Source organism: Canis aureus, chromosome 4, assembly GCF_053574225.1.
Source record: "Canis aureus isolate CA01 chromosome 4, VMU_Caureus_v.1.0, whole genome shotgun sequence".
NCBI lineage: Eukaryota > Metazoa > Chordata > Mammalia > Carnivora > Canidae > Canis > Canis aureus.
Window position 1 is genome coordinate 15,141,025 of NC_135614.1, and position 487,587 is coordinate 15,628,611.

The 487,587-nt window shown below is 36.5% G+C and overlaps 2 protein-coding genes, 8 long non-coding RNA genes and 1 pseudogene across 21 annotated transcripts; 4 read left to right on the top strand and 7 right to left on the bottom strand.

Moving 5' to 3' along the window:
• Positions 1–15,143: 15,143 nt before the first annotated feature.
• LOC144311804 (uncharacterized) lies at positions 15,144–33,793 on the bottom strand. The gene is made up of 3 exons (XR_013377317.1): positions 33,649–33,793; positions 23,183–23,244; positions 15,144–16,072 (listed from the first exon to the last, which is right to left on the bottom strand). It is a non-coding gene; the product is annotated as an uncharacterized LOC144311804 (long non-coding RNA).
• Positions 33,794–38,181: 4,388 nt separating this feature from the next.
• On the bottom strand, positions 38,182–47,672 carry LOC144311805 (uncharacterized). The gene is made up of 3 exons (XR_013377318.1): positions 47,504–47,672; positions 45,463–45,551; positions 38,182–38,389 (listed from the first exon to the last, which is right to left on the bottom strand). It is a non-coding gene; the product is annotated as an uncharacterized LOC144311805 (long non-coding RNA).
• Positions 47,673–82,726: 35,054 nt separating this feature from the next.
• TMEM26 (transmembrane protein 26) lies at positions 82,727–130,673 on the bottom strand. The gene is made up of 6 exons (XM_077894644.1): positions 130,435–130,673; positions 114,052–114,130; positions 107,554–107,667; positions 105,654–105,874; positions 89,828–89,904; positions 82,727–86,851 (listed from the first exon to the last, which is right to left on the bottom strand). Exons 1-6 carry the CDS (start codon positions 130,623–130,625, stop codon positions 86,427–86,429), a joined length of 1,107 nt encoding a protein of 368 aa, XP_077750770.1. The 5' UTR covers positions 130,626–130,673; the 3' UTR covers positions 82,727–86,426.
• A 13,028-nt stretch (positions 130,674–143,701) lies between these two features.
• Positions 143,702–178,905, bottom strand: LOC144312225 (uncharacterized). Of its 4 annotated transcripts, none has more exons than XR_013377692.1 (5): positions 178,634–178,905; positions 157,612–157,722; positions 152,427–152,566; positions 147,278–147,606; positions 143,702–143,894 (listed from the first exon to the last, which is right to left on the bottom strand). It is a non-coding gene; the product is annotated as an uncharacterized LOC144312225 (long non-coding RNA). The 4 variants fall into 4 exon arrangements; XR_013377691.1 differs by lacking the exon at positions 152,427–152,566 and adding an exon at positions 144,846–144,946 and having other exon boundaries at positions 178,634–178,900; XR_013377690.1 differs by lacking the exon at positions 152,427–152,566 and having other exon boundaries at positions 178,634–178,870.
• On the top strand, positions 159,245–273,055 carry LOC144312228 (uncharacterized). Its single transcript, XR_013377698.1, has 4 exons — positions 159,245–159,659; positions 246,728–246,787; positions 269,448–269,488; positions 270,773–273,055. It is a non-coding gene; the product is annotated as an uncharacterized LOC144312228 (long non-coding RNA).
• LOC144312227 (uncharacterized) lies at positions 206,515–364,997 on the bottom strand. The gene is made up of 3 exons (XR_013377697.1): positions 364,908–364,997; positions 322,854–322,956; positions 206,515–206,813 (listed from the first exon to the last, which is right to left on the bottom strand). It is a non-coding gene; the product is annotated as an uncharacterized LOC144312227 (long non-coding RNA).
• CABCOCO1 (ciliary associated calcium binding coiled-coil 1) lies at positions 309,695–427,032 on the top strand. 3 transcript variants are annotated; one of them, XM_077894645.1, is made up of 8 exons: positions 309,695–309,839; positions 321,531–321,634; positions 325,486–325,655; positions 340,936–341,080; positions 345,862–345,934; positions 419,230–419,352; positions 419,776–419,916; positions 425,280–427,032. In XM_077894645.1, the coding sequence occupies exons 2-8, from the start codon at positions 321,603–321,605 to the stop codon at positions 425,352–425,354; spliced, it is 759 nt and encodes a 252-aa protein (XP_077750771.1). In that variant the 5' UTR covers positions 309,695–309,839; positions 321,531–321,602; the 3' UTR covers positions 425,355–427,032. The 3 variants fall into 3 exon arrangements, with proteins under 3 accessions (XP_077750771.1, XP_077750772.1, XP_077750773.1); XM_077894646.1 differs by lacking the exons at positions 309,695–309,839; positions 321,531–321,634 and adding exons at positions 326,214–326,367; positions 338,404–338,520 and having other exon boundaries at positions 325,517–325,655; XM_077894647.1 differs by lacking the exons at positions 309,695–309,839; positions 321,531–321,634; positions 325,486–325,655 and adding exons at positions 326,324–326,474; positions 338,404–338,520.
• Positions 330,185–333,766, top strand: LOC144311983 (polyubiquitin-like; annotated as a pseudogene).
• Positions 401,771–442,737, bottom strand: LOC144312226 (uncharacterized). 2 transcript variants are annotated; one of them, XR_013377695.1, is made up of 6 exons: positions 442,203–442,737; positions 438,313–438,721; positions 412,056–412,128; positions 410,333–410,431; positions 405,408–405,494; positions 401,771–403,450 (listed from the first exon to the last, which is right to left on the bottom strand). It is a non-coding gene; the product is annotated as an uncharacterized LOC144312226 (long non-coding RNA). The 2 variants fall into 2 exon arrangements; XR_013377696.1 differs by lacking the exon at positions 410,333–410,431.
• A 16,551-nt stretch (positions 442,738–459,288) lies between these two features.
• Positions 459,289–475,465, bottom strand: LOC144312229 (uncharacterized). Of its 6 annotated transcripts, XR_013377701.1 has the most exons (6): positions 474,789–475,301; positions 473,262–473,371; positions 471,065–472,452; positions 470,715–470,899; positions 468,726–468,750; positions 459,289–462,011 (listed from the first exon to the last, which is right to left on the bottom strand). It is a non-coding gene; the product is annotated as an uncharacterized LOC144312229 (long non-coding RNA). The 6 variants fall into 6 exon arrangements; XR_013377705.1 differs by lacking the exon at positions 468,726–468,750 and having other exon boundaries at positions 472,333–472,452; positions 474,789–475,465; XR_013377700.1 differs by lacking the exon at positions 468,726–468,750 and having other exon boundaries at positions 474,789–475,298.
• Positions 475,085–485,578, top strand: LOC144312230 (uncharacterized). The gene is made up of 3 exons (XR_013377706.1): positions 475,085–475,896; positions 481,442–481,556; positions 483,291–485,578. It is a non-coding gene; the product is annotated as an uncharacterized LOC144312230 (long non-coding RNA).
• The last annotated feature ends 2,009 nt before the right edge of the window (positions 485,579–487,587 follow it).

The following is a 487,587-nucleotide window of genomic DNA, read 5'->3' on the forward strand; positions in this document are numbered from 1 at the left end:
TAGGCCTGGAAAGATGAGTAGCAGAAAGGAAGATTCTGGAATACAACTGAATGACACGAATAAGAGTACAGAAATCTAAAAAAATATGGTGTGTTCAGGTAACAGTGAAGTAGCTAGCCAGGCTACGGAGTGGAGGGAAATGAGGTCTGACAATGAGAGTAGGGTGTGAAAGTATTGATCTGAGAGTCAATTTGGATTATGATCCAAGTGACATGATGATGAACTGCTTAAGAGCAGATATTGTACCTTTTATGGCATCCTTTCCAGCAGAATACCTTAAATACAGCAGGCTCAAATAGACAGATGTTTATACATAGAATTCCATTGAATGGAGTGAGCCATGACTTTATAGGTCTCAGCATAAACTCATTGATTGATGTAAGCAGCCTGTCAGTTACTATAGACAAGACGCCAAGGGGATGGGCTACAGAATGGGTATATTTCTATGGAATTGAGGAAGGAAAGGAAAGATTAGAAATGTGGGATGTTTGGGGACAGAAGTTACCAAACATAACAGTTTTGTAGTGAAGATGAAGGATAGAGAAGGTAGAGGAGAGGCTTGTGTAGGAAAACAAGAAGAGCGTAAGGGTGTTGGGCTTCCTGGGCAACAAGAAGAGAAGAAAAAAGGATTATCTAAGAACAATAAAAAGTCCTCATTTGAGTAGAAATGGAATCCTATTTTAAAGAAGGTTTAGGGTTTTAGAATTAGCATTGACATTAGTGCTTGTCCTTAAGATCAGCGCTACTCACAGAATGGTTCCTGAGCCAGTGCAAATCAATGAATTTTTTGTTTCTGGTCAGCAACAAGATAAGTATTGAAATTGAGAATGAGCCAGATGGCATGGCTGGACATCCAAGCAAGTGGTTATTTTCTAGTAATTAATTTTTATTGTATTTTACAAAAGTATTAGTTTAAAAAGTGTTGGGAAAAAATAGTGCTTCACCACAGATGGTTTGAGAAGCACAATCGAGATTATTCTTGAAAATGCTCCGAGGAATATGTCTTCTCTCACAGCCAGTTTTTCGTTCTGCATTAAAACAAGTGGCTGTTTGTTGGAGAGCCAGATGGCTTGCATTTATAGGCCATCTTATTAGAAAATTATGCATCTAATCCCTAGAAGCTAAACCTAGCACAGGGAGATGCTCACACTTGGAGAAGCACAAAAGAACTGGGAGGGACTGAGTCCCTTTTACTGGAAGTTTATTCCAATTAAGTAGAATAACAGGAGGAATGACTGGCCCTGTTCAGATTATTTTCTGTAATTCTTTTATTCCAGCTCTCTCATTTCCCCTTTGTCCCTCCTTTACTGGCCACACATGTGTCATATTTTAAAAGCATACAATGTGACTCTGTCATATAGGTGACCACTCTGTACATAGATATAATTGTATTCTCCTCTAATATTTTATTATCTGACATGTTGCCTCCAACTGAGAAGTGAGGTATGAACTGTATTATCATCCCATTTTACAGATAAAGAAACTGAGGGTGTGAAGAGGATTTGTGACCAACCCTATTTTCATGACTAGAATTCAATTTTCTGATTACCTGCCAAGTGGTCTTGACTTCCAGCCACAATAGGAGGCAGCTGGGCAGAGTCAGAGAGCTCCCATGTGTTTAGAAAAATTGAAATGGAAGACCATATGCAAAGGGCCAGCATGGACTCTGGTAGAATGTAAGTGCTCAATAAGTGTTAGGTTTTTTTTTTTTCCTTAAAAATATTATTAAAATGAAGAAGGTAGCATGGAATGAAGGAAAGAGGTTGTGCCTTTATAGCCCATGCTCTTTATGATGATGAATTTCTGGGTTGGCTTTGTACAAATCAGTTAGGTCAACCTTTTCCCAAAGTGTTTTCCAACCCATGTTAATTAGGTCCCAATCTCTGCCACTGACTGTTTGACCTCCTTCAACTGTTTAAACTCTCTGAGCCCCTAGAGTTTTTTCATCTAATAAAAAGTGTTGGTACGATTTACCTTGCAGTAACACTGTGAGTTTTAATGATAATATGCCTAGCATATAATGAGCACTTGATAATTGGTGCTATTATGTCTACACAATTTTTCATTGACTTAATCCAGCATAAAATAGTCAAAACCACCAATAGATATTGAGCACCACCTTGACAGCCTTGTGTGGAATAGACCTGCTATCAACTATCTATTCTTTAATTCAAAAGTCAGGCAATTAACTTTAAGTGCCAACAATATGTAGTTATGTGTACAAATAAAAAATGCCTATATGTATTCACTTAAAAAAATGTTATACTTCCCAAATTTCTCTTGTATGGCACAATATTCGAGGCCTGCAGGGATGATTTATTATAGTCTGGCAGCACCAGTTCTTCGAAACTGAATACGCTGGAGGAAGATTAAGAGGGAAGATGGAACCATTTGACAGTATAATTACACACACAACTTTTAATGTTATTGTGTATGTATCAAAGATATTGTATCAGAATTTAAAGAGATAAATATTTTAAATTTAGAAAATGAGAACACTTTCTGTTGGTAGAAAAGAAAAAAAAGGAATTTAATAATATGCCATTCAAACTTGCTTTAAATAATTATGTTATTTCAGATCTACAAGATAAACAGTCCACACCACAGAACAGGGCATGGGCTATAATTTAATAAACACATGTCCCACAAGAGTGATGAAGAATATGGCCAAAGGCTGAAATTGGATGCATACATGATCTGGGGGTGTAACTTCATTTGTAAAATGAATCACAGTCTAAACTTGGACTCGGTTGACTTATTGAAATCATACTTTTGCACGAAATGTTGTTTTTCCTATAGGGGCACTTTTCCCAGCTTATTTTTAGTTATGAGTTCTTTTGAACAAAGCACTCCAGTGTTCACTAGGGGCCAGCTAAGGACACTTTTTAGGACCTTTCTCTCCATATTTGACTCTCTTTCGCCCACCTCCAAAGCCTCTTTAACCTTCCTCCCCCACTTTCAATCCTTTCTAATTACTGCAGAAAACAAACATGGGGTTTTTTGAAATTTATGTTTATGAATTCTATAGTCACTCTTCTACCCCAAGCAAGAGGCAGGGTAGTGTGTCAGAAAATTATAGGAGCAAGCAAAAAGGAGAATAGAGTTCTAAGTTTGACACTGCCATTAATGATCTGAGAAACTTGGGCAAGTCACTTTACTAGACTTGGCCTCAGTTTTTTTCTTTTTTTCTTTTCTTTTCTTTTTTTTCTTTCTTTCTTTGTGTGTGTGTGTGTGTTTTAAAATTCATACAGAGTAGAATGAACCAGAGAATCTTAAACTAAGGAATTCAACTATGACATCCCATGATGTAAGTTTTCTGCCTTCACTCAGTCCATGAGAGCCATAGAGCTAGTTCATTCTCTATCCCTACTATTTATCAACCATATGCTCAAATTCGTTAGTCTTTTGCAACATGAGTTTCCTTTTTTTTTTTTGAGTTTCCATATTTACAGTGGGCAAAATAATAATATTTTTCTGAGTGGAGTTCCTGTAATGATTAGATGAAATTATCTAGGGCCAGCTTAGCACGATGGATGTCACAAAGTAGATATTCAATAAATGTCATCTATTATTTGGCTTTCGAGAGACACAGTTTTGATTCATTTTGATGATAAGACAATAGATGTTGGGAGTTATTCAGAAGACATTGTTTCTAGCAATCTTATTTCTCATGTCAGCTTTCCTGTTTGGGTCCACCCCGCCTTTTTCTATTCAAGGGAAGTCAGGAAGAGAACAGTCTATCCTATCACAGTCTATCCCATCATATAATAGTGGCACTCCCAATTCCTGGGGACACACTTCATGCTGAGAACCATTTAGCTTCCTTTCTTTTTATATTGTCTTTTTCAATCATAAATTCAAGTAATAAGTGTTTTGAGACATCATCTTGGATTAAATTCTGGAGTCAAATTAAAATAAAGTGCTGGGTATTCCTAGCACATAATGATTTCAAGTAGAGGCTCTGGGTTTGATTCTTGTCTCTGCTGACACTTACAGTCACTTCAACTTTCTCTTCCCTATTCCCTATATCTGTTGAATGCAAATAGGAGCACATTTCTCATAGGATTGATGGGAAAAATAAATGAGCTACTACTTAGGACAATGCTAGAACCTATTAAGCACTATTTATTTTGTAGTTATTATTTCTAATTATTGGATTTCCTAGAGAGAGAGAAGGTATGAAAGAATGAGCTCTAAATGTATGAACCGTTTTTTCAAGATTATACAACTGGTAGACCAGAGTGCAAAGGCTGAGATTAAAGAAGAATGGTTTAGATATATTGGGCATGAAAAGGACATAGCACAGTTCTACATAAAATGGAAGTGAAGAAGCATTGATCAAATGAAGAACTTTTTATTGTTTCCCAAAGTGCCTACTACACAGTACTCATGCTTGTAAATTATCTCATCTAGTCCTTAGAGATGCCCTTCCTGAAGTATCACCAGCCCCATTTTACTGAGGAGCAAATTGAGGTCCAGAGAGGTTAATGGTTAGCCCAAATTCACACAGTAAGTGGTAGAGCTTGGAATTGAATGTGTATTTGACTGACTTCAGAATCTGTTTTATTTCTAAAATAAAATGTCACATTGCAGTTGGGATGGAGTTGGCGGGCAGGGAGAAATCTGAGAAGTAGGGAAAGTATGTCTGAGAAATTTATTTACTTATGTATGAGTTGGATCAAAAGTTTACCTACATCATTTTACACTCTGAGGTAGTTTTCTTTTAGAGCCTTAGATGTTCTGATATCAACTCTCAAGATACTTCACCATGAAGGAAATTCTTAAAAGAATGTTGGAATCTGGATAGTATCTTTTCCTTGATTTAAAGACTCTCTTTTCCAGGTGGAGAGAGGTGAAAGAACATTGGCTGCTAGGAGCTGACCGGTCTTATATAATTTTTTTAGGTTATAGCTATTCTTAGGTGAATATTAATTCAAGACCTAACAAAATTTTGCAAGGTGGTATGCCAAAATTACTCATAGATGTTCTAGAAATAGTTAAAGAGCTCCAAATTAGTCATTTTTCTCCAAAGTACTGTCTTATTTATCTTCTTTTTAAAGCTGAAAATTTAACAAACCCAACTATTGTTGAAATGAAGAGATTTTCTTTCTTGCTGGAGTGATTATTCTTGAAAGAAAATGAGTCTTTTAAGAGTGAGACTATAAAAATGGTGAAGGAAGGAAAAAAATCATCAGAAAAACTTATTGAAAAACCCTAAAAAGATCAGAGAGTCACTTTCTGGTCTGGCTACAGCAATGTTTTTATTATGAATTTGACATCTGACCTTACTGTCCTCCTTAACCAAAGATGTTCAACTTTTTATTGTATTAATTTCAAATTTATATGTGCATAAAGAAGTAACCTACTTTCTCAGGAACATGTTCCATTATATATTATAAATAACACACTGAATCCGTTATTTTCAAGCATATTTTTGTACCCTCACTTCAGTTCATTTTGAGTATCAAACCAAAAGATGATCCCTTGGAACAACACAGAACTTTTTATTTTTCTTTTAATAAAACCACTCTTCTTTTTTATCACACTTTCATTAAACATTTTATGAATGTACTAAAAAATATTGAAGCCAGCATTAAAATGCTCTACTCTCACAGCAGAATTATGTGCCTTTCGTTCTCACTGTGCGAGTCATGGAACATTCCAGTCAGGCTGTGACATGTGGCCTCTGTGGGCCCCTGAAAATCGAAATGTGGACTCCAATGAGAAAAATACCAAACAAGAATATGAAAATAAAATAAAAAATGATTGAAGTATTATAATGGTTTTTTCTGTAAAATCATCTTTAAACTTAAACTTTACTCATTTGTTTAATTCATCCAACTAATATTTATCAAGGGCTTGCCACATACCAGACACTGTTATAGACATGATAGAACAGTGAGCAAATAAGTTACAAATCCCTGCCTATAAAGCTTACATTGTAGAAGGATAAGTAAGTAAAATGCATAATTTATAGGGATGATTGATATAGAGTGTATGCAGAGAAAGGGATCAGAGAGTGCACCTCCTGTATAAGGATTACAAGAAATAGTGACAGTGGGTACCATTATCCACTCATCCCAGGTAGAAATCCTTCAGCAGTTGACTATTTAATGCAGTACTTGCAGCAAGTATTTTAGAGATTCTATTAACTGATTAAGATAATTTCCTTCTCTTCCCAGATTGTCATAAATGAATATTGATCTGTATATCAGTCACTCTGCATTTTTTGAGCTAATCATGTGATTTTTCTCTCTTATTCTCTGAATGTAGTAAATTATATTGATTAAGTGGTCCATGTTGAACCAACCTTATACTCATAGACTTAGTTTTGATTTAGTGGCTAATAATTTTAGGACACATCTAAATTCTTGAGGGAAAGTGATTTTCTTTTCTTGTCATGCCCTTGTCAGGTTTTGTGTCAAAGTTATGACAGCCTCATAAAAGGAATTTCTAAGTTTACATTTTCTTTCTTTCTTTCTTTCTTTCTTTCTTTCTTTCTTTCTTTCTTTCTTTCTTCTTTCTTTTTCTTTCTTTTTTTTTTTGGAAGGGTTTGTGTAAGATTTGTGTTGTTTCTGCTGTAAATGATTGGAAAAATTCAACAGGGAAACCTGAGTGCAGTGTTCGCTTGCAAGTTTTCTAATTACAGAACAAAATTCTTTGACAGATATAAGACTATTCAGATTTCTTATTTCTTCTAGGTCATATTTGGCAATTTGTGTTTTTCAAGAAATGTGCACATTTTATCTAAATTTTCAAATTCATTGGAATAATGTTGTTTATAGTATCTTCTTAACTTTTTAAGGCGTGTAGGATTTGAAGGTAAAAGCCCTCTGTTGTTTCTGTACTGGTAATTTGTGACTTCTCTCTACTATGGATACGCAGTTTATTTATGGAATAATTCTATAAATTTACTTTTATCTTTTTACATTACATTTTACATTTGTTCTCTCTTGTGTTCCCTGTATTATTTCTTTTTAAAAACTTATTTGGCTTTAGTTTGTTCTTCTTTTTGTCAGTTCTGAGGTGAATAATTACAGATCTGACTTTCAGCCTCTTTTCTTTCTTAATATTTGTTCTTAAGACTATCGTTTTTCCTCTAAGCAGCCATAGCTGCATCACCCAAGTTTTGACATACCATAATTTCGTACCATTTTGTTCAAAATAGTTTTTATTTCATTATCATTTATTGTTTGATCTGTGTGTTTTTGCAAGTGTATTGGTTATTTACCATATTTGTGGATTTTTCTATTGTCTTTTGGATATTAATTTTAGCTTTATTTCACTGTAGTTGGGAAATGTATTCTGTGTGACATCAATATTTTGAAATTTGTTAAGATTTGCTTTATGGCCCACTGTGCTGTTAATTTTGGTAAATGTTACATGTTATTTTGAAAAAATGTAGTCTTTGAATACAGAGTTCTAGAGAGGTCAAGATTTTAATCATGTGGTTTGTATCTATTACATTAGTGTTTTTTTATTTAGTCTACTTATTATATTAGTTACAATTGTGTTAAAACTTTCACCTATAATTGTTGACTTTTCCTCTCACTGTATTTCTGTCAACTTTTTCTCTGTGTATTTTGGGAATATTTTATTAGGTGCATATACTTTATTTTTATTCAATTTCCTATTAATAGACTATTTTATAATTATGAAACAAATCTCTCTTTTATCTCTAGCAATACTTTCATCCTATTTTCCAGTAGTGACATAACTATACCAACTTTGTTTTGATTCATTTTGCATTGTGTATTTTCCTCATTATTTTATTTTCCTTGTATTTATTTCCTTTTATTTAAAGTACATCCTTTTAAGCAGTCTGTGGTTTTTATTTTTAAATACTATTTGGTGATTAAAAAATTACAGTGTTCAATATACTTACATTTTGTGCTATTATTATGTTTTGATTTAAATCTGTTCTCTAATTTGTCATCTATTTGTCCCTCTCTTTTCTTTCCTATCTTGGCTTTTTTTTTTTTTTTTAAGTAGCAGTATTGTTTTATTATAACTTTTTAATTATTCTTTCAGTGTCTACCCTACATCACTGCAAATATCTTTGATATTTCAATTTCAATTTAAATTATTTATGTTTTTAAAGATTTTATTTATTTACTCATGAGAGACACACAGAAAGAGGCAGAGACATAGGCAGAGGGAGAAGCAGGCTCCTTGTGGGGAGCCCAATATGGAATTCAATCCCAGGACCCTGGGATTATGACCTGAACTAAAGGCAGATGCTCAACCACTGAGCCACCCAGGTGTCCCAAATTTCAATTTAAATTATTTCTATCACTTAAATGACTGAAGTCATTTAAGAATTTTAGAACACTTTAATATCTTTTTTCTTTTTTTGTGCTTTTGTTATGCATTTTAAACCTACATATGCATGTGTATATTAGCTCCACAAGACATTATCAGTATAATGGTAGTAATCATCTAGATTTTCCCGGTATGTTTATCTTTTCCCTCGTTCTTCCTTTCTTCCAGCATTTCAGTGTGTCCAACAGGAATCATCTCACCTTGGATTAAAGAAGGGCTTTCCAGTATTTCCTTCAGTGTGGGTGATGAAATCTCTATGTTGGTCTGAGAGCATTTTATTTTTAAACAGAAATCCTTCCTGTTTGAAGGATTAACCATCAGACAAACAAAGTTAGCATTTTTCCATTTTTTTCCTTTTTCCCTTGCAATTTGAAAATATCATTCCATTATCTTCTGGCTTCATATGTTTCTATTGAGAAGTTAGCTGCTATCTTTCACTTTTCCCTTTTTTTCTTGGAAAGCACCAGAAGTACCTCAGTGTGGTCATTTCTTTATCGATTGTATTTGTGGCACTTCCTCAACCTCAGACTTGGTGTATTTTCATCCGTTTGGAAGGTTCTTAGTCCTTATCTCTTTGAGTATTACTTTTCCTCTATTCTTTCTTCTTCTGGGATCCCAATTATATGTGTACTATACTTTTTACCGTGTCCTATATATCTACTACACTTTTAAAAATTTGGTTTTTAACTATTTCTCTCCTGTGATTCAGCTTGAATATCTTCTTCTGACATAGATTTTAGTTTAGTAATTTTTTCTTTAGTTTTATCAAATCTGCTCTTAAAGCTGTCTATTAGGATGTAATTTCAATTAATTTTTTCAATTCTGTAGTTCCCATCTGATTCCTTTTTATAGTTTTAATTTCTCTTCTGAAATCTTTTCTTGCCTTTTATTTTTTGAATTCTGTTCATCACATTTATTTTATTTTATTTATTTTTTTGTATTTTTTTATTGGAGTTCGATTTGCCAACATATAGTATAACACCCAGTGCTCATCTGTCAAGTGCCCCCCTCAGTGACCGTCACCCAGTCACCCCATGCCTCCGCCCACCTCCCCTTCCACTACCCCTTGTTCATTTCCCAGAGTTAGGAATCTCTCATGTTTTGTCACCCTCTGATATTTCCCACTCATTTTCTCTCCTTTCCCCTTTATTCCCTTTCACTATTTTTTATATTCCCCAAATGAATGAGACCATATAATGTTTGTCCTTCTCCGACTGGCTTACTTCACTCAGCATAATACCCTCCAGGTCCATCCACGTTGAAGCAAATGGTGGGTATTTGCCGTTTCTAATGGCTGAGGAATATTCCATTGTATACATAAACCACATCTTCTTTATCCATTTCATCTGTCTATGGACACCGAGGCGCCTTCCACAGTTTGGCTATTGTGGACATTGCTGCTATAAACATTGGGGTGCACGTGTCTCGGCTTTTCACTGCATCTGTACCTTTGGGGTAAATCCCAGCAGTGCAATTTCTGGGTCATAGGGCAGATCTATTTTTAACTCTTTGAGAAACCTCCACACAGTTTTCCAGAGTGGCTGTACCAGTTCACATCCCCACCAACAATAATCACATATATTTTAATATCTAAATCTAATGTCTGGATCTTGGATAGATCTGTTTCTATTTTCTGCCTTTTATCTTGGATTTGAGGCACTTACACTTGTCTCTTGGATACTGGCTAATTTTTTTACTGAATCCTGGACACAGTGTATGAAAATTTATAAAGTGTTATTTCCTCTAAAAAGGACATACTTTTTCTACTGGAAGGTAGTTAATGTTGGGCAGATTGCCTTAATTAAATCTTGGATTGAGTCAATTGGAGGTGGGCTTTATTCTATGGGAATAGAATACCTGTTATGGTAAATTTCTAAAGTGTAGTCATTTAGGGTCCCAGCTGAAAGAGTAAGTTATTTGCTAAGGCCTCTTCTTGATAGATTCTGAATTCCAATTTCTTATTCCAAGTCCCATTAAGACTTCCAGAAGTTTTGTACAGCATCTTGAAAACTGACAAATGCTGCATGGGCAAAGGGCATGAATTTTATCTAGGAGCTCGACTTTACTCTGGGATCTTGTCTCTGGACGTCTTTGCTAATTTGGAAGGTTTTCTGATACCTTAAAACAAATGGTTTGAGATATTTTCTGCATTTTATAATTGTCCTTAGCAGGAGGGTTGGCCTGCAATAAGCTTACCTACTATTACTGATAGAAAACTCCTACCATAGCATTTTGTCACTGATATGCCAATAATATTTTCTATTTCCTTCTCTGTTTTATTCCTTTGAATTTGTCTTCCTTATTTCAAATGTATTTTATTGAGATTCTGTTTAGGGAGTTTTTATTCCTTTAGTCTTACTCTTCTAGTGAATTAATTTGCACAAATAAGTCTCAAATCTATTTCTATAAGGCATGCTTTTTGTTTGATCACTCTACATGTTTATCTACTTTTCTCTCGAAAACAGTTTATTAAGAGTAGGGACATTAGAGTCATAAGCTGGAGTCAAATCTTGATTTCATAAATTACTAGCTGTGTCTCTTTGGTCAAGCTATTCAGTCTAGTTAAATCTCAGATTCTCCATAAAAATATGGAACTGATATGAGTATGAGTATTGTGAGGATTAAATAAGGCCATATAAATATAAATGCTTGATGTGTATAAAAAATGCCTGGCATAAGCATGACATAATGTAAGCTTTTAAAAATGTTAGCTATTATTATTCTAAAAGCCCACTGAAAGGACATACAGAGGTAGGTATTAGGAATTCAAAAATACAGTATTTATCTTTAGTATAATACCTCCCATTCTTACTAGAGATATTTCCATTAACATGTCTCAATAATTCTTAAGCTAAATATGTCAAAACTAAAATCTGTGCTTTCTTGACACAGAATCAATCATTCCCGATATTACCAGTGACACCTCTATGTATTCAGCTCTCTGAAATACCAAACAGAATAATTTTACACTTCCCTCAACCCTCTGTTGTGTCTATCACCTTCTCTAGCCAATTATTTTTCTCTAATGTTTCTGCTTCTTCCTTTTCTTTCTTCCTCTTACACTTTTGTTCTACAACTGGGCCTCTCTCATTCAGTGCATAGGTAATATATCTTAGCTATTCTTTTTTTTAAGATTTTATTTATTTATTTGAGGAAAAGACAGAGTATGAGCATGAGCATGAGCAGGGGTGAGGAAACAGAGGGAGAGGGAGAAGCAGACTCTCTGTTGAGCCCAGGATCCAGAGATCATGACATGAGCCAAAGGCAGACACTTAACTGACTGAGCCACCCTTCGATAGAAGGAAGTATTTGATCTCAGGGCCAGGGAAAGAAATATACCAGATGGATCTGGAATAGCATGTCATGCCAGAAAGCAACGAAATGTTTAAATAAAATGAACTTTGTCAAAAGAATACAGGATCCAACCTAGGGAGCCCCAGTGTCAAAGGAGAAATAATTCAAGCCACAAAATTAATAACGATAATATTGGATTTAACCCATGGAATAAATCAATATCCATAATCCATGCTTATTTACATAAATAAATAAGTAAAGAAGAGACATGTCTTCCTCACAATAGTATTTCAATCAACAAATGTAGAAGAAAAGACAGAGATTGAGTATCATCATTGAGTAAACACTACACCAGTAAAGTCAGACAAGATTCACCAATGGATACTAATATTAAAGGGCAATTATTTGAGGAAAAATAAGATTTGCATAATCTCAAGGAATCTCCCCACCCTCACTCCCCAAATACCTATCAACTACAATGGAAAAGGTAGTAATATTACAATGGGCAAAACTACCATACAGTAGTAATAAGACACATTGATATTGTGAACCCCAAGATATGATACACTGAAGACAGAAACATCGTTGTTGTGATATTCTAGCCAAAAATGTATAATCCCATTCCAGTTACGGGAAAATCCTAAACAAATGCACATGGGGAGACAGCCTACAGAATAACAGATTTCAAAAGTGTCAAAACCATGAAAGACCAAGAAAGACTGGAAAGTCTTGTGATGTACCAGAGGAGCCTAAGGAGGAAAGGCAGCTCAGTGCAATATGGGATCCTGGATAAGGTCCTGGAGCACAAAAAGAACACTAAAGGGGAAGTAAGAATTTTAAGTAAGATCTAAAGTCTTGTTAGTAACACTATGCCAGTGTTAATTTCTTGTTCTTGAACATTGCCATGTAAAATGTTAACAACCGGGGAAGGGAAGTTGAAGCATATAAGAAAACTCTTCTGACTGTTTTTGCAACTTGTTTGTAAGTTTAAAATTAGTTCAAAGGTTAAGAAAAAAGACTGATCTACCTCCAGTCTTCCACATGATGTCTCACCTGCACTACCTGTGCTCTGTTCTCTAGGAATGTGCTCATCTCCCTTTGTCCATCTCTCCAGAGCCAACATCCACCTTCATGCAGTTTGTTTAAACACAGTCTACATCCACCACATGCAGTTTGGTTAGCACATCAGCTTTGCTGTCAGACCCACTGGGCTTAAATCCTGACCCAGCCCCGTGTTAGCTGGATGACGTTTGGTGTATTCTCTTGGCTTTCTAGTCATTGATGTCCTCATCTTTAGTTTTTAAATGGGAATAAAACTAATACTTTGTCCAAAAGGGGTTGTAAAGATCAAATGAGATAGTGTTTAGTCAGTGTGAAGGCACAGAGGCTTGCACACAGTAGTATTCAACAGAAGTTATGGCTTTTAGGGCACACATGATTTCCTTAAAGCTGGTCTCTGACTAATCTGTAAATCCTCTTCTATTCTGTGTTCTCTAAAGATACACTAGTTTAATTCATACCATTTAAATTTGTATTTGATATTTAATAAGCTGCTCTTAAGTTTAGACAATTTTCTCAATTAAATTATAAAATCATTTAATGCAGTCTTCTACTTCTTTTATCGTGCCCCAACTGCCTCATTCAGTATTCTGCACACAGCACAAGATGAATGTTCACTGGCTGATGATTATAAGTTGGCAACACTGTATTCTTTCAGCCTCCTAATGAACTGAAGCTTTCATACACTGGTAATATTTAATAAACTGAAAATACCACAACTTTGCAAGTTGGCAAAAATATTCAAATATTGCACTAATTTCTACATTCTGAATTGAATTTTCCGTGGTGCTACAGTCACACTATGGGGAAATGTCTAAGAAGTAATTAAAGGGGCGCTTGGGTGGCTCAGTTGATGAAGCGTTCAATCTTGATTTTGGCTCATGGTCTCAGGGGCATGGGATCAAGCTCTGTATTGGGCTCCCCATTTGGTGGGAAGTCTGCTTGAGGTTCTCTCTCTCCCTCTCCCCTTGCCCCACACAGATCTCTATCAAATAGATAAATAAAAATTTTATTAAAAGAACTATGCAAAACATTATAAGAATCTGTCACATCACAGTCTGGAATGCTGGTGATAGAAAAGTTTTCCACCAGAATTCATTGTGACATCTTCAGTCTTAGCAACTTCAATTCTACTCTGTTCACTTATGAGTGAATAGTCATAACAAACAAACAAGAATGCATATTTTTTATAAGGTACTGATGAAAAAACCTCTATTCCATGAAAGGTGTCAATTTCATTCTTTGGTTTGTGAGAGGAAGGTCTTGTAGCTTGAGATGAAAGCTGTGTGCTTGAATTTAATAGTGATTGCTCTTAGAACTCTATGGAATTCAGAAAATGGCTCAGCTGGCTGAGATCCAGAGTGCTTAGGCAACCGGGTGGGGTTTTGTTTTGGGCTGCATGGATTTCCATCTTCATTCCATGACTGACTAGCTAGCTTTTTAAAACCTTAGGTGTGGGATCCCTGGGTGGCGCAGTGGTTTGGCGTCTGCCTTTGGCCCAGGGCGTGATCCTGGAGACCCGGGATCGAATCCCATGTCGGGCTCCCGGTGCATGGAGCCTGCTTCTCCCCCTGCCTGTGTCTCTGACTCTCTCTCTCTCTCTGTGACTATCATGAATAAATAAAATCTTAAAAAAAAATAAATAAATAAAATAAAACCTTAGGTGTGTGTGGTCTTTTTTTTTTTTTTAATCTCTGCCTCAGCTTCCTTATCTCGAAAATGAAAATAATAGTAACTACTTCATCAGGTCATTGTGAATGTTAAATACTGTATACAAAATATCATGTGGTTCATAATTCCACAAATGTGAGGTTGTCCTAATGTGGATAGGTTCCCTCTGTCTCCTCCAGGCCCTAGAATCTCAGGGGTTGAGAGGAATCTTGCAGATTTTAAAAATTGGCCTGGTTATTTTCATAGAAAAAGAAACTGAAGCACAGCTTAAGTAGCACTTTCTTAAAGTAGCAAAGCTATTGTTGGTTGGAAATGGCTGGCTCAGGAGATGATACATGAAATCTTTATAAAAATGCGTTCATTGGAGTTAACAGTCAAGTATCAGTCCTTACTAAAGAGAATCCCCCACCCCCAAAAGCAGGCCTTAATAAAATGCACTCAACCCTTATTCCTTCCCCTTTGATTGGTTTTGTGACTATGTCTGAATGGTAAAGTGTTTAAAGAAAAGCACTGGGTACTCATTGAATTATTACTGATTAATATACATTTCAGGCTAAGCTGATTGTAAAATGTGGAAATAATTCAAATGCCCATTGGCAGAATGGATAAATAAAGTGTGGTATATTTATGCAATGGAATACAATGTTGGTGTCCAAAAAATTGAGGTATAGCTACATTCAACCAAATGGATTGATTTTAGCAATGATTTTAGATAAAAACCATAAGTCTCAGGATATTACATATAGCACTTTTATAGTTAAAAATGACTAAAATGAGAATATAATTTTTTAGGCATGATGATATAAATGGAAAGCAAGCTTATGATGGACACATAAGCTAGGAAATGGTTATTTTCAGGGAGGAACAGAGAAAGGATGAGGTAATACCAATGAAGTACATGCAAGTAATTGCCAATGTTCTAGTTTCCATGAGGGGGAAGGGTTTTTTTGTAGTTTAATATATTACTTAAACAAAGAAAAGAAAGTCTTCTGCAAATCAACGGTAAGAGTATGCCATGAACGAAAATATTTTAAGCACAATAGTGTGTATCTAAATATGTGTACATATTTGTATGTGTGTGTATATAATATAGACATACAATGTATATATAATGTGTTTATATATATATACACATATATAGAGTGGGAAATGCCTACATATGCTTTGTGTCTCCTCGCATTGGGAAGTTAAGATGAATGTATCACATGTTGCATTGTCCTCATAAGACTCTTACAAACTTCCTTATTCACAGCAGACAATACCCAATAAAAACAGCTATCCTTAAGGCAAGTTTTTCTTCTATTTCTGGCAAAGAAGGACGTGGAGTGAATGAGATCCATTCATGCACACGATGCCTCCTGTTGTCATCCAGGGATTCAGCAGAAATTTAGATTCTTTGCTCCTTGGCTATATATTGAAACTATAAAATTATCCTACAGGTTGTCAAACAGCATGACTTCCCTGGAGGAAGCTAATACACTCATATTGCCCATCCCCCCCATTTTATAGATGAGCACGCTGAGGTAGAGTCTGCTTGAGCTCATAAACTCCTTTGTAAATACTTAAGATGAGAGAATCAGGGAGGTTCAGCAGATCTTAGAGCAACTATTTCTGCTTTCCAATTTCTAAGTGCTTCTTCATTTCTTCCTCTTAGTTACGTCTTCTCTCTTTGTGTCCAAAATGGTAGATAACTGGGTAGGACATGGCTTGAGTTGGTGAAGAATGTCTAGAAAGAAAAGAGGGAAAGTATGATGGAAACAATGACAACACCAACAACAACCAGCACATCTTGATTGCTTACCGTGTGGCCAGACACAGTCTTGCTCTGTACGTTTCGCATGTATTATATCATTTTTAATTCTCAGGACAAGGATTAAAGAGTTAATACAAGTAATTTCCTCAAAGGAATGGAAATCTCATCCTGTTTCCTTCTTTGTTCACCATACTGTACACATGACAAGTGGCATAGTTCAGTGTCCATGAAGAAGCTATCTAACATGTGGGGGTGAAAAAAATTCCTGGGATGTCACAACAGCAAAAGATGTTGGCTACAAGATAGTTGTGTTGATTTAATTTCTAGGTGTGAATGTTTACCTGGTCTGGTTTTTGGCAGGCCTCTGAGGCCGTCATGTACTCATTCGTGTTCTGCTCTGCTTCTCCCTCCTCCAAAATGACAGAGAATTTGTCAAACATCATCTCTCCAATCCATCTGCCCCAGCACAAGCAGGTTTGAAGGATTATGATTCTCCTTGTGATGCAGCACATCCAAAGCTCCATTACTGGTGCCAGGGACTCGAATATTAGGAATGAATAGAGGGGGCCTTTATGGAACTTAATTGGTAGTGCTTTCTAAAGCATATTATTTTCAATAACAAATGACCATATATATGCTGCATGTATATAACTAGGCTATCACAAGTGGAGTTTGTTAGAGAGCTTACGTCATTATTGTAACTTCATTTCACATGACATAGTGTGTTGGAATCTTTATTCCTTTTGTGCTGCCAACCCTTGCCCAGAAGCATACCAAAGGACATATGAGAGGAAACCTAGAGGACTGAGGGCCTTTGCCTGACCCTGCAGAGTATGCAGGGACACAGGGACAGTGACACGAGATGTGAAAGAAGGTCTGAGGTCCCCAGAGCAAGTCGCACGACAGCATCCTATGCCCGATCCCCATTCCCACTGTACGCTTTTACAAATAAAATGCAAGCAGATTAAAATGCATGCAAGGCATGAAAAGATCAAAAGGTCAAAAAACAGAGGGCACGTAAGTAGGGATGAGGCTGCTGTTTTTGCTGGGAGGTGGTTAAATGAGTCCCACCGACCAGCTATGTGACTGACTTTGGGCAAGTTAACTTCTACTTCCTCAGGAGGGACGATGCTGCACCTACTTCATAGGATTATTTTAAGGATTACAAGACATTTTGCGTGTAAATTACTTAGCAGAGTATATGGTATATATCATACAGTCAATAATTATTTGACATAGCTATTACTATAAAAGAGAAGAATGACACATTCCTCATAAGACTTTTGTGAGGTATAAATGAGAATGTGTATTATGGACCTGGCATAATGCCCAGCATATTGTAAGGCCTAAGGATAGTTAGCTTTTCTTCCTTAGTGCTTGTTATTAAAATAATATGGGGATCCTTGAGGAATGGGGCCTGAGGCTCTGATTTACCATTTTTAGGGCTTTATTATTTGTAAAGCCATCTATGATTTACAGACTGTTTTCCGACCTTTAACTCACTGGGCTTTCACAAGAAGCTTGTTGCTTCCTCTTCTGAAAACAGGCTCATCATTCCCCAGTTTTGCATAAGAGGAAATTATAGCTCACATAGTTTAAGTGACATGTTCAAGATATACAGTAGGAGAGAAAGGATCCGAACTCAGGTATGTAGGATCCCTAAGCTAGCATTCTTTCCATATTAGCCCTCTAAAGATCATAGCTCATATTGAACTAACTAGATTGAATTACAAATTTCTGCCTAGCCATTACCTTAAATAATTCATTCAAGCTGTCTTCATGGTTGTATTGATGCAATGGGGTCCATTAGCTGGATCCCTCAGAGCAGTGCCAGAGCTGAAAAGCCACTAGGAACCAAAAAGCTAGGAAAGTGAATGGCATGTAAAGATTTCTTTTTTGGGGGGGTGGGGGGGGGAGGAAGATTGCAGTTTGTTTAAAGCAAAAGAACTTTCTGGAGATGCAGCAGCAGCAAATCTATCAGCTCCTTGCAGTGTCATCAATCACAGAAGCACAGGGAAAAAAGCAAGCTGGACCCAGTACCCATCCTTGTAAATTATTTTTCAGGAAATCCTGCAGGCTTGGTTTTTTACCAGGAAACAATTACAGTTTAATATAGAGGACCACAGAATTCACATGGAACCGATTTCTATTTCTTTTTGTTCTGCTTACACAAAGGAAATGCAATTTTTCAAAAACAGCAGAGAAATACACAAGTGCTGGACTAATATAGTGGCGCCTGTCGCTTACAACTGAGGGATTGTGTCATTTCTCATTGCCAGTCCTGACAGCGCCTCAAATAAAGAGGTGTCTTAGCAAATTATGTTCTTGATATCACTTACTGAAATGCAATGGCTCCATTTTAAATAATAAATTGACAATGCAAAGACCTGAAGCTAGATATGAAGAAAGTTTACCATAGCTTAACTGATGGCTCATTATATTGCTCCAGCCATTATCTTAATCTCATATTATTCTCATGTGTCTGTAAATGTGCAAAATTAAAAAGCCAGAGGTAATTTTGTGTTTTATCTGACTCCAGAAGAAGAGATTGTTAAATTATCATTGCTTTGATATTAAATAGCTTGAACCTGTACAATGACCTTTGAATATGCAAATGGAGTAGCTTTTTGCAAAAAAAATGTAGTTTGCTAATTATTAAAATGATAAATGAGAAAAAAATGGAAGAAAACTGGAATTTACTTTGAAGCAAACCTCATTGAAGGTTTATGTGATAAGGATAAAGAAAATGTTTTATATTTATGTGCAGGTTCAGAAGAATGATTGTCTAGAGCTGTTCAAATCTGTGACTTTGCAGCTGTAATCAAAACCAGCAGGAGAGTTTCTGACTTATATCCCTGGCAGAGAACTCGTGGAATACATAATACATACCCAGAAGAGTTAAGGGAATTTCAATAGTTTCTTAGGTAACAATTTTCATTCTCTGCTCTTAAGATGTTTGAAAAATGAAAGGCTATAACCCCAAATCAAACAATAATTAAACACCCGACTCTGTTTTTAAATTAGCTTTTTAACACCAACGTGCTCATGAATCTAATGCTCTCAGAAATGAGAGATGAACACGACTTCTAAGAATGATGACGTCAGTGGGCACATTTTCCCCAACAATCAGCCATTTTAACCTTTAGCTGTGACATCTCTGGTATATAATTGTCAGGATTAACCCCAGCAGAGTGAGTATCCCAAATACGTTGGGCTTGGACAAGCACCCATGGGGACTTGGATGCAGCATCTCATTTGTTTACACTCTTGGGGGATTTGGCTTAGGTCTCCAGGCTAACCATGATTCTGCGGTGGCATAATGGTGGAGTCCATCTCCTTTGCAGACTGACAGTTACGTGCACATAATTCTCCAGAAGGAAGCTCTCTATAGAAGTTCATAGCGGATGGAGAAGGAGGCACGTCTTCTGACTTCCCGTCCCTGATCACCTGGATTTGATGATTGATGCTGAATGAACTCCACTGCTTTAGCTTCAGTGGATCACAATGATAGGAAATGTGGGCTCCAGAGCCACTTAGTAGTCAGGTGCTCTTGAATAAGTTACTTCTCTGTGCCTCAGGTTTCTCATGTTATAAAGTTTTCCTGCTACTACCATCCCAAAATATTGTGTAGCAAGAACTCAAGTTAGCTGTTAAACTTCTGTAGTAGAATCATCTGGATTCTTAGATCCATCTCAGGAAAATGGAGGTGAATCCACACTATCTCAAGAGAAACAATGATATGTGCTGCGGAAATGCTAATGTTTGTTCAATGCTAATAAATTCCAGACATTCTGCAAAGTGTTTAAATATCTCACAGTAATGCCAGGTGTTATATTGTTTTTAATCCCATTTTACAGATAAAGAGAATTGGTCAGTGAACCCATCTGTCTGTTACCCAATCTTATGCTTCTTAATTTACTCTGCTAGAGTGCCCTCTCTGGGAGGTGAGGAATGGGAGTTCCAATGACTTGGGACCTAAACCTACTTATGCCATTAATTAGCTCTGTAGTTTTGTGACTTGGGATAAATTATTTCATTTTTTTTCGAACTTCCTCTCTTGATAGAACTGCCTGATATCTATGGCTTTTTTTTTCAGTTCTGACTATCTATGATTCTAGGAGAGAATATATTTGGGAGGGGGGTAAGGGGAGAGCAAGAAGGAGAAGAGAAAAGAGAGACAGGAAGAGATGAGAGACTTTGGTGTATAACTATAATTGAACACAATGACATCTTTGTAGCTTATAATGAAGTCAAAAGACTTTCAGATATGTCACTACATTCATTTTTGTACAATATGTCTATATATCATCACTGCCATTTGATAAATGAGGAAATTGCAATATAGAAAGTTTGTGACTTGCCAAGGTCACATAGCTAAGTCACAGAATCTAGCAATTTTACTGCCAATATGAAACAGCATTCTCTGGATTAGGCTGAAAAGTCAATATATAAAACACTTCTGAAAACTTCTATTGCTTAATAATGCAAATAGTGATGTACTTCATGTTACACAGTCAAAGAGCTATTTGAAAGATACAAATCAAATGTCTTTAAATCAAATCCTACTTGTCACTGACAACTCTTTAATTTTAGTTTGATCTTCAAAGGGTGTATCTCCTTTAGATTTTTCTCCTGTTTTATTTCTATACTTTGTCTCCAACCTTCATCCAGTTATTCAAAGCACAATGGAAGTTCATATTTAAATGGACCCTGTGGTGAATCTACTAAAAATTCTATGACTATATATTCAAAATGAAATTCATTCATTCTGCTATAGCTCTATATGTCAAATTTTCTATATTTATCAGTGGGGAACAATGGTCTTCTCCTTGTCAAGGTTGTAAAATTTTAATGAGATATCTCATGACAATACTTGGACTAGAGAAAGTAGATAGGAATCATCATCTCATTTGTAAATATGAATTTTTGCTAATTAAAGTTTCTAAAGGAAGACAATTCTGTAAACTCATGAATATTCTTTGAATATCATACAGACTGGATTTTGAAAACTGGATTTGAAGATTCCAGAGTTTTTGACAGCAAATAAATTCCACCCTATAGGAAACTGTAGAGCTATCCTTTAAAAAAGAATGGTACAATCAAATCTGTTAGCAGTAATCCAATAATAAAGACTCTGGTTTTTTTGTTTTTATCAGAAGCCTGGCTCTATTAATATTCATGCATCTTCATGTGAGTCTATATATGTAAGGCTTCTCTTTAAAAAAAAATCTCAATTGTAAAATAGAATCAGAGAACTCGTCCCTTTCTTCTTTCTTTCTCACTTTTAATTTTCCTATTACAGGGGAATTATCCTTTGAGGAGTTTCATGGTGGCAGACAGATTTGTTTCTCAAATGGAGCATTGGTTTTTGCAGTTGTGCTGCAGGGCTGGAGGAGATCAGAATGCCCATTTGCTTCACAGATTCCTGTAAAATTCAACTACTCCCAGTCATGCATCTCTCTGATTACTGCTTAGCTATATACATTTTGACAAAGAGAAAAACAGTCCAATTGTTAATACCAAAAAGCATTAAGAGTTTTGTTTTGACTACAACATGTGGATATATTTACCAAGACTGAACTCCTTTACATATTTTATGCTCAGATTATAATTTTGCTTGCTAAGTCATTAAGCATCTTTAGAGGAGAGTATTCTTATTAACAAGAAAAATTCCTATATAAAGAGAAGAATATATATAGGTACATATTTACTATAAATGAATATATATATTCCTAGATGCATATATATGTATATATATATATTTCCTAAACACATGCGTGTACATGCTTATGTATCATGGGCATCTACAATGTTTAGTGAAAGATTTTTCTCCAAAATGACTCTGTTAAAACAATCACTTCTCACAAATCTCAGACAGCCACGGTGTGCTGGGTTTCTAACCTCCAGAGAGTACAGCATTGTGGTTTACTCATGATAACCAGAGATGGTGGAAAAGTTAACTACTTGGCAGTGGATCGCATTTCTGTAATAATCCGATACACATTGTACATTGATTCATTTCAGATTTGGCACAAAATAGAGCAGCAAATATAGACGTTTCTTTAGTCTTCTGACACCAGATTTGACCATGAACTTCACTTGAATGTTTTTTTTTCCTTTCTTGCAGCTAATTTCAGTGGAGAGTCAGGAGCCCATTTGCAAAATTTTCAACCTCAAAATATACAGTTTTGGAGTTTTTTGGCGTTTAAGTTCATTTGCCTTTGGCAGAAAAAAAAAACCTTGTTTTCAAAAAGAAACAAGTCATATGAAAACTTTATTAAAAAAGGCTCAAGCAGCTGTTTAAAGGGCTATTTTGATGATGTCAGTGCAAGTGAATAAAAAACACATGGATTTAAATTCCCTTAAATTATACAAGCCTTTAAAAATTAAAGGAACTGTGTTGGGCAAATGTGTTTTAGGTTTATTAACTTAGGAATCATTCTTCCATGGTTTCTAAACAGCCTTGTATGGGGGGAACCCTACAATTATTAAACCTAAAGACAAGTGAGAACATGGAACACCATTCAGTAAGAACCAAAGGCTTGTGCTTGTGAACCCAAATGGGAGTGGGTCCCTAACAGCCGGTGAGAAATCACCATCTCCCTCCCCACCCAAATAATACAGCAGTGACAGAGGGAGAACATGCGGTACAATTTCAATTTGCAAAAAACAGTTCCCTGTGATGTTTTATTTCTGCTTAAATGTTTAATTTCCTATTGTGTAGACAGAGCCCTGGCAATTGAAGAACTGTTGGATTGATACCAATTGTTGAAAGAGATCCGCCAACCTAAAGATTTCTTCACGTCTTCTGAAAATCATGGGCTCATTCTTCTAAAACTGAAGGCTTTTTCAGCTTCCATAATTGGGCAGGAAGGCAGACAATAAACAAATTTACTTTTCAATTCTTAAGGCAACATGACACCTCTTTGCAGAAGAAGATGTGGCAAAGTTTTGACAAATGAATACACTTGAATGAATGAATGAATACTATAGCCTCTATAGTAGAGGCATTTGGAAAGCACAAATATGCCCCTAGTCATTTCTTGTTCTTAATTTGGTGAAAAAAAGAGTTTATGTCTTCACCTGCTAGTTCCTTGGTCTTCTCCAAGCCAATTCCATCATGACATTGTGGTCTGATCTGAAGACTTCGAGATGAAATAAAAGAAATAATCAAATCACAGTTGTTTCAGTGACATCTTGACACACTTTTTGGGCAACTATAAAGCACTAGATTCTGTCTCCTTTGTCTTGGGAGATAGAGTGGTCCAATCATTTGGGCACAATGGCAAGACCAACTCAGAGTCTCTATATAAGGCCAGATGTTTACAAGTCTGATGGTATGAAATACAGCTATTATTATTGGTGATATTCCTAAATACTATGTCTCAAGCTCACGTATAAGTACTTAGCATAGTGGTATATAGTAAATGCTTAAGAAATAATATTATTTGCAAATTTTTCATTTATAATTTGCAAATCTTCTATGTGATAAGTATTTGTATTGCCATGTTGCAGATGAGAAACATAAGGTTCAGAGAGGAAATGTGACTTGCTTGAGACCACATAAACTCTTAGAATGTGACACAGCAAGAATTAAAGTCATGTCTAATTCCAAAGTCCATGCTCTTCCCATTAAAACTGCCAATCAGAATGACTAAAATTAAAAAGATGGACAGGAGTGCTTGGGTGGCTCAGTCGGTTAAGCATCTTACTCTTAATGTTGGCTCAGGTCATGATATCAGGATTGAGAGACAGCCTCAAGTCAAGCTCTGTGCTGGGCAGGGATTTCTGTATTAGATTCTCTCTCTCCTTCTCCCCTGCCCCCTACTCTTTCCTTCTCTAAATAAATAAAGTAAAATAGAAATAAAAAAATAAAATAAATATGGACAAAGTGAGAACTGGGCTTTGCACACCTTGCTGGTGGGAATGTACAAGCACTTTGGAGAATTGTTCAGATTTCATTTAAACCTGGATGTCCTTTTGTCTTATGTTCTCCCAATTCTACTCCTAGATATAACAGCAGAAATGTGTACACAGATTTACCAAATGACATGTGCAAAGATGTTCATAGTAGCATTATTTAGAATTGCCACAAACTGGAAACAACCAAAATGTCCAATAATAGTAGAATGGATATAAAAATTGTTATATATTCATCCATTGAAGTACTACATAACTATGAGTATGAACAAACAACTATAATCAACCACAAAGATTAATCTCATAAACAAAGAGTAGAATGTTAGAATCCAAATTTAAAGAAATACATTCTACAGGAGTCCATTTATGTAAAATTCAAAAATAAAAAATAGTCATCTGTCCTATCAGACAGAGGGAAAATGATTACCCCTGGGGAACAGATAATGATTGGAATAAATTGTGCTTCTAGTATAAAGAAATGTTTTGTTTCTTGATACGAGTGTTAATTATATGGGTGCAATCACTTTGTAAAATTTATTGAGCTGTGTTTATGATTTCTGCAGTTTACTATATAAAGTTTACTTATAAAACTTACTTTTCAGTGCAAAGTTTACTGTCACAAATTTAAGGCATGATGTCCTCAGGAAAAGGAAAGTGAAACCAGACTACCATTGAAAAGAGACATCCTGTCACCGGTGCTAGGGCCCTGCTGATCTCTCTGCAACCAGTTCCAAGCTATGAAAACATGAACTCTTCAAATGAGCTTAGGCTTGGGATAACTCCTGGGCAGAGATATCTTAGACAACTGTTGTGTCACCCCGACAAGAGTGAGAAGAGCACAGTCTTCCTACAACAATGTGTATCACCCATAGAAGAATACAACTCCAGTTGTCCACATGTGAAAATATTTTCCAAATACTGAGCCCATAAAAATTCTGGTCTGTCCACTAAGTTTATATCCATTCAGTAGACATGGATGAGCATTCTAAAACATGCCTAACCACCCAGCCAGTTTTGATGGTCAAAGAAACATGTGCATCTGGTCATGACAATTTGAGTTGAGTGTTTACTTTCAAACCTCTCCAATTACCAAGGCCAATAAGAACTTTTCCAGCGAGAAGAGGCAGCCTTCAGTGCATTTTGTTTCTAGACGTTGTCTGATTTCTTTGCAGCAGTACTGAGCATGTGGCCATAGCCTAATTTGCATGGTTTATGCGCAAACCCAAGTTTAATTTGGAATCACAAGACCCCAGGGTCCCTGATGCTGAATAACCTGGGACTTCCATCTGTAGCACAGCATATGTTAGTCTGATGTAGTAAAACTGGGCAAGAAATACAAATCTAATTATAAATGTATGATCAGAGTGTTAGGTAAATTATACTTTCTGCAAGTAAGTTATTACCTAAGAACACAGTGGACTTTGGCATGTTTGGCCATCTTACCATACTGCCCTCTGCCTGTAAGTACCTGCAGTGGGGTATTGCCAACTGAAGGTTAATTTAATGAATTTTGGAGCCCTTGACAAGTATGTTGCTGCATCTGCAAAGAATATTTTATCTAGAGATGCCTGGGTGGCTCAGTAGGCTAAAAGTCCAACTCTTGATTTTGGCTCAGGTCATGACATCAGGATTATGAGTTTGAGCCCTGCATTAGGCCATGTGCTAGACATAGAGCCTACTTAAGATTCTCTCTCTCCCTCTCCCTCTGCTTCCTTCCCCTCCCATAAAAATATTTATTTTACCTAAATCCTATGAAACATATAGAGACAGATGAACGAAGGCAAGGTTTAAACACATTTAATATTCAATATATCTTATGATTATGAAGTGCCCTAGGACAGGATTTTTCAAACTGTAGGTTATAAATCATAAGTAGGTTATAAAATCAATTTAGGAGGTCATGACTAGCACTTTCAAAAACTAAAACAGAGGAGATTAGAAAATTTTAGAGTGAACTTTACATGATGATCGTCAGTGTTGTTTACAACAACATTTTCATTTGTTTGTTTAATTTTGTGCATGTATTTTTTACTGGATGGCACTTTTTAAAAGTTTGAAAAAACTGCTCAAGGGTGCATCATAAACAGATATAATATTATAATGACTATAACCATATTATTGCAGTCATTTTACAGATACTTTATTTAGTAAAACCAACTCTACTCCTAGCAAGTGCTAGGTACTGAAACCAAAGCAGTGTATGCCTTCATGTAACTTGCATTTAGAAAGGAGATGAATCACACAATTAATTAATAATGACATTATAATGGTCACAGTGACACTAGGAAACAAATTCATGGGTGACAAGACTGAATACCGGAAAGATCTGACAGAGATTTGGGGTACTATTGGGAAAGCCTTCCGGAAAGAAGTGATCTTTGAGCTCAGATCTAGAAGATGAGTCAGAATGAAGTAAGCTCAGTATCCAAAACTTTAAATATTTTAACATAACCTTTGATTTTCCCAAATTCTTCAATGGTATCTTAAGGTATTTCATGCTTCACTTGGACTCCAGAAGAGCCCCTCTTGACTCTGAGAGCATTCTATGCTATTGATATGTTCTCAAAACTTCCTTTTCGTGATCCTTAATTCTACATTCAAACTAATTCCTGCTTTGCACTGTTCATTGGCAGACTTCAGTCTACAAAGTCATCAGTGGCACTTTTCAGTGAGTATCTGGAAGGGATAGTGATGCAAAGGAAAGCTTCTGAGTCATTGGATGTCTGTTGACCAGCTCTGCTCCTCTCTTGCTGCCTCTCTGAGAGTCTTTCCTCTTTTCATGGAAGAGAGGGACCATGTAATATCTGCTTTGCCTCACAGGAAGCTATCCTGCACCCATCCACATGATCTTTTTTTCCAGCGTGGGTAATTGAATGAGAAAATCCCATGTAACAGATTTCTTCTTGGGGTGAACACTGCATTTGTCTGGAGAAATACTTTGAAGCCACAGCTTGGGTTGGTGTTGGATAGATGGCAAGATGTCAATCTGGCACAAACCACAAAAATATCTTCTGAAGAAGGTGAGATCTTATTAGAGAGCTAAGTTTTCTTCCTGAGGAAAATTCATATGGAATCACGATGGTAAGGACTGAGTCAGAACTGAAGTATTCTGCATAATAGAGAGTTGACATTCCCTGGGAGAGATTCAGGAAGCTGTGTGCTGCATAGAAGAAAGATAAGAGAGGAAAACTCTTGGGTCTTCTCAGCTTTTGGTGGGTTTCCTTCGCTTCTGAGCTCAGCTTTATATTTGAAGAGATGTTTGTGTCTGATCCATTATTTACAAGTGTTGGAATAGGTTTTTTTTTTTTTTTCATGATATCTACTTTGTCATAATGCCAGCAACAGAAGTCCTTGGTATATTTAAATTGTGAACAATAGCCACTCACTATACTGTATATCCAGATTATAGTTAGCAAAGATATATTCTCCTTCCATCATCATCCTTTACAACAGAGAAAAGGCTGTAATTTCTAGGATAAGTTGTAAATCTCAGCAGCACAAGTAATACTGTTTCTTTTCTAGAATATAGGTAAAATATTTTATTAAGTGAACTAGAAAATATCACACGATGAACTAGATTAGTTCTCCAAAGCAGTGATCTCCACATTTTGACCAGAGATTACAAAAAGACACTAAACTTCAGTCCTGTTGTTCTCTACTCTTCACCAGAGGAAGTAGAAAACTAAAATGAAGACAATTCTTCTAAAAAAATAAGCTTCCTATTTTGCTTCCTCTCACTTATCTTGGGGACAATCAAAATTGTCAAGAAACTTTCATTCTCTAAGTTTTCAACAAATTTAAGGCAGAAAGAACTCTGGAGAAAGTTTAAAAAGGGATTTTAAAGTTGTTTACTATGGGAAATGTAACACCTCTATTCCACTACCCTTCCACCCACTTTAATGAAGGCTACATTGTTCACTGATACTTCTGCATGAGTGAATTCCTTGTGAGAAACTGAAAAAGATGTTGAATTTTGTGTCTCAGTGAGTACAAGGTGAAAATAGAGACATAGAAGTCAGAAGGAGAAAGAAAAGCTCTTTTGTTTATCACCAAAGCAAGAGAATGTGTATTTTCTCTTGTAGCAACCTTAAGGTTTAATCTGGCTTTTTGTTATACTACAAGAAATAGTGATATAAATAGTACAAGTTAACTAGTGCCTGTAAGAGGGTCAGCAGACTTTTTTTGTTAGGGGCCAAACAGTAAAATATTTTAGGCTTTGGGAGTCAGACAGTTCATGTTGAAACTACCCAACTGTCATTGTAGCATAAAAACAATTTAGACAATGTGAAAATGTGGCTTGTTCTAATAAAGTTTTATTTACAAAGACAGAGTGTGCACCCGGTTTGGATTGTAGGCTGTTGGTTTGCCAATCCCTAATCTCTATAAAAAGGCAAAACCTTAAGAGAGAAAGTATGAAATCTATTAATGCACACATCAGTCTTACGCTTTCCCAGTAACTTGTTTTGCAAATTAATTAATGTAATTTTCCAGTGGTTTGTAAATACTTTAGGAGCAATATATATTTTCTTTAATTGCTTCAACAAATATGAACTTCAGAGCGATTTTCAAAACCATTGTGCTTTTTTTTTCCTGACAGTTGTGCTGATGTTACTGTTCTTAAAATAATCAATGTTTTTCCCCAGAAGAAAAACCATACATCTGATTGCCATGTGTTATTAAAAAGGAAATCAAATACCCTATAACTAGAAACTAACACTCTGAAACAAATATAATCAGAGCACTGCTCATGATTTAGAAGAATAAGGTGGCATTCAGTAAACTTTATCCCAGAGAATCCAAAAATATGTCAAAGACTGTATGTTCATATAATATTTAAAAATTCATACTTGTTTTCCAGTTAGCATAGTCCTCAGTTTATAGCTCCAAAGTACAATTTTTAAAAGCCAATTTCACAGACTCATGGAGCTGTAGGGGGCCTTGGAGATCACTGGTCAACTCAGCAACCAGTGCTTCCATTGAACATCCCACCATGCCCACACCTGCTTGTACACTTTCACTAATGGAGTCTTTGCCCCTGAGTAGCACATTTTCTTTTCTGGCTGGCTTGTCATCATTCAAGATGTTATTGCTACATTTAGGCAACATTTGCCTTACTATAGATTTTTTTTTTCCTGCTTACTGATTCAATGGTCCTTTTGACTCTAATCACTTTCCCCCAGGAATAATCCTTTATATATTTGAGGATAGCTACCTGTCTCTCATGATTATTTATTTCCCAAGGCCATATGCCACCAATTTTTTCCAAACTCCCCTGTAGCATAGTCAAGGAGTCTCAAACATAGATGTCAACAGGGGTGGGAGATCGAATAAACAAGTTGAGAGAGCATATTGGATGGGACTGAGGTGAACCAGAGAGGGAAAATTCAAGGGAAGAGGAAAATGCAACGTAGCATCCACCAGTTGTTGTGTGACAGTCTGGGCCAGGGTTATTGGGAGATTTTAAAAGAACCCAAGGATCAAGATTTCTACTTGAAATCTCCCATTTTTTAAATGTTGGCAAATAATTTTTCTAAAAATGTTTAAACATTCCGTAAGCCAAATAAAACACATCTGTGGGCCAGATTTGTGAAACGCTAGTTTAAAACCTTAAGATTAGAGTCATTTTACCATCCTGGTTGCCACATTTCGTACACATTTTTATTTAGTCAGTTGTAATTTGACGAACCTTAACCATTGAAAAAAGGGAGAGAATTCTTAATTGAAAGGTAAACAGAGAAACAGTAACTTCAACACAGATGAGCATCAGGGATCAACTTTACTTCGTAATCAAAATTTAGGTCTTATGTGACATAAGGTTAAGTTTTAACTTTTTAACCATTGTGAACTCTAAAAGTAGAGACATGTGTTAACAGTTGATGTGATAGGTCGACAAGAAAACATATTGCTCTTGTCTAGAAGAAGTCTCCTAAAAATGGGAATAAAACTCTAAAGGAATATAATATAAAACCATTACCAGACCATATGTTTGTGATATAAAATGAGGCATTTTCTTGCCAGGATATCACATAACCATGGCACACTGCCATCAGCCTCTTTCTCCCCACCATGAAAGAGAGAGAGAGAGAAAGAGATTCTACAGACATTCTTGGGATAAATTGGGCTATAGTTTTATTATAAGTATTTAATTTATAAAATATACTCCTGGAGTTCAGTGCCACTAACCAAAGTAAATAATTATATCATTGGGCTGAGAGGATATTGTTTTGTCATTGATAAGTCTGCCCTTTCCATGACATCTTGGGTTGCTGGTTTTAAAAAGACTTATCTGGAATACATTTTTGTTCCTGTGCTTTTTGCCCTCTGTTGTATGTTCTGATTTTCAAGCCAGTTTGCCCTTTCCCCCTTATTTCCTCAAGAATCTGTTAGGAACTTAATTGAAAGGACGGAATGAACACTAAGCTCCAGCTGGACAGCCCCTGGTGTTAAGGTCAATCTACCATCACCTTATCTAATTGCTGACCTCTTCCTCATGGAAAGGGTGGTCTTGGATGATTCTGCAAGTCAGTCACTGCCATAAAAGTTTCTTTGTCCAAAGCTGGCAGCTCAGGGAAAGGGAGAAAAGGCAGAACAGCTTTGTGGAATATTGTATATGCCGTGAATCCATTAATTTTAAAATTGCCTCTCTTTCACAGTTCAGACAAGCATCTTGCAAAAAAAAAAAAAATTGGCAATAGAGCCCTGGATACTTTAGGACATATTATTAAGTTAAAAATTTAGACATTTCTTCTAGATGCATATTAAAAAGATAGTTCAAATAAAATACTGAAGTTAGATTGTAGAGGCAAACTGATTTAAGAACCTAGAGTATTTTGTTATTTCTGGAGCTAGTCTTTGTGATTATTAGGGAAAAAAAGGCAATTGAAAACTTTCCCATCAACTAATAGAGATTAAGAGATTAGACCTTCATAGACCTAAATTATTTACTTCTCTAGCCAGACAGTAATTAAAGCAATACCATATACAGTTACAATGTACAGTTAACCTATTTGTTGAAAGCTAGAATTAATAACACTGAATCTAATGCTTAAAAGGAAATTTATGTTAACACTCCTGAAGTACTTTAAATTGATCAAGAAAAATAAATAACATCTAGACAACTTAAAAAGCCAGACAATTGTCTTTATTTTCACTTTACTACTACAATAAACCTAGCTACCCCACAGAGCTCACCTTTTCTAACGATATTTCTCTGATGCTCATTATGGGATAGAGTCCTTGAACATTTAGATTTTGCTTTCCAATCTATGTATTTAAATTGATCAACTATGTAATATAATAAGCTATTTCCTACAAACTAAAGAAATTGTATTAAATTGCATTTATATAACTGCTGTCTCCCTGAATGCCACCTTCCAATTTCATTAATCTCAGTCTCTGAAAATCCCTCTCTTGCTGCTTATGAAACAGTTACTATCCTGAATGAAAGTGTTTTGAAAATCTTGTAAAGTATAGGCCATTTTAACGTACAGTTTACGTGTATTAGTAGAAACTTTCTCACATGCTTCCCTGAATTTTGGATGCATATTATTCTAAAGTGCCTGAGATGACATTTGCTGTTTCAGGTGCTATTGCCAAGACACGACTTGTAAACACTAGCAGAATTTCTGATCCAAATGACAATGTCATTGAGAAAGACTTCCAAGTTGATGTCTCTACAGTTTTATAGATTAAAAAATCACATATTTATACACATATGATACATACATATATAGCTACATATAATATGCAGTTAATTAAAAATATTTGCTCTGAAAGGACCTTATTAGGAGAATGCAAAGACAAGATGCACACTGGGAAAAAAAATATTTGTAAATCACATGTCTGGTAAAGGACCCATGTTTAGAAAATGTAAGGAACTCTCAAACACAACAATAAAAACAAAATAACTCAAACAGTACAATTAGAAAATGGGCAAAAGATATGAAAAGGCATTTTACCAAACAAGATATACAGATGGCATAGCAACTAAGTACATTAAAAGATGTTTAGCATCACTAGCTATTAGGGAAATGCAAATGGATCTATAGTGGATATCCTTGTATACTTTATTATAATAGCTTAAAATAAACAATTATGAGAATACCAAATGCTGATGAAGAGGCTGAAAAATTGGATTTCTTATACATTGTTGTTGGGAATGTAAGATCGTATAATACTCTGGGGGAATACTTGGACATTTTCTTGAGAAAACTAAATACATGCTTATCACACAAGCCACCCATTGCTCTTATGGGCATTTATGTCAGAGAAATGAAAACTTAGGTCTACACTTTATTTGTAACCACTCAAAACAGGAAACAAAATGTCCTTCAATAGGTGGATGATTAAGCAAATTGTGGCATACCCACAATATGAAATACTACTTGGTAGCAAGAAGGAATGGATTATTGATACTTACAAGAACTGGGATGGATCTCAGGGCACTTTGACTCATGAAAAAAGCCAGTCCCAAAATGTCTATACCATATGATTCTGTTTATACAACACTTTCAAAATGATAAAATTACAGAGATCGATAGCAGATTAGTGGCTGTTAGGGGCTAGGGATGATGGGTAGATCATCATCTAGCGGTATGAAGGTGCGGTAGATTTTCTTATCCCTTGTAAAGGGATAGCAAGAGGGAACTTTTTGGGGTGATTGGAATAGCTCTTGATGGTTACAATGATTACGTGAATGTACAGTTGTGATAAGATGATATAGAATTTATACACATTTGTATCAGTGTCAACACCTGGTTTTGATATTGTCTGTACTATAGTTATGCAAAACATACCTATTTGAGGAGATTGGGTGAAGCATGCCTGAGATCTTTCAGTATTTTTGCAACTTCTTTTAAATCTATAGTTATTTTGATAAAAAAGTTATTTTTGAAGGTCCCAAATGTTATATAGAATCCATAGGCTATGTATTAATTTTTTTTACAATCTTATTTATTTTTTTCATGAGAGACACAGAGATAGAGAGAGGCAGAGACACAGGCAGAGGGAGAAGCAGCCTCCCTGTGAGAGCCTGATGCGGGACTCCACCCCAGGACCCTAGGATCATGACCTGAGCCGAAGGCAGACACTCAACCAACTGAGCCACCCAGGCGCCGTGTATTAATTCTTAACAAGACGAAAAACATGTTTTTAAAGAGTTTACTCCCTGAAATGCATGTTAAGAGTCTGGGTTTTGGCATCAAATAGGTTTCAATTTTACTCAGACTTTTCGTTTACTAGCCATAGGTCATAGAAAATTACTTATTGTCTCAAATTCTCAATTTCCTTTCCTGTTAAAATATAATATAATCACGGGAATAATAATGATACGTACCTTATAGCATTTTTGCAAAGATTAGAATGAGATAATATATGTGTTGTTCTTAGCACAGTGTCTGACATCTAAATATACCCCAATAAATGAGAGTTGAAATTATTTTCTTTCTTTCAGACCTTCATAGAGCTCTGCACTAATTCTTTATTTTACTGCTGTATTTAAATTGATATATATTTATGACTTGACTCTGCAGCTCTATGGGAAACTTCATGAGCTCGAAGGATTGAGTTATACTTTAGATGCCATTACCACCTAGTAAATTACTGTGTAAAGTTAAGCTATTAATACATACTGATCAAATGCGTAATCTGCATTGTACAATCCAGTGGGCACTTTCCAGTATTTTCTGAAGTAACTTCTCAGCAGCATTTGACATAGTTGACCACTTTTCCATTTTAGACCCTGCCATGAACTGAACTGTGTTCCCCATCCCAAATTCCTATGTTGAAGCTTTAACTCCAATGTGCTGCGCGGGTGGTATTTGGAAATGAGGCCTTTGTGAGGTAATTAGCTTTGGATGGGGTCATGAGGTTGGGCCCCCATGATGTGCTTAGTACCTTTATAAGAAGAGATACAAGAGAGGTCTCACTTCATCTCTCTGCATCATGGGAGGATACCGAGTGGAGGCAGCCATCTCAGTATGAGAAACTGACCATGCTGGCACCTTGATCTTGGACTTCCCAGTCTCTAGAACTGTGAAACTGTTCTATTCCTTTGGTTACGCCACATAGTCCATGGTTTTTGTAAGGGCAGCCAAGTAGACTAATACAAATCCTTTTTGTCCTTTCTTATGACACTGTTTTATTTTGGTTTCTCTTTTATCTCACTGACTAATTCTACTCAGTCTCCTTTGTTTCTCCACCAGCCTTTAAGTATTAGAACTCCTCTGTGCTCTCTCCTAAGATTTTTTTTCTTTTAACTCTGTACTTCTTAAAAGATCTGATCAGTTGCCAAAGTTCCAGTTATTACCTCTATGCTAGTAATGTCTGCATTCATATTTCTAGTTCACAGTTTGCTTCTGAGCTCCAGACTCATATGTATAAATTTCCACTGGGATGTCTTACAGTCATCAATATGTCTAAAACTGAACTCTTCTGACAGGAAACAGAAGTTTTAATAAAGGATCTATTTGAAAAATTGTGGACAGTATTTAGAAAAAGTAACAAAGGTTGATACATTACTGTAGTTCTAGTAACAGCAGGAAGCTATTAGAACCCCCAGATCCATAGAACAAGGGAAGAAAGTGGTTATAAGAACTCAGAAGGGGGAGAGAGAGAGAGAGAGAGAGAGAGAGAGAGAGAGAGAGAGATGGAGGGAGAGAGATCACAGAAAAACTACACAGAAAGGGGTGTCTCAGGGCAGTGGGGCAAAGCCAACCCAAGAAAATCCTGCAGAAAGAGACTCAGTGGGATATTCAATCCTTGCTCTCTTTTCACCCTTTGATCTCTTTCCTTGGCCCTATTCACTGAAGCCATTTGGAAGGAGAAGGCAAAGACACCTATTGATGTAGGACATGGAGATCACTTCCTGGGGCAGAAAACAGATTGGCAAAAGGAGGAGATTAAATCTAGAAGAGTAACAGGATGCTGCAAGGTAGAGAAAATGTGAAGTACAGGGCAGCTCCATCATCCACAAAGATTCTAAAGCCAAAATCCTGAGTCTTTCTTGTTGCCTCTTTCTTTCTACTCCTTCATCCACAACAAGTACAAATACAACTCAAATATCTTACAGATTTGACAGTCTCTCCATCCCTACTCCACCACTTCACATAGATGAGGTCTCTCCTAGGCTACTGGGATAGCCTACGCTGTCTTTCTATGTTCTATTCTCCACAGGCAGTCGATGTGGTTGTCGTAGACAGAATAGTGACCCCTGAAAAGTCCATATTCTAATCCCTGGAAGTAGGACTATATTAATTTACACAGGTATGGGACTTTGCAGATATAATTAAATTAAGGGCTTTGAGATGGGAGGTATTATCTGGGTGGACTCAATCTAATCACAAGTCCTGAGAACAAGGTAATCTTTCCTGGCTGTAGTCAAAGAGAAATGTAGCTATGGAAGAAAGGTCAGAGACATGTAACATGACCAGGTTTAAAGATGGGGGAAAGGGGTCATTAGCCAAGGAATGCAGGTGGCCTCTGAAGTTCTAAAGGCAAGGAAACAGATTCCTCACTAGAATCTTCAGAAAGGAACTTGGCACTGCTGTGACCTTGACTTTAGCTCACTGTGAACCATGTCAGACATCTAACCCACAGAGCTGTAAGAAAATAAATTTGTCCTGTTTTGAGCCACTATTTGTGGTAATCTGTTAAGTAGCAATAGCAATAGCAATTAATAGAATGGTCTTACAAAATCTCAAGTTTTATCTCATTGCTCGACTGCTTTAAAAACCTCTAATACTTACCATTCCACCAACAGAGTCTAAAATCCTGCACCTGAGTTCCAGAGTCTGGGATGATTTGCCTGTTCCCCCTCTTTAATCTTGTTGCAGTTGCTCTCCTCCTCAGTCAACATATCCTAGTTATGTCAGGATGTTCTTGTACCAGGTGCCACACTTCCTTATGCAATAGGTTCTTATACTCACATCTCCTTTTGGCTAGAACAGTCTACCCAACCCCAATACTCTTTCAATGGGTATATTAGGGTTTTATTGCTGTGTAACAAATTACCACAAAGTTAGCATAAAATAACAGGCATTTATTATCTCGTAATTCCAATGGGTCAAGACTAGCCAGGCATGGTGCAATTGGATCCTCTCCTTAGAGTCTTACCAGACTGTAATTAAGGCCAGATGAGCTGCATTGTCACTTGCAGAATAGGAAAGAATCTCACAGAGGCACAGTTCAGTTTCTGACAGAACCTGTTCCTTGCTGATTTCAGCTTCTAGTGGGTGTCAGCACTCTGACTTGTGCCACGATGCTCCAGTCTCTGCCTCCATGGTCACAAGTTGTCTCTCCCTCTTTTCTGTGTCTTCTCCTCTTCTCTTCTGTATCTGCCTCAAGTCTCCTTCTGCCTTTTTCTTATATGGACATTTATTATTGGATTTAGTGTTCACCTGATAATCCATAATGAGCTTCTTATCTCAAGATTCCTATGGAAAGATCCTTTTTCTAAGTGAGTCATCATTCATGGGTTCTGGGGATTAGCAGGACATATCTTTTGGGACCCACCATTCAGCCTTCTACAGGTCAACTGCTTGAATGCCTTTATCCCTGTGGGTCCTCCCATTTCATGCTCAGCAGCATCTTGCACGTTAGCATTAGCACAGTTCTGATTACCTGCTCAAGGTCTATTGTTGGTCTGCTAGAGCACACGTCCCCACAGGTAGGAAACCTGTCTGTCTCACTCACAGCTATGTTTCCCAGCACCCAACATGGATTAAGCACATGAAAAGCAGTTTGTTTTTTCCAAACCTACTGGATCATTGCTTTCTCTCCCACTTTGCTGGGTAGAAATAGCCTAAGTCATTGGTAATAAAGTTCTTCCCACTAATTGTGAATTTGTCATCTTTCAAGCTGTCTCATTAAAAAAATGCATTCATATTCTGAATTTAAATGAAGATATTTATCTTCTAGTTCATTGCTTTATTGTAGGAACCTCGGACCAATCTCATTGTGTAAGAGAAAGTTTGACATATAGATGGTGCACTCAACTTCTTTACTATATAGTCCATGGCATGTAAAAGTGGCACAAGACACCATATCTACTTTAACAGCTCAGTTCCGTTAGGCTGGTAAGATTCCTTTTTACAGGAAGAATATTTAATCCTTTCAAGTCTGAACTCTGGCTTCCTACACGCTGTGCCTTATACACAGCAGAATGCAGAAGTGGTACTCAGCGAATAACAAATAACAGCTACAATGATGATTGTAATGCATACCGTAATATTGTTACTAGAAATATAATTATGTGAACAGACAATTTACAGAAGAGAAGGGACCTCAGAGCCCTTGTGTTGTCAATCTGGCCTCTCTCTTAATCAGGGATAATAATAATAAAAATATCCCCCCCCCATCTGCAGTCAGCTTGTCAACATAGCAATATTTATAGAATGCTGTATATAACAATGGCATCTCCATGCAGATGGATTAAGATCGAGGAGCAGCTGCAGATGGCTGTTCATTAACTGAAAGAAGAAAATGAATCTGAACAAAGGCACTTATGGAACCCCTAATTTATTAGTGCTGTAATAGGGAAGAGGAGCTCTCTGGAATGGTAACTGAGTAAGACTGGTTACAAAGATAATTGTGAAAACAAGACACAGATTCAGTACAACATACAGGGACATTTTATTGCCTGTAAGTTCTGTAGAATTACAAGGTCAACAGATATCAGACTCAACATCTAATCCTTCATATTTATTAATTACATTCAACAAAGCACTTGCCATCAATCTAGGGACTTAAGCTCGATTAATATTCTGTCACAAAAACCTGCTCAATTTGTCCAGAGTCTAAGATTTCTTTTACTTCTCTGGTGTATTTAATACAGCATATGTGTGCATACACACACACACACACACACACACACACTATGAACACACATACACTTTCCCCAAAACAATCTGACTGTGGTCCTCAGAGTGACTTCCAAACATTCCAACATTAAACTAGGTAAGATATGTTAAATGTCCAACAAAATGTCAGACACGAAGAAGGCACTCCCCAGATTTTTTTTTTTTTACCTTTGATGTCACAGCTGCTACATAACCAAGCAAATTGTTGTCTGCATGACATCTCTGGTTTGTACTTCTCCAGAGGAGTCCATGAGTATCTAAGAATTTCACATTAACTAGGATTCATGTCAATGATTTTTTTTCTTTTTTCTTTTATTTTATTTACTTATTCATTAGAGAGAGAGACAGAGAGAGAAACACAGGCAGAGGGACACACAGGCTTCATGCAGGGAGCCCCATGTGGGACTCAATCCAGGGACTCCAGGACCATGCCCTGAGCTGAAAGCAGATGCTTAACCACTGAGCCACCCAGACGTCACTTTGTCAATGATTTTCAAAGTGGAAGATGTTCTAACTAAATGAAACAAAACAAAACAAAAATATTCATTAATAGATGAATAGACAAATACATTATGCTGTTTCCATACAATGAAATAAAAAGAACAGACTACCGGTATAAGGAACAGACTACTGATATAACATGCAGCACCAAAGAATCTTAAAATCATGCCAAGTGAAGGAAGACAGACAAAAGAGTACATACTATGATTCCACAAATAAAATTGTAGAAAGGAAAGTTTAATGTATTGTAAAAACAGAGTGAAAAAAAGAACCGTAGTTGTCCAAGGCCAGAGGTGGGGAACTTCTCTGGGAAGAGGGTGATTATGGTGGTGACTCTCTGTCAAAACCCATTGAACTGTTCATTTAAAATGAGTTTAATTACTGCATGTAAATTATAACTTAATAAGTTCATTTTAAAAAGTTCTTTGGAGGGGGTAATCCAAGATGGCTATAGGAAGATCCTGAGCTCACTTCCTCCTACAGACATACTGAATCTATAGCTACAGATAAGACAATTCTCTCTGAAAACTAGCTAAACAGCTCATCTTCAACAAAGGGTAAATAGACCACATTAATATGGGTAGGAGAGGAAGAGATAAGATCTTGCCCAAAACCCCACCCCTAGTGCAGTAACCCACAATTGAAAGGAATCTCAAAAATCTGGAGCTTCTTCCTGAGAAGTGAGGGTTTCATGCTTTATAGCAAGCACCGCAGTCCTTGGGACCTGTACCAGAGAGTCAAGCCCCCAAACATCTGGCTTTGAAAAATAGTGGAGCTTATGTCTAGGAGACCTAAAGGGCTGTAGGGAATTGAGATGCCATTCTTAAAAGGCTTACACGCAGACTCTTTGGGGCCCAACACAAGAGCAGCATTTTGGAAAGTGCCTAGACTATTTGTGAAGGAGATCTGATTACTAATTTTAAAGAGTCTGCCTGAGGGGAAAGGGTCTGCTGGGACTCTCTCTCAGAGGGAGGCACTGATGTGCATCATTTTTGTACTGTCTCCACCTAGCTAGCATAGGCAGGCATACACACTCTCCAGCTGCCCTGCCAAGGCCAGCAGGCATACCTTGCCCTTGTGTTCTCAGCTGCCTCACTAAAGCAAATGAGCATACACAATTTCCATACTCTGATTACTTCGCTAAGGCTGGTGGGCACACACAGACCACACAGGGGGCTCCCCTTGAGCACTTGGCTCTGGTGGCCATGAGGACTCAGATTCCTGAGTCTCACAGGACTGTAATGATCAGAACAACAGTTATTGGCATGCTAACTCCCCCAGGGCACTGTACAGACAGGAGAAGGCAACATTTTTTCAGTCTTTCTGTGAAATGGGCCTATTTATTTGTCCTAGAGTTTCAGCCTGAGGGACAGACTTCAGGTTTGCCACTCATCTGAGACTATGGTAGTGCTTTCAGGGGACATAAGCCAGGAGACAACATCCAACATCTGACTGAGATCTCTCCTTTGGAACACTGTCAAGTCTTGGCACACCCTCAACAACTGGAACCTATCAAGAATAAATCAGGCTGTTCAAATGATCATAAAGGTTCAAGAAAACCAAGATCCAGGGCAGGGTTGAGTGATAGGGGGGTTTAGGGACACACAAAATGGGTGAAACTTCCAATTACAAAATAAATAAGCCCTGGGGATGTAATAATACAGCTCATTAACTATAGGCAGTGATATTGTGGTGCATAATTGAAAGCTGTCAAAAGAGTAAATCCTAAAATTCTCATCACAAGAAAAACAATTGTAATTTTGTATGGTGATGAATGGTAACTAGACTTATTATAGTGATAATTTTGTAGTATATAAAATATTGAAGCATTATGTTGTACACCTGGAACTAATACAATGTTATGTGTCAATTATACCTCAATAAATAAATAAATAAGTACTCCTTTGCTCAAATATGTTTGAGAAATAATTCACCCTATCTTCTCCTCTCAGAAATTCATAATTAATCAATTAAAGACTCTTAATCCACGAGAGGCAATTGAATCATTAGAAGCTCAGAGAAGAAATCCTATCGTGTAGAACACTGATTAATTAACTGTTGATTTCCACATTCCCTGAAACTACATTACTTCCAATCCCTCTCATCTTAAAAATCAAATCCTATTAACATCCTTGGATTATCAGTTTAGTAGTTGTATGATCATGGGTGAGTCACTTAAATTCTTTTTACTATAATTTCCTCACCTGAAAAGTAGGACATTAGTCCCTATCTTATAGGCGTAGTGAGGCAGAAATGAGCTAATGTTTGTAATATACTTAAGAACAGTGCCTGGGACAGTGTGTTAGTTACTCTTGGAACTCATTTTGGAAAATGGAAAGCCTTCTTTCAATCATCTACCTAACCAGAAAAAGTCAGGATGAATATTATTGTCTTTATATCCCTGAAAAAGAGAGTGAGCGAAATTTCTTAATGAAGAAGCTGCTCAAATGATTTGTATGTAAAGCAATGCACAATGATGCTCTAGAAAGGGAATTAAACTTAAATTGATGCCCAGCTCTGAGGTTTACTGACACTGCAACTTGGGAAGTCATATGATGTCTCTAGACCTTATCTTCCCTTCATCTAAATAGAAAGTGGTTGATGGAGGCAGAAAGCAGAGTCATGATCACCAGGGGTTGGCAGAAGAGAGAGTAGAACTGTTCAATGGGTACAGGGTCTGTTTTAGGGCAAGTGATGAAGGTGATCAGGATAAGATAGTGATATTGGTTGTACAAGAATGTGAATGTACTAAAAGCTACTGAATTCTGCACTTTAAAATAAAGTAGTAATTTTATTTTTTAAATTGAGCTTTTTATCTCAATAAAAATATATGGTTGTTGTATTAGATTATATTCAAGATCCCTCACAGTTTGTTCATTCCTTCATTTATTCAATAAATTTCTATTAAGCCTCCTCTATATAAAAGGCAATGTGTTCTATTCTGAGGACACAGTAATGAACAAAAAGGCATGGTCCTTAACCTCATGAAAATTATATCTTTATTATTTGATATTATAGACAGAAAGAATAAAGGAATAGGACTCCCATTTTACTCAGTGCCAAGCTGTAGCCACTGTGAGCTTGTCTGTGCATATCTCATTTAGTCTTTATAAGATTCACATAAAGTAGATGTTATCATGCATGTTGTGCAAGTAAATTAAGCCTTAAGGAAGTTAAGTAAACCTTACTAAGATTATAGATTTTATAAGTAGTATAGCAAGGAGTTGAAATACATAACCGTAAATTCATATAATACGACATTTGTTTTCATAATATAATTTTATAAAGCTAACATTATTTATATAAAAGGGAAAGTACATGTGACATTAAGATGTACAGTGTTTCCTGTGAAGTTTGGCCTCACTGTGACAAATGCCAGCAAATAGAGTTAATAAGGTGAAGAAAACTAATTAGAAGCCAAAGAGCCAGTGATGCCTAGAGAAATATCCTTTGGGATATTTACATATTCAAGATAATTGTTCTTATTAAAACCATTGTTTAGGATGGGATTTGTTGTTGTTGTTTTCATCTAGGGGAGGATAATTGTTATAAAATTTCTTGTGCTACTCCTAAAAGTCTCTATTGGTATAAAATCTCATGTTCATCATAATTTTTAACAATATACTGGGCACATTGTAAGAAAAAAAAATGACCCTAACAAGGCATGTTCCTGTAATCATTTATAGTTTGCATGTACACAATAACTAACTACTGAAATGCAACTGGCAAGAAAATTGAAGGCAGACTGGATAGTAAAAGATACCGAAGAAAGACAAACACAGATCATTTACTTTGGTTAGTAATTCATGCTACATTTAAGTAGTATTATCAACTGGGGTGTGGGGTAGGTTGAAATATTTTCTTTAATTAGCATCTCAATTGATAGAAAAGTTGGATTAACCCTTCACAATACAATCATTTGTTTAGTAGCTGGAAAGGAAATTTTAGAGGCAGAGCACCCATATTCTATTTTTCCACTTCTTATTTTTTTCTTGTCTTTTATTTTGAATTGTTTGGCTTCGGTTGCCATTACAATGTAAAAGAATAGCAGCAATAGAAAGCACTTTGTTTCTGATTTTAAAGAAGTACTAATGTTTTAGATCTGTATGAGATGTTTCTTGAGGTTTATTGAGAGAAACCCAAGTTTTCTAAGAAATTTTCCTGAATGAGTGTTAACTTTTATCTCATACCCTTTTCTGCATCTATTGATAGGAACACACTGAGCTTTCTCTCTTACTGTTAAAAATTTTATAATATATTAATATACTTTTGGAGATCAAACCATCCTCACAGTCCTGGTGTAATGCTGGCCCTCACTTAACCTCCACAGTCTCACTTCTGGCCAGTTAGCCTGATGATCACAATCTATTTGAACTTTCTTCCATTCTTTTAATAAATTTACTTTCACACTTCTGCATTGTTCTTCTCCTGGCACGATCTTCTGGGCTTCACTCTCTCCCAATATGCCAACTTGGTTAAATCATTGTCTACTACTGTTAGCTTAAACAACACTTGTTTGGAGAAAGTCAGAAATGCTCTCCAACTCTTGATCATAGAGCTACTTGTCTTTTGATAGCACTTACATTAAGTTGTAATTATCTGTTTAATATTCTGTCTTCCTAAATATATGGGACACTGCATGGGAGAAGATACTAGGCATGTTTTAGTAAAACCTCTATAACTCACAGAAGACTGGAACAGCATGAGAAATTATAAATCCTGAAAAAAAGAGTGGTGGTTGGGGAGAATGAGAGAATATACTCAATTTAAATTTATGCGGTGACTTGAAACATGAAAAAGCTGTTTTTCCTTTAATTAGCCTCACAATTTTCTGATTTCATTCAAAACATGCTGCATATATAGCAAAGCATGAAAAGAAATTAAATTTTTGAGGCTATGGACCACCATGAAGAAGCAAGATTGACGGAGAATGGAGAAAAGGCAGTTCTGTGTAAAATATATGTATTTTAATGTCATCTCATGTAAAGAATTGCAAAATATTGATTCATGTTTAGGATTTGAAAACTATCATTTCGTAATATAACCCTAGCAGCTGTGATGTACAAACACTTCAGCTTGGATATTCAGATGTTGAAATGCCAGTGGCTCTGTGATTGTCACAGAAGGTTCTAAGCAACAATAGGACAAGGGAACAGTGTGATAGAAGAGAAAGGAACAGAATAATTAGTTCTAGGACAACCTTGTGAGAATAAAAGTCAAGAGTGTTAAAGGTAAGCAAAAGATCAATTGGAGATGAGCTTGATTCTTGCCCTTCTCTAGATTAATTGAATTCTATTTCAGTGCTGATATCTTGTTCTCATTTAGATTTCCTTTTCCTTCTCATTCCATTCTCACTGCTCACCTCTTGGTTTATACTCTCATCAGTTTATTCCTGTATCCTTGCCATCAATCTCTTCCTATTACCACCTTTCTAGGAAAACCCCTATATCCCTTTTATTCCCCACTTCATCCAGATACATCCATTTGTCTTGCCTGTAATGCTAGCAGGCTTAGGGTCTGTCCATGATATAGCAGGAAGCATATCAAATGTTCTGTATTGAACTATCACATTGCTTCAATTTCAGACTTCTTTCTTGCCAAGAAGGGGTCAGAGTGAGAGATACCATTCTGTAGTCCAGTCTTCTCTCTGATCACATCGAGGTCACCTCGATGGGTTTCTAAGTGCCAGGCTAATCTCCCTAGCTTTTCTAGTCCAACTCTGTTCCTTCCACTCTTGCCATCTACCTTGCTACCAATATCCTGGCCAGATGCCGAATTTTCCTCCTATTCATCACCTTGAATACAGAATTTAAATGCTCCCAGTCTTTTCATTCATCCCAGACATTGTCTTGACCTCATTGCTTTCATAAACACCTTAGTTTCTTTCAGCAATCAGGAAGGTCACAGGTAGATAAATAAACAAAAGTCAAAAGGGGAGACAGAATTGAGACAGATTCTGTTTCTGTTGCATTCATGCTGAATCTGTTGCATTCATACTGTTAACCTACTTGTTGCTGACTCTTACTCTCCTAACTGATTCTGCTTTGGACTTTGACCCACATTTGACCTCCCACCATATTGTTTTTTTCTCTAACTACTCCCCGTGGTCTGCAGCATCCATACCCACTTGCTATCAAAAAAGACCTGCTTTTATAACTATCTCCTTCCAACATAAGAATCCACAAAATTCATTGCTTACCACAATGGCTCTCAAATTATGCTTCTCTCTCACTAGTGCTGATGTTCTACTACAAACTACAAAGAATAGGAGTATTTCTCTTTGCACCAAAAAATTAAATGAATGAATTGAATTTTCTCATTTTAATCTCTTCTTCTAGTCATAGTACATAGCAAAAATCTAAACACTCAATAAGCCAGCGAATAAATATTCATTGATTTGACTTTACCAATGTTTGTGGTTAGGGATTTATATGAAATTAAAAGCAGATTCCCAAAGACTAAAGAGTTTTTGGAATTTTTATGGTTGCAATATGGTCTCTTGATAATTTGGGAATATGATGAAATTATAACATAACATGTCAAACAGGTATCTACTATCTATATCTATATCTCTACTACATATCTACTATACCATATATATTATGTATGATTAATATAAGTATATATGTACTATGGTCATATACATATATAAAAGATACATAAATATGTCCACACACATGCACACACTCACACACATGCACATACTCATATACACATGCACATGTACACACACATGCAGAGTGTTGCTAATGGTGTGACTCCTGCTAGTGAACATTTGTTAACTCCAATATGTTTTCCTTTATAAATGAAAGCAATATTCTCTATGTCTCCCTAACCCTTTTCCCTTTACCTCATTTTGTTTTTTCATTTTTGAAATATAAAGGATGTATGTTTTTGATTAAAATAAAAATTCTCTTTCTGTTAATAATCAGAATTAATTTCAGACAAAGCTAAGACTAGAGTTCCTTTGGAAATATTCCGAGGAGACCCCATGAGTGTCTGGTAACACTTAAACCTTCACTAAGTATCCTATTATATATTTATCATATAACATATCTGTTTATATCAAGCTTTACAATAACTCACTCTCATGCATTAGGCAGACATATGGATTGTTTAATGACATTGGCATGTCTTCTGTCTCCAGATCAGTTTCCTGCCATGGCATCCACACACTATAAAGAAATTATAGATGCATTTTTTTGAGCAAGGAATGAATTTTGGAATGACAGCCTGGCTCTGCTCCATGATGTTAAAAAAAAAAAAAAAAGAAGAATGATAAAGCTTTTTCAAAAACTGTGGTTAAAAAATAATTCTAAAATACTGATTTACAAAGATCCCTGAACTTGCTTTAGTTACTGGAAATTTAGTAGCACTGGTAACTTATTCTGGTAATCTAGATGACACTCACTATTCTATTTACTGCTTTTCCAAACCAGTAATCTGGGGAGACATTTATAATAACTATTTTCCTTAATCCCCTGCTGAACTGATAAAGGTGATTTTCTGAAATTTCTGTAGGAATAAAGCATTCCAAGTAATCACTGATGGACAGACTACAGATATCTAAAAATAGAAGGACTTTGGTTCCTACTTTCACAAAAAGAATCTGATGTCAGCAGTGTCAGGAAATGCAACCTAACCAGAGTGAAAACACCCCATGGGGTTATATAACTCACTGGAGTCATTTTCAGGTTCTGCATGTAAATTGTATAAAACTCCCAACAATATAATCCTCAGGATATGAGAATGATTGGCAGGCTGCAAAGCTTTTTCTTTAGACTCAAACAGTTCTTTGATACAAACAATATTTTTCATTTCAAAGGTAATTGTTGGTAGCCAATAGGCACTGATAGTCCCATGTGGGTAGCACAATAAGTACATTGCCTTTCAAAAAACAGGATTGCTTTTCATGTGATAGAGACCATTTGTGCAATTGAAAACCCATTCAGAAAGCACACTGATAGACAGACCCTTTAAAATTCCAAGATGTAAATGTATTGAAGTGCACTATCAGACAGGCTCTCACACAAAAGCTCCTTGGAAAATAATTTAATATATATATTCAACCATCATTGTATTTACTTTTTTGGCAATAATTCCTTTCCCCTTATTTTCCACTACACTTAGCAGAAAACCTCAGCTGCATCTCGGCTGAAACAAAGACAAGCCACAGTTCCAAATTTCAGTTTTTATCATTGTCTCAATTACTGTTTCCCACTGTCCCATTTTTGTTTCTTACCAGAAATTTGTAAAATCTACAGGACTCAGAGATGATAAGTGATTTCATAGCCCGTCTCTGGCTAAAAATGTCCAAGAAAGTAGATTTTTCAAGTTAATCTTGTAAATTGTCTCATTTTATCTCCTAGGGTGAGTTTATCTTACACCAAATAGCAAATGGTGTTTATCTTTTCATTTTATTTGTACTAATATTTTTCAGTCAGAGAGCAGATCAGTGAGGGATATTCAGGCTGTTCAATATTTGTGCTTATTGACGGAGTTGGAGCAAACATGTTGTAAGAGCATGTAACTAAGTGAACTATTCAACGTAAAGCAAAAAACAAAGGATTCTGCATTACTATTCATCAAGAGATTAACCATAATCCTATTAAGAAGACAAAGTACAGTTCTAAAAGATTTCCACATTCAAAATTCTGAGTGATCAGCTGAGCTGAAAGAAAATCGATTCTTACATCACATCAAGAACAATCTTTTATGAATCTCTACATAACTATTGATAGCCTTGCAATTAAAATAATAAAAGTACAGTGACAATCTTGAGCCATTATTTAATCAATTCCTATAAAATGAAAAATGAAAAGCATATTTAGCTGGGTCTTGGTACCTGGGAAGAATTAGGTCACAATATAAAATTGCTATGGGAATCAAGAGACACAGTTCATCTTTTCTCTGAATTGAGTCACTGTGTAACCTTCAACCAGTTGCTTAATCCTTCTGTTTCATTTTTACCTTGTGTGAAAGTGAGAGTTCATTTAAACCACAAAATCAACAGAGATGCCAGAAGGACTGAAGACATCATTTTCCTAAAAGTACCTATAACCATTGCAAAACAGATCCATGCACTAAAATTAAAAACCTATATTTCGAAATTAATGCTTTTACTTACTTATGTGCTAGGAAGGCTGCATATTCTCTACTATAAATGTAGATATTTCAAATTATATTTTTTAAATGAATGTCTTTAGGCTTTTTTCAGTTTTCCCAGTATGGCTTGTAGCTAATCTAGGGTCTCCTGGGCTTTATCTGCTGTACCAAAGTCATCATCATCAAATAGTTAAGATTCTTTGGCAAAGCTCTAGAACACTTGTTAATGACAGCTCTGTAATAATGCCTTATATATGCATACCGCTTGGCACTTTACAGTCTAATTTACATAATGCTTTCTTGGTTAGTAAACAATTCTGTTTTAAGGATGAGTGATGGTACACTTGCTATGACTTCAGTCTTTTTGAGGTAAGGAGTTGGTGGCTTGTCTTCCAGAGATGGAATATTTCTGAGATTTTGCCACTTAAGCCAAACAATGTGATTCACCAGCATAATCTTCATCATTGGATATAATAACACATATTTAGCTATAGTGCGGAGTGAACACCAGTGCCCACAGGTCAAGATATCTAAAAATGAACAAGTGACAATGGTGTTGTTGAGACAACAGAGAGGCTAAAGTCTCTTTCAAGTTGAAGATTCAGTTCTAATTGTTGCCATATGTCAACTCAATCTCTGTAAAATTTTAAAGAAAAACAAAATCTGTACACATATAAATAAAATATCTCAATTCTTAAAAAATAGAATCAAACTTTTGAGAACTCTGAGAAACACTTCTGTGCTATGACATAAATGTGCCATTGGAAGTCTCACATTATCAAAAACTTCCTTATAAAAACAGTTGTTTCAACAGGAAAGTGGAGATTAAATGTATAAAGAGTTCCAGACTATGTATAATACATCTTTATCCTGTAGGAATTTCACAGCAGTGATGCTTTTAAGCATTATATATGTGTAGAGCTATAATACCTAAACATCACGGAATGTTGACTTCATACACACTTTTGCTCAAGACCAGAATCTTCTATCACCACAAACACTGCCACTGATACAGCACTTCTTACATTTCTGACACTATCCTCATCACTGTTAAGATAAACATCATGAAGTCACTCAACAAAGGGATGGGTTATGAACACATCTGCATTGGTTACTTCTGATTTCCATCTTATTAAAACCTAAAATATACATACTATACTGTGCACCAAAGAAGTGGTCTTTTAGTGTTTATCTCAGTCTGAGATACCTATTCCTGTTGATGGCAGGAAAAAAAAATACTTCTAAGTTTGCCAGTTACAGTATCTCAAGCCCTTCTAGTTTAAAATAATTTCTTTCAGTTTTTGAATAGTCTCATTTCAGAAATGATTACGACAACTCAAAATTCAATTCCAATCTAATCTGTTTCTTTTCTCTCAGTCCCCAAGGCAGTTTCTGGTTTCAAGGGTTACTTTTCTATCCTGACAGTCAAGTAGTTAGGGTCTAGCGTGCTCATACTCTTTTCTGGATCTCCATCAACCACTCGTGGGTATTTATCTCTGGTGCCCAATAATGAAGAGCTCACTTGCTAAAATTCATAGTCTGTTCCTTTGGTATGAATGAAGAGTATTGAGTGTTCCATGGCTACATTAACCATCACTCCCTGTTGGCAAGGCCTACTTCTACCTCTATTACTGCTACTACTACTACTATTACTACTACTACTACTACTACACTACTACTACCTTGTAGTAAAATGCATATATCATAAAATTTACCATTTTAAGGGAAGTGTACAATCAAGTGGCATTAAGTACATTTATAACATTATGCAGCCATCTTCACTCTCTAGTTTTGGAAGTTTTTTGTCACCCCAAATGGAACCCATGTACTCAGTAACTATTCCTTCTCCCTCACAGCCTCTTATAACCACCACTGTATTTTCTGTCTCTATGAATGGAAAATAGACAGAATTTGTATATTCTGGATATTTCAGATAATAGAATCATAGAAGAAGTGATCTTTGGTGTTTGGCTTATTTCAGTTAGCATGTTTTCAAAATTTATCTTTATAGTTGCAGGTACTAGTACTTTATTCTTTTTTTATGGTTGAATAGTATTCCACATTAGGGTTATATCACTTTTGTTCATCCAAAAAGTGATACTCGCTTTTGAAACTTGCTTTATTATTTTTGGTCTATTCACGAGAATGGAGTTGCTAGGTCATGTGACAATTCTATTTACTGTCTCTCACTCTTGCTGGCCTATAGGTCCTCTAATTCTCAGACATGTCTTCACCCCAGTTTCCACTCAAGGGACACTTTGCCTCTTATTACAGAAGCTCCTGGCAGGCCTGTAACCTTGTAACTCAGCCTTCTGGATGGGGAAAAGCACTCCGATTTCTGAATTTCTCATGTGCCACATGTGCATAAATGAAACCAGAAGGACACTCTGAGTCTCATTCCTCGCATCCTTCCTCCTATGCCATTTTGCCATTCCTGAACCTTGTCGGAGGTGCTGGAAAAGTGAAACATCTACTTGAAAGTTCTTCCATCATCTCTGTGAGAATTTCAACAGTTTTTTTTTTTTTTTTTTTTTTTTTTTTTGGTCTTCTTACTCTCCTCCATTAGCCATACACACACACACACACACACACACACACACACACTTAACCTGTCTGGGTGTTTCTACTCTTCTTGCTTGGTAGGTTGCTTCAGTTCTGAAGAGGACAAGACATTCCCCTCTGACTTGTTATCCTTTCTTTTCCATTTCTTTCTCTCCTCTTATAACTTGAAGCACTTCTGCTTCTTGACGGGCGGGGACTTTCAAGGTGTCACATCTTATTCTTTCTTGGAGCCATAATGGCATAAGAGCTGCAGGGCAATATCATTAGGGGGGACATGAAAACATATCAGTTTAATATTCTTAATATTAAATTATCCTCTTCCTGTCTAAAGCAGCCTATGTAATGCAAATCAGGTTCCTTAATTTAGTGTGTGTGTGTTTTTTTTTTAAAGATTTTATTTATTTTGTTCATGGGAGACACACAGAGAGAGAGGCAGAGACACAGGCAGAGGGAGAAGCAGGCTCCATGCAGGGAGCCCGACATGGGACTCCATCCCGGGACTCCAGGATCACACCCTGGGCCAAAGGCAGGCACTAAACCTCTGAGCCATCCAGGGATCCCTATTGGTTTTTTTATATTCACTTTTTTTGTACTATAAGAAAAATTGTATGCATATTTAGACATTTCTGGAAAGTAAAGATCTTTGGGAAAATTTTTACTGGGTCCACATGCCCCATACTCATATTCTCTAGGTTATTTATTCTTCCCATGGCTTCATTCTTGATGATTCCTTTGGTGTGTTCTCAGGAACTTTTACTACCATCCATTTGACTCAATTGAAGACTCAGTCCCCAAAGCTATGCTTGAGCTCTGGTCTTATCCAAGGTTTGCAGGCACAAGCTTGTCCTGCAGTAACTCTCTAACTTGGCCCAGATCCCAAAACCCATGTGTTACTTTGTTTGGAAGGTAGATAAAATGCCACAATTTTTTTTTAAGTATTGCATCAAGGGAGGAGGGAGCTTCAAGAGGAAGAAACTATTAGCAACATCAAAAGTTGAAGAGAGTTCAGATAAAATGAGGAAATAAATGTGTCTTGGTGACCTCAATGAGAAAAATCTCATTAGAGCAACAGGTAAATAGCTGACACTTCCAAAATATTTCTTTACCCTTCACTTTTTTGTAGCATTCATTCCAGATGTAATTAATTTTGTAAAGAATGGTTTGGTGTCAGTTTTCCTGCAAGATGATAAGCTCTATGAGTACAAAGACTCACTGAACTTAATTCCTGGCACAGAAAAAATGCTGAATGCATATCTGTAGAATGAAACCAAATTAAGGACAAATTTAAAGGCACATAAGTTTTTAGGTATTGAGGGTACCAGTGGAAATTCCAGGAGGTATGAGTTCTAGTTCCAGCCCCATCATTAGCAAGCATATCATTGAATTTCTGATTTTCAGTTCTCTTTTCTAATAAGGGGATTATTATTATTTTTTTAGTAAGGGGATTAGATTTGCTGAGGATCTTTCCAGGATTGTTTCTTTTTACTAAATTCAGTTTATTTTTCATTTAGAGATGAAAAGTTTTAACTTTGTCTTCTTTATAGCTACACTTTGCATTCACAGCTCCAGGTGATTTATTGCCTGAAATTTAGCTTGATAGAGTGAAGATATTGAGTAGCTATCATATTTGCTTTAACTTTTTATTATATGGTTTTAAGGATTCTAACTTGTTTCATTTTGCTCTCAATTTTAGGTCCCCTCCAGCCTTATTTATTTCTTTTTCCAGTTTCTTCTCACTTCTCCCCCCCCCCCCCCCCCCCCCCCCCCCCCCCCGCCCCCTTCATGGTAAGAAAGAAAACAAAAAGGGACGAAGAGGAGGCCAAATGCTTTGGTCAGCAGTGTGATTGTTTCATGATGATCTTTTCCCAATAGGAAGATTTCCTTTAAGAATCACACTGTTTTTTTAAATTTTCAAAACAAGTTCATATTTATACCTTAACAACTGATATGCATTAAATGGCTCTTTGTTGAAACTCTTGTTTGGATTTACGTGTGTGTGTGTGTGTGTGTGTGTATCTGGGTTTATGCCACAGCTTCCATAAAGGGTGAGCTTGTTTTTCTCGCTTTGACCCTTAAAATAACATAAAGATAAAACACAGCGGGCAGCCTTGGTGGTGCAGCGGTTTAGCGCTGCCTGCAACCCACTGCGTGATCCTGGAGACCGGGATCGAGTCCCACGTCGGGCTCACTGCGTAGAGCCTGCTTCTCCCTCTGCCTGTGTCTCTGCCTCTCTCTCTCGCTCTGTATCTCTCATGAGTAAATAAAATAAAAGGTCTTTTTTAAAAAAAGATAAAAAACAGCAATAACATTTTAAAAAAACAGGATTATGCTTCAGATATACAATATCATTTCAGAGATAAATGTTTTACAATAGTTAAGGATGGAGACTGATTTTATTGATGGTACCAGAGCATTGTGTACTGTCATCCCATAGTTTCTTAGCTTGTAAAGGAATGTAATATCCAATAGGAACCAAATTCAAGAAGCTTAAGAGCAGGGTAAGTTTAATATGCAGTCCAGCTTTCTAGTCTCCAATATAGGACATAGATGAAATCAGGCTCTGAGAGGACTCAAATGGAAGATTCTAGTTCCTATTAGAAAATTAGGCAATTAGGGAAAAAAAAGTCCTTTTAAGGAAAAAAGAAACCTTGAGCTGCTGTTAAATTAATTATGTGAATTGAATCAAAAAACTTTGAGTTAAAATTATTTTTACTGCTTCAGTCTTCTTTCCTTGGATTGAAGTATTAAAAGGTCGTACATGGGAGATCTGGAGTAGGAGATAGGGAGGGGTTTGCAAGAGAAAACATGGTCACTTTTTCCTTGTAGTCTCATAACTCTTAATTCTTTTAAGTTTGCCTGCAGGGGAGAATTATTTTGCATTGTAAAAATACCCTAAGTTCTTGCCAATAAAAAGCCCCTATATTTTATAGTCTATTGAATCAAGACTGATATATGGTAAGTAATTTACAGAGAGACGCATTGAGGCCAATCCCCAAAAGGCAAGCTATCATTTCATGCAAAAGTGACTCAAGAGTAAAATGAACTCTCAGAAATGTTATCCTTTTCCTGGTCAACTCCTGTCATCCTATAGCTGGGACCTAAAGTGGATGGGCTCAGAGGTGGGAGGTGACTATTAGAGCTGTGTTTCTGAGTATAGGGAATTACTTTTCTTATAAATAGCAAGAGGACATTCCAACATTTAAGCTTTTTCTTTGGGATTTTTGTCTGCATTAAAGAATTGAAGCTACAACTTGTATTGAAATAAAACTGCTACCAGAGGGAATTCTTCCCCCCCTCAGACTTTTATTCATGAAGTATTAAGAATTCCTCTATGTTTCTAAAATAGAGTGATGGATGCATTTTGGCAAAGTGAAAATTGAATGTAAAATGTTATGATGAATTATAAATACAGATATATTTCATTCTCTCATCTCAATACTTTGCATTAAATATGAGTGTTGTATTTCTTTCAAGTGACTGAGTTAATTTTATCTGAGAAAATAATAAAATGATCATTCACTTCAGAAAGGTCTTTTGGAAAAGTTTACACTCATTTCCTTTCTGTTTTTACATATATATATATAACCCACTCTTGAAGAGCCAAGTAAATGCTTTACACATCTCGTGAACTCCATCAAGTGGAAAAGAACTTAAAGCAAATATTGACATAGAGTAGTGACTTACCATATTACCTGGTGAGGAGAAATTTAAATTAGCTTCTTGAAGGATGGATCAACAAACCCCCTTGGTAAGTGAAGTCTGCATTGATCTTTGAGAAAGCTTGAACTCTAGAGTAGACCTTGGAAATTTTAATGAGACTGAAATGGAAAACGAGGTGAGAAGCAGTTTACAAATCATCCATGGTTATGTGAAAGGTGTGTGTGTGTGTGTGTGTGTGTGCACAGATGAAAGGAATATAGGGGGAACTGCAAAAATCAGAATGTCTATCACTTATACTTACTTTCAATAGATCCATGTAATAAAATAAAATAATAATGAAATAAAACAATCAATAAAATAAAAGATAACACAGAGGAAACAAAACTGCAAACATGACATCATATAAGACATTCAAAAGAGTCAGAAAATTTATTTTGCCTTCTGTATCTACTATATGTAAATGTGTACATTTTCTCCATGGAGAAGAGTTTGAGGATCCTATAAAGAGCTCATGAAGGTGCCTATTCTATTAAAAGTCACCAAAATTTCACACTTCCCTTCAGAGAACAGAATAGCTCATTGCCTTTTACTCTTCAACCTGTTCTGTCACTCTATGACATGTAGTGGACAACATCTTGAGATGCTCCAATTTTAGTCTTTGAGAGCAATATGGAGATTATGATGGCATGGTCCTGGAATTGTCTCTTGCATTGGTGAACATACTATTTAGGACAAGCTCAATGGTTGGTTTTTGTTTGTAAGGGAAAGATTTTAAATCTATAGAAATGTATACAGAGTAATGGTACTATAACAAACACCTACGTAACAAACCCTCAGTTTAACTATAACTTAATATTTTTACTATGCTTGCATTATATTCTTTTAAAATAAATAAGGCATAGAGTTGAATTCTCCCCTGCCCCCATCAGCCCCTCCCAAATCCATTCCATTCTTTCTCAGAAGTAACCACTATTAGGATTTTGATGTTTGTTATTCCCATACATTAAACAAATTTAATTGTTAGTTGAATTTTAAATACATTGTATAGAAGTGTATAAATGTCAAATGTACAACTCAATTTTTACAAAGTGAGGAGGCTCATGTGAACACTACTCAGCTTAGAATGTAGACATTAGCTCCCAAGTTGCCCATCCCCACTCAAATTTGCACCTCCTAACAACGACTATCCCTTACTCTTCTCCTCAAAAACTAACCATTATTCTGTCTTGTACCATCATAGATCAGTTCTGACTGGTTTTGAACTTGATATATTATCAAACTGTATGACACTTTGTGTTTGGTTTCCTTTGCTCAAAATGATGTTGTGATGTTCATCTTGTTGCATGTGGCTTTAATTGATCATTTTTGTAGCTTCAAAATTTTTGTATCAATATACTATATCAGTATATCAATATACTAGAATTGATTCAATCACTCCATTGCTGATTCCATTTGCATTGTGCCTAGTCTCCAAATATTAAAACTGCTGCAGGCACTCTTCTCCATAAAATTCTGTTTGATATATATATGGAAATTAATAGATAATTAATAGATAATGTCAGTTTCCCAACTAATTCTAATAATCACACTCCTAGCAGCAGTGTACAAAAGTTGCCATTGTTCTGCATCCTTGTCAGTACTTAGCATTATCAGTCTTTTCATTTAGCCATTTTGATGAAGATAAATTGTTGTGATTTTATTTGTATTTCCCTGATGATTAATGAGGTTCCATACTTTCTTTATATATTCATTGGCCCATTCAGATGATTGTCTATTCAAGTGTCTTGTCTGATATTTGATTAGGTTGTCTGCTTTTTCTCTTATTGATTCATAAAAATTCTTTATTATGTACATGAACTCTGGTAGATTGCTTATGTTAGAAATATATTCCCTAACTTGCCTTTTCACTCAGATAATTTTCTATTTGACAATAAAAGTTTTTAATTTTAATGTGTACAATCTATATTCTCCTTTATGGGTATGGCTTCTTCACATTCTTTAAGAAATATTTTCCCTCCCCAAAGTCTTGAAGATATTCTCTCATGTTTTTTCTAGAATCTTTATTGCTGTTCCTTTTACCTAGAGATCTTCAAACTACTTAGAACTGATTTTTGTGTATAATTGTGGTAAGGATATAATTACATTTCCCCCCATATGGTTATCTAATACACTCAGTAACACTTATCAAAAAGATCATAATTTACCCAGTACTCATTAGTGTGTTTATCATAATCATAGATGAGATTTGCTTTCTTTATTCTGAACCATTTGCCCATCTTTGTCTTCATACTACATTGTTTAATTAGCTATGGTAGCCTTATATCTTGCAATCTTGTAGCCTTGGTACCTAATAGAGTAATTTCCTCGCCTTTTTCCTCCTTGGACAAGATGATAGAGTAATTTCCTCGCCTTTTTTCTCCTTGGACAAGATAAAAAGATAAAAAGTCAGATGGGCCTGACTTTTTATGAGTGTTTTGGTTATTTTTGGTACTTGAATTTCTGTGTACATTTTAGACTATCCCTATCAATTTACACACACACACACACACACACACACACACACCTGCTAGAATTTCATTTGGAACAAGTTGATATGTGGAGGATTATATAAATTTGTATGACATTGGATATTTTAATTCATGATTCTGATATACTTCTCTTTAATATTTCTAAATTTTCTGTGCACAGATATTTTACATATTTCATTAAGTTAGTACAGATAACTTCCATTTGCTCCTCACCCAGATTTACAAATTGGTAGTACTTTTCAGACACACGCACACAGACATATGTATTTATGTGTAGTCTATTTGTCATCTGTCTAATCTCCTTCCCAGTGCATTACATTCGAAGGCACATGTTTAAGATTTTCCTATTTTCGTGATGTTTACCTGAATCACTTGATTAAGGTGGTGTCCCCAATTTGTTCCAGTTCATAACTAACATTTATTTCTCTTTACCATTGATTTCCACTTTCAGTTATGTAAACTAAAGAGAGAGACTTTGAAATTAAGTAAATTTCCTGTCCTCTTTAAGCATTCATCCAGTGCTCATTCATGATTCTTACGTAAATTAATGATAATCATTATACTATAAAAAGGAGCTTTCAATCCTCCTTTATGTAGTTGTTTACCTAGGTTCAGCATGGACACATGGATTATTATTTTATTCAGTGGTAATTACTGCCATTATTCATTTTGAGGCTAAATCTGCCCCTAGTATGGCCAGCCTCATCGAGTTGGCTGTGTATCATTTTGACTTGTCCTTTTCATTTTTGGAACACTTCTTTATTTTTTGACATAACAAGATGTTCCAGGCTCATCTTTTATTTTTACTGCAATGACTTTGGAGTTAGCCAAATTTATAAGGAGATCTGCTTTCTTTTAATTTGCTAAATTCATTTTTTAAAAATTCTGTCATTTATTATAGATTCCTTTAGATTTTAATACACATAATTATGAAATCTGCAAATCACAGTGGTTTATATATATACAACCTTTATCATTTTTTCCCCTTACAACATTGGGTAGGGCTTCCCAATGTTAAATAAAAAAGTGATATTAGGCATCCTTGTCTCCTGTCTGGTTTCAGAGAAAAAGCTTTCAACATACCACTTTTAAGGATGATGTTTGTACTATATTTTTTTGTAGATACCCTTTTAAGATTAATTCCTTTCTTTTCCTAATTGCAAAGTTTTACTATTAGTTTCCTATTGCTGCTGTAAACAAAATGCCTCAGAATTAGTAGCTTAATACAGTACAGATTGATTTCTTGAAGATCTGGAGATTAGAAGCCCCAAATGGGTCAGCAAAGCTGCAATCTTTTTCAAGGCTTTACGGGAGATTATGTTTCCCTGTCTCTTCTGGTTTCCATAGGTTTTCTTCATTTCTTGGTTCATGTCCTTCATCATTCCAAACTCTGTTTTTTATTGTAAATATCTCCTTCTTTGACACTAATTTCTTGTCTCCTTCTTATAAAGACTCTTGTGATTACATTGGCCCATTCAGAATAATCTAGGATAATATGCACATATCAGGATCCTTCGATTAATCAAAGTCTCTTTTACCATGTAAGGTACCGTATTCATAGGTTCTTGGGATTGAGGCATATACATCTCTGGGGGGAATTTTTCAGCTTACCACCGATAATAAATATTATCAAATAAATTTTCTGCATTAAGATGATCATATGTTCTCCGCTACACTGTATTTATGGTGACTTCAACTCCAATGTTCTCATGTTAAACAACCTTGGATTCCTGGAATAAGCCAGCTTCTTTGCGATGTACTACTTTATGTGTTGCTAGATTTCATTTGCAATTATCTTATGTCAAATTGGCCTGTATTTTTTCTCTTTTGACATCTTTGTTGTTTTTGTTGTTGTTGTTGTTGTTTTTAGATTTTTAAATTTATTTGGGGGGGGTGGAGAGTGTGGGGAGGGACAGAACGAGAGGGGAGGGGTAGAAGCAGACTCCCTGCTGAGTGCAGTCTGATGCTAGGCCCAATCTCATGACCCTGAGATCATGACCTGAGTTGAAATTAAGAGTCAGACACTTAACCAACTGAGCCAGCCAGGCACCCCAGTTGTTGTTGTTGTTTTAATTGCTGAGGTTTTGGGCTCAAATAAAGAGTTTAAAAGCGCTTTTTTTTTTTTTTTTAGTTTCATTGACATTTCTGCTTTTAGCATTATTATTTCCTTTCTTATGCTTTGTATGAATTTAATTTACTTTTTCCAACATCCTGAAGTGGGCATTTAGCTCACTGATATCCAGCTTTCCTTCTTTTTTGATATACACGTTTAATGCTAAAAATGTCCTCTGACATGACTTTAGTTGCAGCAAACAAGTTTTGATATGTAGTCTTTTTATTGTCATTAATTCAAAATACAGTAATACATTCTACTTTTCCTTTTGATTTTTTCTTTGACCCACAAATTCTCACCTGCCTCTTCTAAAATACATATATACATACATATAGTTTTTCTTTATGAGTGTATTTATCCAAATTGCCAGTTTGTCATTATTGAAAGTGGCATTTTCTATGACTTTCTTTGACTATTTGTACATATGTACAGCTCCATAAACAATGTATGCTATTTTTCTGTTTGTGTCAAATTTATATTTGCATATATAAATTCATATTTATAATGATGTCATATAAACATTAACAAAAAGAAAATTGGCAGGGCATTATTAATATCTGATAGAACGTAAGGCAAGAAGAACTGAATGGGGCAGAAAACAATAAAAGAAGAATTCACAAAAAATACATAAGAATCATGAGTGTATATGCAATTAAAAATGAGTATTACCTGTATAAAGCAAAAACTGACAGAATTTAAAGTTGAATTTCACAACTTAACAATTGTATGGTATATTTTAACTCAAGTCTATAAGAAACTCCATACACCAAGTAGCCAAAACCAAAGTAGTAAGGATATAGACATTTTTTAAAAAAGATGTATTTATTTTAGAGAGAGAATGAGAGGGAGGGACAGAGGGAGAAGGAATAAGAAAAATCTCAAGCAGACTCTGCTGAGCAGGAAGCCTGTCTCAGGGCTTGATCTCTGAGATGTTGGCCTGAGACAAAATCAAAAGTTGAACCCCTAACTGACTGAGCCACCCAGCTAGATATTTTGAATTAAATACTTACAAAGTGGATGGTGAGGAAAGGAGAAAAGGAGGGAGGGAGAGAGGGAGAGAAAGAGAGACAAAGACAGAGCCTTACATCAAAGATATAGAAAAAGATACCTCATTTCAAGCACACAAGAAACATTTATTAAAATTGAGCTCATACATTCTACACTCATATTTTCTTATTTATTTTTTATTTTTATTTTTTTTACATTCTACACTCTTAGATTAATAATAATAATAATAAATTAATGATTAAAATTATAAAAGCTAAAAATTCATGAGGACACTTCTAAATTTCTAATAGAAATTTAAAATATTTAGAGTTGAAAAGTGTATTAAGTAATAAAAATTTATATTATCTAAGATAGTAATTAGAATAAACTTACAGTCTTAAATGCCTTTGTTAAAACCAACAACCAACAACAACAAAAAACAAGAATATTTGAGTGTCACTTTCAACTCATGAAGCTAGGAAAGTCCTAAAGAACAGACTTTTAATTAGGGAGAAGAAAATTTCACAAATAAGATAAAAAAAAAATTAATGTAAATTAGTCAAAGAAACATAAGAGAAGATTAACAAAACTAAATATAGTTCTTTAATGAGCTAACAAAATAGTCACACTTCCAACAAGAGTAATCAAGGAAAATTTTTAAAAATTAAAAATTATGAAGTAAAGGGACAGAACCACAGAAATTATGTCAATATTTAAAACCATAATAGTATAACAAAAACATTTTGAAAACTTTGATTAAATATATTTCTAGAAAAATGTTATATAATCTTTTTAAAAAACATAAAAGTGCAATAAACCAGTAGCCTTTAAATAAATTTAACTTATAATCAAAATTATTGTCTTCATGACTATTGTCCTTTCTTCCAACAAAACACAAAAAAAAACTTCTAGAAAACTGACTATTCCCAAGGTGAACTTTTCTAACCTTTAAAAAACTAACAAATACAAAATATTTGGCAAAATAGAAAAGGAGGGAAAATCAGTCACCAACTCATTTTATAAGACAAGTAATAATCTTGAAATCAAAACCAGACAAGGACAGAAAAAGAAAGTAAAGTTAGGAATAAAGATGTAAAGTTCCTAAATAAAATACTAGAAAAATTAAATGATTTAATATATATGTCACAGTCAATAGCTATCCAATAAATCAAGAACAGTTCAACTTTAAAATAATTCCATAGAAAAATGGGGAAATAATATGAACAGGCAATGCACTAAGAGACAACTTATAAACACAGTATCTATACTTATAAACACAGTATAGATATTAAACCTCACAATACCAAAACAAAAATGAAGAATATTTTTATATGCATACAGCTGGTAAAATTTAAGAAGTCCGATTATATTAATATTGGCAGAGGCAGAAAGAACCTTGAAAAGTTTAGAATTTCCATCTTGAGTGGGAGTGTAAATTGCTACAACTACAAACACTTTGTTTAGCAATTGGGTTATATCCAATACATTGAAGAACCATACAGCTAGTGATGCCACAATTCTTCCTTTAGACATATTATCTAGAAAAAGGCTTTGCAAAAATACACAAAAGGGCAGATGGAACATAAAAAGTGTACCATTGTTTCAAAGAGGAATAAAATTGGAAATAATCTAAAATGCTTTCAAAAAGAGAATAGGTAAATTGTTAGTTATTGCAGTTATTATTAATATCAGACAATAGTCTACAAGTAGTAAGCATAGAAGTTTAAATGAATGAGCCAGAACTATATATGTCAAAACATAAGGCCATGTGAAAAAAATTAGAATGACATATTATATATGTATATGATTTATAATTTATGAGATAACTATCTTCTATTAAAAATATTTTTATTTTATTTATTTATTCATGAGAGAGAGATAGAGGGACAGACACAGGCAGAGGGAGAAGCAGGCTTCTCACATGGAGCCTGATGTGGGACTTGATCTCGGGACTCCGGGATCATGCCCTGAGCCAAAGGCAGACACTCAACTGCTGAGCCACCCAGGCATCACAGATAACTATCTTTTTAATCTTAATTTCTCAAGGTAGTTTTTGTCTTAGATGGACTTTGTTTTCTAAACTTAATTTAGTAAATCACAGTCTTTTAGTAATTATTGGCTTGTTAAATGCTAAATCTATGACATTTACTGTATTTATTGTTCTACTTAGTCTTATTACTATCATTTTATTGTTTTCTGTGTAAATCCTTTTCTTTTGTTCCTTTTTTCCTGTTTTCTTTTGAATTAACAAAAAATTTAATAGTCTTTTATTTTCCTGTACAGTCATAGAAACTTTAGTTGTTGTTGTTTTTTTAAAGATTTTATTTATTTATCATGAGAGACAGAGAGAGAGAGGCAGAGACATAGGCAGAGGGAGAAGCAGGCTCCCTGTGGGGAGCCTGATGCGGGACTCTATCCCAGTACCTCGGGATTACACCCTGAGCCAAAGGTAGACGCTCAATCACTAAGCCACCCAGGTGTCCCAGTCTTAGAAACTTTAATTGCATTATTATTTTACTAGATGTTATGGAATTTTTAAAAACTCATAAAACTTTTTTTAAAGTCATATAATGACTTTTATTTTCTAACATACACTACAACTATGTGACATTTCTTCCTTTCTCTCATGTGTAACACAGAAACTATCATACTACAACTATTCATTAATTATTTTACTTCTCATTATTTTCAGTAGAGTTATATTTTACATTTCCAAAAACATATAAAGCTGTCAGTAGTTTTTGCAGTCGATAAATAACTAAATTTAGTGACATTTTATTAATTTCTGGGTTTGCATCTCTGCTTGATGACAGTCTTTATTTTTTTTTAAGCAGAGTATCTGTAGTACTAACAGTCTTCATGTTTATATGCTTGAAAATGCTTTCATTTTCTTTAACTCTTATAGTTTTACTGGGTATAAAATTCTAGATCACAGTTATTGTCCTCAGTACCTTAAATATATAATTCTACCGTCTTCTGAGGTTTCTTGCTGCTAAAGAGAAATCTGACTACTTAAGTGCCACTTTCTGCAGATAATGTTTTGCCTCCAGGTTTTAGGATTATTATTTAGGATTAGGATTCTTGCATATCTCCGTTCTAGCTTTATGTTTATCTTGCACACTTCTCATAACTCAGTAGTTTGCTAGAAACATGTTTTTTCTTTCTTACCTTTTGGAAAATTCAGTTATATTGGTTCACATATTGTTTTTCCCTACTCCTTCTATTCTTGTATTCTGGAGCCTCTCAAATCAGCCATGCATATCTCTTACCTGCTTTTCCTTATTCTTTAGAACTTTGGTTTGCAAATTGAACATAAATAAATAAATAAATAAATAAATAAATAAATAAATAAATAGAAGTTTGGTTTGCCCTTTGTGATATATTTTTGGTGAATTCTCAGTATTACTCTCAAATTCATTAATTCTCTCTTTTTCTACAGTGTGCTTCTTCTTTAGAATTGTTTCATCCCATGAGTATTGTTTTACTCTTTAATTTTAATGGTTATAGTTTTCATTTCCAGTCTGTGGTTTAGTCTGTTTCATCTTCCCTGGGGCTTATATCATTTATGTATGTTTATGTTTTATAGATTCTTGCTCTTGGTAGATAGGAATTATTCTTTCATTTGAGTGTGTTGTCTTCCCTCATATGCTATAGTTCCAGGTATAAGTCAGCATTAGTTGCCTATCCCCAATACCTGGATTTATTTTTTGATTAGCAGGATCCCTCCACCCTGGTCCCTGTTTCCAGGTAATGATTCTCATTCTGGTACTAATATCTAGAACTCAAATTTTAACTTTCTGTCAGTAAGTGCTACATATAACCTGAATCTGGACTCATGGATTCTGTTTTGCTTACTAGTTTGCTTCTCTATTCCTTTTCTCATCTCTATGAGGATTTATCTCAGCAGGTCTCATTATCACATTTGTAATGCCTACTATTATACTTTGCCTCTTATTACTATGATTTTGGAATTCTTCACATGGCAAAAATGTAAGCTTTGCTCCACCTTGCTTGTGTTTGGAAATTTGTTACTCGGCCAACAATTATAAATATGCATCTATTCCAAATCTGGTAGAAAGTATGTTGTGCCTTCAGAAAAAATGGTGGAAAATATCTACCATTGAGTAAGTTGAGTAAGTTACTCAAGAATTCTTGGTAACAATGAGATCAAACTGATTCAAAATATTTTTGAGGTGGTTACCAAGAGTTCTTGGTAACAATGAGATGATTTAGAATGGAAATAAGGAAACCTTATTGCCACTTACTGTTCTGCAAGTGGAGTAAGCCAGTCTTAGAATGATATCCATGATCCTCAAGCTCTGTCAAATGGAATTTGTTGTAGATATATAAAATGAATAAATTTTGAACACTGTGAACTTCAAAATTCTGATTTAATATCTCTTATTTCTAAAATTGTGGAATTCCATGGAACAGCAATATATTTCATAAAAATAAAACAAACCTTCCTTGATCAGATAAGATTGATTATTCTGGTCAAATAAGGAGAAGCAGGGTTTTTTACTGCTAGAATTCTCAGAACTTTATTTTTAATCTTTTTAATATTTTATTTAAATTCAATTTGTGAACATATACCAGGACCTTTAATGTAATGGTTAGGTTCTTCTTGAGTGCCATCCATGCACCCTTTCAAATGTTGACCTTGAAATGTAAAGTCAACATGCAACATGCAAGGGTTAATCCAGGAGCCTTCCCTCCTTTGGTTTTCAAGGAATACTTTTTTGAGAATCAATGTTCTATGGGACAAATGTTTAAAATCAGTGTTTGAATTTTTGTTTCTAAGTTATAATGTGCTTTTTAGAAGAGGACTTATAAACTACAACTGACCATCATCTTAATTTTGATGGAACTTAACTGGGTCAAGGCATGAACTCAGAACAACAACAATAATGAAAAATCTGCCCAAGACTTCAGCCTATTATTTAACCTCATTAGCAACCTACTCTAACCACTTACAGAATTAAAGGTAAAAGGAAACTTGAATGGGACCTACCACATATTCAGGGTCAGGATTCTTAGGCTTGGAAACAGAAAAATCAGCCAGCTAAGGAGAACAGCTTCATGGGGCGATGCTAATGGGCCCTGAAGTGCTAGCTCCTGTTTTTATGGATGGCTACTTTAACCAGTTAATTAGGTTCGATGAAGCCAGGAACTTTCTTTCTTAAAAGGGAACAGATGTCATTTGCCTATTTTTATCCAACATGATGATAAGTAACCTGGACTACAAAGAGTTTTCAAAATAGCACTAGTCAGCAATCTCTGTAATTACAGGATTTGGGAAATGATTTTTTAAATGGAAATGTCCCAGATCAAAAATCTATGTATTAGTGGGTTTATATTTAGTCACAGAATCAGACACATCATACAGAGCACTAATGAGGTATAGTTGATATATTTGCATATATATCTATCCTTATAAACTGATAAGTTTAGTTTGTTGTATTACTTAAATTAATATTTTTATGTCATTTGCATCTTTCTTAAAAGCTTTTGTCTGGCTGATCTCCTCAGTTCTATAATGTACTTTCCTGAAGTTTAAAATCATTTCTGAGAAACCCACTGTTTATTATGAAAGGAGCTCTAAGAACAAAGAGATGTTGCAACACAAGCTGAGATTTGAGTTCTTAATTCCTCCTTTAGAGATACTTCCTCTCTGGCAATTCCTCAGACATAAGAGAAAAAAAAAAAAAAGGCAAGGTCATAATACTGGAATTTTGCAACTGTTACAAGAGACCCTAGAGGTCATTGACTTAATATTTATGCTTTCTGATTGTAATCTCTAATAATTATTTCAAAGATGCATATAGCATGTAATATTATTTCTCGTGACTTTAAATACAACAAGGAATATCCTAATTAATGAATTTTTGTAATATTTATTTTCTTAGATTTTGCATCATCTTTCTCCAGGCATCAGGAAAACATAAAAGAAGAAGCCTCTATAGTTGTATAGTCATTTATCTAGTTTTTAGTTGTTTGACATGCTCTTCCCACCCCCATCTTCCAAGAAAAGAGGAATTTGAGTTGGCTTAGGGAAAAATGGCTCCCTATCAAGAGAAGAATTAAGTACTAATTTAAGCCCCCAATGACTGGGCTCTAGCCTATCCCTCCAACTGCAACTCTCATGGTCTGCTGTCTCAAAATTTATATTCTAACACTTAATCTTATGGAATGGGCTCATTGCTATTTCTTATTGCTCCGTCTAATAGGAATGATCTTCCTTCCTTCCCATTACCTTCTTTTCTGTTAGCCTGGTGAACTCCCATTTGTCCTCTAAGACTCCCTAAACAAGACTTCACAACACTCTTGGATTGATAAGTGTCTTTTTCTGGGCTTTCATAATATCTCATGCAAAGATTCACCTTTGCAGTTTCTGTGATGTATTATGTGTAGATGGTTCTCCTCCATGCTTGAAGAGAATGACTGCATGTCATTTTTTGTCTTACCAGTGTGTAGCACAGTTGATGTCCAATTAGTGTTTACTAGCTCCAGAGTACCATGTGTGACAGTTATACATTAAAATATTTTGGAGTTGGGTAGGTAAATCCCACTAAAATAAGGATTAAAAAACAAACCTGCTTTATGCAATGAAGAAGGTTTGAAGGATTGAAGATAGGAGTTTCTGAGACTCTGGTGTGAGATAATTGCTCTCTTGCATCAATGAAGTATTGAAATGTTCCATATAAATGAATTTATCATATATGATACAGTGGATAAGTTACATGCTAAGCAGGATTAGTTAATTGGCTCTATTTTTGTGTTCTTTACACCAAACTGCATTGCTTTTATAGTTCTCAGCTGTATTTCACATCTCAAATATACATTCTTTTTGCTTACATATATTTTCAGGGTATGTCCTGCTACACAATTTCTCTGGCTTACAGATTGTTTTAGAAAGCGGATGTGCTATAAGGATAAATTAAATTCTGAATATGGTTGTGGAAAAGGACCAACAATAGATTTAGCAAATTTACCATTTGCTCTGAGTTGACCTTAGGAATATGCCAGATTTCAGACTCTCTACTGTAAGCCCCTTCACGGCAGGGACTGGGCTTTATTAGTCTTAGCCCTGCTAAGCTGTTCTCAGCATAAATGTTCAATGACTGATATGCTCATCCAACAATTCATGCATCAAAGAATAATTTGTTAATTATTATTAAAATGATCTCTATATTTATTTTCTGACTCAGAAGTTCCAAGTGTTTCCAATAAACATGTTTATAGATATAAAATGTTTTGCTGCTGATAGTATTTTGTCCAAAGATAAAAGATATGTTGACCCAAATTAATTACAAAAAAAAACAAGGAAGTCAATTGGGGCTTTAAAAAAATTCCCTCACTTCCTTTCCAAACGTGTTAATCTTGAAGTACCGTGCCATCTCTAATTGTAATTCTTAGTCCATTAACTGAAAATATCAATCTTTTTAGTAGCCCCTAGTGGGCCTCCTGAGGTGAAATGGGGCTGGGGGATGGGGAAGATAGGAATATAAACCAGATCTCCAATCTGGAAGTCTGTCTAAACTCTCATATCCAAGTCCTTCTTACTTCATTTTTTTTTAACTTGGATATCTAATTGTTGTTTAAGTTTTACCATATCCAAAATGAAACTCTCCTTTTTCCCCATCTCAATAGCTTTTGATCCTGTAACTTTCCTTCAGCTCATCAGTGACAGCTCCATTGGTCTATTTGGACAAAATCTTTACTTTTTCTTTACCCTCATCTTCCCTCAAACCCATTTCTAAACCGTCAGCAAGCCTTGCAGCTTCTGCCTTCAAATCAATGAAAATCTGGTGCTTCCTTATTCCTCTATAGTCACTGTTCTTATCCAAGCCACCCAAATCATTCCCCTGGACCACTGCAGTGGTTCCAGGGAAGTTTCCTTGCTTTACCTTTCCCTAAACTATCTGTTCTTAGTGCAGCATCCCAAGAATCCTTTCAAAATGGAAGTCAAATCATGTCAAGTCTCTCCTCAAAGCCTCTAATAGCTTTCCACCTCACCCAGAATAAAGTTGGAAGTCTTTACCATAGTGTAGCAGCCATTCTTGGATCCTATCTTCCACCGTGTACTCTGGCCTTCTTTCTGTTCCTCACGTACAATACATCCACACTTCCTCTGGACTTTTGCATTTATTTCCCTCTTCTGGAATGCTGTTCTCCAGATGGCTCCCTATCTCACTCCCTAATTTGTTTCATGTTTCAGATGCTATTGCATTATTGAGGCTTTCTCTAACCAATCTACCTAAAATAACCCTTTACTTCCATCATTCCCTGCCATCTTTACACTGTATTTTTAAACATTTCATTTTATTACCTGTCATACAATATATTTACTTGTTTTTTAAATTTTCACCTTATATTTCCCTCCTCCAGAATATAAATTCCATTTGATAATGCTTTATTTTATTTTATTTATTTTATTTTATTATTTTCCTTCAGTGCTCTATCCTTATGTCTAGGGTAGAGTCAGGCACATAGTGCATGTCCAGTAAACATTTATTGGCCAAATGAATGAGCTTGTAAATGACTAACAACAAAGAATATTGTCATGAACTCACTTTCCCCTTTCACAAACCCATGACGATGGTGGGTCATGAATTTTTCATTTTGTGATAGTAAAAGAAAAAACAAGACTTCAAAAGTGTCTTAGGACTCTTGTAGTCACAGGAACAAAGACCACAAAATCTAGAAAAACAACAGAAAGAACTCCAGCACTAACACATAGTATGTCTCATAGAACTGGAGTATAGGTGTGTGGCTAAATCTCAGGTAGGATCGAAATGGAGGCTGTGTGATAGGAATGCTGCCAAGATGACTTTCCCTCCTTCTCTAGGTTAGGTTAAGAAGAATTGAGATTCAGTCTTCATTTTCTTATTTGCGCTTCTCTTCCTTTCTACCGCATTATTTTCTTCCTGCAGATTAGCTTTTCTTGTTTTGTTCACATGGCAGAAAGAAGCTTTTCACAGTTTACCTTTTATCAACTTTGCTGGGGGAGAGAATCTGATGGATAAGTTCCAATTAATTATGGTAAGGAGTATGTAGATAAGACAGGCATGGCTTCTCAGAGAAGTGGGAATCATTTTGAACTGATCAGATGCCCTTAAAACTATCTACTAATGGGCAGCCCGGGTAGTTCAGTGATTTACCGCCAACTTTGGCTCAGGGCATGATCCTGGAGTCGCGGGATCGAGTCCCACGTTGGGCTGCCTTCATGGAGCCTGCTTCTCCCTCTGCCTGTGTCTCTGCCTCTCTCTCTCTCTCTCTCTGTCTCTCTCTCTGTCTCTCATAAATAAATAAAATCTTAAAAAAAACCTATCTACTAAAAAGTAGGAAAGGCATTTTCCCAAAGTAAGACATCTAAGGAGGTGCAGAGGCTAGGCTTGACTGGGGTCTTCTGTTCCCTATCTTGGGCATCTCGAATTTTCTTACACATCTGCTTTAGTCAATTATCCATGAAACTGCTACATTCTGTTGATGACTATAAGCAAGAATAGTTACGTTAAAAAAAAAAAGGATAAAATTAAAAGGGCTTAGGGGAAGAAAAATTCAGCATGTAAAGAGGGGGACTTTGATGTACTGAGAAGCCAACCCCAACCACCATGCTGATGGAAAGATGACTGCAGCAGCCAGGCAGTCTGCTCAGGCTGCTTACTCATATCCATGGTTCTGGAGAGTTTAGGGTTAGAGAAGTATGTAGTTCCAGAGATTGTGCCCAGTGGAGCATCAAGGGCATTGATCTAGCATAATTCCACCACTGGTGAGCATAGGCCTACTCTGTAAAATATTTATTTTGTCAAATTTATTTCAACTTCATCCCTTTCCTTTTTTTTTTTTTTTGTTTTTTTGTTTTTGTTTTTTTTTTTTTTTTTTTTTTTTTTATTGGTGTTCAATTTACTAACATACAGAATAACCCCCAGTGCCCGTCACCCATTCACTCCCACCCCCCGCCCTCCTCCCCTTCTGCCACCCCTAGTTCGTTTCCCAGAGTTAGCAGTCTTTACGTTCTGTCTCCCTTTCTGATATTTCCCACACATTTCTTCTCCCTTCCCTTTCCAAAAATGGAATGGAGGTAGCTCAGTGCTGCTATTGGTTTATAAAAAATGTAATTTACTTTACTTTCTGCCCACAGTTAATTTAGCCCCATTGTGTCCTTGCCCCAAGTTCATGGAAATGTGACTTCACTAGGGAAGAATCCATGTAAAGATTGTACATTATACTTTAATGTCGGAAAGGTGGATGAGTTGACATCATATAATGGAGAGTGTATCACCTTTTTACTAAGAGATGTAATAGCAGAAACAGTCTTGACTGTGGAACTGCCTAATAACTGCTATGCTCATTTTTTATTGATGATGGATAAAAATTCTCATAATACTGAAGCACAGTAACTTGCTGGAATATAGCTTCAGGCTGCCCCTGGGGCAGACTTTATTTATGCATTCCTGCTTTCACTATTTGTAATGAAAATAATAATATTAATATTACTAATAACAAATATTAGTAATTTCCGAATTACAACAGGAACTAGAAGTTTCAGCTATTTTCCTGTTGACCTACCCTGCTGAATCTTCTTTTAAAGGTGTAATGCAAGAAAAACCATTATAACTCTCACCATTGTTCTGGTTGTTAATAGACCTTTGCTGGCAATTTGAAACAGAAAGTGAAATCTGCCCACTGCGGGTTTTGCTGGTTTTGCAACTATTATTGTAGGCTTTTTAAAAGTTATTAATTTATAAAGTGCCCTGAGCCTTACAGCATATAAGCAACTGAGCAGCCTTGGAAAATAAAGTTACATAAATCGCTATTAAGTTAGTAGCATAAACCATAGTGACCCTAAGATGGCTCAATATAGTAGTTTTGGGAGAATAGGCATCAGGAATTTTCAAAACTTAAAAAAGAAAGTACATTTAAAAATAAGTGTATTTGTCTAAATATTTATAATGAGGTGTCAAATGGAAATTAATGAAGATTCCAAAGAATCTGGAAAAAATACAGTAAGTCAGGATTGTGTATAAAATTCTTGGATATTTTGATACTTTGATGATTCTTGATTTCTTCATGAGAGAATCAAATTATAGTCAGCATAAAAAGGACAACGAATAACTGACAACATACTTTCCTGAACTAGCCTTATCCAGACAGGAAACTCATCCCTGAATTTATTGTTTGAATGCTGTTGAGGATGCTATTAAAAACACTATGGACCATGTAACTTTGTCAGGCAAAGATGGGAGAAATTCCTGTCTGATCTTAGCACCAAGAACAGTACACTTCCTCTGAGTAATGGGTTTGTTTTTTTCTCTAATGGACTGTCAGAATTATGTAACTACCCAGTTTTTCTTTGAGAAAGAGCTGATTTCTGCTGTGTAGTGTTCTCATGGTAATGTGTAGGTCCTTCTAGGATGTGTTTTGTTATAATTTCTGAATCCACCTTAAATTCCCATAAGGTTTTATTATATATTCTATAACTATAATATGCCATATTATAGTTAGTTAGCTTTATATATCTGTTAGATGCCTTATTTAAATCCTTACTGGAAAAAGGGGAGAGGGGTAGAGAGGAAAAAGAAAGAGGAAGAAAACTGAACCGTTGAAACTTATATTTATGTCTAAATATAATCTTCTACTGACAAATTACAAAGTCTTATTTTCCTGTATTTGCAAAAGAGGTAACTAAATTCCTCTTAAGGAATCTATATCCTTAATGCTATGCTGCTTTGACAGCAAATAGCTTTAATTTTTATCATGTTCGTGGATGTAACCATATTAATCCATACTGAATATCACCTCAGAGTTTAATAATATGAGATCTTTGTTAGCTTTCTTAATCTCTGTTTCAATTTATTCATCTATAACATGGTGGTAATCGCATGTATCTAGAACAAACCATAACCTTCTTGCACCTCAGTTTTCTCATCTATCATACCTATATCACAAGTAGGTTGTGAAGATTACACAAGCAGGCATATCTAACATATTTAGAAAAATTCTCCGCATGGTATAAATGTAATTATATTATTATTCCTTGTTATTTATTTTACAAAGGTTTTATAAATATCCAACATTAATTTTCCCAACTTATGGGCTGAAAATATAGGTTTACTGAAACCAGTACTATAGTAGTCTTCTTTATTGGGCTGAAAATGGCCATTAAAAAAATTGTGTGGTCTGCCATTGCCTCCATGGGATTCTTTGTTCACAAATACCACACAAATTAGCTGCTGTGAAGCAGTAGTTCTCAACCAGTAGTTCTGAACCAAGGGTGATTTTGTAGACCCCTCACCCCCAGGGACATTGGTAATGTCTAGAATCATTTTTGATTGTTGCAATTGGGGTGGAGTGTGCTAATTGCATCTAGTGAGTTGAGGCCAGAGAGGCTACTAAACATTGAACAATGCACAGGATAAGCCCTGCAACAAAGAGTGGTCTAGCTTCGAATGTCAATAGTGCTCTGGTTGAAAACTCCTGGTGTAGAGTTTCATGACCAAAAGTAATGTTACAGAAGGAATTCTCATAGAGCTGGTTGGTGGAAATCAAAATCTTTTTTTACTCACTTGATGCTATTTTTTAAATATTTTTAAATTTTAATTTCCCCTTTTGTCAGAAGCTTAATAAATATGGTAAAGACTCATCATTCAGTCTCTTTTTCTTCCATCCCCAAGTTGTTTCCATTTCATGCATTGCATCCATGCCTCAGATCTGAATATAACCTCTTTTACCAAGAAAACAATGATTTTTCCAGAAATCTCCTTTCTAAATTTCTGCATAAAGCTTCATAACCAAAATTAAGTCACATTCTTCCCTACTTATCCCTCCCCTCCTTAGCTGCACCAGAGACTGGTATGTGTGTGTGTGTGTGTGTGTGTGTGTGTGTGTGTGTGTATAGACCTTCCTGACCCACTGCTTCCTGGAAAGGACTAGGATTCTGATAGAATGGTAAAAAGCAATGTGACAATGATTAGGTGGACAATTAGAATTATTTCCTTCAAATATATAATGTTTAAAAATAAGTAGTAAAGATATAAAAACATGGACTGGGCAGGTATATCCCAAATTTATGAAAGTGTGTTCCTCTAGAGAGAGAGAAAGAATTGAGTAGGAGTACAAAAAAGGTTCTTACTTAATCGTCACTTTACTTATGTATTTAACATGAAAAAATCTAAAGCAAATATGGCAAAATATTAAAATTATTTTTATCTGTGTGTTAGATCCATGCATCTTATCCTCAATCGTTTTATGCATTTTTCTAAACTAAGGAAAAATCTTAAAACTTTTGTTAATCTTCAACATACGGAGGCTAGTGGTCAGTATGCCTTCAGAAAAGAAAGTCATGAAAGTATCTGCCCAAATAATGAGACAGGACAGGAGACTTCTGAGATGAAATTTCCAGGGAACTACATTCCCACTGGCCACTAAGCTGGACAAGTTTTAGAAGCTCCAATTCCCAAACCCCTATTGTATACAGCGTCTCCCAGGTGCATACTCTGAAACAATTAAACCAGGATTCAAGCAGAACCATGGGGAAAGAATTTTAAGTATTCATGATTCATCTTGTTCTCACTGAAAGTCAGCATAAAAGCTTGCACGTACAATGTTTCCAAATAGCTGGCTGTCCTAACATTTTCTTTCATAAGAGATAGGTCACGCAGGATACTCATACAAGAGGTGCTTTTATGAAGGTACTTTATCCACCCCACCACCACAAAAAAAAGTATAATGAATTATTTTCTAAAGCTGATGATTTCCGAGCATTCATTTTCATGAAAGTCAAAGTCACCCCCCACTCAGTAATGAATTCCTTTTGGATGCAATTCAGACTTTCCAAGGTTATCAATTCAGGTTTCACATAAAAAAAAAAAAAATCCTGCCAGTCTGACAAGAGATGTCCATGAGAAGTCGAGGGACAAAAAGTTAAGGGAGCAAAAACAGGATGAGATGACTGGGCATTTAATGAATACCTGAAGAACTTACTTCCATGTCAAAGGAAAGAAGCTAGTCTAGAATGGGTTTTAATTTATGTAAATGAAGAAGTCATAGAAAGAAGAGAAAGGAAGATGTACTGTTTCAGTTCCACTCTTACCTGCTGCTGAGTCCTGTCCTCATGACCTAAAGTGTGCTTATGAAAGAGAAAAACCTAGAAGGGAAAAGGAAGGATAGAAGGGGAGCGAGAAGTCTGTCAGGGAAAAACAAAGGGTCTTCTGTAAAAGAACCCCACATCTTCCCTGTCACTGTGTCTTTCTCTTATTATCTTAATTGTTTTTAGAAAACATAGAAAAAGGAAAACTGAGTTTTTTTTTCCCAGCTCCATTAAATATAGGAAAGGAGACAATCAAATGAAAACACTCTGACATAATTAATCCCAGTACCACAGAAAACAACAGCAACAGTTGTCTTTGAACAAATATGCACAATACCAATCTCTCTTTGGGAAGAAGTCACGTTACTTGAATACCCCTGTGGAAGGAAGCTGCTGGGAGCAAACAAGTTTAGGGACCAAAGAAATAGAGTAGCAATTTAATCCCATTCTGATTATGCTGACAGAAGCTGTCATCTAATGGATGTGGCTTTGGACCCATTGCCAGCGACATCAGGACAATTTGACTGGTCAAAGCTAAGTTTGGAGAATTGCAAACCAATGGGAAAAGCAAATTCATTTAGATTTTTAAAGTTGTTTTATGGGAAGTGCTGCTCACTGTTGGAATAGAATCATTTCACAAAGAATTCTGGCCTGGGAATCAGAACCTTTGGACCTGAGCCCCTGTGCAGACCCCAAATCCTGATCTTTGCAAGTATTCTGGCCACTGGGAGTGCTCATTTCTTCATTTCTTTAAGACAAAAAAAATTTGTTTCTAGAGCACCTGTGAATATTAAAACAGCTGATGTGAAATCATTGTGTAAACTCGAAAATGTTGGGCAGGTGAGATTATTGTAGGGTATTATAGATATTAAGTGTTATTTGAAAAGTAAGCATATTTAATTTTTTGTTTTGTTGTATATTTGTGTTTGTATTTTGCTTTTTTTGTACCAGTCATTTTGGTCTCAAATTTCCCATTCACTAGAGTGTATCTAGGATGGATGACCCTGTTCTTCTTCCCTCTGTTATTCACTTTCAAAGAAGTAAGGAGATCAAACATGGCTTCAAGCTCAGACACCCCAAAGGTATATGACTCAAAGTACAAATATAGAGCAGAATCTATCTTGAGTAAAACCCTGTGTGGACAACAGCTGCAAGGAAGTCAACAGTATGACACTAAGTGAGGCACTTGAAGTTAAAATATAGAAATTATAATAGTTGATGTTTGCTTTGGCATCTCCAAGAAGTTGGAGAAATGAGGTTTGTATTCTTTGGAAGATTCTGATTGAAAACAGGATTTTTATTAAGTTTTAGAAAAGCCATAAGGCAAGGATGAATTCTCTGATAGCCGTACAAATATTTCCTGAACATTATCCCTTTCGAGGGATTGGAGCTTTGATGAATGTGGCTGTCACCCCCAGAGATGACATGTACCATATAATAAATGGATCAGCGCGAGTGTTTAGTCTTCTATGGAAGAACACAGAATACAAAGATTCAAGGGTAAGCTTATTTTGCTTGGTGCTGATTTTACATCTGTGCAGGTAGGTGTGCAATTTTAAAACACAAATTGCCAGGATGCTATAGATCACTAGCACTCAGGCCGTGAAGACGCACATATGTGCGGCAGAACCAGAGATGTCTGTGAGTTCAGCCAGGTCTGACTCAACAGTCTCGAAAGTAGAAGCAACAGCAGATCTAGAAATACCAGCCATTGCCCACTCATGGCTGCTGACTCTCAAGCCAAAATAAACTGGGCTGACTGAACGTTTTGTCACATCTGATTCAGCAGCATGTGGCTTCATGGGCTGCTTCCCCCAAAGAGAGAAGTGGTGGACATCTGCTCTTAAACATGACTGACATGTTCTCCTAGCTAGCATTTTCTCGAAGGCTTTCATGCCATATACTGCTTCAGTAAAACTTTAGACTTTTTGCAAAGTGTTTGCAAAGAGTTAAGGAGACATTATGATCTTCAAGTATAAAGCAAGCATATCTTCCTTTTAAAACTTTTGCTGTAATTGAGATGGGTAGGATATGATGGCCCCGAGGGTTCTTCCTTTCAGGCCAGTGCAAGTGTAAAAATAAATATCACTGCTCTCTTATATGTAACAAATGAGCATCTTCTACCTTGGACGTCTGCTAGGAATATGCTTTAGACTGTCCCTAAGGTCCACATGGTGGTGCTTTTAATACTCCTATGGTGCTTTCACATGAATGGTGTCCCACCACTTTGAGCCTAGAAATATGGCTGAGTTCAGACAGAAGCCTCTGCAGAATAGCTACATCCTTTGAAAAAAAAAAAAAAAAGGCAGCAGATTGTAGCCCAAATCATTATATGACCAAGATGAGCTCTTGCAATGTATGTGGGATCCCACGGTGGCCATCCTACAGTGATCAAGAGCCATCAACCTACAAAACATGTTTTCAAAAAACAAACAACGTTCATTCCTTTTAAATCGGTTCTCTCAGATCTCCTTTCTTTTTTGCATCCCCTCTCCTATTTCAAAGTACATGTTGGGAGCAAGGCCCGGGACTTCAGGTTCTACAGAAAACCCATAGAGAACCAAAAGGAACCCTTCACAGGCATAAAGATAGGTGGGAGGGAATGAAGTTTATGGAGGTTATAGTGGCATTTTGGGGGAAATATTATGGATATAAATTTCCTCAAAAGCAAGGGGAATGTCTTATTCATGTGTGTATCTCTCACATAGCTAGCAATGGCTTGTGTATAGTAGGTATTAAAAGATATTTGTTGATGCCATTGATCATTCACAGAGCAAAAAATTGCTCCACATGTACCATGAGAGTCTCCATGGGGCGTAAAAAGATGAATAAAATAAGGTCCCAATTCCAGAGTTTACCACAGGGGCACCATTTGGTCCAGGCTTCCAATTCACAAAAGGCCTAAAACATAGACATTTTTCATTTTTGCACGTGAGATTGCATTCGCCTTCATAGAGGTGAGACTGGCGAGACGTAGGGCTGAGGTTGTTCCTCATACAAAGTTAAATAAAGTGATGATTTTTGCAACTCTTTCAATAGTTTTCACCTTTAAAGATTTAATTAGTCTATTACTTATTAATGTAAGCATATTTATCTAGATATTGTTTATCTATCATTTTTTATCTGAAATAAAAGACTCACAAAAATGGCTTCTAAATTATTAATAATGGATATTGTAGTTAAGGGGCTGGGGCTCCTTGTGATTTTTATCCTCTTCCTTTTTGTTTTCTGAATGTTTGACATCATTATATGGAACACATATGACATATAATCAGAGAAAAGTAATAAAATTATATTCATTATGCAAAAAAAGAAAAGAGGATTCAGCAAATGTGTGAATGAGGAAAGTCAATCAAAGATGAAAACTTAGTTTTAGCCAAAATGGCTGGCTGGTAGGATCATGGTTCTATTAACAGAAATAGAAGGTTCAAGAAAAGGCACTGATTTAGAAGAGAGATTGTTTAGAATCCAATTGTGGACATGTTAATATGGAAGTGCCAGAAGAGCTTCTACATGGAAATGTGCAAGAGAAGTTTGGGGGAAAACTGGCAATATAGACTTAAGGGATCATTGATGGGAGTGAACTTGCAAAGGGGAAGATGAGCCCAGGTGGACAAGCTAGAACTTACACATTTAGAGAATGCAAGAGTCCATGGGCCCATAGATGGAGAAGGAACCAACAATGAGGGAATTTGAGAATTGGAGATGAAGGTCTCATATCACCATAGGAGTGGAGGAAGCCAGAAAGATGAGGTATTCCACAGCACTAAAGGCAGAGTGTCAGGAGGAAGATGGCTGGGAAAGTCTATGGTGTTTGGTAATTAGGCTTTTCTTTCTTTCTTTCTTTCTTTCTTTCTTTCTTTCTTTCTTTCTTTCTTTCTTTCTTTTTCTTTCTTTCTTTCTTTCTTCTTTCTTTCTTTCTTTTCTTTCTTTCTTTCTTTCTTTCTTTCTTTCTTTCTTCTTTCTTTCTTGCTTTTCTTTCTTTCTTTCTTTCTTTCTTTCTTTCTTTCTTTCTTTCTTTCTTCTTCTTCTTTTTCTTTTTCTTTCTTTCAGATTTTATTCATTTGTTTGAGAGAGAGAGCAAGCACTAGTGCGGGTGGGGGTGTATGGCAGAGGGAGAGAAAGTCTCCAAGTTGAGCAGGGAGACTGATGTGAGGCTCAATCTCAGGATGCTAAGATCATGATCTGAGCCAAAGGCAGACACTTGACCTACTGAGCCACCCAGGCACCCCAGTAATAAGGTTTTTTTTCTGCATTCACACAGAGAAGTAGGTAAGCATTATGTTTGCAAAGAATAGTTCACTTTAGGAAAAGCTCAAGAAATGATAATCAATGAACAAAGTCAGATATATATATATATATATATATATATATATATATAGTATAATTTTAGTTTTTTAAAAAAAATTAAAGGTACAAATAAGGACAGAAAAATAAAGTACTCAACAGTAGCTTCCGATCAGCTACTGTTGCTAGCTACTGGGGACACAGAGGTGAACAAGACAGACACATTTGACTTTTATATTCTCATTATAGGTAGGATAGACATTAAATAAACTTATAAAGTAAAAATAATTTCACCTAGTGAAAAATGGTAGGAAAAAAATAAAGATCAATGTGATGGAGATTATTGAGGAAGGCTAAAAGTGATGGGCTCTCTGAGGACCTTGCATTTAAGCTGGAATCCAAATTAAAAATAAATAAATAAATAAATAAATAAATAAATAAATAAATAAATAAAAGCCAGTGTGAGGGTTCCTGGAAGCGCCAGCAAGAACAAAGTCCTCAAGACAAAAAATAAAAAAAAATAAAAATAATAATAAATAAATAAATTGGTGTTTACTGGGAACAGAAAAAAAATCAGTATGTCTGGAGCGGTGTGGTTGTATGATAGAGTATAAGACATGTCCTATGCCCTCAAACAGCTCACAGGCATGGGAGACACAGACACATAAACAAATCATTACATATATTATGATAAACACTGGGACAGAGACAGGTACAAAGGGCTATGAATACACAGTAAGGGAGAAGAGTCACTCAGTTCTGGAAGCTGAGAAGACATGAGAAGAAGAGAGGAAAATTTCTGAAAAATCACTGACATGCTGCTTCTCCTGTGGTCTCTAGTCTGGGACCATGATAAGTGATGAATCTCCCAGCTCTACATAGAAACAATATATGTCTTTGAAGGAAACCCTAGAGATCAGAGACTGGACACTGGAACGTTCTCTACTTTCAGATGATAACTGTGCTCACTTTCCTAGAGTTCCTATAGGGTACAAAACAATTTTGGCCCATGGGAACATTCTTCTTTCCCTTAGCCATCAAATCTGAATAGCAAAATGAGCCACCTGAGACAGGTTAGGGGTGAGTAGACAAAGAGTGAGTAATAGAGTGGTAGCAATGAAAGGCATTGCTGAAAAAAGAAAGGGCAAAATATGCAAACTTTACATTGCTATGTAAAGGACAATGGCAAGTATACCATATCATAGAGGAGCATGAGAACTATGTTACAGTGGAAGGTGTGTGTGTGTGTGTGTGTGTGTGTGTGTGTGGACCCGCATGCATTGTGTTGGGAAACAAAGTTGAAAGGTCAAGTTAGGACCAGCTTGTGAAAGGTCTTCAATGATTTTCCTGGGACTTCATGCTTGATCCTATTGGCCATGAAGCATCATCATGTTGAATACAAGAGATGCAAGATCCATTGTGTATTTTAGAGCAGCTCTGAATGCAGGTTGGAATATTTATGGGGGATTAACCAGGAGGTTGGAGGGTCAGTTGGGAAATGACAACAGTCACTGATGCAAGAAATGGTGGGGCACTAATGAGGACAGCAGCAGTTGAAAAAGAGAGGCAGGTTAAAGATTTAAAGAAATTATGGACAGCATAACCGAAAGAATGTGGGGATTACTTGGGTAGGAAGGATAAGAAGAGCAAAGGGTCAAGGATATCTCCAGGTTTAGCAAGGATGCCTGAGTGTTCGGCTATGCTGCTAGCCACTGTATGGAACACAGAGAGGGGAGGCTATTGGGAAGAGGGTGTGGTTGGATACGTATTCTGTATTGACTGAGTTTGAGATGCCTGCAGAGCAGTTGGAGGAGGTGAAAATCCAGGCATGGAGTTCAGGAAAGAGGGCGAAGTTAGATACCAAAAAACCCCACAAGGTAAAGAAGTTGAAACCAGGAAAGCTGATGAAATAATTATAGCGTTTGATCCAGCCATTAGCTGTCACTCAGATCATATGGGAAACTTTGAATAATAGGGAAAAATATCTTTTGCCAGAAGATGGAAACAATCCCCAAGATCCCAGAACCACAACCATCTGAATTCTTCGGCTATGTACTTGGCAGGCGCTGAACAACAGCATCCACAGAGAAAACATATTTCATCTTGTAGATTCGAGTTTCCTTGCCCAAAATTCTTAGTTTGGATACAAAGACTATATGATATCTGACATATGGTTGGTTTAGGAATTTTTGTTTTTTTTTTCAAAAATGTGATCAGATTTACATATGATCCATTTGATCACTTACACAATCAATTGTAAGTTTAGTAAATATTTGACAAAAATCTAGAAGGCTTATATACACAAGTTAAATGGACTACGAATGTGGACTTGGAAACAGATGCACAGATTCTTTCTGAGTTTTCTTTCAGGGCTCCTTCAGTTCTCTATCTCTCTTGGGAAAATCAGTTTTTGACTCTGTAATTCAATGTGAAATTCCTCTGTGGTTTGTTTTGGTGCCTTCATAAATGTAAGGGGGTATGAAAATGTCAGACTAGCCATTGCAAAGTAGTCTCCGTGGTACTTATCAAGACCCAGTGAATCGTTTTGGTCAGTTTGATTTTTCTGTGGTCTTATAGATCTATTCATTATTTAATTTCCCAACGTTTGACACTTCATAAGGCAAGCAGAATTTGACATGGTTTAAACATTTGATTCATCTAAAGTGTCTAAAGACTGTTCTTAGTTATAATGACAAAGTCTATATTTTCTCGACTGAAAATGATTGATGTGCTTTTGCTTTATTTGCAAAATGATATCAGAGTGTCTATACATGGCAGAAAGCTCTGTAAGTTGATAAGGTTTCTTTTTATTAATAATTATTTTCAAAATCATTAAAGTAATGAATACTTAAGACTTTCAAACTATCAAAAATATAAAAGCTAAAAAAAACAGAAAAGGTGGGAACATCTATAATTATCAGAAACTTGGGGATCATTTTGTAGGTTTACCAGCACTTGTAAGGGTATGGATACCATTTATTAAAAAAGTGACAAACTAACCTCATGGTTTGCTCCCTTAGTTTTACCTAACAAAATATTGAAGTGATGTTCCTTATCAGAACTTATGCATCTACTTTATCCCCTGAAAGAGTCATGAAGTATTATGTAGTATGGTTATTTCATAATCTAATAATGATCCTATGGATGGAGAGTATGGTGTTTCTATAGAAAATATTGCTTTGAATGGTCGCATACACACATTTTTGTGCACATTATCTGTGGGATACTTCCTTGAAAGTTGAGTTGCTGGGTCAGATGACAAATGTATTTTTAATACTGACTGATACTGCCAAATCATCTTCCAAAAGAGTTAGACCAATTTAAATCCTCACTAGCAATGAGTAAGAATTCCTGCTTCCCTTGAGCCCCTCTAATGCAGCATCCTAAAACATTTTTGAATCTTTGCCAACCTGATAATTGAAAAATGGTATCTTGTGGTTTTGTCTGCATTTGAAAAATGGTATGTCATTGTGGTTTGATTTGCATTTCCTTGACTATTCCTTTTGCATTGAATCATATATCTTTTGCTTATTTTTCCAAAGGATTTTTTTTCTTATTTGTAAGAACTATTTATTCATTAAGAAAACTAATGTTTTCTTACTTTTGTCGCAGAGTATTTACCCAGTTCATCGTTCAATTTTTGAATCCACTTATGGTATTTTTATAATGCTAAAAATATTTAATTTTACAAGTTGAAATTTATTAATTGCCTATGGTGTCTAGTTTAGTACCTTGCTTTGAAAACATCATCATTGGAATTATTTTTTTTTAACTTTTGATATTTAATTCTTTGATCCATCTTGAAATGTTTTGGACATAAGGATTGAGGTAGGTATTCAATTTGATATTTTAAAAACCTTAAACCACTTATAATACTTATCACCTCCCACTCATGACTTATTGTATATCAAAATCTTCAGTACTTCACTCTATTTTTTTACCTTATTCTGTTCCATTTTTCTGACAGAATTGAATTCTCTTGGTTGTTGTAGCTCTGTGATTTATTTAAATATAACTGAATGTCTTTCTAATTTTTTTGTTAGTTTTAATATTTGGCAGGTATTCTTTCATGCTTATTTTGTCATAAAATCTTTAGAATTAACATGGGCAGTCATTAAAAATTAAAATCTTATTGCTGTCATTGTGTTAAATTTATAAGATAAATTTAGGAGAAATTAATACTTTTTAAAATACCAAGGCATCTAACCACTTCCCAATAGAAATATAACCTTCAGTTTGTCAAATTATTCACTGATGGTCCTCAAAAATCATTTTGAAGTTTTCTTTACATGGATCTTGTACATTTACTAAGTTTATTCCTGTGTATTTTATGGTTCTAGTTAATGTCACAATGGAAATCTCTCCTTTTAATACATATCTTATGTAATGTTTATCAATAGAAAGCATTGATTTTGGCATTGTTTTAGATTATCATTTTTAATAATAATATGCTTTTCTTGGATGTTCAAGACTCAATCTTCTATAATTAAATGATAAATTTGACTCTTCTAACTTCTATACCTCTCATTTCTCTTGTATAACTGCACTGACACATTTCCCCAGAAAAGAGAATCATAGTGATGTATCTCTGACACCTTCAGCCGTTCAGAAACTTTAAAACTTTACATAGGAAAATCTGTACATCTCTTCTCTCAGAGCTTCCAGGTTTCATGTCTTGCTTTGGAAGGTCTTTCCCATTCCCCAAATGCTAAAGACATATCCTGTATTTTCTTCTAATATTTTATAGTTTTCACTTTTATATTTAGTTCTTTTAATCCATCTGGAATTTATTTCTATATATTGCATGAGATAAAAATCTAACTTTATTTTTTCCAGATGGTTCACAAAATTCCCCAACATCATTTATAAAATTGGTCAGTCTTTCCTCACTAGTTTGAAATGCCACTTTAGTCACATTCTAAATAGATCTGTTTTTTTTAAATCAAAGCCTAAAAACAAAATGAAACAAATGACAGTAGAGAACAAAGACATGCAGACAAAAAACAGACATCAAGATAACGTTGTACACAAACTCTTTAATGTATATAATAAAATACAAAGGCCATTCATATCAAATAGTATAAATATAATTAATTCAGAAAAAAATTCTTACAAAATATTCTAGAAAGAATGACTTGGAGGATGGACACACATAAAATATAAGGCTGCAGCAGTTGATTATTCGAGCATTATTTAAAGTTCCTCTCATCATATGGAATGTTATTTAAGCTCATGCCATAAATGTCCTCCAGCTGCCTTGCCTTACCCCCAAATCAGATATTTGAGAGAGTGGATCAAAATGGTCACTAAGTAAAAAGAAATTAGTAAAAAACAAAATGAAAACAAAAAACATAATAGTCTCTTCCTATAATTCAAGATTTTTTAAAAAATGTACATCTTTAAGGCTCTGTAACATGTTTTAGCATTTCACTTGCCCAGTGCCAAAGTAGAGCAAAAGTGGATGGATGGATGGATGGATGGATGGATGGATGGATGGATAGACACTGGGCCTTCTGCAATTCCGTCTTTTAACAGGAGAATGCATTAAGAATCATTGAAATTCAGTGTCAAAGGGAATAGAAGTAGGTGTTAGACTCTGAAACTTGGGAGGAAACCTAAACCATGTGCCCCTACAATGCATGCCTTTCCAGGGCTTTAGAAGCTTTCTATTAAATCACGGAATCACAATTAATATTTCAATTGTGAATTCCAATGCTTCTTGGCTGTGTCTTTCTGATCTTATAAGACCCGAAGTGCTGCCACATGTTAATGGAAGCACTGCAAGTCCAACTGGTAACTTTGTGTAAGAGTCTTCATTTTGGAAGATTACATACAATGTTAGTGGCCCATACACATTTTTATTTTCTTATGTTATCAGTTCAGTCTTAAATAAAAGTTCACAGAATAATAAAAGATAAGGAGAGTTTATGTATCTTGCAACGTGAAGTCATGTCCTTTGGGACTCCTCTAGTAAGGGTAAAAAGAAAACCCAAGCGGTTGTTGTATGTTTCCATGCAGCATCATTAAAACGTGTACACTGTGTTTCCTCACCAGTAGAAGGATATATTTTTAGGAAGGACATTTGATGGAACTTTCATCAAGCAGTTAGGTAACAACTACCAACAATAACAACAGCACTGCCAACGAGCCACTGTCACTCGTGGCTGGGGATTGGCATGTTGTGTGTCTGTAAGGGATGGTAGGGAGGTATGTCTGGCAGCACATGGTACAGATGATCTGAACAGTTATCTGATCACACATACCACAGAAGCAAGTCCCAGGATGTCAGTATGTGCCTGTAACTTCTGCTCTCGCCACTTCATAGAAAATGCTGGGCTTTTTTCAAACACTACAATGCTTAGCAGTCTATAATAAAAACAGACAATTAACTGAGTACAAATTTAACACTTCTCATCATCAGGGGTCCAAGGAATATAACTTGGATTTAGGTTTTGTTTTTAAATAAGCTAAATGACTATAGATTTTTTTGTGTGTGTGTGCTATAAAAATAGTTTGAGAGAGTAGAGATACCGGCAGTAAGTTAATAAATGCTGCCCTGTGCAGATTTTCCTGGAAAACGTTGTAGTGTGTGTGTCTATTTCTGCCACTATTCATTGGCTGAGATGGTCCCCCGTGCTCTTTGCCTTTCCGGCATGCTAAATAAAGCCAGACTCTGGACTTCCCATTTCCCAGGCCTTTGGAGGAGTGCTAATTACAAAATACTTTACTTAAACACTAGGAACTCATTCACGAAGCCAAGCCAAGTCTCAGATTTGAAAGCATTTAAAAATATCCTTGCAACAGCCGTACTACTTTATAGTTTATCTATTTATAGATGCTCAGTGTTTGTTTTGCTGGAAGAAAAAAATTAAAACATGAAAAGTATGCCATGAGCAAATCTGCAATAATAAGCAGCACATACATGTTGTGGAGGAAAACATTCAACATAAAATAGTCAACAGAAAAACAGATTCTGCTGAGGCGTTTTTATAAATAGTAGCACTTATTATTTTGCTTCCAATTGCTAAGCATCTTAAATAACATGCCCTTAAAAGTTGTCAAGTTCTTTACTTTATATAAATATAATTTCCTGATCTTAGCGTTCGTAAAATTATTATGAAAATTATAAATGTATTCCACTTGTCTCATGTGCAATTTTACAATCATCATATGGTTAAAATTAGAAACACGAGGAAGAAAAGGAAGAAATAGAAACATGCCATCAGGCACTGAAAAAGCCATGGAGTGGAAAAAATTAATTTCTCTGTATGAAAATAGAATTTGCCTAAAAAACTTTTTATCAGATAGTTTGAACAGATATCATGTCACACAGATTTATAGATAAAATTGTCCGGATTGCATGTCGAAGGGTCACGCTCAATTCCAGGTCATCCTCAGTCTTAATCTTTCATGTCCCTTTGGATCCGTCAGCATAAGAACAAGCTGGAATTAGGCTTTGAATCCTAAAAGAACAGTTCTGGAACTGCTTGCCTCAAATGCAATCACTACTATAGAGTCAGGGAGATTTTCACATTGTACCTTTAAAAGCAAAAATCATTTTAAAATGGTCCGAATGACCTCCATCTGGAAAGTACAGAGGTGTGGAAGGGGAAAGTCTGGCTATTTCCACGCCGGGGAAGTGAAGTCAGTGCAGGGAAGGAAAGCCAACGGCCTGCTCTCCACCCCACCGTGGTGGACTCTGTGCCCTGTCACCGCTCAAGGGCTGTCGGGCAGATGCCAGCCTCCGACCCTGACACCTTCCTGGACACGGAAGGCCAGGCCGGCTCGGGTAGTGGCAGTTCAGAGGAGTCCCACCAAGTGGGGGCGGACTCCAGAAACTACGGCAACCCCGAAAGGGCCCGAAACACCTTTACCTCCTGCTTCAGGGCATCGAGTCACACCCTCCGACTTGGCGACACAGAAGATGGTAGAGTTAAGAGAAATACTGCCGAACGCCGCAAATCGCGTTTCAGAGTGGAAATTGTGACTTTGCTAGCATTACCAGGATTTCCTGCCTCACAACCGAAATGGCTTGCTGTGAAGTTTGCAGCGCCGGAGCCAAGAGCAATAACATTTCTTAGGAGCATATGCGCCAGGACAGACGACCGCATCAGCCCAGGAAAATGACTTTCCCGGGAAGGCCTGTGCGGCCACGTGGAGGCCTCGCAGTGCTATGGACGCCGGGCAGAGATTTTCACTGCTTCCAGCTCACAGCGAGGTAATTTTAAAAGCGCTTTTCCCTTCATTTGTTCTGCATTCACTGAATGTACATTTTTTGATGTCAGGGACATTGCAGAAAAGATCAGATGAGATAGTCTGACAATGGAGCCAAGGTTCAAAGCTTCTCTATTTTCAGGTAACAGCCGTGACAGTTTGTCTGCACTAAATCTTTTGAGGGCATGTCACTGTGACCCTGTCCATAGCTTTTCAAACGGTTCAAGACAAACAAATCACTTAGTCGTTGAACAACTGTAACATCTGATACTATCGCACAGGAGTTGTGGCGATGGCCACTAATCAAAGTTTTTTCCATTCAGTTGAAGGAAGAAAATTCCTCAGCTTTGGTTTAAGATCACTTTTTATGCTGTGTTCTTTTGAAAACTATGATATGCTAGAGTTAAAAAAAAAAAAAAAAAAAAGGAGGGGGGAGAGGAGGTTCTGTCTGTAGGAAGCAAAGAGTCGAATGTTCTAGCTCCCTGCTGCTGTCAGTGAGGAGCTACGGCGTGAGGGGAGAGTCCTCGCGGGTGACGGGCAAGGCCTGCAAAGGGACATCCGTGCTCCCCTTAGAGTCACTCTCCGTGTCTGCAGGTGAGAGCCCACTCACGACCGGTTGACACGGGCAGTGGTGCTTTGCCTTCAGGCTTCCCGGCGGGCTCCGCAAGGCAGCCCGGACATCCATCCCCAGCACCACCAGTCGGTAGAGCTGTAACACCACCACCAGGAAATTCTTCGCCGCAAAGAACACCAGCATCTGGTTTATCACTCTGAAGTAGGTCATCAACACGAGACGCACGACAAGGAAAGGGCCGTCTTGTATGAAGATGCTGATTCCAATGTTCCACAGGTCGGCACTGTATTGGCAAAAGAAGAGGCTGAGGAACCCCTTCATTGCCACGGACAAGGGGCAGACGACATGCTGCACTGAGAACACAGACAGACCAGTTAGCGAACCTCTGAGATGTGAAAGACAGAATGAAAAGGGGAAAGGTCATCAACAGTGGGTGCTGTGGTACTGCTTAACCACGGGGGGGGATTCTATAATTTAATTCGGGGGGGCAGGAGACAGGTGAAACCACCCTTCACATTTAACACCACCCTTAGCCACCCCTTAACCACTTCACATCCTTGGCCATTGTATATTTAAAATCAAGATTCTGTTATAAGTTCAGTAAAAGACACCAAAAAAAAAAAAAAAAAAAAACCAGCCCTGGGGTTTCCTTCCATGTCACAAATTTTAAGTCACCTTCTAGTCCCCACCCTGGGGAAAGCATGATCAACTCAGCTAGGGAGAATAAAGAAACAGAGAAACCACTGTGTCTGTCCTTGGGGTCTGCGGGGTACAGAGACAGCACAGCACTCAAGGCCTTGACTCAGGTAGCCTGGCTGCCTCATTTTTTCTAGCAAGATGCTAGCAAGTTATTTCACCTCCTTGGGCCCCAGTGTTTTTCTTTGAGAGCTGAGGTAACAGTGATGTCTGTGAGGAGAGGGGCCCCTATTCACTGTATCTTTTTGTTTCCATTAGAGTCATAAACCCTGGCTCCTCTCTGATTTCTCACTTCTCTCTTTCCCTTGGGATACTGAATGACTTATGTGACTGCTGAGTTTGGGAGATGGAACAGTATAAATATATGGCCCAGATCCTTCTGTATCCTCCCTTTGGGACCTACCTGTTTCCTGGTTGACTCACTCAGCCATACGTGCGAATTATGTTGTGGAAATTCAAGTGTTTACAATTCAAATTCAAACTTAATTCACGTTAAATATTTTTCTAATGGTAGGGGGACAAAAGCCCAAATAACTGCCATTGTTACTTTATTTTGTCTAACGCCTTATGGTTTTATTTCACAGTTTATAAGAAACACTGGATATAATTACCGATTTTCCAGTTGAACAAAAGGAGGCCCAATCAACAAACTTTTTGTTTTAATTTCTAAAGTGCTAATTTAATTCAAGGTCAAGGGCATAAAATAATCTTTTATAATAATGAAGCCTTCCATTTGGAATTTTCAAACAAAGGATGCCTTCGTCTACTGGAGCCTGCAAATATTATGAAGCTGCTTTGATATGGGCGAACATAATGTACTGTTTGTTGGAAAATACAATAGCGATTTAGTCAGAAGTAACATTTGGTCTTTGTTTTTCAAACAGCTGCATAACATTATCACCCCTGAAAGTTTACAAAATTTCTTTCCCAAATAAAAATTTTCTTAGCAAGGCTATAAACCACAAGATATGGGAGGGTGAAGATCAGCAGAGTGAATGACAAGAGTAAAACCAACATACGATCAATAGTGGCTTCTCTTTCTCTCTCTCTCTCTTTAAGATTTATTTATTTATATGAGAAAGAGAGGTCAGCGGGTAGAGGAGGGAGTTGGTGAGAAATCTCAAGCATACTCCTTGCTAAACACAGAGCCCGACATGGGGCTCGATCCCACAACGCTAAGATCATGATTTGATCCGAAACCAAGAGTCAGCAACTTAACCAACTGAGCCACCCAGGCACCTCAGTAGTGGCCTCTCCTAAGAAGTTAGGGTCAGGAAATAGTTCCAAGGGGACCGCCTGAGAGTGTTCTTCAATATCTAAAGTGATGGTAACCAATATTCTGTTAGGAGACACTACCTGATCAATCGGTATAGATCGAGCACATTACGACAAGATCTGTATGTGTGTGTTATTGGCATACATTTGTTTGTAATTATTAACTAGTAATTAGATTTGGGGTATTTCTAAAAAGCCACAGCTACTCTTTCCATCTATTCTGGTGACAGTTTTGTTTCAGAAAGTATCTGCTAAATTCTAAAATTGCCTCTGAAAGCTCTGGACCTATTAAAGCAAACCAAAAAAAAAAAAAAAAAGATGCAGAAAAGATTAAATATCCCTATTATAGATTAATTCTAATTCTGATGCCATCGGGTGGGGTGCCATAGAAAGAAGTCAGGTGTAAGGAATATGTAATTATTAGATCCTAGAATTTCTTCAGAGTAAAATGGAATCCTGGAGAATTCTCAAATAAGAATTCTAGGGATCTTTCCTAGAAGTTCAAGGATGACTCCAGATCCATGCTGTCCAATTTAACCTTCTGTTAGGTAAAAACATTCTGCCTAATGCACTGCCTCTTACAGCAGCCATTTGTGGCAGTTAAACACTTGAATTGTGGTTAGTGTGACTGAGGAACTGAAGTTTTCATTTTCTTTAATTTTAATTAATTTAAATTTAAATAGCCACATGTGACTAGTGATTTCTGTATTGGACAGTGCAGCTCTAGATCATCACTAGTATGATATGCTTGGACAACAGTTTCTTCTTACAAAGTCTTCAGAGTTTATGTATTTATTAAAATAAGATCAATGGAATTGGAAGGGCCACTACCTTGAGGAAAATTGTAATTTTCCATGTGGCTTCAAAACTGTTCTTATTCCCTGAGATGTTCTAATACACAGATCTGACAAAAGACTGAAAATGAGCCCTGAAAATATCAGGAGGTCACATTTGTATCCCAGCACTGTGCTAATTTTGCACACTCTATCTCATTTGGTCATCACAAGAACTTAACTCTAGTCACTATGATAATTAGTTCCATTTCATTGGTGAAAAATTGAGGCACAAAGGTCTTAACTAGTTTGCAGGAGATTTTACAACTCATACATGATTTGAAGTGAATGTAAAGCTGTGCTCCAGTACATTCAACTATCTCAGACTCACCATGTCCCAGAATGAATCCACTAGTGGCTTTCCTAAGTTTCAGTCGACTTTTCTTCTAAACTGAACTGGAACTAACATTGAAATATCAAAATGATAAAAATGATAATCCTCTCAAATGCTTCCTTAGCTTGATTATACTTTATAATCAAGAGTTATAATTTTCTGTTTTTTTGAACAAACATCAAGACATTTACCTGCTAGGTCAAGTGGAAATTGCAGCATGCTCCAGGTCCATATAACAAGTATGGCATAGACAAGGGCAGGACTATTCCTAGAATGCAGATAGAATTTTAAATTAGTAATAAAAATATAATTTTTAAAGAAATATTTTCTCTTTTTTCTCATATTTGAGTACACCATAATAAATCTCTTAAGATTATATACGTTGGTGATAGAAGAAACCCATGAAAAAATCCATTCATGATTATAATGGAATAATAAAGAAGTAAAAAAATAAAAATCCAAGACTTAAAATCCAACTTCCACATGTGCCAACATCTGTAAATTATGGCAAAGCCTCTTTATCCCATTTTGTTGTCTTTAGTTTTACAAAATCATGGAAACATTATTGGAGATAAATGCTAGGAAAAATTCAGAGGGTTGATTTCAAGAATTTTCAAGGAGAAAAAGTGAAAACTTTTTTTCTAAGATCAGGAAACCCTAACTTAAAAACTATGTCACAAAAGGACTAGATGATGCTCAACAATGAAAAGTTTAGCATGTAAAAGAAAATTATCTTCAGTTGGGAAAAAGAGTGGGGAGCTAAATCCAACAATCAAAAATTTACACCACTTACTAGGATATAAGTCAAGAAATATAACAGCTTCATTCACTATTGTATCCCCAGTGCCTAGAACAAATAATAGACACTCAACAAATATTTGTGGAAGGAATTACTGGATGTATGAAAGAAGGGCCTGTACTTGGCAAATATACGAATATGCAAATGTCATCTACCTAGGAGAATGGTCTTGAAGACTGAAGTCAGATAAAATAGATGTTATAAAAATTGAAAGGGTATTAAAGAAATATCATAGTTAATATTTTAAAGCAAAAACACAAAGGAAGGGGATCCCTGGGTGGCGCAGCTGTTTAGCGCCTGCCTTTGGCCGAGGGCGCGATCCTGGAGACCCAGGATGGAATCCCACGTCGGGCTCCTGGTGCATGGAGCCTGCTTCTCCCTCTGCCTGTGTCTCTGCCTCTCTCTCTCTCTCTCTCTCTCTGTGTGTGACTATCATAAATAAATAAAAAATAAATAAATAAAAACACAAAGGAAGTTATCAATTTGAGATTAATGGCATAATAGCAGATTTTACTGGCAACTTCTCCATCAAGAGGGATTTTCAGATTGAAGTGGGATAGAAAGGAATCAGGGAAGAGTAGTTGAAACCAAAATAAATGAGATGGTTTTAAGAGATATCTTTAAATGCTTCACGTATGAGGCCCTGAAAAATTATATCTCAAAAACTATGAGGGAAATTGTAAGCAATGTTTCTAAGCCATCATTATCTTGGTAGTTAATGGTAGAGACAAGTGTAGTGACAAAAAATGTCTTAATTTTCAAAATGAAGCAGAATTGTAACTTAAAGTACAAAAGGCACATTTACTATTCATCCCTAGTTAAGTTATATAAGTGATTATTTAGAATATTTCTGATAGCTCTTGTAGAAGACAATAATTACTAGGAATTAGCACAGTTTACTTGGAACAATTACACTCAGCATACTGAGATTTTCTTCTCTCTCTCTCTTCAATAGAGTTAGGACTATCAAGCAAGTAATGATATATAAATTAATATTAGATATTTGGGTTTAAATAAGGCTTGTGAAAAATCCTCCCACAGTGTTCTTATTAGCAAGATTAAGAAATGTTCTGGGTGTAAGCACAGTTAGGTGGATTCCTAACTGTGTAAATGACTCCCCAAAGGGAGCTCTCTAAGGGTTGCTGCAGGTTCTGCCTTTGATTCTATTCTACTTCACATTTCACCAATGACTTGGTTGCCAAATTGTTGGAAGCCTTCTCATATGTACAGATGGCATGGAGGTTGGATGGGAAACCATTACCCCAGAAGACATAATCAAGATCCCAAAAGATCTTGACAAGATGTAACCAGATGGCCTACAATAGAAGAGAAGAGGTAGCATTTCACAGAAGCTGCCATAAAAAAGGCTCAGGGATTTTCCTTTATCACTATCTAATCAGTATGACATGGATTTATGACTTTCCAAAATCAAAGGCTATCATAGGTCACTTCATAAGAAGTATAAAGTCTAGAATTTAAAGTGGAATATCTAGGGAATGCATTCTATTACTTTTCCAACTTTGCAATGTCAATGTCTATATATAATAGATCATCAATGAGTGCCTGAATTTGTAAATAATTTTACCTACAGTTTCTGAGCTCATACTCTTTCAGGAAGTTTTCTAAGGGTTAACTATGATCGCAATCCTCATACCAATTTTACAAAATAGCTACACTTATCCCTATTTGACCAGTGAAGAAACTGAAGCAGAGTTGTAGAACTCTCATCCGAAGTAATGTGGTTATAAATGTTGGAAGCAGAAGTCAAAACTAGATAGCTTGTTTCAGCATTCAATCTTTTAACCACTGTACTATACTATTTCCATAAAGGAAATGGAAAGTTTTAGCCCTGCTGTATTTAACAATGTTCAGAATATATCTGACATATTATGTATTGTGCTTCATGTTAAAGGAGGAAAATTTATAAAGGTTTTGGTCCAAAGAGAGGCCAGGATGGTGAGAGATCTCAGAGCCATGGTAAATGTGGGATAGCTCAAGAAACTAAGAGAAGAGTCCCTAAAAACTTTTTTCCACATATTTAAAAGACCATCACGTGGAAAAGGCATTAAACTTATTTCTTGTGACTTCAGAGGGCCAATTCAGATTCAAAGGATTTTAGTGGTGCCTATAAGAATGCATATTTTATCACAATAGAGAAAAGTACTCTCTAATAATATCAACTCGAAAATGGAATAAGTTGCCCCAGGGTTAGTATAGTCTCTATTAGTGAAAATTTTCAAAGAAAGTCTGGACAAAAACTTGTTGAGAAAATTCTGGAGAGGATTTTACAACAGATGTAAAATAGATTATTCAATAGATGGCTACTTCTGAAGTTTCTTCTAATCCCAAACTTCAATATTTCAACCAAAAACTCATGCGCAATTTGTCTGCCAGGCTGCAGAAAGCATGAGGTCTGGTGTTAGGTTGCTGGAGTTCAAATAGCAGCTCCAACATTCACTAGAGAGACAGGATTTGGGCCTCCAATCCCAGATTGATATTTACTGACTACATGAACATGAACAAGTAATTTCACATCTATATGCTTTAGTTTACCTATCTTCAATATGAGGATACCAATAATAATAGTTACTGGGTTTTATATGATAATTGTATTAGTATATTGTAAAAATAAGTTAAACATATAAAGCTCTTAGAACAGCACTTGAAACAGACTAATTATGCAAGTTAGGCATTATTTTTTTATTACCATGTAACCTTGAGATTTTCCCAACTTCTCTTGCCTGCCACAGTTCAGCTTATAAAATGGTGATAATGATAGTCTACCTCATTATATATTGTAAAAATAACAATTTATTACAACTAAAACACTCAGAACAGTACTTGAAGCACAGCAAGAGATAAATAAACATTATCTAGTAGTAGTAGCAAGCTGCAGCAGCACCAGGAATGATAGCAGTAGTATTTTTATTATGTGCACATATTTCTTAAACTCTGTGTTTTAATTCTATAATTATACAAAATAAGGATAAATAATAAACCCTAGTGCTAAGAAAGCCAAATTTTAACATTACAATAATGAACATCTATTTTCTGCATATGCAAATATTTGAGCACAAACAAAATATAGGAAAATGTGAGTATTGAGAAATATATTAGTAAATTTATCAAAAAAAAACTGGAATAAATGGCCAGAAAGTTTTTGAAGCAAACAAATTTGTACTCAGTCAGATAGTAAAAGTTATTCAGGAAGTATAAAAAGAAAGCAAATAAATCATTGAGCTTAAAGGGCAATCACTCAAAATGTGAAGGAATTCTGGAGTGAAATTTATCCAACATTATCTCCATTGTGTAACTTTCTCCCCTAATTCTCTCACTACATTTTCTCATGTGTAGTGTCTTCATAAATGTCAACTGGGAAGCATATAAGCAGACAATGAATTCTATTCATAAAGAGACAAAAGATCTTGACAAATATAATTATACAGGTGAGTATCACTTCTCTACTTGGAAAATTAGGAGAATAAAAGACTGTAATTTGGTGTAACAGTGTACCAAATTTATTGGGTGAAAGGTAAAAATAAAGTCATAGCTAATTCGCTTAACTATTTCTTTTTGGACATGTAAATGTTCCTGTAGATAAGAGATAATCAGTGGATAGAATTCACCTACCTTTTATTTTATTTTATTTTTTTAAAGATTTATTTTTTTTTTTTTTAAAGATTTATTTATTTATTTTAGAGAGAGAGTGTGAGAGTGCGGGAGGGGGGAGAAGGAGAGGAAGAAAGAAACTCAAGCAGACTCCATGCTGACTGTAGCACCCTAATGTGGGGCTCAATCTCACAACCCCGAGATCATGACCTGAGCCCAAACCACAAGTTGGAAGCATAACTGATTGCACCACTCAGACTCCCCTAATTCACCTACTTTTTAGAAAAGCATTCAACGAACCTCTTCAGAGAAGGAAAAAAAATTAAAGAAGAGAAAAAGAAAATGAGAAAATTAAATATTAATGAAATATTAACCTAGCCTAGAAGAAAAGCAATAAAAGCTAAATGAAAAGAAAACACAGTATAAACATAGGAAAATTCCTTTGGTGGTCAAATACAATGAAATAATAGTAATGTTATGAGAACATAGTAATGTTATGAGAACAGATTTTTTTCTCTTTAATAAATGATCTGTGCTCCAAAAAAAAAAAAACAAAAAACCTGCATATTAAAAATTATCTCTAAATGTGTAAATAGCCAGTTAACTCTACTGGCAACAATACTGAAATTCAGAATTATTAAAAATGTTGCAGGATGGCTATAGTAGAATGAAAACATACATACTTGACAAATTGTCAAAAATAACCACTTCATATCTCTGAAAATCAACCAAAGGCAAATAACAAATTGAGTAACATTTATTTATGAGAAACTGGTAGAACTTCAGTTAAGAAGAGTAGGAGTTTGAGACATTCTTGTCCATGGAATATTTTCACACCCCTCCAGCTTGAATATGTCAAAGAAAAATTCATCAGACAGAGTTAAATAGGCAAGGAATACTTTATTCAAGACTATTGCAAAAGAAAAGAAATGCTGAGTTCACCCCTACTGAAGCAAAAGGCAAGAGAGTTTTTAAGCAATGGAGCAAGTTATTTCAAAAGTTCGAGAGGACATTAGAGGAAAGATTGGTCAACACAATTAGACCATTTGCTATATTTAAAAAAAAATGATTAGACCATTTGTGTTTGCTAATGACACTGATGTGAGTTAGGCTTCTAACATCTCAAAGAGATGGAGAGATGGTGCTATCTTTCTTGATGATCGCATTTCAAAGGGAGGATTCTTACATCCATTAGAAAGATTCCTGAGTAGTAAAACAAGAAAGCTGGGAGAAGACTTAATCTCAAAGGGGGAGAGAAACAATTTGTAGTTGCAAGTTTTCTAAAGTAAATGCCATAAGGAAAGAGAGGTGAAAGGCCTATACTCAGCAATAGACCTCTTAATGTTTAGTTAAACTGAAGGGAATGTTAAGGCTGTCTTGGCCAGCCAGAGTAGAAGTTTTACCAGGATTGGTTTGACAGTGAAAACCAGAGGCCCCTCATGGCCACAGTGTGCTGACTTGACTTAGAGTGGATTGTAAAATCTTATGTGTAGATGTATGGTCAGTAAGAGTAATCAACTTGGTTGGAAATGAATGGGAGAGCTCAAGCCTTGTTACCCTGAGGTCACAATCCCAGTTGTGGTGAATGGTAGACTAACTTGAATTTTAATGGAGAGATTTAGAAAATAAGAGAGACTTAGAAGGGCTGGATAAGTCACCATGTATGCCAGACATGTGCCAGGAAGAGCCAAGAAAACCAGAAAACCCAGGGGAAATTAGAACCTGAGTATATATGAAAACTTTATGAATTTAATGTGCTATCCAACCCACACACAGATCCATTGACAGAGGATGAAGATCATAAGGGCTCCAAGTGTTTGATCACAAATCCTATCCAAATCATTGGCTAATCACAAGCTATGTAGTTATAGGTATAATCCTAATAGGTCATGCTAAAGACTAACCAACAGGGATGCCTGGTTGGCTCAGTGGTTGAGTGCCTGCCTTGGTCCAGGATGTGATCCTGGAATCCTGGGATTGAGTCCCACATCCAGCTCCCTGCATGGAGCCTACTTCTCCCTCTGCCTGTGTCTCTTCCTTTCTCTCTGTGTCTCTCATGAATAAATAAATAAAATCTTAAAAAAAAAAAAGACTAACAAAAAGATTTTTTTTCAAAAAAGCAGAGGGGCACCTGAGTAGCCCTGTCAGTTAAATGTCTGCCTTCAGCTCAGGTCATGATCCCGAGGCTCTGGAATTGAGCCCTGCATCAGGCTCCCTGCTTGGCAGGAAGTCTGCTTCTCTCTCTCCCTCTTCCTGCCATTCTCCCTGCTTGTGCTCTTTCTCTTTCTCTCTGTCAAATAAAACAAAAATAAAATGTTAAAACACACACACACACAGCAGAAACATCAGTGGCTACAACCTAAGGGAAAGAGATTCTTTAGATTAAGTTCAAGCAATTTATTGAGATAACAAAAACACCACCACCAAGAAGCCTAAAGTACAGGGGAAGCTTAAAATATAATCTAAAATGTCTGGTTTCTACCAAAAATATGAAATATGCAAAAAACTGTAATGACTGATATATACTCAGGGAAAAAAAATCAATAGAAACTGACTATAATGGGGTCCAGATGCTGGACTTAGCAGACAAAGACATCAAAGCAGCTATAAAATATATATTCAAAGAATAAAATAAAACTATGTTCCATAAATTAGAAAAATATCATGACAATGATGACAATTATTAACAAATAGATAATCTAAATAAAAAATATATAAGCTGTAAAATAATAAAATAGAAATTTGATAGTTGAAAATATGGGATACAAAATGAAAAATTCAGTAGGTATACACTACAATTTGAGTCTACATATAGCCGTGCGGTGGCAGAAGAAAGAATCAGTGATGTGGAAAATAAATCAATGAAAGTTATCCCATTTGATTAAAAGAAACATATGGGAGAAAAAAACAGTCTCAGAAACCTATGGAACACACGTAAGCATACTTATTCGTAATAGGAGTCTCAGAAGGAGGAATAGAATGGACCAGAAAATATGTTTGACTAAATAATGGCTGAAAATTCCTAACTTTGAGGAAAAACATAATTTACAGATCCAAGTTCAGTAAAGTTGTAGTAAGGTTAGACAAAAAGAACTACACCTACACACATCACAGTCAAATGACTCAATGTCAAAGAGAAAGAGAAAATCTTGAAAAGAGCAACAACTCAGCTTATATTGGGTAACAACAAAAAATGGTAACATCTTAACAGAAATAATGAAGGCCAGAAGACAGTGGAATGATATATGTAAAATGCTGATGTAAAAATTGACAACCATGAATTCTCTATCCAACAGAACTTTTTTTGAAACATGACGGCAAAATAAATACTTTTCTAGACAAATACTAGGAGAATTCGCTGGTAGCAGATTTGCCTTAGAAGAAATAAGAGAAATCTCTCAGGCTGAAAAGAAATGATATCAGACAGTAACTCAAATTCACAAGAAGGAATAAAGAGGCTCTTCCAATTGTGGGCAAATATAAGAGAACACATAAATATGCAGCCATATTTTTTCTCTTAATTTCTTTAAAACTTAAAGGCTAGGAAACAATAATTATAAAACTGTATTGTTTAGTTATAACATATAAAGATGTAATATAATGACAATGGCAAAAAAGAGGGGGAAGAAATGGAGCTATCAACTTAGAATAGCATACGTAGATTTAGAATACTTATTGTAATCCCTATAGTAACCATCAATAAAATAATACAAAAATCAATTAAAATTATTTATTAAAAATATTTTTATTTTTTTATTTTTTTAAAGATTTTATTTATTCATGAGAGAGACAGAGAGACAGAGACACAGGCAGAGGGAGAAGCAGGCTCCATGCAGGGAGCCTGACGTGGGACTCCAATCTGGGACTCCAGGATCACACCCTGGGCCAAAGGTAGGCACTAAACCACTGAGCCACCCAGGGATCCCCTAAAAATATTTTTAAAGCAGTAAATGAGGAATAAAAAAGACTAAGGCTTAGAAAAACACAAATAGCAAAATGGCAGATAAAAAGAAATTCAACCCAATCAATTATTACATTGTATATGAATGGAATAAATATACTGTAATAGGTTGAGTGATGTCTGCTTAGACTTCAGAATATAATCTTATTTGGAAATAGCCTTTGCAGATATAAATAAATTAATATGAGGTCATATTAGATTAATTTGAGTCCTAATCCAAAGACTGGTGTCCCTGTAAGAAGTGGAAAATGTGGAAACCCTAACAGAAACACTGGGGAGAATGCCATGTGAAGACAGAGGCATGGATTGGAGTGATGTGCTTATAAGCCAAGGCACACTAAAAATTGCCAGCAACCACCAGAGTCCAGGAAAGAGGCACCAAACAGTTTCTTCTTCAGAACCTCCAGTAGAAACCAACCCTGCTGACACTGATTTGGACTTTCAACCTTGAGGACTGTGAGAAAATAAACTTCTGTTGTTTTAAGACTTTCAGTTTGTGGTATTTCATTATGGCAGCCCCAGGAAACTAATATATGCTCCAATTAAAAGACAAAGTTTGACTAGGGAAAAAGATGCAAATCCAACTATATGTAGTCTATGAGGACACAGTTTATATGCAAAAATACAAAGAGTTTGAAAGTACAAGGGTGGAAAAAATATCCCATGCCAAGAATATTATAAGAGAGGAGTACCTAAGTTCATAAGAAACAAAATAGACTTTCAGACAAGACGTATTACTAGAGAAAAAGAATGACATTTCATGATGAAAAATAGTTATTACATCAGGAAGATGTTTAAAAAGATGAATGTATACACATCTAAAAACAAAGCCTCAAAATACTTGAAGCAAAAACTGACAGTATTGAAAAAGGAAATAGACAATTCAACAATTAGAGTTGGAGATTTCAATGCCCAACTCTCAATAATTGGTAGAACAACTAGACAAAAAATCAGTAAGAACACAGAAGAATTAAATAACCTAATAACCAACATGACACAGTGGACATTTACAGAATGCTCAACCAAACAACAGATAAATACACATTCTTTTCAAGCATATATAGCACATTCTCCAAGGTAGGCCATATGCTAGGCAATAAGATAAGTCTCAATATATTTAAAAGGATTAAAATAATTTAAAGACTGCAACAGTATTAAAATAGAAAACAACAGAAAGAAATATGAGCAATCTCCATATGGAAATTAAATAGGTTACTTCTTTTTTTTTAATTTTTTTTATTTATTTATGATAGTCACAGAGAGAGAGAGAGAGAGAGAGAGAGAGGCAGAGACATAGGCAGAGGGAGAAGCAGGCTCCATGCACCGGGAGCCCGACGTGGGATTCCATCCTGGGTCTCCAGGATCGCGCCCTGGGCCAAAGGCAGGCGCCAAACCGCTGCGCCACCCAGGGATCCCTAAATAGGTTACTTCTAAATAATCCATAGGCGAAAGGATAAATCACAAGAGATACTGGAAAATATTCTGAACTTTATTAAACAAAAAAATAACAAAGTAAAGCATATGGGACACAGATAAATCAATGATTAGAGGGAAATCTATAGCTTTAATGGCATGTCAAAAAGCAGAAAGATCTCAAATCAATAATCTAAGCTTTCATCTTGAGAAAGTAGGAAAAAAAAGAGCAAATTAAATCTGAAGCAAGCAGAAGGGAGGAAAAATTAGACATCAGAGCACAAATCAATGAAACGGAGAACAGAATAACAATGGGAAAAAATCAATGAAGCCAAGTCAGTTATTTTAGAAGATCACAATATTGATAAATCTAAACAAAACAAAATAAAGAAGACACAAATGACAAACTCCGAATATAAAAGGGGGGATAATAAGTGACCCTGTAGAAACTGACACAAGTTTAAAGGAATAATATAAAAACTAATATTAAAAACTTTATATAAAAACTAGATAATTTATTTGAAATGGAAAAATTCCTAGAAATAAAAAAAGAAAAATGTGATCAAAGCTAATTCAGAAGAAATAGAATAACTGAATAGTCTTATAAAGAAATACTTATGTTGAATTAGTAATAAAATATCTTTCCAAAAGAAAAGCCTGGGCCCAGATGGCTTGATAGGTAAATTCTATAAAACATTGAAAGAAAAAATAATACCACACCTTTACAAAGTCTTTTGGAAAATAAAGAAAGAAGGGATGCTTCCTGAGGTATTCACTGAATCCAGCATTATCCTAATATTAAAGCCAGAAAAAGAGATCATTAGAAAATATTACTATAAATTAATATGCTCATGAGTGTAGATGTAAAAATTAACAACAAAATGTTAGCAAACCCATATCAGTAATGCATTGAAACCATTATACGCTATAATCAAATAAGATTTATCCCAGGAATTCAAGGTTGGTTTAGCATCTGAAAACTAGTTAATGTAATATACCATATTCATAGAATGAAAGACAACCACCACATAATAATCTTGATAAAAATAGAAAAACATTGAACAAAATTCAATGACGAAAGAAAAGAAAGAAAGAAAGAAAGAAAGAAAGAAAGAAAGAAGAAAGAAAGAAAAGAAAAGAAAGAAAAGAAAAGAAAAGAAAGAAAAGAAAAGAAAAGAAAAGGAAAGAAAAGAAAGAAAAAAGAAAAGAAAGAAAAGCAAGGAAGGAAGGAAGGAAGGAAGAAGAAGAAGAAGAAGAAGAAGAAGAAGAAGAAGAAGAAGAAGAAGAAGAAAAGAAGAAGAAGAAGAAGAAGAAAGAAGAAAAAAGAAAGAAAGAAAGAAAGAAAGAAAGAAAGAAAGAAAGAAAGAAAGAAAGTCAATAACCTAGAAATAAGAATTTCCTCCAACTGATCAAGGGCATCTACAAAGTATATCTGCAAAACCTATACATAACACCATCCTTAATAGTGAAAGGCAGAATGCTACCCTTTGAGATCTAAATGCCCACTCTTATACTTCTATTTACATTGTACTAGAAATCCTAACCAGTCTAATAAGGTAAGAAAAAGAAATTAAAGTCATACAGATTAAAAAGAATGAAAACTATCTTACTTACAAATGGCATTATCCTATAAGTAGAAAATCCTAAGGAATCTAGAAAACTAATAAACTTGCATGATTGCTGGATATAAGATCATCATACAAAAATCAATTGTATTTCTATGTAGTAGTAATAAAAAACATAAAATGATATTAAGAAAATAATTCTATCAAATAGAATCAAATACTTAAAAATAAGGTTAGGAAAAGCAGCACAAGACCCATATATTGAAAATTACAAAACATTGCTGAGAGAAATTAAAGAATATCTGAATAAATGATGAGATAATTCATCTTCACACATTAAAAGATTTAAAATTAAGATGTCATTTCTTCACAAGTTGATGCTTAGATTTAATACAATCCTTATCAAGATTCCAGCAGGATTATTTTGTAGAATTTGACAAGCTGATCATAAAACTTAAATGGAAATATAGAGGACCTAGAATAGCCAAAAAATTTTTTTAAAGAACAATATTAGAAGGCTTATAATAATATAGTTTCAGACTTACCATTAAATTCCCGTAATCACAATAGTCTGGTACTGGCATAAGGATAGATATATATAGCAATGGAATACAATAGAAAGTCTATAAAGACCCTTACATATGTGGTCAACAAAGATATCAAGGCAATTTAATAGGGAAAGGATAGTCTTTTCAACAAATTACAGAGACCATTGGTCTTAGTTAGAACAAAAACTGTTCTGAGACAATGCCAAAAACAAAACAAAATAAAACAAAACACAAATTTAGATCCTTATATCACACTACACAAGAGTCAAGTCAGAATATTATAAAGGGAAATATTTCTAATTTTGTTGAGGAAAATATTTCTTAGATATGACACCCAAAATATACTACTTAAAAAAAAACTAATACATGGAACTTTATCAATTTTTTTAAAAAAAATATTCTTTTTTTAAAACATACAGAGAGGAAAACCATAAGATGCTCTTAACTATAGGAAAAAAACTGAAGTTGTGGAGGGTGAGGTGGATGGGAAGATGAGGTAATTGAGTGATAGGCATTAAGAAGGGCACTTGATGTAGTGAGCACTGGGTGTTGTATGCAACTGATGAATCACTAAATTCTACCTCTGAAACTAATAATGCAGTAAAGGTGAATTAAACTGAATTTAAATAAAAAATTTAAAAAATAGTCTTTAAATGAAGAGCAAGTTGTATAGTGGGGAAAATACATTTACATTTATGTATCTAATGAAGGACTTGTATTTAGAATATAAAGAACTCTTATAATTCAACACCAAAAATTCAATCCAACCAAAAAAAAAATGGACACAATTTGAATAGACTTCACTGAAGGAACACAAAGGATTAGCTAATTAGCACATGGAAAGATGCTCATCTAGTCATTAGGGAAACAGAAATTAAAACTACGATACGATACCCCAAAAACCCAACAGAATGGTCAAGTTCAAAGTACTCGAAAGAAATGGTGAGGATGTGAAGAAATGAAATGTAGAAAGGTACAGCCACTTTAAAAAACAGTTTGGCAGTTTCTTAAAAAGTTAAATATGTACTTAACATAAACCCGGTCATTCTACTCCTAGGTATAGACCCAAGAGAAATGGAAACAGACCTGTTCAAAGGATTATAGTGCATGTTTATAACATCATTCTTAATAACAAGAAGAAATACACATGTATATCAACTACTGAATGAAAAAATAAAATGTGGTATATGCATGGAAAACTATTCAGCAATTAAAAGGGACCTAACCATCAATACATACAGCAGCGTGAATGAACCCTAGAAACATGCTAAATGAAAAGCGAAATGCTACATATTTCATGATACCATTGACATGAAATTTCTGGAAAAGGAGACTGTACAGAAAGAAAGCATATCCGGGGTTGCTTAGGGTTTGTCATGGGAGAGTGAGAATTGACTCCAAACAGCCACAAGGAATCTAGATTCTCATGATGGCTGCACATACAGTTACTAAATGTCATTGAACCGTAGAATTAGAATAGTGAATTCTAGGGTGTGTAAAGTCAAGCTCTTAAGAAAAATTTGCATTATCTCACAAGTCCATGTAAATTAGTCACAACCACAAGAATGAGCAAAATGAACCTAAAGTGGGCATATGGAAAGAAATTGATTTAAGTTTAAAAAAAATAGATTTGCAGTATTTAGCCAGGATGCAGGAAAGAGAGGTAGACGTCATTGCAGCGTACACATTATTGAAGGTTTTCTCCTAAATCTGTCGGGCCAAAATACGGAATAAAATAAAATAGAAAATAAAATATTGTAAAAATAGGTAACGCTAAATGGGTTATAATGAAGTAGCCTCCTTTGCTATCACAACTGAACATCTTTTATGAGTACATTACATTTATTTTTCATGACTGTCTTTTTTGAGTCCAAAGGGGAAAGCTTTGCCACAGTGGGAGGGTTTAAATCTCTCCTTTGAGGAGACAGACATTTGCAGTGTCAATTCTTGCAGTATAGATGAGACCAGTGACAAAATCAAAAGTGAAGGTGGGTTTTAAGGAGAAAAAAATTCTAGGTTCTTTCTGGGCCTTGACTTTGGAAACTGAGTAGTGATAGAGACATGCAGGAGTGTAGACTAAACACTGATACAATGCAGTTATATTAAAAATAAAATGACCAGTCTGAGACCATGAAGCCTGAAAAATAAATGTTAAAATGATAAGAAATAGTGAAGGGGACCATAAAGGAAAGGAGTGGGGAAAAATTAGAGAGGAAGACAAACCACAAGAGACTGGTGTGGGGATGGGGTAACTGGGTGAGGGGGCACTAAGGAGGGTACATGATGTGATGAGCTTTGGGTGTAATACTATATGTTGGCAAATTGAATTTAAATAAAAATTTTAAAAAGGAAAATAAATAAACAAGCAAATGATAACCATAGTATATTTTATTTGATTCCTTCAAAGGACATAATACAAGTATAAAATGAGAAACAGAAAGATTTTTGAAACATTCAATTAATTTGTAGGTGGCAGAAGAAATTGCTGAATTGAAATCACCTGGGTTAGGAGAATATGATGTGTCCAGATTTTCTCTCACCACTTACCATTTGCTCCCCAATCTCCACCTAACTCACTGCCTGGTACATACTAGATAATCAATCTACAGTTGCTGAATGAATGAATACCTCATGATTTTCAATTTTTTTCTGGGACATTAAAATTTTAATGCCTAACTTATTGAACATTTAACATCTATTGGCAAACACTGATCTATAAAATGAGCTTGGTGTCATTTGTGGATGGACCTAATATAGAGACCATTAAGATAGCTGGGTTTGGCATTTCTCACATTTTTATTAGCAGCCCCATGAAACATATCCCTCCTGAATACTCTATTTCCTACCCTAATTCCCCCCATCTCCCTAGATATTTAGCATCTATGTGTTTATTTCTATAGGTATAGCTAGTCATATTTATATTTTTATGTCCCTGTCGTTGTGCCCGTTGTGCCTATAGTTTATTGTTTTTATGTGCTTGATCATGATTTCTTCATGTTTTTCTTGTATTAAAAGAAAGTATTTGAAAATTTGTTATATAATGTACAGCACTGACCAAATATAAGGTATTAAAGTTACAAATTTAATACCAATATTTTGGACAATGGATCAACTTAAATGGATTCTTTTTAAAATTCTGTCTACTTAATAAAGTATAAGAAAAATTAGTATAAATGAAACAGGAAATGATGATGTAAGGTTAACCTCTGGTTATAGATATTCTTTGTGCTATAATTGGAATATTACGTTTACTCAGTAAGTTAGTGTATTTTGCTCAGCTTTATGTTTCGTTATTTGAGAAACACAGCATAAAGTAAACTGTAGCATTAAAAGCTAGCTTCATTGCAATTTATTTTTATAGCATAGTGCAAAACAACCCAAGCTGAAAGTACATTCAGGCACTGAGACTTAAATCCCTAAAGGTAAGAAAGTGGTTCCATAAACAGATGTGATCATGGATTCTGAGTTTATTTGCTTGTGGCAAAAATAAAAGTACCAACTCAATAAGTTTTAATTTATAGGCATCTACACCAGAAGGCCTTTAGGCACTTTGAACAAAACTGACTAAAAATAAAATTTAGTAAAATAAACCTAATCTGCTCCATTCTCCATTCACACCAGGGAATATAAATTTCCAAATGGGTAGAAGAGAGATTTCTCTATGTCTTTTCTAGGTGCTTTCCTGGAATTGTAGCTATGCCGTGTGCTAGAAGAAAATTTTATGATTGGCTACTTGAGAATATGAAAGAGGAGCTATGGATGATCATTCCACCTCCTGAAGGTTTTCTTATAACCATGGCCTCACCTAACTTGGGGCCATGCAGAAGTGTAGAGCTTTTCTGTCCTCACCCAAAGGAAATACTATTTGCCCTTTTCTCTAGCATGAAGTTCAGATGAAAATGATAGATAGATGATAGATGATATATTAGATAGATAGATAGATAGATAGATAGATAGATAGATAGATAGATATTAGGATAGTAACTAATATGTCTCTGAACATTAGGAAACTATGCTTCTATTTTTGGAAGTATAATAGACTGAAAATCCTTATTTGTGCAGAATATAAATAATAGAACAAATAGACAAGTGTGGGAACCCTGATCTTGCAGGCCTGCTTACCTCACACTTTGTTCTTCCAGGGTCTCACTTGTGAATTCCAATATATCAGCAGCTGTCCCCACAAACATAAGGAGAAGTTGAGAGAGTTGGTCTCGAGTGATCCCGCCTCCAATGGGTAGAAGCCATCTTCCAATTATAAGCATTAACAAGAACGTCTGATGGAGTCCCAAAGTCCAAACCTTCTCACATACTGTAGATAAGTTACTTACAAACACTTTGGCCTATGTAACAGAAAGATCATACAGAGATAAGGATTGTGAGCTACCACCGTGGAGAGATATGCCTTCTTTACCATAGATTTCAATCAAGACTTAACTTTTATGGAAGGTCATTTTCAGAAAATGATTTTTCACTCACTACAGAAAATAAAACTCCTTTCAACTGAACATTGGGGGGAAAAGGCTAACATGGTCCTTAAAATGGGGCAGCCTTATAACAAGAAGTAATTTAAACCTCATGCTTGATAGTAGGATTGTAGCATTTGATATTTATATAGCCAATTTGATGATGTGTTAAAGATCATTTCTCATTTTACTCTTATCTGTAACAAAGTATTACATACAGCAAAACTTTTTAAATACCATATTAAAATCACAAAAAAATCCCTGTATTTTTCTTTCAGGGATTTCAAGTCTGAATTTATTAATCTGAGAGTATTTTAACATGGTACAAATCTCTTGTTTTTTATTGCTTTGAAATACTACTACATCAAATGAGAAAATGTATAATAATGCTTATTCATTACCTAAATGCAAAGAAAGAGAATAACTATAGTTCTTATTTTTATTCTGAATATTTAACATACTATTGAAAAATCCATTAACTAGCAACCAAATTTTATTCTGCCCTTAATCTCGGACTCTTAGAAAAATTTATATCCCTTTTCTTATTCTGAAAGATATCTCTTGCTCATGTAACTTCTAAATAAGCTTTGAGATATATTATTTGCCCTTAGAGGCTATAGTCTTTTAAAGACTACAGGAGTGTAGGTCTCTCATGGCTTGGACAGTTGATTCCAACTGATTTATACAAATAACTATATTTGTGCAAAACCTATTTACCCCTCTTGATTACTTACTGATGTCAGGTGTGAAGGTAGAGGGAGGATAAAAGGCAAGGCAGGATGTTAACCTGATTGAAGCCATGCATGAAGATCAATGATCTTTCATTTACACAGTTTCATATTTCTTCTATGAGACTTCACATACATCCTACTTAATTCTTACAGGAAGCATACTAGCAGGGTAAGTATTAATATTTTCAATTGCCAGATGAAAAACTGAGATACAGAGAGATTAACTGATTTGTTCAAAGTGATATCAGTCAGCTGTGATTGGAGATTGAATTAGAATCCCAGGCTAATTCAATTAAACCTCTTAGATTCAATGATCTGTCTTATTGTTGAAAATGTAGCTCATTGTAGGGGCCTGGGCCTTGAGTATCTCCCATATACCATTTTATAATAGGCCATGGTTAGTTTGACAAATATCAGGCATGTGAAGAACAAAGAAGTGATTCTATTTGGCTGGAAATTTTTCCTATTGTATTAATATAAACACCTAAAAATATATAGGCCAGATCCCAATCTTTTAAGTATATCATTCCTCCACAAATCATATGTATCTCTTTTTGTGCATATATTATCTGACCTAAGTGTTAAAGGCTACTTAATGCTGCAAGTTAAATATATCTATTTATATATAAGATGTATATGACTATTATGCATGGTAAATGTGTTTAATAAATAAAAATACAATTATTTTGCTAATTCCTGAGCCAAACAAATAATTGGCAAATGTCCTTACGAAAGAATGAGCTGAACATTGTAGAGTATGTTATCCTCACCAAATGAAAAGGTGAGTTGCTAGATCCTTTAAAATACGGCAGAAAAAGCTCTCACCGTCTTAATGAGATCCTCTGTTCCCTCGGCTTGTTCACCTGATATCAGAGTTTGATTGACGTTTTCTTTGCTGCTGGTATTTTGTGACATTCCTTCAGAGTGGCTACTGCAATACTAAGAATTTTGTAAAAAGGCAATATGTTAAAAAAAGGCACAATATTTATAATTTAAAATGGCTTCAATTATTTAAGAGACTATGAGTAGGTATGTGGAGTTTACACAGTATGCACAAATATTTCCAAAATTCAGATTGTGTTTTAATAGAAACCACTTTTCAATTAATATGAGAAGAAAGTCAACTATACATGTTTTATTTTCCCACAAATCTGTGAGGATGTAGTTCATTGTGCAGAGCTGTAGAATTTTAAAGTTTTTATTTTAATTCCAGTTAGTACACATACAGTGCTATATTAGCTTTGAGTGTACCATATAGTGATTCAATAAGTCTATACATCACCTAGTCGAGTCACTCCTTAATCCTCATCACTGATTTCACCCATTCCCCTCACCCACCACCACTCTGGTGACCATCAGTTGTTCTCTATAAATAAGACACTTGTTTCTTGGTTTCTCTCTTTTTTCCCTTTGATCATTTGTTTTCTTTCTTAAATTCCACATATAAATGAAATCATATAGTATTTGTCTTTCTCTGAATGACTTATTTCATTTAGCATTATACTCTCTAGCTCCATCCATGTCCTTGAAAATAGCAAGACTTCATTCTTTTTTATGGCTGAATAATATTCCACTGTATACATATATACCACATCTTCTTTATCTATGTATTTGTCAATGGACACTTGGGCTGGGTTGCTGTCATATCTTGGCTATTGCATATAATGCTGCAATAAACACAGGGGTGCATGTATTCCTTTAAATTAGTGTTGTTTTTTCTTTTATTCCTTGAGTAGATACCCAGAAGTGCAGTTGCAGAATCATAAGGTAGTTCTATTTTTAACGTTTTGAAGAACCTCCATACTATTCTTTACACTGGCTGCATCAGTTTGCATTCCCATCAATAGTACACAGGGGTTCCTTTTTCTCCACATCCTCACCAACACTTGTTTCTTGTGTTGTTGACTTTAGCCATTCTGACAGGTGTGAGGTGATCTCTCTCTCTCTCTCTCTCTTTTTTTTTTTAGGTGATATCTCATTGTAGTTTTGATTTGTATTTCCCTGATACTAAGTGATGATGAACATCTTTTCATGGGTCTGTTGGCCATCTGGATGTCCTCTTTAAAGAAATGTCTTTTCATGTCTTCTACCCATTTTTTTTCACATTCACATAACTTTTATTGTGGTACATCATTATAATTGTTCTATTTTATTATTAGTTATTGTTGATCTTTTTCTGTACCTAATTTATAAATTAAACTTTATTATAATATATATGTATAGGAAAAACAGTATATGTTGAGTTTGGTGCCACCTACATTTTTAGGCATCCACAGGGGAATATTAGAACTTATCCCTCATGGAGAAGAAGGGACTACTGTATTCATTTAGCTGAGAATTGAGAAATATGGGTGTGTCATTCACTTTCTTTATGCTATCCAATGCATTATTTATTTACTTACTTACTTATGAGAGCGGGGCTTGATCTTAAGACCATGAGATCATGACCTGAGTCAAAATCAAGAGCAGTCACTTAACCAACTGAGCCACTCAGGTGCCCCTATCCAATGCATTTTAAAGAAGTTACCTAAATGTGCAATCATTAAATTCCTCTTACCCTTCAAAGTTAGTACTTAATGACAGCATCTGGACTACACTCTGAGGCTTTGCCTCCAATGATTAAACAAAGACTGTAAGGAATAAGACATTCAGGTCTGTTGCTAAAATACATATCATTTAGGAATCCTTAAAATGTTAATGAAATTTTCCTGTCATTTTTCTGCCTGTTTTTTAATTGAATTGTTTTTGGGGGTATTGAGTTTTATAAGTTCTTTATATATTTTGGATACTAACACTTTATTGGATATGTCATCTACAAATATCTTCTGATCCAGATTGCCCTTTATTTTGTTGTTTCCTTTACTGTGCAGAATTTTTTATTTTAGTGTAGTCCCAATAGTTTAGTTTTTTTCCCCGATAGTTTATTTTTGTTTTTGTTTTTCCTGCCTCAGGAGAAATATCTAGAAAAAATTTGCAATAGCTGACGTTAAAGAAGTTAGTACCTGTGTTCTCTTCTGGATTTTTATGGTTTAAAGTCTCTTATTTAGGTCTTTCATCCATTTTGAATTTTTTTGGTGTGTATGATGTAAGAAAGTAGTCCAGTTTCCTTCTTATGCATGTTGCTGTCCAGTTTTTCCAACACCATTTGTTGAAAAGACTATGTTTGTTTCCCATTGGATATTCCTTCCTGCTTTGTTGAAGATTTAATTGATGATATAATTATGGGTTTATTTCTGGGTTTTCTATTCTGTTCTATTGATCTATGTATCCAGTTTTGATTACTACAGCTCTGTAACATAATATGAAGTCTGGAATTGTAATGTTTCCAGCTTTGCTTTTCTTTCTCAAGATTGCTTAGGCTATTCAGAGTCTTTGTTTCCATACAAACTTTAGCATTGTTTGTTCTAGTTCTATGAAAAATGCTGTTGGTATTTGAGAGCTATACAATTCATGGAGTGATAGTTGGGGTTCCTTTCTTGAACCCTGAAACAGTTGTGGAACAAATCAACAGTCAATGATAGCATTAAAGCATGTATGATCCTGGTCAAAACATTCATTCTAAGAATTTATTTCTTGTCCAGAAGGCTCTTTACCCAAAATACCATTTGTTTAGTAGGTAATGCAATTAACTTCAATCTTGCCTGTTAAGAACTGAAACAACCCCCCAAATTAACATGTTTCTCTATCAAAATATACATTTTAGTGTCAGTTTGGAGGTTAACTTAGTTTTATGGAAACTTTGACAAAGACCTAAACTAAATGTTTTTCCTTTCTTGTTCCTTTGTTTTGCATGTAAATTTCTACAAATGAACCATGCATGTTTTTTATCCAGATTTTTATCCATGATTTCTACAAATGAACTGTGTATGATTTTTAACTGCCTGGGAACCTGAGGTAAAGAAAAAGTATATAAGAGAGAAAAAGAGTGGCACTTGAAAATGTAAGTGTGGCTAATGATAATTTCATAAACTGTTTCCAAAAAGTTAAAGATTTTTTTAAACATCTGCAGGCCTACATATTTTTGAAACATACACATGCATATACATACACCACTATCATCACCACCACTACCACCACCACATATCCAGGTCACATATTTGGATGTAGAGAGAAACTATTTTTTTTAATATTAACATTGTAAGAAGTATATTTTTCTTGATTATTCTGGATACTGCATCAATCATTCTATAAGCTACTTGGAAAAGTAAAAAGAAATTTCGTCAAGATTTTTTTTTTATTTTTTCTACTCCCCATCAAAACAACTAGTGTTATGGGTGAAATGACAAGAATAATTAGGAAAAATGGCCATGTGCCATATCTCTAAGGCAAAAATCCAGCTGTTAGCACACTTTTTTTTCTGTACAGCAAAGGCTCAGAGAAAAGATAATGAAGATAAAAAAATCAAATCTTTGAACCAAGCAACGAATCCTCATTGCAGAGTAGCTTTGTGAGAATCATATGGGCAATAAGAAACAATTCTGACCATTTTATTCATAGGCATGAAAGCAGACTATATATTAAAATTGGTGACTTTGATATGGTTCTTTTACATCCTTAGCACCAAAAATCCATAGTCATCTTATTTAAAAAAAAGTCAGCTGCTCTGCAGTGGCAAATAGCTTTGTAGTCATACTATGGTATTACAACCTGAGTCCCATACCATTCTTGTAATTCTACTTGTTACAAATTGACGAGAATTTCCTATAAGTGGCAGCTGCATTAGAACTGCAGAGAACTGGTTTGATTCTTACAGCCTAACCTGACTTGTATTGTTCTTATGGTAATATTATTTCCACTTAGCATTGTACAGAGGAGTTCATGTAGATGATCTGGGTACCAACAAGCCACTTTTTCATGGGCTGTGTCTTAAAAATTCCTATTAGCTTCAAAAATCTTCCTTTGGGCCAGACCAGACTGTAATACCATCAAGACCAGAAAGTTTTCATTGTTTTAATTGTGCCACTTCATAAATAGATAAAGAGTTATGGTCATAACTATTGTCATAACCATCTTGTTTCCAGTCATGTAGCCCTAGCCCGATGCAGAAATGAAGTTAAAGAACTGATTACCTAGGAGGAATGTCTTCGTGAAACAAGTCAGGATGTTTTCCTAATGGCAAGACATAGGTTAGAACATTTAGGATGTACAATAAATGGAAAATGTGAAAGGAAATTAAATTACTCTCCTGTCATGAAAAAAAATCAGGTGATTTTGATGGGAACCCCTCTAAAACATAGAACACATAACTTAGAAAGGCAGTGTGGTTTAAAGAGCAGGGGTTAAGCCCTAGGTGCTAAGCCCCAGAACTGTTATGGATTAGCTGTGTGGCCTTGAGAAAATTACTTAACCTTTCTGAGTCTCGGGGTCCTTTTCTATAAAATAGAAATACATAAACCATGCCCAACTTATGAAGTTGCTGAGTTCGTAAAAGAGGAAATGTATTTGAAAGTACTTTGAAAGAAAGGACTGCATAAAGAAAAATAGTTATTGCCACAACCAAAAATGTTTAAGTGAATGGACTAAGAGAATTGCTGTACCTCCCTTTACTCTGCTGTTTCTCATTTCTTTAAATGCAATTTCAATATTGTTTGTCTCTCTTTCTCTTACTTTTTTCTACTTCCATCGCTGCCCACTCTGCCCAATTCAATCTTTGGGCATTCATTTTAATTCTTAGTGTCAAAATGAGTCAAATCCATTACTACTTAAGGTCCAATTTCTTTTGTAGTATGAAAATTAGAGAAATACCGCCTGGGGCTCAAAAATCTTTTTTTATTAAAAAGAGAGCTTTTGGTTGCATGCTATTTGTTGTAATGGGATTTGACCTGTATATCAATTAACTGTGCAACGCATTTATATTATAAAAGCATTTGGGGAAATGAATTGTTATTGTGGATGATAGTCATGTTATAGAATTGGATGTGAAGGAAAGAAATGATTCAAATCACCAGAGCTTATTTCCATACCCCTGAAAGTAGTAAGTAGTAAGGAAATTGAAACAGTCTCCTAACTCCTTATGGTACGGTTTTTAAAAACCATGATAACTTGAACCAGCCAATCTAGTGTTACAAAAATATTTTGCTACAGTCATAGAGATAGCCTGTGACTTTAATATTTTTTAAATAGGGGATTTAAGGCAAATAAATGTTTTCTTCATGCCTATTTTACTGGTATATGCTTGTGGAATTCTTCAAAAATAGTCCACAGAGCTAAATTCCCCTGTGTGCGCCTAAAATTTGGAGCAAGCATTGTCCAGATAAGGCTTGAATATCTGAAACATACATCAGAGTCTTAACTTTACTATAAAATGACCAACTGTAGCAAAGAAATCCATAAGGGCAAATTCTTATCTCGACTAAAGCACTGTATCAGTGAAAAGTACTAAAATAATATTATATCATAACTACAGTTTATCTGTAACATAGTCCCATAACCTGAGCCCAGAAGATGCGAAGTCCAGGCTGGAATCTGCTGGAGTCTGCCCTCCACAGTGTTGTACAGGAGCACTAAAAGCAATGGATTGTGAATCCAGTCTACAACCTGCCACCTAGGGTTGTCCAGGTAAGAAGCAACTCACTTAAAAAAAAAAAAAAAAAAAAAAGTAGATCTCTCTCTCTTTATAGGTTAGGGACTCTTATTAGAAGCCACTGTTTATTTTTTTAGTCAACTTGGTCCTAATACATACATCCCACCTTTCCCAATGGTGGGTCTCATACTCCTCTCCCTTATCCTTCACATCTGGCTCCGAGTAGAATTCTTATTTCACTAAAACAGCTTAGGGAACCCTCAAAAAGGAATCTTATGTAATCTGGAAGCCCTGTATTTTTAAGATAGACTATTTCAAATAGCCCCTCCAGGTTTGATTGCAATTACATAGCAGTCTAGATGATGGGGTTTCTTTTTGTTTTTTGCTACTTTTAAAAATGTCATTTTATAGGATACTACATTATCGATCCCTTCCCATTCTTAATACAATATAGAAACTCACTGAATCTGCAAAGTTTTAAACCAAATTTTTACACACACACATACACACACAAACACACACACACCGGGTAATTTCTATTAGGGGTGGGGTGCTTACGAACAAGATCTCTAACATAAATCATTGATTAATTATGTAATCCTAACTCTTAAACAGATGTAACATTTTTATGGGTTTTGATAGATCGTGAATTCACTTTCTTTTGCTAATGGCCTCTTACTTATTCAATTCTTGATAACTCCAATTCCTTTGAGAAATGCATTTCTGAAATAAATTGGATTATAGTATGAAAGGAGTTTCCTGATAAATCTTCCAGTTTCCTACTTTCCAAAGGGACATACCTGAGTCTCATGATGCATTTCAAGAAGCCATAATGATGGAACGATGCTAACCAGATATAAAAATATGGCTGGTGAAAACCTGTAAAAGAGAGGGAAAAAGTTCAGGTTTTTTTTTTTTTTAAGATTTTATTTATGTATTCATTAGAGACACAGAGAGAGGCAGAGACACAGGCAGAGGGAGAAGCAGGATCCATGCAGGGAGCCTGACGTGGGACTTGATCCCAGGACTCCAGGATCACGCCCTGAGCCAAAGGCAGATGCTCAACCGCTGAGCCACGCAGGCGTCCCAAAAGTTCAGTTTTTACAAAAACTTCTTTTTCTAAAGAAATAAAAACAAATGCATGTACCCTGATCACATTGAGTCAAACCTTTTTATCTCAAGTGATTATTTCAATGGGGAAGAAAGCATTATGTGATTTCTGCCATATGGATTATAGAGAAACAAAGTAACTGCAAAAGGCACTAGCAGCTGTCATTCTCACTGAATTTCTAATCCAATTAATAGAAGTTAATTTTAATATGATTTAATGGGATACTGCCAACTAGTTTCAGGCACAATACTGGATATTTTGTATTTAATATGTTTTACAACAAGCAAATACAGCAAGAGTAAATCTTGGGTTTCTCAACACTGCAATTTCAGGAAGATTGGCTACATTTTAAAATATTAACCTAGAATTCTGAAAGCTCAAATAGTAACATCCTGCTAGAACACAAAAATCAGATGATAATGAATAGGAATGAGCAAAATCAACTTGACTTTGTGTATATCTACTAAACCTAGTAAAAATAAAATCACACACAACAACAGATAAAGTGCTTGGTATTTTTTTTTTTAAAGGCTATCTATCTTCATTATTTCCTGGCTCAAAAGCAGAGGGCAGTCCAAAGAGTGGGCTTTTCATATTCAGAATCAAATATCAGTTTTTCCAGTGACTCGTCTGCTTCCTAGTCCACAAAGTGGGGACAGTCACTGTATTAGTCAGCTCGGACTGCCATGCCAATGATCAAGACTGAGTAGCTTGAACAAAAGAAATTTATTTTCTCACAGTTCTGGAGGTTTTAAGTCTAAGATCAAGGTTCCACTACCATTCAGATTTGATGGGATCTCTCTTACTGGTTTATATACAGCCAACCTTCTTGTGTGTCCTCACATGGCCTTTCCTCAGGGCATGCACATCAGATTCAGATCCCACCCTATGACCTCCTTTACCCTTAATAACTTCCTAAAAGCTCTGTCTCAAAATAGAGTCACACTGGTGGTTAGGGTTTCAACATACACATTTCTGGGAAACACGATTCAGTCCATAGTGGTCACATTTATCTCATAGGGATTTTTATTATACTTTCTATAAAGCAGTGTCTGGCAGACATGAGTATTCCATAATAGATAACTACTATTAGTAATTTTATAGGACATTATGCTATGAAAATATGTCCTTAGAAGTTTGAAATAAAAAAAAAGTTTGAAATAAGATAAAAATGATATATTTCCCAAATTTATTTCTTCAAATTATGCTTTATTTTAGATTGAACTATTGCTTTATAGGGGCATTGCGAAGAAAAAAATTGTAAGTTAATATAATTTTATTAAAATACTTTTAGTATTGGGACACCTGGGTGGCTCAAGCAGTTGAACGTCTGCCTTTGGCTCAGGTCATGATCCTGGAGTTCCAGGATTGAGCCCCACATCGGGCTCCTGCATAGAGCCTGCTCCTCTCTGCCTATGTCTCTACCTCTCTCTGTGTGTCTCACATGAATAAATAAATCAAATCATAAATAAATAAATAAATAAATAAATAAATAAATAAATAAATAAATAATAAATTACTTTCAGTATAGCATGTGATGTTTTAAAATGACCTGAAAAATAGAAATGTTAATTGCTCAACAAATAGAATTATTTGAGATGAAATGGTATTAAAACCCTGTTATTATAATGCAGGGGAAAAAAGTGAGCAAAGTTCAATGAAGGAGAACATCTAGAATGGACTTTTCAAGGCTGTAAACCCTTTCACTAATATTGCCTTTCAGCTTCTGGGGAGAAGAAGGAAGAAAGAACAAAAGAAAGAGAAGTCTTTTTTAAAAAAAAAATCAATATTTAATATAGACACTCCTCCACCTTTGATTTCCTGCAAAGAACCAATTTTGAAACAAAAGGTTATGGGTCATGATATTATTGAAATCTGGCTTAGAAGATGGCTGAGCGACAGAGAGATAGTGAAAGCCCCCATGTTGAACATGCTCTTACAAAGAAAAGGGAAAATTAATTCTTTGACCTTACATATCAAGGGAAACACCAGGAGAGAGTATTTCCTTTGTGAGATTGAGAAAGGAAATGAATTCCAGTTGCAAGGACATTGGGAATACGTAAATGTTTGTTCCACTATGTCCAATCTTGTCTAGACTGCAATTTTGTTGACTCTTGGAATTCATTTTGGGATTGACTCCCCTAAAAATACGATTACAATAATACCTAGGGAAGCCACGGACTGAACATATAATAACTCTTGAAAGAGGTTAAACATGAAGCAAACAACCCTTAACATCTTCTATGCATAAGACTTATTTCTATAATTGGAAAAATATTATCCGATCTCAAGGCTTTTCCTTTAATTAAGAATCTGGTTATGTCAAAACAAAACCAAAAACAACACACTTCAAGATCCGAGATTCTCTCTGTTGCCTGCTACAGAAAATCTAAATTCGGTAATCTGACAAAGACTCCATATTCTAGTCTTTCCGCTTCCCGTTTCTCTTCCTGTGGCACGTCCTCAAAACAAACAAAATGTTTTCTATAAAGTTCCCCTCACTTCAATCTGTCTCCATAGACTTTTCTGACATAAGCGAGGAGGGGGTAGAAAGAAGCAATCATACTGAGAGCCTAGGAATTTATCATATTCAACTCAGTCTGTAGACTTTTTCCCCAAATGTCCTGCACCCTGAATCTTACACCCGAGAGGATTTTCTGGAATTTCAGGAGGCTTCCAGGGAGAGTTACTGTGCAATGGATAGCACCCCAAAGTGATCAACAGCAAATCAGCATCAGGAGTTTCCTCCTCTCCTTCCTCTCTAACTTCCCTGTAGCAAGCTGTGGTCGTTGTACAGCAGAAGTTAAAACAACAAACCTTATGGAGAAAATAGATGTCTCTCTTATCTAGGGAAGTATTAAAACATACCTAAATATATTTTATTTTGGATATGAGGAATACATTTCAGCCATATATAGCATATGTTTTGTTTGACTGTGTGTCCCTGTTAAGAACAAAGCGCTCCATGCTCTGTCAGCTTGATTAATCTGAGAAGAGAGGTTCTGAAATGACTTTAGAGCAAATGTCCCTCCAAATTATGACTGCTTGCTTTGGAATGCTCTCCTTTTACCTCTCTACCCATCAACATCTTACCTGTATTTCAGAGGCATAGCAGGAATTAATCTTAGCTTATATTTCTCTTGTGACCCAATACGTCCTCCAGTATTTCATGGTTATGAGCATGTAAGCCTTAGCTTTCTTAATATGGGCTCCCTGAAGGCAGATGCTGTCTTAAATGTATTTATATCCTTTCCCTCTTTCTTCTCACTTATCTTCTTCTTCTCAGTGATATCAGGTGTCTTACTATGTCTTTACTAAATTGTTATTAAGAAAATGCTTGAGTGCCTGAATTTGTGAATAAAGGGAGGACTAAGAAAGTGGAGAGAATGGAAGGTACTGGCATCTACAAGGACCATTTTTATTCCCATTTCAGGAGATCCAGGAGCAAGTATGCTCCTGGACTTGTGGCCCATGAGGAATTACTACACTGCAGTAGAAATTTCCAAACTTAGAAGACCCAAATTTGAATCTTTTCTCTTCCAAGGTGGTGGAAATTTGCTACCTTCCCTGTGACCCAATGTCTTCATCTATAAGATGAAATTAAAGTATCCACATCATAGGATGGTTGTGAGGATGAGAGGAGACAGTGTGTGTCACAGGCCTGATTGTATATAGCTCAACGCATGTACGCTGCTGCCTTACCCTGCAAGTAAACTTACAGCTGTGTATTCAGTAGCCACACTTACAGAGGATCCAGAGAATACCAGGTTAGAAGGCTAACAATCAATCCTATTTTTAAACTGTAATTCCCCAAGCTAAACCTATTTAGGACCTATTGATTGTAACTAACAATCAATCCTATTTTTAAACTGTAATTCCCCAAGCTAAACCTATTTAGGACATCTTGAATCTAAGGAAATTGTTTGCACTGCTGAGGACATCATTATCCCTAACTCCACAACTGATGTTAAGTCAATTCCTGTCATACTGTCGTATAATCGCCCATGATGACCTATAAAATGTGGCATGGTCAGGGCCCTGCCTACCTCTTGGGCTTTGTTGTTTGTTATTCTTCTCACTGTGCTCCTATAACATTGTTTTCCATCCAGTTCTGGAGAAAACCTATATGCCTCCCTAACTCAGGACTTCACACCTATATATCTCTCCCTCAAAATATCTCTCTAACCCCACTTTTCACCTGCTTATCTCCTTCTCATAGTTCACATAAGATATATGAGACTCCATGGGAGAACTTTCCTTGTTCTCTGGTCTAAATAGATCTTATTATGCTTGTCCTTTAGCACTCTTCATTTTTATCCTATAGATCTTCAAAATTTATAATTTATGTGTCTCCCAGCAACTGTAAGTAGTATAAGCACAAAAATTGTGTGTTCATCATTATACCCTCAGCTCCACCCACAGTACCTGGCACAAGGTGGGTTCCCCACAAATATTTATTGATTTCATAAGGCCCTGATTGATTTAAAGTTTCTATTTTCTTGACACTCTATTGCTGGTTTGACTAGAAACCTCTTCTTGTAATATCACCATAATTCTGACTCTTATCAGAAGCTTTACTGAAGGAAACTAATTATGCTGTTCTTATATGAATTTAATATTATTTTGCTACTATGAAAGATTTAATATTTCAAGGTGACATTCTAGCCATTACTCATTAGTTTGAAAATCTGCCATATTTTTGATCATGCACTGTCAGTGCAATTCATTTTTGGAACCAAGGAGAATCTGAAGTCTAAAAATTAAAGAGTAGGCCTTATCCCACCTTTTTCTGTGTAATTAATCAAATTGCATGCCTTTTCTTAGGAGTTACCAAATAGTTTTACTCTAGTCTTTATGTCTTAATGGCATCAGAAGTAAGTCAATGCCAAATACTAATATAATAGAAGGTTCTAGCCATCCCAGAAATAACCCAAATCAGGTTCCTGGATACTTGTTTTAAAAATAAGATATACTATTTCCTAGTAAGCTAACAAAAACTGATAAACTTATGATAAATTCATAAGGCATGCCCAAGTGGGAAGTTTTAATAAAATGTGTAAAACCCTGTTACTAATCAGCTATTTGCCCCTAGAGACTCAGATGTACTATGATACCAATTACCACTATTCTATCAGATAACCGAAGGTGCCCAAAATTACTACTTGAATTTTTTTTCAATTCGAAACCTTCCTAAAGATATTCTTTCTCTCCACAGAAGTTTGTTATTTTTGGTTGTTCTTTTTTTTTTTTTTTTTTTTTTTTGCTTTTTAACCCCTTATCCAACCCACTAGTTCTCTCTAACGTACATGGCAGGGACACCATCTTAAAGGATTTATTTTTCTATTTGTTTACGTACTCATTTGTTTACTAATTAAATATGCTAATAGGTCCTATTATATGCTAGACACTGTTCTGGGCTCTTAAGGAGCTATTCTCATTTTTTCAGTTTTTTTCATCCAAAAATAAAATATTATTTATCATACCAAGTTGTCATTTCAATAAATTACAATGTTTTTCACAAAATGATTATGTCATGACATTTAGCAGTTTAGTTCCACAAAGGATCTTATTTACTTGGGCTCACCATTACTCTAGAGTTAGAATGCCATTTTATTTTTTCTAAAAATGACACCTATCATTTTTTTATTGAGAAAGTAAGGTTCAAAAAAAAAAAGAGAAAGTAAGCTTCATTCCTTTTAGAAACATCTTACAGTATAAATAAGCAAATAGAAAAATTAATCATAATATGACCCACTACCCTGTTTGGCTTTTCTTTCTGCAGTAAGGATTCTAGTCTTCTAATCATATGCATAGATCTTAAAATAGATAATATTTCAGTGAATCAAAACTAATGTTCCAAGATTACTCTGGTGTGGATCATGATTTTATTTGCACTTCATTCCTCAGTATTTCTTACGAGAGAAAGGGAGATTGGAGTTGTAAGGACACTAGACCCAAGTTTCACAGTCTCACGTTAAACTGCCTTGAGGGTCCTCAATAAAATTTCCAGAGCACTTTATAATAATAAGCCTATTTTCATGGAAATCAAGAAACTAGGTCAAGATACCCTTTCATGAGCCCCCAAATGGTGTCTAACAGTTTAAGGATTGTCTGTCCTCCTTTCACATGGACTGCTTTCTCTAAGTGGGCCTTAACATCTACAATTTCCATCTGGGCTGCCCAGCCAGGGCTTTGTGTCTATCCACAGTGACAGGAGTGGCCAGTATGACAGCCTCCAAAATGCTTTTGCAGAACACAGAACCCCTGGATGCCTGAGTAAACTGTGAATCCAACCCCAGATACCAGCCATTTGTCTTCTTAACCAGTACACCCTCCCAGGCACCTCCTTCCCAGAGCCTTTGCCTGTGCCTGCCCATCAGAGAGGGGAGGAGGCCACAACTGCTGGACATAAGCTTATGAGAACTCTCTCTGAAAGGAAAATTGCATAAGGGGTGGGCATGTTTTAATAGGTCCCCAAATCAGATGATTGACTTGTCTATGATCTAATGGGAGAGCAGAAGAAGAACACAAGACACTGGGAGGAAATTCAAATGGACTGGGAATGCCCAGTCTTTATACTTCAAAAGCCCTTAACAAATGCCCACAGTTAGGTTTGCCAAGCAAATACTTCTGAAGATGAATAGTAGAGCTCTTCATTGTACTTTTCATTGTTTATCATTGCCAATTATTTTTCTAACAAAGTCATATTCCCAAATTATGATGGAAACTGGCAGCAACATTAGTACCAGATATTTCACTGAACTTAGAATTTTCCAAAAGAATATCTAAAGCAAGAACAAGCTCTATTAAATTTGGAGTTGCTCACATTCAAAACTCAACAGTATGCTTCAATATGACTAAACAAGTTATAGGAACAAAATATGCAACAATTTTAGGATCTATGTACTGTTTTTCTCATAAAATTTCTGAGGCAAAGAAAATCATGACATTTTCTTAAATGAATTATTTCTAACTAAAACCCTGAGTGTTGTCTTCATCCTATTACCACAACCTGAAAAACCCTTCTCTCTTCTCTCCACTCTTGTAAAACCCCCAGCTACTACAAGGGCCAGTATGTAAATCACTTACCTGAGACATTTTCCTTGTCTAACGAGCCTACCATAATGATTGTATCTTTATTCTGCAGACATTCTGCAGTCTTGGACTTAATTTGTGGAAAATTTTTTGGTTCTCAGGGTGTTGTTTTTTCCTGTCTCATATAACTGCACGTATTTTATATTCCTTCAAGAACATCGTTATAGCACTTAGTACAATAAATGATTGTTTAATGATTAAGTGAACTTAAGTGCTAATGACTACAGGAATTTTAATGGTCTCTGAGAGGATAAAATGCATGATGGATGTTATTTATGTAATGCTGTACCTCATTTCATTCTATAAAAGACAGTGGTATTTATTTCTGTTCTGTGGAAGAGATAGTTTCTTCCCTTTAGGACCAAAAATAAAGGCACTTGAGAATTTTCCCCCTCTTCTGTTTTGTTTTACATCCTGTTTTGGCTTTACAAGCATGTCTGCTTGTGCAAGAGTATCTCTGAGCCATGTCCACGTGTAGTCTGGACTCTTCTACATTCTGTTCTAAGCAAAATCATTCCAGTGTTCATTTTCAGGTCACCCCAATTTTGAAAATGACAAAAAACTATGACCCTTTCCCCACTATAGGGAATCCGTGATCCAAGAAGTCTATGTAGTTGTAATTTGCACAGACAAAACCCAGCCTCATTATTGAATGCAGAGCACAAGAAATCAGCTGACAGAGTTCAGTGTTGGGACAGGGACAGCCTCTGAGATTTTGCTTCCTCCTGTGCAGGTAGAAGCAAGAATAGTACCTTCAGGGCTCTAGTGAGGAGTAATAAGATAATGCGGGCAATGTACATTCCTGGCTCAATAAATGTGAGTGCTCACCGGATGCTAGGAATTGTTTATGTGATTTAGTATAACTAGTTGCAACCTTAAGCAAGTGATAGGGCCTTGCTGGGCAACAGTGTCTTCATCATAAAATGGTGATAAAGAGGAAAACTACCTCATAGGGTCATCGTGAGGATTGCTGAGGTAATGGATATAAAGCAGGCTTGGAGCTTTGTCAGTACTCAGTAATTGATAACTGTTTCCACATCCATTGTCACGATCACCATCACCTTCATCATCATGCTCATCACTACTATTAACAGATTGTCAGAAAATGGCACAGCCAATGTATAAAGAGGCTATTTGAGGTTGGTTAAAACAGGTGTGTGAGACAGGAGGCTCAAACGGGGAAATAAGACAGCAAAGGAGGGACGCTTGGGTGACTCAGTGGTTGAGTGTCTGCCTTTGGCTCAGGGCCTGATCCTGAAGTCCTGGGATCGAGTCCACATCAGGCATCCTGTTTTCTCCCTCTGCCTATCTCTCCTTTCTCTTTCTCTTTCTCTTTCTCTTTCTCTTTCTCTTTCTCTCTCTGTCTCTCTCTCTCTCTCTCTCTCTCTCCCCATAACTAAATAAAATTTTAAAAAAAGAAAGCAAAGGAATACTGAAGGACCCAATCAGGGCTGGCAGCAGCACTAATGGTAGAGAAGATTTTTCCCCCTAAGGAATACTAATTTTTACTCTAATAAGCATACAACATTAAGTCAGTCGCACACCTGCTGTCTCTTAGAGATCCGTCAGACAAACTGATGATAAAATATAACACCCCTCCCCTAAATAACTACCATAGGTTCATATTCTGATAAAAGACACCAAATCAGTCCCCATCCTGGCATTTTATATTAATAATCTGTATGTCCTCAATATTACTTCGGTGTGACTTTCGAAGAAATTTCAACTTTGATATCTGCATATAAAAACCCTTATTTTATTTAAAAACAAAACAGTGGTTTTCTTTAACAAAATAATTTATATACCCTAGATCTAACTCTCCTGATACCAGGACTTCAGAAGAATTTCTGGAGTAATGAGGAACATGCACATGGGGAGAACAAATCTTGATGGAAAAGTGAATTTTCCATTGTTGGAAAAGAAGTTAAACTATTCAGATTTGTCCTGGTGCTGTATGCAAATAATGGCACTGCATGAGAAGGAGAAATGCATGAAATTTAGAAGTAAGGATATATTTACACTGGCTCATGGGAGCTGCCCACACCAATTTTGCACTTTGTTTTCCTCCCTGTGAAGTACAAGAAGTTACAAAATATTAGAACCTTAAATTTTTAGTTCTAAGTGTCTTGATTGAATATACTCATGGAAACAGCATGGACATCACTTAATGGTTCAGTTTCCTGGGGGTCTCATTCTAAATGCAGACATAATTATTGCTTTGATCCCAAGTCCACTGTGAAATAAAAGAAGAAAGTACAACTATTTCCTGGAGTGATGCATAGTAATAATCCAAGTCAAGGTAAGACTCTTCTTCCTAAACCATGACTCAGATCCCTAAAAACCAAGTCATTTACTGGTAACATTCAATGTGTACTTCCAAAAAAGATGCAAACTTAAGTCATCCTCGTGCATTGAGCTCAAGGCTCAGGCTATAAAACACATAGACACAAACAACATGTGAAGACAATGAATATAATACAACTCTTGGATACATACTACAGACATGGCTGATAAATCTGATGCATGGTGGAAAGTGTTACTAGAATAACTTAAAAGCTAAACAGAGATTTCAGGAAATTTGGACAGCAAGTGTGAACAGTGAGAGAAATAGTCTATCTGCCGGGAGAATTTCCATTGCCCGAGTTGGCCATATGGAAATCACAAGGTCTCCTTCTAAATCCCTCCATCTCATCCTCTCTAATATCCAAAAAGATCAGCAAAGGAAGAGTGCTTTTATTTCCCAACTTTCTCACTGGCATTTTTGTAAACAATTTTGATGAAGGAAGACACATGTTATCAAACACTACAGAATGACATCAGACAAAGGAATTCTCCTATACTACCCAAGACTTGTTCAGGGTCAGTCAGTTATACAGTTTCTGGGAAGTCTAGGTTTCTACTTCTGCTGTTGAACTTTCTAAATATAATTGAGCATTTAAAACAGATTTCAGGGACCCCCTGGATGGCTCAGCGGTTGAGCGTCTGCCTTTGGCCCAGGGCGTGATGCTGGAGACCTGGGATCGAGTCCCACATCAGGCTCCCTATGTGGGGCCTGCTTCTCCCTCTGCCTGTGTCTCTGACTCTCTCTCTCTCTGTCTCTGTGTCTCTCATGAATAAATAAATAAATCTTAAAAAACATTTTAAACAGATTTCATTGAAGTTTTTATTTGTTTGTGTGTTTGTTTTTTACAAAATTGGTTTGAATTTAAAATCAGTTTAGGATAGAATCTCTTCTGATTCCTAATTTGTCTTTCCTGTTTTTAGTTGGGAGCCATCCAGACATTGTCTAACACATGGGGTTTCAAATGAGATATGGTAACAATATAAAACGTAGAAGGCAGTTTTCACTTGGAGGCAAAGGACATGGGAGAGACAAAGAAGAATAGAAAAGAAAGCCAGTTTTATCTGTCTTCTGGGGGTTATGTCAGAAATGTCCCAGGACACACTTGACTCCTCCCTCTCTTTTTTTCATTGCCCTGGCTCTTGCCATACTGGCTCCTTCTCCGCTCTAAAAAACAGACTCAGTTCAGATGTCCCCTCCCCAACAAGGCCTCTCTGACCACCCAGTAGAATCTTCCCCTTGTTCCTTCATCCCTTTGTAACTTCTACCACTTAGGCATCCAGAGTTCAGATCAGTCATTTGTCACTTAATAGTCCACTTGTTTCTTACTTACTTCTTTTTTTTTAATTTTTTTTTAATTATTTATGATAGTCACACACACAGAGAGAGAGAGAGAGGCAGAGACACAGGCAGAGGGAGAAGCAGGCTCCATGCACCGGGAGCCCGACGTGGGATTCGATTCCGGGTCTCCAGGATCGCACCCTGGGCCATAAGGCAGGCGCCAAACCGCTGCGCCACCCAGGGATCCCCTCTTACTTACTTCTTTATTTTCTGAGTCCCTGACTAAAATGTGAGTTCCTTCAGGGCAGGATATTACCTGTTTTATTCACCTCCACATTCTTGACCTTCAAACAGTGTCTAACACATATTAGCTGTTCCACATATTTTTGTTGAATGAAGACTGATAAGACTGTGTGCTTCCTCCAGAGAAGTTTTCCTACACCCACCTCGCTCAGGACAAGCCTTTGCACTCCTGGCTCTTACCCATTTTTCCTGCTCCAGCTCAAATGCCATGATGTCCCTTCCTCCTTCCCATCCTACCCCCCCACACTTCCTCACATACTTTCTCCTCTAAACTGCCGGACTCCTTCAATTACCAGCTGAGTGATCCTAAATAAAATGATTTCATGGCTCTGTGTCTCAGTTTCCTCATCTAAAATTGAGGGGGAAACAGAGAAACAAAATCATTGCAGCTACTGTCAAGATCACATGGAATAATCTGTGTAAGACATCTGAGAGAGCCTGGACATCAACAAATGCTGAATAGTCACAATTATTCTTATTCCCATACATTTAACACTTAATCAAAATACTACCCTTTATTTAAAAATTTCAAATATGTTTTCTGTTTTTTCTGCCTGTTCATGTAGTATCTAGCCTAGTACCACATGTACTTATTGGGCAATTTAACAAATCGACATTTGATTAAACGCAATAAAGGAAAAAGGAATGAGGTATACTGAGGAAAGACAGGCAAGTAGGTGAGGAATTTTATTAACTCGATTATATTACTTTATATTCTTAAAATTCAGATGAAGAAGGCTCGGTGTTTAAAATTCTGTACTTTTGCCAATAAATTCAACTTAGATTTCTATTTATTTTCAGATACCGCCTGCTTTCAAGGGAACAGGCTTCAAACATGTCACAATTTTGGTTATTTGTCTAACCGCCAAGGAATATTTTATCAGTATTAGCAAATAGGCAACAGAAACATTATTTTGTGTTTGACTTTACCTAAATGATAATTCAGAAAATAAAATCAAGAAAGAATAAAGCAAGTGATGCTAATCTCCATCTCATAGGAAAGTAAGTGATCATGCACATGAAATTAATAAACACCAGGTGAAGAGGAACAAATTGTACCATCACACATTTACTAGGCTTAACAAGGGATGTGTTGTTGGCTTACCCTCTCTATCCTATAGGATTCCAACAAATTAAACTTCTCCAACTGCAAGTTATTAGTGTTGAGGTAATGTTGCTGTCCCTGGACAGCTGAGCTCAGCTGCACTAGTTCCATGTTTCCTTTCCAAAGGATAGCTTTCAAAGAAACATTTTTTTGACAAGTGTAATATGTTTGCTATGTTTCAGGAAATTTTGTTCACATTTTCCTCTATAGCTCAATGTATCATTTCATGATTTCTGTAGGTTTGATTTATGTGGGGCTAGGTGCAAATGTTAGTAAAACTAACAATGTCCAAAGTAGACCAGCGTAGTCTAAAGGAGGTTCATGGATCTGATGTTCCAGAGAAGAAATTCTCACCTCCTGTGTGTACAAAGCTTGATCTACCATTCAAGCATTATTTGATTGGTTGATTGGTTTTAAGTATGGGAAGGTTTCACCTTCTTCTTCTTCTTAACTTGTAAATGGATAATGTATTCAATTGATACAAAAGATAATTCTTTGACAAGTCCTTTAGAAATTAACCTATAATATGCATAACTCTGCAACTTTTTTTTCCTCCTGACAACATATCACGGGCATCTCTCTAGTCAATAGCTGAACTCTAGCTCGTTATTTTTAATATCAACAAAATATATACAGTATGTGTATATTTTATAATTTTTCAACCAGTCTGTTGATGGATAATCAGGTTGTTTTTAGGTTTATTTTTTACTTATAAGATGGAAATTAATATTCTTGTGCATATGTCTTTACATATGACCACTTTGGTTTCTATAGGGTAGATTCCAAAATGTAAGATCAATGGATCAAAAGGTATATAATATATAGTTCTGCATATAGATCTATATATTGACATTTTCCTATAGAGAGTTCTAGATACTGTCATAAGATTTACTTAGCTTTTTTTTAAATTTCATCAGTCATGATATCCTGATGGAAACTATCTTTTTAACACTCAAGAATAACAAAAAATCATGCCTTGCCTTACTCAGAAAACACTAACCCAGAAATGAAATATGTTCCAAATCAAATCCTTTTTAATTGTTACCACGGGAATAATTTTCTATATATATTTTTTCAGCATCCCATCTTATGATTTTTTTCCCTCAAACTTATGACAGAATAGTGTGTGAACTTTGTTCACCACAAAAGTAACCACATTTGCAGGCTTAGTGGAACAAAGCATTTAGTAACATCAGTAGAACAAAGCATTATTAATCACATTTCTATTTAGATCATTTACAAAGACTCATTTGTTCCTGAAAATTTATAAGCCCCAAATCTATTATTTTCTTTTTAAAAAAGATTATTTATTCATGAGAGAGACAGAGAAAGAGACAGAGACATAGAGAGAGAAGCAGGCTCCCTGCGGGGAACCTCGTGAGGGACTTGATCCCAGGATCCTAGGATCATGACCTGAGCCTAAGGTAGATAGATGCTCAACCACTGAGCCACCCAGCCCAGGTGTCCCTCAAATCTACTATTTACTTTGCTTATTTTCAAATATTAGTCTAGATATTGAGCTGGCACAATTTTCTCAATAAATGCTATATTGTACAGTACATAACATGGCCTGTTCTGAAGTAAAGGTGAGAATTTTTTTCGACTTTTCGATTGTGAGCCAGTGGTTTATTGGCCAGTCCCTCAAGTAAAGTTGTTGGACTTGTACAGAAAATGTGTCGAGTTGACACATCATATTTTTTAATAAGAAGAAAAAGAAAAATCCTAGGATCTAAGAAAAAAATTTCTTTCTTATTCATCAACTATCAAATGTATTATTTCATTTAATTTATAGCAACCTATAAGTATTTACAGATGAAGAAACCACAGTCAGGGAGGCTAAGTAACTTGTTCAATGCCTCAGGATAAATAAAGAGGAAGACCCAGATCATTCCATTTTCCTTCTAATGTTGAGACCACACTCTACACATGAATATGTCCCCAGGTCCCTATTTAACTTGACATATCGATCACTCATTTTTGCCCCAATCTTTTTTCCTTTCTTAGTTGTAGGTTACCTACCAGTCAGAATCAGCTGCCAACGATGGTATAGACATGAAGGTAAAGTTCCAACTGGCTACAGCATTTCTACAAAACTAGACAGGAATTTTGACTAAACATGAGCTCAGGCCTCTGGTCTACTCTTGGAGCATGAGGGAGGATATTTCACCGCCCATTGAGTTGGTTCTCCTTCCTAGGTTGACAGTTGTCCCAGAAGCTATGATGGTCAGTGACAGGATCACCTTCCACACAACACTTTTCAGCCTCAGACCTCATGGTTGTATTACTGAAGATATTTTCTACCTTAGCATCTTAAAGATACTCAGTAAAAACTAAATAAATCTCATCTGACCTGCTGGGTGAACAGTTTTCTCCCCTTATGTTTCTTTAACCCTGAGGCTTACTGGGGAAGCTAATGCCATTTTTTTTTCTTTGAGGTTTTTTTTTTTTTTAATATTTTATTTATTCATGAGAGACAGAGAGAGAAAGGCAGAGACACAGGCAGAGGGAGAAACAGGCTCCTCACAGGGAGCCTGATGCGGGACTGGATCCCAGGGCCCCAAGCTCACTCCCTGAGCTGAAGGCAGAACCGTTCAACCGCAGAGCCACCCAGGAGTCCCTCTTCAAGGTTTTTAAAAGGCATATTGGAAAGTACCTCAAATCTCTCCTGCTTAAAGAGCTGACCACAGGGTGGAGGAGGGGCTGTAACATTCCCCTCCTTATTGTATCACATGAGGATTCTACATGAATCATTTTTTTTTCACTTATAATTAAAAGAATTTTTTCAATAGTGGAAAATGTAAGCAAGATTTATATCATTTTAAGAGACACAGTAACACATTCTCACCCTTAGACTCTCACAAAATACATAGCCTTTTGAAGTTTAATATATGAAACAGTAGAGAAGGGTCTTCCTCCCTTATGAAGACCAACTATAATGCCATTGTGTATGTAATTCTTGATTTGACTAATAATAGTTTCTTCTAGTATTAGGTATTTTTAAAAGTATTGACATATATACAAATATTGCTTTACTTTTTTTTAATCAATGTATAGTATACCTTTTACTGCATTTTTGTGTGACCATAGTTTTTAAAAATTAATATAAGAAGAGGCCTAACTTGGAGAAGTCCGGGATGAAAATCTACCAGGAGTGGAGGGATGGAGATGGAAACTCTTTGTAAATGGCAAAAGAATCTTTTTCTCAACTTTTCTATTTCCACTCAAGTCTTGGGGAGGAGATAACACATCACACAGAGCAGGTTGAGGTTAGCTCTGAAGCCCTCTGTGCCGGTCCTCCACCAGCGAGGCAACCCTTCTTTGACCAGGTGAACTCACCATTAACCAAGCTCCGAAGGAACCAACCTGGGGCACCTGAAGCGGGTGCCGGGTCAGGGCGCCAGGCTGCAGGGAGCAAAGCGCTACAGAAGTGCTTCCAGGGGCTTCTCACCCTGGGAGACTGTTCTATACACACCAGCTCTTACAAAAGTCTCTTGTGCCCAGCGAAACGCATCCCTACACCTGCCTGCACAGAATGCCGAGTGCACACCCACACACCCCAAGTTCAGGCGGCGGGCGCGCGGACACCCCACTGACCCCCCACCGCCCCCCACCCCCCACCCCGTGCCCGGAGCACCTTCTGCAGGACAGGCAAGCAAGCGCTTCCCTTCCTTTTTCACATCTTCCAAGTTGCCAAACCTGGGACTGGGTGACACCGGGCGGCGACTGAGCCTTCTCCGTGTTGCCCTGGGACCCCGAGGTCCCCCGGGCGGGTCCCAGAGATGCGCAGGCACCTCGCGCTCCTCGGAAGCTCCGGGCAGGGACAAAGAGGGTCCGAAGCGGAGGGAGGAATCGGCGGCTGCGGGGAGCTGGGCTCTCGGGTCGCTGGCAGGGCGGCCGGAGCAGTGCCCAGGGCTCCGCGCGCCCTCCCTTTCCCGGGGTGCGCTCACCATTTGTAGCCTCTGCCGCGCTTGAACTTGAGGGTGAGCCCGGCCTCCAGAAGGAGCAAGAGGTTGAGCAGCGCGAGCAGCCAGTACCGCGGGTCCTTCTTCACCTCGGTCACTCGCCAGACCCCGACCAGCGAGTGCAGCACGAACAGCAGCCGGGTGGCCAGGGCGTTGAGCAGGACCAGTCTGTCCATGCCGGCCCGCGCTCTGCGCCCCGCGCTCTGCGCCCCGAGCCCTGCCTGCCCCCCGCGCCCTGCCTGCCCCCCCGCGCCCGGCCCCCCCGCGCCCTGCCTGCCCCCCCGCGCTCTGCGCCCCGAGCCCTGCCCCCCGCGCCCTGCCCCCCGCGCCCTGCGCCCCGCGCTCTGCCCCCCGCGCTCTGCGCCCCGCGGGTCCGCTGGGGAGCCCCGGAGCCCGCCCGTGGGCGGAAACGTGACAGCTCGAGCCCCGCTGCCGCCGAGCCTCCGCAGCCCCCCGCGCCGGGGGAGCCGCAGACAGCACTCGCCCCTCCCCCGAACTTCCTGACAACTCTCCTAGAGGGGAGTCTCCGAACCCAGCCCGCGTAGACTGCGGCGCTTTCCGGGGCGGCTGGGGCTGCTCGGCTGGGCTCCGGGGCCCGCCCCCCCCCCCCCCCCCCAGCGCTGCCCACCCCGCGCTCAATCCCGGGAGCCGGGCTCCATCCCCGCCCCCCACCCCATCCCACCCCCGCAGCGGTGTCCCCGAAACTCCTGGACTCCGAGGGATGGGGCGGCCTGGAGGGCGCGGTGCTACGGGACCCAAGGGGGCGGGACCCCCCCTGGCTTTCCCACCGAGGGCCTTTAATCCCCTCACACTTCTTACGAGGACAAACTGTCATAGTGACTCCAAGCTGGAGGAGCGCCGGGGAATCCGCTGTCCAAGCAGTTTTAGAAACGCTGTTCCGGGGCAGTTAGAAGAATCCAGCCCTCGGGGACCCAGAGGAATCAGGCCGGGGGTGGGGCTTCGGGTGCAGAGCGTCCCCGCACTGCGGGGCCAGCGGGCAGCTCGGGTCGCGCCCGCCACTGATTCCTTCTGCAAGGCCGGGAGGCGGATGGGGAAACTGAGGGAGGACGGAGAAGATAAAGCCAGAGGTGGGACTTGAGGGGAGCAATTGGTGCAGATGTGAACCGCGTATTTCAGGCCAGTGACCAATGAATTAAACTCTGGCCTTCCTAGCATCCGAGGAAAAGAGGAAACTAAGTTGGGGTTTCCCAAAACACCTTCATGATTTTCCTTTCCTTGTTTGGTTTCCTCCTGCCCAGACCACTATTTATTTGACATTTTTTCTTTAAACGAACTCAATTCTTTACTGAAATAATTTTTAAATGAAGCTTTACATCGCTTCTACATGGAAAACCAGGATAGTAGGCCGGAGATGGAAGGTAATTACAAAAACAAATAAAATATAATGAAACTAAGTTATTGAAATCTCACTAGATATTAATTATTGCCTTCTAAGGCTCTGTACCTCCACCACCATCCCTTTCTGGGAGAGTTAAAGACATACCAGCCATATTACTACCAAGCAGGAATGTTCTCTTGACCACATTAGTAAAACTGAGGAAAACACAAAAGGAATATATTGGTTAGGTGTATTCAACTTACGATCATCTCATACCTTTCTTAAAAGTAGGTTGAAAACTTTGAATTATATGATTAATGTGCTCATTAGGTGAAAAAAAAATCCAATTGTTTAGAAGCTCAGTTATTTCTGATACTGTCATTAGGGCAATTTTTTTTTTCCCCCTGTGGGTGTGCATTCTTCTACACCTTACAGGAAACCCAGCAGTGATTTCCTAGGACTGCTTATTATAGTGCTTTTCATTGTGACCTCACACTATTCAGTGACATGCAAGAGCACAGTGTACCAGGGCAGTGGGAGGCAGGGTGGTATGGACATTGGAGCCCTAGAGCCAGGCCAACTGACCTCCTTGGAGTCCTGGCTCAGCCACTTTAGCATTGCTATAAACTTTGTACCTCTGTTTCCTCATCTGTATATGGGATGCTAAGCCTGTTAATTCATAGAGTCATTGTGAAGTTCAAATGAGTTAATCCACATAAAGTACCTGGAAGGTATTAAGTACTTGGTAAACACTGGCGATGACTGCCCGGACCAAGAAAGTTAGTTCTGGGGAGCCAGTCTTCGATGATCCAAGACAAGTAATACTAGGAGTGGAGAAGACAAATGTGACACTCCTAAGGCCTGTCAAACCCTCTGGCTGAACACCACGGGAACAGATTGTTGCTGAACAAGTTGGGTTTACTAGTCTGTTAGGCAGAGAGCACACTCCATTGAGAACTGTGGGCAGTTCAGGAAGAAGGCATTAGAAGGATTAGAAACCGCTCACTAGAAAGGATGTGGCCTTGTGTTAGCTAATTACAGAGGGCTCAGAAGGTGGGGCTTTACTCTAATTGGATGCGCTCAGGAACTGGGTTTAATTCTATGATGGGTTGTCTTAATAAAGTCCTTATTTAGATAGGGAACTGTTAGGGCAGTTAGGACAATGTTCACATCTTTTTCCGGGTTCAGACATAATTACAGATCCTATCTATCTTTTTCTTGATCCATCAGATTCACAGAATGGCTTTGCTTGATGTTTATGTTCTGTGAAATCTTGGTGTTCTACAGGAAGATGACAAAACCTGCTGCTGGGTAGACCAGTTGCCTGCCGTCAGGGCTTGCTTTCCTTTTTCTTAGGCCTCCAAGGAGGGGCTTGAGGAGAAGGGTTTGACAAGAAAGGAAGGAGGTCAGTCTAACAGCTTCCAAATGTCTTTATTGTTCCCTGTTTTGAAGGCTTAGGTTCAGTATAGGTTCTATTATTTCCAGGTTTGAAAAACAAAATAAATAGTAATAAATAAAGAACTATTTAAAATTTCTTTAAATAGAACTTAAAGGTTGTTTTTTAAAATTTTTTCTCCTAAGCTCATTTTAGAAGACTGGAGGTTGGGGTATCTGGGTGGTTCAGTTGGTTTGAGCCTCCGGCTCTTAGTTTCGGCTAATGTCAGAATCTCAGGGTCATGGGATGCCTGGGTGGCTCAGCGGTTGAGTGTCTGCCTTTGGCTCTCAGGGCATGATCCTGGGGTCCAGGATCAAGTCCCATATCGGGCTCCTTGCAGGGAGCCTGCTTCTCCCTTTGCCTGTGTCTCTGTCTCTGTCTCTCTCTGTATCTTTCATGAATAAATTAAAAAAAAAAAAAAAAGAAGAATCTCAGGGTCAAGATCTCAGATTCAGCCCTGCCTCAGCCTCTGTACTTAGCGCTGAGTGTGCTTGTGATCCTCTCTCTCCCTCTGTCCCTCACTCCCTCTCACATACTCTCTCTCTCTAAAACAAACAAATAAATCTTTTTTTTTTAAAAAAAAAAAAAGAGGATTGGAGGTTTCGAGAACTATCTTAAGACCTTCGATCCAATAGAGCAGCAATCTTTTAAAAAGAAAAAAAAAGCAATTAAAAAAATGCTATTCTTATTGAAAAAGCAATTTTAGTCTCTCATGCACCCAGTTCTTGTATAGGGTGGGGTTGCACAAAGTGGAGTTCACCCTATTGTCTTAGGGGACAGTAGTCACCAGCCCTCTCTTCCCTTCTGAATTCAAAGTAAAACAGTTGTCAATCTTTTCTTTCAATTAGAATGATTTTGGTTGCATGAATGAGTCTGTCTCAAACTAACTCAAGTAAAAGGAGTAATTATTGGAAGAATACATAATGGTCTTACAAGGAGATGGGACCCCTTGGAAATCAAGCACAGGAAGTACAGTAGAGCCTTGGGCAACTGGAATTGTAGCACAGCTGTGTCCTTGGATGGCTCTGGGATCTTCCGGTTGCAGTTTGTAGACCTTTTCACAGCAGCTCTCTAACACTGTCTACTTTCAGGCACATCTCTCCACATTCTGAGTTCAAATTCCCCAGAAAAGGAATTCACTGAACTTTTTCAACTCTAGGTATCAGGTCACACCATGAACCAGACAGTAGGCTATTGAATGACTATAATCCAGTCATTGGCTGTCCCCAAGCAAAGTCCAATGTTGATGCTGCTTTCATCATCCTTCAACATGACATTCTAGGTAGGGCAGTTTGGGCAGGGGAGGAAGGGTCACAGCAGACACACTGAGGGATGCATCTAGGACCATTCAGCCCTTGGCTGATACGTACACATGCCTACAGTGCTAGAGATGTCCCTGTGTGATACTACTTAAACATTGTACATGCAATCATGGACTCATCTATGACCTCCCAACAGCAATGCAATCCAAAATCACATCTATATCCCGAGGTCCCCAGAGCTGCAGTGAGTCTCAAAAGCCACAGCTTCTAAGTAATTTTCACTCCTTCTTTGGCTCCATTTTGATCCTATTCAGATATCATTCTTTTAATTAATTAATTAATTTACTTACTTACTTACTTACTTGAGAGAGAGAGTACAAGTAGAGGAAGGTCAGAGGGAGAGGGAGAAAATCTCAAGTAGACTCCCTGATGAGTGCAGAGCCTGGTGTAGGGCTTTATGTCACGACCCAGAGATCATGATCTGAGCCAAAACCAAGAATCAGAAGCTCAACTGACTGAGCCACCTGGGTGCTCCCAGAAATCATTCTTATACACACACATGCACACACACACACACACACACATTAATTTGCCAACTTAACAAAATTGTTGACTTCTCAATGTGAAAATTGGAGAGTCCAATACTCCCACAGTATTTTTTTCTTTCTTACTCTACCTCTACTACCCAAATTTCGTGAATGATGATATTGTCTAGAACAACAACACTCTCTCTACGTATAATTAAGTATACTGTGTTGATCCTAAAAATTGAAAATCATCAAAAAATATTTAAAACATGTAATTATTATTCACTGTATTTTTCATATGCAATGTATTCTTCCCCTGAACTTTGAAGACTTCCACTATCTTCTGGAATCCAATATTACTGATAGGAAGTCTCATGTAGATCTCATTGTCTTCTCTTTGTAGGTAAGTATTTTTTTACTCCCTGGAATTTTTAGAATTTTTTCAGACTTTGGAGTAGATATTAGACTTTTCCCATATACACTACCCCACACAGTAGTTTTTTATAGGGAAATCAAATCTTTTGTTTATTTGATAATTCCTTCTCTATTATTTCTGTTTTCTCCTTCTGGAATGCCTTATATTTCCCATGGTTGTCTTTTTGCTCAGTGTTCTAGTAGTGTTTCCTAACCTTATCTTCTTGATGTCTAACTTAATCTTCAGATGATTTGATTTTATTGTTCAACTCTATCAATGATTCTTTAGGCCAAATTATTTTGTAATAAGTCTTTCTTATTGATTAATTAATCAATATACCATTTTTTTTCCACAGCAGCTTGTTCTTGTTTGATGGAAGCAATAGCTTTTAAAATTCCTTTAAAAATATTACTTATAAATTTTATTTTTTTCTTTAGTGAATTGTATCTGCTTTCACTTTATTGATTGCTCCATTTATTCTATTCCTTTTTTCACTTTCAGAGTTTTATAATCTGCTGATCCTCAAATAATGGAATGATCCTTTGTTGTCCATTTGTATTTGTAAATAATGAACTAGGCTGGCCAGGAAGACGTATCTGGTATAGGTGTTCTGAGTTGCTGTCTACAGACTGGGAGAGTTGGCTATGGTCATAAGGGCTAGGGCAGGATACTCTTGCAGGTCAGCCTCCCTGTGGCATTCAATGAGGGGAAGCAGGTTGTGGTGTCAGGGTAAGAAAGGTTCCTCTGAGAGCTGGTGCTTGGTATACTTCATTCCACCCTTGGTAGAGCCTCCTTGATTTATCTTCTCTACTTCTCTCTCTTCTATCTCTCTTCTTCTACTTCTCTAGCCCCGGCCCTGGCTGCTGGGCATATCCATATCCTCCCCTCAAGAATGCTCTGATTTTCTTTATACATTTATTAAGAGTCTCACCCCACTCCCATCTTTCTCTAAAGAACAGCTCTCAGATTTAGCTTGAAACTATTGATGACTCTGAGTAAGTAAGCAGAGAAGATCTTCAACCATTTCTCCTGTCCTGAGTATAGCTATTGCACAAGTCCCTTGAACGCAACTTCTCTTCGCTCTTCTCTTCTGCAGTCAGCTGTATGACTGCAGCTTCTTGGGGGCTTTTGCAGAGGAACCATGCTCACCACTGCTAGCTTAGGCTGTTTTCTTCTGCTCTGGTTTCGACATTGACCCCAGTCCTGTCTGCCCAATGCTATCTTCCTGGAAGTCCTCAACATTACTGGTCCACCCCTTCACACTTTCTAGTACTGTTTTTATTGCATACTCTTTGGTTTTAAAAATTATTTCTATCATCTTAAAGGTGAAGTCTTAGTTTCTAGGCCAAAATTTGAATCAGAAAACACAGATTTCTTTGTTGTGAAACATGTTGATTAAGTAGAAATAGCAATTGCAACTATTGCACATATGTATGATAGTGGAGGAAAGCAGAGCTTTATTACGTTAACAATAACAGTAATGATTACTCTTCTTTAAAAAAAAAAAAAAGTAAGTAAATTTTGGTGGAATGATCAATTTTCACACACTTCCAAAGCTAGCAAGGAAAAGAAATGGGTGTGAGTGAAGGACCTGGAGGGAGGTTGCATTCTTCAAATTGCCTTGGGCAATTTGGGCCCTGGCTTCCCCCTAAAATGATACAACTGCAGACCACAAATTCCTTAATCTCCTTGGGCATTGATTTTTCATCTATAAAGTAAGAATGATAGTATCTTTGTCTATCTTAAGGGTTAAAATGGTTGATACTTCAAAGCACTTATAAAAAGTGCCTGAAATATAGCAGGCACTCAGTAAATATTTATTGAATAAATAAATGAAGATATGAGTGAAGGTTGAATAAACAACATCCTAAAACAGAAATGTGTTACTCCCCAGCTGGTACCATAGTTGAGTCTTCTTCTAAGGCCAGCTGCTTGTAAATGATAGGGGAAATAATAAAGCCAGTAAATGTCATCGGTCTGAGCTCAAGGCCTCATTCCTGAAGGAGATCCTGAAGAGATCATAGATAAGTAGAGACACTGCATCTTCGGTGATAATGATAAACAAGTCTTAAAACCTGATGGTTTTACCACCCTGAATAGTGTGAGATTCATCTTCCGGGAGAGCTGAGTAGTTAGGATTTTGACTCTGGAGTCATACAGCTTGGGTTTAAATCACAGCTCCTGTTATGGACTGAATTATGTTCCCCCAAATCCACAGTTTAAATCTTAACTTCTAGTGCCTCAGAATGTAACCAGATTTCAAGATGAGGTGATTAAATAAAAATGCAGCCATTAGGCTGGGTGCTAAACCAGTCTGACTAGTATCTTTCTAAAAAGAAGAAATTTGGGCACTCAGAGAGACACCAGGGATGCGCCAAGCAGAGAAGAAAGACCATATGAAAGCACAGCAAAAATGATGGCCATCTGCAAGCCAATGAGGGAGGCTTCGGAAGAAACCAAACCTGCCAACACCTTGATCTTGGACTTTCTGTGATTCGGGCTGTGAGAAAGTAAATGTCTATCTTTCAGCCATCTGTGCTGTTTTGTTACAGTAGCCCGAGCAAACTAAATGCTTCAAACATATGATCTCTATAAATGTGGGTAGATTTCTCTCTCTCTCTCCAGCTAACTGGAGCCCCAGTTAACTCATGGGCAGAATGAGGATATTAGCAGGACTTTAATCCATAAATTTTGAGGATGAAATGAGATTGACATTTAGCACAGAGCCTGCCTCACAGTAAGAACTAAATATGTTAGCTATTATTATTACTACTGCTATAATTATAAAAAGTGATAATTGTTGTTGTTATTAGCGATTTCAGAGAGTCCAGTTATCAGACGACCTTCTTATGCAGTTGAAAAGTGAGAGACATTGTTACACACCCAAAATGTTGCATCTTTTTTGTAATTACAAGCCTATTTTACAGATGAGGAAACAGCCTTCTTTTGAATGATTGGGGTTTGGTAAGAAGACCTGAATATTTGACACAATAAAATATGACTATAAAACACAAAATAATCAGGTTGGAAAAGAAAGTTTATCCAAAATACAAATTTAAATCATGATGCTTCGTTCATGTAGTTCATGTATTTGACTGGTTAAATGGACATTTTGATGCATTTTGAATTTGTTCAAATAAGCCTAGGGTGACAGCTATAGTTTGAAGATACTATGTATCATTTAATCATGAAAATTCTTTTAAGTTTTTTTTTAATTGATGTATAGTTGACATACAATATTATATTAGTTTTAGGTGTGCAACATAGTGATTCAACAATTATATACATTATTTGGTCCTTACCATGATTAGTGTAGTTACCATCTGTCACCATACACAGTTATTACAATATTATTATTAATATTCTTCATGCTGTACTTTCCATTGCAATGACTTATTTCTTTTGTAACTTGAATTTTGTTCCTTATTATCCACTTCACCTATCCTCCTATGCCCCTTCCTCTGGCAATCACTACTTTGTTCTCTATTCGTGAGTCTATTTCTACTTTTTTGTTTGTCAAAGTCATGAAAAACAAGCGAAAGACTATGAAACTCTCACAGACCAGAGGAAATTAAGCAGACATGATGACTAAGTGTAATGTGGTATCTTGGATGGCATCCTGGAACACAAAAAGAATATTGGTGTGAAAATAAGTGAAATCCAAATAAGATCTATAGTCATTGGTAGTAATACCAATGTTGGTTCTATAGTTGTGACTAATGTAAAGTGGTGATGTGAGAAGAGGGAAACTGGGTGGGAGATTATGGACTCCCACTCTTTGAATTACTTTTGCAAATTTTATGTAAATCTAAAACTATGATAAAATTTAAGAATTATTTTAAAATGCATATAGTATTTTATTTGGTTATTTCATTTTACTTGAAAGTAGCTTAAAAATTCAAACACTCACTTGAAAAATGTCAGAGAAAGGAATTATGTGATATTGTGAGAATACTTTTAGAATAGCAGAGTCAATTATTTGTTTGCTGTCTCCCATGAGGAGTCTCTGCTTTATTATCATTGTCATCAACAAAATTATCTCAAAGCCAAAGAGACCACAGAGTTTATCATACTCCTCACTTTGCAAACTGAGGCTCAGAATGGGCAGGTGACTTATCCAAAGTCACAACTCATTTAGTTTTTGGCAGTGATAAGAATGTGAAAGATTCTTTTTAATTGCATGTGAAGTACTAAAAAATATGTACATATATGTGTGTGTGTGTGTTTTGCAGAAATATGTACACACATGATAGATATCATATATTGCATGACATATGAAACCTTTCTTTTTAATAGAAATAAGATGTAAAAGCATAAAACAGTCTCCTTAGTGGGTCTATTAGTCTGGCGGGTTTCTTCTATTGTTGTTGTTGTTTTTGTCTAGACTACTAAGGAAACATATCCAGCTCAGTTAAGGGCAGAAGTTTGAGAACAAAAAGAAATGAAAAAAAAATTGTGTCCTTTTATGTGACAGGCTCATATGAGCGATTGAAGATTTAAAGGGGAGGAGATCTGGTATCTAATTTGAGGACCTCACAGCCTGATCTAGCAAGCAAACACCTAGGCAGCTTTCCACTAGAACCTCATAAGCACAGGAGCAGGCATACATGCTGAGAAAGCTCTAAGGGGAGGCATCTGAGCCAACTACAGGACCAGCTTGAAGGCATGCTTCATGGAAGAGTGACCACTCAAGATATCTTAAAAGATGAGTGAGGAGTTAGCCAAATGGAGAGAGAGAAGGAAGAGATTCCAGACAGAAGGGACTTGTCCTTTGAGATTGCAAGGAAGGAAGGAAGGGTGTGAGTTTAGATAAAGCAGAGGCTGAGGGGTGACTGGAAGTCAGCTGAGATCAGGCCTAAGGACACCTTCTTCCCCTTCGCCTTCTTCACAGTGAAGTAGGGTATGAGGCCATGCACTGATAGTGAGGGGTGGGCATTGGTGGGCAACTTAGAGAGAAAGGTAGAGATTTGGACCTATGTCTGAGGGAAAAGAGAGTAAAATGTAAGCACAGGTAAATACAGGCTAGTGAACATTTCTGAGCTGGCATTAGCACAAACATATGGAAATATGCAATTTCCTCTGGCAGCATTCAGCTGTCTAAGTGTAGTGAAAATACAGAGGAAGTGGATTGTAGCATTCATCTTGGTTTCAGTATTCCCAGGCAGGGTGGGCAGAGTATAGGGATCAAAGGGAACCAAGAATGGCTAATGTCAACTGTTCAGACATCAACAATAAAGCCCAGGAAGGGCAGGGAAAAATAGGAAATTGAGAACGTCAACAGAGTAAAAGAAAATCAAGGTAGCAAGACATCTGATGTCTCTATAGGGATAAGGGAAAGTAAAAATCCCTTAAAATTAAATTTAGTAGAAGGCTAATCCAAGTGTAGAGCTTCTGAGTAAATAGAATGAGATGCCTGGACAGTTGAGAGAGGCAACAGACATTCACCCCAAGTAACAATGACTTCAACAGAGGATGACACTTACATGAGTGTAAAAACTTGGTGGGGTGCCAGGAGAATGCATCCCAGGTGTCAGCATTGGCAGGGGTGCAGAATGACAAAGCAGTAAGGGATGGAAATGCAGCAAGGAGAGGAGATGGTTACATATGCCTTCTGTTTAGTGACCAAGAATCACAGAAATGGGAGAAATCTCTAGAATAGATTATGTCTACTACATCCGGGAGGGAATCAGTTCATGTTGAAGGCTTGGGCTTTGAGATCAAGCTGACCCACCTATGTTATTACAGGCGAGTGCATGAACTCCCGGAGCCTCCCTTTCCCCACTTGTAGGAGCTCTGCTCTGAGAGGTTGTTGTGGCCCTAAAGAAGATCATGCGTCTGTACCTCAATAAGCAGGAGATCCATAATAAGTGAGAGCCATGGGTTTTCTTCTCCACTTTGTGCCTGAGAGTCCTGGTGGTCTGGCCTGTCTAAGCACATCCTGGGCACAGTGGACAGAGAGCTGTGCTGCTGCTCCCCTGATCCCAGACAGGTGAATAAGAGTGGCACATTCTGATATAACTAAGGGTACTGGTTTTTAAAACCTGTAGCAAGAATTTAGTATTGAAGTCTATTTTGAGATACAAAATGTGGGAGAGGCCAACATCCCAAATCACTTCTGTAGATATGTGTTCTAAAAACAATTCCTTTGGGGGCCCTGATTGTTCTCCAAAGAGCTAATCTATTGTTCATAGGTAGGGAGGAGGCATAGACATGGTAGAAAATAAGGAGAGGGGAAAGAAGTTGAATTGAACAAGGGGCAGGAACAAAGAGATGAGAAAAACCTGTATAGAGGCAACATTGTCAAGTGAACTCAATCGAATTCAATGGCTCTGGGCTTAGGCTGTGTTTATAAGGAAAGGGCCATTCACAAGATCCATGGGGTCTTTAATTCTCATTATATATAACATGTTGGTTATATTTATAAAATAGAATCATAACTACATCTGGAATCTTTACACAGAAATTAAGGTTGACGTATGTGCCAGATTGATTTATATTCCCTGATAAGATGGTAAAGTAAAGATTTATTTTACTTTGCACTCTTACAGCTTGGATTATTATTCATACTTTATTTTGCAAATTGGTGGTAACCCAACTGCAGCCAAATCAAGAGTTCACATGCCAAGTTTTGGTCTGAAAAAGTTTTTGCATCCAATATATATTTGGCCATAAAAATAAGGAGATCAAATAATAGAAGAGAAAAGAAAGTGCTTTATGTACTCTGGAGGTCAAAACCAGATGTGAATAGGGTTCTCATGGAGTGTGGCTAGCTAACATCTGGTAATCCCTAATGTGTTTCATTGTCCATTTGTAAGTTTCCCCCAATGTTTAATATCAACAGCTATACAGGAATGTAGTGACTTGCACAAAGAGTAAAATTTATAGATATCAAGGACAAAGCCAGAAAATTACTCTGTTCTTGGCATCCATCCTTCCTGGGCAAGGACTTCATATTTTCTTTCTGTTGATGCTATGTTTAATAAAGCTATGTGATTGGTTAGATTTCGATTGAGCTGAACATGTTTTGTTTTGTTTCTTTTCTATGACTCAGTGACAAAAGAAACATAAAACCTTCTGCTTACTTTAATCACAGACTTCAGATTTCTTCTATGTAATCTGAAGAATTGAGGAAATACCCCCAGAAAAATTAGTTGTACCTGTAGAGGAGGTGGAGGGTAAGAAAGAGATGGTGAGGAAGGTGGATAATTTAGCTTATTTTCTTCTTTTGGCACACAATCTGTTTGATTTCTTGATCCCTCTCAAACAACTCTCTTCTACAAAGACAACTCCCTTTGTAAGGAAATTTGCAGATGAGAGCAGACATGTCTGTATTTCCCACCACAAAGGTTAAAGATGCTGAGGGATGTGCTACAAAGCAGATGAAGTTATGATTCCCATTGCTAAATGTAGTAGCTGAGATTAGATATATGTTCTCCACCTCGTTCACAGATCCATATTGCCTTACATAAATTAGCAGTAATCTACACATTCCTTTGACAGAACAGGCTGGCCCACAGAACTGATGGATTAGTAACTAATTCAGAGATGACAACAAGGTATCAACTGTGTGCCTACTCAGGTCCACTGGTAGCTGTTGCCAGGAATGGGAGGTACTAGAAGAATCCTAAAGCTCTTCAGAAACTCAGTGGGGAAGTGCATAGCTGGTAGGTTTTGGATGTCTGCCAGGGGAGTGGGCAGAGAGAGTAGCAGTACATGAGCTACTTAGTTATTGTCCCTTGTTTAACCAAGAGAGTTTGTCCTAATAAGATCTGCTTCCCAAGGTTGGAAATTTTTATTTTAAGATCAACCCACAGTAACAAATGCTTATGTGTATTATGCAGTAATAGTAATAAATCCAATAATATGATGATGCTTTGTATCTTCAGAAGAACTTTCTCAAGTATTGTCTCATGAGATTCTAAAGTAATTTCGTGAGATAGAAATGGGACATATTTTTATCCCCATTTCCAAGTGAGGAACTCAATTTCAGAAAAGATAAGCGATTCATGCTACATCATGCTGCTGGTAAGTTAGAGAATTCAGGAAATATTGTGTAGTCATTTGAATATTTTGTAATCACTCAAATTTCTGACTCAAATTAGAAGTCAGAAAACTGTAGCAACTATGATTAGGATTTTCTAAATTGTGCAACAACAAGCTGTAAAGTTGACTGCATAGGAGACATTTACAACAAATGTGTGCTTACATGATTAAGTGACAAGTCAGAGATAGCCTACCCAAAGGTATGGATGATTGTATTAGTCAAGTCCAGAATAAAATATATAAAGAGATTTATTATAAACAATTGGTTGCAAGACCAAAATCTGCAGAGTCCATGTCCCAGTTGGAGTCTGAAGAATGGCAGGCTGCTATAGAACCAGGAAGAGCAGATGTCCAATTTGAAGGCCATGAGGCAGGAGAATGCACTCTAACTTGGGGGAAGGCCAGCTTTTTGTTCTGTGCAGACCTATAACGATTGGATAAGACTCATGCACGTTATGGAGAGCAATCTGCTTTACTCAGTCTACCAATTTAACTGTTAACCTCATTCAAAAACACCCTTACAGAAAAACCCAAAACCATGTTTTATTGAGTATCTGGGCCCATTCAAGTAGATACATAAAATTAATCATCACCAGTCCACCCCTTGCCAATTTGTCATCCATACACTTTTCCTTACACCATACTTAATCTCAAAATAAGGCAAATAGAAAGATAACCTAACATGATATAACTATCCTGCATATAACCAAAATACACTAACCCTTTTCCCAGAAGAGGAAAAAAGCCCTTGAGTGATATTTACTCTTCTCTTTGATATCTTATAACTTAGGGACTATGGGAGTAAGATGCTATGGACTGAATTGTGTCCTTTCTCAAAATTCCTGTATTTTTTTTTTTTAAATACAGTGGGACTGTACTTAGAGACAAGGCTTTAAAGGAGATAATTAGAGCCAAACGAGGTCATAATGGTAGGATCTTAATCTGATAGGACTGGTGTCCTTATAAGAAGAAGAAAAGACAATAGGTCTCTCCCTCTCTCAACGTGTGCATGCATTGAAAAAGGCCATATAAGCACACAGCAAGAAGGCGGCCATTTCCCAGCCAGAAGAGAGGTCTCCTCAAAAATCAACCCTGTAGGCACCTTGTTCCTGGACTTGCAGCCTCCAGAACTGTGAGAAAATAAAACTCTATTGTGTATGCCCCCCACTTGTGTCATCTTGTCATGGCAGCCTGAGCTGACTAATACAATGATCAAAGCCCTATCTGAGAAATTTGTTACTATCACAGAAGAGGGAATTTATTTGAAGCATATCAGCCCAACAATCGTCTGTGAGTGTTAATCCATTCCATTAAACTTCCAGGCTGGGCATAAACCCTATATGAGGCTTCTTTATAAAGCTCTCTAAAGACATACTTTCCCGGTATTTTGAGGGCTGGATTATAAATTATAAACTGCTAAATCTTCCCATGTCTTCTCAAAAGTAGTATGGTGAAGTTTCCAATAGTAGGAGATAACTGGGAAAGAGAGGACAGTCAATTGTATTGAGTGTTTACCATACACTGAGCCTTATAGATACAACGGGGAAAAGATACACATTGTTCCTATTCTCAGACACTCTTTTAGTGAGTAATCCCAGGTTCCAGGGTAGGGATAGAGTATTTCTTCCTCTGAATCTGTAAGGTTGTCATGAAAAAAAAAAAAAAATTTGATTTTAAAAAGTTTTTTTGGAGGGTCTAGCAGAAAGCCCAGAAGCTTAACTGGAGGTTATTTCTCCCTGGTTGTAGGAGGAAGTGTTTGCTTTTTTACTTATGATCTTTGGCTATCAGCAGGAGTAGCACATGGCCTAGCCTGGTCACCTTAACACCTTGACATTGCGCTATCAACTGGATTGTAAAAAACTTGGTTTAGGTCTGAGGAGTTTACAGTCTGGGGTGTGTGTGTGTGTGTGTGTGTGTGTGCTGTGTTTTCTTTTCTTTTCTTTTCTTTTCTTTTCTTTTCTTTTCTTTTTTCTTTTCTTTCTTTTCTTTCTTTTCTTTTCTTTTCTTTTCTTTCTTTTCTTCTTCTCTCTCTCTCTCTCTTTTTTTTTTTTTTTTCAAACATACAAGGGTTTATTTACAAGCTCAAGCTTGGGTCCAAGTATACCCGACACAGTGGAGCAGGGACTTGGACCCTGAGGTGGGTTTCAGCTTAGTTTTAAGAACTGGTCTATCCAGAAGGGGTGGAGCAATTACTCAAATTCTGTTTACATTTTGATATGGGGCCTTCAAGGGCATTAAGCTCTGTTCTTATTCTAATAGGGGCTTCCAGCCACTGGCTTGGGCTCTTTTTTATTCTAATATGGGGCTTTCTATTATACTTACATAGACAACTTCTAATTTGTTGCAAAGCCCATGTTTGTATGATGATTTTCATTCTTTGGACTATTTTTTGACAAAGTTGCAGAGAGCTCTTGAAATATTTTCAATGTTAATATAACACCTTTATGCAGTATGTCTTAAAGAAAAGCCAAACAAAGGCTGATCTGTAACAACACTAGGTATTTCAAATTTTCACTGTGCTGCATTCATAGATTTTGGAGATGGCCTATGAAACTGTAAATAAAAGCAATACAATTTTTCTGTGAAACAATTTATAAACTCTCCAATAGGTACAATGTGAGACTCACTTAATAGATTGGTACAGACTTTCCTTGGAGAAACTAAAGGGTTTTTTTCCCCCCTCTTTCTGTAGCGAAAGTTGATAATGCAGGAATATTGCACAAATACCATGGCTACAGCATCTTTTCTTTTTATTGAACAGCAGTTGTGGCTTGAAGAGTAACTGTCTTCAGAAAATTGTGGAGACTTTATAGCAATGGTTGAAGCTATTTGGACTTGCCAAATTACCTAATGGAATAGGTAAGCTTTATGTCTTTAAGATGAGCTGCTTTTTTTTTCTTTGAAGCCTCCAATACAGAAGTTTTCAGCCTATAGTATTCTGTATTTAGTATGAAATCAACTGCAATTCTTAGTTTCATCTTTTCAACCCCCAATATAGGAAAAAAAAGTTTCAATTTTTTAACAGCCCAAGATCTAAGAATTACACTCATGCTGCCTTTGTTTCCCAGAGAGCCTTAAAAAAAGTCATATATCAACATAGTTACTGCTTAGTTACTAACTTCTATCAACTTCTACAACTATGATGACAAATTCTCAAGGTTGTGGTGGTAAAATGAGTGATGAATGATGAATGAAACAATGACAGAGCAGGTTTAAGGACAGTAGTACATTTTCCAAGAAATTCAAGAAACTTCAAAATAGTCTCTCATGAACCAACCCAATCCAATTTGGAGTCAAGGACATTTAAGACAATTTTAATCATTTTCTAAAACTGCTAAGAGTTGAAAACTTAGTCACAGATAAAGATATCCCTAAGGAAATTAGCTAAACATAGATTATGATGAAAGAAAACCTTGGTAGGGATGACCACATAAATCTCTTAAGAAATTTGGAGGCTTGGGCATGTTAGTAAAATAAATGAGGGGGGTCCTTCTGCCCCACACTTCAGACCATTTGCTACCTGTACCCCCCCGCCGCCAACTCCCAGTCTTGCCCCAAATGGAGCTAAGGAAACTTGCTCTCCTGCTTTCAGAAAGTCTTTTTATTCTTCTTTTACTACCCCACTCCCATTCAGCCCATTCCACACTAGTAGAACTAGCCATGCCACAGGCCTCTGTGGGACCCATAAGTCTCAAAGAACTTGAATTCCATCCACAGCAAGGATATAGTCTAATGGAGGATGAATGTAAAAGGGGAGACAGATTGTAGGAGAGCCATTACAAGGAGGGCCCCTGAGAGATCACTCACCAAAGTTGATGAAGGATTTTCCATCCTTCTGGCTCTGTGAGTCAGACTCAAGTGAGTAGACTGAGCAGGTGAGGAAAGAGTAGTCCTGCATGCTCTGTGAGGTCGTTCTATAACTCCTCCAGCCTTGAGTCATCTGCTTGCTTTGGATGATGTTTCAGAGGGGAGCAACCATGGGTGATGAACACCAACACATGAGTAGCCAGAGCAGGAGCTCTAGTCTGGTATTTTCAGAGATGATCTGTCCAAAGGGCACTGATACTCAACAGAGTATCAATTATATGCAGGGCAACCATTTTGGTGACTTTATCTATAAGCTGGAGAACCACAATCTGGAGAAACCAGGAAACATTTGAGTTGCTTATATCTTAAACCACATTAGAGCAACATTGTTTATGACTATGGAGCAAAACATGGCTAGTTTAAAAATATATATTACTTTATATACTTCTTAAATGTTATTTATTGCTACTTTAATGGGCCACCTGCTCCGATTATCTTTTGTTTTTCATTTGGGTTGCTTCATTTTTAGTCAAGAAAGGGCAGAAGTTAGTCTATTTAATTTTTAATTCCACATCTTTTCATAGCAAATGATAGACCTTGTTTTAAATTCTATACCCCTAATCAAATAGTGTCCACATGAATTAAGACTTACGCCTTGAAGTCAGAACTCACAATAGCATAAAGACAATAGTTGAATGCTGGGGATAGAATGTAAGGAGAAAGAGTAGAGGTTTGAAGACTCAGACTTTCTTCCAGTTAGGCATTGGAGGGAGCCTAGGAGAAGTACTACCTCAAAGCCAGTTGCCTCATGCAAAGATCAACCAGCCCAGATGTCTACAATAACAAGTAAAAATATTGACGCCTGTGTGTACTTTGAATACAGAAGAAAGTTGACTTATGTGTACATATATGCATGCGTATACATATGAATGAAGAATTTCTCTCTATAAATCTATACATAGATAGATCGATCAATGGATGTATCTATACATGTATGTATATCATAGATCCATATATGTGAGGTAACAGCAGGAAGCAGGAGAAAATAAAAGTAGAAGAATTTATTCCTTCTAATTCCTTCCAGTCCCACCAGAGACTGCTTTCTGGGATTACTTCTTCAATCTGATGGACTCTGTTCCATGGATCAAAGTTTGTCTGGGATCCTTGCCCATGTTCCTACATGCAGGCTTGAAGGAGATAATAGATTCCCAATGTTACCCATCCCTGGATGCTCCAGCATTCTGTATTGGCTTCTTTAATATTATCAACACCTTTATGTACTGCTTCTCATTAAATTTGTCTCCGTTAACTTTTTGAAGGTGCCCCATGAGGAGACCCTGAGTGTGATAGAAGCCATGTCCTTGTTGATTTTCCTACAAGACATCCAAGCGAAGATATAGACAGGCAAGCAAAAAGGAATCTGGAGAAACCCTATGGCTGGAAGAGTTTGGACTCAGGGAAATAACATTTAAGAATCCTCAGCATACAGATGCAGAAGGGAATCCTTACGACCTTTTGCTTATCAAGAAAACAACCCTCCCCTTTGGCTGAACTGCCCACCATCTTGAATTATCATCTTGTTGAATTCAAGGCAGTCTTGGACTGCCCCATCCTCACATTCAGGAAGCCTGACATCTAGGATTAAAACCTAAACTAACTACTTTCCTTCTTCTTAGTGTCTATCAAAAGCAGTCTCCCCATGCCTAACATCACTGTTTACCTTGATTATGAACAGAAGACCAGACTTCTCAGGCATTCATTTTGTCCAAGACTCTCATCTCCTTACTGCTGTGTAAATCTCCATAATATGAACTAATTCCTCCTTCCCCTTCAAACTTTTTTACTTTAACCAATTTTAAATTCTTAATCATAATAAATAAATAAATAAATAAATAAATAAATAAATAAATTCTTAATCATATATTTATCTAGTCTATGCCAATTATGGACTATTCAAAAAATGACTAACGATTCTCCAAGAAGAGCACAAAATAAATTCACTTAAACCATTTGTTCATAATTACAATAGACACAATGTACTTCATCATTGAACAAACTCCATGATAAACATTTGGCCAATGAGGACAATGAGCCAAATTATACTGATCATTTCTTTACTATTTTGGGTTTTCACTGACATACATGGCCATAGATAGTTAATTGGATCTATAAATACTCCTAGTTAAGTTTAATTAGTTCTCTGTATAGAATCTAAGGTTATGATAGTCGTGGTGATAATTTTGAATAATATTTTTTTAAAATCCACAGACGTTTGTTTTAAAAAATTGACCTAGAATATGCTCTGAAAGAAAAAAAAGAAAAAGAAATTGGATAAAGGAGTGAGAAATAAGAGTACGAAAAGATTAGTTACTCTGTGAAAAAGCCAATATGATTGCAGAAGTATTAAAATCCCTGTAGGAGATTTACAGAGAAGTCTGCCCTGGATTAGAATTTGATATCAAATAACTTAACTGAAGTCATACAATTCTGTGCCATTTGTAGTTGAGTTAATAGCATATGTTCCTGGAGGATTACAGCCAATGATTAAGGAAATTAGGTTTTGTTTGAATTTAATTTAGTTATATAAAGCTGCTACTATAATTTACAGCTTTGATATTTAATATTTAATAACCCAGATCTTAGAAGAATACTAGATATAGCTGTGTCATTATGCCTTGAAATATTATTCCCATAAGTCATTTATATTTGCTGGCTGATAAAGATGTTCATCGACTAGATGGACTCAACAGGAGTCCACTGATAAAGCCAATGCCGCTTCACAGTTTGCTGAGTCCCTTGTACATTTCCACTCCATTTCCCACACCTGTAACTTACTGAATCATAATTTATCTGGCCGGTCAATTGTCATAATAGAGAAACATTGCAGCCTTTACTTCAGCAGCCAGCTGTGGGAATGACTCAGCTCTGCCTTTCTCTCACATTTTATGTATCTGTGTCATTAAAAACCATAGGAATTTCTCTGTGAATATTGCTCCCTCAATTTTTCTTTCTTGTTTTTCTTTATTACTTTGCCACACTTTTTCCCTATCCATCTTGATTTTTTGCTTCTTTTTTTCCTTCATTTTTTGGAGCCTCTGCAATAATAATTTCAGTTTCTTTCTTGTGTATATCTGTACCTCTTAGTAGAAATTCCTTTGTTCTTCTGATTTATAAAAATTAATCTGAAATTTCTCATCCTATGGATTAACTTTTATCTCTAAACATTCCTAATATTTTACTCCCATCCAAGAATATTTATACTATTTCAACTGCTTTTCTCCTTCAGGACTTGTGATTTAAACTTTTTTTTCTCTTTTATTCACGTCTTTTATTGTCCTTACAACTACTGAGAATCCCTCACATCATTGTTTTGGTTAGTTGTGTTCGTCTTAGTCATGTTTACTTCTTAGTTTGGACTTCCCTCAAAGAAAGTTCAAGTCAGCTCTTCAGAAAATTCTCAAGGCACAGTCTCTAACCTTGAAAATTTTAGAGATCTGAACAGAGAGTTTACTCGGAATACCTATTTTAACAATTTATTATATACAAATGATTAATATGATATAATTAATATAATACAATATACATATATATTATATGTATTCTTTACATAGATAGCAAAGAGTAGAAACAGGTAAAAAGGAAATATTTAGAGATGGCCAACACTAAATGCAAGTTAAAACATCAGGAATTTGTTTGAAGGGAAGAAAGAAATGCAGTAATGCATTCTAAGAGATAAGTTTTCATTTATGCCTCCCTGCCAGCCCACTAAAAATTTCAACTTGGTGAGCACAATTAATGATAATAATTATAATAAAAGCATAGTGATTAAGCGTGAGGGTTCTTTAGCTAGATTGGCGGGCAAGTAATCTTGGCTTCGCTGCTTTATAGCTGTATGACTTTGGATAATTTACTTAACCTCCCTGTGCCTCAGATCAAATATGTAAAATGAGAATAACAATAGTACTCTGTCTTCAAGGTTGTTGTGTAAAATGTATAAAATGTTTAATATTCTGTGTTGGAATAGTAAACTCTTAATAACTATTAGATATTGTTGTTTACTATATTTTTGTTATTGTTACTCCAAAATAAAACACAGGTTAGTAGGAAATAGCAGATCAAAGTGAACATTAAGAAACAAACAAGCATCATGGTGGCATTATTATCTTATAGGTTTTGTTTTGTTTTGTTTTAGAGAGGGAGACAGAGAGTTGAGAGGCAGAAGGAGAAGGAGAGAAAGAATCTGAAACAATATCTACCCCCAGCATGGAGCTTGACCCAGAGATCAATCTCATGACCCTGAGATCATGACCTGAGCTGAAATCTAGTCGGACGCTAAACCAACTGAACCACCCAGGCAACCCCCACCTTATAGGGTTTTAAGAGTAGTCAAATGTAATTATACTTTGAAATTATAACTATAAATATATAAAAGTATACATTTATCCTTTTTTATACATAAAGTGCTATAGGAATGTAAATTGTTAGTATCATTCAGCTGTCACTTGAATTTTCTTTGGTGAAGATATTACTTACTTTATCACATTATTTATGAATTGTTAAAGGGAAATGTCTGTCTAATATATGTGGGGAAAAGTCTAATTCCTACACTGGGCCTAGCTATATCCCCTGGTGCATCAGAATTAGATTTAATCTACTACCTAATGGTATTTCTTCAAATATTAAATGATAATTATTATGATATCCTTCAAGTTTGTATTCTATATATTAGGAAATTTAAGAATTGGTTCATCCAGTTGTCTAAAGACATCAGAGCTCTGGATTGTGCCTGGTTCTGTTATTTATTCAAAATAGGATACCGTTTTTAGGCCCTGTTTATATCTTCAAAATGTGGTACCTATACCTGTGACAGACTCTTGCTTAGCTACACATCTCAACTAGAATTGCCCTTTCTCTTTGCCAGCAGAGGCCTATTTTGTTCGGATATTAAAGTGTGGTATGCTCAAGAAAGGCACCCTCCCCGACCCTACTCCAAAACCAAGAAGTGAATATTAATCCATCGTGAAGAATACAAAAATGAATGAAATAAGCAGCTTCTGCCTTCCAAAACTCAAGCCAGTCAGGGAAACACACTAACATATAAATATATAAAAGCAGGATACATTTTGCAAGCATAGTATAAACAAAGTACCATGGGAAATGAAAGGAGGCATGATGAATTTCTGCTATGGAAATCCAAGAATACTTCACTGAGGTAGCATTTGAGTTGAGTCTTGAAGATGAAAACAGTGTCTTTAGGGGGTGCTGAGAGAGTTACATTTATAGGTAGTGCTGAAACATGGGGAAAAAACCAGAAGGAGAACACAAGAGATGCAATAAAACCATAGAACAAAATTCCCAGTGAGACAGAAAACACAGAGCTTTGAATTCCATATTAAACACACTTAAATTTTACTCTATGAGGAATAGGTAGTCTTCAAAGTTTTTGAGCTCAGGTGGCTACTGCTGTTTTGTTAGTGACATAATTGATTATAAATAAGAAATAATTAGACATAGAAACCAGAAGTTTACAACACTAGTCCATGTAACAAATGATGTTGATGTGAACTTTGTCTATAGCACTGAGAATAAAAACAAGAGGCAGGTTCCGACATATCTAACAGATAGATGTGGTAGGTTCTGACCACAACCTGAAAGATGACTGTGAGAGAAGAGTCACAGATGGACCCAAGAGACTAAGGGAGGATGGAGCTTGGGGGTGAAAGATACATGTATGTGAAAGACGTGTTCAGCAGACCATTGGATGGACAAATGCCAGATGTTGGTGGTCAGCTGTGTCAGAAGACGCAGAGTGTGAGCGAGAAGAATGAGAGAGGGCTCTTGAAGTTTACTTTAGCTCAAGGAGGATGAAGAGTTTGGAGTTGGTATGGAAAAATTAATGTGAAGAAAAGGAATTGGTTAACTTTTCTTTTGTTGAGAACCACATTATGCTTTTAGCTAACATTGGGTAAAAGATGGCCATTGAGTCCTGTTAAATTCCCTTGTTGATTTGGCTCATTATTCCAAGCTACTTTTATTTTTTTGACTACTAGTTATTACACAGAAAAGTTACTCCATTTTTCCAGCTTTCTGCTTTTGTATTTTGAGCCTGAGAGGGTTATTTTAAGATATAAAATGACTGAATAAAAGGAAAAGCTAATCACTTTCCTGGGAAAGGAAGCAGTATTGTGAAAATTGCGTAGTGGATGCTGTGCTTCACTGCCTGTAACCCCACTGGGGATCAAGACTCTCATTTCCAGAGACAGAGCATTGGCTACTGGTAACTCAGCTGCGCTTTTTTCCAGGAACTACCCTTGGCCTTGCCCATTACACTTCTTCCTTGGAGGCAGCCTGTAACAATTGGCTGGTTGATATAGCCCTTTTGTTTCAATTCTGGTCAATTGGAAGAATCATCTCAGTCCTTAGGTCCCCCCCGGGGATCAGTGGAAGCCTGTGCTGCTATTTCCTGGCAGTTCACCCTGTCCTTTACATCTCTTATCCAGTGTCTCACAGGCTTTACTACCACAAGCACTTCTGCATAAACTACCGGCATGCAAAAATCTCAGTCTCAATGCCTGTTTCCCCACCCAAGATGAACTGTAGATCAAAATCTTGGCATTTTTTATCTGATAAAACCATTTTAGATATGATTTGAAGTATCAGGATTCTTTCTACATTTGAAAAAGAAGATTAATGAGGATGACTTTTTTAAAGTTATGTTAATTTAATCAGCATGGCACTGGTGCAACAATATGGAGACAAATGAATAGATGAGAAGAGATATCTCAGAAACAGATTCTACTCTATATAAAAATTTATTATATTATCAAGGTCATTGACATCACAAAAATATGATAAAGATTAATGGCATAACATTTAAAGAGGAAAGGAAAGATTATTCACTAAATGGTACTAGAACAACTGGATAGGCAAAATAAGTTTAATTCTTTTTTTTAAAGATGTTATTTATTTATTTGAGAGAGAAACAGAGATAGCAAAGGAGATAGTGAGAGAGAGGACTAGTGGGAAGGAAAGGGAGAAGTAGGCTCAGGGCTGAGCAAGGAGCTCCACGTGGGACTCCACCTGGGTCATCATCTGGGTGTAAGATAGATGTTTAACTGACTGAGCCATCGAGGCACCCCATAAGTTTAATTCTTACGTTCTGTATTTCAATAAATCCAGACAGATTAAAGATGTTAGTTTGATTTCATTAATAATCAAGGAAACAAATTTAAACATCAATGGGATATTATCTTTGACTTGTCATATTGATGGAAAGAGCATATTGATGAGAACATACAGGTAAAAGAGTACCCTTATATACTGTGAGTGGAAATGTAAATTGCTACAGCTTTTCAAGGGCAACCTGATATTTACTATGAAAACTTTCAAAATCTTTATCTTTGATTTAATTTATTAAACTTTTAAATTGGAGAAAAAGATAAATATTAGGGATAGCATATGTATATGTGATAAACTTTACAAAGCTTAAGAGTTTGTACGAATTTACTCACTTGTACTCATGGAAAAGTAAATATGTACAATTACATAACCACCAACCAAATCAAAACTGAAATGTTTTCATTTCAATGCTTTAGAAGTCTCCCTGGTGTTGTATCCTGGATAATATTCCCTTTTCAATAAGTAAGACCATGTTCTGTCATGGAGCTTATGGTCTACTGGGGGAGACAAATATTAAGTAAATAATCACACAAGTGGTTATAAACCACTTATATCAATATTTGAGTGGAAAGTTAAAAGTGGGAAAAGAGATATACCATTTAGATTGAGGAAAGTGAGGAAAGACAAAGCAGAAGTGGTATTTAACATGGAGGATGAGGAGGAGTTAGCCAGGCAAGGAAAGAGGAGACAGAAGAAAATCTCAAGAAAAGGGCACAGTATGTATTCTGAGTTAGGAAAGAGCTTCCAGGGTCTGAAAAATAAAAGTAGTGTTGGTAAGCCGAAAAGTCAAGGCAGGAAGCAGCAGAAACAGTAGCCAATCCTGCCTGGCATTATAAACTGGTTTAAGATGCATATTTAAACTTAATTGTAATGGGAGGCCACTCAATGGTTTAAAAAGAAAATACAAGTTGAAATGATCATTGTGGACCACTGTGAAGACAATGGGCTGTAGGGAAGACAGAGTGGAAGTTGCTAGACTACTAATTAGGCTATTGCAAGAACTGATGATGATTTGGACCAGAAAAGTGACTGGGAAACAAAAAGGAGTAGAGAATTCAAAATGTAACTTGAAAGTGTACCTACTGAGCTCGATGACGGAAAGGATGAGAAGGCTGGGTCAGATGGAGAGTGTAAATTCACGTAAAAGGAGAGCTTTGGAAGATGTGCATGAAAGTACTAGCTGTTATCTCTGCTTTGGGTTTGGATGAGGGGGAAAAAGTGAAGCAGATTTTCACTTTCTAATCTGTGTATTCTAAACTAAAATGGTAGTGATGGTGGCCATGATGGTTGTAGGAGTAGTTTCAAGTTAATTAAATGACCTTGCATTATTACCTGTGATTAATTGCCTTGTTTAATGGAAATAAAGCAAATAATAAGAAAATCATTAATTTGATTTCATGAAATAATTTTTATTCTAAAAATGAAAGATAACGTAATTCATATTAAAAGGCAAAGAATAAAGCTGAAAGCAATATTACTACAAGTCTGACAGTGGGTTGAGATAAATTCCATATAGAAAGGTCAGACAAGTTATTAAAGTTTGTATATTTTCCATACTAATCAGTAATTCATGAAAGAATAGAAATATTTTTTCTAGCTTTATTGAGATAAAATTGACATAATATTGTGTGAGTTTAAGTTATTAAGTTAAGCTTAAGGTTTACTTGATACACATATTGCAAAATTATTACCACCACAGAGTTAGCAAACACCTGCATCACATTACATAATTACCATTTAAAAAATATATATATTCATGGGGCTTGAACTCAGGACCCTGAGATCAAGACCTGAGTTGAGATCAAGAGTCAGATGCTTGACCAACTAAGCCACTCAGGTGCCCCTATTACCATTCCATTTTTTTTTTTTTTGTGATAAGAACATTTAAGACCTACTTTTTTAGTGACTTTAAAGTATATATTACAATATTATTAACTTTAGTCACCATGTTTTACATTAGATCCTCAGAACTTACTCATCTTATAACTGGAGTTTGTACTTTCTGCCCAACATCTCCCCTTTTCCCCAAACCCCCAGCCCTTAGTAATCACCATTCTGGTTAGACTTTTTTAGAATCTACATAGGAGTAATGTCATATAGTGTCTGTCTTTCTCTATCTGACTTATCTCACTTAGTACAAGCCCCATTCATGTTGTGGCAAATGGCAGATTGTTTTTTCTCATGTCTGAATAGCATTCCATTGTATAGATATATCACAACTTCTTTACCCATCCATCCACTTATGAGTGCTTGTGCTGTTTCCATATCTTGGCTATTTTTAAAATTCTATAGTGAACATGGGAGTGCAGATATCTTTTTGATATCCTATTTTCATTTTCCTTTGGATATATGCTCTAGAAGTTGTATTACTGGATCACATGGTAGTTCTCTTTTTAATTTTTTGAAGAACCTCCATATTATTTTCCATAGTGGCTGTACCAATTTACATTTCCATCACATCCTAACCAACACTTATAATTTCTTGTCTTTTTTATAGTAGCCATTCTAACAGGAGTGACATGATATATCATTGTGGTTTTGATTTGAATTTCTTTGATGATTAGTAATGTGGAGTATCATTTCATTTACCTGCTGTTTGTATATCTTCTTTGGAAAATGTCTATTCAAATCCTCTGCCCATTTTTAAATCACATTGTTTGAATTTTTTGCTATTGATTTGCATGAGTTTTTTATGTATTTTGGATACTAATAAATCTAGGATTAAAGAGTCAGAGGAGAGGTGGAGGAAGCTGTGAGATGGACCATCTCAAGCATCAATGTTGTAAGTTAAATTGTTGTGAGTCTGGAAGGTGGCATTCTGTATATGTGTTATTACAATTTTTACATCCTTTGACTTGAACTCTTACCTCAAGGACTCTATTCTAATGAAATAACACAAACATAAAGAGATCTTAATGTGTTCTCTGTAGCCATTATTCATGATACGACATTAGAAACAATATAATGCACAACAACGGTGGAATGGCACATCTGTATCATATAGTCATTTAAATTTTACATGGAGGAATACATAAGCTATAATTTTAGATGAAAACATATTTTTATGTCTGCCTGATGCATTACCCTTTTATGACCCCTGCCTATGCAGACGAAACATAGCCTTAGTCCTCCCGAGAGCAGCAACAAGATTTTACCACAATGCAGCTACTCGATGTCAATCTTGGGCAATCCTTGGTAGGCCCAGTTACCCTCTGATCTCCAGCCACTCCATCTAAGGTGGATGACATTTGCTGTCTGCAGGAAACCTACAACAGGATTCAGATACATTTGATTGCTGTAATCAAAGTGATTTTATACATGAACAAACACATTCTAAGAGAAATACATTATAAAGGTTAAACTGTGAGATAATCTGAAAATCTATTAAAAATGAGAGGAGGGATGCTAAAAAACAAAACAGGGATGTTATAATGGTCAATGTAGATAGAAGAGAACAAGGGCCTAAATGAAGCTTAACAGAAAGGAGAACTGAGAATTGATATTTTTAAGTGTATCCAGTACTCTGCCCTGTGCCTAACAGACACTCCAAATCTGTTAATGGCATTGATTGAAGTTAGTTTTGTCTTCCCCACTGGAAGGCAATGTATTTGAAGGTCTTTACCTGATAACTTACTTATTTAGAAACTTGTATAGTATTGAACAGTTTACATTCAAAATGTATTTATTCTATTCCTGAAACAGCTAGCCCTGAGAGCAGTAGGCTGAGACAGTGCAGACTGAGTCATCTCTGGTGAATGAGATTGAGAGGATAACGGAAGACAGTCATTCTCCTGTACATTCAAATACTTCATATGGTTATTTTTTGACAATTTAAATGATTGATACTCATGGATTTTATTAAAATGCATATATAAAGTATATTACTATGTTTTACGCTTTTTTTCATTATTTTTAATTATATAAGAGTTGAATGTTCAAAAAACGTATATATGCAATTTATCTGTATATTGATCATATTCAAATCCAGGATGAGAAATAGCTGCTTGAAGCAAGCACAACGAGAAGAGTAATGCTGTTAGTGAGGTAGTAGCAGTTGTAATATCAGTGATTGTAGCAGAAGTAGGGTAGGAGCCATGGTAATAGTAGTAGAACTTTACATGTGTCCATTCAGCCCTGTGGATTTTTGTGACCTTCTTTATCTTCTTTGTCTTAATAAACAACACTGCGATGTCATCATGAAATCATTCCCATTTAATTAAAGGGAAAAATGAGGCTCAGGGTTTTTGCATAACAAATTTTGGAACTAGTACAAAATTCTGTCATTTTATTTCTAGACCTGTTTCACCACATTTTTCTAGTTTCATCATTTCTAAATATGAACTTTCATATTTAGTCATCCTAAGTCAATACACACAACAAATATTTGGGCTAGTATATTATAAATTCAAGTGTGCTATATTTCTCAATATGAAAATTTTAATCTAATAATTTTTAATTATGTAACTGATTTATTCTAGTCCATAAGCCTAATAGAATAGTGATGACTATAGGATATTCTGATTTTATTTGTGTCATTGTCAATGACCTTTTCCCAGAGAAGATAAAGCTGGAAAGGTATAAAAACGAAATTCAGTGTGTCCTTGGGACACATTATCATTTTGAGGTAGTTCTAAGTAGAAAATGATCTACTATAGTGGCTGAAAATGAAAATTGCTGCAGGGTCATCTGGCTTTCAAAAATTATTCTAATGAATCCTAAGCTTAATATAAACTTTATGTGAGTTATCACCTTATAGTAACTTGTGCTAACAGACGTCATCCCTAAATACTACCATTCGATGACAATTAATAAGCCTTATAAAAGTTTTGTTCCTGAGCAACTCACCTCCTGCTAAAGAAACTGTAAATCTTCACTTTACACAGCAATTTCTGCTGAGACACATACTTCAGGAGTTAAATTGGTGACCATTTTAGAATTGTGAATTTTAGCATCCGTGAAGTCTGCCAGTTTGTTATTTTCATGTTGCTGTGAATCACTTCCTAACTGTCATTTCCTTTTACTTTTCCTGTCATTCCTAAAGCTTTGCCACAGCCTGATACTCACTGGAATACTTAATATTCTGTTGTTTCTGTAGTGGCCAAACCCTTTTTTTCTGTGACATGGGAACGCAAGCATGCCTCCATCACCACCACCATCATCAATCAAGAAACACTTGCCTCACACCTCCTCTGGAGCACACTGGGTAAGGCCTGCTTCTTTCCTTGCAAAGGGACCATCCCTCTTTGCCTTTGCAAATATTCTTCCTTAAAGCATTTTAGTAGCAGTTGTACATTTCTTTTTTGCAATATTCGGCTATATTTTCCATTTAGATTTTGATCTCATGAAGATACAGGAAAAGGATGAAACTGATGATACTGATGATTTTGAAATGCTAATATTGTATAGTGAGCATTTTTCTGGGACAAACATTTATGCCATGCATTTAATTTGAGCAGAAGATGAGAAAGTGAAGCATCGAGAGGGAATACCATGACCACAAATTCTTAAAGAGTCCAGAAATAATTTTCTGCACAAGGATTTTCAGAAGGTAAACATGAGATGAGAAAATATCTCCTTTCTTTAACATACTCAGATATTGAGCTCCATGTTTTGGTCATTATATTTTCTTCTTAATCTAGCTTTTTTTTTGGCCAGAGAGAGAGGTTCATTATATACCAAGACTGTGTCCAAGCATTTTATATGCAATATCTCATATAAATGCTACAATAAATCTAAAGAGATATTATTATGTATATTTTATAGATTAGAAACAAGGCTTAGAGAATTTGACTACCTTGTCCAAATCAAATAGCTAAGAAGTGAAAGCCACGACTTAGACACAAATCTTCCTCTAAGTAGAATTTAAACCTATAGTCAACTTTGGAAAAAAATATACCAGAAGCTTCTACCAGATTCAATTTTTTTTCTTTTGGTGGGACATATTGCCTCAATCATATTTGAGTTATTTCACTCAGTAAACATACCTTAAATACCTATTGTGTATTGGACACTATTTAGATATTGGCATGAAAGTTCTGGCATTCCAGATATAGAGATAAAAATTAAACATAAAAGATATTATATAGGATGAACTATAAGGAGGTGCAGGTCACAAATTATGGCATAAGATTGTGAAAGGCCTAGCTGTGCACAAAAATAGTGGAAGTTATATGAGGCTTGTAGCAGATTGATTACAAGTGAAGGTGTCAGTCAGAAATACAATGCTGTTCGAAAATAACACAAAGATTTAACTGTCGTAACTGAAAAATCCTCCATCTGTATTTAGCATTGGCTGGGCTTTTATAAGAACAAGTTGTGCCAGTGTGTCCAAAGATATGGGAAACTTGGAGAGAGTTCAGAGGTCTATAATGAAGATAATTAAAATGTAAAAAGGAATATCCTTGAGGAAATATTTGAGGATTTGGGGCTATTTTGTCTGAGAACAAAAATATGAGCATGGATAGCCTTCATAACTATTTCAAAATACAAAAAGAATTTTCAGAAGATGGGAAACAGTTGTCCCCTTTTTACCAGAAAGAGAGAACAAAAAGAAATGTATACTCCCCAGATGGTAACACCATAAAAATGATGTCCTATTTAAGTAGAGTCATCTTAATTCTCCCTCTTGGTACTTGTAAGTAGGCAGAAATAAAAACTGTAATATGGTCGGAGGATATAAGTTTCTCTTCTCACAGCTTTCCTGACCCATACAGCCTGAGAATACCTATCTAGATATCAACCAAAGACATAACCATATGCAACATAAATGTTGCCTCATTCTCTGGGAGAACATACAGCATAGGCCAGAGGTCCAAAACTATTGATTGGCCACATATTTTATAGAATTGAATTATTTACCAAAATTAAAAAATATATATCTTTATATGTATAAAATATAAATATATATAAATATATATTAAAATATAATAACATATTTTTATGTCATAAGTCTCTTATTTCTCTAATTTAAAAAAATCAGAATAATAGGCAGACCTGGTGCCCATTCTTACTGGGATGAAGATACGTAGTGGAGCCCACATCCAATAGTCTATGTGATGCTCCCTCCAGTGAGCCCAAGGCCCCCCTACAGCAGTCATACCTGGCCAATTTCTCTCCTTCTTGTTCAACTCTATAACCATGGGTGTTAAGTTAAAAGGAGCAGTGAAAGGGGAAACATTCATTGACTTTGCCAACCCTAGCTAGCCTGCAGAGTTGCCCCCAGGCCCCGCTGGTGTTTCCTCTTGCTATCAATTTATTTAGAGCCCTGCAGCCAAGTTAGTACTAGTACAGAGTCCCTGAGCAATAGTGCATGAAGAGGATGTACTAAAGAGATAATCCTCCCTGGTCTTCCAAACATAGTCTACGGGACCAGGCTTCTCTAAGATTGGGGTGGTGTAATAGGAGCCTCCTCAAGACATGAAGAACTGTAGTACTGGATTTTCTTGGAGAATCACTTTTATTCAGCGATAAGTCATTTTTAAAAATGATTATTATACTAAAACAAAGAATTACATTATGCAGAATTCAAGAACATTTACAAGATAAAGCACGAAAGATAAAGCCATTTGTCACTAGTAACAGAGAACCAGGTTTGCATATTTCTGCCTTTGGTGGTAATTTTGTTGGCAGAGTTTGAGGAGCATGACAGATTTCTGCCAACTCCAAATCATTTCAGCTTCTATTTCCTGTGGCCTCAGCCTCTCCTGAATCTCTTCTTGGAAGTCTTATAAGCATAGAATATGTGTCCAAAGCACAAGCAAATCCTAATTCAAATCATTCCCACAAAAACTAAGCAACTCTTAATTTGAAATGTTATTTTAAAAATAATCTCCACTTTAAGCATTCTTTCAACAAAATGTCTTGGTTAAAGACACATGTCCTGGGTCAGGTGGCCTGGTCTCCCCACCACTCAATAGCTACTTGACCTTGAAAAAGTAATTGGACCCCTATGATCTTCAATTTCATTGGTCCTTCATAAGATTGCTATGAGATTTAAATGTGTCATCTACAAAAACACTTGGAATATAATCGGTGGTAGAAAGCTTCTGGTGGGGAAGTTTTATTTTTTTTTAACATTTTATTGTCAGGTAGAAAGAATATGGCTATTCATAGAAGGGGTTTCATCCCCTTATCCTGAGGTGGTAGCCTTGGGTGGAATCTATCAGCCAACTCTCCAGTGACCCAAACTTCAGCAGCATTAGAAAAGAAATCAAAGTGCCATGAAATAGACCTTCTAACTCCAAAAACTTGTTAAGTGTGTTTTGACATCCCCCAGAGCAATAAAAAACTAGAACAAAAGGAAGCTCTGCCCAAATAGTTTAGGAATGTGAGAGACTTGATCTCTAAATTTTACTTTGAAAAATCACATTTTAAATATAAGGGCAAATATTTAATGCTCTATTCTAGTCAGGGGCATTGAAATAAAGACCAGCGATATTTATACTTTTAGGTATTTGCTGGGGGTGGTGAGTTGTTTCAGTTTTTGTAAGATTCTAAAGGCATAGGTTCTAGTCCAGATATCATACTCAAAAGCTTATCTATGTTCAGCCAAATAACAGAAGCTTATTCTAAGAGGAAGAACCCATGTGTTTGCTGTATTATAATATACTCATAATTCATTGGCAGTAAAAAAACTAGCAACTCTAGTGTTTCTGATAAGCCTTGCCTGGTACTTCTCAAACTTTCTGGTCTCAGAACCACTTCATATTCTGAGAAACTATTAAAAAACCTCAAAGATCTTTTGTTTATGTGGATTATATCCACAAATATTTACAGAATTAGAACACTTAAAAAGAAAGAAAATTAAATTTCAATTTTAATGCCATTAAAAATACCATTAAATCAAATGGATGCTAAAATAAATGACTTCTTTTGATGAAAAAAAAAACTGTATTTGCCAAAGTCAAAAATAAATAAGCAAAACCATTAGGGGCAAGAGTGGCACTGTTTGCAGATCCTTCTAACGTCTGATTTCAGAGAACATGGCAAAGTCTTCCTATCACCTACTGCATTTATCTGCTGCAATATAGTTCTTGGCTGAAGTGTATGAAGATAATCTGGCCCTCACAGATACGTATTTTGGAAAGGAAGAGTATTTGAACAGCCTTTCTAAATAATTTTGTATATTCTTTTTTGATACTCTGCTCAAACCTGAAAGGTGGTAGTTTCTTAAAGGATAGTTGGAATCTGGAATCTGAAACCATATCCATGAGCTTTTTGCACAGACTGGAGTTATATCTATAGGGCTGTCTTGTACTTTCTTTTTTCTTAAGGTTTTAAATTTTTTAAAAATTTATTTGTTTGAGAGAGCATGGGCAAGGAGGAGAAGCAGAGGGAGAAGCAGACTCCCCACTGAGCAGGGAGCCCAAAGTAGGGCTCCATTCCCAGACCCCAGGATTTTGACCTGAGCCGAAGGGAGATGCTTAACAGACTGAGCTACCCAGGCACCCTAAGTCTTGCACTTTCATTGGATTTTCTTACCCATGTGTAATTTTGTGACATTGTGCCTGGGTCATGTGGAAAATCTGACTCACTGAATTATGTAAACAATCCAAATGATGACACAGAGGTGTCAAAAGTCACATTTATTAATATGCCATCAATCTTACCTTTCAGAATTGAAATACTATGAAGCTCACGGTAACAGATAAACATTTTCTTAAGTTCTCATTTTTCCTGGAGACTTCAAATTTTATCATTGAGAATGAATGCTGTCATTTGTGTTCCTGGAAGTAGGAGGCTCACTTGTTTATTTTTAAGAAAATGTTCAAATACTCAGGTCAGAATAACAGTAGTTTGTCAGTGTGGCTTATAACTCAATCATACAAGTGGTTTCCTTCCTGACGATCATTAGGCTTTGAGATGCAGCAGAAATGTTTTATACATAATCCCCATTTAACCACATAGAATATTAAAAAGATTTAACAAAATCCAGAGTTGGGCTTTAATAAAATTAGCAATTTCTACCGCTTAATCAAGAGCATTCTTAAGTAAAACTGGGATTTTCTTTTCCTTTTTTTTCCTATGAGGGCTGGTCATGATGAATATAACCACTATGACCACTGTACAGTTTGATGCCCATGCCTTGATGCATGCTAGGTGCCAGCTGATCATTGCTTTTGCACCATCACTACATGTGGACACAGGAAAAAAATAGAAGCCAAATGACATCTTGGTCATTATTACTAAAACAGTTTTGACCTCAAAGACCCCTTGAAAAGGTTCCAGGTCAAACTACAGACCAGAGTTGGAGAACTACTGACCTCACTTAAGGAAATTCTCTCGTCTTTGAATTCCTATATACCTATTGCCTTTACAATTTGTTTGACACTCTCACTTTTCCTATCTCTTGTGTCATTATGTCAAATTAACATTTGCATTTTTTTTATTATGCAAACTCTTCATCCCTGATACCTGCAACTACCCAAGGAGTCCTTCTTCCTGGAATAAATCTCTCTGCTCATTTCTATTAAGCGCCCTCCTACCCAACCTGCAAAACCCTCCATCTCCTCCTCTAGAGTTAGGAGTTGCCTCCTCTGGGCTCTGAGAGCACCAGCCCACATTTCTGCAGTCACCTCTACCATATTTCCTTGTTTTGTATCTGCCCATATGGTGATTTTTTTCTTTATTATCAAATTAAGAGATGTCCAATGTTTAAAAAAAAAATCCTAACAACACATGAGGGAATGAAATAAAAAATGAGATAAATTCCAGTGTCTCTCCCTTGAGGTAAACATCATGAACACTCATGAATCCATTCAGACAATTCCGATTGCATTATGGTTATCTTTCCACATACTCTGCTTGGTTCCTTCAATAGATAGTCCAGTGCCTTGCTGCAACAAACCTGGTCCATGGACGAGTAGCATTAGCATCACCTGGGAGCTTGTTAAAAATGCAGAATTTTAGATCTCACCCTAGCATTCTTGAATCACAATCTGTATTTTAACCAAACCCATAGGTGATTTGTATGTACTGGTGTAGTGGAGACCTGGTATATTCACCTCTCATTCTTTATTTCGGAATATCTATCATTACTCTACTTTAAAAAATACCCCATTTCCAACACATGAGGTTGGCTCCACTTTTCCTACTACAGAGTTGGCTGTACAACTCAGGCAAGCTATTTCAAGTACTCCTTCTCTGTGAACATAGTGATTGGTCCATGGGTTGGTGTGGGTAAACCAAACCAATCAGAATCCTTTTTCAGAAACACCTGAATGCTGGGAGAAAGGAAATGCTCTTTTCGCTAGGATTGTTGGCTATAAAGTCAACGTAAACCTAAAATTATTGCTGGGCAGTTTTGGTGCAACACGAAGGAGAGCTCTCTGAAATGATTCTAAAAGAAGAGGTCAGAAGTCAGGGATGAAGAGACCCTCAATGACATTGTTTGAGCCCCTGGATCTAGCTCTGCTTGAAGCCATAGATCCTCATGATTTTCAGAAATATGAATCGATAGATTCTGCTTCATTGGACAAAGTTAGCTTGAATTGGCTTTCTACTTCTTGCAGCTAAAAGAGTTCTGACATGAGATGAAAGAATCTGTAAGGCCAAAGTATATACTTTATATTTTTGTGACCCTTAAAATATCTAGCAAGTGCCTTGAATAGGATAGTCATTGTTATTCATCATCTCAGCCTTCATTTAACTGAATCTCCTCATTCTATACTTTTCTAGAATGTTCACTGGTTATGTCAAATCTGACTCAAATGGGGCAACTGATCTTAACCAGTACAGGAAGGTGGATACGGTTTTTTAATTTTTTTAATTTTTTAAGATTTTATTTATTTATTCATGACAGACACACACACACAGAGACAGAGATAGAGAGAGAGAGAGAGAGAGGCAGAGACACAGGCAGAGGGAGAAGCAGGCTCCATGCAGGGAGCCGGACGTAGGACTCCATCCTGGGTCTCCAGGATCAGGCCCTGGGCTGAAGGTGGCACTAAACCGCTGGGCCACTGGGACTGCCTGGAAGGTGGATATGTTAAAAAAAGTTTTTTCACATTATATCTCTATCCAGTCTTATGGCTTCCCTGTCCATTCTTCTCCACCACTACATTTTATCCCATCTTCTGGTTCTTGAAGGAACCCTAGCTTTCTGTGCCACCAAGCCTTTGCACATGTTCTCACTACATCCTGAATATCTAACTGATAATCTCCTACTTGTTCTTAAAAAGCCTTTTAAAGATCACCTCATTTGGGAAGTCTTTCCTAATGCCCACTCGTTCCCTCCCTGAGATTATATTCCTTCTGGAATCTTTGTCAAGCCTTCACAAACCATATTAAAATTGCTTGCATATTTGTCAGGTTAGCCTACAAAATTGTGAACCCCTTGAATGCAGAAATTCCATCTTTCATTCTTGCATTCCAGCTTAGTACAGAACCTCACACTTAATAAGAACCCTTTAAATGTTTGTTAAAATCAAAGAACAAAAATAACAAGTAACAAAAAGATTTCAGTTATTACCATTGAACTCTGCCACTTATTTGTTCTGTGACCTGGGTTAAATCACATATGCTACTGAGATCTTGCAAGTCTTCATCTATAATAGTGTCTTCCTTGTCTAGTATGATAATGCCATAGAATAATAGGCAGAAAAATAACCTCCCCCAACGATGTTCATGCCTTAATCCCTAGAACCTTCAAATACGTTATATTACAAGGCAAAAGAGACTTTGCAGATATATTGAGAGTTTTAGACCTTGGTATGGTGAGATTTTGGATTATTCAGCTAGGCCTAGTCTAACCACATGAGCCCTTACAAGAGAATTTTCTTAACTGAAAAGCAGAGAGTAAGGCAGAGGGGAAGCCAGAAAGGTTCAAAGCTTGAAGAGTGCTTGATCCGCCATTGCTGGCTTTGCAGATGGAGAAAAAGGGCCATTAGTGAAGGAATGTGGGCAGCTTGTAAAAATCGAGAATAACCCCTGGCCAACAGCCACAAAGAAACAGGGCTACAGTCCTGTAACACATGGAATTTAATTTTGCCAACAATGTGAATGGGCTTGGAAGAGAATACATCGCCAGAGCCTTTAGAAAGGACGATAGCCCCACAGGTACCTTGACTTCAGCCTTGTGAAACCCACAGCAGAGAACCAGCTAGTCTAACCTGAGCCTGTACTTTTGACCTACAGAACTGTGAAACATTAAATAGCTGCTGTTTTGAGTCACTACATTTATGGTCATTTATTATGGCAGCAATAGAAAACTAACACATATGTAATATAACATTTTATAAACTAAAATGTCAGGCAAACATGTGCTCTTAGAATTTGATACTGTGATCTATTGGAGATTTGGGGTGAAAGAATGTGCTGAACCAATGTTGGATCTATTATAAGGAGGATAAGGGAGAGAGAAGAAAGGAAGTGATGTTGAAGTCATGAATTTAGTTTGCTCTTCAAATGTTTAACTTTGAGGTTGCCTCTTTCCAAATCCCTGGAGATTTGGCCTTCCTGCATACAGAGAGGTTTTATTAAAGCTCAAGTCCCTTGTAAAAGCTTTTAATAGCTTTCTTTTGAAAAAAAAAATCATCCTTAACTCTCTCTTCTGTGCTATTCCCCTAAATGCAAGAGAGCTCAAAGATACTAAAGAAACACAGGAGACAAAATTAAATCAGGGGCCCTTCTAACTCCTCCATTATTCAAAGCACTTAGTGGACTAGAAATGATTTAAGAGTGATACAACCAGACTTCAGAGTAAATAGTTTTTATTTTCCTTATTGGTAAGCAGGCAAAAGAAGATTCCATAGTCTCATTAGCAATGATTTTGAATTATTTTTTTGCCAAAAATAAGACAGCATCTTTCTTCCTGTCTAGTCTACTTTCTTTTTTAATATGGAGGCAAATCAAGAGTAAAGGGAAGGAGATTACAGCTTTATTACTGCTTTTATTGGATGGTTGTGACATGCCAGCAGGCTACCGGGTACTGCACAGAATATAGAAATGAGACCCTGACTACTTGATCTGTAATGTAAATGAAGCCCATCAGAATGTAATATCACTACAAGATTCAAACCAAAGCCATGATGTTTCTCGTAACTGCACTTGGCACTTGAACAGTTGAGACTCACAACATGCTTCATAAACAATTAATTATGCTGGGCTTAAATTTAATTCCTCCAGTGGATAGGACATATGTACAGAAGATGAAAGAGTCAGCTGTAACCTGATGCTCATTCTAATTCTGGATTGTAGGTTCAGCTAATAATAATCACAATAATAGCTGACACTTGTAATCTTCAAAACACCCTTTAAGGATTTATTAATCAACCATCCCACCACCCTATGGGAAAGATAAATATTATTCTCCTTATTAGTAGCCTAAGAAATTGTGACTTCAAGTGGAATGGTTTTTCTGGGGATTTCCCCAAAATATTGCAACTGGAGAGTCAAAGATTAGAATCCCTGTATTGACCAGGGGTAGACCATAAAGGTTACCAGTACCACATTATGAGACAAGGTTCAAAGTGGTGAAATCTACGGAGGGCTTCTGTTACTGGACAAACTGTCCTGGGGTACCCCTAGAAAAGAGGGAAAAGAGTGATGAATTGGAACACTGAAGTGCCCCCAGAGAAAGTCTCCCCCTTAGGGAATTTCCTGTAAAAGCAATGCATGTTTTCCCTATTTCTCCAACTTAGCCAGTCCAGTAATGCTTACTAACTGGGTTTAAAATGGAGGCTAAAAACCTCAGGGGTGCCTGGGTGCCTCATTTAGTTGAACATCTGACTCTTGATTTTGGCTCAGGTCAATATCTTGGGAATTTTTTGTTTTTGTTTTTGTTTTTTAGATCTCAGGGTTGTGAGATCGAGCTCTGTGCTTAGCGGATAGTCTGTTGGAGATTCTCTCTCCCTCTTCTTCTGCCCCTCTACCTCTGCCCCCTTCTCAAAAGAATAAAAAAATCTTAAAAAAACAAACAAACAAACAAAAAAACCAACAAAAAACCTCCAAGCCTCAAAGGTGACATAGAACCTACAGAAGTGACTGACTGGCTCACAGAATGTATTATTTTTAAGTAAACATAATTACAGTGCCAGCATACTTGTATGCTCTCCACTGGATGTGAGACAATATGTCTGACACCCTGGGTATTATCATGTGTAAAGCACACCATTCTGGGATGCCCTTCCACACCCAGAATCAACTCCAGTTCACAGCAGATGATGCTTCCTTTGTGGAATCATCCTCTGGAAGGAGAGCTCAGTGAGGGCGCTAGAGCATCTCTAATTTGCAGCGATCACTACAGACCTTTCTGCATTTCTCTCTATGCTGTCCTACCTCTTATTTTGCTTTCCTTTTAGCCTTGGTCTTTTCTACCATAAGTCTGGCCTTCTCATTCCCAAATAAGAGAAAATTTTACACTAATTTTCCCCTCTGGGAATATTCTTAGCTCCATAACTTATCCCTGTATCTAGTCAGATGTCATTTTCACCCACCCTTCCTTCCCTTTCTTTATATTTCCTCATAGCAAATATGACTCTCGAAACTACATTATATATTTGTCTAGTTACTCTTTGATTTTTTGAATCTCTTACTAAAATGCAAGCTTCGGGAGAACAGATCTATCTCATTTACTACTGAAGCACTTAGAACCTGACACATAATATGTATACAACATATTCAATGAACTAGTGAAATAATAAAATGTGAACTTGTGTTTGAGCCTCACATTGGGTATAGACATTACTTTGAAAGAAGAAAGCCCTGCCAATAAATTATGAACATGTTTCCATGTCATTTCCTCCATATATCTTCATTATTATTTTAATGGCTGCATAATGTGCCACCAACACCTAAATTTACTAAAGATCTTTGGTTTTTGGAAATTGAGCTTGTTTGCAATTTTTTCTTTTCTTTTTCTTTTTTTTTTAAGATTTTATTTATTTATTCATGAGAGACACAGGGAGAGGCAAAGACATAGGCAAAGGGAGAAGCGGGTTCCATGCAGGGAGCCTTATGTGGGACTCGATCCCGGAATTCCAGGATCACGCCCTGAGCCAAAGGCAGATGCTCAACCACTGAGCCACTCAGGTGTCCCACTTTTCCTTTTCTTTAAAATATTTTTTATTATCTATTTATTTAACAAGTATATTTTATACATTTTTGATACAAGAATCAAGAAAATGGGAAATAAGATAAAGCACAAATTTAGAGATGTTTTTCTAGGTGGATATCCACACATTAATCAAAAATGTCTACCACTGCCATGATAAACCAGTTCCGGTGTTTCCCAAGAATGAAAGTTTAATATATATGTACATATGTTTTGTATATATGCTCATTTTTAAATACACATTTTTTAACTTAAATTCAATTAATTAAATAATGTATTATTCATTTCAGAGGTAGAAGTCAGTGATTTATCAGTCTTATATAATACCCAGTGCTCATGACATCAAATGCCTTCCTTAATGCCCAATGCCCAGTTACCCCATCCCCTACCCTGTCCTCTCCAGTGACCCTCAGGTTGTTTCCTATGATTAAGAGTCTCTTGGGATCCCTGGGTGGCTCAGCGCTTTGATACCTGCCTTGGACCCAGGGTTGATCTTGGAGTCCCAGGATCAAGTCCCACATCGGGCTCCCTGCATGGAGCCTGCTTCTCCCTCTGCCTCTCTCTCTCTCTCTCTCTCTCTCTCTCTATCATCTATTTATCTATTTCTGTGTCTCTAATGAATAAATATTTTTTTTAAAAAGTCTCTTATGGTTTGCCTCCCTCTCTGATTTTGTCTTGTTTTATTTTTCCTCTCTTCCCCTATGATCCTTCTTAAATTCCACATATGAATGAGATCATATGATAATTGTCTTTCTCTGACTTATTTTGCTTAGCATAATATCCTTTAGTTCCATCCATGTCATTGCAAATGGCTATTTCATTTTTTTTTAAGATTTTATTTATTTATTCATGAGAGACACAGAGAGAGAGAGGCAGAGACACAGGCAGAGGGAGAAGCAGGCTCCATGCACCGGGAGCCCGACGTGGGATTCGATCCCGGGTCTCCAGGATCACGCCCTGGGCCAAAGGCAGGCGCCAAACCACTGAGCCACCCGGGCCGTCCGCGACTTATTTCATTTTTTTTTTTTTTTGATGGCTGAGTAACATGTATATATATATATATATAATCCCGACAAGCAGGGAGTGGGACACACGTTTTCCTCGTTTGCCTTTTAAATCAAGGAGGGTTTTTGTTTCACATGGAAGTGTTTCATGTTTTATAAAAATTCTAGCAGTTTGCAGTGTTTAGATGCGGCCAAAGCTTTCAAGTGTGGGTGTGACCCGTTTCCTGGCGAGGACCTTGTCGCCAGCCCAGGGATCTTCTCTGAGCCTCCCGAGGGACGTGGACGGAGAAATCACAAGGGCCGACTGGTCAAGCGCGTCCTGGCCGCACCGGGGTGGACAGGCCGGGCCGGGAGCCACAAGCCTGGGTACAGGGATTTTTTTTTTTTTCAGTAGAAAAATAAAAATTTTATTAAGTGGAGAGGGGAGGGGTTCCCATTTTCTTCACCTTTCCCTAACACCCCACTCCCACCTTTTGTCCTGATGGGAAGCTACTCTGACTTATGGGTCATGGGGCAGGGCCCCCACACCAGGGAACAAGGTGGGTGCAGGGACAGGGCCAGGCCAAAGCAAACAGCCAAAGGATGGTTATGGGTCCATATATCACATCTATATATATATATATGTATGTGTGTGTGTGTATATATATATATATACACACCACATCTTCTTTATCCATTCATCTGTTGATGGACTTCCGGTCTATTTCCATAGTTTGGCTATTGTGGACATTGCTGCTATAAACATTGGGGTGCAGGTGCCCGTTCAGATCACTACACCTGTATCTTTGCAGTAAATATGCAGTGGTGCAATTGTTGGCTTGTAGGGTAGCTCTGTTTTCAACTTTTTGAGAAACCTCTATACTGTTTTCCAGAGTGGCTGCACCAGGTTGTATTCCCACCAACAGTGTACAAGGGTTCCCCATTCTCTGCATCCTCTCACAAATCTATCATTTCCTGACTTATTAATTTTAGCCAAATGACTTGTATGAGTTGGTATCTCACTGTGGTTTTGATTTGTATTTCCCTGGTGCCAAGTGATAGTATTTTTTTCATGTGTCCATTAGCTATTTGTATGTCTTCTTTAGAGAAATTTCTGTTTATGTCTTCTTTCCATTTCTTGATTATTTGTTATTTGGGTGTTGAGTTTGATAACTTCTTTATAGATTTTGGATACTAGTCATTGATTGGATATGTCATTTGCAAATATCTTCTCCCATTCTGTTGGTTGTCTTTTGGTTTTGTTTACTGCTTCCTTTGCTGTGCAAAAGCTTTTTATCTTGATGAAGTCCCAATAGTTCATTTTTGCTTTTGTTTCCATTACTTTTGGAGACATGTCTAGTAAGTTGCTGTGGTCAAGATCACAGAGGTGGCTGCCTGTTTCTCCTCTAGGATTCTGATGGATTCCTATCTTGCATTTAGGTCTTTCATCCATTTTGAGTCTATTGTTGTGTATGGTGTGAGGAAGTGGTCCTGTTTCATTCTTCTGCATGTGGCTAATTTTCCCAACACCATTTGTTTAAGCGACTGTCTTTTTTTCCACTGGATAGTCTTTCCTGCTTTGTTGAAGATTAGTTGACCATGGAGTTGAGGGTCCATTTCTCAGTTCTCTATTTTGTTCCATTGACATTATGTGTATGTTGTTTGTGCCAGTACAACACTGTCTTGATGATTACAGCTTTGTAATACAGCTTGAAATCTGGCATTGTGGTGCCACTAGGTTTGGTTTTCTTTTTCAACATTCCTTTGGCTGTTTGGGGTCTTTTCTGGTTCCATACAAATCTTAGGGTTATTTGTTCCAACTCTGTGAAATAAATTGATGGTATTTTGATAGGCCTTTCATTGAATGTATAGATTTCTCTAGGTAGCATAGGCATTTTACTAATATTTGTTCTTCCAAACAATGAGCATGGAACATTTTTCCATTTCTTTGTGTCTTCCTCAATTTCTTTCATGAGTGTTCTACAGTTTTCTGAGTACTGATCCTTTGCCTCTCTGGTTAGGTTTATTCCTAGATATCTCATGGTTTGGGGTACAATTGTAAATGGGATTGACTGTAATGTCTCTTTCTTCTGTCTCATTATTAGTGTATAGAAATGCAACTGATTTCTGTGCATTGATTTTATATCTTGCCATTTTACTGAATTCCTCTGTGTTTTCGGGCAATGTTAGTGTGGAGTATTTTGGGTTTTTCACATAGAGTATCATGTCATCTGCAAAGAGTGAGAGTTTGACTTCTTTACTGATTCAGATGCCTTTTATTTCTTTTTGTTGTCTTATTACTGAAGCTAGGACTTCTAGTATGATGTTGAGCAATGGTGGTAATAGTGGACATCCCTGCTGTGTTCCTGACCTTAGAGGAAGAACTCTCAGTTTTTTCCCATTGAGAATGATACTTGCTGTAGGCTTTTTATATACAGCTTTTATAATAATGAGTTATGTTCCCTTTATCCCTACATTGTGAAGAGTTTTGATCAAACAAAGGATGCCATACATTGTCAAATGCTTTTTCTGCATCTATTTTTTTTAAAGATTATTTATTTATTTATTTATTTATTTATTTATTTATTTATTTATGAGAGACACAGAGAGAGAGAAGCAGAGACATAGGCAGAGGGAGAAGCAGGCTCCATACAGGGAGCCCCATGTGGGACTCGATCCTGGAACTCCAAGATCATGCTCTGAGCCAAAGGCAGATGCTCAACCAAAGAGCCACCCAGGTCTCCTGATACACTATATTCTGAGTGTATTTTGGTCAGTTTGTTAGAAAAAAACTACATCTCAAAAACTGTAAAGAAAGAAAAATATACATATACAAAATTGAAATTAAACACATTGAAAGGATAAAATGTAATTGTAAAGGTGAAAATTTTAAAAAGACTTTAACAAACAGAAAAAAAGAGGAAGAAAAAAGAAAAAAAGAAGTGAATATGATCAGACGGGTGAAGAGAACAGAACCATACATTAGATATTAGCTGTATTTTGGTCTATTAGAAGAAACTGCATCCCAAAATTGTAAAGAATTAAATATATATATATATATATATATATATATATATATATATACAAAAAAAAAACAGAAAAGAATATAACAAAATGACAGAAAGAAAATAAGAAACTGCATCCCAAAATTGTAAAGAATGAAAAACATATATATATATATATACACACACATATATACATATACATATATATACACAAAAAATAACATTAAATACAATGAAAGAATAGAATGTAACTAAAAATGAAAATTAAAAATGCTTTTAAAAAAGTTGATTAAAAATAAATAAATAAATAAATAAATAAATAAATGGATAAAACAAGAAATTGGTTGAAAAAAGAAAGAGAGAAAAATTAAAATTGAAAGACTAAAGAACCACGAGGGGAAACCCCATGAATTCTACATGCTATATTCCCCTAGCACTGGAGTTTTGCAGTTCTCGGTGACTGGTAAACTTGGTCTTGCTGGATGTTCTCATAGATCTTCTGGGCGAGGGGCCTATTGCTTGGATTCTCGAGTGTCTTGGCCCTGGTGGAACTGCACCACCCTAGCCAGCGGCCAGGCTCAGTAATCTGCTCTGGATTGCTCTGTGTGGCTCTTGTTCCCTGAAGGCTGTCTGAGCCATTTTAGAGGCTGAGAGTGATAATGGCTCCCATCTCCAGCCCCTGAGCAGAAAGCTTGGAGCCCCACTCCTCAGTGCACCCTCAGGGAAAAGTCAGTCCCTCCTGTCTCCCTGGTCTCTATCCCCACTCTGTCCTCCCCCAACCTGTGGCCCAGCATTTCTGTCTCAGGCGCCTGACCCCATTTGGGATCTCCAAACCCTGCTGACTCCTGCTGCCCACACCTGTGCTGCTCCTCCCTCGGGAGAAAGCGGGGGTGTCTCACCAGTTCTTCCACTTGCTTGGCCTCTGCTTGGGGAGACTGTGCCATGCTTCAAGGTTTGGGGCAACCCCGGGCTGAGACACCTTCCCTGAGCTCACTGATTGCATCCAGCTTCCCTGCTCCCATGCGTGGGAACTCTGCTGCACTCAGGCCCCCTCCGTCCCCCTGTGACCCCGGGGTTCCTGAGACCACACTCTCCCACCTAAGATTCCACCCCGGCTTTGCTGCCTGAGCACCTTTCGGGCAGGGTCGTCCCTCACCGGAGCAGTCTTCTACAAGTTCTGATTTTGTGCTCCACTGCTCTATCAGTAGAGAGTACTGATACTCTCTGGTAGGGTGGCCGGCTGCTGGAGGCTGCCTCCCCCTGCAGTTTCTCTTCCCCTACACCACCTGGGGTTCCCTTCTCTGCACTACTGCCTTGCAGAAAGGAGTCACTTTTCTATTTGTAGAGTTGTAGCTATTCTCTTAGATCTCCAGTTGAGTTCGCAGGTGTTCAGAATGATTTAATAGCTATCCAGCTGAATTTCTGGGACCAGAAGAAACTAAGGTCTCCTACTCCTCCACCATCTTGGACTCCTCCAAGTTTTTTTCTTTTAAACTAGTATAACATAGGATGTAACAACGAGGAAGGGATCAGGGTGAAAAAACAAAGCTCCTCTGTTTTTTGGTTGTCAAGGGCTGCTCTGCCTCCTTATGACCCGGCTAATTCCTAGCAACCCAGAGTCCTGCAGCAGCCCTCCAAGGCCAGATGCTTTCTTGCTGCTACCTGGTTCCCATGTCTAGTCACCAGGGTCTCAGTTCCTGCCTGAAGATGAGAAGATATGGAACTATAAACATGAAGCATGTTCTCTGGCAATGTCGAGTCCCTTCCTACCCCCATTGATCAAAGGGGAAAGCACTAAGTTCATGGTCCCTCTACCTTGTGGTCTTATCCTGTGCTATATCCCTTTGGGAGCTAATCATGGGTAGAGTAATCTAATTACACTAATTTAGGGTAATGCATTAATGCAAGAGGTTTTGAACGGCCAAATAATTATCTGCTCAATTTGGGGCCTTTAGGAGAGATTATCAGGCATTGTGATTTCCAAAAACAGTTCTGGGAGGGGCCAGAGAAGTTAGGAGGCAGAGAGAGAGAGTGTGTGTGTGTGTCAGCCACTATCAAATGAGTCACATTATCTGGAAAACAGAGTACTCGATTCACAGAACAATCTAATCCAGTCAGTGCCCCATCTCCCCCCCCCCCCCCGCCCCCGGCTTCTCGATTATAGTATGTAGACTCAGCCATAAGGGTAGGTTAGGCCTGTCCTAAATTCTGCCCTCAGTTTCTTGACTGTTACTTAGCATGGGAGCAACTTTGAAGCTAGAATAGATTTTTGCTGTGAATCGATTTTGATCTTACATTCCTAAGAGACCTCCCCATTCCACAATGCATACTGAAATATAGCTTTTGCTCCTCTCATAATTATAAAATATAAGATTGCTGGGTCTATTTCCTAGAGGCAAACAGTATTAATCTGCATACCTGGAATGCTGTTTCAGTATTCATCTTTGTGAAAGCATCTGTAGGTTTTGTCATAAACACATAGTGTTTAAGGAAACTAAATTAATTACATACGCTTTAATATTGAAAGTACAAAATAACAAACCTTACCTAGAATGCATATTTTAACTGTCTTGCTGAGAGGAAAGACAGATGAAAGAAAAATGTGTACTTAAGTATTCATTTAATAGTGTGGATGGTGAGGAGCAAATATGTGTGGATGAAAAATGAATGCTATAATCAGATATTTGTGAAATAAATGAAATAGAAATATTTGTGACTAAGATACAAGTATAATCTCAGGAACTACTGAAACAAATATCATCACTAATAAGATATTTCTGGAGGCTCACAAAAATATAATCAATTTTTCAGTTCATAAAATTCCAAAAAATGGAATTTACATTTGCTAAACCAATTAACAAATTCTAATTTACACAGTGTTGATGCTTCTAATTGGCAGCCGTGCATTTTTATGAGTTTTCTTGTTAATCTCTTATGGTAATCAAACTCACAAATTTAAAATTCATTGGTGTTCATGTAACTAGTTAAAATTCTTAATTAAATTAGGGTGACTAAAAGGAAAGTTGTTTTAAAAGTAAAATTGTAAAGTGTTATGACTAATGCTGTACAAATTAGCATAAAGTAGGTTTGGGAGAATCATTCTGAAGACTTTGCAATTAGGAGCACCTGCTATTAGTGCACTTGTTAAACTTTTATCAATTAATCATTACTCTCTCAAATAGCAAGAAAAATTGAATGTTGTGAATATGAAGAGAGTGATTAATTGCAAGTGGCAAATTGCTGACTGGCTCCATTATTACCTGTGCTTTAAGGATTTTTAGAAATAAATGTCTATTATCAGTTTTATGAATACATAAATTATACTAATGTGTTCAGTACTGGTTGGTTTTCTGTCTTCCTTATTTAGTAATAATTATTTTCTCAAAGTTTTAAAGATGACTTAGAGAACACAGATTCTGTAATAGACTATTATGGCTTCATCAAAAACATTTAATGGTTGTATTATTTGATCTTACTCTCTAAATCTACACCATCCATATTTTCCCATCTAAAAAAGCATGGGAAAAGGGAAAAGTTGTTTTGTCATGATGTAGAAATCAATCCTTATTTGAAGTACAATTTAGGATTAAGCAATATAGCACTATGACTTGGAAATGTTAATTAATTCTCAATTTGGCCTGCTGTTCTAACCCAAGCATTTAGATTGCAAAGGGCATTTTTGTTAAGACTCATTTTATTACAAGTTAAAATTGCGAAAAAAATTTGATTTAGAAATGTATTTCTAAATCAATGTAGCAATAGCAGAATACCTAAAGTATTTGCTAGAATGTACTTTTCATTATTCCAAGATTCACACAGGGATCTCTAATGGTCCCTGAAAATCCAGAGATTATCAAGAAATGTGACTTTAAGTACCATGAAATTGCTATAGCTATTTATCTTAGCTACTCATAGATAAAGCCATATAACTGTTAGATGGAAAGAGTCTCAAATATAGGAAAGATTTCAAGTATATTCTAGATTAAAAACAACAACAACAACAACAGCTATAGAACATTGTTTAAATTAACAAAAAGTGTCGGGGGTTATTGGGGGGTAGGAGATGAACTATAAACCAAACCTTTAAAAATTACAAATTCAACCAAAAAAAAATATCAAAGCAGAATTCCATTCTTACCTTCAGGGAAGGTACCCCACACTGTATTGCCATCCATAAAAACTCTGGTATCACGAACTGCATCCTTACATTTACCTGAGCTCCTCTGCTGGCCCTTCAGATCATGTTTGTTCATGACTGCCTGAGCCAATAGAAGAAAGTCACTGTGGATGGTAACTATGGTAACTAGACCTATTGTGGTGATCATTTCACAACATATACAAATATCGAATCATTATATGTTGTACACCTGAAACTAATATAATGTTGTATGTTAATACTTCAATTTAAGAAACAACAAAATCACTGATTTTCTTCTTTAAAAAAAATTTTTTTTGTTCTGGCTGTTTTAGGCCATTTATATTCATTTTTTTTAAAGATTTTTTTTTTAAGACTTATTTATTTACTTATGACAGACATAGAGAGAGAGAGAGAGGCAGAGACACAGGCAGAGGGAGAAGCAGGCTCCATGCGGGGAGCCCAACGTGGGACTCGATCCCGGGTCTCCAGGATTGCTCTGGGCTGACTGATGGCAGCGCTAAACCACTGAGCCATCAGGCTGCCCCAAATCACTGATTTTCAACCAAAAGGTCCTGGCATGAAAAGACAGATCTATATCAGAGTTTCTCTATTGACATTTTGGACTGGATCATTCCTTGTTGTGGGGGGTCTTGACAGTACAGGATGTTAAGCAGCGTCTATGGCCTCTGTAGAATCTCTGCAGTTGTGACACCCACAAGTGTCACACCCTTGTAGAACCTCTGCAAGTGAGACACCCACAATATCTCCAGATATTGTCAAATATTTCCTAGGTGGTAAAATTGTCCTCCATAAAGAAATACTGGTCTAGAATGGTCTAAAGTTCTAGATAATTTTAATGTGGTAAACCAGGTATATTAGGCTGCCAGTAATGGTGTCCTTTGTCAGGTGTTGACAACTACACCACCTGGATTCATTTTCTAGTTCTTCTACTTACTATGTGGCTTCAGTTGTCTCTAAACCTTACTCTGTTCATCTATAGTGTGGGAATAATAGTGATTTCCAACTTAATAGAATGATTGTGGGGAGTAATAAGACAATGACTATAAGCACGTAACAGTGTCTGGCACATTATTAGTCCTCCATAAAAGTTGCTTATTTTTGTATTATTATTTTAGGTCCTTATTGAGTCACATTTCTAAAACTATGGAATCCTAATTGCCTAGACATTGTACTAGAGACAATTTATAAATAACAGTAGTAAATAGTAGTAATAATTTACATTTGTTTAGCCTTTCAGAGAGTCTACACCCTGTCACAGAGATTATTTTTAATATTTCCATCAAAATAATTTTTTAGGATCATTATGCCCAATAGTCCATTGAATATCATGAAGGAGGTCAAAAGAAATAAAAGTCTATTTTGGGGCTTCAATGAACTTAAAACCTAGTTAAGGAAAATAATCTACACATAAAGTCATTCGAAAAAAACCCAAACAGATGAAACAGTTGTTTCATACATATTTACGAGATTGCAAACTTGCTGAAGATAGTAATAGTCTTAGACACCCCTTTAATTTCCCTGCTGGCACTTTAGAAGTAGAAGCAGCTCCGTAAATATTGGTGAGATGAAAGGATGGTAGGAATGTCAGAATAAAAAATGTATTTTCTTCCAAAATGTCCCTGACTTATTACATGGCCTTGTTGAGGCCAGTTCTGTAAGTTGGTCTCCCAGTGGAGAAAATAATGATGCCTAATATCTGACATTTATACAGCCTCAAATAGTTTACAAAGCATTTTCATTTACATTATCATATCTTGTGATAATATATCATCAGCCCCATTCTCCTCTGAGAGTTCAGCAATTTAATTATTGCAGCTATATCATGGGTCTTGGCCCCAGAGTTTTCTCAGCCTAGGATATATTTCAGTCCTTAAATGACCCTTATTTTATAAGACTATGCTTTAATAATACCTGACCAATTTTATTATATATAAGATTAAGTTATAAATATAAGACCCCTTAGAATCTTTGTCTAATGGCACAGAATCATGGAACGAGGTGTAGCCCAAAGAATCAGTTTTGTCTTGTTCTTTTATGGATGAAGAGATACAGACCTATGGACTAAGAGAATTTCCCATGTTCTCGGGGAACAAGAGAACTGGCCAAGTCAGAATTAGAAGCTGATTACTCTTTTATTGTCTCATGGTATTAATCATTACCGAAGACAAAGGATTTAAATCTAACTCAAATTAGTCAAGCTTCCTTTGGCTCTGTGAAAATATTTCACTTGTAAGAGCATGTACATTTTTAAGCCTCTCATTTATTAACTCAATAAACTAATGAGCACATAATTTACTTAGCCAATATGGGCAGTAGTAATGTAATGCAGCTGACATCCTTTACTAGTTATTTGTGTATGAAGTTTAAGTGGAATTTCTTTCTCTTCAATTTCAGCTTTAACATCTAAAATACATTGAGGCAATCACCTTCATTTTAGAGAAAATTTCAACTATCATTAAGTGAAAATGAATCAAATATTTTAAGCATTCTGTGTAGCCATCATGAACTTTTATCTTCATTTTACTCTCATTTGATATTTTTGGAGACCAACCAACCATGCCACAAGCTTTTATATGCTGCTTGTGTGATGTAGCTCCTCATAGATTTAGAGAATGTGCCTCTTTCTTCTTTTGGACAAAGATGTGTAAGAGGTGGCTGATAAATATTGAAAATGTAGTTGGCTGCCTACTAAGACTTTAAGAGCCACTAACTAAAGCTATGCACTTGGTCTAATGAGCCATCCTTCATACAATTTCAATGTTTATAGGGCTGTTCATATAGAAAAGCTTTAATAATAGGTATGTACAATGAGAGATGAGTGAGTCAATCTGCAGTGACTAAATTTAAGGCTAGAATGAAGGATCTTAGTGAGTTATGTATGTAATCATTGGCGAACTATTGAAGTTAAACATTTGTCTAACACTTTCTGAAATTGGATGCACTTTTTGTGGTCAGATTTGGCTGAATATAAAGATTATGATCAGTTGTAAGCTTCTAAAGGACAGAGACCACATTTTATGCATTTCTCTATATATTAGGATGCAGTTGGCATTTACTAAATAAATTTTTAACTGAACCAACTCTGTCTCTAGAACATTAAGTGAACTATTAGCCCTTCTCTGGAATCTAAGGATGGCACAGCTTCCACAGAATCTTCTGCTTGCATTTTCACACACAACTATGTTTAAGCATATGGATTATGTATGTGGATGCTGATTGCTAAATTTACTTGTAAAGTTTCTAGAAGCTAGGTTGTCTAACATTGTGCCATTGAGACTTCCCACCGGTTTTTTAAGCCAAGATAAATAACCTCTTGAAATAGAAAATCCCAAATCTTAAACCAAATCAAGAGAAAAATGGTATTCTCAAAAATACCTGGGCACCAGGGCCAATGGCTGCAGTTGTCAGCAGTATTAAGACTAAGGAGAACAAAAAAAAAAAAAAAAAAAAAAAAGACTAAGGAGAACCTGGACAGAGAGAGATCCTGGTAGAATTCTGTAAATGAGATTATTTGTGGAACCCTCTAAATTTGTCAGAATCCATGATAGGCCATGTCAGGAAACAGACTATCAAAACTTGAAGAGGAGAGATCCATTTTATCACAGTCCTCAGGCTTACCTTTCTTAGGAAAAAACTATGGTTGGTGTTCTCCAATCCTTTGTCAATGCCCCTAAGGGAGAATAACTTAATGCCCCAATGAAGTATCATTCTCTGAAGGGCAATTTAACCAGCCTTTGATGCCTCTACCCTAATAACAATACTCATCTCATCCAGAAACTTTTATTATGTCTCCTTGTAAGATCTCACAAACACAGAGCTGGCATGTATCCAGCTTCCCTTATACTCTTCCAGATTGAGGAATTAGTTATCCTTACTGTCATCCCCCTCATTCAACACCATTCCCCTGGGTAAAAGTCCCAACATTTTCCAGGTACAACCAACTCAGCAGTATAGGTATCCATCCTTGAAGTTTCAAAAATGCAAACTCTTGCTTATAAATGTTCTCCATGGGCAAAATGAGATTGATTTGCTAGGTTGAAAGTGAGCTCTCCATCAGGAGCAGTGGGATCAGGGAATGCTCAATACACAATCCAACAATTTCAATGCTTTACACCTGGTGGGCTCACTTGCAAGTACTTTTTGCAAGGTAAAGTTTCTGTTATACATAGTCAGAATGTCATGGGTTCCAAAGTTAAGAAATACAATGGACTGAACTTGATGGTTATGAACACAATTTCTGTGTGAGAGATCTCAACTTTAGAGTATCCATCTCTCCAGAATCATAGGATTTGATTCTTTGTCTGTTGGGAGAAAATAGTTTTAGAGCATTGCCCATTCTTCGTCCTGGTTTGAAAAGACTTTCTGGTAGCAAAACAAGCATTTAGTAAAGTTGGGAGGAGCAATCTTAAAGGAACTGCTTTTGAGTTGGCTATCTCATATCACCAGAACATCTATTCAGTGTGAGCTTTTATGTGGCATGGTAGACGTAATTTGTTATAACAGATAAATTCCCTTGTCAAAGGAAAACACTACCTGCCCGGATGAGTTATTTTCAGTCTTGGCTGCACGTTAGAATCACCTGGACAGTTTTAAAAACTACTGATGCCTAGGCCCCACTCAAGATATTCTTATTTAATTGATCTGGGGCAGTGCAAACCCTTTAGTATTATTTTTTTCCTAATTCCCCAGTGAGTGCCCAGTCTAGAGAACTTCTGCTTAGATTTATAATCTCTCTTTGATAATTTTTAAAATTTATTTAGCTTTACAATGTTCTACAAAGATAATCTTCCCTGGAGGACTGAAGGGTAAGATTGATGATGAACTCAGTAATTTCCCTACCTGAAGCCATTGGGGAATGGATTGGTCATCACTTCCCACTGGGGCACTATTTTAGATATAGAAAAATTAACCTAAAAGGGATATTTATCATTAGATGTGTTCATGAACTGAAGTTGGTGGTGCTAAATGGTAGATATAAATCCAGAGGAAATATTACACTTGTCCCTAGATCAAATATTCTCACTTGTCATTTATCATCTAAAGACATATTAAAAAATTCTGCCTTAGTTACTCAGGGAAAAGGTTTCTCCTCTCACTTTCTTTTAACAGATTAATGATCACTTAAACCTGGTCTGCCCTTGATCTTCCAGGGTCTGATTTGACAAGGAGGGTTGGGCAGCCAAATGAATCCCTGACCAGATTTGTGTGCAACATGTGAAGTAAAAAATAATAAAAGATGTGATTTTATACATTTCAAATCTTTCTATGATAGGGAGTCCTGGTTCTGTCACGGTGGAGTGGAATAGCCCCATTCCTCACAGGCTCTCCCCATCACAATTAAACAACTTTGAACATAACACAATAAGCATAGGGATTCTCTGAAAGGTGGAAGGAAGGCTGGCTGTAAGAGACCTTGAGACCTGAAGAATAACATGCCAGTGAGTTCCCTAGATCTCCTGATTGCCTCACATATCTTCAGAGATCTGAGAGGGCATTGCAGAAGACTTTAACAGGTACACACCAAAACATAAAAATAAAACACAGAACAAAACAGCCCAAAAATAAAAGAAAAATAAAACCCTCAGCAATAGCCCATTCATCCCAAGCCAAAGGATGGGAAAACGTGGGACCTCAGGTAGAATCTTCTTGCAATACCTGCTCCACTGTAGTCAAACATTATGGGGGTGTGGGGGGGAATCACACCTTGTACCCATGCAGTTTCAGCCCTGGTATGGAATTTTGATCTTCTACCCCAGGCCCTGCCCAGGCAAAATCACTTGGATTCCCTCATCGTTTATGTACAAGATCCTGAGAAGGGAGCTGATCTTTGATATGCTTCCCAATGCCCTGTGGCTGGTCCTGCAATATCCCCACTGAAGTGAGGGAGTCCTTGGAAAGCTGAGCACCCACCTGGACTGGCATCAAGGACACTAAACAATGGGTACCATTTGGAGCTGATAAGCACCCTGCTTTCACCCCAGACCTGGAGTTAGCAAGACTAAGTGGAGAGTTGAACCTCTGTACCCACTTAGCACTGGGGAGGTGGAGTAAAGTAGTATAAGGCAGGGAAAGTGACAGTCCACTTCTTCTATATGTCCCCCCTCCTAGTGTCAGCGGGGTACAATATGGAGGTGAACCTCCCTCTTCATCTGGCATCAAAGAGGCAGAAGAGGTAACAGTAATGGCAGGAAAAATTGGAACTCCACTGGTATCAGAGGAGCTTAGTTTGGAACCAAGTTTGCAGTCACACCACTCAGCAACAAAGCAGTGTGATGTCAGGCCCACTTTTGCCATGATGAGGTACACCAGGCCCTTCAAGAAGCTAAACATAAACAACAATCAAGATCTTCAGGTTCATTTTAATGGGAGCATAGCCTGCAAAAAAGATGAATAAATAGGAACCAGAGTCTCCTAATATAATGTCCAAAATGTCTAGGCTGCAATAAAATATTATTCATCATATCTAGAACCAGGAAAATTATGACATGAATTAGAAAAGCAACCAATAGATGCCAGCACCAAGATGAATCAAATGTTGGGACAATTTGACAAGGATTATAAAACAACCATCATAAAAATGCTCCAATAAGCAATTACAAATTCTCTTGAGACAAACAAACAAACAAAAAACAAAATCTCAGCAAAGAAACAAATTATTAAAAAAAATGAGAGTTATAGAACTGAAAAAATATGATAAGTGAAACTGGACAACTGACTACATGTGCTTAGTAGTAGAACGGGAATGACAGCGTGAACTTGAGAACAAACAAATACGGTTTACCTGATGTGAACAATGAGGAAATGGATTGAAAATAAACAGAGTCTCAGGGACCTGTGGGACAAAATAACCCACAGAAATGTGTAGATTCAAGAAGCCAAGCAAGCCTCAGAATACCCAAAGAAATCCATGCCAAGGTACACTGTAATTAAACCTCTGAAAACTGAAGACAAAGAAAAAATCCTCAAAGAAGTCAGACAGAAATGACACGTTACTTAGAGGAAAACACCAAATCAGGTGAAAGCCCATTTCTCATCTAAAACCACAGAGGCCAGAAGGAAGTGACACGTTTTTCAAGTAGTGGAAGAAAAGAAGTCAATTGCCAACTCTAGTCTGGTGAAAATATCCTTCAAAGATGATGGGTAAATAAAAACATTCTCAGAAAAAGGAAAACTAAGACAATTTATGGTTAGCAAATCTACTGTTAAAGAGTAACTAAAAGAAGTTCCTTAACTGTAGAGGAAATAATAGGCGGCTTTGAACTTCGGAAGGCAATAACATCAAAATGGGCAAAGAGGGTAACTGTAATAGACAATCCTATTTCTCATGAGATTCTTTTATCATATTTGATGATTAAAGCAAAAATTATAACACCATGTAACGTAGTACTTAAAGTATGTGGAGTAAATACTAAAGAAAACTCTGTTTAAGAGGTGAGGAGGGAGATTGTGCCATTTGTGACATGATGGACCTGGAGGGCATTATGCTAAATGAAATAAGTCTGAGAAAGACAAATATCATATGATTCCACTCATAAATGGAATCTAAAAAATGAATAAAGAAATAAATGACAGAATAGAACTATGAATACAGAGAACAAACTAATGCTTGTCAGAGGGGCAGGGGATGGTGGGATGGGCAAAATGGGTGAAGAGGGAGTAGGAGGTACAGGCTTCTGGGTATGGAATGAATAAGTCATGGGATAAAAAGCAGGGCTTAAGGGATACAGCCAGTGATATTGTAATAGTGTTGTATGGCGACAGATGGTAGCTACACTTGTGGTAAACATAGCAAAATGTATAGATTTGTCAAATTTGTAAGTTGTACACCTGAAAATGTAACATTGTGTGTCACCTATACTCAAAAAATACAGATAAAGAAAAGTAAAAAAAAAGTGGGGTTGCTAAAAGGACCTTAACAGAAGTAAAATTCTTTAAACTTCATTCAAAGAGGTAAAATGTTGATAACATCACACGGTGATAACTCACATATGCATATTATTATATGAAGGACAACCACTACTAAAACTAAAAATACTGTATATAAAAATAAGAAGGGATCCTTAAAAAGTATTCTAATATCTCAGAAAGGGTTTATAAAAAGGAAAAATAGAGGAAAATTAAACAGAGAAAATAGAAAACCAATCTTTTCTTCTGTACTTTTTGCTGTCAAAAAATATAAATCAAGATGGTATCCACATAAGAGTACCTGAATTTAGCAGTCAAATCTAATCATAAAGAAGAATCTCAGACATCATTACTTAGGGTACAAGCTCAGTGAGGGTATGAATAACTATTTATTCATTTATTTATATAAATAACTTTTATAATAACTTTTTAAAAGTGACAGGTTAAAGTAAGTACTCAAAAAAATTTATTCTGCAGTCAAAATGGTAGTCTTCCTTTTAGTCAATACTTGGTTTTTCATAAACTAATATGAAGTTATTATCTCGTCTGGTTGCATGAGATATTGGTTAAGATGAGATATTTCCTATTTTTTTAAAGGGCTACCCTTTAGTCTTCAAACATTATAGAATCATTAGCTTAAGAGAACAGCCATATATGTCAAATACTTTAAAATATTTTTAATATAAAAGAAATAAAAATGTAGTAATAAATTAAAAGCTAAGGTTCTCAAGGCAACATTCTGGTGGAAGAAGGCCAATATAAGATACTTTTTTTTTTTCTGATTTTGGTCACTATTACATTTTTTTAAAATCATCTAGTGAAGAGATTATTCAAAGTAGTGAAAGGTTGTTGCTTTTATTAGCATTGTTGCTTTACTGTATTTTGCTTTTTGCTCATTTGTACTTTGTAGGATTTCTTCAATAAGCATGTACAAGGTTATATAATAAGATAAATATTCCAGGTTTCCATTATGTAATGGCCATTAGCAAATTTTAATTTCTCTGTACACATTCTCCAAAAAACATACCAATCACGCAGGCATGCAAATAACAACATCACACAGATAATACTGAAGAAAAGGAAAATATTCAAAGTATTTTTATGGGGTGAGAACAACACTGAAACTATAAAGCTAGAAACTCCAACAATGAAAATTAAAGACAATTTTATTTATGTATGTCAACGCAAAAAAAATCTAAAATAAAAATTAGCAAACAAAATAAAACGGTACATTCAAAAATAATGTATTCTGAGCAAGTATATTACAACAATGCAGAAACAGTTCACATTTTAAAAGCCATAATTGTCACTCAGCACATTAATACATTTAAGGAAACATTCTCTAGATTCTTGAGAGGTATTTCAGAATTCAACATCAATTTCTAACTTAAAAAATATATTCTGAAATAAGATTTAATGAATTCATCCTAAGATGAATTATCTTAAGATGATTATGTTGTGGGGGATCCCTCGGTGGCTCAGCGGTTTGGTGCCTGCCTTGGGCCCAGGGCATGATCCTGGAGACTCGGGATCGAGTCCCACGTCGGGCTCCCTGCATGGAGCCTGCTTCTCCCTCTGCCTGTGTCTCTGCCTCTTTCTCTCTCTGTGCCTCTCATGAATAAATAAATAAAATCTTTAAAAAAAAGAGGATTATTTTGTGTGTATGTATATGTGTCTGCCTGTGTGTGTGTGTTTATATTTCTATTCCTGAACCTAAAATGTAACATATAAATGTTTCCCCATGGGCAGCCCGGGTGGCTCAGCAGTTTAGCGCTGCCGTCAGCCCAGGGCGTGATCCTGGGGACCCGGGATCAAGTCCCACATGGGGCTCCCTGCATGGAGCCTGCTTCTTCCTCTGCTTATGTCTCTGCCTCTCTCTCTCCCTGTGTCTCTCATGAATGAATAAATGATTTTTTAAAAAAGATATTATTAAAATAAATAAATAAATAAATAAATGTTTCCCCATACATAAGTATAGGGAAACACTCTATAAATTCTGAGACAGCATAGGGGGAAGATGCCTATCATTTGCATTACTCTATGCTCTTGTGTTAGAAATATTATCCAATATAACTATAAGAAATAATTAGGAGTATAGTAATTATAAGAGAAAAAGATGAAAATGTATCTTGATCTATAAATAGATAATATAAATATGTATAATATGTATTTGATATAAATAATACATAAGTGTGTAAATAAATTTAATAAATGAATTATGATAGTGTACTTGAAAAGGGTCAATGGAAATAGAATTATAAGTAATAATATAATTCCATGATGTGGCATGATATATAAAATTAACACGTAAAAATAATATCTCATATTTGTACAAATTATTAGTCAGAAAAATATAATAGAAGAAAAGATCCCACAACAAAAATGTGGGAGAAAACAGAAACAAAACACTATTGCAAGATACAAAAATAAATTTGGACAAAAGGACACTCTATATTCTTGAATTGGGTGATTCAATTCCTAAAGAGTCACTATTATTTGAGTTAATATAAAAAATGACATATGAAAAGATGTGATTCCAATAAAAATACTAATATTTCTTGTGAAGCTAGAAAATTTGAGTCTTGAAATACAGAAGCAAATAGTCGAGAAAATATTGAAAAAGCGCAATGAAAAGCATATTAAATTATACTTTTGTAACGTCACTATATTTAAACAGTGTGATATTATGTCCAAAGACAGACAGACAAAACAATGAAAAGAATGGAAAATACAAAAGTAGAGCAAGTATATATGGATGTTTGATATATAATAAAGGTGGCATTTCAAATTACTGGGAAAAAGCTGGACTTTCAATTAAAAGATTACAGGAAAGTTGGAAAGTGGGAATTATGATTCAAATTATGAAGCGGCAATGTCCACAATAGCCAAACTGTGTAAGGAGCCTCAGTGTCCATCGAAAGATGAATGGATAAAGAAGATGTGGTTTATGTATACAAGGGAATATTCCTCAGCCATTAAAAATGACAAACAGCCACCTTTTGCTTCGACATGGAGGGGCCTGGAGGGTATTATGCTGAGTGAAATAAGTCAATCGGAGAAGGTCATACATTATATGGTCTCATTCATTTGGGGAATATAAAAATTAGTGAAAGGGGATAAAGGGAACGGAGAGAAAATGAGTGAAAATATCAGTGAGGTTGACAAAACATGAGAGACACTAACTCTGGGAAATGAAAAAGGGGTAGTGGAAGGGGAGGTGGGTGGGGAGTTGGGGTGATTGGGTGATGGGCACTGAGGGGGGCACTTGGCGGGATGAGCACTGGGTGTTTTGCTACATGTTGGCAAATTGAACTCCGATAAAAAAATAATAATAAAAGAAAAAAAACAAATTATGAGGCAGTAATGAAAAATATCAACAAATTTAGCAACAAAAAATATTTTGCACAGAAAAAGAAGAGAAGAAATAAAGCCAAACTACAACTCAACTTTTTAAAAGTTATGTATATTATAGGTAATCTCACAATCTCAGTGGCCAGCAACAACAACTTGTCTCACTGGACAACTCTGGATTGGCTGTTGCTTTGTTCTGCATCATCCTGCCCCCTTTCATAGAGCTGCCCCCTTCTGAATCACTACCATTCTTCCAACTGCCATTTAGCACTCCCACATATGGTTCATAAGGTTTCCATTTGCTTCACATCTTTGCCAACACTTGTTTTTAATTTTTGTTTTTCCAGTGGGTGTGCAGTAGTATCTCATTGTGGTTTTAATTTACAGCTCCTTAGTGACCAATGATGTTGAACATCTTTTCCTAGACTTCTTCATTTACAAAGTATCTGCATATTTTTTACTTGATTCTCTTCTTATTGAGATGTAAGACTTCTTTTTTTTAAGATTTTATTTATTTATTCATGAGAAATACAGAGAGAGAGACAGAGACACAGGCATAGGAGAAGCAGGTTCCCTGTGGGGAGCCCAATGCGGGACTCGATCCTGGGACTCCTGGATCACGCCCTCAGCCAAAGGCAGACGCTCAACTGCTGAGCCACCAGGCGTCCTTGTAAGACTTCTTTGTATATTCCGAATCCAAGTAATTTGGAACATGTACATTTTGCAAATATTTTCTCACCATCTGTGACTTGCCATTTAATTTTCCTAAAGGAACTTTCTGACAAGCACAAGTTTGTAATTTTGGGGAAATTTAATTATTAATTATTTTCTTTTGTGACTCTTTTGGTTTTTTTTTTTTTGTTTTTTGTTTTTTGTTTTTTTTTTGTGACTCTTATATTTCGTGTCCTATCTACACTACTTTGGCCTTACCCAAGATTCAAAGATTTTCTCATATGTCTTTTTCTAGAAGTTTTATGCTTTTAAAACCCTCATGTTGAGGTTCATAATCTATTTTGAATCAAATTTTGTGTACGGTGTCAGGAAAATGCCAAAGCCCTCTTTTTCCCATATGGATATCCAGTTATCCCAACACCATTTATTGAAAAGACAAATTCTCCCCCATCAATTCCTTTTATAATTTTTTTAAACTTTAAAAAAATATTTTATTTGTTTATTTGACAGATAGAGAAAGAGAGAGAGCACAAGCAGAGGAAGCAGCAGGCAGAGGGAAAGGGAGATTGATCCCAGGACCTGGGAATCACAACCTGAGCCAAAGGCAGACACTTAACCAGCCAACCCATCCAGGCACCCCTCATTTTGGAAATTTGTCAAAACTAATTTACCATATAATTATACAACTACTTCTCAACTCCCAATTCCATAACATTGATCTAAATATCTATATTGATGCTAATATCATACTATCTTGTTTATTATTTAAAGTCAGGGTGTATAAATCCTCCAAATGCATTCTTCTTTTTCAAAATTTTATATTCTATATGCTTTGCATTCCCTTATAAGCTGTAGAACCAGTCTGACAATTTCTTTAAAGTGTCTATTGAGATTTTACTTGGGATTGTGTTAAATTTATAAATAAATTTGGAGAGAATCAATACTTTAACAATATTTAGTCTTCCAATTCATGAACTTTGTATGATTCTTCAATTATATATGTCCCCTTTAACTTCATTCAGCAATCTTTCAAATTTTATTGTACAGGTATTATACATGTTCTTAAAATTATCTCTTTGCATCATATATATTTTTAATGCTATTGTATTTTCATTGCTACTATCTAGACCAACTGATTTTGGTATACTAGTCTTGGGTTATCATGTGATGCTGTTATATTTACTCAAAAGTTAGAGTAGCTTTTTTTTTTTTTCCCCAGTAGCATCCTTAGGAATTTTTAAATACATCATGATGCTATCCACAAAGTAAAAACAGTTTTATGTCTTTCTTTCCTGTGTGTGTCTGTGTGTATTTATTTATTTTCCTTGCTTTACTGCACAGTTTAGGACTTCCAACATAATGTAGAATAAAATAAATGTGGCAGACGTACTTGCCTTATTCCCAGTCTTAGAGTGGGAGATTATTTAGTCTTTCACTACTAAGTATGAGATTAGCTGAATGTTTCCTTCTTTTACCCTAATATTTACATTTGGCTGAGAGCTTTTAGAACTAGTGGATTATGCATTTTGTAGAATTTTATTGATCTCTATTTTTCTCTTATATAAGTTTTTTCTCATCTTTATGCATTTCCTTGCCTTATTTTTTATTTGTTCTTTTTTTAACTTCTTGTAATGGAAGTTTAGATCATTGATTGTGTACTCTTCCGTTTTATTAATATAAGCCTTAAAAGTTATAAACAGTGCTTTAACTGTTTTCCACAAATTTTGAAATGGAGTTGTTTTCTTTGCAATTAGTTCCAAATATTTTCTAATTTTTCTTGCAATATCTTCTTTGACTTAAGGACAATTTAGAAGTGTACTGATCATTTTGAGGATTTCCCATTGGTCATTTACTCATTGATTATTTTTTCTTAATTGTGTTCTAAAAGGAGAAGATATTCTGTTTGACTTCAATCCTTTCATATTTATTGTTAAATTCATCTACTTGTTTATGATCCTGTGTGGTAGATAGAAAGTGACCCCCCAAGATGTCTATATCATGATCTCCAGAGCTTAAGAACTTCCAGAAACTTACACATCCAAAGAGCGATTAGAGAGGTGATTAAATTAAGGGTCTTGAGAAAAAGAGATTCTGGATTATCTGTGTGACAGTATAAGTAAATGTAGAATTTTGCTAGATATTGCTTATTCTTCTCCATAGAGAATTATACTATTTTTCATTATCACCTACAATATAAATGATTGTCTCTATCCAGCCTTTCTGGTAGAGTACACTGTCACACTTTTGGATTTTTGCCACTGGGAAAAATCAAATATTGTACCACTAATCAGTTTTAATTTATATTTGACTTCCAGTGAATAAGCTACGCCTATTTTCTTTTTTTTTTTTTTAAGATTTTATTTATTTATTCATGATAGTCACAGAGAGCGAGAGAGAGGCAGAGACACAGGCAGAGGGAGAAGCAGGCTCCATGCAGGGAGCCCGATGTGGGATTCGATCCCGAGTCTCCAGGATCGCGCCCTGGGCCAAAGGTAGGCGCCAAACCGCTGCGCCACCCAGGGATCCCCAGCCTATTTTCATATACTAAGAGTCATTTGCATTTCTTTTCTAGGTGAACTGTTTATATCTCTCTTGTGTTCTTTGTTGTTTTTTATATTTTCTCTGTCTAGTAACACTTTTTTTTGGAGTATTAACCATTTGTCTATGATGAAAACTGCAAGCATTTCCCCCCCCCCCCAGTTTATCATTCATTTCTACTTTATTTGTGGTATTTTTTTGCTAGACAGTGTTTAAGTTACTTTTGATCCAGTGTTCTGACCATTCATCCTTAGACAATATCTTAAAGAAAAAAAAGAACTCATACAAAATTTTAAACCATATTAACACTCCACTTACAGCAGTGAACAGATTAAGCAGAAAATCAACAAAGAAACAATGGCTTTGAATGAAACACTGGACCAGATGAATTTAATAGATATATTCAAAACATTTCAGCCTAAAGCAGCAGAATACACATTCTTTTCGAGTGCACACAGGACATTCTCCAGAATAGATCACATACTGGGTCACAAATCAGCTCTCAAGAAGTACAAAAAAGTTTGAGATCCTACCATGCATATTTTCAGATGACAATACTGTGAAACTTGAAGTCAACCACAAGAAAAAAATTTCAATATGGAAACAAACAAATCCAGTAGAACAGATCAACAAAATTAAAAGCTGGTTCTTCAAAATAGCTAATAAAATTGATAAGCCCCTAGCCAGCCAAAAAAGAAAAGAGAAAGGATCCAAATAGATAAAATCACAAATGAAGGGAGAGGGATCACAACCAACACCACAGAAACATAAGCGGTTCTAAGAGAATACTATGAAAAATTGTGTGGCAACAAATTGGGCAGTTTGGAAGAAATGGACAAATTCCTAGAAACTTACAAACTACCAAAACTGAAAGAGAAAGAAATAAAAAATTTGAACAGACCCATAACCAGCACATAAATTGAAGCAGTCATCAAAAATCTCCCAAGACGTAGGAGTCCAGGGCCAGAAGGTTTCCCAAGGGAGATCTACCATTTCAAGAGGCATTAATACCTATTCTCCTCAAACTGTTCTCCTAATTCTGGGAAACGAACTAGGGGTGGTGGAAGGGGAGGTGGGCGGGGGGTGGGGGTGACTGGGTGACGGGCACTGAGGGGGGCACTTGATGGGATGAGCACTGGGTGTTATTTTATATGTTGGCAAATTGAACACCAATAAAAAATAAATTTATATTAAAAGGTTTTCATCCTTCATAGGAACAATATTTCAAGAAGAAAGATGAGGAATGCATACTGGTCAACCACTGGATGACCATGGTATCCATATTCCCTGACACTGAAAATTTATAATTATACATGATCATAGAGTAAGTTCTTCTTTTTTATATATAGAATAAGATCTTTGAGAAGATCTTACATTTCATAGTGAACAGGGAGTGACCTCAGGCATTGAGAGACGAGAGAAGACCACAATATCCTTAACAGAGAGGAAGGTATATCTTGCAGACAAATGTAGAAAACAATGACTATTTAAGAGGTATTGATACCATGCATTTGAAAGAAAACATATTACTTTGAGAGATTTAGGATTCTGCTAAGGAGTCCCAGGCTTATTGTCTAGCAGAGTGAAACATTAAAGATATATAGTGGGGTTGCTGTGCTTGTTCTGGGCAGTAAAATGTAAGTAGCCCTGTGTCAGTTGACATGTTAGCTTTTCAACAAGTCAAATTTCTATTTCTATTTATTGTGTTTCTATTTTTTTTTCTTCATTGGCCCAGAGTGAGCTTCCAATAAATAGAATTAATATATATATATAAAAAATAGAAATGGAATGGAAATTTCCAAACTTATTCGATGAAGCCAGCATTACCTTGATTCCAAAACCAGACAAAGATCCCACTAAAAGGGATAATTACAGGCCAATATCACTAATGAACGTTGATGCAAAAATTCTTAATACAATACTAGCAAATTGAATTCAACAGTACATTGAAAGAATTATTCACCATGATCAAGTGGGATTTACTCCTAGGTTGCAGAGGTGGTTCAGTATTTTCAAATCAATCAACATGGTGTACCACATTGATAAAAGAAAAAGCATTTGACAAAATACAGCATTCATTCTTGATAAAAAAAAAAACCCTCAACAGAGCTGAGGTAGATGGAACACACCTCAACATCATAAAGGTCATATATGAAAGAGCCACAGCTAATATACTCAATGGGGAAAAACTGAATGCCTTTCCCTACAGTCAAGAAAAACACAAGGATGTCCACTCTTGACATTACTATTTAACATAGTACTACAAATCTTAACTTCAGCAAACAGACAACAAAAAGAAATAAAAGACATCCAAATCAGCAAAGAAGTCAAACTTTCACTATTTGCAGACAACATGATACTCTATCATGTAGAAAATCTGAAAGACTCCATGTCATACATGAATTCAGCAAAGTTGCAGGTTATAAAACCAATGTTCAGAAATCTGTTGCATTTCTATACACCAATAATGAAGCAAAAGAAAAAGAAATCAAGGAATCAATCACACGTACAACTTCACCAAAAATAGTAAGACAAAAGGGACCTCATCAAGATAAGAAGCTTCTGCATAGTGAAGGAAACAATCAACAAAACTAAAAGCTTGCAGAATGGGAGAAGATACTTGTAAATTATATATCTGATACAAGGTTAGTATCCAAAATCTATAACGAACTTATCAAACTCAACATCAAAAAAATACCAAATAATCCAGTTAAGAAATGGGCAGAAGGCATGAATAGATACTTTTCCAAAGAAGACGCCCAGGTGGCTAAGAGACACAAACAAAAGTGTTCAACATCACTCATCATCAGGAAAATAGAAGTTAAAACCAAGATGAGAAATCACCTCACATCTGTCAGAATGGCTAAAATTAACAATATAAGAAACAACAGATGTTTGTGAGGATGAGGAGAAAGGGAACCCTCTTGTATTGTTGGTGGGAATGCAAACTTGTGCAGCCACTCTGTAGAACAATAGGGAGGTTCCTCAAAAAGTTAAAAACAGAACTACTCTGTGACTCAGCAATTGCACTACTAGGTATTTACCCAAAGGATACAAAAATACAGATCTGAAGGGGTACATGCACCCCAATGTTTATAGTAGCATTATCAGCAATAGCCAAACAATGGAGAGACTGTATGTGTGTGTGTATACACACACACACACACACACACACACACACAATGGAATATTACTTAGCCATCAAAAAGAATGAAATCTTGCCATCGGCAATGATATGGATGGAGCTAGAGTGTATTAAGCAAAGTGAAATAAGTCAGTTAGAGAAAGAAAAATACCATATGATCTCACTTTTTGTGGAATTTGAGAAAGAAAACAGATAAACATATGGGAAGGGGGAAGATAAACAAATCATAAGAGACTGTTATTGATAGAAAAAAAACAGGGTTGATGGAGGGAGATGGGTGAGGGATGGGCTAGATGGATATTGGGTACTAAGGAGGGCACTTGTGATGAACACTGGGTGTTGTGTGTAAGTGATCAATCACTGAATTCTACTCCAGAAACTAATATCATATTGTATGTTAACTAACTAAAATTAAAAAGAAAAACCCACATATACACAATATAATTGGATACTCAGAGGAAATATGATGTACTGAAATACACATAAAATTTGTAATGAGAGAAAAAGGATCTGTGTATTTCAAATGGAATAATTTTTATAATCTTTGAATATAAAAGATTTGGATATAAAAAAGCATAACTTTTTTTGTAAAACATTGAATAAAAAAGCATAGCATTCTCATAATGAAAAAAGAAATGGAGAGAGAGAAATTCAAGGTGACTAATCATGGAATGATCTTATAATATTTTTAGACTAATTTTTTAGACTGAATGGAGCACAATAATATTTATGCTGGGAAAAAGACATACCCAGAACTGTTGAGGATAAACTGGAATATTTAGTTATCTTGCTATTACACCAATTCCTTATTCTGATAGCTGGTTAAACTAAAGGGAAGGATGTGATCAATTTTTAGGAGGAAAAATTTTTTTCAGAAAAGAATATTAGGTAATGAGTATATAAACTACAATAATATTACATATCATAGTTATCTCACCACCCTCAATGAAATCAATCCAGGCAAAGACTATTTCTAAAAAGGTTAAAATCATTGGTCAATAGTCATTGGAATATAAGATATACACATGCTGCCAAAGGAAAATATGTCTTTCAATATGGAGGTCTACTGATCATCAAATCTATTAGTGATCAAACTTAGCATCACTAGTACTGGGATAATCTGACATCGTGTGCCTCTTGATAAGAGGCAAAGCAAAATACACACCATTACCTATGAAATACTATCTTCCAAAACATTTATTGTGAATCTGGTTTTTTAGATACACGTTTCAGTTTTCCAGAAATAGGGGATAGGGGATAAAGAAAAACAGTAAAAACACTAAAAAGAAACAAACAGGTACTTTCAAAATGTAGGACAATCTATGAGAAAACTTACTTGATCTTTTTAAAAAGTCAATGTAATTAAGTACCTAAATGTTGCTTGGAGACTATTCTAGATTTAGGAATACTAGCAATAAAGCAAGCAACTGCAAATATGGCCATTACCAATTGCTGAATCTTGATGATGGGCATTTATTTTTGTTCAGTTGTCCTGCATGCGTGAAATTTTTCATAATAAAGAAATTAGGAAAAAAATAGTAGTTTGACAGTATTGTCTTGATTGGATATCAATCAGTTCAGTCAAAAAAAATAAATGATAGTATATCAACTTTAGATATTGAATTTTCACCTCTTCATGATCACCTAATTAGTTAATAAGACTTACTATTTTTAGCAACTTGCTTCATTAATTTACCTCTATACTTGCAGAAGATAGAGCAATGGTCAAGACTGAAAAAATAAAATATTCATCATATCAGCAGGAATTTCTGCTTGATTTATTATGCAAAGATGATGACAGGGTTGTTATTTGGGCAACATAAAAAGGAATAGAAAGCCAGATAAGTAAGATTCTCTAGTCTTTATTTTAAGTTTTAATTATGTATGTCACCCACAGTTCAAGCCAGCTGGTATGTTGAACTCAGAGCAAAAAGAAAAAAAAAAAAAGATAACATTAAGCATTGATTCTGTTTATCTTTGCAAACTAATATTTTGTCTCCTTAATTAAGCTTGGCTTGTGGCTATTAAGAGAAGGATGTCTAAAATTATTCACCCTTTTCCCTCACCCAAAATTAAACAGGATGTCTTTTAAAGCAAACTCTTTGACACAACTTCCTGGTAAATAAGTTTCATTACAATTCTTTTTCTTAAAGTTTTGTGATCTGCAATTTCCATCAAAATTTATAGGGCAAGTAGATAACAAAATATCTAGCTGCAAAGGAATTCTGATTTCTTCTTTTATTATTAGCAGTTTAAATACTCATCTCATTTAGACTGTAAGATGGAACTCTGTCGCAGCATTGCGTATCTTAGATTGAGAAATACTTATAACAGGCATAAGTAGAAGTAGGACTAGAGCCTGACAGAGCAGCATAAAACAAAAATGCTTAATAGCAAGTTTTATATTGATGGTCATCATTTGAGAGTGAGGTCAATTATATCACGGAAGTGGGCTTTGATTATCTACTGGGACTAAGAGGCTCTGTTCACTGTGTTTTCACTTGACTCTTCTTTAAGCATGTATTAGTGAGTAGCGATTGGCAAGATGAAATGAAATATTGACAACAGGATAAAGAACATTCAAAATACCTTACTTATTGTCAGCAGTTCAGCACCTGGTATCATCTTCACAGACCAGAGTTTGGGGGGAAAATGTTTTTCCTGAAAAGGGCCACATAGTAAGTAATCTAGGCTTTTTATGTCAGACTGTCTCTGTCACAGCAACTCAACTCCACCATTGTAGTGCAAAAGCAGCATAGACAATACATAAATGTAGTGGCTGTGCTCAAATAAAACTTTATTTATAAAAATAGGAAGCAGGTCAGATTCGACTTGCAAGCTGTATTTGCCATCTCCTAGCATAGATGATCAAATCATTCAGTTAGCAGATGGCATCTGATGTAGAATTTGGTTCTTGAAAAAGCAGAATTGAGAAAATCAAATTATGTTTGGACAATAAGAAATTACTTATGATTTTCCATTTTGTCTTTTGAATGAATTAATTATCACTTGCTATTAGTATTAACGTGCAAAAGATAGGAAAAACAAGCTATAAGTCAACTGAAAACATATAACTGATTTGTATATTTTCTTTCTTTTTGTCCCATGCAACTGTGAAAATTTAAGAATTTCCTCTTAAAAGAGGAAAATGATACATTTTGGGGTTTTGACTCAAACTTTGTTGGATGAAGATCAAACACTGAGCAACAGAGTTACTTATATGTGAGGGTCATATATAGAAATGTGGCAAAAAATATGAAATGAATAGGATGCTTTTAATATATGCAGCATTGAAACATTTTGCTGCATTGTAAAGAATCTTTTCAAGTCCAGCAGTGGCCTTCCCACCTAATGGTTTCTTTCTGACACAAACATTTCATGAGGGTTGAAGACAACTTGTGAAATACCCAGCTCAAATGGGTTCTTTAAAAAATAGTTAAACTGTGTGGATAAGGTAACACTACAACTTTCATCACACAGTTCTGTGTGTACATTTCTTTCATCAGTTGTACTGTTTTCAGAGTACAGATCTTTCACCTCTTTGGTAAGTTTATTCCTAGGTATCTAATTGTTTTTGATGTAATAGTAATTTTGTAATTACATTTACATTTTGATGTAATAGTAAATTGGAATATTTTCTCAATTTTTATTTCTGCTGATTTAAATACAATAGATTTTTGTACATTTATTTTGTATCCTATGACTTTACTGAATTTATCAATTGTGGTAGTTAGTAAACACAGTTCTTTAAAAAATAGTCATTATAATTGAGAGAGGTGTGCATAGACTCAGATATGACTAGACAGCTTAAATACTAAAATTTACTTTATGGAGCCAATAAAGCCCCCTGGAAATGTATCAGCCTAATATCTTTTTTACAATATTCCCAGCATCCTTACCAGGTGTGTAAGGAAGGTCACTTCTAAAAGAAAGAAGGGGGGTCGGAGAGAGAGGGGTGGTGGAAGAAAGAAAGAAAAAAAGAAAAGAAAAGAAAAGAAAAGAAAAGAAAAGAAAAGAAAAGAAAGAAAAGAAAAGAAAAGAAAAGAAAAGAAAAGAAAAGAAAAGAAAAGAAAAGAAAAGAAAAGAAAAGAAAAGAAAAGACCCTTCCTTACAGGTACAAAAACCTGAGCAAATATAGCATTCTAGCACTCCTTGATAATATAACCAATTTTCCAATTATACCTGTTACAAAGAGAACAGATTCTTACTGAACTATGCAACTAAATATATTGCCATAAAAATTAAAAAAATAAAAAAATTTAAAAAATAATTTTAAGGGCCCACTCTGAGAAGCTACGCATGGATTCTGGGGACAGATTGTCTGGGTATGATTGCAGTTGTGTGACATTGGGCAAACAACTTACTAACCTCTCTGTACCTTAATTTCATCATCTATAAAGTGGGGATAGTAATATCAACCTCTTAAGATTATACTGAAAAATAAATGAGTAAATATGTATAAAACATTTAGAAATGGTGGCATGTAGTCAGGGAAATATAAGGATTGAATGAATTTATATCAACTACCCTTTAATCTGAAGTTGGAATTTCTTTTATGGCCCTTAAGTAAAGAGAATGAAGGAACCATGCAATTAATACCTATTGCTTTTTATTATATTCAAAATGGAATTTTAAATTTGTGGTAAATATTACTGCTGCTCATCAGTATTCTCTTTTCCACACATTGGAAGTTATTCATGGGTATGATATTTTTGATCAATAATGTGTGAGCTGAAGTGAAAAGTGTGAGGATCTTTCTTTCTCTCTCTTCCTTCCTTTAAAGTGGGCTCCACACTGGGCATTGGAGCCCAACACAGAGCTTGAATGCATGACCCTGAGATCCAGCCCTGAGCTGAGCCAAGATCAGCTCATGACTGAGGCACCTAGGTACCCTATGTCTTTCTTATCTTAGATATTTATTTGGTTATATTAATGGTGATGACTACGCATCACATTCTGGGAAAATCTCCCATCCAAGTACTAACCAGGCCCGACCTTGCTTAGCTTCTGAGAACAGACAAGATCGGTGCATTCAGGGTGGTATGGCTGTAGACAACATTCTGGGAAAATCGTGATGAACCCTAATCCTTGATATAATGGAAATGTGAATATTTTGCAAATATTAATTATGCTAGGTAACCATTTATTAATTTAATATGTGAAATTCCTAAGAGACTATAACTATCTGATCTCCTCATTTGATGATCACTTAGGTACAAAGAAAGAATTTAAAATTGTTACTCTCTGATTACCAGCTTTCACTTTGCCGAATCTGGTGGCCCAAAGGCTGTTTCATGTGTCCCATCTTGTCTTTCTTTTCCATCTTATTTTAATATAGCACTGGCTCACTGCTAGGCTTTTTGAAAAGCAACTAACTGACTAAATAAATAAATAACCAAGCCTTCCATTACAGAAGCATGATGTAGATTTTAAGCAAAAAAATAGAACTCCAAGAAAGTGTCTATAGGTTTCTTTCCATCTTCTATAACCATAGCATGATTTATAGGTTCAACAAGCACTTAAAGCTTATATTCTGGGTCTATATTAAAAGGACATGCCGTGCGCTAATCATGTTATTTATGTACCTCTTTCTACACACTCACAACCTTACTCTGAGAGCATATTTTACAAATAAGGATATTAAGTCTCTTAGTGCAATTCATTGAATCCCTAATACATGCTAGGTGTTGTTACAGGTGTTTTACATTTGTTATTTCATTTACTCCTAGGAACTTTTCAGTTGTAGTGTTACCTTATCCACAGATGAGGAAATAAGCTTGATTACCAGCTTTCACTCTGCTGAATCTGGTGGTCCAAAGGCTGTTTCATGTGTCCCATCACTACATATCTTAAAGATAATTTTTAAAAAGGTAATAGAAAAATATCCATTCATGGTAAAAAGCTTCAACAAAGTATTTTAGAGGAAACATGCCTCAACATAATAAAGGCCATATACGGAAAATCCACAGCTTACATCATCCTCAATGGGGAAAAACAGAGGTTTTTTCCCTTAAGGTCAGAACAAGACAAAGATGTTCACTCTCACCACCCTTATTCAACATAGTACTAGGAAGTCTTAGCCACAGCAATCAGACAACCAAAATCCCAAAAATCCACCAAAAAAACTACCACAATTGATAAATTCAGTAAAGTCATAGGATACAAAATAAATGTACAAAAACCTATTGTATTTAAATCAGCAGAAATAAAAATTGAGAAAATATTCCAATTTACTATTACATCAAAAACAATTAGATACCTAGGAATAAACTTACCAAAGAGGTGAAAGATCTGTATTCTGAAAACAGTACAACTGATGAAAGAAATTCAAGACAATACAAAGAAATGGAAAAATATTCCATGTTTATGAATTGGAAGAACAAATATTGTTAAAAATGTCTATATTGCCCAAAGTGATCTATACATTTAATGCAATCCCTTTCAAATTACCAAGATTTTTCACAGAACTAGAAGATACAATCTTAAAATTTGTATGGAACCACAAAAGACTCCAAGTAGCCAAAGCAGTCTTGAATAAAAAAAGCAAAACTGGAGGCATCACAATTTAAGACTTCAAGTTATATTACAAAACTGTGGTAATCAAAACAGTATGGAACTGGCACAAAAATAGGCACATAGATCAATGGAACAGAGTAGAAAATCCAGAAATGAACCCACAATTATAGAATCAATTAATTTTTGACAAAGCAGAAAAGAATAAGCAATGGTAATAAACACAGTCTCTTCAACAAATAGTGTCGAGAAAACTGGATGGTAATACGAAAAAGAAAGAAACTGGACCTCTATATTATACCATACATAAAAATAGATTCAAAATGGATGAAAGACCTAATAAGACCTGAAACAAAAAAATCCTGGAATAGAATACAGGCACTAACTTCAGCATCGGCTGTAACAACTTTTTTCTAGATATGTCTCCTGGTGCAAGGGAAACAAAAGCAAAAATAAACTATCAGGACTACATCAAAATAAAAATCTTCTGCACAGCAAAGGAAATAATCAACAAAACTAAAAGGCAACCTCTGAATGGGAGAAGATATTTGAAAATGACATATCTGATAAAGGATTAGTATCTGAAATATATAAAGCATGTATACAACTCAACAGCCAAAACCCAAACTTTTCAATTAAAAAATGAACAGACATTTCTCCAAATAAGACATAGATATGGCAACAGACACATGAAAGATGTTCAACATCACTTACCATCAGAGGATTGCAAATCAAAACTACAATGAGATATAACCTCACACCTACCAAAATGGCTAAAATCAACAACACAAGAAAGAGCAGGAGTTGATGAACATGTGGAGAAAAAGGAACCCTCTTGCACTGCTGGTGAGAATGCAAACTGGTGCTACCACCAATAGGGGCAGCCAACTGGTTCCTCAAAAAGTTAAAACTAGAACTATTATATGATCCAGCAATTGCTGGACACATCACAGAAGACTTTTACCATAAAAAGAAAAACTTCTGAAATTGGGCTTTATCAAAAGTAAAAACTTCTCTTCGGTAAAATTACCATTAAGAAAATGAATAGGCGAATCACAAACTGGAGGAAAGTAGTTGTAATACATATCTCTGGCAAATACATATATCTGTACTATATAAAGAATATCTATAATTCAATAATACAAAGGCATGCAGTATAATTTTTAAAAGTATTTGGCAAAGGGATAACCACATAGAAAAGAATGAAATTGGACCCCTATCTTAAGATGTCAACAAAAACTAACTCTAGGGGTACATGGGTAGCTCAGTCAAGTGTCTGATTCTTGGTTTCAGTTCAGATCATGATCTCGCAGTCAGGAGATGGAGGATTGCATAGGGCTCTATCTATGCTCAGCACAGAATTGGCTTCAGATTCTCTCTCTCTCCATCTGCTTCTGTCTCTGCTTTTGCTCTCTCTTTCTCTCTCTCTCTTTCTCTCCCTCACTCAAATAAAAGCAAACAAAACTAATTCTAAATGGATTAAAAGACCTAAACATGAGACTTGAAACCATCAAATACCTAGAAGAAAATATAGGGGAAAACCTCCTTGACATTGACCTTGGCAATGATTTTATGGCTATAACACCAAAAACCACAAAAAACAAAGGCAAAAATAAACAAATGGGACTACTTCAAACTAAAAAGATTCTACACAGCAAAAGAAATGATGTTAAGATATTAATACAACATACAGTTCATACCATTCAATAGAAAAAAAACAAACTGATTTTTGGGCAGCCCCAATGGCCCAGCGGTTTGGCGCCACCTTTAGCCCGGGGTATGATTCTGGAGACGGGGTATCGAGTCTCCCTCAGGCTCCCTGAATGGAAGCCTACTTCTTCCTCTACCTGCGTCTCTGCCTCTCTCTCTCTCTCTGTGTGTCTGTCATGAATAAACAAATAAAATCTTTTTTTAAAAAACTGATTTTTAAAATGGGCAAAGGTCTTGAATAGACATTTTTTCAAAGAAAACATACAAATTGTAAAAGAGTATATGGAAAAAGTGATCAATATCATTAATCACCAGGGAAATGCAAATCAAAACCACAGTGTTGAAATCACTTTACTTGTTAAAATGACTGTTATCAAAAAGATAAAAGATAAGTTCTGGTGAGGAATATGAGAAAAAGGACCCTTGTGCACTATTTATAGGAATGTGAATTAGTACCCCACTATGGAAAACAGTATGGAAGTTCCTCAAAAAAATTAGAACTACCCTAAGATCCAGTAGTCTCACTTTGAGTATATATCTAAAGGAAATTAAATCACCATCTCGAAGAGATATCTGCACTCCTATGACATTGCAGCATCATTCACAATAGCCAGGACATGGAAACAACATAGATGTCCATTGATAGATGAATGGATAAAGAAATTGTAGTGAAAATACACAATGGAATATTATTCAGCTGTAAAAAGTAGGAAATCTTGCCATTTGTAAAATATGGATGGACTTGTAGGGCATTATGCTAAATGACACCTTAGAAATAGTGTGTGATCTCACTCATATGTGGAATCTAACAAAACCCGAACTCATAGAATTAGAGATAGATTCATCGTTATCAAGGACTGGAGAGTAGAAAAAACAAGGTGATGCTGGTCCAAGGGTACAAACTTTCAGTTATAAGATGAGTAGTTATGGTGACTATAGTTAATGATACTGTACTGTAGATCTTAAATACTCTTACTACCATCAAAACAAAAAAAAGTGTAATTATGTGAGGTGATGGATATGTTAACTAATTTTTGTGATAATCATTGTGCAACGTATACATGTATCAAATCATCACATTGTACACCTTAAACTTACACAATATATGTCAATTGTATTTCAATAAAGTTGGAAAGTAAGGTTTTTTAGTTTGGCAAAGGGCCCAAACAGACACTTCAAAAAGGAAGATCAATGAATGCCTAATAAGGATATAAGAAAGTGTTCAACATCATTAGTTATTAGGAAACTTCAAATTAAAGCTTCAGTGATATACCACTTGTATCCAGTAAAATAGCTAAAATTTAAATGACTGGCATAGTGAAAGTTGACAAGGGTGTAGAGAAACTGGAACTTTCATACAAGGTCGGTGAGAACATAAAGTGGTAAATATCTTTGGAAAAAGATTAAGTAGTTTTACTTAACTCTTACAGAGGTAAACAATATCTTACCCAGCAATTCCATTCCTAGCTAATAATCACAGTGAAATAAAAATATGTATGTTCCTTTAGCTCCCATGGCAAAGCAAATCATCAAAAACTATTTGTATTAGTGAAACCTGCTTTTGGTATTTCTGAGATTGAGACATGTTTTAAAACACTGCTTTCTCAAAATAAACTTTAACTTCAAATAAAAGCATAAATAATTTCCTGTCCATTTGGGAGATATTTCTGATTGAAAGAGTCATCAAAGCAAGTTTCAGAGACTAAATTTTCCCAAGTGATTTTTTTCTTGAGGTTCATATCATTCAACCCTATGCACACTCCCCTATGCACAATCTATTATATGAGAATTAAAGCAATAAAAATTATAAACCTTCATTGTACCTAAAACATAGTTTGGCAGATGAACACATAAGTATCTTTTTTAAGGGAAACAGTGATAAATGCTACAAGGGAGCTAGAATGAATTTTCTGCAAGAATATAGCTGTGATAACAGATTAATTTGTCAGAGAGTATAGGGAAATTCTTTATAGACAATTCAGAATTTTAACTGAACTTTAATAGGCAGATATGACAAAAATAAAAATTGTCAATTTCTTAAAGCTTTTATGTATTTATTAGTAATGTTCAATGAATTCACTCAATAGATATTAAATCAGCAAATAGTTACTAAGCACTTAGTATGTCAAATCTGGTAATTGGCATCCAAGGTACTTAGGAAGTACTTATATTTTATACACTTATTTCCATTTCCACTATGACAATCCTTAGTCCAAGGCATGAGTGGTCTCCTACTGGACTGAAAGGCTTCTTCAGTGACGTCCCCTTCTTTTCTCTTAATTTCCTCTGATGCATTCTTCTCACAGTATAATGATTTTTAAAAACCTAGAAATATATTAAAAGGCTTTTAAGTAAGTGATACTTGTTCTTGGAATGCTCTTTCCCTGCTCTCATGTTTCTGTGTCCTACTGGCACTTCAAATTCACATTCACATCCTCAGTGCTTCCTTCTCCTGACAACTCTATCTTCCCAACTCAAAACACATCTTCATTTTAGCACATTTCGATTTTAAATTTGTACTTAAATGTTGGTATGTTTCTGTATTATAATTCTCCCCAACAAGACTGTCAAGCACTTGAGAGCAGGGATTTTGCTTTTTTGGCTACCAATGAACACCTAGCATCCAGTACAGAATCAACACATAGTAGACACTGAATAAATATTTGTTTAATGTTGTATTGTGGCAAAATCAGGTATGATACTTGACTTCATGGAACTAACAGCCTTATGAGTGAGGCAGATGTTAATCACAGAAGTAAACAGAGAAAACTATAAATTGATAAGTGCTTGAAGTATAGCATATGATTTTATAAGAACATGTAATAGAAGGATGACTTTCCCAAAGAGGGTGCAACTGAGCTGAGATCTGAAAGATACCTGGAGAGAAGAGGTAACAAGCGCCTTTTAGTAAGAGAAAACAGCTTGTGAAAAAGCTTTGTTGTGGGTCAAACATGCTGGGTTAGAGCAATAGTTCTCAACTGGGGACTTTGTCAATGTCTGGAGGTATTTTGAATTGTCATAATAGAGGTGGGATGTGCTACTGTCATCTAATGGGTGGAGGCCAGAGATCCTGCTAACCATCCTATAAAGAATAGGATAGCTCTCCACAATAAAGAATTATCCAACCAAAATGTCAACAGTGCTAAACTTGAGAAATCTGGGTTACAGTATTGTTTCTCAAACACTTTTTTACTTTAATAAGAAATAAGTTTCACAACATAATCCAGTAAACAAGCACACAAAATTAAAAGCACTTACCTAAAATAATATTTACACTTCTTGCTTGTGATATACTATATTTTCTATTCAATCCTGGTTTTTGATGCTGGTCTCAATTCACTAAACTTATTTTGTGACATACTATTAAGTTTCAGTATGCAGCTAGAAAAATCCTATATTGGAGAACTAAAAGAAGGCAACTGGTTGGATCTCAAACATCAAGAGAAGATCTGGAAGTGGTAATAATGGTGAGGCAGACCAGGGTAAGACTCCTCAGGGCCTTATAGGCCATGTTAAGGATTTGGTCTCTATCCTAAGAGTAACAAGAAGACACTGAAAGATCGTGAGCAGGAATATGACATGATTAAATTTTAATTATAGTGCCCAACAAGAACTGTCGAAAAGAAATATAATGCATGCCATGTATTTAATATTATATTTTCCAGTATCCTCATTTCTTTAATAAGGTAAAAAATGGGTAAAATTAATTTTTAATACTATATTTTATTTAAACCAATAGGTCACTTCAACCTGCAACCATTATGTATGACTTGATGCTTGTATCATTGAGTTATTAACCCTTAGTTAATGAGTGCTAATATTGATCAGTATGAAAGCATTAGTCTTTCCTCATTACCTACCCCAAACTTCTCTGGCAGGCAGTTTTTAGCTCTTCTAATGTGTGTGTGTGTGTATGCGTGTGTGTGTAAAAATCTACCCATGTTCCATCCACCAAATACAAAAGCTATTACATATCTTTGCTTTATGGCATGTTAAACTCAGATGTGAGCTTACATCATGCATATTTGCTGACCACTCTGGGCTCTGCCTCTGGAGCTGCAGTTCACCCATCAGTCGCTCTGCCTCAACAAGAACAAGCATCATTATGTGTAGAATGATCTTTCCAAGTGTTACATTCTACAGCATATGTTCTTCTTACCAGAAGTTCTTCAAATACAAATAGGAAACAAAACATCTTTTTAAAGTTTGTTCATTATGGAAGTTATATATTTCATGTTAAATGCAAATAGATTTTATATATATGAAATAAAATGGGATGACACAGTATAAATTGCTCTGAATCCTTCTTTTCCCACTTAACCATAGCTGTCACCATCTTTCTATGTCATCAGAGCATTCTGCAGCATCTGTATCTAACAAGAAGTAGAAGAAATTCCTCATCCCTGGTTCCAAATTGCTTGCTGCTCTTTTTGCTATTATAAATAATGATGCATAAACATTTATGTTAGTGTTTCCACATTTGTTTTGTTATTTTTTAAATATAAATTTCCAGAGTAAAGTATTTCCATGCAAAAGGTCATGGAAATGTTAAAGGTCTTAGTACAGACAAACTGCTTCCAGAGAGGATAGCTGGGTTCTCCTTCTCGAGCAGTATGCCCTCCTGGAGTCCCAAAACACATACCTCTCCAATCAAATAGCTTGTGTTTGCCTATTTGATAGATGAGACAGTGTCATCTGAAGTTTGTATTAATTTGCATTTATTTTAATACCAGTAAGTCTGTATGAAATTTTTTATTTGTATATTAGTAATTTGTATTTCTTTATTTGTGCATTTATGCATGTGCTTAGTCCATTTTTCTCCCAGAAAAATTATCTTTTTCACATCCATTCATAAATTCTCTTACTATATTAAGAATATTATATGTTTTAAATATTTACTAGTTGGCCATTAACTAGGGGAGAGGAGGTCTTGGGTGATATTTTCATTTAAAACTCATGTCTTCAAGTCCGTCAATCTTTTTATGTAGCTTCTGACTTGATATCACATGAGCAAGTCATTCTTCAACATAGGTTACATAAACATTCATTAATATTTTCTTTTATATAACTTTTATGGTCTCATGTTTAATATTTAAATATTTAATCTGTATGTGATTAACTGATAAAAAGTAAGAATACAATTTAATTATTTTTTTCAAATAACTGATCCATTAGAACAATATACCAAAGGTATAATCAATTCTTTGCTCACTGACTTGATTTTCCAACTTTGTTATATAAAAATGTTCTACTCAATGAAGTAACATAGGATTGAGTACAGGGAAAGATACTTTGACAGCTAAAAAAAGTGGCGAGATCTCTAACTATGAAACATATGTCCAGTCTTTCTAAAATTTTGAGTGTTAGGCAATGTGTATGCAATTGCCAAAAGCCTCAATTAAATGTGAACTTAAAGTACAAAATAAATTTCCAAAGTTATTTCTTATCTCTGAGTTATAATTTCTAGTTCTCTCAGTTTACTTGAAACAACTTTTATAAAGCAGAGGAAATTGATTGGAAAGAAAATATGCCAGTGTTAAGCTTGAGCGAGTAATTGAGTTTCTAACTTTAATGTATCTTATTAACTTCCTTGAAATATTAATCGAGAAAAGTCAAATATCAAAATTCCTTTCTTGGTAAAGGGGTTCTTTTTGCTCTTAGTAATGACACAAATGTGAATTAATAGAAACATTTTTAACTTTCTATTATGGAAATTTAAAAACACAAATAAAAGTAGAGAGAATAATATGATAAACCTGATTTACCCACCATCAAGCTTCAATAATTATTAAGCTCGTACTTAGGGCTTCTGTGTTTACATTAAAAATCAAACCACCATCTCCCTAAAATAACGTAAAACATTTTCTTAAATCTTCAATAATCACTGTTCTTCACAAGTCCCCAATTGTTTTCTTTTTTAAAAAAATTTGCATACTTGATTGGTGATTCAAGTAAGGTGCATTATTGAAGTTTATTGATATCTGTCTCGTCTCTTTATAAATCCACCTTCAATATTCTGAGTTTTTATCTATGTATATTTTATTGTTGTTAAAGAAATTGGCTTTTCTGTCATATAGAATTCCCCTATAATCTGAATTTTATTGATTGCATCTCCATAGTGAGATATAGAAAAATGGTAAGATTCAGATTCAACTTTTTGTGTGTATGCCATGACCGTTTTATAGATGGTTTTATGTATTTCCATCAGGAGATGCATGCTATCTATTATCTCTATTTTTTAATACCAGTAACCACTGGTGATCATTACCAATACAGTAATGGTAATATTCTAATTCTACCACTTCTTCTTCATTTATTAGCTGGAATACGTAATAAGAAGCTTTGTTTCATCAGTTATTTGAGAACTGTAAGGTTCAGATAATACTGGAAAGTCTGGATAAGTATTTGGACCTCTCTACTTACTAGTTTTTAAAATAATGAGTTCTTCTCTAGCATACAGAAATCACAATGAATTCTAATTTTTGCATATTTGATATATCAAATGTTTCCATTCCAACTGATTATCCCATCTTGGTTCAGTGGAAACTAATTTAGGTTAACTGTTGGATCCTTTTGGTTATTGAGAGCCTGGTTGGTAACCTTTGTTTTATCAGTTACAACATGTGCCACATTTCCCTCTTACATTTCTTAAGCCAGAGCCAGGATTCAGCTATTTCTTTTAAAAACCTAGTTTCTTTAGCTGGAAAAATGATGTTTTGAAGACACAATCTGGGTGCTGATGAGACTCAACTGGGTTGATAATTGTTTATTGGCTTATAGAGAGAACCAGTCTACAAAGTACGTATTTTATTAAAAGGTATGTTGATAGGTCATATGAGTGCTTCCATTTTAAATTCAGAATTATATGTGTACATCAGTATCTCCTTCCCTTCATGATGAAAAGTTTGGTTTTCAATAATTTCAATATAATTACTTATTTGCTCTATCTCACACAACACATAAAACAGTCTCAGAATAACCATTGCCACCAATGATATAGTTATTAAAAATACCTTTTAAACATTTCTTTAAATTTTTTTTCTCTCCTTAGAGTAGATCCTGCTTGTAATATAAGGTCAAATTACTGAGTTTTAAAGTCATTTGGAATAGTAGTCTCTATGAGACTAGGTCAGCTGAAGATAGGATTAGTTTCATCCATGTTATTTTGTTTAGATTTTAAGAGATTGCATTTTCATTAAATTTTCTTTGATAATAATGTAACATTTTTTAAGTTTCCAAAGTCACATCTTCCAAACAAGGTGTATTTAAAGACATCTGTCTTTTCCACCGTATTTCTTTCTTCCCACTATATGTAAGCTTTTTAATTTGTTTCGAATTTTGGTTTTATGGTTCTCTTTTCATTGTTTTGTTAAAAACATCAATATCTCCTCTTTTTTAAACATTAGCATATTTTACCACCTTGTTTTTGTCCTCATCAGTATATCCTGGAGATCATTCCATAACTGTTTAGAAAGATATTTCTCATTCTATTTAAAGTACTCCATGTGCAGATATGCAATAGTTTGAACAACGAGTCTCCTACTGATAGATATTAAGATTGTTTCTAATCTTTTCTATTACCCTTAATGCTGTAATAGTCTTCTGCATCTTTTCAAATGTTTGCCCTTGTTTTGGCCATAATAGATTTCTACAAGTGTAGTTGCTGGGTCAAAGGGTAAACACATAGATAATTTTGTGAGATATTGGAAAATCCTCCTCCATAGACCATCTACAGTTCTAACAGTGTATAAAGTGTCTATTTATCCATAGCCTTTTCAATTAAGTATGCTGTCAGACTTTGGATTTTTGCCCATCTGATGGGTGAAGAAAGGGCTAACAGTACTTTTAATTTGCATTTCTTTTGTTATAAATGAGGTTAAGTATTTTTCCATATGGTTAAGAGCCATTTGATTTTCTATTTCTGTGAACTTTCTGTTCATTTCACTAGCATATTTTTATGGAACATTTTGCTCTATTTTCAGAAGTCTTTATATATTAGGGATTATTAGTCCATGTCTGTGATTAAATTGCAAATATTTCCCCAAAGGTTTTAATTTGTCTTTTTACTGTGTTTAATTAGCTATATACACTTTTTCAGTTTTCTGGAATTAAATTTATTGCTCTTCTATTGCTTCTAGACTGTTGAGACATATTTAGAAATATTTCCCCAAATTTCAGGTTATAGAAAATACATTCATGTTTTCTTCTAGTATGTGTAATGTTGTGTAGTTCTTTTCTATCCCCCTGAATTTATTCATTTATATCTTTGATTCATTTGGAAATTAATGTGGTGTACAAGAAAACTATTGGAGTAATATAAGTAATATGAAAAAAGATAGATGTAAAAACATCTTTGATACCCAAGCTATAATTTTAATGAACTATTTATTTTCTCCATTTCTCTACTATGCCTATTCTTATAGGGGAAAGAAAAAAATCACATGTCATATAATACAATTCCATGACTCAGTATATTATTTTTAGTTTTATTATATTAACAACTAACCAGACAATTGATGAGCTTAACCCCAATAAACTTGCCATAGAAAAGAAAGATGCAACACTTTTGGCCCATCTGAAAATTGCCAATAACATCTTAAATACATCATTACTAATATCAGCATTTCCATTTCTACACTTTTACTTCATTATAATAGCCTGAAGGCAATTTTTAAATGTTCCAAAACACCAAAAATTTCATAAACATGATGACAGTCTTCCCAAAACTATATTATGAACTAGAGTAGAAGAGTTGGTGATTTGCATATATGTAAAAACCAATATTTGGCTGATGTAGCATACTTTAGGGATATTAGTGGACAAAGTACAGAAAAATGTGTCACATGAAAACTTAAATCTAGGTTAAATTCCTAAAAATACATGAATTTATTTCAGCCTATTATGTCTTATTATGCTAGCTACTCTATTGCTGATACCATACTGTTTTAATTATTGCAACTTTATACATATTTTAATATCCGGTTGAGGTCATCAAATGAAGATGAGTCAGGACTTCTTCTCTTTACTTGAACTTCCCCAGCCCAGTACCCTTCTGTAGAGCACAATTAGAACAATCACACTTGGCAGTGATGTTTTATGGTTCATTGTGCTGTTGTGCATTGTCATTTCTAACACTCTATAAGAAGAAATATGACCATGGATGGTAGGCAGAATAATCCCTCCCTTAGAAAATGTCCATGTCTTAATCCCCAAAATCTGTGAGTATGTTAAGTAGCAGAGAGGAATTAAGATCACAGATATAATTAAAGTTTCTAGTTAGCTGACATTAAGATAGCAAGATTATACTAGATTAACAAATAGGCCCATGTAATCACAGGGGTCCTTGTACATGAAAGTGAGAGGCAGGAGAATTAGTACCAGAGTGATGCAAGATGCTAATAATGATTCAGGGAGCCATTGCTGGCTTTGAAGATGAAAAAAAGATTGTGGGTCAAAGATTGTGGGCAGTCTCCAAAAGTTGGAAAAGAAAGGAAAGGGAATCTCTTTTCAGGCCTCCAGAAGGAACACAGCTCTACTCATACCTTGAGTGTAACACGGTGAGATCACATCAGATTTCTGACCTCCAGAAATTTTTTTTTTAATATTTTTTTCTTTATTTATTTATGATAGTCACAGAGAGAGAGATTGGCAGAGAAACAGGCAGAGGGAGAAGCAGGCTCCATGCACCGGGAGCCCCACGTGGGATTCGATCCTAGGTCTCCAGGATCGCGCCCTGGGCCAAAGGCAGGCGCCAAACCGCTGCGCCACCCAGGGATCCCTGACCTCCAGAACTTTTATGTAATAATCTGTATTGTCTTAAGCCAGTTAATCTGTGGTATCTGTTGCATCCGCCATAGAAAACTAATACACCATGGAATTCTTTTTATTTTTTTTTTATTTTTAAATTTTTGTCTTAAAGATTTTATTTATTTATTCATAAGAGACACACAGAGAGAGGCAGGCTCCCTGCAGTGAGCCTGATGTACGGGGAGGGGGGTTACTCAATTTCAGGACCCCAGGATCACAACCCTAGCCAAGGCAGATGCTCAACCACTGAGCCACCCAGGCATCCCTGGAATTCTTTTTTAAATAAGCATTCCACAAATAATACATTGGGACACATTGTATTAAATTATGATTTGATTCAGTTTGAAATGAGTTATTCATATATTCACAGGAATCCCCAATATCTAGCCAAGAAACTAGGTGACCCAGGCAAAAATTATCTTACAATTTTATCCCTAAAACCTTCCTTCTATTCAAAAACTATGAGTAGACGTCCTACTATATGAAGAGCACATTTTGGTTATTTCATCTGTGCACACATCTGTGTGAACGCATACATACTCACAAAACTAAGTTTTAATAGGTTCCTAGTATTATTTTGTGCACCCTACTCACAGAATTTTATGCTATAAACTTGTGCTTAAATAATGCTTAAATATTATGCTTAAATAATGTATTTATTATTCAGGAGATTCAGATATGTCCCTACGTATCTTCCCCAATCCACTTTGGAATACACACAAAATCATGAGATTAACTGCATTTGCTGCTGATACTAATGGAAGTGCACTGTATTTGTGGGTATGTTTTTTTTTTTTTTTTTTTGTGGGGAAAAACATTTGAAGAACACCTCAAGGGCAATGGGTAACATTGAACACTCTCAGTAATGTATTAACATGGTTAAAACATTAGAGGAAAACAAGATTGAAAATATGGAAATATGGAGACTAGTCAGAAAGCAGTGGGAGATAACTAGAGGGAAAGATGCCTAAGATGCTGGCCACAGGAATGAAGAGAAGTGTTTGGATTCTAGAAAAACTTAGAAGTTAAAACTAACGGGATTAAGTTGTGGATTGGTGAGAGCAAGGAAAGACCTGAGGATCACAGTGAGCAACTGTGTAGAAGGTAGTAACAGATATAGATGGGAGGGGAAAATATATTTGTGGAAAAAGTCAGATGTAGAAGAGTTTACCTGCTAAATTGGAATGGAGGGGTGATATTATCACGGGTGCTAATATCCAAAATAACCTTTATAGGTGGGGATAAGAAACAATTCTCTGGTTTTAGTTTTCTAGCTCAAAGAAACTAGAAATAACAAATTTCAAAGCAAGATGGAGAACTTAAAACTAACTAAAGAAAAGGTCAGAGCAGGTATTGAGGTGCTCTTGGAGGGAGAGGTGATTTTTGTAGCTCTTCATATCATACTCTAGAGTTAGAGACCCATCTCATCTCCTTGTTGGATAACCCTAGTGTTACTTATCCTCACATATGGGCTATAATGCATCCCTGGAAAAAAACAGTGACCTGAATTATCTTAATGAGCCACGTGACCCAGGAAAGTGGGGACTGTTTTCCCAGAGCTATTCTGATTGATTGCATTCCCCGTGCATTAGTGACTAAAGTCCCCTATTTGGCTTTGGTTGTACAGATACTGCTGAAATGCATCACTGAAGCCTAACCAAGAACTTGTAAGAATAAGTGCTACCCAAGCAACGCAGAAGAAAATAAATGCAAAGACAGTCATAAAAAAGTGAAATGATATATCCTCACTTCAGTCACTTGATTCCTAACCTGAGGTAGACACTTCTCAGATTGATCACTGAGGCCTTTGGCATGAAAAAGTATGATTTTTGAGCCTGTATATTTTGAAGATTCCTGAAGAAAAACCTAACACAGGGCTGCTGAGTTTCCCCCAACATAATCTGCTCTGGAGACACTGTAGAAGCAAAAAAAATTATTGATCTGGAGAAATAACATAAAGACAGTGAGAAATCCCAGGGAGACTACAAGCTGTTGTGAATTGGTCTGGGAGGAATCAGGAATCCCTTTAGGACCAATGCAGCTTGACAGCAGCAATGAAATATAGATTGGGGCAGATTTTTTAAGCTCTGCTCTTGTCTTACCCTTTGTTGTGTTGGGATAATCATTGCTTGCTCCTTTACATCAAAAATCACACATAACACAAAGGTCTATGGTGTGGATGTTCTTAGAGCAGCCTTTTGAGGGGGAGGGGCTGGTGTAGGAATAACTGTCTAGTAACCCTTGCCTAGTCATTAATCCAATCTCCTCTCCACCAAACCCCCAGGGCTGGAAATTTATAACCTGAAAGGATTGTCACCTCCTAGTGTTGCTTCTAAGAGTTTAGAAGTGAATGCCAAAACAGAGCTATTGCCTAATGGAATGGAGCAAACTAGATTAGTCTGAGGGATTCTGTGGTGCCTAGGGCTCTATAGCTTATTCCTCTAATCCTTCCTTCTTAATCATTCAGTCCTTCAGTCCTTCAGTCCTTCCCTTGTATAGCATAGAATTTTCAGTCTGTGGGTGTGGACTCAATATGGTGACTAGTTACTAGTATTTTTCAATTAAATCAAATAGACCACGAAATACCACAGTGCATTGCTCACCATAAAATAAATATTATTTTGTAATATATGTCCAAAATAGATTTACAAATATCATTTTGTAATGTATATCAAATGGGTCATGAGAGGTAAAATGTATTTCTTATTGCAGAATAAGATCAAAAAAGTTTAAGAGCCTCATATGGCTGTTATCCCCAGGCAAACATAACTTCAAACACAGCTGAGATGCAAACTATAACATAAAGGTAATACACTGAGCAAAAATAACTGCATGATGAAGAACTTTTGGAATAGATAATCCAAATAAGCATAAAGAATGTACTTAAATGGAAAATGAGGATATTAAGAGTGTTACAAAGTTCTAAGAAGAAAGAAAAAAAGAACAAGGTGAAATATGAGGTGTGAAAGTGTGATGGGTGAATAAAGAGCACTAGTTTGTAATTTGTAAAACAAATTAGTGTGCTGAAATAGCAGATTGAAGACCTTTCCCAAAAGACAGCAAGAAAAGAAAATAAATAGGACATACATACAAAGAGAATAATACTTGTAAAGATTACAAATGTAAGCAAAAGCAGATGGGTAATAGAAGTACTAGATGGATATTTTTTAAAAACACAAATGAAAAAATATTTGATAAAAAAATGAATTTCCCAACTTATAGAAAGATTGAAAAGAGGACCTTTATGGAGCACAAAATAATAGATAAAACCCTACATCTGTACATAATATAGTAAACTAACATCCAAAAAAAAAAAAAAAGAAATTCTAAAAGCTTCCAGAATGAAAGAGCAAATATATTACAAAGAAACAAGATTACACTGAAAAGAAAGAAGCAAGAAGATAATATAGTATTATTCCTAAGGTGTAGAAAGAAAAAGTCTGTGACCATAATATTTTATATTTACCAATATGTCATTTAAATCTGATTGAAAAAATATCCTCACAAGATTTGCCAGACAAAGTCCAAACTTTGGTGCCCTCTTTAAGGAAAGTGCTCTAACAAAATAGAGCTAGTCTCTGGAGAATAAAGATATGCAGAAATTAATGTACTTAAATCACTTTTTAAAACATATTGTCATATAAAAAATAAGAACAACTTAAGTAAAAAAGACATCTGAAACAAATTAGAACTAAAATTCTAGAAAAATCAAAAGAATAAATAATGCAAGAGAGAATATTTCTCTTTTGGAAGGAAGATATGGCTTTATATTTCAATAAATGAATATAAAATGTAATTTTTTAGAAAACTACAACTTACCAAAAATAACCCAGTGGAGATAAAGAATCTGAACAGATCATTTTCCATAGAAGAAATAAAAATAGTAAAAGAGAACCTCCCACCCCCCCACCCCCCCACACACACAAAAGGACTAGGTACAGAAGATTTCACAGGCAAATTCTACCAACTTTACTTTTATGAAGCAATTAAAACATGATGCAAAAGCCTGACAAAGATTTCTTCATAAAAAATACAGACTAATCTCACTTAAAAATATAATACTGCAGAATTTTTATACAACTCGTATATTAGCAAACAGAATCGAACAACACATTGGAGCATGATTATTATGACTAAATAGACTTGTGTGGTTTGACATTTGAAAACCCTTACTATAATTCATCATTATAGTCAAGTAAAGGCAAAAAATTATCATCTCCATAGATACAGGAAAGGTACTTGACAAAATTCAATTATAGATTTTATTAATTTTAAAAACAATAAAATAGGAATGAATGAAGAAGTTCTTAACATTTTGTCTACCTACCTACCTACGTGTCTATCTATTCAAATGCTAGTGTATTTCTGTCCTACAAAGATCCAGAAAAGGCTAGCCACTAGTTCCTTTGCTATTAAACATTGTGTTGGGGTTTCTGACCAATCCAATTAGATAGAAGTATGTACTATGAATAAAACGTTATGTCCTCCTAGAATTCTTATGTTGAAACTCTAATCCCCAATGTGATAATATTTGATGACAAGACATGTAGGTGGTAAGGGTGAAGCCTTCATGATGAGGGTGAAGCCTTCATGATGGGATTACTGCCCTTTTAAGAAGAGACCGGTAAGGGCTTGCTTCACCCTGCTCTCTCCAGAATGTGGGGATATAACTAGGAAGAGGGCTTTCACCAGGAACCAAATTATCTGGCACCTTGATCTTGGGCTACACAGCCTCCAGAACTGTGAGAAACAGATTTCTGTTGTTTAAGCCATCTGGACTATGGTATCTTGTTTAAACAGCCTGACCAGACTAAGACAGTATGTAGTATGCTCCCTTTAATTTAAGAAAGTAGATGGATACATATATTTTAAAGCATTTACCTGCAAGGAATGAAGGGAACAGGACAAAGAGATTGAGATAAAAACTAGACTCATATGAATATAACTAATTGATCATTGATAAAGAAGTAAATACAATTCAATGGAAGAAGGTACTCTTTTCAACAAATGGTGCCAGAGTATTGGTATTCATATGCAAAAAGATAAATCAGAACAGAATCCTTTCACATAAATGAACTAAATATAATTTTACTATGCAATCCAACAATTGCATTCCTACATACTTACCCAAATAAGATGTCCACACAAAAGTGACAAACAAATATTTAGAGTGGCTTGATTCGTAATTGCCAAAAACTGAAAGTGACCAAAACGTCCTTCAATAGGTGAATAAAGAGCAGTAATACATACAATGGAATATTATTCAGTGATAAAAATAAATTACTTATCAAGTCATGAAAAAAATGGAAGAATCTAAAATGTGTACTGTTAACTCAAAGCCATCAGTCTGGAAAGGCTGCATACTATATCATTTTAACGATATGACATTTTGGGAAAAGCAAAAAGTAAAAGATCAGTGGTTGCCAAGTTTAGGAGGAGAGAGAAAGGATGAAAGGCAGAGCACAGGGGATTTTTAGGGTGTAAAACCATGCTGTAAGAAACTTTAGTGGTAGGGCACCTGGGTAGCTCAGTCGGTTAAGCATCTGCCATTAGCTCAGGTCATGATCCCTGGGTCCCTGGATTGAGTCCCACATTGGGCTCCCTGGTCAGCGAGAAGTCTGTTTCTCCCTCTCCCTTTAGCCCTCCCTCCTGCTCATGCTCTCTCTCTTGCTCTCTCTCAAATAAAATCTTAAAAAAAAAAAGAAATTTTAATGGTGAATACATATTATTATGCATTTGTCAAAACCCATAGAATTGTACAACACAAAGAGTGAATCACAATGTAATGATTATTAATTAGTTATTAATAATGTATCAATATTTTTCATTAATTGTAATGTACAACACTCATGTACCATACTAAAGCAAGAGCCTAACAATAGGAAAAACTGGGGTTGGATATATTGGTTGGGTATATGGAACTCTACACTATCTGCTAAATTATCCTATAAATCTAAGAATGTGCTAAAAAAAAGATGGTAATTTTTGCCAGTTTTATTGAGATGTAACTGGTGTATAATATTGTCTAAGTTTAAGGTGTACAATATATAATGATTTGGTATGTGTATATTTATGAATTGAATACCAAAAATGTAGTTAATACCCATCACCTCAAACAAAAATTGTTTCCTTATGATGAAAACTTTTAAGATCTATTTTCTTAGCATCCTTCCAATATACAATACAGTATTGTTATAGTTATCATGCTGTACATGAAATCCCAAATTATCTTATAACTGGAAGTTAATGTTTTTTGACCATCCCTCCAATCCCCCTAACTCCTACCTCCTGCCTCTGGCAACCACATCTGCTCTCTGTTTCTATAAATTTGGTTTTTTAGATCACACATATTAGTGAGATCATATAGTAGTCTTTCTGACTTAATTCATTTAACATAATTCTTCAAAGTCCATCCATGTGTCACAAATGGTAGGATCCCTTTTTTGGGGGGAGGGTTAATAATATTCTTCATCCATTGATGGAAACTTAGGTTGTTTCCATGTCTTGGCTCTTATAAGTAATGCTTATGAACATAGGGTTACCTATATCTCTTCAGGATAGTGATTTTTTTTTCCTTTGGATAAATATCTAAGGGTTTTTCTTTTTTTTTAATTTTTATTTATTTATGTATGATAGTCACAGAGAGAGAGGCAGAGACACAGGCAGAGGGAGAAGCAGGCTCCATGCACCGGGAGCCCGACATGGGATTTGATCCCGGGTCTCCAGGATCGTGCCCTGGGCCAAAGGCAGGCGCTAAACCGCTGCGCCACCCAGGGATCCCCCCCTGGATAAATATCTAGAAGTGGAATTGCTGCATCATATGGCAACTCATCTGTTAATTATTTTTAAAAATAGAATGAAATGAATGTATATGTGTATCATGTGAGATACAGAGATACTGCTCCAAGTGAGTTTAAAACATAATAGTTTGACTACTTAGACCAATGAATAAATCATAAGGATAAAAGACCTGCAAAAACTAAATAATTTTTAAAAGATTTTATTTATATATTCATGAGAGACACACAGAGAGGCAGAGACACAGGCAGAGCGAGAAACAGGCTTCCTGCAAGGAGCCCAATGTGGAACTTAATCCCTGGACCTGGGATCACTTCCTGAGACAAAGGCAGATGCTCAATTGCTGAGCCACCCAGGCATCCCCCAAAAAATAAATCTTGAGCTATTTCAACAATCATATTATTGGTGGTACTTTAGGTATTATTCTTCTGATATTGTTGTGTGTGTAATGTAGGATCCAGTAAGTAGTTATTATTTGATAAACTAATCCTTTTTTTTCTTAAAAATTTATTTATTTATTTATTTTAGAAAGAGAGAAAAAAAGTGAGTGGTGGGCAGAGGGAGAAGGAGAGAGAGATCTCGAGAAGTCTCCCTGCTAAGTATGAAGCCTAACACTGGACTTGATCCTATAACCCTGAGATCATTACCTGTGCTGAAATCAGGAGTCATCCACTTAACTACTGAGCCACCCAGTGGCTTTTAAATGTTTTTAAACTTTTAAAAGTTAAAAAAAGAAACAAAATTCTATGATTCTGAATTAGAATAATAAGAATTAATTACATATTCCTAGCTTTATCTATGGAAAAATTTTAAATAATCAACCACCTGTATAAGTAATATGCACCCCTAACACCCAGATTATGGCATTTTATTCTAAAAAGAAGGAAGGCTCCTCAGGGAAATGACAGATTCAAGTTTAGGGCCAGAAAGGTACATGAAAAATGTGAATATCATAATGAAAAGAAGGAGGCTGTCAAAACCTACTGTTACTATGTCAAAATGATTTAGGAGCCAAATTGAAGGGTCCAAGGGTGGAAAAATTAGAGCATCAATAATGAAAATAATTTCAATGGCTAGAAACATACGAAATATATTTAAATCCATGAGTTCATGGTGACTTTTTTTAAAAAGAAAAAAGAATAGAAAACAGCAAATGATTCCTGTTTGAGGAAGCCAGATATTATAGTTAATTTTATGCATTAATTTGAATGGACCCTGGAGTAACCTGATATTTGCTCAAACATTATTCTAGATATATCTATGAGGGTGTTTTATATGAGATTAACCTTTGAATTGTTAAACTGAGTAATGCAGATTGTCCTTTCTAGTGTGGGTGGCCCTTATCCAATCAGTAGAAGGCCTGAATAGAACAAAAAATCTGATTCTCTCTGAAGAATGAACTTCACCTCCCTCACTGCTGACCTAGGACATCAGTCTTCTCTTGCTCTTGGGCTGGAACTTAACACCATCAGCTCCCCTGGTTCTCAGGCCTTCAGATTCAGACTGGAACTATAGCACTGGCTTCCTGGGTCTCAGCTTACTGTTTGCAGGTCTTGGGATTTAGCCTCTATACATGTGAGCCAATTCCTTAAAATAAACTTCTTAAACACACATACACATTCTATTGGCCGTTTCTCTGGAGATCCCTGATTACCAGGGAATCATCTTATTACTTTGAAAATGTGTAAATAAAAAGAATCAAACTGTAATCCTGGCTTTGATTATGAATAGTATCAGGTATCATTGCCTTACCAAATAGATGAGAAGTTTGTTTAACCTTACGGAAGAATTCCAGCTAAAAATTAACAAAGTAATGACAATTAAAATATCATCATTTTGCAACTTCTAATGACTTAATGGGTCTAAGAATTGATCACCAAAGACAGAACTATGTAGTATGTGTCTCTTGACTGAAAAACAAAACATCACCTTTGAGGAACTCTTATCAAGATGCCAGATTCAAGTATTAATGTGTAGGGAATACAATGACCAGAGAAACATGTTAAATGGCATCAGAGCGATACAATCTGTAAAAATGCCAACTATGAGTAAATCTATAGAATAACCAATAGATCTTTACCAACAGTAGAAAAAAAGAAAAGATTGTAAGAAAAAAAAAAACTATGAAGAGAGAAGCTAGAGATTAAAAATGTTTTTAAAGAAAAATTTCAATGGATGGGCCTTATTTGAATTCTAATTCAAAAAAAAGAAAATTACAAAAAATAAAGGATGAGCAGAGGGATGCATGCATCTCTTCAGATTGGTGTTTTTGTTTTCTTTGGATAAATACTCAGAAATGGAATCGTTGGATTATATGGTAGTGTAGTTTTTATTTTATTGAGGAACCTCCATACTGTTTTCCATAGTGGCTGCACCAATTCATGTTCCCAGCAACAGTGCTTGATGATTCCCTTTTCTCTACATCCTCACCAACACTTGTTATTTTTTTGCTTTTTTATAGTAGCCAGTCTGACAGATATGATGTGATATCTTATTGTTGTACACCTGAAACTAATAGACTATTGTATGTCAGTTACACTGAAATAAAAAATAGAAATAAACGATGATCTATAACTTTTAATGCTTTATATTTGCTGATTTAATAATTGTGTTTATTTTTTGAGATTCCTTATCTTTTACAGATACTTCCTAAGATATTTATTGATAAAATTATTTGCTTTTTGGGATTTTGCTTCAAAATAATGCAAGAAAAGGATAAGTGAGTGGGAGAGGGGAACAGGAGCTGATGATTCTGAGGTTTGTGTGAGTCCAGGTCACTTAATAATTCTTTCTGTGCACTCTTAGTATATTTTAAAATGTCCATGATTGCACATTTTTTTATGTTACTAATGCATAGTTAAGAGTGTTATCTGGACTATTTTTAAAAGCAAATCATTAACATTTGTCCAGCGATTTTTAAAAAATGTACTCATAATAGAGGAAGAATAGTGTGGGGGGCGGGAAACAGGATTAGAAGCCAAACTTTGATTTGTGGATTTAATGGTGGAGCAATAAAAATATTTTATGTGATTATAAAATAAAATTCAATCAAAAAGAAATCATTAAAAATCTAAAAATTAAACAAATGAAGCTAACTCAGTATCCAGTTGGTGGCATTTCACGCAGAGAAGATCTATTCCAAATGACTTTAAAATGCAGTAATTTTATTTTACACTCTCAGTGGGAAATAATACAAGAATAAACCATTTTCAGTAATCATGTTTTTGGTGGTAGCAATGGTATTATTCTAAAACTGGTGTTTTGTAATCTGTGATAAAGCAAATGAGTAATTTTTTTTTTTTTTTTTTTTTGTCACTGAGAACTGAGATTTGGGTCATGGGAGAAAATAGATATGATGTAAATTTAATGACAATAAGTAAATACTCAGTTCTGAATTTGACTTTGAAGTAATAGTGAAAGTACATAATGTATTTAATCTTCTAATGTTTTTTCTTGCTCTAGCCATGAAAAGTCCTAGAAAAAATGACCAGTATCAACAATGTATTAGATTCTGATTGTTGCTATAACAAACTACCATTTAGTGGCTTAAAAATAGCACAAATATTCTGTTACACTTCTGGAGGTCAGAAATACAAATTCAGTTTGAGCTAAATTCAAATTGTCAGCGGAACTGGTTCCTTCTGGAGGCTCTAGGAAAGGAGCGATTTCCTTGCTTTTCCCCACTTTCATAGGCTGCCTGCATAGAATGTAGCTTTTTATAATTGGTTATAGTAAATATTTCAGAATATACCTCTAAAAGATAAAAACTCAACTATTTATGGGTAAAATGACATGAAATCTTAGATTTGCTTAAAATTTTTTTGCTTAAAATAATTTTTTGGGTGTGTGGGCATGAAGAAGTTATAGATGAAACAACATTGGCAATGTGTTTCTAACAGTTGAAGTAGGATGCTGGTCTATTGGTTTCATTAAATAATTTTCTCTGGTTTTTTATTTGATGTAAATTTTACATATTAAAAAGTATTTTGAGGCACATGGGTGGCTCAGTTGGTTAAGCATCTGCCTCCAGATCAGGTCATGATCCCAGGGTCCTGGGATTGAGCCCCACATCTGGCTTCGTGTTCAGCATGGAGTCTGCTTCTCCCTTTCCTACCTGCTTATGCTCTCTCTCAGTATCTTTCTCTCTCAAATAAATAAATAAAATCTTTTTTTTAAAGTGTTTTACAAAAATCTTTAGAGATAAATAAATGTAACTATGATTCTTAGGTTAAGGTAACCACATAGAAACAAATACATTCATAAACAAAAGAACACATAGCTTAAAATTCAAACCAGATAAAAGTAAATTTAATATGTCCAATAGAAAATAAGGAAGAAGAAAAATAAGAGTAAAACAATTCAAAACTATTAAAAGATAAGCAGGTAGAAACATTAATATACCACAAATAAATGGAGCAAAGTTATGCAGGAAAAAATAGACAATCTGAATAGACCTAGATCTGTTTTTAAATTTGATCAATAATTAATAACCATCTGAAACAGAAAGCATCAGTCCCAGAAGGGTTCCCTGGTAAATTCTACCAAACATTTAAAAAATAAATTGTTAGGACATACTAGGTGGTTCAGTGGTTGAGCATCTGTCTTTGGCTTAGGTCATGATCCTGGCATCTTGGGATTGAGTCCCATATTCAGGCTCCCTACAGGGAGCCTGCTTCTCCCTCTGCCTATGTCTCTGCCTATCTCTCTGTGTCTTTCATGAATAAATAAATAAAATCTCTTAAAAAAGAAATAAATTATTGATTCACTGCAATCTCTTTCAGAAGATAAAAACAGAGGGAATACTTTCTAATCCATTCTATAGGTCTAGTATTACTCTAATACCAAAATTAGATGACAAAAATTAGAAATTATAAGAAAAGAAAACTACACACTATATCTCTCACGAATATGAATGTAAAAATCCCCAAGAAAACAGCAAACTGAACTCAACAATGTATAAAAAGAATTATCCACCATGTCCAATCGAGATTTATCCTAGATGTGCAAGCCTTGTTCAACATTCAAAAATCAATTAAAGTAATCCATCACATCTACAGACGAAAGAAGAAGAAATATTATACATCCATATCAATAGATGCAGAAAAAGTAGTTGACAAATTTCAACACCCATTCAAAAAAACAAACAAACAAAACAAAAAAAACAAAAACAAAAAAATGGTTTCAGTAAACTAGGACTAGAGAGGAATTTCCTCAGCTTGATAAAGAATACCTACAAAAAAACTATAGCTAATATCATTAGCTCATCATTAATGGTGAGAAACTGGAAATTCCTAAGATCAGGTTAAGACAGGAGTTCCCTTTCACCACTTCTTTTCAACATTGTAGTGGAAATTCTAGCTAATGCAGTAAGAAAAGGAAATAAAGATTGGGGAGGAAGAAATAAAATCATCTTTGTTTGTAGATGACATGATTGTAGATGTCTATGTAGAAAGTCTGAAAGAATTGACAAAAAACAAAAAAACAAAAAAAAATGGAACTAAAAAGTGATTATAGCAAGGTTTCAGGATACAAATTTCATACAAAAAAGTCCATTACTTATTTATATACCAGCAATGAACAAGTGGAATTTGAAAATAAAAATGTAATATCATTTATGTTAGCACCCTCAAAATACTTAAGAATAAATCTAACAAAATGTGTACGAGATCTATATGAAAAAAAAAACAAAAAGCTCTGATAAACAAATTCCAAGAAAAACTAAATAAGTGGAGAAATATTCCATGTCATGGATAGGAAGATTCAATATTGTCAAGATGTCAGTTCTTCACAACTTGATGAAGGTATTCAATGCAACCACAATAAAAACCCCAACAAACTATTTTATGGATATTGAAAAATGCATTCTAAAGCCTATATGGAGGAGCAAAAGACCCAGAACAACCAACACAATGTTGAAGAAGAACAAATTGGGTGACTGACACTATCTGACTTCAAGGTTTACTATCAAGCTACAGTAATCAAGACAATGTGGTATTGGTGAAAGAAGAGATGAATATAGATCAATAGGAGAGAAAAGAGGGCCCAGAAACAGACCACATAAATATAGTCAACTGATATTTTGCAAAGAAACAAAGGCAACACAAGGAGCAGACTATCTTTTCAACAAATGGTGTTCAACCAACTGGACATCCACAAGAAAAAAATCTAGACACAGACCTTACACTTTTCACAAAAATTAACTCAAAATCGATCACAGGCCTAAATATAGAATACAAAACCATAAGAATCCTATAAGATAACAGGAGAAAACAAAGGTGTACTTATGTACAGTGATGACTTTTTAGATACAACACCAAAGGCATATTCAGGAAAGAAAGCATTGTTAAGCTGGACATCACTAAAATTATAAACTTTTGCCTTGTGAAAAACAATGTTAAGAGAATGAACAGGAAAGCCCCAGACTGGCAGAAAATATTTGCAAATGGCACACTTGAAAGTGTACTGTTATCCAAAATATGCAAGGAACTCTTAAACTCACTAATAAGAAAAACAACCCAATTTTAAAAACTGGCCATAGACCTTAACAGATACTTCACCAGAGAAGATGTACAGATGGCAAATCGGCATATAAAAAGATGTTCCACATCATATGTCATTAGGGAAATGAAAATTAAAACAAGGAGGTACCACTATGCATTTATTGGAATAGCCAAAATCCATTCAATCACCAAATGATGACAAGGATGTCAAGTAACAGCACCTGACATTTATTGCTGATGGAAATGCAAAATGGCACAGCTACTTTGGAAGACAATTTGGCTGTTTCTTACAAAATTATACATATATCTTATGGTGTGATCCAGCAGTCATGCTCCTTGCTATTTACCCCAAAAAGTGAAAGCTTATGTCCACACAAAAACTTGCACATGAATGTTTGTAGCAGATTGTTCATAATTATCAAAACTTGGAAGCAACCAAAATGTCCTTCATTAGGTGAATGAATAAATAACCTATGCTACATCTAGACAATGGAAAATTATTCAGCTCCAAAAATAAATGAATTATCAAGCCATGAAAAGATTTGGAAGAATCTTAAATGCATATTAAAAGAAATAAGTCAGTCTGAAAAGGCTATATCCTATATGATTCCAACTCTGATATTCTGGAAAAGACAAACCTATGGAGGTAGTAAAAAGTTCCATGGTTGCCAATGTGGGGGCAGGGGATGAACAGAATAAACAGGTGGAATACAAAGGATTCTTAGAGGAATGAAAACTCTCTGTTTGATGATAGGTGCACATCATTATACATTTGTTTAACCCCATAGAATGTTCAACACTATCAGAGGATCATATTGTAAACTGTAGACTTTGGGTGAATATGATGTGTTAGTGTAAGTTCACCAATTATAACAAATGTAGCATTCTGGTGGGGGATGATGATAATGTGTGTGTGGATTCAGGTGGTATACGGATAACCTCTGTACTTCCCCCTCAATTTTACTGTGAAGTGATACCTCTCTAAGGAAATGAAGTCATAATAGTCAAAAAAAAAAAAAAAAAAAAAGGCAAGGAGAGGACTTACATCACCAGATATTGACATATGATGAATGCATTCTAACAAAAAATTTCTACTCTCACAGAAGCAGACAAATTATAACAGATTAAAGAACTCAGAAACAGACCATTTTTTGTATGATGAGCATTGTACTATAATGGGGGAAGAGACAGACTAATAAATGGCGGGGAACTCTGGCTCATTATATGAAAAAAATAAAACTGGTTTTCACTTAACACTGAAACTAAAGGACAATATGGGGTGGATTAACATAAATGTGAAAGGTAAAACTACAAAGTTAAAACAACTGTAAAAACTAGAGGGAGAAAACCATCAAGGGCACTAGAGAATGAATAAGCAGTAAAACGACAGAGGGGAGTTAACACTTGCTAGAAGGAAAGAGTATGAAGTGAGCTCCTCCATATTTGTTGTTGTTGTTGTTGTAACCTGAGGGCAAAGATTGTATGAGCTAGCTAAAACTTTAATGAAAAGCATGCAGACTAGCTCTCTTCAAGACCAGAGGACAGAGTTCAGAGCAACTATCATAATGGGAAGTGAGAGGAAAATTCCAGAATGTAGAAATACAGACAGAGAAAATCTCACATTCTTTTTATGAACTTTGTCCAAATCTTTGGGTGATACCTGAACATATTCACAGAATAGATTTAGTAGCCTAGCTAATGATAAAAGAACTGAACTAAAGTTTGGACTGTCATTCACTAGAGGGGAGATAGAGATTCTCATTTTGAGTTCAAAATGATTTAATTGCCTACTAGAAGAAAAAAGAATCAACATGCTTTGAAGGAATGTAACAGAATCCCCAGTCTCCATGATATATCATTCCAAATGTCCAAGACAGAGTTCAAAATTACTTGTAAAAGAAACAGAAGAATGCTATCCTTTCTAAATAGAAAAGATAATCAGAGACCAAACGACCAAACCTGAGATGACTCACATGTTGGAATTATTAGAGAAGGACTTAAAAATATCTACCGTAACTATGTTCAATATTGTAAATAAAAATATGTTTACACTGAATGAAAAGATAGAAATTTTCAGCACAGACATAGGAGCTATAGAAAGAAACTACAGGAATTCTAGAACTGGAAAATAGATCATCAAAAACTTCACTGGCTGGCCTAACATCAGAATGGAAATGACAGAGAAAGAGGAGACTGATAAATAGAAATTATTCAATCTGAAGATGAGAGAAAAAAATTAGAGAAAAGAAATAGCTTTTAAGGACCAATAGGACAATATCAAATATTCTGTTATAGGTGATTTGGAATTATAGAAGGAGAAGAGAGAGAGAGAATGGAACGAAGTAAGGATTTTTTTAAAAGTTGATAATGTTGAAAAATATCTTTGTGTTTTGAACTAAATTCCCAAAACACAAATGATATGTGAAAATTGTATACAAACACTGTATTGAGGGCATCAAATACAGAAGCACTCAAGTTGAATATATTCAGGGAAATAGATGCATTTAGACATTACACTCCTTACAAATGTGTTCAAAAAGCAGAATAAGTAAATGGAAAATACAGATAATTTAAAAGATGATATGGGGAAACTAGCTCACTATGATTCTCAATCTCTCTATTTGCTATTCTTTCTTATTTACATATAAATTCTATGCAAAATCAACCCCTGAACTCATTACAGAGTTGCTTACCTGAATTCCTTCACACCTAAACTACTCTTCTCCACTGTGACCTTTGACAAATGGGAATAATTTTCAAAACTTTCATACAACTCACATGACGAGCTGAAGAAAGAATCTGAGGATCCAGCAGAGACTGGGGCAAATTTACTACAAAAGGCAATCCTGTTCCTTTTGGTTTCTGAGACATCCTCGGGAATAAATGGCTAATTCAAGAAGGAAGTCAGTTACCAGTTATCATCAAATTGAGCTCAAAAATATAGCCAAGTAGACCTCTAAACCAAAGATTTCCTTAAAGTCTAGATCTACATCTGGCTCTGTAGGTCTAGGATCTACATTGGGAAGTTTGGGCAACTTTTTTTTTCCTCTTTGAAGTACTCTATTGGTCTCCCAGGCCATCACTCAGGCAAAATAAGCTCTTAAAGAGTCTCCGATTTTAATGAGGCTTCTCATCAAATGGAGCAAACATTGAACCAGATTAGCAAGCTTAAGAGCAGAGGCCTACACCTAAAAGTAATTACTAGTGTTATTTCCATAACCTACTTTCTCTCTTTCCATAATAATTCCTTCCTTTTGGCCTACTTATTTCCTTCTACGAGACAACCAGCATTCTAAAGGCTGTTTCCCCAATGCTCAGTTCTTCTTTTTGTGTTAGCCTTTTCATGTTCTCTCTGACACAATCCAAAATAGTTTACTTTTCTCCTCAATCTCTCATCAAATTAGAGGTCACTTCTCTGTCTCAGCCACTTGGGTTCTGTTAGTTACTAGCTAACAAAAGAGATTGAAGGTAGGAATTACTAATAAGTAATGGTAGACTATGAAAGCCTTTCTAGATGGTTACATTGTAGCTAAGGCCTTGAGAGTCTTAACCCAAATAAGTGAATAACTAGAACATTCCCCATATTCCAGAAGAGTCCGTAGAGGAACTGATTACAGAGGGAGACTTGGACAGGAAAGAGCTTCGGCAGCCAGGCTCCAGTGCTCTTACTCTTATTTCAAAAGCAGCTGATCTGCTTTTTCCTGCTTTCATGTTGGAGTTCTGAATAAGATTTAACAGAGAAAAGAGTATATACTACTATTTTAATTTTTTTAAAGATCCTATTTATTCATTCATGAGAGACACACAGAGAGAGGCAGAGACACAGGCAGAGGGAGAAGCAGGATCCTTACAGGGAACACGATGCGGGACTCCATCCTGGGACCCCAAGATCACGACTTGAGCCAAAGGCAGACGCTCAGTCAATGAGCCACCCACGCGTCCCTATTTTAATTTTTTTTTTTTTTTTAAGAGTAATCACAAGGAAGAATCAATGAGGAACAGAGTTGTGGATAGGAACTTCCTAATCATCCCTGGAGAGTCCATGTAAATTGAGCCCTGCCAGAGCCTCATTTCTAGTTTCAAAAGTATGCATTCCCAGGCTGCCACCAGCCTGTGAAACAGAGGAGGAGCATTACTTTATCCATTGGTCCCAGTATTTGTTTTTGCAAGTCATTATTGTGCACTTTTTTCTAGTTTTACTGAGAAACAATTGATAACATTGTATAAGTTTAGGGTGTACAGCATGATGGTTTGATTTACATATACTGTGAAATGACTATCACAATAGGTTTAGTTAACATCCTTCATTTCATATCACTATAATAAAAAGAAAGCAAAAAAAAAAAAAAATGATTCTCCCCATGATGAGAACTCTTAGGATCTACTGTCTTAACAATTTTTCATCATACAGCAGAGCTAGTTATAGTCATCTTGCTGTGCATTACATCCCTAATATTTATGTATCTTATAACTGGAAGTTTATACCTTTTGACCATCTTCCTCCAATTGCCCCTCCCCCTCCACTCCCTATCCCCACCTCTGGGAACCACAAATCTGATCTCTTCATTCTATGAATTTGCTGTTTTGTTTGTTTTCATTCCACATATATGAGATTATACAGTATTTGTCTTTCTCTGTTGGATTTATTTCACTTAGCATAATGCCCTCAAGATCCATCCATGTCACGAATGGGAAGACTCTCTTGTTTTTTTAAGGCTGAATAAATATTCCATTGTTATATGTGTGTGTGCATGTAAGTATCCACTTACTCCTGGTGGACATTTAGGTTCTTTCTACATCTTGGCTATTGTAACTAATGCTGCTATGGACCTGAGGGGTACAAATATCTTTTCAAGTTAGTGTTTTCGTTTCCTTTGGATATATCCCTAAAAGTGGAATTGCAGGATCATACAGTAGTTCTATTTTTAATTTTTGGAGGAACTTCCATGTTGTTTTGCATGGTGGCTGCACCAATTTACAATTCCACCAACAGTGTACAAAGGTTCCCTTTTCTCCACATCTATGCCAACATTTGTTATCTCTTATCTTTTTGATGATGGCCATTCTATTAGGTATAAGATGATATCTCATTGTGGTTTTAAATTGCATTTCTCCAGTGATTAGTGATGTTGACCATCTTTTCATGTACCTGTTGGCCTTTCATACATCTTCTTTGGAAAATGTGTCTATTTAGATTCTTTGCCCCTTTGACTATTTTAAAATTGGATTATTTGGAAGGATTGGATTTTGTTTGCTTTATTGTTTTGCTATTGAGGTGCATGAGTAACTTGTATATTTTGGATATTAACCCCTTATCAGATATATGGTTTGCAAATACTTTTTCTCATTCCATAGGTTGTCTTTTACTTTGTTGATGTTTTCTTTTGCTGTGCAGAAATTTTATTTTGATGTAGTCCCAATTGTTCATGTTTCTGTTGCTTGGGCTTTAGGTGTGATTTCCAAAAATTCATTATCAAGACCCATGTCAAGTAGCTTTTCTTCTGTTTTTTTTTTTTTTTCTTTTTTTTTTTCTAGGAGCTTCATGGTTTCAGGTCATATATTTAAGTCTGTAGGTCATTTCTAGTTAATTTTTGTGAGTGGTGTAAGATAGGGGTCAAGTTTCATCCTTTCACCATGTGAAGTATGCAATTTTCCCAGCATCGTTTATCAAAGACACTGTCTCTTCTCCATTGAGTAGTGTTGGTTCTCTTGTCAAATATTAGTTGACTTTATATGATTGGGTTTATTTCTAATTTCTCAACTCTGTTCCATTGGTTTGCTTGTCTGTTTTATACCTGTACCATACTGTTTTAATTACTATAGCTTTTACAGTATAGCTTGAAATCAGGAAATATGAAACCTGCTTTCTTCTTTCTCAGGATTTCTTTGGCTAGTCAGGGTCTATTGTGGTTCCATGTAAATTTTAGGAGTGTTTTTTTCTATTTCTGTAATAAATTCCATTAGAATCTTGAGAGAAGTTGCATCAAAACTGTAGATTACTTTAGGTAGTGTTGACATTTTAACAACATTAATCCTTCTAATCTCTGAACACAGGATATTTTTCCATCTATTTGTGTCTTCTTCAGTTTCTTTCATCAGTGTCTTCTGCTTTCAGAGTAGTTTTCAAAGTTGTCTCTTACCACCTCTTTGGTTAAATGTATTTCTAAATATTTTATTGTTTTTGATGCTTTTGTAGATGAGATTGATTTCTTGATTTATTTTTCAGAAAGCAGTGTTACTGCACAGTTTTTAAATGTCCTTGCAAATGTAAATCATACACGCGTGCGCGCGCGCACACACACACACCCTCTATTGTCCTCTTTTACAGCCAGTGTTGATCCTTAGAAGTATCATAGAATTGTCATATGACAGAATAGGTTTTTCTTCCTTTTTATTTTAAAACATCCCTATCTGCTTACTTGTTTCGGCCCCCTGCAGTAAATGAAGAAAACCTTGCAAGGGTTTATAGACACAGGTTGGGCTCCCTAAGCAAAGACACTGCAGTATGCTTTTATATGTAATGAGAACTCTCCAAATCCAAAGTCTTAAAGCAATCCAGGTATCTAAATTACTGATGCATTAAATTCACTCAGATAATACAGTAGTAAATAAAATAACTTTTAACACAATCATTGGCCAGTTTCTAGGAGTTTTCATAAATTCAAATGTATCTTGATAATCAAATTCCTTTGGTGTTCCTTTGTGTTGTTTCAACTATGTACATATAAATGAAGATTTAAAGCCTATAGATAATTTAATAAACTTTAATGCAGAATGTTTGTCATTAGAAGAAATGTTTGTTATTATACACTAGGCCCTTATATTAAGAAAGAACAGTAAACAGAAATATTGTTTTCATTTCTTCAAATGGTAAAGCCAGAGCAATCTATGGGTGAAAATAACACAGAGTCTAGTTCAGTTGAAAGATAGAAAAAGCTATAAAAGAGAGGGAGGGAAAGAGAGAGGGAAAATCAAGAGATTACCCACATTGGATTTCAGTTATAAACCAGCACTTTAGTTTACAATATTTTCAAATCTTCACCAAGTGGTTTAGTAGAGAATAATTGTAATTACAATATTTGAGTCATTCAGTCAATTTAAGTCACATTAATGATCTGTAAACTTTAAAACTGTTAGTTTTAGTGATGCTGTAGCATTCTTGATTTCAAATTAACACATTTATAATCATGAGAACTACTATCTTGATGTGGAGGCAAAGAGGGATAGAGATCAGCAGTGGTCACACTACATTATTATCCAATTGTGCTTAATGGAGAGTTTATAGTGGATGGGAATGATAAGAATTCTTGTTTCAGCCTAAATCAATGTTTTGCTTTGCTTAAAAAGCTATGAAAATGTTGAGTAAATGTTTTCTTTTAGTGTTGGAGTTATAGGATATAATTATGATCTGCTAAAGTAAGTGAAAAGAAACCAACTTTAAACAATCATATAATGTTTTTAACTTTTGTTTAATTTTTAGATTATTTTTAGTAGCAAAAAGTGTGTTTCAATCTAATAAATAAATAATTAATTAGATTGTCATGATTCATTCCCTCTCCCTTTCAAATCTCTCCTCCTTCCTTTTCCCCTCTTTTTTCAATAGTAGCATGACCACCTATCAATATATAATTAGTCTTTGGTAACACTCACAATAAGTTCATAAATGCATGAATGGACAAATATAAAAATGATGAGTAACAATAACAATGCATTTCTATAGACCAGGCTCTGCATTAGGACCATGGAATCCTCCGTGAATAAGACATGGCAGCTTCCTGGAGGAGCTGAGAGTTTAGAATCCCCTCTAAGGGCTGATTTCTATTTCCACTAATGGCTTCGTTAGAGCAAAAGAATGGCAGCTCTTAATTCTTCATAGAGCTATTCTGAAAGCATACTTCCCAGGTATAACAAACAGCTAAACTATAATGACTTTTTAATCTCCAGCAAAATGACCACTATATTCTACAATTTGGAAATGATGATCTCTTTGTGTAATGCTGGCTACGTCACTTGCCAGGCGTGACTTACTCTTTATCAACATCTTGTATTCTTAGCCATTCAAAGTGATACTTAGAAGGAACAAGGGACATTCCTTTAATTTCACAAATTTTATGACCATTGGAAAAAAGGCAGAGATGGGGTTTAGCTGCAGTCAATTTTTAAAACTATATTTTAGCTTGAAGTGCAGAAATATGTCATATTTCAAGACTTAGCTGAAGAAGAAGTAGAGTTTATTATATGCTTTAGAATAATGACCATATAGGACATACAGTGGCCTTAAACTCAAGATTATAACCAGAGATAGAGGTAATTCCAGCCTCTCCTGTATCTCTCCATCTTTTCTGTCCTACTCTAGAAAAAGTACTGGATGCAAGTGGAAGTGATATTTGTAGAGCTGCCACAGAATCTTCTTTAGTTTATAACTTATAGAAAATCTTGTCCATTTTGATATAATATAAATGCTTCTCATTAGCAGATTGTTTGTGTTATACTTCATCAGAGTATGGTAACATCAAAAATTTAGAAGATGGAAATGTATTCACTATCACAATTCCAGGTGGATGGCCTGGTCACAGTGAACCTGGGCTATCTATGTTCAACCTATAGTAAGCATTCATGCAGAAGACCTTCATTAGAAATACATGCAAGGCAATGGAGGCACCATGTTAGGAACATATTTTTCTCTCACTGAATGAGTGCTAATAAACTCTTCTCTGCCCTCTTCATAGAAGATCTAGTCTTGGTTTGGAACTATGTTTCCTCTAACTGGATCTCTTCTAATAAATTTACAATTTTTGCCATTATTCATGCATCAAAAAAAAGACTTAGTAACTACCTAAATACTCGATAATTTTCTTTACCCTGGCTCACCATATTTATATAGCTTATCCTAAGCACTAATGTCAGTGAATCAAGCTTTTATATACCTGCTATATATTTTCTATTACATATTAAAATATGCATAATTAAAATCTAAAATGTTTATTGATGCACTTCCCTAAAATATCTCATCCAACTTATCCCAGAAATATGAGAATCATTTTTAGAAAAACACTGGTTTAGTACAATATGGGATCTGTTCCAATTGGGAAAATGGCATTATGAATAATTGTAAGTCATATTCTTAAAATTCGGGTATAATAATTTAAAAAAATTCAGGTATATCGGATTTTAACACATGGAAAAACAATCTGTAAAATGCTAATCTGACTCAACAAGGGTGTCCCAAGAGATTATGAAAAACAGCATTTGTCAGATACTTTATTGAAAAAAATGATGTTAGAAAAATTTTGTCTGAAATAATAAATCTTATGAATTTTTGAAATTTTTTCACAGTGAGTGGACAATCATTAACTTGTGGTAACTTTCTTATAAATTTATTATAAGAGAAACCTTAGTCATCTCTTATAATCCATTAATGATATAATTAGAAAATATTTTCAAATAAATTTTTCAAGGGGTTTCTTCCTCTCAAACAAAAGAAGTCAAAGGACAAAGACCCATGTGAAAAAAAAAAAAAAAACCTTTGGGAAATATGATATCAAGGTCTCTTAATATGAACTGGGTTCCCAGGTAACAAATTCCCTCATCAATGCCATGGGAGCGATTAAAACCAAGTAAGCAGTTCTATTCTGCTTAAGCCATTCTCACAAGTGGATATGTAGCATATGGTATAATATCACATGTCCAGGATCATACTTGCTCTATGAAGAGACCTTCATGGGAGATGCGATCTCTAGTCTCTCAAGCGGCCTACAATCTAGCTAATGAGAAAGAGAGAAATAGATAGAAGATAATTTATAGCCAAGGACTAAATCAATCCTTCAGTGTCAATCAGCACTGAAAGGAAAAGAGATCAAGGGGACCAGAATCCTTCAGAAAAACTTCATGGAACAAATGGAACTCAGGCTGACCCTGTGATTGGTCACAGTCAAAGAAACAAAAAGAAGGAAAGGCATGCCAGAGAAGATAAAACATGAACAAGGATACAGATGCCAGTGGGAGTGAGCTGGTGTTTCCCATTCCCTTGTGGGGCAATGCGGAGACTGGACTAATTGTTGCTGGGACTGCTAGCTATGTGTTTGTTAAAATACATCATTGCCAAGATAAAAGAAAAAGAGATTTAGCTTTCACAAAATAAAAACTTCCAGAAAAACTGAATGCATTCCCTTAGGGTAAAACAAAGCATGGAGAATTTCAACTCCAAAAGCAGAATTTTTCCGAGTTAGAGATAATAGGGGGAACAGAACTGGAAGCCAGTATGTAGCCCTAGGAGAGAGCTTGCCACTATATGCAGCAGCTACATATTTTTCCCTTCTCTTTATATTAACATTACATCCATGCTCACATTTATTTCCTTGGGGATGGGTATCTGTTTCTCATTAGAACCCCTATTTTATCTTCCTTTTTGGTATCCTTTCTCAATTATTAAATTTTATGCCAATTAATCTTATTAATAAAAGACCCCAGATTCAAGTAACAATTTTTTCTTAGGTTTGTAATTGCTTAAGCAGACTAGGAGTAGAGTCCAATCAATAGCTTCCATGGGCATTAATGAAGGAATCATGAAACGTTCTGCCTGGGACCCCAATTCATGTTAGGAGACCCTGATATCATGATATTCCAAAGTTTTTTTTTTTTTCACATGGGCCTTTGTCCTTCATCCTCTGCTGCTGCTGCTGCTGCTGCTGTTGCTGCGTAATTTGCTTGATAGCCAAATGACCCTGGTTGAGAGGAGAAAATATCAGCCCCAAATGGACATTCCCAAATACTCAGGTGGTTACATATGTACAGCAAAACATCTGAGGTTTGGGGATAATGTTTATCCAATGATTTGATAATCTTCGTTTTCCATTTGACTGGTCCTAGGAAAATGTAGATTCTTGTCATTTGCCTATAATTTATTATTATTATTTCAGTATTACCACTACACTGGAAAATGGTGGTTTAGTTTCAAAAATTAATGTTAAAATTGTACCATAATTCAGACTTTAAAAAGCTTTTCTTAAACAAGTTACCTAATTTGCCTTCTCTCCATTGAATGTGGAGTTACTTTAATATCATTCATACAGAAATAGCTCCTCATCCTGAGGGAATAGCTAACGAGAGAGCTTGAATTCCCAAGCATATACATAAGGAACACTATGTTAATGCTTTCAACTCTGCTGACCTCAGCAGACATCTTGATATCAACCTGAGACACACAACCCTCTCCATTCAAAACTAATGTATCCTGACCACTTCAACTTCAAAATAAAAATGCAGAATCATTCAATAAGCTTGTGTGAGTAATATAGTTTGGGGGAAAACTGTATTTATAAAAACTTGGGACTAAATTGAAAATAGGCTTCTGGACTCAAATCAACCGGTAAGGCAAAGAAAATAGGAAAAGAAGCCCATTTATTATCATTACCTTTTAGAAAATACCCAATACACTTTGCACCAAGATATAAGAACACATTTGATGGGTGATCTTGTTTCTGTGTCATGATGTTCGCGGAGAGGGTCTGGCATACCGACAGCACTCCCAGCAACAGTCTAGGGAATTGGTTTTCCTCCTTGGGAAGTCATAAATCTTGCGGCTGTTTATCATGACCTAACAAAACCTCTGTCTGAGGGAATGGCAGACGCATTCTGACTCTAATCTCTGACATCAGCCTGGGCTGGTTGGTAACGTGTGTTTACACAGAGCTGTCCAAAAGCTGTGACATGTGATGAGTGTCACGGCCCTGCCTTCCTTGGGCAGTCTAATTGCCTATCACTACCTGATACAGTAGGGAAGGGGCCCCTTACCAGGCTGGAGAATCCCAGAAGGGCCAGGGGAAGCACTTCTAAGGCTAAGTCTGAAACCAAAGGAATGTAAACGCAAATTAAACAGATTTCCAACACTCACAACTGATAAATTTGGTAAAATTGCAAATCTTGTAGATTCTATTCCAGAGAGATCTTAAAGAAATAAGACGACAACAGGAGGTAGCTATGACTGACTGACAGATTGAAAGAACAACTGCACTGCCTGGGAGTCGGGCTGCAAGGGAAACCATGAGGAATCAGACCAGAAGATCTTTCTCCTCAGATGAAGAGTACCCAGGAGGCAGGAAGAGAGAGATGGGGCTGGGAGGCAGAGGGAAGCTTCCGGAACAAACCATAAATGTGCATAACTGGGCCTGCCAACGGTGGCATTAAGGAAAGTGGCTGGAAAATCAATATGGAAAGGAAAAAAAAATGTTTAAAGAAGTCTTAAGAAAAATGAAAAACAGCCTCATTAAAACATTTGGAAGTGATTATAAAAACCACCTTGAAATAATCAGTGTTAAACATAGCTTCAGAAAAATGTACTGGGATTGGACCCCATTAACTCTTTCAGTCTTAACACCTACGTCAGCTTGCATAGACACAACATTTTACTAAATATACCCTCCATCCCCCAGTATGGGTTTTAAATAGGAAGCCATTAATATAAAAGGGAAGTGACTCAAACACAATTGAGGAAGACATGAATTAAAGTACCCATGCAAATCAACTCAGATTTTTTTCTTCAAATTGTAGAAATCAAAAGTGAACCCTGAACAATTCCATCATGATTTTACACAAAAAAGATTCACTTAAAATAACATGTCTGAAATTAACGGATAAAGAAATTGTATTACTACATCAGACTTTTCTCATTTATTTGTTAAATGATACCATTTCCTTGGCCAGAGAAGAGGTCATAGCAAAAGTGGGGTGTGAGAAAGCCAGCAACAAGGTGTGCGGATTTCCTAGCCCTTCCTTTATCACCATGGTCTCCGACCAGAAGTCACTGACACCAATGGTCAGAATTGAAGGGAGTCCGCGAACCTCAGGAATCCTGGACTAAATTCTTATGTGTTTATTTATCCTTTCTTTTTTCCACCAGGGCAAAAGGTCTGTCAAATTTTCAGCAGCATCTCAAAAAATGTTTGGAACTCAAAAAAAGGTTAAGATTAAGTTGTAACATGAACAAGTGACTTGCTTTCACAATGTGTGGGGAAGGGCAGGTAACCTCAAGAACCACACTCTACAAATGCTGCCACCTGTTAGCTTACTATTAAATCCTGTTAGAGGGATCCCTGGGTGGTGCAGCGGTTTGGCGCCTGCCTTTGGCCCGGGGTGCAATCCTGGAGACCGGGGATCTAGTCCCACATCGGGCTCCCGGTGCATGGAGCCTGCTTCTCCCTCTGCCTGTGTCTCTGCCTCTCTCTCTCTCTCTCTCTCTCTGTGCCTATCATAAAATAAAAAAAATAAAAAATAAATAAATAAATCCTGTTAGAATAAAAGTCTTCTGCATATATATACACACATATATATATGTACATATATAATGCATGCCTGTATATATATAATATACATGTGTATATACATATACATATGTATTTTTCATGTTTGTGTGTATATATAACTTCAACCATCCCTTGATTCTTAATATTGTTAGCCAATAAAAGGAACTAGAGCTGGGATGCCTGGACGGCTCAGGGGTTGAGCGTCTGCCTTTGGCTCAAGGCGTGATCCTGGAGTCCCCAGATTGAGTCCCACATCAGGCTCCCTGCGTGGAGCCTACTTCTCCCTCTGCCTATGTCTCTGCCTCTGTGTGTGTGTGTGTCTCTCATGAATAAATAAATAAAATCTTAAAAAAAAAAAAACTAACTAGAGCTCTTTGGAGAAAGAGCTGATTCTATGACAGAAGCATGATGAACCTGGAGCATTTGCGGTACCAGAAAATAAAGCACTACTTAAATAAGTGAGGAAATAAACAAACAGACAGACAACAAGATATTGGGAGTATGTCAAAAAGATATAGCATGAAAGTATGACAAAGGGACATTGAAAGAGCTCCTTATGTTCAAAGCTGGATAATTTGAGCAAAAAAAAAATAAAAAAAATAGTATTGGAATATAACCCAAAATATAAAAGAAATATCCATGAATCCAAAGTGACATAAATAAAAGACTGAATAAATAAATACATGGGAGCAAAGAGACAACTCTCTCACGAAGAATTCCAAATAATTGATGTAGAGATTCTCTACCCTCAAGGAGGAACAAAACTGCCTACTACTTAAGTGTGAGCTCTGTATTAGTGACTTTCTTCTAAAGAATACCATATGGAAAGAAAAGGAAGAAAATAATAACTTTCTAATTGAAAAACACTACCTCAGCCAGGTGAATGAAGTCAATATCAATAGTAATAAATCATGTAGATAGTATGTACCTTTGAGATGACATAAGGAAAATGACACTTTCTCTCTGTGGTCTTCCTTCCCCAAATCCATAACCTTAGTCTAATAGTCTAGTCTTGAGAAAAATATCAGACAAATCCCAAAATAAAGGTGTCCTGCAAAATACCTCACCAATGCTCCTGCTAACTATCAAGGTCTTTGAAAACAAGGAAGGTATGCAAATGCCATAGCCAAGCGGAGGCATCACTACTAAATGTAATGTGGTATCCTGATGTGGTCCTCAAACAGAAAAAGAACATGAGGTAAAAATAAAAGAAATCAAAATTAAGTATAGACCTTAATTTTTTCAGTGAACCAGGATATCTAACAATATATGATACATCTGGGGGAGGATAGCATTGAACATAGACATGGAGAAAGGAGGGAATGCACCTGTGTAGAATTTTAAAAGAATTCTAGCTGAATCTGAAATGTTTTCTTTCTTTAAAGCAGTACTGGACTGAATGTGATGGGGCGTGTAGTATTATTGCCATATTATTCTTTTTATTTTTCTGTAGATTTTAAATTTATCAGGAAAAATAAGTAGATATGTTTGTCAAAAGCGGGAAGCAAGTAACCCTTGGAGTTGTGAGCTGTCATCTTTGTGCAATAGTTTTCGAATTGCAATTTCAAACTGCAGCCCTATATTTCTAAGCACTGCCTCAAGAACCACAGCAGTGGTGTCAAAGCTGAGTGAGCAGGGCTCTGCGCAACCACCTCTGCTTCAACCAGAGCAATTGGCTCCTCTCTGTTTTATGAAATGGAGGGACTTTGTAATAAGTTAGTGTTTCTTTAGACTAGGGACTGCTGGTTGCTACTTTTTTTCCTGAGAAAGAGCATCTTTGAATTTTAGCAGGACATGTGGCCACTCTGAATACGCGTGACATTTCCCATGCTCCCTTGCAGATAAGTGTGACAATCTGGCATTAAGTTCTAGACAGTGAGATGTAAAGAAAATATCTTTAAAGGGAAGATCATTCTCTTTTTTTCCCCTCTTCCTCCTTCTTCTTGGTTGGAATATGGATGTGATGATGGAGGCATCCAGGTTTAATGAACGCCTTGGTCAATGATTTGACTTTGAAAAAGTCAGGATAGAATGTGAGAAAGAAATACACCTCTACCAGGAAAATGGCCATGGATTATATTGTGAAAGAACAATTTCTTAGTAGAGCTGTAAGAACAGAAGCGTGGGTAGCCAGATCACTGCCTGAACTGCTCGAGACAGTTTCCTATTGCTACCCACATCGAGTCCACCATCAGCCAAAGATGCCAGTGTGTAGTAGATCACTGTCATGCTTCGTGCAGCGGACCCACACACTGCTCCCGCCTCCAGCAGCGACACCACACAGCAGCGACAGCAATAGCAGGGAGATCCTGGCTTCTGGGAAACGGAGTAGACTATTTTGGATTTTCTTCCCATGTTATGTCATGGACTGAATATATACTTCTAGTGTTTTCGCGCTTGTTATGGGAAGGAGGGTCCAAGGAGGAAAGAATGACATTTCTATAACAGCAAGATGGGGCTTGGAGTCATTTAATTTGCATATTAAAAGAGAGATGACCTTGTTTTGAACCCCTAAATGGTAAAGTGGGATATATCAGTTACATATGTAAGATTTCATTTAACATAAGGTTAAAATCACTGCCTTATTGTGAATGAGAGCTGAGGATTTTGTAGTTCACTGCTTTAAATTCTATATTTCAGGTCAGAAATAGGGTTTGAATCCCAGCTCCCCCTTTTAATGTTCATGGACTCCTAATTTAATCTTTCTGAATCTCCATTAGCCCAGTTTTATATCCAAGAAATGGTGTACAAGGCTTCTCACCTATTCCATGATTGGCTAATGACTTATTAACAAATCAAATATTTTCATTGTCACTCCTTGAAGCACTTAGGCTGAAGATCTTGATGTACCTAACTTCACTGGAAAAGTGCTCTGAGTCCTCAGGGATGCACAACAGGAGTCCACACATGGAAAGGGAGTGAGGGTCCACATGGAAAGGGAGTGAGGGGATCCAATACCTGTGTGCATTTAGTATTTGTTCCAGACCCATGCAATACTTTGCATATACAAGCATGTATCTTGTAAAGTCAGATAAATATAAGAAAGAAACCAGAAAATGGGCCATGAAAAGCAGAAACTCCTCCAAAAAAGGATTTCAGGAAAAAATAAAGATTCTGGCAACAGAAGCTCACATAGAGAATATAACCACTCATTTACGCAGGTTCTAGAAGGTAACATCTGAATATATGTTTATGTGTATAACACCTAAATGAACATGGCTGTTATCTAAGTGACTATACATAGTTGAATAACATCCATAAATATGCAAATCCATAAACCATGTCAATTAACTTAATCTAAGCTATCATCCTCCAACATCTTAGAAATTCCTGATGATCACCATCTGGGGTACACAAGAGGTGAAGGGCTGAGAAAGCCTCCTCCCCCCAAGGGGGACACAGTTTATTATAACTTTTTCTCAGGTTTCACTAGAAAGTTCACTTATCATCTCTTATGGGATTAAAAGGTAAGGTGGTCAAATATACAAGAACAGAAATGGGTATTTGGTTCTCTTTCCCCCATATTGCTCTACTGTGGCTCTCTCCGCCTGCAGATTGCAGTATAAGAGCTAAACAATAACAAAGCATGGTTGGTCCTGTGCCCAGTTAGGAGGTAGAAACAAGCTGATATGGAAATCCCAGGAAAACTACCACTTCGATTGCAATTTCCAGTTCAGGCCAACTTTGTGATCTGCACTACAACAAACTAAAACAGTTGAGAAGCATTCTATTTTGCTTTAGAGCTCTTTGATTAGCTGGTGAGATCAAACCAGAGTACCTCTGCGGCACCACTCAGGTTGCTCCTCGGCCCCAGGCATCATCTTTCTGGTCCCCATTTGCCTATAGTGTGGTACCTACCCTTACAAAGAAAAACAAAAGCCCTAATAAATTCTCTGCCAAGAAGAATTCTCTGATTCATCAACCAGATTAATGCTTTCTTCCATATTCATGGAGTTCTTTAGAATCACATCCATCATGGGGTGCCTGAGTAGCTCAGTTGGTTAAGCCTCCTACTGGTAATTTTGGCTCAGGTCATGATCTCAGAGTCCTGAGATGGAGCTCCTTGTCAGGCTCTGTGCTTAGCTTGGGATTCTCTCTCTCCCTCTTCACCTCCCCACACTCATGCTCTTTCTCCTCTAAAATAATATAAATATATAATATATATGCATATACAAATGCATACAATACATGCACATATAACATATATGTATATGTATAATAATATCTCTCTCATGAGTTTCAGAAATTTCTAGAAGGCTTTCTATATACCTAGCAAGTTTTAACACTTTGCACATAGTATTTACTCGTATTCATTAAGACATGTTCAGCCCCAAATAAAGAAGCAATCTCCCAAAACTGGCTTAAACAAATTAGGGGTTATATTTTCATCACTGACTGGGAAGCCTGGTAAGAGAAGTAAGGAGTCCATGGCTGGTATAACATTTCATATTGGCATTTGGAACTCCGGCTCTATCCAGCTCTTTCAATGCCTTATTTAGGATATATTATTTACAGAACTACCTTGTGAACTCAACATGGCTGTAGTAAATCCCACCTTGCATCCATATCACAGAGAGAAAGATGGAAGGCAAAGGGCATTTTCCACTTGGATAAGCCTCTCCCTTAACCTTAATTAGCTTTATGGGAGCTCAATCCTGCGACTTACCTTTATATCTCACTGGATAAAACTGTCACATGACTACCCTTGCTACAAGAGAATTTGGTAAATGTGATATTTTTTAACAAGTTAATACCACACCATGTGAAATTAGAGCTCAGTTAGTTAATAAAAAGGGGGCGAATAGATGACATAGGTGACTAGCAGTTGTTGTAGTATCTGGAACGTCATCCAGTTGCATAAGATTCTTGGCCAATCATTTCCACACACTCTGTTTATCTTAGTATGTGGTTTGGGGACAGTGTTAGCATAACAAAAAAGCTATATATAACATATTTATTTAGACATAATCATCGAAATTACTTCTTTCCCACAGCATTCAGTCATTAGACTCAAATGCCAGGAAAGTTTTTTTTAATCTGAGAATTATCTCAAAATATAAGAAGACAGTTATTCACTCCTAGATGAGTCAACTATTAATAGATTTATTTAAACTGTGATAAAAAGATTTTTTTAATTTTTATTTATTTATTCATGAGAGAGAGAGAGAAGGCAGAGACACAGGCAGAGAGGCAGGCTCCATGCAGAGAGCCCAATGTGGGACTCAGTTCCGGGACTCCAGGATCACGCCTTGGGCCAAAGGCAGGTGCTTAACTGCTGAGCCACCCAAGCATCCCCAAAAAGATTTAAAGATCAGAAATCCTCAATATAGGAAAATTAAATAACAACAGGCCACAATCTTCAATTATTCTCCAGATCACTCATTTGTCACTTAATTAAATGTGCCCTCAATCATAATTTGATTCTCTTCAATAGCATCACAAGCTCCCCAAGGACTGCCAACAAACTCTATGATTCTTTGACTCTTGATGCTGAGTGCCCTACACTTGGTCAGTGCTTAAGGACTGTTTGTTGAAGATTCTGGAAAAAAAGAATTTTCTAAAACTACTGTTCTAAACACTGAGCAAATATGTTAACACATGTTAAGCTGAAAAGCATCCAGATTTTTGTGAGGCCCAATAGGAAACCACACAAATGAGGTTAATCTTAGCTGACAGCAATTGTACAATCACGATAAAAAAAAATATGTCTTTATCCCTTTGTTAATTCCTCCTGCACTTCAAAGATGATAATAGAGATGTCTATGTTTTAAGGGAGCTTGCTAGAACACAGAGGGAATTTAGTAATAACCTAATCCAAATCCTTTGTTCACAGATGAAGAAACTGAGACTTGGAGAAGTCAAGGGGCCTGAAGCCATTTGGCTCCTTAGTAGGGTAAGTTCTCTAGCCTCTGGGGCTCTTGGTAAAATCAGTACAGTAGACCGAATGTTCCATCTCTATTCAAATGTTCACTTTCACAAAATGTCCTTTTGTTTCTCATGATCTGATTGTTTTACATTAACATGTTTCATCGAGACTTAAGAAATGTTTTTTATAGATGCTGAAATGAGGCAGGTAGAACCATATGTCTTTGCTAGCCTTTGTCAGTGGAACCCCCCCCCCAACCCCCAGCTTTGAGGAGTCATACTTTGGGGCTCAGTCCCACCATGCGGGAACTAGATCTGTCTGCTTCAGAAGGGCTTGAGGCTTTCAGAACCACCATGGCAATGAAAAGATCTTGAGCCACGGTAGTATCAGTTCTGTGGTGGGAATAATTATGTCACCATTTGTGTGACAGGGCCATGGTCCTTCATAAGGGCAGAGGTGCATGCTCTCCACTAAGATCAACATTAAATTCAAGGAAAGGGACAAGGGGAAATGACAACTATTCGAGACAGAAGTGCTCCCAAGGGAAAGTCAGGAGATAAGATGGCATGACAAGAAAGAACATGCCTTTTCTAACTCCACCAGTACCAGTGTGACCCTTGGCATGACACACTCTCTCTGAGCTTTTGTCTCCATGTCCTTGGGAAGAGGTTGAACAACACATCTGGCTCTAAGGTCCCTATCTGCTCAAACTTTTAAAACCTCTAAGTGGTAAGAATTCCATTTTACTGTCAAAAGGCTCACTTTATTAACATTGCTTTCTTTATGGGTAAACATGTAAAAAGGCTTGTAACCAAGTCACTTTTGTCTTGATGGGCTTTTTTATAATGCCTTCTTATTTTCCAAGAGAAGTGCTGTATTTTACTTAATCTTTCAATCACAATTGCAGATAGGAGCCATGTTTGTCTAGGTCCATTTGGCCTATTGGACTGTTCCCTGAAATATCATAAAAAATACATAGTTCTTATTCTCCATCTGTTGTTTCATCCAACTTCTCTTTTTTTCTACTCCAGCATTTTATTTGCCACAACCAAGCCAGCTCCAGGGCAGGAAGGGATTCACAAACCCTCCAATCTGGAAGTCACTGAGATTTCTGACCAACATTCTGGGTTGTGTTGAAATGAAGAAAATAAGATGAGTTCTCCAAACTCATTTAAATGGCTAAAATTATATAGCCATCCCCCAAAGCAAATATTTAAGTTCTAACACACTGAGAGAAAATAGGATGATTATTATTAATTATTATTAATTGAGGCCTCCTATTTTGCTTGTTGACTCTTTCATACTAGTCCATCACTGAGTCTGTGAATCAGACCTCCTAAAATAACCTGATTGGGGCAAATTCAACACATTTTAGTTTAATTTTCTCCAATTCAAATACAACTTGCACAATGAGGTGAGTGTCTAACAATTCAAAGGAACAAACCATTAAATTAAAATTCCTAACTTGATTGTTTGAATCACACTGGGCTAAATTTACATCCTCCATAACACTGTGGGAATTCACTCTGTGGGAGATTTTTCTAGCTACATTTTTTTTTTTTAGCAAACCTTTTCTTTTCTCCTCTTTTTTAAAGGGTGAATTACTTGTCGCTGTACCTTTAACGATAAGATGAAAGAAATAAAAACTGGGCTCCAGGAGAAAACAATGAGGCAATAATTCTGAAATTAAAATACAGAACATGATATATCAATATAATTGTCCTGCGTATGTGAAGATAACTCTGCTTTGATGGTGTTATTTCCTGAGCACGCAAAACCTAATAAAATCTGGAGGGCTGAACTGATGAGAAATTCAGTGTTAGAGATTATGAAAAACACACACTAAAATAGCCAAACAAAATTACTGAAAAACAATTTTAGTGGCAAATTATTTATCTAAGTAATGCAGGAAGATTTATAGAGATCTTCCAACATTAAAATAAATTAGTTACTTAAAAAACTTAACTTCTTTGACAAAGGAAAGTGATATGCTTATGTAACTCTTTGTTTGACCTTGAGCAACTCAGTTGACAATTCTGTGCCTCAGGTATCTTCATCTTTTATTATTCATCCATTAGGAAATTTTTCCTTAAAATTTCTATAATTATATCTTTGTGGTGATAGCTTTTCCCCCTTGTTCTTGATTCATCTCATTTCTTCAAAATAGAATTGTTAATTATAAATAGAAAAGAAAGTTTTGGTATTGGCCATTGCTGGAGTTGATGATACAAATAGCAAATCACAATAGAATTGATCATGGAAGCATCCAAATTATTCTGGTTGCTTCCATCTATCCAAGTAAACATGAGGCATCCAAGGAAAACAATAATCAAGGGTCTTCATCACACAAGAAGCAGTTGGACAGCATATTTGCTTGCTGTGACCTTGGGCGTGTCATTTCACTGTTTTGCATCCACTTCCTTTTCTGCATGTATCAAATGGAGATAGCAACAGAACCACTGGGAAATTTAATGAGATAATGAGCACATAAATCTAAGTACCTACCATCCAGTGAAAGCTCCATAAATATTTCCCATTGTTACCATATTACTATAATTATTACAGATAAGCTTTCAGCTGTGATTACCCTCTTGGGAATAAATTTGAACAAACAGAGCATTCCACTTTAACATGAATATTACTATTTAATATCAGGTAGGAGAAATTTGGTAGATGACTTTCAGCTCTTACCTTATAAATAATAAAACAGTCACTCAAATAAGAACTCATTATTTTATGAAGCAGCAGAAAGAGAAATCAAGAAATGAATGCCACTTACAATTGCACCAAAAACCATAGGATACCTAGGAATAAACCCAACCAAAGAGGTAGAGGAACTCATTATTTTATAAGAAAGTGACACACCTTGATTGTATAGTCATAAAAAAGGAATTTACAAGCTATGGCTTTGCCAAGAAAAAACGAGATGAACGAGAAGGAAGAAGGATTTTTTTTTTCTATTTCTTGATATTTGTCCCTAGGTTTTGAATTATTTTCCCAGCTTAGTCCCTTCTACTTATAAATCCACAAATCAGACTTTATAAAAAAAAAAAAAACTCCAAAGATTCAATTCTTTTTAAATATTTTCTATAATCTCCACTTTCCCTGTTCCACTAACAGCTATTCCTCATAAAGACACACCAGGTTTCTACTAGAAGTCATGACATTACGGGTCTTCTTGCTTTGTCAGTCAGGTGTGGACGTATTATACCAGGGAATTCCCCTAGCCTCAACCTGCACTAGTAATTCCTAACTCCAAATTATTTGAGTAAGGCCAATTTATTCACCTGACATTAATAATATAGAGCTAGTTCATAGAGTGGTTGTATCAAATAAAATAATAAAATTTTAGCAGATAGCTTAAAAGAGGAAGGTGCCCAGGTTTCTCTTAAACACTGTATATTTTGACATTGGTCCTTTGGACCTTTAAGAGACCAAAGTACAGTGTAGTATTGGGGTGAAAAATTAGTGACAACTTCAGAGTTCAAAAATATATGTATAAATTTGAATCAGAGAAACCTAATTCCCCAATCTCAAGATTCTTTGGAGAAATTAAGAAAACTTTTGGGGTTTCACTCTCATATGGGGAGTGAGAGAAATCAGATGTATTTTATGTGGTAAGTACTTAGAATGCTTAAGTGCTCAATACCACAATTCTATTAGTGATGCTTTTCTTTGTTTTGATTCAGGATGGTTTGCAAAAATGATAATAATGAAGTGAGTGACAGACTAAGTATGTCACATGCTACTTTTTGTAAGGTGCTGACTGTTTCACACGTTGACCACAAAAAATAAGAATAATTTTCTGGTTATTTGCTCTAATATTTGCACCCCTCATTTCCCCATATAGACTCACTGAAGTTTGTAACCATTTATTTATTTTTATAGCTCATTGATTGTCCTTCTTTAATCTGGTTGTGGTTTGTTTGTTTGTTTTTAGAATAAATATACCAGATCTCTTATGTTGCCATATACACAGTAACAAATTTGTACTGTCCAATTCTCCTGTTTCCCTAACACAAAAATACTCACTTACTCACCACTGAATCAATCTACAGTTTTATTACTTTGTTATGTGTTCTGATGATACTCTGGTCACCTCAGGTAGATTCCAAACAATGCTCAAGTCCTAGAAAAGACCATCACAGTCTTCCCTCCAAAAGGGAAACTTCTGCTAATGCTAATAAAGTGGCATGGCATTATTAGATGGAGATAGGGAGGAATGATATTTCATAATTGGAAACTTGCATCAAACTCTAAGTAACTGAGTTGTTTATCTGTTAGGTTTCTGTACTTGCAAGCAACAGAAACTAATCCTGGCTAACTTAGCTAAGCACAAAAAAAGAAAATAAGGTGGGGAAACTGTAATTGTTACCACATAAAACTGAAAAGTTCAGGAGTAATGTCTTTGGCCTCGTTTGATCCAGAGGCTCATATGTTTTCATTAGTGTCTGGTTTCTCTACAACTTCTTGTTCTGTTCTTTTTCATTAGGTTTTACTATCTGGGTAACATGAAGATTGCCAGGAACTCTAGAGCTATATCAACTCAGGTTCAGTTTTACCAGAAAAGAGAACATGCATCTCAAAAGCCCTAGGAAAGACTTGGATTGGACTTCATTGACTTGCTTTTGTCTTAATGCAACCAATCACCACGACTTAGGTAAATGAACTATGCTAATTAGCTTAAGTGTAAATCACTTGAAGTGCACATGAAGGTCAAAACACAGCCTCAGAATGGAGAGGAGGTTGTTATCTAAGAGAAAATGACTAATCTGATATCCAGAAAATAGTAGATAGTAACAGCAATAATAAAGTTAATATTTTATTGGTCCTTTGTGTCTTACTATATACTATGAATTATTCAATGCACTTTATGTATACTAACTCATTTAATTTTCACATCAAGGTACATATGATTATGATCTCATTTTGCAGTTGAGGATATTGAGCCTCAGAGCATTCACATATAACCTTCCCAGAATTACCCAGATAGTTCCTGATAGAGTTGAGATTCTAACCCAGGCAATCTGAGGCAAGAGTGTCATCAGAACCAGTCAAATGTGTCAACTGTGCTATGTCTAGTGGGGAAAAATCCATTATAACTGTATACTTTCATAGACTCAAGCTAAGTACTTCTGCTCATTAATTTACCTCTAGACCCTTATATTTGGCATATAAGAAGCATCTGTTGAATAAATGAGTTAGTAAATGAATGAAAGAATGAATGCATGGTTTATGAAGCCTCTTGCAATCTCTCTCAGCAAACTTTACACTTCAACTAAATCATAAATTCCCAAGGACAGTTATACCTTATGACTTTTCTGTGTCTTTTCCAAAGGCAAGCACAGTGTTAAATACATAAGGAGCTTTAAATATAACATCTAATTATGGAAAGGCTACCTTGCCTGGTAAATTTTAGAGTAATATAATTTAATCTTATAGCAAATGTCCCATTTTACAGATGACAAAACTGATGCAGAAACAGATGACATCCTTGAAGGACAAATAATAACCAGTAGTGGGAGAGCTGGTATTAAAATTCTTCCCAGTCTTACCATCATTCCATCATTGATATTTTCACCACCTTGTTCTCCACTGTACTTTTTCCCTAAGAGTGCACTCTACAAGAGGTCATATACTGTAACCAAGCATTTTTATATTGACAAGCTTATATAGGTGGAGCTGTACATGTAGGAAAGTTAAAAAAAAAATCACATTGAATATTTAAATTTAAAAAGCAAGTTTTTAGAATCATACATTGGTTGGAGGGAGGTGTGTTTTCTTTCATAATAGTGGTAAGAAAAGAAAAGAGGAAATTTTAAATAAAGAAGAAATAGTCAAGGCAACTAATGGGATACCATGTCAGGAAAGCGAACAAAAGGTTCTATCAAGTGAAGAGACCCAAAGACAAGCCCCCTTTATTGAGAATGATTTAACCTGTTTTAAGTCTCCTAAATTCAAATCTGGAATCTGCCAAGGGTGTTCAAATGTATTCAGCCAGTCAACTGCAATAAAGACAATGAATGGGTTCCAGAACTCTCTGTTACTTAACTCATTGTGAAAAATTTTAGGGTTTTGTTTCTGTATTAGATTACTTGTCAGCTGAATCAAAAGTTCAGGACTAACAGTCAGGAATAAATCAGTAGAGAATGAATGCTTTTCTCCTCAAAGACTCCAATAATATAAAATTACTAGAGCGAGCTAAGTTGGAATATACTGAATAACTGAATATATTTATACATTACAGATGGTGTGGAATGCTGCCAGTGATACCTTGGGGATAACTTAAAGTCTGGCTTTCCTAGGGGCAGAGAGATAAAATAGCCAAAATAGAATCCCTTCAAACTTGAATCAAAGAGATGGAATGAAAATGTAAACTCATTTAAAAACTCGAAGGACTTATCTACCCTAATACAAACCAAGGGAATAACTCAATACCTTTGAAAAAACTATATTGTTTCTTATCAAACAATCAGAGTAAAAGGTCTTTGGAAAAATAAATAGGCCCACAATGCCACCATACAGACGAAAAATCTGAGACTGTGTGTTCAAAGGCAAAGTGGAAAGGAGAAGAGATGAATCAATTTTTTTGTATAATTCACATAAACTATTCTCCATTTTAAAGGGGTTGGAGACTCAGAATTAACCAGACTGGCAATGTTGATTTAACTCACAGAGCAATTTATAATTTTATTTTTATTAGAACCAAAGGGCACTTTAAAAATCTAGTCCAACCAATTCATTATATAGCTCAGACAGTCCAGGTTCAAAGGGATTAAGCTGCCTGACCAAGGTCATACTGCTAGCTCAGCTGTAGAAAAATAAATATCTAGGATGCCTAACTCCTAGTCAACTGTTTTTTCCAACACACTATACTTGACTTGATTTCTGTGTCTATTATACTTCTCTCTGGCAGCACATTTATGAAAACATATCTAAATGTAAGCAGAAAACAGAATTTTAGGGAGCTGAATTTAGTTGCAAAAGAAAGTGTCAAATCTAAATTTCCATAAAATGTATTAAGGCAATACTTTATCATCATTTTCATCATAATATCTACTGGACATCTGTAAAATTAACAATATAGTTGAACTAAATATTTTACCTTGATTATGTTCAGGAATTATTTATTTATTTATTTATTTATTTATTTATTTATTTATGTATTTTAAAGATTTATTTATTTATTTTTTCATAGAGACAGAGAGAGAGCGGCAGAGATACAGGCAAAGGGAGAAGCAGGCTCCATGCAGAGAGCCTGACATGGGACTCGATCCAGGGTCTCCAGGATCATGCCCTAGGCTGCAGGTGGCACTAAACCGCTGCACCACCGGGGCTGCCCTGTTCAGGAATAATTTAGAACTAATATTTTCATAATATTCATTTACTTATCTACATGATAGTAATATGATTCATTAATTTAGCAGGACGAAAAAGTTTCCAAAGTATATGAATGCGTATATATGTATGATTATGTATATATACTCTTTGATAAGATCATGTTTTCTGTCTTTTCTACTTATGACCTCATTGTTATTACAGGGCCCCTTGACATGCTTGGAGTATGATCATTATACGTGTTTAATTTCACAAAGATTATGCCCTAGTAAGAAATGTATTTTATTCTTTCTTTCATTGGGATAAAGCTTAAATATTCTTTTCATAAGTCTGACTCCTTGTCATCAGATAATCTATTTTAAATGAATTTTCCTTTTCTTGGTTCCAAAATGCAAATTGAGGCGGGCACTCAGGAAAGATTATTCCTTTGTTTATAGGCTGCTTTTTTCAAATAAGATGTAGATTTATCTTGCCACCATAAGGGCCTTTAAGAACCCCGGTCACTCCTCCAATAAGTATTATGACCAAATGCTGACAGTTTAGTGTAGGAAAACTACAGTGTGGTTTGAATTAGGCTTCTCTTCCTGACCAGATTTGTAGTTATATCTACTCTCAGGGTAGGATTGTGGATCATCAGAACTCTGTGACTGAGTGAACTGCCTCATCCATATGCCAGACCTCCTGGACACAATAGTTTTTTTTATAAAAGGTCAAAGGATTAAGGTTGAGATACATTCTCAGTGTCAATGTGAAAAAGTCCAGTCAATTCCCTGAGATGACCAGTGTTAAACTCTTGATATTATCTATATTCTGCTGTCTTTTTTTTTTTTATTCTGCTGTCTTTAATGGCATCATACTCTGGTTTGGGGGGACGGAAATTCCTTTCCTCTCAATGAGTTAAGAAAAGAATTAATAAAGCACAGAATTACACAAACAACAACAATCTCAGAGGAACTGCCCACTCCAGAATTTTACCCCATTCTGAGTTTCTCCAAATAACATCTCATTATATTACAAAATACTCTGCATTTGTAGTAGTTCATCTCTCTGAAAAGGTTAATAGAAGGTGGATAGGTGGGTCCAAGCTGTATCCAGCATGCTGAATACACCTACTTTTTATGTGAATTTAAGTTATCTCTAGCATTTTCCTCAGTTATAGATACAAAGTCACACAACTGCATCCTTAAGAGTAACTCTAAAATCTATCACTTAAATCTTAAGCACTTGCACATTAGTAATGATCTACAAGAACATGGGACCTCTGGAAGTATCAAGTTCCATATGGGACATATAGTCTTCTCCCTATGCTTATCCCTCCTATTGAACACTGACGGTATTATTGGGTTCTTCAGTAGAACAAGTAATAAATAATCACTGTTTGATTTGGCTCAAATCTGAGAGACTTGAGTAAATTAAGGTAAATATCCATTTGTTCCATTCATTCATTCATTCATTCATTCGTTCATTCAACAAATGTCATCCATGCCTGGCCTTTTAAAGTTTCTGACCAGATAAAAACATATGGAAAAAAAATATTTTCAAAGAACTTCACTGGCTTCTCTTGTCAAACCCTTAAATCACTGGTTTGTAACCTTATACAGGAGAAGTCTCACAGATTCCTTAGAGAAACTGTTGAAAGCTATGGGCTTTCCAAAAAATAAAACAAAGTACCTAAGTTCAGACAAACATACAAATGTTTACTTCAAAGATTTTGAGGTGTCCCTAAAATTTACCGAAAGATATGTGCCTTAAAATGACTTCTCTAGGTCAAAATCCTCTGAATTAATAAACTACTTTTAGTCTATATCCAGTCAGTGTCATACTTTCCCTGTCTTCAGTAATCACTTTAACACACACACACACCCACAACATTCAATAAATTTGCCACTAATTAAGCTCATCACTCTATTGCAGGACAAAATATACATTCTCAATTACTATAATCACCAAGTACAAAAAGTAAGAGTAGCTCCTTTATTTGTAATAGGTTAGATTAACATAAATTTTAGTGTTGAAAGAGTTGTAGAGGCCTTTAAAAACTATTTTAAAGACTAAGTTATGATTTCAGTGATAAATAGTGCAATTTTTCCCCATAAAAGTAAGAAAGTAAGAAACATCAACATAAGTGTACATTGATAGAATCAATCACTCCCCATTTTATGCCTGAAAAAGTAGATCATATCTTACCTGGAACATTTGATTTCATTAATTTCCCCCATCTAATCTAGTGGTACTGCTTCTACTTTCATGGATGTGGCTCAGGCCCAGACTATGTTCCATGACCTGGCTATATAAATAGGAGTCTTGGCTGGGAGATGATTGTTTCTACAGCAGATCAATATCCCACTGCTCCAGTTCATGGAGACTTGGCCCACTTTGTCTCTGCCAGACCTCAGCATTTCTCATCTCTGAGATCTTGATTTGGGTACCTGTAAACCTGGGGAAGGACTTTTGGGGAATCCAGGAGTGACAGGCAGAGGCAGATTCTACATGAGTGCTCTAACCATGAAAAGTGTTCATGTCTTGAAATTCCAAAGAAAGGAGCAGTATTTTCCTCTAGCACAGTAAATGATCCTAAATATATCAATTGGCTTTGACAATTTAAATATCCACTAAGTTAATCAATTCTAACATATGAAGACAAGCCTCTTAATGAACATTATCACTGAACCATATATCTCATAGTCTTTTTTTTTTTAATTCTTATTTATTTATGATAGTCACACAGAGAGAGAGAGAGGCAAAGACACAGGCAGAGGGAGAAGCAGGCTCCATGCACCGGGAGCCCGACGTGGGATTCGATCCTGGGTCTCCAGGATTGTGCCCTGGGCCAAAGGCACGCCCCACACCGCTGCGCCACCCAGGGATCCCTATATCTCATAGTCTTAAGGAATTACTATTTTAGGAATGATGATGGTGATTTTTAAGAGGTGTTCTTAACATTTTCAAACACATACTAAAACATGTATGAACAAAATGATGTGCTGTCTAGGAGAGCAAATAATCTAGAAAGCAAGAGAATGACGAAGTATAGATGAAATTGTATAGGTCAGAAACTGATAATATGGAAACTATGAGATGCTACTTGGGAGTTTATCACATTCTCTCTCTTTTTACATATTTGAAATTGTTCATAATTGAAAGGGTTTTTTAATAAAAAAAAATAAATCACAAAGAAGTAGAAACAACCCAGATGTCCCTCACCTACTTCATGAATGAATAATATGTAGTCTATCCACACAATGGAATACTATTTGGCCATATAAAAAAGAATGAAGTCCCAACATATGCTACAACATGGATGAACCTTGAAAGGATCATGCTACATGAAAGAATCCAGACACAAAGAACCACATGTTGTATGATTCTATACATATGAGATGTCCAGAATAGGCAAAAATCTCTGAAACAAAAATTAGATTAATAACTTCCTAAGGGTAAGGAGGATGTGGGGACTTGGGTGTGATGGCTAAGGAAAGTAGGGCTTTTGGGGGGATTAATGAAAATATTCTTAAATTGGTTGTAGTAGTGCATGCATGCACAACTCTATGGATTTAATAAAAGCCATTGAATTGAACACTTCATAAAGAAGACAAATGGGGAACAATTTAGAAAAAAATTAATATCGGGATCCCTGGGTGGTGCAGCGGTTTGGCGCCTGCCTTTGGCCCAGGGCGCGATCCTGGAGACCCGGGATCGAATCCCACATCAGGCCCCCGGTGCATGGAGCCTGCTTCTCCCTCTGCCTGTGTCTCTGCCTCTCTCTCTCTCTCTCTCTGTGACTATCATAAATAAATAAAAAAAATAAAAAATAAAAAAAAAATAAAAAAAATAAAAAAAAAATTAATATCAACTGTGTTTTTGACAGCATTAAAGAAGTACTATTAATTTTGTTAGAAGGGATAATGGCATGGTAGATATGTACGGACATTTCTTATTATTTTGTAATAGCATACCAAAGTATTTATGGATGTAACATTATGATGTTGCTTTAAAAATCACCTCAAAAATAGTTGAGGCCATGTGGCAAAATCTAAATAGATATTATATCAAAGAAATAGGTATATGGAATCCATTATATATTTCTTATGTATATTTAAAAGATTGCAGGATAAAAACTTAGAAAACAAAAAGAAATCAATGAGATGTGGGAAAGGAGACATTTTGTACCACAATGGTTATTCTCATGTGAAGATTGCCATCTTCCACAGAATACTAGTTCTGTTAATAATTATTACTTAAATGTTAATAATGATTACTTAAAAAGGGGAAAACATGACCATATAAGTTTGAGAAGCACTATTTTAGAAGACTGTAAGACTTTTAGGCATCCTTACCATGTGAAAAAACAAGATGAGTCTTCAAGATTGAAGATATACTATGTTATCCCAAAAATTATTTTCCACATACGTGCTGTTTACTAGATAATAAAAATAGCAAGGCAGGATCATTCTGTAACACAGCCTAACATATTTCATAATGATGATGTGTCTTCCTGAAAGCCCAATCCCATACTGGTACCAGTCCTTCCATTTAGAGGCAAGGAACTAATAATTGACCAGTTCAATTTTTCTCAAATACCTCAAATTCCCATTTGTTTGAAAATGTGTCTATGGCCTAGAACAAGCCATTGTCCAGACCAATGGTACAAGGTCGGGATCATATATTGGATATTGCCAAGCTTTACCTCCATTGAATTCCTTAAGTGTTGTCTTGTTACTTACATGTGTTCAATGAGCTGATGTTTTGTGATGTTTTAGGAGTTCTTGGTTTTGGTTGGCCAAATCAGCCATGCTTCAAACTCCAATGTCCCAAGTTATTCCAGTCCTTCAGAGTATACCGTATACCCATGTCATTGATTCATGGAACAAACCTAATGTTGATAGCCCCCTAGAAATTCTATCATCAACTCATGGCAGAAAGTCTCCTGTCAATCAAGGGATGAGAATCTTGAGAGACTATTCTATGAACTACAATTTTGCCTTCAGCTTCCTCCATCTTTTGGTGACCCCCTTAACATTCAAGCCTTTTTGAAGAAGAATCACAGAATCTGAATTGCAAATTAATGCTGCAGTTAACTCAGATGTAATAAAATACATCTAAAACACACTAAATCTTAAGTACATTAGCATTTGCTTCAAGGTGATTCCAAGAATGGATATCAACAATTCACCTTTCACATTAAAACTTAGCATCAACTAAACTGGCTAATCATGGAAAATAATTGTTGAGATCCTCTAGACACACCGTTGTGTTACAGTTTTGAAAGTAACAGGCCTAAAGTTAGACTGCACTTTAAGTTCAGCTTCACTGTGGATTAGCTGTCTAGAATATTTTAGCTAGTCTTTTTAATCTCCAATGATCCTCTGAAAAAGAGAATATAATAGTACCTAATTTTATGACTTTTATGAGGATTAAATGAAATGGTATGGATATTATAAAGTGCTTAAAGTAGTATTTGCATATGGTATATCTAAATGTCAGCTGTCATTATTGGTTTTTTAGATTTCCACATTCATTTTATTTTTCTCAAAAAATAGTAGTCTACAAAACATACTTGGGGATAATATTGATTTAAATAGAATCAACTTCTATCTCTCACATGTGGGTACTAAAAAGTTTATTACTGAAGATGATGAAAGAATGATTAAATTAGGGTCTTCTAAATCCATAGATGAAAGTTGGTAAATTTTTTGAGCTGGCGGCAGAAAAGAAGCCTCCCTTCATTTCATTGACGATCCATAGTGTATCCTGCTAAACAGAATTGGAATATGTCTCTCTAAGTTTAGTATGTTACTGAAAAGAGCATCACAACCAAATTCCAAGCTACCTTGGCATCAGAATTTCTTTGAATCTGATTATTATCTTAAGCCACATTCCAATGAGTCTAAGGTGTCCTGTGGGGAAAATAATTACTCAATTGCTAGTAGTTGGCAGATATCCCACTTAAAAAAAAAACCACTTTAAACTTGCCTTTGCATTCCTCATTTCAATACCAGTTAAATCAAAAGTGGATTGTGATTAAAATGAAGGCATTTTTATGCACTAGCATTTACTATATACATTTTCTAAATTACATTCTTTTTGGTCTTAGGTTAAGGAAAGGTTTGGTTCTTTAAGTAAGGTTTTTCCTTTCCACGTGAAGTAAATTTTAAAGCTTTCTTTTCCTAGTGAGAAAAGTATAAAAGTTCTACATATGACCCTAAATGACATATGATCCAGCGATGACTTCATTTCTCTTCATTTACAGACTTTATATTCAAGAAACTACTTAAATGTAGAAGACTTATTACTTAAAAACTGACCTCTGTGTTTAAAATGTTCAAAAAAATACAAATTGAGAAAGTACAAGTTTGTTTCAAATTCACAGGCATCAACATAATGATTTGTTTTTAAAGTTAATTTTTTTCAAGAAAAGTCACAATATAACATCTTTAATTTTCAGTCATTCTTAGAGATTTCTAAATATCTTCCTGGGTTGAATTTAGAATATAGTACATAAGTGAAAGTATTGTTTTTTAAAAAAGTTCAAAATATTTTAGTGGTCAACTGTGTATTTAATCTCAGAGAGGCCTAGAGAAAATGAGATCCATGGTTTCTCCCTAGGTTTGCCCACATATTAGTTATATTAGTAGCATTGGTCACAGGGTCTCACAAGGATTCAGTTTCCTTATTTCTAACACAGGGAGATTGGACTAAATGACCTCTAAAGTTCCTTTCAGTGCTATGACCCTATGTTGGAACCAAATAGATTACGGGAAAATCTAAATCACTGTGAACTGAAAGAAATGTGAAGTAAGCTTTTGATAGTAAAATATTGTGAAATACCCAAACTTTATTGAATCAGAATTAGGTTATATTGCAAACGACATCTGGATGTTATTGTTAAGAACCAAGTGCAAAAGGGGAAATCCAAATTATGTTAATGTTACACTGGCTAACATCAGAACCTTGGGAAAAGGAACAATTTAAGAGAAACAAGACAGAAATGGCCCATAAGAAAAGTGTGGTTACTATAAACCAGAGTATATGCAAAGTAGGGGAAATGAAGATACTCAAGTCAAAGAAACTGACAAAACTCTATCAATATAACCCTTTATAACAATGCTGGACTAATTGATTTTCTAATGTTGCATCTTAAATATAATACAAATCTCTATCTTGATGAAAGTCTACCTGATAGGCATTTTCCAGACAAGAGTTCTCTCTTACAAAATGTTAAATTAGATTTACAGCTGCATTTCTCAGTCTGTTAAACATTTTTATCTACCCTTTCCAGTAAAAACATTTTTAGTGGTTGTGGCTACTAAATGTTCCCAAATTAGCTGGGAACATTCTTGCTGGTGGGGCCTAAATTTTTGCTAAAATTTTCTTTGCTCTCATTTGACAATATTGAAAATCTCTCTTGGGCTATTTTCATACACACATCACTCAAAATTCCACCACAGCAGAATCTTATGAAGTATATACCAAGGCAAAACCTCAAGGTTATGTGAAAGCATAGTAATAATAAAAATAGTGATGGCTAGCGCTCCTATCACTTATTGAGAACTCAAAATATAATGCCGCCATAAGCCCACATACCAAGATGTACCAGGATGGGTGTTATCTCTGTATTCAAGTTGGAGAAATTAAATTGAAGCTCGAATAAGTTAAGTAACTTGGGTAATCAGGGACCTGGCAAGTAGCAGGGCTAGGATGTAAACCCAGGTCTACTAGTTTCTAGAGTCCACACTCATCCACTGTGCCATGCTAGAGTCAACAGAGGCAGGCAGGACATGAAGTCAATATGCATGCAAAATGAGTGTGTAGGCTCATGCTTGAACATAGGCACAAGCCTCTTACTCTGCAGTGAGAGTTCATTGCTTGAATCGACTTCTCATAGAAGTCCATGACACCTCTCCCCCAAAATTAATAACTCCAGCAAGTGAATCTAGCAGATCCTAGCTGAATATCTCACTTGAGGGGAAAAAAGGAGAGAACTAGATTAGAACTTCCCTCCAATTACTTCATATATGTTCCCATCTGTACATTTCATATATGCAAAGTACTTTAACATTTACACGGCTTTTTTTTTTTTTCATACTACCAGACCCTTGCTAGATTCTTTAGTCTTGCACAGAAGGAAGTAGAGACTCAGAGAGCTGGTGACTCATGGAAGAGCTCAGCACAAGTGAAGGCTGAACTCTCTTTCCAGTAAGATCCCTTCAGATCAAGCATGTCATCCCTGGCGATGTGCCATCAGACAAGGCATCCAGGCTCTCAGGGTTTCTGCTCTCTTATTTGAACTGGGTCTTTCAAATTCCCCTTACTTACATCCTAAAATTATTGGGGTCCATGCCACATGCTCTAGAAAATATCAGAGATCAAGAGAAGAATTTTTCCAACCCTTTCTGCTGTCCACCAGGGAAAGGAAGAACTTGAATTTCCATTAGAAAAATTACATTTTAATATGTGTGTATGTGTTTCTTTTTAATAAAAGTAATCTCTTTTTTGCTGTTTAAGAACCAGAGTAATTTTAAAATAATTTCAAAATACTGTCCGCATCCAAAAAAATACTATCTCTCCTCTCAGGCTTCTAAAGTATACAACTATTCAAGAAAACTCTTGTTGCAACAGCTGTCTACAAGACTAAATTGCAGATCCCTAATTTATGAATCTTTGTACTCTCATATTTTTCTGACCTTTTCCACAGTATTTGCTACCTATCTATGTCTTTTAAACCTTGTTCAATTTCCAAAAATAGTCAAATATTTCACTACAAGCTTAAACATACCAGATATGCACAAATCTTATCAGTTGTTAGTCCAAAAGGAGGGACCAGAAGGTAATGGGGAGCAATAGAGGGAAGCCTGGATGCATATTGTAGAATCAAGGAGCCTTACTAACTCTTGGAGAGTTGGTAGGGAGAGAATAAGAGAAAGAAAGAGGGACAGGAAGAGAGAGACAGAACACATTATTCTAAATAACCTAGAGTAGCCTGAGATCACAGCTACCAAGGAAGAAAAACAGGCAGACAATTCCTTCTGAAGCACCTTTTGCTTGGAGTTGTTCTGCCTCCTTTCCTCCATCTATCCTATGGTGCAGAGTGGTGACATTTGCCTTGAGGCAAATGTTCAGGTTTGTGGTTCTATGAAGGCTATGACCATCTGCCTACTTTTCTATTTGTTCTCTAGCCAATTTGTGCAATTAAATCCCTACAGCACTGCTTAGGTAACTTGAAAACCAAGGATCAAAGATACTGCCTCTTGTCCACTGCACATTGCAAAACATCAACCTCCTCCATAAGCTGACATTCCAGGTTTCCATCTTAAGAAGACAGAAATCAGCTCCTGTGTGGCAAGCTCATGTCAGGGTTCCCCCCTGGTCAGCATAACAGAAACATGACATGGAACATCTTTTTGGCATACGACCTACCCATGACCATTAAACATCTTCACTGGGGGGATATTACTCTTAGATTCATGGCTTTTATGACTCTTGGGCATGCCCTTAATTGGTTTAATTGGCTCTCTTTAAATAAGTGAAAGGCAAAACAGACTAATTTAAATCTAAAAAAATCCTAATTATTATTTATTAGTAACTAGACTTTATCTTTAAAGCTCTCACTTAAGGTGATACCTCTAATCTCCTTCAATCATGCCCCCTTCTATAGCCCACCACTCAAATATCTCATTCATTTTCCTATATAAACGTCCCTAGATCCTGTTTCCTGTTCCTGGGCTGTTTACAAAAACAGATAAAGGAAATGACTCCTCACATTGTTCTTTTACCCATCTGGCATAGATGTGTCTAAGAATGGAAGTCACAGGTCCCATGGACAGAGAATACAGGAAGGGAGAAAAATGATTTATGATGGTCAAAATGTGGGGTGGTGCAGGAAGATAAGAGAATAAAGTAATCTCTTGCATGAGCCTTGTTCTCAAGGATGATCAAAAACAACCAGCTAATCTTTCCTTCTGCTTGAGTGAAAGACTTGTACTGACATGTGGGAGGAGGCCATTCCTCCTGTAAACATTCTTGAAATCAAATCAGTCGAAACAAATGTTTATTGAATATTTACTATGTACAAGATTCTATGGATAATTTCACCTTCTGTACTTGAATTAGGTCAGTTTTGGCTATATTTGGTTTACTTTTGCCTTTCTTCCTCTCCGTCTTGATGTTCTAACCTAGAATCTTGCTCAGCGTCTATTTTCCCATTTAATTCTAAGATAACATGTTAACAATTTGCTGTTATTCATCAAGACTTCTTTTCTCACCCATATGTACATTAGGTAGTTATTTACCAAGCTACACACTATGGTTCCTGGCACATCCCTTTTACCAGAAAGCTGATTAAATATGTAAGTCAAGAGTTTTGTGCAAGCCCTCAAAGGACATGTGATTCATTGCCCAAAATATTTTTCTCAAGAATGGCCATAATTCTACAACTTCAAAAATTATAAACTTCTTAATGGTATGACTGTGTTTTGAATTTCACTTCTGCTCTTCATAAGCAGAGGGATATAAGTAAACTAGAAACCCAAAAGATATGTAATAAACAGACTTTATTCATTCTTCTTCAAGACATTATTCTTTCTCAAGAACTGAGTTCATTTTCCCCCTTTCTAAGCTGGTACATAAAAGTGATTTCAATTCAGCCTCATGGCTGGTATTATCTGAGATTTGCCCAAAAAGAGCAGCCTAGCTTCACAAGAGAAAGGGTAAATCTCACTGTGTGTATTATCCACATATATTATATATTACATAAAAATATACATATATAATAAACAAGGAAACAATTGAGAATAAATAAATAACAGCTTTGTGTTGGGATTAGTGAAAAAAAAGCACATTAATATGGCAGGCAGTAGAGCTATAAGACAGAAAATGAAAAGAATCAGTGATAGGCAAAACCCACACAGAGTATATTCACTACCTCCCTATGAGTTTAATATGAGCAGAGACTCAGGCCCAGAGTTAAATGAGATAATACATGTAAAGTGTTTGGAACAGCACCTAGCACATAGTAAGTGTTTGGTAGAGCTTTCTTATTACTATCGGTTTTGGTGTGCTTACTATGTGCTTGGCACTATGAGGTGTTGGGGATACAATGAAGAACAAAGCCCACTGGGAAGCAGTACTCACAAAGCTCATAGTATAATGAGAAAAATAAACAGGAAACAAATATACAAGTTTTCCTTCCTTCCCAAAAGTAGAACATCCTCTGAAAACTTTCTTAGCCAAAATGGTGTAAAGCAAAGAAGGAATTACCATTAATTTATGTGAAAAAAATGCTAAGCATTCTGAGACCCCAAAAATAACCTCTCTTGGGCTTTTCAGATGCCTCAGGACACATTTTGTTAACAGATACATGAAATAAATCAAGGTAGAGCACAGATGCTCACAGATAGTTGAAAGCTATGGTGGTTGGATGCTGAGATCCTGAGTGTAGTTCCCTGAGAAGGATCTTGGTGGAGCCACCCTTGCTGCTCGGAGCATGAAGCCTATAGAAGGACTTGCTGCAAAATAAACACCAAATGCTATTTTCACTTTTTTCCTTTTTTTCATAAAAGTGAAAATCCTCAGGGTGTCTTGGTGACTCAGTCAGTTAAACATCCAACTCTTAATTTTGGCTCAGATCATGAGATGGGGCTGCGTGGGGCTCCACACTGGCCATGGAGCCTGCTTGAGATACTCTCTTTCCCTCTCCCTTTGCCCCTTCTCACCATCATCCCCTCAATCAAATAAATAAATAAAGAAAGTAAGTAAGTGAAAATGCTCTTCAGATTTCTTTTAGTTAGTGAGAATATGTGCTAATGTAGATTTTTTTTGGTAAAAGTGAAATGGCATAACATGAACTTTAGGAAAGGTTGGGGTGGAGGGATTTCTGTATATATAAATGAAAATTTTCAAATTCTGACAGGTCATATAATGGAAACAGAATACTGAGAGAAAAAAATAATGCGTGGGTGAGAGGCAAAGGAAAGTCTGAAGAGGAGACATTTACATTGGTTTGGGGACCTCAGCTGGGAAAATGTCTTCTACTCATGATCACTTTGTGGTCCTTCTCCAAAGAAAAGAAAAATCTGTCTTCTCTACTTTAATTGTATCATCAAAGTTACCCACGAGCTCTATTCCCCTTAGTTACATTTCTGTGTAAAGCAAGCTTAGTTCTCAGCCATCCCTGTATTTTTTTTCTAACTAGTGATTAAGTGCTATGGCTTTTGGCATCAGACAAATCTGGGTTAAAATCCCACTTATGAGCTGTGTGCCTCTAGCCATTTTCTTCATCTGTAAAAATGTGAAAAGTAAAAGCGCCTCCTTCAGAGAGATGGAGTGAGATAAATAAAATACTTTATGTAATGCCATTATCACAGTTCCTGACACAGGGTAAGTGCTCAATAAAGAGAGACTATAATAAGAATTCAAAATTTTAGATTATTCATAACATTTTAGTGGGTTTGTTATTGAACAACCAAGGTCCCATTCACCCTCGGCATTATTCCTGATTATATCTATTTCACCTGCATCAATCCAACCTCCTCCAAAAAAAAAAGAGCTCAGAACTCTTATAAGTAAATATTCTTCAATTTGCTTAGTTATGAACTTAATTTGTGGACACCTCAAGGAGCTATGTAAATCTCGTCTGGTTTTTTTTTTATGTGGATGTCAGTCTCCCCAATATCACCAAGTAGTTGCTGGTCACTAGAACAATCCATGCTGTTTTTCACAGAAATGCTAACGTTTCCCAAAGCAAAGCCTGTAAAAAAGCAGGGAAAAGGGATCAATCTCTCTGCCAACTACTTTCCAGCTTCTTCCAGTTTTGTTAGAATGACAACTAACGTACTCCTTCTTTTACATTTTTTTCTTAAAAAACATGGATAAGCATTTGCATTTTAAAAAGTGGCAATTATCACTGTGAGGCATGTGGATTCAAAGCCAACATCCACTCTTGCCATATTTCACAGAGTGCCTGAAGGCCTTCGGTCCCCTTTTACAGTGCATATAGATTTACCCTCAGACAGTCCTAGAGTGTTCTACAATGACTGTGACAAATTAACTTTTTTACAAATTGTCAAAAATATTGTCCAGTGCTATGATCCCAAAAGATCTAAGTGATACCTTTACCAACAAGAGTTCTTCAGCTCTCTGAACTTATCAGGGTTTTTTAGTTCTACTTTCTTATTCAATCTTCCCAGTTCTGTGGAGAATGGCAGCTGTTATAGTCCCAATTTACACATGGAAAGAAACCAAAATCTAGAGCATTTAGAGAATTTCCAAAAGCCACTATCAATAATATTTATTATTTACAAGTCACTCATTAACAGGCCATCTGAAAGAGCTTAGCCTGGAAATGTCTCCTCATTTTGATGAAATAGTAAGGAAATGTTTTCAATCAATGTTCAGTTGGGATATGCGCTCACAAAGAAAAAAAAACGACAACACTTACAGTATGTACAACAGTGTAGTCCTCAGAACTGTTGATTTTGTCTGGTCTGGACAACCCACTGGATTAATGTATGGAGATAAAGAAACCTAGAACACAGGTGTAATACTCTCCCACATGAGGTATATTCCCAAATGCAAGATCTGTCTCCATTCTAGAAAGTCCCACCCCTTGAGCCTAGCTGACTGTTTCATAAATCCATGTTTCTCATCACAGGAGCAGCTAGGTGAGACAATGTGACCACTTCAAAGCAGAATCACCACTTCATGACATGGCTAAACACATGCCCTTTTGCCTCTTGGCCATTAGAAGGGACAGAAATTTTCAAATCTACCAGAAGAGACTATACGATCTTTAATCACAGAAGCCTTCCTTTAAAAATAGAAACTTGTAGTTCTTTTCCATCACCATGAATGGGGGATGTTTAAAAAATGCTATAGAACAACAAATCACAGCCTGCCATCTATTTTTGTAAATAAAGTTTTATCAGAACATGGTCATTCCATTGATTTACGGTTTTCTATGACTCTCCTGCTGCAGTGAAAGACCGTATGGCCACAAAGCCTAAAACATTTACTACCTGGCCTTTTATTTAAAAAGTTTGCTGATCCCTGCTATACAATGTGGTCCCAAAGTTTGAGGCAGAATGAAATCCTGCTTTAAAAATCACAGGATCCAAAGTCAGTATTCTGTTTAAAGCCTGGTTCTGCTGTGGAGTAAGTGAAACCTTATGTAAGGTAACCAACTTCTCTGGGCCTCAGTGTCCTCATCTGTAAAACAGGAAGATTAATAGCATCTACCTAAGAGAAGTGCAGAAAAGATTAATTGAGATAATACATCTAAAGGGTTTCAAATATTGCTTGGCATAAAACATCTTTATTAGTATCACGTTGGCAACAGCTGTATAAACTGAACAGAAAAGCTTCAGCTGAGTTGTAAATGGCACTTAAACATGCTTGTAAGAATTTCCAAGATTCATCGCTGTGTTATACAAAGGGGATTCTCAGCTTATTTCCAGTGACAAGCAATAGGCTGACATAAATGACAGCTTAGGAACACAGCCATTTTATATCCTTCCCTCACTCTATCCCCAAACCATTGCTTTTGATTTCAATAGCTTATGTCTACATATGTCATACATTAGTCTGTACTCAGACATTCAGACTTCAAATTATTTGATCTTCAAACTTGTCATTCTTCATGTATTTTGTCTTCATCTCATCTCCCCTGGCTTTTTTTTTATGCATAACACTCATTCCTTAATACTGATTTTACAACACCCACAAATTCTATAGGTTATGGGGGATGTCAGGGAGGAGAACCCCCACACTTCTACTTAAGCCAATGAGACTCACAAGACAGTATGCCAAAATCCCTAGAAAGATTATTTAAAATACAGGTCTCACCCCCACAGACTCTTATGTTACAGGGCTGGGATGATTCTAGAAAAATGCTTTAGTAGAACACAACACAGCTGATTCTTAACACTGGATCATACTCTGAAAAGCACTCACCTACTCCTCCCCTTTCTTCTACTTATCAGGGGAGTGGCTCTTTGAAGTCAGTACATGCATCACCATGTCCCATGTTTTCTCTCTGAAAACCTGGCTTGTATATATTGAGGGCTGGCAAGGTGGGAGTGAGGTTAGTATTTTTATGGGCCTACATTGGTCCCAACTGTATAGCATGAATGAACTTCCTGAAAACAGAATTTTGTGTCTGTATGTAAGGACAGTATAGATTTTCTGAGATGCATAATGATGCATACCACATGGCAGAGGGTAAAATTAAGCTCATAAGACTTTTCAGCTCTATTTGATACTTTGGAACATGAGGGTCCTTATAGATTAATTTAAACTATCTGGTTGAACTATCTGCTGTGGTAATAACATTCAATTTTTTTTTCTACTTTGCCAGTTTTTATTCGCAACTCCAAGTTTTGGGAAAACCATCTCAAGGTAAAGGCTGGTTTTTAAAATCATTCTGCTCCTACTACCCATTCCCCCACCCACAACAATGGAATGACTTATTAGTAATATGCTGAGGGCGTACAGCTCCACCAGGATTTACTTCCTGTTTCTACTTGGACTGGTTTAGTATTAGTTTCCAATGTTCTGAAATTGCACGTCAGAATTTATTTGAAAACATAATAATTTGGAAATGGATATCTTGCTAATTGGAGCATCTGTCTCTAGCTACAGCTCTTTTCTTCTTTTTTGTAACATCTTGATTTATAACGATCATCTCACCTTTGCAGATATCGTAGTATTTAGGAATAATGCTCAACCCTGTTCTGTCTCTGGAATAACATAAAGTCATCCTGGGTTATGCTATTATTCTACTACCTACGAATTATCTCTGTGCTTCGTTCCCTATCGGTTTGGTTTTTTGCCAAAGTGGTGATTTATGTTTGCTTGCTTCTAGACTATATAATTGCAATGCTTTCATATACAGACTAACTGATTAGACTCTGCACAGAAAGAAGGGAATACAGTTCACTTAATCAAGTGTGTTACACACAATTCCCCATTTCCTTAGGCTTTCTCACGTTTCCCTTTGCTGAGGTGGGATACAGAAGCCATACCACTAAAGTCAAGACCCTGACAATTTCCAAAAGTGTCTGTGAAACTTATAGAACTTAGGCTTCTAGAATTAAAAGTACCATTTACATCAGCAAAAGAGCTGCTATTTTGATCATGGGAAGTTTCCTCCAAATAGGTGTATAAACCAGAGCTGATTTTGCTTTTGCTCTTAGTTTTCTTTCAGACCTCATTGAGTTTCAACACGATGTATACAAACAACCTTATCCTTCTGGAGTCAGGCCCTTTGGATTGCCCTGCTTGAAGGAATGATGGTCCTGGAGAAGAGTTTCTCACACGGTTTAACATTTCTCCCCATGCAGCTGACCTTAATCCCTGGCCAATAACCAGCATCCCTTTGGGCACCTTTTATTTTTAATTTTTATTTAAAGATTTTATTTATTTATTCATGAGAGAGAATGAGACAGAGAAGCACAGACACAGGCAGAGGGAGAAGCAGGCTCCATGCAGGGAGCCTGACATGGGACTCGATCCTGGGTCTCCAGGATCACGCCCTGGGCCGAAGGCGGCAAACCGCTGAGCCACCCAGACGTCCCTTTGGGCACCTTTAATAATTGGGGGGCTTCAGTATTTTATTTTATTTTTAAAATTATTTTTAAAAGATTATTTATTTACCTTTTTTTTTTTTTTTTTATTTCACAGAGAATGAATGAGAGAGAGCGCACAAGCAAGCTCCCTGCTGAGCAGAGAGCCTGACATGGACTGGGACCCCAGGACCTGAGCCAAAGGCAGCCTCTTAACTAACGGGGCCACCCAGGCACCCCAGGGGTTCACTATTTTAAACAGCTGGTAACACTGCTGTATATTTCTACTTGCTGGTTCCTTCTTCCTTTTCAATAGGATCCCAAGCCTCCTCTGGGGTAATCACTTTGTAGCCTTGTTTTGTTTTTTTCTCTTGTCTGTAGCACTTGCCATGGACTGGCTGTTTGTGTTCCCCAGATTCATATGTTGAAACTCTTATCCCCCATGTGATGGTGTTTGGAGATGGGGCCTTTGTGAGGTAACTAGGTCATGAAGAGGCAACCCTTTAGATAGCATTAGTGCCTTTATGAGAAGACACAGGAGAGAGCTTGCTTCCTTTCTCTCTACCAAATGAGGGTACAGGATGGACTTTTATAAACCAGAAAGAGGGGCTTCACCAAGAACCTACCATGCTGGCACTGTGGTCTCTAAATTCCAGCCCCCAGAGCTGTGAGAAAGAACTTCTTGTTTAAACAACCCAGTTGTTCCTATTTTTAGGATAGCACCCTCAAACGGACAAACCAGCACTCATGAAGTGTATTCCACATGGAGACCATTCAGATAAAAAGAGAGTTATCAAATTTGTCTTAAGCCCTTTCACGAACTAAACATATCCAATTTCTTTTAGCTATCCCTCACCTCCCTGTTTTTTTAAATATTTCACCTTTCTGTTCAGGTTTGTAGCAAGTATTTCTCTTTGCCAGTTTCTCTCCTTGACCAGCCCAGGTGATCCTGCTAATATTACTTAACCACTTCCTAACTTGTGCTACAATAGACGTGTATAGGCTATGCCTTCCTACCCAAAAACTCTAAATTCTAAGACATTCACAGAAGAAACCCAATGCAGAAAAAAAGACTCCTCAAAAACAAAGCACTCTGCACAACTCTATGGGAGATAATAAATTAAATTAAATATTACATATATATCTCCGCAATGACTAATGGATCAAGTTTCCTATTTACTTCCTGAAAGAATGGGCATGGTTATTATTTTTTAAAGTTTGAAAGGACAGAATCCAAATGATAATAATAATAATAATTCTGGAGTGAAAGTATTACAGATACCTTTTGTTGCTTTTGCTTATTTGATACTTCTAATTTTTTTCTACAAGGAGCCAGTATTGTTTATGGAACTCTTTTTAAGACAGCCAGCCTTGTTTATGTAGCTCTGTTTTAGACTCAATACTCTGAAACAATTTGTCAATTAATTATATGGCGTAGATGACTTCCAAATGTTTAAACTCTGGACACTAAAAAAACGTGGAAATTGTATTTTAACATCTTTCAGTATAAAACAATTATAGTTTTATAATTGAGACAAAATCATGAGAAATTATCCATGACCCTAAAGTACAGGCAAGGATTCTGAACAAAGAATTCATTGGAAACATTCAAGCAAAAGCACTGCCTCTGGGTACATTGTTTTAAACTCATTTCTTTTGGAACCTTACTGTGGAAGATATGCATACAGTGATGTTAGCCCACGGTAACACGCAACAGAACATGTATTATTAAACTCGGAATACTTATATGCATCCTTAGACAAAGATACCCAAAGTAGCTGCCTGAATTGAGACATCTGGAGAATGGAGGCATTATGTGTTGACCTAGGATAATTTGCTATGATGCTGGTGATTTTCTATTCATTTTCTTCAGTAATTTTCAAAAGACTATTGTATTTAAAAACCAAATTGCTGGCACGATGCAATTTGAAAAAAAAAAATGCATCCAGTACACAAATTACTGGAGAAAAATGCTGTCTATGGTTTCCAAGCAAGTTAGATCCACAGAAAATGTCATGTCAACATCCTGCAGGGTCATCCTTTATGCATTTGGGGATGAATTGATAACCTCACTACCCAGACTGTCCCGGCATTATGAAGCAAAAACTGCCTGTGTGATGGAAGCTTATGCAAACATGGATTTCTTGTGGTTAACTTCCAAACGTCTCCAGATTATTCTTGTGCACTCTTGGAGCTTATCTCTTCAGCCAGCAGCAGACAAGTAAGTTCATACACGGTGCGTGTGTGTCCGTTTCTGTTGACACAATGCACAGGCTACCAGTTGCTATTAATTCCAGGAGAGTAAGGGCAGGGCAGAGGGCAGGCAAAGCGGAATCCCAACAAAACAGAAAAAAAGAATATGCGCTGTCGGATCTCTTTTTGTCGAACAGTTCAGTTGGGCACCACTGATCTTTTAAAGTCTGTGTTTGTACTACCTTCAATTACTTGCTGAAAGCAGCACAGATTGGCTCGTACATGTCATTGTTTGGATAGCATAGAAACATGAATTAAATCTGTCAGTCTTTTGATCTGCATGCCAAGTCAACAGTGTAGTCATTGTAAGGACTTATCCAAACCCCCAACTCCCCCCCCAAAAAACCCACTTTGTATTCGGCCATGAAGAAGACAGGGAACAGTTTTTGCCCATTTGCCTATTTTTATCACTCTTCCTGTAATACTCCTTTTAAAAATGACATATTTTTTTTTTGTCAGTAGGAAAAAAACTCTTGTCAGATGCAGTTCTTAATTATAGATTTTGAGATCTGTGAAGGCTTGTGTTGCCTCCTTCCATTCAGGACATAACCACACGAGTAATGGAGAAAAAGGTAAATAGTAACCCAAGGAAAATACTGTTTTGCATTGGCCCCGGTACAGCAGTATGCAATTTCTTCCCTTAGTACTTTTTATAAAATTGAATACTTTGGAAGTAGACAGAACATAAAACAATCTTTCAGGAAGAAAAGGGAGGAGACACTGAGTTTCATTCAAGCTGAAGTTCAACATTAAAAAAAAAAAAACATAATCGTCTACTGGAAAAAATGAGGTTGGCACTCTCCATTTTGTTTAATCACCCAAAATAAACATTCTTATCATGTAGAGTGCTTCAAGAAAGAGGGAAATGCTTTCCAAATTATGTCGTTGAAAGCACAAAATTTGAGGACCAAGATTAAAAGCCCCCTAATTTTTTATTTAGCTTGTGTTATGGTTAATATGAATAGAAAAAAATGTGCAAAAGTTTTACATTTGAATAGCCACAAATAATTAGAAGGAGATGGACAGCACTGATGATTGAACAATCCGTAAATCTGAGTGTATTAATTGTTTCTTAGGCGTCTAATAAGTAGGAGATCGACCCCATCCAGCCATTTGATGTGGAAGGGATGGGGAAAACTATAAGGAAGACAAGCAAGGTAGAGCAAAAGATCTCAGTAATAACCTATGCGATCAAACTCTGAATAACAGAGCAGCTCTTTACGATTGAAAATCATTTTGAATTCATAGCTAATCCTTATCCCCACAAAACAATCTGGAGATAAACCAATCAGTTTCCAGCGTGGAGAGTTAAGTCTCTGGAGCTCCTGGGTTAACATCTTTAATGAAAGCTACATTTATTTTATTTGAGGAGCTTAAAAGAACTCCCCCATCTGACCAACAATTAATATCCAAACCAGTGATGTGCTGAAAAATCTCTATGACCATAATTGGGAGTCGCTACAAGTTACGTCGTCTAGACGGAGGTGAGAACAAAGATGCTACTGAATGTGTTGTCTTGGGTCTTTTTGTCTGGCTGACCTCTCTGTAGATGAAAAATCGGTGACAGCTGTAGCTGTGTGCGGCACAAACATCGCTCTCAGTATTCTGTGTAACACACACACTTCAGCTCGCTTTGCTTTGTTTCCAGAGGCGTTTTATTCTCGAGTTTCAAAGCTGAGAGGCAAGAAAAAGTGCCAATTGGAAGTCAAAAACAAAACAGCGAGGAGATACACTTTAATAGATTCATCTGCATCGCTTTGTTAGCAATCTGTGGTTCAGACTTTCATTTCTCCCTCACTCAAATGAAGCACATCTGAGTCACATAAAGACATAGTCTCTGAATAGCAAATTGTCATAGGAGGGGGAATAATCTCTGGCCCCTTGTCTGGCAAATAAAGTTTGCAAGTAGCAGTGGAAGAACTGAAGGTTGTCTGGACTGGTTCTAGTGCCAGCTTCCAATGTTTGATTATCTACATAAACCCAATATTTCATCCTGCTAAAGTGGAGTAGAAATCTCATGAGATCATGCCTTTAAACAGTATTTCTAGTACTTCCTCCTGCTCTCAACCGTGTTCTTTCTCCCCACCCCCTCTCTGTCTCTGCTCTCTTTGTCTTCTCTCTCTCTTTCTCGTGTGTGTGTGTGTGTGTGTGTGTGTGTGTGTGTGTGTGTGTGTGGTTTTCTTTCACAAGTTCTGGCCGGATCTTAAAGCAACACGAAGCTGAAAGATAGTTTTTGTGTGTGCTTTTGCCCATTAACAATGCCTCCGTTTGAACTTACTTGCTGGATATCACATGCCCAAACTCTGTCATATAAGGACAGGAAGTATTACAAGTATTCAGTATGATTGAAATGTGGGGGCATGTGAAATCTCAGAGTTAATAATCTATGGACTGTTTTGTAGTGAATAAATACCAATGGGTTAAAAGTGTATTTCACACACACACACACACACACACACACAAAGCCTGTCCAGAGAGAATCAGGAAACTTCAAGTCTGAAAATGAAGGTGATGCTCTTTTCCATGCCTTGATAAAAAGCCAAAAACCTAGCAAACAGATCCTTCTCTGTAAGTGACAAGGAAAACCTGGCCCTTTAATTAAGACAGCAGCTGCCACATTTGTGATAATGTTCGCTGAGCTTCACGGTCAGCATCCCAGTGGTTGATTGAGTAATAGGCCAAGACTCTGGGGAGTCTTGCTGTAACAGCCCCGTACTCCAAGTTTTAAGAGGAGTGAGGCCCTATAGCTTAGCGGTTATAAATTAGGAATGGGGAGCCAGACAGGCCTGACTTGAGGTCCCAATTCTGTCATTTACTGGCTGTGCGGCCTTGGGCAAATTATTTTACTCTCTGAGCCTGTGTACTCAACCATTAGAAGCGGAAAATAAAAGAGCCTTACAAGTTTGTACAAGAGAGCTTCTAAGTTTGCTGAAAGGATTAGGAGAGAGAATTCCTATAAAGCCCTGGCAGGTAGGATGTGCTCAATGGAGGGCAATGACTTTATTTTATTATTATTGAATTAAAGGTTCTACCAGTTGTCAGTTGGTCCCTGGGGTGTTGGCTCATTGATTCATCCCAGAGTAGAGTTCTTCACACTGAGTGAAATTCCAGTGGAAGGAAGAAGGAAGCGGAGGCAGGAGAGAAAGTTCCATTCATCAGCTAATGTGCTGTTGACTCTGAACCTCCCCACTGAAGGGAGAAAATTAAGCTTCCGCCTTTGAACTCTAAACCATGAGCTAAAACTAGAGAAGTGTCCCAGACATCTTCCCACTTGCCACCCCAGAGATACTGAGGAAGACTGGAGGGAATCAAGGTGTTTTCAAAATATAGAGCAGTAATGAGGGAGCCAGAGATGGACAAAGTCTTAGCTCCATAAAGGTTATGCGGAGTGCAGGACGGTATGGGTAAAGTGAGCAAGGGGCAACTTGGTGATCCCTATGGAGAAGGGAACATTCTGGGCTCTACCAGCAGAGCTCTCTGTAGCCTCAAGAACATACTCTGCATGCACACATATTCATACCTGTACGTGCACACGTGCACAAGCACAAGTGCCCTTCTGATTTCAGACATAAGCATTTAATTACCTAATAGACAATGTAAGACCTACAGCTAAGAGTTGGACCCCAAACTGGCACTTAGCACACAGTCACGTTAATATCAGTAGTTAGCCCAGAAATGCTTTCTGATATAATACCTAACACCCACCAAATGGCTTCTCAGAACAACAAAAAAAGAAATTATTACAACTAAATATCAGTAAATGTCAAGGCAGGGATCCCTGGGTGGCGCAGCGGTTTGGCGCCTGCCTTTGGCTCAGGGCGTGATCCTGGAGACCCAGGATCGAATCCCACATCGGGCTCCTGGTGCATGGAGCCTGCTTCTCCCTCTGCCTGTGTCTCTGCCTCTCTTTCTCTCTCTGTGACTATCATAAATAAATAAAAATTAAAAAAAAAAAAAGGGAATGTCAAGGCAGTAAATAGCACCTAGTTGTTTCAGCTAAAAATGATTTCTCTATCCCTTGCCATATCCAAACTGTTGGCAACCCTGTTTTCTCTGCTCCAAACACATATCAAATCTGGCCATGTTTCACTATATCTCATTCCCATCCCTCATCCAAGCATCACTACTTCTCACCTGTTGCTTCTCTCACCCCTTGGGAATCCACCCTTTATACAGAAGGCAAAGAAATTATTCTAAATGTAAATCAGAGCACATTGTTCCCCACTTCCGCAGTGTCTTTCCACAGGGCAGATGAGTGGACCTGCTGTGGAGTTTTCCAGTTTTCCAGTTTTCCACCTCATTTGTCTCCCCAGTCATTGGTCCCTTCACTAGAAACTTCCTCCTCCTTTGACTCCTTTGCACTTTTCCATAGGGTTCTTCACTGACCACTCAGGGAAATGGCCACCATCCTCGCAGCCACACACTCACATCATTGTTTTCCTGGTTTATCTCTTCTAACTGCTATTCGAATGTCATTTCCAAATGATCAACTTTCTTAGTATCTGCCTCTCCCAGTCTAGAGTATAAAGCTCTGTGAGGGCAGACATTTTTTCATATTTACCACTGATTCTTCCTATTCCTAGAACACTGTCTGACACATACTTTTGTTGAATAAGCATGTGTTGACTGCTTCCTATGACCAAGAATGATAGTAAGGCTCTTTATATGGTGCCTTTTTTTTAATACTCTCCAACATTTTGAAGGTGGGTACAATTAGTATTCCCATTTTCACAAAAGGAGTATGAGACATATAGATTAATAATTTGCCTCATGAGACAGCAAGTGAATGATGGCATCTGTCTTTCAAAAATCAAGTCTATTGAGACATAATTTATCGATAGTAAAGTATTCCCATTTTGAGTATAAAGATTAATGAGTTTTGATAAATGTATGCATCTGTGCAATCAGTTACAATTAAGATATAGAATATCACCATCACCCCAAAGGGTTCCCTTATGTCTTTACTAAGCTACCACTAACTAACCCAGGCCCCTGGAAAATGGTGATCTGCTTCCTATTGTTATAGATTAGATACAGCATACAATCCCTCGTGGCATCTATATTTAGACCCAGTTTAGAAACCACATGCAGTTACTTTGTTTGGCCCTAAAGCCATTTCTAGCATTATCATCTTCTTTGATGCATAAACAGGTGACATTCAGAAATTTAGATCAGATTGCTATACATTCCAAAATTTTCATAATAAAAGCCAATTGTACAAATGTAAATATAGATATGTATCAATGAATGTAGATGACTAAATAGCCATCATTTATTAAGGTAAAAAAGTACTCAAAAACTAGGTTCAAATTCTGCTTTTGCTTCTTCTTAGACTTGTGACCTTGAATTAGTTTTTCACATACTAAGTTTTAGTTTCCTGATCTACATATAAAAATGCACATAACTATGCCCACATTACAGAGATAGTAAAAAAGATTGTGAGAGATCTTATAATTAACACAAAGCATAGGTTCCTGCACCTAACAGGGCATGGATAACCGTCCCAGTTGTTACTATTTCTATTCCAGAAGCTAGGCCACACTGCCTTAAATTCTGAGTAGTGTTTGTCCTTTCTAAGTGTGATGATTGCCTGTTGAGACTCAGGCATCTCTGTGAAATGGGTAGAGAAAGGAATTATTACTCGGATCCTTCTGATGGAAAACCCATAGAGTGACTGGCATAGGCTTCAAAGGGCAATGTTGGCAGAGTGAGGTTAAGAACGGAGATTTTTCCAAAGACCCTCAAAGTAATTCCTGCACATTATGCATTGCCACTATATTCCTGTGAAGCTGGCAGGAGAAAACTGCCCTCGTGGCATTTGGTAAGTGGGAGATCTCAGGCAAGAGTGTGTTAAATGCCTATTCTGACTGTTAGTGTTAAATAATGACAGAGCAAGGATTAAAACTTTAGCCTGTGGACTTACCATTTTCTTATTCCTGAGTGTGTCTATTCCACTAACTTTAAAACTGGAGCTTTACGTAAAACGAATTACTAATCAGAGAAAATGAAGAGAATAAAGAGACAGAAGGGAAATGGAAAGAACCCATAAGAAATTTGATGGAATAAAGATAAACATTGAAAATGGTAGAAGTTGTGAATATGGCCCATATGTTCTTCTGAAGCCAGAAATTACCCAGACAAATAGGTGGGAATATATGGCTGCTAGACAGGCAATGTACCAGAAATATCCATTTAGGGATATAGTAATCAATATGTTATCAAGAAATGTGTCTTCAGGATCATGGAGATTATGCTGTTCGAATGATGACTCAGAAATTTCAAAATTCTTGGTCTGTAGCTGCATAAAATGAGTTATTGGCTTGAACCAGAACAGAGAAGACAGACTTGCAAGGCAGAAAAAAAACTGTACTCCCTCTTAGCTAGCTCCTTGCAAAAGAATGTTGTGATAGTTGGTGAAGAAGTACTTCCTAAAATAAGAATATCTGTTTTGGGTACAGACAATTTTTAATATTTCAATGTTTAAAAGCATTAGTTTCCAGCAGTGTTTAAAATTTAATAGAGTACGATGTTCCAGGATTCTCTTGCCCCTTTTCTGAAGACACAGAGTGGGGAGGAGGGTTTTGCTGCTATGAAGTCATGAGCTACATAAAGCATACCTCTTGAATACTTGCTGGCACAGACTTAATTTTACTCCCTACATTGTCAACCTACTTTTCTTGCCCTTTCAGATAGAGCAGAGTGAAGGTTATGCCTTCATCTTTTTGATGGAGATATAGAACTTCATTCTTTCAGAGAAAGGTACTTTCTGAGTATTTGTAAGGAGGTCTTATTCCCAGGAGGGCTTAATGAATACCACAGGTGCTCAGATGTCAAGAACACTTTAAGAACAGTCCTGCCTAGAGGCAGGATGACAAATCTTAGTGGGAGGTGTTTGAATTATGCTGGAATTCAGAACATGCAATGACACACTATACTATTTTACATCAGTTCATTCCTATCCCTAGCTCTTAAGTAATAAAAAGAGCAAAACAACACTCCATGTTTCTACATGCTGAGGATGTGTGGGATGTGTGTGCATATGTGGTGAGGTTCGGAGACAGAATATCTTTACTCTTTATTAAAGTGACCCTCTCGGTGTTTGAGCGCCATAGTTCAATTTTAACAGTCGATCTGAGAGAGAATAGACAGCTAGGAAAAGACAGACACTCAGCAAAACTGGGGATCAGTAAAAGTTATCACCAATGTCTTTTTATGAGACCACAGTTACCTTTCGCCCCCACTGTGTGACTTCATGATCTCTGTGTTCAGTTTTCCCATCCTAACCACTCTGCCTGACCATTGCTAGAACTTTCTGAGCTCTTATCAAAATACTGAATTGGGCTTTTCTCCTTCAAGGCACAATGACATGTGACTGCACATGTGTCTGCTGTGGCTCTACATAGCATCTTGTCAGATGTGATTTAGTGCTAGTCATGAAAAATGAACAGTGTGCCCATACAAATTTGAATTTTGCATTTTTCCAGAAGAACTGGAGGATCAAAAGATATGGGGCTCACCATCCTACAACACAACAATCTCCAGGAGTGGAGTGGCCACTACTCCTCTTTCAAACAGGGTAGGCAAGTTGCATTTTCCCAAGTTCCCAGAGGGGACCCTCCACTTTTTTTACTGTTTACATGGGGTGCAGTGTGTGGTTAGCGGCTTTCACCACTGCTAGCCTCTGCCCTGTGGGAGCACAGTGGGTCATTGGTATTTCCCAGCCAGAAACACAGAGGGGAGTTGAGAGCTGGAGGAGGGGCCTCTATGACTAGCAGATGTGTCATTGTTGGCTGTTCACCTATAGGCACCACTAAACTTACACAGTTTTGGGAAGACCCGTTATGCTTACTTTGTTATTTTACATTAGAGCAAAAGCTAAATTAAAATGACAAAAGGAAGGATCAAAGACCAAAACTGTCCACAGCTTCATTACCCAAACAAATCACTGTTGTCTTTGATTGTGTTACCTGGAGAACTTTTCTGTAGGCACATTCAATGATTATCTATTTGAGGTAATGTAGATGGAACTGTGTTATTTTATATGTTCTCTTTATGTTATACTAGCAATCTACTTGCCCTTTTGTCTTCCTTTTTTAAATCTCTTTCCAGTACCCAATGTAACTCTACAAATATGTAACAACATCTATACACGTAGATATAGGGGCATTTTGTTAGGAAAAAATAGGATCGTGCTGTGTACATTTCTCTGCAACCTGCTTTTGTCATCTAACAATATATCACAGATATAGGGGAGGTTTGTATGACTTGAAAACCTGTGACAAAGTCTCAAAGAGCATCCTACAAAGTCTTTATCTCTTCATAGAGGCTCTATTTCCACCCACATGGCTGCTCCCAATGATCAGCAGGTCTTCATGGTTAAGCACACACCCAGGTGCTAGATGCACCTCAGGTAGGCTCAATGGGAAAGCCATGTCATTGGGAGCCCGGGCTTTGGCATCAGACCAACATTTGACTCCTTGCTTTGTCACTTACTGCCTCTGTCACTCTTGGGTACAGTGCCATTTTATTCAAGAAACTAGTTAAGAGTACACAATAAAGGTACAGAAGAACAAGGGCCCCTCAAACTTGATACAAGTCAACCTTTAATAGACTTACCCAGGATTTAGCTAGAAGAAAATCTGAAAATAAGCTGTTTAAATTCTAGCATATATGTGACTATAATATGATGTCTTATTATGAATTATATATAAGGAAGAGTACCGTAATGTTTTTGGTGTTGAGTTATCCTAAGGATCTTAATCATGTCTCATGTTTATGTCTGTATGGGGGAGGGGGTTATTAACTCATTCATTCATTTTAAAATTTTGATCACAAATGAGAAAACAATGTTTGTCTTTAAATGAAGCTAATAGCAGTGAGCTCACAGAGGCCTCATGAAGACTGCAGGAGATAAATTTATGGAAAGTTCTCAGCTCCCTTCTGGCACAGGGTAGGCATGCTGCCATGTTCCTTTCCCCCTTCTGCCCACCTCATGGCCAGGCCCTGAACACCTCCCTCAGGTGTCTAAGGCCCTAACATCCCTCTTTCTGTCTCCTCGTCAAATCCCTTACCATCTTCTTACTCCTTTTCAGCATCTTTGATACCCTTATCTCCACTGCCAGCCTGTAAGCAAGGGCAGGAACCAAATCCCTCTACCCCTTAGGGTTTCTTGGACTGAAGACTTCAATGTAACTTCTACTCACACACTGGGAAACCCACAGCTCAGGGGAACATGGAGAAAGAAAGGAGTTCCCCAGGGCCGATGTCACAGGTAGTTACTGTCTTGGAGGATGTGCTGCTCTCTGGCTTCCTGTCCCCCTGTCCCTTCTCCCCAGGGTGCCTCTGACTATTTTCTCTGCTTCTAGTCTGCCTGTCTTTTTTTAGTTCAGGTGTTGGACTCCAAGTGTTAAACGCCTCACTCTAGACCCAATCCTGCAGTGGCGATGGAGCAGGCGAGGAGCCGGAGCCTGACTCCTGGGCTCCCAAGTGGGTGCCAAAGAAAAGGATGTTGCAACTTCGTTTCTGTCCCAGTTGTTGCAACAGGTTTCATTTGGGGCTTTACCTATTTTCCAGATGTACAACCTGGCTGAGGCTTCTTTTCCTTCTAATGACAAAGTGTATCCTTTCTGCACTATGTAAAAGAAAATACAGCCTTCAGTACTCCATTGAGTATCTTTATAGCTTTGTAGTTATTCAAAATAGAATTAGGTAGCTGTGCAATGATAAAGAGGATTTTAAGATTTAAAAAAAAATTCATTGCCATAATTTGTCTCCTAAATAATAACAATAGGATGAACTATAGCCTCTTTTATCTGAATTTCTGCTGTCTTCGTTTAGTCCATGACACAGCGCCCAAGACCTACATTATTGCATTAAGTTTGCAAAGCTATTGAGATGCCCTTGAGTAAGATTCATCATCTTGTCCTAAATTCTCCACACGCTCCACTAAAAGCCTAGTGGCAGACTGAAGGGATTGTCAGAAAGCATAAAAGACAAAATAAAAATTTTATGCTCTTTTAGGCAAGTGAAGATTTGCCCTCTAGCAATTTCTGATATTAACTCATTAATCCTCACAATCTATCTAGAGGATAGATTTCGGGTAGGAGCAGCCCCTGTCATCTCAACTGCTTTTGAAACTTGCACCAAACAGAGCACTGGCCATTCCCTAGGGCTTGATCTGAGCATCTCCTCGGAGTCCAGGAGGAGCCAGCACTGGGACAGGCAGGATTCAGAGATGTCTCTCTTACTCTTTTCCTCTGTCACCAGGACAAGCAGTGGCCTAGGACTATGCTTGGTTGAATGCATTGCTGTTACCATCTTGAATTTTTGTTCAGATGAATGTTGATCAAGAAATCCTGTATTTGCACTTTGCACTGGGCTCCCCAAATAATATAGCCAATCCTGCCTCTTACACCTCCTAGAAGAAAAGATATTGGTTGTGTAGCATTTAGGTCAAGACATGTGTCCTTGATTTCCAGACTGATGCCAGGGGAGGCAAGAGTGAAGTCCACATGTCCTGTTGCTTCATCTGTACTCTAGTTTCACTCTGCTTGCTCAAAACTAAATTGGGCCATGTGCTGAGAATGGTACCTAGTGCTAAAGTCTAGATATTTTCCTTCTTGATTCTATTTGTGCCACATTCACTTCATGTTTTCTTGGTTTGAAACCTGTTTACTTTATAGTATTTTTAATTGTTGCCATATAATATCATACCTTCTTTGCATGTGGTATCTCAACAATGTGCAATTTCTAATAGCATGAAATCATAACTTAGGAAAACATTGCTGAGCTAATTACAGGGACTATCAAAATAAATCCAAATCTTTCCTGGGCCACAGTCCATATCTGAATCATAATAAGTGTGAAAGTGTTTACAAATCATTACAAATTTTCCACATAGTTTTGCTCAATGTTAGGACCAATCATGTTTTTTCAGTCATTTGAGTCGATGTGTTGGATCACCTCCAGTGAGAACACTGATTTTAGAAAAGAGCTTCTTAGAGATTATAAAAATCAAAAGACAAAATTAAAATATCCCTTAAAATGCAAACTGTAAGGAACATTATTCATAGAACTACTTGAGTATACCCATGAACATAATATATTGTTTATTTTGGAAAATATTTCACTGATGTTATAAAGGCAAGAAATAGAAGTAGAGGATAAGCACTTTATTTTGTATATTCTAATGAATTCAGATATGAAGAAAATCCTATATAAGCCTAAAAATTATATAATATTGAAGCAATTTGTTTTATGACAAAATTAAGAGAATTATTTTAATAAGTATTTACCTAACATTACTTTTATGACACTGGAATTGAGCTGCTACCTCAGCATTATTCTAAGACTGATTTTTCATCACTTTATTCAAGACTCATTGTACCTACTGTGTGCAAGGCTTTGGAAGAGTCCATTAATGTTTTATGTTTCTTACTCCTTCACATGTTCTTAGTCCTACCAGGCTGAACAACTAGAAATACATTTTGAGAAATAGTAAACTCATTCTTTCAAATCCCTAAAGCTATGCCTATAAAAATCTAAATATTATATTTTAAAATTCAAGGAAAGGGGGTTTAGTTTTTTATTCTGATAAAAATGTTTATCACAAATGTGTGCTGGGGGCTAAAATGAGTTTCAGGGAGTCCATGAACCCTCAAAATTATATGTGAAATTCTGGGTGAAGGAACATTGTTCCGGTGTGAGCATTTGTAGCTGTCACCTGATTCTTACAGAATCTGTGACTCCAAGCACTACCAGACTGCCCAAAGCACAATCTTCTGCTAGGCTACTCAGTCACTATCACCAGACCCTGATGTACTCAAAAACCATAAAGTCCAAAATAAGTCATATTCTTTATTCTGAAAATTCTCTGGAATTCTGTGGTCGCATCATTTTGTTGTACTTGGCATCATTTAGTTCTGTGATTATTTTTCCTGTAAGTGAAGTGTATATTCTCCATGGGGATACAAACTAATTTTGAGCCATAATTATTTTTGGCTACTGCAGCTTAGATACATATTGTATCCTCACATATTCATGCAGTGTGATCAGTGTTCTGAGAATGTCAGAATTGAGAGCATAAATTTCTTTGATAGAAAAGAAAAGAATTTTCAACTTGATTAGTATTTTGTTAAATAATATGTGTGAAAATGAGAAGGATTACATATTGATAACACTATGAATTGCTAAAAGTGGAAATTATTATTATGGTCAAAATGATTCAAATGAATTCATTCCAATCCCTTAACTATCTTGCTTAATAAAAATTTTTTTCTAAAGAAAATTTGGTTATATGAGAACACAAAATGAGACAACTACTCTGTCTTTGAGTTAAAAGCTTCAAATACCACCCTCCAGAGATTCTGCAATGTGCTATATTTAATTTAATTGATCTAGACCTCCTGTCCAATAATAGTAAACTCTCCATATGCCACTGCTTTGGGAGGAGATTGAGAAAATTTGAATAGAAGTAATACTTTAAATATCTTCATGACAACATACTTATGTCCATAGTGATTACTAATCTGTAAAAAAGCAAAGAATTTGATGATATATTAAATAAAGAACTGTGGTGATAGCTAACATTTGATCTCAAACTTGGGATATACCACTAGCTCTGAGGAGATGTAGCAGACATTTCGGTTTATTCATTATCCATTGTCTTTTTCTCCTAGTAAGCATATTCTAATTTCCTTTTGAGTATCCTTTCCTCCCCAAACAGCATGTTTAGTGATAGAAAGCTGACTTATCCCCACATCAGAGCTGGATCCAGACCAGCTAAAACCAGTCAGCAAATCTACTCTCTGATGTAATGACCAGAGCCCATTGAGGGCCAGTGAAACACAAGTTCTTTGCTGAGATTTTCTAAAAAAAATAAGTTTGTACCTTCTTCTCTGGGAGCTACCAGAGGAGATCTTATCTCTTTTACTGCCTAATGTGAATTAAGAAGCATTTAGTTCCCCAAAGCTGAGCCTTTTTTGGATGAAGCAGATACTTTGCAGGTAGAGAGAACAGTCAGAAAGAAAATGGGATCTTTGACAACATATTTTCTTTTTTAAAAACTTTTTATTGAGGCATAATTGACATATAACATTATATTAGAGCTTTAGGTATACAATATGATTCCATATTTGTATATATTGATAAATGATCACTACAGTAAATCTAACTAATATTCATCACCATACATAGTTGTGAAGTTTTTTTTCTTGTGATGACAACTTTTAATATCTACTATCCCAGTAACTTTCAAATATACCATACACTATTATTAGCTATAGTCACCATGCTATTCATTACATCTTCATGACTAATTTATTTTGCGTTTCTCTGACTTGTTTCATTTAATATAATGCCCTAAAAGTCCATCCATGCTTTTGCAAATGACAAAATTTCCTTTTTAAGGTTGAGTAATATTCCATTGTATATATATTCCAAATTTTTTTTATCTGTTCATTCACAATGGACATTCCATATCTTGGCTATTGTAAATAATCCTTTGACGAATATGGGAGTGCATATATTCTTTGAGTTAGTGTTCCCATTTCCTTCAGATAAATATCCAGAAGTGGAACTGTTTGATCATATGGTAGTTCTATTTTTAATTTTTTGAGGAACCTCCATATTCTAGCCCTCATTAATTTCTGAATCAAACCTTGCTTGAATTCTGACCTACCGGTGACTCACTAACTAGTCAATAAGTTACCTTTAGAGTTGTTTTTTCTGCATAATACAGATGAGGTTGTAAAGTCTACAAATCTAGAAATACTACCAACAAGGGACAGTTGAACACATCTGCAAATTTTGTCTCTAAATACTATTGCTATCACCTTTTTAATAATATGGAATGAGAAATATTTTTTAATGTAGTAATGAAGCCTCAGAAATGTTTCCTATATTCAAGTGATGAATGAGCATTTATTGAATGATAATGATGAGTAGTATTTATTGACTACACACTATGTTCACAATAATAAAAACTATTTTATGAGGAAATTGAAGCTTAGTTTAAGTAACTCGTCAAAAGTCACCAACTAGGTGGCAGAGCTAGGACTTGAATCCATGTCTGTCAGACAGCAAAGCTTATGCTCTGAATCCCCACCATGTATCCAAACCTTAACAAAAGAAACATAATTATTGCTTAAAAGTAGTTGGCATCCTCATGGAGACACATGCTTTACTCACAAGAACAATACTCAAAAAAATCAAGTGATACAAATTACAACAAAATGATGGGCCTGTGGAAACAGAGAATTTTCAGAACTGCTTGCTCTCAAGCCAGTGGCAGAGGGGAACCAGGAAGAGCTGTGACCTACTTGCAGGAAGTTGAGGAATGTAGCTACCCTCTGGGTTTCAGGCTCCTCATTTTGCAAATGGCCTGTTGAAAGAAATAACTTTTAAATTCCCTTCCAGCTCATAGAGTCTTGTAAGCTTTGTCAGAGGAAGATTTCAGAACAACGTCATGTGAAGTTTCAGTTTTAGTCTTTAAACATGGAGCTAAGTTCATCTTTTGGGTGATATTAGATATTCCTTTTATAACTTCATTAAAAGGATTCTGAATCATGGCAAGACAATTTCAACCTCCAGATAAGTTAGTCCATGGAATAACACAACCAGGAAAAATAAGAGTCTGTTCAAAGAAATATGGCTGATGTTTTTCCATGCATATAACACTGTTTGGTCTAGCTCAGATTTTTCTGATCAATTGTTGGCTGATTCTCTTATATTACATTACGTAGATCTTTAAAATATGTTACTTAAAACACTGAGAGTTTTCTTGCCAATAACTTCATGATTTTGAATTTCCAGTAGGAAAATCAGGAAGAAGATGACTATTTGTTGTTGAATCTTGTGACTTTCCTCTTAACACACTGTTTTCCAAATTGGCTCAAGAGCTCTTGGTCAAATTCAGATGTTAAAGGAAAACTCTACCTTGACTACTTCCCAAAGATCAGGGTTGGATAAATGTGTCATAGTTCCTCTGATGATGGTGTTTTAGATGAAAAGCTAGTATAAAGTCACTGAATTAAGACCTGATTTCATGTTTTCAATAATAACTCCCCATCTTTGTCAGACAGCTACCAGATTGCATAAAGCAGCAGACCTGTCTGTACCTTCCGTCCCCAGAGCTCTAGCCCTCACCCCATCACATCTTAAAATTACTAATTCATGTGTATTACACAGAAGCTTTTTAGAGGAACAGAGTCTTTCAGAAGAGAAAAAAATCAGAAATATTTTTGCAACATCAATATGACAACTGGCATCTAGTGTATCAATATAATATTGCTATAGAACAATAAATAAGTACAAGAAGTCTGTGGATGACTGGATTACACACAAATAATTTCAGGTCTCCTGGGTCCTATCTAGTGCAAAAAAAGTCATTTATCTAATGGACCTCCAGCCATGTAAAATCTCATATGGCTTTTGAAGAGTACGTTATATCCTGAGAAAGGCTAATTGAACCTCTTTATAGTCCTATTCTTATCAATGAACTTTGTGGAATTTGAAAATTACCCAGGGCCTGTGAGATTGCTAGTAATTTATAAATTTAGTATAATTCCTCCCTAAATTTGCCCCATGGTGTACCATATATATAGCACAGAGATTTATTAAGGTAGTTAATAGTAAAAATTGGGTTGACATGAGCAGCATTCAAATATTTATTAAAATTACATCTAAGAGGCCCACAACACTCAGCACTCATTATTAACACATAAAATGGCAGGTGCACAAAGCAAATGATAGATCACTTAAATGCCTGAAAGAGTTAAAGCAATTGTTTCTTTCACATTAAGGTAAGACTGAAAACTATGAGAATCTGATTCTTTTGCATTTATTCATTGATGAGAGGGCCAGTTGTCATTATTGCTAGATGAACCAGATACAGCAGTCCTTATGTCCTCCCACTCTCCAGGAACATATTTGTTGAATAAAGTGCACATTGAGTAATATTTTTGTGTTGACCTGCACCATTCTCCCATAAAAATGTTCTTTCCTAGATGGATCATTCCTCTCGGTCTACCAAACACATTTTACCTTTTCTTGTCGCTAACCATATTGCTTAGTATTCCAAACCTGGAACTACATCTCTTCAACCTTGCTACATTCCACCAAGCCTTGAGACCCAGCTCCAATGTGGCTCCAATGTTGCTACCAACCCCCTCCCCCACCCTATATCTTCTCTTTCACTATATGATCTTTCTATGCATGTGGTCCTCTCCACAATGATTTCATAGACAGCTAGGAGATAGAAACTACACCATGTCTTCCTTGGCATACCTCGTTGTATATAAAACAATTTCTTATAGTCTATGCTCACATTGTAGATACTAGGAGGCAGACTTGAGAAGCATCATCTTTTTTGTCTGACTGGCACTCAATTTGCAATTGATCCTGGAGATACTGGACACACCACTATATCTTTGTATTCATTCCACTATGCCAATCATTTTTCTTTTTTTTATTTAAATTCAACTTGCCAACATATAGGATAACACCCAGTGTTCATCCCATCAAGTGCCCTCCTTAGTACCGGTCACCCAGTTACCTCATCCCCCACCCACCCCCCCTTATGCAACCCTTTGTTTCCCAGAGTTAGGAGTCTCTCATGGTCTGTCTTCCTCTCTAATTTTCCCCCACTCAGTTCCCCTCCTTTCCCCTATAATCCCTTTCACTATTTCTTATATTCCACATATGAGTGAAACCATATGAATTGTCCTTCTCCAGCCATTTGATGTTTTTCAAATTATGTGACACCAAGGAGATGGCTCTTTTAAGAAGTCTGGCTATGAAAGAAAGAATAAATTTTGCATAAAGTTTATAAAGTTTGCATAAAATCAATTGCATAAAGGGAAGATGGGATCAGGAAAGGTATTTTTTTATGGATGGGGCTTAGAAGTAGATTGAGAGTATTCATAGATTGCAAGAAAGATGGTGGAGCAAGAGAGCCTGAAGTGATGGCTGATTGTGCAACATCTCAGAAATGGTGAGAGAGGATGGGGTCAGAAGGAAGAGTTTCACATACTTAAAAAAAAAAATAGGGATGCCTGGGTGGCTCAGTCAGTTAAGTATCTGACTTTTGATTTCAGTTCAGGTCATGATCTCAGAGTTGTGGGATTGAGCCTCTCTTGGGGTTCCACACTGAACGTGGAGCCAACTTGAGATCCTCTCTCTCATTATCCCTCTGATCCTCCAACTCCCACCCTGGTTCTTTTGTGTGCTCTCTCTCTCTCTAAAAAAATAAACAAATAAATACATAAAATTAAAAAAATGCACATTGGTCTGTTCTGGGAAATAAAGGAAGGCATATCCAGTTTTCAAATATGACAGTTTAGGTGGATACCCATTTGAAATTCAATATATGATGTGAACATGGTCAATAGCCAGCATCACTGCTGGATATTAGCACGTGCTGTTTATCACCTACCAGGCAATGTACCAAAGCTCTCGCATACATTATCCCATTCAGTTACCACCCTAGCAATTTAGCATGCTAACACCATGAAATTATTAAATGTATTTAAAACTTCCACCAGGAAAGCTTATCAAAAGGGTCATTTTGTTTTTTAACTGAGTGGTAGGAGAACGTCTTGGTGCCATTTACAGGAATTGAAGGAATGTATTTACATAGTGACTGCCTTCAGAATAACTCCCTCCAAGAAAGTTCCCACGAGGCAGCTACAGTGCTGTTCTGGAGTTGTAATAAAGCAAATGATTCAGTAAGTTGAATCCTTCCATTGTGTGATTAACAAAGACACAGAACATTACACATATCACCAAGCTGCAGCGTGCTCAGAGTGAAACAGCCTTAGACTGAGAGCCTTGAGGACTGGATATATACTGGATGGAAACTGTTGTCCAGAGGAAAACCAACCTTACCTGTAAAAATGCTTAGAGCAAAGTCCAGAAATGGCGTTTTCTTATTGTTTTCATTTATTTACCCTTTTTTTTTTTTTTTTTTTTTTGCACAGGTAAACCAGGTGTCATTTTAAGGCAATGAAAAAAAAAAGGTGCACATATTTCAGACAATTATTATATTTTTCAACAATATTATGTAAGAATATTACTGAGAAATACCACAAAAATATAAACTACATGGATATCATTCACTGATGAGTCTCAGTCATCATAAGTATTTATGTTCTGAAATCATAAGATAATTTCATTTTTCTTATTCATCAAATGAGTTAATATGTGGAAATACAGCAAAATGGAAAATGTTACTACTAATAATAAGACTAGGGAAGCTATGGAATATTTCAGAGCGTACAGAAAGAAGTAGAAACAAATTAAATTAAATTTTAAAAGATAGCCCAAAGCCAAGAAAGCAGATTTAAGAAGAACAGCATCTCATCAAGACTATTTCACTCATGACATCAATGTCCATGCAAACTGCCCTATATTGCCCTAGATTCTCCCAGAGAGCCTGGAGTTCTAAAGAACTAATCTTAAACTGGAGAGGACAGTCTCACCTCACAGCTCAGATGCCACTTCTCTAATCAGTGCATGGGGATTTTTGAAACATAATCAAAACAGAGAGATTGAAACATTAAAACATAAAGAATGAAATAGGAGTCTTGACAATACCTATAGCATTCCAAAATCCAAAAGAAAAAAAAGATTACATTGTGATGGGACTGACAAAAAAAGAATATATATATTTATTTGTTGCTTTAACTCATACAGTAGAAAGATTATATTACAGCCCGATTTTATTATGCTATTCAACACGCATAGATTTCTGAGGTACTATATCTACCTCATAGCAATAAATAATATTAAATGAAACAGGACTGATTCATGGCTGGCATCAATTTTTTTCTGTATTACTACCTTCCACGGACATTGCAGCTTCAGTGTTTGCTCTCTGATACCAACACACACACACACACACCCCCCGCAATCATAACCATAAACTAAATGACTACATAGTCAGAATAGATGGCTGTTAGAAAATACTCACACTAATTGATAATGACATCATGCTGGTATGCACATTACAATGTAAATGAGGCTTCCAGACTCATTTATGGCTCTTTTATTCAAAGTTTAGTACTTAGTACTTTTTTTCATGGTTTAGAAGGTTCTTCTTAAGGCTGTGGGATTACTTATTCCTGCTGATTTTGCCCCTTGGAATTGGACCAAGAGTACCAATTTTTAACTGTATTTTAAAACAGATGCTCACCAGCCATGAAGCAGAATTGAAATGTCTAATGGAAACCACATTACTGAAAGAAAACAAGCAAAGAGAAAAACTGATTAACAGATTTATCCAGGCAGCCATTTGGCTTTATTAAAAATTTGAATTATTCTCTGCATCAAAATATAATAGCAGTTTCCATGCTTCTGTCTGAGGACATGTGAAGAGAATGCAACCAAATGAACACCCTTTGCTACTGATACATTTTGAAAGGTAGTTTAAACTCCATCTCAAACACATCTGTACGCCTAAGGGACTTCTCAGGGTCATATGAAAGATCAAGATGCAGAACTCTAGCCTGCCCCTAAAGTATTTGTAAAACTTAGCCAGATTGAGCAAAATCTGGAAAGAAAACAATGCTGATATAATGCCCAACTTTCCTTTGGCTCTTATGTGTGATGATTCACAGTGAGACCACTTGGTGGTTACTCTATGTTTCAACTCTTCTTTTCCTACAAATTATGTTTCTAGAAGCCTCCATTACCCTCAACATTAGGAAATATAAAGGAATATTAGAGGAATGCAAAGTTGGGGTCTTGATGAAGATGTAGAAGATATTTTTTTCTTTTTCATAAAGTTATGGAAAGCAAATCAATCACATATTTTGGTAGTAAATTCTTAAGTGCAAGCAGGCTTTTGTTAAATCCACTTATAAGATCATTCCTCTATGTTTAAAGTAATTGCAGTTGACGTATATAAATCATAGCATGTAACTCATTGCCTCGATATTTTTTACCTATTACATTCATCATAACGAAGGTGGGAGAAAACTTTCTGCACTCTTATTTTCAAAGAGCTGGACAAGTGTTTAAAAAATTAATATAAGGTCTACCAAAGTGAAGGGGGATAAAACACTTCATTACCAAAAATAAATTACCAAGATGTAAAATTGGGATCAGAAATGATGGAAACATTAAGAGAAGTGAACTGTGATGATCTCACCAAATGATATCACTGTAGTCATTCTTCAGTGCAGTAGTAATTTGGCAGAGGGATGGTCTGACAGTAGCTCTGCATTTTGCTTAGCTGAGAGCTTCCCTTGTAGCATAATACATCACGGAATTGAAAGCATTCAGCTTTGTTTTGCAATTCACAATTCAGCCCAGGTGGGCCACTATTACACAATAACCGTGCAGCTGTTAGCATCATTGCCTAAATTGCCCTTCCTTTTTAAAATTTACAGTATAATCTGCTCAACCAATAGATACTAATGTCCAAAAACTCAGCTCTTATTTACCATTTACTCCCTATAAAGGTCCAAAATAACTAACAAATCATTCTCAAAGGAATTCCAATTATGCTGCTTGTTCCCTTAAAGAGTATAAAGGAGTAAAATGTCAGCATTGTGTGTTAGAAATAAAGTGCTCACAACACCTGCTAACAATACATACTGTATAAAGCACTTAGCCTGTAATGCGTTTCTGGAAATCATTTCAGAAATTTACAAACATAATTTTTGGCCTATCTTCCCACCATTGTAAAGACTCTACCATATGCTACAATTTTTATCTGAATTGCCCGATTCTCCATTCCTGATGTTAACATGGAGGGGATGTTTTACAGATACGTGGGTTATGTCAAATACATAGATTTTTGTCAGTTAATGCTCATAAAAATGAATAGCTTCTGCTGAAATTTCCTGATCCCAATGAAGTTCATTTTTTAAGTGATCAGGTTTGTCTTCATCCAAGAGCTGTTGAGCACATCCAAAGAGCTTTGTTCAGTCTGACAAAATGATAAGTAGAGCATGTGTTTACTCATTTGTTTTCAAGGCTTTAAAAACATTTTTTTGATGTTCTAAGTGCCTTCAGAAAGGATAATAAATTAAACAAGTTAGTGGGCTGAGGACTGAAGGGTCTAGCCCAGGTATGGTCTGAAACTTGTTAATAGATGATAGCTAAAGTAACAGACTCATAGTCCTTATTTTACTGGTGATACGGACTACAAGATAAAGAAGCTTTTAACCAATTTTGGCAATTTTTGTGGGATTTATGAGAAGGGGAACATTTTTTTCATCCATTTCTGCAACATCATGTTTAAAATTAGCTCATATGCAAACCAACTTACTCAGCCTCTTGCCCTGTACAAGCATCCACCTTTATTGTTCACACTGTATTTCTACTCACAAGTCTTTTATTAATAAGCATATGAATGAATATACCTAACATAGTTTACAACTATAATCTCTGTGAGCAATTTCTCAGTTTGTGTGACAAAAAAGTTATCTGGTCCTCATTCTGTTGTTTCCTGCTTCTCCAAAATAGCTTCTATTCATTAATTATTTATTTTATATATATGAAATGTTTTCACTGCCCAAGGACTTCTGGGCTTGTGCATAAAATTTAAACTAAATCCAGCAGCTAAAATCCCTCTTAAACTATAATGAAATTACCAAGTTAATGGAGCGGTGTAATCAAACCAGAGTTAATAAATATGGTGTGGCCTTAATAGATGCCATAAGAACAAATGTCAATAGATATTGACAATTTGCCATGTGAAAACATGACATTTATTATGTTTATATTCATGTTGTCACACATTTATTATTTTTATGGTCCAGTTATACTGAGTGCATTGGAACCACAGTACTGGGCCTTATGGAAATAAAAGAAACAATTTTTCACTTTCCAAAAAGTATGTTATCCAGGATTTTTAAAAAAATAGTGCACATTAAAGTTCACCAAAGGGGTCAGTTCATCAAAATGCACACACCCCTTCCTAACAACACAGTGTGAAACAGTGTCTTTAAAGCTTGGTACAAAATCAAGAGTCTGAAGGAAAGGTTTTTAGCTGTAAACATAGTAGATGGTGGTTGATGCACCTCATTGTGTCTTTTACTCTTTAGTGGGGAAAATATTTGAACTCATGGAAGTCTATTTTCGCATGTAAGCACATAATCCTTTGGAGCAACAATGGCTCTTCGTTTTTCCTAGAAAACCCTTGTAATATCTGCTTGCACAGCACGTTCTGTATTTCAGCTTCTGAATTCAAGAATGAAAGTGTGCTCAAAACTAATTGCAAAGTATAGAGATCCTTCTACTTAAATGTGCTTTACCAAATTTTGCTTCATTCTAATCTAGAAGAAGAAAGACATAGCAAAGACCACACACAATTGGCCACATCACCTTTTGGATCTCATTGTTCACAGCCTTCTTGTTTATATATTCAGGGCAGCAATGATTAACTGCCAGGCAAAGAGATGTGTTTTTCACTTTGATAAAAAAATAAAAAATCACATTATTGATTTACTATTTTCATTAACAACACTGAAATGCTTTTAGCTTTCCTTTACAAAAATTTTGGTGACTAAGCCAATGTTTTGGAAACAGGATTTAAGCTGTGGAAACAAGTTATTTTTCAAGGGAAGATATGAGAAATTCTTTATGAAGAATTATAATTAGGAGCACCTGGGTGGCTCAGTCTATTAAGCATCTGTCTTCAGCTTCGGTCATGATCTCAGGGTCCTGGGATGGAGCCTCATTGTCAGGCTCCCTGCTCAGCGAGGAGCCACTTCTCCCTTTCCCTCAGTTTGTGTTCTCTCTCACCATTTCTTTCTCTCTCAAATAAACAGAATCTTTTAAAAAAAAAAGAATCATAATTAATAATTACTCACAACAGTTTATGGTTATTAAACTTTAAAAAATTGTGGGTTTTTTTGTCTTTTTTTAAAAGATTTTATTTATTAATTCATGAGAGACACAGATATGCAGAGACACAGGCAGAGGGAGAAGCAGGCTCCATGCAGGGAGCCTGACATGGGACTTGATCCCGGGACTCTGGAATCACACCCTGAGCCAAAGGCAGATGCTTGACCGCTGAGCCACCTGGGCATCCCTAAAAAATTATTTTAAAAGGACTTTTGTTGATAGCTGTTGAAATGGGAGTAGCTAAATACAGGGAGGTTCATTATACTATCCTCTCTACTCTTGTGTAAGTTTTATATTTTCCATTAAGTAATGGAAAAATGACATTTCCTATTTATTATAGAAAATTTACAGAGTACAAATAAGCAAAAAAAGAAAGAAAGAAAAAGAAAAAAAGAAAAGAAAAAGAAAGAAAAGAAATCACCAGAGGCACCAAATATTTTAGTGAGCATTTCTCCAGTTCCTGTACTAAATATATATGTATAGATTTCACATGATTATCATGCTGTATTTCTTACTTTGTACTATACTCTCTCTTAATTTATCATGAATAATTTCTCAAACATACTTATAACCATACAAAATTTCATGTTATAGATTTCACTAGATTTACTTTATCTTTCCCTCATTAATAGACATTACATTATTTCTCCTCTCCACCCCAGATTATAAACAATGTTACATCAAAAAGTACAGATGGGATTTGTAGACGTTTATGTTTATGTCCTTAGAATACAGTTATAGAAATGTAATTTCTGAGACAAGAAGTATGCAAACCTTTACATTTTTATGTATATTGTCATTTGAACTTCCAGAAATTGTATTAATTCACATGTCCATGAGAAGTATAGTATTTCCCACCCTATCCATGGAGGATATGTTCCAAGACCTCCAGTGGATGCCTGAGACCAGAGATAGTACCAAACCTTATATATGCTACATTTTCCCTATACATACATACCTATGATAAAGTTCAATTTATAACTTAGGATCAGTAAGAGATTAACAATAATTAAAAATAAAATAGAACATAACAGTATACTATAATAAAAGTTATGTGAAGTGGTCTTTTCTAAAAATAACCTTATACTGTACTCAGCCTTTTTATAATGATGTGAGATGATAAAATGCCTGTGTGGTAAGATGAAATAAAGTGAATGATGTAGGCATTGTGACATAACATCAGGCTACTAATGAGCTTCTGATCATATGTCAAAAGGAGGATCATATGCTTAAAGACCATGGTTGATGGAGGATAACTGAAACCACAGAAAGTAAAACCATGGGTAAGGGAGGACCACTGTGCCTGAGAGTATCCACTGCCCCACACATTTGTGAATCTTGATAAGCAAGACGTACTAAAATTTCTTTAACTGGCATTTCTTTCATCTTTCATTAGTGAGGTTGAACCTCTTTTATGTGTTTCTTTTCATTAATATTTCTTCTTTGAGATGTGTCCATCTATGTCCTTGTCTCTCATTTTATACTGGAAGTACAGGGTGCATTTTTCTGTTTTCTTACTATCTCATATCCATTTCAATAATTTCACTAGCTCAAAACAACGTAAGTTTTGGGTTCATATTGTATGTCTTGATTTTTCCACTTAAAACATGGTTTCCACATAAATGAAACCATTTTCAACTTACTAATCAACTACTAAAGACAATTCACTCTAGTGACCAAAGTAATAATAATGGAAATGACATTATTAATGCCTACGTCTCATGTTACTGGCAATAAAGAGCTTACATTCTACCTATGTAAGAAGGTGAACTTTAGATGTTAAGTCTGCAAGTTTGTTGAGGGGTGATGAGGTAAAATTATAGAGTTCTGTTGACATAGCAGTGGCAATCTTAAAATCAAATGAATTATCTCTTTGCCCCCAACACCCCAACAATAGTGTCCCTCCAAATTCTGTCCTAACATCAATGACTTGTAATGAAATTATGAAAGTTTTTACATTATTCTACTTCCTTAATAGTATAATTATATAGATTAAAAATAGGTGAGGAAAAATACTGTTTTGATCATTGAACTATTTATAGTCAAAAAGGAGCAGTATTTCCTAGTTTCATTTGGGTAACTATGGGCACAATTTATGGTATTTCCTATTTCCTTTGGAGCTGCCATTTTAGAATCGCTTCCATATTTACATCAATAGATCTTGACCTATGTATAACCTTCCCCTTGATATTTTAAAAATTAAGCTACAGTACATAAATAGATAAAAATGTTCAGTATGTAAATAGATGTTAAATATACTGCCTGTAGTTTATTTTAACACATGATTATTATAACTAACATTTATTTGATTATAACATATTTTTGTTTACAATGATAAAAATTAGCATAGTGAGATTATTCCAGCCATGTCAGTCTCAATATTAAATTTATTACAATATTCTGACTTGGTTTCACAGTGTTAAAATAGAAACAAAACCTAGATCTACATAAGTAATTTTAAATGGTAGATTTACAAACAAACAAAATCAAGCTTCCCCATAGTCTCAGGATATCCTTCTATTAAGTAATTCAGAACTTAAGATAAAATCAAGGTTTAGTCACTAATTAGATCTCAGCTTTTCTCAAATATAAATCAGGCAAAAACATCTAAACCTAACAAACAGTAGTAAATTACTTTTCATATCACATTATATAAATATGTTATGGGTTCCCTTGTTAATGAATTGTCAACAATTCCATAATGGTGAGAACACGTACCCAGCAGACATTCCTGATCCTACTCTGTGCTACACATGAGCTATTTTACAGTTTTATGTTGAACTTACATGCCAAGACCTGATTTTTTAAAAAATCATGCAAAATTTAACCATGACTAGCCAATGAAACATTTATACAGTGTTCAAATGTATGCACAGAGGTCGAAAAATTTTGCTTGCAGGCATGCAAAAAAAGCACCTAACCCAGTTTTAAGAGGTCAAGGTCCTACAATACAATATGTTAACATGTGGATTACAGGATTGTGAATACACATTTTAAAATACAGTTTCAAAGGTATGGCTGATAATAGATGTTCTGAAAAACTAATGTCACATCAAATTTTGGTGCAACCTCCAAACACAGTTTGTGAACCACTGCCTTGAGACACAACACAGTGTAGTGTAACTTGGGCTCTTACTCATATAGTCCTGAGTTTAAATTCTGTCACCTTTACTAAATAGCTGTGTAATCGGGGTAAATAATTAACTTCTTTAAGCTTCAGTGACCACATCTGTGGGGAGTTTTAAATGAGATAATGTGCAGGAAGCAGTTAGATGGAACGCTAGTTATGATAACGGTGATGAAAAGCTTTGCTCAGGTATTATCTTCTTTTTTTTTTTAAGATATATTTATTTATTCATGAGAGACAGACACACACAGAGAGAGAGAGAGAGAGAGAGAGAGAGAGAGGCAGAGACAGGCAGAGGGAGAAGCAGGCCCCATGCAGGGAGCCTGATGTGGGACTAGATCCTCGGTCCTCGGTCTCCGCTGAGCCACCCAGGCTGCCCTTATCTTCTCTTTAAGGCCTGTCCTGACCATCCTACTTAAAACTGCAACTGCCCAGATTCTTCCAACCCCACCTTTCAGATTCTCCTTTACTCTGCTCTATTTTTTTTTTTCCCATAGCACTTACCACTTTCTGACAAACCATTAACCATCAACCAGTAGGATATGATTTCCAGTTCAAGAAACATAACAATATATCAGGCTCTTTGAAGATCTTAACTTCTCAGACTCACATAGACAAAAAGCCTTCCAACATACTAATTGGTGGGTTCTTATATTTGAAATAGATTCTAGGCTTATTAATTCACCAGGGTGGAATTTGAGAGGAAAGAGGGCTTTTGTTCAACAATGCTTACAGTATTGTCTGCCCCTAGTCTGTAGTCAATAAACATTTGTTGAACAAATGGATGAATGAATGGTAAGAAAATGCCTCAGGCCACATTATCAGCAGTCTTAAACTGTCTTAAATTGTGGAGAAAATTCCTTTTACTCCATTTTCAGCTCTTACTACTCAATATAATCATATACTTAAGCACTAAATACAGGAGATGGAGTTAGAAGCAGGACTCTAGTATTGAGTTTGTCTTTTATGAATGGATGCAACCCAATCTGGTTTCACGGGCACCCCCATGTAAGTTTCAGTAGGGAAGAAAGGGGAGCCTAAGAGGAGGAAAGTTAGTTTATAGTGGCTCACCACTCCAGGAAGAGCCTAGTACCTGATGCTGGAAAAGAGTAGATAGAAATTTTCCAGTAACCTATGGAAAAAGAGGTCCTCTTCTGTCCAATCAAGAGAGAACAGTAATTCTGTCAGCAGGTTTCAGAGGACACAACAATAAGCATAATAAGAAACCAGAAGCATGTCCTGCCCTGTTGTCTTTGGCTGTTTGGGGACATATGACCACTGGACTCTACCATTTAAGAAATCCAGGGTGTAGTCCAGCTTTTGTTGAGTATGGCCAAGCTTCAATGAGAAAACTGTCACATCAAGAATGACTAGGCATTCAGGAACAGTTTGCTTAGGCAAGAGCAGTCCATGGCCCTTTCAAAATTTACATTTCAAACATATTTCTAATATTTATTTGAGCTGCTGAACTTTACCCAACTTGCATCAGTCAACTGAGTATCTATGACCATGGCATCAACTATTTTAAGAGAGAGTCTAATGATAGGAAGAAAAAGAATTTTTCTCAAATTTGCTTAGAGGATCTAGGTCCCAAACAGGGGATTGTTCTAGCAACACTTCTACCAGGGGAGGGTAATTCCAGAGAAAGCAGACGGTATCGGAAGAGTCTGGCCAAATCTCCTAAGAACTCACTCCTCAAGACAGGAGTATGGTTTTCCTTTGTGGTGGTTTCCAATAAGTTGTTTTTTTGTTTTGTTTTGTTTTTTAATTTAACCTTACTTTCTCTCTCCAAAATCTGAAGATTGCTTCTGTTCTACCATCCATCCTCTCTGCTCTTAGTTTTCCAATTTTATATTCTCCTTTTTCTATGCAAACATTCTAAGTTTCGATGACTTTGCATAAAGAAATATTTAATGATTTTCTAAGAAGAACCATCAATATCATATGAAAATAAAGTCATTTTTCCTAAGGTTACCTAGCTGGTCAAAAGTCTCACTTGACAGGATTTACTATACTACTCCGCATTCAACCTAAGTCTACCAGGATACTCATGGCCATGAGGTGGCACCATAATGCATGTAGGACTATCATCACAGTTAACAAGATGGAAGCTAACCATTAGTTACAAATGATCATTAGTTACAGGTCAAAAGTAATAATAATAATGATGATGATGATGACTTCTATTATTATAAAATAAAATAGAAAATGGCATAGAAAATTCTGTGATAGTTTAGTATTCTCCTTTGAAAGCTGCACAATATCATGAATTCCTGTAGTGTAAATGCTTAACCCAGCTTAGAGGCACACAAAAATGCATTTCATCTGAAAGGACATACTTGGGCAGCCCAGGTGGCTCAGGGGTTTAGCACCGCCTTCAGCCCGGGGTGTCATCCTGGAGACCTCGGATCGAGTCCCATGTCAGGCTCCCTGCTTCCCTCTGCCTGTGTCTCTGCCTCTCTCTCTCTCTCTCTCTCTCATGAATAAATAAATAAAATCTTTTTTGAAAAAATGAAAAGACATACTTGAACTTTTTGGTGAAATAGGAAAATAATGTTTAAAAATATACCACTTATTCTACTAGAATGAAGCATAACCATAGCTACAAGAATATTTTCTATTGATTTGTTTACATTTTCACCAACCTGCTCTACCTATTAACTGGATGCTTATCAGAACACTGCAATAATAGATGCTGTGGATTAGAGGAGAAATCACAACATATTATGAATCTAGTAAGTGGGATTAAGCTCTCTCTAGGTGAGGTCTAAAAAGACACTAGAAGAGACCTTCTGTTTTCAAAATATAAATTCCACAATTTGGCAATCCTTTATTAAAACCTCATGCTACAAAAGAATTTTCCATCTTTAAGGAGTCTCCTAGTAAAATATAAATATACCTTAGTAGGTGCTAAGTCATATCACCTCACACTTTAGTTATGACTATATATCTTAGTTAATAACCTGCCAGGAGTAAAACACTAAATGAATTAGCAATTATTGTGAATGCACTGGGGAAGCAGGGCAGGAATGAGAAAAGAACATAAAGGGGTAGGTGGAAAGTTTCCATTGACAAACCTCATCAACCCACCCAGGCTCTTGAGTGCACAGCACAGCTGAGGTACTGTGATAAAGTAGAGCCAGGTGAGTTAGCTGTGCAGTCACAGGAACTAGTTCATACTTGGGCCTGCCTGCTATATACCTAGCCATAAGACATTAGGTCAGTTGGCTCTCTGAGCTTCCATGTCCTCATCTATAAAACAAAATAGTACCATTGTATTAGGGTTCTCCAGAGCAACGGAACTGATGGGAAATGTATACATACACACAGAGAGATTTATTATAAGGAAACAGATCACATGACTATGGAGACTGAGATGTACTCAATCTGCCATCTGTAAGCTGGAGGCCTAGGAAAGTCATGATGGAGTCCAAGTCCAAAGGCCTGAACAACCAGGGAAACCAATGGCATAACTCCTGAGTCCCAGGGCAAAAGAAGACTTTCAGCTCAACAGCCAGGCAAAGAACGCAAATTCTTTTTTTCTTTCACCTTTTTGTTCTCTTCAGTCTTTCATGGGATTGGATGATCCCACCCACATTAGGGAGGGCAATCCACTTTTGTTTCAGTCGACTTTACTGATGGAAATGGTAATGTTATCCAGAAACATCCTCACAGACACACTCAGAAAGAATGTTCAGCCCAAAATCTGGGACCCTGTGGCCTACTCAGGTTGTCACATAAAATTAACTGGGGTGCCTGGGTGCCTCAGGCACTGCCTCAGTCAGTTATGCATCTGACTCTCTCTCTCTCCTGATCCCACTGCCTCCCCCTCCCCAGACTCATGCTCAATAAATAAATAAATAAATAAATAAATAAATACAAACAAATAAAATTTAGCCATCATAAATCCACACCTTATCAGCTTGGCATCTTGTGCATCTCCTTAAAGGATACTTAATCTCCAAATAAAGAAAATAACATGGTCATAATTCTGCTTAACATAATATAGCTATCCAGTGTATGACTGAGAAGGCACCAACCCCTCTCCCAGAAAAGAAGGTAAAGTCCTGGAGTGATGTTTAGTCTTCTCCTTGATTTCCTATAACTTGAATACCACGATGTAAAATTAATAATACATAAACACTATCATGTGAAGTCAACATACATTATGTTACATAGGAGAGGAAGAGAGGGAAAAAAAAACACAAACATATTCATAACAAAATAAAGAGAAAATACTCAAGACAAAGTCTTTGTTTCTCTAACTGATCCTTGGTCATAGCTGGCATTTGTAACTACCTTCTTCCACTGACTCATTATGCATTCCCTTTGCCTTCAGCAAGTAACTTAGCTGGGTCATGCTTCTTTACCTGGTGGGTTGACCTGAACCTTCATTCTTGAAGAGCCTGGGCCATTGGTAGTCTGGCCTGGGTAGGGTTGTTATAGTTTTCCATTTACCTTAATTTCGGGGCATGATAATACTAAGAGAGGACTTAGGGGTCTTCTGTATACCTGACACATTCTTCTTTACCTCCATTGTGGAGTAGAAGCCCAATTTCCCCTTGGTGTTAAGGATCAGTCACCCCGGCCAACACCATAACTCCCTTCTTTGCCTGTTGATTCAGGAACATAAGAAGCCAAGTGTGGTCAGGTGGCAGTTTTAACTTCAAGTTCAATGGTATCTTGATATGTCTCCTGATAGAAGCATTCTTCCCTTTGGAGCTAATATTTCTAGACCAGCAGAGCAGAAGGTCATGGGAACAGGAAGCAAACATTTTGCTAGAGGTTTATTAGGATAGTAAGAACAAATGTTGTCACTACATTTCCACTCCTCAATTCCTGGACCCATGAGTCCTAGCTTTGGAAGCAGTAACCCCATATAGTGGATGCTCATTCAGAGCCTATACAGCCTTCTGGAGAACCTTGCTTTTGCCCTGCCAGGTATCGACACTGAGCTGGTATCTTCAAATTGAGTGACTAAGCCTTCAACAGGCCATTCCACTGTTCCATCAAACCCTCTACTCAGGATGAGAAGGAACATCATTAAGACCAATGAGCATAGGCTCATTGCCATGCTTCTTCTGCTGTGAAATAATTTCCTTGATCAAAAGCAATGCTATGTGGAATACTGTAACAGTGGATTCAGATGATTAAATGAGATAATGTATGCTATTTTACTTTCTTAGAATCATAAGCATGCATATACATCAGAAGTGTTTAATAATAGTAATATTGTCTCTTTGCCAAAGTGAACATTTTAGACAATGAATGCTTTGGGAAATTATGTTGTAATAGCATTTTCAAAGATGAAGATTCCTTAGAGATTATCCAGTGGCTTTCAAACTTTGTCAAGCTTAGAATCCTTCCTTCTAACAAAATTTATAAGAAAGCTATTATGCAAAACAGGTAAAATTAGACTTGCTAAATTTAAAAGTAGAATGGGGTGGGAGGTAGTGCAGAGAAGGAGGCAATGCTCAGTGGCCCAGTCAAGATACTTCCCAGAATCCCCCAGGATAAACTTGCTCAAAAATACATTGAAAGAGTAATGGAGTCCCCTACCATTGACTAAATGGCACCCAGTCACTTTTAGGCAGTTTTAGAAGGGAAAAACATCATTGCAACTATTTTGATTGTACATATTTCACAAATGTAAAATCTGGGATGAATTTTGATTTTTACAAAAATTCTTTTTGGCCAACTCAAATCATGTGTTTAAAGATGCTGCTTGCACTTTAAGAATTTGAGTCAGGCTCCCTTGGCTAACGTGCTGGAAATAGGGTGCAGTTTTTTCAGCTGAAGCATTTCACTTAATATGTATCCCATTGCCTAGGTTTAACTTGTTTTTTTTTTTTTTTTTTTTGCAGTAAATTATCAGTCCACAAATACGGATCAATGATTCAAATGTAGTTCACTGAAGCATAAAAGGAATGATGAAACCATTAACATAAATACTACAATAAAGAACAATTTATAAATGAAAATAATTAATAGGACTTTTGTCCAAATATAGATGATAAATCTAAACGTGCTGGGATGAGTGAAATCTGTGAATTACATGCATTCTCACAAGCCACTCCCCTGCCCGGTGTGTCCTACTGGTTTCCAGATGAATTTCATACCACATGGCATCCGAGGTTTTATGGGACAGTTCAAACCTTCAGGGCTAGGATCGATATGAAGAGAAGGCACTACTTCTCCCCAGCACTTCCCATCACTCATGGAGAGAGCAGGACCTGGGCCTCGGCCCAGGTGATCTGTTATTTTGTGTTTCTATAGGACGAATTTTAAAGTTTTGTCAACAGGAGAACTATGTAGGCTGTCTGGTATCCAAAGGTTAGAATTTGGGGAGCCAGGAGTTTATATGAGCTGTCTGAGACAGACAGCTGTTTAGGACACAGATCCCATGGGTAGTTCCAGTACTCCCCTGCTTTCCATCAATCCTCAGGGGAGTGGAACTTGGGTGCAGCTCCTCCAGGCAGAGAATGGGTGAGGGTGGGGTGTAGTCCTACCTAAATAATTGTTCAAGATTTCTTATAGACAATATTGCTCATTGCAAAACAACCAAATGGTGGACAACAATAGGATTGAGCGAGCCAGGCTTAGTCTTCCGTGTTAAATGTTCTGGAGTTAATTTTTGCTGAGATCAGTCAAGGTACCAGCGGGAAACAGATGGCAAAAGGTGGGAACTGAGGAAAGTTTAGTAAAGGAGCTATTTATAAACATGTGGGCAGACATAAGGGAAACCAGCAAGGGACAGGGAACCATCCTGTGGCTAGCAGCGGGAGGGAGGCATTACTGCTCCTAGGGCAAAACCCAGAGAGAGCCATAGCACTCTGGAGAAGCTAAGGGATGGGCTGTGGCCTTGAAGGCTTTTGGCATAGGAACTTACTACTTCCTGCCTATAATCCTGCAGGGAGGAAACAAGGGAGAATAAATGACCCTGATCACACTCCTCCCCATTCCACCCCCTACTGGTGTTTTCATTGGCCAAACTGAACCACAAGTTGGAGGGCAAGGAGTGTAGTAAGTCAAGCTGTTGGAGTCCATAATGGTCAGTCAACCCTCCAGGTCACAAGGCCAAGTGGAGAAGTAAAAGAGTGGATATAAAAGGCAAATAGAGAATGTCCACACACCAAAGAAGACAGAGCCTAATGGCAGTCCTTGAGGGGGAACAGCTTGAGGAAAGCAAATGAAGTAAGGGTATGGGGTGGTTTAAAGAGAGATGAGGAATAAGGTCCCACTTTTTCAATAAATTGATCAGGAAGAAAAAGAATGAGTTACAAAACTATCTTAAAGAGGTCTCTGGATTAGGAAAAGAGTATTTTCTGATTTAGGAAAGAGACTTGGAGTCTTCATTTGAACAGTGTAAGGATCCACTGTAAAGGGAATAACTGGAGAAAGAAGGAAAAACAGATATACCCACAATGAAGAGTATAGAGTTTTGAAGACAAGTTGCAGGTAATGAATAGTGTCAAAATTGTACCAACTATTTATTGAAAATCATTACCCCCTCCTATAGTTTAGTCTTAGAACTACTTAACTCTACTAAAGTAGGTTTACTATGCCATCTCTTAAATGTGTTTTATTAAGCTTTAAAATGTTCTCACTTATGACTTGAAAAAATTAAGGCCCTTGGTTGAAATGAGAAGGCCAGATTTGAGGATTCGGTAAAGGTGAAGAAAACTAAATATATTTCAAAATTGATTAGCTATTGGAATACTTTCTTGGCTAAAATTCAATATGCAACAGAGAATGAAGGCAATTACTCACAAATTAAAATGCCTTTTATATTTTTTTTCTTTCTACATCTATCAGTTTAAACATATTCCAAAGCTAAGATACAATGTGTTATCTGAATCTCTGAATCCTATCTGCAGGACTTTGTGGTATCTCAGAACCACTTAAGGGACACATTGGAATTTTTCCAGTTTGATCCACCTAAGACCATCAGGAGTATTAATAGATTGAAGACCTCAGGAATCACATTGTTTGAACTACCAGTACGTCATTAATCGCATTAGTGATATTATTTCATTTGTTGTTGAAGAATTTCATTCATACTTAAAAGGAGTCAGCAACACAGGCACCATGAAATGTTTCCTTACCCTAAAAAGTCAGCTGACATCTCATTGTCACTGCTCATTGCCATATAGTGCCACACTAGACCATCAACATCCAGTCCTTTCCTAAATGTTTCTCAGGTATTTAAAAGTATGGTTTATTTTAAACATCCAATACTTGAATTGGCAAAACTGTGAAAATGCCTCTCTTCAAAAAAATCTGATTCTATTTGTAAAATGTGCCACATACAGGATTACAGGTATATAGATGGGAGTACTTTCATGAGAACAGGGGCCAATCCAATTGATCAAAATAACAGTATCAAGCTATCCCATATTTCACTGTGATGTGGTAAAAGTCAAAGGTCTTTTCAAGCAATAATTGTAAACTACAAGACCTATATGTTTCCTTTTCTCTTCCATCCTACAACAATAAGATAAAAAAAATGGAATTTTACAGCCTTTGGTTAGAAGCCTTTATCTTCAAAAGAGACCTGAGAAGGAAGACTTAACTGACCTTTCCATGTAAGAAAGCACATCACCTACTGAGATTTGTCTTCCTTGTTGGCACCTCCCTACAAAAGAAGTGGGAGGCTAAAATCAGCTTCAACTTGTGCAAATTAAAAGTAACCTTTGGGCTAATGGGCTTTCAACACCACTCCTTACTGGGCAAAAAATTTTGTGTCCCATAAAATTAAATTACCTCCTTGAAAATGACTTCTCCAATAAATTACACCATTAAATACAGTAAAAACAGAATTCCTACAAAACAATTCTCCCCTCTATCCGGCAACTCTCCCATCACGGTGGAAATTGATTCCATCTTTAATGGAGTATCCATCTAGTTCCAAAAAAGGGGCACAGAAAACCTAAACACTGTTTAAGAAATAGCAGGACAATTAAAGGCCAGAAAAATAAATCACATCTTTGAGGAAACCAGAACTGCAGTTTAGAGAGATCAATGCTTTAGCACTTTACCAAATACTAAATTTAAAGAATGTGGAGAGTTGTCACCTAGCAGAAGGTGACTTGTTATTTTCAATTCCTTTGAAGTAGCTATCAAAGGAAACAATCAAATAATTAAGCATTGTATTGAGTTTGTGAGGTGGTAGCTCTTGTATGAACTCTGGCAATCACTATAAATCGACTATATTTTCACTAATTGAGGAAGTTCTAACGTAGTCCTTTTTAAATGGGGTTGGAAGTCATAAACACATTGTTGAATAACTACTCTGTATTAGGAACGAAACCAGTTTCTTTAGGAATGAAGGTATCAAGGAAACGACACTGCCAGACCCTTGAAAGAATGACCAAACATACACAAAATGAGAGACTCCAGGAACACAAGTTGACAGTACAAATTGTGTGCATAACTTGAACTGTGAGGCAATCGGGCACAATTATCATGAGGCTATGTAACACTAAAGTGTTCAATTTGACCTGAGAGGCATTGGGCACATATAAGAGGCCCACAATGAAATATTATCCTGGCAGCTGAGTACAGGGTGGATTAACATCAGGAGAAACACAATACAAACTAATACTAATCTTAATACCTAACACAGGTGCCAGACACTGTTCTAAACATTCTCATATATTAACATGCTAAATCCTCAGGTGTAAAATCCTCATATATTAACATGTTAAATCCTCGATGCTATGAGGCAGGCAATGTTACCATCTCATTTCCCAGATGGGGAAACCAAAGGACTCTGATTTTTATAGTAAACTTAATGTCTGATTTTTATAGTAAACTTTCTGCATAGCATCGCCCACGCAGGTAAATACAAGGTGAATTTTCAAAGCAGGTGTTGTCATCCAGAGAATACTAATACGGCCACTAAATATAATATTTTTAAATTATTTTAAAGGTTTATTTATTCATAAAGAGACACGGAGAGAGAGAGAGAGAGAGAGAGAGAGAGAGAGAGAGGGGCAAAGTCATAAGTAGAAGGGAAAAGTAGGCTCCTGGATCCCAGGAGGGGCGGGGGGGGAGATCAAGACCTAAACGGAAGGCACTCAACCACTGAGCCACCCAGGTATCCTAAATATATTGCTTTTAAATGCTTTTATTATGGAAAACTGCAAACGTATCTAAAATAGAAAGAGTGGTGTAATGACCACCCCGCCCCTCCACGTACCCAATCTTGATTCACCTGCCATAACTCCACTCCCCAAGCCCCTCCCCTCATGATTTTGGAGTAAATGCATACATTACATCTCTTCATCATCACTGAATCTTTCACTACGTATCTCTCTACAAGGACACTGGTTTTTTTTTTTTCTTCTAAACATGACAATAACAGTATATCGCCTTAAAATTACAATAACTCCTTAATATCTAAAATCAATCAATGATCAAGTTCCAATAATCTATCTCACTTTAATATTTATTGAGAACTTGCCGTTAGCATTAGACGTTTCCCCACCTACTAACATTTAAAATGCTGTTCTTAAAAAAAAATTAAACAATAAAATAAAATAAACTGCTGTTCTTTAAATTTCCTTTCTTTCCCTCCTTGCTCTGTTACTAAAAGGGACGAGCCTGCCTCCAGCCACGGATTCGCAGCCCCGCAGCGGGCTCAGCCTTCCGGGCAGCCCCGCAGTCCCCCGCGCCCCCGCCTTCCCCTCCCCCCTCTCCCCTCCCTCCCCCGGGGCCCACGTTCCCACCCAGAAGCCTCCTCGCGGAGGGATGCGTCCCCGAGCCTCGCACCCCGGGCCCCGCCCCTCGCGCCCCTGGCCCCGCCCCCTCGCGCCCCTGGCCCCGCCCCGGTTGCCTAGGCGACGGAGGGCCGCAACTCCGGGGCGAGGTCACCACGGCGTCCTTGGGGACCCCTCCCGGGGGAACGACCCCCGCGGCGACGACCCCGGCGGGAACCACGCCCGAGTCGGAGGTACGCCGCCCCTTCCCGGCACCCGCGACCCTCGAGCGCACGCCCCGGGCCCGCGCGGCCCGCGGCTGAGGCCCGCGCCCTGGGAGGCGGCCCGCGGCCCGGGGCGGGGGCGGGGCGGGGCGGCGCCGGGGCCCGGGAGGCTCGGGCCCGCGCCCCCAGCCCTGCCCCCGCCGCGCCGCGCGGGGCGCCCCGGAGTGGGAGCCGGACCAGCTCCCCCCTGGGTGGCTTCCGCGGCCAGCGACCTCCGCGCCCTCGGCACTGGAAAGGGGACCTTGGGATCTGACCTGGGCCGGTCGCTTTCGGAAGGTGCTGCTACGCATTAGTGACTCTCCCTTGGTAGTAGGTTGACTAACGCGTGAAGGCCGGGGCCTGGGGTCTCCCTGATGATTTTACCACTTCTCTAAGTACAGAGATACCCGAGAGGAGGAAGGAGAGGCGCTGGAAAGCCGACCCCCGGGTGTGCGTGGCTGCTCCTCGCCCACCTGCCCTCAGGAGAGCCCTTGGTCTTCCTTGGGCCCCAGTGGTTTCCTTTGGGGTGGGGCTGGGGCTGGGGCTGGGGCTGGGGGAGGATCACTTTCTTTAGGCCCCTCCCAACGCCAGCTCTCCCTAATAAATGGGTTTTAGGTGACTTTAATTACTCATAAGCTTAGTATCCTGAGATTTTAATTAAGCACACACCTCCTATTCCAGATTTGCTAAAAGAAAATGCTTAAACCTTCACACAATCCATCATGTTGTTCTACGAAGTTTTGTCTTCAGGGTTTTTTTTTTGGTTTTTTTGTTTGTTTGTTTTTGCCTTCAGTTTTTTTAAGACCGAAGGTGAATGATGTTATAATTGACACTGCGATGCTCAACTCCCTTTTTTAGTCTAAATAACATTTTTTTTGTGTGGGTGCAGAAGGTGAGTATTGGCTGCTATCTTCTGAATGTGGAACACTCAGCCAATAATTTGGTGCCTTGCCGCAGAGATATATACAGATTCTTCCCAATACTGTATGCAGACCACTAAAGCATGCTGACGGTCCTATGAGCCTTTTGAAATTAGCATACATTAAAAATACATTTTAATGTGATAAACTGGTTACTAAGCTAGTTACTCCCTTGTGATCTCTAATGTAAGTAATACAATTTCAAAAGTGGCAGAGAAAATTTCGCAATTAAGTCGGTTATTTAAATATGTACAAAAACTTAAGAAAGTGCTCAATTGCTAGTGTACACTTGCATGTACTTACTTATCCATGTAGATATGTACTTTCCAAGAAGACTCTGATAATTTGGGATTAATAAATCTGCAGTTCAAAAAAAAAAAAAGGAAAGAAAGAAGAAAGGACAAAGAAATACCCCATGATTTTTTTTTTGAAGATGCAAAGAAGTGCCGTGGGGGGGGGGGGGCGGGGGGGGAATGTCACATTTTTTTTTTTTTTTTTGGATGGATTGGATGAATGAGTTAGTTATAGACCTGAGATGATTATCTTACACCTTAGCACTGTCAGTGGGCACATCTGTTAACTTCTTGGAGTAGCAGGAATTCCCTGTGACAAGCAATTCAGAAAATGCTCAATCTTTAAGTTAGTAACAAACTGAAGAAATCAAGATGGAATTTGGACTCACTTAGCCTGTACTGAGATGAACAAGCTGATACACTGCATGGTAGAAACACCATTTTCCATTCTAGTGAAAGCAGAGTTCCTGTAGGTCACAGAGAAGCCAGTTGATCCGTAGAGCCTGCATTCACTAGAATGATAAGGCTGCCAGCTGCCCATTTCTGCCCACAATGTGTTTTAGGGGTTAGATAGAAAAGATGGCAAAGACCCCTCTCTCAGAATCTATGTTCCCAAAACTTCTGCTTTTCAGTTAGATACTGAAAGATTCTTCTCAGATCAGATTCCTTCCAGAGTTGATTCTCCAAGACCTAGTCCCTTATGGTGTCATTTCTAATAAATTCTATGTCCAAATTGACTTAGCCAGTAGACCATCTAGTCATCTAAGCCAAGCATTAGTGAATTTTTTTTCTCACCAAGTCAATCAGAAATAAAGTATAAGCTTTATTCTAAGTCTAAGGTTTCCAGACTTCTTTTTTTGCCAGTACCTAGAATAAAAACAGCCAATTATCCCAATCACATAGTAAGCGCTCAGTAAAATATAACTAATTAAAATCACAGGTGGTCTGACATATGCCAAGAAAGATAGTTACACAGATCAAAATATATTTTTCTTAACATTTTATTTATTTATTCATGAGAGACACAGAGAGAGAGAGAGAGAGGCAGAGACACAAGCAGAGAGAGAAGCAGGCTCAATGCAGGGAGCCCAATGTGGGACTCAATTTAGGACTCCAGGATCACGCCCTGGGCTGAAGGCAGACGCTCAACCACTGAGCCACCTAGGCGTCTGAGATCTAAGTCTATTGAGATACCGTGAACAAGCAGACATGAGATGCAGGTCCAGGAAGATATATTTTTTCTGTGGCATTGCATAAACTCTTTTTGCCAACTTTCTGAATTCAACATTCCAGTTTCTTTAGTAACATGGGAGTAAATGCCTCCGTCTAAAAGGTAAGACTAAATGGGAGATATCTGTGCAAGTGCTTACGACCAGACATAAAATGACAAAAATCTGAAAATATTTGCTATATATAGATCTGTAAATGAAATTTATAAATGTTTATAAATTAAATTGTAAATGAATTTATAAATGAATATTTAGAATTTAATCCTCAGTCTTTTATCACTAGTTGACTCATAAACTGACTTTTTTAGTGCCTTAAAAAATACTATTTGGGAAATATCATTTAAGTAGTACACAAAAAAGGACTATACTTCAGCTCACATCAGAGACCTAAAAGAAGACATAAATGCTTATTGCCCAGTTGCTTCCTCTGAAAGTATCTCTAAGCATTACCGTATTTCCTAATAGATGTTATTTATTCAGTGCCTTCAAGACTTTATCAGGACAAAGGACACTTACATAATCTTAAGTGGAAAAATGCTGTTACTTGCCTTGGAGATCTTCAACATGGCCAGGAGGAGGCCACGGATAATTCTCTCTACATTAGATGGTCTCCCTACAGACCTTGAACACAGCCCCCACCCCAGCATCATCAGGGTTGGAGAGAAACACTTGAGGCTCAACTTGAGCAACAAGATGATCAGGGTCCTGCAATTTCTGTCTCTCCCAAGAGATATTTGTTGAAGCCATTTTCAGCACATACTATAGGAAAACCTGAGCAAGACCATGGGGAGGATGCCTGATATATTGCTGAAAATATTGTTGAGAAGACAGTACTAATATTCCTCAAAATGTTGATATACAGTAGTATTTATGAAACACTTAGAACCTCTGGGAGTAGCAGCTGTGGGTGTGGGGAATTTGACAGACACTTGGGCTTGTTTTTCTTTTTACTAGCGGTCTTTGGGTTTCCTGTCTTAGAAGTCCTGCTGCTTCTCCTCTCTTTAGCCTCCTTTTCAGATTTATACAAGTAATCTTTACTCTTTTTTCTAATACTTAAAGTGTTGTTTTACTAAAGTATAGTCTTTAACATGGCTAAAATTAATTTTTGATAGATATATTTAAAATGAGGATCTAATTTTATTTTCTTGTAGACATGAACCATCAGTTAATACCAGCTTCATTTACTAAATAAACCATCCCCTCTCTCCTCATTGAGAATGGACTGACTGCCACTATCACACTATGTGTATACACACATGAATGAACACAGTGATGGGCAGAGTAGTAACAGAATAGAGAGTCCAAACATTTATATATATGTATACATGAATACGTGTAAATTTATATTTTGTATACATGTATATATATTTTTGAATTTCCAAAAATTTATATATATATATATTATTACAGATACATTTTTGAATGTATCTTTTCTTTTCCACTGAATAGTCTGCCCATTCTTGTGTCAGTGCCATATTATTTTATATTTAGCTTTATTATCTAATTTGGAAAGGTTCCTCTCACTGTTTTTCTCTTTGAAAATGTATGTATTCTTCCATAAGAATCCTTGAAAATTATTTTATAAAGTTCCAGAATGATACGGTTAAGATTTAAAATTGCCATCACGTTACATTTATAATGTGGGAAGGATTTAATTTTTTTAATTTGAAGGTTTCCAATAAATCTCCTTTATTGAGTTTTTTTTTATTAAACTTTTGATAAAGTTTATAATTTTTGTAGGTCTTTTACCTTCTTATATTTATAACTAAGTATAGTTTAATCAAGTTTCTGCCATTTCCATTTCTAATTAGTTTCTAATATAGAGAAAAGTAATTGGCCTTTATATATTTGTGTTATGTAACCATCTTATCAAATTTCTTATTAACTGAAACCGTGTTAGTACAATGTCAGGTTTCTTAGGTATGCAACCATGTAATCTTCAAATAAAGATTTTTTTAATTCATTTTTAATATTTAAGCCACACATTTAGTTTTCGTATTATATTATTAGAATGTCTATAGAGTTTTGAATTACAATAATGTTACTAGCCAGGATCCCTTTTTAGTTTCCAGTTTTATAAGAATGACTTCAGTTTTTCACCATTCAATCTGATGTTTTGGCAAATAATCTTTTTTATGTTTAAGCTGTTTTTTTTTTTTTTCTATTCATGTTTTGAGAGTTTTGTTGCTGAATTCTAACAAATGCCTGGTTATTATTTCCTTATTATCATTTAATTTGACATAAAACACATGTTGTCGTTAATGATGACCCATCCTTTCATTTCTGAAATTAACCTTATTTGGTCAGAATGATAGCTTATTTTTCTTCTTAGTACACTCTTGGATTCAACTTCCTAAGATAATATCTTAATTAAAGTTTTCACATCTGATTTTGGTTTAGAATTTCCATTTGGTGCTAGTTTAGATTTCTGTGTGTAGACAATGCCGGCTTCTTAACAATGAATTGTCTACAGCCTGCAATTAGTAGACTAACAGAATTTTTTCTTAGAAGATTTTATTTATTTATTTGAGAAAGATACAGAGCACAGAGCAGAGGGGAGGGGCAGAGGGAGAGGAAGAAGCAGACTCCCTGCTGAGTAGGGAGATTCATGTGGGGCTCAATCCCAGGACCCTGGGATCATGACTTAAGCAGAAGGCAGACACTTGAGGACAAAGCCACCGAGTGTCCCTAGACTAACAGAATTTATGTGTTCTTGATTGTTAGGTAGAACTCAAGTGTGCAATCATCTTGGCATGGTTACTTTTTAGAAAGTAGTCTCCCAGTTTAGTTTATATTTGGTCAGTTCCATTTCTTTCTTATTCCTGTCCAAATTTGATGACTTTGTCCTGTAATTTTCAAATGTATCTCTATAGAATGTGGCATGTATTTTTTTTTGTTTAATCTCATTTGCCGAAGATTTTTGCCTATTTTATTCATTACTTTAAAGCACTAGTTCTTGTTTTCACCTATCCTTCTTTCATCTTTTTTTTTTTTTTTTCTTAAATTGGCTCCCTCTGAACTGTAATGAGGCAGGTAAGGTAGTCAGTCTCCTTGGACACAAAATTTAAGGGATTCCAGGAATTTAGTAATCAAGATAAACTTCAGTTGAAGGCAGTTTAAAAAAAAAATTGAAAGCTAATACAAAAAATTCATAATGGATTAAAACATTAAATGAGGACATCATCAGTAGTACTGATTTTTCCTTTTGCCTCAGGCTCTGACATGGCTCAATACAGTGCTGCTCCTGAATTCATTTATTTTCATGCTTGAAGAGAGCTTTTCTAAGTATGGAAATTGTATATTGGTCTATGTTCTCTATGACTGTGAAACCCCTCTTTGTCATCTTTGATGAACTGTATGAGCTTTCTTTTAATGAACGTTTATTAAGAATCTTTTGAGACACTACCAGTAACAGATAGAAAGATATCCCAAAAGCTTAAGTTCTAGAAGGAAGACATATATAATGTGGAAAGCTTAGATGAGTAAGAGAAAAAATTCAGAGAAAAGATTATCTGACAAATAATATTAGACTTACAATTTTATTGTGTCTGGAATAATTGCTAAAATCCACCAGGTGGTGGAGTAAAATGAGTTACAGTAAAGTTTAGCTAACATATTTTTCTAGTCAGAGATGTAATTTTACATGGAAAACCAAATTACATATCACATTTTTATTAGCCTATTCATGAATTTTGTATTGTATCTTTAATTTTACAAGTCAGAATGTATGTGTTGAAAGATTAAAGATTTTTTTACCACCTTATATCATTTCAAGTGCAAGGCAGTATATAAACAAGACAGAGCTCTAGTGTAAAATAAGTTCAAGAATTCAATTTAAGACAAAGCAAAACAAAAACCAGAGGCAAACCCTCCTACAAGATGATTAGCTTAAGCTAGCAAGTTTAGTAAAAAATGAGACACTAATATTATGCATCCTAGCTGGAATTATTATTGTCCAAAAAGCTTAAGATTATTGTATTCCCTATCATACAGTCCTTGTGTGACCTATTTTCTTCTATGCAGAAAATTTTCACATCAAACAAAATTGATCTGGATGTCTGTACAATGTACTTTTAATGCAAATCTTTGTTAATAATGATAGCAATTTTGTATATTAAAACACTTCAGTATGATTTTTTAACATGAATTCAAACTTAGGTTCAAATGACTGGCTATACATCACAAAATTAATCAGTAGTCAAACCCTGGTGAACCATCCAAATCCAAGTCTTTCTGTTCATCTTTCTCCATCATCTAATAATGTCATCAGATGATAGAGATGAATTAAGACAGTCAATTAACAACCTATTTTGACATAAGTAGGATCTGTAGAATTCTAAAAAGAAGATTGAATGTCCCTGAGGAATTTAAAGTCTAATGGGGTTGACAGTACAGGAATAATTATACTTTACACTAATACTAAAAATCAGAACCAACAAACATTTAACAAATATATGGTCATATGTTCTGGAGTAAAATACCATCCTACCTAAAAACTGAGTGCAAGTAATTCAATTTACAAGTATCTGAGTGCCCACTAGGTACATGGTATTCTATTAGGTGCTATAATATTTTTTTCTTATTGAGTTTATAAACTAATAGAATGACCTAGTTTAGGTTATTTTGCTAGCCCTAGGTTACAAAAAGATAGCTAATAAAGTAGCATATTTTGTGTCTAAATTAGATTTTTAAAATAAAAATATAATAACCTGATATTAAATACAGACATTAAGTTGATTACCATTACCAATAACTGTTATCTTTGGGATTTTTCTACTCTTGGGAAGAAATAAGGAAAATGTGGGATGTGATCTTTTTAATTATAGCAAAGCATTTTGTTGCTCTTCTTATTTACTGGAACCCATTCACATGGAAGGATAAATAACTATTTGCCAAACTGAAAACTTTTGTACCCTCCCTCCCCGCAAATCTCACAGTTCTTGATTTTCATGGAGCTACTGCTTACCTCTGCTTCTCAGTCTCCTCCTCCACCCCCATTCACAGCTGTTCTCCCCATGCCTTTGCTCTGGGCAGTTTCCACCACTCTCACACTTGGAGTGACTCCTAAACTAACATTTTTAAGCCAGACCTTTCTGAGTCTAGCATCTCTCATTACCTTTTAAACATTTCTTCCTTGATATGTATATTCACCCTTAAACTCAACCACTGAAATCAAACTTGTCTTATAGCCTTCTTAAATCCAGCATCATCCTCCAATGCTTCTATTTTTATTGGTGTAACAAGAATGCCACATATGGTTTTTATGGACTGTACTCTGAACAAAAGGACTCAGCTATTGGAGGCCCCAAGAATCACCACCTTTCCCTTTCAATTATCTATTTTAGATACTCAAACTATTCATTCTTCCCAGTTTTAGTCCCCCAGATACAATATGTTGCATCACCCCTTTCTCTTCGTGTACGCTGCTAGGAACCCAGTACAGCCCAATGCCTCATTCCTGACCCGTTTCAAAGACATTTTCATTGAACTCTCCTCTGTGTCCTTTCTCTGCTCCTTTCTTTCCTTCACCCTCCTACAAATCACCCTTCCTTAAAGGACAGTTTTATCTTGTCATTTCACTGCTAAAAAAAACTTCATGGGTTATCCTTACTGCCTGTACTATTAAGAACAAACTCTTGAGCCTATCATTCTTTGACCAGGCAAGGGTCTAAAATATTTATGATCTCTTGTGCAGTAACTTGCTTTTGTAATCACTCAGTAAATATTTATTCAAGATCTCTCACAGTATGTTCCCAATGCTCACTTCCCACTTAGGTCCAACTAGTTCCTGTCTTGTACCCAAGGCATCACAATATGCATTACTTGATATTTAGAGAACCAGTCCCCAAGTATCCTGTTGCTGTTTCATTCCATCATTCTTGCCAAATCTCACCAAGTCCATTTCCTCTTATAGGAGGTCCCTTCTTTGTCCTGTCTCTATTCTTGTCCCTTTACTACAGCTCACTTATCATTTTATTTTCTTGTCTAAAGTCACCCTTGGTTTGTTCCTTCCACTAGATGTTAAGTTATTGAGGCTAGCAAGTTTTTTTACTTGTCCTTGCCTCATTTTGAGCCCCAAGTTCAATGAGGAATATGTAGATATTTTTTAAAGTTCGCAAATTGACTCATTCTTGTTCAATCAGTTCTTGGATACCTAAGAGGATGCATATACCAGACCATTGTTCTCCATAAAAAGTCCAGATGCCCAAGCAAAGATGAAACTCATACTCCTTTTCCTTTCTGAGTCTTCCAGATGCTTTGTCTGTATCACTTCTCTCTATGTCTTCCAATAAACTCTACTCTTACTTCCTCTTGGCTTACATTTGATTTCCATCCTGCATGAAGGCAAGGACCCAGTTGGCTGGTCCTGTGGGACCCAGTCTGAGTTCTTGAACCTGGGCTGCCTGCATCATCTTGGTGATTATAAAGTGACCCTCTGAGGAACAATGGTAACCCTAAATTAAGTCTGCATAGCACAATTTGACCTTTGAGGATTGGTAAGTCCTCCTCTGTGAAACAGAGTTGGTTTAATGCTGATGTAATTTCTGTCTCTGTGCTTCTCTGTGTAACTGGTCTGTTCTCTGGGGAAAAGGAAAACTGGGAGAACTGATATGGAACCTGTTCTCACTCCCTCTTCTCACTCTCTATTCATTCCCTATATTTTGAATTGCTTTAGCTGGCTCTGAAACTTTATTCTCACTTTAATTGTAAGACTGTCTGCTTCAGTTCTTGGATGGTTTTTCTTAAAACTATTAGCTGGCATAAGAGATTGAATCACTCAGCTCCAAAGAAAAGGAACACTTGCTTCTTCCCATTGGAAGATGTCAGAGATTATTCCTCATGTAGCATCCATAGGGGAAATCTCTCCCATGATAATTTATTTGTGGCTTGCAGAGAACACACAGATGAGACTGATCATCCAGTGCTCCAAACCTCCACAGTGGTTTTAGACTGTTGCCAGTAGATAACAAGACACATTTGGGGAAGATTGGCCCATTGGTGACTCTTTGGGAAGTTCTCCCCATAAGCAGCATGTTTGATCCACCACATGTTTTCCCTAGAATAGAGCCTGGAGGGGTACCCGGGTAGCTCAGTGGTTGAGCATCTGCCTTTGGCTCAGATTGTGGTCCCGTTGGGATCAAGTCCTGCATCAGGCTCCCCCATAGGGAGCCTACTTCTCCCTCTGCCTATGTTTCTGCCTCTTTCTCTGTGTCTCTCATGACTAAATAAGTAAAATCTTTAAAAAAAAAATAGAATAGAGCCCAGATTTCTAACTCTTTCTTTTTCATTGTTGGGTAAATTCTCTTTATGGTAATTCTGGGATGCTGGTATTGCATTGAGGATTGGTGGCCAATCCTATTGAGGACCAAAACTCTTAGAATAAAGAAGTGGTCCTGCTACCTCCAGTTGCATTGGGTTTTCAGCTTATAGGGCTAAGACGTGACAGGCTGGTCACTGCTGGGTGGATGTTGCCTCCTTGAATGAGACATAGTGAATGTCTCAGTGAGATAGGCAACAGACTACTAGATGGATGTCTCAGTGAGTCACATGGCAGACTGGACACTGCCCGGTGGATCTCAGTGAGACATGTGACAGATTAGTCACTGCTGAGTGGATGTCTCCTTGTTGGATTTCCTAGAAACATGTAACCTACCAAAACTAAAGCAAGGGAAAAAAATAGAAAATTTGAACAAACCAGTAACCAGCAAGGAAATCTACCCAGTAATCAAAACACCTACAGAAAACAAAAAAGACCAAGACCAGATGGCTTCCCAGGCAAAGTCTACCAAACATTTAAAGAAGTATTAATACCTCTTCTCAAACTATGCCAAAAAAATACAAGAGGAAGGAAAACTTCCAAATTCATTCTGAGGCCAGTATCACCTTGATACCAAAACCAGGTAAAGACACCACAAAAAAAAGAGTACAGATCAGTATCTCTCATGAATAGATACAAAAATCCGTAACAAAATATTAGCAAACCAAATCCAACAATACATTAAAAAAAATCATACACCATAATCATGTGGGATTTATTCCCAGGATACAAGGGTAGTTCACTATTCAGAAAACAATGAACATGATATATCACATCAGTAAGAGAAAGGATTAAAAACTATATGATCACTTTAATAAGCATAGAAAAAAGCATTTGACAAAGTACAGCATCTATTAATGATGAAAACTTTCAACAATGTAGGTCTAGAGGGAGCATTCCTTAACATAATAAAGGCCTTCTATGAAAAACCTACAGCCAACATTATACTCAATAGTGAAAAACTGAGAGTTTTTCCCCTAAGGTCAGGAACAAGACAAGGGTTGTCCACTCACCACTTTTTTTTTTAAATTTAAATTCAATTAATTATGATATACTGTATATTAGTTTCAGAGGTAGAGGTCAGTGGTTCATCTTATATAATAATACCCAGTGCTCATTACATCACGTTCCAGTACTATGTTTATTCAATGCTGAATAAACATAGTACTGGAAGCCTTAGTTACAGTAGTTAGACAACGTAAAGAAATAAAAGGTATCCAAATTAATAAGGAAGACGTAAAACTCACTGTTTGCAGATGACATGATACTATATATAGAACTGATAAATGAATTCAGTAAATTTGCAGGATACAAAATCAATGTACAGAAATCTGTTGCATTCCTATACACTAATAATGAAACAGTGGAAAGTGAAATTAAGAAAACGATCCCATATATAATTGTGCCAAAAACAATAGAATATCTCTGAATAAACTTTACAAAACAGGTGAGAAGGGGTTGCCTGGTGGCATCTGAAGGCATCTATCTGCCTTCACCTCAGGTCATAATCCCAAGGTTCTGCAATCAAGCCCCACATTGGGCAGGAAGCCTGCTTCTCCCTCTCCTACAGTTTCCCCTGCTTGTGCTCTCACACACTCTTTCCCTCTACTCTCTCTGTCAAATAAAATCTTTAAAAAAAGAAAGAGTACACTATCATGATGAAAAAAATAAAGACCAAAGAAAAGTTTGTTAATTGAAAGCCATCACCCAGTTTTAAATATATGCATAAGATTAGCTAGATATTGAACTTTTAAGAAGAGAGATAGTTACTTGAAAATGGAAAGAAAAATGATTATCGAAAATTGTGTTTAAATTTTATTTCTGATAGCAACTAGAACACAGAACATTGCTATCATTGGATTAATTTGTAAATGTGATTGAAATAACTCATTACACTTATTTTTGTTGTTGTTTTTTGGTAGAGAGAGGCTGAGATCCAGGAGCATGAAAAGATTCTGTCTCCAGATTTTCTTTCAGTTGCTCAAATCACTGAAATGCTAGCAGAGGACGTGGATGGAGTTCAACAGTAAGCACTTCAATATTACAACCAAATATAAAACAGTTCTAGTTCTGCATCTATAAATGATCGTGATATGCTGTTACATATTTTAAACTTTTTTCAGAAGAATTGTTATTATATCATGCAAAGATATATATGTGTGTGTGTATATATATATGTATATATATATACACTTTCAAGTCTGGAACACCAAAATTATCAAACAACTGACTTTTTACACTGCTCAGCTGTCTTGTTGGTGGGAGAAATGCATTTCAGACTAACATGGTAATGTTAACAGTGAAAAGCAGTCTTTAACATATGGTGTCTTTTACTTTTCTCTTTCATTCATAGAACTGTCAATAGGCACAATAATCTTAAGGTTTTCTGTCTCATAATCACAATAAGTTGCATTTTCTGTAATATTAATATACATTTTAATATTTTGGAAATCCTGAGTATTAGCCATCCACCTGTGATTTTTCTTGAATATGAAGCTATACTAAATACTCTGATTTCATGTATTTTGCCTAAAAATGTGAATATAACTGAATTTATGGGAACAATTCTAATATATGTACATCTCCTTCTTAAGGCCATTGATTTCTCCAGCAAATCATTTACTTAGAACTCTAGTCAGATATATCTAACACCCAAGTTCCTAAAATGTGTTTTGAGAATCAGTCATTTTAAAAGTTATCTTGCTCTAATAATGGAAGCCTGATTGACTATAATGTGTAGAGATGTGATGTTCTGGACAGTAATGTCTGTTCTCCAAGCCAGTCATCTGGATGTTAGGAGGGTATTGTGGACCATAATGGACAAATAGAAAATGACTGTCAGTGGCTATCATTTGCAAATCTTACAAATATTGTGGAATAGAGGTGATTTACTACTGAGAAGGAAATATGACAAATGTACTGGCTGGAAGAGAAATCTGAGAAGGGAAAGCATATTAAGAGCAGGCAAATGACACTGACAGGCGTTTCCCAGGATGCTCTTCACCTTCAGGGCTTGCAAATCTTGCTAGAAATCCTGGTGATCTGTGATTTGGCCATACTGCTAACCAGCTCTATAGCTTTTTAAGTATTAGTCAATTAAAAATTTCACAGATTTTTAAACATAGCATTTTTATCATAGTAATTTTAGCATTTTTATAGAAATGAATGTCCATTGGAAATTCTGTTTTTTAGTAACAGAATTGATTAGTAGGGGCACCTAGTGGCTCAGTTTGTTAAGCACCCACCTTTGGCTCTGGCCATGATCCCAGGGTCCTGAGATTGAGCCCCACATCAGGCTGCCTGCTTCTCCCCCTTCTCTCTCACTCCCCCTGCTTGTGCTCTTTCTTTCTGTCAAATAAATAAAATCTTTTTTAAAAATTGATTAGTAAAATGCATTCATTATATTAGTATCACTGATTATGCTTTAAGTAAAATATTTTCCATTTTTAGATAATCCCAAATGTTGATCATTGAAGTGCAAAAAATAGGTATTTTATAGTAGGCAAAATAATATGCAAATGACAGGCATTTAATATAGTTTACAATTTATTTGTATGAAATATCAAAAGATGTTATATTAAATGCAATTAATATTAAATAAAAAGGTATTGAAAATAAATTTTTTAGACTTGTTTATTTCTCACCACATCTTAAGTTGTACTGTGTACCATACCTTGTGTGACAGTCTTTCTTATTCCCCACTTATTGGCTCTTTATTGTCAAATATTTAAATTCTAAAGGTATTTTTAATCTTTAAGAGGTTACATCTAGGATGAAGGAAATGATACAGAGGGTGATACAGAAGTTAACTGTATGGAAACAATTAGGTTCAATGTAGGTTGACCTTTTAGATTGTCTCATTAATAAATTCACCTGAAGTAATCTCAGATTTTAGGATATCAATTTTGAATAAATGATAATGTTATGTCAGGAGCCATTTCTTTGCAAAGTAATTTTCTTGAGGTTCTTTATATGATTTTTGTAACAGTAATCCTGAAATATTTGCAATCAGTCATTCGCTTCCCATTTAAAATAGCATTATTATAAATGGGGATTATATACCCTTCAAAATGACAGAAATATAATTTAGGTATCCTGTCACCATGTGACAGAAGTATGCCATACAGTCTACAAAGCTATAAACCTATTTAAATAAATTATAAGAAATCAGCACATTTCCTTACCTTTTAAAATTAAAAATTATGTTTCATGAAAGCAGCCAACCAAATGAAACATTATAGTATCATTAAAACATATTTCTAGAGTACACTTCAAGCAAAGTTAAATGTCTGATTACATTTCCCATGATCTCCCAACTATTATCATTCATTCATGCTTTTAATATAACCCTGATTTTTTTATAGATCCACACGAATCCTTTTTGGAAAAAGGTTAAGGATTAAATTGAAAATAACTATTTAAATACAGAAATAACCCTGAGAGATCTTTTAATAACCTTCCATAACTGGGCTCCCTGAGCTGTTCAGCTCTTGCCTTAAGGCATATTTCTGAATGTCATCATCTAAAAAAATAAGATGCACTTCAACTTCAAGAGCATGTAGGAATAATGTAATACTTTTACTGGAATTCTTGGTGAGACAAAGTAGATAGTTATATCACATATCACTATAGCACAACTTCCTAAGTCCCTGTTAAGCATCTTTTTCTTTCCCTGTAGTCTCTGATGCCACAGCTGTGGCATGTCCTTTCCCATATCCCATCTTTCTTTATCTAAACCCAGAGGAAAAACTTACAAAATTGCCACTAAATTTATGGGAACTTTGCACTCAAACTGCAATAGCATCTTGCTCCAAATTCCTTCCTGCATAACCTCCTTTGGGATGGAATATCTGAACAAAGAATAGAAATGGTGACTATTCAGCCCTGCAATTCAAGTTGAAGGTTAAGATTCAAATGGTACTAGGGGAAGTGGTGAAGGGGGTTGGGGAAGAGCAAGGATAGAGGGATGTCAAAGAAGTTTCACTGAAATACTCTGAGACAAATAGTTGCCTTCATTTTCATATAATCAAACACTGAAAAAATGAAAATGAAAAACAAAGAACACATGCAAATATTTAGGTCAAATATTTAATTAAAAAGAACTGCATGGAGATGGCAGATGAAGAGTCTATACTGCCAAACACTTACCATGAATTAAAAAAAAAAAAAACCCTATGAAGCAATCACAACAAGAGCATAAAACAGATTATAAAAACTCAAGGAATAGATAAGAAATTAAAGGGGGATAAATAATATTAAAAAGCAAAGAGTAGAAAAGAAAAGATCTTATGGAGGTGAGCTCTCTAAGCAGCCCAAGGGAGAAGTAACACTGCTGAGAACACCAAAGGACCTAGAAAACAGTATTGAGAAAAGTATATAAAATGAAATGATTTGAAAAAAATGTTTGAAGTTTAATAGAAAATTACAGCGATAGACAAAATAAGTAAAATATACACAACTGGAATTGTTTAGAAAACAGGACAGATATTTGTTTAACAAGATAGTTCCAGAATGTTGTCAGACACAATCTTGATTGTATAAATGGAAAAAGATATTGAATTTCAGAGAAGAAAATGCTAGTAAAATTACTGTACTTTGAAGACAGAAGGAGGAAGGTGAGGAGGAGAATTACAAGAATAGAGGAAGGGGAGGAAGAGGAGCAACAGGAATGCTTGAACTTGCTGTATCTCTTCCTTTTCCCTCTGTTTCCCTTTTGAATGTCATTTTGGACTTAGGATTTCTATAGAACTGTGGATATTTTTAGATTAAGGGTATTATAGAATTTTCATTCAAGAAAAATATCTGCATTTTCAAAACTTAGGAAAGGAACCATTTGCTGATCTGATTTTAATGTCTGGATTTTTCTTTTTGTTACAGAAAACTGAAAAAAATTTTGAATTTCAAAAACCTTCACACCTGTTTAAAGGAAGCCATTCTACTAGATTATTATGTATCTGGATTTTTGTGGGCTAGAGGAATGGACTTTTCTGTTATTCAATATATAAAATTTATGACTTTACTAGATATGTTACTTCATAATCTTAGAAGTAAGTACATTTTTTTTCTTTTTTTAAGAAAAGAAAATTTAGTTCACTTTCTAATTTTCTTAAGGAAAAGTTCCTAAAATTAGGAACAATAAAATTATTGTAATTCCTTCAGTGACAATTATGGTTTTTTTTTTTTTCTGGATCGAGCAAAGATATATAGTTCATACCTTCATTAAGTGTAAAATTTCAAACAGTATTTAACAAGCTAAAGTTCTCTTAATTAACTTGCCAAAGATATGAAAATCTGACAGCCAGATTTTTAAAAATCTTATCAATGCCATCATCCCCAAAATGTCAAGTAGTTCACATTTATTTAGGTAATTTTTCATTGTTTGAACTGTTTTCATTTCATCTTACCTACAAGTATTACTGGGATATCTCAAAATGACTAATGAGAAGAGGTACTTTAGTCGATATCTAAACTTTATTAAATAGACATTACTCGCATGCACTTAGATTTTGTGACTTTTTTTCTTACATAATATTGGAATGAGTTACTATAGGAAATTTGGAGATTCTTCCTTAGAGCAGTTTTAAGTGTGATAAATGTTGTTTCAGAATAAATATAATTGCTTCTTGGAAGGAAGAAAAGAAAGAAATCTATCACTGATATATTGCCAGCTCTATGTGTTTGGTTCTAATCTTTAACATGCATTATTGAACTTCAGAGCAACTCCTGCATGGGAGTTCTATTATAACCACTACCTCAAAGGTGAGCAAGGAGTCCAGTGAACAAGGTTGCAAGCTGAGAACTGCCAAAACTAGAACCTGAATCTCCAAGTATATAATCAAAAGGCCTTGAGCACTATGAATACAAAGGTATTTGTGTCTCAATTGAAAGACATGTTTATGTCAGTTTAAAGCTTGCTCCTTCCTTCCTACCTCTCTCCCTCCCTCCCTCCCTACCTCCATTCCTTCTTCCTTCCCTTCCTCCCTTCCTCCCTCCCTTCATTCCTTCCCATCTCCCTTCCTTCCCACTTCCGTCCTTCCTCTCTCCCTCCCTCCCTGCCTCCCTCCCTCCCTGCCTCACTTCCTCCCTCCCTCAGTTTCTAGCAGGAGAAATTTTAAGTGAATTGGCAAAACTAACAGAAGCCACTCGTGCCTTATTCATCCTTCCTTCTCCTAGTCACCCTTATGAGGGAAGAATTAGTAATTCGTTTTTTTTAAAGATTTTATTTATTTATTTGAGAGAGAACCAGAGGAAAGCACAAGCAGGGGGAGCAGCAAAGGGAGAGAGAGAGAGTGAAGCAGGCTCCCCACTGAGCAGGGAGCCGGACCAGGGGCTTCATCCCAAGACCCTGGGATCATGACCTGAACCAAAGGCAGACGCTTTAGCCAACGAAGCCACCCAGGGGCCCCAAGAATTGGTAGTTCTTGTATATGAGGAGAAGAAAGTATTATTTTCCTTCTCTGCAAGTGGGAGAATTTTGTCTTTGCTTATATGTAAGTATGTAGTGCCATGTTAAAGATAAATAACTGTACCAATAGAAGAAAAAATAGTTCTACTTGATAATGAAAGAATTTGTATGGTATTAACTGATCAGACAGACTTTGGCTGTTTTTCCCCTAATGAACAAATGAACAAATATATTTAGAATCTTTGAATACTACATGTCTCTAAACAATAATCTTTCAACACCATTGCCAAAATTACTTGGCAAACAAGGAACCATGTAAATCTCAACTTGCATGGAAAATAATAATAAATAGATGCCAACAATAAGTGGAAATAAGTTTTGAGATTATATGTGAAAGACTTTGAAACAGGTATTATAGGGACGCCTGGTGGCTCAGCAGTTGAGCGGTTGCCTTCAGCTCAGGGCTTGATCCTGGGATCCAGGATGAAGTCCCACTTGGGCTCCCTGTAGGGAGCCTGCTTCTCCCCTCCTCCCTCCCTCCCTAAGTCTCTGACTCTCTCTCTCTATGTCTCTCATGAATAAGTAAATATTTTTTTTAAATCCTTAACTAAAAAAATAAATAAAAAAAATAAAAAAATAAAAAATCCTCAACTTATAAAACAGGTATTATAAAAGTGCTTAAATGAATAATTGTGAACATCCTTGAAATAAATGTTAAAATAAAAAGAACCATGAAAAAAAAGGAAAGTATAAAGAAGAAACAAATGGATATTTAGAACAAAATTATACAATAACCAAAACTAAAATCTCATTAGTATTGTATACAATGGAATATTACTCAGCCATTAGAAACAACAAATACCCACCATTTGCTTCAACGTGGATGGAACTGGACGGTATTATGCTGAGTGAAGTAAGTCAATCGGAGAAGGACAAACAGTGTATGTTCTCATTCATTTGGGGAATATAAATAATAGTGAAAGGGAATATAAGGGAAGGGAGAAGAAATGTGTGGGAAATATCAGAAAGGGAGACAGAACATAAAGACTCCTAACTCTGGGAAACGAACTAGGAGTGGTGGAAGGGGAGGAGGGTGGGGGGTGGGGGTGAGTGGGTGACGGGCACTGAGGGGGACATTTGACGGGATGAGCACTGGGTGTTATTCTGTATGTTGGTAAATTGAACACCAATAAAAAATTAATTTATTAAAAAAATAAATAAATAAAATCTCATTAGATAGAAATCACAGAATTGAGAGTAGGCAAAGGAAAAATCAGTGACCTTGAACATAGAATGATAGCAGTCATCCAATCTGAACAACAAACACAGGGAAAAAAAAGCTTGGCAAAGAAATGAACAAAACCTTGGGGGCTTGTGGGACAACCAAAGTTCTAATAGACATATATTGTTAGTCTCAGGAGAAAGAGTATGGTGCTAAACAAACATTGGAAGAAACAATGGCTAAATATTTCCCAAATTTGACAAAAGGCATAAATTCATAATTTCAAGAGGATGACTGGGCAACAAACAGGCTAAACCAAGAGGAAAACATCAACCAACTGGATCTAATTGACAATTACAGAATATAGGCATTGTTTTTAAATGCACATGGAATAATGATCAAGGTGGACCATATACTGGGTCATACAACAACCTTAAATTTAAAATAATTAAAATCATACAAATATGTTCTCAGATCAAAGGTATTGAACAAGAAATTAATAACACATATTTCAGGAAAATCTTCAAACATATTAAACGACAAAATTCTAAATAGTATATGGATCATATATCTCAGCAGATATTAGAAAAGATTTTAAATAAGTGAAAAGAAAACATGAAAATTTATGTGGTACAGTTGAGTCAGTGATAAGAGGGAAGTTTATATCATTAAATGCTTATAGTAGAAAAAAATCTAAAATTAATAAAAAAAAAAACTAAACTTAAACCTCAGGAAGCCAGTTTTTAAAAATAAGCAAAAATCAAGCAGAAAAGAAAGAAATAATAAAGAACAAAAATCAATAAAATTGAAAAAAAAAAGTAGAATCAATGAAACCAAAATCTAGATATTTGAAAACATCAATAAAATTGATAAACATGAAGCAAAATTTGACTAAGGAAAGAAAAACTATAAAAGGCACAGAGTATCATTATCAGGTATAAAAAAAAGAGGATTCACTACAGACTCTGCAGACATTAACAGAGCATTAGGAAAAAACCACTATGTACACTAATTAGAAAACAAAAAGGAAATGAACCACGTCCTCCAAAAATCACAAACCAGCAAAACTTGTGCAAGATGAATAGATATCGTGATTGTCTTATAACTATTTAAGCAATTGAATTATTTAACTTCTAGGAAAAATCTCCAGGACCAGATATTTCACTGGAAAATTCTATCAAACATTTAATGAAGTAATATCACCAATTATACATAATCTCTTCCAGAAATAGAAGAATTCTTCCTGGGCAGCCCAGGTGGCTCAGCGGTTTAGCGTCACCTTCAGCCCAGGGCATGCATGATCCTGGAGACCCAGGATCAAGTCCCACGTCAGGCTCTCTGCATGGAGCCTGCTTCTTCCTCTGCCTGTGTCTCTGCCTCTTTCTCTCTCTGTGTTTCTCATGAATAAATAAATAAAATTTGAAAAAAAATAGAGAATTCTTCCTAACACATTTTATGGGGCTAGAATTGTCTTTACTCCAAAACCTGACAGAGAATAAGAAAAAGAGAGAGAGAGAAGGAGGGGGAGGAGAAGGAGGAGGAGAACAGCAACAAGAGCAAAAGGAGGTGGGAGGAGGGAGAAACTACAGACTAGGATCCTTCATAAACTTAAAAAAATTTTCAACAAAATATTACCAAATGAATCAAGCAACATATAAAAAAAAGTAGTACACATGACCAGTTGGGGTTTATCCTAGAAATTCAATGCTGGTTCAATATTTGAAAATCTCATCAATGTAAATAAAGAAGAAAAGCCACATTAACATATAAATAGATGCAGAGAAAGCATTTGACTAAATACAACATCCATTCATTATTTTAGAAGAGTAAGAAAACTAAGTAATATTCCTCAATGTCATAAAAGACATCTAAAAAAAAAAAAAAAATCTAAACCTATTGTTATACTTAGTGAAAGACCAGATGGTTTCCCTGTAAGATCAGGGTCAAAAATGTCTACTCTCACCACTCCTATTCAATATAGGACTGAAAGTCTTAGCAATAAGTGCAATAGGGTAAGAAAAAGAAATAAAGAGGAAGGAGAAAATAAAACGGCCCCTGTTCTCAGATAAAAGGATTGTCTATGTAAAAAATTAAACAATAAAAAAAAAATCCTAGAACTAGTAAATTAAGCAAGATTGCAGGAATAATGTCAGAGCACAAAAGTCAATTGTATTTAAATGTACTAGCAATATATATTATATACCAAAATTTTAATAAATAGCATTATTTACGATAGCTCAAAAAACGAAATACTTAAGTATAGATCTAACAAAAAATGTACAAGATCTGTATGCTAAAAACTACAAAATGATGACAAAAGAAATAAAACCTAAATAAATGAAAAATATACTATATTTTTGGATTAGAAGTTTCCACATGGTAAAGAAGTCAGTGCTTCCCAAACTGTAGATTTAATGCAGTATCAATCCAAATCCCAGCAGGATTTTTTTCTAGACATATTCAAGCTGATTTTTAAATTTATATGGAATGGCTAATAAATTATAATATCTAAAACAAAAAATAAGAATAAAGCTGCAAAAATCATATACCCAATGTTAAGACTTACTATAAAGTTACAATAATAAAGTCAATGTTGAATTAGTGAAGGGATAAATGCATAGATCATGGAACAGAAGGTAGAATTCAGAAATACACTGACTTAAAAATAGTCATCTGATTCTTTTATATAAATATGCAAAAGCAATTCAACAGAACAGTGTAGCCTTTTCAACAAATGTTGGAACAACTTCTATCTATATTTTTAAAAAGTACACCTCAGCCTAAACCTTTCACTTGATACAGTTAGCTCTAATTTGATCATAGAAAGTTAGAATGTAAAACTATAAATTTTTTAGAAGAAAACTAGGAGAAAATCTTCATGACCTAAGGTTTTACAAGAAGTTCTTAGATATAACCCCTAAAACATGACACATAGAGGAAAAGAAATGATAAATTAGACTTCATAAAATTGTAAAACTTTGGTTTTATGAAAAGTTACTTATAAAAGAATGAAGAGACAAGCTACAGACAGGGAAAAAATATCTGTAAGTCACATATTTTACAAGTCTTGTCTCTGTAACATACAAAGAACTCTCGAAAGAAAACAAAAAAACAATCCTATCAAAAATAGGCAAAGTTATCAAAACCCATAATTCCTATCAACCAAGAGGAAAACATTAGACAAACCCAAATTAAGAAACATTGTACAAACTATTTGGTACCTCTCAAACTGACAAGGTTATCAAGAACACGAAAAGATTGAGAAATGATCACTCTAGGGGAACCTCAGGAGACTATTAAAGACTCCTCAGGAGACTATTAAAGACTATTAAGTACATGGTGGTATCTTAGATGGGATCTTTGTACAGAAAAAGAATATTAAGTAAAAACTGAGGAAATCTAATAATTTTAAAAATATGTATTTACATAGAAAAAGAAAGGGATTTAATGATGAAAAAATATATATGCTTTAACAAAAAAAGAGAAACTAAGAATAAACTTTAAAAATAAATGTACAAATCCTATATTAAAAGAACTTCAGAGCACTTTTAAAGGTCACAATGAAGTTTTCAACATTTGGAAAAGCCTTACAACATTCTTGGAAACACTCTACATCATAAAGATGCTAAATCTCTCTAAGTTAATGTATAATATTAGTATTGCAATAAAAATACCAACAGAGTTTTTTGTTGTTGTTGATGTTTTGGCCTAGAGATGATTTACTAGGAAAGGTAATTCTAACAAAAATATGGAAAATAGGCAAATACAAATTGTCTTTAAAAAGTGTAATGAGCTATATAGCATATCTTGTTATTAGCAGCAGTAGTAGTAGTGTAATAAAATCTTAAGTATTTGAACACAGTGGTTAATGACTAAATAGACCAAAAGAACAGAACCAAAAGTTTAGAAATAGACCCAACCATTGGAATTCAGTATTTAATAAAATGACATCTCAAATCTATGGTGAAAATATGTAGTATTCAGTAAATAATATTGTGTCTGTCTAGAAAAGATAAAATTGAATCCAGCCCCCTCTCTGTCCATATACCAGAATATATTCCAAGTGGGTCACTTTTCTACTTAAATGTAAAATAATTAGGGTCGCCTGGGTGGCTTAGCAGATGAGCATCTGCCTTCTGCTCAGGGCATGATTCCAGGGGTCCGGAATCGAGTCCCACATCAGGCTCTCTGTGAGAAGCCTGCTCTCCCTCTGCCTATGTCTCTACCTCTCTCTGTATGTCTCCTGTGAATAAATAAAATCTTAAAATAAATAAATGTAAAATAATTAGAACTATAAAAATGTTGTAGGAAGACATGGATTAATTTCTTACAACCTTGGATGGGGAAGAACTTTATAACAAAAGAAAAATTACAAGAATAAGAAACTGGGGAAATTATTACAGATACCAACAAACTATTAAGTTCTATAATATAAAAAGAACACGCAGAAACAGGAAGAAAAAGACCAATAATGCAATAGAAGAGTAAGTCAAGGATATGACTAAATAAATACAAGTGATTATTTTATTTTTTTTAAGGTTTGATTTATTATTTGAAAAAGAACAGTGCACATGAAGGGGGAGGGGCAAAAGGAGAGGGAGAAGGAATCTGAAGTGAATTCCAAACTCTGCACTGAGTGCAGGGCCTACCACAGGGATCAATCCCATGACTGCAAGATCATGACCTGAGCTGAAACTAAGAGTCCCACGCTTAACCATCCAAGCTGCTCAGGTGCCACAATACATGTTATTCTTAAGCAAATGAAAAGTTTAGTATTAAAGATAATAAGGAAAATGCTAATTAAAACTACACACAAATGTCATTTGTCATATATCAGATTGATAAAAGTAAAATTTTGATAGCATTTTGAGCTGTCAAAGCTATAAGAAAATAGGTACTATCCTGTATTACTAATGGAACTATATATTTAAATCCCCCTTATGAAGATTCTATCAGATTTAGAAATGTACCACTCTGCACCTGGTCCTTTGCCTCAGGGGGGGCATGCAGATCTTCGTGAAGACCTTGACTGGTAAGACCATCACTCTGGAGGTGGAGCCCAATGACACCATCGAGAATGTCAAGGCAAAGATCCAGGACAAGGAGGGCATCCCCCCTGACCAGCAGAGGTTGATCTTTGCCAGCAAACAGCTGGAAGATGGGTGCACCCTGTCCGACTACAACATCCAGAAGGAGTCCACTCTGCACCTGGTCCTTCGCCTCAGGGGGGGGAATGCAGATCTTTGTGAAGACCTTGACTGGTAAGACCATCACTCTGGAGGTGGAGCCCAGTGACACCATCGAGAATGTCAAAGGGAAGATCCAAGAAAAAGAGGGCATCCCCCTGACCAGCAGAGGTTGATCTTTGCCGGCAAACAGCTGGAAGATGGGCGCACCCTGCCCGACTACAACATCCAGAAGGAATCCACTCTGCACTTGGTCCTGCGCTTGAGGGGAGGTGTCTAATTTCCCCCTTTAAGCTGTTGACAAAATTCATTGCACTTTTCTTTCAATAAAGTTGTTGCATTCCCCCCCCCCCCCGCAAAAAAAAGGTCTGTGGGCAGGCAGATTAACTGGGAGAGCCTGGCCATGGAGGAGGGGGTTGGCACAGCAGGCTCCAGAGCTCGGGGGCTGGGGCTGCAGTTCCCAGAGCCCAGCCCCTCTTCTCCAACCAAGCAGAAATCTTTGCACCAGGCCCAATGAAGAGAATTAGATTAATCGAGGACATCTGAACCAGCCACCAAGTACACACTCAAGGGTCTCCTGCTTCCTCCTCCCTGTCTCCATTCACCCTCCAGCAGGAGCAGGCTAAGGCACCTGCACATGGAAAGAAGCCAATTCACTCATATGGCAAATCCTAATGGAGCATCTTCTATCTGCCACGCTCTGCAAAGTACCAGGGGAGACATCACAGCTTTCTTGGAGCTTATCCTCGGGGAGGTGGGTGGGGGTGAGGGAAATAATTAAATAAGTAACCAAATAAATAAGGATGATTTTGAACAGTGAAAAAAAAATGAATGTACCCTTTGTACTCCAATGTACCCTTTGACCCAGCACTTCCACTTTTGGGAATTTATCCTACATATCCTCTCATACATACATACATATGTAAAGTTGTTAGTTGCAATAATGTTTGCAAAGGCAAAAAAATTAGGAATATCACTTAGAGACATCAGCATGAACTCATATTTAACTTAATGTAGATACAGATATATAGTTGTCAAATGTACACACATATTCTTCTTAGCTCTGTCCACGGAGATGGCTTAGAAGCAATGACATCCAGTATCAATGAGCATACCCAGGAACCGGGTCTTGGTTTATAACTTAATTCTCAATAAAAGGAACCAAGGCTCCTTAGAGAAATAGCTGATTGTAGACCTGGAGCCGGGAACATAAAAGATGAGTCAGGCATATTGCAGTGGCCAAGAGTAAATGCTCAAAAATCAAAATGATGTCGGCATGTCAATGGAATAGAGAAGCCAACTGAAAAGCTTCCAATGTCCAAAGTTGGAACAATTTGAACAAAACAACATAGTAGTATTGAATTATAGTCCAAAGTATAAAATTAGCATCCATGAATCCATGCTGATACAAATTAATGATTTGTATAAATAATCAACTAGGTAAAATACAGAATTCCTAATAATTCATGTAGATAATTCACCCTCAAGAAGTTAAAGCACAACTCTTCAACCCTTAAGTATGGGCTACACAGTGACTTCCTTCGAAAGAGGACAGTTTGGGAAGGGGGAAAAACAGGAACTCTATAGTAGAGAAGCCTAATAAATACTATCTTAGCCAGGTGACTAAGGCTGGCAACATCAAGAGCTATGTCAAATAACATATGCCCTTGATATAATATGATAAGAATGGCACTGTAGACTTCCTCCCTCAAATCCTTAACCACTATCTAATCATGAGAAAAATATTAGACAACCAAAATTGAAGGACATACTACAAAATATCTAACTACTACTTCTCAAAACCGTCAAGGCCAGTCTTCTCAAAACCAGGGCAAGTCTGATGGGGTCTTGGGATAGAAAAAAAAAGACTTTATAAAAACTAAAGAAATCCAAAGAAAATATGAACTTAGGCAATAGTGAAGTATCAATATTTGTCCATTAGTTGTGCCAAATGTACCACAGCAATGTTAGCAATATGGGAAACTGTATGGGGTATATGGGAACCCTCTGTGATACTACTGAAACTTTTCTGTCAAGCTAAAACTACTCTGAAATTAAAAGTTTATCAATAGGGTTAGCCCATATGTAGCATGGAATACTATGCAGCAGTAAAAAGAAAAGAATGAGAATGCTTTTTAGGTATTATATGGGGAATCGTATATTGTTATTAAGTAAGGCAAGTTGTAGAATTGTGTGCTTTTGTTTACGAAAGACAAAAATGAGAATTTGTGTTTTTGTTTTATATATATATATATATATATATATATATATATGTATATGTATACACACACACACACTAGGAAAATACAGAAAAAGCTAATAAAAACTTTCTGTAGGTATCTAAAATACATAAAGAATTCCTACAACTCAATAGAACAAAAATAAATAACCCAATTTAAAAATTGGCAAAAGACTTGAATCTCTATTCAAGGAAGATATCCTTCAAGGAAGATCCAAGGAAGATGTCCAAAACACTAACAGGTTCATGAAAAGACCACTAGTCATTAAGGAAATGCAAATTCAAACCACATGAAATATCACTCCATGCCTGTTAGAATGTCCATCATCAAAAAACAAGAGATAACAAATGCTGTCATGGATGTGAACAAAAGGGAACCCTTGTGCACTGTTGGTGGGACTGTAAACTGGTACAACCACTATGGAAAACAGCTTTAAGTTTCCTTAAAAAATTAAAAATAGAACAACCATAGTCTGGCAATCTCACTTCTAGGAATATATCCAAAGGAAACAACAACACAAACTCAAAAAGATATCTGCACTCCCATGTTCATAGCAGCATTATTTACAATAGCCAAGATATGGAAACAACTTAAGTGTCTATTGATGAATGAATGGATAAAAAAGTTGTGAGAAATATATATATAAAACAATGGAATGTTATTCAGCCATAAAAGCCAAAGAAACTCTACCATTTGTGACAACATGGATGGAACTTGAAGACATTATGCTAAGTGAAATAAGTCAGACAAAGACAAATACTGTATAATCGCCCTTACATGTGGAATTTAAAACAAACAACAAAAAAAGAAACATAACATCAAACCTATAGAAAAGGAGATCAGATTTGTGGTTACCAGAGGTAGAAGGTGGTCAAGTTCAGACTTCTAGTTACAAGATAAGTACTAGGATATAATGAATATGATGACTACAGTTATACCACTGTGTGATATATAGGGAAGTTGTTAAGAGAGTAAATCCTAAAAATTCTCATTACAAAGAATTTTTTTCACTTTACCTTCTTTTCCTTCTTTTCTTTTTATTGTATCTATAGGAGATGAACATTAGCTAAGCCCATTGCAGCAATGATTTCACAATAAATCAAACCATCATGCTGTGTGCCTTAAACTTACACAGTGATATATATTAATTATTTCTCAGTAACACTGGGGAAAGTTTTCTGGAGGGAAGAGTGTGGGAACTGGGCATGTGACTACAAAGGTTGAGGAGCCTTTTCACAATATGTATTCACATATGTTTTTTGAACCATGTGAATATATCACCTACACTAAAATTAAATTGTAAAATAGAATATATGACGTGAACAGTCCTATGCTTTGCAACACTTTAGCTGAGTGTTCACAAACTAGAAACAGAATAAAGAAAAGTAAAACATTTTCATGAATCTCACATTCCAAATTTGACAAGTTATTTCCATTTTAAATTTTTTCCATAACGTACAACTGACTCAAAATATTTCTTTTATGTGAAATTTTATATTGTTGATATCAGTTCAAAAATGAATTTTAAAAACTTGAGCAGGATCCATCCAGCCTCCTCATAAACTAGGAGAGAGTGAAAGTACATATGTAAAGCCTAACCAGAAAAAAAGCAAGAGATCTAATTTTTCCTTTTGGCAGAAAAAAAAAAAATCCCCTCAAACCTTTAAACCTAACAAGATTATAGTTATCATTGGGAAAGAATATAATTTTAGCCATGCATGCCAGAGAAAGAGGTAAAGTCTGTTTATACTTAAACTAAGAGGTGGTAGAGTCCTGAGCCCACAGTGAACATTCCCATCCAGCAACATTTTAATAGAAAAAGCCCTGAAGAACATAATCTGGGTTGTTAGCTGTAGTGTGGTTGACCATTAATAAAATTCTAGTGAGGGGACTGTCTTTTCCACTGATTCAGTTTCTGATCTGTTCCTTGTCTCAAACTTGTACTACAAGGCATACTGCAGACAACCCATCTGAAATCAAATTGGATCAAACTAAAAGATTATGCTACATAGGATTTGTACAGTGCTCTTAACAATATACATTTTGGGGTGCCTCGATGGTACAGTCGGTTGAGCTTCTGACTTTTGGTTTTGGCTCGGGTCCTGATCTCAGGGTCATGAGATCAAGCTCCAGGTTGGGTTCCATGCTCAGGGTGGAGTCTGCTTGAAGTTTCTCTCTCCATCTCCCTCTGCCCCTTCTAATCCTGCTCTCTCTGTCTCTCTCAAATAAATAAATAAATCTTTATAAACAAACATTATACATTTTTGAGTTGTTCCAGAGCCTGACCAGGGACAAGCTGTTGAGAATCAGATGGGGCATTTGACCTCTTTCCAGGCCCATGGGCCTAGATTTATTCCCTTGTAGATAACATGAATATTAGTAAGTAACCATAGAATACTTAGTTCTATGAAATTGAACCGTTTTCTCCAATATAGGAATGTTAGTAATAGATAACATTTGGATAGGATTAACTTGTGCCAGTCACAGTGCATTTGCTTTCCAAATTCTGTCTTGTTTAATTTACACACAACCTTGAAATAGTTCTATTATTCTCCCCATTTTAAAAATAAGAAAAATAAATGAGATTTAGAAAGATTAAATAACTCCTTAAAGTCACTGGCATCAGCCCCAGTGAGTGAGAACTCACCGTCTCTACTACTACATCAAAAGTTGCCAGCTTTAGGCTGATTCTAGAAAGCATTATACACACATAATAATATACTAATGTACATATCATTTCAGTTTACCAAGTGGTTGGGATGCATGTCTTATTTGAGCCTCACAACAGCACTATAAATTTGAAAAGTGGTCTTATTCTCATGTATAGATACAGAAAATGGAACTCAGATCACCTAGCCAGTAAGTAGCAGTTATAAGGTACCATGTTAAGTCTTCCAACTAATTATGTCCAGCATGTTCTTTCATTACCCTAAATTTTTGAAGATAAATTTTGCTTCTAACAGCCTTTACTATTTAAATGGTTTAATCTTTCATATTTTAATCACATAACTAAATGTGATTTTTAAAAGAGCAAATATTTCAGTTAGATAAGTGAAATGATAACTCTCCTAATTTTTAAAGCCATTATCTATAGATAGACATTAGACATAGAAAAACAATTTTAAAGTGTCAATTATATTTCAACATAAGGAAATAGTCATATAAATGTATTTTGTGCTTGATAAGTGCAGTTACATCTAGAATTTTAATCAATTATCTAAGAATTTCTTTTTTCTTTGCATCTCTAATTAATACCATTTTAGTAATAAAATTATTCAGATTTTTAATCCATTCATTTTTGAATTGCTTTTATCCAACAAATATTTCATTTCTGAAGTTATCCCAAGAAAGTTTCAAAAGAAGTTTATCATAGAAAAAAAATGTTCGATAATAATTAAGCTCCCCTTAGAATGATATAGGAAAGCTTAGTTATCCAGCAATATTTCATATATCTAACTTATAAAAGACAATCTGGAGGGAGGCTATGGGAAAGGAACCAATTGCCATTAATTAAACCAGTTTTTAATTATTATTTAGTTTTTTGCTTCATTCAAATTCCTACAGATAGAAAAGAATCCAGATGAAACAAATTTCAAATTAGTATTTATAGTGTCTTCCTAAAATTTTTTTAAAGATTTTTATTTATTTATGCATGAGAGACACACAGAGAGAGGCAAAAACATAGGCAGAGGGAGAAGCAGACTCCATGCAGGGAGCTCAATGTGGGACTTGACCCAGGACTCTGGGATCACACCCTGAGCCAAAGGCAGATGCTTAACCACTGAGCCAACCAGGCGTCCCTCTTCCTAAAAGTTTTCATTGCTTTACTGTCATTTTATCAGTAATTTGGGGAAATTACACGTCCCAGAGTGAAAGAGTAGCTCTGTAGTCAGAAGTGGCTGGTGCTTATATTCTCATAAATCCTGTGCATCACCCCCTCTTGCCTCCCTGAAAAATTCACTTCATTAGCAAGATGTGGAAAGTTGACTGACAGTTTCCTGAGAGAGATAGAGGTTTGGTTAAGACTGGGAGGGTGGGGTCCCCGGAACATTACTCCAGAACCCCAGCTGACACCTCCAAGCAGCTGGTCCAACCTCGCCTTTGCTAGAGACTTTCAACTCTCCATCTCCAAGCTCTTCAGTTTTATGTGTATACACTCAACACTCGTCAGTGTGTATGTGTGACGTAATAATATTTTGCTTGCCACAAGTAAAAATGAGCATAATTAAACAGGAAAAGAAGATGGAAGTTCATATTTGTATTATAGACACTATAAATGTTAAGTTTAAGGCTTTTGACATTTATCTACTCTTTTTTCAACTGGACACATGCCATAGAAGATACTTTTGCTTTTTTGTTTGTTTTTAGTTGCAAGAGAAGAGACCACAATCATTGACTTGTTTATTTTTGGTAATGGTGGCAAAGTGGTGTCAGCGTCACTCTGCGCTGTCATCTGGCTCTCACCACCACCACCAGGCATACATTTGAGAAACAGCTTACATAAGTTATAAGTCTGGAGCTTGGATAAGAAAAAAATATCTTGATGTTTTACATAAAAATACATATTTCTGGCATCTATTGAAAATCTTCAGTCCCAAATTCCCACATGTTAACAATTCCCCAAAGCCAAGTGTTGGTTGACTCTGTGCATTTACATTTTCAGTTCTGAGTTCAGCTCTCCTGTCTACATTAACTGAACCTACCATGTAGGTCTTCTTCACCAGCTAATCCAAACAATTTCTGTGTCATTTCCATAGGTGCTCTTATTCTAAGATCGTTAAAAATATTTTTTCCGGGGATCCCTGGGTGGCTCAGCGGTTTAGCTCCTGCCTTTAGCTGAGGGTGTGATCCTGGGGATCCGGGATCGAGTCCCACATCAGGCTCCTGGCATGGAGCCTGCTTCTCCCTCTGCCTGTGTCTCTGCCTCTCTCTCTCTACGTCTATCATGAATAAATAAACAAAATCTTTAAAAATATGTTTTTCCCATTTTAAAGTAATTTTTAGGTAGGTTTTATATTATTTTTGTATCTTAAAATGGGAACAAAATCTTTAGACAATTATATGGCATTAGTAATTTACAATTTTTGGGTGTGTCAGCCTCTATTCTTTTACACAAAATATAATTATTAACTTACCATTAAAAACATTGCTATCACCAATGTCTTCACAAATATTGAAAAAGTAAATATTTGCACATTAAGGATATCTTGGATTATTTTGTTCCGAAAGCATCTATCAAAATAATGCTTAAGACTTCTCTGGATCTTATTTTAGCACTGCATATGTCTTTGGAAGACAACATAAAATGGCTTGGAGAAGTTATGGCTGAAATAGGACCATCTCATTCACAGAAAAATGAGGAATGGAGTATCTTTAATATAAGACAAGCTAATGCTGTCATTGACTACTTAAAAATAAGGTATGAATTTTTTTAGTAGCATTTATTTTTTCATTTCATTATCTTTTTACAAAATATCTATTAAATCAAAAAGAATTCAATTTTTAAGACCTTTACAGAATTTATACTGTAATTAACCCAGCCAATAACAGGTAATATTAAATCTTTCATCCAACAAATAAATTCAGGACATTGAGTTTTGGCTAACCTTTCATTCTTAAAAAAGATTTGTATTTGATGAGTATAATTTCACCAGAATTATAATTAATTATCCAATTTTTTCTTTGAATCCCTAATTAATATAATTTCATTAACAAAATTATTTATTCACATTAATCAGACCTGATTACAATAGACTTTATATTTTAATAGTTGGCCTTGACATCAAAATTTTACATTTTAGAATAACGTTCATTTACATTTAAAAATTTCTTTTATTTTTTAAGACTTTATTTATTTATTCATGAGAGACACAGAGCGAGAGAGAGAGAGGCAGAGAGACACAGGCAGAGGGAGAAGCAGGCTCCATGCAGGGAGCCCGACGTGGGACTCGATCCCAGGTCTCCTGGATCACAACCTGGGCCAAAGGTTGTGCTAAACCACTGAGCCACCTGGGCTGCCCTAAAAATTTATTTTAAATGCTTTGTATTAGAAATTAAACCAATTAAACTCGTTTTTCTTTATGCTTAGAAAATGATGGTAAATAGAGGAAAAGTATTTTTATTATAGCGATTCTTCATTGGTGAAATAAGAAATCTATCTTTTTATATAATCTATCAGAAGGTCTGCATTAGAGGCATGCATCTCTCTCAAGGGACATGGACATTTTTAGAATTTGCAAATATTTAAACAAGAGCTGGTAAAATCTTTCTTTTGCCTGACTAAAAGCTTCTGAAGAATATCTTTTTTCCTCCATTACTATATACTGCAGTGTTTTCCAATTTTAAATTTTAAAACTCCAAAATAAGGAATGTCCTAGACATGCTCAAGATTTGCTTGGCAAGGATCCTGGCTGTAGTCTGGAAGCTTTTTAAATATTAATGTTTAATTTGATAAGGCTTATATACTGGTTTCTGGCATGAATTAATAATCGTATATGATATAATATGTTTTATATAATAACATTTGATATAATTTGATTTCTTAATATAAAACATATACCTCCTAATGTGTGTCTCTCACTAAAAGCTGCAGTACTCTTCATATCAATTAAAGTAAAGCAAGGTCCTTGTGTGGAAAGTAAAGCTAGGAAGGAAGGGAAAGGAAATCCAGAATTAGACAACCTGTTCCCCAAGGTTTTCTGCCCATCAGAATCGCTGGGTGAGGGGAATTCTCTGCCTATTTGTGTCGCATTCTTCTTTCCTTTCTTTATCTGTTTGAGACTGCCAGGTCTCTCTTTGAAGAACACATTATTACCTCTGAGTTCTAAACCCAGGAAGTTCATAATGGACACCAGGACTGATAGTTAACTAACCCCATGCAGGCGCCCTAATGACACCTTCTAGGTGGTGAAAGGTGCCACTTGTCTCTTTTCATCTTGTCTCTCTGGACAAATGCTCAGCAGTCTATTTCTTGACATTTCATTTCAGAAAATGATTTTGTTAGGAAGGGATGTCGGTGTTAGTCACCATTAAATGCTTACCAGGGTAACTTCACTTACCAAAAATTTCTCATCTCATTTCTAAAAACACTAACAAAAAACTAGTATTTGAGAGGTCAGGTAAAGTGAATCAGAACTATTTTTATGCCATTAAATCTTCACATTGTGATTTCAAAGAATTAATACATTTTAAATTCATCTGTTACAGAAAATAAAATATTGCTTAATATGATACTAGGATTGATACTGGAGTTATGTAAAGAGAAATGTTCTTTTCTACAACTCCTTTTTAGAATGCCTCATAGGTCCACAAATATAAATTTAATGGCAATTAAACCAGATAATATTTTTCATTTTAATGACTACAAAGAAGTTTTATAAATATGAAGCTAACTCAATTATTGAAAATATAAGCATGTTTCAATTTAATCTGATATTAAATTTACTCAACCAGTGAAAGCCCTCATCAATTTAGGGAGAGTAGTTTTTAGAACATGACCTATAGCACATGAAACTTAACTGGCAATAAAACTGAAATTTTATTTAATACTGTTAATAGAATCTAACTTGTATATTCCATCATGTATCTGTGAAGAAAACTAATACCAAAATACCACACTAACATTACTGTAAGTACTGACCAATCTACTTATTCAATATATACATTAATATATTTTATATAATATATACAAATATAAATATAAAATGCTACTGAAGCCTTTCAGTATAAGACATCATTTAGATATGTCTGGTCCAAGTACACTTCTGTCATTGTGTATTCTACTTATTCTTTGGGAGTTAGGTGAAGGTAATGTGCACAGGCATTTACTCAATATAAGAAAATCAGCACTGACCCTCTGTGATCAACAGGGTATCTTACTTCCTGGCATGGAGCCCAGATGTCTTGACCCATTTTATTTCTGAGTATTCTCTCTTTGATTTAGAACTAAGACAAGATGTTTAACAAAATAGTCTAGGGGCTTGAGTCAGCTGGATGTCTTCCTTCTAAAGGAAGGAGGAGGAAATGTATTCCCAAAGCAGAGGTGTCACTTTATTCCCATAGGAAGTAATCTAATAGATCTTTGGTAAAGTTACATAACCTCAACCAAGATGGGGACCAGAGTGAAGCAATGGAGGCAACTTGCCCTGGCCCTGAAAAGTGCCTCCTTAGGTGCTTCCCTTCCTTCATCTGCTTTACCCTAGTCCTGGCCTTGCCCCAACTTACATCTTTGACCACTTCATCCAAGTCATGAATTTTATTTTCATTGTAAAAAGTGAATTTCCATTTGGCATGAGACAATCTAATTCCTATATGCAATGAGGAGAATAAGGCTGAAAGATTATAAAATTGCAGGAAGGAAGATTTATGAATTAACTTCTTTGTGTAACATAAGATGGAAGGAAAATTTTACACTAATTCACTGAGAGGAAGCCAAGTTATTTCCAAATACTCCACAGTCTTTAATTTTTCTATTCAAAATTGGTTATTGCCAGCCTAATATTTTTAACCTCAAAGCTTTCTCTAGGTAAGCAATATAAGGGAAGGAGAATTTGAATTTATTTTGCTTCATTGAATCATCAGACTTCACTAATCTTGATGCATTTTCTAGCCAACAAATCAAAGTAATGTCAAAAGCTAAGTTAGTTTTCTGAGTGTTGATGACTAATTTGAATGTACGAGTTTTTTTGAAAAAAAAAAATACCATGACTGAGTCTGCATACCCATCACTTTTTAATGGATTGTGTTAGTAGTGAAATCAACTGCTGATATAACTCAGAGAGACCCAGCTGCCTGAGGATTTCTTCATTGATTTCAAATGAATTGAAACTTTGATCCATTACAGCATTCAGGAGAAGCCATTATTATACATGCTCTGTAGCTACATTTTGCAAATGTTAATTTCTCAGTTATATTAAAATCAATTTTCTTAAATAGCAAAAGGCACCAGAGTGAAAGAGAAACCACTAAGACAATTTTTTTGTTCTTGGGCATTTTGCTGTATTATGAGTCTATTAATTTTCCCAACCAGCAGGAAGAGAATTAGAAAAATTCAAATATTATCACAAACAGGATATTAGAAATCAGCCCTTCAGTAAATTTTTAACTCTCAATAATACATTGCTAAGATCTGTAAACTTACTAGAAATACTTGTTTTAAGAAACTCTTACCCTTTAGCTCTTCACAGTTTTTATACACTGACCATCTAGTCTTTGGGTAGAAACTAAAGAAATAATCTGTCTTAAATTAATTCCTCTCTTTGACATGTGATCAAATATTCTACAAGAAAATCAGACAACTTTTTTTTTATTTATTTATGATAGCCACACACAGAGAGAGGCAGCGACACAGGCAGAGGGAGAAGCAGGCTCCATGCACCGGGAGCCCGACGTGGGATTCGATCCTGGGTCTCCAGGATCGCGCCCTGGGCCAAAGGCAGGCGCCAAACCGCTGCGCCACCCAGGGATCCCGAAAATCAGACAACTTCTAAATGGATTTTAGTTCATATTGCATCATTAACATCAGGTGTTATCAGAGATTAATTTAATCTTGAAACAGCTTGAGAACATGAGAAGTAATTGATACAGAAGTAGAATATAGGATTCAGTGTCATTCATTCCAGAGGAAATTGACTCCAGTTTGAAGCCAAACATGAAGAATAATGTGAAATTTGGTGTTATTTAGGGACAGTGCATTATTTGTCAACCAAAAAAAGTCAAGATGCAATCTAATTGCTCCCTTATTCTAAACCTATCCACTTACCACGGATTAATTTATGTTTTTTTTAAGATTTTATTTATTTATTCATGAGAGAGAGAGAGAGAGAGAGAGAGAGAGAGAGAGAGACAGGCAGAGGGAGAAGCAGGCTCCATGCAGGGAGCCCTGATGTGGGACTCAATCCTGGGTCTCTAGGATCATGTCCTGGGCTCAAGGAAACACTAAACCTCTGAGCCACCCAGGCTGCCCTAATTTACTGTTTTTATATTAGCTACTGTTATACTGTCAATGTCTCAAAAAAGTAAATCTTTAGTTTCTTACTATTGCTGGACAATTCATTTGGAATAAAAGACATAACTAACTCCATATTAGTGTTTAATGTCTTTTGCTTGGCCAATATGAATAACTTTCCTTTAATAAATACTCTTACATATTTCTTTCCTAAAATAAATTTATCAGAGTTGCACATTTCTTTTGTGTTTCAGCTTATTTCAACACTACAAGCTATATGAGTTTCTATTCTACTCTACCAGGGAAGAAATTGTGATAGGAACTAAGGTAAGTAATTTATCTAGATGAAACCAATTAAGCTGAATCACTTAATGCATGCTGATCAGCATCTGGATCTTTAACTGCTTAAAGCAACTTCTTGTCAAGATTACTCAAGTGTTAATATAACCAACTAGTAGTTTGCAAAAAGAATAATTACATAAAGTGAGCTTTGGATTAAGAAAATAAGCTGTCTTTTGGAATTAAAAGCATTGTTAATCATATATACTTTATGTATTTATGGGATATTTGACAAATCAAAATTGAATGGGTTATGTATGTCTTCATACAAAGAAAATTGGGAAAAGTGAGATAAATTAATTCAGTTAAATCTCTTCTAATTTCACATTTTTCCCCAATCTACTCATTTTTTAAGGTCTAATTCAAATCCCACTTCCTCAACGAAGCAAACCTTCCTTAATTGCATCACATCTCAAAGGAAGGGTTTAGACAACGTCTTTAATCACATCCTATTATTTTATTCTAGCTACACTTACTATACCAATAAGCACATAAATATGTACTATGCTAATATGATTTTCTAATTATTTCTGTGGATTAATATAGTCAACACAATTCAACTGCAGTTTCCTTGAAGGCAAGGATGAGGTGCTGTTTTTCTGCCAAAACAGAGTATAATGCACCATAGCCCTTCAACCAAACTATGTAAGAGATTCAGTGACATTGAATACAAAAGTGTTTCTACAATAACTGATCTATCTGAAAACTCTTTGTAACAGCTTTACATATAATTACATAACCATAATTGCTAGATATGAATCCTGGGTAAGAAAACATCTGAAGGAGGCTAAAGATCCCATAAAAAGTGCTCCTTAGCTTCTCAACCATGGAGGAGGCTATGTTGCCCAGAAGTATCAGGCATAGGAGTGGCCATGGTCATAAATAAACAGTGAATAAGGAGATATTTATGTTATCTTTGAAGTTTTCCTGATATTAAACACCAGGTGGAATGTGCCAACTTTCCTATCTGCCAGAGTGTTGTTATAGTGGATTTTATAAAGTGTTTGCTTCATAATCACTTCAATTGGTTGTTACTCATCCTCCATGTGGGCACTTCTCATAAGAAGCTGGTCTTTTAAGTGAATTAAAGGAAAACAAGGAGCCTTTTTTGCCTTTGACTTTCCTTAAAGTTTTCTCTTAGTCTCTTCATACTATATCTTAAATTAGGTGTCACTTGACAAAGTTTCACTGAAAACATTTCCACTGGAGAATTACATCACGTAGTACAACAGTGTTGCAATAATGATCACTTTGGAATACAACCCTATCTCGTCTATTCAACAAAACTTTGGGAAAATAATAATGGTTTCAAAAGCAGCACAAGCATATATTTAGAATCATCAAGAAAAAAATTCATAAAGAACTCCCTTTTCCCTTTGTTATTGCACAATCATCCCTTTCCTTGTTGTAAGGATATATTTAGGTGACATTTATGGTTATAGAAAGAAAAAATGGAGAAAGTAGACTGGTTTTTGGTGCCTTTATTTTCCTTTGTCTTTTGTATTTTCTCCAAGCTGACCAGAGCTGTAAAAAAATCTTTAGTTAAAGAATATTAGGTCTTCAAGAATTAGACCACTCATGGTATTTTAAAGGATTAACCAAAGTAGGTATTATACTACAATATTTAATGGCATTGTAGAAGTTTCTGATAACCCTTGGTGCAAATATCTGTTTTTTAATTAACAACCTTTCATAGAGAAGGCAGAGGTCTGCCCTGCTAATGTGATTATTCATGCTGACCTCAGTGCTCTGGGACCAAATAAGGTCCACACAACAACTGCATAAATGTTCCAAATTTAGCTCTCAGGCTAGTGTTCAAATTAAAGAACACTGATAAAATTTAGTTTCTTTCTTAATTGTGGATAGGCAATTATAATAAAACACATAAATCCCCTCTAAGCATAATTACTAAATATTAATTTTTGTTAGGAAAAGAACAGAAATAAACCATAGTCATACTTTTCTTGGGTTTTAGTTTAAAAGAATTGGTTTTTGTTTTGTTTTGTTTTGTTTTTTGAATTTAGTGATCACTTATGGATATCTCTACTCACCCTTTCCAAGAAATTTCATTTTATGCTTAGATCATAAAGGCACATTTTCAGTAAATCGTTGTTCCTGACCTGAAATGCTTCGTAATCTAGAAATATTTCTAAAACATTTATAGATACAGTTCTATAAATGACATTTTGTAGTTCATTGGGTGGTTTACAGATCAGACATCTTATCTTGAAAGGTAGCAAACAACCAGAATGAGCTAGGATAATGACAGAATGGAGGCAGCAAATTCCCATAGTTGTAGCCACCTGAGAAGATGAAATATATGAGTTTCACTCAGTATTTAAAGAGATAAGTCACTGAATTCTACTCCTGAAACCAATATTGCATTGTATGTTACTTAAAATTTTAAATAAATAAACAAACAAATTAAATAAATAAAGAGATGAGGACTCCCTTTTAGTCACTTAAGGCAGGAGCTCTCCGTGTCTTGTGACAGTGCAGTTAGCCCATAGATCCTCTGACACCAGGCAGCCTGGGTGGCTTGGAGATTTAGTGCCGATTTCAGCCCAGGGCATGATCCTGGAGAACCGGGATCAAGTCCTACGTCAGGCTCCCTGCATGGAGCCCGCTTCTCCCTCTGCCTGTATTTCTGCCTCTGTGTGTGTGTGTCTCTCATAAATAAATAAATAAAATCTTAAAAAAAAAAAAAAAAGATCCTGTGACACAGAAATTGTAAGGGAATCAGACTCTCCTTAGGGTATATATATCTTCCTTGGCCCAAGGCCACACTCAGGAAGAAACCTGGAAACTTCTCTGTTCTTTGCTTTTGTTACCTAAAAACTACAAGAAACATTTAATAATTGCACATAAAGAACACTATCAGATATTAGCAATGGTGATGATCAAAACTTCGTAGCAGATTCCCAAAGTCATGGTTCTAGTCAGGTATCTACCACCAAGAATCTACTAAAATGAGGTGATATAACTATAAAATTATGTATTTATTCATTCAACATCTGTTACCCAGTCCCTAGTACATTGTAGGTTTTGTTAACTTCTAGGGACACAAAATGATAGGCAACGATTCTTGTCCTCAAGGAGTTGACTATCTAATGAGAGGAGAAAGGTGATTAAATAATTAATAATAGTGTAGGACCCAAAGTGTTAAGATCCTATGCAAACAAATAGAAGACAAAGAGGATCATCTAATCTGTAGGTTTAAAGCTTATAGAGGAAATCTAAAGGTTGTGAATGAGTTAGACACTGTACTGTGTTTGGGTTTTTGTTTTGTTTTTTGTTTTTTTGTTTGTTTGTTTTTTGTTTTTGTTTTGTACCATGAAAGAAATCTCACTTAAAATAGTTCAAGAAATAAGAAAAAGGAAGGGTATAGAACTTGGTCACCAGCTGGTAAATTGAGAGTGAGCTGGCCTAACGTTAACTGGCTGTACCTAGTCAAACCATTTGAACCAAGTGATGCAAATATCTCAATCTCTTGTCTCTCTTAGACCTTTTTCATCTCTTTTCTCTGATTCTTTTTATTTTGATCTCATCCCCCTCCACTGCACACTGTCCTTCCTCTAACTAGTGGGAGATATGACAGAGGCAGCTCCAGTTGAGCAACTCCAGGAGAAAGGGACATTCCTCCTTGCAATGTTAATATTATTGGCCCTGCTTGTGCCATGTGTCTACTCTCAATTAATCATTGTGGCCAGAGGAGTGGAGTAATGCTACTAGAAGATCCAAGTAGACCATATTGAACAAGTGACAGAGGATAAATAGATCCCCAAAAGAAATAGAAAGAGCCATTACAAAAGGGAAGAGTGACTTTATCAAATTAGTGACGTAAGCTATTATTTGCCCCTCTCCTACCATCTTTGCAGAAAGTTTTGGCAAACAAACATCTCCAGGCAAGTGAACCAAGACCATCTAATGTAAAGATAAGCTGGCAGCCCAAAATCACCAAGCAGTTGAGGAAAATAAAATCATAGGTAGACATGAAACTCTATGAACAAGTCAAATAATAGCTAAGGAACAGAGTTGATAGAGCAAATGGTAGAAGATTTTAAGTTTGATTGATATTCTTAAGAAAGTTTGAAATTTTATTGTATTCTTAAAAAAAAGAACTAATAGAGATCTTGGAAATTCAAAATAGGATTTGAAAACTTTTAATAAAGTATCAGGTATAATCTTATGTAGATAGGATTGAAAATATAGAAAAAAAACTTGGAACTGTAAATTACCAATATTTACTTGAGGGGATGTAGGAAATATTAATGGAATGATAATTATATAAGATATTTAAAAATCCAAATGTAAAAATAGCATCAGACCCAGAAGATATTATAGGCTAGTTTCACCAAAATGTCTAAAGTTGATAATTTCCTTTTATATAAAAATTGTGATAGAGGATAGAAGGAGATGGAGAGCTTTCAACTTATTCTTTGAAGTTAGTATAATTCTGAGAATGCTTTCAACTTATTCTATGAATTTATAATGAATTATAATGAAAAGTGAGCAAGAATAATACAAAGTTATGGGCAATCTCAGGTATGAAGATAGATGCCACAATCTTGAATAAAATATTAGAAAATGAAATATACTAGAAGATTGGATGTTCAAATAGGATTTATTCCATATATGGAGTGGTGGTTTAACACTGAGATATCTATTAATGCAATTAAGTACATTATCAGCTTAAGGGGAGAAAAACCAAGTGACCATCTCAATAGATATGGTAAAGCATTTGATAAAATTACACACCCATTTTTCACTTTAAAAAAACTCAAGTTAATCGGTGTTATAGGATTATATTCTTTTTTTTTTTTAGGATTATATTCTTAACTGAGAATATGCCAACACAAGAAACTCTCTAAAAGTATCTTAATGAAAACATTAAAATACCCCTAAGGAACAAGGCAAAACTGATTATTATTATCAACAATGCTTTTTAGTTCCTAGCCAATGTAATAAAACAAAAAAGAAGTCAAAATAGAAGAAAAAGAAAAATATTGAAAATAAGACACAAAGCTTTCATTGTTTGCAGATGGTATGATATGAAACCATCATTAAGAAAATAATATTTTTTTGGGCGGCCTGGGTGGCTCAGTGGTTTAGCGCCTCCTTCGGCCCAGGGCATGATCCTGGAGACCAGGGATTGAATCCCAGGTTGGGCTCCCTGCATGGGGCCTGCTTCTCCCTCTGCCTGGGTCTCTGCCTCTCTCTCTCTCTCTCTATCTCTCATGAATAAATAAAAATCTTTTTTTTTTTTAAAAGAAAAGAATATTTTCTTATATATTGGGTAATAACTCAATCGAAAAGGCTCACACTGATAATAATGAAACCATAACATTTTTAGAAATGACCCTAACAAAAACATGCAAAAATAATACAAAAAATGAGTAGTTTTAGTAGAGATAATTCTTATTAAATCTGAGTAAGTGGAAAGTAAAACATGTTCACAGTTGAGAAGACTCAATTTATGAAGATATCACGTCATTCCAAATTAGCCTTTAACTCAGTATAATCACAATATGCCATGATTATAGTGGCACTTTACAAATATTATTTTAATTTTTTATTGTGGAGCATTTTAACCAAATACAGAATAGAAGGAATAGGATATTAAGCCTTATATATCCATTACCTAGTTTCAACAGTTATGAGCTTATGGCCATAATGGTTAAGTATCTTAATATGTGACTCTAAAATATAATGAATTTAAAGTAACTCTTTAATATCATCACTTATGCAACCAATGTTCAAGAGCTCTGATTATCTTATAACTTGTTGTATTTGTATTTATTTACGCATCCATGTGTTTGAATGTGTGAGGTAGCACCCAAATAAAATACCTATGTTGCAATTAGATTCTTATGTCATTTTAAATTTATATGTTTACTATTTGTATTTTTTATTTCCTTATAATTTGTTTGTTGAAAAATCCATGTCTTCTACCCTATAGAATTTTCCACAGTTTGCCAATCACATTCCTGTGGTATTCTGAACATATCTCTATCTTCCATATTTCTAGTAAATGGGTAGTTAAATGTTGGAAGACTAACTAGATTTCAGTTCAAATGCTTAGTAGAGTTTATAGGTGGTATTCTACAATTATATTAGGAGACAGATAATGTCTGGTTTTCTTTTTCGTAATGTTAGCAACCACTGATCATCATTACTTAGATCTATTATTTCATTAAGGGTTAAAAATGGTGATATTCTACTTCATCATTCTTTTTTTCATTGATGATCTGGATACTTCGATGAATAGAAACTTCCATTCTTCAATTATTTGATTAAACTGAGATACAGTTCATTTAGAAAAGACAGAATACGTGCTGCTAGATTATTCTCCTTTTGTTGATAGTTTTCAAAATAATAAATTGAATTTTTAGTATCTTCCAAAAGTGACTATAGGTAGACTATAGGTAGGCTGAATGATTCCCCCCCACCCACCTCAAGATGCTTACATACTAATTCCTGAAACCTCTGAATATGTAACCTTACATGGCAAAAGGAGCTTTGTAGATGTGACTAAATTAAAGGATTTGAGATGGGGAGATTATCCTGGATTATCTAAGTGGGCTCAATGTAATCATAAGGTTTCTTATAAAAGTAAAGGAAGAACGGAGAGTCAAAGTCAGAGAAAGGGAGAGAAATTTAAAGATCTATTGCTGGCCTTAAAATGGAGGAAGAAGCCAGGAGTGAAGGAATTAAGGTGGCCTTTAGGGGATGGATAAGGCAAGGAAACAGAGTCTCCTCTAGAGCCTCTAGGATGAATGCAACCCTGTCACCATGTTAAGTTGAGAACTTCTGACTTTCATAACTGTAAGATAAATAAATCTGTGTTGTTTTAAGCCACTCCATTTGTGGTAATTTGGTATAGCAAGAATAGGAAACTAATACAGACTTTGATTTAATAAATACTTGTATGTGCTACATACTAGAAATACACACACACGAATTTAATTCTAACTTTCATATTAAAGGAAAAATAAACTATCATAGATGAACTGTATAACTAACCAAATACTGCTGCTGCTGCTGCTGATGATGATGATGATAATAATGATGGAGGAGGAGGAGGAAGAAGATAGAGAAAGAGATGAGGCAGAAGAAGAGAAGGCTGGGCAGCCCCGGTGGCTGAGCGGTTTAGTGCCACCTTCAGCCCAGGGTGTGATCCTGGAGATTCAGGATCGAGTCCCATGTCAGGCTCCCTGCATGGAGCCTGCTTCTCCCTCTGCCTGTGTCTCTGCCTCTCTCTCTCTCTCTCTCTCTCTCTCTCTCTGTGTGTGTGTGTCTGTCATGAATAAATAAAATCTTTAAAAAAAAAAAAGAAGAAGAAGAAGAAGAGAAGGCATTGCCATATTAGATACCAAAGCAGTCTATAAAGCTATGGTAGTTAAAACAATATGGTATTTAGACAGGGATTGGCAAACAGACCAATGGGATCATTGGTCAAAGGTGAGACCCCTTGAGCATTAATAAGAATAGTAATTAAAATAGATCAAATGTAACAAATGTGTGCTATTAAGTATTTAAATAAGTGACATTGAAAATCAATCAGGATAATTGGCTATGTGTTTGATATAATAGATTAGATTTCTGAAAAACAAGTAGGAGTACTGGTTTCCAGATCTGCATGTAAGGAGTTTGAATTTTCCAGTCTATCCTAATGAAGAATAAAAAGCTGAATAGATTGAAAACCAACAACGCTTCTTCAATTCATATGAGAAGGAAGGACGCAGGGTGGATGGCTCCCCCCAAGACTGGAGAGACAGATAGGCAAATACAGGTCACTGTGGCTTATTGTAACAGACTCATGAGTGGAAACTGCCATGGGAACCGTGCTAGGGTAGGAAAACCTGAAATGTAATTGATGAATTGCTGGAGGCTCAGTGCCAACAACTCTTGAGAGTTTAAAACTCCAAATGGGCCCAATCATGAGGGGCCCCACTAAATTGTGAGATTTACCTCCCAGAGCTTCATCAGGAGTCCACAGCAAATATTGAGAAAAATGCCATTGGGCTCCTGGCAGGGGGAGAGGAAAAAGAACCATTTTGAAATATGCCAGACCACTTAGTTATTCCTAACAGGACCTGCACTCAAGGGAAATGAGTTAACCAGAGCCTAACCTGCTGAGATATTATCACAGTCTGACCAACTGGGCAAATGGAAACACCCAACTCCAGCCCACTCTAGCCATGCTGTCCCATCTAAGGAGGGAGAAAAAAGTAGAAACTCCTGTTAAGTTTACGGTCCAGAGGCACGGGGTCCCTAAAAGACTGATATGTAGTCATAGAACTATAGAACATGTTCTCTTCCCTGACACCCCGCCACCGCATTACTAAAGCCTTACATACAGTAGTTCCTTTTGCCAGTCTACCATTTACATTAGCTCTAAAAAATGAAATACTGAAGTATAATATAAATAAATAAGTACAAGATCTGTGTGACAAGAACTACAAAACTCTGAAGAATGAAATCAAGAACTAAATAAATGGAGATATAGTCCACGATCCTGGATAGGAAGACTCGATATTGTTATGCTGTCAGTTCTTCCCAACATGATGTATAGATTAAATGCAATTGCAAAGTCCCAAAAAGGTATCCTATGAAGATCAAAACACTCATTTTAAAGTTTAACTACATCTGAAACTAACAATGTGTTAGTTGGCTAATTAAATTTTTTAAATTTTTAAAAATTAAAAGATAAAGTTTATATGGAAAAGCAAAAGGCCCAGCCTACCCAATGCAGTGAAGAAGAAGAACAAAGTCAGAGAACTGACAGTAGCTGACTTCAAGACTTATTATCAAGCTAAAGTAATCAAGACAGTGTGGTATCCATAAAGAATGAACAAATAGCTTAATAGAACAGGACAGAAAACCTAGAAATAGACCTTTATAAATATACTCAATTGGTCTTTGACAAAGGAGGAAAGCAATACAATAGAACAAAGATAGATTTTTTAAACAGATGGTACTGGAACAACTGGTTATTCCACATACAAAGAAATGAATCTAGACACAGAACTTTAGACCCTCTACAAAAATTAACTCAAAATGGATCACAGATCTAAATATAAAACACGAAACTATAAAACTCCTAGAAGATGACATAGGAGTAAAACCTAGATGACCTTGGGTATGGCCGTAACTTTAACATACAACATTAAGGCATAGTTTGTGGCAGAAATAATTGAATTAGCTGGACTTCATTAAAATCAAAACCTTTTGCTCTGGGAAAGCCAATATCATGAGAATGTGAAGATAAGCCACAGACTGGGCGTAAATATTTGCAAAAAATACGTTTGATCCAGAATATGCAAAGAACTCTTAAAATTCAACAATAAGAAACAATCTAATTATAAAATGGTCCAAACATCTTAACAGACACCACACCAAAGAAGACATACAGATGGCAAATAAGCATATGAAAAGATGCTCCACATCATATTTCATCAGGGAAATGCAAATTAAAATAACAATGGTATACTACTACACACCTATTAGAATGGCCAACTGGAACACAGACAGCAGCAATGCTAATAAGGATGGAGAGCTCCCTACCTAGTGCATTCCCAAGAAGTACTGATGCACATTTTGTAAATTAAGTGCACGCATATAAACATGTCTCCATACTAATATATTGACAGAGATCATTTGGGTGTTTACAAAATAAAAGACTGAATAGGAAAAATAGGTGAACTCTCAATCCATAAAATTAAATACTTTGCAAGTGTGTTGCTGCCACATTTTAAGTATAAATTAGGTTTAGCCGGAAAGTGATTTATAGAGTAAAAATCTGGTGTTGTGCTATAGCATCCCAAATTTTTCCTAAGAAAATAAAATTGATATTATGAATTATGTATACATAGTACATTTTAAAAATATTTATTCATTTTCATTTTACCAAACTGACAACACATCAAATCTTGGATCATTTGTACCTTCAAAGGTTATATATATATATATTTTTAAACATACACACATACATATTTGTGTTTGAATATAAAAACCTCATAAGATTTCTTTGATAGTTTCTCTAAATATACAAAATGTAACAGATAGATATAGTTTTATTTTTGACCGTGTAAGCCAACATACTTGATATGTTTCAGAATTTTACTTTATAACATGGACATCTTCACAGGGACTCCCCCTGCACAAGCCCAGGAGGCACCACTCACACTGTAGTCTATGTGATTAATGGAGTTGTGCATTGTACAAACTGTGCAGCTGCTGGTGCAGGCCCTGTTTTCACAAGTGGTACTGTTGCAGAATCTGATTATTATAAATATAGTATACTTAGAAAGATATTTAAAGAAAATGATAAATATACCTAAGTGGTTACCTTGCCTAGAGTCATGTTTTGGCAGCCTTTCATAACCCAAAATAATACCACTTAACGTCAGCAAATGTAGAAAATTCAGACCTCTCTAAAATCAGTGAATGTCAATTGTATATAATTTCATGTTCTGAGCACTTATTCCTAAAGCAAAAACAAAATAAAGAAAACACTTTTTCATCCTTATTTCAAAACCCACACAGATTATGGGTGTTAATGACACTGTACTTAAAAATTGTTAGCTTTTGGGGGAAAAAATAACCAGATAGGAACATAAATTTTATTTCCTTTCTTTAAACTATAAAGTTACGGTGTCCTGAATAAACAAAATAAGAGACTTATGTAAACATTCACCCTTTTAAGAGAAAAAAAAAAGCAACAAAAACATCACATGTCTGATCATATTTTGAAAAGGAGAAAGGCAACTGAAGCGTAGCTATAAAGATATCTTTTTTTTCTATTCAGTTTACCCTTGAGATGTACCTATCAAAATAATCTAAACTTATCCAGATAATATTTTTAATCTTGAAAAAGGTTTTTTTTTTTTTTTTTTTTTTTTTTTTTTTTTTTTTTTTTCCCTCATTGGATGATCCTATTAGCAAACTGCTGGAAGGGAAAATCATACAGGACATAATTTGTAGTTTGACCTGCTCACATTGGGTGTTGCTAAAGAAAATCAATCAGAAATTGTTGTGTTAAAATAACTCTATCGGGTCTACCTGGCATGTGTGACTGACTATGGAATCTATCATTTAAAGAAAATAGTTGACGCTTGGGTATACAATTTATCAAACTTCACTCCAGCCCTTTTTCTTCAAAGCACAGAAAAATAATCATCCCTCCCTAAATATAAATCTTTTAAGAGAAATTCAGGGATCTGTCTCCAGTAAAATAATTGATAAATGGCAGAGCATAATTTAAAGATGGTTTCCATCACAGATCACATGGCACGTAAACTCTTGAACCTGTCACTCAAGTCTTTTCATATGTTGGCTCACTAGCATTAATCTCAGCTCCTCTGTGGCCAGTTCTCTGATTGGTTTTTTCATAATTACAGGTTTCCTACTTCCTGCTGCTATGAAGTAAACTCTTCCTACTGCCTGAAATGCTCCCCAACCTCTCTTCTGCCAACCCAAAGCATTCCCTTATAGTTCAGTTTGAGGGACCCATCTCTTAAGGAATCAAAAATAGAAAAAGGAAGAAAAGAAGAAAAGAGAAAGGCAGTGAGGGAAAGTAGTAGAATGGGTGAAAGGAAGGGAGGGAGGAAAGAGTACTTTCTCTAACATTACCTTTTTTTTCCCTCAGCATTAAATGCCTTCCAAATATAGCATTACATCTTGGGAACTAATTATGCAGTTCTGTGAGATCAGGACAACTGATACTATTTTTTCTTGTTTTTCTCAGTATAGGAACTATATACATTCACCTAGTGTTTGATAATTTTTTACTGAATCAATTAATGTAAAAGAAGGAACATTTTATTTCATTGCCTAAACCCAAAACATTATATTTGGAGAATATTATTTCAGTGTGTAATTTAAAAACTCTGAATCAATCCTTTTAAATACCAGTCATTAAACCGATTACCAGAAAATTAAAAGCTGAGATAGAAGAAATATGCTCACATTACTCATTTTTAATTATGAAGAGTCTGCTTTAAATGGACCACCTTGGGAATGTTTGTTGTGTAATGGGAATGCTCATTATAAATTGAGATTGAGACACCAGAGGCCACTAATATGTTGACCACATCAAAATTTATAACTTCTATTTTAGGAGAGGGGAAAGCAACAAACAAATCAAACAAACTCTGAAAAATAAAATTTACACTACAAATGACGGAAAGATACAATAGTCTATTACATGTAATTTCTGGGACATCTAGGTGGTTTAGATAGCTAACCATCTGCTTTTGGTTCAGGTCACAGTCTCAGGGTCTTGGATCCTGGGATCAAGCCCCACATTGGCCTCTGGGCTCAGTAGGGAGTCTGCTTCTTCTCCCCCTGCCTCTCCCCTGCTCATGCTCTCTCTCTCTTTGCATCTCTCTCTCTCAAAAGAATAAATAAAATCTTTTAAAAATATGCATAATTTCTTCAATGAGCAAAAGGAGAACATATTAATGGAAAAATTAACAATGCATATTTAGAAAAGAAGATGTATAAAAAGCCAATAAATGTATATAAAAATTTTCACATTAATACTCAAAGAAATGCAAATTGAACTAAAATGACCAAATTTTCAAAAATGACAATGATACACATTGTCTTATGAGAGTGTGGTGAACTGACACTCTCATATACTGATGGGAGGGGTATAAAATGGTAAACTCTCCAGAGAGCAGTTTGGCAAGATATATCAAACCTCAAAATGTGTTTACCCCTTGAGCCAATAATTGTACTTCTCGAGTTTTTCCCAAAGAGGTAATCAGACAATGTGCAAAACTATGGAAGCATATATTTGTTTATAGTAGAAAAAAAATGTAAAACCCAAACTGTGAAGTACCTAAATGTCTCATTAGAAAAAAAAATGTTTTAAAAATATGTGGTGCCTCTATCTAATGTAATGCTGTCATTATTAAGAGTACTCATATAGCATTGTGTTTATGGTGGAAAATTATTCACACTATGTTAAGTGGGGAAAAAAACCCAGACTACTAAATGTGTTTGTGATTGCAGTTTATAATTTTATATCCATATGCATGTATATATACATAGAGAAGAGGCCCTGAAGGACAGACATCGAATCTTTATCTGTAGTCATTTGATGTTGATAGTGTACCACATAATCTCTGCTTTCCCTATGCACTTGTTTGTATGTCCTGAAATTTTTTGCAGTCAGCATGTATTATAGCATATAGCTGTTTTTCCAGAGTAAAGACTTAAACTATCTAAGTTTTATCTCATTTCCTTTTATTTTCCTTATTCAGCATTATTTCTTTTTTCTTGCTTATTTAACTTTAAAAGATTGCATAACATTATGAAAATGTCTTTTTTTTTTATTTTGAAGAGATGCGTTTCATGTTTATGTGATTAGGCAGTGTTCTTTTTCCCTAAAGCAAAAGGTTCTATTGCAAATGAAGATTTAATTGTTACTCATGGATGAGCATCTTATTATTCATGAGTTATATAAATCACCAAAATGTCCAGAATGATCACAGTAAGACCTGGAAAAACAAGGACGCTAGCTACAGGGATTTACTTAATTACTTAAGATCCTATCTGGCCAATAGATGGTAAGAAGTGGCAGGATGAACGAAGCCTAAGAAAAATCAATATGTCTCTATTCTGTGACTGTATACTCAGAAGAATCCATTAATAATTCAAGCTTCTGATTTAAAGAAAAAATGATCCTTTCATTCTTCTCTAAGATGTCCAGATATGTCTAAAACAGATTATATAATGTTCAACAGCCCACATTTGAAAAGGAGCATATTCAAATCACAATGTGTTCAGTGAAAAATAACCTGGATTTTCCAGGACCAGAGGACTGACTCTGAGGAAGAAAAAGTTCAGAGAAGATATAATAACTATCTTCAGATCTGAAGTTCTGGCAGGATAAAAAAGAGATTTGTCTTGTCTGTATAACTCCCAGATGGCAGACCAAAGACCAGTAACTGGCTATTTTCGGGGAAGATTTTGACTAGGTATATGCAATCACTTTCTAAATAATAGACATATCCAGAAATGGAAAGGATAAGATGTGGGAAGGCAGGGGCTTATGCCTTCCACACTTTGATATTAGCAACTCTTAGCACAGGTCCTGGCAAACAAAAGGCACCTATTAAATTTTATTGAATGAATTGAGAGGCAATAAATTATATCTTCATTGAGTATTTTCTAATTCAGCTACATGATTTTTGTGGATAGATATTTTGTAAAATAGTTTAAAGCATTAGATGGAAAATTGAGTTGGATCATCTATAAGCATGTGGCCATCCATCTCAGACTTTTCTAGGATTTTCTAGTATAATTCCAACATAAACTATTCTTGTCCTGTTCTTCCCTTGAGTATACTTCCAAATGTTGTTCTCGTTAGTAAAGTCCAAAATTTATGAAGAGGAAGTCTGAATCTAGGTAGCATAACTAATAGAATGACGAAGTAGATTCCTTTCTACAGGCTGGAAATCATGTTGGACTGCTATATAGTTCATGTGGCTAGAGAACTACAGTTGTTTATTACTAAGAAGTCATTTGCTAGAAATGTATAACTAACTCTGTCTTGGTAATTATAGACTTAACTATTACAACTTTCTGTAATTAAATGAAGTCAACCAAGATTGTATATAGAGTAACATATTTTTATTGATTATTTTCTTTAAGAAGAAGATTGTGGTTACAGTTCTATAGTATTGGGCCATATATGTACCAATGTTTCCATAGCATTCAAGTTTGATTACGAGGCCAGACTTAAGTCTTGGTAAGTGTTTGACAGATGGCTGAGAATATGCAAGTAAGTGTGCATTGTGCAGAAAAGCATGCAAGTGAAGAGTCAATCAAGAGAGAATAAACATGCTTAGAAAGAGGCCACCTTATTGGTATTCTGACTACAGAATCAAGCAACTTTCTATGCAAATTACGCAGCTGCATCAGCACCATTGACACTATTGGAGTAAAGAGGATAAAAACCCCAAAGTTTTCTGTGGCAAACTAGCTCTGTGCTTAATCAAGGAAATAATATAAGGGTAGGTGAGGTACAGTGTTTTTTGTTGGTTGGTTTTTTTTTTTTAATTGCTTATTTCTTTTGTTTGCTTGAAGCACTAATGACCATAGCAAACGTGGCAAGTTTAACTGATGAATATAGAGTTACATAGCTCCCAGAGCATGGCTTTTGGACTAATAAGAATTTAGATGGGAACAGCAACCTACTTTCCCTTTTTTCAGAATTTGCATGCCTGCTGGTACACACAGAATCATGCCAATGCTTGTGGGTGGAGATTCTCTCTCTCTTTCTGTGTGTGTATCTGTCTGTCTGTCTCTCTCAAAAGAAGAGCTAAATGGATGGATGGTGCAACTATCCATCATTCAGAGAATGTTTTGCGATCTTTATTCAATACTGCATAACTTAAAGAATTAAGGCCTTTTAACTAAAGAGATCAGGAACTTGAGACAGGGAAAAGACACAGCTAACAAATGAACACAGATATTTTTGCTCCATTTAAACAGCAAAACTCTAACTTGAAAGATCTCTTCTTCAATAAAAAGCAAAATATATATGACATTAATATTTACAATTTGAAGCAACTCGTGCCTTCTGTGAAGCCGTTCTTGATTTCCATAAGCCATGCTGAATCCTCCTTTCCTACTGACTGCTCTTGGGATTTGACATTAAGGCATTGTACCTTACGGTGTTGGTTTATATGTCACCTGACTGTAGGGGAGTTCCTCTCAGGCCTGCTCCTGCCTTTTGAAATATACACACATACATATATACACAAAAACAGTTGATTCCTAAGAGCTGGAGGGAAATAGTTAATCTTACTTTATATTGTAAGCTTTCATTAAAAGGTCAGCCCAGACATTATGCATAAGGTACCACCTACACATCTGGATATTTCCCTGTCCTTTCATGTTTCCTCTATCATTCTTAAATATGTGCACAAGATCCTTAATGCTTCTCCATTCAAGAGGTGGAGCTTAATTTCTCTTTCCATGAATGCAGGCTGGCTTTAGTGACTCTCTTTTAGAGGACAGAATATGGCAGAACTGATGGGATGTCACTTCTAAAATTAGGCTCTAAGAAAACCTGTGGCTTCCATCTTGTGATTACCATGAGGCTTGCTTGCAGTACCTTGCTATCTGTCTCTTGAGTCATTTGCACTGGGGTAAGCCAATTGCTGTGTCATAAGGATACTCAGTAAGCTTCTAGAGAGGCCCATTTGAAGCCTGCCAACAGCCACATGAGTGCAGTAGGAAGAGGATCTTTCCCAAGGTGAGATGATTACAGCCTTGACCAACAGCCTAACCTGAGCCAGAACTACCCCGTTGAGCCAGCCCCAAATCCTGACCCACAGAATGGTTGACTTTACATGTTTGTTATTCTGAGCTGCCACATTTGGGATAATTGACATAGCAACAGATGAGTAACATATTTTCCATTTAGAGCAGTAATTGAAATCTCTCTCTTTATCCCATTTCAGTCACCCTCCAGTGTGTGCTTGTTCATCGTCTTTTGTTTTCTCTTCCCCTGTGTCAGGCTGCTGTTGCACAACCCACTTGGCCTGCTCTGTCTAATGGCTCTTCACTCTCAGGAAGCCTCGGAATTGTTATAAAAAAGTCAAATTCTCCACCATGAATAGCTCATATCCCAAACTGGATTGTGCGTAATAGGTGCTTAATATCTCTTCATAGTATAACCAAATTTCAATTTCTTCTGATTTGTGCAAACAAAAATCATTCATTTTAAAAAATAGTACTTTCTTATTAGTTCAGACTAGAATTACAGAGAGTAGTGCTTAAGTGTTTGGAACTAAGCCTTTCATAAGCAAGGATTACTTATTGGTAACTATATAACTTCACCTGGTGCCTGAACCAAGCAGATATTGGACTCAGTGCACTCTTTGGCATCAGGAACCAGGGATAGATGTGCATTTAAGTTCTACATGGACAAAGCTCAACAAGTACTTTGCTGAGAAGAACAATTATAGGTTCAAGAAGACTGTCTTATAAATGCATTTCCAGTTCTAGGTATTGCCAATAATTTTCAGAGTTGTGCCTATTGCCACCTTTAATAATCAAGATAATTATTAAACAATTGTGGTATGCTTGCCATACTAAGTTCTCTGAGTCAGTTTGTTTCAAATATTTTTTCCCCATCAGTTCATGACATGGGATAGCAAAACAAGAACAGTTACTCATAATGCTAAATGAGCAAGAGAAAAGGACAGTGATTTAATGAACCCACAGGCATGTAATTACAAGCCAAGTACTGTAAAGGAAAAATACAGATTACTGTAAAGACCTATATTAGAAAGTATTCTCTAATTTGGGGAATAGCAGATCCCAGAAAGCCCCTCTGAGCTAATTATCTCTGGGTGGAGTCCTAAGATAATAGGAGGTAACTAGGCAAAAGTGTAGAGGGAAGGTAAGGTAAGTTAGCTGAGCATTTACAATATGCCAGGAACTGTCTAAGCACTTCAGGTAATCAACATAGGTAATCTTCACCATAGGAAGTAGGCCCCAATTTAACCACATTTTAAAGATCTGAGACTTGAAGACTAATGTCCATATGCTTACTGCTATTCCAGACTTTCTTTGCAAAGGCTTTGATTTAATCGCTACGGGTACCAAAGAAAACCATGAATGAAAGAGATTGTTCAGACCACTTTTAAGCTAAATAGCATGTCATAATATTGGTTACCCATAGAAGTTTTAACAATTAAAACACCAACAAGAAAGACATGGTTTAACTTTATTACCTTCCAAATACGTACTCTAAGAAGATGGTATAAATACTACTACAAAAAACTTATTTTTTAATTAATCACTTTTACTTTTTTTTCTTTATGCTTTCTACACACAACCCCATGATATTCTTTTTTATATAAAAATACTGCTAACCAAATATATATACTGTTTATGTATATATTATAATAAAAATGGACACTGTTCCTGTATATTAAGTTACAGCCAACATTGAGAAAAGAGAAGAGAATATACTTTATTATTCTTTGTTAAATAACAAATGTTTGGAGTAATGTGATCATTAAATGCAAATGAGCATAACTCTGATATAAATGTAAACTTTTAAAAACTTGAAATATCCCTTAAGATAAACTCTTTGCCTGAAGTTCTGAATATTTAATTGTTCCGTTTTCACAAAACGAGTACCAAAACAAACAAAAAAAGTGAGTATAGTCACCTATTCAATATAATTAGTTATCTAGGTAAAACTTATAATTGAACATAGCTATTTCCTAACTATATTTCAAATATCATAGATAAATCCTACATTAAATATTTGGCCTATTGTTTGGGTAGATTTTGTTTGCCCCTCCAAGATCCACTCTCCCTTTTCTACCTTACTCTGTGCCTCAGAAGGCCAACATTTTTGGAAATTATCAGTAGACTCCTTCTAGCCAGGCCAGTGTAGACTGGGAGATGGATGGAGGGCATGAGTGGGAAAAGATAGGCTAAACTGGTTTTCCTCCCAGCACCCTCTGTATTGAGTCACTGAATGTTGGGTATGTCCTCTACAGAAGGATAAGCTTCCTGTCCCGTCTATACAGTCCTTCTGTCTGTATTCTGAAAACCGTTCCATCCTCTTCCCCATTCAGCCCAGGGAGAAGGACAGATAGGGTACTGAACCATCCTTGTTACTTTATCCCAAACCAGCCTTCATCTTTATAAATAGCCCCTTTAACTACCCAGGGCCAGTTACCTATTTTCCTGTAGAACTATGACCATACAGTGATTGACAATAGGGCTGGCCTCAGAAACTAGACTTCATGGAATTCTGAACTGGGTTGATCACATGCATATGTGATATCCAGATAATTTATTGGGCAGGAATAGGGGGAAGTGGGAAGGCAACACTGAGGAACATGGTATTAGGATAAAACAAAAAAAATGAGAAAATAGAGGTCGAAGAGAAAGAATGTATTGATCTGGGTGCACTTACTCGGGATTCAGGATTTGACAGTGTGGCTCGAATACCCAGAAGTGGCTTTACTGGTCGCTAGGCTGGCTAACTAAAGGCTGAACTCCGTAGGGCCTACAGTCAGTGAGCATGATGTGCCACAATTTCCCCACTATGATGTCAAGGAAGGATTCAGATAGCTCAGGAAGAGGAAGTAATATACAACCCATTTAGCCACCTGCTAACTATTGATCCTGGGTGTGTCCAGAGGACAGTCTCCTTTCATCAAGGCGTTAAGAAATGCATTGGTGAGGGAGTGAGTACCATCACTGGTCCCTCTCTGGTGACTGTTCTCTGTAGGCTGACTTTGAACAGGAGAGTGAGAGGCTGGGAACCACCTTTGGAATGTAGATCACATTTGCCATTCCTATGACATGTTCATGCTTTCTTAACCACTAAACGAGTTTTTAATAATATTAGTGAGAAAAGAATGCTACAATGAAATACCCTTTTAAAAGATCTCCAGTAAAATCTACATGGGACACTAACACTTTAATAAATGTACTCTTACATAATTAATACCAGAAAACCACTAAGTCCTATTGCAGGTTTGCCACAAGGTGAGAACAGAAGCTGAAACGTGAGCCTGGTCCAAAGTAAGTCACTTACTAGTTGGGTTATCATTGACAATACTCTTAATCTCTATGAATCTCAATTTCTTCATCCACAAAATGGGGGAATAATATCTGCCTCTCATACTTGTGAAGATAAGCAAAATAGAAGACAGCAACTCAACTCACAAGCTAATTAAGTTTGCCATCTTCTGAGCTCCAGCACCTCAGGCATTTCTCTCTCATAGCACTTGCAACCTAAAACCACATACTGTACCACCAACCCCTTAAGTTTGGGATCCGTGACTCCTTATCTCACTTTATATCCCCAGTGTCAATACCTAGACACATATTAGAGTCCAACAGTGTGAGCAGTTGAATGAATGACTAAATGTGGTATTTGACGATGAAATGGAACCAGTTATCTTATGATTTGCCTTCCTTTCCATTCCTCTGTGTGCTTAAATTCTGTTTCCGTTTTCTGCCTTTATACTCATGAACAAATTACTTAATCTTACTGAGCTGTAGTTTCCTCATCTTTGAAGTCAGGATAACTTTGTATACTTATAAAAGTGATATAAAAATAAATTGTAAAAAATAAAAATAAAAAATAAATAAAAAAAATAATAAATAAATTGTAAGGGCACCTGAGTGGCTCAGTTGGTTAAGTATCTGACTCTTGATTTCAGCTCAGGTCATAATCTCAGGGTCATGAGAAAGAGCCCTGCCTCTGGCTCCATGTTCTGTGGGGAGTCTGCTTGAGATTCTATCCCTCTCCTTCTGCCCATCCCCATCGCTCTCTCTCTCTCTCTTTCTTTTTAGATTTATTTTAGAAATAAATCTAAAAATAAAATAAGAAATTATATAACAGTTAAAGTATCTGGAAAATAAGGAATACTGCATAAATTTTATTTCCCTTTCTCTTCCCCCTTTGTCTATTTCAAGTGCCTGGCACTTTATAAACACTAAAACAATGCTGTCTATGATGGATCACACATGAAGTTCTAATTTTAAAGTTTATACCCCATTCATTCCTTTAAAAAATTCCTAAATATTAGATTACTACCCATGGGATTGAAAAATATTTTTAAAAGTCTTTTATGGTTCAAATGCTCTAGCAATTTGGAAGAGGCTCTACTTCTGAAACTTATTTCAATAAATCCAAAATGGATAGATGTGGAAAATATTTAACATTCAACAGTTAATTTTGAATGGAAAGAATATATAGTTAATTTTCCCCTTTTATTTACACAAATCATAAGAGACAGTTTAGATAGGTTACTCAAATGAAGCTCCCCAAATCATTTCTAATGGGATACATCAACTCAAGTGTTGCCCAAAGATTATTTCTAACAAATGTACATATTGTTTGACTTTACTTGGAATAAACAAAAAGCTTAAAATTAAATTATTGCTTAGACATAGAGCCATTAAGTTAAAACAAGTCCAGACATTTGGAATTAAGTCAGTTTAAGATAGTCACCTTTGATTAAAACATGGTTACAATATTTGGATTATTTTATTAGCTTTATGCCATAACCATAAAAATTCAGTTAAATTTTAACAGTAAATTCATAGTGCATTTAACACAAATTCAAAAACACAAAAACTCAGTGCCTTTACACAAATTCATTTTACATACTACAAAGGACTCCAAGAATTACTAAACCACTAAAAACAAAAGACAGAAACAGAAAAGATTTTTTTAAGTCAATTAAATCACTACTGGCCTGCCTTTCTTCCTTTCAAATAGAAAAAAATATATATAATTGACAAAACTCAGTGCTATTTCACTCATTTTTTTGTAGGGCTCTAACACTGCATCACTATCTAAAATATAAGTAATTTAAACTGATTTAGAAAAGGAAGCTTTACTTAGAGCCTTATTTGTGTTGAGTGGCTTTTCAGAAATCACATTTTTCAGATTAAAGGAAATGTTTTGGTAATATAAGCTGTACTTGCCATTTCAAAATTATAAAATGAATCAAAGGATAAAGGACATATTAAAGCATGGGTGACTTCATAAAATAAGTATTTTACATAACTTGTAAATTTGGATTTTGGTAACTTGAAGACAGAATGATTTAAAAATGTAATGTATTAATTTGCCCAAAAAAAGAATAAACTTACCTTCTTACTATCTTGAATGAGATTTCCAGTGAGTTGTGAGTTTTTTTGTATATGATCAATGGAAAACTTTTGTTCTTTGCCATGGATTTCCAGTTCCTAATATATAACAGCATTGTGACTAGAGGCTTTAGACACTGAATCTGTGTGCATGTGTGTGTACAGATAAAGATATAGAAAGAGATAGTGATACATTATAGTGACTACATTATAATAGCTTTTTTAAGGAGCTCTTAGATTTAATTAGAGAAACCCTAAGTTTCTATTGAATAGTTTGGATCCTAAAAGCAGTTGTTATGCTACTGATATTCCCTGAATATACAGTAAACTGAGATTCTCCCCTTAGGGACAGTGACAGGTCTTGGCATATACATGCTCAACTACTGGGAAATACTAAAAGTATAACAGATTGCTTGGACAAGCATAAAGATTTGAGAGACAACAAAGAGCTGAGGTATGGTTGAGTGACAAGGATCATCTCTTACATAAGCACACTCCTTCAAGACTGGGAAAGGTGGTTATTTCATCCAGAAGCCAACAAAGAGTCATACTACTAATTGTCCATACTACCCAATGCAATTTTACAGATTCGGTGCAATTCCTATCAAAATTCCAATGGAATTTTTCAGAGAAATAGAACAGAGAAATAGAACACATTATCCTAAAATCTGTATGGAACCACAAAAGACCCCAAACAGCCAAAGTAATACTGAGAAAGAGCAAAGCTGGAGGCATCATGTTCCCTGATTTCAAAATATATTACAAATTATAGTAACTAAAACATTATGCTATTGACATAAAAACAGACATATAGATCAATAGAACAGAATAGAGAGCTCAGAAATAAACCCACACATATATGGTTAATTAATCTATGACAAGGCAAGAATGTACAATGGAGAACATTTCTCTTCAATAAATGGTGTTGGAAAAACGAACAGCCACATACAAAAGAATGAAACTCGACTACTATTTTACACTACACACAAAGATAAACTCAGAGTGGATTAAAGATTTGAATATAATACCCAAAAAACATAAAACTCCTAGAAAGAAACATAGGCAATAAGTTCCTTGAAATAGGTCTTGGTGATGGGTTTTTTTTGTTTTGTTTTGTTTTGTTTTTGTTTTTTGAATCTGATACCAAAAGCAAAAGCAACACAAACAAAAATAAACAAGTGGGACTACATTAAACCAAAAAGCTTTCTGTATAGCAAAGGAAATGATAAAATGAAAAGGCAAGCTACTGAATGGGAGAAAATATATGCAAATCATGGATCAAAGAAGGACCTAATATTCAAAATATACGAAGAACTCAGACAACTCAATAGTAAAGAAAAAACACAAACATGCTGATAGAAAAATGGGTAGAAGATCTGAATAGATATTTTTCCAAAGACCTACATATGGCCAACAAGTACATGAAAATATTCTCAACACCAGTAATCATCTGAGAAATACAAAACAAAACCACAATAAGATATTACTTCATACCTGTTAAAAAGGTTATTATCAAAAAGACAAAAGAAAACAAGTGTTGGCAAAGATGTGGAGAAAAGGGAACTCTTTTTTTTTTTTTTTTTAATTTTTATTTATTTATGACAGTCACAGAGAGAGAGAGAGAGAGAGAGGCAGAGACATAGGCAGAGGGAGAAGCAGGCTCCATGCACCGGCAGCCCGACGTGGGATTCGATCCCGGGTCTCCAGGACCGCGCCCTGGGCCAAAGGCAGGCGCCAAACCACTGCGCCACCCAGGGATCCCGAAAAGGGAACTCTTATGCACTGTTGGTGGGAATGTAAATTGGTGCAGCCACTATGAAAAATAGTATGGAAGTTCTTCAAAATGTAAAAATAGAACTAGCACACAATCCTGCAATTCAACTTCTAGCTGTCTATCCAAACAAAGAAAATATTAACTTAAATGGGTATTTACTGCAGCATTATTTACAATAGCCAATATATGGAAACAACCTAAGGTCGATCAATGAATGGATAAAGAAGATAGGGGGTGATGTATGAATGTTATTCAATTTAAGAAAGAACAAAATCAAGATTTTGCAACAATATAAATGAAATGAAAGGGCATTATGAAAAGTGAAATAAGGCAGACAAAGAAAGACAAATACTATATGCTATCTCTTATATGTGGAATCAAAAAAAAGGAAGCAAAAACCCATAAACAAAACCAAACTCATAGGTAGAACAAATTGGTGATTGCTAGCAAGGTGCAATAAACACCAGGAGAAATAGGTGACAAGTATCAAAAGGTAAAAAGAAAAAAATATATTATCGACTTTTCAAAACAGCAGAAATATGTTCCTTTGGAGTATTACACAATAAAGCATATTTTTTACAGATAATTACAGATTTCTCAATGTGAAAACTACTTCATTCAAAAAATAATTATTCTGGCACATATGCTTCCAGATCTGATTGATTATCTTATAATGGATCATGCACTAATCAAGAACAAAAATAAAGTGGATAAATTTTTAGAAGTTCTTTTGAAGGCTTTGGAGATCTTGTAAGGCAGTTAGGATTTAAGAGGCCGCAATCCCAGAAAGAAGTGAGCCCAATATTTATGTGCTGCTTTTCCCCTCCCCTAGTGTTATTTGTTTTAGGAAGTACAAGGTGAGAAGTTGAGAAATAGGTAGAGGGCAGCCAGCCTTTAAGAAGGAGAAAATCCAACAGGACTTTTGGCAATTTTATAAGAATAGGAAAGCAAGGATTAAAGTATGAGTATGCCAAGGCTGTCAGGATTAAAAGATAAAGATCACAGGTAGAAGGTAGGCGTAGACCAGTGAACCTGATACTCTAAGACAGCTATGCACTCCAGGCATATGCTCATTCTTAAGCTTTGACAGGCAAACGACTCAAATGCTATACAGATAACATCTCTGTAGCAAAGCAGAGCTTATAGCAGTCTTAGTACAAGGGGCATAAAAAATAAAGTTCAAAAATAAGCTGGTCAGTTGGGATCCTGAAGTGATATATCCTAAGAAGTGGAGGTGAATTAAAGGCATGTTTGGCCTTACAATGTTTGGAAACTAGCTCCATTATTTCCTATACATAATTGGATTGGAATTATCTACTTCTACTTTGTACCTATCTGGAGGAAGAAGAACAAGTCAGTGATTTGAGGGACAACTTCAACTGGCCAAATATATGTGTAATGGACTCCTAGAAAGAGAAAGGGAGAAGAAGAAAAACTATTTGAAGAAATAGTGGCAAATTTTTATCTGAATTTCATGAAAAGTATAAACTCACAGATCCAAGCAAGAAACTCAAGAAACCACGAAGATGAGACACATAAAACTAAACTATGAAATATGATAACCAAATTGGTATAAAACAGTAGTAAAGAGAAAGTTTAAAACAATCAGAAAATAAAAATACTTCATCTTTTTTTTTTTTCTTTCACATAGAGGAACAAAAGTAAGAATAACAGTATAGTTCTCATTGGATGATAGCAAAGTTCTCCTTGACAACATGCAAGCCAGAAAGATGATTAAGCACTAAAAGAAAATAAACTGTCAACCTAGAATTCTATACCCAGTGAAGATATCTTTCAAAACTGCAGGTGAAATAAATATTTTTCCAAAAGTACAAAAACTTAAAAAGATATCATCAGCAGACCTGCATTACAAGAAATGTGAAAGTGAGTCCTTTGGGCAGAAAGAATGATACTAGAGAGAAATCTGGATCTATACAAAGGCATGAAAGAACTGGAAATGGTAAACATGTGAGCCAATATCAAATAATGAAAAAAATGTAAATATCTGACTATTTAAAGCAAAAACTAAAACTGTATTACTGGATTTATAACATATAAAGAAACTAAAATTTATGACAACAGTAGTACAAAGGCCAAGAGGAAAGAAATGGGAGTATATTGCCATAAGTTTCTATACATGAAGTAATACAGAGTATTACTTAGGGTAGAAAGGATTAAAGATATATACTATAAACTCTAAATCAACCACTAAAATATACCAAAAAATATGGCTAATCAGAATTGAAATGAAATAAAAATATGCTCAATTAATCCAAAAGAAGACAGAAAAAGAGAAAAAAGGACACATGGGACTAATAGAAACAAATGACAAGGTGGTAGATTTGAACTCAACTATATCAATTATCACATTCCATGGAAATGTAAACCTAACCTTAGCAGTTAAATGTAACAACCCAAACAAAAGGAGATCATCAAATTGCCAACTGTATGACCCAGTTATATGATGCCTATGATAAACACACTTTTTTTTTTAATAATAAACTTATTTTTTATTGGTGTTCAATTTGCCAACATACAGAATAACACCCAGTGTTCATCCCGTCAAGTGCCCCCCTCAGTGCCTGTCACCCATTCACCCCCACCCCCCGCCCTCCTCCTCTTCCATCACCCCTAGTTCATTTCCCAGAGTTAGGAGTTTTTATGTTCTGTCTCCCTTTCTGATATTTCCTACCCATTTCTTCTCCCTTCCCTTATATTCCCTTTCACTATTATTTATATTCCCCAAAAGAATGAGAACATATAATGGATAAACATACTTTGAATATGAGAACACAAATCAGTTAAAAGTAAAAAGGATGGACAGTATATATACCATGCTAATAGTCATGAAAAGAAAGGAAGAATAATATTATAAATATCAAAGAAAGTAGATATTAGACCAAAGAATTGGCTAGTGAAAAAGAAGGTTATTACATAATGATAAAGGGGCCAATTCAAGTGGACAATTATAAACATGTATGTACTTAATAACAGAGATTCAGGGGATCCCTGGGTGACTCAGTGGTTTAGCACCTGCCTTCAGCCCAGAGTGTGATGCTGGAGTCCCGGGATCAAGTCCCACATCAGGCTCCCTGCATGGAGCCTGCTTTTGCCTCTGCCTGTGTCTCTGCCTCTCTCTCTCTGTGTCTCTCATGAATAAATAAATAAAACCTTAAAAAAATAACAGAGATTCAAAATATGTGAAACAAAACTGCTGGAACCACAAAGAGAAATTGATAAATCCATAATTACAGTGGGCGATTTCAACCCTTTTCAATAACTGATAGAATAAGAAAACTAAGTTAATAAAGATATAGAAGACTTGAACAATACTACCAAATATTTGACATAGTTGACATTTATAGAAAACAGAAAATATTTCATTAAACTGAATGAAAAATATTTACAAATTTGTCCATATTTTGTACCATAAAACAAGTCTGAATTAATTTCAGAGAATTCAAATCATACAAAATGTGTTTTCTGATTACAATTGAATTAAATTAGAAATCAGTGACAGAAAACTCCATATTTGCATAAGGTAATAACACAGTTCTCAATAATCCATAGATCAAAGAAGAAATCAAAAAGAAATTTTAAAACCATTTTGAATGGGATGAAAATTAAAACAAAAAAATCAAAATTTGTGGGATAAAGCTAAATCAATATTTACCAGGAATTGAACCATTAAAAAAAAAAATGGTTCCATTTGTAATGGTACCATTAAAAAAAATGTCTTATATCTCTGACCACAACTTCCACTTTAATTAGCAAAAAAGAAGATTAAACACAAAATAAATATGAGAAAAGCAGTAATGAGGAACAGAAACAAATAAAACAAAAAAGCAGAGCTATTTCTTAGAAGATCAATAAAATTGATGTCTTTGTGGAGCCTGAGCAGAGAAAGAAAAAGTTACCAGAGAAGACAAAATTACCAATAACAGCAACAAGAAATATGGCATTACTAAAATTTCTACAAATGTTAAAAAGATAATAAGGGAGTATTATTGTCAAGATTTGTGAAGGATCTGAGATTTTTACATACTTTACAGGTTAGCTATCAGTTTCATGGATGCTGGCAGAAGACCCCAGACTCCTGAGCCAGAGACATGTTAGAGAAATATATGTAAAAATATCGAATTACACTAAAAGAAAGAATAAGGAAGGAAATTAAAAAGCTAAGAGCAGAAATTAAAATGAAAAATATCAACCAATAGAGAAAATTAACTAACTTATGCAGTTATTCCTTAGAAGGACTAATAAAATCAATAATGTCCTAGCAAGACTATTTAAGAAAAAAGAGAGGACACAAAATACAATGTTAGTAATAAGTTGGAGATCTTTAAAACTCATACAGACATTAAAAAGATGATAAGATAATATAAACAATGTTGTATCTAAATTTTTATAATATTTAAAAATTATATGATTTGTAAAATTTAAATAACCCTGTATCAAAGAAATCAAATTTAATTAAAATATTTTTATTTTTATTATTTTTTAAAGATTTTATTTATTTATTCATGAGAGACACAGAGAGAGAGAGAGAGAGAGAGAAAGAGAGAGAGAGGAAGAGACACAGGCAGAGGGAGAAGCAGGCTTTACTCAGGGAGCCTGATGTGGGACTCGATCCTGAGACCTCAGGACCATGCCCTAGACCAAAGGCAGGCACTAAACCGCTGAGCCACCCAGGGATCCCTAAAATATTTTTAAATTAACTTAAAATATTTTCCATAAGGAAATTTCCAAGGCCAGATATCTTCATATTTAAAAAAGAAATAAAACTAATCTTATATAAATTTTCCAAGTTTAAAAAAAGATTAACATAACCTTAATTTCAAAACCTTACAAGGATATTACCAAAAAATGGAAATTTTTGACATATCTCTTATGAACATACATGCAAAATTTCTAAACAAGGTGTTAACAAATCAAATGCGATGGCGTATGAGAAGATATTCCACCATGAACAAGTTAAGTTTATTTCAGGAATGCAGGATTTATTTAATATTTGAGAATATATCATAATTTACCACCTTAGAATAAAGGAGGACAATCTTACGATCTTCTCATTAGGAGGAGAAAAATAATTTCATAGATTTGATACCCAGTCATTATAAAATCTGCTAGAAAATGTGGAATAAGTAAAATAATTAATGGTCAAATATTGAAAAAATTTACTCCTGAAAATGGGAATAGGGATGTCTACTCTCACTACTTCTATTCAGTATACACTGGAAATTTTAGCCAGTGCAATAAGGCAGGAAAAAATTGGGGTATAGAAATGGGAAAGATTTAAAACTACATTTTCACATTTGACTTGATTGATAATGTAGAATGCAAAAGAATCTACAGAAAAAGTGGAACTTAAAAAAGAATTTTGTAGGGATGCCTGAATAGCTCAGTGGTTGAGCGTCTGCCTTTGGCTCAGGGAGTGATCCTGGAGCCCCGGGACGGAGTCCCACATTGGTCTTCCTGCATGGAGCCTGCTTCTCCCTCTGCCTGTGTCTCTGTCTGTCTGTCTCTCTGTTATGAATAATAAAATCTTTTTTTAAAATAATTTTGTAAATCAAGAAATAACCAACATACAAACATAATTTTTCTATATACTAACAAGAAATAATTAGGAAATAAAATTAAATAAAATGACATTTATAACAATATTTATAATAACTTCAAAAAAAAGCATGAGATCTAACTGGAAGTGCATAAAACATATATACATAGAAGACTACAAAATGTTACTAAATGAAAGAACATCTAAACAAATGAAAGAATACACAGTAGCTATGTATTGGAGGACTCAATATAATAAAGATTGCCATTTCTCTCCAAATTGGTCTACATATTCAACATAATCTTATTAAAAATCCCAGGTTTTGTGCATGAATTGACAACCTGAGTCTATAATGTATAAAGAATAGTGAACGACAAGAAAGGCCTAAAACAATCTTGAAGAAAAAAATTACAGAGTTTATACTATCCTATTTCAAGATTTGTAAATCTACAGTAATTACAACAATGTGCTTAATTTGGGAGATATAGACCACTGGAAGAGAATAAAAAGACTGCAGAAAGAGACCTCCACAATTACATGATCATTTAGTTTAATGACAAAGGTGGCAATGTAGTGCAGAGACGAAACCAGGGTCTCTTCAGTAAGCGAAACTGGATCAAATGTATAATTTCATAAGGAAAATAATGAATGTGGACTCATAGCTCACAATATAAACAAAGATCAATTTCAAATGAGGGGTAGATCTAAATATGAAGGTTAAGGATGCCTGGGTGGCTTAGTTGGCTGAGCGTCCAGCTCTTGATTTCAGCTCAGGTCATGACTTTAGGGCTGTGAGATTGAACCCACACTGGGCATGGAATCTGCTTAAGATTCTCTCTCCTCCTCTTGCTGTGCCCCTCCCTCTCTCTAATACAGATGATAGATAGGTGGATAGATGGATGGATAGATAGATACATATACATACATACATACATACATACATACATACATACATACAAAGGTTAAACATTTAGGCTCATAGAAGGAAACTTAGAAAATATCATAATGGCCTTATAGAATACTAACCATAAAAGAAAAAAACTTATTAAACTATACTGTATTAACATTACAGACTTCTTTCCAACAAAAGACACAATTAAAAGCACAAAAATTCAAGTAGATTGGGAGAAAGTATTTGCCATAAAATGTATGGGAGAAAAAGACTTATCTGTAATAGATAAACAGTTAGAAAACAGTAAGATATGGGGCAGATAAACCAGTAGGAAAAAAAAATGGGCATACTTGAACATATACTCCACAAAACATATCCAAAGGAAAAGATGTGTCCAACTTTGTTAGTCATCAAGAAAATGCAAACTATTGAAACTACCTCCCCATGTGTGTTCTCTCCACATGGTCTCCCCATGCAGCTAGCTGGGCTCCCGACATGGTGCTCATTACATGGATCCCACAAGTGAAGTTTGCAAGAGGGAGGAGGGGAAGCCGCCAGTCCTCTGAGGTTAGGCTTAGAATTGGTACAGTGTCACTTTGATCACTTTGCATTGGTAAAAGCAGTCACAGAACCAGCTAGGATTCCAAAGGAGGGGAAATAAATTCAACCTCTCAATTCAAGAAGTGCTAGAATTTGCAGCCATCCATAATCCGTCACATCTTCCCACTTCCCTAAAATTTATGCTTTTCCAAAACTAGCTCTATCATCAAAGTTCATTTCAAATCCTCTCTGTTATGAATTATTAACCCCCTAAACTGAAAATAGCTCTTCCATTTCCCCCTGTGAACTCTCATTTTATCTATACCTTTCTTGGGGCACTTTTAACTCTCAACCTTGAATTATTTATATGTCTTATCTCCTCTACATTTCAAATAACATTATTTCTAGTTGCTGAAATAAGAAATTCATATTGTAGAAAATTATTAGATATATGTCTGAATTATATGTGCCTCCCCTGCACCACTTTACAAATATGAGATGATTCATAAACATTTATTGAGGAACGTTGGAATAAAATCCAAACTTTCTAATAGGCCAATATTAGGGGCTTCTGAGAGTATTTGACTTGCAACTTTCTTCCTGATTCTTAGCCATATTTTTAGATTCAAATAGGCAAAATAATACTAAATAATTTTTGTATTTTACCAAGTTTGTGGAAGTGGGGGCCATAATAAAGAAAAAATAATAATAACAATGATTAATACTTACTGAGCTCTTAGCTATGTGCCAGGCACAGCTCTGATAATTTCATCCTAATAGCCCTACAAAGCTTTTAAAGGAAAGGAAGAAATGACCAAGGAATGAAGAAGAAAGGAAACAAAAGAATCAGAAGAAAATATCCTTCAGGTATCCTATAGAACCCTTCTGAAATTCTGACAGAAGTTGGCTTACTTGATGAGGGAAACCAGACTCTAAAAACATACTCAGGAAATGACTTTGGGGGAAAAAAAGCCATTTTTCCTCTGAATTAGATTCTACATTTCCCATATTTATATGGAATACAGTCTATCTCATGAATTCTTATTTTTGAAAACAAAATTATCTATTTTCTGCCTTACTAGAATTTCAAAGGCTTCAAATTACCTTAGTGTAGTTTTTAATATAATATTAAATCCTTTAATCATCCATACAGGAAAAGCAAAGCCTAAGAATGCCTTAGTTTTAAAAAATTGTGCTCTACCTAGAGGTAATAGTCCACAATTATAATTAGAGAAAATTAAACATACTTATGATACTTTTAACAATCAGAAAGTATTATGTGCTCAGTGGTATGCTTTATGACTGTCAAAAAATTTTAAAAGACTATAATATGGTACCTGACATCAGAGAAGACACAATCTATTTGACTAGATAAAATTAAATAATTAAGGACTTAACAGGAAAGCTTTTGTTTTTTTTTAAAAAAAATAAGATAATGGGTCAGGAAAGGGAGTAATCACTGCGTAATATTACACAAAAATTAAAAATTCTGTTGGAGGAGTTGGGAATGAAGTAGGCCTACAAAAAAGGGCAGAATTTGAAAAGGGTAGCAAAGATTTGAGAAGGTGGAAATTAGCAACAATCTGAGCAAAGCCATGGAGGCAAGTATGTTACATTTTAACCAGATAACAGAAAAGAAATTGCTCATCTTTAGCAGGGCTATGTTTTAGAAAATATAGGAAAATATAATTTAATGGTTAAGGCAGGCTAGATTATTATAAATGGATGCTAGTTAGTGCGTGTGGTTCAGGCTTGGTACAATAAACAACTTGAAGACTTTTTCATACTTGACTGTGAGAGCATTTAATGAACTAAAGGGAACTTCACTGAATTTTAACATAGGAAAATTCTTTCTGAAATACAGTTGGAGTGAAAGCTTTCTACTTGTTTGCCATAAATTCAGCACGATTTTCCATAAAGAGATTATTATTTTTGACATGAAGCAAAGGTCAGAGCTTGGGTGTGTATGTGTGTCCATGAAAACGATGATGTGTGTAGGTGTTTTAATTTACAAAGTCAGGGTCAGGAGGCAGGTTAGGGCTGCACAGTGTCACGGCAAACTGTTCATTTCAGTCCAGAAAGTAGTCAATTTACTGGAAAACACTCAATCAACTGAGTTTAAATTAAAATAGTTACAAATTGTTTAAAGAGAGGTATAAAAATAAGCATTTTTTCCATAAAGAGATTATTATTTAAACATGAAGCAAAGGTCAGAATTTGGGTGTGTATGTGTGTGTGTATAGGTTTTAATTTCCAAAGTAGGGGTCAGAAGACAGATTAGTACTACACTGAGTCAATCCAAACAAGCAAGTCAGTTTTCTCAGTTCACAAAGTAGACAATTTTCTGGAAAAAGTTCAAAAAACTAACATTAAAACAATATTATTTACCAATTCATCATGCAAGACCACTGTAAGTTTATCTAATGAAAGTATCAATAAGTAAGTATTATTTCATGAGATCTAACAGCTTCTCATTCTATCACTAGAAATAAATTTGGTTAATCTGGTGGGTTACATTTCTCACACACACACACACACACAATGGTTAATTTCTATCCAATGCCTGTATCTTCCAGGTGCTTAGAAATTGATGTCCAATTCACTATAAAAAGTCCAGCAAATTTGCCAAATGAAAAACTTTCAACAATTACTTTTTCATTTCATAAACATGCTTTGAAAACACTGTTAATTTTACAGAAAGTCATTAGGTTAAATAAATTACCACTTGGATACACTTTCTAATGGAGTAAAATAATTCCAATATATAATTTACTTCTAAATGCCTCAGAGTTACAGAAAGTATTAATAAAGCCCTGACTTCCTGTATCTTAAACCAAACATTAAGTCTGATCATTGCTTTCCTGGGTCTTACTAAAACAAATTATGAAAATTATAATGGGCTTCTTGGAAAGGTAACAACATGGACATGTTTACAAAACTCTTTGATTTCCAACTGAAACTAAGAAAAGGTAGGCCTCTACTATAAATGCTACAGAACAGCTATTAGATACAATACTATTTAGACCATACTGAAAGAGGATACAGAGAGCCAAGCTTAAGATCTTCAGTTTATGACATAGTATATAGTTGCAGGTGACATGTGATAGAAAATATAAAGATTCCTACATTTTTGTAATTGTTAGCTTAAGAAAGTCAAAAAGGACTCAGCATAGGGTCTATTCTTCTCCTGTAGATTAGCAAGATCGCCAAACAGATGGGGAAGTGGTTTCTCCAAGAAGCACGCTGTTACCTCTAGCCTGTTTTTTGTTTTCTTTTATTTTGTTTTTGTTTTTTTTTTTAAGATTTTATTTATCCATTCATGAGAGACACAGGCAGAGAGAGAAGTAGGCTCCATGCAGGGAGCCCAATGTGGGACTCGATCCCAGGACTCCAGGATCATGCCCTGTGCCGAAGGCAGACACTAAACCACCAAGCCACCCAGGGATCCTTAACCTGTTTTTTTAATCAAAAGTGGTGCCATCTTGGGGCAAACATCAAGTAGTAGGGTATATGAAAGACTTCCTTCTATGTGTTTCTCTGGATTTTTGACACTTCTAAACTGGAGGAAGCTTCTCTTTGTTAGGAGTTTGTTCTATTTTGTGGTTTACTCCCTGAGCTTTCAAGGGATTTGGGATGATGTTAATTGTCACCAGAGTCCCTCAGTCAACAATAAATAAGCGGTTTTTTAAAAATGGATCAAGAGGCACCTGGGTGGCTCAGTGACTGAGCATCTACTTTTGGCTCAGAGCATGATCCTGGGGTCCTGGGATCAAGTCCCGTGTCAAGCCCCCCCTCAGAGAGCCTGCTTCTCCCTCTGCCTGTGTCTCTGCCTCTCTCTCTCTCTCTCTCTCTCTCTCTCTTCTCTGTCTCTCATGAATAAATAAAATCTTTTTTTTAAAAAAGAACAAAAAGAGTCACTGTTCTAGAAAAAAAAAGGTAAAGAATGACAAACTCTGAGATATATCTAGGTGAAGTTATTGAACTTTGTGGCTAAAGCATTCAAGCAATAAAAATAAATCATCTTGGGCACTTGCATGGCACAAGAATGTCCTATGCTTGGTTTCAGCTCTGTGGTAATCTCAGGATTACCATGTCAGGCTCCACACTCAGCAGGGAGTCTACTTGGGATTTTCTCACTCTCCCTCTGCCCCTCTCGCTCATGCTTGCTTGCTTACTTGCTCTCTCTCTCTCTCTCAAAATAATTTTTTCGAAAAAGTAAGTCATCGATAAAGGAAGAAGTAAAAGTAAACAAAAAACCAAAAACAGATTTAAGAATTCTCCTTCACAGTTTTAGATGCAAGAATATTGTGGAACAATGTCAATGGAGTTTGGGGGAAAAAAAAGAGATTTGACTCTAAATTGCATATTCAGTCAAATTTGTATTCAAATGTCCAGACAGTATGAAATAATATTGGATGTGCGATGTTTGAGGAAGCATATCTCCTAGGTGTCTAGGTAACATTTTTTTTAAATCCATTAGTCAACACAAATCCAGTCAGTAAAGATAGATTCATCCAAATAAAAACTACAGAAATGGCAAAGTCACAGGATGAGAGACGGTTGGTGAGTACTAAAGTTGGTTGAGCATAAAATTAAGGCTAAATTCTTAACTAATGAAGCATAAAATAATGTAATCATAATTTCTAAAAGAAAAAACACATACTGTTGAAGGGAAATGGTGATAAAAGACTCAGTGAACACCACACTATCTATCAGGATTCTGGATATGAAACAGCAACCTCAACTTTAAAGCTTTATTTACGTAGGGATGAGAACCCCCATAAGCTGGTAAGCACCTATGTACAAGCAAAAGCAGGAAAGGCATTAATACCTTGGGTAGAGTATATTACTGTTCATCCATTTCTGCTTCTTGGGGAGGCTTAGACTTCTGTGCTCCACTGAGGTTAACATTGCCCATTACCTATTTGAGCTAATAAAATGTGAGCTGAAATGTCATGAAACAGATGGGCAGAAACTTTTTATAATATTTATGTATTTATTTTAGGGAGAGAAAGAGTGGGGGAGGGGCAATGGGAGGGAATCTTTCTAGCAGTTTCCCCACTGAGCAAGAGCCCAACACAGGGCTAGATCCAGTGACCCATGAGATCATGACCTGAGCCAAAACCAAGAGTCAAATGCTTAACCAATTGACCCACCCAGGTGCCCCATGGGTAAAAACTTTTAAAGCTAGTTTGTGCTTCTCCATCCCCTACATCCCGTATTGGACATCAGATAACAGCACCACAATGAACAATAAATATCTTTTATAGTTGTAAGTCACTGAGATTTGGGAGCAATTTTTCACAGCAGGAAATCTAGCTTTTTTTTCTCACTAATATACTACCCAGAAGCCTGAAGAGAGAAGGAAAAGGCAAGCTGTCATAGCATCCAAAAAGTGATAGAATCATGGAAAAGGCACCATAAGGCTGGAACCAAGGTCAAAAAGAAGTACGGTATAGGCCAAAACCATACCAAAGCAGTGAGAAATAGGGCAATAAATATACGGACTTCTCATTCTTTTTCTCTCTGCCTGCTTATATTCTCCTTGTGGCTCCATTTGACCAAATCCAACTGGAAGCAGAGTATTAAAGAATGATGCAAGAAATAAAAAAGAAAAAAGAATGATGCATTCCATAGAATTCAGTGTCACAAGTTGAGTTTCCTCTAATCATATGCTAAGATGGAGTTTGGGTGCAAAATCCTTACTAGGCATCAACACATGTGAAGAGAAGGGGGATGAAGCAGGATTGGACCAAGAAAGATATTGAACAACTCAGACAGTGAGCTACAAAACCTCAGCCACCCCATTGGAGAGCTCTGGAGTGAGAATTATTCATCAGAGCATCCCATGTAGGGCCTAAATGGCCAGCCATATGTGCCCATCATGCCAACAGTGGAAAGCCTGGTAGCAAAAGCTAGTTGATGTCACCTGGCTGAGTCATTTTGTCTATTGGTCATTTAGGTCTCCCATGGTGGATGGCCTTGTGTAGACATTAACATATGATACATACATACACATACACACAATCTTTATATTTCATCTATTGTCTACAGAGAAGACTATCAGTCATCAAAAAACTTTAAGTGCAATATTTTAGTCTCCAAAGAAAGCCTCCATAAATTCCTGTATTAGAAAGAATACATACGGGATCCCTGGGTGGCTCAGCGGTTTAGTGCCTGCCTTCGGCCCAGGGCGTGATCCTGGAGACCCAGAATCGAGTCCCACATCATGCTTCCTGCATGGAACCTGCTTCTCCCTCTGCCTGTGTCTATGCCTCTCTCTCTCTCTCTCATGAATAAATAAAATCTTTTTTATAAATAATAAAAATAAAATAAAATAGAGTACATAATACACTGACAGTAATTCATTAAAATTAGGAATTAAAAACAAATGTATAAAGAAACAACATGGCAGTAGATGCTTGGAAATGTTAAAATTCTCTGATATGACTATAGTCAAAGAGTAAATCCAAATCAAAATGCTAGAATAATAAAAATTTAAACACCAATTGCCAAATCTATAGGGCACAACCAAAGCTCTACACAGGACCTTAATGTTGTTTTGCTATAAAACAATAAAAGAATTAATAAGGCATTCTACTCAAGAATTTAGGGAGTAAATAGTTAGAGCAAAGAAATCAGGGATCCCTGGGTGGCGCAGCGGTTTGGCGCCTGCCTTTGGCCCAGGGCGCGATCCTGGGGACCGGGGATCGAATCCCACGTCAGGCTCCCGGTGCATGGAGCCTGCTTCTCCCTCTGCCTGTGTCTCTGCCTCTCTTTCTCTGTGTGACTATCATAAATAAATAAAAATTAAAAAAAAAGAAATCAGAAGAAAGTCATTAAGATAAAGCAGAAATTAATGAATTTTACAAAAGAAAACCAGCAGAATAAATAATTTCTTCTTCAAAAAGAAAGTATATTAGGTAGCCTAAATTTTAAAAACATAAAGGAAAAACACTGATACAAAACTACATATGAATTAGAAAGCAGAAATGGCCATAGATAACTGCAGAGAAATATGGTTGAAGGGGAAGAAAAAATATCAAAATAGTCACAAGATGATTTTGAAAGCCTAAACCAACCAATAGCTATACCATGGAAACTAAAAATAAAGTGAGTTTTTTAATCTTCAAATGATAGTTAACATGTATTTAAACTCTTCCAGGGCTATAGAAAGAAGAAAGGCTGCTCATGTTTTTTATGAAGCCAGAATGATGATTCTAAATCTTGTCAAAAGTTATCTAAGAGAAAAAACTATAAAGCAATTCACTAATGAATATTGGTACAACCCAAATACAATTTTAGCAAATACAATTCAGTGATACTTTGAAATAACAACATGCTGTCATTGAGTAGAGTTATTGCAGGAATGCAAGGATGGCCCATGGACATAAGTCATTTCTAGAAAAAAATTATCTCTTTGATAAGTATTGAAAAAGCATTTGATAAAATTTAATAGTCACACACATTGCCAATAGGAGCTCTTGTTAAAATCATAATAGAAAAAAATCGTAATAGAAGAATACTTAACATTTTTACAGTATGCATTTCCCAAACTTAAAGCTAAAGTACAAATACTACCAGCATTCCCATTAAAAATAGTGCTAGCAGTTCCTGCTATCATTTAACATTTTTAATGACTTATAGACTGTGTAATAAGATAATGATACAAATACATTCATCTCCTTGGGCTGCCATACAAAATACCACTGACTGGATGGCTCAAACAATAGAAATATATTTTCTCCTAGTTCTGGAAGCTAGAAGTCTGTGAAGTCAGTGCCACCATGGTCAGTTTTTGATGATGAGAGCTCTCTTCTTGGTTTCAACATGGCCACCTTCCCTCCATCGCCTAACAGGGAACGACAGGGAGCTCTCTGGTGTCTCTTCTTATAAAGACACTAATCTTTCTGGAACAGGACTCCCAATTACTTCCTTGCTCTAAACACAGCCATGTTGTGGCTTCGGACTTCAACATATTAATTTGGGGAGGGGAGCACAATTTAGTTCAAGAATTATTAATACTGGAAAAGGAAAGGCAAAATTATGAGTAGCTCCAAATTGTGTGACTATTTATCCGGCTCCAAGAAAATCAATTGAAAACTTTTAGAAAAAAAGTAGCACTTGGTATGGTAGCTATTATAAATTAAAATATAAAAGTCAATTGCATTTTTATGTTTAACTAGTATAATTAGAAAATACATATTAGAATAAAAACTCCATTTACAAAATGAAGAAAAAGTTTAGATAGTAATGACAAAGTTGAAAGAATAGCAAAAGAAGCACTTCTCTTTCTTGATTGAAATACTCAATGTTGTGAAAATTTAAGCTCTTAATATTTAAATACAATGCAGTGCCAATCAAAACTCTATAAAATTTGTGTCTGAGGTACCCTCATTGTGGGGTATGTAGACTCACGAGAGAGGGTCTCACGAAATTATCCTTCCAGTTGGAAGAGTAAGAATATGACATAATGAAGAGTAACTTATCCTACCAGATACAATGATACAGGATCTGAAAACAAAAATCAACAGATCGTTGTCACACAATAAAGAATTTAGAAAGAGCTATAAACATATACGGGATCTTAATATATGATAGAGATTGCATTCAAATCAATGATGAAATATGGAAATTGGAAAAATGCCCATTACCAGCTCATTCCTAACATCAAAGAAAACACCAGATAAATAAAATGTATAGTTGAAAAATTAAATCCTAGAACTAGATGAAAATATGAGTGAATTCACTTCTAATTTCTTTATAATTCTGTGTGGGGAGGGCCTTTCTGAGCTTGTAGGAAAAATATCAATAATTGTAAAACATCATAGTTACATTTTTGGTGAAGACAACAAAAGCAAGTTTGAATACTTTTTTAAAAAGAGAAATATTATTTGTAATACATGTTAAACAAAGAATTAAGATCCCTAACATCTTATAAATAAATAAGAGAAAGAAAACACCCCAAGAGTAAAATAAGCCAACAACATAAACATTGTTTCATAAAAGAAAAAACAAATGGGTCATTAGATATATGAAAAAGATATTCAAGCTCACTCACAATCAAAGAAATACAAACAAGGTAATGTGATACACATCCTTTATTAGACTGGCAATCCCGAGTGTTAGTCCATGTGTAAAAAACTCTCCCGCACTGTTTGTGGAAATTTAAATTGGTACTCTGCTAGAGCACAATTGTTAAAGTGTATCCAAATTTTAAAAAGTCATACCTTTGACCTGGCAATTCCAATTTCAGAGATTTAGTCCAAGATAATTCAACATGTGCAGAGGTATATCTATGATGGTTTTTATCCTAGTGTTGCTTTTTACAATCATAAAAATTTGGAAAATTATGTTCCTCAACGAGAAATTAATTAAGCACATATGGCTACATCCATCCAATGTAAGACTACATAATACCCATTAAAAATAATGAGCTCATGAATTTTCACACAAGATTGACAAGGAAAGATTGCAAAATACCTATATCATATCACCCATTTCTTAAAATTATATATACATGTGCAGTAAATGTAGCAGTATAAAAGATATGGATTTATTTTTATTTGATTACATGGGAATAATATCTGGGAAATGATTACAGGTTAAAGATTTATGGGATTTGGATGGTTTTAGTTATTTTTCTTTTATTTTACTATTTTGTATTGCTTGACCTCTTTCACAATGATTCTGTTCATTTTTATAATTAAAAAGCAATAAAATCATTTTCACTGGTGTGGAAAATACTATGGTAAGATTATGTTACTCATTCTAATAGTTAGAAAATACTATGATTAGTGGAATCATATATGATTGTCAGAATTGGATGACTTCCTTTGAACTCCTACATCACTTCATTTTCAGCACTTGTATAAATTATAATAATGAAAGACAAAATGTGATTTTTTTTTTAAGCTATCACCGTCCATCATTATAAATTCTTTAAGTTAGGACCATTTCTTATTTAACTGAGTCTCCTACAGGTTTTTAACATAAGGATGTACTCAGCAAACATTTATTGAGTTGAACCAATTAAACTTATGCAACCATTAAAAAAAAATCATGGTCTTTATACCTACTATACTAATAAAACTGGAATTTCCAAATCATTCTAGCATCAAAAACCAAACTCTGAGTACTGAATAAAACAAAGCGGAAAGATGAATTTATTACAAAGCTTTTGACCTTCAAGCCAGGAAATTCAAGGTTACAGGAACCAAGAGTTACAAGTTGCTCAAAGACTAAAAGATTTTTATGTATCCCATAAAATGTGAAAGTTATTTGGCTTTTTCGGCTGATGCGTTGCCTGGTTGTCTTCTTTCTGATTTGGATTAGGATAGCTGAGTCAAGAGGACCAGGAAATGCAGGGATGGCATGAACTGATCTGGAGTTTGGGTAATAGTTAGTGTCCTCTGCTGCTTCTGAAAAACGCTGTAAATTCCTGTAAAGTTAGGTTCAGTTTCCTTTATGTACCTGCATTAACTGTCTCCCTTTTGTCCTTGATATAAGTGACTTTGTTTTCGTTTGTTTCTACATAAGTTACAAACAGAAAGACTTAAGAATGGCCATTGCATAAACCTCAAGAATAATTTTTACAATAGTAAGATTTTTTACTGGTGTTCTCAGAATATTGAAGAGAAATTTAAGCTGTTTCAAGTTAATTAAAATGCATCTAAAAGAGCTCTAGAGTTCAAAGTATGTACAATCAAGCCCCTTACGTAGAGCATTTCTCCCCAATAAAAACATAACTAGAAATGTCTGTTTTCATCTATAACTCTACAAATAGCACAAGCTCAGTTTTAAAAGATGATTTTTTAATGTATCTAGGATAAAAGAAAAGCAGAAAGGTTTTTCTGATAATTGTCATTCTGTTCCTTTTCTGTATTTTCTGTAATGTGCATCTATAATGATCAAGAACATTTTCTAATTTTGTAAATGATCAGCATGACTCAATAAAAAACCAAAATAATTTTGAACACCTAACTGGTAATATTTTTAAATATTCCTTGAGCTGGAACAATTAGATGTTTGAATTACTTACTCAGAATGCTAATGTATGAATACTTTTCTCCTGTTCCACATTCATCTCTCTATATATAAACTATTTAAATCACAGTATAATTATGGAATATGTTAGTAGAGGGAAGGCACAGTGTTTTATCAATGCCTGTAAGCATCATTTACATTAACATCTGTTACAGAATTGATTTTAAATTTATTTCTAGAGCCTTAAAATCTGTGGGTCACACACAGTGTTTTTAAACTATAATGTAAGACTAAAACCAGTTTTTCATCCTTCCTTTGTTTTAACATGCTTTTGAAGGCACCTGAAGATATGGGTATTATATCTTTATATCTAATTTCTTTAAATCCTTTTACCTCTATAAGTCTTATGTATTGTTGAGTTTTCCATTTTTGTTGTTTTTCTTTTAAACATACAAAGTTATTTCTTACTCGTGTTTATATCAGGGCCTTTAACACTTGGCGTATCAATTTTCAGATATTGGCAATAAAAATATCTTTCTTGAAATATGGAAGTAGGAGACAGATCTGCCAGTACTGCAGTTGGCCTGTCTGTATTTACAAAGCAGCACCAAATGTCACCAGGTGATTGTGGATCTCTGGGCAATAACAGGTGAATGGGGAACTAGCATCATAAGTAAATTCATTAGATATCCCGTTGTTAATTAAAAAAGAAAGAGTAATCCACAGTATTTCTATGCATTTTATATCTTCCTTCAAAAGGTGAAAAATATATTGAACCCTTAAGATTATAACAGAAAAAGAATATAATATTAATTCCTTTTATAAGCTTAAATAGCTAACCTGATTGTTTCAATTAATATTGAACAGTCTCCAAAAGATTACTCCAAGGATTTGGAGTTTCAAAAATTTTGACCAAGCTAAGCTTCTGCCAGCACACCTGGCAGGAGTCTGGAGAAATGTGTATCCATCCAAAGTCCAGAGTTTAGTCACTAAAAGGAACAGCAGGAATGGGAAACTAATGGAGCCAGGGACAAGATTCTTAAAGCCTTTCTTGCTCCTTCCTCTCTTCATCCATTTCCATTTCCATTTCCTCCCTTGGAGCCTGACTGGGGCCAATGAGGGTAGAGAGAGGATAGCACATGTCTAGGGTTGAATTTTTGATTGGCACAACTTTGAAAATTGGTTGCATATGCGTGGGGTCATTGAGCAAATAAGTATGACAAGAAAAATGAGCTTTGTCACTCTAGGAGAAAAGAATTATATATGTAGTAAGAGGGAAGACTACAATAAACCACATGTTGTCGGAGTTATCAGTGTGAACTAATGGATTTTGAGGATAGATAGAATATAATGATAATTTTTTTTTCTGATATTGTCTGCTGAGAGGACCCAGCACAATGATACCATATCAACAGTGAGCACTCTAAGCACCCAGCGCTTGATTTCTAAATATCGTTTTCCAATGAAAGAAATGGCTGACTTTGGGTTTGGGGAAAAAAAAGTTAGATTGGTCTAGAATATGCTGACATACTAGAAAGCAAAGAAGTATACAAACAGTGATAGGATCTTGTCCAAAGGACATAGGATTTAGCTTGAAAGTCTCCCATTAGCCAATTTAAACATCAAAATAAATTATGATAGTAACAATAACCATTTGAGTAAAATACATATTCATAAAGCATTACTGTTATAAATACATGAATTTTTAAAAAATAGATATACAGGGGGAAATAGGATGCATCAGTAGAATGACAACAAATCCAAAAAGAATAATGAAATTAGAATATTACTATTTGGTAATCATCACAATAGTAATTGATTTCAGCATGAATGATCAAAGAATGCTAAAACTAAAGGTAAAAGTTTGATAAGGAAATGAATATTTACATAATATCAATGTATCTGCCCATAAAAATTGTTATTGTATATTGAATAAATATAATATGCTGAGTAATTGACTTCATAGCAGAGAAACTTCTCCAATACCATCTTATCCTAGTAATACACATTAATAGTATAAGAAATTATGCAAATTAACATAGTTGTTTACTGATAAACTGCAATGAGAAGAATATAACATCATGGAGTACTCCTGCCAAAAATGTGTAAATCATGAGGAATGTCAAATAAACTCCAAAAGAACAATATCCTAAAAAGTAACTGTTTTAGGCTCTTCAAAAGTGTCAAGGTCAAGAAAAATAAGGAAAGACTGAGGAACTCTTGTAAATTGAAACAGACTGCAGAAACATTTAAATACCAAACATGCTTCTTCTGGATTGGATCCTGGACCTATAAAAGACATTATTAGGATATTTGGCAAAATTCTGTTGGAGTCTGGGGATTACATGGCAATATTAGATCAACTTAATTTTAATAGCTGTTTTGTGATTATATAGGCACAAAGTCTGATAAGAAATGCAGCATTAGTCTGCAATTTAATCTCAATAGTTACACAGGAACTCTGTGTATTATTTCCATAACCTATGTGTAAATTGGAAGTTATTTAAAAGAAAAATGTAAAACAAACCAAAAATGACTTCAATTCTGTGTAATATTTTTAAAATCTGAAGGTCTGAATTATAGGAGCACTGGAAATTTATATGGGCCCTTCAGAGAAGCTGCTTCCACATATTCTGGCTCCTGTTTTTATTGGATTTTGTTATATAATCCTGCCCAAGGAAGCATAGTGTATCATTTCATTTACCTAAAGATGAAGCCCCTATAAAATCCAGGGTTGTAAACTTCCCATTATCTTCCTCTTTTTAACTATTGTAGTGTGAAGGTTTCTAGTACTCACCTAACGTCATATTTCACCTTCTGATTGCTCTTGTTTTTAAAGTAGAAATGACAATCACTCCTCAAAATACTGTTTTCTGTTTTTCAGTGGAGTCAAACTTGGAAATTAAATAAACTTTGCAGCAAAATTTTGCTTAGTGCTTAAGGGATGGAGCATTATGGTTAACCAAAATTTGCTTTTATTTTGACAAGTTAGATTTTGTGAAAAATCTATCAGTATCTCTTACTGACTTTGGTAAAAATAGTAGATCAAAAAGGAAGAAAGGAAGGAGAGGAAGGAAGAGAGAAGGAAAGAGAGAAAGAAGGAAGAAAAAAAGAAAATATTTTCCTTAATAAAACTCTTTTTAAGAAGACACTTTAGTATCCAAGAGTGATATAACATTCAGTGAAAACAGAGTTGCATTTTTTGAGTTACTAACATCAAGTCATTTGACTACAACTGAAATAATTTTTGATATGGGTACCAGGAATACACATAGAGAAAGGATAGTCTCTTCAACAAATGGTGTTGGGAAAACTGGACACCCACATGCAAAAGGATGAAATTGGACCTTATCTTACACCATACACAAAAATCAACTCAAAATGGACTCAACACTTGAATATAAAACTTGAAACTAAAACTCCCAGAAGAAAGCATAGGGGAAAAGCTTAATGACATTGGTCTTGACAATGATCATGGTTATGACACCAAAATCACAGGCAACAGAACCAAAAATAGACACATAGTTGTACAACAAACCAAAAAGTTTCTGCACAACAAAGGAAACAGAGTGAAAAGGCAACCTACAGAGTGGGAGAAAATATTTGCAAATTATATATTCAATAAAGGGTTAATTTCCAAAATATATAAGTCCTAAAATTCAATAGCAAAACAAAGCAAAACAAGACTGATTTTTAAATGGGTAAAGGACTTGAAGAGACATTTCACCAAAGAAGTCATACAAATCAACAACAGGTAGTAAAGGTACTTATATTACTAGAGAACTGCAAATCAAAACCACATTGAGATATCACATCACATCTGTTAAGATGGTTATTATTTAAAAGAAAAAATAATAAAAGAAAAAAGATAATATTGGTGAGGATATGGAGAAATTGGAACTCTTGTATACTGTTGGTAGGAATGTTAAATGGTACAGCCACTATGGAAAATAGTAAGGAGGTTCCTCAAAAAGAAAATTAAAATAGAACTACCATATGATCCAGCAATCCTACTTCTGGGTAGGTAGCCAAAAGAATTGAAATCAGCACTTCAAAAAGATACTAGCATTCCTATATTCATTATAGCACTACTCACAATAACCAAGGTGTGGAAACAACATAAATGTTCATCAATAGATGAATGGATAAAGGAAATTGTGTGTGTGTGTGTGTGTGTGTGTGTATTGGAATATTAGTCAGCATTAAAAAAGAAGGAAATCCTACCATTTTCAACAGCATATGGATGAATCTGGAAGACATTCTACTAAGTGAAATAAGCCAGTCACAGGAGGAGAAATACTGCATGATTTTACTTACATGGAGTGTATAAAATAGTCAAACTCAGAGAAGCAGAGAATATAAAATAGTTTTTGCCAGGGGATGAAGGGGGAGCTAGATGGGGAGCATTTAATGGGTATAAAGTTTCAGATAAGTTCTAGAGATCTACTGTACAACATAGTACCTGTAGTTAACAATACACTATTGCATATTTTAAAACTTCTTAAGAGGTTAGATCTCATGCTAAGTAATTTTTACCACAAAAATAAGTAAACAAAGAAGCAAGAAATCCTTTGGAGATAGTGATAGTATCATAAGTGTATGGACATGTCCAATCTTATAAAAATGTATACATTAGTATGTAAAATTTTAAAATATAGAACAGTATACTTCAGTAAATCTGGGGAAAATTTTGGAAAATAGATGTTCTAAAAAACAAAAAATCCAGTAAATGGAATGTTCTGGTATGCTAGATTCCAGATTAAAAAACAAAGAAAACCTTAATGGTATAAGATTCTATTATTTATGATAAGTATCTCATTATGCAATTTGCCAATTTTACATATGAATAATATTTAAAAGTCATCTTTATTATATGGAAACAGTTTATGCAAATTTTACTTTCTTATTTTTCATTACTTTTAAATCTACTTTTGAGTTCTTTAATGGCTAAAGAATCTGTAATTATGAGCTAAAAGAAAAGATATTTAAATTAAAACAGGCTGCCTTGAATCCCCAGGGGAGTGATGAACTAGCATTTTAATTACCAACAAATTTAATTATTCAACCCAGGTGTGAACCAACAAAAGTTTTAGAGAACTTCTGTTTTAAATAAGTGTTTTGCATTTGTATGAAAATATGATGCCATTGAGTCTTATAGAGAATGCAGATTCAGAAAGTTATGAGATTTGTATTACAGTTACATTATTTTACTTCAACTATAAATTCCCAGAACATTAAAGCTATCTGTATTTGACCATAAAGAGGGAAAGTTAAGCTGGTTGATATAAGGATTTTCACCTCTCTAACTAGACTTTCCCTCCATTATTAGAATTTACCCAAATCCCTGCCATTTTTTGGCAAAACTACAATGAAATGACTAATTTCCTTAATGGAAATAGATTTGTTCTGTACAGTTATACAACTATGTAACTATATCTATAACCACTGATCTTGTTACTCTTCAAATTTTATAAAAATGTCTATTCAGTATAGCTTTTTTGGACTTATATGGCAAATCCTCAAAATAACAAGGCCCACAAAGACACATGGTAACTGCCACGAGTACAATTATTTTCATATTGACTTAACTCTAGTAAAATATCCAAATATTTTATCTCCTGGAGAACTACTTGAAAATACACTAGTGATGTTGGGAGTTAGGACCAGGGGCATTTAAAACATCTTAATTTGGACCAAATATCCACCTTTATCATTACAGTGAATGTTTTTAAAGCCTTATCAAGAGGAGGTGAGCCAGTTTGGAAATGCTTTGCTATTTATATTTAATTATATTTCTATATTCACTGAGATCTATTTACATACCTACTGCCTAGCTAGCTAGACATATCATTATAAGTAATACATATTATTTGTAATAATATTTACATATGCTACTTATAAAAATGTACCACTTCTAAGTAATAATGCATGTATCTGTTGAATGTCTTTTGAGTTTGATTGTTTAGCCTGATAGTTCTAAAATATCCCTGTTATTTGTTAAAATATTACATAATTTTAACCTATTTAGATTTTGTTTCATCCAGACCACACATCTTACCAATTTTGCTATAGTTTGTGATAAGATTTTAAGTATATGCCACAAAAGATTAAATTACCTATATTCCTTTTTTTACCAAAGAAAATATATTTGCCACATGTGAAATCTACCTATCTTAAGTTTTGAAAACTAGAATTTTCTAATTAAAGAGAAGGACTCACTATTTTAGATGTTTAATCAAGAACCAGCTAATGACAGAATGGGTTGCTGGAGTTGCAATTTATACCAGAGTCACGCTATAGTGCCCTCCTGTGGAGGTTTGGTTAAAACTTCATTTTTATGCCCATGAGAATGATTTTCAAACAAAGTGACAAAATCATTACATTTATATTACTGAAGTTTGAAATAATTTGGTAATTTTTTTTCATTTGTAACTAGTTGTTAAACTTTTAAAATATAAAAGCATTCACAGTTCAGAAGATTTGCAGTACGAAATACAAATCAAAGCAGTCAGCTTTTTATCTTTATTTCTTATCTTATTGAAATATTTCTTTCCTTGATTTTTCCTTAAATACTTAAATAACAAAGAAGAAAGAGCATACTCAAATCTTTAACTAGAAAGATAAATCCTTCGTCCAAGACATTTTCAGATTTATGTAATAAAAACAGAGCTTTATTGTTAGAAACATAAAGACTATATTTTTAAACTACGAAAAAAAATGACGAAGTTTAGAATATATACTTACTTATATTTGCCCAAAAATATGAAAAACTTTTTTCAAACTCAAGCTTTTTTTTCCCCCCAATTCAAGATCTAAACTTTTTTCTAAGGATAAGTTAATGTTCCATTTTAGGTATTCATTTCAAAATAGTTTGGTTTGTTTTTCCTCTCAGCTCTAAACCTTCTTTTACTTTCAGTTTTCCCGGTTTGGAGCTGTTGTTAATTACCATGTATGTCAGGCACACACACACACACACACACACACACACACATGCACTCATATGTATACATACCCCAAGCTCTTTTTATTTATTCTCTACGCACGTTAATAATCAAGTTCAGTGTGTAAAAAATCCTCAGATCCGTGGATTTAGGTGTCTCATTATTCCTATTTAGTCTTTTCCTCCAGTAGCCTACTGCTTTACTACCCAACCTTTTTCATTTGCTAATGCTAAGATACCTGCTAACTATGCAGAGCCTAAACCCCACCTTCCTTCTTAAATGGAAAATTAGACAGGTGTTAAGAACCACTAAAACCTAATTAAGACTTTCTTAAAGAAGTAGGAGGGGGGAAAAACATTAAAAAGAGTTGAAACAAAAACCAGAAAGCTATCTGCAGCTCTTTATGTCAACAACAAATACAATGGATTTTTGTCTCTTCACATAAATCTCTTTAAATCTGTCTCTTGCAAATGGGAAGGGAAAAACACTGGTTTTTTAAAGTTTAAACGTCTGTAATTACAGACTATTAGGTAACTGGCAACATTCATGACTAGAGAAGTAAGTGGAGCTCTCTCTGAAGCAATAGCCATGATCAAAGAGATTATAAGTAAGCTCATCCAAACTAGAAGTGTCGGATAAAATCTTAAAATAAAAATAGGATGAGATAATGTGGAAAAGAGTGGAGAGTGGTGTTCATTTTCTTTAGTAAAATGAGATTAGAACCATAGTCAAGAAACTCAACCTAACTTAAAAGTAACCTTAAATTTTTAGATGATACACACTTAGTACTGCATATCCTTGTTCTTCTATGTTCTAAAGAGAATCTAAGAGAAAAATGGGATTTTCCAAGGCCAGGAATATAGGAGGTTCCATTGACAAGGAATGATGTAATCTGAAGTATCTTTAGAACAGTAAAATTAGTGGAATAAAATTGGGGCCCAGCCAGAAAATTTCCCTCAGACGGGTCCAGGATAAACCCCAAAAACTTTACAGCATGAGCATCACGTGGTCCACAGTCAAAAAGGAACACATGGGGCTCAAAAGATAACCTCAGAAAGCTAATTCAGCACAGCAGGAGTTTCATCTCTCTTTCTAGACTCCAGGCAGGTTTATGTCAATAAAATCAGATACAATCAGCCAGCTGAGACCACTGAAGGCTAGGTGATGGTAATCTTACATACTGAGTCTCGGTTTCCCACCAAAATCCCCTGGAGCAGCTACACTTAGCTAAACCAGCATGGTACTTAGTATTCCCTCACCCCAATATTCTTTGAGCTTCTACCACACTGTAGGCTCTAGACGTCCTCTTTGGAAAAGATGAAGGCCTCACCTTCAAGAAGTTCACTGTGTAGCTGTAAATGTCATTATCACCTACGTTCCTTGCAGGAAACTTTTTAAATCCTAAATTCCTTTTGTTCTCTCTCCTTCCTCTGTCATGTGAGCTATTGCAAAATTGCTCTGAGGGCTTGATGACAGGTGGGGAACAGAAGAATGGGTAACCAGGTCAGATAAATGAGGGAAGAAGGGAACATTTAAAGAGATGCTAACAGGGGCTCCTGGATGGCTCAGTCACTTGAGCAACTGACTCTTGATTTCAAGTTAGGTCATGAGATCAAGCCCACATGGGGCTCTGAGCAGGATGTGGAACCTGCTTAAGATTCTCTCTCCCTCTGAACATGCATGCATGGTCTGTCTCCAAAATAATACTACTAATAATAAAAATAATAATAATAATAATAATAATAATAATAATAAAATAAATTAATAAAATAAAATAAAATAAATTAAATTAAAATTAAATAAAATAATAAAAATAAATTAAAAAGAGATGCTAACAATTCTAACCCAGTGTTTCCTATAATCCCTTTCCCTTATTATTTCTTAAATGATATCCCACCAAGGGATGGGTCTGTGCTGCTCTCTAAGCTTGATCATGTACCTGAATCATCTGTAGTACTTTCAAAAATCAGCTCTTGACCTGCCTTACCATAACTCGAGTTCAATAGGTTTAGGTTAGGGCTTGGCATCTCTAAATCTGAAAAACCCCATGGTGATATTGATGTGCAAGCCTGGTTGAAAGCTGGAAAATTAAACTTTGCCTGCTACAAGTAGGTGTAATTTGCTGGCATACTTCCTACCATCTTCTAAGTATAGATGGTTTATTATTAGGCAGTTGGGGACTGTTAATGAGGACAACATGATCTGTGGCAGAACCCTCTGAATTGTCATCAAAAATCCATTCTCTCACTTTGCCCTTAATAGAGGATTTTCAGCTGGGCAAATCGTTGACTGGAATAGACTTCATTTTCCAGGCTCTTTACAGTAAGTAAATAAGTAAGCTTAGCCTTAACAGTTTGTGGCTGATGGGATGTGAGGAGAAGTAAAGTATGGAACTTAATGGAAGTGTCCTTAAAGAGAAGGAGCATATCCTTTTTGCCTTTCTCCTATTTTTCTGGCTAGAATATGAAAGGGATGGGGGGGTCAGTTAAGTGACTGACTCTTGATTTCAACTCGAGTCCTGATCTCAGGATTATGAGATTGAGTCCCACATAAGGCTCCATGCTGGGTGTGGATCCTGCCTAAGATTCTCTCTCTCCATCTCTCTCTGCCTCTAGCCCTCCCCCAGTCTCTCTCAAAAAAATATATAATTTTTTAAAGATTTTATTTATTTGAGAGAGAGTGAGTGAGTGGGAGAAAGAGCATGAGTGGGAGGAGCAGAGAGAGAGGAAGAAGCGACTCCCCTCTAAACAGGGAGCTAGATGCAAGGATCCATCCCGGGATCCCAGGATCATGACCTGAGTTGAAGGCAGAGGCTTCACGGACTGAGCCACACATGGGCCCCAATAAGTAAATCTCTAAAAATGGGGAGATGGCTTCAGATGGAGCAATTATTTTGGACCAGAGGATAATCTTGCAAAAATGAATGAAGGCCAACATGGAGGAACAACAAGAATAGAGAAATCTAGACCCAAAAATAATAGCCTTCTATTGCTTAACTCTGGATATTTATGTGAAGCCACGGTAAAATAGTATCTTGTTAAAGCTGTTGAACTTTGGATTTTCTGTCACTTTAACAGCTAACTGCTGTCCAAATACACCAATATCACTATTTTATATTATTAACAAATATTACCCACTTTTAACTTTAAAAGTTAAATTAAAAACATTTTAATGATAGCCCAGAATTGAAATGTTATATTTTATCCTCTCAAAATATTTGTCTTTGTCATATAATTCTAACATAAACATTGTAGAATACATTATATGTTAACAATTATATTGGATGATACACATTGTAGCAGTTTGAGTCTTCTTGCAAAATATAAACAGTAGAAACCTCATTAATTCAAACCTAAATAACTTAGAATTTCAGAATGTCAACCTGGTCTACACTAATAGTAAAATTTTAGTCTATAAAAGAACAGAGACACATAATGTAGACAATATTACGTGGAAGCTGTTTATAAATAGCCTCTTGCTTCCTTAAGACAGGATTTTAATTTGGCAGTATTCACTGTTTATATACAAATGGACATTGTTATTATAAATGAAGTGGGGGTTTTTAAAGATTTTATTCATTTATTTGAGAGACAGAGAGAGCATAAGCGGATGACAGGGAGGGGAAGTGGGTTGGCAGAGGGAGAAGGAGACGCAGACTCCCCACTGAGCATAGAGCCTGTTGCTGAGCTAGTAGAGGTTGATGTGATGCAGGACTCCATGAGGGGCTCCTTGAGGCTCCATGTGGGACTCCACGTGGGGTTCGATCCCTGAACCCTGAGATCATGACCTGAGCCAGTCAGATGCTTCACCCGCTGAGCCACCCAGATGCCCCTCAAGTAGGGTTTTTTAAAGTCATTAAGGTAGATGGAGAATCTCTACTTGTACTATTTTGTTAGCAGTTTATTTCAGTTACTATACTAATCTTTTTAATAGATGTCCTGCAAGAGTGCTACAGAAAGTTGTTTAGGTGACCAATTTCTTCATTTTCTCAAGAATGATACATAGATCCTATATACACAGGAGAGAAGTTAATTTATCATAAACAGTGGATGCCTTAGGCACAAAGGCTGACTTCTCTGGGAACCCTGGTTAAGAAGTTGAGAATGCCACCACTTAAAAGTAAAGCTCTATTTAGAAAATATTCTATAATGTGACTGCTATTACGTTGAAACTGAATTTTTACTCAAGTCATCCAAATTAATACTATTAACTTGAATTCTTCAGAAATTTGAACTCTTTTTTTTATTCCATCTGTGATAAAAACTCTTATCTAAATGTTAAAAAAAAGCAATTCTAGACTACATTTTTAAGCATGAGACTAGTATGATAAAAGCAGTATTTTGATCAAAGTAACTTGGCAATGTTAAACACAACATTTGAAGTGAAAAAGGATTAGAGACAAAAAGATAAATGAGGAAATTAGGAAATAGAGAAGTGGTAAAAAAAATATATAGGCTCAGGATATAGCAATGGAAATGGAAAGGAATGAGCATATATATGTAAGAAATACTATTTAAAAAGTTAACAAAGAAGTTGATATCAATCTAGATATGAAAGACTAGGAAGGTGAATCAAATCTTGTATGGATTTGATGACAAGAAGATCTGAAAGTAATTGTGCCATTGACATAATTAGAAAAGATATTTTCATAATGATAATAAAGGTTGTGGTGATGACTTTAGTGTTAAATACATTAAATTTATAATGGAATATAATTGATAATAGAATGACAAAGTATAAACTTCCTATAGACAATTGGAGATACATAGCTACATATATTAGAAAGGCCATTGTTTGATTCAGGAGAGGGAACTCTTGTATAATAATTAATGTCTAGCCATCTTTGTGCAGATATGGCTTCTACCACCCACTATGACATCTTAATACAAAGGTACAGAGTCCAAGGTCACATTGCCATATGAATGTGTGCTTTAGGACCAGGCCCCAGACATGTGTAAATAGTGGAAGAGAAACCAGGTTTGAGAGGTGTGAGCTAGAAGCTAGTCTATGGAAATTTTTAATAATTATCAGCAGTGTAAAAGTTATTCAAGTCTTGCAATAAGAATTAAATGACATTTTAAAAACTCTAAAATATATTTTTGAAGACTTGGAAGAAAAACCCAAGTGCAAATGAAATGCAAACATTTTATTCAATAAATTTTGAATATGCCATTTTAACTGCAATTTGGGCAGACTTTTGGAATGTTTTAGTTCAACAAGTGAGAAATTACAGCTTGTGATTTGGACTTATATTCAGAGTACCTTCTTTTGTCATTTTAAAATTGATTTATTAAAGAACTGAGAAAAATTCAAAGTATAGTGGAATATGAAACAAGGGCAATACAGATGAGCAATTAAATCAGTAGAAATTATTCTGACATCAATGAGTAATTGTAAGCCCCCCAAATTCAGATCAGAACAAAAGTAGTAATCCAATAAGAAGAAATACATTTTAAATCGAAGCAATGAATAGGCTTCTAGATTGCTTGATAGTCCAATTAGTGAAGAGGAGTGAATCATATGAACACATTGTAAAAAGATTTAAATTTCTTTCATTTTCACAAAAACTACTAACATCAATGAAGATAACATCAAACGTATGATATGCCTCTACAGCGGAGACATCGACACAAATTGATTAATGAGTGCCATCCATTCAACAAGTAACGATTATTTTAAATTGTTCACTGCAGAAAAGAACCTGAAAAGCATCTTAAATTCTGTAAGTCAAATATGAAAGGGAACTTGGATATGGGTTTTCTGAAATTTGACATCAATCCTCAAATGTACATGATACTACCGATAATGAGTTACAAAGGCTGAAATTCCATTAATGAGCTAGAGCAAAGACCAACTAATCTTTACATTCTTTCTATGGAAGATAATATTACAAAATCGTTGTCATGTGAAGAGCTGATTAGAGTATGAAACCCAAAAAGTAGAGTAAAATATATCACAGATGTGAGGTCAAGCAGCTAATGATCTTTAACTTATTTTTCTGTTTTGTGATATTTTTAGAATTTATCAGCTTTTTAAAAAGATTCTATTTATTTGAGAGAGAGAGGGAGAGAGAGCACGAGCAGAAGGAGGAGCAGAGGGAGAGGGAGGACGCAGACTCCCCGCTGAGCAAGGAGCCCAATGTGGGACTCCATTCCAGGACTCCAGGATGATGATCTGAGCTAAAGGCAGATGCTTCACCGACTGAGTCACCCAGGCACCCCCATCAGCTTTTTAATATATATAATTTCTCGCTACTACTGTTGTCATTCTATATGTTCACTTTTGCATGTAATTTTGTATCATACCTTAGCTTCGGGCTCCCCAAAACCTACTCTGGCTGCCCCTCGTACATGGTTCTCACTGGGTAGAGGAGCAGGGACACTTATTTTTTACAGCTAGAAAGTGATGACATCTGTGGTCCGGAGGGCTTGGAGGACGTTGTGACAGGGAAGGGAGACAGAAGTAGCTGTCAGATTTCAGCACAGCTCAGACAGGACTTGCTAAAGATACAAAAGGTGAGCGAGAGGGAGGAATTGCCCAGGGATTCTGATTTGAACAACCAGATGCATATTAGCACCATTCCTTGGAAGACTGGGGAAGGAACAGGTTAAGGTAAGAAATGAAGAGTTCCTTTGGACATGGTGAGTTTGTCATGATCTCCCCACTATTCCACACCGCCTTCTCTGTTGCTTATCAATTGCACTTCATATTATAGTCACACCCACATCAGACTATAAACTCAAGGAGGGTAGAGAACTCACTGCTCTTTGCCCTCCTGAGCTTAAAATTTCCATTCAATTGAATTTAACATGTATTGCACCAAACACATAGAAGATGCTGTACCAGAACTAGTTTTAAATCCTTTGAATCAAACTTGCCCTACAAAAAATGCAAATGCATGAGAACCCAGGTTTAGAATGAAGTAGACCAGATTTAACACCTTATTTCTGTCTCCTGCCAATTGTGGCATCTTGGAAAAATACCATAACCCCTCAGAGCCTCTTGTTTCTCATCTAGAAATCAGAATAATTATCCTTACCTTGTAGGAGTATCACAAGTAAAAATAAAACCATGTATGCAAAATGCTTATCACAGTGAGAAGCACCCATGAGCACTGAATAAAATGGTAGGATGCTCTTGCATTTGTTTTCTTGCTAATACGGATAATATCTATAGCACAGACATCACAAAATCAGTGTACTAGAAAATGTTGAGAAAGAAAAGTTACACTTTCAGCATAAGAACATATCTTAAATTATTTCAGGAAAAGATAATAGGCTTCTGCACTCTTTCAGTCCTGAAAAGGGGGAGGGGACCTAAGTGCTGTGAGCAAGAATAGAATGAATTTACCCAATTCTTTACTGCACTATTTAACCTCTGCTTTCTTAATCATATGCACAGCAGGGGAAAGGATGTGCTAAAACAATTCATGTGTCATGAACAAAGCAGCCGCAGATTTTAGCTCAAAAATCACACTAGGAAAACCACCAGTTGGAAGTAAAGTAATAAGGCCAAATTTATTTTTTTAATTGAGTCTTGAGTTACAAGCAACCCTTTAATTACATTAATCAAGTAGGCTTCCTCTCAGCAAAGGATGAGGGAACTGCATTGTTCTAACTTTTACTAAACTTATTTTAAAAATTGCTGGCTATTATTGGGACATATGGAAAACAAATCCTTTGATTTCTTTTTTTATTTTTTCCCCATCATTTCAATGTAGCTATAGCAAAAGACAAACATACACTTACTTCTTAGACATGACTTACTCCAAAAGACTACAAACCACATTTTAAATTTAAAACATGTAAATTTTTAAAACATTAGCAGTCATCAAACAAAATTTCATTTTGTTGTTAGACTTCTACATAATCATTTTCATTTCCATAGCTCTCAGCTTTGAATTTTTGATATAATTTCCCACAAAATCCCCCCCAAAATGGGTTCTACCAATTAAATGCCAGTTAGCATGTTACTTGCCCCATGTGACAAGTGGCAAACACAAGGCACATAGGAAATTAAATGACTTGCCCAAAGGTTATGTAGTTAATAAACACTAGAGCTGGGACTAAACCCAGACCCATGTGACCCCAGCTTTTCACCAACACTGTGTACATCTCTTATCTGGGAATGTGCTTCTTACTCTCTCTGTTTTTGTAAAGGCCACTTTCCCTGTCTATCTCTCTGTCTGGGATTTTTCCCTCTCTATCTCACCCCATCTGCTTGCTAGCATTATTTATTCTTTCGGATTTAATTCAGGCACTATCTCTTTTACATTTTCCCTGAATCTCTTTCCCTCTTCCCTTCCACCACAATGAGATAGTTCTTTCCTCTAAATTTCTAGGACACCCTACATATACTTCTAATAATTATTTCACTCTGCAATTTACTGTGTATGTCATCTCTACAAGCCCCACCCACCCACACACTAGATTGTGACCTCCTTGAAAGTCGAGGAATGTGTATTAGTTGTGTCTGAATCCCCAGGGCCTAAGCAGTACTTGTCTCATTAGTGCATGCTCAGTAAAGGTATGCTAAACATGATTGTATATATGAGAGTTTTAGAAACATAGACTGCCTTGTTTTCTGAGAAAAAAAAATATGAAATATTTAAGGGGGAGCTGGTAGTTTAGCTGAACTTTTGAAGACCTGTAGGATTGATATTGATATCTTTACAGGAAATGTAAAGAAACAAATAATATTTCTGGCATTGCCAGTCATACTTTGAGAATGCAATAAAATAATTAATATTTTACAGTAAGAGCCCTAAAAGTATACATGAAACATTCTCTCTCATCTTTATAAATGATTATTGCCATGTAATTTACACATTGTTCAAGTAAGTATGACAAACATGGCATGTTTTCAATCAGTGTCACCAACCAGCCCAGCAACAATCCATTTGATCTAATACTTCATAAATGAGACTTGCTTGAACCAGGTGGTTGGTTTCTTTCAGATAACTGAGGATAATCTTGGTTCTTAATCAAACAAAACCAGTCCTTCAGTAGGCGGCACTCTTGTGTTGCGCTGGCGTATCAGGCCTCCTCACACCAGGAGGTGCTACAGGGCCAGAGCTGATGTCCTCAGAAAGGAAATGCCATCCGCCTGGGTCCTTACTTACTACCATGCAGCAATCATAAAGGAGCTCAATCTCCATCTAAGGAAAAATAAAAATCATCTGTGTCTTAGTAAAAAATGGAGTTAAATGAAACCACTAATTCAATAAAGTTGAAGTAAAATATGACAAACACTTTGGGAGGGAGGTTCTGTGGTGCGAGTTTACGTTTCCAAATGCACACCTATATTCTGCAGACCTATATTTAAGTATATCAGCCATTTGCTACTTTTCTCTTGAATTAACATCTTGTCCTTTGAAAGAGTAGCAGCATTTCAGTGCTATTCCTGTATGTGTATAGTCAGTAATGTTTGTCAAGAGCTTTGGGAGAAAGGACTACACAAATGTCAGTAGTTATTAATATTTGGATTTTTAAAATATATTTATGTATCAATGTGTTTTCCATAATCTATGACCACAGGCCTATTTGTATCCCTCCAATTATAAACATTTTAAGTAAAAATAACCATTAACCAACAACAGTATTTCTTCTGTTCCTTATGATCAAAGTAATATTTATCAGCAATTAACAAGTATGTTCAGCTTCTTCAAGAGCCAAGTTTATTTTAAAATATTTTTATAGTCAAGTGGTTTAATGCCACTTACTCCTCTGGCTTTGGATAATTATTATGAAGAGTGGCTACCTGACAATGGAAACACCCAAATACTCCACAATGCCCTTCCCACCCTTGCTAGTCTCTTCATTTGGCTGATTCCCTAACTAGCACATCATTTAGTCATCATCTAACTAAAGTATGACTAACCCAGTAGTCCCCTATTCTAGCCCAGTTGTGGCCATTTCCATGTATTGTTATCATTGATTTTATATCCCCTGCCTTCTAACTTCACCTCCAGATTGTAACCCCTGTGAGTACAAAAATCCTACCTGGACAGAATGCACCCAGATCAATTGAACTGAACTGAAATCTAATTCTTCCCCAAGAGGCAAAACTCTGCTTTTAAATATGTGATCTGGCATAGCGTACAGCTTACTAGCAAAAAGTCATAGCAAAGCCAGCAAAGTGATTTTCTTGCTCTTCTGTTAAATGATATTTCTACCCTGTTTTCTTTGAAAGATCCAATGTATTAAAAAGGAGGGTGGAGGATAATGAAAGAGTTGGGTTGACCTACCCTTGGTTCTCAAGTTCTCTAGTTCAAATTCTAGTTTAGCTTAAAAAACAAAATTGATTTGAGGACCTCTTACCATGTGCCCCATCCACTCATGCATTTTTAAGAATCATACAAATTCCCATGTTTGGCATTGACTCATATAGGTCAAAACGTAATGATAGTGTTACATGAAGCAATCTACCAATACAGGCCTGTCCTCTTTCTGGCTCAAGCTGGCAACATTAGCCCTTCACTTTTATGTGCACTAAATTTTACTCTAGTTTTAATAATAATAACAATACATATAATAATAAAACCTTGTTTATATAAGAGGTTCATCTAGTTAAAAATGCAGTGAGACTCATGGTACTTTATACGACCCAATTTATATTCCCTTTGATGATTTGAAGGTGATAACTCCGTGTGATTCATTGCCACCTAGTTCTGAATTTCAATAACATAATGACTCATCATGATTCTTACATTTCTTAGAGAACCAGCTTGGCTAAACCATTGCAGTTGTTTTTACTGGGGTCATCTGAACTACGGTTCCCAAAATGCTCATGAAAGGGATATGCTTATGTGTTCTGAACAGCCATAATCTATCATGGCTGGTGCCAGGTCGACACATTATGAGTTAACAGTGTCAGCCCAGTGAATTAGAGCTCTGTTGTAGACCAGCTTGCTACGCAATTATTTCCAGTTCATATCCTATAAATCATCACTCTTCACATGACCATCAGCAATTTCCATCTAATATTCTAAACATCCATGTTTTGTGTTAATTGTGCCGTCTGATTCTGTACCTAGAACAATGTGACATGACTGGTCCCGATAGCTTAGAAAATAAATTTCACTATCACTAGAACCTATTTAAGGAATATCCTACCTTCTCACATTCTTGTCGAGCTGTTTGGTATTTATGTTGAAATAATAGGAAATGAATTTAAATAGAAACGCTTCTCGTGTCTTATCTCTGCAAACAAAAAAACATAATTTACAATAAATTAGCACAGCAGTTGTTAGTGTAGCTCAGCTTTATTTTGCAATTCTCACACCTAAGCTCACAAGTTGACACTTTTTCTGATAAGGTAATCTTTATAAGGTAGTCCTGTAGGTGATTAAATCTGACAGATGCTAGTGAGATGGTGAAGTTCAGAGATGTAGCAGTGAATGCTTTTAAAAATTCTTGCTAAAATAATAAAGTGCCTTATGATCTACCAGCAGAAAAATCGATCTAATAAAAGAACAAAGTTGTACATTATAACTGTGTCTACAACCAAAAATAAAATTATTTGCCAATGAGCAAGTTAGCCAACCAATTATAACAAAATAAACTGTAAGGAAAATGGTATTTTTTTAGAAAAAAGAATAACTGTAAAATATTATCTTCCCAGTTGTTTCTTAGTATTTACCATCATTGCCAAGATGAACAGAATAAAATGCTTCAAATGCAACTAGAAGCTAAAGAAATAGAAATGTGCCTTTTCATAACATTTTGATATTCTATCCATTCTTCAGAACATGACTTGAACACCAGATCCCTCACAGGTAAAAGCTGCATCTTCTCTTAGGGCAATGATGATAATCAGGTGGCTGATGTTTCCAGTGATACTCCAATCCTAAATCTGTTAAGATTCAGTTGTAGATTGTATAGTTAGATTAGCCCAATTAATACTATGGCTTAGTTTTGCAATTTACCTTTATTATTTGAATGGTTTTAGTCCTGGTTTCTTATTTCTAGCAGGATTTCAAAACAGTAGCTCATTGTCCTTGCTTGTTTTTGATTACTTAAATGGTGTTAGCTTTGCTGCAATCGATTGATACTATAATCTGTTGAAGCACTATATTACAGCATGTGCTGTTTTCTGATTTTCTTATCTAAATATCAGTTGCCTAATGTATGGAGTTCATTTATAAATACGAGGAAGTTCCCCGAATCAAGTAAATTAACATGCTGGGCCACATTCTCTGGCTTCATTAGCAACCCCTCATGCCAAGGCTGTGTTCATACAAGTGTGAAAACCAGAACGATCCTTCAAGGCTTTTCCTGGCCTGAATAATTCCTTCATCAAGGAAGAGGCTATGCTCATCCTTATATTCCAGTCCTACCACCACAATCTATTCATTTGGCATGACTCCATCTAACACAGACACCTTTATAAAGAATCCAACCATTAATAGGGGAAGAATATGTCAAGTCAAGAAGCCAGGCTGGACACCCAGATGAGGAGCAGTCTGAGTTATAAATCAGAGTCAGTAGCCAAAGTTGGGGGCATGGGCTGGTGGCAGGGAGAAGATACAGAAAAAAAAAAATCTCAAAATTTGGCACCCTGTATGTCAGTAGACTTGCAGAGCAGGGGGGAAATGGTGATAGAATGATCTATTGACCACAGTGATTTCCTACATTTAATTATTCAATAAATATTTATTACGTTCCCGTTATTTATCAGCTGCCTACCAGGAAGTGAAGTGGGGAACAAAATAGACCAAGTCCTTACCCTGGAGAGATCTTTGTTTATCATTATTGTAGACATAAATAAATGACATGAAAATATATATTGAAAAAAACAAGCTTACACTTTTAAGCTGTTTCTACATGCCTGGCACTGTGTAAGTGCTTTACATATATTGATTTAATCTTTACAAAACCCAGTGGTAGGTAATTCCTTATCCCCATTTTCTAGATGAGGACAGTGGCCTTTGTTGTAGGACTACATATGAACAAGCATCCTCAGAGAGCTGCAGTTATGCCTTTTACTTGTAGCAATGACTGGGTTTCAATATAGCAGGTGATATTTTTGGTGCAAAGAATTTTAAAACAAAACTTGTGCTTTCTGTTTTTCACTCAAAAGAAATGAATGATTCAAACTATGAAAACAGGTGTCTAAAATCTGTAAGACAGAACAAACACTATAGTCCCTATAGGACAGCTGTTGAGATAGAGCCAAAGCACCACCGGGTCTCTGCTAGAAGAGTAACGTGGTACAGCTGTCTAATTCCTTTTATGAAATGGATGGGACTGATCAGAAATTAGAGCCACAGGATGGACGATGAAACTCGTCCACAACAGAAAGAATATCTCATTCACTCAGGTTTGACTTTAAAATTATATCAGCCATGAAAATTATTTCACTGTCTTCTGTCGGAATCGGGCTATATTTAATTTTAATCATTAAAATGTAAAAATAATAAAAGGCACCAAAATAGTCTATAGTCAATTTTCTGATAAAGCAAATTTGTTTTTTCCTCCATTTGTGATTTAAATGGCCTCCAGAAAGTTTTTTGGAACTAAGTGTTAATTAAAAATATGGAAATGGATTTAAAGCACATTACAGCACACAGTGGAAGACTAATCACAAGAGATTTGTTCACACAACTGGACTCATTTCTCAATGTGGTTTTTAACTGTCTAGGTTATTGGTTGCTTTTCTCTACATGCCCGTTCCTAGAAAAAGACTGTGATTCCAAATAAAACAGTCGTTACAATTACAACAAATGAGACCAAGTACGATCTGAGCAGGAACATGCAATTCCAGTCTCCAACAGCAAACTGATGCTCCCATATTTTCCTGCTTCCACAAATGAATTAAGCATGTTCTCAAATTTATTTATAAACCAAAGGTCTTTTACATCTTGCCATCTTAAAAAAAAATTACAACTTCCATGTCTTACTTTTGTTGAGTTATTTTGGAATTATGCACAGTAGGGCTGTGAGGAACCAGTGAACAAATTCTTTCTGAAATTCCCTGAGAACTTATGCTTTCAGATCCCTATGTGCATACATCATCTTATTTGTTCTAATCCTGTATTTTTCACCTGTAAATCAGAGAGAAACAGTTTTGGGATTCCACTCCCCCCAAAAAAAAGAGTGGGGTTCCACTTGCTGCCAAGAATTAGGTGAATGGGCTTTGGAATCAAATAGATCTGGGTTCAAGTTCTGATGGAATTTGCCATTCTCTAGTTGTGTGACCTTGACCAAGTTACCCAGCCTCTGTGAGCTTTAGGTTCTTCATCCAAAGAATGAGCTCAATAAAACCTCTCCTCACAAGGTAGTATGAATTGAGGGACCCAATATTTATAATGTGCTTTCTAACTAGCCCAATGCCGGGCTCAGAGTAGATTCTCAATAAACGGAGAGCTTCTTTTCTTCATCAGCAATCTTCATTTTTCTGGATGGTGGCCAGTGCTGCTACAACTCCAATAGGTAACATTCACATTGTTTTGAGAATTGGGGATGCAAGTGGATGGCCCATGAAGAGCAATACGAATCATGGACCCTGGAATTGGGCAACTCAGAAAATCCCTAGATTTTCTGATGATAATGTTACTTCCATCAGGAGCTGTGTGGGGGGAAAGTGGTATCTCTGAGGACTTCTTTAGAATTTTAAACTATACTGTGTAAAACAACTAATTAGTCAGTTTAAGCAATGCAGTCAAGTGAGTGAAAGGTGGTTTTGTTTTTTGGCATGATGGTAATCAAGTGAATACTCTAGGACTCCATTCATAACTGAGAAATACAGGTATTGCACTGATGCAACAATAAACCATTAGATTTGCTTCTCCAAGTGGTACAGTTTTTCATGTTAAACTTTTAAAACTGAATCATAGCAGATCAAACAAATTGGCAGCCCTGAAAATTTTTGAATGAATCGTTACCCTAATGGAGTATTTAACACCTAATGAATGCTGCCTTTGTACAAAGACCTGAACTAGGGCCCCAAGATGAATGACATGGTCTCTGCCCTCAAGTTGTTTCCACAAAGTGGTGGGAGATCACTGAGGCAAGGCTATAACTTAAAGTACAATGTAACAAATACTCTGCCAGGGGAACAAGCAAAATACTCTGAAGCACAAAGGAGATCAAGGAACACCTCATTGAGGTAAGTGAGCTAGCCTGGAAGGGCAGATGGAATATTGATTGGCCAGATTGAGGAAGAAATGCCCTCACAGCAAAGAGGACAGCACAGGCAAGACTCACTGCTGGGAAAGCACCTCCATCCACACTGGCTGGCTGGCTGGCTGTTTTTCTCTTTTCCCATAATGAATGTTTATTGAGCACCCACTATGTTGAAAATACTGCGCATAGTGGGAAAGTAATAATCCAGTATGGCCAGAGTTCAAGATCTCTGAAGGCAAGATCCTGGACCTGGAGGCTACATGGTGAGCATTGTTAAGAAAAAGAAAGGGGGCAGAGGTGACACACTTCACAGAGGTGCCTTCAACACCCGATTTAATGGTAGGGCCGAGAGAGAGGAAACAACTGAAGACAACCTCAACATTTTGAGTCCAGAAACCAAGAAGCTGGTGATGTCATTGAGAGATAAAGAAAATGAAGGAGGAACAGGTTTGCAGAAGATAATTAAGTCGAAATAAATGGACAAGCTATGGCCTGTCTAAGATTCCATTAAGTACTGAGACTGTAATCCAAATATTCTTCTACATCATGACAGAAAAATACTGAATCTGAGGATCTGCACAGGCTGGCAACTTTGAGTCTTGTATAAATAGAGAAAAGGCCACTTGAAATTTAGTAACATAGGATATAGCATCTGTAACTGAACTAGAGATGACCTAGTCTAACCCCCTAATTTTACAAATAAAGAAAACATGCTCCAGAGATACTCTCTACTGAGTGGCAGAGTTAATCCAGAACTCTGACTATACATGTAAGGAGGGTGGGATTGGGGTCCAGATTTCTAAAACATTCAAATCTGAAATACATATACCACGTAAATTTTTCAGAGTTGCTGTGATTTCAGTTTATTTTTACCATATCATAGGCGGAAGGTCTTTTTTGCAAAAATGTATTACCATGCGGTGCCACCAGTCACAAAACCAGTTTTGTAGTTAATTTCCAATAATTCAGATTCCACAAAAAGCCTTGGAAACTTATAGGACCTAGAACTGTTCCTAGGAAGAAAAGACAAGGCTTCTTTTAGGTTATTGAAAAAATGACAACCCCATGTATATAATAATTGGCTGCCCTGCATGGAAGGAAGGGCCTGGGTGCTCCCTGAAAGAGCCCTGTTTCCAGAACACCAGGCACACAAGAGTAATCAACAGCAGTTTTCTCCGAAGCACGAAAATCCTGCCCCGCTGATCAAAGAAGAATGACTACTGCATTTAAAGAACCAGTTAGTGGAGATTTTAAAGGGAGCGGTGGGGGGAGGGATGGTGAGGGAGCTAGGCCCAGGGGGAAATATTTATAACTGTGACAACATGTTTCCTTGTAATAATTTATGAGCCCACTGCAGAAAAAGGAAACACACAAACTATGAATAAAATATCTAAAATGTAAACATCATGCCTTCTGTGAATTTTCTTTAGTTAAAAATTAAGGTTGAGGTTGACTAAAGTAAATGACTACATTTTCGTGGTCTCTTATTTCCTTGATGCTAAGGGTTACCAACTGATTTACAACTTCCTGTGTTGTTTTTTAATCTATATTTGTCAGCACATTTTTAATGTCAGATTACTTAAAATAGACATCTTGGGTCTAAGAGGTCAGGAATAATAATATTATGTTGACTTCTTTAAAGACTTCATGGCACTCTACAAACATTCTAGCTTAGCCATAAAAAAAGCTTTATATTTCTAAATGAAATTAATTCAATATAGTTTTAAGAATTTTTTTTTTTTTAGTTTTGGAGGGTGTTTTTGCTACCAACAGATGATGACTTCAGGACTGAAGTGCAAGTCAATTGGTATGCTTTGAAGTTAAGTAAATTACATGGATAGCTTTATCCAAATAGTTTCAGCCTCCTCTTACTCAGGTAATTTAAGCTGTGAAAAATAACAGGAAGTCCATGAAAAGAGAAAGACTAGAACCGAAGACTTAGGGTTCCTTCACTTATCGCACTTTCTCTTCTAAGCATTATGACTTATTTTCTCATGTGATTTCTGCAAATTCCAGGTAGTTGTTCAAAACGAGTATTTGCAAATATAAAGGCCATGAAACTGTTTCATCTTCACGAAGCTATCATAAGATATAATTAGAATGCAGCATATGTAAAATCAATTGTTTAAATTTATATTTGATAATTCAAAACAGGCTTTCCACAAAGTTAATTGCATAACTCATCTTTTTCACACTAACTAATTTACAGATACTGATCCTCAATTCTTAAAACATGAGATGGAGTATTTCCTCAATATTAAATATTAAAAACCATCCAGCTTTAAATAGAATGCCAAGATGAAACCAAAACACGTTTATCCATGATCAGAACTGTTTGAAATACTTTACACTGAGTTCAAGGATATGCCTTTTAGAGTGTAACTTAGTAAGCTAAACAAATATACTCTGAGTGGCTTTTTAAAAATATCTTTGAAAAGCATTAGGTATTTTCCAACTATTTATCATAGAACCAACCATACTTTCCTTCTCTCACCCTGAGGAAGTTGCAAGATAAGGTCTTAGATTGCTAAGAACCAAAAGTACAGTGTTGAACTTAGCAGTTTCAAGAGCTCTGGTGTTTCCATTTTCACCAGAAGGACATGCTAAAAATGTGTCCTATGTGCCATAACTCCTTACCTTTGACAACATCTGTTGAAGGAAATCTTTTGGAAGTGAACTCAGTCTGGACAACCACAGGCCACACTGGATCCTGAAAAGATGAAAAGAGTGATCAGTTGGGTGGGGAAGGGAAGAGAGGCAGCTTTTCTAATTTTGAAAGTTAGATGTCAACGTTCTACTTTTTTAAATAGGTGGTTTGCCTTTCTCCTGATCATGCCACAGAACAACTCACTGTGTCATGCTATCTAGGTTTCCAGAGAGAAGTTATTTGGGTCCAAGGAATTCTTCAAGTAAGATAACATTGGATATATGTTTGGTAATTCAAAGGCTGTGACTATATAGAAACAAGGGTTGGGGATCCCTGGGTGGCTCAGTGGTTTGGTGCCTGCCTTTGGCCTAGAGCGTGATCCTGGAGTCCTGGAATCGAGTCCCGCGTCGGGCTCCCTGCATGGAGCCTGCTTCTCCCTCTGCCTGTGTCTCTGCCTCTCTCTGTGTGTCTGTGTATGTGTATCTATCATGAATAAGTAAATAAAATCTTAAAAAAAAAAAAAAGAAACAAGGGTGATGGCGACGTGTCCTTATTAACAAACTCTTCTGCATTAACTGGACTCTTGGGACAATGTTAACAATTTCATATAGAAATAGCATGGACGTGTATTCTCAATATGGCTACCCTATTCTGTCTTCCAGTGCTGGCATTAGAACGATGATCCTTTCAATAATAACAGTAATTATAAATAATAATAAACCCACCTTTGGGTTTAATAATACTTTCCCTTTGAAGAACTCCCAGAATTTTCATCCACATTATCTAATTTGTGCTTGAAACAATTCAATGAAGTAGCCAGGTAGCAATTATCATTATCCTACTTTTACAGATAAACAAACTGAGGCCTAGGGATTTTCTTAGCATCACACAATTAGGAATAGAGCCAAGTCTAAAGCCTATAATTCAGTGGTCTATCTTCCAGATTATTGCCATCTTTAGAAAATATCTGGGTATCTGAAGAACTGTTCTATCCCTCAGGAAATGTTTACACCAGAGCCAGATCAAAACATCTTTTCCTTTTAAATTGCATTTACACTACAAGAAGGTACTTTTTTTCAAATTCATTAGAGAGGATTTTGTTGTCTGAGGTCATTAAGATAGGAGAACTCAGATTTCTTTTCAAATTATAATGTTGGCCTTAAAAACAGAACTATGCTTGGAAATACTGAAGACATCTAAAATATTCTGAATCAGTTTCTTTCATTATTTCACTTTTTTAAAAAATTTCAAGCCCAAGTTAAACAAGATCAAATCAAAAGATATAAATAAAAATGGGCACTAGGTGTTAACTTGAGTGTCCTAGCCAGACTGCAATTTGGTTTACTGTGGCCCTGCCAACTTAAATTCCTCCTCACCACTTCAGCTGGAATGGGTAGTCTTCATTTCCTGTCCTAACTTGTCCTGTGTCACTGGTCACTGTTGAGGTGATCAGCATGTGGATCTGGTGGTCTCAAAGCTCTATTAAGTTATAGATGTTCAAACTGCCAGTATGTTGTGCATAAAAATAGAAGTTGCTATTAGATGTCTATTCATACCCTGCAGAAGCCTGGCAACATTTTGAACCTTTTCAAAATGTAAATACTGCATATTAAGCACAGGAAAGAAAATTAATGTGCTGCATTTGCAAATTTATTTCCAAGTCAAAAATGCAAAAGGGGAGGAGGACTCTTGTAGCAGAATTGATATTCTACATTTATGGGGTATATTAAGAAGTTTGTAATGGCCTGAACACAAAAGAAAACACTTTAGAAATGGATTAATTGAAGTTTCTCTGATAATCTGAGCTTTTGAATTTCCTCTCTTTTGATTTTAAATTTATGGCCTCAGTATGACATTACCAGAGTTTATTGCATTTTGCAGGTGGCACTCATATGTTGGTTACTTTTTGTGTAGTATATTGTGGGCAAGGGGTTACAATTTTTGTTAAAAATTTCCAGAACCACACGTGTACCTCTTCATTAGACTTGCAAATGAGTAATGCCTTTTTTCAAGGGGAGAAAATAGTTAAAACATTACAGGAATTTTGTGCCTTTTTTCCTCAATTAGTATTGGGAAATGTTTGCAATAAAGTTTGCTTTTTGAAACTTTGACATTTTGTAGTAAGTTTTGATTTACATATGAAGTCATCATCTGACAATTTGAAACAAATGTCTTTTTAAAGCATACCAGTTTTTTTTGTATGTATTTCTATCGCTCCAAAAAGGTTTAACAGATTTATCTTGCTTTCTGCTGTTCAAAACAGTGGAAAGTTGTCATTTCAATTGCATTTTTTAATATCTTGGATATTTTAATAATTGGATTTAATAATTTAACAATTGCCACCTTGATCATAGATTTCTTCAGTACAACCACTACCCACAAATCCATCCACACTTTTTTCCAAAGGAAAAGAATAAAAAGTAACAACAGATAAAAACAACACAATAACAAAAACAGTATGCCAAAGTTGATACAATCATTAATATTAACACAAAAAAGTAGAAAAAGAAAGCATGAAGTAACACAATTTTCAGATAAAACTCTTATACTTCTTCTCAGACACAGGAAGATCTGAAGCAGATTCTAATTCCTATAAGCATTCTTTAAACCTAAACTGACCCTGTACTTAGTTCCAGGAGGATTCAAAATTCCTATCATTATTCCCATGATAGATGTCCATTTCATATTGAATATGTAAAATCTTAAAAGGATTCTAGTGATTTTATTTGGCTTGTAAAGTAAAGATCTTGGATTTTTTAAGACCTACATAATGTTTCAGCGATGAAATTTTGTACTTACGAGTATTAAATTATGCCAAAAAGCCATTTACTTGATATTCTTTAAATACCATAGCACAATTCAACTAAAGCTCAGATTGTAAACCATCTTAAATAACACTAATGCAGTGTGCACATAATGAACAATATAGCTAACTTAAGTTAATTTTCATGTAACAGATAACATCTGGGGGAAATGTATATTGGTAAGTTATGCAAAACTAATTTTCTAGCGACCACATCTGTAGATGTTATTTATTGTATGTTCACTTAACAGTCCATTATTCTGTTTAGAAATCTATTCTCTTCTTTATTAGAGCTTTTAATGTACTCACCTTGGTTCAAATGGTCTGCTCATTATCAGAAAAAATATAAATGGCATTCACATGGAACAACATGATTGTTTTTATTATATCCATTTGTGTGCAAGCATTCAAAAATGGCAAGAGAAACACATTTATTGCTTTACATTCAAAGTAATATTTAGGGGGTATTTGAAAGTCAAGCAAAACCAATCATTTGGCCAAATGGATGTATGTGTATAATCAGAAACTCCTGATTTTTAATCTCAGCATTAGGCCTCAGGCAAGTCACTTAAAGTCTTTCCCTTTGTTTCCTGATCTGAAGATTATGGGTGCTATTCTCTTAGAGAAGAAGAAAGGGTGCTTTGCTAAATCAGGCTACCAAAGAAGAGTGTTTTTTCAATAAACATACTTGATCCTTTTTCTGTTTTTATTTTCCTAGGTTTAAGAGGTAACATATTAGACTTTTGAGGAAAAAATATGAGACAATTACAATGCTACAGGAATGTATAAAAATAGTTATAAAACTAGCTTTATTTAATTTGCCTCAACTATTCATAGACTTGAGGAAATTATAACGTTCTTTCAGAAAATCTAACTTAATAAAGCTGACCATGTCTTTCTGTTTTAAATAGATTTTATTACAGAACCAGTGATGTTGTAAAACATGAGGTTTTGTTAAAAAAAATACAAAGGCCTAATTGTATTTTTTTAAGAAAGTATTGCATCAGACGGTTTCATTTAAACATATTTGCTGGCTCTGTGCTCTCACCACAATTATTGATTCTAATTTTCCTTAAACTTGTTTTTTAAAAAGACTATTTAATGGGGGAAAAATCACTATGATACTTCTGGCACAATGTTTATTTCAAACTATATATTTGACAGCGTGCCTTCTTATTATTAGTGAGATGACTCTGTATTTACCCCCATCTGAAATTGGGGCATTTCTTTCCTTTCTAGTATCTTACTAACAAAGCCAAATGTAACTCTTTGTGAAAGAGAAAAATGTAGCCCTGATTTGGCTCATTGATAGTATGCAAAACACACTAAAGAAAAGAAATTCTCAGCCCCAGTTTTTGTGCAGGAATTAAATCAAATGAATACCTGTCTGAGCTATATTCATAAAAATCAAGCAAAAGAGGTTCTTGGGATAAATAGGAGCTTCACTCCACCAAAAAAAGTAATAATGTGGGGCTGGGAGTGGTCCAGGTTCCCAAGTATGTGACCAGTACACACACACACACACACACAAACACACACATACACACACTACCAGTGCCAAAGACTAGGAAAAAACTAAGTAGTCGGCAGGTAGTTCAGATGAGCCTTGTAAAGAAATCCAGGCCGGAGAGGTGTGAGGGACAAAATGAGAAACTTGAGATACACAATGAGAACACAAATATTTGTTTGCACTCCTGTGTATGATCCGATGGAAGAAAGGGTGTGAGGAGGTACGGGATGGAATCTGCTACCACTAGGATGCAGAAGCAATCTAATGTGAATTTCCACCAAGGGGTCAGAAAAAATTAGCAGAAAGTCTGAGCCTCTGTGCAGAAAAGCAGAGCTGTTAGACAAATTTGGCAAGAGTAACAAAATAAGATTCTGCTTCATTAAAGGAAATATTTTACCTTGCAGATTAGCTCATGCTTTCTTTCTCAAGGCCTGCAGTAAATTCAGTAAACCCCATTTCATTCTTTTCTACTTTCCAATGGCTAACTCACCACCACTCCCCACCCCACTGAATTCCTCTCCCTCACCCTCTATGAAAGTCTGTACCACTCAGTAAATGCCCCATCATCTGCCCTTGTCTCTGGATCCTGTGTGCAGCTTATTTATTTTACTGATAATGTTGCAAAGGACACTAAATTATATTTAGCTGTTTCATTTTCCCAGCTTGGTAAAATAAAGAGCAATATAAGGTGTGGGAGGATGAAAAAGAAGCATGATGAAAAAGGTACAAATAATTTTGTGGGAAGATGAAAATGTTTGTCTCATTTAGGGGGAAAAATGACTTAAGAACATGATGAGAGAAAAGAATTGTTCTGATATATATATATATATATATATATATATATATATATATATATGCTATTTTGATTAACATTTAGTCAAATTAAGAAGGACAATCTGGCATGATGTCACCTAACAGAATAGAGATGAAGTGATTAATAATAATAACTTCCAAGTATGGGGATCCTTGGGTGGCTCAGCGGTTTGGTGCCTGCCTTCAGCCCAGGGCGTGATCCTGGGGTCTCAGGATCGAGTCCCACATCAGGCTCCCTGCATGGAGCCTGCTTCCCCCTCTGCCTGTGTCTCTGCCTCTCTCTCTCTCTCTCTCTCCCTCTCTCTCTCTCTGTGTGTCTCATGAATAAATAAATAAAATCTTAAAACAAAAAAAACTTCTAAGTATAGCAACATGATGACATACTGAAAACTATATAGGCCGAGAAGTTGGCACAGCAGGATTTAACTCCCAACCCTGGCACTAGGTGATGATTTGACCCTAAGCCAATCATTTAGTTGTTTGGTTTCCAAATTGCCTTGACTATAAAGTTTTAACACTTCAGTCCTTATTTATACTAAGAAGCAACTTTCTATAAAGCCGAATTAAAATCAATAATATGAATTCAATGCAAAATACATTGGGATGACCAAGTAATAGCTTGGCTTTCAGGACATTCCAAAACCTATGTAAATAAAAAATTTTAGTAATATTCAAATAACAAAACATTATAACAGGTAAGTTATACATGATCGCATGTTTCACATGTAAGTTAACTTGAAATATTGTGGAGAAGTTAGAAATGAATGTATGATGACTTCAGGTTTTTCCAAGTCCCATAGGATGGTAATTATTTGGTGATTTTATGCATTTCCAGAGTTTTGCCTTTAAACTTGTAGGCTTGGGGTCTGACTTTGTCAGCACACATTGGGTTGCTTCACCTTTGGGCCTCAAAAGCAAGCTCATGGGAGCCTACTGTATAAACTAGAACATCAAGGTACTGATTTACAGTGAGGAATGTAATAGACATGAAAATCAAAGCACTCAGCTGGGCATGTCTTTATAGATCAGTTGAGATGGGAAGTCGAATTATGATCAAAATGTTGCTTGTTAGACATGGAATCAGAACAAAAGGAACTAATTAAATGATTCAGATGTGTGGCGCCATCAGTACCCTCATCTCCTCTTTCTCACCTCCAAGTCATGGTGGACTGGGCACTGCTTAAGTTGTCTTCTTTGACTCCCATTTCTTCATTCCCAGTGTTGACTAAGCATCGCCTTCCCTCAGATTTGCACACTTACTACAAAATTCTGAAGTGCTCATGGTGAGATCTTGCCTTGCCCTCTGTTTTTGGTTGATTTTGCAAATCTCTCTGATTCACAGCATACTGGCTTTATACATTAACCTTCAACGTGTTTATTGTCCTCATCACCAAGTTCCCGGTGGCCGTTTTGTCACTGCACCCAAGAACGGCCACACTTTGCTGAGTAACATCGATCATCATTAGGCGGTTGGTGAATGTTTCAAGCGCCCAACCTCTACCAGAACTGGAGAAGGTGTACAGAGGATCTAAAGTACAGTCTCTACCTACGGAGATCTTGTAGGCAACAGGAAGGGAACACTGATACATAAAACAATTAAAGATCAAGGCAGTATAAAATGAAGTCCTAAGCCACATAGTATAGAAAGAGAATAATACAGTGGGAAGAATAAAATGCTAACTATCAGATACAGAAATACAGAGATCAAAAAGCAATAGAGAACTAAGAGAGCAGTGGTGTCAAGAATTCAGAGGAGATAGCTCTTAAAAGATTATAGGCTTGGCACTATGTAGATATATATGCATACCTATATAAAAATTATGTATGTAGTTACATTAATTACATATAATTATATATTATCATATAATTTAATTAATGTAATTGATAATTGGTTATGTGATATATGTTATATAATATGTGCTATGTATTATATGGTATGTGCTCATTACAATATTTAGACAGAAATGAATGAATTGGCCAAAATTGTGGTTAGTCACCACAGGGTTTGTCATGATACAGCTCTTTTCTCCCCCTTCAGCAAGTGATAGAGGTTGTCAAGCCTTCAGGTGGCCTCTTCCCAGATCCTCTAGAAGAAGGAATCTCATTTGATCTATATTCAACATTCATAGAGCCACCCCCAATATTGGATACAGAAATGAAGGTAGGTTTCCTTCTGTCTCTTAACTCACCTTGTCTCAGCATTGTATTCTCTACAAGCAGGAGGAAAGAAACCAAATATTCTTCCATTTTCTTTCCCTCTGATTTTTCCCAGATCAATATAGATATCTCTTTTAGGGTTGATGCACTGGGGGGCCAGCTAAGGATGGCTCAGCAAATTTAATCTCTTCCACTCGGACCTCCCCAGTCTCCACTTCCCTCCAAGTGAGCACTGATTCACAGCACCATGGCTGGATCTGTCCTGATGCTCATGAATAACAATAATGCAGGATAACATCAAATCAAAACCTTCTCCCAGATCAACATCATTCCTGGTACAAAAGCACCCAACAGAAGTTTGAGATTACATATAAATCGCTGAATGTTCCAGAAATCACTTGAGTGCTGTTGTCTTTTAATATTCCAGAGATTGGATCAAAAACAAGTCCTTGAGGAATCCCAGTCAGAAGCCAACACCTCCGATGTGGATCCTTTAGTGGGTTTCACCATCGAAGATATAAAATCAGTACTGGATCAAGTCACAGATGATATTTTAATCGGCATTCAGGTACTTGGCCTTGATAGTGTGCTCACTTAGTTTATTATTGCTGGTTAATTAGCCAACCTCAAGCTTAATGCCTGTAAACACTACCCACACTCTGCTAGCACCAGTGATGCTTATGATGGAGGACTTCAATTTAACACCTCCCCATAATTCTCAGTTGAGTCATCTGAGACTCAATAAGATTACAAAACAGATTCGCCAACATCACCTACTGTGGTATGTGTTGTCAGTTTACAAAATCATCCATCAACGAAACTCCAAAAATAACATGGTTAAAACTTCATGCCAGTTATACTGTAAACATTGCACATGCAAGAGTAAATGGAATACATTTCTAACAGTAAACACAGAAGATCAATTGTAATTCTTAGGTAAGTCTTCTCACCAAATTTCTAAAGAGAGGCTTTCAAATCCTTGAACTCCCTCTCAGATAGTTTGTTCTTTTTTACATATTACTAATAACTAAGCAATTTACATCAAAAGCTGCATGGATATGGTGGTGGGACAGCCATCCTAGTAGCAATGGCCAGTGATGGATCAGTCAGCTTAATTTTATGTTTAATGTTTTTTCCCTGTCAAAACAAAACAAAACAAAACCAAAACTCATTTCTACCTCAACACAAAGACTTGCATCATTTTCCAGGCAAAATGATTAAACAAGTGAATTGCATATTTTAAGAAGATTTATGATTTCTTCTAGAAATGACTATGAATCAACAGAACAACATACTACATGTTTAAAATATTAATATGTCTCAGGAAAAGATTTAATTGTTATCTGAACATGAGACTATATATAAAAAGCACACTTATTAACAACTAATTTAGAAAGAGCAAAAGATTAGCTTGGCATGAGCACACCTTGTTACTTGTCTAATCATCAAACATTAATGCTCTATTTACATGAACATTTAATGATTTGATACCCATAGAATCAGCCAAAGTCCTCAGCTTAATAAGGGGTGTTTAGTGTTTACCAGAAATAGTGGTAGAACACGTTTTACACAAAGCTTTATTGTTAACAATCCCATGAATGTAATAACTGGTTACTGTGTAGAAGGGCAGAGTGCAGTTGAATTAAACTGAGTTCAGAACATATCTCCTTTTTAGATTTGATAACATTTCATCTAAATATAGTTTATGTATAATCATGGCCCTGGGCTCCTTTGCCATCCTGCAGCTCTGAAATTATTGCTGAGGAACTACTAGACAGTAATAGAATTGTTTGCAGGCTCCCAAAATTGAAAACATCTTTACCAAAGCCATGTTCCATGTAGTGAGCAGTATATTTTTAACTATTCATTGAATTTTTTTTTTTTTTACTGTTAGAGTTTGCAACATTTATACCACTACTCTATAACAGAAAGAATATGATTGCTGTGTATGTGTGTTATTGTCCCTTTGGCATGAAGCCAACCTTGCTGGGCCTGGAAGTTCATTAGCTGGTTCATCTAAATGCAATTAGGCATAGAAAGGACTTGGACCAGAGGTGGGGGATGCAGATCCTTTAGGTGCCACAGTCGTTTCCATTTTAAATGGATTCATGGACATTAGTCTGGGCCAAATTACTGCCAATTTTTCAATAAAGTGGCTTGATGATGTGGATTTATGCAATGTTTCAAGATACAGCAAACCCTTTTATGTATTTTCTCTCAACAACCCTGGTAAACTATATAAGAATGAGCCAGGCACTTCACTGATAAATATATTGAAAAATGATAGACACGGAAAGACTAAATCATTTATCCAGCATTGCCAGGGTCAGAAACTGTTGAAAGGCCCTGAATAGGAGCTATGACCTGGATTCTAGTTCTAATCCCAGTGTGATCCACAAAAACCACACAACCTCTAATATCACGACCAGACCACTTTGGACTTTAATACTCTGGTGGTGTGGCACTATTTCAGTGTTTACCCTTGGGTCTTGGTCGAGTTCCAAGTTTAATTCCTCACTGCTTACCTAGAGTTTTCCCCCTGTTTTAGAGAGGTACGTTATTTTCGCCCTTCTAAACCCTGCCTTACAATACTGCTGGCTCCTAAAACTGCAGCATCCCTGTTCAAAGATAGCCGCATGTCCATGGTCAGGGTATGAACACACTGACTTGCTGTAGGAACATTTAATGAATTAGTATTTGTAAGATGTTTTCAATTTCCCAATAGTTTTCATGTCTCCTTTATTTAAGAGCCATGCTGTTTTACAATTTTGGGAGGAAAAGTAGTTAGAGAATTCATGTTTTGAATACAGTTGTGTGTGTGTGTGTGTGTGTGTGTGTGTGTGTGTGGTTTTTGGTTTTTTGTTTGTTTGTTTGTCTGTTTGTTTTGTTTTGTTTTTTAGAACTCCTTCTCCAGTGTAGTTTCAGGCATTTTTCACTTTCTATAATTCAGAAATTTCAGAGAATCTTGAGTGTGAATCTTTAAGTTTTTTATGTTAATCCACTTATTTTCCCATTGACTCACTTTATAGTTCTAGAGATTTATTAAGAATGAAGTTATCTTGGCTCTGAGATGTTAATTAAAATTATACTGAATAGAGCAAACATTTTAAGCTTATATAGTTTAGGTATTTTAATTTTACGGATACATTCAAAATGAAATTATTCTGGCTCTGAGTTGTATAATAAAAATTATACCCAATGGAGCAAACTTTAATATATTTAAAGAATTACGTTTCAGAGAAATATGAATACTAACACTAAATTCTTACATTAAATGTTGGCTGTTGGCCCTGTCCAAGCAACAGGGTAATGTAACATAAAAACCTTGAGGGAAGTTTGCCATCTTGGGACCATAGGTATTTCTAGGTCAACTTGAATTTCCAGGTTAGAAAAGCTGAGAGGGAGATCACCTCAAGGTAGCGGTCAGTGAAAGGCTAGTGAGCCCAGGTCATGGGTTTTCCACTCTTCCCTTAAAGGCAGTAGAAACTTTCCCTATGCTAGTGGTCGTGGGATAGCTTATATGCTCAGCAATGTTCTGAGAAATAACACGGAGACATGGTAGACTAATTACAACCTTGTTCTTGACCAGACCTGGAGTTTGCATCCAGGCTCTGCTGCTTGTGCCTGAGCTGAAGTACTGATCACCATAGTCTAGAGAGCTGAAATGTAGCTCCCCTCTGTCACCACACTGTGCTGCACCTTACCCTCAGAACCATCTCCCCAAAGCCCACACCTGTGTCAATGAATTTTGTGTCAATGAAATAAGAAAGGTCTCCAGGTTAAGGTGAAAACACTGATGACACAGTGAAACAGAAGCTGATAGGTAATAGTACTTGTGTCCTTAGTTGAAAGAAATGAAAGTATTAGTGGGCATAGAACACATTAATTGAGTCAAGAGTTAACTGTTTAGAGTGGTGCTTCTCTGTCCTTTAGAATTGTGAAAAGATTCTTTTTTTTCCTGTTTTTAAATTGAAGTTTGATTTGCCAACATATAACAACCAGTGCTCATCCTGACAAGATTATTTCTTCAAACTATTTCAATTCCTATCTGGTTGCATGTCAGATGGAAGCAAGGGTAACATTTTTTAAAAATAATTCACAAAGTAATACTACTGAAATATAACACTGGTGAATATATCACAAAATAAGAGTTGGTATTATGAATTTAGAAGTTAGCATCTAATGTTAATATGCTTAATTTTTAGCTATTTAATTTTTCAGATAAGAACTAATACCCAAGGTGGTTAAGTGACTTGTCCAAGGCTACATAACAAAATTAATCCCTAGGTCTCCAGATCCCAGATCAGTGCTCTTTCCAACTCTACGAAAACCAAGACCAAGGGGATTAGTGATTCCTAAAAAATGACAGAGTTCCTTTGTAACCTGGAGGACCGTGTTCATTCTTCCTTGCCTCCTCCACCCAACCATCAAGAAAGGAAAAAGGGGAAAAAATGAGAAACTAGAGGCCAGAACTGATGGGCTTGATAAAACTTGAGCCAGGAGCACCTGGGTGACTCAATGGGCTAAGCATCAGACTCTTGATTTCAGCTGAGGTCATGATCGCAGGGTCATGAGATGGAACCCCGGGCAAGGCTCTGTGCTCAGCAGGGAGTCTGCTTGAGATTTTTCTCCCTCTCCCTCTGTCCTACTCCTCCCCCTACTCATGCATGCACTCTTTCATTCTCTTGCCCTAAAATAAATAAATAATTCTTTAAAAAACAACAACATCAAAAAATTGAAACCCCCCCCCAAGAAAAAAATGGAGAGTCACATAAGGATGCAGAATTGTTGACACCAGTGCGATCCTTTCAGAAATACTGATTCTTACCTTGAAGGTGAACAAAATCTCATCACATAAGGAGCCAGGGTATACATTTCAAAACTATCTGTTACAGTTACACTCATAAATAAATAAATAAGAATGAAAATTTATATGTAGCCCAAAACAGTATTTGATTTTTAAAATTTATTCTGTATAAATTGAAATAATAGAAGTTTCTCAAAATACAGTTACCCCGAAGACATCAAATTATGTTATAGGCACTAACATTCTGAACTTTGAATTGCTTATTAATACTTCTGTGTATAAACTACTCACATGCTCGTAAATCCCTAAACAAAATCACCTAAACAAATCTTTTTAAATCACCTAAACCAAACACTGGTTTTGCCACATCACTCATCGCTGGCTTCTTAATACATAATTTTATTATCCATCATGAAAAAGGGAGGATATTTCCAGACTACTAATGTTCAGATAATGTGGCAGGATTTCTGGAATTGTGCAGGTAGCAGTGTCAGCCCACAGAATATCACTGCCAGAGGCTAAATGCTATCACAGCTGCAGCAAATGCTAAAACCTGTCAGCAATCACGTACTTATTTCTACCAAAACTATACCACAAAGTGGCATAATTCCAAGAGTGATAATGTATGATGAATATTCTTAATTATGAGAGTTGTTCTAATTGTGAGATTATTTGTGTTGTGGTTTCACAACAGAAGCTTTCTGAGATCCCATTTAGAACATATTACACAGGAGACAAAAACATCATTGCAAAGGGGTGGGGAGACCCCCAACACCGCACTAACTGAGCCCAGAGCAGTTATTCTGATTCGGTGCTTATTGGTAAAGTCTGTCTGAGAATGCAGATAAATTATCCTATCTTCCGACACAAGGCTATGTGAAAAATGGCTGTCCAAATACCACTTCCTGTTCATAGCAGCCATGCTATACATCGGGAATGTGCAGAGAAATATGATAAAGTGTTATCACATCACTACAGGCTGAAACACGGCTCCGTCTGCAAAACAGGAAGGTGTGTGAGGGATAATGTCTGTCTTTAGGCACTATAGTATGTCAAAACCACAAAGACAATGTGCAGCAAAAGATAGCTCCATCATAACCACTTTTTTATGATTGTCTTCACAGACCGAGATAAACGAAAAGCTGCAAATACAGGAAGAGGCCTTTAATGCACGAATAGAAAAATTGAAAAAGGCCTGAGGACTCAGTACCAGGAGAGTGATGCTAAACTTCACAGAAACAAACACAACCAGCCGGCCCAGGAGACTCTCTAAGAGCCCCAGATCTCCTTCATTTCACTGGGAGAGAAAAACCAAGCCCTCCTTTTTATTATCCTAAGTAATTAGAAAAGTATTGGCCCCCATTTTGCTATCTCCTGTCCCATAACACCCTCTGAATTTATGGCACAAAGTGTAATAAGAACATTTTGTATACAAGAGTTTGGAGAATTATATATAAAAATACAATTACTTTTACGATACTCCTTTGACGCTTTGACTAATAAATGCTATTCTTCTTCAGGGAGAATGAAGCCAACTTTTTTAAATAAGGAAAAAAAAATAATAATTTTATCCATATTGACCCAGTGAGCTGCCACATTACTCTAGCCCTGTGAACAGATACCACACTGCCAAGGATAAAACTTGCTAAACAATAGCAATTAAAATGCATATACTATGGGGTTTTTTTCCCCCTTAAATCATTTGGTTTTCTTATTTAAACGTTTCAGTGTGAAACCAATTTTCTGAAATTATATAATGCAGTTTGAAGCACTTTAATTTATTCTGTACTGTATTTGTTATTTCTAATCTTGTTATTCTCCCAGGAGAATACATGACCTATATAAAAAGAAGCAATGTATAAATGGTTATTAAAGACCAACCTATATATAGATTGTAAAAATCTTAAATACAAATCAAACTCACAGAGTTCTTAAAATTAACCATTATATCGCAATAGAATGATTGAAAACATCTCAAGCCTTTAAATACCTTTATTAAACTATGATTTTAGAAGAAAAATATCCATTTGCCAACTGATTGTTTCAGGTTGGATAAATTAATTACTGGCGAGGTCCTTTCCAAATTTCTTAGACTTCAGAGTATTTGAGAATGGAGAGCGTTACTAGGAAGAGAGAGTTCCTTCAAGAAGTTTCCAGTTTATACTGGAACCAGAGGTACTTGCATCTGGGTGGCACTTGCTCAAACATGTTCTGTGCTCTAACTTTGGGCTAAACCAGTATCAAAGAGGTTGCCCAGAATATTCATTTGAGGTAGAGACAGATCTGAAAGCATTTGGTTAAGTTTCTAACCATACTGACCAGCAAATTAAGAGTAGTCCTTAAGATCAAACCATGTTTATTGTTCATTCGGTCCCAAGTCTGGAAGGCCTGAAGATGTGCTGAGCTGTGTTTCTTCCTTGACCTGTCCTTCCTAATTGAAAATGTTGAAGGCCATAGGAGATCAATAGGAGGGCTCACAAGGCTTGATTCTGTCAAGTAGTCTATTCTCCAGGGAAAACAGAGGTAAAATTAGAGAACCACAAACAGGAAATAAAGGCGCATCTAGAAATCACCAAGCATGGCTTCAAATGCAATCATTGGCGCAGGGTGGACTTGCATTTTTAATATAGTGCTTATTTTGAGCAAGAGTGACAGCAGTCTAAAACTGAATAAACAGTAGCAGTAACATCCCTAAAAACTACACAGATACCTATAAGCATGCCTAAAGCATGCCTTTGGAAAAGACTGACTTCCCACCACTGGCTACTGCATGACTTTGGACAAGCTCTGCAACCTCTGTTTGCTCATTTATTAAATGGGGATCATACTTATTTTCGAGGTAGTTCTAAGGATCCAATAAATTCATATTAAAGGACACTTGTTGTGAGGTTTGGTCTTTGTTCCCCTCTAGGATACCCTAAAAGCCAATGCCCATCCCTAATACCCACTGCCCAGATGTGTGATGAGCCTCTTTGGCAGAATTACCAGCCTTCTGTCTCTCCACTGGCACCTGTAGATAAATGTGTCCTCCCATGGTAACCACTTTGTCACTGTGTTCTCTTACATCTTTCATGTTGGAGCAGCCCAGGGGTCTCTGGCAGCCTAATTCTAACTTCTAATAATAACAGAAAGAGCAGTCATAGGAGCAGTAGATCTTTTAAATTGATTTTAAGTTGATAAAGGAATGTAAACATTCAGTTAAAGATAACAACGTTTAGACAATGAAAAATAAATTTCACTCAAGCTACGTACCCTTATTTCTCTCCCCATGAGGCAACCATGGCTTCCAGTAAATTCTTGAAGTATTTTCTAGCCATTTAAACAATTGAATGCTTCTATAGAGCGATCATTTTTAAAATATAATTTGCATCCTGTTTACATTGCTTTTTTTCATCAAATATTTTAGAGGTAATTCTCTATCAATACATTTTAATTACCATGCAGTATTTCATTTTATCAATTCCATAACTTTTTAAACTAGTCCTACTGATGAACTTTTTACTGCTTCCAGTAATTTACTATCACATGCTACATTGCCATTTTTATGAATATGTATGATTGATTGTACCTGTAAGATGAATTCCTAGGAGGGGAAGTTTCTAGGTCAAATTTAGTGCCTTCCAAAGATATTTTACCAACAGTGAAATGAGTATACCTACCTCAACAGTCTATGAGAATATCTCTCTCTACATTGTTACCAAAAACATGCATTGGCCAATTTTTTATCTTTGGTATTTTGATAAGTAGAACGTAGTGCCACATTGTCGTGTTAATTTGCTTTTATTTTCTTACTACACACAGATTGAACAACGTTCATATGTTTATAAGTGTGTGTGTGTGTGTGTGTGTGTGTGTGTGTGTGGCTAATCCTCCTAGTAACCCTAAGACAGAGAAAGAGAGGTATTATGAAGCTTGAAGCTTAGAGAAATTATTAACTTGAACCAAGTTGCCCAATTAGTAACTGATGGATCAGAGCTTTAAACCAAGGTCTGAACTATTTTATAGACCAGGAAACTGGAACACAGAAAAATTTTAGGTACTTTCCCATGATTACCCAGCCAGTAAGTGTTCGAAACAGGTTTTGAACTTAGGCCCGTATGATCACAAAACTCACGTTCTTCACTTCATTTTCAATTGAGCTATCTCATTATCAATATGAAACAAAGTAAAACCTGGCTTTTCCTTTTTGTAATTATAATAAAGGAATACACTTATTTTATTGTTAGCATATTAAGTATTTAGAAAAGTAGTATTAAGTATTTAGAAAGTATTTATGCAAAAAAGGAAAGTATAACTTAGCCTCATTCATTCATTCATTCATTCTTCAGTATATAGCATTGAGTACCTACTAGGTACGGGCATTTAGTAGTGAGCCAAACAGACATGGTCTCTGACCTAATAATCTAGTAGGGGAGGCAGTTAATACCAACTATGATAAGGACAAGCTTTAGGGAATTATGAGCATATTGAACGAAGGAGTCTGGGAGGTAACAACATGTCCCACTAGTTTTGACATTTGGGCTGGGAACTGAGGGGTACCTAGAATCAACTAGACAGAAGAAGGTGAAGGAAGAGGAGTTTCAGACACAGAAGCATGTGCAAAGTTCCTGGGACACAAGAGAGGCTGAACAATTTAGCCACAGTCAAAGCTCTCGCAGGGTCCCATAGAACCCATTACAGAATTTCATTTTTAAGTTAATAGCAATGGAAAGTTGTTGGTAAGTTTTAAATAGCAATTGACATCAGATTCGTATTTTTTAAAAGGTCATCTCCCTGGTGCTAAGACTTCTATCCATGAAGACAAGGAAAATAGTATTTTCATAAAAGAATTCCTACTGCTAATGATGCTAAGCTCCACTTCTTAGCAATTCCTACGAGTGAGAGAAATAAAGAACAATTTTGACTTTTTGAAGTCACAGGGTTCACCTACTTGAAGCAGTCTTTGGCACAGAGGCAGCCTTCTGAAGAGCCAATTAAAAACCAACGGCAATCAATTACTTAGACAAGCTGCAATCTTTCTCTTACCATCCATAATAAGATAGCTTTCTTCCATCTCCAGGAATAATTTGGGGCACTTTTTCCTCACCCCCATGTTAAGTTTCAAAGAGAAAATATATTCATTATGTTATGAACAAGCCACAGACTGCCACAATTTCAGGTATTTGCAGGCACTGTTGCGCCTAAATATAGCTGTGGAGTCATTTTTCCAAAATCCGAATATAAAGCCCCTATTTCTATCCTCCATTTGATTGGAACCATTCAACCATCCTGGTAGATAATAAGTTTGCATGTTCTTAGATTGCATTTCATTATGCTTCAGTTCCCCTAGAGAATAAACGTGCTCCTTTTCCCAACAATTGTAGAGGAGAAATACTTCTGACATCTCAAATTTCAGAGAGCCTCAGGAAGACGTCCCTCTTCTGGACATCAAAGTCTTTTTTTTCCTGGACATTGATTTGTTAAATAAGAGAAGTCAGTACTCTTTCATAGCAGCCAAAATACCTATTAATTTAAGTTTCCTAAGCAAAAAGGAATCTAAGTCAAAATAATACCATCTTGTTGGAATTCAAATTCCAAAACAAGGAAAGAATACTAAAAATCTATTTTGCTTTTAGGATCCTGTCCTTTTTCATGGAAGTACCAGCAGTGGAGATGGGCTTATCTTTTATCTTGGTCAGAACTGCCAAAGAGTTCTGTTATTTCACTTAATTTTTAGCTTCAGAGAATGTTCAGTGCGGATGTCTCCAAGGGTCATTTGATGTTTGTTTCTTCTTTTGAGTATATTCAGGGAACCTTCTAGGTAGGACAGATGAAAATAAGATAGGTAAGGTCCTTGACTTGCTGGAGTCAAGTGAAGAAATAAGAAGACCTTAGATAACAATAGATGATGCTTAGTGATTAATACAAAGCCATGAGATAGAAGGTTCTGGGATGTGGGAGAGCTACTTTACCTGGGGTGCTCTGAGAACTCTATTTGGAAGGGGTAGTGTTTGAACTGAGACTAGGATAGGGGAAGAAACCAGCCATGGGCCACACCATGGAACATTTGTTCCAGGCAGTGAGGATAACAAGTAAAGCGATATTGCCAAGTAGAACCTCTGATCATACAAAACAACTCTCAGGGGAGACAAGTCTACCCAGGTCTCACTTCTGGCAACGAACCTGGCTGGTCTGCAATGTCAGATCCTCATGTTCCTAATCCCACTCTGTCCTGTTGCCATGGTCATATTGCCTTATCTTTAAAATATATGCATAATTATAGCCAGAAAATGCTTATTGGGATAGCCTGAAACCCAAATAAGCCCACCTAATTAAAAGAATCTTGGTCCGAATCTCCCTTGCAAAAGAATTCTAAATAAATTATATAGATACTCTACTCCAAAAGAGGAGGGGCATAACGGCCATCATTATATGTGGGCTCTGCATAACGACTTCTTTCCAAAGAATACAGTATAGAAAGAGTACTTTACCGTTAAGAAACCTGACAAGTGTTATTCCCTCCATATGATCAGTATCAATGTCAACATTCAAAAATCATATTGGTGGCATATATACTTGATAAGAGTTGATGAAAATAGTACTCTCCTCCCCCAAACCCATAACCCTAGGCTAATCATGAGAAAAACATCACACAAATTCCAGTAAGAGAGCATTCTACAACATACCTGATCAGTACTACGCAAAACCATCAAAGTCATCAAAAACAAGGAAAATATGAGAAAAAGTTATAGTCGAAGGGAACTTAAGGACACATGACAACTAATGAAACGTGGAATCCTAGATGTAATTCTGCAACAGAAAGAGGATATCTAAAGAAATACAAATATGGGGGATCCCTGGGTGACGCAGCGGTTTAGCGCCTGCCTTTGGCCCAGGGCGTGATCCTGGAGACCCGGGATGGAATCCCACGTCGGGCTCCCGGTGCATGGAGCCTGCTTCTCCCTCTGCCTGTGTCTCTGCCTCTCTCTTTCTCTCTGTGACTATCATAAATAAATAAAAAATTTAAAAAAAATAAATACAAATATGGACTTTAAAAAATATATCAATATTAGTTCATTAATTGTATGAACTAATATGATACCAAATGTATCATACTTATGTAAGACTAGTAATTACAGCAATAATAATGATAGGAGAAACTGTGCAGAGGGAGGGGAACAATATCTGGAAAGTTTCTGTACTAATCTACTCAATTTTCATATATATCTGGGACGCCTGGGTGGCTCAGTGGTTGAGCCTCTGCCTTCAGCTCAGGGCGTGATCCCAGGACCCCGGGATCAGTCAAGCATCGGGCTCCCCACAGGGAGGCTGTTTCTCCCTCTGTCTCTGCCTCTCTTTGTGTGTGTCTCCCATGAATAAATAAATAAAATCTTTTTTAAAGATTTATGTATATCTAAAACTGTTTTTAAAAAAATCATTTATTAATTTAAAAGACTCTCAGCCAAAACAAAATTAGTTAGAAGGAAAGATGCCCCTAGTCAGATTTCACCACTGATGTAGAGACATTCCCCTTCTTAGTGACACATGAAAAATCGAAGACAGCCAGCAAAAGAAATGGTCATAAAGAAGGTCAAAGTGATAAAATCCACTTCTAAGAGAAACTACAAACATCATCAGTCCTGGGCCTCACCTTATCTTCTCAGTTCCATAGTAGATTTTGAAACTTTCTAAAAACATGCATAACTCATAAAAGCAGAGGGTATACAGGTTCCTTTTAAATACCCAACTCTACAATATAACATGTTAGTGTGGTCTATCAATCAGCTAACCTTACAACCATTTATAGAATGGTCCTAGTCTCTCAAGCTCTGCTCAATGAAGTAAATTTCCCCTAGGTCCTACTAAGACTTCTCTAAGTGAGCATTCCTTGACTTTTAAAATATAAATATGATATGGAAAGTGCTGTTTTTAAATAGGGAGAGGATAGGTGATAGATTAGGTAGATGATACATAAGTAATATCAAACAACTTGAAATTGGATATGGAAAAGATTTCCTGCCATTACGTCACACACACAAAAAAAGATTAAAATAGCCTAGATATTACCTTTTTTATTGAATGTCAATCTTGAAATCAAAAAAGAAGAAGAAACCCCTGTTCTTATACCAATGAAATTTTATGTGAATGCATTGTCAATTCATGACCTTCTGAAAGCCAAGTTTTAAATTCAATCAAAATAGGGGCACCTGGGTGGTTCAGTGGTTGAGTATCTGCCTTGGCTCAGGTGGTGATTCCAGAGTCCTGGGATTGAGTCCCAAACTAGGCTCTCTGTGGGTTGCCTTCTTCTCCTTCTGTCTCTCTCTCTCTGTCTTTCTCTCTCTCTCTGTCTCTCATGAATAAATAAATAAAATATAATAAAAATAAATAAATTCAACTAGAATAAAAGTAACATGTTGCTCATCTTCTGACCCTATACAGAAGTTACTCTTACAATGATCAACAAAATGTTTGTGGCTTTTATTTCCTTATCTTTTTCTGTATAATAATCAATACTATTGTTTTTCATTAACTCTATCCTTTTCAGTTGTTACTGGACTTCATGGATTAGGCTAAACTTAACGTTTGTGTTGAAATTCAAAATGAAACAATAAGAAGCGTTCTCACTCTAACTTGCCAGATTCAAAATTTGTTACATCTGTTTAGGAAATGTACCTGAGTGACTGACAAATGTAATGACCCACAGGATTCAATTTTCAAAGAGTAAGACCAAAGGACCATGGTGCTGAAGGTCTTAAACATCATCTAATTCAACCCTTTCACAATGAAGAAACTGAGCCCTGAGGAGTGAAGACTGTGATCACAATTAATTTGTGGCAGGAGCCAAACTAAAATACAATTTTGCATTCATTCATTCAAACATGCTTATGTTCAACACATGTTTAGTAAGCATCTTCTTGGGGTAAGAAGTGACACTGAACACATATAAGCTAAAATAGACATAACTGTTCTCCTCATAGAATATATATAGTCTATTGAGAGAGGTAGATTTTAATCAGTCACACAAGCAATTATAAAAGCATAACTGTAATGGGTGCTATAAAAAAAAGATATACTCCTGCAATGAGAGCTTACTTAGAGGATTTTGAGCAAATCAAGGAAGTTTCCACTGGAAGAGTCATATTTAGGATCAATAGGCACTAATGAGGCAACAAGGAAAGAAAAGAGTTTTCAGACCAAGGAAACAGCAAGTGTCAAGTGTCTAGAAAGGAGACCACATAAGTAGAAGCTGTGAAAAGGAGAGTGTGTGGCAGGGCCTCAAAAGTGAGCAGGAGTATTTTTCAAAATTGAAAATGCTTAGGTAAGTGGACATTGGATTATGCAGAGCCTTGTATGTCAAGTTAGAGTTTTGTCTTTGTCCAAAATACAATGAAGAGTTACTGAAAGTTTTTAAGAGATGTGGAGGTGGTTGGGGAAGGACAAGCACATCTGCACTATGCCAAGATGATACTGATGGCAATGGGGAGAATGGAGAAGAGACCGGGGAGGATGGGTTCACCAGCTAAGAGATTTTTCCAGCCTGGTGTTCTGTTACACTACTTGTGTGTCAGAAGCCGGCCACTGGAATCCACTCTCCCAGAATGGCAGGGCTGCGTGTCCCAGGTCACGTGGTGGTCAAGTGTGACCATGTAACTAAGCTCCAGGCAGTGAGGTGTGAACAGGAGTGAAATGGGGGGCTTCTTGAAGGGTGTTGCTGCAGACCAGACAAGGTTTCTCCTTGTTCTCTCTTCCACCTGTCAGCTGGATGACCGTGAGAAAGGTGACATTTTGAAGGTAATAGAACAATTATCTGCCTAGGTTCTAGGTTCCTAAATGCCCCCACGGCAGGAGACACTTCCCAACCTAATCATGTGTCCAGACTGTCATGGGGGAGAAGTAAGCTCCCACTTCTTCGGGCAACTTCATTCCGGAGTCTATCTGCTACAGCAATTGAGCATACCCTGATTAACTCGGTGACTATGTCTGTCTGTGTTTGTGCATGTGTATTATGTCTCATATGGGTCAATGTCTATAAACTGAGAAAACAACTAGCAAATTCATTAACTAGGGATCTGCTTTAGTTTTATTACATAAGGTAATTAATCCTTAGTTTATATAAGCCCACGGCCTCTCCTAGGCTGACATTCTATGAAATAATTGACTGAGCCTCACAAACGTGATGAATTGCACACTCTGGAATTTCCCACGAGAGGACACACCTTAAATACTTTCTACTTTGAGCAAGACCTGTAAATTTTTAAATGTCTATGGTTAGGGATTATGCTAACATAATAAGAAAAGCATAAAAAAGACTCTAAATTATTAATTTGCTAATAGTTTTTCCTATTGGTTGAAGTATTTTCTGAGCTGAAATACTCTGTAATCCACTAAAAATTATTTACTAAAGACTTCCACAGGAACCTCATGAAGGCCTACATTAGAGTGAATATTGATATGCTGGGTGCTGTCAATATTAACTATATTTATTTCTAAAAACTAATATGTGTTACTCAAGTCTTATTCTGATTTGGATAGTTGACAAGTTAAAATAAAAGGCGTGCTCAGATCACAGACAGAGGTGGAAAAAGAAAATTGAGATTCTATCAGAGAGAAGAGAAAAAAGTGGCCACTGGATGGGCAGCTGCATGTCTACTCCAGAGCACATCATGCTTCAGGACATCCTACCATGCTCGGTGTTCTCCAATTCAAACTTTAGAGAAAGCAATAGATAGATGAGAGAGAGAGAGAGTGAAATCTTTCCTCCTTTTCAAGAACCATGCTACTGATGCTGATTATTATCCCTATGGGTGGGTGTGGTTTTTTAAATGTTTACCATAGAAGAAGCTAGCTGCATTTCAACATGTCTATGAAAAATAGCTAGAAATTGTTGAAACCAAACCTTCTCAGCTCTTAAGGTGCTGGATTCATATTGAATTATTATTACCATTTCCTTCCTGCTGAAATTTTGATGACATGGTCATCATTCATTCAACCAAGTGTGAAGTGTGGCCATTTCAGATTCAGTTAAGTGTCTTTATTCAAGGTGTCCTCATAGGCTCCTTTATTTGTTAGAACTATTTCAAAATGAATAGCCAAATGAATCAGCAGAGCATTGCAAAGCAAAACTCATGTGTCAGGGCTAAACTGAGGTAGTAGAACAAACAAAAAGATGAGGCAATTACAGACTTGGGAAATTGTTTACGATGTAATATTGAATGGAAAAAAAATAAGGAAAAGTCTATCACTTAACATGCTATGTGTGCTGTGGAGAAAATTTGATAGGCCAAGAAAAAGCATTTAAACAAAATGGGGGTTATCTTGTGGTGGTAAGATTACAGGTGATTCTAAAATTGTTTGCTGTGTTTTCCATACATTTTATGTTAACTATTTTTTGACTAAGAAATAAGCACTGCTTCTAATAGGTTTAAGCTATCCCCTGGCCTGCACCATCACTACCCTTGTGCCCGCCTCTGGGCCAATCCCCTGGGAGCTCCGGTATTTTCCTGGCGTCTCTAGAGCAGCAACCATTAGAAGTCAGGAGGTACCGTTTAGCCCAGGGCAAGCGCAGAGAGCTGCCCAAAATGACTACTATTCTAAAAAAGCTCCCAGTCTTCACATTAGTAAGCCCATGGCATTGGGTAAGTGGACACATTGCCCCTGTAGTACTGAGATGGCTTCTAGAGCTGGATTCCACAGAGGATTCTGTTAGAAAGAACTGACTGATGGCAGCCATGTCACATTACCCCACTGTGCCTCGGGTCTATTGTTTATAAAATGACTGACAGTAGGCAAAAGAAGGTGATTTTGGAAAGCCTTTTCCTAAAAATCCCTGGTTTTAAAAAAAAACAAAACAAAAGAAAACCTAGAAACTAGTCTTAAAGAAACACAGCATGTTAAAGAATTGGCTTAAAATTGAAAGACCAGATGTATTCCCATTTCAGCTAAGAATGAGACAAGGGTAGTATACAATGAAGTACTTATGTGAATATCTGTCTAATATCTGTCTCCCTATCCAAACTATAGCTCTAGGAGGGCAGGGACCGTGCTCTGTCTCCAACGTCTAGCACAGTGCCTGTCAGAGGAGGTACTTCATGAGTGTTTTGTAGAAGAGAGAGCAGAGAGCAAGAAGACATGCTGGCTGGATGGCTGTTTTCACCATTGGTAAGAGCTTTTCTTGGCACTACAGTAAGACACCGTAGAGAAATTAAAAACATAATTAACACAAAGCTAAAACCATTATTGTTTTTAGAATGCAAGACTATCTACACTGAAAACCCATAAGAAGAACTATTCTAAAAATATAACTGGCTAAAAATAAATATTAAAAATAGATTTTCTATAGATTAATAATGATTCCAAAATATAATGGAAAAAAATCTCTTACGGTAGTAACACACATACCAAATACTTAAGGTGAAAATAGGAAATGTAAAGGACCTGGCTGAAGAAAAATATAAAACTCTCCTACAGGGTTTTGCTAGATGTAATGGTTAAATATAATAGAGACATCTTTTTAAGTGTAATTTCACTGAAAATCTCAGCGTCTATAATTGCGAATGCTAGTCTGCGATCAATATGAATGCTGAAAGAATAAAAAAGGGCAAGGGCTTTCTAATTTAGAAACCTGACAAAGCTAAAATATTTTCAAGTATGATATTAGTGAAAAAGTAGCCTCCAAATTAAGAATTTGTTTTACAATGAAATTCACTTGGGTGGCCAAGGGTATGAATTTAGTCACTCAGACTTGAGATACGTTCTTAGATCTGCTCCTGTAGATAAAAGCAGCATCAGCTGCCTAAGCCTCAGTTCACTCATGTCTAAAATGGGGATAAAAATAATTCTATTTTCACAGCCTGATGGGAAAATAAGGAAATCTACAGGAAATGATGCTGAGACAATAAATTGAGGGAAAATATTTGTTACATATTCGTTTTCTTGTATGTTGCATCTTACGAAGTATATCAACAGGTTAAAGCATTAAACATGAATGCAAATGTTAAGACTAAAGAATAGCTAGAAGAAAATATAAGTGATTCTTTTCCTAATCTTGTTATGGGGAAGGCTCTAACAAATAAAAACAATGAAACAATGTCACAGAGAACAGGCAAAAAGGATCATTTTAACTACAGAAAAAATTTTGAACTGCTCTGTACAAAAGAAATTTCACCATAAGTAAAAAGAAAGAGAAAAAAAATAAATAAAAAGAAAAAAGAAAAATACTTTCAGCAAGGTGTATGATAGATATGGAGTTAACAACTTTAATATATAAACAGCTCTATAAAATCAATACAAAGAGTGCTAACAACTCAGAAAATTTGCTAAAGATCTGAACCAATTCACAAATTAGAGAATTAAAGAATAAATGCAAATTGTCAGAATATAAAAAAGGGTTTAACAACATCAGTTCTAGAATTTCTAAATGCTATATATTTGATGTATTTAGAGTCAAAGAAATCCATAAAGGGAAATGCAGAAATGAAAGTATTTCATGTGCCATTTAATTGCCTAAAATTGACTCAAATATGTGAAGTATTATCCAACTCCCATTTAACCCTGATGTGTTAAGGAATATTTCAAAAATTTTAATGAGATGTTGGAATTCAGTTTTGATAACTTGCAATATGGCGTTCACTCACTCTCTCTGCCACCTCATGTTGTTCTCTACTTTTCTAACATGGCACGTGTAGCTTTCACATCCATCCATTTCCACATCATATATATGAGTGTGGATGAGCAAGAACTAAGTGGACGATGAAAGATAACTGAGCAAACCGTACAGAGATCTGGTTCTGGATCTTGCTCTCTTACCACTAGTTGTGAGCCAGGCTATGGAAGACGCATATCACTTGTCCAAATGTAAGATAATTATTAAGTCAGTGTTTCTCCTAGTGAGGCCTAAAATTCCTGCACCCCACTCCATCCCTTCAGAATCAGAAGACAGGACCTGGAAATTGGCATTTTTAACAAGCACCTCAATTAATGGTTAGGGACTTTTTGTTTGTTTGTTTGTTTGTTTTTTGTTTTTTTGTTTTTTTGGTTAGGGACTTTTAAGTTTGAAAATCACTGCAATGGCAGACCACCCAGTCCCTTCTTATGCCCCAAATTGGATACTCTGAAGGGGAAAAAAAAAATGCATGCTGGATAACAGCCCCACTACATATATGCAAGAGCAGCACTCACCTCAATCCTCAGATCCTTGTTATATTTGAGTTGATGTCTCTTTAGGTTTGTTCTTCTGATTCCATGCATCAAATTACACTCATCGAAGCTGCCAGTCTTCAAAAGTGCTTTCAGAAGGCACATAAATTCAACCCTGACTCCTTATGATTCAGACATTTAATCACGCCATAAACTTAATGGAATCCAATTTGAATGTAGACACCTCAACAGCTACATTGCATGGAATTCACAGCCTTCATAAAATGTGGGTCTCAAGATGAATCACCAGCCTAATGAAAAGTTCAGAGGAGAATGCCACCCTCTCACTGGTCACTGTCTTTGGGTCTTCAGCTGCCAGGAAAAGGACTGGAGCTGTCAGCACAACACTGTAGCCCAGGCAACCAGCCATGCCACTGGGAACTTTTCAATACTGAAAAAAATAATAAATTAATAAAGTTACTATAAACTTTCAATGCTCTTTAGATTGTTTAGACAGTCCCTAGTTTGTAACAGTAACGATGCCAGGGTCAGATTTCACCTGTCAGCTTAGGACCTCCCATCATCAACAACCCAGAAATGGGTTGTTTGGGGGGTTCTCCAGACTCTTGCCTGATGGCCACCATAAAGCGTATTTCCCCAGTGGTACATGTTCTCTGGGTAAGAAGAAAGGAATACTATGTTTCCAAGACCCCAACAATTCATTACTTAAAAGGAAATAAAAATACAGCTGGTCCTCCAAGTATCCAGATGTGGTCTCAATGACATGTGACATCCACTAGGTGAAGACATCTGGATGATCGATTCTGAGCTTTCCATCCACATGTTTAACCACAGTGGCAACTCAACTTTGAACTGAAGGTGAGTAAGGTTGGCAGCTATTACGGAGCTACCTGTGTGAGCTCCTTACGGGGGGAGTGTCTTCTCACAACTAGCTTTTCTACCTTGGGCCAGGTGGCTTTGCCTGAAAGAACCTCAGGATCTGCAGAACCCCTGAAACCTTCTCAATCATGCTTTCTCTTCTTTGAGCTTTTGTCATCATTGCTGAGCTAAGGGGAAGGGAGACCAAATCCTTTCTTAATTGTTTTGAGGACACCTGATGGAACCTATTCATTCTTAAAAAGTTATTTACCTGAAGTAGCAACCTCCTGGTCCATAAGGCAGAAGGCAGGGTGCTCAGAATGTCTTGTAAACTTTTTGAGTCTAATATGCTAAACTGCAAATTGAATCCACTGGAGTGGTTTCACGCAAACACTCCTCTCAAATTCCTTTTGTACAAAATCTTGATGCATAATGTATAGAGTCTGAAAATGGATTAAGCTACATTTGGAGATGGTTTGAGTTTTTTTTTTTTTTTTTTTTTTTTTTAAGCAAGCAAAAACAAGCGGCTTTTTTGTTGTTGCCTCGTTTAACCCTTCCTGCTCAAGCAATCACACATGGATTTGTCTTCTCAGAGCTGCATTCCACACAATGTTTCTGGTGTTTGTTTTTTGTTTTTTTTTTTTTTTTTTCTGTCAGAAAGTTTGAAATGTAAGGAGTTTTAATTAGAAATGTGAAGAGTGAATTAGATTCATTTCCCTCAGATTTCCTGACTCAAGCAAACAAATAGACTGGTAAAACCTTCTGATTTACTTCTGAAAGATAGTTTAGGAACCGAGTAAGCCAATGGGTGGAATCTTACTCAATAAAATGTTTCCTGGTACTCCTGGATCTTAACTACCATGAGGACTGTAGCCACATACGGAATACTGAGTCTGGATGTTGTTGAAAGAGGGTGCGGTAAATGCTCAGAGACACATTTCCACCAGTGTCAACCAGGGCTGAAATGGTGGAAAAGGAGACAGCCAGGGGGAATTGCCAAAGCTTCTAAAGGAATCACAGATACTTGGCTATAATCTCACACTTATGTTTCAAAGAGTCAATATGTCTGCAATGCTCTGTTTTATCATTTACTTATTTTTCCATATCATTTGAATATTCTCTAAATTTCTGAAAAGAGAGTTGCAGCTGGAATGAGGAGATTCAGGCTGAGACTTTAAGTTTAACCTGACATAGTTCTGTGACCTTAAACCCACTTGCTCTTTCTGGATTCCATTTCATCATCTGTCCAAACGGGAAGACCACCCTCCCTCTAGCTGCCCACCTACAGCTGGGCCATTGGAGGGCCAATGAGATGGGTGGTAAAGTACTTTGTCAAATCTCAAGCTTCGTGAACATGGCTGAATTTTCCTCTGTTTTGGGTTAACTGCTGTTTTCTTCTGAGAAAATGGTGGCATCCCTGACTCTGCTGCCACATCCTTCATCACCAGGTTTCTCCTAAGCCAAGGGTGAAAAGAACAGGCAATTCTCAGGGAGTCTTGCAACTGCTGCACAGCTGGCCACTCCTGGGGGCTCCAAGTACTGAAACCCAACAGGAACTTTCATGCTGGCTCAAGGCTCCACCCCTGACTCTTCACATGGCTTCAGATCAATACAGAGAACCAATGCCCCCCAGACCCAACATTTCCTGTGATCCCCATTCTGAATCCTCACCCAAATCCACCTTGTTCCTGACTTCATGACTAGCCTTTCTGCTATTGTTTGCCTTGCCTCTCCTGCTTCCAGATCATTCCATTTATCTGGTTTGAGCCTTTCCATCCTCTTCACCAACATGATTCAAATGATTCACTTACTCACACTCCCTTTACCTTGTGCCCAACACCGGACACCCAAGCCCTATGAACGGGACACAGACAAAGAGCAGGTTTTATGGGCAGGTGCAAAACTTGAGATGTGCCTCCCAAACATTTTCTTTTTTGAAGCTACAGACTTAGAACGATTGGCCAATTTCGAATTCTATGGAAACTCTACCTTTGGGAAAGACCACAGAGGAAAAAGGATAGTTTTTTTCCCCAATTCACCTCCTCTTCCTACTTTAAATGTTCACACACACTAGCATATGTAAAAACACAGAGGAATCTTATCCTGTTTGTGCTTCTCCATATAGAACTTGATTTGTTGGATGCAGTGTTGAATGGGAAGGGATGACTAATTTAAATTCAGATTCATTCCCCATGACTTCACAATAATATGGACTTTACTAAACATTTTTTTTCCTAATTCTTACAATGTAGTAAGAGCAAGACCATGCCTGTCTGTTCATTGGAGTATTTCCAGGACCTAGCAACAGAAGGTGTTTAAAAAATATTTGTTGCCTGAATGAATACATAAGAAGAAAAAAACAAAGTGATATTTGAAAGATTTCTTATTATCTGATGCTGATACAGAGTAAAGTTAATGATTTAGAGAACAAGTATCCAGCAGTACAGCTCGCTAATACCTTTTAAAATGTGTTGATACTCATAAATCCAAAATAAACGACCTGTAAAATCACTTAAGAAGAAATAATACTCATTTAATCAGGCTTCCAGAGGAAAGTCTCAGGAAAAAGCCGAGAATTTCAAGAATTATTAAATCCCTTCCAATTCAATCACTGACCGATCACAGACACACCACATGCCCCTCTGCCCGCAGGGCTGTCACTTTAGGCAGTCCTGCTCAGCCCTTCGTTATAAAACTCCTAAATTACAGCAACCTCCTGGAGCCAGAGGGAAAGGCTTTGGATCAGCTGCAAAGGGTAAGTCCTCTTATAGGTCTACCCAGCACGCTTTTCCACATTCCACAGAGGGATCTTAAATAAAGGGGGAGAAATTGAACACATCACCCACATCCTAAAGCCAGTATCTTCAAAGTCTTACACAGGGCTTTAGCTTCAAGTCAAAGGGCTCTTCCACTGGCAAATAAAATTCAAAATACTGTGAAATGCCAGTCTGTGCTTTATAATGTGTTGAAGTTTTTGGAATTTAACAGTGTTCTGGTACCTTCCATTCCATCCTAGATTTTACCTCTTAGTCTGCTAATGAGAGTTACTTTACCTTTCTCAGAGTTTGATGAAGGTCCTGAGGGTGGTAGTAAAATGGATCCATCTTTTTGTTACAAACTCAATTAGCAGAAGTTGGAATTGCTCTCTTCAACAAAGTTAAATAAATTGTTAATGAGAAATTTACCTTCACTTGATTCGTTAGTTGCCTTATTAGCTTGGAGTCAACACTATTAAAGGAGAAGATGTTTATTAAAGCTTAAAGTGTTCGCTGGATTGAATGTTAAAAAGAAGATGGCAGGATAACGCTATCGACTGCCTGCTTCCAAAAGCCGGAGGGGTTTCCATGATCCATCCAAAATGAACAACTCTGAACCTTCATTTGGGGTCTCCTCATCAGGGAAAGAGAGATTTACCTAGTAGGTAAAAGTGCCACAGCTTCTCTTTTCAGCCACTGTGAGAAGATGGTTTTTTAAGCCACAGAGACACTGGCCTGAAGAAAGTCCACTCAGTTGCAAGTGAGTCTGAACACCTTTCCTACTCTGGTAAGGAGGGAACTAAAACATGCTGAAGGAGCTATCGAGGGGGTGTGACCACCAGTTAACCTGTGAACAGGACCTAGATAATCAGAGATTCCTCACTCCCTCCCTGTTCTTGGAAAGAACATTCTACCTACCATTCCATCCTGGAAGCCAGTTTCAAGGAAGTAGCCCTTGAGTGTTGAGACCGTCTGGAGAGTATATGTGACTGAATCCATTTAAGACATCTATTTAGATGTTTAAGATTCTGGAAGGCAGGAGGGTACTGATCTACAGCTTCCCAAGACATGCCTCATATGTAAGTTGCCTTGTTTATTAAACCTCCCACCTACCAAGCCGGAGAGGCCTACCACCTTCTCAGTTCTCTCCTTCCCCTCCTTCTATGGGAGCCAGCTTTCAAATCACCGCCTCCACTATAAACATCAGGGGTAGAGGAGAGGGAGGCTATTTACTCAAAGAAGTTTACAAGCAGATCTTAATACCACCTACCCAAAGGAAACCATAATGTCTCCCTGATGTGGCATTTCTAAAATGCCTCACCTTGATAACCAGGACCAGCTCTATAGCTGTGAGGTCAATCAAGATTGTTTTCAACCCCTTCTGTGTTTCCCTCTCAAAAATGCTCCCTATCACTCCCACCATGTGCACCTGTGCTAGAATCTGCAGGCTTCTTCACTCTAGTCCATCTCAATGCCTTCATGGCCATTGGATGGCCCCACAGAGGCTGATGAGCTAAGTGGTGTCATTTCCCAGGGTGGCCTAAAGCTTAGGTTCCATATGAGACCTAACTTCAGCCAAGCAGACACTCCTTCAGGAAATACGGAAGTAGACTTCGAGGTGGAGGCTAGACTCTGCTACTTCCGTGAGTCAGCAGGTGTGGAAAATCTAACAGAGGTGGGGTCCAGACCCTAGCACCATGGCTACTGAGAGGCAAGCCCAGAAGAGCATCTGTTTCATTGGTGTGGGCTGGGACAGACCTGGTGATGTATGAGAACCAGCAGTTGTAGAGGTGATTCTCTTCTGGATCATGGCAGCAGCAACCTCTGTGGGTCAGTTCTGAGGTATTGTTCCAGAATGTGAGTCCTGGAAGTTCTGCTGAGAGCCTTCTCCTCCAGCTCCTCTAGGGTTTTTGTAAACTTCATAGTCCTTGTATGAAATCCATTTCTGTTAAAAATAACTAGACTGAATTCTGTTACCTGCAACTAAATTCTGACAAAGACACTTCTCTCCTGCATAAACAACCAAGTGCCTTAATGCTTGCCCCCCAACTTCTCAGATGAAATGAGTTGATAAATTCACAATAATGTAGTTAATAACTAATAAAGTAATTTCATAGGGGTACCTGCCTTAACCCAAGCAAAAAAGATTCTCATGGTGAATTTCCAAACATGAATGGTTTGCAGTGCTGATTGGAATTTTTGGTTCCTAGATGAGAAGGCAAAGGTTTTTGAAACTGTAATGTATTTGTTGCAAGTTTTTAATAATGACAGAGATGATAGTGGTAATGGTAGTGGTAATGTCTGAAAGTGTTAGAGCGTGAATCTAATTTATAAGGCTGACTTGGCTCCCCCACCGCACTCCACTCAATCCTCTAACCAGAGCAGAAAACACCATGGTCACCACCCAGCTCCTTACCCTTCACCGCAGACCTCTCAGGGGGAGTGCTCTATGAGGTTATGACCATCCCAAGAGAGAGAAAACCTGTAGCATGAGGGGTTGAGCAAGAATCTCTCTGAAAGTCAATAGCAGCATGCTCTCAGAGAGCAAACAACGAAATGGGCAGGTGAAGAACAGGCAGTTGGTTGGGAAATGATTGGTGACATTCGTCTGCACAGCCAAAAACCTTCTGGAGCAGCCACTCCATGGAGGCACTACCCAGACACTTGTGGAGCTCCTGGTACCTGGGAAATAGGGATTGCCATTTCTTGATCACTTTCTGGTGGGGGACTTTCCTCCATTGATTTCATTCACTCAACAAACCCTTTGGGTTTTTTTATTTTATTATAGAATAAACTCAACTTCCTAATCCTTTATAGGAGGCACCAGACATGACACCAGTTCTCACACGGGATTTTCTCACTTATGACTGAGGCCAGTACTACAAAGGAAAACCATGGCACACTGATGGGTGGAAGGGAAGTTGGCATAACTGGGTTTGGGGGTTCATGGAATATTTTCCAGAAATATTCCAGCTAAATCTTGGAGGCTGAGCACAAGTTATTCACGCTGAGGGAACAGCACAAGCAAAGGCCCCGAAGTTGGAGGGAGCATAAACCAAGGAGGTACATATTATAATCCCCACTTTACAGAAGAAGCAATAGAGACATAGAGCAATGAGGTAACTCCCTAAGGTTATGCAGAACATAGGGCAGTAGGAACCCAAAGACAGCCTCCTGACACAGAATCCAGCTTCTCTGAGAGGCAGAGACAAAAATCCCAGGCAGGCTTTAGAAACAATTATCAGGAGACCCTCTCAAGCCCTTGAAGGCCACCCCTCCTCCTGAAGGAGCTGAGGACAGATTTTCATTTTCTCACTCTACTGAGCTCGAGACTAAATTAAATGAAAAACCTGCTATTTCAGACGCAAAAGTCCTGGGTGCTTTTCGGGAATGAAACCATCTTCCCTCCTCCCCGGGGCCTTTCATACCATTATGGTGCAGTCCCAAGCTATCAATGATCGTAAAAAAAAAAAAAAAAAAAATTGGGGCTTTGCGGTAGAGGAAAGAGGCTATTCACACTGCTCCTGATTTCTATAAAAGAGAGATCTTTTGATCTCTGAAACAGCCAAAAGGGCAGTTTGATCTTCCTCAAACTCATTTATTTTAGATTCTTGCAAATTTCTTTTCTGTAGGTTTACTTCCTTAGAAAACTCAATATTCAATTGAACACTGACTTTTATATATTGAAATGCAATATTGAATAGCTGAAGCCTAATAAATGCCATCCTGGCTATATAGGATATTTTAAAAATCATAAAAGGGCCGATTGAGCCCGATCCAGGCAAAGATGACAAAGCGAATTCAATGCTTCTTTTGAAAATGAGTCATGGTCAGAAATACTCACTTTGACCAAAAGCGTTTCTTTGAATGCCAGAGGTAAATTTGCTCACTTTCATTTTCTGCCTGGATTTCAAGTCGGCCCTGCAGAACTGAACAAAATCAACTCCGAGAGGCCCTGGCAGCTGTTCCAGATGTAAATGTGAGCAGGATCGTGAGGTTGGGCCTATTCCCTCCAATGTCTTATTTTCAAATTATGTAGATGATATTTGGGTAGGGATTGATCACACTCTGTGTATTTTTTCAGGGAGGAGTAAATCACTGCTGCTTTCTACTGCTATAACATTCCCCAGGACCACCCTTTCTTTTACGTAGGAAAAGGATGTTTTATTATCACGAGCCTCCGAATTACTGGCAGAGGGAGAGTCTGACATATGTTCCCAGTCGTGGGGGACTCGGGGGAGGACAGGCACAACATACTCAATCGATTAGCCAAAAGGAACAGCCTTTGATGTCAGGGAACCTTTCCAAATTTCATTTAAGACTCAAACAATCTGTGGGAAATCAAAGTTCTCAATCAGAACCTCTGCCCCACTCCTCTGGCTGTAGCCGAGGCTGGAGGAACTTTTGTTTTAACTATTTGTAGATGATGACTCAGTCTGAGGCTGTGTCCGTCCCGTGGCCCTTTCAACATCAGGCTTGTCAAGAAGATGGATAACTTCATTCTCTGCTTTCTTTGTCACATGCACTTCTTCCCTCGTGCATGTGTGTTTCAGGAAAATGCACATGAGCCCTGCCCTAGAGCCAGTTATTTTGCAGAAACTCCCTCCTCGGTGTGGCCTTCGAAGAAGGTCTGATTGTGTAAAGTATTACGGGAATGCCCTACGTTTTGCACATTCCCAGTATCAGCCGAAAAGGCGGATCCAAACCGGGAAAGGAACTAGGCCCAGGAGGAACAGGGTGCCCCATGGAGGGGGAACGAAAACCATCTGAAGGAGGTGAAGGAGAAAAAGGAGGAATCAAAGATGTTTGGAAGAATCTGGGTCTCACTCTCAGAAATAGCAAAGTCAAGAGGAGTTGCCGAATGTGGTGTCAGTTTAGAGAACATGGTTTGGATTTTGAATAAATTTGATTTTACGTGGTCCTTTGGATATCCAAGCAGAAATATCGAATCTCAGGCACTGCCTAGGAATCTGGATTACTTTGGTATTCAGAGGCAGATGTTTCTCCTAAAAACAAGAACGTGAGATGTTTCCAGAAAGAGATTGCTGAACCCTCACCTACTCTGCACTTGGTTAGACCACATCCAGGATATCACACCACCTTCAGTGTGGATATTACATTCTGTTCACCTGCCAGTTCTTCGTGAGGATTCTATATAGACCCTGACTAGCTGGAGTTTCCACACAGGAGTGGTCAAGATGGTAACACATCTAGACAGAAGCTAATAACCCTAGAGATGTTTAGCCCAAGCATGAATGACTTGGAGAAGATAATACTGAAGATTTGTCATGGGAGGAGGGATTTGATGGGCCTTTTCTAGGAGGTCCATCCTAGAAGGAAGGGCCTTCTAAGAGGAAGGATCTATGGGAGTAGGATCCATGGGGGTAGGAAGATAATCTTCACAATTACAGAAATCCCAAATAATGCCTTGCTAAAGTAGTGGATTTCCTATCATCCTTCCTTTCCTTTGACACTCAGGCAAAAGCTGGATGTCCTTCATCTGGAAATGAAGTTCCTGAAGAAGGAACTCCCTCATTCCTGGATAATATCAAAACCATAAGAGACCCTCAGTGTCACATAGTCCAAATGTCCATGAAGTGTAAGTAAATCCTGACACTCATCCTTAGGGCTTGCTGCCCCACTTGCAAATAGACACTTTCCTTATGGTGTCAAGATTTCAAGAACAATCTTTGGGAGCCATTTACAGAAGTGGCTTCAGTATCTCAGAGTCTTTCGATTTGAGTCATTTTCCATCTTGAGAAAATCAAAAATACTTCCTACAGAAGAAAGTCTCTCTTGATTCAGCAATCTCATTCTGGTATATATCCAAAGGAAATAAAATCAATATCTTGAAGAGGTATCTGCACTCCCGTGTTCATTGCAACATTATTCACAGAAACCAAGATATGGAAACCATTTAGGCTCTGTTGATGGATGAATGGATAAAGAAAATGAGATATAGATGGATTATATATTGATAGATATAGGATAGATACATAGGTAAACCTACAATGAACTATTATTCAACCATAAAAAAGAAATGAAAGCCTGCCATTTGTGATAACATGAATGCACCTGGAGGACATTATGCTAAGCGAAATAGGTCAGACACAGAATAACAAACGTGATCTCACTTATATGTGCAACAAAATAGTAGAACTCCTTCAACTTGAGAGTAGAATGATGCAGGGACTGGGGATGCAGGAAATGGGGAGATGGTGTTCAAAGTGTAAAACTTGCAGTTATAAGAAGGGTAAGTTCTGGGGATCTAATGTATAGCATGGTGACTAGAGTTAATGATGCTGTACTGAACACCTGAAATTTGCTAAAAATGGATCATAAGTGTTCTTATCACCAAAAAAAAAAAAAAAGGTAATCATGTGAAGTGGCAGACATGTTAATTAGCTTAATTGTGGTAAACATTTCACAATGTATACGTACATCAGACTACATTGTACACCTTAAATATATATGATTTTGTCAGTTATACCTTGATAAAGCCAGAAAGAAATAAAAGAAAGTTTCTTCTAGGGGTGAGTAAACTATCCTCAGCTTCAAAAACAATGGTTGATATTCAATGCCCACAAGAGAACTTAAAATAGAGGATACCAAGAAGCTCAAGGACAAAATTTGGAGCCGAGCTAACTGAACATACATAGACATGCCCACACCTATTTCTAGGGCTATTAATTCTCCAAAAGTCATTGGGGAAAGGGACTATTCTTTTTTTCTTAGAAGCAAATGGGGTCTTCCCTTCACTTCTTTAGAGAAAATTTTAAAACAAATTAACAATAACAACAAAATAATACCTGGATTTCTAGTCACTCAGATAGGTTTCTCACAATCCAAGGCCTAGACATAAGTTAACATGTTCCAAGAGAAATATAAGATATAAAACAGGTAATTTCATTCGGGGCATGGTAATAAAAATCAAAGACAAAACCGCACCACCCAAGTCTTAGAACAGGCACGTGCTCTGCATCCAGGCTAACATTGGTCTGAATAACACTAGTGTGACAAGATTGCCTTTGTCACTCAGTTAGCACCTCTTGTCTCCTTTTATTCACTTTGCTGCTTTCCGGTTGTAATTTTATCAGGAGATTGAATCAAGCTGTGGACTTCTTACGGAATAACACCCCCAGACACTCACCTAAGAGTACTTTGGGCAACGTTGCCAGTGCCAGGAATAAAAATGTTGGAATTGAAAGAGAAGTAGAACCAATTGGAAATATATAAATGGCAGACAGATTGTGCACCTCATTAAAGTGGGGAGAGGGGAGAAATTGTGAGGCAAGATGCTAAATACCACAAGGAAAATGGAGGAACCTGGCTTCAAATAAGTAGGGCCTGGTCTCCTAACAGCATTTTCCCCATGCCCCTGCCATCCTCTGCAAGGCGGATTACCTATCAACTGCCCTGGCAAAAGTGTGTCACCAAGCAGAATGGGTTCATTAGCACAGCTGTTTGTTGAACTCACTAAATCTAGTATACAGTGAAAGAGAGACTTTCCAATGCAGAAGTCAACACTGAATCTCAGTGGCTACCACCCTTAACTATCTAAAGATCTTGTAGAAAAGCAAGAAAGAAAGCAATGAAGTTGCAAAGCAAAAACATAATTTTGCTAGGCACCATTTGTGAACTAAGCAACAGTGTACAATTTGGGGAAAATGTTCACTAATAATAAACCAAAATTTGCCCCCTGAAACCCTTCTCCCCAAACTTTCTATCAGAAAAAAATGCTATCAAAACAAGCAAGGAAAAATACATTCCTATTTCAATTTCTATTTCAATGCAAAATACAGCTCTCAAAATGTCAGTTTCATCTAGCCTGGCCTTTCCAAGGACGTGCATACTTAAACTTCAATGACCTAGAGTGTTTGGAGGAGGCTATTTAATTGAATTTTAGGTTAACTGAGGCTGAGGCAGAAGCCTTTTTTCTCTTTAGGTTTTGTTAAGAATCAATGGAAGATACTGATGGAATGAACATGGTTTTCTTAAAGATCTAGAAGCCTAGATCCATAGAAAATTTCTTGGGAAGTCATATGCAAGAAAGTCATTTTACAGAAGAAAATGCCAAATTCCTCAAAGTTGGTTGTCCTTGTGTCCTGAGGTCTTAGGCAGTCCTCTCTGATAGGGTCAACTGGAGCTCATGCCTTAGCTCAGGACTTCTGGGTTCTCTCCCTGCCCATCTACCTAAAACCTAATCTTATCACTAGAACATCACAAGATGAAAGGACCTTTCCAAGTCCCACATGGAGGTGAGCCCTAAATTTTGCTAATTCAGCCTAATGAAGAGAAGCAGCAGACTTTGCTTCTTACTTACAAATATGGCTCACAGAAAAACTGAATTTCACCTAATAGACGATTTTGTATCTTTTGGTAATTGCAATTTTGTTACATGCAGGTGACAATTTTCAAGTTGCTTCTCCATATCTTTACCAGGTTCAAGGAATGCACCACCACCATCATCACTGTGATCACCATCACCATAAACATTTCTTAACTCAGTTGGTTAACCAAAAGACTGGCACGTCCATGCTTACTATAGAGAAGTGTAAAAGAAAAGACTAGTTCAAAAGTGAGTGGGCAGTGATATATAGATCTAAATCATCCAAAACATCCTCCTAAAACCCTTCAAGGTTCTAAGAAGACAAGCAAAATTAATTTAATTCTAAAGTAAGAACACTTTCAAAAATGAACACATCACTAAGAAAAAAACACATTTTTGTTTACATTATAATAGATCTTTATGTGATGCATGAATATTTCACATATATTTGAGGTACTGATACAAACAATAGGTAAGGAATATATATTTCATTTAAAACTTGTGATTTTAGATTTTTTTTAATAGGAATTAGATTCTAATCTCATTATTTTATGATTTTGCAGTTTTTATCTTGAATTTGGTGACAATGAAAAGTCATCTCTAATATATCTGAAGCTGCATCCCTGTTTGGGGACACAAGTCCCAAATATAACACTCTAAATGGAAAATATTGTCCATATACAGTGATGCACTCAATGATTCAGTTTCCAAGAATATGTTTTGGCAAAGAGCTAGGACTGAATCTTTGCCTCCCTGCTTTAATTACTTATATCCATCTGTGAATCAGGAATAGAGAGTAATTGATAAGTATATTGAGTATATTGACTATGATAAACAATCATCATAGGGATCTTCACTGGCACTTCTCAAAGGCTTCTAGGAAAGAGAGATGTTTATATCCTTCCTTCCATAGGACCCATTCCATGGATGGAGTCACCACAGCACTTAAATAACACCATCTACCAACCATGATGTTCAAATAACCTGCAACTCCTTTTGATTCTCCAGCCCCAGAACGGGGCAGAAAGTGGTCTCCAAAGAGAATATGGAGGCCTTGTCAGCCCATAACTAAGCATGAAGCTCATTCAGATTCAGTTCTGAGGCCCTGCTTCTATAGGCTCAGGAGCTTTGTGCTATTTTGAGATCACAGAGCACCCTCCCAGCCCCCAGTGCATTCGCTCTCCCACAGTGAAACCCAAAAGACCAATAGGCAAGGTCGAACCTGTGTAAAACTATCACCACTCCTAGAAGAAGAATCTCAAGTGTGTGCTCAGCTACAATATGAACCAGGGCACATCCTAGAGCATGGCATTAGAGTTGGGGGAAATAAGTAAAAAACATGCTGGTTTTCTTGGTTCCCAATTAAATGCCTAAGACAAATTACATGGATGTAAATCACATATGAAGAAGTGAAAGCATAAGCCAAAGCCACAAAGGAACAAAAAGCACTAATATCTGTAATAAAAATACGATGGTATTTTGTTTTCCACTGAATTAGTCAGAACTCTATCAGTCATTGGTGACTGATCAAAATGCAGCTCAAACTAGTTGCAACAAAAGAAGGGAGTTTATCAGTTCATACATTTAGAAATTCAAGGGATCAAGTGTTGAACATATCCATGTGTTCAATGATGTCTTTATCATACTTTCACCCTCTCCCCATCTCTTGGGTCTCATTGTTCTGTGATGGCTTCATTGATCTCTCCATGAGTCCCCAAAGAACCAGCTGTTCTATGCTTGTTTCTATTGCCTGCAACCTTCGAAGGAAAAAGAGACCCTCTCTTACCTAGGAGTTTCAGCAGGAGTCCCAGAGGTATCAGCTTGAGCTGAGTGCCCATCCCTCAGCTTGTCCTGGCACCTGGAGGATAAAATCTGCTTATGAGACCTCCTCCCAGTCCCAAGGTGTGGGCAGCCCTACCTGCATGACACTGAACAAAAGTGGAAAAGGGAACAGCTCCCCAAGGGAAAAAGGGAGGTAAAGGCAAAGTAAGGGGGAAAGGACTTTTTGTTTCATTTTGTTTTGTTTTGACAAACAAGCAACCTTATAAATTACCAAGATTCAGATGGTGTTATGAAGCATGAACTTGGAAATATCTAAAATGCTCTGGATCCTCTTGGGGTCCTCTATGGCATTTGTTCTTGAGCTCAAGGAGCCAAGAACTACATCAACCAGAAGACAGAATGTGCATCATTTATTATTATTTTTTTAAATTGTATTCATTTATTTGAGAATGAGAGAGAGAGAGCATGTTCATAAGAGCATGGTGGGGAGGGGCAGAGGGAGAGGGAGAAGCAGACTCTCCGCTAAACAGGGAGCCCAACACAGGACTCGATCCCAGGACCTCGAGATCACTACCTGAGCCAAAGACTGATGCTCAACCGACTGAGCTACCCAGGCTCCCTTGCATTGTTTATTTATTTAATAACTGTTTATTGAGTGCCATGCCGGAGCTAGATAAAGGCAAGCAAGAAATATACAGGTGGTAAGAAATGGGTGGAGAATGATAACAGCACAAGCTTAGCAAGTGTTCATTAGGTGACAGACATTGTGATAAAATTATATATTTTTAAGGGAGTTGTGGGAACACAAAGGAAGAAATCCTCACCTAGATTTGGGAGACTGCAGAATGCTCCTAGAGGAAGTGAAATCAAAGTTAATCAAAGTTTATCCAATCAAAGGAAGAAGTCAAGTAGTTCATGCAATGGAAGGAAGGAAGTAGCACATGCAATGTCCCCCAAACAAGAAAAAAGTATTTTGTGTGTGTGTGTGTTTAAGTATTTTGTGTTTTAAAGGAACAGAAAGACTTACATAAAACCGAATCATTTATTAATATAAATATCCTCCAGGGTGAAAATGTGTCTTATGCAACTCGCTTTGTGATCTCAAACAGGTCATTTGAATCCTCTGGTTCTCCCTCACAAGGTTGTTATAAGGATCAAAAATAATAATGTATGTGAAATACTTTGTAGATTTTTAACTCCTCTACAACTGTAAGACACATGTAGAGAACCAAAAGAAACACACAGAATTATAAAATCCTGAGTGATTAAGAAAGATGATTGGCTCTACATAAGTGGGCTTCTCGAGAAAAACATGCTATAGCCTTGTGACGTCTTTTTGGCCATTAAGGCTTCCTCTTACTCACTGAGGGTTTAAACTTTAGTCTATACTATAGCTAATAGATATATATCCTATCGGCTGTAAATAAACAATGAAACTGAGATCATGTGTTCTCTTCATCAGCAGCCAGAAATACAACAGAAGGGAGTGGGCAACACGGGAGAGTGTGCTCCCTAAGAAAAACAACGGGAGTGCTCAAAACATTGTGGGTATGATGCAATGTTGTAAAAGCATCCCTGGCAGGATAAGGGGATCCCAGGATTTTAAAAGGAAAGGAAGAGAAAGTTCACTTACCAATGTTCTAAGAGTATAATCAATGAAAAAGATGCACCTGGAAAGTACCTGAAAAGGGGGTAAAAAATTACAAGGCATAAAGTGACTACAGCAGGTCACAAACTATGAGAACTACAGGAAATGGTTTGGAGACTCATATTCTTAAAACGTCAACATAAGGTATGTTTAAATTGTAACCTAGGCCAGAGAGTCATGAATAATCAGTTTGTCTTGGAGAATTCTGGAATTATAAACAAAAGGATACAAAGCATTGCCCAAGGTAAATATTGACATGACTGAAGAGGAACTAGAAAAACTTTTAATGAAGCCAAAAATACTGCATCTGGGGAAGATGTTTCACATTCTTATAATAAACACTCGGATAGAAGTTTAAGGATGGTGGGGAGGAATTATTATCCAGTAGGTTGAAAAATTGAATTAGAACAAAAGTTTTTTTCCAATTTAAAACAATAATACTATAAAAACGTAACTATTAATTTTTAAAACCATGTTATTTCTTAAAATAAAGATAATTCTCTCTGCCAACACCTATTTGCCCAAAATTTGAGAGGATAAGTATTCACATCCTGAAAGAGCCACCCAATTTATACCGGGGCAGATGTGCCGTGGCTTCTTCCTCAACTCCCAGCTGCCCAGGGGTCAGGCGGTCTGGGAAGTCCCTCCTGGCCTGGACAGGCCCCTGCCCCTGCCCTGACAAACATCCCCATCAGCTGCACACAAACACCCCCCATCACGGAGATGGAGGGAAGCACTCCCCTCGATCCCCCAGGTTCATACCTTCCTTCCTTGCAGAGGATGTTCAGGTGGGGTAACCTGAAACTTAGAATAAACAGAAGCCCATTATTGCTGCTTAGTGGGAGCCAGTGAAGGATCTTGTCAGCAGAACAGCACCATGGCAACCAGTTCTTCAAAGCGTTTTTTAAAAATACAAGTCAAATTTCATCTGGAAACATCCCAATTACCCAATTAGACTAAGCTGCGAAGTCTTTTTAGAATAATCTCAGATCATAAGTGAGTGAATAGCTCAAACCCAAACCGTTGCTTGCTGATACTCAGAAAATGCACGTCGTGGGTACTGTATTCTGGGAGGAAGACAGTTCTTTATTAGCAGGAGAAATGAAGGCAGTCTGCCTTTCCATAGGGTCCTCAAAGCTAACGTAATATGGGAGCATAGGCTGTTGGGAACCATGAGATTCTGGTTTTATTTTTCTCATCTTACATGGGGAAGATGGGGAAACTGAGGAACTATAAGTAGCCTCATCCCCGATGGGACACAGACCGAGGCTGGGGTGGGGGGAGTCTAGCATGCTCTTGCTTTGTGTGCGCATGCGCGTGCGCGTGGCTCCAAGGAGCTGGTGAAATTAGGCCTCGAGCTCTGTGGATTCCATCTCTGAGATGTCTCTACCTTCCATCTCTGCTCCCCACTCTTTCCTGTGCCTGTCTGGTTTTCAGTGTCGATGGCCTGGATCGTAGGCACTCCTCCCATGTTGCTGCTGGGCATGCCTACCAACGCACAGTCAGACGATCGCCTCCCCTATGCTCAAAGGATCAAAAGCTTCCCTGTAGCCTGTAAAAAAAAAAAAGTTCCCTGTGCCAAGGATAGCAGTCAAGGTGTCTTCGATGTCACAGGTTAATAGAATTAAAAGAATTGTCCACTACACCCTCCCCCACCACCCAGCACACCAGGAGCCACCAACACTCTATTATTCAGGGGATGTTCTCTGTCAGTCTGGAATTAACGTATCTACCTTGGCTTCTTTTTTCTTTTTTAATTTTTTTTTTATTTATTTATGATAGTCACACAGAGAGAGAGAGAGAGGCAGAGACACAGGCAGAGGGAGAAGCAGGCTCCATGCACCGGGAGCCCGACGTGGGATTCGATCCCGGGTCTCCAGGATCGCGCCCTGGGCCAAAGGCAGGCGCCAAACCGCTGAGCCACCCAGGGATCCCTCTACCTTGGCTTCTTATCACTCACCCCCTCAAGGCCCAGGCCCAGACCATGAAGTGTCTCCCTAATCCCTTGCAGGTGTATTGCTAGATCTTGAGAATCTTGGCTTGTCACACACCAGGCTCTGTGCAAACGCATTTTCCACACACGGTCTCGCTTCATCCTCACTACTGTCCTATGGGATGGTTACTGCCGCTGATCCCATTTCATGGATGAGGAAACAGAAGCACGGAGAGGAGAGGCAAGGTGGCTGTCATCACAGAGAGCAGGTGGCAAGCCTCACTGCAGGGCTCCTGCAGTCTCTTGGTTGTGTTCTCCCTCGTTGGGAGTAACGTTTGCTCTGCATGCCCAACTTTGACCCTCAATGGGATCGTGTGTTTTTCACTCTCCTGCCTTTGAAAGGTGAGAGGTACTATGTCGATGGGTAAGCCCCAGCTTCCTCATCTGCAAAATGGAGATAATCACTGACTGTATAGTCTTGTTTTCAAAGGACCACATGAGCTACCGCATTAGGAGGAAGCACTTGGAATTATGCCTGGCCCACAGCAAGTACTGGACGAACTTCAGATATTAATTGATTAGATGACTGTTTCTCCAACAGGAATTTGAGCTCCTCCATCCAGTTTAGCTTGGTATTCCCCAGACCTCCAAACCTGATGTAGCGCTCTGCACAAGTTGGGCACTAAGTAAATAGCTAGTCAAATATTAATACAATTTGCCGTTGTGAATGGATACACTGGATCGATCACTCCTCTTCCCATCACAGTTAAAATAAAACCCAAGGTCTCTACCACACCCCACCAGGTGTGCTCTATCCTGGCATTGGACTACTCGTCCCACCTCATTTCCTCCCTCCTCCCTTTTCTCTCCCTCCCTCCACTTTCACCACCCAGTGACCACCTCGCCCTTCCTCAAACACATCCAACGCATTCCTTTCTCAGAGGCTCTACTATAACGTCTCTCTTACTCTGCTACATTTTTCATAGAACTTGACAATTTCTTATATATCTTATCTATGCATTTATTATTTGCCTTCCCCATCAGAACGGGAGCTCCATGAGGGCATCAGCCTTGTTTGGTTCACTGCTGTATTCCCTGGGCCCAGACAGTGAGTGGCATATAGCAGATGTTCAGTAATGATTGAATGAATACATGGATGAACAAGTGAATCTCCGAACACCACAACAGTGCTGAAGGGTACACACCATTTTACAGATTTAAAAAAAAAAAAAAAAAAAACTAAGCTAAACTAGGATGTAGAGCTATTAACTACTTTTCTCAGAAGCACACATTTAGTATAAGGCAGAGCCTGAATTTTATCCATGTCTCTCTGATTCCAAAATTGATTCGGTGTCTCCTGATCTTAAGGCGTTTAGGTGCCACCTTCGAGAGATTTGCCACATTCCACATAACATCTGAACTAATATTTACCTCACATTTTTATTTAAGTCACTTATATCTTATGCAAATAATTTTATTTTAAAAGAAAAGCAATCATTCCCATGGAATAAATCACACTGAAATAGATGTGTATCCATTAAAATTCAAAATATTCATCAGTGTATTTTGAAGCAGAGATACGCCTGCTGCATTTGAAAACACAGATCCTGCCTCTTTCACCCCTGCACCCCTGGGGCTGATCCGGAAACCCGCTGCCCAGGGGTCAGAATCCTCTATACCCCACAATCTGTATTCTCACTTCTCATTCACTCAGGCCTTCTGCTCACAAATCATTCTGCCCTTTCATGGGACATTCCTCATTGAGAGAAACTAGAAAGAAGCCTTTAAAATACGCACACACATACATACATATACGCGGGCACACGCACACACACACGCCCCGTAAGGGAAATTCATGAGAGCCCATGAACACTCCAGCTCCCCAAATGAAAGCAAAAGCAAGATGCAGGAGGTGGGAAGAGAGAAATTAATTGAAACCTTGAGGCTGTCAAGACATACTGAGGAAAATCTCTCTGAGTTAAAGATCGGGGACATAATCAAGGAAAGTGGCTTCTTATAAAAGCTTGATTGGTTGATCGAAATCTCTAGTCATTCCGAAAATAATTGCCTAGAAGAAAGCACCGAGCAACCTGTCTGCTGGGAAAGGAACAGCCCTGGCTGCCAGTGGCCGGGCCTAGCCAGCTGCCCCCTCTCCTGCCCACCTGGCCACCGAGATGCACTGAACCTGCTGAGGAGGCGCATTGCCTGTGATGTTCTGCTCCAACATGCATGCATGTTTCTCATGGATGTGAATTCTCAATGACATAGAGGAAGTGTTTGTGCTCTTTGTTTCTGCAGCTTTTTCATCTCTGTGTCAGTGTTTTATAAATATTCAGTCTGTACTCCCCTTGGCACAGGCTAAGGAACAAGGAGGAGGGACCACGGCCTGCTGCAGGCAAAGCTACCAGAAACTCTGTGCGGGGTACTCCTCTGAGTCCCCAGAACATCTTCCCTTGAGGGGCTTCCTCTGCCTGCATCAGCTTGGGCTCATCTCCTTCCTGACCACACCGGGCCATCAAATATGCAAATATGACCACATATTATTTAGGCGGGAAGTCTTCAGCATGCTCTACTGCCAGCGCCAGAGAACTCGTGGTCCTTGAGGTGATGTGCAAGGCCTTGCAGGATTTTGCCCTGACCTACCTTTTCTGAGCTCTTCTCCCAAATCATTCCTGTACCAACTAAAAGCCCCTCATGTTCTCTCACACCTCTGGGCCTGCGTAGGTTGTCCACCTTGGAAGTTCATTTTCATCCTGTAAGACTCTGCTCCATGAAGCCTTCTCTCACCGATCCCCTGCCCAAGTCAACTGACTCATGGAAGAGTGATGTCCAGAGCCTCAAAGAAATGTCCCCACATAAGGCTCCAGTCTTGTGTCCAAGGCCGGCTCATACTCCACCCACCTCCTTAAGGAAGACTTCCTTGATTGTTGTTTTTTTTTTTTTTTAAACTCAGCCCACACAGATCTCCAACTTTCCTGAGTTTTTATGTTATTTAAATCTTGTGACACACATCTGAACACTTTTCTCCTACCACAGATTTGAAGTAAATGCCAAAAATTCTGACCAAGTCATTCTCTTCCAGGAATCTGTCCTGAGGAAATAATCAAGAAGCTGATTAAAGATTTATGAACACAGATGCTCATTACATCATTTTTTATAATTACAAAAAAACAGGGAACAACCTAAGTGTGTAACAGTGGGAGGTGGTTATATAAAATATATCCATACGGCCATTAAAAATATTTTGAAGAATATATAAGGACATGGAAAATGCCCATGAAATAATGTTATCTTAAAAAGTGGAATCTAAAGCTGCATGTAAGGTGTGATCCCAGATCTATAAAAGAATATATACATCTCTTTTAATATAGAGGTGGAATGTCAGGATGATGAGCAGCATGGACACCAGAACTGGGTAGGCTTCATCCTTTGGTCTTGGGAATATTACTCAACCATTCTTTCCTTCACTTTCCTTTTCCATAACTTTGGGATAATAACAGCACCTTTCACGTAGGGTTACTGTGATTATTAAATTAGTTAGTGTATGTGAAGTTTGTGAAATTACACCTTGTACATTATAGGTGTGATATACATGTCAGTCATCTTTGTTCTCATACACCAAAAAAAAAAAAAAAATACCACTCTTTCTGGATGATGGAACTATAAGTGATTTTTTATTTTTGCCTTTACATTTCATTTTCCTTTTCTTCCCCCAAATCACCTATGACTTTTATAGTCATTTTTTTTTAAAGATTTATTTATTTGAGAGAGAGTGTGTGTAAGCAGGGGGAAGGGCAGATGGAAAGGGAGAGAATTTCCAAAAGACTCCCCACTGAGTGTGGAGCCCAGTGGGGGTTCAATTCCAGGACACTGAGACCATGACCTGAGTGGAAATCAAGAGTCAGATGCTTAACCGACTGAGCCACCCAGGTGCCCCTATAGTTATTTTTTAATCTGAAAAATACATGATTTTTTAAAAAATAGAGCTCCATTCGAAATCTATGTTATTTTTTACTTCTAGGTTTCAGGCATGGATCTTTCCCTTCCTTCCTTCCTTCCTTCCTTCCTTCCTTCCTTCCTTCCTTCCTTCCTTCCTTTTCTTCCTTCCTTCCTTAAGAAATAGAGAAAGAATATATTGGCCAGTCCATATTCCCTAAACTCTTTTCCCAAGGAGAACAGAACCCCATGGACTCTGGGAAGAAAGGATGGCTGTAGAATCTAGCTGCTGGGAACAAGAGCATTGGGGACCAGAGAGAAAATGGTACTGCCCAGGTGATGCAACCTGGGCAAGTTACAAACTTAAATCTCAGATTTAAGTCTCAGATTTCTTATCTGTAAAATGGGAAAATGATTCTTGCTTCATAGGTAGCTGGAAAAACACAAACGTTTGAATGGAGCCTGGCACATACTAGGGACTCAGGAGTTGTTAGGTCATCATACTCTTGATTAATACTCAGAATAGAGTTGCCCAATTGACCCAAGTATAGTGAAAAGAGTAGTTTTGGGAACAGACTAACTTGTGTGTGTATCAAGGCTTTGGTCCCTACTTGCATTGTGTATTCAAGGTCAAGGTCAAAGCCAAGGTTCCTCTCACTCTGTACCCCCAATATTCTCTATCTTAACATACTATTTGGAGCACTTGCCATCATTTACTTCCCACTGATATATTCTTTGTTTAGTTGTAGTTTATCTGTCTTCCCAATTAGGTTGTAAGCCCCATAAAGGCAGGGAACAAGTGTATCACATTCAGTATGCTATCCCCAGGGCCTAGAACAATGCCTAGAACAGGATAGTGCTCAAATTAAATAATTTTGTGATAGAAGAATAAGGGGGCAAATGAACAAATTAACCTGGGCAAGTTATTTTAGTTGCCTTTACTTTTATGAAAACCAAATAAGAGAAAGTAAATGTGGTGCCTGACATATACTAGGTGCTCTTTCAAAATTAATTTCTTCTTTCTGGCTATTCACAAGGTTAACTTTTATCAAACCCACACATTTTCTAAAATTACTTTCACTGTCTGGACAAATGCTATTCGGACACATCTTAAACTATTATCCCTTGTGCCTGAACAATTGCTATCTGATAAAGGGAATTTTTCCCAGAGAACAGAGCAAAAGAAGCTTTGAAACCAGAATTTTTATAGTTCACACCCCATGCATGCCAGACGCAAAAATCACTTTGAGGTGCTAATTGGTGACGTAAAAAATGAAAAATAAAAATGTAAAAATGCAACAGTGGGTTTTGGCAGCAAGGAGAAGAGGTTCTTTTCAATCTAAAAATGGTTGTCATCTCAATTTTTTACTGCCTTAATTCATTTCTTAAGCAGAGGGCAAAAAAAAATTGATGATTAAGATGTGTAATGGAAAATTTTCAGAGCAGAGTGAGGAGGTGACTAGAGACCATATGTTGCCCAAGAATGGAGCCTTCAGCAAACGTTGGAGAAGAACGAATGTGCTGATTTGCATACTATTAGCGATTATGTCCCAATGAAAGAATACATCCCATTAGTACTAATGGGCATTATATACACATACGATTAAAACACCATATAACCTTTCCTGAGACCCAAAGCAAAGGAAAAGCTGATAATACATTGCTAGGGGAGGAAAGGAAGAACAAAATAAATTATCGGATGAGAATATTTCACACATGTCCACATTAGGAAAGAAAAACAATTTTTTAAATCAAATTCTTAATATTGGCAAAGCAATGAGTATCCTAGAATCTTATGTGAAATAACCCCCCTGTCAAAAATGCAGAATGCATCGTGGCCGTGGCAATGAACAAATCTACAAAATAAGGTATAATGGGCCTTGTCATTTACTTTGATTCTTGGAGGTCAACTCAAACAGTAAAACTTACAGTTAAATCATGCAGTAAATATAAGCTCAGCACTCACTAGAGTATTCAGCAAACAATACCGGCACAAAATGCCAGGCAAAGTTCAACGCAATTCACCCAAGAGTGGTTTCAGCGAAGTTTTCAGTGTCAGGAATAAAAATGTGGCCATGTGCTTCCATCAGTCAGTGGTATGAACTCAAACAGTCCTGGACCATAAATCCCACCCAAGCCGTTGGTCAAGGTCCTTGGCAGTCAGAAGTTCATAAGTCAGACCCGAAGTGAGTTGGGTCCAGGGCCACAGGGAGGCTGCCTTCAGTTATATCTCAGACAGAAGGGCAAATTCAGTTGACACAAGTCAAAGTGAAGTTGCAGTTGATACCTGAGGAAGGTATTTCTACCATCACAGATGGTGATGTCCCAAGATTTCTATAGATGTTTCCATGCATCTCGATGGAGGGAATACATAAACAGTATGGCAACAGGTGTAACAAAGTTATCGCTATCCTTGGTCCTGGAGAAGGGTGCTTCTTGCCTCAGCGCCATCACCGATGAGCTGGCTCCATGATGTGGCTGTAAACATTTAAAACATTTTGTTCAAAGGAAAGCTCTGCTTGAGGACAGAGACCTATTGTAGTTTTGAGTTTGCCACCATGCCTTTGGTGAGATTATGAAGGAACTGTGAGTCCAACACCTGCTCTCTCCTCAGTCATTGTTCCTCTCCCGACAAGTGTCCAGGGCCCTTAAAAATGCCACTTAGGGTCTGCATCAAAGCTTAAGACCCAGTCAGATTCAAGTTTAAATCCCATTCACTGCTTAATAGTAGTAGTAGTGAACACTTCTACCATGCTAAATGTCTAGCAGGCACTATTCTAAATACTTATACCTACAACTTCCTTTTATCCTCAGGATAACACAGAGGTAGATACCATTATCCACACCCCCCCCCCACACACACACACACATATAGAGGAAGAAACTAAATTACAAAGACAGATGTCAATATCTGGTCAAAGTCACAAAGTAGCATGCTGGCACCTGGGTTCAAACCCCAGCTGGAATACTAACCGTGTGACCCTGGGCGAGTTACTTAACCTTGCTGAGCCCTATTCCTTCATTTACAAATATGTATCGAATGCATACTATGTGTCAGGAATTGTTCCCAGCACAAGGGATAAAGTGGTGAATAAGACAAAGATGTCTCTTCTCTATCAGTTGAAGACTTAACCAAAGACACAGGCAGCATATAATAAATCATTAAACCAATGAAAAAAATAAAACAAAGTGATAAGATAGAGGTGGCAAGCCCTTAGTTAAGGTAGTTAAGGAAGTTCTCTCTGGAGCAAATAAGCTGAAATACAAACAAAAATCTAGTCAATTTACTGGCCAAAGCCCAAGATTCCACAGTGAGATGAAATTTGGTTGCTAGTGTTGGTTTGGGAGTAGGTGCTCTTAGGTGGGGTTTAACATATCATACTTCACACTACTACCCACTTTCCTAAGTCCCTCTACATGTGTCTTGCCCAAATCTTCTCCTCTGTCTTATAATCTTGTTCATTAAAGGCCTCTTTCTGACCAAGTCAACCATATGCCATGACTCTGAGTCTGTGTACATGCTTTCCATGCATATTCTTACCTTGGGCCACTTATCCTTTCACATAAAGTGGCAGTCCAGTGTACCCTCTGATGCTCTGCCCATTGAGAGCATCTCCCCTGACCAAGAAAAAAAAACAATGTGATGGTTCTACCTATCCCCAAGTACATCTATTCCAGTTATATATTCAAGGTCCAGGAGGATGACCACTGGGTGGAACTAGCAGACCCACCATAGATCACACAGAGATAAGATTCCATTCATCACCTGCCCCCTAATCTCATGCTAATCCATGAAGCTACTCTTTTCTCCTGATAAGAAACAGAATCCTCAACAAAATGCTCTGGGAAATCACTAATAATTAATTAATGCTGATACTGAACATGAAACCTACACACCACCTCTGGTAAAAGTTCCCTTATTTCAGCCACAGGCTATGATTGCATGCTCAGAGCCAGGTATGGAGAATCACAAACCCACTTGCCCCAATGACTCTTACTGGTAGTTGTCCTAGGAGCACATGGCATCAGCAAGACCATGAGGACAACTTCTCAGGCAGAAGTCACGGACTATGTCCCACTTTTTCCAATGCCCTTAGTCCTCTCTACCTCTTGGCAGGCTAGGGCCAGGGTCCCATTCATAAATTTGGACTCCAGCTACATTTGTCACTAACCTGGCCCAATAAGGAATTCTTGAGTAGAGGTGGCCCTAGGTCATGTCAAACAATCACACTGGGTGAAACTATCACATAGAAAACCAATTTTAGCATGAGTCATCATTTCAGGCAAGTTAGCTCTGATCTTTACTTGTCCTTAATAGGACTTTTTTTTTTTTTTTTACGGGAATTAAATCTTTTATTTCCATAAGCAACATAAAGACAAACCATCCCCAAACTGTCTTACCCTCACAATTTCATGATCACTTTCCCCTTTTCCCAAAAAATGCACACTTATAAGAAATCAACTCACCTATTTAGAGCAAGAGTAATAGTCTTCTTGCTCAGTCCATCTGAGCCCTGTCCCTCTCCCCTCTTCACACGTCCCGCCTCATATCATCTCTCTCTGTCTTTAAGTAACTCATTCTACATAATGAGGGTTTTGCAAGACAAATTCTGTGGTTCTTAAAATAATCTACTGTCCTCATTAGGGTCCATCTTTTAAGGCCCTTTAACTATTTTGAAATTCTTAACACTGTCCTTGTTCCCTGATTTGTCAGTAATGCTGCCAGATACAATGTATCATTCAATAAATCCAACTGCTTGTCAAAAATAGCAACTGAATTCCCCATATTGCCAACTCAAAGCTTGATCTCCTGAAGCCCAGATACAAAAATACATTAAGCTCCACTGGGTTCAAATTGCATTAGAAGATCTTTTGCTGATAGCTGCCAGGTCCCAAGACCCTAAGGTCTATAAACAAGCATTAGGTGAAAAGTATGGCAGGATACAGAACGTCAAGGCTAGAGGAGACCTCAAAGATCATGTAGTCTAACCTCCTCATTTTACAAATAGAGAAAATATGCCCAGGAAGGTTAAGTGATTTACTCAGGGTCACCCAGCAACTTAGTGACAAGACAGGAATTGAAACCTTTGCCTGATGGTCACCCTACACACGTCTGCCTGCACCTGCCCATCACCTTCTTTTTTTTCCAGATAGTCACAGCACATCATCTTTAGGGAGCCTAGGGACCAAATGGGACTAAAGTTCTAACACCAACTCCCCTCTGGCAATGTTATAGGTTATATGTTAATGTCTGTCCCATCTAAGAGCCATTTCCACTCTGCCTTATTTTCCCTTATTGTGAAAGAACAAGAAAAATCCCAGAGGGGATCTCTGCCTCTCTCTATCTCTCTCTGTGTCTCTCATGAATAAATACATAAAATCTTTAATTTAAAAAAAATTTAAAAAGGAAAAAAAACTCACAGGGGAAATTTTTTTTTTAATTTAAGTATCAAAGTTTAGTCAAAGTCATAAGCAGTTACTTATAAGAAGAAGGTATAGGCTGCTGAATTCATGTGGCCTGGGACACCTACTGAAAAGTCTCCTTGGCCCAACATACTTCCATTTGCTGGCTCTGGTGTCTAAGGGAAAGGTGCTTCAGGAACTAATAGGTGTTAAGGGAGGACCTCAGTGACAAAATGAGAGTTGAACAGAGATTTATTTATTGAATGAAGAAGGTGAGGGAGCAACTCTGGTGGCTATCTGGAGCAAATGACTATTCTAGGCAGAAAGCATGGCATCTGCAAAAGCTACATGGGCAAACAACAAAATGAGCAAAAGGGAATGTGGCATGTGAGAGAGTCTAGTTGGGAGGGATGGGCAGCAAATCACACAGGGCCTTAAAAACCATTGGAAGGACTTTGAATTTCTCTATGAGTGATGAGCCACGAGGGTACTTAGTAAATGGGGAGGAGCAGTGTCACAATTTGGCTTATGTGTGTAAGGAACAGCTAAATAATGAGAGTTTACTTCATACTCACTAGGATGACTATAAGCAAAAAGTCAGGCAAAAACAAATGTAGGCAAGGATGTGGAAAAATTGTAACCCTCACACATTGCTGGTAGAAATGTAAAATGATCCAGTCGCTTTGGAAAACAACCTGGCAGTTTCTCAAAAGGTTAAACAGAGAGTTACCCTATGACTCAGCAATTGAACTCCTACTTCTATACCCAAGAGACATGAAAACATATGCCCATGCAAAAACTTGTACATAAATGTTCATAGCAGCATTACTCATAATAGCTCAAAGTGGAAACAACACAAATGTCCATTAACTGATGAACAGATGAATAAAATATATCTATAGAATACAATATTACTTGGTAATAACAAGAAATGTAACATTGATTCATGCTATAACATGGATGAGCTTCAAACACAGTATGCTAACTGACAAGAGCCAGTCACAGGCATGATTCTGTTTACGTGAAATATTCCAAACAGGCAAATCTATAAAAAAGGAAACTAGATTAGTAGCTGCCTAGGGACTGGGGATGGGCAGGGGACCTGACAATGAAATAAGAAGTGGCTACTAAATGGATATGGGGTTTCTCTGGGGGACAATGAAAGTGTTCAAAATTTTATTGTGCTGACAGCATCACAACTCTGTAAGTATACTAAAAGCCATAATATTGTACATTTTAAATGAATGAATTATACAGAGTATGTGAATATTATTATCTCAATTAGGATGTTACAGAAAATAAAATCAGTCAATCATCAGGATCAGAGTGGCTTGGGTAAAACATGGAGTGTCAAGGGAAGAAGCATGGAAAACAATTAGGAAGCTATCTCCAAAACAAGGTATGAGATGATGATGGATGGGACCAGGGTGAGAGGCAAAGGGTGGGAGAAATCAGTAAGTATTATATACCTTCTGAATGACTAGTGCATATCGTTCATTCTGATGGATTAAGTATGAAATATGAGTTCAAGGTAAATGTAGTTCAGGGTCTAAGTAGCTGATAGGGATAGCAGGGCTGTGAAGGGGCCACTGTTGGAGGAAAACCTGGGGTATAAGACATGGAGCTTACTTTGGGCTCTGTTAACTTTGAGATCCTATTAGACACCTAAGTGGAAGTGTTGAGTCGGCACCTAAATCTGGCATCCAGGGAAAAGGTAAAAATTGAAAAATAAAATAAGGATGATCAGCATTTAGATATTCCAAACCATGAGATGGAATCTCACCCAGAGCATGGGATAGATACAAAAGATAACAATTCTAAGGACTGAGTCCTGGCACATGCCAGCATTCAGAGGTTTGAGAAATGGGGAGAAAGCATCAAAATATAGGAAGGAGTGGCTATTGAGACAGAAGGAAATACATCAAATAAGGAGTCTTAGAGCCAAAGAAAGAAAATATTTCAACAAGGAGGAATTGATCATTATGCCAAGTACTTCTGATAAGTTTAGGAAGTTGAGGACTGAGAAGTGATCAATGGACATAGCAGTTGGAGAGTGTCGGTGTGGCCCTCACAGGATGTTTTAGTGGCATTCATCTGGAGGCAAAAGAAAGGATTGGAGTGACTTCAAGAGAGAATGGAAGGAAGAGAAACTGGAGAAAAGCATAAAGACAATTTGTTCAACTAGTTTTTTGTAGAAACGTTCGGAGAAATGAACTGGCAGCTGGAAGAGTGTGTGTCAGGAGAGGTTCTTTTTTTAAGATGTGAAAACTCACAGCATGTTTGTATGCTGATGGGAAGTATCCAGCAGATTAGTAAACAGGGAATGCTGGTAATACGGAAGAGGCGCAGACAATGGCAAGAGTCAAGTTCTCCTGAAAGAAGGAAGAAGAGGGGAGATCTGGCACCCAGGAGCATGGACAGCCCAACATAGTCAAAGGGGGTCCAAGAGGACAACAGCTCAGACTCAAGCAGACGTGGCAACTGGAGTGTGGAGACATCTTCTATTGGTTGCTCCTCTGTGAAACAGGAAGCAAGGTCATTAGCTGAGAATGAAGAGGGAAGGGGATCCCAGAATTCTGAGGAGGAAGAAAGAAAATCATCCTCTGTAAAGGGAGGGAATGACTAGACCAAGTATTTCAGGTTAGTGGCTATTAATTAAAATGCTATTGTTCATCATGTGTGTTTTCTGCAGCCACATTTCGTTGTCTGGGTACAGGCAGAGAGCAGAATTTAATCAAGGCTGAGGTTTTCCAGAGAGAATAATGAAGAGGGAGGGTGAAGTAGTTGATGGAACACACAATAAATGACTATAATGATGGCCCAGGGAGTCTAAGCTAGTAGAGTGAACTGAGGACATTGAGGGGTTGAGGGACAGCAAAAGGCTTGGTGGAAAAATGGTGTGTAGGTCCCAGCGGGGAAGACGACATTTGGAAGCTTGAGGAGGGAGCAGCACATTAAGCCATTATCAGATATCACCACCTCTGCCTGAATTCATTTACAGGCACTTGCTAAATTAAACTTTAATGCATTAATACCATCGGCAAAGTTACATGGTGTATTAGTTTCCTGGGGCTGCTGTAACTGGGTGGCGTAAACAACAGAAATTTATTGTCTCGCAGATCTGGAGGCTAGAAGTTCTCTATCAAGGTGTTGTCAGAGTTGATTCCCTCTGAGGGTTGTAAGGGAGAATCTGCTCCACGCCTTTCCTCTGGCTTCTGGTAGCCCAGGCGTTCCTTGACTTATAGATGGTATACGCCCTGTGTCTTCTATAGCCTTCTCTTTGCATGCCTGTCTCCACGGTTCAAATGTCCCCTTTGTATAAGTACATCAGTCTTAATGGATTAGAGCCCATTCTAATGACCTCATGTTAACCTGATACCTCCATAAAGACCCTACTTCCAAGTAATATCACATTCTGAGGTATGGGGGAGTCAGGACCTCAATATATTTGTTTGGGGGTGATATAATTCAACCCCTAACACAGGTATTCTAAGTAGTAATACATATGCTGAGGGCATACACAGGCAGGTGTACCAACAGGATATTTTAAATTCAGAGCAATCAAACTTGAATCACAAACAAACAAACAAAATAAAACAACCTGTCTTCAGTCATTGGATGTTCATTTGAACAGGTACCGGGTCGTCTACAGCTGTACCACTCTGGACACGCCCGATCTCGTCTGAACAGGTACCAAGTCATCCATTACCCTTTACCTCTACTGGGAGCAATAGGTAGGTAGGGGTACAAAAATGGGGAGTCAGGGAACAGGGAAGCCGAAAGAATTACCTGGATAATGGTCCAAACAGGGGCCCTGGAGAAAAATCACACAGAGGTTTTTTGTTTTTGTTTTGTTTTTTCACACAGAGTTTTTTAATCATGTGTCCCCAACTAGGAATTCAAAAAACATTTCTCCACCAGAGTGTGAAGCTCTCTTTCCTTTCTCGGCACCGTATCTATGAAACACATTAGCCATTTGGTGGTATTGGCCCACAGATGGATTAACATTCTCCCAGCCTTAGGAAATGTGATGCTGACCACTGGATCAGGGCAAACCAGGTAAGCCCTCAACACAAAGCACTTCTCTCTCAGGACTAAAACACCTCACAAAATAAATTCATTCTCAGAAATGATCAACAGATCCCCAAAGACCTTTTTGAAAATATATAGAAAGCAGATGCTCAGTGCCTGGGCCCTCAGGTGTGGAGGTATCTGCCAAAAAATCTATCTGGATTGGGGTGTAATTAGAAAAAGTCAGGCAATCTGGTTCACCAGACTTCTAGAACTGTGATTATCAAACTAAGACCAATGAGACCCATTGATCTGATCGGCTGTCATTTCAATGAAAGAAAACTAGTCCTTTAATTCATAGACATAGGGATTATTTACTACCACGTGGACAATTAGAGGTCACTAAATTTTAGTCTTCATAAATTAAAGTTAGCACATTACAGGTTGATTGAGGATCCTAATTCATTGCTCTGCTAACAAGTTTGGCTCCCACATAACACTTGGCAACATTGCAAACTACAACGTAAGCTCACTCACATACAGCTGGAATTCCCACAGGTTTCAGGAAGGATCCTTTGTTGTCAGTGTAGTGGCAATGTTGTTCTGGGTTGGGTGGTTGTGGTTTTCAAATTGCTGCTATTCTTGTTTTTTAATTACAGATTACTGTGGTTTCATTATAACACCATTAATTGTGTGTGTTGTCAGTTGTTCGGTAAACCCTACTGTGTGTAATGGTGCATATTTGCACCAAGAGTATTTTTGGTCTATCATTATCCAATAACTAAACTTTAAGGCATACATATATATTGTATATGTTCAAATATGAATTCTCCAGACCATTATTTCTAAAGCAGATTCTATTTATATACATATGTCTTATATATGTGTTATATATATGTGAATACATTTACATAAATATATAAATATGTATATAGATAAAATATATTTTATAAGCATACGTACATAGTATATTCATATATTAAATATTCCCCCTAAATTTGCTTGCACAGTGGCATTTTGTTGGTGATAAATTTTTGTCCTTTTTATTTATATAACTCCCAACATACTATCAAGTTAGTAGTTTAATGCAATTATTGGGTTATTTTTGTAGGAGTAGGGCACCATTTTATAATAAGAAATTTTGTGTTTTGGATCTTATCTTCCCTTACATGACAAATAATAGGTTTTTAAGTTGTAAGCAAGAGATTAGCTACACTTTCTTATTTTGTTCCCCAGATTATGGGACATCATGCCTGGCTTTTGTAGGTTTGTTCCCTGCAAGGATCCATACCTGAGCATCTGAGAATCTGAAGCCTTGGCCTTTGCACAGGATGACAACTTGACAAAGTTATTGGGATGGGGATGCATAAAAAAGTGAAGCAGTTTAGAGCAAGGGCCAGTGCAAATCCTCACCATACACTCTAGGGACATGACCACAGGAAACTTTGTCAATCTGTCTGAACTCCAACTTCCTCATCTGCAAACTGAGGAAACAGATCTACCACACACGGTTGTTACCAAATTAAATGAGATGAAGCATGTAAAATCCTTAGCTGGGTTTAGCTCCCCAAAATGGCAATATTCTTATTGCTGGGGTTATTACCATCACTACTTTATCAGCCAGGATGGGCCAGATTATATGGCTGTCACAAACAGCACACAGAGAAAAACTCAGTGGTTTCCAGCAATTCCAGCAGATTCAAAGATTTATCTCTTGAATTCACTGTGTATCCATTGCAGGTTTGTGGCAGTTTTGCTCCAACTCACCTGTGCTCGGGGACCCAAGCTAGAACATTGCTAGCTACTGTGGCAAAGGAAAAAGAGAGGAAAAACACTGCTAGTTCCTAAAGCTTTTGTCCAGGAGACATGCATCACTTCGGCCCATATTTCACTGGCGGAAGCAAATCAGATGGCCACTTGTATGTCTAACAAGGTGGAAATGTGTCAGTGCCCTAAGGAAAAGGTACAACAAAGAAAATGGAGTCTTTGGTGAGCAGAGATACCATCAACCATACTATTACTAATTCAAAGAAGAGACAGTTGACTGAGAAAATGATTCGTCTGAGGTTTATTCATGGAACCATGAGTGGAAAGGAAGGGCATTGAGGCTTGCTTACTGAGGGTACGATCCTTGGCTCTACTTCTTCGGTCTGAGAGCTGACCCAGCTTTACTATTAGGGTCCAAAGTCCCTGCCAATGCAATGTAAGCTATATTTAACAATAGGCTGAAAACAGACCCTACAATTAGGGCATCTATCCAAATTTCTCTCTTATACACACAGATCCAAGTAGGAGATGCCTTCCACTGCCATTTCACAAATGCTCAGAGCAGTGAGTTCAGGCTGTCCTCACTGCTACCACTTCATTTTCAGCCAGATTCTCCCCATGCCAAAGCTACTCCAACATCTTAACAAATGCAAAGTGTTCTTCCCCTCTCAATTTCTCTCTTCCTTTGCTTCCTGAAGTGGCAGGTCTTGCTGAACCATAAACGTCCCCAAGGAATAACTAACTAAATTATTTGTGGGGAAGAGGAGGGAGACATATAAAAAGGTAATACAATTTCCTGAGAGCTGAACTTATATAAGTAGAATAATGTCCACTCTCAGGGGATTTGTTTCTACATCCATTATGGGCCGACCAGGAGCTAGACTGGAAGCTAGACTCTGGGCATGCTCCCATCTCAGTGAGTTCACTGTCTCAGAGTAAGACAAACTCAAAGGATTTATGGATGGGAAAGCCAGAGGATGTGAAACTGAGCCAGGGAGCAGACCCATTTTTAGAGCAAATCAAAAACTGAGCTTAAATCATTTAGCAAATGCAAAAATACACCCAACCACGATGACCCTTCCTCCAAAGGCCACTCAGATGCAGACCCGAATTTAAAGACTGGTACTTGGAGGTCTGCACTTCCCAGACTTGGCTGAATACTGAGGACGAATAATTAAATTCCCCCAAATTCACGAGCATTCTTGGCATATGTGGCAAACTGTCTGAAGTGTCACCTGGACGGCACAAGAGATCTAGTCTAGACTCCGGCTTCAGGAAGTCGAGATAGTATTGTTGTACCCGTTTGAAGTATGAGGTTGAGCCCATTGAGATAAAGACATGTAGGTAATGAGTGAAGGTTTGGCTTTCCCAGGCTCTAACCATTCCTCTTCTACCAGCTATGTGCCACCTGCTGTATTATTAACTGAATCCTTTTAATGTTGAACTACCCTTTTTAAACTGAACTTAAATTTAACCTTTTCCTAAGCAGTAGTAGCTGTGAACTCACAGCTTTGATGTGGTAATTATTTTGTCCAATATACTTTAAAATAAATAACTATTCAAATATTTTAAAATGCATTCATAGAGGAGACTAGATGGCTCAGTTGGTTAGGCATGCCTTCGGCTTGGTTCATGAACCCAGGGTCCTGGGATTGAGCCCCATGATGGGCTCTCTGCTCAGGAGGAAGTCTGCTTCTCCCTCTCCTTGGCCTGTCCCCTGCTTGTGCATGTATTGTCTCTCTGTCAAATAAATAAAATATTTAATAGATTAAAAATCAATAAAACATGTTCATAAACCCCTAAAATCAGTCAGGCCCCACCCATTATGCACACACTGAGCTCAGAGGATGAACTCTGTAACCTGTGCCCCACACAGTCTAGACTGTGTGCCCCACACAGTCTAGACTGTGTGCTCTCCTGAGTCTCTGTAAGGTTAGCCTTTATTCTTTGTCCATACTTTTAATCTTTCTCTTATTCTTCTTCCCTTTATCCATAATGCTGACCCAAAACAAGACATTTTTTTCTTTACTCAGAGGTGCTTCAGGGAATGATTTGACAACATTGCCTTCTCTGGTGGACTCCTGAATTTCTTTTTGAATGTTTGGCTCACCTGATCATCAACATGTATGTCGCGGAGTCCCCAACTTACTAGCCCGTCTCACCACGAACTTGATATCAAACTCACTTTACCAGGCTTCCCACAGTAGGAGTACAACCATTTAGTTCAAGCTCAGCTCATCTAATGATCTCATATGAGAATTTGGATTCAAAATTTGGTTACACGAAGAAGTGCTACCAAGAGTCCATTTAAAGAAGGTGGCAGATACATCCATCCCTCTCCTCATCAAGTTCATGATCTAGTATGTTCCAAATATATATCATTGGATAATTGCAATAAAGTGAAATAGCTATTCTAATTAGGGTAGATGCAGATCACTCAATGCAGAACTTTTAGAAAAAATCTCCAGGGAGGTGATGTTTATGTTGTCTCATGAAGGGTGGGGTTTCCCAAGAGGATAAAGAAAAAGGTAGCTCAATGAATGTTACCTATTATTATTACCATTATCACCAGATTTGATATCAAAAAGACATGGATTTAAGTCTCAGCTGCACTGGGAAGGTCAGTTGCCTCATCTGTAACCTTGTCCTATTTGGTTCTGCAAAAAATAAATAAGATGATTTAAGTAAGACACAAACTAAAATACTGACACAGTTAGGTTCTTCATAACAGCTCTTCCTCTTCCCAGTTCTAGTTTTTTGGGGTTTTTTTTGTTTGTTTGTTTGTTCATTTTATTGCTTTTTTATTGGAATGCCCCTCTCCTCTCCATTTCCATTCTAGAAATCTACCTATTATGCAAATTGTACTTGAAATACTGCCTCTTCTGCGACACCATTATTTACCAAGAAAACACAATCTTTCCCCCTTTGAAGTTCATCTTGACCTCCATAATGCTTGCTTTGTGGTTGCTACATGTTTGCTGTGATACATTAAATTGCCCCCCATTCTGACTCCTGTTCATAGTCTTAATGTCTGCTTGGTTTTTGTTTGCTTTTTTTTTTTTTTTTTTCAATTCTTTTGATGTACTTAGCTAGCATTATGAGCACACAAATGCAAAGCTCTGATTTTTTTAAAAAAAAGCTTGTCCAGGGATCCCTGGGTGGCGCAGCGGTTTAGCACCTGCCTTTGACCCAGGGCGCGATCCTGGAGAACCGGGATCGAATCCCACGTCGGGCTCCCTGTGTGGATCCTGCTTCTCCCTCTACCTATGTCTCTGCCTCTCTTTCTCTCTCTCTCTCTCTCTCTGTGACTATCATAAATTAAAAAAAAAAAAAAAAAGCTTGTCCAGGGGATCTCTGGGTTGCTCAGTGGTTTGGTGCCTGCCTTTGGCCCAGGGCGTGATCCTGGAGTCCCGGGATCGAGTCCCAAGTAAGGCTCCCGGCATGGAGCCTGCTTCTCCCTCTGTCTGTGTCTCTGCCTCTCTCTCTCTCTGTCGATCATAAATAAATAAAATCTTAAAAAAAAAAGAAGTTTGAAAAATTAAAAAAAAATAGGTGAAGAAAAAGGTTGTCCAACAGTTGGGATAACTAAACCCCAATGTGTCTTTGATCCCAAGGTTCTGCATGTCCCTCCACTCTTGGTCTGTCTTGTTTCAAACCCATCTTCTCTCCACGTGATACATAGTGACTGAGCTCCTTCTACGTACCAGACAGAGTCATAGGCACTCGGGATATGTCAGTGAATAATACAGACCTTGCTCCTTGTCCGTGCTCTCAAGGAACTTCTACTCCAGTGTGGGGAGATGGTCAGTAAGCAAACAACAGCACAATGACAATGACAATGATGCTACAATGGAAAAATAGAAACAGACTTGTCCTAGGCCCAATCTGTCTCTTGTCTTGCTTTACCTAGACTTTCCTTCTGTCTTTCCTTCATCTCCACCCTTATCCATGTCTGTATGTCCAAATTCTTATCCTTTAAGGTTCAGTTCAATGCCATCTTCTTCATGAACATAGAGAAAGACATAGGCACCATGTAAGCATACATAGTGCTTCTTTTCATGTGCAGCTTCTTACCCGTGCTACAACTCCTGAGGGCAAGGCTTCACATACTTCATCTGGGTGCCAAGAGTTCCCAACAGAAAGCCAGAAGAGAATCATTCAGTAGCTGTTTATGAAATGAGCAAAGGGTCCTCTCCCCTGCCCTGCCGCATTGTACTTAAGGAACCAGCATCCACATTCTTTGTTGGAAACCTGTTCTGTTTGGACCTCCATTCAGGAACATATTCTTCACAAAAGGTAAATAAATACTTGCAATCCAGAGATGCCAAGAACTTAGAACATTCTACATCATGATTTCCATGGTAACTGAGGTTGTGCACAAAGAACGCTGCCATGATAGCATCTTAATCCAGAAAGGCTGAGCATTTTTCAAATTGTTAGTTCTGTCATTCTGGCCATAATAAATGGTTACCTGGATTGCAAGCTGCTGAATGATCCTCTGGGCATGTCTAAGCCACCATTCCACTGCACAGCCACCATGAATGTAAAGTACTATTTACCATCAGAACATCTGAAGTTGTTTATGGGAGCCCTGGATCAAGTCAACACTTACTGTCATCAGTAAATAAGCAGAAACTTACAGAACATTAGGCTAGGGTGTGCCCACATTATTCCTCTATTCATACAGAGCTCACTACTTTTCACCATATATTTGATTTTTATCTTAGGTGCTAGGCATAAACAACGCCATAGGCACTGCTGTGAGGGCTGGTGAATGTGCACGCCTCTGTTTATTTGGGAAATGGAAGAGCTGTGGGGTTTTAATTACCCTGAGCTGGTAGAGATCAATTTGAAAAACAAACATATTAGTAAAAAATCAAGCACTCTTTTGCTGCCAGAGGATTACAATTTGAAATCATAGCATCCTAGAGCTTTACAGCTAGAAGAAACAGCAGAGACTAGGGGGGAGCCAAGCTCCTCATTTTACAGATTGGAAAACTGAGCCCCCAAAGGGGAAATAGCATGAAGAGTGTTTAAGAGCTTGGTTTCTGCTATGAGATCCTTGCTCAAATCCCAGGTCAACAACCTACCAAACAACCTGGAAAGTCATTTGACATTTCTGGGCCTCAGTGGCCTCATCTGAAAAATGGGGACTATGATGGAGTTGCAAGGATTAAATGAGGTAATGGATATAAAGTGCTCTGCATGGTACCTGATGTAGTAAATAATAATGTGAACTTTAGTCACTATCATCACCATATCATTGTCTAAGGTCACAAGGCTTATTTGTAACATTGTTTTTGCCTGAACTAATACCTCCTTACAAATACCAAGTTTGTTTCTGTAGACAGTAAGAAAAAAAGATTTTTATAAGCCCTGTCCCAATAATCATATGGTCCAAATTAGTTTCCAAATCAAATTTTACAGTAATTCGGTGTTCTCCAGCGCTCATTGAATCTTCCAGTAATTGTACATTCTACATTTTCACAGTTCTGGAAATACAGTTCACTCAGCATGAATATATTCTTGTCCTGAATGTGTAGCCACTAGAGAACTATGATTTACCAAGATGTTTTACTTTGAAGAGTACAGAATCTCAGTATATTTGGCTAGAATTCTTTTACCCTTTCCAAAGGCCCCAACTTAACAAAACACGATGCTCTTTGTGGCTTGATTTAAATGGATAATCTGTGACTCAGAAAAAGATGATTTCAGAGCATGACATGCAAATGTAGAATTCATGGCTATTTGTTTAAAATCTAGGCCCTTTCCTTGACTGCATTTACTATAATTAGAAGACTGGCCATTCTCACAAGGGGTTACAAACACACCACTGGCAATGTTATATGTGTGATGCCAGAAAAAAGATTAATACTTTTATGCTGAAGCTGTCAGCTCCCAACAAAACTTGCTATCTAAAAAAGGAGACAGAGGGGTGCCTGGATGGCTCAGTAGGTTAAGCATTTGACTCTGGTTCAGGTCATGATCTCAGGGTCCTAGGATTAAGTCCCATGATGGGCTCTGTGCTCAGCAGGGAGTCGGCTTCACCCTCTCTCTCTGTCCCTCCTCCTACTCATGCTCTCTCTCAAACAAAATCTAAAAAGATAAAAGTAAAAAATAAATACAAAATAAAAAGAGGGAGAGAGAGATTCCAGAGAAGGAAAACACCGGAAATTTGGATGATGATTAATAGCCAGCTAAGAGAAGAGAAGAAGTTTCTACTAGATTCTCCATGGGATGGTGATAGATAAGAATGGAAGGACTGGACGTTATGATTATTCAGCCTAGAAATATATGGTGCTTTCAGTGGCAGATTCAAGTTTCATGGAAGTCCAAAGCTCATATAATCGAGGGGAGCCTCTTTGAGCAATAGAATACAAAGTTATAAATAAAAATTACTGGGACCTCTCCCAAAGTCTTACAAAGGGCCCTGGCAAGTGAGGGTCCCTGGAACTTAAGCTTCATTAGTTTCATAATATATTTCGGTTTTGGTGGTTTAAAGTTTATACCATTTTCACATAGGTCAGATTTAGCAAATCGATAAAGAGCCTTGGAAATTGGGGAACCATGGTTTGACTCCTGTGTTGTCCACTTAGAGGTGTTTCGTCACCTTAGGCAAGTGTCTGAACTTCTCTGATCTTCATTTTCCCCAACTATAAAAGAGAAAATAATCTTAGCTTTGTATGGTTATGCAAATTTTTCAAATTCATGTAAAGCACTGAAATAAGCATCTCACTAGCATCTAGTAGGAGTTCTATCAATAGTAGTACTGTTTTTATTTCCAATACTTCTCATTTTGTTCACATCTTAGTCCTGTCGATATTCATTTAGAAGATAAGGTTTTCCTTTAAAAAAAAAAAAGAAGATAAGGTTTTCCTCTTCCATGTCAACCTTTGGTAATTTGGAGATTACAATTGTCTGAATCCGTATGTCTCGCTTCTCTGTTCTGATGCCTAACTTATCCTCTTGAATCTTTTACCCAAAAATGAGTATGGGGCAGGATGAGAAATGGAATTCAAATCAGCTAGTTAATATCCCTGGAAAAAGAAAAAGATACCTAGGGTTCTAAGCATTTAATCCCCATCCCCCAGGCCAGCGGTGCTATCCCAGCTGTTCCTTCCCAGTAATGGTCACAAGACATCAGGGAGCGTGGGTGGGATACAGGGATACACACTTGAGCTTCGGCATCTTGTTCCTTCCTTGGTCCAAATAAGAAGATGGAACGTGAGACTGAGGGTTGTCCAACTCTGTCATTTCTCCTAGAGATATAGATGATGTCTTCAAGTTTAGAAATAAGGGCGTGAATTCTTCATTAAAAAGGACAGCCTTACTTACTGGGGGTGCCAGTCTCACATTTCTGACTCTTCAAGGGCTGGTGAGGGGACAAGCTTCAGCTCTGGGATTAGATACCTGGTGTAGATTTGAAGTCACATTCCACCACTTACTGTGGGTGAGATCTCGGGCAAGTTAGTCTCAGAAGATATAATAATTGCACCCACCTCCCAGACTTATTGTGAGGATCACATCAAATATGTATGTAAAGAACATAGTATAGTGCAGGGGCAGAGGGGAATCGGGGGCCGGGGAGAGGGAAAGAACAGGACAAAGCCCATAAGAAACTCAAAGCATTCGGTTGTTTCTCAAAGCATGAAGAACTAGGGCACATCCCAATGGCTAATGGGCCTTCAGAGGCAAAAAGACTTCATCCTTACGTGCCAAGAAAAGCCCTGGACACTTACCACACTGTAATAAGAAGGATCTTGAGGCTGTATCCGGGCATAGCAGGAAACAGTGCGTGATCTCTGAATAACATCTGCCGCAGACATGGGATGGAGCATGTTGCAACATATAGTACCCACCTGCTAGCTAGGCCTTCTCTTCTCCTGGGGATTCAGGCCATTTTTCCAGGCTCTGCCCCTCAATAAATATATAAGATGACCATTTTAGGTACAACCTCAATCTTCAGAACTAAGAAAACCTACTATTTACATTAAATTAAATAGTTCATCACAATAGATTCACCAAGATCACCACAGTAATCTTCCTAAACAATAGTAATCTTCCTTGTTCTTCCTGTTGCTTTATTATCTATCCACTTGGACCTTCTAATTCCTTTTAATCTCTGCGCTGCTCAGCAAAGTCTGTTAATTCTCTGTTGAGATAGAAAAAAAAAATGAAAACGAAAAATTCCTGATTTACAGATTTCTAAACATTTCAAGATGGATGGTATTCATTGTAGTTCTGCACTGTGGATCTCACCTGGCACTATCTTTGGTACATAATAGATGCTCAATAAATACTTTTAATGAATGAATGATATTTATTTTATGCTAGTTTCTCCATTATGATATATGCTTCTGAAAGACAGATATGATTTATCACTCATTATTTGCTCCCTTGCCCCCATTCCCTTAAGTGATTGACATAGTATCTAGTACATGGTAAGAGCTCTATAAATATTTGTTAAATGAATGAAGTATTAATGGCAGGACTGCCAGCCTCCATACCTTTCAATTTCTTCTGCTATCTGTTCAGGCCTTTTGCTGCATAAATCTTTCATATCAGCACATTACAGTATTTGAGAATTTCCCATTGGAAGAGCTCACCAAAGAATATTCCCCATAAAGAGGAATGGGCCCTTATATTATCTTATCATTCACTAATGTCATAAAAAGTGCTGTTTGTTGAATTCCCTCAATCTACTTCCTTTTTGTTTTTTACTTTCCCTGCCACTATCTGCTTGGCTCTCAGAGGGGCTCCTCATTCTGTTAGAGCCACAGGCAGCCATTAGGAACCAAAACTCCAGGGAATCCCTGGGTGGCTCAGTGGCTTAGTGCCTGCCTTCGGCCCAGAGCATGATCTTGGAGTCCCGGGATCGAGTCCCATGTAGGGCTTCTGCATGGAGCCTGCTTCTCCCTCTGCCTGTGTCTCTGCCTCTGTGTGTGTGGGGGGGTGTGTGTGTTTGTGTGTGTCTCATGAATAAATAAATAAAATCTTTAAAAAGGGGGGGGCGACCAAAACTCCTTATTGTCTCACTGTCGCAATTGCCCTGATGCCCTGAGCTTCCCTGCTGCAACTTTGGTCTGTAGGACTTTCCATTTACTGCATCCAGTAAGCATCTTTACAGATCAATGATTCAGCAACTGACTTTTAACACTCAATCAATGCATGCTATGTTTCCATCACATATTGGTTAAATTTAATTTAAGACAAAGTGATTTCTTCACACTCTTATTCCATTTTGCTTCCATTTTTAAGGCTAACAGTGTTTATGCAGAAACCAAATGTGCTTTCTGCTGGCAGGTAGATGCTGGTGTTTAATTCCACAGGTGTCTACCTACTACCTACCTACCTACCTCCCTTTTTATCCTTCTAGTCTTGTTTTTCCTCTCTGTAGAAAACTGTTTTGTATTTAGTTTCAATTCATTTCATCTTATTTTATTGCACTAATCTTTGTTAGCTACTGAAATCTATTTGAAATAATGTGGTTTCTATAACTCAATGAATGTATATATATGAATGTATACACACACACACACACACACACACACTCACTCCCTTGAAGAACAATGGAACGACAGACTGCAGCAAGTATACAACAGTGTTCAGAAGGTTCATTTGAAGGGACATTCGAAATCATCCCACTGAGCTTCTGGCACTTGCCTAAAGTCACGTGACTACTTAGTGGCAGAGTTAAAACAAGTTCTCAGATCTTCTAACACCATGCCTTGCGCTTATTCCCAGGTCCTGAGTACCTTTCCCAGTGCTTACTGTTAGGGCAAATATATGTAGTGATCATTTGGGCAGGTCACTCAGCAGATGTGGAATCATAAGGCAAACACCATGTATCCTCTAAGAGTTATACAAGCCAATGTCTGCCCTCAGTCATAAAGTCTTTTTCAATATGTTTTTATAGTCTAAAGGAACTTAGGTTACCAGTTGGCTGGAAAACTCTCTTATTCTGTATCAATTCAATTTAAATCTATGTTTTCTAAACACTCATTTCTCTTTAAGAAGTATTCAAAGCAGCTTATAGTAAGAAAAAGAAAATTAATGAAATAGGTGCAAAAAGGGAGATTTAGTCTTGAAAATGTTAGTAAGTGACAATTATTATCTTTGCACTTTAAACATAGCTCTGAGCTTCCTGGAAGCCCAATCAAAAAGGGAAACACGATTAGAATTAGTTGCAACAATTAGTTGCAATTAGTTTAGCTGAGAAACAGAATCATTTTTTCAGAACAAATTTCCTTATGTTAAATTCTGAGATAGCTTTCTCACAGGGAACAATTTACAGGGGAATGTAGTAAATGGCATTTTCTTTTCTTTTTTCTTTTTTTTAATATGTTTTTTGAGAGACACAGAGAGAGGCAGAGACATAGGCAGAGGAAGAAGCAGGCTCCCTGCCAGGAGCCTGATATGGGACTCCATCCCAGGATCCTGGGATCACCACCTGAACCAAAGGCAGACACTCAACCACTCAGCCACCCAGGTGCCCCATAAATGCTATTTTCAATAACAAGTCTCTGCTAAATCAGAAGCAAAATCCACAGAACTTTTCTGTAGCAATTCCAGCAAAGAGAGCAAGATGATGTCTTAAATTATATGAGAAAGATTCTGTGAGGGACCCAGCAGTCAACTTGATCAAAGGAAAAAATGTAGGTAATTTAGAGAAAAGGGCAAGTTACATGAGCCTTAAATTATTTTCCCTCAACTTTTCTCTCTTCCAGGCTTTGAACAGGTTGTAGATATTACGCAATATCAAGACCTTACTTTCTAGCAAGAACACAGTGCAGCTATCCTGAAGACTGCTAATTGCCGGCAAAGTTAAAATTTTGACAACATGTAAGCAGATGTTAAATTTGATATTGCCTCAGGCAAACTATCAAGCCTAGGCAAACTTCCTGCCTGAATGGCAGACCTCCACCCAGAGACTGGTTAAACTTCCTAGTCAGGAAAAAGTAAACAACTCCATGTTGCTTAACTGAGGGCTTCCTCAGTTTCCTCAGCTGTAAAACGGGAATAAGAGTTGGCCAACTCATAAATAGTCTCATCGATGGACATCCACGCCCATCATTTACATATTCCCTATGGTCATGCCCATTCATTTACATCTTGCCTATGGCTGCTGCTTTTCTGATGCACCAGCAGTTGAAGCTACAAGGAGACCATCTGGCCCACAAAGCCTAATGTAGTTCCTACCTGGCCCTTTATGATCTCTGAATAGAGCGCATGCCTTCCTTCTTAGATGCTGCACATCATTTCAAACACAAGACATTCCAAACTAAGATTTTCACCTGAGCATGCGCATTCATGCAAGTGCGTGTGCCCTCTGCACCCGCAATCCCAACTTCCCCGTCTCCACCTTACTGTAGACCCTGCTTCCTATCATCAATGCTCCCATCTTCTGAACCTTGCTAATGAATCATATCCTACCATCTTCTTTTCCCTTTAAAAACTCTCACAGCCTTGCTATTCCACTTCCCAGGTAGCAATTAGCCCTTCCCATCCCCTACCCCTCACCCCTGCCTCTACTGGCAGATTCCGCAGTCCATCCTGTCCTACATCCTACATCTGCCTGAGCCAGTGGCCTCAAATGCCGTTTTTACACTTTTCCAATCCAGCTCAAGAGTCTACAGTGGCTCCCACCTACCTTTGACAGTAAGTCTGACTTTACTCTGTTGCCTTTTAAAACGGTTTACAGCCTGGCTCCACGGCACATGTAAAAGTCTAAGTCCCATTTCTTCCTGGTCCACACGGACCACTGCTGTCTGGCCCACCTCCGTCAGTACACACCTTGCTAAATCTCACCACTGTTCTTCATTCTCACCACAGTCTCTGTTCTGGATTGCACTGAGTCCTTCCAAATTCATTTGTTGAAATATGGGTCCCAGATAGCTCAGAATATGGCCTTATTTGGAAATAGGGTCATTGTGGATGTAATTAGTTATAGGGAAAACACTATTTGAACATCAAGACATAGATCAAGGGGATGTATCTGTAAGCCAAGAAATGTGAGAGATGACCAGCAAGCCACCAGAAGCTAGGGCATGGGCCTGGAAAAGATTATCCCTTGTGGCTGTCAAAGGGATCCAAATATGCCAACACTTTGCTCCTGGACTTCTGGCCCCCAGAACCATGGGACAATAAATTTCCATCCTTTAAGCCCCATATCTTGTACTTTGTAAGGCCAGCCTTGGCAAGCTAACACAACCTCTTACCTTCCCTGGGCTCAGAGGCTTTCTAGAATAAGATGGCCCTGAAGGCCCTGTGATATGTGGCCATATAGAGATGACAGGTAGAGAGAGGTCTGGGAACCACAAGGTGGGAATTAGGGAACCCAGCAGACTGGGTCCTCCTTTCCAAAAGGAAGTACAGTCTGCTTCCTCACAAGCCTACACACTTTCCCGGACTTTGTCCCATTCCTGCTGCGTCAGAGGGTGAGTAGCACTGAGCAAAGCCCAGATCCGGAAATGCACTCCAGGGATCTGCCTTCCTTGCCTTGCTGTTAAATGTCTGTTCTTCCCCTCCCTTCCTTTCCTCACTGAACACTTAAGCCCCAACTTTTGTAAAAAGCAGGTTCTGAGCCAAGCAAATCCACTTCAGGAGTCCAGTGCCCGCCCTCCCCCTGCTTCTGTCCTGGAAGTCTGGACGTCTATCTGGAGAGGCAACAGTCCTTGAACGAAGGCCGCCCGCGAGAGGCTGCCAAGATTCCAGCATTGTCCAGGAACTTCAAGGAGCTAAATTGGGACCGATCAAATCATTAAGGAGACTTCTTGCAGGGAATGTGACCCCGGGGAATCGAGAGAGGCAGAGTGTAGCTCTGCGGCCCTGTTTTGCTGTTACATGCAAGCCCATGTGACACTGGCTGGTTGTTGGTGAGAAAACAAAACCCCCTCCAAGTCACTTGACTCCAGGAGGCCAAAGGCCAAACCAGCCATTCAGCCACCGAGTCATCACAGACAGTGTGTCTGTAAGTGTATTACCCTCTTCCCCAGAGACATCTGGCAAGGCCAAATGGCTTGGTAAACTTCCTATCTCAAATAATGTAGAGTGAGCAGTGACCAGATTTTCTTTGTCCCAGAGAAGAAAGAAAGACATGCACTGAAGTGAAGACATAGCTGATTTGGTGGAGGGAGAAGCAGGGCCAGCTTCATGGGTGTGCAGTGTGTGCATATGATTTAATGCCATGTTTTTACCATCTTAAAATTCTTAATAACTATTGAACAAGGGGATGTGCATTTTTATTTTGCTCTGAACACTAAAAATTATGTAACCAGTTGTGGAGAGAAGTGTGTACATGTGTATGTGCACGTGTGAGTGTGTGCATGTATGTGATGCATATGTGCACATCTGTGTGTGTGTGTGTGTGTTTAGCCAGGAGGTATGGATTGATGATGAGTGATGAGCAAAGAAAAGATGACCCAAATTCAACCTGCAAGTAAAGAATGATGAGAAGTACAGTCTATTCTCAGTATTTTTAGTACTTGGAATCAAAAATGTGATGGCAAGTACTGAATTTGTGAACACTGAACCATTGCTCCTAGGGGAAATACAAGGTTAGGTTCCTGTGAGCCTCTGGTCCCAACATTTTCATCAACTTATCAACATACAACCTACTTTTGTATGTTTCTATTTAAAGATACCTGGATAAACATATATGGTTGATTCGTTAACATAAAACTCACAGCCAACAGCACTATAACTCAAGTGGGAACAAAGTTATCTAACACATTTTCTCTCCAAAGTACATTGCAGCGTTTTTGCACTTAAGAACACCAGACGACACTTCAGCACTATGCCTGGGGGCCACTTTGAATAGTGAAATCACCAGTAAAAGCACAAAAATGTGAAAAGGCAACACTAAACGCACTGCAAAAAAGACAGGTGTTTACAGTATGAGAGAGGAAACGAGAAGGCAGATGTTGCCTGGTTTGACCTCCACTGGGAAGATGCCTATCCAGTAACTCAATTCACCACTCTGCACAGATCCACAGAAACCTGCAAAAATGCCCCAAGTACTGGTCTGAACTACAAATAATTCACAAGGATGGAATCTACAAATAAGGAGGATTGAAGGTATATTCAACTAGAATGAGGAGCCTACCATACAATTTCTGTTCCATCACTGCTATATGACATTTGGCAAGTTATTTATCCTCCCTGTTGATTTCCTGTTTTTCATCAACTGGATTTCTATTCAACCTTTAAGACACAAGAACCACCATTTCCTCCATGAGAATTTCTAACAACCTCAGTAGAAAACGAATTCTTTTTTTTTTTTTTTTTTTTTTGGACCCGAGTCACCACTTTTCCATGACATCTGCCCCTCATCTGTCACCATAACTCAGATAGTAGCCATGTTGTAGAAGCATGGGGCAGCTTTATCTACACACACTACACTGCTCTGTCGTCCTCCTCACCTTCTTTGGTTCCACCAACTTCCACCACCTGACCCTCATGGCCGACGATTACTATACGGCTGTGTGCCAATCCTTGCTTTATATCACCATCATGATGCAGAAGGCCCATTTGGGTTTTTCAGATGGGACTTATATTTTTGCCATCTTTGGTGCCCTTGTGATGAATTGTTTCTTTCTCCCCAGTATTCCTCATTTTTGCCTGTTCTGCCATTTTAAAGATGATTTAATTATGCTTTCTTGCAATTCGTTGTTGATCTTCTGTTATTCCAGTCAGTAGATTATAAAATCTGTTAGGAGAAGGATTATATCTTATTCACCTTTATATCCACAACACTAGTGAGCCATTTTCCATAATTCAGGTGGAGAATAGGAATTTATTAACTTGAAATGGGAATAAGCCTGGCCTTATCTATCATCATTTTTAAAATAGTGGTAAAACACACACAGCACAAAACTTATCATTAGAAATATTCAGTACTTACAATGATGTGCAATAATCACAGAATATGTCAATACTCCAAAAGACCCACAACAACCCTATACCCATTAAACAGTCATTCTCCAATGTTCCCTTCCCTTAGATCCTGGCATGTACTAATCGGCTTTCTATCTCTATGGCTTTGCCTTTTCTGGACATTTCATGTAAATGGAATCATATAATATATGGCCTTTGTGTACGTCGTCTTTCACTTAACAAGTTTTGGGGGTCCATCCATGTTGTAGCATTTTCAATACTTCATTCCTTTTTATGGCTGAATAATATTCCATTGAATGGATAAACCACATGTTTTTTATTTCATTCATTAATTGATGGGCACTTGGGTTGTTTATCCTTTTGGATTTAATGAAGAGTCTGCCATAATATTTTAATACTATGATTCACCATAGAAATGTTAGTGATAATTAATATTGTTATACAAATGGACTGCCTATTTACTAGCCGCTCCACACACACATCCCCACTAGACTGTAAGGCCCTGAGGGCAGGTACTTTATTTATCTTGTTCCCTGTGGATTCTCTAGGACCTTGGCTAGAGTACAAAGTACATGTTTCAATAAATCTGTTGACTGATGATTTCTAAGCAGATGATTTCTGCTTAGAGGATTGACTGTTCTATCACAATAGATATGAGCTGTAGCAAAAGTCATTCTTTTAAAATCATGGATTAGATCTTGAAGAAGAAACCATCTGGTCCAAAATTGTCATTGAATATTCTTGGCACCATCACTTGCTAGCTGTGTGACCTTGTATAAGTTTCTTAATCTGTTATTCAGATTCCTTATCTATAAAATAGAGGTAATAACTTGATCATAAAGTTGTTTTGATGATTAAGTGTCTTAATACATATTCAATGCTGATTTTTAGGAATGAAGAATTAAGATCAAAATGGGCAAGCAAATTACCCAACATTGTACGGCTAGTTAGAGGCAGAGCTGGGACTAGAACCCATACCTCTTAGCTTTCCCATCTTCCATGTGGTTATTTGAAGGCTACTCAGTACCTATGGGGAACAGAGCTTTCCCCTGGTACTGAGATCAGTACTGCTTCCACAGTCACATTCTCTGCAGCAAACATCACCTTCCTTGAACAGGTTACATCCAAGCCCTATTGGAATGCCATGAAATATAGTGTTTGGGCAAACATTGGCCTCAGTTGTTACCCTTGCCATCAAATGAAACGGTTTAGTCTAGAACAGTACCTAGAAACAAATGATTATTTTTGAATAAATAAATAAATTTTAATGAAAATCCCTACTTGGAATTTGAGGTATTGGCCACGGGTAGAGAAGAAGTTCCTAGGTCTTCAGTCTAATTGTCCGCAAGCAGAAGATCCCCACTGAGTTGGCTTTCCCACTAGAAGAAGGCTCCCATCCACCCAGTACTGGCCTCTTGCTTTCCAGGATGGCAAGTCCTTGTCAGAGTAGCCCAAGGATGTAACTCCAGTCACTGCATCCCTGGTTAACTAGACTCCTTCTCCAGCATACCAATGTTTCTAGGGACCCGGTCTTCATGACTTCCACACAAAAATCAGGTTCCCTTACAGATCTGATATGAGTCAATGGACTCTAACCTGAATTCTCGTCAACGAATGAACTCCTTTCCCCTGGCCCCTGCCAGTCACTCTGGGCTCCTGTAGGCAGTAGCCAAGCACACTAGGGAAAGGGAATGCTGCTTCAACTTTTCCTGGCATAGGGGCCTTCCTTTTCAGAAACTTTAGCTCAGCTAAGTGGAGACACCTGGTGTTTGTTGTTGCAACTTCAAGAACAATACATCAAAGACTCCAGGCAGAAAGTCAGGCTCCTCATAAAAATTGCATCATCACAGACAGTTGGGAGAAGAGGAAATGCAAATGGTAGGCCATCTCATGCCTAGGAGACTTTCTTCCCTCTCATATTTTCTGCTGTCTCTAGTTTTTCCCCATACTCATGCCTTTAAAACATGGGAAAAACACA

Excerpts from the sequence above, each read along its gene's own strand:
- TMEM26 (XM_077894644.1), bottom strand. The coding sequence starts at position 130,625 with ATGGACAGACTGGTCCTGCTCAACGCCCTGGCCACCCGGCTGCTGTTC. Across the intron at positions 107,668-114,051 it reads AAATGCATCATGAGACTCAG|TATTGCAGTAGCCACTCTGA; the intron begins GTATGTCCCTTT and ends CAAAATTCTTAG. Across the intron at positions 105,875-107,553 it reads CAGAGGATCTCATTAAGACG|GCCAAAGTGTTTGTAAGTAA; the intron begins GTGAGAGCTTTT and ends TCTGTTACATAG.
- CABCOCO1 (XM_077894645.1), top strand. The coding sequence starts at position 321,603 with ATGCTAGCAGAGGACGTGGATGGAGTTCAACA. Across the intron at positions 321,635-325,485 it reads GACGTGGATGGAGTTCAACA|AAAACTGAAAAAAATTTTGA; the intron begins GTAAGCACTTCA and ends TTTTTGTTACAG. Across the intron at positions 341,081-345,861 it reads ATTGACTACTTAAAAATAAG|CTTATTTCAACACTACAAGC; the intron begins GTATGAATTTTT and ends TTTGTGTTTCAG.